The sequence below is a fragment of the Narcine bancroftii genome, chromosome 10, assembly GCF_036971445.1.
Source record: "Narcine bancroftii isolate sNarBan1 chromosome 10, sNarBan1.hap1, whole genome shotgun sequence".
NCBI classification, from domain to species: domain Eukaryota; kingdom Metazoa; phylum Chordata; class Chondrichthyes; order Torpediniformes; family Narcinidae; genus Narcine; species Narcine bancroftii.
In genome coordinates, this window is record NC_091478.1 from 26,290,534 (window position 1) to 26,867,249 (window position 576,716).

General features: G+C 44.6%; 5 protein-coding genes and 2 long non-coding RNA genes across 15 annotated transcripts; 3 read left to right on the forward strand and 4 right to left on the reverse strand.

The window, feature by feature from the left end:
- The first annotated feature begins 11,765 nt into the window (after positions 1-11,765).
- On the forward strand, positions 11,766-16,742 carry LOC138744339 (uncharacterized). The gene is made up of 3 exons (XR_011345448.1): positions 11,766-11,878; positions 14,971-15,022; positions 16,319-16,742. It is a non-coding gene; the product is annotated as an uncharacterized lncRNA (long non-coding RNA).
- Positions 16,743-22,791: 6,049 nt separating this feature from the next.
- Positions 22,792-23,722, reverse strand: avpi1 (arginine vasopressin induced 1). 2 transcript variants are annotated; one of them, XM_069900314.1, is made up of 2 exons: positions 23,360-23,722; positions 22,792-23,225 (listed from the first exon to the last, which is right to left on the reverse strand). In XM_069900314.1, exons 1-2 carry the CDS (start codon positions 23,692-23,694, stop codon positions 23,048-23,050), a joined length of 513 nt encoding a protein of 170 aa, XP_069756415.1. In that variant the 5' UTR covers positions 23,695-23,722; the 3' UTR covers positions 22,792-23,047. The 2 variants fall into 2 exon arrangements, with proteins under 2 accessions (XP_069756415.1, XP_069756416.1); XM_069900315.1 differs by having other exon boundaries at positions 22,792-23,168; positions 23,360-23,721.
- Positions 23,723-39,044: 15,322 nt separating this feature from the next.
- On the reverse strand, positions 39,045-48,270 carry LOC138743917 (uncharacterized). The gene is made up of 3 exons (XR_011345114.1): positions 48,229-48,270; positions 40,393-40,457; positions 39,045-39,995 (listed from the first exon to the last, which is right to left on the reverse strand). It is a non-coding gene; the product is annotated as an uncharacterized lncRNA (long non-coding RNA).
- Positions 48,271-54,032: 5,762 nt separating this feature from the next.
- marveld1 (MARVEL domain containing 1) lies at positions 54,033-63,373 on the forward strand. The gene has a single exon (XM_069900316.1). The coding sequence runs from the start codon at positions 54,106-54,108 to the stop codon at positions 54,592-54,594; it is 489 nt and encodes a 162-aa protein (XP_069756417.1). The 5' UTR covers positions 54,033-54,105; the 3' UTR covers positions 54,595-63,373.
- Positions 63,374-82,486: 19,113 nt separating this feature from the next.
- Positions 82,487-278,717, reverse strand: LOC138744343 (zinc finger matrin-type protein 4). 5 transcript variants are annotated; one of them, XM_069900325.1, is made up of 10 exons: positions 278,278-278,717; positions 269,579-269,737; positions 266,298-266,389; positions 253,460-253,581; positions 247,481-247,585; positions 243,143-243,235; positions 196,709-196,868; positions 193,699-193,923; positions 127,498-127,594; positions 82,487-86,852 (listed from the first exon to the last, which is right to left on the reverse strand). In XM_069900325.1, the coding sequence occupies exons 5-10, from the start codon at positions 247,583-247,585 to the stop codon at positions 86,747-86,749; spliced, it is 786 nt and encodes a 261-aa protein (XP_069756426.1). In that variant the 5' UTR covers positions 253,460-253,581; positions 266,298-266,389; positions 269,579-269,737; positions 278,278-278,717; the 3' UTR covers positions 82,487-86,746. The 5 variants fall into 5 exon arrangements, with proteins under 5 accessions (XP_069756426.1, XP_069756425.1, XP_069756427.1 ...); XM_069900324.1 differs by lacking the exon at positions 253,460-253,581; XM_069900326.1 differs by lacking the exons at positions 253,460-253,581; positions 269,579-269,737.
- zfyve27 (zinc finger, FYVE domain containing 27) lies at positions 278,458-463,486 on the forward strand. 3 transcript variants are annotated; one of them, XM_069900317.1, is made up of 11 exons: positions 278,465-279,186; positions 298,682-298,752; positions 301,103-301,289; positions 304,431-304,526; positions 307,022-307,134; positions 332,977-333,107; positions 336,945-337,007; positions 365,869-366,010; positions 450,385-450,431; positions 459,623-459,704; positions 462,442-463,486. In XM_069900317.1, the coding sequence occupies exons 1-11, from the start codon at positions 278,891-278,893 to the stop codon at positions 462,504-462,506; spliced, it is 1,293 nt and encodes a 430-aa protein (XP_069756418.1). In that variant the 5' UTR covers positions 278,465-278,890; the 3' UTR covers positions 462,507-463,486. The 3 variants fall into 3 exon arrangements, with proteins under 3 accessions (XP_069756421.1, XP_069756419.1, XP_069756418.1); XM_069900318.1 differs by lacking the exons at positions 450,385-450,431; positions 459,623-459,704; positions 462,442-463,486 and adding an exon at positions 367,671-367,739 and having other exon boundaries at positions 278,462-279,186; XM_069900320.1 differs by lacking the exons at positions 365,869-366,010; positions 450,385-450,431; positions 459,623-459,704; positions 462,442-463,486 and adding an exon at positions 340,224-342,635 and having other exon boundaries at positions 278,458-279,186.
- Positions 463,487-509,667: 46,181 nt separating this feature from the next.
- sfrp5 (secreted frizzled-related protein 5) lies at positions 509,668-541,047 on the reverse strand. Of its 2 annotated transcripts, none has more exons than XM_069900321.1 (3): positions 540,235-541,043; positions 532,175-532,252; positions 509,668-510,100 (listed from the first exon to the last, which is right to left on the reverse strand). In XM_069900321.1, the coding sequence occupies exons 1-3, from the start codon at positions 540,743-540,745 to the stop codon at positions 509,775-509,777; spliced, it is 915 nt and encodes a 304-aa protein (XP_069756422.1). In that variant the 5' UTR covers positions 540,746-541,043; the 3' UTR covers positions 509,668-509,774. The 2 variants fall into 2 exon arrangements, with proteins under 2 accessions (XP_069756422.1, XP_069756423.1); XM_069900322.1 differs by lacking the exon at positions 509,668-510,100 and adding an exon at positions 527,194-527,277 and having other exon boundaries at positions 540,235-541,047.
- Positions 541,048-576,716: the final 35,669 nt, after the last annotated feature.

Genomic DNA, 576,716 nt, shown 5'->3' on the forward strand with positions numbered 1-576,716 from the left:
CGGAGAGAGAAGCCCGCTCCCTAAGGTCAGTTGAAGTCCCGAACTCGGGACTACAAAAATGGCTCACGGAGCCAAGCAAAAGTGCACAACCGCGCAAGACAAAAATAACACTGACGGGAGGGGGGACCAGCTGAGGAGTCGATCTCCACAGCTGAGAATGACAGCAACAACAAAGCAGCAAGAGGAAGACACAGAAAATAACGAGAGCAAGAAAGAAGAGAGTAAAAAGAAATCAAAGAAACAACAGATGACCAACCCAGAGGAAGAAAACCAGTAGCAAGACACTTCTAATAAAAATAAGAAGACCAAAAATACCCAACAAAATAAAACAAACAATCCAACAAGAAAACCAGAAGAGACAGAGGCAAAGGTCACAGATCCTGGAGTGGACTCAGAAGAAGAAGAGGAAGAACACAGAGAAATGGAAGATGAAGGGAAGGGCAAGACAATGGATATATTTTTAAAGAATATATGGAATCAGTAAAAGAATGGCAGTCACAAGAATTCAGTGAAATCAAAAGAAGGGTAAAAAGTACAGAAGAAAAAATGAATAGATTAGAGATGATCATGTTAAATATAGGAAAAAGAGTGGACAAGGTGGAAGAACGAGAAACAGCCGTAGAAATGGAAGTAGAGGACTTAAAAAAGAAATTAGAAGAATCTGATAAAAAAGTTAAAGAGACACAAGAGCTGTTAGCTCAGAAGATAGATATAATGGAAAATTATAATAGAAGAAACAATATAAAGATAGTGGGCCTTAAGGAAGATGAAGAAGGCAAAAATATGAGAGAATTTATAAAAGAATGGATCCCCAGGGTCCTAGGAAGACCAGAACTACAGGAAGAAATGGAAATAGAAAGGGCACACAGAACATTAGCCCCTAAACCACAACCACAACAAAAAACAAGATCCATTCTAGTAAAATTCTTAAGATATACAACAAGAGAAAATATATTGGAGAAAGCAATGAGGAAAATAAGAGAAGACAAAAAACCACTGGAATACAAAGGTCAAAAATTTTTTTTCTATCCAGATATAAGTTTTGAACTCCTGAAGAAGAGGAAGGAGTTTAATGCAGCAAAAACGATCCTATACAAAAAAGGATATAAATTTATGCTAAAGTATCCAGCAGTACTTAAAATAGTTATTCCAGGGCAGCAAAACAGATTATTCTTGGATCCGGAGGAAGCAAGAAAATTTGCAGAACAACTGCAAAACAGACAGAGAGAGGAATATATGTAAAGAGAACAAAAATGACCACAAACTATATGTATGTGTGTATGTATATATTAAAAAAAATAGACTATAGGTAAGAACTAAGAAGGGAAAGAAAGGGAAGAAAGGAAGTATGGGGGGAATTAAGAGAGTGACCTTTGTTGTATATGAAAATTAAAATCTTTTCTGGGGGGGCTGGGTGGGCTGCGAAATCAGTTGACGCTTGCAAGTGAATTCGCAAATCCAAATGGAGAGGGGAGATGTGGTTGCCCGACAAGGGATAAGGGGAAACTCAGGAAGGGGAGGGGATAGTGGGGTTAAAGAAATTTTAGATAGGAGAATAAGGGAAATGTTTGATGTTTTAGAAATGTTGTCTTATAAAGTGTTCAAAAAAAAGCAGAAATGGATAAGAAGGAAAGGTGATGATGAGGAAACGGAAAGGAAAGATAAACAAAGTATGAAATGGCTATGTTGAACTATATGACTTTAAATATTAATGGAATACATAACCAAATCAAAAGGAAGAAACTACTAAATTTACTGAAAACAGAAAAAATTGATATAGCATTCGTGCAAGAAACACACTTAACTGAAGTGGAGCACAAGAAATTAAAGAGAGATTGGATAGGACATGTAACAGCAGCGTCATATAATTCAAAAGCTAGAGGAGTAGCTATATTAATCAGTAAAAATGTACCAATTAAAATAGAAGAGGAAATAATAGATCCAGCAGGGAGATATGTAATGATAAAATGTCAGATATATTCGGAGTTTTGGAATTTACTCAATGTATATTCACTTAACGAAGAAGATTAAAAATTTATGCAAGATATTTTTTTGAAGATAGCAGACACGCAAGGGAACATACTAATAGGAGGGGATTTCAACATTAATTTGGATTCAAACATGGATAAAACTGGGAAAAAATTAACAGAAAGAACAAAGTAACCAAATTTATAATTAAATCAATGCAAGAAATGCAACTTTTGGATATATGGAGGAAACAACACCCAAAGGAAAAGGAATATTCATATTATTCATGTAGACATAAAACATACTCAAGAATAGACCTATTCCTGTTATCAGCTCGCATGCAAGACAGAGTTAGGAAAACAGAATATAAAGCTAGAATATTATCGGACAACTCACCCCTGATGTTGACAATAGAGTTAGAGGACATCCCTCCAAGAATGTATAGATGGAGATTAAACTCCATGCTACTTAAAAGGCAGGATTTTAGAGAATTCATTGAATGACAAATTAAAATGTACTTTGAAATAAAAACAGAATCAGTGAAAGATAAGTTTATACTATGGGACGCAATGAAAGCGTTCATCAGAGGGCAAATAATAAGTTATGTAACCAAGATAAAAAAGGACTACAATCAGGAAACAGAGCAGTTGGAAAGGGAAATAGCAAATATAGAAAAAGAATTAGCAAGGAAGGAAGACACAACTAAAAAAAGAGAATTGGCAGATAAAAAACTAAAATATGAAACACTACAAACATATAAAGTGGAGAAGAACATAATGAAGACAAAACAGAAATATTATGAACTAGGTGAAAAAACGCACAAAATTCTAGCATGGCAGCTTAAGACAGAACAAACTAAGAGAATGGTATTGGCATCAAGGAAAAAAGACAAACAAATCACATATAATCCAACGGAGATTAATGAAAACTTCAGAAAATTCTACGAACAATTATACCAAACTGAAAACGAAGGGAAAGAAGACAAAATAGATGGATTTTTAACTAAAATTGAACTACCGAAATTACAAACAGAGGAACAAAATAAATTAACAGAACCATTTGAAATAGTAGAAATACAAGAGATAATAAAAAAAACTACCGAATAATAAAACACCAGGTGAGGATGGATTCCTAATAGAATTCTATAAAACATTTAAAGATTTATTAATTCCTCACCTCCTGGAAGTAATCAACCAGATTGATAAAACACAAAGCTTACCAGATTCATGCAAAACAGCAATAATTACAGTAATACCAAAGACAGGGAAAGATCCACTCGCACCAGCGTCATATAGACCAATATCTTTACTTAACACAGATTATAAGTGTTAGCAAACAGATTAGCCGATTATGTACCAAAAATAGTAAATCTAGACCAAACTGGATTTATTAAAAAAAGACGCACAACAGACAATATTTGTAAATTTATTAACTTAATTCATGCAGTAGAAGGAAATAAAGCTCCAACAGTAGCGGTTGCTTTAGACGCAGAGAAGGCCTTTGACAGAGTAGAATGGAATTATTTATTCAAAGTAATACAAAAATTCAGCTTACCAGAGAAATATATTAATTGGATTAAAGCATTATATAAGGGGCCATTGGAGAAAGTGACAGTAAATGGATATATATCAAAACAATTTAACTTAAGCAGATCAACAAGGCAGGGATGCCCACTATCGCCCTTATTGTTCGCATTAGCCATAGAACCACTAGCAGAACTGATAAGAACAGAAAATAAAATAAAAGGGATAAAAATAAAAGACAAGGAATATAAAATCAGTTTATTTGCAGATGACATTATAGTATACTTAACAGAACCAGAAATATCAATAAAAGAATTAAATAAGAAATTGAAGGAATATGGAGAAGTGTCGGGATACAAGATTAACGCAAATAAAAGTGAAGCAATGCCAATTAATAATGCGGATTTCTCAAAATTTAAGAAAGAATCACCATTCAGATGGCAAATGCAAGCAATGCGATACCTAGGTATACAAATAAATAAAAACCTCGGCCATCTATATAAACTCAATTATTATCCACTAATGAAAAAATTACAGGATGACTTAGAGCATTGGAAAGACTTACCACTAACACTAATAGGAAGGATAAACTATTAAAATGAACATTTTCCCAAGGATACAATACCTATTTCAGGCATTGCCAATACACTTGACAGAGAAATTCTTCAAGGAGTTAAAGAAAATAATAAGGAAATTTTTATGGAAAGGGGGGAAACCGAGGATAGCACTAGATAAATTAACAGAATGGTATAAACAAGGAGGCTTACAACTGTCAAACTTTAAAAATTATTTGTAGAGCCGCACAATTAAGATACCTATCAGATTTTTATCAAACAAGGGAAAAGCTAGATTGGACTAGATTAGAACTAGATAAAATAGGGGAGAAGATACCTGTACATATATTATATAAATGGGATGAAAAATTGGTACAACGTAGGAATTCTCCAGTATTACATCATCTACTCAATATTTGGAAGAAGATTCATGTAGAAAGGAATAAAACAAATTACCAACTACCAAAACTAATACTGATGCAATATCAGCTAATCCCTTTTACAATAGATAACCTTTCCTTTAGAGAATGGGAGAAAAAAGGGATCAAAAGAATAGAAAATTGCTTTTCAGGAAATAAATTATTATCCTTTGAAGAAATGAAGGATAAATATAATATAACTCACGATACAGTGTTGGCATACTACCAACTGAAATCCTACTTGAAGGACAAATTGGGAAGCAATCTGAGGTTACCAGAGGGAAGTAATTTTAAATATGTGATTACAGACACAATGATAATCAAAAAATTTGTAACAAACATGTATATTAAACTACAAGAAAAGGAGAATGAGGAAACAAATGGTAAAACTAAACAAAAATGGGAACAAGATCTAAACATAAAGATAAAGAAGGAAACATGGGAGAAATTATGCTCAGGAACTATGAGAAATACAATAAATACAAGGTTACGTATGATACAATATAACTGGATACACAGGCTATATATTGCACCTCAAAAGTTAAATAAATGGGACCCAACAATATCTGACAGATGTTTTCGCTGTAAAAATGAAATGGGAACAACAATTCATGCAATATCAACATGTGAGAAAGTGAAAAAATTTTGGGAAGATCTAAACCAGATATTAAATAAAAATCACAAAAAGCAATATACCAAAAAACCCAGAGATCTTCCTCCTAAGTAATATAAAAAACAAAGAATTTGGACTTGATTTGGATGGTGCACAAAAAAGATTTGTTATGATAGCCCTAGCTGTAGCAAAAAAATGTATTATGTCAGCCTGGAAATTAGAAGATAACTTGAGAATACAACAATGGTATATAGAAATGAATAAATGTATTCCATTAGAAAAAATAACATATAATTTAAGAAATAATACTACAATATTTGAACAAATATGGGACCCATACATGAAACATAATAGAGAAAACCTACCGGGGACATCTACCACCTAAAATACAGAAGGAGAAGAGAATGAAAAGAACTGACTCAGTGGAAGTTCTTGTTTGTTTTTAATGAGTGACAACATTGTTTGACGGGTTTAATGTATCCTATTTTCTGAACTTTAAATGAATGGGAGGGGAGGTAGGGAGGGAGGGAGGGGAGGAGGGAGGTGGGGGAGAAAACAACACTGTATATGTTCAAGAGGGAAAATGTATGTATCTTGATCAATGTGGTTTATAGTGTGAAAAAAAAAAAAAATTAAAAAAAAAACCTACTCTGTTGCAAAAGCATTTCATAATCCTTTTTTGGTACATGATCTCTGTCAGCAGGAATCAAAGCTCAAGAACAAATTATCAATAAATGCCTGTTATTTCCAGATTACGGGAAGGTCCCATGAATTTATTGCATGTGGTGTACAACCTGCATTGTTTTGTGTGCTCTGCTTGGCGGCTGGTGCTTACCTTGTTCTCAGCTAGTTCATACCTTGATGAAGGGTTCAAGTCCGAAACATTGGTTATGTATCTTTATATTTGCCATATAAAGGACACTGTTTGACCTGCTGTCGTAAGTGTTGCGTTTTCACTTTTTGTCATCTAGTTCCTCTGTAGCAATCAGGAGGTGTAAAGATCAGGTTGTCAAAGGTGCTTGTCAAAAGTGTGACATTAAGCAGAGATAAAGTGATTAAGGATGAGAATAAAACAAAAACGTTTGCAGACCCCATTATTGAGGAGGAGAAAAATCAATGTTGGAGAAACTCAGCAGGTTCAACTGCATGACAAGAACCTCGACTTCTCCGGTTTTTTTTTTTTTTTTTTTAATTTTTTATTTTTCACACCATAAATCACAATAGCCATGATATACACTTTTTCTTTTCAACACATTTACAGTGACTTTTTCTCCCTCCCCCCTCCCTCCTCCCAAGCCACCCCCCACCCCCCCCCCCCTCATCCATTTTAGGTATACAATCTAGGTTGCATTAATTCAGTTAGACAATGTTGTCATTCAACAAAAATACACCAGAAATGACTTCTCCGGTTTCTGATGGCCCACTCCCCATTCTCCCTCCCTTCCCCATCTCTCTAGCCACTTTCAGGTGGAATAGCTGGGAGAAGGCAGCTCCGGAGCCGGCTGCGAGTGTGTGCGAAGTGACATTCAGGTGGCAGCGTTGAAGGTGCTGTTCTGACACCTGAAAGGTCCGCAGCGGGGAGAGGCGCCGCAGAGCGAACGCCGGCTCCTGTCGACTGTGGCCATAGTCACGCCCGCTTTCAGGTGCCTAGGGGGAGCGCTCGTAAGCAGAGAATACACCTACCCGAGGAGGGTTGGGTAAATACTCCTTGGGCCAGGGTTCTCCGCTTTCAGGTGGCCTCCCAACAGCCACATTCAGGTATTTTAGGAGGCTTTACATTGGGGTATTCCGGCCACCTGAAAGCGGCCACTGTCTTCTTTCCTCCAGCTCTTCACCCCCTTCCTTCTCCATTCACAGAACCAACCCCCCTCACCCCCTTTGCTGGTGTCCCTCCCTCCCTTTATCCACATATTACCTCCTGCCTGTAGGACTGTGCTCTCCCTCCTGCTCCGCCCCCAGCAGCACCAATTTGTTTGAGCGCCTGCCGTCACTTTGCTCATACCTTGATGAAGGGCTCAGCCCAAAACATTGGTTATCTTTGCTACATAAAATACACCATTTGATCTGCTGAGTTTCTCCAGCCTCGTGTTTTAACTGATAACGGGGTGAGATTGCTAATTGCAAATCTCAGTGTTTTTTTGTTACTTTTTCCTAGGTGGTGTACACTGCTGCTGGCTCCAATATGACTTGTCAGTCCTTAGTTGCCCTTGGACTGGTAAGTGAACTGTCATCATCCTGGCAGGGAGGGAGAGAGAGAGACGCAAGGCAAGACACTTCTGAATCAAGACAGTGTGCATCTTGGAAGGGAACCTGCAGGAGGGGGGGTGACAATGAGTCTGTCTCTCCCTCCCTCAACCCCTTTGAAGCTTACATGCCAAGAGGCCTCAGTCCACGGCCCTTCGAAAGAGCTACCTGATGAGAGTCCCATCTCCCTGCCATTTTCATCCTGTCCAGAAAACTATCCCTTTTGTGTTTATTGCCTGCATTCATTGACAGAAATGCTCACCTTTAATGGGCAATTCCTAATTGCCCCTGAACTGAGGAGGCAAGTTAGAGTTAGTCATCACATCTGTGGGTCTGGAGTCGCTCATAGAAGGACTAAAACAAACCTTTTCACTGTACGTTCACGTAAATGCCAAAGGACCTCCGCATAAGGCGAGGGGGGAAATATTTAGGAGAGACATCAGGGGCAAGTTTTTTTACCCAGAGAGTTGTGAGTACCTGGAATGCATTGCCTGGGGCGGTGGTGGAGGCTGAAACAATAGGCACATGGATGTAAGAAAAATAGAGGGAGTTATGGGTGTGAGGTTGGGAAGATTTCATTTGTTGAGTAGTTTTCAAAAGTTTGGCACAGCACCATGGGCTGGAGGTCTTTAATGTTCTATGATCTCATTTACGTCAGGGATACTTTACAACAGACAATTAGCTTGTCCATGTGCGATGGAAGAGATCGAGGATGGGCATGTCTACGAGGGAATAATACGGGTAGGAAACTGGGAGTTGTAGGTGCTGGGCGAAGCAGTGGCCTGATCTTCATTTGGTTTCACCAACATAGGAGTGGTATTGCTCAGCTCTCAACTCTGAAAACCAATGGAAAAGCCGTCGGTGGTGGAAATGTGCATCAATGAACACAGAAAATGCTGGGAACACTCAGCAGGTCAGGCAGCATCTGTAGAGAGAGAAGCAGAGTTGATGTCTCAGGCCCCAGGCTTATCTTCATGACCCAAGCTGCCAGAGGAAGTGGAAGAGAACGTCGATTGCCTTTTACTTCCCATGGATGCTATGTGACCTGCTGAGTTTCTCCAGCACTTTTGTGTACTGCTTTACACAGTGTCTCAGTACACAAAGTTCAAAGTTCAGATGTATTGTCAAAGTACATACATGCAATCACATACAACTCTGAGATTCTTTTTCCCGTGGGCAAGGCAGGATTACCACTTATTGGTGGTGAAAAAACTGTATTCAAGAAGATATGTACATATGTAAACAAATCTTTGGCTTGGCTTCGCGGACGAAGATTTATGGAGGGGGTAAATGTCCACGTCAGCTGCAGGCTCGTTTGTGGCTGACAAGTCCAATGCGGGACAGGTAGACACGGTTGCAGCGGTTGCAGGGGAAAATTGGTTGGTTGGGGTTGGGTGTTGGGTTTTTCCTCCTTTGCCTTTTGTCAGTGAGGTGGGCTCTGCGGTCTTCTTCAAAGGAGGTTGCTGCCCGCCAAACTGTGAGGTGACAAGATGCACGGTTTGAGGCGATATCAGACCACTGGCGGTGGTCAATGTGGCAGGCACCAAGAGATTTCTTTAGGCAGTCCTTGTACCTTTTCTTTGGTGCACCTCTGTCACGGTGGCCAGTGGAGAGCTCGCCATATAACACGATCTTGGGAAGACGATGGTCCTCCATTCTGGAGACGTGACTCACCCAGCGCAGCTGGATCTTCAGCAGCGTGGACTTGATGCTGTCGATCTCTGTCATCTCGAGTACTTCGACGTTAGGGATGAAAGCGCTCCAATGAATGTTGAGGATGGAGCGGAGACAACGCTGGTGGAAGCGTTCTAGGAGCCGTAGGTGATGCCTACGTATATGTAAACAAATAAAATAAAATAAAATAAAATAAAATAAATCAAATAAAATGTAAACAACTGACTGTGCAATAGAGAGAAAAAAAATCAATAAAGTGCAGAAGTAACAGTCCTTAAATGAGTCCTTGATTGAATTTGTTGTTGAGGAGTCTGATGGTGGAGGGATAGCAGCTGTTCCTGAACCCAATTGTGTGAGTTTTGTGGCACCGATACCTCTCTCCTGATGGTAGCAGTGAGAACAGAGCGTATGCTGTGTGGTGTGGATCCTTGATAATTGCTGCTGCTCTCCGATGGCAGTGTTCCCTGTAGTTGTTCTCGATGGTGGGGTGGGTTTTGCCTGTGATGTCCTGGGCTGTGCCCACTATACGTGATAAACGGAAATATGAACTTGAACTGGTAATAAATGGGATTTAACAATGATGTGGTAGTGTCATGGCTAATCAAACTGAGCCCAAACCTTGGACGAATTGTCTGCCACCTTTTAAGGTGGCATGTTCCAGATCAACGTGGCATGTTCCAGATCAACTTGGCATGTAAAAAGATAAACCTCCATCACAAAAGACCTACTTTCTTTTTGTTTGTTCTGGATTTTTTTTTTGCATTCTGCCCTCTCTCTCTGTCTCAGTTTTTTATTCTGTGGGTTTGGTGTCTACAAAGGCTCCAGTTGCTCCTGTTGCTGCGGAGATGGGTTGACTAACAACGGCAGGCACAAAGCAGACACAAAGTTTGCCACCCTTTTCAACTAAAAGATAACGCAATCAGCTCACAACCAATTTCCTTGTGCGTCACTGAATTGGAATGCATAATCCAATGACGCTTGCAATTTCTCCCTCTCCACCAGGCAAAAATGACCTAGGACTTTGAAACGTTCTATGAAATTAACAAAAGGTTAACTTTCTGGAGTCTCTGGATGAATTCAGCTGAGAAATTTAATCAAAATATTACAACATGGAAAACTATTTAGCCTTTGCTAGTTAGACATTTTTACCTAAATCTTTTGATTATATTTCAAGTTTATAACTCATTCCTGAAGGTCAATTATTACATATTTAAACTTTAAAACATTTAGACGTACAGCACGGTAACAGGCCCTTCCGGCCCACAAGTCCGTACCGCCCAATTACATCCAATTAACCTGCACCCCCTGTACATTTTTAATGGTTGGAAGAAACTGGAGCCCCGCAGGGAAATCTCATGCAGACACAAGGAAAACATACAAACTCCTTACAGACACCGTGGGATTCGAACTCCGGTCCCAATCGCTGGTGCTGTAAAGGCGTTGCGCTAACCGCTATGCCAAACTTGCTGCTCTCCGGAACAGAAAAACATCTGAATGCCTAGATTAGAATCCAGCACATAGTCCAAGAAGAGATACTTTAGCCAACTCCACTGGACAAGTGGAGACACACCAGAGACGGCAGACACTGGTATTAACAAACAAACTGCTGGAGGGACTCAGCAGGTCGAGCAGCATCAGTTCGCATCCGGGAATGGTGTGTGGGGAGAGCTGGACGACAGGGAGAGGGGGGGGTTTCGACTGGACCCTGGAATGATGAATGAGGTGGATTCCAATCGGGAAGCCGCTGTTGTTGCAGATTTAAATTTTAATTGTGATTTGCCTGTTAAACACTGCCATTACCTCCATGAATCACGTGAACTTTTTTTTCTTTGTGGCTTCAAAATGGCCCTGGGGCTGGCTGGATAGCATGCTAAACCAAGCTTTTCAATGAATATTTGTACATGTGATGGTAAACAATTTACAGTAATTCAGCAACAAAACAGGTGGTTCAGATAACAGAATCTGTTCAGACTGTTAAGCAGCCACAAAAAACAAAACGCTGTTACAGGTTCGAATCCCACACTGTCTGTAAGGAGTTTGTATGTTTTCCCCGTGTCTGCGTGGGTTTCCTCCCATGTTCCAAAAATGTATGGGGTTAGGAGGTTAATTGGTCACATGGGTATATTTGGGTGGCACAGGCTCGTGGGCGGGAAGGGGTCTGTTACCGTGCTGTATGTCTAAACTAAATTAAACTCAGGAGGTCAGACTGCATATGTGGAGGCAAAGAGATGATTGTGATTTCAGGTTGAAGACCATCCTCCATATTCTGTGGAAATCCCACTTTAATCTCCCCCATTAGCTCATTCTCATTCCCAGATACATCCCTTCACCCACACACTGGTGCCCATATACAGTCACCGGGCTAACCCAACGGCTTTTGGACGGGGGAGGAATACAGAGAATCCAAGGGTGAGGAAGACCCATACTGTCACAAGGTGAACATGCAAACTCCATATGTACAGAGCCGGAAGTCAGGATTGAAAGCAGGTCTGTATCTTGGAAGGAGCGGTTCTAGCTGCTGCGTCAATGAGCCAACCCAAAGTGATCTTGGTGAAATACACAGGATGCACCATGGTAGATTTGTATAGAGTAAACGTTAAAACAGGAACGTTATTCCCACAACTCGAAGGGGGTTTTGATCAGCAAGTTTGGCGGTCAAAGTTTAAAGCAGGAATTGAATGCCAGCTGTCATAAGGTCTTTCCTGAATTTCCCACATCCTTGTTTATAAATGTGCCTCTGTTTACATGACGTTGCTCAGTTGTTTGTGGATACGTTGCAGTTTTTCTGGGCTGTGACTCTGTGTCATTGACTTTGCTACCCTCATTTGAGGCCTGAGATTCCGGGAACAGAAACAACTATGGAAAGATTCACTCAGGAAAGGAGTGAGTAACCACGTGCCATCTTTCTGAATCACAGGCTTTAGCCAGGCTAATGAGATCGGTAGGCTTCTTAAAATGAGGGGGTGATATTTAAAACAGATGTGGTGTGTTAACAGTTCCAGTTCATAGACCCAGATTAGCTTGTTTTAATATGGTTAATCAGACATTTTCCTTTCCCAAACCAACTTTATTTAAAGGTACAAATTTTTGTTTTTGTGTTATCGGCGATACTGTGTAATAGTCGACAGCCTTTCTTTGGTCCCAAAATCATGTGCTTTCATATGATCCATGATTTCTCCCCCTCTTTTTTTTAGCCTCAACTGCCCGCCCATCCGAGCTCCGGACCATGAATCCTCGCCTTGGCTGCCCACCCACCACAGCTCCCCAGGCCCCAACCACTTCCCAATGTGAGCTACAGGCACCCTGACCATTAACCCTTGCCCTGTCTGACTGCCCATCTGAGCTCCCAATGCCCCAACCGCGAAGCCTTGTCAAGGCCTCCCACCCATACAAGCTCCAGATGCTCTGACCACAAATCCTCTGCTCGGCTGCCTGCCCCCCCCCCAAGCTCTTAACGCCCCATCTATGACTCCTCACCTTGGTCACCCATCCACTGGGGAGCTCCCAACACCCCAACTGCAGACCTTTGCCCAGGCTTCCCACCCATTCAAGCTCCCGACACCCCGACCGTGGACTCTCACCCCAGCCATCCAGCAACCTACCTACCAGAGCTCCCGACACATGGCCACACATTCTCTCCTAGGACCTGGACACCCGCCCATCCCAGCACCCAATGGCCCAAACATAGACTCACCACCCTGGCCATCTGAGTTCCTGACGCCTCAAATGATGCAGGTAACTTCCATGGTCAAACGTTTGATCCACGTAAAAATCGACCACCAAAATATGACCTGAAAAATTGGTCCAAACAACTCGACTATTACAGGAGTATATACAGTAGATATGGGAGGAGGCCATTCAGCCCCTTAAATCTGCTCTTCCTCCCAGCAGGATCACAGCTGATGTTCTGTCTCAGTTCTGTGAGGCAGTTGGTCCGGTTAGTAGAGCCATTGCCCCATGGCTCCAGGACACCAGTTCAATCCCAACCTCCGGCATTGTCTGTGTGGAGTTTGCACGTTCTCTTTGTGACTCGGATGTACAGGTTGCTGGGTTAATTGGATGCTGTGAATTGTCTCTAAAATGTGGGTGAAAGGACCGATGCGGAGTTGAGGGAATACTTGGAAAATGAAATGGATCAGTGTAGGAATGTGTCAATGCGTAGTCAGTGGTCTGCACGGATTCAGTGGGCAATAGGGACAATTTCTGTGCTGTCTCTCTCTGACTCAGTCACCATTTTTATGCCCTTGTCCGTAACCCTTAATTCTTCAAATAGGTAGAAATCTTTTGATGTTCAGAAGTTCAAAGTTCCAATTTATTGTCAGAGTACATACACGACATTACATACATCTTTTTCCTGTGGGCCAGGCAGAATTTCAACTTATCAGTGGTGCAAAAAACTCTATTCAAGAAAAGATATGTAGACAAAAGAGAGAAGTGCAAAGAAAGAAAGAAATGTAAACAAACTGTGCAAAAATATCATTAATAAATAGTGTGCAAAGTAAGAGTCCTTGAATGGGTCCCAGATGAGTTTGTTGTTGAGGAGTCTGATGGTGGAGGGGGAGCAGCTGTTCCTGAACCTGGCGGTGCAAGTTTTGTGGCACCTAGACCTCTTTCCTGATGGTAGCATCGAGAACAGAGCGTGTGCTGGGGGGGTGTGGATCCTTGATGAGTGCTGCTGCTCTCCGACTGCAGTGTTTCCCGTAGATGTTCTCGATGGTGGGGAGGGGGGTTGCCCGTGATGTCCTGGGCTGTGTTCACTACCTTTTGCAGGACTTTCTGCTCAGAGATATTGGTGCACACATAACGACGTCAGTTCTGAATGAGCTTCACATCCCTCCTGGATGGAGAATTCCTAAGGTTCCATCTCAGTGCTAACCTGATCCCTTATTCTTGATTAAATTCTAGCCCTCGCCCACATCCAGGCAAAACCAGGTGACAAACGGATCATCTAACAACATACATTCTGCTGGAGGGACTCAGCATTTCAAGCAGCATCAGTGGGAGAAAAGGAAAGGTTGACGATGCAGGCCAGATCCCTTCATCAGGTTTTGACGAAGGGTTCCAGCAGGAAACGCCGACCTTTCCTGTTCTCCCATGGATGCTGCTTGACCTGTTGAGTTCCTCCAGAAGAGAGTGAGTGGCTCCAGATTCCAGTCTCTTGTGTGTCTATTCACACCTCTCCTTTCACTCACAAAATGTGGCAGAGAACTTCAATGCATTTAAAATGCATTCTCACAAGGACTTGCCATGAAGTAACCTATGAGGTCACAGATCAAGAACTTAGCAAGCGGAAATAGTTGCATTGTTATCTTACCCATATATTCCTACCAGAAAAAAAGAACGGAACCCTCCCTAACTCGTAACTCTGATGTGCCTGTCGAAGAGTCCCTTAAATGCCCCCAATGTTTCAGCCTCCACCACCATCCCTACAAGGCATTCTGGGCTCCCACAACTCTCAGCATGAAAATCATACCCCTGATGTCTCCCCTAAACCTCCCTCCTTTCATTTTGTACACATGTTCTCTGGTGTTTGCTATTCCTACCTTGGGAAATAAGCGCAGGCTGTCCACCTTATCTATGTCTCTCATAATTTTGTAGACCTCTATCAAGTCTCCTCTCATCCCTCTTCACTCCAAAGAGAAAAGTCCCAGCTCTGCTAACCTTGCTTCATAAGACTTATTCAATCCAGGCAACATCCTGGTAAATCTCCTCTGCACCCTCTCCATAGCTTCCCAAGATATTTTATATGTATTTATTTTAAATTATATGTGTAAGTATAATGTGATTTCTATGGTGTGTGTGTGTGTGTGTGTGTGTGTGTGTGTGTGTGTGTGTGTGTGTGTGTGTGTGCGCGCGCGCGCGCGCATGTACCATAGTCTGGTGAAGCGCTGTTTCGTCTGGTTGTCCCTGCACAGTCAGATGATAGTTAACTTGAACTTGAACTGAACGAATCTCTTCTGTGCCAATTTCAATAGTTCTGAATGGAATCTGAAGGAAGAGACAGAAGATGAAAGAACGGTGAAATAAGTAAGTTGCATTGATCACAATTGTCTGAATTAGAACCAGAATTTATTGTCATGAACATATCACAAAAGTTGTTGCTTTGCAGCAGGATTGAATACTCAAGTAGAGATAATGTCTGTTGGTCATTGTCCATTCAGAAATCTGATGGCGGTGGGGAAGAAGCAGTTTTTGTATCGTTGGGTGTTCGTCTTTCAGATTGTCCCTAGTTTAAGTTTAATTCACATGACACCTTGTGAAAATGGTTCTTCTGGGAGTAGTCTAACAGGTTAGTTTGAACATTCATACAGCTGTATAAAGCAGAAAGTACCAGAACACAATTGTAGTTACATGACAAAACAATCTCTTCACTGCCACAGAGAGCTTTTTGAAGTTTAGTAACTTTGAGACAATAAAAGTAGGGATGGCAGGTGGCCTTTTGAGCCTATTCTTTCATCTTATGTTGACTATCCCGCCCTTTGCCTATAAACATTGATTCCTATATCATTTAGAAACCCATCTATCTCAGCCTTCGATATATCCACTACCCCTGTAAGCTCCCACAAGAGAAAACATCTTCTCACGATTTGCCCTGTCTGGACCCTGTCCTCCCAAAGAATCATGCACATTTTAGAGAAATTGAGATGCACAGCCCAGAACAGGGAATTCAGCCCAACTTGTCCATGGTGAGCATCTTGGGCTAGTGGCATTTGCCTGCATTTGCTAAGGTAACCCCTTCCTATTCATGTATCTCTTTTGAACATTGTAATTATACTCGCTTCTATGGTTTCCTCCGTCAGTTTGTCCCAGGTACAGACCACCCTCTGATTGAGAAAGTTACCCCTCAGATACCTCCTACACTGGATAGTTCTCCACACTATCCCCAACACCCACCAATCTTTGTGGCAAACATACTGAAACCCATCTACCTTTCCATCCGTTATTTATACATACACCACAAACAACAGGTGTACCAACAGGAACACCTCTGGTCATGGACCTCCATCCAGATGAGCATCCTTCCACCACTACCACCTTCTATGAGCAAGCCAATTTGCTGTAGATCCCATGTATCTGCACCTTCTTCAACAAATGTTGAAAATTGCTGTCTAAGCGTCTGACCCATCCTTTCATATTTTCCACCCTGGTTACCATACCCTGGTTACAATACCAATACCATATGCAAGACTCTTGTGCAATCTTTTGAATTATTCTCCTGCCAGTGAATGCATTGACTAACTCTCCACATGTGAATGGTATTGTGTTTCTAATGGTACATTTTCCCCATCTTGACAACAAGATATCCTTTTCATGTTCTCACAGTGAATCTTTGACCAACTTCACAGACTGCGGGTGACCTGTGGTCAAAGGACTCACACCAGATTGTGGACTACTGGAGATTGGCTCCTGAAGGTGGACCAGATATCAAAATTGGCAAGAAGGTGCTGAGGGCAGGAGGGGCCCCCAAGGGGGCTCAGGTCCTGATCACGTTGGAGGTTTGGATCTGGAGGCTGGATTACTGATGGCTTGTACAGAACTGTGGCTGTAGTGGCATTGGGAGCACTGGAGGTGAATCCACGGACACTCATTGTCTCTGGAGGGGACACTCCTTTGCTTTTCTTTCTTTGACTGTAAGGAATGTCACGCAATTTCTGCTGATGCCTTATGGCAGACTAAATGCAATTTCAAGTAATCTTACATCTGTTTCATAGAATGGCAATAAAATAATTATGAACTTTGAATCTTATTCACGTCATTAAGTTTATTGTCATCTGATTGCACAAGTACAATCCGACGAAACAGCTTTCTCCTGTCCTCGATGCAAAACATGCAGATATAACACATACTGTATAAAGACAAACAATACATATGCAGGACAAATACTTTCACATAGACAAATAAAGAAATAAATATTATTTCATGAATGTGAGAGTGTCCGATGGTTAGTGCAAGCAGTTCCTTTGGTCGTTCAGCATTCTCACTGCCCATGGGAAGAAGCTGTTCCTCAGCCTGGTGGTACTGGCTCTGATACTCCTCTATCTCCTTCCTGACGGGAGCAGCTGAAAGATGCTGTGTGCGGGATGGAAGGGGTCCTCAATGATTTTCCAGTAGATCACCTTGATGGGTGAAGATAGGGAGGCTCCAGTGATCCTCTCTGCCACTAATGGTCCTGTGGACTGATCTCCGATCTATTTCTCTGCAGCAATTGTACCAGACTGGGCCTTGAGGGTCTCCATAGCTGCTTGGTACGAGCTGGCGTCACTAATCATCGGGAACACTTGGGGCCCAACACACGAGAGGAGTAGTTTCATCCACGGCTGCCACCAGGAAGTTTTTGAAGCAGCGTAGCCAAAATTTGAATGTGTTCGGTGTTTCTGGTGGTCGATGTCAAGCTTCACAGGTTTCAGGTACTGTTCCATGCTTCATTTTGAAAAGTTTTAATTAATTTGTGAATATTGATGGTATATCAATCACAAACTGCTGATGTTGTGAAACTATCAGGCTTTTATTAAGTAAAGACTGGAACTACCATCAACCTCATTGATTGACTGAAGCAAAGCAAAAGGGGAACATGCAAGGGGCTATGGGTAGGATCAGTCTCGAGGCATGTCCAGCCGGCATAACAGTGGCTTTCCACAATGTTCTTAAGACAAAGATAGATATATGTTAATAGGGGAATTGAGATTCACAGGGAACAGGCAGGGCAAGTGGCCAAATTAGGGCAGAGCAAGTGGCCAAATTAGGGCAGAGCAGCCACGACGGGTCAATGGGCGACTCCTCCTCTTATTTCTTATGCTCTACTGCATCACCTGACAATTGTGACTGGATGGCATTAATATTGACTTCTCTGACTTTAGTTAAACGCCCCCTCCAACTTTCTTCCCTATCGCCTTTCCTTATCCTTGTCTCTCCAATCCATCTCCTTTCGCACATACTTGATAAATTATTCCTCATCATTTAATTATTCCCAACCTCTTGTTGGGCTGGATTCCTCCCCCACTAGTTCTGAGACTTTCTGAGACTTCATGCTTCTGGCTTATTCTGCTTATTCCTTGAAGAAGGACTCAGGCCTGAAACATCAGCAATAAATCTTTGTCTCCTATGGGTGCTGAAAAGACCGGCTGAGTTCCTCCAGTATTTCGGTGTGTTTCCACTGCAATCACAGCGTCTGCTCACCTAACAAGTGTTTTCAGCTTTCTCTGTTTTTCATCTGAGAAAAGATGCTGGAGGTACTCAGTTCAGCTCAAGTATATTTGTCATCCGATTGTACCAGTACAAACCACTGAGATAGCGTTCCCTGTCCATGATGAAGAACAGTGCGAAACATAACACAATGATAAGTCACAATTGCTCCACAGAAGATGCAGTATCACTTGCTCTCCACTTAGCTTTTGATGAAGGGCTCAAGCCCGAAACATTGGTTATGTAACTTTACCTTTGTTATATAAAGGACACTGTTTGATCTGTTGAGCTTCTCCAGCATTAAATGATGGGGCAGACTTGATGGGCTGAATAGCCTGATTCTGCTCCTATGTCTCATGTGCAAGGTGACTGTAATGACCTTAGACTGGACAGTCAGGCATGCCCTAGCAAGTGAAAGGAGGGAGGGAGAAAACGGGAAATTATAGACCGGTTAGCCTGACATCAGTGGTGGGGAAGATATTGGAGTCCATCATAAAAGGAGAAATAGCAGAACACTTAGTCAGTAATAATAGTATAAGGGCTAGTCAGCATGGATTCCTTAAGGGTACGTCATGCTTGACTAACCTTCTGGAATTTTTTGAGGATGTGACAAAGAAGGTGGACTCGGGAGAGCCAGTGGATGTGGTGTATCTGGACTTCCAGAAGGCCTTTGATAAGGTACCGCACGGGAGTCTAGTGGGCAAGATCAGGGAGCATGGTATTGGAGGTAAGGTGCTGACATGGATAGGAAATTGGTTAAGAGATAGGAAACAAAGGGTTGGAGTAAATGGGTCTTTTTCAGAATGGCAGGATGTGACGAGTGGAGTGCCTCAGGGATCGGTGTTGGGTCCTCAGTTGTTTGTAATTTATGTTAATGATTTGGATGAGGGGATTATAAATAACATGAGCAAATTTGCAGATGACACTAAACTGGGTGGCGGTGTGGGGTGTGAGGAGGATGTAAGGAAAATGCAGAGGGACTTGGACAGGCTGGAGGAGTGGGCGGCTAAATGGAAGATGAATTTCAATGTGAACAAATGTGAGGTTATTCATTTTGGGGGAAGAAATAGGAAAGCTGAGTATTATTTAAATGGAGACAAGCTAGGGAGTGGGGAAGTGCAAATGGATCTGGGTGTACTTGTTCATCGGTCACTGAAGGCTAGCATGCAGGTTCAGAAAGCTGTGAAGGCAAATGGAATGTTGGCTTTCATAAAGAGGGGATTGGAGTATAGGAACAGAGACACCCTTCTGTAGTTATACAGGGCCCTGGTGAGACCCCACCTGGAGTATTGCGTCCAGTACTGCTCTCCAAACTTGAGGAAGGACATACTAGCTATAGAGGGTGTGCAGCGCAGATTTACAAGGTTAGTTCCAGGGATGGCAGGGTTGTCATATGCAGCAAGGCTAGAAAAACTGGACTTGTATCCATTGGAGTTTAGAAGGATGAGGGGGGACATGATTGAGGTATATAAAATCATCAGGGGGATAGACAAGGTGAAGTCTGATTACTTGTTCCCAATGATGGGGGAGACGAAGACTAGAGGGCATAGTTTAAGAATACAGGGTAGGCCCTTTAGGACAGAGATGAGAAAGCATTTTTTTACCCAGAGAAGTGTGAATCTGTGGAATGCTCTGCCACAGAGGGTGGTAGAGGCGGATTCGCTGACTATGTTCAAAAGAGAGTTAGATAAGACTCTTGTGGGTAATGGAGTTAAGGGTTATGGGGATAAGGCTGGAAAGGGGTACTGATGGTAATGATCAGCCATGATCTAAAATGGCGGTGCTGGCCCGACGGGCCAAATGGCCTACTCCAGCTCCTATTGTCTATTGTCTATTGACCAAATCAAGCCCTGCCAAGGATTCCTATAAGGTTAGCCACCAATGCAAGATGACATCACCTCAGTTGCGATAGGATAGCATCAAAGCTCCTTCGATCATACAAAATTTATTCTTTTTGGCAACTGATATTTTTTTTTTGCATATCATTCCTCTGCTTTATTTGTAAAGGAGATTTGATAGAGTTATTTAAAATTATGAGGGAGATGGACGGAGTAAATGCAGGTAGGCTTTTTCGATTGAGGCTAGGTGAGATAGAGGACATGGGTTAAGGGTGAAAGTGGAAAAGCTTAGGGGGAACATGAGGGAGAACTTCTTCACAAGAGCGGTGGAGGTGTGGTACGATCTGCCGAAGAAGTGGTGAATGCGGGTTCAATTTACACAGGTTCATGGATGAGAGGGGTATGGAGGCCTATGGACTGAGTGCGTTAGTGGGACCAGGCAAAAAAAAAGGCTCAGCACAGACTAGAAGGGCTGAAGAGGCCTGTTTCTGTGCTGTAATGTTCTATGTTCTTGAAGAGGACACAAAGCTGGTCGTCAGTGTGAGCTGTGGGGAGGATTCCAAGAGGGTGTATGAATTCACAAGGCAAACATTCTTGATAAACTTTTTGATTTAATTTTCTCATAACGGATCAATCTCTCTTGTCTATAATAATTTGTTTGATTTAAAGATAGCCTCATTAGTTAAGATCAAGAATGATTGGGAACAGGATTCATTCTCAGTTGAGGTGTAACCTGATTAACATGACCTCCCTTTGTGCACGACACAGTTTGTCGCAATTTAAAGTGGTCCATAAAGTACATAGATCTAAAGTTAAATTGTCTCTTTTTTAGTCAGTTATAAACCCTCTTTATGACAAATGCAAAATTGATGTCTGGATGTGCCCTAGTTTAGAAACATTTTTGAAAGCTATCTTTCAAACATTATTGGTGATTCTCAAGTTCAAATTAGAACTTTGCCCTTTTAATTGCTCTATTCAGATCAGTTAAAGATGATGGGAAGACAATACTCCACCTACACTCACAATGGTTAAGTGATATTATGTCTTGCATAAGTTTAGACAAAATTAGATATGCCATTAAAGAGTCAAATATAAACTTCCAAAAGACATGGGGGTCCATTTACGGACCATTATCATAACCTAAAGAATTCTGGTTGTTCTGAAGCTTTGGTGCTGTGCTGTCCATCTCCAGGCTGTTGTCACTTGGTTCCTATGTGCCAGCTTTTAACTTTGGTTAGTGGTAGGGGTTCTGAATTATAAGGGCTTTTTTTTCTTATCTTTTGAATTGTACATTATAATGTATAACTGTACTGTTCAATTTTGCTTAATATGAACATCAATAAAAATGATTTTAAAAGAGGCTACAGTCGGCGACGGATTTAGAGAGTGGGCAAATGTACAGCAGATGCAGCATAATGTAGATAAAGGTGAGGTTGTCAACTTTGGTGGCAATAATAGGATGGCAGATTATCTGAATGGTGAGAAATTAAGAGAAGGGGAGGTGCAATGAGACACATGGTTGAAGCTCTTGTTCTAGCAGGCAGTGAAGAAACAGCATGTTTATTTTTCTCACTAGAGATCTTGTGATATAGAAGTGAGGTCTGACTGCAGTTGTATAGGGCCTTGGTGAGGCCACACCTTGACCACTGTGCAGTTTAGGCCTCCTAATCAGAGAACGTTCTTGTAAAAACTCAAAGCCCAAAACGTTGGTCACGAATATTTATCCTAGCTCTATGAATTACACTGTTTGACCTGTTGAGCTTCTCCAGCATTTGTCTTTTCATCCACAGTGTCTGCAGACTGTCATGCTTTAAAGGACATTCTTGGATGAGGGAGCAGAGCAAATGTGCAGATCCCCAAGAAGGGAGAACTCATTGACACAAAATTCTGACAGGACTGGACAGGTTAGATGCAGGAAGAAGGTTCCCAATTCCTCACAGGAGACTGCAGATGGTGGAAGAACTCAGCAGGCCAAGCAGCATCAGTGGGAGAAGAATGGTCGACACATCATCCCTGACTCCTTCCAAAGGGTTTCAGCCCAATACATCAACCATTCTTTTTTTCTCCCAGTGAGGCTGCACAACCCACCCAAGTTCCTCCAGCAAATTGGGTTTAGAATGTTCCTCATGTTGGGAAAGTCCAGAACAAGGGGGTCACAAACCAAGGAGAAGAGGCCATTTAGGACAGACGAGAAACTTCTTTACTCAGTGTTGTGAACTGGAACTTCTGTGCTAGGGATTTCTACCTTTTTATTACCATTTAATACAAAATGTAGTATTCAAAATATACTTCTACTTTTGTCTGCCGCAAGGCAGAGGCATCAAGATTATTGCTCAGCACCTCAAACGACGGGAGAAAGCAAAAGAAAGTCCCTTTCGAGACACAGGGTACATGGATTCACCTCCAGTGTTCCCAGCCTCTGCGGCCGCACAGACTCTTGTTCGATCGGTCAGCAACCCGAGCTCCAGATCCGAACCTCCGACACAAATCAGGAAGCCCTCAGCTCCCTTTCAGATCTCAGTTCCAATAAGGTGAAGCAGTTCAAAAGTGGGAGTTGGATGTGGCCTGAAAAGGTGAAAGGGATGTGGCACGACCAGCCATTTCCATATGAAATGGGAGCACTGGGTGAGAGGGAAGAATGGCCTCCTCGACAAATGAGGTGGCACTTGGCGGGAAAAGAGGTACAGTGGAATCAAAATCTTACCCGATACATAATTTTATAAACAAAAATAACCAGGTAACATTGAAAATGCTGAATTTAGATTTCAGAAACCATTGTTAATAATGACAAATTTATTGAAATGCACAAGACATTTTTTTTCTATAAAATGAAATGAAATTGGTCATTCAAAAGAGACAAGTTTTAGTGTTCAGAATTAAATAGCAATCCAAAGGAAACAAACTATCCATCAAGTCCAGTTCCCCAGTCATTCGCAGTGTTTTCAATGTGGCTGTCTCGCTGCAAATGAAGTCGTGGAGGACAACTCAGCACCATTGAAGTAGCAGCACCCGATGCTGACAGTTCTCCCCGTCACAGCAGGTGGCTGAAGGGTCTTTTTGTGGTCAACCTCTTTCGCTTGATCTTGCTTCTCTGCGACCGTTCCACGACGCCGCTGGATTCGAGCTCGCAGCCCCATTCTCCATCCTTGATGCTGGGGAACACGACGAGAATTTTTACACACACACACACACAGATGCTGCAACTCAAACTGCAGAAAGCAAAAGAAAGAGTCAGCGCGATGCATATGCACTGGGGAAAAGCAGAGTTGAGGTAGTTGTTTTCTTAAAACTAGTTTTTTCTTAAAAGCAGTCTTTTTGTTGTTGTTAAAGTGCAAATATTTACCGCAGTTTGTTAAAGGCTTTGACCCAAATCAGTCCCAAGAACTCTGCGCCGCTCTTGTTGTGTTTGAAAAAGAGCTGAGTCTTCTTGCATTTGAGTTCCATGAGAGCTTGGGCAATGTCCTGGTTCTCCTGCCTCTCCTTCTCCCAGATAATTCTTGCCCGCTCCTCAGCATTCTCGTCGCCGCTCTTCCTGAACAGCGCCTGCATCTGTCCGAGCTCCACGTCCTGAAAAATGTTGGCCCGTGCCTTCTTCCTGGACTTGCGCTCCCACCTGCTGCCAAACCACGCCGGGCAGACGGGGCAGGGAACAGGGGACGGCTCCATCCCCGCCAGCATCCAGCACTGACCTAGTTCGAGCCGCTTGAAGCCGGTTGCAAGGGTTTTATACGAGGAGGGCCTGGCTCAGACGTGCAGTGGTGGGGGGGGGAATGCCACTCCGAGTGATTGGCACCGCCCGGCATCCTATCCCAAGCAGAGCCCGGGGACGGATACAATAACTCACCAATCGGCTGCCCACCGACTGAAGCCATTCTGGATGATTGACAGCACCGCTTAGCCAATGGGAGCTTGGATCGCCTGTCCATCAACCCGCGACGAGGAAGTGAATGATGTAACCGAGAATTTCTGCCCACATCTGGGGGAAGCCGGTTCTGGTTTAAGCTGGTTATCGTCAGCACTTATTTTGTTTGTCAGGCAATTGAAAAGCACTGGATGATAAGTTTTAACTGAATTTTGAGTTTTGCAAAGACTATTGTGGACAGGAATTGCAGAGATCTCCTCAGCAATTGGTGCAAAATAGAATTTTTGTTTGCATTTTATCAGCCACTTAACGGGCTTCAAGAATAGTCAGTTTAAAGCCCATGTGCACTGTTGATCTGTACCTTCAATAGGCACTATTCAAGATTCTTTTATGGTCTTCTTGTAAAACAGGAGAAGGCAGATGAAGGTTCACCATCAGCAGATACTGCCCTACGCCCATTATAGTCAGAGAACGAGAAGCAAAAGAGAGTCCCTTCAGAAACACTTGCGTGTCCGTGGATTCGCCTCCAGCGCTCCCACAGACTCTGTGGTCGCACAGACTCCTGTTCAGTCCACGGGCAACGACAAGCTCCAGTCCAGATCCAAACCTCCGACCCGATAGGAAAGCCCATCGGGAGCCCTTCCCGCCACCCCCGGGCACACACTAGAATCCCAGCTCTGATACCTGGTTCCTCTGGGCGCTGGAGACTCCGCTCTTGATCCAGATTTGCTAAAAAAATTCCTCGCGCAACATGATCCTAGATTCAGTCTGTCAACAAAAACAATGGACGTACCATGCTAATGTAACAATCAGAATAAAATAGGGATTTCATTGAAGAGAATGAACAGGATGGATAGGCCCCAAAAACTTCCTCATCCCAACCTGTCAGTGCATCTCTCAATGGGTAACAGGGCTATTTTAAATAACTATAGAGCATCGTTTAATATTCCAAGGGATTTCACAGGCAGTATTGATGACGTAAGGTCAGGTATTCTCAGAGAGGAAGATCATAAGGGGAGACTTAATCGGACGAGGAGGAGAAGCAAGATGTAGGGATGGATAACGTGGACTACAACATGGGTTAGTTGCAGAATTTCTCCAGCATTGTGTTTTTACTTCAACCACATTGTCCGCAGACTCTTGGGTTTTACTGACTGAGGTTGCGGGCGCATTACTATGGATGAAGTCTCAAACATAAACAGTAGTAAACAGTAATACAGCATGGTAAAAGGCCCTTCCGGCCCATGAGCCTGTGGCCAATTAATGTACAAATCCCCAAACATTTTTAAAGGGTGGGAGGAAACTGGAGCACCTGGAGGAAACCCATGTAGGCACAGGGAGAATATACAAACTCTTGATAGACAGTGTCGGATTCAATCCTGGGCCACTGTCACCCTAACCACAACACTATCAAAGCCGTGAAATCAAGCTGAGTGGTGCATGGGTTATCCCTGGGCACCTGGTTTCCTCTTGTATCCCCAAGAACACATGCAAGTCACTTGGTTAATGGAGAGTGTAAATTGTCTCGGTCAGGGGAAGAATGTGGGGTGAGTTGATGAGAATGAGGGAATGCAGCTTGAGACCAGATTCAGCAAAGAGATGCTGGAGGAACTCAACAGGTCAGGCAGCACCCTTGGTGAGATGTGGAAGGGAGGGGAACCTTTACTGAGAGATTCCTTTCTGAGGAGAAAAGAGTGCCGGACTGGTCCCTCTTCCTTCATATGTACACACTCCTGTTCCTGACATTATCTATGTAACCCTTCTATCAGCCCACTCTTACGTCTCTACATCTTTCTTTATGCGTGATCAGGATCAGAATCAGAATTTATTGTTATTAGCGTGTGTCACGAAATTCATTGCAAATTGCTATAAATTACATTAAAAATAAAATTAATAAATTAGAGCAAAGGAAGAGAAGGTGAAGTCGTGTCTGTGGTTCATTGTCTGTTCAGGAATCTGATGGTGGAGGGGAAGAAGTTGTTCTTGTACTGATGGGTGTTTGTCCTTGCTCCGGTCAATGAAGGTTTGATGAACATTTTGTCTAATGTCCTTACTCTTGGTCTGGAAATAAACTCTGGTATTTGGTTTTTAAAGTTGTCTCATTGAATTAACGGCACATTCTTCGGTGCTTCTCACATTGTCTCTGGGGATTTTTAAATTAATTCTGTGACTAAGTTGGATTTGAATTCCAGCATATCGTCTGTAATTCTCCCCTTTTAAGAGCCTGAGAGTGTTTTCTGAAGCTCATATGGGTCACATTGTCATCACGATTTAGTTACAGCTAAATAGAGTTGTCTTGTGATGAATGAGAGGCTGATCTGTTCCCCATAGCTTCTGCCTGCCTCACGCTCTCGAGAGGTTGGAGGATGGGGTGGAAGGAGAAAGAAAAAGGTAGAGAGAGAGATGGAGAGTGAGGGGGAGAGATAGGGAAGGAGAGAGGAGAGGAAAATAAATGGTGAGAGAGAGGGAGGGGGAGAAAGAAAGAGAGTGAGGGAAAGGGAGAGAAAGAGAGAGAAAGATGAGGGAAGAGAGAGTATAGGGAAAGGAGAGAGGGATAGGTAAAGGTGAGAGGAAAGGGAGAAGGGAGAGAAAGAAGGATAGGGAAAGGAAAAAGGGAGGGGGAGAGAGGAGAAAGATAGAGGGGGGAGAGAGAGAGATAAACAGCTTCTGTCTTTTGCAATTTGGAGATTGGCCAAACAGAATACAGTCAGAGAGAGAGTGTGGAGTGAATCCACTCACTCCGCTTCCAGCCGGCTGGGACCAGCACAGACTGGTTTGGCTTGAAGCCAGTCACCAGCGTGTCAACAGCAGGATGCTTCCCTAACTGACTCAGGGCACCACCTTCACAAAAGAGGCCGCCACCCTGGTCACAACCTCTGCTCACTGCTACTTCGTTCAGTCAGAAGGTACAGAAGCCTGAAGACCAGCACCTCTAGGTTGAAGAACAGTTTCTCTTCAACAGGTGATGGCAAAACACGAAAGTCTGCAGACACTGTGGCTGAAGTAAAAATGCAATGCTGGAGAAACTCAGCCTTCAGGAGCCTGTCCACAGTTTGCTCATACCTCGATGAAGGGCTCAAGCCTGAAACGTTGGTTCTGTATCTTTATCTTTCCTCTATAAAGGACACTGCTCGACCTGCTGAGTTTCCCCAACCTTGTGTTTCTACTTCCTTTGTAACTTCCCCAGTTCTGAGGAAGATCTTTGATCTGAAACAGGTGTCAGACTATTAAACCTCCCCGTACCACTGTAACGCTAACTGCAAGCTACTCCGGAATCACAATAAGATCTGTCTGCACGACGTGTCACTGTATGGCTGCAGCATGTGAGAATGTAGATGCAAAAGAAAAGTCAAATAAAGGTTCACAGTTGCAGTTAGTGGAAGAAATAAAAGTGATGCTTCAGTCGTGCAGACAGATCTTCTGATGCCTCTGGAGCAGTTTATGATGAGGGTAGTACGTAGATAGCTGTTGGATTAAAAACTGTTGTTGAAGACAGAGGTGCTGGTCTTCAGGGTTCTGTGGTAAGGAGCAGTGAGAAGAGGGAGAGATGGAGAGTGAGGGGGAGAGAGAGGGAAAGAGAAGGGGAAGGGGGGAGGATTTTAATCATCCAGTTAAACTGCTGGGAAAGTGTGTTCCCCGAATAACCAGGCCCAGGCTCCAGCCCTAGGTCCCGACTGGTCAGTCGGTGTGTCAAAGAAAGTAAAAGGCGAGACCGGGGAGTGGGATTCAAAGGGTAGGTCACAAACCCCAGCAATGGCCAAGAGAGGTGTGTGTGTGTGAGGGAGAGAGTGTGAAACTCAGGGAGTGATCCCGGGAGGTTCGAACCCCCAGTAGGTCAGGAATTCCTGGAAGGAGGGGGTGGGCCGAAGACCAGGAAATGATGAGAGGGAAGACAAATACTACGATAGGCGTGAGGCAGATGTCAGATATTCCAGGAAGCTGAATTCCCTGTCAGTTGACTTACTGGATTGCTCCCTTCTCACAAACTGAGGTGTAATGTGACATTGAACTTGAATCTTGAGTGAAGAGGAGATCAGAGACCCTGGAGCAGGAGCAGTTCCTCAAGGCCTGAAGGCATTAAACCCACAATCTAGATAACACTCAGATTTTGTATTGGCCCCCCCCAGGTGTTGCGCTGAGATTCAGCAGGACTGTTCCTAGACCATGAGAGGAGTTAGCCCTGCACACCCATCGCTGCACACAACATGCTCCATCGCTCAGTTTTGAGTACCGGGACTTCATGCAGGAGCACACCTGAGCCCATTCCACTGCAGTGACCCATTCCACAGCGTCAGTTGGTGACCTCACCTGTGGTGAGCCAAAATCCAGGTGACCTCACCGCCAGGATTGATCCTTTGCCCAGCTCGACCCAACACATGACCATGGCCTCGGGTATTCATTTCAAGAAGAATAGAATGTAAGAGCAGAGATGTGAAATTGTAGCTTTATAAGTCACCGGTGAGACCTCACTTGGAGTATTGTGAAGACTTTTGAACTCCTCATTTAAGAAAGGATGCGTTCACATTGGAGAGAATTCAGAGGAGGTTCACAAGGATGTTTTCGGGAATGAAAGGGTTATTATATGAGGGATGTTTGACAGCTCTTGGCCTGTACTCGTTGGAATTTAGGATAATGAGGGGGAAGCCCATTGAAACATTCCCAATGTTGAAAAGCATGGTCAGAGTAGATGTAGAAAGGTTGTTTCCCATGGTGGGAGAGTGTAGGACAAGAGGGCACAATGTCAGGATTGAAGGGCATCCGCTTAGAATAGAGATGGGGAGGAATTTCTTCAGTCAGAGGGTGGTAAATCTGTGGAATTTGTTGCTACAGGTGATGGTGGAGGCCAGGTTATTGGGTGTATTCAAGGCAGAGATTGATATGTTCTTGATTAGCCAGGGCATCAAAGGTTATAGGAAGAAGGCCAGGCAGTGGTGTTGAGTGGGAAAATGGGTCAGCTCATGATTAAATGGCAGGGCAAACTTGATGGGCTGAATTTCCTATTTCTACTCCTATGTTTTATGGACTCAAGGTCAAAACCAAAGTTACCCAGCACCCAAGTCACCCTTCCCCTCCACACACACACACACACATTTGATCCCAGCAATTCTTCCTTGCGCCTCTTGGCCGATATTTCAGGAGTCTTAACCATCAGTTAAGCAACCATCATGGTTGCTTAACCATGTTAAGCAAAGCCTCACTCAGTGTTCAACAAGAATGATGGGCATCAGATACCCAGAGCCGGTTTCTCCTTGCTTGTCCCTGCACTAATCATGGAATGCCTTGGGTCAAACCTTATCCTTCAACTTGCATCTTGTAAGCAAATGGAATAATATGTATTTGTACTGTAAATGGAGGGATCTGAATATAACGTATGATCATTTAAATTTTATGAATAAAGTAATACAGTATAATCGAGAGGGATAAAACCAGCCTGTTAAGGTCAGCACGTTTCACGTAGTGGTTAGCACTAACTGTCTTACAGCACCAGTGACCACGGTTTGAATCTGGCACTATCTGCTCCCCCCCTGTCTGCGTGGGTTTCTTCTCACCATTCAAAGTGTACCGGGGGTTAAAGTTAATTGGGTACAATTGGGCAGCACGGACTTGTGGGCCGAAAAGGCCTGTTACTGTGCTTTATGTTTACATTTAAAATAAAAATAGTTAAGAAGAATTACAAGGAATTTAAAGTAAAAACGCAGAAATACTGAAAGAGCTCAGCCTGTCTCGCAGTGTCCCTAGGACGCAGATACGTTACCAACGTTTCGAGACTGAACGCTTCCTTAACGTATTTAAAGATCAGAATCAGGTTTATTGACATGAACATGTCTCGTGAAATTTGTTATTTTCACAGCAGCGGTATAACACCCAAGGTGCAAAAATGATTATAAATGACAATCCCTGTAAATACAAGATTTAAAAAGATCAAACAACTGGGGATTCCCTCCAGGTTAATGAGCAGCTGTTAATTTTTAGCCAAGAGGGCTTTGTACAAATATGAGAGGGTGGGGGAAGTGAGGTGGGGTGTGCTGCCTGTGGGAAAAGAGAAAATGACTGAAACAGCTGAGACCTGAATCCATGGCAAAGCACCTCATGATTCAGCTGCTGAGTCTAGCGCTGCTTGCGGTGAACCACAGCTTTCTGTAGTCAGTCTAAACCAGTTCCAGGCAGCTCTTCTCAAGAGCTAACAAAAGGAATGTGAAACCTTATCATGGCTCATGAGTGCAAACGAAAGAGTGAGAGGATTTGGAGCCACCCTCAAAAAATGCCGGGGGTTGCTGTAAATGGAGATTGCTGGATTTGGCCAAAAAATAGGCCGATTTATGCATTAAACAGAATTAAACTGACATTTTACGGTGCTTTTAACCTTGAAAGATTCCCTCATTCCCTGGTGTTGATGACCCCAGTGGCTTTGACAGTGTTGGTTAGATTTCAGAAGGACATAGCAATCCCAGACCCGGTGTTAGAACATAGAACATTAAGCACAGTACAGGCCCTTAGGCCCTTGAAGTGAATAGCCTTCTCCTGCTCCTATTCTCTAAGTTTCTGCACCACTGCCTCTGCTCTTCCCTTATAGATGGGTCTTGACCTCCTCCTGTAAGGAGCCTGATGCCTGTCGGGAAGAAACTGTCTTCAGGCCTGTTACACGTGACTTCACTCTTGGACCTTAATCTTGATGGGGGTGGGTGGGGGAGAGAAGAGGGTGAGTCCGGGGAGTGATGGGTTCTTCAGTGTGCCAGCTGCCTTTCCCAGGAGATGTAGATGGAGTCCGTTGAGGGGAGAGAGGGTTGTGTGATGTTCTGAGCTGCGTTCACCACCTTCTGCAGCTTCTTCTGACCTTGAGCTCCCCTCCCACACTGAGATGCCCTCAATGGTCAAGGTTAGGGGAGTGTAGGAAGGTTCAAGAGCCTGATAGCTGTTGGAAAGAAACTGTACGGGGTTAGTAGATTAGTTGGTCACGTGGGTGTATTTTGGCAGCACAGGTTCATGGGCTGGAAGGGCCTGTAACTGTGCTGTAAGTATAAAATAAAACTAAAATGTTAACGTCTTTTTACACTTTTCAGGCAAATTGCCCAACAAGATGGTCGCCAATATAATTAAAGCCTCAGAGATCCCGTTATTATCATTGTCACTTCTGAACAAATTGAATTGTTCATGGTCACATGTGTTGAGATACAGCACAAAGCTTAATTTTATGTGCTATTCAGCTCAGCAGATAGTGTAATACTAAGCAAATAAACAAGACCACTGTGGGGTGGGGAGTGGGGTAACAATAAGTTCAAAGTTCACATTTATAGTCAAGGTACATGCATGACATCACATACAACCCTGAGATTCTTTTTTCCTGCAGGCCAGGGAGAATTACCACTTATTGGTAGGGGGGGGAAAAAAAAACTGCTTAAGAAGATATGTACATATGTAAACAAATAAAGAAATATAAATAATCTGACTGCAATACAGAGAGAAAATAGATCAATAAAGTACAGGAATAAGGGTCCTTAAATGAGTCCCTGATTGAGTTTGTTGTTGAGGAGTCTGATGGAGGAGGGGGAGCAGCTGTTCCTGAACCTGGTGGTGCGAGTCTTGTGGAATCTAGACCTCTTTCCTGATGGCAGCAGCATGTGCTGGGGGGTGTGGGGCCTTGATGGTTGCTGCTACTCTCTGATGGCAGCGTTCCCTGTAGATGTTCTCGATGGTGGGGTGGGTTTTGCCTGTGATGTTTTGGGCTGTGTCCACTACCTTTGGCAGTGGACATTGCCCAGTCAAATGGTGCAGAGTATAGAGAAAAGTACAGCTGAGAAATGGCACAAAGACATCACCTTTTGACAGAGTAAGATGCATTTAAGAATTGGACAACAGAACTATTTACTCAATCGTTCTACCAGCCGCATTGGTGGTACCTGTAGTTAGGGAACATAAATATTCCAGGAACAAACTCCCCTGATCTTCTTCCTACAATGGGTGGCTTGTTTGGCACAGTGGTTAGCACAATGCCTTTACAGTGCCAGCGATTGAGACAGGGGTTCAAATCCTGCACTGTCTGTAAGGAGTTTGTACGTTCTCCCCGTATCTGCATGGGATTTTCCCGGGTACTTTGGTTTCCTCCCACCGTTCGAAGTGTACTGGGGATAGTAGGTTAATTGGGTGTAAATTGGGCAGCATGGACTTGTGGACCGAAATGGCACTCAGGCAAGGCCCACACCTATTTCACAGCTGGAAGGCTGTGCGTCTTATTCCCATATTTGGGTCTTGAACCCACAAATCTTGGCACAAAGGACTTAAAACTGGTGGCACAATCCGAGGGAGGTTAGAATGTGGGAAAATGGACAATGTCCCACACCAAAAATGGAACAGTGTCATCAAAAGGGACGTTGTGGTGTCCTTCCAAAGGATGGCTTTTCTACTGAATACAATGTTCTTTTCATGCAAAAGAAATGTTTGAAAATCCTTGCAAAGATTACAGCAGAACTGAACCGATATGTTGTCTTTCACAATCCCAGTGGTGGTTGAACCAGTTTATTTGTGAGTTGGTGTTGATGGGAAGCTTCTGGTGTGTTGGGGGAGCCTTGAGATGGATTGGGGAAAGGGGAGTCTGTGAAGTCTGACAAAAGGGGAGTGGAGAGAGTGAAAGAGAACTTTATTCTCATCTGTGTGCAAACACAACCAGACAAAGCAGCGTTTCTCCGCACCACGGGGCCCACACATACACTGCACATAATAATCACACATATACCTAAAATATATAATTTAAAATAAATAGACATAAATATTCTGGGGTGATTTACTCAGTTTCAGGAATCCATTCTTTTTTTTGAGTTATTTATGATTTTCCAAACTCAGACAGTTCCAACAATTCACAGTACAACAATCAAGTATATTTACATTTCTTCTACCAAATCTGACTTTATCCCTCCTCCACCACCCCCCCATCCACAACACAAAATATCAAAAAAAAGAACACATTAACTATTTAAAGAAAGAAACTTAACTTACACGAAAAGACAAAAATGCTTAGTTAACATTTTAAAAAAAACCAAGAAGCTACTGACAGAGGACAAATAAATTAAAAAAGGAAGAGAAAAACACAGGGTCTGTCGGAGCTCAACGCCCGTCCTCCAGGTCTCTTATATTCATCTCTGTCTAAACCTGATTGGAATAGATCCCCCGTCCACCCCCCCAGGAGAGGAAGGAAAAAATGGGGTGAGGGGAGGCAGTGAAGCTCAGGGGACAGCACTACTTCCTTGCACCTATGTATCACAGGTATGGTTGCTAGATTTTAAGAAAAGTTTCATATTTTTTAGGAAACCGTTCTTCAGTCCGCAGGAAGAAGCTCATTGAGGGGCCAGCAGTGGAGAGGGTCAAGGACGTCAAATTCCTGGGCGCCAACCTCTCTGACGATCTGCACTGGAGCCTCCACGTCGATGCAATCAGGAAGAAGGCTCGCCAGCGGCTATACCTAGTGAGGAGTTTGACATCTCACCAAAGACTTGAAAATTTCTACAGGTGTAGTGTGGAGAGCATTTTGGCTGGTTGCATCATGGTCTGGCACTGAGGTGCCAATGCACAGGGCAGGAAAAGGCTACAGAGAATTGTGAACTCAGCCAGCGACATCATGGGGACCAGTCTTCACTCCATCGAGGACATCTGCAAGGGGCAGTGTCTTAAGAAAGCAGCCCCACCATGCCCTCTTCTCACTGCTACCATCAGGAAGGAGGTACAGGAACCTGAAGACCAGCACACAGCGGCTTAAAAAATGCTTCTTCCCCTCTGCCATTAGATTCCTGAATGGATAATGAACCATTTCTTCTATTTTCCTGCACTATTTATTGATTTTTGAAATTAATTTATAGCAATATTTGCACTGATACTTTGCTGCAAAACAGTGAATTTCAAAACATGGTCAGGACAATAAATTCTGATTCTATTTCCTGGCCTGGCAGAACTGATTTTGATGTTCCTGTACCTCCTTGATGGTATTGGGTCACAGATCCTGTCTGCTGGGTGGAAAACATCCTCAATAACCCTTTGAGCCCCATTTAAGCACTAAATGTCACTTCCCCTTCTCTCTCTTTGCTCCTCTGGTGATTGGCTGAGGGACAATGTGCTCATGACTAACTCTTACACCTGTTTAGAGAGGGGAAGAACCTTAAATGTGCCCAAGGGCTTTTATTGACCAGATGCTATTTGATCATTCATGAAGCCTCAACATGCCAGAAGCTCAGAGAGAAATGTCTTCCTCAGTTCATTGATAGATAAGATGCCTTGTAGAAGGATTACGATTGGATGAAGAAGATGGGCATTTCTATAACAACCTTCACATCCTTCCTGGCAATGTTCCCTCAAATTTTAGTAGTCAGTGTGCACAAAAATCTTATGATGTGCAAACTTTTTTCCTGTGACAAAAGTATGTGTCCACTGAATGCTTGTGCAAATGAAAACTTGAAATTGTTTCAAGATAACTTTGGCACAGTCTCTCTCTCATGACTAATAAAACTTAATGGCAAGTATTAATATAATACAAGTATGATGGCATTCTATGACGTAACGTATTTAGTTAAGATTTTATTCTATACTTGGAACTACTTTGTTCAGTTTGTTGTTCCATTAAATAAGACATCAATGAGTATTTCTTATTTTTATGTGATGCAATATCGAAATAAATTAATAATTACTATTTTGTTAAGCCATTCAACTATTCCCTTCTTTTGAATTCGACAATAGTGAATTATATTTTTTTCAATAAAAATTCAGCAAGTTATCTATAGAATTTGAAACAGATCTTCGTAAACTCTCCGACATGAACACTCTCTGCCAAACATGGCGGCAGCCGCGGTGCAGCTGTAAAAACTGGAACCAGAAAGGCGAGGTGATGTAAGTTAGTGATGTGCCAATGTGGTATTTGAAAAACCGACTAACTAATTAACAGAAGCAGTTTAGCTAATAGATTATTTTCAATAAGTACAATTAATAATTACTACAATTTTTTTGGGTAACAAGCCTTTTGTGTGCACATTAATTTCCCTTGTGCTCTGGTTGCAAAAGTGTGTGTGTGTGTGTGTGTGTGTGTGTGTGTGTGTGTGTGTGTGTGTGTGTGTGTGTGTGTGTGTGTCTGTGTGTCTGTGTGTGTCTGTGTGTGTGTGTGTGTGTGTGTGTGTGTGTGTGTGTGTGTGTGTGTGTGAGACAGGGCTTCCTGGATATCCCAAAGTAAATAAAACACAAAAGTCTGCAGATGCTGTAATTGTAGTAAAAACACGTGGAAATGTTGGAAGGTTCTCAGCCAGTCTCGTAGTGTCCATAGGATTTGACAAAGATATACAGTGTTTACCCATTTATCCACGGTTTCGCATTCTGTGGTTTCAGTTACCCATATTCATAAGTTCATAAGTTCTAATTTGCATGCCGGTCTGAGTAGCGTGATCAAATCTTGCGCTGTTCCGTCCAGGACGTGAATCATCCCTTTGTCCAGCATAATCACACTGTATTCTCTCCCTGGTTATTTAGAAGCCGTCTTGTTTATCAGATCGACTGATGTAGTACATAGTATATATCCACAGTTTCAGACAATCGCTGGGTGTCTTAGAACATATTCCCTCGTGGATAAGGGGGCCTACTGTATTGCCAACATTTAAGGCCTGAGACCTTATTCAAGGAATAAACAGAATGAGACAAGAGCAGGAAATCTCAGAATTCAGACAATACTGGTCTGGGGAGGAACCCAATCCAACAAAAGATGTTAATGGGATATAATAAGGGGAAAGGTTTGAGTTTGGAATGCACCTGCTGTTTAAATTGGTAACCCATGCGACCAATTAACCTACTAACCCCGTACGTCTGGAACGTGGGAGGAAACCGGCGCCCCCGGGGAAAACCCACAGAAACAAGTAGAATGTACAAACTCCATACAGACAGTGCGGGATATGAACCTGGGTGGCTGGCACTGTAATAGGGTTGCGCTAACCAATGCGCTAACTGTGTCGGCCTTGAATTTTCCAATTTTAGGTAGCTGCCATCAACATGCAATTCCACTCTTTCCATCTCTTTACCTTCTCCCCTTCCATCTTTCTCTATCTTCCTTCTCTCAATGTTCTCTCCCTCTCCACATCTCCCATCTTCTTCTCCCCAGTACCCTAACACCTCTTGCTCCCTCCCCAGCCCTTCCCTCCTTCCCCCCCCACCACTTTATATACTTTATATTTCCCCTTCCCACTTGAGTCAGGTTAGAGGGTCCCAACCTGTAATGGTGACTGGCCATTTTTCTCCACAGATTCTGCCCGACACTCTGAGCTCTCCAGTTTCTTATTGTTTAAGATTCCCTGCACCAGTTGTTCTTGTGCATCCCAGAGGGCTGGAGGACCTTACAGAGATAGTTAATTTAAAAATAAGGAAGATAATTTTACCGTGAAGGCCCACACCAAGTTTCAATAAAGTACCAATGATGCACTTTATGTTCTGTCTTGCACTCTCCAACCAGACAGCAATGAAGCTTCTCCAATTTCTGGTAACCCCCACTCCCTCACCTCACATTCCCTTTCCTTTCCCTTGCACCAGCTCCCCACCCCATATCTTCCTTCTCCTATCAGAAAGCACCTTTCTCAGCCCTCTGCGCCCTTCCCCCACCATCTCTCAGCTCCTTTCTCTTTTCCCCCTGTATCCACCCGCCAACCTGTGCTCCTCTCCTTCCCCCACCCGGCCATCTTTTTCGGGAGTTTCTGATTAAATGAGGTAATTGTAATTTCTGTCAAAGCTTGTTTCTGTGTAAAAATAAGTTCTTCTAGAGGTAGATGTTGGAGTTGTGGTGGCAGTGAAGGCTTCTGCAGACTGCATGATATCATGTTAATAAACTCTTAGAGCAAATCTGGAAGATTTTGATTAATTTCCAAGACACTGAAGAATGTTGCTATCAATGTCTCACGATCTGAAGTGTTTAGAACATCCTTTGACTTTTGGCACTCCTGAAAAGAAGGGCCCAGGACCGAAACGTTGACTGTGTTTTGCCCTCTACAGATGCTGTGTGACATGTTGAGTTTCTCCAGCACTTTTCAAGTTTATTATCATCCGATTGTACAAGTACAGCCTGACAAAACAGTGTTCTCCGGTCCTCGGTGGAAAACACGCAGACAGACAACCAGACAAACAATACATATGCAGGACAAACATTCACATATGCAAATAAATAAATATTGCTCCATAAAAATGAGAGTCTCGGATGGATAGTATGATGGTCGTTCAGTATTCTCACTGCCCGTGGGAAGAAACTGCTCCTCAGCCTGGTAGTACTCCTCTATCTCTTTCCCGATGGGAGCAGCTGACAGATGCTGTGTGTGGGGTGGAAGGGGTCCTCAATGATTTTGTGTGCCCTCTTCAGACAATGAACCTCCCCAGTAGATCATTTCAATGGGGGTGGGGTGGTAGATCCTGTGATCCTCACTGCCTCTCTTATGGTTCTGTGGATTGACCTTCGACCCATTTCTCTGCAGCCACCGTACCACACTGTGATGCAGTTGGCCAGGATAATCTCAATAGAGCTCCTGTAGAAGGTTGACATGAGGGTGGCCGGTAGCCTTACCCGCTTCAGTCTTCTCAGGAAGTGTAGTCTCTGACAAGCGAGGAGATTCCGAGTGTCCACGACAGGCCACTAGTTAAGTAGACTGTTGTGCACTGCACTAGCCCCCACCATCTGCAGACTTCTTGTTTATCTTCAAGTGCCACATGTCTGTTTTACATGTAGTAATGAAAATAAGCTGGTGCTTTTTTTTCCAAACTGAGACGAGTGAGATGCTTTGTGAGAGGGAGGAGTTAACAGCTCATGTTAGACAACAGGAAGGAACTTCCCCTCCCTAAATCAAGATGAGCTCATTGCAAGAATGTGGTGATTGGCGTATCTTTCAAATGATCTGATAGCAAACCACAAGAGTGGCGATGACTGGTGTTAAACTGGTCTAAGCTGGTCTCACTTGTGTTCATTACTCGACGATAAATTGAATGTGGAAGAAATTTCAAGTAGAGATGTTGACAATTACACAGTGGGCAAACAGCCAGTTGTGTTGTGGTGCCTGGTAAAACACACACAGAGAAATGCTGAAGGAACTCAGCCGGTCTCACAGTGTCCATAGGAGGTAAAGATGTTTAACCGACACTTTGGGCCTGAGCCCTTCAAGGTGTGAGCAAAAACAGGCAGGCATCTGAATTAAAAAGCTGGGGAGGGAAGATTGTGCAGGGGGAGGAGTACACACCGACACATCAGCCAAATATCCTTCCTCTCCCTGTGATTTTATTCAGGCACCTGCCTGCTTTTTGCTCGTACCTTTGAGCTCATGGCAATATATCTTTATATGGACACTGTGAGACCGGCTGAGTTCCTCCAGCCTTTCTGTGTGTTTACTCAAATCAGACTTTTGTGTTTCACTCAGTGCGGTGCCTGCACTTGGCTGGCTGTGTTCAGCCAGGTATTATTGGGAAGCTAAGTTGTAAGAGTGGTTGGTGATAAGGTTTCCTTACAATTAGAGAAAACTAAGGTTTTATTTAAAAAAAAACTGTAGTCAAGGTCTAGGTGTAGTTTGCAAAGTTTCTGATTAAACGAGGCAATTGTAATTTCTGTCAAAGCTTGTTTTTGTGTAAAAATAAGTTCTTGTAGAGGTAGATGTTGGAGTTGTGGTGGCAGTGAAGGCTTCTGCAGACTGCATGATATCATGTTAATAAACTCTTAGAGCAAATCTGGAAGATTTTGATTAATTTCCAAGACACTGAAGAATGTTGCTGTCAATGTCTCTCGATCTGAAGTGTTTAGAACATCCTTTGACTGTTCCCCTGCGAGGTACATTCAATGCATAGGAGGAGATGTCAGTGCGGAAATGCTGCCAACTGGCACATTCCAGACTGCAGGAGTATGCGCTGAGGGATGCACTGAGGCTTGATGCGGCCAACGCGAGATCGCTGTGGGGAAGGACCACATTCTAGAGTCCTCCCATTTCTGGGCACTGAGGGGCTGAGACCGAGGGGAAATCCCTCAAACAACAGAGGGGGGAGTAACGACAAGATGCTACCATGGTGGTAATGGTGTAAACAGAAATGAAGGTAACAATGTACAGAGATGGAAATGTAGGGATATGACACTAAGGGTGGGAAGAGATTTGGAACAGGTTTCTTTATAAATAATTTATTGTGAATAAAGTCTATTTTTGGCAAATATGTATGTTCACACCTGGGGAACCATACACTTGACAATAGTGCCATGTACAGATGCAGATCCAAATACTATTTGTCATGTAATGAAACAGAAATATATTACACAAAACTCCCTTTAGTTTGCCGTAAGGCAGACAAAGTCGCCGTTAGCATCGCCCAGTACCCTTGACAGTCAGAGAAAGAGAAGCAAAAGAGAGTCCCTTCAGACTCACTGAGAATCTACGGATTCACCTCCAGCACTCCCGTTGCCTCTGCAGCCGCACAGACTCCTGTTTGGTCCATTGGAAGCCCGAGCTCCAGATCCAAACCTCCGACATGATCAGGAAACCTTCAGTGCCCAAGCCCCTCCGGGAGCCCTTCTCACCCTCTCGAATCCCAGTTCCAATGTCTGCTTCTGATCAGCCAGTCTCCAGTAGCCCACTGCCTGGTGTGATTTCTTTGACCTCAAGTCACCAGCACCCATGGCCTGTGTGGGTTCCTCACCAGCAAGTCGCCAACAGCTCACCGACTGTGTGTGATCTTCAGCCGCAGAGCCCCTTCATGGTCTGCCACCATGCTCACGTTCTTATGGTCATCTCCTCTCCTTCTCAATGGGGGTAAAGATGTTCCAACACTACTGTGGCACAGAATGACCCCAGAGTATAAGGAGTTTTGCAGTGTGTACGGTACATGGACCATAGAATTGTTCAGCACAGGAACAGGCTCTTTGGCCCACGTGGTCTGTATTGGACACAATACCAAATAGTTTCCACAGGGGGTTCAAGCTCGAGAGTTTTGTGTTTGTCACGAAGCAGATTAAATTAAATCTCTTCTGGCTGCATGCATTCTATATCCATAACACCATAAGATATAGAAGCAGAATCAGGTTATTCGGCCCATTGGTCGGCTCTGCTTTTCCATCATGAGCATGGGGGATGGAATTTAACTGAATATCCTGGAGTGAAAGGAGATGTTTTATCAGGCAGGTGATCCTCTAGAGAGGGTTGTACACTCACACACACTCACTTACTCGCATGCACACACACACACACACACACACACACACACACACACACACACACACACACACACACACACACACACACACACACACACATTCTCTGTTCTAGTGTAAGTATAGTGAGGGCTATAACTAATGGAGAGGGATGTGGATGGTGCTAATGTGGTAACAGGGAACTGAAGACGGGCCCAGGAGTAGATCTGTGGAATAGGGCAGTGCTGACATGAGGTTTTGGCAACATCAGTGACGATGTTATAGTGTGCACCCTTTGCCGTCAGGGGAATTGCATTCATTAAGTTATAATGGTATCCACCCGATGTTGTGAACTCACAGATAAGCATCATATTCCATAATCAACCTTATCTTGATGGTAATCTGATCTTTGTAACTCCCATTCTGTAATAAAAACAGTAAAACAAAGTTAACCACATTTCTGTACTCTTGTCCATTGGGAGGATAAAATCTGGATCAAAATCAGCTCAGCAGATCAGCTTGGGCTGGTTTCCCGATGCACTTCACTTTGAATAAATCGCTTGTTGTTTCAAATTCCAACACTAACTCTGTATGGTACAGTATGTCTATTTGCTCCTTCACACACACGTGCACGCACACACACATACACGCACCCATACACACACCCATCCACACACCCATACACACACACACACACACACACCCACCCATACACTCACACACACATACACTCACACACACACACCCACCCATACACTCAGACACATACCCACTCGAACACACACACCCACCCATACACTCACACACACACATACCCACTCGAACACACACATACCCACTTGAACACCCACCCACACACACACACACACACACACACACACACAAACACACACACATACCCACTCGAACACACACACACACCCACCCAACATACATATCTACTCGAACACACACACACCCATATACACACACATCCATACACTCACACATACACACACCCATACACACACCCTCACACACACTGACAAACACAGACTCACACTCACAGGCCCATACGCTCTCATGTATACATACACACATACCCACTTGAACACACACACACCCACTCCAACACACACACACCCACTCAAACACACACACTGGAGTGGAGGTTTGACGCCTTGTACTCACTTCTGCCCTCTGGTGGTGAGCCAAATGTTCCTCCTTCTGCAACACCAACGACCCATGTGGGCTGAGATCAGAGAGATCTTATGGACCCAACCCCATAACCAAAAAAAAGGAAGTGCTGTCCAGTAAAATCCGATGAAGAGCCCTCTACCTGAAACACAAACTCCGTTTCTCTCTGCACGGATGTTGCCTGACCTGTTGGGGTTTCCAGCATTAACTGGTTTTATTTCACATTTCCGCCATCCTGCAAAATCTTGCAGATTTGAGTCTAGAACTAGGGGACACAGCCTCAAATTTCGGGGGAGTAGGTTTCAGATGGAGCTGAGGAGGAACTGCTTCTACCATAGAGGAGTGAATCTGAAGTATTATTTGCCCAAAGAAGAAGTAGAGGTTCCCTCAATGAATGCACTTAACGTATATGCTTGTGTAATAGTCAAGTTTTTTGGCTCAATTTTTCAGGTCAAATTTGGAGAGGGTCAATTTTTCCACGGACCAAGGGTTAGTGGGTGGGGCATTGGGAGCTCAGATGGGCAGGCGGCTGTGGCGAGGATCCTTGGGAGCTTAAATGGGTAGGAGGCCGGGGTGAGGATCTGCGGTCAGGGCATTGGGAACTCTGGTGGGTGGGATGTCAGGGCCAAAAGTAAAGGGGTTGACTTTTATGTGGTTCATGCAGAAAATTTGATTTTTGGGCCAAAATTTGTGTGTGTGTGTGTGTGTGGGGGGGGGGGGGGGGGGGGGGGGGTTAAAATGGCCCTTTTTGTTTAAAGTATTGGAAAAATTCAAAATGGGACAAATGTTTATTAATTGGATAAAAACATTATACGACAAGCCGTGGGTAATTGTTAGTACAAATGGACAAATATCACCAACATTCCCCCTCAGTGGGTCCAGCAGGCAGGGCTGTCCTCTATCTCCAGGGCTGTCCATCTTAGCAATTGAACCATTGACAGAGGCTATTACGAAAGATCCAGAGATAAAGAGATTCAGGGTGGGCCAGCTAGAGCACACAATAAACCTAATGGCAGATGATGTGTGGCTGTACCTGATGGACCCGGCTGGGTCTTTGCTAAGACTACTTACCACATTGGAGGATTATGGTACAATATAGGGCTGTAAAGCCAACATAGAAAAAAGTAAGATCATGCCACTGAATAAATTTGACTACAAGGAATACCAAAGAAACAGTAATTTCAGTTGGCAGGAGGGAATCACGATTAATAGCAATGTGGAAAATTTATATTAACTTAACTGCTCCCCCTCTGCTAGAGAAGATTGATAGTGACTTAATAAGATGGAGGGATCTGCCCATCACCTTAATGGGGAGGGTTAACTGCATAAAGATGAAGGTGATGTCAGAACTCTAATACATCTTCCAGTCTCTACCCCAATTCCATTACCATGGTCTTTCTTTAAAACACTGAATGATAACATAAGGACATTCATCTGGAATAGGAAACTGCCCGGGAAAGCCTACAGCTTTTGGTGGGGGTTTAAGGTTGCCTGATTTTAAGAAATACTTTCTAGCAGCTCAGTCGAGGTTCCTCACATTCTTCTTTGAGGAGGGGGAACCACCTACTTGGGTGCAAATGGGGGAGAGGACAGCAAAGGATTTCATATACAAATGGGATGCCAAATTAATAGTAAAAAAAAACCAGATAACCCCATACTGAAACATCGGATTAAAATTTGACACAAGATCAATGAGTGTGTTGGAGAGTAAGTGGCAATATCGCCAAAGGCGCCCCTGCCTCATAGTGAATTGATGGGTAAGAAAATTCTGGAGATTTGGCATCAGCAGGGGGTCCGATATATTGAGGACTGCTACAAGGGGAGACTGGTTGACCATTTTGAGTTTTGTGTGCCCGATGGAGATGAGGGGGGGCTGGTAGTCATGGTGGGGAGCTGGCTGATGGAGGACCTCAGTTTTCTTCAGGCTGACTTCCAAGCCAAACATTTTGGCAGTTTCCGCAAAACAGGACGTCAAGCGCTGAAGAGCTGGCTCTGAATGGGCAACTAAAGCGGCATCGTCTGCAAAGAGTAGCTCACGGACAAGTTGCTCTTGTGTCTTGGTGTGAGCTTGCAGGTGCCTCAGATTGAAGAGACTGCCATCCGTGCGATACCGGATGTAAACAGCTTCTTCATTGTTGAGGTCTTTCATGGCTTGTTTCAGCACCATGCTGAAGAAGATTGAAAAGAGGGTTGGTGCGAGAATGCAGCCTTGCTTCACGCCATTGTTAATGGAGAAGGGTTCAGAGAGCTCATTGCTGTATCTGACCCGACCTTGTTGGTTTTCGTGCAGTTGGATAACCATGTTGAGGAACTTTGGGGGGCATCCAAGGCGCTCTAGTATTTGCCAAAGCACTTTCCTACTCACGGTGTCAAAGGCTTTGGTGAGGTCAACAAAGGTGATGTAGAGTCCTTTGTTTTGTTCTCTGCACTTTTCATCGGGCACACAAAACTCAAAACAGTCAACCAGTTTACCTATCTCGGCTGCACCATTTCATCGGATGCAAGGATCGACAACGAGATAGACAACAGACTCGCCAAGGCAAACAGCGCCTTTGGAAGACTACACAAAAGAGTCTGGAAAAACAGCCAACTGAAAAACCTCACAAAGATTAGCGCATACAGAGCCATTGTCATACCCACACTCCTGTTCAGCTCCGAATCATGGGTCCTTTACCGGCATCCTAGAACATTTCCACCAGCGTTGTCTCCGCTCCATCCTCAACATTCATTGGAGCAACTTCATCTCCAACATTGAAGTACTCGAGATGGCAGAGGCCGACAGCATCGAATCCACGCTGCTGAAGATCCAACAGCGCTGGGTAGGTCACGTCTCTAGAATGGAGGACCATCGCCTTCCCAAGATCGTGTTCTATGGCGAGCTCTCCACTGGCCACCGAGACAAAGGTGAACCAAAGAAGAGGTACAGGACTGGCTAAAGAAATCTCTTGGTGCCTGCCACATTGACCATCGCCAGTGGGCTGATATTGCCTCAAACCGTGCATTTTGGCGCCTCACAGTTCGCGGGCAGCAACCTCCTTTGAAGAAGACTGCAGAGCCCACCTCACTGTCAAAAGACAAAGGAGGAAAAACCCAACACCCAACCCCAACCAACCAATTTTCCCTTGCAACCGCTGCAACCATGTCTGCGTGTCCCGCATAGGACTTGTCAGCCACAAACGAGCCTGCAGCTGACGTGGACATTACCCCTCCATAAATCTTCGTCTGTGAAGCCAAGCCAAGGAAAGAGACAAGGGGAGACAGCTTATGTCCTTCAAGCAGCTAAAGGGTAAATACGATTTGTCTTATGGGACCTTTCATTGTTTCCTCCAGTTAAGATCGGCAGAAGGACCCACATAGGCAGTTGGCGACTTCCTGGAGACTGGCTCATGGGAACCAGGTATTAGACACAAATTTTGAGAGATTGCTGAGGGCAAGAAAGGTCCTGCAGGGCTTCGGGTGCTGAAGGCTTCCTGATCGTGTTGGAGGTTCGGATCTGGAGCTCGGGTTGCTGATGGATTGAACAGGAGTCTCTGCGGCTGCAGAGGCTGCGGGAGCGCTGGAGGCGAATCCTCGGACACTCAGTAACTCTCTTTTTCTGACTGTAAGGGGTGCTGGACAATACTAATGGCCACTCTTTGTCTCTTTTGGCAGGCAGAAGTTGAATAAAATGATGTATATTACATTTTTAGGTATTATTATGTGATAATAAAAAGGAAGCTCAAACCTTGAACCTTGAAATACCAAGGATGGAGACATTGCATCACTCACATCTTGGCTGTGAGGCTGTGTAACTTTTCTAAATGCGCCTAATATTGCAATCGACTAATTTAATTATTCAAATTCATGTAAAAATCAAGATTAATGATAAGAGGTCAAACATGCAAATTTAGTTTCATTACGTTGTCTTTATATTCCTATAGATAAAGGGATCTAGTTCACCTATTTGTTTTGCTTTGGAAGGACAACCCAAGGCAGGATATACACGGTAAATGGTCAGGCACTGAGGGATCTGGGAATACAGATATGTACATTATTCTCTGAAAGTGGCGTCACAGGTGGACAGGGTTGTAAATGGAGCTTCTGGCATATTGGCCTTCATGAAATAAAGTACAGTAAGTCCCTGGGTTAAGAACGTCCAACTTACGGACAACTTGAACTTACAAATGGACTACGCACAGCTTCAGTGGTTCGTCGGCTTGAGGAAGGAGAGTGCTGCCCGCCATATTAAGTTGGATCACGTTGCCGTTAACACTGTGTTGAGTGTGTAACTTTGTGTTTGCCTTAAAATTTTCTCTTATTTACCCTTGTAACCATATTAAGACAAACGTTTGATTAACTGATGCTAAATAAGAACTGTATGTACCTGTTCTGACTTACTTACAAATTCGACTTAAAGACAGACATAGGAATGGATTTTGTTCGTAACCCGAGTACTCCCTGATTTGAGTACAGGAGTTGGGATGTTATGGTAAAGTTGTATAAGACATTGGTGTGGCCAAATTTGGAGCATTGTCTGCAGTTTTGGTCATCAAACTACAGGAAAGATTTTGATAACATAGAAAGAGTGCAGAGATTTACTGGGATGTTGCTTGGACTTCAGGAACTGAGTTTCAAGGAAAGGATAAACAGGTAAGGACTTTATTCTCTGGAGTGTAGAAGAATGAGGGGAAATTTGATAGAAGTATTTAAAATTATGAGGTGGTTTGACAGAGTAAATGTAGATAGGCTTTTTCCACTGAGGGTAGGTGCGATGCAAACTAGAGGACATGGGTTAAGAGTGAAATGGGCAAAGTTTAGGGGGAACATGAGGGGAAATTTCTTCACACAGAGAGTGGTGGGAGCGTGGAACAATCTGCCAGCTGAAGTGGTGAATGCGGGCTCAATTTTAACATTTAAGTAAAATTTGGACAGGTAGATGGACCGGAGGGGTTTGGAGGGATAAGGGTAAATAAAGAAGATGGTTTGTTAATAAACCATGTCCTGGACTTGTTACTTCTTGAACCCTCCGAAGTTGTTCACACTATCACAGTAGTCAGTAGAAAATGGCAAACCTAGCCCACTCCATCACAGTCTGTGCCTTCTCGTCCACTGAAGTTGTGAGGCGCTGCCTCAAGAAGGCAGCCGACATCCTAACAGACCCCCATCACCGTGGTCACAACCTCTTCTCACTGGTCCCTTTGGGCAGAAGGTACAGAAGCCTGAAGACAAGCACCTCTAGGTTCAAGAACAGTTTCTTTCATACCGTTCTCAGGCTCCTGATTGTGTCAGATGTTTGGATCTGGAGCTTGAGTTGCTGAACCTCCCTTTGTTTTTCTGATCAGAGACTGCTCCAACACCAAAACAGGACTGTTGCAAAGTCACGGGTTTTTTTGCAATCAGGTTACTGTGAATAAATATATTTACCTTATGAATTTATTGTTTCTTTTAATTAATTTACTATTTTTTTTACAAATATCTGTTGGGCTGCCACAGGGAAGAAAGTTGAACTTATATGCAGTTAACAATGATAAATAAACTTATAAACATACTGCATTATAATATACAAAAGGCACATTTAATTTGGTAATTTAATGTCATGATACAGCACGGTAGAAAGTTCTTCCACCCAGGAAACCGTTCCACCCAATTAATCCTACCAACCCCTACACAAGAGAGAGTGAATATTTGTGTGTGTATGGTTGTGGGTGTGTGTGCACGTGCATGCATGTATGTGTGTGCTGTGTGAATATGCATGGATTGTTTGTGTGGATGTGTGTGCGCACGTGTGCTTGAATAAGTGAATATGCTTGTGTATGTGTGTCTGTGTGTGCATGTGTGTGGCGTGTGCGTGTGCATGCATGTGGTGTGTGTGTGTGTGTGTGTGTGTGTGTGTGTGTCTGTGTGTGTGAAGGTGTGTTTGTGTGGCTGTGTGTCTGCGTGGGTGCGCAGGAGGGAGAGAGAAAAAGAGCAAGAGCAATAAATTGTGGTCACCCAGCACAGAACAGGGCCTTCAGCCCACCCATCCATGCTGACCCAGCCGGCATTCTGGGACAGTCCCATTGGCCTGCATTTGGTCCCAATTCCTTAGCACTCCTCCTGCCCACAAGTGTGTGCTAATGTCATTTAGACATTGTTATTGTGAAGATTCCTCTGGCAGGCATCACTCTCCACTGGTCACAGTCAGCAGGGCAGGCAGCGTTTGTGGAGAGGGAAACAGGGTTAACATCATGAGTCAAAGACCTTTCATCGGATGGCAGGGGTGTCCCAGGTGGTTGTGTTAACTCTACTCTGAGTTCTCTGGCTCTGACCACCTTCTCTCTGTCACCATGTACTCTCAAGGATCAGATCCTCATCCCCTGACTGGCACTTTACAACCCTTGGCACTCAACACCAAATTCACTTCTTTCCATGGGATGTTTTAACCAGAAGAAACCAGGAGAACACAAACCAGTCCTTGTTGAGGGCTCAGCAGTGGAGAGGGTGAAGAACTTAACTTCCTGGGTGTCAATATCACTGAAGACTAATCCTGCAACCATTATGTCGGTGTGAACATGAAGAAGGCTCTCCAGTGGTGATACTTCGTGATGAGTTTGAGGAGATTTGGTATGTCACCAGACTCGGTGTCAGAATAAATCTAATCGGGGGACGTTAGGGTAACTGCAGGAGGGGCACAAATTGTCGTTTGAGAACTCAATCTATGATGTAAATACTTGATAAATAAGTTTGCTGTCTCACGCACACACACACACACACACACACACACACACACACACACACACACACACACACACACACACACACACACACACACACACACACACACACACACACACACACAGCCTATGTGCAAGCCATGCCTCTTTCTCTCTCTCACACACACACAGCTCTGTGCACGTCATTAGAACATAATTTGAAATAGGCTATAATACTCCATTTTTACTAAATAAATGCAGAAAAACCCAAAAATCATTTACCACTTTGCATAATAATCATGAAAGCCAAGGCTGGCATCATAATGTAAATTAAATGCATGGCTTACCTTTAGAAGGGTTGCAGGCAATGAGTGTTGGTGCTGAATCTCCTGGGTGGGGGGAACGGATGACACAATAACTCATTTGGGAGGAGGCATGGCCCGTGAATGCCCCCTCTATGATGCCAACCCTGTATGTTACCAAAGGCTTGCAAATTTCTACAGGTGGACCGTGGAGAGCATTCTGACTGGTCGCATCACTGCCTGGTATGGAGATACCAATGCACAGGCCAGGGAAAAAAGCTACAGAGAGTTGTAAACTCGGCCAGAGCCACCAGTGTTCAGTCTTTTAAGAACATCTTTAAGAAACAGTGTCTCAGAAAAGCAGCCTCTATCCTCAAGGACCCTCACCACCCAGTCCATGCCCTCTTCTCACTGCTACCATCAGCAGTCTGAAGACAAACTCCCAGCGGTACAAGGACAGCTGACTGGACAAGGAATCACAGACACTACCTCACTTTCTCTTCTTTTGCACTAATTTATGTTTAAAAACAGTAATGTATAGTAATATTTGCATCTGTGATACTGCTGCAAAAGAATGAAATTCGTGATATGTTCATGACAATATATTTGGATTCTCCATCTGTTGCTTTCTGTCCCACTTGCTACACTTGGCCACGTTCAGCAGTAGAGTCTTTGTCTTTCTTTTCCTACCCATCAATTATCATGTGCAGATTTGGTTCATTACAACCCAGTGCATGCCCTTCATGTAAATTGGAAATACTAGCATACCCTTTCTCTTTGGCTAATGGACAGCAGGGCCAGACAGGTCTCCATCACACTGAAAAATCAAATCAAATCAGGTATAAGTCTGCAGATGCTGTGATCGAATTAAATACACAAAAGTGCTAGAGCAACTCAGCCGGTCTTGCAGCGTCCACAGAGGTAAAGATACACCAACATTTTGGGCCAGAGCTCAAAATTATGAACAAAAAGAAGGCAGGTGTCTGAATTAAATGGTGGGGGGGAGAGGAGGGAGAAAAGGGCAGGGGGAAGAGCACAGATCAACAGGAAAGAGGCCATGATTAGGACAGGAGAGGGAAGGTGAGAATTAATTGGGGGGGGGGGGCTCTGTGAAAGGAGACAGAGGGATGGGGAAGAGAGGCGGGGGGGGGGGAAGGGGAGGTGGAGACTAACAGGACCCAGAGAACAAATGGATAGGAGGGCAGGGAGGGAAAAGGTGAGAATTCATCAGGGGAGGGTGAATGCAGAGCAGGAGGAAGGGAAGACACATGGTACAAGATGGCAGAGGAGGCAAGTATCCTGCCCTCCTATCCATGTCACCCATGGCCTCTTGCCTGTGATCCCCCCTTCCCTTTTCCTCCCTCCTCTCCACAGCCTTTTTGTTCAGGCACCTGCCTGCTTTTTACTCACCCCTTGACAAATGGCTCAGGCCCGAAACATTGCTTATCTTTACAATGTTGTGTATTATCTGCCCCAGTACCTCACTCTCATAAAGGATCGACACACCCTGGAATGACAGAGCCGTAGACGGCCTGAGAGACCGGTGCAGACACCTCTTTCACTCTGCTCTACCAGGAGATTCTGGAATACCCCAGACCTCGATAGAACTTTATAAAATTGTAAGAGACAACCAGAATTATTTGCCGGAGTAAAAATGTCACCAACTAAATCAGCCAATTCTCCTTGGGGGCCACAGCACATTTCAGTAAAAACCTTATTTTATGAATTTTTTTTATGGACAGGAAGTCTCTGGGTTTTGAATGTCCAACTTACAGATAACTTGTACTTACAAATGGGCGAGTGATGGAAACAGATGCAAGAATTAAGTTTAAGAGGCTTCATGACAGACACATAAATGTCCAGGGCCTGGAGGGATATGGATCAGGTGCAGGCAACAGAGATTTAGTTTGATTGGGATATCATTTTCAGCACAGACATTTGGGCCAAAGGGTCTCTGCCTGTGCTGGGCGGATTCTGAAAAATTGAGGAAAGGAGACGTTTAAAGAGAAAAAAAAATCAAAAACGGAAGCGAACACAGGTTAGAATAGCAGAGAAAGCATGCTTATAAAGTTAAACTGGATAAAAATAACTTCAAAAACTAAGACTGTTTATGAAAAGTTGAGGTGGAGGTCTAAAGAGCTTTCAAAAAAAGAATAACAGCTTTGAAAGGAAGTGAAAATGCTGGAGAAACTCAGTGGGTCAAACAGTGTACTTTATATGGCAAAGATAAACCAGCTTGTCAGGCTTGAGCCCTTCATCAAGGCATGAACAAGATGCATAACTAGTGTTTCCAGCTTGAACTCTTCATCCAGGTATGAACAAAATGCATAACCAGTGTTTACATCTTGAGCCCTTCATCCAGGTATGAACAAGATTCATAACCAGTGTTTTCAGCTTGAACCTTTCATCCAGGTATGAACAAGATTCATAACCAGTGTTTCCAGCTTGAACCCTTCATCCAGGTATGAACAAGATTCATAACCAGTGTTTCCAGCTTGAGCCCTTCATCCAGGTATGAACAAGATTCATAACCAGTGTTTCCAGCTTGAACCCTTCATCCAGGTATGAACAAGATTCATAACCAGTGTTTCCAGCTTGAGCCCTTCATCCAGGTATGAACAAGATTCATAACCAGTGTTTCCAGCTTGAACCCTTCATCCAGGTATGAACAAGATTCATAACCAGTGTTTCCAGCTTGAACCTTTCATCCAGGTATGAACAAGATTCATAACCAGTGTTTCCAGCTTGAGCCCTTCATCCAGTTATAAACAAGATTCATAACCAGTGTTTCCAGCTTGAGCCCTTCATCCAGGTATGAACAAGATTCATAACCAGTGTTTCCAGCTTGAACCTTTCATCCAGGTATGAACAAGATGCATAACCAGTGTTTCCAGCTTGAGCCCTTCATCCAGGTATGAACAAGATTCATAACCAGTGTTTCCAGCTTGAACCCTTCATCCAGGTATGAACAAGATTCATAACCAGTGTTTCCAGCTTGAACCTTTCATCCAGGTATGAACAAGATTCATAACCAGTGTTTCCAGCTTGAACCTTTCATCCAGGTATGAACAAGATGCATAACCAGTGTTTCCAGCTTGAGCCCTTCATCCAGGTATGAACAAGATTCATAACCAGTGTTTCCAGCTTGAGCCCTTCATCCAGGTATGAACAAGATGCATAACCAGTGTTTCCAGCTTGAACCTTTCATCCAGGTATGAACAAGATTCATAACCAGTGTTTCCAGCTTGAGCCCTTCATCCAGGTATGAACAAGATTCATAACCAGTGTTTCCAGCTTGAACCTTTCATCCAGGTATGAACAAGATTCATAACCAGTGTTTCCAGCTTGAACCTTTCATCCAGGTATGAACAAGATTCATAACCAGTTTTTCCAGCTTGAGCCCTTCATCCAGGTATGAACAAGATTCATAACCAGTGTTTCCAGCTTGAACCCTTCATCCAGGTATGAACAAGATTCATAACCAGTGTTTCCAGCTTGAACCTTTCATCCAGGTATGAACAAGATTCATAACCAGTGTTTCCAGCTTGAACCCTTCATCCAGGTATGAACAAGATTCATAACCAGTGTTTCCAGCTTGAACCTTTCATCCAGGTATGAACAAGATTCATAACCAGTGTTTCCAGCTTGAACCTTTCATCCAGGTATGAACAAGATTCATAACCAGTGTTTCCAGCTTGAACCTTTCATCCAGGTATGAACAAGATGCATAACCAGTGTTTCCAGCTTGAGCCCTTCATCCAGTTATGAACAAGATTCATAACCAGTGTTTCCAGCTTGAGCCCTTCATCCAGGTATGAACAAGATTCATAACCAGTGTTTCCAGCTTGAACCTTTCATCCAGGTATGAACAAGATGCATAACCAGTGTTTCCAGCTTGAGCCCTTCATCCAGGTATGAACAAGATTCATAACCAGTGTTTCCAGCTTGAACCCTTCATCCAGGTATGAACAAGATTCATAACCAGTGTTTCCAGCTTGAACCTTTCATCCAGGTATGAACAAGATTCATAACCAGTGTTTCCAGCTTGAACCTTTCATCCAGGTATGAACAAGATGCATAACCAGTGTTTCCAGCTTGAGCCCTTCATTCAGGTATGAACAAGATTCATAACCAGTGTTTCCAGCTTGAGCCCTTCATCCAGGTATGAACAAGATGCATAACCAGTGTTTCCAGCTTGAACCTTTCATCCAGGTATGAACAAGATTCATAACCAGTGTTTCCAGCTTGAGCCCTTCATCCAGGTATGAACAAGATTCATAACCAGTGTTTCCAGCTTGAACCTTTCATCCAGGTATGAACAAGATTCATAACCAGTGTTTCCAGCTTGAGCCCTTCATCCAGGTATGAACAAGATGCATAACCAGTGTTTCCAGCTTGAACCCTTCATCCAGGTATGAACAAGATGCATAACCAGTGTTTCCAGCTTGAGCCCTTCATCCAGGTATGAACAAGATTCATAACCAGTGTTTCCAGCTTGAACCTTTCATCCAGGTATGAACAAGATTCATAACCAGTGTTTCCTGCTTGAGCCCTTCATCCAGGTATGAACAAGATTCATAACCAGTGTTTCCAGCTTGAACCTTTCATCCAGGTATGAACAAGATTCATAACCAGTGTTTCCAGCTTGAGCCCTTCATCCAGGTATGAACAAGATTCATAACCAGTGTTTCCAGCTTGAACCTTTCATCCAGGTATGAACAAGATGCATAACCAGTGTTTCCAGCTTGAACCTTTCATCCAGGTATGAACAAGATGCATAACCAGTGTTTCCAGCTTGAACCCTTCATCCAGGTATGAACAAGATGCATAACCAGTGTTCCCAGCTTGAGCCATTCATCCAGGTATGAACAAGATTCATAACCAGTGTTTCCAGCTTGAACCTTTCATCCAGGTATGAACAAGATTCATAACCAGTGTTTCCAGCTTGAACCCTTCATCCAGGTATGAACAAGATTCATAACCAGTGTTTCCAGCTTGAACCCTTCATCCAGGTATGAACAAGATTCATAACCAGTGTTTCCAGCTTGAACCTTTCATCCAGGTATGAACAAGATTCATAACCAGTGTTTCCAGCTTGAACCCTTCATCCAGGTAGGAGCCAAATGTAGGCAGGCGGCTGAGTTGACGTGCGACGCCCTTGTAGCGCCAGCGATCGGGACGTTCTCCCCGTTTCTGCGCGGGGGTTTTCTCCCGGGGGCCCCAGTTTCCTTCCACCGTTCAAAACGTCCTGGAATTGTCAGTCAGTTGAGCGGCGCGGACTGAAGGCACCTGGACGTGTGAAGTTAAAAGCCCGAAACGTTGCTGATGTCTTTCTCTCTGCTCATGTGGAGGACCCTGTTTGACCAGCTGCGTTTCTCCAGCTTTGTGCTTTACTTCAACCACTGGGGAGGGGGAGGGGGAGGGGGAGGGGGGGTCCTGCAGGGGGGAGGGTCTGCAGGGGGAGGGGTCTGCAGGGGTAAGGGGTCTGCAAGGGGAAGGGGTCTGCAGGGGGAAGGGGTCTGCAGGGGGGAGGGTCTGCAGGGGAAGGGGTCTGCGGGGGGTCACCGGGGAAGGGGTCTGCAGGGGAAGGGGTCTGCAGGGGAGGCGTTCTGCAGTGGGGGGGGGGGGGGGGGTCCCTGCAGACTATCACGTTTAACTTTTTGAGAGGAAGTGACAAATCAGAACAGAAGGAAGTTCAGTGAAAAAGTTTTGGAGAAAACATCATGTTTGTAAAATCAACCAAGTTTCTAAAGGAAACAGAATTTTTTAATATAAAAGAAAAGCCAGACGTTTAAATCAACCCGTTTCAGAGCACGAGTGAGTTTGCAGAGACTATGTGGGTGGAGACAGCGAAGGAAGCGGAATCGGTCTCTCCCCTCCCCTCTGCTGGAGCCAGGGCTGGGCGAGTCGGCGCCGAGGAAGATGCCCCCCCAGTCCGGCAACCTGTCCGTGAGCCGGGAGTTCGCGAGGAGCGCCCTGGGCGTGCTGAGGGTCCTGCAGCTGCTGACAGGCACCGTGGTGTGGGTGGCCATCGCGGTGGGCAAGTACGGCGGAGCGCTGCACTACGTGGTGTTCGTGGCCGTCTTCTTCTGGCTCAGCACCCTGGCCCTCTTCTTCCTCACCTTGCTGGGCAAGAGCGAGCTGGTGCCGCTGCTGGGAGGCGAGAGGTGGCTCCTGACCAACGCCGTCCACGACGCCCTGGCCACTCTGCTCTACCTCGTGGCTTCCTTCCTGATCGGCAGCAAGAGCCGCGACACCAGGTTCTGCGACCTGCCCGCCTACAGCTTCCACTGCCCCTACAAGGTGTACGTGAGCGCCACTGTCTTCGTCTGCCTCTGCACCCTGCTCTACCTGATCTCCTCGGTCCTCTGCGCCTGCAAGAAGTGTCGCGGCCAGCAATCGGTCATCTAGACCTTGGCTCCTCAAACACCTGGGTGGAGAGGGGGGAGGTTGGACTGGGCTAACCCACTCCCCCAGCCCATCTCCTCCACCAAGCAGTGAAGGATTTTCTCTGCCTGCTCAAATCTTGGGGACCAGAATGAAGATTGAAAGAGCTCAGCAAAAGGAAAGTCCTTGGAGATGAGAAACACAAGAACTACAGATGCTGGAATGAAGACTCCCTGTGGATTATTTCCTGAAGCAGTTGAACACCTCAGCTCTGTCCTCCGCAATAGCTTGGACCTCCCAGTGGCAACACGTTTCAGACCCTGGTCCCATTCCTTCACTGGCATGTCTGTCCAATGTTCTCCTGCACTGCTGGATGGAGACCACCTGCATATTGGATGAGCAACACCTCATATTCAGTCTGGTCTCCTCTGGATGGCATTAACAATGGCTTCTCTGGTTTCCGTTAGCCCTCACCGCCCCCCCCCATTGTCTCTATTCCTCAAGCTCTATCCTCTCTCTCTCCCCCTCCCTTCTTTGTCCTCTCTCCTTTCACAGAGCCAGAATCATTTCTCACCTTTCCTCACTCCATATCCAATTAAAACTTTTTGTCTGTTGGTCTGTGCTCCCTCCCTGCCCTTGCTTTTCTCCTCCTCCAGCCTTTTAATTTGGGCACCTGCCTGCTTTACACTCACACCTTGAAGAAGGGATCAGGCCCGAAACGTCGGTTCTACAGGTTGAACCTCTATTATCTGGCGCGCTGTGATCTGGGAACTCCCTTGGTCTGGGATGTTTTGTATCTCCTGCTGTTAGTACAAACTCCTTACAGACGGTGCCAACAGGACCAGGGTTCGAGTCCCACACTCTCTGTCATGGCAGCAGATTCAGCCTTTACAGTACCAACGATCAGGACTGGGGTTGGAGTCCCACGCTGTCTGTAAGGAGTTTGTACTAACGTCCCAATTGCTGGGGCTTTAAAGGTGTTGCGCTATCCGCTACAATAATAGGGCCATCCCACTGTGTTATTTCCTGTTTAAAGCTTCTACCTTCAATATGTTTACTTAGGGGGTCAATTTCTGTTTTCCGACATTTTCTGTTGTCTGGCAATGACCAGGTCCTGACATTGCTGGACTAAATAGGTTCAACCTGAATATCTTTACCTCCTATCGACGCTGCGAGACTGGCTGAGTTCCTCCAGCATTTCTACTATAATCACAGCGTCTGCAGCTTCTGTGCTTTACCTTGAAGCAGTGGGAGGTTTGTGTGTGTGTGCGTGCAATCAGCCATTCTCAACAGGGGTCCTACAGCATTCCCCCCCCTCCATCCCATCCCACCTGAGGGCCACAGCACATTTAAGTAACAGCCTATTTCCTTCACACCTCACATAACATATGGAGGAAGGTTCATAAACTTTGAGTAGAATCCTGGGAATTGCTGAAAAAAGGTTGAGAATGGCTGGATTTGATTCTAAACAACCATAATTTTGCTTCTCTCCCCTCCCCAACTCACCCAGAGTGTAGGAGTTAAATGATTCGTGACTGACATGTCTGCATGGTGTTTGGCTGAAAGGTTTAAGTTCATCGTCTCCAGCCACCACACCCCCCCCCCCCCCCCACCCCCAACCAAATCTCTGGCAACATTCCACTCGAGAGCTGAATTAATTTTTGCCATGACAAGTTGGATTCTGGCACAGTACTTGTGAAGGAGAAGGGAGAGAGAGACAGACAGACAGACACTGACTTTTATGCAACTTGTTGGCAAGCCGATCACCTCTGGAACTGCTAACATTTAACATTCCTTTGTTTCTGGAAGATGTGAGGCTCTTTAATTTTACCCTGAAGGGATGTGTGCATTAGTGCAGTAAAGCCACAGCAAAGCTGGCAGTTGCTCTCAGATCTTGGCTTACCGCATCACCTGTCTAGTCTCGCTCTGCAGCCTGGGCTGATTACAGGGTGAAGTTTTGTAAAGTATTGGCTGGTCCCTTTGAACCCAAATGATCTGTCTGGATACCTAATGTAAATGGTGCCTCAAATACCAGGTGCGCAGTTTAACATGGTAGTGTTGGGCAGGGATGTAGATGGATTTTGGAATAAACTGTGACCTTTGATGGGTTCAGGGTGAAGCATGCACCAGCACATAGTGACCATGAGACCTAGGAGCAGAATTAGGCCATTCGGCCCATCAAGTCTGCTCCATCATTCAAATGGTGGCTGATGGAGTTTCCTCTCCACCACATTATCATGCCTTCTCCCAATAACCTTTGACACCCTGACAAATCAAGAAACTGTCAACCTCCATCTGAAATCTACCAATTACCTGGCCTTCATCGCCACCTGAGGCAATGAATTCCTCAGACTCACCACCCTCTGGCTGAAGAAATTTCTCTGCATCTCTGTTCTAAAGGGATGTCCTTTTAGAACCATAGAATACTACAGCACAGAAAAAAGGCCATTTGGCCCTTCTATTCTGTGCCAAAACATCATTCTGCTAGTCCCACTGACCTGCACCCAGTCCATAACCTTGCAAACCTCTCCCATCCATGTATCTATCCAATTTATTCTTTATTATGTACCTGAATTCCCAGATCCCTTTATTCCTCTGCAATCCTCAGTGCCCTACCATTTACTGTGTATGTCCTATCATGGTTTGTCTTTACAAAATGCAACACCTCACACTTGTCTGCATTAAATTCCATCTGCCGTTTTCTTGCTCATTTTTCCAGTTGGTCCAGATCCCTTTGCAAGCTTTGAAAATCTTCCTCGCTGTCCACAATGCCTCCAATCTTAGTGTCATCAGTAAACTTGCTGATCCAATTTTCTACATTATCTTCCAGATCATTGATATAGACAACAAACAACAATGGTCCCAGCACTGATTCCTGAGGCACATCACTAATCATAGGCCTCCAGTCTGAGAAGCAATCATCCACTACCACTCTCTATCTTCTCCCATTCAGCCAATTTTGAATCCATTTTACAACCTCTGCATGGATACCTAGAGTCTGAATCTTCTGAACTAACCTCCCATGTGGTACTTTGTCCATGTCGCCTTTCCATCATCTACTTTCTTGATAGCCTCTTCAAAAACTCTTTAAGATTCATTAAGCACGATCTCTCACACACAAAGCCATGCTGACTAAATCAGTTTTGGCTGTCCAAATACTTGTATATCCAATCTCTCAGAATATCCTCCAATAATTTATCCAGTGCTGATGTCAGGCTTACTGTCCTGTAATTTCCTGCTTTACTTTTGGAGCCTTTTTTAAACAACAGAACAACATGAGCTACCCTCCAATCCTCTGGCATTGCTAAAGATATTTTAAATATATCCGCCAGGGCCCCTGCAATTTCTACACTACTCTCCCCCAAGGTCAGAGAGAATATCATGTCAGGTCTGGGGGATTTATCTATCTTTATTCGCTGTAAGGTAGCAAGCACCTCCTCATCTGTATATGTTCCATCCCACTACTGCTTATTTCCCTTCCTTCCGTATACAAAATGCCAGTTTCCTGAGTAAATACTGATGCAAAAAAACTGTTTAAGATTTCACCCACCCTGTAAGGCGCTGCACATAGATGACCAATCTGATCTTTTAGTGGACCAATGTTGTCCCTTGCTACCCTTTTATTTTTAACAAACCGTATTTGACAGTACATAAGACCCACTGGCATATAAGACCTCCCCAATTTCAGAGGGAAATATTAAGAAAACATTTTTCAGTGTATTTATGCAGAAGCATTTAATGTTATTGAAATGTGTACCAACAGAGCTGGTCCTGCTCTCTCCTGGTGGCCTGCTGTCAGTCCCTGAGCTGGTCTTGCTCTCTCCCGGTGGCCCTCTGTCAATCCCTGTGCTCGTCCTGCTCTCTCCCGGTGGCCTGCTGTCAGTCCCTGAGCTGGTCCTGCTCTCTCCCGGTGACCCTCTGTCAGTCCCTGTGCTGGTCCTGCTCTTTCCCGGTGGCTCTCTGTCAGTCCTTGTGCTGGTCCTGCTCTCTCCCAGTGGCCCGCTGTCAGTCCCTGAGCTGGTCCTGCTGTCTCCCGGTGGCCCTCTGTCAGTCCCTGTGCTGGTCCTGCTCTCTCTCCTGGTGGCTCGCTGTCAGTCCCTGAACTGGTCCTGCTCTCTCCCGGTGGCCCTCTGTCAGTCCCTGTGCTGGTCCTGCTCTCTCTCCCAGTGGCCCTCTGTCAGTCCCTGTGCTAGTCCTGCTCTCTCCCGGTGGCCTGCTGTCAGTCCTTGTGCTGGTCCTGCTTTCTCCTGGTGGCCCTCCGTCAGTCCCTGTGCTGGTCCTGCTCTCTCCTGGTCTCTGTAGATTTGCTCCTCCAATTCTCTCTGACTATTGGCAGTCTATAATACAACTTTCCCATTCCTCAGCTCCACCCACATGGCCTCTGTAGATGTCCTGTTTAAGCATAGCTGTGATATTATCCCTGACTAGCAATGCCACTCCTCCCCCTTTCATTTCTTCACCTCTGTCAAGTCTGAAATGATGGAACCTTGGAACATTGAGCTGCCAGTCCTGCCCCTCCTGCAACCAAATCTCACTAATAGCAATAATGTCGTAACCCCACGTGCCAATCCACACCCTAAGCTCGTCTGCCTTTCCGACAATACTCCTCGCATTGAAATAAATACCTGAGAACATTTCTATCCCATACAAACCTTTGATTTCTATCTGTACATGAAGTCCTCGATGACCTTTATCCTCCTGGTTTCCATCCCCCTGCCAATCTAGTTTAAATCCCCCAGAGCAGAACTAGCAAACCTACCCGCAAGGATGTTAGTCCCCTTCCAGTTCAGGTGCAAACCATCCCGTCAGAACAGATCCTACCTTCCCTTGAACAGAGCCCAATTGTCCAGAAACAAGAAGCCCTCACTCCTGCACCATCTCTTTAGCTGCGTATTTAGCTGCATAAACTTCCTATTTCTAGCCTCACTAGCAGATGGCATGGGTCGCTCTCCTAAGATCACAACCCTGGCGGTCCTGCCCTTCAACTTTTCACCTAACTACCTAAACTCTCTTGGCAGGGCCTTTTATTTTGAGGATGTGCCCTCTGGTCCCAGACTCTCCCATGACTGGAAACCACCACATTCACCCTGTCCAGCTTTCTTGTAGCTAGTTTTTCCCTGCAGCTATCAGGCTCCTGAATGAGCCCCACAACAGGGCTCTCACGCTGCCCTTGCTTGGTGCTAATTGATCTTTCTTTTCATTGTATCACCACTCTCTGTAAATTGTGCTCTTTACACAACTGTATGAATTTTAGAGATAACCTGGGTCTGCTCACAGAAGAACCTTTCTCGCTGCACTAGGTATTGTGACAGAAAAGCAAGCAACAATGGAAGGGCTTCTGGGTGGACCTGGGACTGTGGGATAAGTAGGGACAGGACTTGGGGCGGATTGGAATTGGGGGGAGGTATTTTTATGGATGTGAGCTTCAATGGCAAGGCCAGCATTTATTGGCCATCCCTGAACTGCCCCTGAGAAGGAGAGTCGCCACCCTCAATCACTGAAGTCTTTCTGATACAGCTGCTCCCACAGTGATGTTGGGGAGGGAGATTGGAACAAGATCACAAGATCAAGGAACAGGAGTAGGCCATTCGGCCCATCGTCTGCTCCGCAACTCTGCCCTGAGCTAAACTGTTCTCACATCTAGTTCCATTCCTGGCCTTTTCCCCCATATCCCTTGAACCCATGACTAATTAGACACCTATCAATCTCCTCCTTAAACTCCCCCAATGATCGGACCTCCACAGCTGTATGTGGAAACGAATTCCAAAAATCCACGACCCTCTGGCTAAAGAAATTTCTCCTCATCTCTGTTTTAAATGGGTACCTTCTAATTTTAAGACTGTGCCCTCTTGTCCTGGACTCACCCACCAAGGGAAGCATCTTATTCACATCTACTCTGTCCAATCCTTTCAGCATTGGAAAAGTTTCTATGAGATCAAATGTAGAACATTCCAGCAGAGTTCAGGCTCTGTGGCCCACAGTGTTGTGTTGACCTGTGTAAATGCACCCTACAATCTAACCCTTTCCTACTTCACACCCATAGCTTACGATTTTTCCTGCGTCCAAGAGTCTTTTACATGTCCCTATTGTACCAGCTTCTGGCATTGCATTCCAGACACCCACTACTCTCTAACATCTCTCTAAACTTTCGTCATCTCAAACAGATGTCCTCTGGTGTTTGCCACTGTCGCCCCAGGGAAAAGATGCTGACTGTCCACCCTGCCTATGCCCCTCATAATCTTAGACACCTTGATACCAGCGACGGTGAAGGAATGACGATAGATTTCAACATCAGGGATGTTGTACAACTTGGAGTGGAAGTGCACGTGGTCCCCTTACTCTTGACCTCCGCAGCAGAGGTTGCAGTTTCGAGGCATTGGATAGTAGGGTAGGTCATTGGGGACAAAGTAAGAAGGTGGGTAGATGCAGTGTTGGGGGTTAGGAAGGCGAGGAGATGGGTAATAGGGTGTAAGTACATTCACTTACAGACATGCACACTGTCAAGATTATCAAGGGATTTGAATGGCTTATGGAAAGGACATGATTTATGAAGCACCCATTCAGCTACAGTAAGTAAGAATTTCAATGCATATGTACATTGTACAGTGCATATGACAATCAACATTCTCGTTATTAATATCTGGGAGGAAGTTTACAGGCTGGAATCTAATGGGAGGGTTTGGGAGTTTACACGTGGAATAACGGAGATCCAGGTTAAGTTATAGGCTGAAATAAAGTTGAAGGGATTGGGAGTTTGTATTGAGAATAACAGATACCTGGGATGAGTTTCTAATTGAGCTGTTGTGGGTGTATGCAGAACAGCAGGCCATTTGGTCGCGTGCTTCATATTGGAATCAAGCCGAAATTCCAAAATGCATCAGTTTTATGGATAAAATTGTGATTCCAAGAAGTCGCTGGCTATGAACTAATGTTCTCAGAATGTGGTGTCATGGCGAATATGTCTTTCATGAAGGGACCTCCTAACTCCAGCTGTTCATACAGCTGTGTTGTGATTCAAGATTCTTTTATTGTCATGTAATAAAACAGACATATTACATGAAAATGCATTTAGTCTGCTGTAAGGCAGGCAAAGTTTCCCGGTGCTTTTTACCATCAAAGCGAAAGAGAGTCCCTTCAGTCATTGGGCACTTTCAGGTGGCCAATTGCCCCGCATGTAAAGCCGCATGTTTAGGCAATATGTGGCTGTTTTGAGGCCACCTGAATGTGCAGGATGCTCTTGAGGCGAGCTAGGTAACCCTCCTCCGAGAGGGATAATCAGCTCAGCTCAGTGGCTCCCCCAGCCACCTGAATGCAGCTGGCTGAAAGCGGATGTTAAAGGGTCAGGCTGCTGATCACAGCTGACACTGGGCAGGAGCCGGAGTGTGCTCAGAGCCACACCCTGTGCAGCTGTGTCCTTCAGGTGGCCAGCGTTGTGCTTTAAACGCTACCACCTGAACGGCAATTTAAAGGGCCGCTTCTGCTTCTTCAGGCGCGTTCTTAGCGTAGAATCCATGGATTCGCCTCCAGCCACACAGACTTCAAACTGTAGGTAACCCAAGCACCAGATCCCAACCTCCAGTGACCCTTCAGCGTCCAAGGTCCCTCAGAAGCCCATCATGTCCTCGGCACCATCTCAGATCCCGGTTCCGATCCCTGGTACTATTTCAGCCAGTCTCAAGCAGTCCGCAGTGCCCTAGTATTCCAACTTGGTTTCTTCAGCAATAAGAAAGGTTATAGTTAAATCTTTGATGCAAGTGGTCCCGATCTCATCTTCACAGCCCTTGACCCTGTTGCCTGAACCATCAGCTCTTCGCCTCTTTGATAAAGGTCAGCATGAGTTTGCGAAGAGAATGTTGTTGTGATAATGTGTTGGGAGAGTTTCCTTAGATCCAGAACAGGTGTGTAAACCAGGTGGCCATCTCCCTCTCTCAATTACCTGATCAGCTGCCCACAAGACTTTCAGGGTCATGGGCTGCAAAGAGAGGCCTTTTGCCGTACTTACACTGAGCATGGTATGGCTGACAGTGCCAGCTTAAGGACTGAGGCTACTAACTGAAGGATTCAGAGTGAGTGGGAAGGGAAGGTTGAGAACTACTGCTCGAGACCCAATTGTTGCTGAAATATTTTTTTTGCTTGCGAAAAATTGTCGTTGGCCCATTTCCTTCGGCGTTATGAAACCATTCACCTAATGAGTCAATTAGGTATGATTAGACAATGGTTTTCAGCCTTTTTCCCCCTCCCCCCACTCACATACCACCTTAAGGAATCCCTTACTAATCACAGAGTACCTATAACAGAGGGATTCCTTAAAGTGGTATGTGAGCAGAAAGAAAAAGTTTGAAAAACCACTGAATTAAGGTGTTCAGTGAAACCAACAAGAACACATGCCTTGCAGTTACCTCGTCCTGAAGAGTCAAGCCGAACTCCACTGGGGGTCTGGGAGAACCCTGCAAAGTTAACACCCCATCACCTGTAGATTTCACAAGGACAACGGAAACTCGGGGTGTTCCTTTACTGACCTATTTTGAAGAATATTTCCAATGTACCTTCCAGACATTATATTACTTGCTTCCCTTCTATTACCCAATGTCACTAGAGTAGTTTTAATTGTATTCTTGGGTTGTATTTACACATTCCACTGAGAATGCCATGAATGACAATGTTACATGTATTTTTTTTATTATTAACAGTCAGCTGTTTACTCAGGAGGGATACTATTTCTTTAAGATGTATGTGCCTTTTGGCATAACCTTTTGTAAGACCAGTACACTGAGGCAAGAGTAAAGCAAGACTTTAACACTGATGCATTGTGTCATGACTGATTATATTTTGCTGCTCTTGGATCTCCAAATGGGGGTGACTCAGTGGCAGGGGTGAGACAAGTCTTTTAATGTATTGACTGCTTTTCCCAGGCAGTGGGAATTATAGAGTCAAGGGGGGGTGGGTTTGCGATGGTCTGAGTCACATTCTCAACCCCTCTCCCCCCTCCTCCCAGCCCTCTTTTTTTTCAGACTCTTGCTAGTTTTTGCTGTCTGACAAAGGGCCTAAGCTCGAAACCCTTCACTCCCTGTGGATGTTGTGTGAGCTGGTGAGTTCACAACCCTCTGCAGTTTCTTGCGGTCTTGGATGGAGCAGTTCCTGCTCCACGCATGATGCACCCTGACAGGATGTTTTCAGTGATGCAGCTGCAGAAGTTTAATTTTAAAAAAATTTTAGAGATGCTGAACAGTAACGGGGCCTTATGGCCCACAAGCCCATGCAATCCAAGTACGACCATGCGACTAATTAATCTACAAACCCCATAGGATTTTTGGAGGGTGGGTGGAGAACGGAGTGTCCAGAGAAAAACAACATATTCACAGTGAGAACGTACAAACTCCTGACAGTCAGCGCAGGATTTGAACCCGAGTCACTGACGCTGTAAAAGCGAGGTGCTGACTGCTATGTGCCACCCTAAGTTGTTAAAGGATACAGGTGATGTGCCAAATTTCTTCTTTGTTCTGAGGAAGTAGAGGCGCCTTTGCATCGACGTGGGTTGAGCAGGACAGGGCAGTAAATTATCATAGCTGAATCTTTCTTTTCTTTGGCTTGGCTTCACGGACGAAGATTTATGGAGGGGTAATGTCCACGTCAGCTGCAGGCTCGTTTGTGGCTGACAAGTCTGATGCAGGACAGGCAGACATGGTTGCAGCGGTTGCAAGGGAAAATTGGTGGGTTGGGGTTGGGTGTTGGGTTTTTCCTCCTTTGCCTTTTGACAGTGAGGTGGGCTCTGCGGTCTTCTTCAAAGGAGGTTGCTGCCCGCCGAACTGTGAGGTGACAAGATGCATGGTTTGAGGCGATATCAGCCCACTGGCGATGGTCAATGTGGCAGGCTCCAAGAGCTTTCTTTAGGCAGTCCTTGTACCTCTTCTTTGGTGCACCTCTGTCTCGGTGGCCAGTGGAGAGCTCGCCATATAACACGATCTTGGGAAGGTGATGGTCCTCCATTCTAGAGACGTGACCTACCCAGCGCAGTTGGATCTTCAGCAGCGTGGATTCGATGCTGTCGGCCTCTGCCATCTCGAGTACTTCGATGTTGGAGATGAAGTCGCTCCAATGAATGTTGAGGATGGAGCGGAGACAACGCTGGTGGAAGCGTTCTAGGAGCCGTAGGTGATGCCAGTAAAGGACCCATGATTCGGAGCCAAACAGGAGTGTGGGTATGACAATGGCTCTGTATACGCGAATCTTTGTGAGGTTTTTCAGTTGGTTGTTTTTCCAGATTCTTTTGTGTAGCCTTCCAAAGGCGCTATTTGCCTTGGTGAGTCTGTTGTCTATCTCGTTGTCGATCCTTGCATCCGATGAAATGGTGCAGCAGAGATAGGTAAACTGGTTGACTGATTTGAGTTTTGTGTGCCCGATGGAGATGTGGAGGGACTGGTAGTCATGGTGGGGAGCTGGCTGATGGAGGACCTCAGTTTTCTACAGGCTGACTTCCAGGCCAAACATTTTGGCAGTTTCCGCAAAACAGGACGTCAAGCGCTGGAGAGCTGGCTCTGAATGGGCAACTAAAGCGGCATCGTCTGCAAAGAGTAGTTCACGGACAGGTTGCTCTTGTGTCTTGGTGTGAGCTTGCAGGCGCCTCAGATTGAAGAGACTGCCATCCGTGCGGTACCGGATGTAAACAGCGTCTTCGTTGTTGAGGTCCTTCATGGCTTGTTTCAGCATCATGCTGAAGAAGATTGAAAAGAGGGTTGGTGCAAGAACGCAGCCTTGCTCAACGCCATTGTTAATGGAGAAGGGTTCAGAGAGCTCATTGCTGTATCTGACCCAACCTTGTTGGTTTTTGTGCAGTTGGATAACCATGTTGAGGAACTTACTCTCAGGCCAAATCACTCTTCTACATCAATGAATCAGTTAGGCAAAGTGCAAAACCCATCCACATCACCATCTGTAGGAGATGAATACTGTGGGAGATTCTGCTTCAGTTACAGTCCATTTTGCATTTATACAAAGGTTATCTCTTCATTGATTGGTTGATATTTCACCTCATGCAGGTCATATGATGCAGAACTGCCAGGGCAGCCAATTGTTTTGAGTTTGTACTTTTTATCTTTATTGTTCTATTAACGCTACACTCGGGGCAGAGAGTCTCCCCCAGACATCTCCAGGTCCTGAACTCCCCAACCCAGCTAATGGTGATGCAGGAGTCAGGAGTTTGTTCAGCCCATCCACAGGCCCTGCTTGTCTTAAGGGAGAGGTATTAACACACACACCATCCTAGCTTGGTCCAACAAACAATGTTATGAAGTGCTACCACACTATGGTAATCTGTAAACACAAAGGCAGGAGGATGCCCTTCAAAACTACCCCATCATTCAATACTATCTGGCTCTCCTCTTTCCACATCGTGATCCCACTTCCTCTCCACATTCCTTGCTCTGCCTAGAAATCTATCCATCTCATTCAAAAACGTACAGGGGTTGTAGGTTAATTGGGGTATTTGGGCAGCTCGGGATCATGGACCAAAAGGGCCCGTCAATGTATGGTATGTCTACCTTTTATTTTTTTCTTTGGCTTGGCTTCGCGGACGAAGATTTATGGAGGGGGTAAAAAGTCCACGTCAGCTGCAGGCTCGTTTGTGGCTGACCAGTCCGATGCGGGACAGGCAGACACGATTGCAGCGGTTGCAAGGGAAAATTGGTTGGTTGGGGTTGGGTGTTGGGTTTTTCCTCCTTTGCCTTTTGTCAGTGAGGTGGGCTCTGCGGTCTTCTTCAAAGGAGGCTGCTGCCCGCCAAACTGTGAGGCGCCAAGATGCACGGTTTGAGGCGTTATCAGCCCACTGGCGGTGGTCAATGTGGCAGGCACCAAGAGATTTCTTTAGGCAGTCCTTGTACCTTTTCTTTGGTGCACCTCTGTCACGGTGGCCAGTGGAGAGCTCGCCATATAATACGATCTTGGGAAGGCGATGGTCCTCCATTCTGGAGACGTGACCCATCCAGCGCAGCTGGATCTTCAGCAGCGTGGACTCGATGCTGTCGACCTCGGCCATCTCGAGTACCTCGACGTTAGGGGTGTGAGCGCTCCAATGGATGTTGAGGATGGAGCGGAGACAACGCTGGTGGAAGCGTTCTAGGAGCCGTAGGTGGTGCCGGTAGAGGACCCATGATTCGGAGCCGAACAGGAGTGTGGGTATGACAACGGCTCTGTATACGCTTATCTTTGTGAGGTTTTTCAGTTGGTTGTTTTTCCAGACTCTTTTGTGTAGTTTTCCAAAGGCGCTATTTGCCTTGGCGAGTCTGTTGTCTATCTCATTGTCGATCCTTGCATCTGATGAAATGGTGCAGCCGAGATAGGTAAACTGGTTGACCGTTTTGAGTTTTGTGTGCCCGATGGAGATGTGGGGGGGCTGGTAGTCATGGTGGGGAGCTGGCTGATGGAGGACCTCAGTTTTCTTCAGGCTGACTTCCAGGCCAAACATTTTGGCAGTTTCCGCAAAGCAGGACGTCAAGCGCTGAAGAGCTGGCTCTGAATGGGCAACTAAAGCGGCATCATCTGCAAAGAGTAGTTCACGGACAAGTTTCTCTTGTGTCTTGGTGTGAGCTTGCAGGCGCCTCAGATTGAAGAGACTGCCATCCGTGCGGTACCGGATGTAAACAGCGTCTTCATGCTGAACCAAGCCATGAAAGATCTACCTTTTATACATACATGTTAAATTACAAGTTGAGTATCCCTTATCTAAAATGCCTGGGACCAGAAGTGTTTCAGATTTTGGATTTTTTCAGATTTTGGATAATATTTGCATATCTTGGGGAGTTGAGGGACCAGGCACTGGGTCCTCTAAGGATGAGGAGGCCTTCTGCTGGATGGCTTTTTAAAATATTTCCTCCAGTGTCATCTTCCTCATTAACAATGGTTTTTGTCTTGGAAGTCTCACTTTGATTTTATAAACTGATATGATTTCTTGTTCTGTTATGAATGCCCGCTGCTCTTGTGCCTCAATAAGTCCATCTCACATTTTCACCATGTTGTCTATAGGTAGGTTTTCTGCAGTTAACAAAGTCGTCTTCATTGCCTCTATTATCACGATCACCTTGATTCAGATTTTCCACTTACGGAATCATGTTGGCGCTCAAAAAGTTTCACATTTTGGAGTATTTCAGATTTTGGATTAGGGATGCTCAACCTGTATATCTTTACATTGACGTGATTATTATGTGTGCACCGTGGTTTACTGTTTTGTTGGGTTGTATATGTACAGTCAGATGATAAACTTGAATGTGATCTGGGGATACGAAGGGATTAGAAGTTTAGAAAGGTAGGGATCAAAAACAGATGTATCTAGCCCAGAGTGCCAACTTGGTCAGGATGGAGAAGTTGGGCTGAAGGGCCTCTTTCGCACTTTGTGGCTCTCAGCCTCTACATAGCGGGCAGTGTGAGGAAGAGTATCCTCCGATCATTGCTCACTGCTTTACTGGCCAACAACATCTCAATTTTTAAACCATAGGGGCTGCATTCTCTGTGTAATTACCATATATATTCGAGCAATAGTCAATCCCGTGTAAAAGTAGACCTTTTTTTTGCCCAAAAATCGTGCATTTTTCATATATCCCTGTAAAAGTTGACCCTCGCCTATTTTTGGCATCAACCATCCGCCCTGATCTTGGATCCTTGCCCTAACCATCCTCCCATCGAGCACCCGATGGCCCGACCGCAGATCTTCACCTGGCCGCCTGCTCATCGGAGCTCCCGACGCCTCAACCGTGAATCCTCCCCTCACCACCCACCCATCTGAGCACCTGACGGCCTGACTGCGGATCCTCGACCTGGCCAGAGCTCCCAAAGGCCCGACTGCAGATCCTTTCGTCGGCCACCCACCCAGCTGAGCTCCTGACACTCTGAACGCAGACTGACTACCCGGTCCTGGCCATCCAAGCTCCTGACACCTTGAACTACGTAGGTACTTACCGCGTTCAAAAGTAGTATCTGTGTAAAAGTTGACCTCCCAAATTTTATCCAAAAAATTGGTCCCAAAAGCAATGTCTATTAGACTAGTATATATGGTAATTGGTTGCGAAGCACTCTGGGCTGTGTAATAGCATGCTATGTAAATGCCAGCTCTTCATTTTATTCCATAATGGGGCCACTGGGAAACAGCAATGTAATTTGTCTTAAATAATTGGCTGCCAACAAAATGCTCTTTGTTTCTTCTCTTTAATGCCCACTTGTTTTCTCTCCCAGAACTAGGGCCCTTTTTTCCACTGTAAGTCACAGACAAGCTACAGTCTTGGGTCAGAGAGGGGCTCGGCCACAAGGCGGCGGTGGTTTTGTGTGTGTGTGTGTGTGTGTGTGTGTGTGTGTGTGTGTGTGTGTGTGTGTGTGTGTGTGTGTGTGTGTGTGTGTGTGTGTGTGTGTGTGTGTGTGTGTGTGTGTGTGTGAGTGATTGTGCAAATGCATGTGAATATGTCTGAGTGTTTGTGTGCACATATGAGTGTGTGTGAGTTTGTGTGTATGTTCATGTGTGTGAGTGCTTGTGTGCATGTGAGTGAATGCATGTAAGTGTGGAGGTGTGAATATGTGTCTGTGCATGTGTGTGTGAGGTATATGTGTGTGTGACAGTGTGAGTGTTTCAGAGCTTGATGTCTGTGTGTGTACATCTCATCCCCACACTCCCATCAACTCCCCCCAGAATCTTGCCCTCACCCACACACCAGTGGCCAATTAACTTACCGACCTGCACAGAGGGGAGGAGGCTGGAGGAGGGGATGAAGAAATGAGGGAAGATGTGAGGAAGGGAGGAGAGGAATGCAGGAGGATAGGAGGGGAGGTGAGCGGAGGTGAGGAGGGGAGGAGGGGGAGCAGAGGTGAGGAGAGGATGAGGGAGGAGGGGAGGTGAGGGAGGGAGGAGGAGAGAACAGAGGGGAAGAAAGGAGGATGGAGGAGGGGAAGTTGAGAGGTTTTGTGTTATTGTCCAGTAACAACAATAGAAGATTTATCGAAGATTGGCCATCTGGAAGGAGGCAGAGAATGGGTCCCTAAAGGGGCTTTTTCTGGTTGGCTGTCGGTGACCAGAGACGTTCCACATGTGCAGAGGCAGAGTGGAGGGTATAGAAAAAAGTACCGTTAAACAGTGCCAAGGCATCAATCTTCTACCAATGAAAGGTCCATTTAAGAGTCTGATAACAGCAAGGAAGTGTCCTTGAATCTGAATATTCATATTTTCATGTAAAGAAGGTGTATGAAGTTGAGTACAATGTACAGATACACCAAAATTCTTACTTGCTATAACCATGCAGGTACTGTGTGTGAGATACACCAACCACCATTTTTTTTCCAATACATCACGGTAACAGGATCTTCTAGCACACGAGCCCACACCACCCAAATACACCCATATAATCAATGAACCTACTACATACGTCTTTAGAACGTGTGAGGGAAACGGAGCACCCGGAGAAAACCTGCACGGGTCACGGGGAGAATGTGCAAACTCCTTACGGACAGCGCTGGATTTGAACCTGGGTCGCTGGCACTGTAACCCATTGTGCTAACCATCGTGTCACCCTATTTAGTATAAATTAAGTTACCACAGTTTTGTGGATGAACACAGGGACCTTGGGGCTCAAATCCATACATCCCTCAAGGTCACTGCACAGGTTGATAAGATAGTTAAGAAAGTCTATAGGATGCTGGGCTTCATTAATAGGGTGATTGAGTTCAGGAGTAGAGAGGCCATGTAACAACTCTACAAATCTCTGGTGAGACCACACTTAGAATATTGTGTTCAGTTCTGGTCACCTCATTACGGGGAGGATGTGGAAGCTGTGGAGAGGGTGCAGAGGAGATTTACCAGGAGGTTGCCTGGATTGGGAAACAAGCCTTATGAGGCAAGGTTAGCAGAGCTGGGACCTTTCTCTTTGGAATGTGGAGGGATGAGAAGGGATTTGATAGAGGTCTATAAGATTATGAGAGGCATAGATCGGGTGAGCAGCCAGCAACTGTTTCCCAGGGCAGGACAAGTGTACAAAGTTAAGGGAGGGAGGTTTAGGGGAGACATCAGGGGGTAAGTGTTTTACAGAGTTGTGGGTGCCTGGAATGCCTTGCCTGGAATGGTGGTTGAGGCTGAAACATTGGGGGCATTTAAGAGACTCTTAGACAGGCACATGGATGAAAGAAAAATAGAGGGTTATGGGGTAGGGAGGGTTTAGTACTTTTTTTAAAGCAAGGAATATATGGGTCAATACAACACTGAGGGCTGAAGGGCCTGTAGTGTATTGTCTATGCTCTAATATGCCAAGGCATATGCAAATCGATAATAAATATAAAATGATAGATAATAAATACTTGTAGTTCGAGTATAGAAAGTGATGTTTCAGTGGTGCTACAGATTTTTGGACGGGTCCTGGAGACATTTCTGGTCAGGCAGTGTCTCACATAGATTATGATAATGCCATGCATATTGTACATAAACACTAAAATTTCTCCCTGCTGCAGCCAAACAGGTACTTTGTAAAGAAAAGTGATGATGGTATTCGAATTGAATTAAAGAAGACAATAAATACGTAAAGCAGTTGATAAATATTCACAGCAAACCGAGTGCAAAAAAAGGGACTGATCAGTGTAACAAGGGGATGGTCAAGAGCCTGACAGCCATGAGAAAGAAACTGTTCTTGAACCTGGAGGTGTGGGCTTCAGGCATAGACCATAAAACATAGGAGTAGAAATAGGCCATTCAGCCCATCGAGTCTGCCCCGCCATTTAATTGTGAGCTGATCTATTCTCCCACTCAGCCCCACTGCCCGGCCTTCTCCCCATAACCTTTGATGCCCTGGCTAATCAAGAACGTGTAGCTGCGCGCTACTTGAAAGAAGACACACACACGTAGCGTAGTCAGGTTAAGCTCTGAGTTTTATTAGGGCTGGGCCACCCCCCCCCCCACTCCCGGCTGATGTCACAACATGCATAACAAAAGTGGGTTTCCCGCCCGCGGGTACTTTCCTGCATAACAATGCCCTTCTTCCCCACGCGCTGTCCCTGTCTGTTGGCTATGCAGCAAGGACAGTGCCATTTTGGGGTTGCTGGCCTTTTAAGCTGCCCTTGCTATTCACCCACTAGTTTGCTTGTTGGGGCCAGTGCTGCTATGCGGGCTGCTGGCCTTTGGCTGTGCTCACCACCCAGAGCACTGGCCCAATCGCCATGGTGATGGGCTGACACAAACTAATCAATCTCTGCCTTAAATACACCCAATGACCTAGCCTCCACGGCTGCTTGTGGCAACAAATTCCATGGATTTATCACCCTCTGGCTGAAGAAATTCCTCCTCATCTCTGTTCTAAGCAGATAAACTTCAAGCACCTTTTGCCTGAAGGGAACAGTGAGAAGAGGTTGTGACCAGGGTAATGGGAGTCCTTTAAGGTGTTGGTTGTCTTCCTGAGGTAGTGCGTCACATCGATGTACTCAATCACGGAGCCCATGATTGACTGGGGTAGGTTTGCCACTTTCTGCAGTCCCCTGCGTTCCTGGATATTCAAGTTACTAAAGCAGACAGCAATGCCTCCAGTCAGTACAGGTATCCCTCAACTTATGATGGGGTTATGTTCCGACACTCTCATTGTAAGTTAAAAAAAATCATGCCAAAAAGGGCAGTGGGATCAGTGTGGGGACTGACACGGGGCTGTAGGGAGAGAACAGGGCAGTGGAATTAGTGTGTGGACTGATACACCACTGTCAGGAGAGAATGGGGCAGTGGAATCAATTTGAGGACTGATATAGGGCTGTGGGGCAGTGGGCTCAGTGTGGGGACTGACATGGGGCTGTCAGGAGAGAGCAGGGCAGTGGGATTTGTGTGTGGACTGATACATCACTGTCGGGAGAGAGTGGGGCAGTGGGATCAGTGAGGGGACTGATATAGGGCTGTGGGGAGCCCCATAGCCTACCATGGCCAAAATTTGAGGTAGAGTAAGGATTCTACCATCGTAACTTGAAAGTTGAAGTATCATAAGTCAGGGACCACCTGTATACTTTCCACAATGCCCCCAACCCACACCCCCACTGTAGGATGTCAGTTAACACAACCTGATTGGGTTAGTGGGCTGGTGTGAGAGGGACCAGATTTCAGCTGTAAACCCCTGATCTAGGATTGTGTTTCACATCAAACAGAGAGAAGTAAATGCTCAGCAGCCAACAGACCTTCGCCAACCTGTAACAACACTGACACCAACTGGCCATGCACTGTATTACCCCTCGAAGTGCACATGATTTCAGATTTCTTGTCAAGAGTATATAAAGGAGATCACATACAACCCTGAGATTGTTTTTCCTGCAGGTAAGAGAGAATTGGTAGTGCAAAAAAACTGTGCGCAACATACACATGTAAAAAATAATATAAACAAACTGACTGCAATACAGAAATAAAAAAATCAATAAAGTGCACAAGTAAGAGTCCTTAAATGAGTTTCTGAGTTTGTCGTTGAGGAGTCTGATGGTGGAGGGGTAGCAGCTGTTCCTGAACCTGGTGGTGGGAATCTTGTGGCACCTAGACCTCTTTCCCGACGGTAGCAGCGAGAACAGACAATGTGCTGGGTGGTGTGGATCCTTGATGATCGCTGCTGCTCTCCGACGGCAGCGTTCCCTGTTGATGTTCTCCATAGTGGGGAGGGTTTTGCCTGTGAGGTCCTGGGCTGTGTCCACTACCTTTTTCAGGACTTTATGCTCAAAGGTGTTGGTGTCCCCCACACCAGAGTGTGAGGCAGCCGGTCAGCACACCACACATCTGTAGAAATTTGCCAGTGTTTCTGATGTCATTTCAAACCTCCGCAAACTCCTGAGGAATTAGCTCCACCATGTCCGAGCTGATAGGCCCAGTTTCATGAATCCCCTTTTTAGTCATTCTCCCCATCATAGTTGGAACCCCCCCTCCCCCCACACTTCTGTGCTCCTGTTACCTAGAGTGGACTATCTGCTTTTGTTTTAAAATTCTCATCGCTTTAAAATCCATCTAAGCCTTTGTTTCTGTAAATATCACCCCCTCCTCCAACCTCTGCCTCCTTCTAATTCCCGCTTCCGGATTCCCCTTGGCCACCAGATTCCTGAACGGACAATGAACCACAGACACTACCTCACTTTCTCTTCTTTTGTTCTAATTTATTTATTTTTAAAATATAATTCATTGTGATATTTGTACCTGTAACTCTGCCACAAAACAATTTGTTTCCTGACATGTACAACAATAAACTCTGATTCTGCATCAGTGGACGGCAACAGATGGTTGAGATTTTGGGCTGAAGCCTTTCATAAGGAATGAGTCTTGACGAAGGGGTTCAGCTTGAAATGTTGACAAGTCTGTTGAGAATCATACACTGTAGGGGTTGGAAACAGTGCTGGTTCTGGTCGAGCAGCATCTATGGAGAGAGAGTCCTTCACCTTCTTGTTTTCCAAGAAGGGATGCAGTAGTCTTTGTTCAGTGTTTGTCACAAGTTTAACTTCAATTGTAAAATTATGCATACAATAGCGAGGAGTGTTCTTTTGTGAGCAGTCTAACAGGCTAACTCTAACATTCAGACAGAATAACAGCATAATTTACATCAATTGGCACCAAGCAAGGTCAGCATGTTGTAGGGTTCATTCAGGAGCCTGATGGCTGCAGGGAAGAAACTGACTTTAGTTCTGTTGGTGCATAATTTCACACTCTTGAGTCTTCTCCCTGATGGGAGGAGGGAGAAGAGAATGTGTTTGGGATGTGATGGGACATTTTCTGTGTTGGCAGTTGGAGATGTAGATGGAGTCCGTGGAAGGGGGGGGGGGGGGAGTTTGTGTGATGTTCTGAGCTGCATTCACCATCTTCTGCTGCTTTTCCTGACCTTGAGCAGAGCAGCTCCCGTCCAAAACTGTGATGTACCCAGCAAGTCTGGGTTTGAGTTAGGGTTAGGGTCGTGTGGGAAGTTCAAGAGCCTGATAACTGTTGTAAATAAACTGTTCTTGAACCGGAGGTGCTGGTCTTCCCGCTTCTGTACCCTCTGCCTGAAGGTAGAAGTGAAAAGAGGTTGTGACCAGGGTGATGCTGATCCTTTCTGATGTTGGCTGCCTTCCTGAGGCAGTGCCTGCAGTGCCTCACAGCTTCAATGGTGCCCGTGATGCAGCCTTAAGTTTGCAGATGACACAAAGATTGGAGGTATTGTGGACAGCAAAGAAGGTTTTCAAAGCTTGCAGAGGGATCTGGACCAGCTGGAAAAATTGGCTGAAAAATTGCAGATGGAATTTAATGCAGACAAGTGTGAGGTGTTGCATTTTGGAAGGACAAACCAAGAAAAGGACGTACAGGAACATTCTCAAAGGGGTGGAAAAAGCACAATATGAACCAATTTGCTGATAAGAGATTCCAACAGATAAGGGCTGGTAGCATGCGATTCCATGTGTGGAAAGATTAACATAGAACACTACAGCACAGTACAGGCCTTTCAGCCCTCGATGTGGTGCCAACCCATATATTCCTTGCTTTAACAAAAGTACTAAACACACCTTCCCTTACAACCCTCTATTTTCCTTTCATCCACGCGCCTGTCTAAGAGGATCTAAAATGCCCCTAATGCTTCAGCCTTCACTACCACTCTTGGGGAGGCATTTTAGGCGCCCACAACTCTGTGTAAAAAAACTTGCCCCTAATGTCTCCCCTAAACTTCCCTCCCTTAACTTTGTACATACGTCCTCTAGTATTTGCTATTCCTGTCCTAGGAAACAGGTGCTGGCTGCCCACCCTATCTATGCCTCTCATAATCTTTTAGACCTCTATCCAGTCTCCTCTCATCCTCTATGCTCCAAATAGAAAAGTCCTAGCTCTGTTAACCTTGACTCATAAAATTTATTTTCCAATCCAGGCAACATCCTGGTAAATCTCCTCTGCACCCTCTCCACAGTTTCCACATCCTTCCTATAATGAGATGACCAGAACTGAACACAATACACAAAGTGTGGTCTCACCAGAGATTTATAGGGTTGCGACATGACCTCTCCACTCTAGAACTCAGTCATCCTGTTAATGAAGCCCAGCATCCCATAGGCCTCCTTAACTATCCTATCAACCTGTGCGGCGACCTGTGTTGTCCCACTGATGCATTGGGAAGATCAGGTGAGAGGGAACAAGGTCAAGACATCGTGGGCATTCTAATGATTGGCCAGCAGATGGCAGACATGTACAGTATAATGGAGCAAGGTGGCCTGTTTAAAATCTAGGGATTCAAAAAGTTGTATATAGAATAACAGATCCCCAGGAGAGAGGTACAGGCTGGGATCTAATCCAGGGATTCGGCGAGGGGTGGGTACCCCAGTCCCAATCACTAGAGCTGTAATGGCATTGCACTAACCGCTATGCCAACTGTGCCTTATGTAATTTATAGTTATTTTGCACCTTGTTCTGCACCATACTGCTGCCGTAAAACAACACATTACATGATACTTGTTCATGACAATAAACCTAATTCTGATTCTGATGAAACCCAATTAACCTAATGATCCCTTATATTTTGGTTTGGGGATCCTTCTTCAGAGCTTCTGTGAAAAGAGAAGCAGGCTTTTGAAAGTGGAATCAGATGTAATGGAGAGAGTCATGGTCGTCTTCTCAGGACAGGGAAGTCTAAAACCAGAAGGCATGTTTCAAGGTGAGAGGGGAAGGACCAGAGGGGCAAGAGTTTCACACAGAGACTGGTGGGGTGTGGAACAAGCTGCCAGAGGAAGTGGCGCAGGCAGGAGTGGCTGCAGTGCTTAAAAGACACATAAAGACAGGCACACGGCTAGGAGAGGGTGAGAGGGTGATGGGACACACACAGGCACACGGCTAGGAGAGGGTGAGAGGGTGATGGGACGCACACAGGCACACGGCTAGGAGAGGGTGAGAGGGTGAGGGGACGCACACAGGCACACGGCTAGGAGAGGATGAGAGGGTGATGGGACGCACACAGGCACACGGCTAGGAGAGGGTGAGAGGGTGATGGGACGCACACAGGCACACAGCTTGGAGAGGGTGAGAGGGTGATGGGACGCACACAGGCACATGGCTAGGAGAGGGTGAGAGGGTGATGGGACGCACACAGGCACACGGCTAGGAGAGGGTGAGAGGGTGATGGGACGCACACAGGCACACGGCTAGGAGAGGGTGAGAGGGTGATGGGACGCACACAGGCACACGGCTAGGAGAGGGTGAGAGGGTGATGGGACGCACACAGGCACACGGCTAGGAGAGGGTGAAAGGGTGCTGGGATGCACACAGGCAAATGGGACAAAAAGCAAATTGCTGAAGGAACTCAGCAGGTCATTTGCCACCTGTAGATGCAAAAGGGAGGTGGATGTTTTGGGCCAAGACCCTGCACCGGGACTGAGAGTGCGGAGAGAAGGTCTCCAGTATAATGAGGTGTGAGTGATCAGTGGAACCAGCAGAAAAAGGGGGACAGACAAGTGGAATGAGCTTATATATGGTCAGTCTGGATGAGATGGGCTAATCAGTCATGTAATAAAAACAATGCATTATTACATGGAATTTGCCATAAGGCAGACAGATTCGCCATCAGCAGAAATTGCCTGAAGCGCCTCTTACAGTCAGAGAAAGAGAAGCAAAAGAGAGTCCCCACAGAGTTCCCAATTTTCCCCCAGCATTGCCCTGTATAACCTCATGAATATTTAAATATTTACGTCTTAAATCCTTATGGGCCATTCTTCTCCAATGAATTTCCTGCCCTCGCCATTGGCAGACTGGCTTGAATTCCTGAGGTCTGGAATTTCCTTTCTGCATTTCCAGACTGTTCCCGATCTCTCTGCCTTCAAAACAATCCATAGCTCCCACATCTCCACAGTGACTTTGACCACCTGTATCCACGTTGAGTGGGCCTGGGGTTTGTGAAGACCACATCTCACATTACGATAGACGCAGTCCTGCAGACCGACTACCTGAAATCGTCAACTTTCTCTGCTGATGTGACTACACAGAAATAATGGCCATTCATAATCTATTAATGAAAGCTGAGAAATTAATTTAATGCCAATAACTTCATCCCCATTCTCTAGCATCTGTTCGGAGCTTGTTATTAAGGATATGGTCCTTTCTATAGGCCTATAACTTGCTGGGCCAATTCTTTCACTTAAGGCCTCCATCCCACCCCCGCAACTCCCTGCTCTTTTGGGTAAAGATGCCTCCTCAAGTAGTGAGTCACTGTGTGATCCCCTCCTTGGTGAGACGTCAAGTTCAAGTTTATTTACAGGTACAACCTGACGAAAGAGCGTTCTCCGGTCCCCAATGCAACACAGCAAATATACATACAAGCAATATATATGCCCAGTACATTGTATATACAAATAATAAAATAGATATATTTCTGTGCAGTAACATTCTATGCTTCTATAAATTATTGTTTAATAAATGGTGACACGGTTAATGTAGCGGTTAGCGATTGGGACCGGGATTCTAAACCAACGTAGTCTGTGAAAAATTTGTATGTTATCCCCGTGTCTGTGTGGGGTTTTCCGTGGGGGATCCAGTTTCCTCCCACCCTTCAAAATGTACTGGGTGTAGGTTAATTAGGAGTAATTGGGTGCCTAGGGCTCCTGGCCAAAAGAGCTTGTCACCGTGCTGCATGTCTAAATTTTAAAAAAATTAAAATAGTAGCGTCTCAGCGGGTTTGTATGAGGAGTCCATTTGGTTGTTCAGCATTCTGACTGCCTTTGGGAAGAAACTGTTCCTCAGCCTGGTGGTGCTGGCTCTGATCCTTCTGTATCTCTTCCCCGACAGGAGCAGCTGAATGATTAGATTTGTTCTGACACCGAATCTGAGATGAGTTTAAAGTGCATTTAGAAATTGGCAGGTATGAAATTGTGGGATAATGGAGGCCTGGTTGCAAGAGGGAGCAAAACATCCAAGGATACATGTCTGATTGGATCATTGTCTGAAGAGGGCATGCAAAATCATTGAGGACCCCTTCCACTCTTCACACAGCAACTTTCAGCTGCTCCCATCAGGGAAGAGAGAGAGGAGGATCAGAGCCAGCGCCACCAGGCTGAGGAACAGCTTCTTCCCACGGGCAGTGAGAATGCTGAACGATCAAAGGAACCGTTCACTTTAACCATCCAAGACTCTCATAATCACAAAAGAAAAGGTATTTATTTATTGTATATATGAATACTTCTCCTGCATGTGTGTTGTTTGTCTGTATGTGTATTATGTCTGGTTGTGTGTCTGCGTGTTTTGCATCGAAACCAGAGAACACTGTTTTGTCGAGTTGTACTTATACCATCAGATGACAATAAGCTTGACTTGACAAACTTGAAGAGACTGGGAGGTGGGCAGAGAGGGTGGGTGGGGGGCTCTGTTGGTAAGAAATGGAATGTATTCCTTAGGGAGAAAGGAAGAAAGATCAGGGGTTGTAGAATTCTTGTGGTGGAGTTGAGAAACTGGAAGGGTGAAAAGACCCTGATGGCAGCCAGGATGTAGGGTGCAGATTATAATGGGAGTTATAGAAGCTTGTCAGAAGGCAATGTTACAATGGTCATGGGGACTTCCATGTGCAGATAGACTGGGAAAATCAGGGTGATGTGAAGGAATTTGTGGAAAGCCTTCAAGATTGTTTTTTTTACAGCAGCTCATGGTCGAGCACACTGGGGAAGAGGAAATTCTGGATTTGGTTCTGTGCAGTGGACTTGATTAGGGAGCTTCAGTCAGGTAAAGGAGCACTGAGGAGGTTGTGATTGTGATGTGATAGAATTCACTCTGCATTTTGAGAAGGGGAAACTAAAATCAGATGTGCTGGCGTTACAGTTGAATAATGAACTAACGAGGCATAGGAGAGGAACTGGCCAAAAGAATTTTGAAGGGAGGGTGAGGTAACTGTGAGTAACAAGGGAGTGGGGTAACCGTGAGTGAAAGGGAGTAAGGTAATTATAAGTAACAAAGGGGGGGGGAGGTACCCATGAATGACAAGGGGAGTGAGGTAATCATGAATGATAATGGGAGTGAGGTAATTGTGAGTAACAATGGAGTGAGGTAACCATGAGTGACAATGGGAGTGAGGTAACAGTGAGTGACAAGGGAGTGAGGAAACTGTAACAATGGGAGTGAGGTAACCGTGAGTAACAATGGGAGTGAGGTAACTGAGTGACAATGGGAGTGAGGTAACAGTGAGTGACAATGGGAGTGAGGTAACTGAGTGACAATGGGAGTGAGGTAACTGAGTGACAATGGGAGTGAGGTAACAATCAGTGCTGTGGGGAGTCAGGTAACCATGAGTGACGAAGGGAGTGATGTAAAGGAAAAGAGAAGGCAAACGGTTTTGCAAAATTTAGCGGGAAGCCGGAGGTTTGGGCAGCTTTCAAAAACCTAGAGATTTAAGGGAGAAAATAAGGGGAGAAAAGATGAAATATAAAAGTAAGCTCACCAGCAACATGAAAGAGGACAGCAGAAGTTTGTTTTAGATATGTAAAGGGTAAAAAAGAGACAAGAGTGAACATGGGTCTGCTGGAAAATGATGCTGGAGAAAAGAGAACAAAGAAATGGTGGATGAACTGAAAAGATATTTTGCTTCAGTCATCAGTGCTGTGCCAGAAATTCGAGAGTTGGGGTGGGGGTGGGGGGGGGGGGGGAGGGCAGAAGTGAGTGTTGTTGTTGTTCCTGAGGTAAAATGTGAGTGTAGAGGGGAAGTTGAAGTTGAGGTGGATCAGTTGCCTGGACCGGACGAACTACAGTCCAGGGTTCTGACAGAGGCAGCTGTGGAGATTGTGGACACATTATTTGTGAACTTTCAGGAATCACTCGAGTCGGGAATGGTTGCAGGAGATTGGAAAACTGCAAATGTCACTCCAATGTTTAAGAACATGTAAGACAGGAAGCTTTCATCCAGTTAGCCTAACTTCAGTGGATGGCACGATTCTCTTGTCCATAATTAAGGCCAATGTTTCGGGGTACTTGAATGCACAAGATAAAAGTGGACAGTTAAAAAAAAATTTAGACATACAGCACGGAAATAGGCCATTTTGGCCTAAGAGCCCGTGCTACCCAATTTACACCCAATTAACCTGCACCCCTGGCACATTTCGAATGGTGGGAGAATGTTTCTGAAAAGCCCACGCTAACTGCTACACCAACCATGCTGCCCGTTTTCTTCAGGGCAGTTCTTGTCTGACAAATCTGTTGTTTCTTTCAGGAGGTAGCAAGCCGGAAAGGCAAAGGAGAGTCTGTGAATGTTATTTTCTTGGATTGCCTGAAGGCCTTTGACAACAAGGTGCTGTACATAAGGCTGCTAAACAAGACAGGAGCCCATGGTTTATGGGAAAGGTAATAGCAAGGATAGACAATTAGCTGACTGGCAGAAGGCAAAGAGTGGGAATAAAGGGGGCCTGTTGTGGCTGCTGGTGACTAGAGGTGTTCTGCAGGGGTCGGTGTTGGGTCAGCTACTTTTTATGTTATACGTAAATGATTTAGATGACGGAATTGATGGCTTTGTGGCAAAGTTTGCAGATGATACAAAGATTGGTGAAGAGGGGGGTAGTGTTGAGGAAGCAGGGAGTCTGCAGAGGGACTTGGACAGGTTGGGAGAACGGGCAAAGAAATGGCAGATGGAATACAGTGTCGGGAAGTGTGTGATCATGCAATTTGGTAGAAGGAATAAAGAAGTAGACTGTTTTCAAAGGAGAGGATTCAGAAAGCAGAAGGTTAATGCATGAGGAGTGTTTGATGGCCTTAGGCCTGTACTCACTGGAGTTCAGAAGAATGAGGTGGGGGAATCTTGTGGATAAAGTGGATGAGGAAAAGATGTTTCCAGTGGTTGGGAGAGCCTAGGAGGAGAGGGCACAGCCTCAGAGATGAGAAGTTTCTTCAGCCGGGGGCTAGTGAATCTTTTAAAAAAATTTTAGTCTTGCCGCCCTTCCGGCCCATGAACCTGTGATGCCCAAATACCCCAATTAACCTACAACCTCTGTACGTTTTGAAGGGTGGGAAGAAACCGGAGCAGCTGGAGGAAACCCACGCAGGCACAGGGAAAACATACAAACTCCATTCAGACAGTGTGGGATTTGAACCCCAGTTGCTGTAATAGCACTGTGCTAACTGCTACACAAACTGTGCTGCCCTAATCTGCGAAATTCATTGTAAAAGACACCTGTGGAGGACAGATTTAAAGTGGAGGCTGATTAGTTCTTGATTAGTAAGGGGCTCAAAGGTTTTGGGGAGAAGGCAGGAGAAAAAATATTGGCCATGCTGCAAATGGATGGAGAAACTCAATGGCCAAAATGGTATTAAAGTGCCCCTACATTTTGCAAACTTCTATGAGGAAGCAAAGAGGATCTCAAAAATCAGCTGCAACCAGAGCGTCTCCACACCTCTGTCACCTGTATGAAAAGACCGTTGCGCACAAATGAATCTGCCAGCCTCATTCACCGCACCACACTATGGTCTAGATGTCACGGGCACAACAATGAGTGGTCAACAACAACAGCTAACTCTTTGTTATGATGTGTTAAAGTAGGACAAAATACTGTGCAATAACATGGACTGCTCAATGTAAATCTCTCTAAATCTTACTCTGCTTCCAACTCCCTGACTGAAACCACTCTGGATAGAAACCAAAAGTTGCCTGTCATCTCATTGAAGTAAAATCAACCCAGGCTCAATGCCAAAGGAATTACCGTTAGAAAGTTAGCGAGCTTGAATAAGGCCAAACAATTCAATGATTGTGAAGCTGTTTTCAGAACGGAATGATTTTTATTGCGAAAGTCATCTAAATACCTTTATACAGGTACACAATCCTTTATCCAGAACCTTTGGGGGACAGTGTGTTCTGAATTTTGGATTTTTCCAGATTTTGGAAAGCCAGATTTAAGCCCACCCGAATTGTGCTGCCGTATCCACCCCCACCTCCTTCCAGTCGCCCTGCCGTCTTCCCCTACCCCCTCTCGACTGCCCGACTCATGCTGCCGGTCTCCCCCATCGCCCGTCTGACTCACGCTGGCGGTCTCCCCCCTTTGCCTGCCCGACTCACGCTGTTGGTCTCTGCCTGCCCGACTCGCGCTGCCAGTCTCTGCCCGCCCGACTCACGCTGCCAGTCTCCCGGCTACCCAACTCACTCTACTGGTCTCTCGGCTGCCTGACTCGTGCTGCCAGTCTCTGCCCGCCTGACTTGTGCTACTGCCTCTCTACCCACTTGCCGGATTTTGGAGCTTTCCGAATTTTAGGTGTCTGGATAAAGGATCGTGTACCTGTACTATAGGATGAAGGGGCATTCTGGAAGGTTTGTTTTCAGTCTGTTGTCTCAGAAGATGAGTGTGACACTCTGATTTGTTTTTGGAGGAATATGAATATTTTCTACCGCTGACATTTTTCATCATTTGTAATTCAGAAAGGAAAAATCATGAATACTTTTGAAATGGGTTTTGACCAATTCGATCCCCATCTCCGGATAGGACATCATTCAAATTGGCTGAACCAGAACTCGTGGAAGTTGATAGATGCAGCAATCATTTTAGGATATCTCATTAAACTGAAGGTTTCCCACACTTTGTATGGATGTGGAAAATGAGTAGACACGTGACTGGACTAACAATCCAGGGTGGAGTGAAACATGATAGACTGCAGACGCTGCGGGTTCCTCCAGCAACTTTGTGTTAACCATCCAGGCTCTTGGACTAATACCCCAGAGAAAAGAGTACATAGAGACTGCTAAATCTCGCTGCAACAATAAAGGGTCAAACGCTTTTAAACTCAGCAAGCCACGTTATCTGTTCTTCACTCTACACAACTCCATTAAAGCTTTCACACTCCTGCTCAACCCTGCCTGCGCCACCCCATTCGTTGCTTCCCACGCGTGATAACGTTTCTGCAGTCAATTAAATAAATTTGGAATGAAAAAGCCAGCCTCAATAACAGTGACCATGACTGACCAGTGGGTGGTCAGTCAAATCCATCTGGTTCACCATTGATGAAAATCCACAGTAATGTGATCAGTTCTAATTGTGCTCTGAAGAAACAAGGTATCCATACATCAGATTCGCAAAGAGTGTGTGGAGAAGGATGTGAGGGTCCTTGCCACGATTCATTCACGTGACAGCTGGCCAGAGGACTCTTTCATCTATGGGCTATTCCCAGGGACACACGCGGAGTCCGACATCCAGAACTGCTGGAAGACCATCAACTTGGTGAAAGACGCACTTGGATCTGTCCCAAGCCTGTTGATTTTGCAACATTCTAAGATGTTGATGAGGGAATACTGCTGACAAGCACATTCCAGACTGCAGGAGTACGTGCTGAGGGACGCATTGAGGCTTGGTGCGGCCAATGCAGGGTTGCTGTGGGGAAGGACCACAGTCTAAAGTCCTCCCATTACAGGGCACTGAAGGGCTGAGACTGAGGGGAAGCCCCTCAAACGCCAAGGTGGGGTGGGGGGAGGGAGAAACGACAAGATGCCACAGTGGTGGTAACGGGGTATTGAGAGAACAAATGTAACAATGTACATTGATGAGAATGTATAGATATGACTGATATTATGAGTGTAAAGAGTATTGAATGGCTATTTTGTTCGTAAATAATTCATTATGAATAAAGAATATTTTTGGAAAAAAAAATGAGGTATGGACACATCTGAAGCAGAGTTATGAATGGGCATCAACACTGGTCTTCCTGATGAGCCTCCCATCATCTGGATGAATGAGGATGTGTTAGTCATTGAGGCATAGAGTGTGGACAAAGGCTCTTTGGTCCAACCTGTACACACGGACCAAAATATTGACACACATGCTTATCCTGAAGATCCCGCCAGGGAAGGCGACCATGGTAGTAGACTCAGTGGCTGAAGGACCCTATGGGGGGGGGGGTGGTTAACCATGGCAGCGGACCAGCGAGGGAGCTGCTGAGGGTCCTGTATCTTAATCTTTGCTCTATAAAGTACACTGTCTGACCTGCTGAGTTTCTCCAGCATCATGTTTTTACTTCAATCACTGTGTCTGGAGACTTTCGTGTTTTACTTAATGAGAATGGTGACAGGACTGGGGGTAGGGAAACATGAATTATAAAGAGAGACTGGATTGGCTTGGACTTTTCTCCCTGGAGCGTAAGAGGCTGGAGGTGGGGGTAACCTAATAGAGGTTGATAAAATCCTGTGGGGCATGGATAAGGTAAATATAGTCATTGTCTTTTTTTCAGAGTAGGTGAATCTAAAACTAGAGAACATACATTTAGGGTGAAAAGAGAAAGATTTAAAAGGGGACGTGGGGCATTTCATCACACAGATGGTGATGGGTCTATGGAACGAGTTGCCAAAGGGAGTGGTCAAGGTGGGGACAATTGTTACAGTGAAAAAAAATATCTAGACAGGTACATGGATGGACGGGATACATAAAGGTGCTGGAGAGACTCAGCAGGTCACACAGCTTCCATAGGAAGTAAAGGGTAATCAACGTTTCGGGCCTGGGCCCTAACCCATATCTGGCGGAGGGCCCAGGTCCAAATTGTTGGTTACCCTTTACTCCCTATGGATGTTGTGTGAGTTTCTCCAGAATCTTTGTGTGTTACGCTCGACACCAGCATCTGCAGACATGTTTGTTTAACAAAGGTACACGGACAGGAAAGGTTTAGAGCAGAGGTTCCAACCTTATTTTTATCAGTCATATACCATCTTAAAGAATCTTTTACTCACCACAGAGCACCTGTGGCATAGGATGCCATAGGAGCCCTGTGTTTAGTAAGGAATTACTTAAGGTGGTATGTGAGTGAAAAGGTTGAGAAACACTGGTTTAGAGGGATATGGGGCAAAAGAAGGCAAATGGGACTTGGTTGTTTGGTTTGAGCAAGATGGGGTGAAGGGCCTGTTTTCATGTTGTGGAACCCTGACTCTATGCCTGTTACAGCCAACTTTAAGGAGACGAGTCCTTGGTTTAAGGTACTCCAGACAGCATAGCGATCCCTTTATAAAGAATGTCCAGATTACACACCCTCGAGCTGTACCTGTGAGAAAACCTATCTCTGAGAGCCATGGATGGACAATATCTTACTCTGGATTTGAATCTGTCGACCCCTCTTTCTCTCAAAGGCCTTCAGAATTTTCCCAGTGGATGGACAGCAGGTCAACCAATTGGGAGTCCTATGGTTTGCTATCTTCCAATTACAGTTGACCAGAGGATCGATGTGGAGCATGAGGGGGACCCTACTAACCCTACTTTTATGGCAAATGTTGCTGAAGTTTGGGTCATTGTGTTATCTCTTTTTAAGTAGACTCTGTTTGCTGATCTCTCTGCCTTCCAACTCATCTGTTAACAGATGGGGAAGTGGAGTGCCAGTGCTAAATCTAGTGAAAATGAAGATTAACAAGAGTGCTTTAAATTTCTGTCTTTTGATGAGATTGGCAATGGCACTCATCAGCATACATAACAGAAGACACGTTCCCCATTTGACCGAACACCGGGCAGGACTGTTTGACCATAGCTCTGCCTTCAATAGTTGTGGTGCTAAACAGTGGGGACCTTGGTGCTCCAAAATTGGTGGATCTGGAAAGCATCTCCTGAGGAGATGGTTCAATGGACTGATCCCGTTCATCAGTAAAAAGCAGAATTAACTGGATACCTTTTGGCTGTTGGTCTGGACTCCGCCCCCTCCCATTCTTTCCTCTTTCTCTCTACTCCTTAATTTAGATCCCTGCCTGCTTTATGCTTCTACCTTGAAGGCCTCAGTCCCAAAACAAAGGTAATATATATTTACCTCTTATGTATGCTGCGAGACCGGCAGAGTTCCTCCAGCATTTCTGTGTATTTTTACTACAATCTTAGTGTCTGCAGAATTTGTGTTTCACTCCTCAGTCTTTCAAAGAGCAAGCACATGCAGGATGGGCCATATAGTCTAGTGTTTGTCCCACCAAGAGCCTCTTGATGTCACGGTCATTCTATTTACAGGATGCTGAGTCTGCAGCTTTCATTAGAAACACTGATATAAAAGACTAATTAACCTTGTGCAATGCTTGATGTATTATTTCACCCCGACCCATAAAATGAGCAATAATTGTAACTTTTTTTTAACCAATTCTCATGAACTAAAGATTCCGTTTTGTCTTGTTATGCCACTCTATCACCCATCTCCCATAACTGGCCTGCCCTACCCCGGTCCTTTCTCCCGATTTTGGGGTACGGCCCCCTTTGTTCTCCCTCGCTGTCCTCCAGGTGGTGCATCTTCTAGGCTGGGCTGTCATCGGGAGGCAGAGCAGGGGTCCCGACCTTCTTCCCTGGGGTAAGGAGATGGGTGCGGACTCTCACTGAGAGAGAGAGCAGCCTCCCACTGCCGCTCTTTGAGGCTGAAACACAGAAATGAGAGGGGGTCATGAGGAAAAGTTACGTGAGAGTGGGGAAACATTGCAGCCCTTCCCAGTGGGCCCCTGATGGGGTTCCTGAACCATCAGGACGAGCCGATTCCCAGTGTCCAGGGATGCAAAAGCTAGGAGCCACAGCCAGGTCCATCACAAGCTCTGACCCCTCCATCCAGTGAACTCATCCATGTGAAGTGCTGCCTCAAGAAGGCAGCCAACATCATAAGGGACCCTCATTGACCCGGTAACAATTCTTCTCACTGCTAACTTCAGGCAAAAGCTACAGAAGCCTGAACACCAGGATCTCTAGGTTCAAGAACAGTTTCTTTCCAACACCCATCTGGCTCTTGAACCTCTCCATGTTACACTAATCAGGATCTGCTTCCACACCAATGACTACCTGCACAATCGCTTTTTGGTACTAGGATCACCGTGAATATTTATCATTTACCTAATGCATTTATTGCCTCGTTTAATTTAATTCAATAAGTTTACTTGTAAAGTTTTTCTTCATAAGTACCTCTTTGACTGCAGCAAGGAAGAACTTTGGGGCACATGTACATTGTACAACGTGTATGACAATGAACCCATTATCATTATCTGTCAGTGAACATGATCGCCTCATGGTGTCATGACCAATGTAATAGCAGGTGTGGGGGACGCAGAGAGAGGCAGATAGGTTTAAATTTATTCTTTAAATTTAAATTTTATTTACAACATGGCAGAAGCCGATTTTGGCCATCTAAACCTGTGCCATTCAATCAACCTAAACCCCCGGTGCATTTTGAACAGTGGGAAGATACTGGAGCCCATGTGGAAAACCCACACAGAAATGGGGAGAACGTATAAACTCCTTGTGGGATTCTAACCCAGGTTGCCGGTGCTGTAATAGCATCACACTAACCACTCCGCCGACCATACTGCCCATCATAGCAGGTGAGCTTATTGGAGCCAGATGCACGATACAGATAGGCTAAGTGAGTGGGCAAGGGTCTGGTGGAGTACAATTTTTGTCATCCACATTGGAAGTAAAGATAATAGATCAGACTATTACTTTAATGGTGGAAAATTAGTTGAAAGAGTTAGTTGAACATTTTCAACATTTCAGAAACACCCAAGGTTTTTAATAGTGTTTGATAGCTGGTTAAGCAAAGCAAAAACTGTCAATGTTTCTGCGTCTCTGGGGGGTGTTGCATCTTCTAGATCTCCCATGTGATAGCACATGAAGCCCTCACAAATTTGGGCCAAAGGGCCTCTACTGTGCTCTACTGTTCTACATTGTAAAGATGGGACTGGATCTAGAAGGGAGTGGATCCAGGAAACCCGAATGTAGATGGAATACCAGTCTTCCAAAGGATTGAAAAGTAGACATGGAGAACCAGTTTACACTGAGCTTGTTCCAAGTAGAAGCAGGAAGATGAAGGATTGTTTGGGGCTCTTGCCCCACCAGTGCCTCGGGGTCCAGATGTATATGACCCCCACAACCCCACCCCATCCTCTCCCCATAACCTCTGACCCCATAGCACTCATCCCTCCCAGAGCCTACATGCCTCTAACTTTCCCAGTGTCAAAGGAGCACTTTCTGCCCTGGGAGTCTTCAAGGTTTCACCTCCTATTGAAATTCTTCCAGTTATTCCTGAACTGCTTCTCCATTTCTATTCCATTTATCTGTGACTCAATATTGGAAGTAGGCTATTTGGCACAACCAGCCCGTGCTGGTGCTAATGCCCTACTCCAGTCATCCCATCTTTCCCCATCTCAGGTTCTCATCGTGACTCTCCGTTTCCATTCCCCCCTCCTCTGCTTGTCCAACCTCCCCTCAAGCCCATTGATTCTATCTGCTCCCATCACACCCTGTGGAGCTCTCTGGGTAGAGGAGTATCCCAAGAATTCCCTGCTGGATTTGCCAGTGATCAGTATAGTCTATGGAGTCTCAATAAATGTCAAATCCCTCAGCAATTGTAACTCGAAATTTCCATCCTTCCCTATAATCCATTCACTTCCTATCATCACAGCCTCCAATCCCACAACCCTCATCCCTCATCCTCTCTTTCCCTGTAACCTCTGACCTTCAAACCCTCATCCCTACCTTTCGCCATAACCTTTGACCTCCACAACCCTCACCACTCCCTCTCCTTGTAACCTCTGACCTCCACAACCTTAACTCCACTCTCCTTGTAAACTTTGACCTCCACAACCATCACCCCTCCCTCTCCCCATAACCTCTGACCCTGTAACCTTCACCCCTCCCTATCCCTGACCCTACAACCTCACCCCTCCCTCTTCCTGTAACCTTTGACCTTACATCCCTCACCCCCCCTCCCTGTGACCTCCAATCCTACAATCATTAGCCATTCATACCCCACTTCTGAGCCCATTCTTCTCCCATCCCCAAAACCCCTGACCTTACAACCCCACTTCTCCTGTCACTTCTTATCCAACACTACTCTATCCTTATAATGTCTGACCCTATGTCTGTTGTCCATCCATATCCCTGTGACCTCTTACTAATAATCGTCCCTCTTCAGAACCTCATTCTGCCCTCCAGAGACCATACTTATCACTACTAAATCCAGCAGGAAATTCCTGGGAAACTCCTCTCCCCAGGGAACTCCCACAGGGAGTGATGGGAGCAGATAGGATCGATGGGCTTGTGGTAAGGTTGAACAAGCAGAAGAGGGGGAAGGGGATGGAGGGTCACACTGAGAATCTGAAATGGGGAAAGGTTGTAGCACCAACATGGACTGGTTGGGCCAAATGGGCTGCTTCCACAATCCTGTGTACATTAGGTTTCTCTTCGATTTGAAACTCATTTCTTCCAAGATTTTCTCCAGATGAAGTACTATTGTCCAAAATCCCCTGACCGATTATTCATCATATTAATGAAGAGAGCTGTAATAAATCCATAAAGAAACTCTATAATTTGAATAGAATTCTTTGGATGGAATAACACATTTCTGGATCTTTATTACAGTTGAACTTTGCGGATTTATGGTACAGCATTATTTTGGGATTGATGAATTAATCAATCAACTCTGCTGAAGACACTTGTGACTCGTTCTGCCACGGAGGCTGTGACATCTGATCCCCAGCACGGAGCAAGATGTACCCCTTCCTGACTTGAGGGACTGGGAAAACTAAGCCTGTGTTCCTTGGAGTGTTGCAGGTTATTGAGGTCTAACATCATGAGGGGCAGAAGTAAGGTGAATTATCTGCTTCCTAGAGTGGGAGAATCTGAGAAAAGAGGGTACAACATGAAGGGGGGGGGGTGGTCAGGAGTTGGAAGAGGGTGGTGGGCACATGGAACGAGTTGTGAAGCCACGGTGGTGGAGGCAGCTTCCTTTAAGAAACACATGGATAACTCTATAGATGGGAGGGGATTAGAGTCAAGTCAAGTTTATTGTCATCCGATTGCACAAGTACAACCTGATGAAACAGTGTTCTCCAGTCAGTGCAAAACACACAGACACACAACCAGACATAACACACATACAGGCAAACAATACAAATGCAACGACAAGTATTATTATCATCTATAAAAATAAATAAATAAACCTTATTTTGTACAATGAGAGTCTAGGATGGTTAGTGGGAGCCGTTCCTTGCGTCGTTCAGCATTCTCACTGCCCATGGGAAGAAGAATAGCCTGGTGGTGCTGGCTCTGATCCTCCTGTATCTCTTCCCTGATGGGAGAAGCTGAAAGATACTGTGTGCAGGCTGGAAAGGGGTCCTCAATAATTTAGTGCACATCAGACAATGATCTCTGCAGATCACATTGATGGAGTTGGGAGAGGGAGCCTCCAGTGATCCTCTCTGCCATTCTTATGGTCCTGTGGATTAACCTCTGATCCATTTCTCTGCAGCAACCCTACCACACTGTGATGCAGTTGGCCAGGACACTCTCAATAGAGCTCCTGTAGAAGGTCGACATAATGGTGGCCAGTAGCTTTGCCTGCTTCAGCCTTCTTAGGAAATGCAGTTGCTGTTGTGCTTTCCTGACAAGGGAGGAGATGCTGAATGTCCACGAAAGGTCACTCGTTAAGTGAATTCCAAGGAACTTGGTGCTCTCCACTCTTTCTCCCAGAGTTTTTGATGGTGGTCGTTCCTTGTCCTCCTGAAGTTCATGATTATCTCCTTTGTCTAGTCCACATTGAGACTCAAGGTATTACTCTCGCACCTTTTCACAAGATTTTCCACCTCTTCTCTGTAGTATGACTCATTGTTGTTGCTGAAGAAGCCAACTACTGTTGTATCATCTAAAAACTTGACACTGTTGGAACTTGATGTGGCGATGCAGTCGTGGGTCAGTAGCATGAACAGGAGTGGGTTGAACACACAGCCCTGAAGTGCACCAGTGCTTAGTGTGATGGTAGTCTGTATAGTTCTTCAGTACTCGACCAGGTATGTTGACTGCTCCTGCCGCCTTGTGAGGGTTCACCTTGGATAGAGTTCTCCTCTTCTCGGCCGCAGGGGACACGGAGCTTTCTTTGGCATCATCCTGTTCTTCTCAACAAACCGTGCGGTGTTCAGTCCATCTGGAAGGGAGGCGTCATGATCTTTAATTCACAAGATTGACTTGTGATCTGTTATAGTCCTGATTCCTTGCCACCTGCATCTCTAATTGCTGGTGTGGCACAGTTGCCTGTGGATATTCTGTGTGTACCCTTGCTTTGGCTTCCAGATTGCATGGGAGAGTTCACCCCTGGCTGATCTTAGTGCCATCTTATCCCATGTCTTGAAGGCAGCATCACAAGCTCTGAGAAGGACCTGGATCTCTGCATCTGGTTAGCTAATCATTGAGCTCACCTACTCCTTTATGTTTACATGACCATTGTAGGAGGCTGCGTCCCTGAAAGAGCTCCAGTCTTGCAGGGCTGCTATGTGCCCCACCCCCACACTCCTGGCCACGTCCTGATCTCCCTGCAAACTGACCTAGTTTGCTTTGCCAGTGGTCTGTGCACTGGGGTTAGTAGGATAGCTATGATCCGAGTAACCAAGGTGGGGGTAAGGTGAAGACTTGTATGTACCAGGGATGTTGACGTACTCCTGATCCAAGGTGTTCTCTCCTCTGATGGCGAAGTTCACATGCTGTTGAAACTGCAGTAAGACTGTTTTCAGGTTGGCATGACTGAAGTCGCTGGCAACAATCATGGTACTGTCAGCGTGGGAAGTCTGGGTTTTGCAGATAGCACCAAAAAGCTCCTTCATGGCTTCACTCTCGTCAGCTGAAGGCAGAACACAGACTGCGGCAATCAGCATGGCTGAGAATTCCATGGGCAGGTAGAGAGACTGCATGTCACCAAGAGGTACTCTATCTCTGCTGTGCAGAAGGTCTTCCCAATGGAGGGGTATGTGTCTAGTGAAGGTAAGTGGAGTGAAAGCAAAAGGGTACTTTGTTTGGTGTGGACACGCTGGACCTGTTCTTGTGGAATTTCCAAAGGAGTCACTCTCAGGGCTCCAGTCAGGGTGAAAATTTCAGAAGGCCTTTTGGGAGTCATTCCATCCAGATAGTGGGAATTCTGTGCTTTATTAATGATAGAGAAGTGTTGCATTTTGGAAGGACAAACTAAGGAAGGACATACATGGTGAATGGTGGGGCACTGAGGTGTGTGGTAGAATAAAGGGATCTGGGAACACAGATACATAATTCTCTTTAAGTGGCATCACAGGTAGATAGGGTTGTAAATAGAGCTTTTGGCATATTGGCCTTCATAAATCAAAGTATTGAGTATAGGAGCTGGGATGTTATGGTAAAGTAGTATAAGACGTTGGTGAGGCCAAATCTGGGGTATTGTGTGCAATAATGAGAGCAGAGAAGATTTACAGGACATTGCCCAGACTTCAGGAACTGAGTTACAGGGAAAGGTTAAACAGGTTAGGACTTTATTCACTGGAGCATAGAAGAATAGAGATTTGATAGAGGTATTGAAAATTATAAGGTGGATAGGCAGAGAAAATGCAGGTAGGCTTTTTACACTGAGGGTAGGTGAGATACAAACCAGAAGACATGGGTTAAGAGTGAAAGGGGAAAGGTTTAGGGGGAACGTGAGGGGGAAATTTCTTCAGAGAGTGGTGGGAGTGTTGTATCTGCCAGCTAAGGTGGAGAATGTGGGCTCAATTTTAACATTTAAGAAGAATTTGGACAGGTACATGGATGGGAGAGGTATGGAGGGCTATGGACTGGATTCAGGTCTGTGGGTCTAGTCAAAAAAAATGGTTTGGCACAGACTAGAAGAGCTAAAGGGGCCTGTTTCTGTGCTTTAGTGTTCTATAGTTCTATCAGAGGGGAAAGAAAGTGTGATGGTTGGTGAGAGAATGGGAGGTCAAGGGTAGGTTGGAGGAAGTATATGAGCCAGGAAAGAAGGAAGAGTGAGAGTTGGACAAAATGAGTGCAAGGAAATGAGGGGTTCTTTGATGGGACAGCCATTGCCTCTGACTACCTGACTTTCAATCTACTTCAGTATTTAACCTAGGTTAGGGTGATTAGATTAATAATTGAGGTTAGGTAAGACAAGAACTGGAGGACATGGGTCAAGAGTGAAAGGGGAAATATTCAAAAGGAACATTAGGGGGAACCTCTTCACACAGAGTGGTGAGAGTGAGGAACGGGGTGCCAGCTGAAGTGGTGAATGTTCAAGGTTCAAGGTTCCTTTTATTGTCCTGCAATAATACATTAAAATGTTACATACATGATATAATTTAACCTTTGTCTGCCTTAAGGCAAACAAAGAGTCGCCTTGAGTATTCCCCGGCGCCCCTAACATTAAGAGAAAGAGAAGCAAAGGGAAGTCCCTTCAGAATCACTGAGTGTCCGTGGATTCGCTTCCAGCTCCCGCAGCCTCTGCAGCCGCATAGACTCTTATTTGATCAGCAACCCGAGCTCCAGATCCAAATCTCCGACATGATCAGGAAGCCTTCAGTGCCTGAGGCTCCTTCGGGAGCCCTTCTTGCCCTCAGCAACCTCTTGAATCTCAGCTCCAATACCTGGTTCCTGTAGGTCAGTCTCCAGCAGCTCACAGTCTGTGTGGGTCCCTCAACCGCAAGCCACACACAACCTTTATGGGTCCTTCAGTCACTGAACCCCTCACTGGTCCGCTACCGTGGTTATTGACCTCTAGGGTCATCTCCTCTGCTTTTCCTTCTCAACATGGACTTGATTTTAACGTCGAAGAAATATTTGGATAGGTACATGGATGGGAGGGGTATGAAGGGCTATAGTCTGGGTGCAGGTCAGTGGAACTAAACAGAATAACAGTTCACCACAGACTAGATGGGCTGAAGGGCCTCTATCTCTGCTATAGTTCTATGGTAAGTACTTTCGTGACAGTGAGAGATTTATGTGCACTAATTAGCACAGTGACATAGCTAATAGAGCCTCTACCTCACTTCTCCAGAGACCCAGGTTTGAACCCAACCTCCAACACTGTTGAGTGGAGCTTGCACGCTCCCCCGTGACTCTGTAGGTTTTCCCACAGGCACTCCAGATTTCCTCCTGCATCTTGAAGACATGTGGGTCGGTGGGTTGTGGTGAACTACCCTGAGTTTGTGGGTGAGCGGTAGAATCTGTGGGGTGAGGGGGGAAGCTTGATGGGAATGTGGAGGGAATAAAATGAGTTGAGGTCACAGGCTCAAAATTAGAGGGCGAGCCATTCTGGAGAGAGTCAAGAAACTTCTTCAAGAGGGTAATAAATCTTCAGATTCTAGGTTGTGGGGCCACTTAAACCAGTCATTCTCAACCATTTCCCAGCATCAGTATATCCCTCAGTAAATAACTAGACAAGATTGCAGATGTGATCTTGCCGGAATTCTGTATAATTTGAAGTTTTACGACCTGTTATTGCATTATCAGCCAACATCAACAAAAAAAAATCCTGGCTTGGCCCAGCTCCCACAGACTAAATCCTAATGCATTTCACGTCTGTGGTAAAATGGTAACACAAAAAATAATGGATTCCTTTCTATAATCTCCCACTGAGCTTGCTAGGCTGACCAGTTCTGTAAGTGCTCAGTTTAAATTTTACTATTTTTACATGATAAGAAAAATTTTAAATTTTATTTACTGCATGGCAGAGGCCAATCCCAGCCATTTAAACCAGTGCCACCCAATTACACCCCAATTAACCTATAGCCACCGTACATTTTGCAGGGTGGGAAGAAACCCGACCATCCAGAGGAAACCCATGAAAACACGGGGAGAATGTACAAACTTCTTACAGACAGTGCAGTTGCTGGTGTTGAAATAGCATTGTGCTAACTGCTACGCTAACCATTCACCGCCTTCTGCGGTTGTTTCACTAGGTTTTCCTTTGGAGATGTGTGGCTTCCAAGGAACTGGGTCCTTTGCATGAATTGCAGGTGAAAATGTGGGCAAGGGTTAGTCTCAAAGAAGGACATGGAATCCTACAGCACAGAAACAGGCCCTTTGGCCTACCCCTTCTATGGTGACCTTGTACATATCTACCCGATGACAATGGTGATGAACTTATTGTCATACACATTGCACGATGTGCATATGCACCGGAATTCTTACTTGCTGCAGTGGAACAGGTACTTCATGAAAAAAACAATTACAATAGCTGGGCGGCACGGTTAGCGTGGCAGTTAGCGCAACCCCTATTACAGTGTCAATCGGGAGTTTGTACGTTCTCCCAGTGTCTGCGTGGGTTTCCTCTCACTGTTTAAAAATGTACAGGGGTTGTAAGTCAAATGGGGTATTTGGGCAGAATGGACTCGTAGGCTGGTAGGGCTTGTTAGATTAAAAAAAATAGTCTGCAATATAGTAAATTGATGTGAGCTAATAAATACAAAAGATGGATAACAAATATTCATCGTTACCATGCAAAAAAACATGGCGTCACAATAGTGCAGACAGTCATTTTGTGGTGTCGGAGCCGTCCCTGATTAGTGTAACAAGGGGAGGTTCAAGAGCCTGATTAGGGGCTGGAGAGAAACGAATCATTTTCAGTCCTATTTGTCCTGCTATCTTCTGTGCCCTATGACCACTTTGCTAGATGCTGCGAACACAGAACAGTCCAGACCAGGGACAGGCCCTTTGGCCCACATGTCTGTGCTGAACGTGTTGCCAAATCAAACTAAATTTCTGCAGCCTGCATGTGATCCATCTCCCTCCACCCCCTGCATATTTATGTGTCTATCTAGAATAGTGCTTCTCAATCGTTTTTTTCCCAACACACATACCTCCTTAAGTATATTGTAGATGCTCTCTGGTTATTAAGGGATTACTTAAGGTGAAATGTGAGTTGAAAGAAAGATTGAGGACCACTGGTCAAGAAGCCTCTTAAACACCACTATTGTTTCTGTTTCCACCTCTACTCCTGACAGCCCGTTCTGGGCACCCACCACTCTGCGTAAAATACTTGCACCTCCCTTCTCCTTTAACCTTCAACTCCCCCCCCCCACTTTAGATGCACATCCTCTGGGACTCTACACCCTACCCCTGGCCCCCCGGAACGGTGGTGGGTCACATAGATATTTTTTATGTAGTTGGTAAGAGAGAAGAACAAAACCTTGCCTGCTTTACAGGTAAGGGGTCCATAAACCTAAGGGGGATGTGGCCGCAAAAAAGGTTGAGAATGGCTGCTCTAGTGTTTTAAATTCTGACTATCCACCCTATGTCTCACATAATTTTATAAACCTCTATCAAGTCTCCCCTCAACCTCCGACGCTCCTGAGGAAACAACCCAGGCTTGTCCAACCTCTTCCCATCACACCCTCTAAACTAGGCAATGCTCCGGTAAATCTTCTCAGTGCCCTTTCAAAATCCCCCTCATCCTTCCTGTAATGAGGGTGACCAGAACTGCACACAGTTCTCCAAGTGCAGCTGAACCAGTTTTATATTGCTGCAGTATGACCTTCTTTCTCATACATAAAGTCCAATGAAGCTAAGTATATCACGTCTCCTTTACCACCCTATCTACTTGGGTGGCCGCTCTCAATAATCTATGGTCCTAGACCCCAAGATCCTTCTGCACACCAATGCCATTCAGAGTCTTGCCATTAAATGTATATTTTCTTCCCTCCCAACATTTGCTCTAAAGGTTGTCATGGCCGAAGGGTGATAGTGGGAACGAGCTCCCACTGCTGCACAAATGCTCTTCATGGTGTGTGACTCAAGCAGCCTCTGACAACCAAGTCCATCTCCTGACCTTCATGTGTGGCATAGTTTTTATGGCCGGTGGAGCTGTTCACACTAACAGGAGAAGGGCAAAGGCAGGCCACTGGCACCTTGAAACCAGCTGCTCCAGACAGATGGGGGTTGTTAACCATGGATGGTAACTCATCTAGGAGAGGGAAAACTCCGATTTCACACCTCTGCTGCCTTGTGGCTATACCCGCTAACGGGAAAGACTTTGGGAGTAAATCCTGAGGAAAACTCCATAATCGAAGTCCTGAAGACAGCTGACTGCTTTACTCAGCTTTTTCATCCTTAGAAGCCTGAAGAAACCTGTCCTGACACCTGCATCCTTTAACAACTTCTCCAGACGCACCACTGTGTGGGATAGGATCTGCTCCACCCCAGGCCACAGGAAACTGTAGAGGGTCGTGAATGTGGCTTGGATCATCACACAGCGCCCCCCTCCCCTTCATCGACTCTGTCTATAACTCCCAGTGCCTCAGAAAAGCAGCCAACATATTAAAAGACTCATCCCACCCTGGCCACACTCTCTTCAACGCCCCCCCTCCCATCAGGAAGAAAATTTACTTGTGCAAGATCCTGCACCACTACATTCAAGGACAGTTTCTTTCCCATTGTCATCAGAATCCTAAATGATATTCACTCCAGTAAAACTATGCTTCCTTTGATCTGTTCCAACTGATGTCTCTCTGTAACTCTGCACTTCTGTACTGGGCCTTACTTCTTGTACTATTTATGAGATGCTTAACTGGACTGCTCGCAGAACAACCTCCATCCATGCATCTTGGTACATATGATCTTAAACTTGAACTTCAGGGGGATGAAATGGATAGATCCAGCAAAAGCAAAGGACCCTCCTATCAATGATATAGAAACAGGAGACAGGAACCTGGAGGGTTTGACTATCTTCCCCTTCCACCCCCGACTATTCCTCTGCCCCAACATGTGCTGCTCGACCTGCTGAGTTGCTCCAGCAAATTGTTCTTTGATCCACTGAAGATGGTTTAGATTCTAAACTTTAAACACAAGCAACTGAGAGAAATGCTTTTATTAATGCCAATGGAATTATTAGCCAGAGGATTCATGATTGTGAAAATGCGTCCTGTTGCTTCCTCTCTTTATCCAGTCAAGAAAGAGCACTTTTGAAAATGCAATGACTGTAAATGCTGTGGTCTTTATACCAGCTCCATTTGAAGAGAAGGTCCTGCTGGGCAATCTGATAGAACACAGGTCACTTTGCCTGACCCTCATTTACTGGAGACATGGTTGGCAGAGAAAGCTGGAATCTGCTGGAGAAACTCAGCAGGCCAGGCAATATTTGTGGAAGGGTAATGGAAAATCAACCTTTTCAGCTGAAAGCCTGCCTTGGGACTGTGATAGGCAGGGGAATAGGCCTGCCTTCTATGATTTGGGCAAGTTGTTGGATCAATTCAAGTGTTGGAACTACAATGGAACAACCTGGTTAGAGGTCAACTTGTTTTGAAAGGTGTCTTCAGTGCAGTGGATGTTGTCTAATCTCAGAAGCCTTTGGTGTGTCCAGTGCTATGCCTTCTATGTCAGGGAACAAATCCAATCGGTGCAAAACATGGAGCATGGAGCTGTCTGGAATATAATCCTCCTCAGGTAGGGACTCAGAGCCACACTGTTCATAAGCAGGTACCTACCTGGCAGAGATGATCCTCAGGTGTGGAACTTTGATCCATCATGGGCCAATCACATATATGAAACTGTGTGGCATTTTGTGTGTGTGTGTGTGTTTGTGTGTGTGTGCACGCGTGCGTGCATGCTACTACTCCAAACAACACAATGGAGACAAAAAAATCTTCTTCAGGGATGTAGGGTCAAGCACCAACAGTCCCTGAGATACTGAGAGATAGCTCAGAGCCTCTGTGTCCAGTGCTCTGCTATTTGGTGCAGTGCTCTGTAAGTCCCTTTATGGGATAAATCCTATCCTATAATGGGAAATATCCCATAACTGGAACAGTCCCATTAATGTACGAAGATCAATTGTAACTGCTCTTCTCCAAGTTCTCCTGCTGGTCATTTACAATTCATAGAAGCTGATGAACCTACCGACCCACACACCTTTGGGATGTGGGAAGGAACCGGAGTACATGGGGAATCCACACAGTGACCAGGAGAATGGGCAAACTCCACACAACTGAGCTGGGGGTGGGGTTCTGTATTGAACCTGGATCTCTGGAGCTGTGAGGCATCAGGTTTAATCCTCTAACATGGTTCCATATTATAGACAGGTTCCCAGGTTCAGTGTTGGGAACAGGTTCACTAGACTGATCCCTGGATGGAGGACTGGTGTGTGAGGTAAGGCTAGATAGGCTAGGGTTATACTCATTGGAATTTAGAAGAACGAGACGGGATATGTAAAATTCTGACAGGTTGATGCTGGAAGAATGTTCCTGATGTTGGAAGAATGTTCCTGATGTTGGAAGGATGTTCCTGATGTTGGAAGGATGTTCCTGATATTGGGAAGTCCAGAACAAGGGGTCACAGTCTCAGGGGAAGGGGGAAGCCATTGAGGGCTGAGATGAGGAGAAACTTCATCACCCAGAGAGTTGTGAACTTGAGGAACTCCCTACCACAGGGAGTTGTTAAGGCTGGTTCACTGGATGTATTCAAAAAGGAGTTGGATATGGTCATGTATAAATGAATCAAGGGGGATGGAGAGAAAGCAGGAATGGTGCTCAGAGGTCACATGATCAGCCATGATCATGTTGAATGATGCAGCAAGCTCAAAGGGCTGAATGGCCTTCTCCTGCTCCTGTATGCCATGTGATTCTCCTGTTATGGATTGGTGCTATAGCTCCATATTCCACTCTCCCTGTTCGCCCAACCCACCTGACTTTACACGGACAATGCTGTCAACTTCATGTGAGGCCCAGGAATAAAGATGATGAGTTTATTGTCATTCACATTGTACAGTGTACAGATGCACTGACATTCTCACCTGCTGCAGCTGAACAGGTACTTGCAAAGAGAAACAACTGTATATCAAATACTTAATTGAATTAAAGAGACAATAACTGCATAAAAATAGATAATAAATATTCACAGTTATCCTAGCGCTTAAAAAGTGACTTTGCAAATAGTGCAGAGAATCCTTTTGTGGTGTTTGAGCAGTCCCTAATTAGTATAAAAAAGGGAGGTTCAAAAGCCTGAGATGTGTTGGAAAGAAACTGTCCTTGAACCTAGAGGTGCTGGTCTTCAGGCCTCTGTACCTTCTGTCTGAAGGGAGTAGTGAGAAGAGGTTGTGATTGGGCTGATGGGGGCCCTTGATAATTTTAGCTGTCTATTTGAGGTAGCACCTAACATCAATGCCTACAATAGACAGGTCAGAGCCTGTGATGGACCTGGCTGTGTTTGTGACCTCCTGTTTTTCTGGGCACTCAAATTCCCCAACCAGGCCATCATGAAACCTGTCAGCATGTTTGTGGAAAGTGTACCTGGAGAAGTCTGACAGAGTAACTCAACGTTACAAAACCAGTTTCTTCCCCTCTGCCAACAAATGTCTGGACAATGAACCTACGGATGCCACTTCACTTTATCTCTTTTTTGCACTACTTGTTCATTTTTAAAATCTTGCGTTTATGTCATTGTAATATTATAGTAATTTTTGCGCCTTATTCTGCACAGTACTGCTGCCACAAAACAACAAATTTCCTGACACATGTTCATGATAATAAACCTGATTTTGAATCTTCTGATCCTAGGTGTTTTATAGAGGCCCTCCTCTTCGAGGCCAGCTCCATCCGTGGAGAAAAATCTGAACTTACCTTTTTATAAAAGTCTTGATGCATCCTCTGGACCCACTCTAGGAAGGGCAATTGTTGCCGTGGCACCGCCCGTCAACACGACGGCATAAATACATGGCGAGCAATGGCTGTCTTTGTTACCCATAATCCTCCACACAGTTGGAACCACTCTGGGAAACACAGAGCAGTTCCAGTTGTGTGTGGGATTATGGTTAACGAAGTCGGCCATTGATCATTCTTAGAGACTAAGGCCGTGGGAAAGAAGAACTAGCAAACTAGCGCACCCTCTCACCAACCCCTGACTGCAGAGCTCTCTCTTGGAGATAGGATGACTGGTGGGGGAGGGAGGGAGACAACCCCAACAAGATTTAGGCTCCTTGGTTGGAGTGAGTGGGGGGGAGGGAAAGTAGATTTATCCATGAGCGCAAGGGAAGGCCATTTACTGCATCTCTTCTCTCTTCTACCACACCCCAGCCAACAGGTAAAATGTTGCTGACCACACAATTTAGGTTGGTTGGTTGGAGGGTGTGGGGGAAGCAGGTTCATAGTTCAACCACCACCAGCCAGAGCAGGAGAGCGGAGTGTCTGCGGTCCCTGGGGATGCGTGCCAGCTCTAACCTGTGTCCAGCGCACCCTCTCAGCACCACCTCTTCAGCGGGTGAAGCTGACAGGATGCTTCTCCTTGGGCTTGTCTTCCATTTCCTCCCCTGACCCCTGACTGCAGAGTTCTCTCTTGGGTTTGGGGAGGGGGAATCATCAGAGACCAGGACCACAGCACGAAGCCAGCCCAAAACTGGCATCCGGCTGTGCATCCCTGAGAGGAGGGGAACTCCCCCTTGCACATGGGGGCGGGGGGTGAGGGAGGAGGAACTAGCACAGACAGTCGCGGGAGCAACAACCTCAGGGGAGGTTCATTAGCCAAATGACTGCTGGAATTACTCAGGACTATGCATGACAGAAACTATTTAGTGTATATTCACAAACATCTTTGTTAGGTGCTGTGGGTCGCAGGCTGACCCCATCATCGCGACATCATCAGCCCACCCCTAGCCAGCCACTTGCAGTGGCTGTACATTTATGATGCATGGCAGAGCACTCTGCTCCACCGCTGACACTAGGCTGAAGAAGAATTGGAGTTGGTGCCTTGGAGCTGCTCATGGAGCATTTATGATGGCAAGTTCTGCAACGTTAGGGCGGAGAATCTCCACCTTTACAGTCGCATTTTTTCACTCTATGAAAGGGCCTTCAGAGTATTCAAAGACTCGTCTAATCTCCTCAGATAAGGGTAGGCCTCATGGATTGGATATTTCCCCAAAGCCAGATCCCTCTGAATACACACCTAATTAAAACTGATCCCCTGGTTCCTAACAGTGAGGGCAGAGAGGGTGCGGGGAGAATGTGCATAGAACTTTGCCAGAATTTCAACAAATAATTCCTACAACTTAATGTTAATGAGCTTTTGCATTGTACAATGTACATATGCACCATAATTCTGACTGGTTGCAGCCGAACGGGCATTTCACAAAAAAAAAACAAACATTACAAAATAATAAAAAGGAGATAGATCATAAATAGATATTGCAGGGTAAGAGCAGTTTATGACTTGTGTAATGAGGGAAGGCTCAAGAACCAATAGCTTTCGGATAGAAACTGTTCTATAACCAGGTAACAGAAAGCTGCCCAAACGAGTAACACACTTACATTGTAAAGACCGTTAAAATCCAAGCAAAATAATTGCCCAAATTTATGGTGGTGTCAAACTATTTTTCCATTGAGGGATGTGGAATGAAGAGCATAAATCATTGTTCACTGAGTCAGTCACAAGCCACCTACTGTGTGAGATAAACATATTTTATATTCTTTATCTGGAAGATTATTTCTTTCACAGAACACATTTGCTCATCATGAGTCTTCTTGACTATCCTAATGTTCAGAAATTTGTCACTTAGGAAGTTATTTGTCCATAAAAACCCAGAGACTGGGGCTGAACTAAAATCATGAAAAAGAATTATGGGCAGGAGATTTGGTTAAAGTCAAAACACAGAAATGCTGGAGAAACTCAGCAGGTCTCGCAGCATCCACAGGAGCTAAAGATATATAACTGACGTTTCGGGCCTGAGCCCTTCTTCAAGGCCCGAAACGGAAAATATGTATCTTTGCCTCCTGTGGATGCTGCGAGATCTGCTGAGTTCCTCCAGCATTTCTGTGTTTTTTTTTCTACAATTGTAGTGTGTGCAGTCCTTTGTGTTTTACTGCAGGAGATTTGTTTCCTCGTGCTCTGTCCTTCCCTTCATTAAGATCAGGGCTGATATTTTACCTTGATGCTACTTGCCGGCACTCTGCAAGGGAAACAATGACTGAGGAGAGAGAATTCTAATTATTCACCAGCTTCTGCAGGAAGAAATTTCTCATCTCTGACCTGAATACACACACACACACACACACACACATACACACACACACACACACACACACACACACACACACACACACACACACACACACACACACACACACACACACACACACACACACACCATCTATAACTCCCACTACCTTGGAAAAGCAGCCAACATATTACGTTTCTTCCCACCCCGGCCACACTCCTTCATCCCTCTCCCATCAGGAAGAAGATTCACACGTGTGAGATCACACACCAACAGATTCAGGGACAGGTTATCCTGCCATTATCAGGCTCCTGAATGAACCTAATCTTTGTGAAATTATGTTACCTTAAAATTAATAAATAAAGTTTTGAAAAAAAAAATTATGTTACCTTTACTCTCTACCAATGGATTTCTGTAACTCTACACTTCTGTACTGTAAAACCAAGGGTGAAATAGAGAGAAGAGAGAAGAGTCAGTGTGATGGTGAGAGATATGGAGTGCAGAGAGAGATTGAGAGAGAGAGGGAGGGGAGAGAATGGGGGAGGGAAATTGAGTAACTGCGCTGTACTTCCCAACAGCTAGTTAATGATCAATAACTGGAGATAGAAATGGGAGTGGAAGCTGAAGTAGTTGAAGAGATATGGGTGAGGCTCCTTGCAGAACACCAATGCCTTGATGTGATTGCAATGTGTTCCAAAATAAATACGTTGATATATCCTTTCACACTAGCATTACCATCTTATAATTAATATTTGATTAAGCCTTTGCCGAGGCACCATAAATATTTGACAAGCAACTTTGGAATGCCACATAAAAGAAGAAAAATGGTGGCTCTTCCTTTCATTGTTCCGTAACTCCGTGGATGCTGATGTTGGATTCAATTCGATTGATGGTTCAAGATTCAAGATTATTTTATTGTCATGTAATATCATAGAACATGTAATATGACATGAAATTGCCTTCTAACTGCCATAAAAGGCAGACAAAGTGTCATCATTGATGATGCCCAACGCCCCTTACAGTACGTGAGAAAGGGAAGCCAAAGAGTTCCTTCAGAGTCACTATGTCTGTGGATTCGCCTCCAGAACGCCTGCAGCCTCTGCAGCCGCAGAGACTCTGATTCAACAGCCCAAGCTCCAGATCCAACCCTCCGACACGACCAGGAAGTCTTCAGCCCCCAAGGTCCTCTGAGGGCCTTTCTTGCTCTCAGCACCCTTTTGAATTCCAGTTCAGATACGTGGTTCCCATAAGCCAGTCTCCGGCCTGTGCAGGTCCCCTGACCGCAAGTCGCCCTCAGCCTGTGTGGGTGCCTCAGCTGCTGAGTCCCTCTGTGGTCACCATTCTGTGGGGTTGCCTCCTTTGCTTCTTCTCACTGGAGGGTGTTCCCCTTTTTCTGTTGCCCTGCACCGGTCCGTTGCTCCCCAGAGATCTCCATGGTTCTAGGATTTTAGTTTCAAAACACCAACGGTTCCTCATACAGGCTGTTTAACGCCTATACGGAGCTGCTGGCATTAGGACTGGGTGGTTGAACTCTTCTGAGCCATGCTGTGTCTGCGCTCTCCTGGATCCACACCAGCAGCAGTGACGGTGTTACAGTGATGGCAATGCCGCCATTAGTTTTCTATGTGAAGTCCTTAGATGTGAAGGGAAGTGGATTAGGTGAGTGTGCTGCAGCAGGCCATCCAGCAGCTGAGGCACACCACAGGCCTTGGATTAACCCATCATGACTGCTGACCCTGCATAGTTGGTACCAGACGGCACCCTGATCCACCTCACAGCTCCAGAGACCCAAGTTTGATCCCAACCTCTGGAGCTGTCTGTGTGGAGTTTGCACATTCCCTGTGCCCCAGGTGGGTTTCCCTTCAGCTGCTTAGGTTTCCTCCCACATCCCAAGGACATAGTAGCAGGTAGGTTGAATTGAAGTGAATTATTCATTGTCATGCATGCCGAGATGCAGTGAAAATCTTTTTTTTGCTTGCTATCCAGACCGATCAACCCATACCTAAGTACAGCAGGTTGTACAATAATAAAATAAAAGTTTATTTGTTGTGATAAACTGCATGGGTCAGCTCTAGAATCTGATGAACTTGAAGAGAATAAAATGGGATTAGTGCAGGGTCTGGGTAGAAATGGATGCTTGAGGATTAGGTTAGTGAGCTGAAAGGGTCTGTTTCATGGTGTATGACCCTGGATCTCAGATGGCTTACAGCCACAGTTTTAGTACCCCTCATTCCCTGAATGTGTGCATTTGTAAAAACAGCAAGAGGCAGGTTGAAATCATTGAATCTCTACCCAATCAATGTCACTAGATGGACATTCAATACAACCCAGCTATGCAGAGAAATTGTGTTGGACATGACTCAAAAGATGCAAAGTTCATTAGCCACAAACGGCCAACCTGATCAGTCTTGGTAAAGAGCTTTAACCAGAAATGCTGACAGATCACATCTCCCCACGGATGCTGCCTGACTTGCTGAGTTCCCCCAGCAATCCTTTGTTTCCCCAATCCCATGTGGCTGAACTCAACGACATCCTTTTGCATCCTAGCAAGAGGTTGTCCATACTTCCTTGTTGTGAATCACCAAGCCTAATTAGCAAGGGAGAGCTTCTTTTTTGATATGCAACAGAGATCAGTGCTTGGACACTCTCTCTCTCTCTTCCCCTCCCCTTTTTCTCTGCCTTACTCCCCTCTCCTCTCTGTTCCTCTCCCCTTTTCCCTCCCTCTCTTTCTCTTCCCCTCTCCCACATACTCTCTTCACTCCTTTATCTCATATCTCTGCTGCACTCTCTTTCACTACTCTCACCCTCACATATTCTCACATTATTTCACTCTAACTCAGGGGTTCTCAATCTTTTTCTTTCCATTCACATACCATTTTAAGTATTCCCTATGCCATCAGTGCTCTGTGATTAGTAAGGGATTGCTTAAGGTGGTATGTGTGTGGAAAGAAAAGGTTTAAAAACCACTGATTTAATCGTACCTAACTGAATCGTCATGTGCACGGTTTCAGAACTCCGAAGGAAATGGGCCAATGACAATTTTTCTCAAGCAAAGTATTTCAGTAACAATTGGGTCGAGAGCAGTGATTCTCAACCTTCTCTTCCCACTCACATACCACCTTAAGCAATCCCTTACTAATCACAGAGCAACGATAGCCTAGGGATTACTTAAAGAGATGTGGAGGGGAAAGAAAAAGGTTGAGAACCACTGCTTTAACTCTCTTTCCTGTTCCCCCCATCTCCCTTCCACACTTTTGCTACCCTATTTATCTCTCACTATATCTCTCTGTTGCACTTTCACTCTCCTTTTCTCTGCTCTCACTTTCACTATCTCTCACTCCCTCTCTCTGCTACATCAATGATCCTCTATGAATATAGGAGGTATGGTTAGTAAGGGCTGACCAGTCCTGTGGTTTGAACTGGTGCTCAATAAAATTATGAGCACCATGAAAATTATTTTATATTTATTATCTCTTTTTCTGCTTCTTGACACTTGTAGCAACTTAGTTTATAGTATTGTAGTTGGTATATCTTACATACCTGTGTGGCTGCAACAAGAATTTTGGGACACATTACGTGTACTCGTGTATATGACAATAAACTCTCGTCTGTCAGATCTTCCAATTCACCTTGTGGGACAATGTTGGCGCTGAGTGTTATTCAAAATTAAAGATTTAATTTATTGTCATGGAGGTGGGGAGGGGTATGTGTGGTTGAGCAATGGTGTGAGGTGGGGATAGTTGACAGCTTTGAGTTCCTGGGAGTAAACGTCACAGTGAACTGTTCTGGTCCACCCACGTCGATGCAATGGTCAACAAAGTGCACCAGTGCTTCTACTTCCTCAAAAGCCTGAGGAAAACTGTCCTGTCACCAGCATCCCTCCACTATCTCTCCACAGCTTCTATAGATGCACCATTGAAATCATCGTAAGAGTGTGCCACAGTGTGGGATGGGAATCACAAGATCGTAAGAAACTGCAGAGGATTGTGAGCTTAGCTCAAACCATCACACACACACACACACACACACACACACACACACACACACACACACACACACACACACACACACACACACACACACACACACACACACACACACACATAACTGCCTTGGAAAAGAGGCCAATATACTAAAAGATTCATCCCAACCTGGGCACACTGACTTCACCCCACCCTCTACTGTCAGGGTGAAGGTTCACAAGTGTCAGATTACCCACCGCCAGATTCAAAGTCAGTTTCTTTCCTGCCATTATCAGACTCTTGAATGACTTGCTTGATGTACTATGTATGAGATGTCAAAATTGTCTGCTTGCTAAAGAACCCCGTCACCGCATTTTGGTACAGGCGACAATAAGCTTGTACTTGCTTGCAAAATCCTTTGGGGTGACCTGAAGTTGAGAAAGGTGAACTTTAATCTGAAGGAGGTGAGGACACTGTGAAAGTTGAGAAGGCCAATTGAAAATGCAAAGGGTTAACAGCTTCACCAAAACATGGGGGACACCGTTCAATTCAGCTGCTCACTGGACCATGATTGATTAAAGCCGTTCTACAGTTTCTGCACTACCTCCCAGCAAAGGTCAGAAACCAATTCACCTCCAGCGTCACATGAAAGGAATTATTAGCTTGCTGGAAGCCCTATCAAACTTAGCTGAAAGTCAGGGATTAACCTTGACAGAGGCTTGTTAGTGCCTTTATTGAATGGTTCCTGAGGCTGTCCTTCTTTCTCCAGCTTTAATTGCCCCCTTTTCTTTCTTTCTTCTTATGAAAGGAAACTGTCAGGAAGAATCAAAGTAAATCTGCAGGTGCTGGGGCCTAGGGCAGTGCAAAAAAGTGCTGCAGGAACTCAGCAGGTCACGCAGGATCCATGGAAAGCAATAGACAGTCAATGTCTGTTTGATAGTGTCTTTCTAAAGATGCTGTATGATCTGCTGAGTTTCTCCACCACTTTTGTGTATTGACAGGAAGAATTCATTGTCAGATTTTCCAAACACCAGCTCTACAAGTTGTTGGCTTCCCTGGCAGTGGTGAAGACTGGTTCGAATCCGCCGCTGTCTGTAAGGAGTTTTCATGTTCTCCTTGTCACCTGCATGGGTTTCCTCAGGGTTCCTCCCATGTTCCAAAATCTTATGGGGTTGTAGTTTAATTGGTCAAATGGATGTAGTTGGGTAGCCCGGGCTCATGAGCCGGAAAGGCCTGTTACACTGTTGTATCTCTAAATTAAACTAATTGAGTTCCATTTTTTCCAAAATGTAGAGATACAGCACCCAGAGGAAACCCACGCAGGCATGGGGAAAACGTATAAACTCATTACAGACAAGCCGGATTCAAGCCCTGATCACTGGCACTGTAATAGCATTGTGTTAACTGCTGTGCTAATGTGTGAACTAATAAACGAATGAGTTAATCATCGTGCTTAAGTACAATGTACATATGCACCGAAGTTCTTACTTGTTGCAGCTCTAGAAGTAGTTCATAAAAGATAAAACAATATTCTATTTTATATATATAGAAAGAGATTACGTATAAAAGATAAATAGATAACGAGTGTTCACACTTACAGAGGTGCAAGAAAAAAGTTTCAATAATACTGTAAGATATAGGAGAAGAAGTAGGCCATTCAGTTCGGTCCAGTCCTTCTTTCCATCATGAACTGATCCAAAACATTGGCAATATATCTTTGTCTCCTATAGATGCTGATAAGTCTGGCTGAGTTCCTCCTACATTTCAGAGTGTTTTCACTCACAGTGTCTGCACACTTTTGTGTTTCACTCATTCTCCCACTCTGCCTCAGTCCCCTGCCTTCTCCCCATTACCTTTGATTCCCAGACTATTCACATACCTATCAATCTCTGCCTTAAATACATCCAAACACCTGGTCTCCACAGCCACCCATGGTAGCAAATTCCGGAGGTCCGTCGCTCTCTAGCTAAAGAAATTCCTCCGCAGCTCTGTTTTACATGGGCGCCCTTCAATTCTGAAATTGAGCCCACTTGTCCTTGACTCCCCTACCATGGGAAACAACTTTGCCACAGCTTTAGTGTCCAGTCCTTTCAAAATGCATTCTATGAGGTCTCCCCCATTCTTCCTAACTCCAAAGAGTACAGTCCTAGGGCAAGTCCAAGAGCAGTCAAACATTCTTTATATGCTAATCCCTTCATTCCTGGAATAATTCTTGCAAATCATCTCTGAACCCTTTCCAATGCCATCACATCCTTTCTTAAATAAGGAGCCCAAAACTGTATCTACTTCAAGTGAGGCCTCAACAGTGCTTTATAAAGCCTCAACATCACATCCCTGCTCTTGTATGCTACCCCTCTAGATATGAATGCCAACATTGAACTCACCACCGACTCAACCTGCAGAGTAACCTTTAGGGTATCCTACATGAGGATTCCCAGTCCCTTTGCATTTCTGAATTTTGATATTTCTCCCCATCCAAATAATCCTTTTATTCCTTCTTCCAAAATGCATAACCATATACTTTCCAACATTGTATTTCATTTTCCCATTCTCCTAAATGATCTAATTCTCTCTGCAGCCTTTCTCTTTCCTCTTCATGACTTGCCCCTCCTCCTGTCTTTGTATCATCTGCAAACTTTGTCATAAAGCCATTTATTCCTCAATCCAAATCAACATACAATGCAGACAGGCCTTTACATGGTGCAAGGGTAATTTATGATTAGGGTAGAACCAGAAAGTCAAGAGCCTGAAGGCTGTTGGAAAGAAACTGTTCTTGAACCTAGAGGTGCTAGTCTTCGGGCTTCTGTACCTTCTGCCTGAAGGGAGCCGTGAGAATAGGTTGTGACCAGGGTGATAGGGGTCCGTTATGATGTTGGCTACCTTCTTGAGGCAATGCCTCACGTAGATCCCTTTATTCGAGTTGGCTGCAATATTCTTATTTTACAAAGAGTACAAAGAGCACAGACAAGTAAAGGAGGAACTTCTGTTCGAGTAGGAAAGAGGTAAGAGAGGCCACTCAGCTCAAACAAGCCTGTCATGGCCAAGATGTATCTCTTGATCATCCAATTGCATCATACCTCTTTTTTTTAACTTTATCCAGTGAATAGGTACATTCTCAATTTATATGGCTTCTATTTCTATGTGGAATATGTTCAGCAGAGGGTTAGTAAATCTGTGGAATTTGTTGCCACAGGCGGTTGTGGAGGACAAGTCATTGGGTGTATTTAAGGCAGAGATTGATAGGTTCTTGATTAGCCAGGGCATTAAAGGTAATGGGGAGAAGGCTGGGCATTGGGACAGAGTGGGAAAATGGATCAGCTCATGATTGAATGGTGGAGAAGACTCGATGAGCCAAATGGCCTATTTCTGCTCCTATGTTTTATGGTCTACTTGTAAAAGGATTAAATTAATATATTCATTGTTGAAGTTCCAGTTTATTGTTATATGTACTGAGATACGGTAAGAAAGTTCATTTGCGAGCAGTCTAGACTGTCAGTCCATACATAGCACAGCAGCAAAAGCACAATTACAGAAAACATTCAGTCTATCTTGATAATTGTTCCTCCCTCTAACTGCCTCTGCACCTCTCACACCTTCTGTTCTGTCACCTCTGGGCCCCTGCCCCAGCTACTTCCCGCTTTTCTACTTGTAATTTCAATTTTTCTATCTTGGTCCTGATAAGAGTACTGATACAAAGTACTGGTGAACCATACAAAATAATGGCGAGACCTCATCTGGAGTACTACATGCAGTACTGGAAAGATGTACTGGCTTTGGAGGTGGTGCAGAGAAGGTTTACCAGGTTGATTTCAGGGATGGAGGGGTTAGCCTAATACAAGGGATTGAGTCATCTGGATCTGTACTCATTGGAATTTGGAAGAATGAGAGGGGATCTTATAGAAACATATAACATTACGAAAAGCATAGATAAGATTGAGGTAGGTAAGTTGTTTCCAATGGTGGGGGAGACTACAACTAGGGGACATAGCCTCAAGATTCAGGGTAGTAGATTTAGGTCAGAGATGAGGAGGAACTGCTTTCCCCAGAGGGTGGTGAAACAGTGAAATTTGCTGTCCACTGAAGCAAATTGAGGTGACCTCAGTAAATATATTTAAGACAAGGTTGGATAGATTTCTATATAGTGAGGGAACATAGGAACATAGGAAGTAGGAACAGGAGTAGGCCAAAAATGGCCCATCGAGCCTACTCCACCATTCAATACGATCATGGCTGATCTAATTTATGACCTAACTCCAAGTGGAGATGAGCCTATCATCAGATCAACCATAGTCTCTGAATGGTGAAGCAGGTTCGACAGGCGGATGGCCTTCTCCTGCTCCTATTTCTTATGTCCTGACTGATCATTTCTACCCACAGATGCTGTCCGACCTTGATCAGTATCTGCTCAAGATGCCAGCATCTTTCTCTCATTGCTGTTGTCTTTCAGCCAGGCTGAGTTATGAGAAAGTTTGAGATCTCAGAACATTCTTTCCCAGGGTGTAATCATAAGGAGGCACAAGGCAGGGTCCCTCTCTCCAACATCCAGTACACTGCACCCTTCTCTGCCAGATAGATCCCATCAGAATGCTCAGTGAAGACGGGAAAGGGTGAATCCTCACTCACTCATGTTTGACGTGACATCTGGGTGGTGGGTAACCAGGAACGCTTGCCTCCATTTGCCTTGGCTTCAGTTTTAAGGTTCTGCCTCCCAGAGCAAGAGGGAACGGTTTGAATTCCTGCATGGCAGGGTAATCTGACCTGCTGAGGGCCGTTCTGCACTATATGCTCCTCAGCCACTTGCTGGCAGGAGCCGACGAGTAATGTTCTGTGCACCCACTCAGGGAACTTGACACAAACTGGGAGAGACACAGTACTTGATACACTTTCTTGCCTGTCAACAGCTACAATGGGTACACTTGAAGGAACTAGTTGGCAATGGATGTTGAGCTCCTTTGTCTCTCTTATGATTAGGGTCATCAAGTGTGATGTTCAAGAGCAGGGTCACGGGCTGATGAACAGAGGCAGCTGGCTTGTTCATCATGTCCCCCCATCATTCAGGCACTCTTTATGACGAGGTGCCCTCACAACTCTACTGAGGGGAAGATGAAGTGGTTCGGATTTCCTTGTGAATCTGACAGAGAGGGTTGGTGAGAAAGGTGCATCTCATAGAGTGATGCAGAGTGGAAACAGGCCCTTCGGCCCAACTTTCACATGCTGACCAAAATATTTGACCCACACTCGTCCCATCTGCCTGCATTTGGCTCATCTCACTCTAAACACATCCTATTCATGTATCCGTCCAAGCATTGCAATGGTATCCGCTTCAACCACCTCCTCTGGCAGCCAGTTCCATACTCCCACTACCTCCTGTGTAATAAAGTTATCCCTCAGGTTTCTGTTAAACCTTTCCCCTTTCACCTTAAACCTGTGCCCTCTGGTTACTGACTCCCCTACTCTGTGCAAAAAGCTTAGTGCATTCACCTGATCTATTCCCTTCATGATTTTGTGCACCTCTTGTGAGATCACTTCTCATCCTCCCGCGCTTCAAGAAATAAAGTCCCAGCCTGCTCAACCTCTCCCTTTAGCTTAGGCCCCACCCCCACCTCCGAGTCCTGGCAACATCCTCATCAATCTTCTCTGCACCCTCTCCAACTTAAGCACGGTGACCAAAACTGAACACATTATTCCAAGTGGAGCCTCCCCAGCGTCTTATGCAACTGGAACTTGACCTTCCAACTTCTATACACAATACTCTGTGTGTGTGTGTGTGTGTGTGTGTGTGTGTGTGTGTGTGTGTGTGTGTGTGTGTGTGTGTGTGTGTGTGTGTGTGTGTGTGTGTGTGTGTGTGTGTGTGTGCGCGTGCACGTGCTTATGTATATTTTATAACTAAATAGACACCCCATTGCACAACCCAACATCACACAGACCCAACGGCACTTGTGGGTGAAACTTCCGGATTTTCGCTACACTTTGTGTGTGAAGAGGAGGTGAAGGAATAAGAGCAGGATTTATCCTGTTCATTCCTCAAACCAGTTCTGTCAACACCAATCATGGTTTATTGGATTCTTGAGTTCAGTATTGGCTCAGCTTGTGCTGCAGATTCCTTGCAGTGCCTCAATCTGAAACATTGACCACTCCCTCTGTCTCCACGATGCTGTCTGACTCCCAACAGTTAGTCTTATGCTCCAGATTCCAGCACCTTTGTCTCACTTGACTCTCTTCAGTCTAAAAATCAATTTCATCCTTCAAACTCGTTGATTGTTTAGCCAGGCAGTACTTAAGAGGCATCAAAGTCCAATGAAAAATAAATCCTGGAATGTCCTCCTCTGATCAGCCAGATGTTGAGACACACTTTTCCCTCAGATTATCGCCCCTTCTATCCACACCTCCCTCTGCCTTGGGAAAGCAGCCAATGTATTGGGCAGCACAGATGGCAACAGTGGTTAGTGCAATGCCGTTACAGAGCCAGTGATCGGGACCAGGCTTCAAGTCTTGCGCTGACTGTAAAGAGTTTGTACATTTTCCCCATGTCTGCTTGGGTTTTCCCTGGGGGCTCCGGTTTCCCCCCACCATTTGAAAAGTACTGGGGCTGTAGGTTAATTGGGTGTAAATTGGGCAACACAGACTCGTGGGCCAAAATGGCCTGTTACTGTACTGTATGTATGTCTAAATTAAATAAATTAAGATATTGAAGAACACATCCTATCCCAGTCACTTTCTCCTCTCCCCCTCTTGTCAGACATAAGGTAAAAACCACAAACTTTCAGAGTTGAGCACTGTTTCTTTCTTGCTGTTATCAAACTTTGAACAGATTCTTGTTAGTACAAGATAATGCCTTGCATTATTTAACTGTATTTTTCTCTTTAACACCACACTCTCCAATTTTGTTTATTATTACACTCCCTGCTGCACTTAAACATGGATTGATCTGCCTGGATAGCATGCAATCCAAAGCTTTTCACTGTATCTTGGTACATATGACAATAAACAATTCAACAATTCAAGCAGAATTGGGCTTCCAGACGCAATCCCAGAACAACTTAGCTGTAATTATTCCAGCAAAAGATGATTTTGCACTGTTGTTTATAACCTTACTGTTTTGCTATTCCCTGCACAATGGTTTAGTAATTTCTCCATGCCAATTTGACTTATTGTAGCCCAATCCCCATGCTGTTGACTTATCTATTGTTTCATTATTGAACCACCTGCTGTATTTGTTGATTTGGCTGCACAGCACGCACAACAAAACTTCTCACTGTATTTCGGAACGAAAGAACCTGAGATTCTTTTTCCTGTGGGCCAGACAGAATTTCTACTTATTGGTAGTGCAACAAAAACTGTACTCAAGAAAAGAGAGAAATTAAAACAAAGAAAGAAATGTTAACAAACTGATGGTGCAAATACAGAAATATTCAGTAATACATAATGTGCACAGTAAATAGTCCTTAAATGAATATCTAATTGAATCTGTTGCTTAGGAGTCTGATGGTGGAAGAGTAAACTGTCCCTGAACCTGCTGGTGCATGTCTTGTGGAACCATTCCTGATAGCAGCTGTGAGAACAGAGCGTGTCCTGGGTGGTGTGCATCCTTAATGATTGCTGTTGCTCTCTGACGGCAGTGTTCTAGTTAGATTTTCTCGATGGTAGGGAGGGTGCTGCCTGTGATGTACTGGGCTGTGTCCATTGCCTATTGCATGGCTTTCTACTCAGAGGTATTGGTGCCTCCATACTAAGCTGTAATGCAGCTGGTCAGCACACTTTCCACTATATACCTGTAGAAGTTTGCCAAGGTTTCCAATCTTACACCAAACCTCCGCAAACTCCTGAGGAAGTAGAGGCGCTGTGCTGGCTTCACAATATCATTAGTGTTATCTTTTGTCAACTTGCTCAGTGGAAATAAACAATGTAAATAAGACATCTCCAAACACAAGAGACTGCAGGTACTGGAATCTGCAGCAAGACATGATCTTGCAGGGAACACTCACAAGGTCAAACAGCATCTCTGGGGAGACATCACCTTCCATTGAGTCTGATTGTGGAGAAGGGAGAGAGCCAGTGCAGATGGGAGGGTTAAGTCACGAGGCCTATCAATCACCTACCTCCCAACTCCACTCCTCTACCTTCCAATCTGTCCATCATCCTTTACCCCTGCTGGGTGCTGCTTCCCATCTCGCCCTTCCCACCTTCTCCTTCTTAAACTGGCAATCTCCCCTCTCCATGATCAGTTCTGATGAAGTGGTTCAATCCAAAACAATCTTTTTCTCAAACTATTACTAGTACTTCTCAACCTGCTGATTTTGTACTCCAGATCCTCTAAACCTATTGTGCCCCTAGCCATTAAACTAAAGGAAGATCCAAGTTTCTCTACTCCACTAGGATATGCCACACACCAAACAGAATGCAATTCAAGATTTTTTTTGCCATATTTATTATGGCAACAGATGTCCTATTACATCAAATTGTATTTCATCCACTGTAAGGCAAACAAAGATTTGCCATCAGCAGAAATTGCCCAGTGCACCTTACCGTCAGAGAAAGAGAAGCAAAAGAAAGTCGCTTTAGAAACACTGAATGTCCATGGATTCACCTCCAGCACTCCTGCAGCCTGTTCAATTTATTGGCAACCTGAGCTCCAGATCCAAACTTCAACGTGATCAGGAATCCATTAGCTCCTGAGGCCCTTTGGGAGCGCCTACCGCCCTTGGCACCTTCTCGCATCCTGGTTCCGATATCTGGTACTCCTTCAGCCAGTCTCGAGCCAGTCCCCAGCAGTCTGCAGCTAGGTGTGAGTCCTTTGATCGCAAGTTGCCAGTAGCCCATAGCCTGTGTGGGTTCCTTGCCTCGAGTCGTCAATAGCCCGCCCGCCGCCTGTATGATCTTCAACCGCAGAGCCTCTCACTGGTCTGTTGCCATGGTCACCGTCCCATAGGGTCATCTCCTCTGCTTCTCCTTCTCAAACAGGAGGTATTCTCCCTGTTTTCTGGTGCCCTGCGCCAGTCCGCTGTTCCTCCCGAGTCTGCAACCTCTTGAGGCCACTGCCAGCACGGCACCACCATCCTTGGCCCAGACCACCAGCAGGGTGATCTCCCACAGAAGTATTAATGATTGCTGTTGCTTTTAAATGTTGCTGGATGGAGACCAATACTAGGTCCAGGAATCTGGGGTGACCTCCCCTCTCAATCTTGATTGGCCAACCCCATATCTTGAGACTCTGGAGATACCCCCAGCTAGGTCTTCTGATGGTGGGGGTGGGGGGGGGGGGGTTGAAAGGAAGGATAATTAGGTCAAGAAACTCTACAGTTATGAGGAGAAATAACACATTAGGATTATTAATGGATTTATGGGTTGAACGAAAGAAATAAAAAGATCTATCACTTCTGGGACTGTAACCAAGACCTACAAATGTCGATAGAAGACATTTTTCCAGGCATATTTCCAACAAACGCAAAACAACCAGGGCAGTTTGAAGAGTTTGATTTATCAGACTTTGCACTCTCTCTTCTCTCCACACTCTCCCATTCGTCAAAGCAATTTTTCAACCTGTGAAAGTCATAAACTCATAAAGAGTGCACAATCATTGATCAGCTTCATAAAGACTTTGCTTTCCTTCCTCCATGGAAGCAATGGGTTCTGGGTATTCAGCATGGAACATGTTTTGCATGCACAATGTTCTCCACTGCAGCAGCTTGGAAGGTAGAAGTTATCAAATATTTCCTTGGCACCCAGAGTGAAATATGATTTGATGATCTCGGTATGAAGCAAGAGAAGAATAACCCTCCCCCCTCCTCCACCCGCTGGAAAATGTAACGCAGAGAAGTGGAACACAGATCAAGCAGGATGTTTACAGGAGCTTTGGAGGCAGGTGGAGATAAATCATGGGGGAAGCATTTAACATTGGCAAGACTGTGATGTGGCGTCTCACAGTGAAATACAGCATGGAAATAGGCCATTTGGCCCACAACTCTGTGCTGATCATCAACTACACTTCTCTAAACAATACTATTATATCTGCTTCATCCACTACCCCTGGCAGCCCATTCCAGGCACCTGCCACTCTCTGCATAAAACATTTGTCCTGCATATCCCCCTTAAACATGGAACATGGAACACTCCAGCACAGTACAGTCCTTTCAGCCCTCAATGTTGTGCCGACTGATGTGAACCTACTCCACAACAATCTAACCCTTCTCAACCTCACACTCATAACCCTCTCTTTTCCTTACATCCATGTGTTTAAGAATCTTTTGAATGTCCCCATAGTACTAGACTCTACCATCACCCCTGGCCATGCATTCCAGGCACCCACAACCCTCTGTGTAAAAAACTTACCCCAATGTCTCCCCTAAACTTTCCCCCACTCACCTCTAGTGTTTGCTATTGTCATCCCAGGAAAAAGGTGCTGGCCACCTTATCTAAGCACCTCAAAATCTTATACATCTCCATTGTCACCTCTCATTATTTGTCGCTCCAAAGAGAAAAGTCTTAACCTGGTCAAATTTATGTTTCTCCTTTTAAGGGCACTTTGTCTAGTGTGTGACGCTTGTATGCTGGGGAGAAGATTGCAATGGACCACCCTATTAATGCCTCTCATGGTCTTATAATAGAAACATTCTCAGAAACTCCCCATAGATTCTACCACTTACCCATACATGAGGGACCATTTATAGGGGGCTTATTAACCCATTGATAGGTGGGAGGAAACTGGAGCATTCCGGGGGGGGGGAGGGAGGGGAAGGAAACCCATGCAGTTATGGGGAGAAAGTGCAAACTCCACACCGACAGTACCCAAGTTCAGGATTGAACCCAGGTCACTGATGCTGCAAGGAAGCAGCACTACCTGCTCCACCACCTCTTTCAAAAACAATGCACTGGGACAGGCTCAGATGGATATGGGCCAAATACAGGCTCAAGGGAGATCGAATGGGCAACTTGGTTGGTGTGGACAAGTTGGGCCAAAGGGGAATCTCACTGAAATCTATCCTAATACTGAAAAGCCTGGATAGAGGAGAAGTGGAGAGGAGGTTTCCCATGATGGGGGAGCCTGGGACCAGAGGGCAAAGCCTCAGAATGCAAAAATATCCTTTTGGAACAGAGATGAGGAGGAATTTCTTTACCCAGAGGGAGGTGAATCTGTGGAATTTGTTGCTGCAAAATATGATGTCCACAGTGGAATCCGTCACTGGGGATATTTAAGCCAGAGGTTCTTGATTAGGGAGGGAATCAAGAGTATCAGGAAGACATGAGAATGGGGTTGAAAAGGATAGTAAATCAGTCATGAAGGAATGGCAGGAGAAACTCGATGGGCTGAATGGCCTAATTCTGCTCTTATGTCTCACGATCTGTTTCTATTCTGTAAAATTCTGTGACTCTATGACCCTATGCTCTGTCTTATTGATTCATATGGTTTAACTCTAGAGGAAGGCAGTGAAACATGATTTATTCAGGCTGGAACTCTCCAGAGCTGAGTGTCAACAACACTATAAACTCCTGTGATAATTTACATTCCCTCAGGCTGATGAGGAAAAGGGCTTTCTATGCAGACAATCAATTAATTGCCAAACTTTGGAATTTGCATTTTGTTCTGGTCACTGTGCTTCAGAAAGGATTTGAAGGTCCCAGAGAGGGGATAGTCTGAGGCATGAGGGTTTCAGTTCTAGGGTTAAGCCAGGACATTTATGGAGGGAGTGGGGGTGGTAATTTGTGTGTGGGGGTGGCAGGGTTAGTGTGAAGATGGTTGAGAGGAGGTTTGATAGAGGTGGATGATCAGGGTGGAATTAGAGAAAGAGGTTGTTCTTAGTTGTAGATGGTTCAAGGACAGAGGTTTAATAATTTTGACTGCCTTTCTATACAGAGGACGGGTGATGGTCTGGAATTCACTGCCTGTAGGTAGTTGTGAATAGAGACAATTGTGACCTTCAGAAGGGAATTGGATTGGTCTTGGAGAGAGGATAATCCATTGGGCTGTGGGGAAGGACAGGGGCAATGGGGTTGATAGGATTGCTCCCCTGGGATCCAGCTGAGACTAGACTGCTAAAATAGCCTCTTACTGTTGCCATGGCAATTCTAAAATCCAATAAAACTTGTGGCCCTCATGCAGAACACAATGTCAGGGATCAAAAAAAGAATGAGGAAAAGAAGTGGTTGGGCCTCCTGTATCTGAGGCATCACATTGGCCAGTTACTCCCTCTAGTATTGTATAGCGTACAGGGCTCTCAGTTTCAAGCTGTGTGCTTGGGTAATCATCTCTTCACCCACTACCCCCCCACCCCCCCCCCCCCCCCTGCAAAAGGATCCTTGACTTCCTCATCAGAAAACTGGTCAGAATGAATTGGAAACAGTGTCTCCTCCTCACTGATAATTGACACAGGCATATCCCAAGGGTGTGAGCTTAGCTCTACTTGCCCTACACCCATGACTGTGTGGCTAAGCACAATACAAATGCCATCTATAAATTTGCCGATGACACCACGGTCACCAGCAGAATCACAGACAGCAATGAGGAAGTGTACAGGAGTGAGATTGATCAGTTCGTTGTGTGGTGTTACAAAAACAGCCTTGAAAAACTAAGGAACTGATGGTAGACTGCAAAGCTAAATGGACAGAGCATAGGGTCATAGAGTCATAGAATTTTACAGAATAGAAACAGACCGTGAGACATTAGGCCATTCAGCCCATTGAGTTCCTCCTGCCATTCCTTCATGGCTGATTTACTATCCTTTTCAACCCCATTCTCATGTCTTCGCGATACTCTTGATTCCCTCCCTAATCAAGAACCTCTGGCTTAAATATCCCCAGTGACTTATGTGGTGAAGCGTTATAACCAAGGGGAGTGTCCTTAATGGTAGAGATAATGCACAGCCAATGTTAGTACAGTAAGACTCGCCAGAGGGGAGACAGGCAGCTTGGCAGACATTCACCACAACTTGGTCTCCACAGCTGTCTGCAACAACAAATTCCACAGATTGATTGAGGAGAGGGAAATTAGGACAGCATGAACCAGTCCTCATCAAGGGGTCAGTAATGGAAAGAGTTAAGAATTTCAAATTCTTGGGTGTCAACATCATTGTAGATTTATCCTGGAGCCTCCTTGTCAATTCAATCATGAAGAAGGCTCGCCAGCGGCTACACTTCATGAGGATTTTAAGGAGATTTGGGATGACACCACTCTTGCAAATTTCTACATGTGTACCGTGGAGAGCATTCTGACTGGTTGCATCACTGTCTGGTATGGAGATACCAATGTACAGGACAGGAAAAGGCTACAGAGAGTTGTAAACTCAGCCAATGTCATCTTGTGCATCAGTCTTCGCTCCATCGAGGACATCTACAAGAGGTGGTGTCTCAAGAAACCAGCTTCAATCCTCAAGGACCCTCACCACCCAGACCATGCTCTCTTCACACTGCTACCATCAGGAAGGAGGTACAGGAGCCTGAAGATGAACACCTAATGGTTCAAAAACAGCTTCTTCCCCTCCACCATCAGATTTCTGAATGGACAATGAACCACAGACACAACTTCACTTTCTCTTCTATGCACTAATTTATTTATTTTTACATATGTAATTTATAGCAACTTTTGCATCTGTAACACTGCCACAAAACAACAAATTTTGTGACATGTCCATAACAATATATTTTGATTCTGATTCTCCATAGGACCTCTTATCCTTTCGTTGTTCAAATTCAAATTAAAACTGTTAAAAAGACAAACATTTATATTTGATTATTTTTAATGAAACACACAGGAGGCAGACACAGTGTTTTTCTGTCCCCTGCCTCAGAGGGGTTGAACCTCCTGAAGTTTACCTCATTGGCAGAAGTCACGTGAAATCTAGCCAAAGGAAAACTCCTCTTTCAATTAACAAATGAGGTCAGTAAATTGCAAATCAATCTCTTTATTTTACAGTTTCTATTCAGGACGGAGTCTGACACAATGATTTTTCCAGCAGGTTCAGGTACCCTGTTTGAGGTTTCTTTCATAATATAAAGATGCATGGTCTTTAGACTGCAGGGGATAAGAACATCACCACCTGATGGATTCCTGTTCTCATTGTCACTTCAGCACTATACTCCTAGGATGTGTTCATCACTTAAAAGAAATATCGGAAATGGGTAGAATCACAGCCAAATGGAGCTTTATGAAAGCTGTTCAAATATTCATTGTTTCCATGGCTTTGAAGAAATACTCTTCCAGAGTGCGGATCTGTGCCAGGAAGCTGACAACTGCCCATAGAGCTGAAAGCAGGCATGGTAACATTGTACGTACAAAGGCTAATGTTCCACCTGGCTCACTACTACTGTGACCATAGAATCATACAGCTTAGAAACAGACTCCCTGACCCATACTTACTGCAATGTCTGACCACACTAATCCCTTTGGCTAACATCAGGTCCATATCCCCCTGCACACTTCTTATTCAACTACCCACCCAAACGCTTTAAAAAAATAATTTTAATTATATCTGACTCTATCATTTCCTCATTCCACCTAACCACCACTCTCTGAGTGCAAAACCATCCCCTCACACCTCCTTCAAATTCCTACTAACTTAAACCTGTGCCCACTGGTTCTAAACTCCTCTATCTTCAAATAAAAACTCTTACTATCTATCCTACCTGCACCCCTCATAGTTTATTATAATCCCCTCAGTTTCCTCTGTTCCACTGAAAATAAGACGAGCTGATCCAATCTCTCCTTATAACTATAGCCCTCCATGCCACATGACATCTTGATGAATCTCCTCTGCATTCTCTACTGTTACATCCTTCCCTTAGTGGAAAGTGTCCAGAACTATGCACAATTCTCCAAGTGCAATCTAACCATCCTTTTATACAATCCTAGTACAAAATAGATCTGCTTTTGCATCTTGCAATGTTAATGCTGTCTACAACAGACACCATGGATAATTGAGTCTACAACAGACTCCGTGGATAATGGAGTCTACAACAGACTGAAACCTTCAATTACTCTGACCCCAAGTTCCAAAATTCCCCTTGTAGAGGTCTCCCACCACCTACAGGGATACCTGGTTGATAGAGCAGAACTGGGGGGCAGAAAGGTCTCCCTCTGATCCTGATCTCTGACTAAGGTTTGGCCCTCTCTCCTGTTATTTCCTTTTCTGGCTTGGTGTGTGTGTTTGCCTGATTAATTGGAATGTTACACTGCATCAAATGTACTCTGCAAACACCAGATGGTTTGAGAAATAAAGACCCCAGGCATAAGCAGATCTTAAAAGAACCCTTCTGTACCCACACTTGGAGTGAGTGTGAGGCTGGTCCTTCCAAGGAATGGTTAATTCAATAGGACTGCCTTAATCTGAATGCACATCCTCTGAGTAAACTTGATTTATGCACAATAACTCAGGCACTAGTGTTCAGACGGTTTCTTTGCAGATTACCAGCTTGTTAAAAGTTAATTAGCTGCAGAACATGCAATTTTATTTTTCTCTCTAAGGGTTATGATCTTTGAAGTTATCTACTAAGGGCAATGAAAGGAGAGAATGGAAGGTCTCTTACTTACACATTTTATTGATTTTCTTTTTGTTCTCTCTGTATTGCACAGTCAGTTTGTTTACATTTCTTTGCTTGTTTTATGCTGTGTACAGTTTATTTTTTGCACTACCAATTAGTGATAATTCTGCTGCACCCGCAGGAAAAAGGAATCTCAGGGTTGTATGTGATGTCATGCATGTACTCTGACCATAAATCTGACATCAGAATCTGAAGATTTTTAAGGCAGTGGGAGAGAGAGAGATACCTGACTAGCTGGGGGAGGGATGGGGAGGAGGGGAATGAATGTTACCCTTTCAGTTTAAATCAATGCCCTCTGATTTTAGATTCATCTATTCTGGGAAAAAGACAATGATATATATATGCCCCTCACAATTTTATAAACCCTCTCAGCCTCTTCCATTCCCGGGAGAAAGGTCCCAGCCTATCCAGCCTCTTCTGACAACTCAAGCCCTCCAGCCCCGGCACATTCTTGTGAACTTTTTCTGCACCTTTTCCAGCTCTTTCCCGTAGCTGGGTGACCAAAACAGCATAAAATACTCCAAGGATTATCTCGCCATAGGTGTCACATGAAGTTCCCACTCCTGTTCTCAGTGCCCTAACCAATGAAAGGAAGTGTGCCCAGGGAAGTTCACCACCCTACCTACAAGCGTCTGCAATGCTTACAAGATGTTAAGCTTCCCACCCCACAGTTCCCTGGTTTATTCTTACAGCCCTTTATAAATAAAGGCAAAGCATTTGTCACCCTCTGGTCTTCTGGCACCTCACCCCCGCTTATCGATTCACGGACTTCTATCTGCACAAGTAGAACCTCCTCGTTACCCAGGGACAGCCTGGTCGGAAACCATTCCATGATGGGTAGAACAACAACACAGCAATCGCCATGTAGGAAAGAGAGAGCAAAGTAACAAGATCAAGATTCAATTTATTGTCATCTAATGAAACAGTGTCGTATTACACAAAATTCACTTTAGATTCGCCATCGGCTGAAATTGCTTGAAGTGCATCTTACAGTCAGAGAAAGAGAAGGAAGAATTTCCTCTGTGTATCCACCTCCAGCACTTCTACAGCCTTCGCAGCCATACAGAGTCCAGTCCAAACCATCAGCATCCTGGGTTCCAGATCTGAACTCTAACATGATCAGGAACACTTCAGTGCCCTCGGCACACTCTCGCATCCCAGTTCAGTTCCGATAGCTGATGCCCCTTTATCACTCTTGAACCAGTTTCCAGCTGTCAACCGCCTGGTGTGAATCCCTTGATGACAGTCGCCAGCAGCCCACAGCCTGCATGGGTTCCTTGCCCTCCTGCTGAGCATTTATTCAACTGTAGAACCCTTCACTGGTCCACCACCATGGTCACTGTCCCGTGGGTCATCTCTTTTGCTTCTCCTTCTCAAACGGAGTTTGGTCTCCCCATTTACTGGTGCCTTGCGCCAGTCCTCTGCTTCCCCAGAGTAGCCCCTCAAGGCTGCTGCCGATCATAGGTGCTGCCATCTTGGGCGCAGACACCATGGTTGCAATATTTTTAAATGGAACCACCATCAGCTCCATTTACAGGCCGGTTAAAGCCTGCATGGGGCTGACGGCAGTTGGACTGGGCGGATAGACCCTGGGGGAGTGCTGTGTCTCTGCTCCCCACTCTCCCCAGGTCCATACCAGTGGCAGCGCTGCAGCTCCGGTAGTGTCACCGTCTTTATTGCTTTTGTAACTTAATATTATCTAAATGACTCACAACAAAGATCAGCACCAAGAAATAAAACTGTTGAAGAATTACTTCACCAACTCGGGAGAGTTACAGTGAGAATAACCCAGGGCCAACTTGAAACACTGTGATGAATTTCTCCTATTTAAATAACACACACAATTCTCAAGTCAATATGCCTTGATTGGTTTATTTCCTTGTTGTCTTGACCCTGGCTGCTTGGCTAGTTGAAATGAACAGCAGAAAAAAAATACTGGGTCATTGATTTAATTGGAGTCACCACTCCAATGCTATTGGGAATTGAGCAGCTAGTTAATCAATGAGGGCATGGAGTCAAAGAGTCACCCAGCATAGAAGCAAGTCCTTCGGCCCTACTGGCCCACACTGATCAAGATGTCCCACCAACACTTCTAGTCCCACCTGCCTGCATTTGGCCTATATCCCTCTAAGTAAAACGCGAAAGTCTGCAGACGCTGTGATTGCAGTAAAAACATAGAAATGCTGGAGGGATCTCTCAGTGGCCACCCATTTCAATTCTCCATCCCATTCCCTTGCCAACATGTTTGTCCATAGACTCATGCAATGCCAGACTGAGACCACCCATTGTTACGAACCACGTGTAACAAGCAGCAATAGACAATGAACCAGAAAGTGTTTAATCTAAAACACTAATTTTATTTCTTCCTCTTAAACTATCCTTAACTCTAAATCAATCCTCAAATATGCGCAGATGTGTGTGTGTGTGTGTGTGTGTGTGTGTGTGTGTGTGTGTGTGTGTGTGTGTGTGTGTGTGTGTGTTATATACCCAAGCCTTAACAGTCCACTCCAAAATCTATAAAGTTAATTCAAAGTTCAGTCTTTTAAATTCAATGTTGAAGCGTATTTCTTTGAAATTTGATGCCCACAATTAATGTTGAACTGATGGGAAGACTGGAGTTGTGGCTGCTACAAATTCACGAATTCTCCTTGTGTTGCCTTTGAAGAAATATCCACCCACACGAGCTGTGGTCATAGCACTCCTGGTCCTTTTGTAGGCAAGACTCAAACTGGGCAGCCTCCATGAAGCTTCCAGGACCTTGGCACCAGTCTCTCCAAGTGACCTTCACTGTTAGTCACAATCAAAATGAAGCATTTTGCTTCCCAAAAAACCCTCTTGGCACAGGTCAATCCACCGAAAAGGCCCGTAATTCACAGAGCATGCTTTGCTCTGAATTCCACAAAATGGCTGGCCACGAGAGCTGCTTCAACAGACTGTTTTCTCTTCAGCCATCAGAATGGTTCTCCCTTGCAAAATCACAAGGTCTTTCCAAATGTATCGAATCTTGAACAGACTAGGCCCTTTCAAGCTGCTTCGTAAAATGGGGTTAACTGGGCAAATTGCCCAGTTGGTGCTCCACTCACACGGCAGGTTGAAAGGGTCAGACCCGCTCAGGGTCATCCTAATCCAACTGGGTCCCTCCCCTACCTCGGAGCTAGTCAGGGAACCCAGTAATACTCACCTAGGCTGTGTCCTCCTGTGGCTTGAATCTGAAAATGGCCGACCCTGTTGTTCCAGTGACATCAGTGCTTAAGCGCTGGTGTCACAGGGGAAACCCCTGATGAAATGCCTGCCATGATCAGGAGGGGAGAGAGAAGCCACTGACATGGGGCCAGTGGGGTGGGGTGGAGCGGGGGAGGTCGCTCCCATGGGGCTGGGGGGGTGCCACGATCAGCGGGAGAGGGGTCACTACCATGGGGGCGGGGAGAGGAGTTGCTACTATGGGGAAGGGGAGAGGAGTCACTACCATGGGAAAGGGGAGAGGAGTTGCTACCATAGGGAAGGCAAGAGGGTCGCTGCTGCAGGGAAGGAGAGAGGGGTTGCTGCCGCGGGGAAGGGGAGAGGGAGCGCTACTGCGGGGAAGGGGAGAGGGGTCAGCTGACGCGGGGAAGGGGAGAGAGGTCGCTGTCGCGGGGAAGGGGAGAGGGATTGCTACCGTGGGGAAGGGGAGAGGAGTTGCTGCTGCGGGGAAGGGGAAAGGGGTCACTACCTTAGGGAAGGGGAGAGGAGTCGGCTGCTGCGGTGAAGGGGAGAGGGGTCGGCTGCTGCAGCGGGCAGAGGAGTTGGCTGCCGTGGGGTGGGGGGGCAGCATGATTGACAGTGGGAGGGAGACATAGCTGTTGTGGGAGCGACTGTCAGCTGGTGGGGGTGATGGGAGAAGACTAGTTTGCATGATGCATCGTTGCGGGGGCAGGATCTCCCTTAAATTGCTGGGTTGGCAATTTACTGGGGCTATCCCGCCTCAGCTTAAAAGGTGCTGGAGGCACCTTTGCCCCACTAATCGCGGGCTACCCGGGTCCTGCAGCTTAAAAGCACCTAGTGTGACAAACCTTCCCTCAGTTCTTCAAATGTATTGAATTTTCGCTGGGCTGTGACTTGTGTTGTGACGGCACTTGTGTGAAATGTTAAATGTTAACTGTGACCATTCAGTTCCTCCTGTCTATACTATCCCTTACAGTGATGATCCCATTTTACTAAAATGGGAGCTTGTAATACCGTAAATTGGAGGAACAACACCCCATGTTCTGACTGGGCAACCTCCAACCAGATGGCATTAATATCAACTTCTCTGGCTTTCGTTAAAACATCCCCTGCCCCCTTCTGCTGTCCTCTCTCCTTTCCCTGTCTCCTTATGCATAGACATGATAAATTCCTAAGTAGTCCCTTATCATATTCAATTAACACCATTTGTTGGTCTGGATTTCTCCACATTGGTTGAATTCTGAGAATTTATCCTGCTTCTACCCTTTCTGTTTATTTCTTGAAGAAGGGCTCAGGCCCAAAACGTTGGCAATATATCTTTCTCTTATAGATGTTGATAAGACCAGCTGAGTCCCTGCAGCATTTTGGTGTGTTTACTACAATGGCAGCATCTATACCTATCATGCTTTATTCACATCTGGGGATCTATTATTCTGTATATAAATCTCTTGAACCCCTGGATGAGATCCCAACCTGTAACTCACTCCCAGGAATCTATTCTGTAAATAAACCCTCTGAACCCTTGGATTAGATCCCAACATGTAACTCATGTCTGGCAAATCTATTTCCCCTGGTCATGGGCTTTATTTTCTCGCAATTGACAATTGTTTAAAGATCTGGACTTACTTGCTCTGGTGCTTGGAGCCCTGCAGATGTGCGTGAAACTGTTCCACCGAGTTCAGGATCACATTGCAGAGATTGCAGGAGTAGCTGCTTTTCAAAGCTACATATTGAGGAGAGGAAAGAGGGAATGGTTTGAGTAAGTCAGAGGGCAGAGTTGGAAATGCTTCTATGACATGCACAGGATAAAGCCAAGTAGATCCCCCACAATCTGGGCAGGGTGTTCAAGATCAAGTTTATTCACATCTGATTGTACCAGTACAATCTGACGAAAAAGCATTCTCTGGTCCACAGAGCAAAAACATGCAAACACACATCCAGATATAACACATACACAGACAAATGATACATATGCAGTACGTATATACATATGTAAAAATGAATAAATATTGTTAAATAAATAGCAGAGTCTCAGAGGGTTTGTATGAGCAGTTCATTCAATCATTCAGCATTCTCATTGTCCGTTGGAAGAAGTTGTTCCACAGTCTGGTGGTGGTGGCTCGGATATTCCTGTATCTCTTTCCCGATGGGAGCAGCTGGAAGATGATCACATCTATAGATTCTTGAAAGTGGCACACAAGTATATAGGGTGATAATGAAGGCATATGACATGCTTACCTTCCTTCATGGGAGGGACATTTTGAGTATAAAAGACAAGAAGTGGCAGTAATAGAAAATTTTGCTGAGGTCACACTTGGAATACAGTGTGCGGTTCTGGTTGCCCCATTATAGGAAGCATGTGGACAGTGGAAAGGGGACAGAAATTATTTACCAGGATGTTGCATGGGTTTTGAGCAGCCATTCTCAAACCTTTTGTTTTGGCCATGGCCTCCTTAGGACTCTGCTTAAAGTTTATGGGCTCCCTTCCCTGTAAAGCAGTCAAGTTTTGTTGCTTTGTCTGTACGTCTCTCCAACCCCCCTATACACCCTTATTATTTCAGTCTGTATTCCCCTTCTTATATGTGCCATGGCCCCCAGTTGGGGAGGGGGTGCTGTATGGCCCCTGTTGAGAATGGCTAGTCTAGAGGGTATGAGCTATGGGGAGATGTTGGACAAACTTGGATTGTTATCTTAGGAGTGTCGGAGGCTGAGGGGAGACCTGCTAGAGGTTTATAAAATCCAAAGAGGCATTGATAGGGTGGTCAATCAGAATCTTTATCACGAGGGCAAAAATGTCACAAGCACAGGGCATGCATTTAATGTGAAGGGAGGGCGGAGAAATTTAAGGGAGATGAGTCGGGCAAGTTTTTTTGCACAGAGAATGTTGGGTACCTGGAATGAGCTTGCAGGAGTAGAGGTGTTTAATAGGTTTCTAGACAGACACATGAATATGCAGGGGAGAGAGGGATATGGATCATTTGCAGGCAGCAGAGGTTTACATTAATGGCATATTTTCAGTGCAGAATGTGGGCTGAATGGTCTGTTCTTGAGCTGTACTGTTCTATGCTCTATCACAGATAAAAGATGGACGTTTGGTGATAAACAAGAAAGCTGCATATGCTGGAAACAAAGGTTCTGGAGGAACTCAATAAGTCGGGCAGCATCTGTGGAAAGCAGTGGAGGTTCTGGGCTGAAACTCATCCTTGGTAATCAAGACTTCCTTTGGGCATTAGGTGATGGCAGACCTTTGGTTATTGTGTTGTTAATATCTCTGAAATAGTAGGCTTTCCAAAGGAAAATCTACCCTGTTCCATTTAAGATAATCAGGCCATAAAAATGATCATAGGTTTTATGGATGATCTGAAAGGAAAAAAAAATAGAACAGAGGAAAGATTAGGGGAAGGAATTTCAGAGTTAATGGCAAAGGCAGGGCTGCAAGGAATGGACCAATTAAATAAGGAATGGACAAAGCACTTGGATAGGATCATTGTGGTGGGATTCAGGCTAAATGCAGACAGATATGGATTATGGTCAGCATGGAAGGGTTGAGCAAGGGGCTGGTTTCTTTGCAGCTTTGTAAGGGACCTGGGGGGGGGGGGGGGTTATAGAGAGGAAAGATTTAAAAAGCACAGGAAGCAATTCATTAATTTACAGCTTCCTGTTACAATGCCAATGGTTCTTTGGGATACTCATCTTTAGTTTATAGATCCGATAAGAATAGCACATCATTCTTATTCTAACCATATGTTGTGCCAGGAACATCGCAAATCAAAAGTTAAAATTTATTGTCAGAGTACATACATGACATCACATGTACATATACAACCCTGAGATTCGTTTTCCTGCGGGCCAGGCAGAATTTCTAATTATCGGTAACTTTAAACTGTACTCAAGAAGAAAGAAATGTACACAAGAAAGAAATTTAAAAACAAGAAAGAAGTGTAACAAACTGACTGTGCAAATGCAGAAATATAAATATTAAAATATTAAATGATAAATGATGTGCAAAGTCAGAGGTTCTTAAATGAGTCTCTGATTGAGTTTGTTGTTCAGGAGACTGATGGTGGAGGGGGCAGAAACTGTTCCTGCTACCTTGAGGAAGGGCTCAGGCCTGACATGTTGGTAAAACTGAATATTTTTGTCTCCTATGGACGTTGCTGGACTGGTTGAATCCCTCCAGCATTTATTGTGTGTGTTTTTAGCAATTGTTTCTGAACCTGTCCTGTGACACCCGCAACTACAAAATGCTGTCAAAATATAGCCTCCACCAAATCCTAAACTCCCCTACACTCGTCCGATGCTCTCCATCACCAGCCCTAACTCCCCCACCCGACCATACAAATGTTGGGAAAACATGACTTGTTTTGAGTTTGATTGGGTGCTTGAATCAAAGACACCTTTTATGACTAGTTATTAGGCTGTGTTGAATTTTGCCAAACCTTCATAATTTTCAGGAATGTTCACCCCTCTGTAAATCGAAGAATGGCTCAAGAAAACATGAGGCATTATAGGCCTCTGCAGATTCATCGAGATTTGCGGGATCAGAAAGTTTGGATTCAACTACATTGGCAGGACATCAGGGAGTGTCAGAGATATTGCTTCTGGCCTTGTCCACTATAACGAGACAATCCTTTAAGCAGCAGGATGCAAAAGGTGTGAAAATTGGCAGAGAAATGACTGTTCAATATTTATTAAAAGCAGCAGAATTGTTCAAAACCCATATCACTTGGAATTCTTGCAAAGTAGACATAATCTCTGGAAAGCTAATAATTATTTTGATGCCTTGCAGGTAAACAAATTATGTTTTAGTGCTTACTGACTGCAAATGGATCTGCTGATCATAATCAGGCCAGAGTTAATGTATTAACCATCAGCAAACAATTATTTCCCAGTCATCTGTTGGGTAATTAGCTGCTGGCAAACAATTAGTTGCCAGCTCATTTGCCTCTTAAATTTCCATGATCTCCAAGTGAGTTGCAATGGCGCTAATAAAAGGCTAAAAGATTAAACAGGGAAGCTGTGAAGGAAATCAACAAAAGTTGCTCTGAGACAAATTACCGTACTCACTCACTCAGCTACCTGGTTCTGGATGCAGAACGAACTGTTCTCTCTGCAAAGTGTGATCTGGGGGATTATATTCATTCAATAATTGCCTGCGATCATTCCTTGTAATGTATTCTCCTAAGAAATAACTATTTGTGGTAAATTTATTGGCGATTCTGTTATATCTTGAGGAAGGTATTCAAGGAGTTGATAGTGAACTTTAGGAAGGGAAAACCAGAGTTGTGATCCAGTGATAATTGGGGGATCAGAAGTGGAGGGGGTGAGCAAATGGGAGTCTCTATCTTGGAGATCCCAACAAACTAATGGCATCGTGAAGAAAACACACCAGCTCTCCTATTTCCTCAGGAGTTTGGTATGACATCAGAAACCTTGGCAAACTTCTACAAGTGTGTAGTGGAAAGTATGCTGACCGGCTGCATCACATCCTGGTGTGGGGCCACCAATACCTCTGAGGGGAAAGCCCTGCAAAAGGTAGTGGACACAACCCAGTACATCACAGGTTAAGCTCACCCCATCACTGAGAAAATCCACATGGAACACTGCTGTTGGAGAGCAGCAGCATTCATCAAGGATCCACATCTCCAAGGACAAACGCTGTTCTCACTGTTGTCATCAGGAAGGAGGTACAGGTGCCACTAGACTTGCACCACCAGGTTCAGGAACAGTTGCTATTGCTCCACCATCAGACTCCTCAACAACAAACTCAATCAGGGACTCATTTAAGGACTCTTACTTAGAACATTATTTATTGCTGAATATTTTATTTCTCTATTTGCACAGTCAGTTTGTTTACATTTCTTTCTTTGTTTATATTTCTCTTTTTTGCATTTATATCTTTTTCTATTGATAAATTAAAATTCTGCCTGACTGGCAGGGAAAAGAACCTTAGGATTGTATGTGATGTCATGTCTCTACTCTATTAATGAATTTGAACTTTTAAACTTTGAGATGTAGTGGGACTGGAATCACAAGAAGGTCACCATTCTCCATCGAAGGCTCCCTTAAAGGGTATTAGTGAATGAGTTGGGATATTTTTGGACAACATCTTTATAGACATATTAATTGGCACTCAATCATTCAAATTGCCACACTGAGAATTACATATGCTCAGCATTGGCTACTTAGCTCAGTGGACAGACCATAATCTCCCCTTGAATCAACTTTATCCAGCAGTTTCGGGGAGACAGGATTCAGTAAGTAAAGTGTTGAGGGTAGCTTTTTCCTCCTGTGACAGAGTCTAAAACTAGGGGCAAGGTTTTGGATTATTTACGATAGAGATGAGGAGGAATTTATTCTAATTTAATTAAGAGATACAGCATGGTATCATGATATAGCCCTTCTGCCCCACGAGCACGTGCCACCCATGTGACTCATTAATCTACTAACCCTGTACATCTCTGGAATGGAGGAGAAAATGGGAGCACCCAGAGGAAACCCACGCAGACACGGGGAGAACATACAAACTAATTACAAACAGTGCTGGATTTGAACCTGGTTCGCTGGGACTGTAATAGTGTCGCACTAACCGCTACGCTAACCGTGCCGCCCCAAACTCTCAAAGGGAAAGTGCTGTGGAGCTGTCGAGGTGGAGTTGCTGAAATATTCAAGGAGGAGACAGACAAATGTTTGGTCCAGAGGGAAGTCAAAGGTTCTGGTGAACAGGCAGGAAAGTGGAGCTGAGACTAAAGTCAGATTACTCACGATCTGAATGTACAAGAGTTTGGAGTAGGAACTGATCACTGACTTCTTCAATTTGCTCTTCCATTTAACAATATAGTAAGACGCCTGTTATCTGGAATTCAAGCAACTGGCAGCCTCAAGCAACCACCAAAAATTTGCGGAAAATAAATAGGTAAAAAAATACAGAAGCTTAAAATCAGTGCACTTTGCCATTAGTTCACCAATCACACAACACTCAATCTCAAGCAACAGGAAAATTCATTTATCCAGCATCTACTAATTCACATTAAATTGGATCAGCTCTATTGCAACCTCAAATTCCTATCCCTAACTCAATCTTCTGGAAGTTCTGCAGCCTCCTGTGTTCCTCAATTTCCTATTCCTGGTAATGTTTCTCTCATTTCATGTCCCAGCAGCCTCCTTCCAGACGGCATCTATGTCGACCTCCAATTTGATCATCTCCTTTTCCAGTCTCTCTCTTTTGCTACTGGTCATCTCCTTTCCTCCACCTCCCCATCCCCGTTCCTTCCTTCTCCTAACACAGAGCTATCCTTCTTAGCCCTCTTCCCCTTCTCCTTCCCCTCCCCCATCACCTTTTTATTCAGATATCTGCCCGATTTTCAGCCCTTGTGAAGAAGGGCTTGGGCCCGAAATGTCATCTGCCTTTGCTTTCTATGGATGCTGAGTTTCTCCAGCACTTTTGTGTACAGCACTCGGCCCCAGCATCTGCAGACTTCTTATTTAGCTACATGGATAGGAAAGGTTTACAGAGGGATATAGGCTGAACGCAGGCAAATTGGACGAGTTTGGTTGTCATGAATAAGATGGGCTGAAGGGCCTGTTTGAGTGCTGTAGAACTCAGTGACTCTATAACCCACCCAGCTCCATTTTGAAATGCGGTTCCTGACCTGTTTCAGTTGGCCTGTTCCAGATCATGAAATCCCTCTGCACCATGAAGAATCTTCTCATCTCCCCTCTGAATCTATTGCTGGGGAGGGTGGGGGGTGGGGGGGGGAGAAGTCACAAACAGGGGGATGTAACCTTGAGAAAGAGCATTTCATATCTGTCTGAGAACACTACCTGCCTGAATGATGCTGACTTCTCCAGCTTTCTCTGCCTGCAAAGTTTACATTTGTGTGCCTTAGAACTGAACAGTCCTGCACAGGAACAGGTGCTTCGACCCACGCTTCTGTGCCAGACACAATCCCAAATTAAACTAAAACTGCTGCCGTCACATGATCTATATCCTTCCCTCCCCTGTGCATTCCTGGGTCCGTCTAGAAGCCTCTTAAACATTAATGATGTATCTGCTTCCACCACTACCCCAGGCAACCTGTTCCAGGCACCTGTGTGAACAAGTTTTCCCCACACATCTCCTTTAGATTTTCCCGCCCCTCTCCCCCAACCACCTTAAATGCATGTCCTCCAGTGTGTGACATTTGAACTCTTGGGCAAAGATTCTGACTGCTTATATGCTGAAATTGTTAACGGTGAATCATTCCGACTGCTCAAGGTGATGAGGTGATCGAACACAGAGGTTTGAAATGATACGCAATTGCAGATGGGTTGTCAAGGAAACCATGTGAGAATTCAGTAACAGGATCGAAAAGCACACCTTTCACCTTGAGAATAATGGAAAATGACTTGCCATTTACAGCAAGGGGAATAGCTGATGTTGCTTGAAAAATGCAGTTCTCGGGAGGTGCACAAAGTACTTTGGAAGGTTGAACTGTCCAGGATAGAAATGGGATCAAAGTTCACATTTATTGTCAGAGTACATATGTGACATCACATAAAACCCTGAGATTATTTTTCCTGCAGAATTTCTACTTATTGGAGGAGACCCATGCAGTTCACTGGGAGAATGTACAGATCCCTTATAGACAGCGCCGGATTTGAACCTGGGCCACTGGTGCTGTAATAGCATTGCGCTAACTGTTACGTTAACTATGCCACCGTCTTGACAAAGGGAACCCAACCCGAAACGTTATCTGAACATTTCTCTCCATGGATGCTGCCTGACCCATTGAGTCTCTCCGGTATTTTGTTGTACGATTCATCTCATTTGTGGGACCCTGATGCACCCCAAACCACCAGCACGATTATCCTCTTAACTCTGCCCGCCTTTAAAGTGATTTCTCAAGAGTTTCAGGACATCTCGGCAGCCAGCAAAACAGTGACGGGGAGAAGACACAAGTGGGTGTGGGAATGAGTGACCCAGGACAAGCAATAACGAAACTACAGCCCACCACAGAGTTCACTCGAAAGCAGATCATAAAACCGCAAGCTTTTAATACTGAGAGCAAGCTAATGTGTAATGAACCAGGAATAAAAGCTTCTTCAATTCAAAGCTCATCGAAAAACAGCTTGTTCCCTATGCAAATGAGATAGAGAAGCAGATGTTGGTTGATTAAAGGATTTGCAGGTGGTCTGGAATGCCTCTGCAGATGTTGTTAGAAAGATCTGCAGAGCAATTCCTTTTGGTGCAGCACTGCAATGTTAAATTAAATGTGGATCGACCAACATGTCAACAAAATAGTTTTGTTCCTTCTTTCTTTCATGTAAGCAGCCACAATATCAATAACACTGGACCACAAAAATTGTGCTTCCTGAACGCTTTTGGGCGTATTTTATGAATTTTGGGCTGCTGATCATGAAAATCACTTAAAAAATAAAATTTCCTATCACGTATCATGTTTTAGATATAACCTATTTTTGTGATTTGCTGTCATATTTTAAGTCTACTTCAAGCAGACAAAACTGTGAAGTGCAGCGTGCCATTGAAAATTCATTTTCTGCATTCGCACTTGGACTTCCTCCCTGCTGATCTTGGTGCAGGGAGTGATGAACATGGTGAAAGGTTTCGCCAGGACATTGTGACCATGGAAAAGTGGTATTAGGGCAACTGGAATCCATCAATGCTGGACACTGACATGAGAGGCACAAGATGCTGAGTACAAACGAACATCAGTGGCAAAACATTTTTAGGTAATTTGAACTAATGTAATGTGTCAGCATCAATAGGTGATTAAATATGCTAAATCCAATAAAAAGTTAATGTTTCTCCAACTTCCTACGTGATACAGCAAAATTGAAATGATCTTTTGAGTTCAACTTGAAGTCTATCATAATCCCCATTATTTTCAGGAAACAAACCTTTTGAAAATATTTGCTGTCCAGTGTATTTACTTGTGTTACAGAAATGTGGACTAGTTTTGATCTGACTCGAGAAAGGATAGGCTGGCTTTGGAGGTGGTGAAGAGGAGCTTCACCGCGTTGATTTTAGAGAAGAGGCTTGTTCATGAGGAGAGATTGAGTCACTTGCGGCTGTACTTGCTGAAATGAGGAGGGGGGGCGGGGTATCTTTTAGAGACAATATAAAATTATGGAAGGGACAGACAAGATAGAGGAAGGAAAGATATTTCTACTGGTAGGGAAGACTACTGAGAGTCACAGCCTCAACATGGATGGCATGGTTAGCGTAATGCTATTACTGCACCAGTGATTGGGACTGAAGTTCGAAACCCATTGCTGTCTGTAACGAGTTTGTAGGTTTTCCCCATGTCTGTGTCGCTTTCCCCAGGGGCTCTGGTTTCCTCCCACCTTTGGGGCTGTAGGTCAATTGGGTGTGATTGGGCAGCATGGGCTCGTGGGCTGAAAGGGCTTGTCACCATGCTATATGTCAAAATTAAAAAATTAAAACATTTGGGGTAGTAGATTTAGGTTGGAGATGAGGAGGCACAGCTTTTTCCAAGGAGTGGTGAATCTGTGGAATTCTTTGCCTCATTGAATGTGTTTGAGATACAGTTAGATAGATTTTTGCAGTGTAAGTAAATTAAGAATTATGGGGAAAGAGTAGCTAAGTGGAGTTGCGTCCATGGATAGATCAGCTGTGATTTTATTGAATGGGGAAGCAGGCTCGATGGGCCGGATGGCTGACTCCTGCTCCTAGTTCTTATGTTCCCAGGAAAACGCTCTCTGTGTGCTCAAGATGAATGTAAAAGGGACTTTGTTATAGGTTTATGAGCAGGGGACTTCTCTTGGCTAATGCTCACCCCTCAATCAATGTTCACCCCCTCTTTCATCGTAACACAAACTTCTGGACTCTCAATCCAAATATTTCACTTTGACTTGCCTGGGTAGCATGCTTTTCACAGAATCAGAATCAAAATTTATTCTCATGAACAAGTCACAAAATTTGTTGTTTTTGGCAGCATCACAGTGTAAACAATCATATAACCCACCTTGCAAAAATAAATAAAAATAGTACACTAAAAGTCAAAGTGAGGCAGTGTCTTTGGCTTTGGTTCATTTTTCATTCAGGAATCTGATGGCAGAGGGGAAGAAGCTGTCTTTGTGTCGCTGAGTGTTCATCTTCAGGCTCCTGTACCTTTTTTTCCGATGATAACAGAGTGAAGAGGGCATGGCCTGGGTGGTGTAGGTTCTTGAGGATAGAGGCTGCTTTCTTAAAACAACACCTCTTGTAGATGTCTTCGAGAGAGTGAAGTCTGGTGTCTGCGATGTTGCAGGCTGGGTTAACAACCCTCTGGATTTTTTTCTCTTATCCTGTGCGTTGGCACCTCCATACCAGACAGTGATACAACCAGCCAGAATGCTCTCCACAGTACACCTGTAGAAGTTTTCAAGAGTCTTCGGTGACCTACCAAATCTCCTTAAACACCTCACCAAGTATAGCTATTGGCGAGCCTTCTTTGTGATTGCATTGACATGGAGGCTCCAGGGCAGATCCTCAAAGATGTTGACTTGACACCAAGGAATTTGAAGTTCTTGACCCCCACCACTACAGAACCTTCGAGAGGATTGGTTTGTGTTCTCCTGACTTCCTCGTGAAGTCCACAATCATCTCCTTGGTTTTGCTAACGTTGAGTGAAGGTTATTGATGTGACACCAGTCATCCTCCTGTACACTTCCTTATTGTTTGTGATCCTGCCAACAATTGTTTACTGTGAAAGTAAACAATTCAATTGAATTCAGTTTTGGGAGAGAACTATATCTGTATGATCCCATCCAGGCTCTCCAACCAGTCACATAGGCTGCAGGTTGTGGCAGAACAATGCCTCAGTGGTACAGCCAGTGGAACTGCTGACTTGCAGCTTCTGAGACCATATGATATAAGAACAGAAATAGACGATTCAGCCCATCGAGTCTGCCCTGCCATTTAATCATGAGCTAATCCGTTTTCAGGTCCAAACCGCAGCTTTCTCCCTATAATCTTGATGCCCTGGCCAATTAAGAACCTATTAATCTCAATGAGTGCCTCTACACCTGTCTGTGGCAACATATTCCACAGATCCATCACCCTCTGGCTAAAGAAATTCCTACGCATCTCTGTTCTAAGCAGACGCCCTTCAATCCTGAAGTTGTGCCCTCTTGTCCTCGACTCTCCTACCATGAAAAATATCCTTTCCTCATCTACTCTGCCATGCTTTTCAACATTTGAAATGTTTCAATGAGATTCCCCCTCGTTCTCCTAAATTCCAACAAATACAAGCCAAGAGATGTCAAACGCTCCTCATACGATAACCCTTTCATTCCCAGAATTATCCTTGTGAACCTCCTCTGAACCCTCTCCAATGCCAGCATATCCTTTCTTAAATAAGGAGCCCAAAACTGCTCACAATACTCCAAGTGATATCTCACCGGTGCCTTATTAAGCCTCAACATCACATTCCTGCTCTTATATTCTATTCCTCTTGAAATGAATGCCAGCATTGCATTGCCCTTCTTCAGCATCATCTCAACCTGCAAGTTTACCTTCAGGCTATCTTGCACGAGGACTCCCAGATCCCTTTGCATCTAGGTATTTTTAATTTTCTCCCCATTTAAAAATGTCTGCCCATTTATTTTTTTCTACCAAAGTGCATGACTGTACACTTTCTGACATTGTATTTAATTTGCCAGTTCTCTGCCAATTATTCTTATCTGTCTACGTCCTCTGCAGCCTCCATGTTTCCACCACACTACCTGCTCCTCCACCTACCTTCGTATCATCTGCAAATTTTGCCACAAAGCTGTTCTCTACAAAATCCAAATGCTAATAAACAACATAAAAAGAACAGGTCCCTACATCAACCTCTGTAGAATACCACTAGCAACTGGCAGCCAACCAGAATATGATCCTTGTGTCCTGACTCTCTGCTTTCTGCCAATCACCCAATGCTCTACCCACGCTAGTATGTCTCCTATTACACCATGGGCTCTTACCTTGTTAAGTACCCTCAAGTGCAGCACCTTGTCAAATGCCTTCTGAAAATCCAAATACACAACATCCACTGCATCTCCCTTATCCAGTCTGCTTGTCACTTCCTCAAAGAATTCCAATAGGTTTGTCAAACAAGATTTTCCATTAAAGGAACCATGCTGGCTTTGGCCTATCGTGTCATGTCCCTCTAAGTACTCTGTAACATCATCCTTCACAGATCCAGGTTTGATTTCGACTTTCATCTCTCACTCTGTGGAGTATGTACCTTCTCCCTGTGTACATCTCACTTTTCTTGGGATACTCCTGATTCCTACTCCCCTCAAGCCCCAAAGATGTGTGGGCTGCTGGGTTCATTGGCCACTGTACATTGCCCATTGTGCATTGTAAAATCTGGGGCAGTGCTGACAGGAATATGGAGAGAATAAAATGAGTTTAGATAAATGGGTGCTCAATGGTCAGTGTAGACTTGATGGGCTGAAGGGGATACTTCCACAATGTATCTCTTTCTGTCTATACCTAGGCAGAGTGGAATATGATTGGGCAAATTTCCTGTCAATCAAGTATAATGTTAGTTATACTTAGCCTCATCAGCAACAACGATGAGTCATGCTAGAGAAGAGGTGAAAAATCTCATGAAATCGTGCGAGAGTAATAAACTGAATCTGAATGTGGATAAGATGAAGGAGATCATTATGGACCTCAGGAGGACCAAGAATGACCACCCTCCACTACAGATCAACAAATATGTAGTCGAGACAGTGGAGAGCACCAAGTTCCTTGGAAGTTACTTAACTAGTGACCTATCGTGGATATACAACAGCTCACTTTGTCAGGAAAGAGAAATAGCCACTCCACTGCTCAAATAATAAAGGTATAAGTAAGGGAACCTTTACTTTTATCTTTACTTCCTGAGAAGTCTGAAGTGGGCAAGGCTACCGGCCACCTTCATGTCAACCTTCTATAGGAGCTCTATCGAGAATGTCCTGACCAGCTGCATCACAGTGTGGTACGGTTGCTGCAGAGAAATGGATTGGAGGTCAATCCACAGGACCATAAGAGGTCACTGGTGTCTCCCTTGCCACAATTGATGTGATCTACCTGGATCATTGTCTGAAGAGGGCACACAAAATCCATCTGGCACACAGCATCTTTCAACTGCTCCTGTCAGGAAAGAGATACAGGAGTATCCGAGCCAGCACCGCCAGGCTGAGGAATAGCCTCTTCCCATGGGCAGTGAGAACGCTGAACGACCAAAGGAACTGCCCACACTAACTATCCAAGACTCTCATATGTACAAAACAATATTTATTTATTTACTTGTACAGATAAAATACTTGTCCTGCAAATGTATTTTTTGTTTGTGTGTGTGTTATGTCTGGTTGTGAATCAGAGAACACTGTTTCGTTGGGTTGTACTTGTACAATCAGATGACAATAAACTTGACTTGATATGAAATCATTGAGGTGATATTGAGAAGGCAATGGGTCACATAGGTTAGTGGACTCTAAAGCATAGATTTCAGGTGAGAGAGGTGAAATTTGAAGGAGATCTGAGGGGCACCTTCTTCACCAAGCAGCCAGAGGAAGTGGGATAATTGCAGTGCTTTAAGACATTTGAACAAGTGCATGGATAGGTGAGATGTAGTGCGATATGGGCTAAAGGCAGACAAATGGGACCAGCTCAGGTTGACAGCTTGGTCAGCATGAATGAGATGGACTGATGGGCCTGTAGTAGAAAGTGTGCTGACTGGCTGCATCACAGCCTGATATGAGGGTACCAATACCTTTGAGTGCACTTGTGGCACCTATATCTCTTTCCTAATGGCAGCAGTGAGAAAGAGCATGCCCTGCTCTTGTGGATTCTTGATAATTGCTGCTGCTGTTCAATGGCAACATTCCCCATAGATGTTCTTGATGATGGGAAGGGGCTTGCTTGTGATATACTGGGCTGAGTCCACTAATTTTTACAAGGCTTTCCACTTAGAGGTATTGGTGTCCCCATACCAGACTGTAATGCAGCCGGTCAGCACACTTTCCATCACACACTTGCAGAAGTTTGCCAAGTTTTTCGACATCATACCAAACCTCTGCAAACTCCTGAGGAAATGTTGACATACTTCCTTCACAATGACATTAGTGTGTCATGACCAGGAAAGGTCCTCCATGATGGTGACTCTTAGGGATTTCTTACCCTCCCCACTTTTGATCCCCCAATGATCACTGGATCGTACACCTCTTCCTTTCCTTTCCTAAAGTCTACAATCAGCACCTTGGTTTTGGAGACATTGTTATTGTGCACCATTCAGCCAGGTTTTCAATCTCCCTCCTGTATGCTGATTCATTGCCCCTTTTTGTACAACCCACATACTATGGTGTCGTCAGCAAACTCTGTCAGGATAAAGTGAGTAGAGCAGGGGGCTAAGAACGCAGCCCTGAGGCACTCCGGTACTGATGTTCTTGCCAATCTGCACTGACTGGAGTTTGGAGGTGAGCAAATCCATGATCCAATTACACAGTATTAGAATTGTGAATGTGTTTTTGAAATAGAATCATAAAATCTACTCCTGAGTAGTATGATTGTCTTGGAGCTTTTGCTTTCACTTGTCCAGTTATTGAGTAACTATTAGATAGGCACAGCAACAAGATTTTCCAAACTAACTTATTCATACGTCTCCTTTTACAGAGCCAAAATTAATTCTCACCTTTCCTCTCTCTCCTCTCCTATTATCACATCCAAATAACTCCTGTTTGTCTGCACTCCTCCCCTGCCCTTTCTTTCTTTCTCCCCAGCCTTTTAATTCAGGTGCCTGCCTGCTTTTTGCTTATACCCTGAAGAAGGGCTCAGGCCCAGAACGTCACTAATAGATCTTTACCTCCTATGAATGCAACGAGACCTGCTGAGTTTCTCCAGCATTTCTGTGTATTTTTACTACAATCACAGCATCTGCTGACTTTTGTGTTTAACGTTTTCCCAAATTAACTGTCTGCAGTTAATATTTCTGCTAGTTTCAGGCTCATTGCTTCTTGATAAATTGATCAGCTTCGCTTCAAGGGGAAGGGAATGTGGAGACATTAACGAACGTACCTTGGGGGTCAAGATAAAGCTGTAGGGAATGATGTGATGCACACCCTAGCCTCCAGTACCAGGCAGGCAAAAGGCTACATTTTTAATATATTATATTAATTGACAATAAAAAAAATCTGAACATTGAGATCCCCTCTTCATCCTTCTAAACACCAGCGAGAATAATCCCAGCCAACTCAATCTCTTCTCATAAACTAACCCCCCAACCTGGTGAACCTCCTCCGCACTGCACTTAGTGAGCATTCCCTGCATTTTCTGCTTTTATTTCAGAGATCATGTTTATTGTGGGACTGGGAGCTTGTCTGGTTGTACAGAGAAACTGCTGCTGGGATTTGAAATGGGAAAAGAAAATGCTGAAAATAAATAACGGAGGTGTTCCAGATCGATGGCTTTCATCAGAGTTTGGCAATAAATGGGTTATTTTGATGCAGGGAATCAAAGAGGAGAAAATACAGGGAAAGCTTGTGTTAGATGAGGATTAAATGATAAAAGGTGATAGTGTAAGGTGGAGGAAGATTGCAAAAAGACAAGGAAGAGAAATTAAAGGAGAAAGTTTGCAGACGCTGTGATTGTAGTAAATACACAAAAGTACTGGAGGAACTCAGCCAGTCGTGCAGCGTCCGTAGGAGGCAAAAAGATGTAACAGATGTTTTGGGCTTGAGCTCTTCTTCAAGGTATGAGCAAAAAGCAGGCAGGTGTCTGAACAAAAAGGTAAGGGGAGGAAGGAGGAAGGGACAGGGGAGGTGTGCAGGCCAACAGTCAAGAGACTAAAGGAGGACATGGATGGGGGGGGGAGGAGAGAAAAGCTGAGAATTGATTGGGGGAGGACGTGAATGCAGACATGGAGGAAAGGACTCAGATAGACTCATTCAGAGACTCCTTTAAGAACTCGTACATTACTCATTATTACTGAATATTTATACATCTGCATTTGCAGTCAGTTTGTTTACAATTCTTTCTTTCTTTGAGTATAGTTTACAGATTTCAGATTTATTGTCAGAGTACATACATGACTTTTTTTCTGTGGGCGAAGCAGAGTTACCACTTACTGGTAGGACAAAATAAACTGATTCAACCTACACACGTAAATAAAGAAAGAAATGTAAACAAACAGCAATAGAGAGAGAGAAAAAAAATCAATAAAGTACAAAAGTAAGAGTCCTTTAAACGAGTCCCTGCTTGAGTTTGTTGTTGAGGAGTCTGATGGTGGAGGGGGAGCAGCTGTTCCTGAATCTGGTGATGTGAGTTATGTGGCACCTAGACCTCTTTCCTGATGGCAGCAGCGAGAACAGAGTGTGTGCTGGGTGGTGTGGATCCTTGATGATAGCTGCTGCTCTCCAATGGCAGCGTTCCTGTGTCAGGATGGCCAACCTTTTAATTTTTAATTTAGACATTCAAGACAATAACAGGCCATTTTTGCCCACAAGTCCATGCTGTCCAATTAACCTACATCCCCGGTATGTACTCGTAGGCCGAAGTGGCCTGTAACTGTGCTGTATGTCTAAATTAAAAATTTAAAAGTTGGCCGCCCTTTTTCCCGTAGATGTTCCTGTACAGTTACTGGTAATTAGAAATTCTGCCTGGCCCACAGGAAAAAGAATCTCAGGGTTGTATGTGATGACATGTATGTACCGAGACAAATTTAAACTTCGAACTTTGCGATGGACAGGGTAGTTGAGGATTGGTGGACCATGGAGGGGTGAAGGCTGATGGACAGATGGGGAGGTGCAGGGAAATGATTGGCAGGTGCCAGATAAAAGGAGAAAGGGAAACAAGGGAGGAAAAAAGGGATCAGATGGAGGAAGGGGACTGATACAGGGTGGGGTTGGAGATGACAAGAAGGGTGTGATGAATGGAGCAAAGGTTACCAATGCTGGAATCTGAGTAGAGAACATGATAATGCAGGCAACTGAAGGAGAGGGGAAGAACAAATAGGACAACGGAGCAAAACAAGGTGATGGGAGTAAATCCCATGGGTGGGGTGGGGGGGTGGGGGGTGGAGAATGGAAGCATCTCAAAGAAGAGAGAGGGCACTTGATACCTGAATTTCTCTTTGACATTTTAATGATACTGCACAGTAACTGGCCCATGAAACCCACACCACCCTATGACACCCAATTAACCTACTAATCCTGTACGTCTTTGGAATGTGAGAGGAATCTGGAGAAATCCCACACGGATTACATGGAGAATGAACACAGTCCCGGATTGAACCCGAGTCTCATGTGCTGAAATAGCGTTGCATTAATCATCCCGCCAAATGATTTTTTTATTCCCAGTTATGAACTTGGTGAACTTCTGCTGCCATAACAAGAATATTCTTTGCCTGGAAGAAAGAGAAAACTCTACACAGTGTTTCTGAATTAATATCTCCTGGGCTCTATATTATTGGAGATTTTTAATCTAGTTCAATGCTCAAAGGTGCTGGTGAAACTCAGCAGGTCACACAGCGTTCCTTATGTAGCAAAGATATATTGCTATCGTTTCGGGCCTGAGGCCTTCATCAAGGCAAGGTCAAAAAGCAGGCACGTCCTTGAATAAAATGGTGGGTGGAGCGGCAGTGGGAGGAGTACAGGCCCACCGGCAAGAGGTGGATATGGTTGGGAGGGCAGTAGAGAAAAAAGCTGAGGTGTCGGGGGAGGGGGACTATTATAGTCTTTTTTTGAAGTACCAATTTGGCTGCAGCAATTAAGAATCTCGTCGTACAATGTGTATGACAATAAACTCATTCTCATCATTGCTCCAGTGTCCTGCTCGATATATATCCCTCAATTAATATCACCGAGGTAGGTGATCTGTTCAGTACTACAGTGATGGACTTGACCAAAGCTTTGTCCCGAAACATCTCACACAACTTCAACATAACATCCCAACTCCTGTTCTCAGTATTTTCATTTATGAAGGCCAGTGTGCCAACAGCTCTCTTTATGGCCCTATCTACCTGTGACACTACTTATACTTGCTTATATTTGTATAATCACCTGGTTAATTGTAAACATTTAGTTATGTTAGGGCGGCATATAATTAGCATAGCGGTCAGCGCAACACTGCTACAGTGCCATTGGCCAGGTCCAGGGTTTGAATCTTATTGCTGTCTTAAGGAATTTGTACATTCTTCCCATGTCTGTGTGTCAGGTACTCCAGTTTCCTCCCACCCTTTAAAACATAGTAGGGATTGTAGGTCAATTGGATGTAATTGGACAGCAAGGGCTCATGGGCTGAAAAGGCCTGTTACTATGCCGTATGTTTAAATTTTAGTTTAATTTGGGGAGCTTGCTTGGCACACACATTGGTCCAAAAGGGTCTGTTCCTGTCCTAAACCCTGTCCTTTGTTCTAAGGACTGCGGGAATTCAAGAATACAGCTCACCATCACCTTCTCAAGGGCAATTAGGGATGGCTTTTGCACCAAGCCCCCCCCCCCCATTAGGTGAGTTTGTGCTGTTAAAGCTTAAGCAGGGTCCTCTGAAAAGACTTCCTGGTCTCCCCCTCTATGTGGGCTTCATTAGTCAGGGGATTGAGTTCAAGAGTCAAGAGGTCATGTTGCAACTCTACATCATTTCCATAGCTTCCAAATCCTTCCTATGATGAGGTGACCAGAACTGAACACAATACTCTCAGTGTGGTCTCACCAGAGATTTTTAGAGATTTTCCAGGTTATTGCCGAATTGGAAAGTAAGTTTTATGAAGCAAACTTAGCAGAGCTAGAACTTTTCTCTCTGGAGTGAAGTAAGATGAGAGGTGACTTAATAGAGGACTACAAGATTCTGAGAGGCATAGATAGGGTGGACAGCCAGTGCCTTTTTCCCAGGGCAGGAATAGCAAAGACAAATCTAAACAAAATGAAGGGAGGAAAGTTTAGGTGAGGCATAGAGAATTGTGGGTGCTTGGAATGCCTTGCCAAGGGTGGTAGTGAAGGCTGAAGCATTAGGGGCATTTAAGAGACTCCTAGACAGACACATGGATGGAAGAAAAATAGAGGGTTATGAGGTCAGAAGGGTTTAGTCTTTTTTTGGTAGGAATATATAGGTCAGCACAACATCAAGGGCTGAAGGGCCTGTACTGTTTGTTCTATATTCTCCCCCTGTTCAAGCTGTCATTCTCAATAACCTGACAGTTCCACAGAAAGGATGAACAGATATACATGTGAGTTCGTTCTGTCAACACTAATCGGCTGAAGCAACAACTGTCAAAATAGTCTCATTTATCTTTTATCTGGAATGTAAAATGTAAAGGATTTTATTTTAATACCTGGTGGTGAAGTGTCAGCCTGTCCCTACATACTGTCAAAACCAGTCGTATATTTAGTACATTCAGAAAGAAGTAAATGGCAGGCTCCTAAAATATGCAATTCATCTCCAGGTGACAATTCTGTACAATTCTCCTTCATCTATTCAACCCTTGCATGGGCCACACAGGTATAATTAGACCCAGGAAAGCCAGGATGGTCGAGGCTCCTTGGCCTTGTGTCAGGTGTTGCTGGTACAACAAGAGTTGAAGGTTCAACTGTAAACTGCGTGAGAGATAGCTGCGGGAAAGCTGGAGGTGAATCCAAGGACACACAATGTCTATGAAGGGTCTCTCTTTAGATTCTTATTGTTAGGGGCATTGGGCAAGGCTCATGGTGACTCTTTGTTTGCCTTATGGCAGACAAAAGTTGAAGTATATTATGTATGTTACATTTTGTATAATTACGTGACAATAAAAGAAATGACGGAATTTGAATCTTAAACCTTGGTTATCTGTTGCCAAGCAGTTCAGCATCTGGGTCACTGATACTTACACTATCTTTAAATCTTTGGGGTCTGGATCCCACTCTCTCTTTAAATCTCCAGGGTCTTATTCCCACACTCCTTTTAAACCTCCAGGGTCAGGTTTCCCTCATCCCCTTTAAACTCCAGGGTCTGGTTTCCCCACACTCTCTTTAAATCACCTCTGCCTGGTGCCAACACTCCCTTTAAATCACCAGGGCCTGGTTCCTACACTCCCTTTAAATCTCTGGGGTTTGGTTTCCTACACTCACTTTAAATCACTGGGCCCCTGTTCTCCACACTCCCGTTAAATCACCAGGGCCAGTTCCCATATTCCCTTTAAATCACTGGATTCCTTCGAAGAGTTAATAGACCATTATGCAACATCTGAAAAGCTGGGGTATCAGGAGAAGATTCATCCAGTAGACTGGAGAATTGACCAGTCTGGCACCACCAACAGGGAAAGGCTGCTGGACTACTGGAGTTTCACATCACTGTCATACCAATGAATGCCAGATATTTATCATCTCTGTCTTGGGCTGGGGCTGAGGCCCCAAGAGGGGAAGGGGCTTGACAGGAGTTTTTATTTAGAGTGAAATTCCTGTTATCTGGAATTCAAACAACCAGCAAAAAACATTGTGTATTTAGGTAAAAAAATATGGAAGTTTAAAAGTGGCATGCCTTGATGTTAGTTTGCCAATCCACGCAACATGCAATCTCAAGCAACAGGAAAATTAACATCTGGCACCTATCAATCCCCATAGGTGCAGGATACTATGGGTTTCACTGTACTGACGTTTGGATTCTGGGCACTGCCAAAGCCAGCATTTAATGCCCATCCCTCGTTGTCATCTTGACCCACTGCGGTCTTTCTAGTGAGGTTGAAAGAGGAGATAGCTTGCAGTACACAAACCTACTAGGCATGCAGCATGCACAGAAAATAAAAGGCGGTCGGCGTTTTTGACTTTCTTCACTCCTGAAGGAGGGCTCAGCCCCAAAATGCCGACTGCCTTTTAATTCCTATGGATGCTGCATGCCCTGCTGAGTTTCTTCAGCAGGTTTGTGTATGGCAATAGGCCCCAATGTTCTCTTGTTGAACTCCAGAATGATAGCTTCAAGTTCTTAGGAACAGCGACCTGACCTGAGGCAAACCATGATGGCACGATGGTCAAGAAAACATCAACATCTCTAGTTTCTAGGAAGACGAGGGAAGTTCCCCTTGTCTCTCAACAGCTTCTACAGGGTCACCATTGAGAGCAGATTTGCTGGGTGCATCACAGCGTGGGCTGGGAGCTGCTCTGTTCAAGATCGGAAGAAGCTGCAGAAGGTGGAGAATGCAACTCAGAACATCACGCAAACTTCCCTTCCCTACACGGACTCCATCTCCAGCTGCCTGGGAAAGGCAGCTGATAGACTGAATGACTCATCACACTGCTGACACACTCTCTTCTCCCTCCTCCCTTCAGGAAGAAGCTTCAAGAGTGTGAAATAGTGCACCAACATGCTTAATCGGGATTAATCAACCTGCATCAATCAGGCTTCTGAATGACCCCCACAGCAGTGGCCTTGCTTGGTGCTGATTGATCATTTTCTTCAATTGTAACTCTACTCTGGAATTGTGCTGAATGAATGTTAAGTTAACCTGTTAATCCTTCTCACTCTACCAGTATAAAGAGGAAATAAGGTTCTAACTCACCTTGAAGGTTGGTTTATGGCCTATCCTTTTCTTGTTATGGCGATATCTAAAACTAGAGTTTTAGAACAGATCTGAGAAGGAATTTCTTTCCCCAGCGGGATTGGGATCTGGACGTACAGCCTGAGGGGATAGTGGTAACAAAGACTCTCCCAGCATTGAAGAAGGAACTGGTAATGCATCAGAATCATTAAGGCATGGAATGCTACCAACCAGTCAGGTACATCGGCTCATTTTACAGTAGAGGGGGAAAAGGCCATTGGGCCCAACTCATTCATGTTGGCCAAGATATCCCCCTGAGCGATTCCCATTTGCCTGCATTTGGGTTCGTTCTCAATTGTCACAATTGATTGTGGACTTCAGAAAGAGAAAGGCAGGAGAACACAAACCAGTCCTCATTGAGGGGCCAGCAGTGGAAAGGGTAAAGAACTTTATATCCCTGGGTGTCAACATCCCTGAAGATCTATCCTGGGACCATCATTTCAATGCAATCATGAAGATGGCACAGCAGTGGAGTTTGAGGAGATTTGGTATGTCACCAAATACTCTTTTGCAAATTTCTACAGATGAACTGTGGAGAGTGTTCTGACTGGATGCATCACTGTATGATATGGAGGTGCCAATGCTCCAGACAGGAAAAGGCAACAGAGAGTTGTGAACTCAGCCAGTGTCATCATGAACATTAGTCCACTCCATTTAGGACATCTTTAAGAGGTGGTGTCTCAAGAAAGCAGCCTGTATCCACAAGGACCCTCACCACCCAGGCCATGCCCTCTTCTCACTGCTACCATCAAAAAGGAGGTACAGGAGACTGAAGATAAACACCCAGTGGTTTAAAAACAGCTTCTTCCCCTCTCCATCAGATTTCTGAATGGACAATGAACCACAGACACTACCTCACTTTTACTCTTTTTTGCAATAATTATTTATTTTTAAAATCTTGTATTTACGGAATTGTAATTTATAGTAATTGTTCCCCTTGTTCTGCACAATACTGCTACCACAAAACAATACACTTCATGACCCATGTTCATGACAATAAACCTGATTCTGATTCTTAAACCTTTCCTATCCATGTACCTGTTCAACGTTCTTTACCATCATAATTGAACTTGGGTGAAACATGAAAATCTGCAGACGCTGTGATTGTAGTAAAAACACAAAATGCTGGAGAAACTAAACCGGTCTTTTCAGCCTCTACAAGAGACAAAGATATATTGCCAACATTTCGGGCCTGATCCCTTCTTCAAGGAATAAGCAGAATGAGCCAGGAGCCGGAAATCGCAGAAAGTCTCCGAATTCAGACAATGCTGGCTGGGGGAGGAACCCAGACTAACAAAAGGTGTGAATTGGATATGATGAGGTAAGAATTTATCATGTTTGTGTGAATCGATAGACAGGGATAGGGAAAGGCGACGGGGGAAGAGGGGTGGTTTAACAAAAGTCAGAGGTGAATATTAATGCCATCTGGTTTGTGGGTGCCCAGACAGAAGATGAGGTGTTGTTCCTCCAATTTATGTTTGGTCTCAGTCTGGCAGTGCATGAGACTATAGACAGACATGTCAGCAAGGGGATGGGATGGAGAATTGAAATGGGTGGCCACTTAGAGATTCACGTTATTGTGGCAGTCAGAGCCAAGGTGCTCAACAAAGTCTGCATCCAGTCTCTCCGATGTAGAAGAGACCACAACCAGCTGCAGTAGATGACCCCTGCAGATTCACAAGTATAATGTTGCTTCACTTGGGAGGACTGTTTTGTGCCCTAATTGAACCTGCCTCGATCGCACTCTGTTGTCCCAACTCATGAAGTCAATGCCTTGACCAATGAAAGCCAGCATGTCTTCATTGTGTCGACAGTTTCAATTGGTTTAAATTGGTCCTTGATGTTCGGCAAATGGCTTATTAGGGGCTGTCTCACCCAGTGTGGTCACTGCCCTAGATTCTGTACCTCCCATTGCCACATAGGGCTAAGAACTGAGAGCTTGGACACTGCACCACTTGATGGGAAATTATACAGAATTATCCGTAACCAAATTAATGAATCCAATCAAACTCAGGACTTGTACCATTTAGTTCATCTTTTTGACTCTTCTGTCGCACAGAGCTGCTCTATAAACACCCAGTGCTAATTTACCTATAATTATTGTTTGGAATGTTATCACACACAGTAGATGTGAGTTTTATGCAGTCAGACAGTTTCATAGTTCACACCATTGAATTTACATACTACTCAATAAAGGACCCCTGCAATTTTCAGAGAAAGCCAATTCTTTACAATTACCTATCCCAAGACATTTACAAAAGCTAATTAGGCAGAAGGAAATGCACCTGCTGACTTCTTCATCACTACAGAGTCATTCCACATCAGCCAGAGGAGATGGAATGGGAGTGGTAGAGGAAGGTGGATAGGGAAATTGTGTATGTGTGTGATAGAGGGAGACAAATGGGAATGAGAAAGAGATATGGAGACAGAGTGGGGCAGAGAGAGAGAGAGAGGAAGGGGAGAAAGAGAGAGAGGGTGTGAGAAAGGAGAGAGGGAGTGAAAGAATGAGGGGGAGAGAAAAGAGATGGAGAGGGAGTAGGAGAGAATGATAAGAAGGAAGAAAGAGGGGGAGAGAGTGGGAGAGAAAGAGTGGAGGGGGGGGAGAGACAGAGAGACAGAGAGAAAAAGAGACTGGGATTGGAGGGAAGAAAGAGAGGGAGGGAAACATCACTGGAGGTTGTAATAAGAGAGAAAGTAAAAGACCAAGGAGAGAAAAGGAGTGAAGACAGAAAAGAAGCAGATGGAGAGGAAGAGGGTAGCCTTGGCAATAGAGGCAGTCTTCCCGGTTCCGGTTCTGGTCAGTCACCCTGGGACCCACTCTGGTCAGTCACTCTGGGTCCCGTTCTAGTCAGTCACCCCAGGTCTTGTCCTGATCAGTCACACCCCAGGACCCATTCTGGTCACACCCTGGGTCCCGTTCCGCTCAGTCACACTGTGGGTCCTGTCCTGGTCAGTTATACCCCGGGTCCTGTCCCAGTCAGTTCACACCACTGGACTTGTTCTGGTCAGTCACACTCTGGGCCCCATCTTGGTCAGTCACACTCTGGGTCCTGTTCTGGTCACGCACACCCTGGGTTCCGTTCTGGTCAGTTACACTCCAGCCACAGGATCCTGAGCTACTTTGGAGAAGTGTTGTGTCACAGGAAACATGTGTAATGTCCGTATTCTTCAAACTTTCATTAAAAAAATCATAAATCAACAGAGCATCGTGGAATTGTAACTGACTGTATCGCCCCAGGGAACCCAGAAAGAAACATCATTCTATATAGAAACCAGCACTTCCAGAAGGATGTCACATCAGTTGAAATGGAACCTGACTTTGTGTTGTGCTGAGTAACTGGAAGGCAGGGCTTCCTTCACTTCACTATCCTTGTGAACTGATTTCAGCTTAGCTCTTATTGTGTTCATAACAGTTGGTCAGAGTGACACAGGGCAGGGAGAGGAACCATGAGACAACTGCCCTGTGAGCCATACTTGAATGGGTGTGATCGTATATGTTCCTGCATGTGTGTGACCATATGAGTGTGTCTGCATGCATGCAAGTGTGGGAGTGGGTGTGTGTGTGTGTGTGTGTGTGTGTGTGTGTGTGTGTGTGTGTGTGTGTGTGTGTGTGTGTGTGTTAACGTCTGTTTGTGAGTGTGGGTATGTGTGAGAGAGTGTGTGTGAAAGTGTGTGTCCCAGGTTTGGGAGGTGCTGTTAGAGTTTGCTGGGTAACTGGAGGAATGTCCTGGAAGGTGCACAATGCACCCCCTGTGTGTTGTTGCTGGAGGGAGCCAATGACACATCCCGGTATGTGTTACACAACAGACAAATAGATTGTGGGAACCCATTGCTTAATCTGCTTTAGGGGAGATGGATTAAACGAAGGAGCAAGAACAAGGCTTATGTTGCATAATGTAGATCAAAATGGTCATCCACTTTCTCCAGTAAATACTGTTAGTTTGGGAAACGCTGACAGAGAGTGAGACTTGGGTGGACAGGGGCAAGCACAGGGATGGTGGGGGGAGGGGGGGGTAGGGGGACAAGCCATCCAGAAGGCTGATGGTTGAGGAAGTGGGATTTAGGTATAGGAGAAAAGATGACCTGCCACAATTGTATTGAGCTTTGGTGAGAATGCCTGAGTTGTCACAAACAGATGATATTGTGGATCAGTTGACACACCCTGAGCAGTGTGTACAGGGTTGGTCTCCTGATCTACAATATCAACCATTTGTTATGGAGAGTTGAACAGGATTCTGTGAGTTTACATCTAGAGCTCGAGTTCCCAATGGATTGACCGGGGATGGAACTCATGATCCACTACATGGTGACAATGATCTGTCCCTCCTGTTTGCTTCTGAGCCCTGCAGTACATCTAACAGGCACCTGAGGGTCACACAGCACAGAACAGGCCCTTTGGCCCATCTTGTCCATGCTAACCAAGATAGCATTCTGGGGACCTGTCCCATTTGCCTGCATTTGGTCCGTATACTTGTAAACCCTGTTTGTTTTCCATTGTAATTATGCTCACTTGCTCTGGTAGCTCCTTTCAGATACAGGCCAATCACTGAATGAAAATGTTGCCCCTCAGCTCTCTTCTAAATGTATCCTTACTGTCCCTCTACTGGAGAGACACCACCAATGTTGTCCCTGCAAATTTCCAAATCCACTGGAAGAGATAGCAAACTGATGTCCGTGACCTCTTCCAGGCTCTCCTACCCAGTTACACTCAGTGGTTTTCCATGCTGTAAAAATCTCTTAGGTCTCAAAGTGGAGACCCTAAGGCTATACATCAGGACAGAACCAACTCCCAAGCTTCCCAATGTGCTCACACCTCCTCCCTCACCACCATTCTGGGGCCCAAACAGTCCTTGCAAGTGAAGCAACACTTCCCTTGTGAATCTGCAGGAGTCATCTATTGTATCCAGTGCTTCCGTTGTGGTTTCCTTTATATTGAAGACACTGGGCACAGACTGGGAGATTATTGAGCACCTCAGCTCTGTCTGCTGCAATAGCATGTATCTTCCATTTCAATTCCCTGTCCCATTCCCTTGCCAACATGTCTGTCCATGATCTCATGGACTGCCAGACTGAGACCACCCGCAAACTGGAGGAACAATACCTCATCATTTGTCTGGGGTTTCTTCAAACAGACGACATTAACATCGACCTCTCCAGTTTCCATTAGAACCCCCACCCTGCCTTTCCCCTTCCCCTATCCCTATGTTTCCTTTCCTCCAGCTCCCCTCCCTTTTTAAAATTTTTATTTAGACATACAGTACAGTAACAGGTCATTTCGGCCTTACAGACAGCAGATGATTAGAACCAGTCCGGTCCCGATTGCTGGCGCTGTAAAGGCGTTGCTCTCTTTCTTTGTTTCTCTCTTTCCCTATCCCTCTGTCTCTTTTCTTCCTGCTCTACATTCACAGAGCCATCCCCTTCCCAGATCAAATGCTCACCTTTTCTGTCCTGTCTACTTTTCCACCTATGACTACTTGCCTATTGGCCTATGCTCCTCCCCTGCCCCATCTTCCCTCTTCCCCCATCTTTTTATTCAGGTGCCTGAATGCTTTTGGTTCATAGCTTGACAAAGGGCTCAGGCCTGAAACATTGGTTATGTATCTTTGTCTGCTATGGATGCTGTGAGACCTGCTGAATTCCTTTAGCATTTCTATGTATTTACTACGATCATGTCTGCAGACATTCATGTTTCATTCCCAAACTGCTTGTCCACCAACCCTCTTCCACTCCATGAGTGAAAGAGTTTGCAGTTGCAATGTGAGCCTCTTCAGTCACCTCAGTACCCCCAGGACTGGAGTGGAAGCAAATCATCCTCAAACCGAGGGACTGCCTCAGAAGTGTCACAGAGAGGACTCTAGGGCATCAGATAAAGTTTCTTCCAGAGAGCTATTTTATTTTCACCAATAAACATCACAATAGAAAAAAAAACTGCAAATAAGCCTGAGGCAGCCAACAAGAGGTGTTATATTCCCAGCTCTGGTTACAACCTTCTGCTGCTTGAACAGGAGGGTGCAGAGAATTGCTCCATCCAATAGTCACTACCTCATCACCGACTCTCCCCACCCACTTAATCCCTTCCACAGCCCACAGACACTGTTCTCTAGCACCCCTTCTCCCCACAGAGACTCTCCCATCACCCACTCTTCCCATGGATACTCTCCCCCATCATCCATTCTCCCCTCGGACACTCTACTCACCCACTCTCCCCACAGACAATCTCCCCGATCACCCACTCCCCTAACGGACACTCTTCCCCCATCACCCACTCTCCCCCATCATCCATTCTCCCCACAGACACTCTCCCCATCACCTACTCTCTTCACGGACACTCTCCCCACAGACACTCTTCCCCATTAACTCTCCCCAAGGACAATCTCACTCACTCTCCCCCAAAGACATTCCCATCATGGACACTCTCCCCATGACACTCTCCTCACTGACACTCTTCCCCATTACCAACTCTCCCCACAGACACTGTCCCCCATGGACACTCTCCCTGCGGACATGCTCCCCTGTGCACAATCTTCCCTCATGAACACTCTTCCCATGGACACACTCCCCACAGACACTCTCTCCCATCACCCACTCACCCCATGGTCAAGTGGCCTGTCTGCACTACTATAACGCATTTTCTCTTTTATATTTATTATCTTTTCAATTTAATTTAATGTATACTACTTTCATTATTTTGTGAAGTAACTGATCAGTTGCAGCAAGTAAAAACTTTAGTGCATTTGTACATTGTATAATGTGTATGACAATAAACCCATTCTCATTCTCTTTCTATGAATCAGTTCCAGACAGAATGGATTAAGGTGCAAGGTTCCTTTTATTGTTGTGTAATAATACATGAAAAAATATAAATTTCTGCTTGCCGTAAGGCAGATAAAGGCTTGCTATTAGAAGGGACGCAAAAGAGACTCCCTTCAGAGTCACTGACTGTCCTTGGATTTACCTCCAGCCCTCCCACAGCCTCTGTAGCCGTACAGACTCACCTTCAATCCTTCAGCAACCCGAGCTCAGATCCAAACCTCCGGCACAATCGGGAAGACTTCAGCGCCTGAGGCCCTTCTTGCCCTCAGCACCCTCTCGAATCCTGGCTCCGATACCTGGTTCCCATAAGCCACTCTCCCAAACTGCTTTCTGAACAATAATTCTGACAAGGAGGTTTGCACAGTAAGTGCAAAACAACCCATGAAACCTGGCCTTGAATCCCTATGGGATGAGCTCCGTCTACATCTCTCAAATGTCCTTCAGTTTTCAGAGCTCCTACAGCTATAAGTTCAACGACGCAATGTGGTATCTTTTGGCATTGTGTTGGAAAACTGATTCCTCTTCAAGGTGAAAGAGGTGAACAGACATCACTGGGCCACTCCCAGGGATTTGTCAGTCATGGGTCTGCCTTGGATCCTGATGTGATTCCCTGTTGCAGCATTTGGAGAACTTGGATGAAGTTATCCCGGGAGTGAACCTTGTTGGTCACTTTGGGGTAACTGTTCTCCAAGTAGAAGCTAGATCGGCTTCCTCAGACCTCAGACCAGGCTCAGATACATGCCCAAGTTCAAGTTCGGGCACAAGTCCAGGCCTAAGCCCTAACCCAGATCCTTGACCATGCTCATGCTCAGGCCCAGTCCCAGGTGCAAACCCAGGCTCAAGCTCAAACTTATGACCAGGCTCAGGCGCATTCCCAGCCCTAGTACCAGGTTCAAACTCAGGCCAATACCCAGGGTCAGACTTAAGCCCAGGCCAAGACCCAGGATCAGGCTCTCAATCTCAAGCTGAGACCTAGGGCCAGCCTCAAGCCAAGGCTAAGCCCTGGACCTGTTTTAGTCATAAGCTTAAGATCAGTGTTATGGTCTGAGAACCTAGGCCCAGGTTGAAAGTCAGGCCAAGGCCCAAACACAGATGCAGGTTGAGGCCCTGATTGGGGTCCTGGCTCTGGCTCATCCAGAGAAGCAGGGCCAAGTTCCGACACAGGATCTATAACGGCTTTGGGCCTAATGTCAGAGACCCAAACAATACACTGAATTTACCAGACACCTCACATTCACTTAACCACTCCTGTCTCCCATTGGCCTTCGGGCATCCCTTCAAGACATTGAAGCTATCACACATGCTGGACTAAAATTCCCTCGCCTGGAATTTCTCTAAAAGGTCCCAAGAACACTATACTACAGCACAGAAACAGGCCCTTTGGCCCTTCTAGCCTGTGCTAAACTATTTTTCAAACTAGTCCCACTGATCTGCATCAGACCATAGCTCCCCATACCCACCCCATCCATGTACCTGTCCAAATTTTTGTTCAATGTCAAATTTGAACACGTATTCACCACTTCAGCTGGAAACTCGTTCCACATTCCCACCACTTTCTGTGTGAAGTTCCCCCTAATGTTCTCCCTAAACATTTCCCCTTTCATTATTAACCCATGTCCTCTGGTTTGTATATAATCTACTCTTAGTGGAAAAAAACCTAATTGCATTTATTCTATCTCCAGCCCTCATAATCTTCTATACCTCTATCATATCTCAACTCATTCTTTTATGCATCCATTCCAAAATAAAAACATGATATGATATAACAATTCACTTCACACATCTCTGCCTCTACCCCATGGTTACACTGCGAAAACCCTTTCTTGATCTCGATCCACACTGTTAATTCAGTCACGTATCACAAAATCTCATTTCAGCAGTTTAATGTGGCCTTGGAGAGAATGATATCTCACACTAATGCATTGACTACCTCTCTTGCCCCTGTACAGTATGAGTTCATTTTATTACTAGCTTAGGAGTGTTACCACCATGTCCATCTCTTCTCCCTATTCTTTTCTTACTCTTTTCCTTCCTCTCTCTGTTCCCCTCCTTTTTTCATTCCCTCTCTCTCTCAGTCTCCTCTCTCCCTCTATCTCTCCCCTCCCTCTCTCTCCACCCCTCATTCCCCCTTCCCTCCCTCGCTTCCTCCCTCTTTCTCCTTTCCTATACCACCTTCCTTTCTCCTCTCTCTTAATCCCTCTTTTTTCCCATCCTTCTTCCTCTATACCTCTTTCTCTCCCTTCTCTCTCTGTATCTTCCAGTTATGTTATCAGATTGAGAGGGAAGTCATAACCTTCTAGGTTTGGTGTGAGAGTTGGGGCAGGAACATTAGTAATTGCAGTATCCATGTTATAATCAAAGTTGATCAAAGTATGAAGTGAAACACAAGTCTGCAGACGCTGTGATTGTAGTAAAAGCACATAAAATGCTGGAGGAACTCAGCAGGTAAAGATATACAACCGACAATTCGGGCTTGAGCCCTTCATCAAGGTATGAGTAAAAAGCAGGCAAAATTAAAAGGCAGGAAGAAGGAAAAAAAGGGCAGGGGGGAGGAGTACAGACCAACTGATAAAAGGTGTTAATTGGATATGGTAGGAGGGACAGGAGAGGAAAGATGAAAATTGATGGGGAAGCGGGGTGGTTGGGTCTGTGAATGCAGAGCTGGGGGAAAGGCATGAACCAGTCAGACAAGATGAGGTGTGTGAGCGACTGAGGCTGGAACACAGACCTGCTATGATGCAGCCACAGTGAAGTACTCTCAAGTTCACACATTAATTTTAGTGGAAAATTAATTCTTGTGAACGCAGTTACTATTTTTATTCAGAAATTTAATTTGGAAAGCAGTTTTTGAGACCACTCATGAAGTACTGCGTGCAGTTCTGGCCATCCAGCTATAGGAAGGACATCAATAAATTGGAAGGGGGTTCGGAGAAAATTCATCAGGATGCTGCTAGGGCTGGAGGGTTTGAGTTATAGGGAAAAATTGGATAGGCTAGGACTTTATTCCCTGGTGTGTAGGAGGCTGAGGGGTGATAGGACCATAAGACATAGGAGCTGAAATAGGCTATTCAGCCTTTTGAGTCTGCCCAAACATTTAATCATGAGCTGATCCATTTTCCCCCTCAGCCCTGCTGCCTGGCTTCTCCCCATAACCTCTGATGCCCTGGCAAATCAAGAACTTATCAATCTCTGTCCTTAATACCCCCAATGACCTGGCCTGCTCAACCACCCGTGGCAACAAATTCCACAGATTCACCCCCTTCTGGCTGATTTTGTAGAGGTTTATAAAATCATGAGGGTCAGAAGGTTAACACTCATAGTCTGTTTCCCAGGGTAGATGATTCTTGAACTAGAAGGAATTAATTAAAGGAGAGAGATTTAAAAGGGACCAGAGGGGTGACCTTTTTACTCAGAGGGTGGTCCATATCTAGAACGAACTGCCAGAGGAAGCTGTAGAAGAGGGGACAATCACTTGAGGAAGGATGCACTGGCTTTAGAGGTGGTACAGAGGAGGTTTTCAAATTTAAATTAAAAAAAAATTTAGACATACAGCATTGAAACAAGCCCTTTTGGCTCACGAGCCTGTGCAGCCCAATTACATCCAATTAACTTACAACCCCCTGTATGTTTCGAATGGTGGTTGAATGGTGGGTACCATCTCACTGGCTCTACACAAAACCCTGGAACACTTGGACAGCAAAGATGCTCTTTATTGACTACAGTTCGGCATTTAACACAATCGTCCCCTCAAAACTGATCAGCAAACTCCAAGACCTGGGAGTTAACACCCCACTGTGTAATTGGATCATGGATGTCCTCACCTCCAGACCACAATCAGTGAAAATTGGTAAGAACATCTCCACAATCTCCATCAGTACCATACCACCACAGGGCTGTGTTCTTAGCTCCTGCTCTACTCATTTTACACCTCTGACTATGTAGCTCGATACGACAATAACACCATCTACAAATTTGCTGATGATACTATGGTAGTGGGTTGTATAAAGGAAGGGGGTGAGTCAGCGTATAGGATGGAGATTGAAAACTTTGCCGAATGGTGAACCATCAACAACCTCCATTCAATGCCACCAAAACTAAGGAGCTGATTGTTGACTTCAGGAAAGGAAAGCCAGAGGTACGCAATCCAGTGATCATTGGGGGATCAGAGGGGGAGAGGGTGAGCAAATTTAGGTTCTTTGGAGTCACTAACTTGGAGGATGGCACCATGAAGAAAGCACGTCAGTGCCTCTAATTCCTCAGGGGTTTTCGGAGGATTTGTATGATACCAGAAACCCTGGTAAATTTATACAGAGATGTGGTGGAAAGTGTGCTGACTGGTTGCATCACGGACTGGTATGAGAACACCAATAACCCTGAGTGTAAAGCCTCCAAAAGGTAGTGGACACTGCGGAAGACATCACAGGCTACTGAGTTCATCTCCAAGGAACACTGCCATTGGAGAGCAGCAGCAATCATCATGGATCCACACCACCCAGCACATGCTCTGTTCTCTCTACTGCCATCAGGGAAGATGTATCAGTCCCACAAGGCTTGCACCACCAGGTTCAGGATCAGCTGCTACCCCTCCACCATCAGACTCCTCAACAATAAACTCAATCATGGACTTATTTAAGGACTCTTATTTGTGCACTTTATTAATTTTCTTTTGTTCTCTCTGTAATTGCATAATCAGTTTGTTTACATTTGTTATCTGTTTACATTTCTTTTATTTGTTTACATTTATGCTATGTAGAGTTTATTTTTTGCACTAGCAATTAGTGGTAATTCTGCTGCGCCCGCAGGACAAAAGGAATCTCAGGGTTGTATGTGATGCCATGTGTGTACCCTGACAATAAATCTGAAATCTGAAAACCAGAGCCCCTGGGGTAAAGCTACACAGACATGGGGAGAACATACAAACTCCTGACAGAGAGGGCAGGGTTTGAACACCGATTCCAATAGCTGGGGCTGTAACACCATTGCACTAACCACTACGCTAACCGTTCTGCCCAAGTTCACCAGGTTGATTCCAGAGATGAGGGGATTAGCCTTTGAGGTGAGATTGAGTCATCTGGGACTGTACTTGCTGGAATTTAGAATAAGAGGGGATCTTATAGAAATGTAAATCATTATGAAAGGCACAGATAAGATAGAGGTAGGTAAATTGTTTCCATTGGTGGAGAGACAAGAACTAGGGGACATAGCCTCAAGATTCAGGGTAGTAGATTTAGGATGGAGATGAGGAGATAAGGAATATTCTTGAACCTTGAGGCGCTAGAATTCAGGCTTCAGTGCTTTGCGCTTTAAGGGAGCACTGAGAAACAATGAGGGGGAATTGCTTTTCCCAGAGGGTGGTGAATCTGTGGGATTCACTACCCATTGAAGCAGTGGATGTGACTTCAGTGAATATACCAGTATTTAAGACAAGGTTGGATAGATTTTTACATAGTAGGGGAATTAAGGGGTATAGGGAAGAGCCAGGTTGGTGGAGATGAGCCTATCATCAGATCAGCCATGATCTCAATGAATGGCGGAGCAGGCTCTATGGGCTGGATGGCCAGCTCCTATACCTATTTCTTATGTACAACATTTAAAAGACAATTGAACAGATTTCTGGTAGGGAAAAAGAAACAGAAATACTGCAGACACTGGAATCTCAGTGGATCAGGCAGCATCCATGGGGAGAGATGGTCAGTCAATGTCTTGGGTCTAGACCTTTGATTGAGACATCTTGAATGACTCTCTCAAGGAATCTGATGGACATGTAGTAGAAGTCTATTCATCCCCTCCATCCTGATGCACTACATAATGAGATCAAAGTGACTGGTACAGGCAGGGAAGATGGAGGGATGGTGTTTCCATCAGTGGAAGGAAGTGGACACAGGTTTAAAATTTAGTGTAAAAGTTACAGGGAAATTTGAGGAGAACATTTATAAGTTCCTTCAGAGCACAAGTGCAGTGATGATGTGCAAGGAGAAGTGGTGGGAACATAGTAATAGGAAAATGATTTGCAGATATAAGGACATTGAACAGGAGACATGGGATTGGTGGGATGGGATTGATTAGAACTCATGCTGCCTTGGAAATGCAGTCAACATATTCAAATACTCATCCCACCCAGACCGTACTCTCCTCACCCCCTCCCTCCCGTCAGGAAGATTAACGAATGTGAGATCACGCACCACCGGATTCACAGACAGTTTCTTTCCTGCTGTTATCAAGCTCCTGAATCCATTCTGTATAGGTGGCCAACTGGGACCACAGCACATTTAAGTAAAAGCCTTGTTTTCTTATCATCTACATTTTTTTTATGTAGTCAAAGGAAAAGAAGTACAGAAGAAACCAACTAAACTCGACTGCTTCACAGGAAGGGGGCCCATAAACTTTGAAATGCTGAAGGAACTCAGCTGGTCTTTCAGTGTCCATAAAAAGTAAAGATGTTTCGGGCCTGAGCCCTTCTTCAAGGAACATCAACAATATATCTTTGCTTTTTATGGACACTGAAAAGACCAGCTGAGTTTCTCCAGCATTTCGGTGTGTTTTTACTACAATCACAGCGTCTTCAGACTTTCATGTTTCACTCCCCATAAACTTCAAGCAGAGTCCTGGGGGGCCATAGCTGAGAAAAGGTTGGGAATGGCTGCCCTGAATGAACCTCACACCATTCAAACTATGCTGCCTTTGCTCCGTTCCAAATAATCTCTCTCTGGAACTTTGCACTTTTTCACTGTCTTATTTTTTAATTTAGAGATATTGCATGGTAACAGACCTATCCAGCCCTTGAGCTCATGTCGCCCAAGTACTCCATTGACCTAAAACCGCTGTAGGTTTGAAGGGTGGGGGGAAAGTGGACCACCCAGAGGAAACCCACGTAAACACTGGGAGAACGTACAAGTGCTGGATTCGAACCAGATCGCTGGCGTTGTAATAGCCTTGAGCTAACTGTGCCACCTCTTATTTGTACTATGCTTGAGATGCCTAACTGGTGTGCTATCAAAATGACTCCTGTCACTGCATTTTGAGACTCATGACAATAAACTTGAACTTGTACAGTGAGGTGGGATCTCTTTCATTTCTTTAAGCCCTTTTCATGTGTGTGTTGGCACATGCTAAATTAGGTTTGGCTTCAATATTCAGGGTGTGGCTCCCAATGGCAAAACCAGCATCTTATGCCTTTCCCTACTTGCCCCTGAGAAGGTAGGAGTGAGCCACCACCTTGTGGCACCACGGTTCTTCTGGAGGAGGTTCTCACATGGTGCTGGTGGGGAGGCAGCTCACCGTGACAATGGTAGAACGGTGAAATATTTCCAAGGCATGTTGGAATGTGGCGTGTGCCATGGAGGGGAACCTGCAGCCTGTGGTGTTCCCTGCTACCTGCTGCCCTGGACCTTCTTGTTGCACTGATGGGTTTAAGAGGAACTCTCTGGGTAGACTGAGTGAGTAATGTTGGAGATGGGTCGCACTGCCGCCACTGTAAAATTATCAAGACTTGTAGCAAAGAAAATTTGGCCCATCCAGTGTGTGTTAGCACTCAAAGGAGAATACCATCATTCCCATTCTCCCACTTTCCCCACACCTGTTGAACTGCATGCAATTCTGGTCTCCTTACCGGAGATGTTATCTACTGGCTTTGGAGGTAGTGCAGAGGAGGCTCACCAGGTTTGTTCCAGAGATGAAAATATTAGGAGAGATTAAATTATCTGGGACGCTCTGATGGAGTTTAGAATGGGAGGGCATTTTATTTAAAAAATCATAAAATTCTGAAACAAATACATAAGATGGAAGCAGGAAGTGTATTTACACTGGGAGGCGAGACAAGAACTAGGGGACACAGCTTTAAGATTGAAGGGGAGTAGATTTAGGATGGAGATGAGGAGGTGCTTCTCCCAGAGAGTGGTGAATCTGTGGAATTCTCTGCCCAAGGAAGCAGTGGAGATTGCCTCACTGAATTTATTTAACACACATCGTGGAGGAATTAAGGGTTATAGGGAACCGGCAGATAGGTGGGGCTGAGCCCACAGCCTGATCAGTGTGATCTTATCTTATGTTAAACCTGTGTTGAGGGTGAAAGAGCAGTTCGCTGGTTTCAGTGTATCTGCCTTCAGGATTATTGGTTGTCAGGACAGCTCATGAGATATGGTGGAAGGCTACCTCTTTGAAATAGCGCCAAGGGATCTCGAGCATCCAATTGAGAGTAGAGGCAGACATTTTCCTGTAACGGACCATTCAGCTGGAGGCACAAGGTTCTTTTATCCAAGAAGTGAATCTTGGCAATTGGAAGTAGGACCCCATGATATCCCCTCTGAAAGGCAACGATGCTACCAACTGGGCCACAGACAGCACTTTGATGAAACTGGGCAGCAGGTCAACGAGAGATAATCAAACACTGCTGAGCTTTCCCTTGATGGCTCACACCAGTCAAGAGTGCGACATCATGCCCAAACGATTTCAAACTGGAACTGGCGCTAGACTTCAAGATTCAACATTCCTTCGTTGTCATGTGATAGTACAGGACATGTAGTATTACACAAAATTGCCTTCTGCCTGCCGTAAGGAAGACAAAGAGTCGCCATTAGTGTTGCCTGGCGCCCTTTACAGTACAAGAGAAAGAGGAGCAAAAAAAGAGTTCCTTTAGAAACACTGAGTGTCCATAGATTTTCCCCCAGTGCGAATCCAGGGACAATTTACATGCCAAAATAGAAATTTCAGAGAGTTACTGCTTGGGATCCATTCCATAAGTTTCGATCATTCATTTAAGCAACAACAGATAGATGGGAGTGGGTGATTGCCGGGAGCTAATTGATAGCTCAGTCTGATTTTATGTCGGATAATGGGTACCCAGGAGAGTGCTCCAGGCTGAGCCTAATTGAAAGTTTTGGATGGTTTATATATAGAATAATGGATACTCTGTGAGTAAGTTACAAGCTATAATTTAATTGATACTCAGATACGCAGGATATTAAATAATAGTTACTTCAGAATGATTATATGCCCTAATTTGACAGCTTATGGCAACATGCTGCTGGTTTAAGGGGTGACAGAAGCAGGCCAAAAGCTATGGGTGATTAACGAGTTGGAAATCAGTACACAGCTCAGACACAAATAGGATGAACAGAGCAGTGAAGCCTGCGTTCGGTGCATAGTCCCTGAGTTTCAAGCACGACACACAGATCCAGCCAACACCCACAGAACATTCTACAATACAGACTCTTTGGCCCTCAGTGTTGTGCTGACCTCTGTAAACCTACTCCACTACAATCTAACCCTTCCCTCCCTCAAGCCTGTAAACCTCTTTTTAAAATTTAAATTTAATATTTTTAATTTAAATTTTTTTTTAGACGTACAGCACGATAACAGGTCATTTCGGCCCACGAGCCCGTGCCGCCCAATCACACCTAATTACCCTACAGCCCCGGCACGTTTTGAACAGGGATTATAGGTCTATTTTACTTCCATTCATGTGCCTGTCTCAGAGTCTTTTGAATGTCCCTATCGTACCAGCCTCCACCACCATCACCTCTGACAATGCATTCCAGGCACTCACTACTCTATGTAAAATACTTACCTCTGACATCTCTCTTCAACTTTCCTTCCCTTACTTTAAACAGATGGTACTGTCCATTGTTGCATTGGGGAAAAGGTGCTACACCTCTCATATAGACCTCTCTCATGCCATCTTTCATTCTTCAGTACTCCATAGAGAAAAGCCCTATCAATTTTGCCTTATAAGACATGTTCTTCAATCCAGGCAACATCCTGGATAATGACCTCTGTATTTACATCCTATCTGTAATGAGATGACCAGAACTGTACACGTGTGGCATGGTTAACATAGCAGTTAGCACAATGCTGTTACATCACCTGGGGTTCAAATCTAGTGCTCTCTGTAAGGGGTTTGTACATTCTACCCATTTCTGAGTATATTTCTCCCGGGTACTCCAGTTACCTCCCTCCCTTCAAAACATATGAGGTTTGTAAGTCAATTGGGTGTAATTAGGCAGCACAGTTTTATAGAGCTGTAACATAACTTCATGGCTCTTGAACTCAATCTTCCGACTAATGACAACCAGCCACTATGTGCTTTCTTAATCGCCCTGTCAACTTTGGCAACATCCTTGTAGAATCTATGGACCTTGTTGCCAAGATACCTTTGTTACTCCACACTATTAAGAATCCTGCCATTAACCATTGCTCCGCCTTCAAGTTTGACCTTCCAAAGTACATTGCTTCACACTTTTCTGGATTGAACTGCATTTTCCACTTTTCTACCATGATGTAACCTACGACAGCCTTCAACACTATCCACCTTCGTGTCATCTACAAACTTACTGACACACCCCTCCACTTCTTCATCCAAGTCATTTATAAAAATCACAGAGAGCAGGGGTCCCAAAAAAGATCCCTGAGGAACTCCTCTAGTCAATGTCCTCCAGGCAGAATACGTCCCATCTCATACCACTTTCTGCAGGCAAGCGGATCCTGAAACCACACAGCCAAGTTTCCTTGCATCCCATGCCTCATGGCTTTCTGAATGAGTCTACCTTGGGGGAATCTTGTCAAATATCTGACTAAAATCCATAAACCCCACATCTACTAACCCCAACTTTACCAATTTCTTTTGTCACCTCCTCAAACAACTCAATTAGGCACAACCTCCCTCTCACAAAGCCACGCTGACTACCCTGCCCCTAAGAATCCTCTTGAATAGTTTAGGCACCATTGACGTAAGACTGAAGAAAAAGCTCACAATAATTGCACGCACTGGTTCTATCGAATTAAAAGATTGATTTAAAACTTCCACGATACTTAGAAAGCATTTGAGATTTGTCTCAAACCGTGGTCTGAGGAGAATACATCTATAGGTCGGACAAACTTTGACTTTCTCTGGTGTGTCAGAAGCTGAGGGCAGACCTGATAAAGGTTTATGAGGGGTGGGGATAGGTTGGACAGTCAGAATCTTTTCCCCGGGGCAAAAGCATCACATATAAGGAGGAGAAAGTTTACAGGAGTTGTTTGGGGCAAATATTTTACACAGAGTAGGGGAGTGTCTGAAACGGGCTTCCAGAAGTAGTGGTGGAAGTAGTGTTTAAGAGGCTTCTAGATTGACTCATGAATATGAAGATAACATAGTTTTAGTTTGTTTTGGATATCGTGTTCAGCATAGCCACAAGAGTTGAAGGGCCTGATCCTGTGCTGCACTGATCTCTGCTCTATGCCCTATGTCAAGAGAGATTTGTACAAAAGGAGTCCTTCAAGTAATCCAGTCATGAGCAACAGTTCAATGAAGGAGCTCCCACTCATATTTCTTGTCACAGAACAATTGGCTGCAGTATGGGTTTCCTGGGGACTCCAACTCAGTGGGGAATTCCAATTCAATGCAGATGAGGAAGGAAGTGTGACACCCCTCCCACTGCAATTGAGTGAAGGGCACTCAGTTGCAGTGACTGGAGCCAGTTCAGAGTTTTCACAGTAATGCTTCTGTTTCTGATAGGATTATTAAATCCATCAAAGAGATTATAGAAAGCTTTTAGCTTGATCAAGGGGATTGGATGAAAGGGAAATCTTTACAAATGCCGTTCCTTATGATCAATTTTTAATATCTCCTTTTCTCTCTCTCTTTCTCTATCATGCACACTCTCTCCCTCTCTACCTCAGACTCCCATTTCCTTACTCATCCACTTTACCTCTCCCTCTCCTCACTCATTCACTCTCCCTCTTGCACTCTCACTTTCTCGCTCATACCCTCTCCCTTTTGCACCCTCATTCTCTCTCACATTCACGCACACTTGCAATGCCTTTCTCCTGCTGACATGTTCCCTCCCTCTCTCTCTCTCACATTCACATTCTCTCAAGCTCTCTCTCTCCCTCCTCCCCCCATATTGCAATAGTGTAGAGCATTGCTCTCTTGGTGAAAACCCCTCATTCAGCAACAAGAACTGGTTAATATTATGTCCTTGACACAGCAGTCTGAATACGAAGCTGTCAGAGGTGTTGTTACAAGAGTTGGTTTGAAGAGGTGTTTGAAAGAAGGTGACCAATGTGACTTCATCACCTGGAGTGTGACCTTGATACTTCTAAATCAGAACAAGGTGTGCTGATAAATCTTACAGCAGTCATTTCCTGGTCTTAATTCTGTGCTCCCTCCCAAGAAAGAAGAGCTCCCCATGGAGTAACATGAAAAGGAAGAGTTGGGAGTTGCTTCCTGCTAGAACAGCTGAGTTTTTTTTTAGACATACAGCATGGTAACAGGCCCTTTCAGCCCACAAGCCCGTGCCGCTCAATTACACCCAATTAACCTACAATCCCTGATACATTTCAAAAGATGGGAGAAAACTGGAGCCCCCGGGGAAAACCCACACAAACACAGGGAGAACATACCAACTCCTTACAGACAGTGCAGGATTCAAATCCCTATCCTGGTTTCTGGCGCTGTAACAACATAGTACTAATCACTATGTCATGCTGCCCCATGGAATGAGTCTTTTCCATTACTGGTCACCTTGACTGATTGTGATCTGAAGGTTCTGTAAATCTCACTGAAATCGAGTCACATGATAACAGAGTTCATTCATTCAATGAGAAGCTGAAGGGACTCAGGAGGTCGTGAGGGGTCAGTCAAAATCTCTCGATAGCTTGGGGATAAGGTCTGGACCTGGAATGTTGTCTGTGCATTTCTTTCCATTGTTTTCCCCAGGTTCCAACATCTGCCACTCTTGTGATTTCCAGCATCAATGACAGGATTGGGCAGAGACTTGGGTGAACTGAGGGTTGGTTGCGAATTAAGAGTTGGTTGCGCTGTAGCACGGAGAAGTGATGATCAAAACTGGAGCAAAGATTCCCAATAGAATCCAGATAAGTGTGAGGTGTTACATTTTTGAAGATCAAACTTGGAGGCTGAGAACATGGTTAATGATAGGATTCTTAACAGCGCGGAAGAACAGAGGGACCTTGGGGTCCAAATCCATAGATATTTCAAGGTTGCTGCTCAGTTGACGGGATAGTTATGAATACCTATGGTAGGCTGGGCTTCACTAATCAACTCCACAAATCTCTGGTTAGACCACACTTAGAATATTGGTTTCAGTTCTGGTGACCTCATTACAGGAAAGGTATGGAAGCTATGGAGTGGGTGGAGAGGAGATTTACCAGGATGCTGTCTGGATTGGAGAATGTGTCTTATGAGGCAAGGTTACCAGAGCTAGGGCTTTTCTCTTTGCAGAGAAGAAGGATGAGTGGTGACGTAATAGAGGTCTAAAAGATTATGATAGGCAGAGATAAGGTGGACAGTCAGCACCTTTTTCTCAAAGCAGGAGTATCAAATACCAGAGAACACTGTACAAAGTGAAGGGAGGAAAATTTAGGAGAGATATCAGGGGTAAGAATTTTTACACAGAGAGTAGTGAGTGTCTGGAATGCATTGCCAGGGGAACATTAAGGGCATTTAAGAGACTCTTAGCCACATGGATGAAAGAAAAATAGGTTATGAGGTAGGAAGGATTTAGTTTTTTTTTTGGTAGGTATATAGACATCAGCTGAAGGGCCTGTTCTGTGCTATAATGATCTATGCCAGTGATTCTCAAACTTTTTTCTTTCCTCTCACATACCACTTTAAGTATTCCCTATGTGATCAGTGCTCTGTGATTAGTAAGGGATTCCTTAAGGTGATATGTGTGTAGAAAGAAAAAGTTTGAAAACCACTGTTTTAATTGAACCTAATTGACTTGTTATGTGCACGGTTTCATATCTCCAAGGGAAATGGGCCAATGGCAATTTTTCTTAAGCAAAATATTTCAGTAACAATTGGGTCTAGAGCAATGGTTCTCAACCTTCCCTTCCCACTCACATACCATCCCTTACTAATCACAGAGCACTTATGGCATAGGGATTACTGAAAGTGATGTGTGAGTGGAAAAAAGGTTGAGAACCACTGATCTATGCTCTGATAGAAATGGGGTTACTTTGAGAGGTAGATACAGTGAGTGAAGGGGAGTTCAGAAGAAGCTTCAACAACTGGGACTTCTCTGATGCTCCTCAGTACATTGTGTTGGGCGCCCTTCATCTCCTCTTCAAATCAAAACAGGAAAGTCTGCGGACACTGTGATTGTGGTGTAGCACACCAACGTGCTGGATAAGCAAAACAAGTCATGCATGCAGTATTTGTAGGAAGCAAAGTGTCACCAAAGTTTCGGGCCTGGGCCCTTCATCAGGTATAAGCAAAAGCAGGCAGGTGTCTGAATAAAATGGTGGGGGGAGGGTGGGGAAGAAGGGGCAGGGGAGGAGCACAGGTAAAAGGTTACAGGTGGATACAGTGAGAGGGTAGAAGAGAGGAAAACCTAAGGTGATGGGGGAGGGGGTAGCTATTTGAATGGTGAGCAGAGGTGGGGAGCTGGAGGAAAAGAGACAAGGGGGTGGGAAAAGAAAGTGTCACCGAGCTGCCTGAACTGTCTTTTCTCTCCCCAGATGCCGACTGATTTTCTGGATGTTTCAGTACTAATTTTCAAATTTCACAAAAATCAGGAAATTGGAACCCTAACCATTGCTGTTTCTTTTGTAACCTACAATCTCTGTGCTCGCTCTCCCCTGCACAAATTCCCCTCTCTGCAGCTCTGCATTAATTGCCAGTGAACAATAACCCACTAGTAGTGAAACATAAAAGTCTGCAGACACCGTAGTTGAAGTAAAAACAAGATGCTGGAGAAACTCAGCTGGTTAAATAGTGTCCTTTATGTAGCAAGGATAAAGATACATAACCAACGTTTCAGGCTTGAGCCCTTCGTCGAGGTATGGAAACATTTTGGCAGGCACCCGAATAAAATGGTAAGGTTGGGTGTCATTGTAAAGGAAGGAGGTAATAGGTGGAGAAGAGAGGGAGGGCACAGCAGCAAGCAAGGCGTGGAGGGAATGGCTAGGTGAATAGAGAAGGGCGTGGAGAGCTGAGGGAAAGAAGACAGAGGGAATGAAAGAGGAAAGGAATAATCCACTCTTTGATAAATGTACTTTTTGATGTCTGTGGTCTCTCTTGGGGGGAAAAAAACACTCCTGCCCCATGGCTCTGCTCATTTTCTCCTTAGGCATTTAAAACAATCCCTCTTTGACTCTGTTCAATCTGCTCGCACAGACCTTGAAGGTAACACATTCTACATCACAGCGTAAAAATAATTATATCTTTTTCTTTCTGGTCTTCTTGTCAATTAGCTCTGCGACCTCTGCTGGCAAAGCCAACATGTAATTGCCCTTGAGAAGGCGGTGATGAGTCACCTTCTTGAAATCTTGCAGCTTAAAAAAAGAAATGCTGCTTTAAAATCCTCGTGATTTTGAATGCTTCTATCAAATTTCTGGCTGAAAGGAAAACCAAAAGAGAACCGTCCTGACATCTCCATCCCCCTCATCGAGCTGGGGTGCGGGGGTGGGGTGGGTTTGGGAGGAGTTTCTCTCTTGTCCCTTAATGCTGGACTCAATCCAAGAACCTGACATCCTTCCAAAGTTACATGATGACATGTAAAAACACAATGTTGGTGAAACTCATCAGGTTGAACAGAGTACTTTATACAGCAGAGACACATAACCAATATTTTGGGCTTGAGGCCTTCATCAAGGTACGAGCAGAAAGCAACAAAATGGTGAGGGGAAGGGCAGGGGGAGGAACACAGTCCCACAGGCAAGAGGTAATAGGTAAAAGAGGGAGGGCACACCAGCAAACAGGAGGAGGGGATATAGCTCTGTGAATGGAGAAGGAAGGGGGTGGAGAGATGGAGGAGACAGAGGGATGGGGAAGGGAAGGAGAACAGGGAGTTGGCATTAAAATCAATTTCTTGCAGAAACCAAAGAAATTGATGTTAATGCCAACCAGTTGGAGAGAGCCCAAATAGCAAATTAGGTATTGCTTCTGCAATTTACAGATGGTCTTGGTTTGACAGTACATGAGGGCAAGGATAGACATGTCAGCCTAGGAGTGGGGCACAGAATTGAAATGGTTGACCCTGTCACTGATGTGGACAAAGCGTAGGCGCTCAGTGAAGCAGTCTGCGTCCAGTCTCTCTGATGTTATATGATGAGATGGGAGGTTATTGTAATAAACATAAAGCACAATGAAAAATTGCTCTGAAGTTCTTACTTGCTGCAGTCACACAGGAGTATGTAAGATTCACAAACTACAACTGTAAGTTAAATTGCCAGAGTATGACAAGACAGAAAACCCACAAGCAGCTCCTTGCTGACCTTGAGGCACCACGTAATCAGACTCTCCATCTCCATCCTCATTTCTGACTCATCGTTTCCCATTATTTGGCCAACAACAGTGGTGTCGTCAGTGAATTTATAGATTGTGTTGGAGCCGGACTTGGCTACACAACCATGAGTGGACAGGGAATAGAGCAGGGGACTCACCACGCAGCCTTGGGTCGATGGACAACGAGGAGGAGGTGATGTTGCTGATCTGCACTGATCAGGATTTGCCGATAACAGAAGTTAAAGGAGTCAATTACAAAGTGGTGGACAGAGTCCCAGATCCTGGAGTTTGATTATTAGTTTTGCTGGTATGATGATGTTAACCATTCCTACGCGCACAGAATGATCTTTGCCCGTGTTTGATGAGTTACGTTCAGATGTGTCTTGCTACCTTGCTCCCTTTGTCATAGTCAAGCATTCGATGTCAGCAATCATCGAAGCAACCACAGAACCAGACAGTCAAAGAGTGAGAAAGGTTCTTTGACTCACCAACTTTGCAGTAACCATCAAGTCCCCAGTCACTTCAATCCTACACTAATTCTAATTTATTCTTCCACTTTCCCATCAATGGACTCCAGATTCTACCCAAGGCATCATGGATAGTGCAACATTACAGCGCTAGCAACCTGGGTTTGAATCCGACGCTGTTTGTAAGGAATTTGTACATTCTCCCCAGGTGGAATTTCCTCCGGGCACTCCGGTTTCCTCCAAAGTGTATAGGATTGGTTGGTTAATTGGGTGGCATGGTTTCATGGGCTGGAGAGCCTTCGACTGTGCTATATCATTAAAGATCAAAATTGTACACCTTATAGCAAATAAATTGATGTGCCCATCTGCACATCTTTGGGATGTGCGAGGGCACTGGAACACCTGAGGGAAACCCATGTTGTCATATGGAGAACATGCAAACTCCACACAGATAGCGCTAGAGTTCAAGGTCTAAACTGGGTCCTGGAGCAGAGAGTGGGGTACAGAGATAGGAGGGTGTGATTAAAGGAGAGGAAGAGAAAGTAGGAGAGTGAGGATGGGAAAGGAGAAGGGGTTGAGAGGAGAGTTGAGAAATGAGCAGAGGTGGATATACAGGATAGAGAAAGGGAGAGTGCCCGAGGGGTGTTTTTCTTTCTTTGGCTTGGCTTCGCGGACGAAGATTTATGGAGGGGGTAAAAAGTCCACGTCAGCTGCAGGCTCGTTTGTGGCTGACAAGTCCGATGCGGGACAGGCAGACCCGAGGGGTGTAGAAAGGGTTTAAAGGAGGTGGGAAGGATGGGAGGAGAGTGGTGTGCCTGGGAGAGGGGAGAAGGCATGAAGGAGATAGAAGGGATAGGGGAGGAGAGGGGAGAGATGATAGGGAGTGGGAGGGAAGGAGAAAAAGAGGGGAAGAGGGAAGGGAAAGAGAGAACGGGAGGGAGGGAGGGAGAAGAGAGAGGAAGGGAGGGAGAGGATGTGAGAGAGAGAGGGAGAGAGAGAGGGAGGGAGGGAGAGAAGGGTGGCAGTGAGATAGGGAAATGGGAAGAGATTAAAAAGAGGGAGAAAGTTGGGAGATGGAGACGAGGTGAAGAGGCCTCTGAGGGGCTCTGCAGGAACTGTTCACCACCGCTGGCTTGTGACACACAGTTCCATGGCTAGACTATCTGACACTGGCTTGTTTACTGCAGCCAGATGCTTTACCAGCGTGGCTCTCTGAGGCAACCCTTTGATCACCTCTCCCAGTAATATTAACACATGTAAGAGGACTGACATTCAAGAACAGCCCACTGGACTGGGAGAACAGCATCTCCTGGGAGTGGGGATTGACAGAATGAAAGGCCAGGAGGAACCAGAATCTTGGAAATTCTGTTCTACTCCAAATAGGATTCAAGAGGTTGATTCCCAGGCTCCGTTTAAACTACTGGGTACCCTGGAAAACTGGAGCATCAAAAATGCAAATTATAAGTGTGTTTAGTGTTAATAGAATAACATTGAATCATCTGCTGTTGGGCATCAGCATCCAGTGTATCCGGAATTACGGCTGGAGCAGCACGGTTAGTACAACACTGTTATAGCACTAGTGACCCTAGTTCGAATCCCCTGCTGCCTTTAAGGAGTTTGTATGTTCTCCCCATGTATGCGTGGGTTTCCTCCAGGTGCTCCAGCTTCTTTCCACCCTCCATAAACACTTGTGGGTTAATTGGTGTATCTGGGGAGCATGGGCTCATGGGCAGCAAGGGCCTGTTATGTCTAAATAGAAAATTTAAACTGCAGATAGAGGGAAACAACTTCCATTAGAAGAGGCATCAAGAACCAAGGGACAATCAATGATGATGCTTGACAACAGGACCAGAAGTGACGGGAGGAAGAAGTGTTTTACGCTGTGGGTGGTTCAGGCTTGGGAATCACTGCGGAGGAACAATGGAGGTGTTCAAAGGGAAAAGCTAAATATCATTAGGAATTATGCGGTATGGAGGGAGAGAGCAGTGGATCGATGAGGCTGAGGGAACCACACAGGCTACGGGCGACTTGCAGTCAGGGGACCCACACAGGCAGAGGGCTGCTCGAGACTGGCTCATGGAAACCAGGTATAGGATCTGGGATTCCAGAGGTGCTGAGGGTAAGAAGGACTCCTGAAGGGGCCTCGGGGCTGAAGGCTTCCTGATCCTGTTGTAGGTTTGGATCTGGAGCTCAGGTTGCTGATGGGCCGAACCAGAGTCTACGCAGCTCAAAGGCTGTGGGAGCACTGGAGGTGAATCCATGAAAACTCAATGACTGAAGGGACTCTCTTTTGCTTCTCATTCTCTTGTACTGTAAGGAATGATGGGCAATACTAATGGCAATTCTTTTTCTGCCTTACAGCAGGAAGAAGGCAATTTTGTGTAATATTAGAGTGGCACAGTTAGCGCAACCTTATTATAGCACCAGCGACCTGGGTTTGAATCCAGCACTGTCTGTAAGGAGTTTGTACATTCTCCATATGTCTGCGGTGGTTTCTTCAAGGTACTCCAATTTCCTCGTACTCTTCAAAATATATGGAAATTGTAAATCAATTGGGTGATATAGGGTAGCACAGACTCGTGAGTCAGAAGGGCCTGTTACCAATGATGTATGCATACAATTTAAAAAAAATTATAATTTAAAAAATTTAAAATTTAATTTAAAAAATGAAATGCTCTGTCCTATTATACGACAAATAAAGGAATCTTGCATCTTGAAAGTTGAAGCAGCTGAGTTAACCTTGTATGGAATTAGCACAGACTGAATGAGCTGAATGGCCTGAATCCTAGCTCGAACCCTTATGTGATTCTGTGACTGTTAATCTCACCCAGCTATGTTTCAGCACATTTTGTAACCAGTGAGAAATATAAATGAGATTTCCACCTCAGATACAATCCTGTTACCAGCTCAGGCACATTTGTAATTTTCCTTTCATAATTTCAGCATCTGTTTCAGAGCCAGGATACTTAAAATGCTGTGTTTATGTTGGCGACTTATTCTTAATAAACACAGGATACCAAATGATATTTCTTACCTTGGGACATACAATAGATATTGAATTGGGGACAATTTTTTATCAGCTTGTTTGGGCTCAGGTTGTGTGACATTACCTTGCCATCTGCCAGGTTGTAATGAAACCTCCCAGAGACACAGTAGCTGTTTGCTTCCTAACATCAACGTGACCTGGTCCCTGGCACAAATCACCACATGACAGAAAGCCAGAAATCTGGCAGACGGAGGCTTAAGAACTGACAGGGAAATGCATACATCAGGACACATGATGCATTTATATTTTATCCCCATTACTCTCTTGCTCTCTGTAGCTCTCCTTAACAATCCAGTGTCCACTCACAGACCCACTGATTAAAATGGCATAGCGCAGAACAGAAGAAACCAACTAAACTTGACCATAGGCATGGTTAGTGTAGTGGTTAGTGCAACGCTATTACAGCACCAGCGGCCCAGGTTTTAATCCCGCGCTGTCTGTAAGGAATTTGTACGTTCTCCTTGTGTCCGTATGGGTTTCCTTCAGGTGCTCCAGTTTCCTTCCACCCTCCAAAACGTATGGGGTTGTAGGTTAATTGGGTGTAATTGGGAGGCGTGGGTTTAAATGACTGGAATCAGCTTCCACCATGTTATAAATAAAATTAAAAAGAAACTAAACTCCAGCGGGTACAGTCCCAGAGCCATTAAACGCTCATCATACATTAACCTTTTCATCCCTAGGATAATTCTCGTAAACCCCTTAAGGACCTTCTCCAATGTCAGTTCGCCCCTTCACACCCTTCCTTAGATATGGGGCCAAAAACTGATCACAATATGGAGTCTGCTTTGACAGTGTGGGTGCCCTGGTTTCCTCCCATATCCCATAGACATGCAGTTGGCATGTTAATTGGCCCCTGTAAGTGGTCCACGGAGTATGGGTGAGAAATAAAATGTGGGGAGGAGGTGTTGATGGGAATGTGTGGAGAATAAAATGAAGTGGGTTAAGACCATTAGGCTATTTGGCCCGTCGAGACTACCCCACCATTCCATCATGAGCTGATCCATTCTCCCACTCAGCCCCTCTCCCCTGCCTTCTCCTCATAACCTTTGATATCCTGACTATTCATATACTGTAACTATCAATCTGTGCCTTAATTACAGCCATTGGCCTAGCACAGCCACCTGTGGTAGCAAAGTCCAGAGGTTCGCTACATTCTGGCTAAAGAAGCTCCGCTGCATCTCTGCTTTCAATGAATGCCCTCTTGTCCTAGACTCTCCCACCATGGGAAACAACTTTGCCACACCTACTCTGTCCAGGCCTTTCAACATTTGAAATGCTTCCATGAGGTCCCCTACATTCTTCTGAACTCTAAGGACTATGGACCAAGAGCCGTCAACTGATCCTCATTTGCTAATCTCTTCATTCAGGATTCCTTTTTGAAAATTTTCTCTGATCCCTCTCCAATTGCAGTACATCCTTTCTTAAATAAGGAGCCCAAAACTGTGCTCCAAGTGAGACCTCACCTAATCACTTAAAATTAGGTTGGCATGAACTCTCTGGGCTAAGGGACTGTAATCATGCTGTATTTATGACTCTCTCCAACAGAGATCCAGTCACATGATCATACAAGAGAAAAAAATGCCTAATCTTTGTTATAAAATGGATGACTCATGTAGATAGTTCTTGCTGTTTACATAAAGCACAAAGCTTGTGTAGCTATATTACCAATGTACCACATGTTGGTGAGGCTACACTTGGAGTATAGAAATGCCATCTGGGTACCCGGGTGTAGGAATGATCCCATTAAGCTGAAAAGGATGCAGAAAAGATTCTTGAGGGTATTAGCAGGACTGGAGAGCTTGGGTGGCATTAAGCAGGAACAGATGCTGAGGTTGTAGTGCAATACACAAAAGTGCTGGAGAAACTCAGAAGGCCATGGGTCGTCTTATCCCTCTTGCAATCAGGACCAACATTCCATTTGCCTTCCTAATACCCGGTGTATATGGGTGCTTGTGTGAGAAGTTAGCTGGTCTGTTTCTTGTCTGTATAATTCTATGAGTTACCTTCAATCTTATTGAAAATTGAGATTCAGAATCAGTTCCTGAGTTGGGCCAAGTGAATTGGACAAGGCTAATGATAATGGGTTTATGGAGAAATTCTTACTTTCTACAGCCAGACATCCACTTTGCAAAGATAACTTCAAAATAATACTGTAAGGAGTTTGCACATTCTCCCCGTGTCTACGTGGGTTTCCTCTGGATGGTCCAGTTTCCTCCCACCATTTTAAATGTACCGGGATTGTAGGTCAGTTGGGTATAAATGGGTTGCATGGGCTTGTGGGCTGAAATGGCCTATTACTGAGCTGTATGTCTAAATACATTAATATGAAATTAAAAAGAAATAACAAACACTAAAAAAAGATAGATAAAAATGGATGGCATTCCCATTCGTGGCGCTGCTGGAGCTGCTGCATTGGCTGGTGCAGACCCAGGAGAGTGGGGAGCAGAGACGTGGTGCAGCTCCACTGGGTCCTACCACCCAGTTCTAATGCCAAAGGCCTTTTAAAGGAGCCGACTGTTATTTTTAAAATCCTGCAGCCACGAGTCTGCATTCAAGATGGTGGCTCCTGTGCTGGGCAGTGTGCCACAAGGGGTTGCAGACTCCAGGGGAGCAGTAGACTGGCAAAGGGCTCCAGCAACAAGGGAATACCTCCTCCCCTCCACCCCACTGAGAAGGAGATGCAGAGGAGAAGACCCTACAGGACGGTGAAGGACCCACACTGGCTGTGGGCTATTTGAGACTATCGCATGGGAACAATGTATTGAAACCAGAATTCGAGAGGGTGCTGAAAGCAAGAAGGGCTCCTGAGGGCCTCAGGTGCTGAAGGCTTCCCGAACGTGTCAGAGGTTTGGATCTGGAGGCTGTGGGAGGCAAATCCATGGACTCTGGAACTCTCTTTTGCTTCTCTTTCTCCTATTGTTAGGGGGGCCAGACAATGTGATGACCAGCTGAATCACGGTCTAGTATGGAGACACCAATACCCCTGAGAGTAAAGCCCTCCAAAAGGCAGTGGACACAGCCCAGGACATTACAGGCAAAACCCTCCCCACTATTGAGTACATCTACAGGGAATGCTGTCGTCAGAAAACAGCAGCAATCATCAAAGACCCTCACCACCAACACACACTCTGTTCTCGCTGCTGCCATCAAGACTCACACCACCAGGTTCAGGAACAACTGCTACTCCTCCATCATCAGACTTCTAACGACAAAGTCAATCAGAGACTCATTTAAAGACTCTTACTTGTGCACTTTATTGATTTTCTTTTTTATTCTCTCTGTATTTCACAGCCAGTTTGTTTACATGTATATGCTGTGTAGATTTTTTTTATCATTAACAATTAGTGGTATTCTGTCACTCCCACAAGAAAAAGAATCCCAGGATTGTTTGTGACGTCATGTACAGAATGTACTCTGGCAATACATGTAAATCTTAAATCTTATCTGAGATCAATGCTCATGGTGACTCTTTGTTTGCTTTATGGCAGATAAAGGTTGAAGAATATCATGTATTTTACATTTTTAATGTATTATTATGTGACAATAAAAGGAAGCTTTGTACCATCTCTTCATTTGGACGGAACTTCCTTTGTGGGAATTTCGATTCTCTCTGAGATTTACAGTAACACATAGTGATGGGGAAGAGAGGAGCTGTCCAATGATGTGCCAGATTTGGCTGGTGCAGAGAGAGTGTTCAGATGGTCCCTGGTCCTTCAATTAGAGGTGAGATTGACTTTTGGCAATAAATTCAAAACAACTGGACTGGGAGATAGAACAAATTGACTGTAGCAGTGAAGTAGAATGAGCAATGGGAGTGATTTATAATCAAGGCATTACTCTGCTGGGAAAACCTAGCGCACAAAACATGTTTTTATTCAACACTGAAATATTGAGTGGACCTGCGGCTTAAAAACATGCCTCTTTGTATTCAAAGCACGATTTCATGGTCTCTCCTCCTCTCCTCTCATCCTCTCCAGCCCACGGAGTACAGGGAGATTGACTGGTTCTTGGCATGACACCAAGACAAAATCTCAATTAGACAAAGGTGATGATAATTGACTTCAGGAGAGGGGACTGAGTCCACACCCCTTTCCACATCAACGGTGCTGAAGTGGAAAGACTAGATAACTTCAAGTTCTCGGGAATAATCATCTCCAATGACCTGACCTAGGTCAAGCACATTAAAATGATGGTCAAGGAAATTCACCAAAGCCTCTGCTTTCTCAGAAGTTCGGCATATCCCCCATGTCCCTTCAAAGCTTCTACAGATGCACCATCGAGAGTAGACCTGCTGGGTGCATCATAGTGTGGGACGGGAACTGCTCTGCTCAAGGTCGGAAGAAGTTACAGAAGGTGGTGAATGCAGCTCAGAACATCACACAAACTTCCCTCCCCTCCACGAACTCCATCTACATCTCCTGATGCCCGGGAAAGGCAACCGACTCACTGAAGGACCCATCGTACCCTGGATACACTCTCTTTTCTGTCCTCCCATTGGGGAGAAGGCTTGAGGGTGTGAAATTGTGCAGCAACAGGATTAAAAACAGTTTCTTCCCCACAGCAATTAGGCTCCTGAATAAACCCCACAACAGGGCTCTCATGTTGCCCTTGCTTGGTCCCAATGGATCTTTTGATTGATCTTTTATGTTTATACAGTAGAACTCCTGGTATGGGGATTGGTAGGTGCTGAATAAGTGAATTTTCTGGCTTGCTTGAGATTGTGTTTTGCATGATTGGCGAACTAATGGTGAAGGACACCAATTTTAAACCTGTATTTTTTACCTATTTTTTTTGGGTGATTTTTTTGACCAGTTGCTTGAGGCTTCCGCTTGCTTTAATTCAGGGTAACAGGGGTTTTATTGTATTCTGTAATTATGCTCCTGTCCTCTTTCTTCTTCATACAGCTGCACAAATATTAGAGTTGACAATTTAGACTGCTCGCAGAAGAACCCTTCTCACTGTACCAGATGTAAACTTAAACCAAACCCATCTCTCTCCTTTACTTTCTGACCTGTTGTATATACTTGGTGAACAGAAGTTCTGTGAGGCAGAAATCCTGAAAATGCAGTGCGATTCCATCCCAGGTAGTTGGCACCTAATCCATTCACTGTCACACACCAGAGCACGATAGGAGGTGTCACCATGTTATTAAGGATCAAGATTCCTTTTATTGTCATGTAGTAATACATTAAAAATGGAACATACATGATATACTTTAATTTTTGACTGCTGTAAGGCAAACAAAGAGTTAACATGAGCATTGCCTGGTTCCCTTTACAATAAGAGAAAAAGAGCCAAAAGAGAGTCCCTTCAGAGTCACTGAAGTCTGTGACTTTGCCTTCAGCGCTCTCACTTTCTCTGCAGCTGCATAGACTCTTGTTTGGACGGCATGGTTGTTGTAGCAGTTAGTGCAACACCTTTTCAACGCCAGAGATTGGGAGCGGGAGCAGGGTTTGAATCCCTCGCTCTCTGTCAGGAGTTTGTACATTCTCCTCTTGTCTGCCAGTTTCCTCCCACCGTTCAAAATGTACCAGGGGGGTGTAGGTTAATTGGGTGTAAAATGGGCAGCACAGACTCATGGGCCAAAATGGCCTGTTACCGTGATGTATGTCTAAATGTGATTATTCAGCAACCCGGGCTCCAGATCCAAACCTCTGATATGATCAGGAAGCCTTCAGTGCCCGAGCCCCTTCAGGAACCCTCTTTGTCCTCTGCACCCTCTCGAATTCCGGCTCCGATATCTGGATCCCATGAGCCAGTCTTCAGCAGCCTTCAGCCCATGTGGGACGCCCGACCGCAAGTCACCTGCAGCCCGTGTGGGTCCCTCAGTCACTGAGCCCCTCTCTGGTCCATTGCTGTGGTCACCACCCTGTGGGGCCATCACCCCCTTCTCAAAGTGGTGGTGTTCTCTTCATTTCCGGCGCCCTGTGCTGGTCCACTGCTCATTCAGAGACTGCATCCTCTCATGGCTGCTGCCAAGTACAGGCACCACCATCTTGACCACAGACTCATGGTTGCAGGATTTTACTTACAAACACCATGAGTTCCTTTAATAGGCTGTTTAAAGCTTATATGGAGCCATTGCATAGAAGCAACACTGTGCCTCCACTCCCTGTTCTCCTGGGTCTGCACCAGAGGCAGCCCTGCCAATTCAGCAGTTCCGACAGTCCTGCCATTCTTTTTTTGGCATTCACCCATGGATGCTTTGGGTAAAGAGGCACAGGTGAGTCACAATCTCATTGAACAGCAGAACAGGTTTGAAGGGCTGAACAGTCTCCACCTACTTCCTGTGTTCTCACTGGAAATTCCTCCAGATAGATGGGAAAAATTAGATTTGGATTAAAGTCCAAGTCACCATTGCTTTGTTCACCATCTTGTGGACTTTAGGATGATAATTGACTCAGGTTGAACACACAAGGTAGAATCCATCAGTGATGCCCACCTTCCCTGAGCTCCAACTACTATCTGTTTGATAACACAACAATCCTCACCAAAGGAAATCAATGGAATATATCCCTCGCCGATAGAGAATTACCTTCACCAATGGAGTACAACCCTTACTGATGAAGAATGATCTTCACCAATGTAAAACATTCTCTTACCAATTGAAAATGATCTTCACTAATGGAAACATTTTCTCACTGATGGAGAATTATCTTCACCAATGGAAAATATTCTATCATCAATTGAAAACTATTTTCAATGGGAAAAAATCCCACATCAATGGTTTGCTCTGCATTTTCTAGACATTCATCTCACTGTTTTCTATTTCTCCAACGATATACACCACATTCTACTTTAACACTAGAAGGCCACCATGAATCCATTAGCAATTGTTCCTTTTAGCTCTCAACTTCAATATTTTCAGAAAATAAAGCCAACTCACAAAGAGAATTCTTTGATATGTGCTCTGAAATTAGAGGCAATAGCAGGGGACTTAGGATTCTCTACCATTCAATAAGAACATGGCCACAACCTCAACTTCACATTTCTTCCCCCAAAAAGCATACCACTCCATTCCCCTCTTCCCCCCCACCCCCCCCCCCCACCCCCTCTCCCCAGCCTATCCTTTATATTGTGTCTGTTTCCTGGGTTTTCCTTGCAGCAGATATCTGGGCCTATAATCCCTAATGCCTGAGTGACTAGGCCAGTCCTAGAATACTGGCAACCCAAGCTCTCTGAGCCGAAGGACTGATGAGTTGTTGCAATCCTCTCTGTCCACCAATTCAGAGAGGAAGCCACCTTAGTCCTGACTTAGTGGTTGAGATGAGTTTTTGATTCTAAGTAAATTAACCAAAATCTATTCTTCACACGACAGTAATTACAATCACAGGTGTCAGTACTCAATTCTCAGAGCTCAAGGAGTTTGAACAAACCATCTTCAAAGCTATTGAACTGGATGTGACCTGTTTGGAGAATTGTTTTGAGTCATTAGGAGGGTATTGATCCTCTGCAGTGCAGGCACATATGAATACAATGCAACAATTTACCTTTGACTTCTTCCATTTCAATCTATACATGTCAGAACTAATCCTAGAGACATTTCCTCAGCTCAGCTAACCTTGCACTTGAGTGAGCTGACTCCTCATTATTCTTTGTTAGGTTTTTAACCTGGATCCTGTCATGCAGCAACTCTGAAACAGGGAAAATGATCCAAAAGCTAAAACACTGCAGGTAATCAAAAAACAAACAGAGGCACTTGGAAAAACTCAGTGGGTCAAGCAGCAGTTGTGGAGAGAGAGAGAGCCAACAGGCTGGGTACGTGGCTGGTTAAGAAAGAGGGTAGGAGGCTATTCTTCACCTCGAGCTCCCTCTCCATTCAAAGAGATTTATAACATGAAGACAGGCTCTTCGGCCCAACCTGCCCATGCTGACCAAATGATCGACCCAAGCCCATTTGCCTGCATTTGGCCCTCTAAATCTTTCCTCTCTGTCCAAAAGTCATAGATCGTAGAACATTACAGAACAATACAGACCCTTTGGCCCATGATGTTGTGCTGATGTCTAGATACCTAAAAAAAACTAAACCCTTCCCACTTCATAACCCTCTATTTTTCTTTCATCCATATGCCAGCCTAAGATTCTCTTAAATGTTCCTATTATACCAGCCTCCACCATCACCCCCTGCAAGGCATTCCAGGGACCCACAACGCTCTGTGTAAAAAAAGTATCCCTGGCATCCCTCCTAAACCTTCCTCAATATTTTAAATGTCGTATTGTCCTGCCTTTATCAGATCGTTCCACACATCCACCACCCTGTGTGAAGAAGGTGACTCTATTAAATTTCTTCTCTCTCACCTTAAATCAACGCCCTCTAGTTTTAGATCCCCCTTACTCTAGGAAACAGACTCTGACCATTCCCCTTATCCACGCCCTTCTTATTTTGTTACCATAATAATTTTAATTTTAATAATGTATAATTTGGAGATATAGCATGGTAACAGGCCCTTTCTGACCCATGAATTAATGCCGCCCAAATTCTCCAATTAACTTACAAACCCCGTAAATTTCTGAAGGCTGTGAGGAAACCAGAGCACATGGAGGAAACCCATGCAGACACGGGGAGAGCTTGCAGACAGTGGCAGATTTGAACCCGGGTCGTTGGTGCTCTGATAGCATTGCACTAACTGCTATGGGGAATTGAACCTCTTGGTTCAAGAATAGTTTTTTATTCCCCCAACAGACATCAGTCTCTTGAGCCTTTCCATACTACCTTGACCTAAACTACTCCAGGACCACCAAAAGATCTGCTTGCTCATTTCGCACTAACAAAAAGTGTGAATATTTATTAATCTATCCTTTGATATTTATTATCTCGTTTTCTGCCTTAACATATTGTGGTAATTTAAAGCAGCCATCATCAACCTTTTTTTTGGCTTTGGCCCCCTTAGGACTCTGCTTAAAGTTTATGGATCCCCTTCTCTGTGAAACAGTCAAGTTTAGCCAGTTTTTTCACACCTCTCCTATCGAACATAAAACGTTTAAAAAAAATTATAATTTCAGTCTGTGCCTCCCCCCACCCCCCTAAATGTGCTGTGACCCCCGCAGGGGGAGTGAGTAGAGTTGTATGGCCCCCGTTGAGAATGGCTGGTTTACCTGCAGTACGCAAGAATTTTGGTGGATCTGTACATTGTACTTATTATGTATATGGCAATAAACTCTCATTACTCATTATAAAAGAAACAGATAAAGGTTAATGTACTCTCCAAAGACCTGCCCTCCTATCTCCTAATCCTAAGCTAAATTGTGAGTGTGCTTGTCTCCTGCATTTGTTTCAATTTCAGCATTACATTTCAAGCATGTTCCTTCCTCTCCAGGTTACCATCAACCAATAGCCTCATTCATCTCTTACTGATGACACTCAGTTCAGTAAATGACTTAATATGAGAAGCCACTGCCTCACAACTGGAATCCCCCAGGGTTTATCCTGAGGTCTGGTGCTGTCTCTGTATTGTCTCCTGGTGTGTTTCCTCTGGGTGCTCCAGTTTCCTCCCATATGGAGTCACAAAGCATGGAAACAGGCTGTTTGACCCAACCTGCCCATGCCGACCAAAACGTCTCACCTACATTCATCCCATCTGCCTGCGTTTGGCCCATATTCCTCTAAACCTGTCATATCCATGGATCCGTCTAAATATTTTTTAAACATTGCAACACTCAACCTCCTCCTTTGGCACTCCGTTCCATATACCTATGTGTAAAAAAGGTTACCCCCTCAGCTTCCTGTTAAATCTCCTCCCCTTCCCCCACACTCTTTCCACCCCATCTTGAATCTATGTCCTAATTCCCCTAGTCTGGGCATCCAACCTCTGTATGGTTACAGCAGAGAAGTCAATCTTATAAATTTCTGAACATATTGGATTTTTATCCAATTTCAAATGACTCATGCCAAAGAACAAAAAAAAATCTGCACAAATATTTTTGCGCTATGGCTTTTGGGCTAGAAAGGTTGGAGCAAAGAATGAGAAGTAATTTAATGGAGGTCTACAGGATTATGAGAGGCATGGATAGGGTGGACAGCCAGCACCTTTTTCCCAGGGTGAGAACAGCAAACACCAGAAGAAATCTGTTCAAGGTGAGGGGAGGAAAGTTTAGTGGAGACGTCAGTGGTAAGTTTTTTTTACACAGAGAGTAGTGGAGTCTGGAATGCATTGTCAGGGGTGTTAGTGGAGGCTGGAACAATAGGGTCATTTAAAAGACTCAGGCACCTGGATGCAAGGAAAATAGAGGGTTATGGGTGTGAGGTAGGGAAGGTTCAGATTGTTGAGTAGGATTATATCAGTAGGCACATTATCGTGGGCCGAACGGCCTGCACAGTGCTGTAATGCTCCATATTGTTGTTGGTAAGAACAACTTTGAGCACCACCTCCATGCAGTGAAGAGAAGTACTGGTGAACTGGTGTAGTCTTCTGGTAAGGTATCATTGGGATTTTTATTTTCCTTCTCTTTCACAGGATGAGGATCCCAGAGATTAGTGGGAAGGGAGTTTAAATTCCTGCTGTAAATTGCTCCTCAGGTGTGGGTGAGGGGTAGAATTCAGGGAGGAGTGTGGAGAGGATAAAGTGGGATTACTGTACATGAGTCCAGAGGCAACAACAATACCCGATACCTCCCCATCAACACCGAAGGAGCATGGCAGTGGTTTGAGAAGAAGCCTCACCCCCTCTGGCACAGGGTTAACCCCTGTATCTGAAATATTATCTCTGTTTCCCTCCACAGGCCCAGAGCTGTACAACCCCTTCCCCCCTTGTTTTCCTCACCTCTCTGGTTCCTTCTTCCCCTTCTCCCCCTGCCCTCTCTACCTGCTCACCACCCATACCTTCCTTCCACTAGTTCCCCACCCCCTTCCCTTCCTTCTTCCTATTAGAGCGCTCCTTTCTCACCCCCTCTTGGCCTTTTCCTCCTATCACCTTCAAGCTGTTTACCCCCCCCCCAAAAAAAAATAGGTGCTGCAATGTATTCTGTTCAATGTTTAAAGGACCTGGGAAAAGTACAGGAGATTCTGTGTAACAGCTGCCACAGATGGGTACAACTTCAGACGTAGTTCCAGAGACTCAGGTTCGATCCTGTCCTCCAGTGCTATCTGTGTGGAAATTACATGCATGCCTGTGTGTGTTCCCCCACCTCCAGGGTGCACCTGTTTCCTCCCTCAGCCAAAAATTGTGCATGGGTAAGGGGTAGATCTGGGGGAGGTGTGGGGATGGGGGGAGGAGAAAGGGATACTAATGGGAATGTGGGGAGAATACAATGGGATTAGTGCAAGACTGGTGCCAGTACAGACTCAATGGTCCAAAGGGCCTGTTTCTGTGCTTTATGAGTCTAAATAATGAGAATAATTATTAATAAGGATCCTGAAGAGAAAGTTCCTGGGCAGCACAGTTAGCACAACACTGTTCCAGTGCCAAAGACCCAGGTTCGAATCCGGCGCTTCCAGGAAGGAGTTTGTACATTCTCCCTATGACTGTCTGGGTTTCCTCCCGTCCTTTAAAACTTACGGGGTTTATAGGTCAATTGGGTGTAATGGGTGGCATGGGCTCATGGGCCGGAAATGTCTGCTACCTTGCTGTATGTCTAAAAAAATTTTTAAACCTACAATAGAATGAACAATGGAAAAAAAGTCAAGGACAGAATTAAAACCAAGGTGAAAGGCATCGACTTTGGACATCGACAAGAAAGAGCAGAATGATAAAAGAGAATATGAGGAAGTTCGGAAAGAAGCCAAAACTCAATTAGGAGGCTTCATACCCTATGAAATTAAATCACAGAGGAAAATGAGGAAAAATGGAAAAAATATTGGAGAACATTAATATCAAATGCAAAATCAGAAACTCGCACATGATCAACTCACAGATAATGGAGCATTATGGCATAAGTACTAATTGATGCCTTCACCTGAAAATTTCCCCGACAGATTGATAAGGTGCACGTGACACCAAATGAAAGGAGAAAAGGATATTTAAGATGGAAAGTGGGCAGATAATTGACAGACCAAACACCGATGCATTGCAACTGCATGTATCAAAGTGAAGCAGGGGAATAGATAGTACTGGTGCAGACAGATAAGAATTTATCAGCAGATGGAATAGCTACAGAGAAGAGGAGGAGGGCCAATGTGATTCTTAAATTTAATAAGGAAGATAGACCTTGTCCTCGGAACTACGGACTGGTATGTTTAATACCTGTGGCAGAAAAATAATCTCGATTTTGTTTTAATTAACAGGACGGTAGAAGCCGATTCTGGCCATTTAATCCCAAACCACCCAAATTAACCTACAAATAGTTGGTGGCATGGTTGACGTAGAGGTTAGCAACACTGTTACAGTGCCAGCAATTGGGGTTTGAATCCTGCACCATCTGTGTTTTATGTATTAAACCTGCACCAATAGTAATGACAAAGACTATGGTATTTTCAAAACAATAATTTTTATCATAAATTATTAATACCATAACACTTCTAACTTTACTCTAACTTAACCCCACTATGCACAAGTGTGTGTGTGTGTGTGTGTGTGTGTGTGTGTGTGTATGTGTGTGTGTGGGAGTGAGAAAAGCCAAACCATTACAGTTTAAGATTGATTCTGAAGAGATGATTTTAAAGTTCAGTCTCAGAAAGCTTTTGTGTTGAAACTCAGTCTTTACTGCTGTTCAAAAGCAATTATGGAGTAAGTGTGAGGCATCAGATTTCTTTAAATTGTTGCTCAAAAGCAATTGTGAAGTATTTTGAAACATCAAGTCATCAGACCTCTTCAAAACCCACAAATTTCTTGCAGAGTTGTTTTCAGAGCAATGTTTCTTCATATAAGTGATTTTTACCTCTCTTGCATGGAGGTTTCAGAATCTGTGTTCCACTTGATGGATCTGTCCTCTTTTCAATGAGACAGCAAAGTGGCTATTTTGTTCCACAATGATTTCACAAACCAGACAAATGGACACAGTAGAATCTGTCCTCTTCAAAGATACAGCCAAAGTGGCTAAATTCTTCAGAACCACTTTTCCAGTGTTCCTCCTTTTCATAAGGAGAACATGGCAATCTTCTTCCAACCTGTGTTACTGTCAGGATGGTAAACTTATTCTGACCTTAGATTGAAATTAGTTCCTTAATATTCAAAATGCTTTCTCTCTTGAAGTATCTTTACCATTCTGGCTGCTAAAGAGAAAACAACTTTTTGAAGCAGCTCTTGTGTCCAGCCATTTTTGTGGAATTCAGAGCCAAGCATGCCCTGTGAATGACTGGGCTTTTCGGTGGATTGACCTGTTGCCAGGAGGATCTTTTTGGGAAGCAAAGTGTTTCATTTTGATTGTGACTAACAGTCGAGGTCACTTGGAGAGACTGGTTCATTTTAAGTGTAACTAGCAGTGAAGTTACTTGAAGAGATTGGTGCCAGGGTCTTGGAAGCTTCATGGAGGCCGCCTAGTTCGAGTCTTGCCTACAAAAGGACCAGGAATGTTATGACCACAGCTCGTGTGGATGGACACTTCTTCAAAGGCAATACAAGGAGAATTCGTGAATCTGTAGCAGCCACAACTCCAATCTCCCCATCAGTTCAACATAAATTCTGGGCATCAAAGACCTACACTTCAACATTGAATTTAAAAGACTGAACTTTGAAGATTATGGCTTGGACTGCAATGGTTTGGGTATTTATATCACACACACACACACACACACACACGCACACGCACACACACACGCATGCACTAGACACCTGAGTGTAGCTGGGGATAGATTTAGTGTTAAGGATAGTTTCAGAGTTAGAAATAAAATTAGTGTTTTAAAATTAAACACTGTCTGGTTCATTGTCTATTGCTGCTCGTTATGTATGGCTCTTAACAGGGGAACCTCATGCAGTGGTGAGGTTGTGGAACAAGCTGCCATTTGAAGTGGTGAATGCGGGCTCAATTTTGATGTTTAAGAAAACTTTGGACAAGTACATGGATGGGATGGGTATGGAGGGATATGATCTGGATTCATGTACTCAGAAGAATAATAGTTTGGCATAGACTAGAAGGGCTGAAGGGGCCGTTTCTGTACTGTAGAGTTCTATGGTTCATAGAGCTTTACAGCAAGGAAACAACGCCTTCAGCCCCACTTGTTCATGCCATGAGCACAGAGATCAAAGTTCAGATTTATTTTTAGAGTACATACATGAAATCACATGCAACCATGAGATTTTTTTTGTGGGCCAGGCAGAATTTCTACTTATTGGCAGTGCAAAAAACTGAACCCAGGAAAATATACATTTACAAAAGAGAGATGTAAACAAAGAAGGTGCTTTTGCCTGACATTAGGGGGGCACGGATGGCATAGTGGTTGGCGCAATGCCGTTACAGCGCCAATGAGTAGGACCAAGGTTTGAATCCCGCGCTATATGTAAGGAGATTGTATGTTCTTGTGTCTAAGTAGGTTTCCTCCAGGTGTTCCGGTTTCCTCCCACCCTTCTAAACATAGGTTAATTGGGTGAAATTGGGTAACACAGGCTCGTGGGCTGGAAGGACCTGTTACCGTGATGTATGTATAAATTTGATTTAACAAAAATCCCAGCCTGAAAATCATTCCCAGGGAATTGTCATTCTACAATTAATTCCCTGAGCTCCTTGATTAGATCCCAGCCTGCAAACATCTCACAGCTGTGCATCATTAGTACAGTATCTACATGAGATACTGTCTCAAGAAGGACTCTCACCAAGATCTGTCTACACCACTGGCTCAGACTCTTCTGCATGACAACCAACTATGAAAATTTATTATTTTTTATCTTCCTTTTATATTAATATCTTTTTTTATTCTATTGTGTTATGTGTTTTATGCACCTGGGAAGCTGCATCATATAAGACTTTCATTGCATCTATACATTGCACTTATGTATGTGAGAATAAACTTCATTTGTTATTCTTTATATAACTCTGGGAACTCCTGGATTAGATCCATCCTATAATTCACTCCTGGGGATCTGTTATTCTATATATTACCCCCCTTTCTGAACTCCTGGATTATATTCCACCCTGTAATGCTTCTGTGGATCTGTTATTCAATATATAAACTCCCTGAACCCCATGGATTAGATCCCAGCCTGCAACACTGATAGGGATCTGTAATTCTATATATAACCCACCCCCACCCCAAACCCCTGGTTTAGATCCCAGCTTCTAACCCACTCCTGGGAATCTGTTATTCTAAAAAATAAAGCCTCAGAAACCCAGTATTATATTCCACCTGTAACTCGTTCCTTGGGATCTGTTACTCAATGTATAAACCCACAAATGCTTGTCACTCATTCATTGGGATCCACTATTCCATATATAAACCCTCAAAGACCGCCATCACCTTTCAGCATGTAACTAAACATAATTCTTTATTCACGTTACCAAATCTTTGAATTGATATAAATTGTCTCTCCAACCTCAGGCCAGGATCTAATAATAAATGTTGTCACCACAAACTGCTGTGCTGACAGAGTAAAGTGTAATTTATAAGGGAAAGAAAGGCAGTAATAACGACTCAAATTGGTCCATGGGATTATTTCCAGGTTTCAGGGGTCTGGATGTTGTCCTGCAAGATTGTTTCATTGTCAACTATTAGCTCAGGGGAGGAGCTGGCCCGATACTGATGGAATTTTAATCTCCAGCTTGGCTGAGGTCCATTTGAGGACAGAACTTCTTTATATCAATGCTTCTCCTGATCTCAGAATATCCCCAAAGCATTTCAAAGCTAATGTGTTTGCTGTATATTGATGTGCCTCATTAAAACTGTCACAGCTCATGAGAGGAAACTGAGCGCAGAGGAAATAAGGAGAAAATGTGCATTTTTATAGCGGCTTCCACATATGAAAGCGGCAGGGACAACAATCATTTTTGGCATTGTTTGTGACGTTGGCTGAGGCTCGGCAGTTGAAAGAGTCACACTAGACCATGGGCTGCTGCGGAACCAGGTGCAGAGACCAGGATCTGTGAGGGTGTCAAGGGTCTCAGATGCTGGCAGCTCCCTGATGGTATCAGGGGTTGGGAAGCGAGGGGGGGGGGGGAGAGATGAGGAGGGGGACAGGGATGCTTCGAGCTCGAATTCACCGTTGGACTGAACAAGAGTCGATTGATGTCAGTGTGCCTGTGTGGTTGCAGCAAGAATCCCAGTGTATCTGTACAATGTACTTTTGTATATGACAATAAACTCTCATCGTCATCTCATCTCATTCACTCCATATATCCCTAGTTGCCTTCTGAAGATTCTTCACCTCGCATTTGGGATCCATAATATCCTGCTATGGCCTTAGACAACCTATCAGAAGGCTGTGAACACACACTCCCCTCCCCTCCATCAGTGCCATCTACACCTCCGGTTGCCTTGGAAAAGCAGCCAACATGTTAAAAGACTCATCCCTTCCCAGCCACACTCTCTTCTCCCCATCCCCGCTCTTCCCTTCCATCGGAGAGAAGATTCAGGAGAGTGAGATCACGACCACCAGATTCAAGGATAAATTTAAGGAAAGTTTGAACAGGTAAAGGTCCATGGACAGGAGGGCTATGGAGGGATATGGTCTGGGCGCTGTCAGTGGGACCAGGCAGAATAATAGTTTGGTACAGACTAGAAGGGCCAAAGGGACTGGTTCTCTGCTGTGGTGTTCTCTGGTTCTAAAGATATTTTCTTTCCTGCTGTTATCCGACACCTGAATGATCCACAGAATAATTGCTTTTACATTTCTCTCTGTAACTTTACATTTCTGTACTGTGTCTTACTTGTACTATGATTAAGATGTCTACTTTCCTTCTCACAAAACAACCCCTTTATCTGCATCTTGGTACATGACAGCAAACCTGGGCAGCAGAGTAAAACTACTAGACCTGCAGTCAGCGAGTAGCACATTTGTAAAAATATACATAGCTACACTTTAATTATATTTGTTTTTAATAATGCTCACATCTGACATGGAAAGTGCCATTGGCTTTAAGTTTGCCCAAGGGGAATACATCAACCCTTACTACTTTAACCCTTTAATGGTTTTGCAGGACTACAAACAAGTGCATGTGCTCCATGTTCTGGTTTTCCAAGACACAATAACCAGCTGGTTCATACTGGTGTTCGTACTGTAGTCCAGACCTAATCCAGAGTATATACTGTATTATGAAAGGTCAATGAAGGCTGGAGTTCAATAGATTAATCTTGAATAAGGGGCCTGATCCAAGATGTGGATGAACCATCTCTCCCCACAGATGCTGCTTGATCTGCTGAGACTCTCCGGCAGCTCGTCGTTTTCTCGAGATTTCGACATCTACTCTCTTTGTGGTCAGGACCTGTTGGACTCCAGTTGAATCCTGGCATCTCTGGAATGTCTGCATCCTGGAGACACCAACAGCTAAAACATATGCACCTAATTTCCCTTGAGCGACGTCGCACAGAACACCGAGATTATCATTCACTCTCTTCCTTCGTCCAATGGCAACTGAGACCAATTATAGCATCTCCACAGCAGCTAGATGTTCAAGTTCAAGTTTATTATCATCTGATCTTGAACTTAATGTACAACCAGACAAAACAGCATTTCTCTATAGCACGATGCATACACAATACACAGCACATAATAATAACACACAAATATTCATACCTGTTTATTTTATATTATATATATATATTTATATATGTGTATGTATACATTTGTGTGTGTGTGTGTGTGTGTGTGTGTGTGTATGTGTGTATAATATATTTTAAAATGAACAGGTAGAAATATTTTGGAATTACTATAATTTACTAATTTATACGAGACACAAGGTGACAGGATACAGGACAACCTATCCAGGACCCACAGGGCCTCCTCACTAGTCAGGAAGGCACAGCCTAAGGAGGTTGAGGAGGACAAGGCTATTAACCCTCATCTTGTACAGGAGCACAATTGAGAGTGTCCAGTCTGGCTGCATCATTATGTGGGACAGTTGCTGCAAAGCATCAGACTGGAAGTCAATATAGAGGATCATCAAAATGGCCAAAAGGATCACTGGGATTTGATCTTTGGGTGGCATCAGGAAGTACTGGGAGATTAGTTGGGGCAATATTCTGTTACTTGCAATCCTGCTCAGATTTGTACTTGGAGTAATGGTGACCGTTGACAACTGAGGTGATGAAAGGTCAAAAAGCAAGAGAGAAAGAGTGAGAGTGATTGAGAGAGTGAAAGAGAATGGGAAAAAGATTGAGAGAAAGTCGAGAGAAGGACAGAAGGAGAGAAAGAGATTAAGCGAGACAAAAAGAGAAAGAGAGAAAATGTGGGGTTGAGAGAGAGAGAGAGAGGGTAGGAGGGGGAACAGCAGGTAGGAAAAAGAAAGCAAGGGAGTGGGAGAGAGAGAAAATGAGGGAGAGAGACTTGGGTGGAAAGTGAGAGATGAATAATGAGGTGAGTCAGAATGGGAGAGTATTAAGAAAAGAGAGGGGAGAGTGAGAGGGAATGAGCAAATGAATGAGAATGAAATAGAGAGTAAATGAATGAGAGAGGGGAAGGAATGAGTGAGGCAAGAGGTTGGATAGAGAAAGAGAAAAAGAGAGACAAGGGAGAGGGAGAGGGGGATAGAGAAGGGAAAGAGAAAGATGGGGAGAGAGTGAGAGAGATGAGGAGAAGGGGAGAGAAAGAGGAAAAGAAAGCGTAAGAGAGAGGGAGAGGGAGGGAAAGGGAGGGAGGGTGAGAAAGAGAGAGAGGGAGAAGATACCCTGGATGCTCTGGAGGAAGCTGGATAGCATTGAGGAGGAGGACGACATACCTCTGAGAGCCTCCGAGTCCAGCGTTTCACCCAGCTGCTGCAGGAGCCTCGCCCGGGCTGCATTTTTCTTGTGTTTCTTGCCCTCGTAGTGCTGCTGAGCCATCATCGGGTTGTTAAACCAGGCGCTGCAGAGCCGACAAAACTTGCCCGAGTCACTGTTGTCCATGACGGGACCCAAATCAGGAAATATTGGTGTGGCAGGAGGCAGCGAATCAGGAGAGGACTCTGGGATATAAAATAATAATTGCAGGGTAAAAATCATGTTTGAAGGAAAGAAAACATTGGCTGGAGGAGATGGAAATAGGCCATAATCAGTCTATGGTGGCATTTAGGCCAAGGAAAACAATGTTGGAAGACCAAATTCCTGGTCTGATATCTTCCTGTGAGGTACATTGGTCGAAATGCGGGAGTAATCCCACAGGCAATTATCTAATAATGATGAGTTTATTGTCATATATGTTGTACAATGTACATTAAACTCAAATTCTTACTGCAGGGAAGCAAGCTGATCAGCCCATCAAGTCCGTATTGACTCTTGACCACTCGTGTACGCTATTTCAGTTCCTCCCTATGTTTCCCTCAACTCCTCTTATCCCTCACCCACACACTTAGGCGAGATTACAATGGTGATTTAACCTATCGAAGAGTCTTGTGTATGTATCAGTTGTACCACCCTCCACCATCTCTATCTGTGTCTTAGATCCTTACAGTGAGGTGGGAAAGTGAGTAGGAGTTTGCTGAAATATAGTGGCTGATTCCAACATCTCCTCTGGGAGTGAGTTAAACATAACAAAAAAATACCATGGGCTAAAGATTTTGCCTATCTACCATATCTATGCCTCTCATAATTGGAGGTAAATCTTTAGACATACAGCCCTTCCGGTCCACAAGACCATGCCACCCAAACACCCCAATTAACCTACAACCCCTGGTTCGATTTGGTGGTTGGGGGAAACCGGAGAACCTGGAGGAAACCCACACAGATAAGGGGAAAATGTACAAACCCCTAATAGACAGCACTGGATTTGAACCTGTGTCGCTGGCGCTGCAATAGCGTCGTGGTAACTGCTACGCTAACCACATCTCTGATCAAGGTCCATGATCTCACACAATTCCACATTAAAGTCCATAACTGGCTGAAGTGGTACCAGGTATTGGAAACAGAATGCAAGAGGGTGTCGAGGGCGCTGAAGGGTTCCTGATCTTGTTGAAAGTTCAGGATCTGGAGCTCGGGCTGCTGATGGTTTGGATTGGACTCTGTGTGGCTGTGGAGGCTGCAGGAGCACTGGAAGCAAATGCAGACACTTGGTGACTCTGGGGTGACTTTCTTTCAGCTTCTCTTTCTCAGGCTATAAGAGCAATTTCTGCCGATGGCGAATCTGTCTGCCTTACAGCAGACAAAAGGCAATTTCATGTAATATGACATTGGTTTTAATTACATGACAATAAATTGAATCTTGAATCTTGACCTTAATCTTCCACATTAAAGTCCATGACCTCACACATTTCCACATTAATGGTTGTGATTGGTCTAGTTCAGATTGAGACACTACCCAAGGAGTTTGATTGGAGACCTAAATTAGCTCAAGACCAAGATATGGCAAATACTGATCAAAATCATTGAGAAGGACAGTGCTTTAGGAATTCAATAACTGCAGCAACAGTTATTCACACACAGATTGTGAAGCACTTAATAAGAAATGTCTGATATAATTTCAAAACATTGTAATTAACAAGTTGTTAATAATCCGCGGAGTGTTCGCAGCACTGGATCCTGTTTTGATTTCCCAGAGGTTGCTCAATTTTGATTATTATGGATTATGTCCTTCTAATTTAAAAAGGTCCTTGAGCAAATTAACCCCTTGTGCACTGGTGCAGAGATCTTGCAATTAGATGGCCATGCGTACAAATGATCTTTTCTGTTCCCAGATCCTTTTGCCTGAAATGGTGGGCTCTAAATATAGTGTCATGGAGTCACACACATTACCCTTTGGCTTAACTCAACCACGCCAAGTTCACATCCTGGGTTGGTTCTAGGACAAGGGGGCACAACTTCAGGACTGAAGGGTGGCCACTTAGAACAGAGATGCCAAGGAATTTCTTTAGCCAGGGGTGGTGAATCTGTGGAATTTGTTGCCATAGGTGGTTGTGGAGAGGCCAAGTCATTGGGTGTATTTGAGGCAGAGATTGACAGGTCCTAAACACACTGAAATGCTGGAGGAACTCAGCTGGTCTTTTCAGCATCTAGAGGAGACAAAGAGATATTGCCGACATTTTGGCCTGAGTTCTTCTTCAAGGAATTAGCCAGGCATCAAAGGTTATGGGGAGAAGTCTGGGCAGTGGGGCTGAGTTGGAAAATGGATCAGCTCGTGATTGATTGATGGGACAGACATGATGGGCTGAATAGCCTATTCCTATATCTTAATAGTCACATTAATAGACCTCATCTTTCTAAACCAGCCAAATCTCAACAGGGGCCACACAGCACCCACCCCCGCCGGGACCCAGACTTTTTATCTTTTTATGTCATCGGTAGGAGAGAAGCTCAGAAGAATCCAACTAAACTTGACTATTTCACAGGGAAGGGGTCCCATAAATGTTGAGTCCTAAGGGGGAAATAGCCAAGAAAAAAGGTTGAGAATGGCTGGTCTAAACCCTTCTTATCCAGATACTCTTCTGGTCCTGATGAATTACCATCAACTTGAAACACTGGCATCACTTCCCTCTCCACAGATGCTGCCTCTCCTGCGGAATGTTTCTGCCATCTATTCCTTTCAGATTTCCGACATCTAAAGGATTTTCCTTGACCCACCGTCTGTCAGCCACTGTGACACTGAGGGTCTCTGAAAAGGCAGGGCCCCTTAGCCACCTCCTCCTGAAGAACCTTTAGATTAACTCTAATGACCGGTAAGGGCATCCCTCATGAAACCAGACCATTGGTTGGTGAAAACGATCACACCATGCCTTTGAGAAGCCACAGGCAGAGTGAAATCTCCTAAGGAGGCTTTACCTGTTACCCTGGGAGGTACGAGTGGTTCCCCCAGCACCAGCTTCATTCTCTTTGCGTGCGTTTTGCCCTGGTAATGGGACTGAGCGACGATAGCGGAGGTGAAGAACATGTTACACAGGGTACAGCACTTGTTCCTGTCAACCTCTCCATCATCACTGTCCTGGAAGGGAGAGAAAGAGGGAGAGAGATGGGGGGGGGGGGGGGGGGCGCAGCAGAAGAAAGAGAGTAAGAGAGAGAGAGGTTTTTTTTAGAAATACAGAATGATAATAGCCTTCCTGGCCCATAAGTCCGTGCCACCCCATTAACCTCCAACCCCTGTACACCTTTGGAACATGGGAAGAAACCAGAGCACCTGGAGGAAACCCATGCACACACAGAGAGAACATACAAACTCCTTACAGACAGAATTCGGGTCACTGGCAGTAGTGTTGTGCTAACCACTTATCAAACCAACTCTTCATCAGCTGCCAACTGCCACATCCATAAACTGACCCCCAAACTGAGGGAAAGGCAGTTAGGTAACACACAGCAAGATTCCACCAATAGTGGTGAGGTAAATGGCTTTACATGGTCTATCTGAAGGAACACATTGGCCCTGGTCATGTTCTGTGGTTTCCTAGACTGCTGTTTGTTCATTTGACCCAGGTTTGTAGCTTGTGTCACCATAAGTCCAGGTGATTGGGTGTATTTAAGGCAGAGATTGATAGGTTCTTGATTAGCCAGGGCATGAAACATTATGGGGAGAAGGCTGGGCAGTGGGGCTTTGTGGGAAAATGGATCAGCTCATGATGAAATGGCGGGACTGACTCAATGGGTTGCATGGCTTATTCCTGCTTGTATGTCTTATGCTTTAATCTACATAAATTATACCGAGGCTTTTGACAAGGTCCCACACTACAGTCTGACCAGGGATTGGAAGGCGAGAGCAAGTAAGACCTAAAATTTCTACGGGGTTGGGGGTGGGGTGAGTAAAGAGAAAGAAGGCTATGGTGGACAGGTGATTTCCATAACAGGAAGGGAAGGAAGATGACTTCACCCTCTCTGATCCCTGACTGGCTGTTCCACTTCATTGCTCAGGACAGTTTTGATTTTGAGAGAGTGGTAAATGAGCATGCTATGATGGCCAACAATTTGTTCACACACAATCCACTGAAGTGTGATTGGTGAAGATTACATTGGTGCTGGAGACTCGGTGCCAACTAGCAGGCTGAGGGGCCATTTCCCTTGTTTTATGTTTCCTTGACTCTATCTAATTATTCTTTTAATTTTTAAAAATCTTTTATTCCTGTGTGGTAATTTACTTTCTACTTATTGTTCGTTTTTTTGTTTTATGCACCTATGTAGCTGCAGCAAGCGAGGAGAGAGAGATGATAAGATGAGAGCAGGATGGGAGGAGAGGAGACGCGGGGGTGGGGGTGGGGGAGAGAAAATGTGCGAAAGAGAAATGGGAAGAAAGATGGAGAGGGCAGAGAGGGGGTACAGAAGAAGAGGGACAGAGAGCAAGGAAAGAGAAAAAATATAGGAAGGAGAATAGAGAAACCATTGAGTTGTTCTGAAATTGATTTGGGTCACTGACGAGCTTCAGCGGAGGAGATTTTCACCCAGTTTGGCCTCTGCGTGACTCTAAAGACTTCTTCAGGTGCATTCTCCACCAAGAACGCACCTGCAGAAGCAGAAGTGGCCCTTTGAATTGCCGTTCAGGTGGCAGCACTAAAAGTGGATCGCTGGCCACCTGAAGGGACAGCTGGACCAGATGTGTCTCTGAGCGTACTCCGGCTCCTGTCCCTTCGGGCTGTCAGGTTTGGAATGGCTGGCTATCAGAGCTGGGACAGCCGGCATGGGCTATCAGTGTGGGGTTGTCCTGCGTGGGGAATCCCCACACTGATACCACTGCCCAGCTTTCCCAACAGCCTGACATGAGTCCCCACTGTGGCCAGACTCATATCGGGCTGTTGGGAGAGAGTGGGGCAGCGGTATTAGTGTGGGGACGTCTTGCGCCCCACACTGACAGCCTGTGCTGGCCACCCCACAGTATGGGGTCTCATGTCAGGCTGCTGGGAGAGCGGGGCAGTGGTATCAGTGTGGGGACGTCCCTGTGCTGACAGCACATGCCGGCTGCCCCTGCCCTGATGTCCCACGCCGGGTAGCAGGGGCAGTTGGGAGGAAAGCTGTCAGGCACTCGCCAGCTGACTGTCATTCTCTTAGCAGCTGCTTCCAGGAAGCTGCATTCATGTGCAGGGGGGAACCTCAGTGCTCCGGCGATTATCCCTCCTGGAGAAGGGTTACAAAGTTTGCCTCGCAGGCACCTCCTGCACTTTCAATTGGCCTCCTGACAGCCTCATATTGGCATAATATGCGGCTTTATAAACGGGTATTTTGGCCACCTGAAAGTGCCTTAAGCCAAAGCAAGTCCTTGGCTTAATTCTTCTTTTCCCAGTAACTGAAGAAAGCTCTTGAGCTTTTCAAATTGTTGATACTCAGGAAAGTGAGAGAGCAAGGTATGGAGAGGTAATTTGGTGGAGGGGCAGGGATTGGCCATGGAATGCAGAGAGAAGGAAGGGTGTAGAGAATAGCTTCTCTGAACTATACACTTGAAGGAAAGACCGTGCTGTAAACGGTTATACGGTTATATGGTTATTGTAAAAGTTAAAATAGACAGAAGGGAAAGATTTGCAGAAGCAATGGACTGGAGGTGAGCAAGGTGTGAGTAAGGAGCAGGCAGATGCTTGAATAAAAAGAGTGGGGGAGGACGAGAAGAGAGGAGGGAGGAAGGGGCAAGGGTGGAGCACAGGCCAACAGGTAAGAGGTTGATGGGGGGGATGGAAGAGAAAAAAACCTGAGGTGACAGGGGAGATGAAAGGGGGTGGGGAGCTGGAGAAAGGAGACAGACAGATAAGGAAAGAGAGAGAATCATGGGAGGGGCTCAAAGGAAACTGGAGGTAGATGTTAATGCCATCTGATTGGATAGTGCCTAGGCGGAATACTGTGTTGTTTCTTCACGTTTTAGCAGATGATGAGACCATGGACAGACATGTCGGTGTGGGAATGGATTTAAAATGGCTGGCCACTGCTATTACAGCAGATAGAGTGAAGGAGCTCCCAGTCTGTGTCCTGTCGCACTGATGTAGAGGAGACCACAATGGGAGCACTGGATGCGATAGATGACCCTGAAGACTCACATGTGAATCATAGCCTCACTTATGAAATTGTAGGGCCCATTCTTAGAATTTTTTTATAATTGGAAGAATTACCAATTATTGTATGTTCTGGTGATTCAGTGCCTGTTCTCCAGGGGTTGCCAGTGGTTCCACATTATTTATTTTAAAAAAAAATTTATAAGGTAACCTTGATTAGAGGGAGGGGATAGATTAGATTTAGTTCTAGGTTTTCATTTTTTTCTTTATTTTATACAAGTTATTTCAACAAATGGGTTTAACATGGTTGCAGAGATCATTTCAATTAAATGTTTTTGAGGTATTTATAAACAGTTATTGATGTAGTTTCATCTACTTTTTTCTTTCATTGGCTTTTTTTGTGTGTGGTTACTTGTATATAATTAATTATTTTGTAATTGTCAATTGTGTATTTATGCTTATATGTTAAACTCAATAAAAAATATTATAAAAAGAAAAGAAAGAAAGGAATTGTTTGGGGCCCCGAATGGTGGTGAGGGAGGATGTGTGGATGCAAGTGGAACATCTCTTGTGGTCACAGGGGTAGGGACATAGTGCAATGCTCAAAAGCCAGGTCTGAGCTCAGGCAGGAGACGAGACCCCAATGATTCCATCACCCTAGATTTAAAGGCCACTAAAGGAGCTGGGTTTCTCTATTTTCAATTATTTCAATTTATAACCACTGTTCAGTTTGTAAAAGGCCTGCTTTCCAACAGAACAGTGGCAATGGCATACATTACAGAGATTGAATATCTGATGGCACGGTGCCAAAACAACAACCTCTCTCTCAATGTCAATAAGATGAAGGAGGTGATCACTGACTTCAACAGAGGGGGTGGAGTCCACACCCCCGTCCACATCAATGGTTATGAAGTGTCGACAGCTTCAAGATCTTGCTAGTAAACAATTTCTGGACCAACAAAGTGGCCACAACAAGAAAGCACAACCGCTTTCTCAGAAGTCTAATGAAGTTCAGTATGTTTCCCTCCACCACCCCCCCCCCCCAACTTCCCCTCAACAACTTCCACAGGGCATCATCGAGTGCAGACTTGCTGGGTGCATCACTGCGTGGGATGGGAGCTGCTCTGCTCAAGATCTGGAGAAGCTGCAGAAGAGGGTGAATGCAGCTCAGAGCAAGCTCAGAACATCACACAAACTTCCTTTCCCTCCTCAGATTCCTTCTAATCTCCTGATACCTGGGGAAGGCAGCTGACACACTTCCCATCACACCCCAGACACATGCTCTTCTCCCTCCTGCTACCGGGGAAAAGGCTCAAGGGTGTGAAATCACACACCAACAGGCTAAAAGACAGTTTCTTCCCTGCAGTCATTAGTCTCCTGAATAAACCCACAACAGTGCTCTGCTCTCATCCTGCTCTTGCTTGGTGCTAATGGATTGTTTTTTAATTTTCCATTACAATTCTGCACTCTGTAATGGTGCTCTTGGTCTTAAACTTTGTACAGCAGTGTGAATGATGAATAGACATGTTAGACTGCTTGCAAAAGAACCCTACTCAGTGCACCAGGTTTAGTGAGACAAATAAACAGACATCAACTAACTAGACCAAAATCAGTATGGCTATTTCTGAATGGGTTGTCTGTAATACTGATAAATAGCATTTTAAATCCAACAGATGTACTCAGAAGGGTCAATGTTGTGTTCCAGTGATAAAGTTCATTAATCAATAAATTGCTGTACATTTTACTTTCATGTTTATTTCTATACTTTAACAAGACGAGGAAGAACCATCCCTGCGTACTCCCATGTCTCTGCTTATCCTTTCCTCACTCTATCTGAGGATGTTGTGCAGGCTGCGTTCAGGGGAGTAAATCCGAGGAAAGCTTCTGGTCCGGATGGAGTACCTAAAATCTGTGTTGACTAACTTGGCTAATGTATTCATGGATATCTTCAACATCTCTGGCAGGGCATGGTACATACCCACCTGTTTCAAACAGGTGTCAATCCTACTAGTGCCCAAGACTAAATGATTATCGACCAGTGGCACTCACACCAACAGTGATGAAGTGTTTTGAAAAGCTGGTGTTGAAGCATATGAGATCCTGTCTGAATGGCGACAAGGATCTGTTCCAATTCGCCTATTGTAGCACATCTACGGCAGATGCCATCTCCTCCACAATCTTGATCAGTACCGGAGCGCCACAGGGCTGTGTTCTTAGACCCCTGCTCTCTTCACTTTACACATGACTGTGTGGTTCAGCGCGACGCAACACCATCTACTAATTTGCTGATGAATACCGTGGTAGAAGGTTGTATAAAAAGGGGCAATGAGTCAGCGTACAGAAGGAAGATTGAAAACTTGGCTCAATGGTGCACCAACAACAACCTCACACTCAATTAATCTAAAACAAAAACAGAGAATGGTGGAAATGCTCAGCAGATCAGGCAACATTAGTGGATGAAAAATGGACTCAACTTTTCAGGTCGAATATCCTTAATTAGAACTATGGCAGAGATAAAAGGATACAAGGTGAGGAGGGGTGATGTCCCTGATAGGGGAAACCAAGGTGAACGCGGAGAAGTAGCAAATGGGGTGATCTGGTCAGTGAATAAATGGGAATGGTTGGGGAGTGAGGACAGAGACCAAAAAAATGGAGGACTTGAAAAATGCAGAGGATGTACCTGGCGGGTCAGGCTGAGCAGGTCTTCCACTCCCAAACAGGGAAAAGAAAAGGTCAAAAGAAAAAAAATTAATGACACTTTACAATGAGAGCCAAAGCAACCTTGGGCAAGAGCATCTCATCTTCCATCTGGGCAGGAGGCCATGTGGAACTCTACAACTTCAGAAAACTTTATTTTACTGTCTTGAGAGCCGTACCGTTCTGCTGCACAGAACTTTTCCACTCACCTTGTCCATGCTGACCATTTGTCCATGTTCTGCCATTATCCTTTAACCCCTGACCCTATCCAAATATCTTTTTACAATTTTTATTTTAATTTTTAATTTTTACATTTAGATATTCAGCACACTAACAGACCCTTCAGGCTCACAAACCAATGCCGCCCAAATACACCCAATTAACCTACAATCCCATCCCGTCCATTTTGAAAGGTGGAACGAAACTGGAGCACCGGAGGAAACCCACGCAGACACAGGGAGAACACACAAACACCTGAAATACAGTGCTGGATTCAAACCTGCGTGGCTGGTTACATAACAGCATTGCACTATCCACTATGCTAACTGTGCCGCCTAGTTGTTCCCGCTTCCTCTAGGAGCTCATTTCACACACCCACACCCTCTGTGTGAAGAAGGTGTCCCTCAGGTCTTTTTTAAAATCCTCCCCTCTCACAGTAAAATCTATCCCCTCTAGTTTTAGACTTCACTTCCCTGGGATAAAGATGATGACTATGACCCTCTTCAGTGTCTGACCCTCAAAGGAAAAAAGTCTCAAGGAACATGATAGCACAGAAACAGGCCATTTGGCCTATCTAGATTGAGCCAAATTATTATTGTGCCTTGTCCATGGACATGCACCCCGTTCATGTCCTTCCATACTCCTCTTAACTTTACATCTCTCCAAGCTTTTCTTAAATGTCAAAATTTAGCCCACATCCACCACCTCCGCTATCAGCTCGTTCCACACTCTCACCGTTCTGTGTGAACAAGTTGCCCCTTAAACTTTTTGCCTTTCATCATTAATCCATGTTCACTGATTTGGATCTCACCCAACCTCAGATGAAAAAGCCTGTTTACATTTATGTTATGTACACCTCTAGAAAATCTCCCCTCATTCTCCACATCTCCAGCCAACCAATTTAACCTTTCCTGTAACTCAATTCCTTAAGTCCTGGCAACATCCTAGTAAATGTTCTCTGCCCTCTTTCGATCTTATTGATATCTTTCCTGTAGTTAGGTGACTAAACCTGCAGACAATGCTCCAAATTTGGCCTCACCAATGTCTTATACAACTTTACCATAACATCCCAACTCCTGCCTCAATACTTTGATTTATGAAGACAATGTGCCAAATGCTCTCTTTACAACATGCTCTTTGTAACACCATCTATATCATTAGCTCAGTTTGTTTATTTTTTATTTCTCTCTGGGCCTCTCTGGGAGGAAAGGCTACAGGCTGTAAAGCTCTTTGAGGGGGTCTGAGTCTGTGACACAGTTAAAACACAATGCTGGAGAAACTCAGCAGGTCCAACAGTGTACTTTGTATAGCAAAGATAATGTTTCGGGCTTCAGCCCTTCATGAAGGTATGAGCAAAATGTAGGAAGGCGTCTGAACAAAATGGTCGGGGGGGGGGGGAAGCACAGTCCCACAGGCAGGAGGTAATCGGTGGATAAGGGAGGGAGAGGCCACGAGGAAACAAGGGGAGAAAGAAGGGGGTAGAGAGCTGGAGCAAAGGAGACAGACAGATGGGGAGAGAGGGATAATGTAGAGTATGCTAACAGAAAGTGGAAAAATCAATGTTAATGCCATTTGGTTGGAGAGTCCCAGATGGAAAATCAAGTGTTGTTCCTCCAATTTACAGGTGGTCTTGGTGAGACAGTACTTGAGGCCAAGGACAAGCATGTCAGCATGGGAGTGGGGGAAAAATTGAAATGGTTGGCCACTGGGAGGTCCCTGTCACTGATGTGGACAGAGCAAAGGTGCTCAGCGAAGCAGTGTGTGTCTAGTATCTCCAACACAGAGAAAGCCACAAGGGGAGTACCAGATGGAGATCACTCCCTCAGATACACAAGTGAAGTTGAGGAGAGGTGCTCCACTCCTATGCTGACATGTCTGTCCATGGCCTCATGCACTGTCAAATCAAGACCACCCTTATTTTGGAGGAATAACACCTAATTTTCCTTCTGAGCACTTTCCAACCGGATGGCATTAACATTGACTTCTCCAGTTTCTACTAACCCACCCCCCGTTCTCCTCTCTTCTCTATCCCCCTGTTTTCTTTCCTCCATCCCCCCTCCCCTTGTATTCTGGTGTGCCCTCCCTCCCTTATCCACCTATTACCTCCAACTTGTGGCACTGTGCTCCTTCCCCACTGCTCCCCCCACCATTTTGTTCAGATGCCTACTGACAATTTCCTCATCCCTTGATGAAGGGCCCAAGCCCGAAATGTTGGTTATGTGAGTTTATCTTTGCTATATAAAGGACACTGTTTGATCTGCTGAGTTTCTCCAGCATCTTGTTTTTATGTCGATCACACTGTCTGAAGACTTTTGTGTTTTCCACCTGTGACACATTTACGTTCATTAGTTCTCCTTCCTACCCCCTCACTCAACATTCCCATTGAGTTTGGTTGGGGGAAAGTATATGTTTTGAGGAGCCCACCCACACCTTCATCAGGCCAGGCCTGTTTCATTGTTTCACTGCAGTGATTCCCTCAAGTTGGTGTCTTTATTTCAACACTCAGTGCTGTGGATGTGAGACCATTGCCATGAGAACAAGGGACAGGCTCTCAGCATGTTTAAATCCTCATGAATTGCTGCAAGCTCTATTGTAAGTTGACAAAATCATCAAGGAGATTACTGATAAACTGAAAACATTGCTGTAGCTTTATTAAATGAATTGAATCAATCTAATGGAGTTCTACCGAACACACTATAATGTACAACAGTCCACTACCTCACTGTAATATTAATGCAAGACATTTAAAGTGTCTTTGCTACATCACAAGAAACAAGACATTAATAATTATAAAACCATTGGGTGTAAAACAACGGAGTTTCCAAATGGAGTGAGGATGCCTGCAAGGTGAGGGGGGAGTTTAAGGGAGGTGTGTGCGGCAAATTTTTAAGAGAGAGTAGTGAGTGTCTGGAACAGGATGCTAAAAGTAGTGGTGGAAGCAGATATGAAAGTGGTGTTTAAGAGGCTTCCAGACAGATGCGGAGGGATAATGGATCATGTGCAGGCAGCAGAGATTTTAGTTTGATCTTAGCCTCATATTAGGTGCAAACACGCAAAAGCAAACGGCGTTTTCCTGTGTTATACCGTTCGATGTTCAATGACTCAGCTTCTGTGGAGAGAGATTGACAGTAAATGTTATGGGTCGAGGGCTTTTGGAAGACAAGTTTCCTGCAGGGAAATGTAGCATGGCAGCAGGTCCTTCGGCCTATCAATTTCGTGCTGACCATCAACAAGCAATTTACACAAAGCTCACATTAATCATTAAGTGTGCTATTGTGGCTGTTTTTGTTCAGTTGTGCTTTTTTACAAGTACTTGATCATCTACAGCCAGTAAGAATTTCAGTACAACGTATACAACAATATAGCCTGTCCTTCCTCAGTGTGCCTGCGTCACTCCAGACCCCATAATCGAGTTGACTCTATTCTGCTCTGCCTGCTACCATTTCTCAGTCTGTCTCGGTTTAAGAAGACAGCTCACCGCAGTCTTTCAAGGACAGTGAATGCTGACCTTGGGGGGGGGGGGGGGGGGGGGGAAACTCACACCCATAAATGAAAACAAAGAGAAAGATAGCCGCTTCCCCCACCCCCGACCTGGGAAGAATTTGTAAAGAATTGTAACCCCGTGCCCAAATTTTGACCATGTTCATTGAACACCCTGGTGCCATCGCTTTCACTGTGGTTCAAGTTTATTGTCACATGTATCGGAAAGACAGCGATAGAAGGTGCTCTGCAAGCGAATCCAGTTAGATGCCTCATACATGGTACGGAAGCACCGAGTTACAGAGGGAGATCAGTTGGGACTGAGCTTTGGGGTTTATGCTGATATCAGTGGGAAAGAAACTGCCCTTGAACCAAGCGGGAAATCAGAATCTGAATTGAGACAAACAGGTCACAAAATTCATTGTTTTATGGCAGTATTCCAGTACAAATATTGTTATATATTACATTAGTGACCTGCTGAGTTAAATTAATTAATAAATAAATTAGTGCAAAACAGGAGAAAGTGAGATCATGTATGTGGTTCATTGACCATTCAGAAATCTGATGATGGAGTGGAAGAAGCTGTCCTTGTACCGCTGGGTGTTCATCTTCAGGCTCCTGCATTTCCTTCCTGATGGCAGTCGTGTTAAGAGGGCATGGACTGGGTGGTGAGGGTCCTTGAGGATAGAGGCTGCTTTCTTAAGATATCACCTCTTGTAGATATCCTTAATGGAGTGAAGACTGATGCCCATGATGGCATGGCCAAGTTCACAACCCTCTGTAGTCTTTCCTATCCTGTGCATTGGCATCTCCATCCCAGACAGTGATGCCACCAGTCAGAATGCTCTCCATGGTACACCTTTATGGAAGAATTATGGGTTGAGCATGCTAAGCTCTCAGCATCCCTGGGTGGACACAAGCCATTCTTTTGTCCTGCCACTACTCCTGCCCCTACTGTTGATAGCAGCACAAAAATCTGGCTTGTCTCTGGTCTCCCTCGGCACCTGCCAATTGTGCTTTATTTCAGGAACGTGCTGAAGCAATATATCATGCAAGAATCTAAACGTAGAAAATGACAAAGACACATTCCCTCTGTGTTCCTTTCCACAGCTGTGCAGGAATATTAAAGAAGCTCATACAAAATACAGGACATGAAAATATTCAACCAGGCTTCCCAAGGCTTCGAATGACATGATTTATGGAAATTTGATTTTATACAAATTCTCCTGTACATTTTTAAACCAGCTTTCAAGTGAGTGAAAATAATAAAAAATGCTTTGTGATATTCATGAAACACATTATATATAAAACATAAAAGTGCTGGGAATCTCAGCAGGTCATGCAGCGTCCATAGAGGCAAAGCTATCTAACCAATATTTCGGGCCTGAGCTTCTCAAGATATGAGCAAAAATCACACAGGCAAGCCTTCTTCATGATTCCATCGACATGGAGACCCTAGGAAAGATCCTCAGAGATTTCAACACCCAGGAGTTTGAAGTTCTTAACCCCCTAGATTGTAGGTAATCGAGGAGTCTGCAGTTCTTGGGATCAAGTGCATAACAAACGGTGCTGGAGAAACATACCATCCTTGGAAAGAACAATGTTTCTGGCCTGAGGACTTCTTCAGGACTGCCAAAAAATTAGGCAGACATCTGAACAAAAAGTGGGAGGGTGGGAAAGAGCACAGGCTGACAGGTGATAGATAGATAAAGGAGGAAGGAAGAAGGAGGTGTGTGGGGAGGGGGTAAACGGGCAGGGTGTAAGAAGCCAGGAGGTGATAGGAGTACAAGGCAGAGGGTTGATGGAGGTGCGCTCTGATAGGAGGGGACAGTGCACTATGGATCATGAAGGGGGTGGGTGATGGGCAGGTTGAGAAGGTGGGGAAGAGGGAAGAGAGAAGAGAAGGAGGAATCAGAGGGATCAGGGGAAGCAAGGAGGAATGAAATACAAGGAAATTGGAGAAGCTGATGCTGTCTAATTGGAGACTGCCGAGATGGAATGTAAAGTACAGTTCTTCTAATTTGTGAGTGGTCTGAACCTGGCAGTACAGCAGGCATGTCAGGGTGGGAACGGGAATGGAGAGGGATTAAAATGGCTACCCAACAGGAGATCCTGGCTACTGCAGTGGATAGAACAAATGCACTGTTCATGGTGATATTTAAAGCACTGTACAAAATGAAGCTGTTTCATTCACTTGATGTTGCTTGATATTGTGGGTTAATGCAAATTCTCTGCATTTGTTCAGATTTTGTTGGTTAGCAGTAACTCTTGAGAAAATGGAGCCAAGGATAGTGATCAGTTATGGCCACATTGAATGACAGAATAGGATCAAGCTTCTCCCCTTCCTGTAGAACAGAGAACATTCCAGTAAAGTACAGGCCCTTCCACCCACGATGTTGTGCCAACCTATGTAAACCTACTCCACAACAATCTAAACCTTTCCTATTTCACAAGCATAAGCCTTGATTTTTCTAACCACGTGCCTTTCTGAGTCACTTATTGTACCAGCCTACATCACCACCCCTGGCAATGCATTCCAGGCACCCACCATTGTCTATGAAAAAAAAACCTACCTTGATGTCTCCCTTAAGCTTTACTCCACTCACCTTAAACAGATGTCCTCTGGTATCTGTTATGGTTGCCCCAGGAAAAAGGTGCTGGCTACCTATCTTCTTTCTTTGGCTTGGCTTCGCGGACGAAGATTTATGGAGGGGTAACGTCCACGTCAGCTCAGGCTCGTTTGTGGCTGACAAGTCCGATGCGGGACAGGCAGACACGGTTGCAGCGGTTGCAGGGGAAAATTGGTTGGTTGGGGTTGGGTTTTTCCTCCTTTGTCTTTTGTCAGTGAGGTGGGCTCTGCGGTCTTCTTCAAAGGAGGTTGCTGCCCGCCAAACTGTGAGGCGCCAAGATGCACGGTTTGAGGCGATATCAGCCCACTGGTGGTGGTCAATGTGGCAGGCACCAAGAGATTTCTTTAGGCAGTCCTTGTACCTCTTCTTTGGTGCACCTCTGTCACGGTGGCCAGTGGAGAGCTCGCCATATAACACGATCTTGGGAAGGCGATGGTCCTCCATTCTGGAGACGTGACCTACCCAGCGTAGTTGGATCTTCAGCAGCTGTCTATCTATACCTTTATTAAGCCACCTTTCATCCTTTGTCACAGAGAAAAGCCCTAGCTCTGTTAACCTTGCCTCATATGACCTGCTCTCCAATCCAGCAGCATCCTGGTAAATCTCCTCTGCACCCTTTCTAAAGCATCTACATCCTTCCTGTAATGAGATGACCAGAACTGAATGCAATGCTCCAAGGTGGTCTTACCAGAAATCTTTGAGTTGCAACATTATCTCACGACTCTTGATCACAATCCCCTGAATAATGAAGGCCACTCTAAGATACGCTTTCTTAACCACCCAATCAACTTGTGCAGCAACCTTGAAGGAATTATGAGCCTGGACCCCAAGTTCCCTCTGTTCCTCCACATTGTTAAGAATCCTGTCATTAACCATTAACTCCACTTTCAAGATTGACCTTCCAAAGTGCATCACCTCACACTTATCTGGATTAAACTCCATCTGCCACTTCTCTGTCCAACTCTGCATCCTGTCTATACAACAACCTTCTACACTATCTTCCACACCTTCAACCTTTGTGTCATCTGCAAACCTTTTGACCTACACTTCCATTTCTTCATCCAAATAATTTACAAGAATCACAAGGAAGTCCCAGAACACATCCCTATGGAACACTATTAGTCCCTGACCTCCAGGCAGAATATGTTCCATTTATTACCACTTTCCCTGCCTTCTGCAGGCAAGTCAATTCCAAATCCAAGCAGCCAATGTTCCTAGGATCCCATGCCTCATGACTTTCTGAATGAGCCTACCATGAGGGACCTTGTCAAATGCTTTACTAAAATTGATGGACACCACATCCACTGCCCAATCTTCATCAATTTCCTTACTGTCCCTAAGCATCCTTGCAATAGTTTAAAAACCACTGACGTCAGATTCACTGGTCTGTAATTCCTAGGATTCTTCCTACTACCTTTCTTAAACAAAAGGACTGCATTTTCCATTCTCCAATCCTCTAATACCTCTCCTGTGACCAAGGAGGAGTCAAATATCATTGCCAGCAATCTCTTTACTTACTTCTTGTGGAAACCTGGGGTAGATCCTATCTAGTCCTGGGGACTTAATTTTCCTTTTGATTTAAGAAGCCCAGGCATATACCTCACTTGGAGCAAATGTGGAGAATATCTTTATTGTTGACTGGAATGTGGCCATATGATTGTCTACCCTAATCAAGCTCTGATCAAAACTCCACCAACATCAAGGTCTGTGCTCAAGATGGTGGCAGAGGACTAGTGCAGGGCACCAGAAATTGGGGAGAACACAGTCCCATTTGAGAAGGAGATGACCCATGGGACAATGAGCACAGCAGTGGACCAGTGAGGGGTACTGCAGTTGAAGAAACACACAGGCAGTGCGCTGTGGGTGACTCAAGGTAAGGAACCCACGCAGGCTGTGGGCTGCTGGCGACTGAGGTTGAGGGATTCACACCAAGCTATGGACTGCTGGAGAGTGGCTCGAGACTGGCTGAAGGGATATTAGATATCAGAACTGGGATGCATCCTCCTGATTGTGTCGGAGGTTCAGATCTGGAGCTTTGGATGCTGATGGTTTGGACTGGACTCTGTGGCTGTGGAAGCTGTGGAAGCACCAGAGGAGAATCCACGGACACTAAGGTACCCTGGGGGGGACTCTCTTTGGATTCTCTTTCTCTGATTGTAAGAGGCACTTCAGGCAATTTCTGCCGATGGAAAATCTCTTTGTCTTGCAACAGTCAAAAAAAATTCCATGTAATATTGCACCATCTTTATGATATGACAATAAATTGAATCTTGAATCTTGAGATGGATCTATAAACCTACATCCTCACCTCTTCCACCCTTTTTTCATCATCCCTCTCTATGGCTTAATTAAGCAGCACGCTTATGATGTTTATAAATATATATTTAAAACATTTGCATAATTTGTGCACTTTATTCCACTTGCCTTTTATTTTTGTATGTTAACTGAACATTGATGGGTTTCTAATTGGTTATGAAACGGCTGTTTTTAAAGGGCACACATTAAATCCAGCTTTAATTTCATTCAAATTTTAAACATTGCCTGAAATTTACAATTCAAATACCCCGACACAAAAGCTGAAAATCATTTCTGTGTCTCCATCAAAGGCATCTTGTGGACTCAAATACTCTTTGAGCTCATTATCCCTCTCTCCCGCATTGCAGTGAAATTATTTTGTTTTGAAAACTGGTTGTCAAACTGCTCCACCCCACTAAGATACTTTGTGAACCCTTGCACATCATTTGTTCCGTGAGATAGTTTCACCAGTGTGAAGTCTCGCTTTGAGTCCATGCGACGTTGCTTGGTGGGCACTGACAGTGAAAGTCCCGGCCCTAGACAATCGTCGGCCAGCCGGCCAATCAGGCAAGGAACTAAGAGACAAGCAAAGTTGTGGATGTTGAGAGAGAGGAGAGCACAAAATTCCTTGGCGTGCAAAGAGTATGAGGGATGACCTATCCTGGACCCTCATCAGTCACGAAGGCACAGCAATGCCTACACTTCCTAAAGAGGCTGAGAAAGGTAAGGCACCGGCCACTATTCTAACAACATTTTGCAGGAGCATAACTGAGAGTAATAAAACATGAACATCTTGCAGACACCATGGTTGAAGTAAAAAGTAAATGCTGGAGAAACTCAGCAGGTCAATGAACTTTATAGAGCAAAGATACATAACCAATGTTTTGGGCTTGAGTCCTTCATCAAGGAGAAGATCACTGGGGTCTCCCTTTCCTCTAGATGACATTTACTGGGTTCATTGTCTAAATAGAGCCCACGGAATTATAGAAGACCCTTCCTCCCAGCTCACTGTGTCTTCAACCCACTACCATCAAGAAAGAGGTACAAGAGCATCAAAATCAGGACTGCCAGTCTGGGAAATAGCTTCTTACTGAAGGCTGTGAGATTGATGAAGAGTATCTTATATCCATGACAATCATCCCAAATATTTACATTTATTTTAATTATTTAAGTGATCTTTATGTACCCTGTATTGAGTGTTTTTGTGCGTGCACCATGGTCTGGAGAGACGCTGTTTCACAGGATAATAATAAACTTGACTTGAACTTGGATTTGATCAATCTCACAGCCTGACTTGAACTGTAGTCAAAGAACTTCCCAGCTAATCTGACACTTGCTAAGGATAGTGCACAGGAGAGAGGAGCAGAATTCGGACCATCAATTCATGTGAATCACGGCTGATGATTTCTTCCCTTCAACCCAATTCTTCTGTCTTCTCCCCATAGTGTTTGACACCCTTACTAATCAAGAACTTATCAACCTCCTTCTTAAAGCTACTTAATGACTTGGCCTTCACAGCCATCTGTAGATTCACCACCTCTGGGTCCTGAGGCTCTTCAGCACATAGAAAGAGGGTATTTGGCCCATCTGAAATGTGTCTATCCTGCACCATAACTTTGGCACAGGCCCCCACACCTCAATGTTTCTCCATCAACTTGCTGCAATTTTGCATAATTTTTGGAATTGATCAAATTTGTCATATAAATGTGTTTTTAACTGCATATATTTTTGGGTCAACTTGAAAGGCTAACTTTTTTTTCTCTCCACAGATGTTGCCTGACCCAATGAGTGTTCCAACATTCTCTGTTTTTATTTCAGATTTATTGCAACTGCAGCATTTTGCTTTCTGATCCATACCTAATCCCACTCCATCATCCTCTCTCCATTGGCCTTGCAAATTCTATCCTTGCAAGTCTGATCCAGTTCCCCTTTGAACCCACCCAGTCAGATCGGTCCTATCCAACCGGAATATCACCAGGGATGCGTGCAGAGACAGACATCCAGAACTGCTAGAAGACCATCATGTTGGCAAAAGATGCACTTTGGTCTGCCAGAAACCAGTTGGTCTTTCAGCACACGGAGATGACAGTGCAGGGATGCTGCCGACTGGGACTTTCCAGGCTGCAGAAGTACATGCTGAGGGATGACAAGGTACCACAGTGGTGGCAATAGTGTAAATAGAAATGGATGTAACAATGTACAGTGACGGAAATGTATAGATACAACACTAAAGGTTGGGAAGAGACTTTTAATTCTTTTTCTTTTGCGATTAATTTATTGTGAATACGTTTGGTGTGGTGGTTAATGCAATGCTGTTACAGCGCCAGCAACCAGGATCTGAATCCGGCACTGTCTGTAAGGAGTTTGTATGTTCTCCCCGTGTCTGCGGGGGTTTCCTCCAGGTGCTTTGGTTTCAAAACGTACCGGGGGTAGGTCAACTGGGTATAATTGGGTAGATGGGCTTATGTGGGTGAAAAGGCTTGTAAATTAAAATTTAAAAATAAAGTCTATATTGGGGGGAAAAAAATCTTGGATCAATAAGGAAGTGTCTTTGAGGTCATTTAAAGCAAGGATGAATGCATTTCTGAGTATAAGGGAATTAAGGTATGTATTGTTCCATCTACAGGTTGCACCGCAACAATACTCAAGTCTTCTTGGACAGCACCTTCCCACTTATCACCTCTACCAGCTAGAAGGACAAGGGGAACAAAACCATAGGTGATTTTTCCCACCTGGAAATTGCCCTCCAAATCACATGCCATACTGACTTGGAAATGTATCTTCGTTCCTTCCCCTTCACTGGGTCAAGACCTTGGAATGCCTTGCCCTTGTGGGTATATCCACGCTTTGAGTGGTTCAAGAAGGCAGCTCACCCCAAACTGCCCAAGGAAGCTGGGGTGCGGGGTGGGGTCTGGAAGACAAGTAAACGCTGGGAAGCCCATACACCCTGAATGGAAATAGATAAAATAGAAGAGAAGTTAAGCCACGGACACGATGAAGGGCAGAATAGGTTCATGGGGCTGAATGACCCACCACCATACCTGATACTAATGCTCTTCCATCACCAGGTCCAAAACAACCAGATTACCTGTGTCTAGTTCTCACAGCAGTGACTGCAGATACATGTTGGGCAAGGTCAATCTGGACTCCTCTCCCACCCCCATGGGAGGGCTGAGAGGTCCTCTTTTATAAAATGTTCAGTCCCAAACCAGGTTAGTCAAATCAAGTTTATTGTCATCTGATTGTACAACTGCAACCCGACAAAACAACATCATCTGGATCTGCGTAAAACACGCAGACATACAACCAGACAAACAATACATATACAGGACAAGTATTTTATCTATACAAATAAATATTATTTCATGAATATGATTACAGATTTTTTTGTCAGATTATATGTGACATCACATACAACCCTGAGATTCTTTTTCTTGCAGGCGAGACTGAATTATCACTTATTGGCAGTGCAAAAAAAAATGTACACAGCATATATATGTAAACAAATAAACAAACTGACTGCAATTCAGAAAGGAGAAAATTTAAAAAATAAAGTGCAAAAGTGAGAGTTCTTAAATGAGTCCCTGATTGAGTTTATTGTTGAGGAGTCTGATGGTGGAGGGGTAGCAGCTGTTCCTGAACCTGGTGGTGCGAGTCTTATGGTGCGTGTCTTGTGGTATTTAAATCTCTTTCCTGATGGTAATAGCGAGTACAGAGCATGTGTTGGGTGGTCTGGATCCTTGATGATTGCTGCTGCTCTCCAACGGCAACGTTTCCCATGGATATTCTCGATGGTGGGGAGGATTTTACCTGTAATGTTCTGGGTTGTGTCCACTACTAAGGGTTTACGCTCGGGGGCATAGATGTCTCTATACCAGACTGTGATGCATCTGGTCTGCACACTTTCCACCACACCCTCTGTAGAAATTTGCCTCTTGGATGGTCATTGTGAGCAATACATTAGGTTGTACAGCATTTCACTGCCCATTAAGCTCAATACCATCACTGACCTCACCAGCCCTTGGGCTTTGGGAGAATCAATCACACATGTCCACTGGGACAAAAGCAGAGGAATTTTCGAGGGAGGCTTCACTTCTAATTCAGTAAAACCCCATTTCTTGTGCTCTGTACAAGGCCAGTCTCCTCCATGTTACAAAAGGAGCCTCAGCTCAGACATAAACCAATTCACCAAGTGAAATCTCTCACAAAATAGATGGTGCATCTATTTTCAGGGGTGGGATGACTCATTTTCAATACGCAGAGAGATTATTTTGGCAGCTCTGCCTGAGATTGTCACATTGTGAGGATCTCCGTATATCGGTTTCAAGCTAAGTGAAATTGAAGATAATCCGGCAAGACAGGCAACTATATTCTCCTTCCGGGGAGAACAGTGACGAGATGAGGAAGAAATTCATACCTTGGGCTGATCACAGCTGTTCAAAACTTTATGCTTTTCCCTGGATTCACCCAATGAAAATGTTGCTCACTCAGGAGGTTTCAGTTGTGAAAGGGATTCAGAGAATGGGTGATGGGGAGAGTGTCTGTGGGGAGTGACTGTGATGGAGATAGGGTCCTTGGGGAGATTGTGGGGAGTTTGGGTGATGGGGAGAGCATCCATGGGGAGAGTGGGTGATGGGGGAGAGCATCCGTGGGGGAGAATGGGTGATGGGGGAGAGGGTCTATGGGGAATGACTATGATGGAGAGAGGGTCCTTGGGGAGATTGTGGGGAGTGTGGGTGATATGGGAGAGCGGGTGATGGGGAGAGCGTCCGTGGGGAGGGGGGGAGCGGGATATGGGGGAGAGTGTCCGTGGCCACTGCAAAGACTGGTTATCTCACTTGTTAAGTCACAGGTTATGTCCGTGCCCAATGCACAGATTACCTGGGGGGGGGGGGGAAAGAGTTGCTGTGAGTGAATTTTTTGCTTCATTTCCAACAGCATCATGGCAACATAGGAGACCATTTGCCCATTAACTATGAATGGAATGATTCTATCCCTCCAATCCCACAAGATTCTCTCTCGAATGCCAGTCCATTTCCTTCCTGAAGCCACTGATTGACAGTGTCTTCATTCCGAAGCCATCTCTGGCAGCGAATTCCACATCATGACTATTCCACATTACTTGGAAAGCAATTTCCCTCTTACTTTTCCTCTATTCATTTGAGGGACGGGGACTTCTCTGTCAGAACCTATATCCCCATCCCCAATTGCCCTTGGGAAGGTGGTGGGGAGCTGCCTTCTCGAACCATTGAGACAAGAGTATATGTCCCATGCTTGTGGAGTTCCAGGATTTTATTGTGTGGCTTGGAGAGCAACTTCCTGGTAGACATGTCCTCATCTGCACTCTTTCCCAAAAGGTTACATTTCTGCCGCTAATCACTGAATTGTTCATCAACCAAAACTGTATCCTTCCCCCACCCCACCCCAATGCATCCCATTCCTTTCCTTCCTGAACCTGTCATTATCAATAAATCCCAGTTGCTAAAGAGCATTGGACCAGAGGTCAATCTACAGGACCATAAGAACGACAGAGTGGATTACTGGAGACTTTCTCCCTTCTGCCTATTGACCTGATCTATGGGGTTCATTGTTTGACAAAATAATTGAGAACCCTTTCCACCCCACACACCGCATCTTTGAGCTGCTCCCTTCGGGAAAGAGATACAGGAGAATCTGAACAAGAACCATCAGGCTGAGATATAGCTTCTTCCCCAAGGGCAATGAGACTGTTGAATGACTGAATGAACTGCTCATACAAACCCTCCGTCACTCTACTATTTATTAAGCAATATTTATTTATTTTATAAATGTCTTTGGCTTGGCTTCGTGGATGAAGATTTATGGAGGGGTATGTCCACGTCTGCAGCAGGCTTGTTGGTGACAAGTCCGATGCGGGACAGGCAGGCACGGTTGCAGCGGTTGCAAGGGAAAATTGGTGGGTTGGGGTTGGGTGTTGGGTTTTTCCTCCCTTGTCTTTTGTCAGTGAAGTGGGCTCTGCAGTCTTCTTCAAAGGAGGTCGCTGCCCGCCGAACTGTGAGGCGCCAAGATGCACGGTTGGAGGCGAGATCAGCCCACTGGCGGTGGTCAATGTGGCAGGCACCAAGAGATTTCTTTAAGCAGTCCTTGTACCTCTTCTTTGGTGCACCTCTGTCTCGGTGGCCAGTGGAGAGCTCGCCATAGAACACAATCTTGGGAAGGTGATGGTCCTCCATTCTGGAGACGTGACCCACCCAGCTCAGTTGGGTCTTCAGCAGCATGGATTCAATGCTTGCGGACTCTGCCAGCTTGAGTACTTCGATGTTGGTGATGAAGTAATTCCAATGAATGTTGAGGATGGAGCAGAGACAGTGCTGATGGAAGCGTTCTAGGAGCCATAGGTGATGCCGGTAGAGGACCCATGATACCGAGCCGAACAGAAGCGTGGGTATGACAACGGCTCTGTACACGCTGATCTTTGTGTGTTTCTTCAGGTGGTTGTTTTTCCAGTCTCTTTTGTGTAGTCTTCCAAAGGCGCTATTTGCCTTGGCGAGTCTGTTGTTTATCTCTTTGTCCATCCTTGCATCAGATGAAATGGTGAAGCCGAGGTAGGTAAACTGGTTGACCGTTTTGAGTTTAGTGTGCCCGATGGAGATGTGGGGGGGCTGGTGGTCATGGTGGGGAGCTGGCTGATGGAGGACCTCAGTTTTCTTCAGGCTGACTTCCAGGCCAAACATTTTGGCAGTTTCCGCAAAACAGGATGTCTTGCGCTGGAGAGCTGGCTCTGAATGGGCAACTAAAGCAGCATCGTCTCCAAAGAGTAGTTCACAGACAGGTAGCTCTTTTATCTTGGTGTGAGCTTGCAGGCGCCTCAGATTGAAGAGACTGCCATCCGTGCGATACTGGATGTAAACACCATCTTCATTGTTGAGGTCTTTATTGGCTTGTTTCAGCATCATGCTGAAGAAGATAGTAAAGAGGGTTGGTGCGAGAACGCAGCCTTACTTCACGCTGTTGTCAATGGAGAAGGGTTCGGAGAGCTCATTACTGTATCTGACCCGACCTTGTTGGTTTTCGTGCAGTTGGATAACCATGTTGAGGAACTTGGGGGGGGCATCCGAGGCACTCTAGTATTTGCCAAAGCCCTCTCCTGCTCACAGTGTCAAAGGTTTTGGTGAGGTCAACAAAGGTGATGTAGAGTCCTTTGTTTTGTTCTCTGCACTTTTCTTGGAGCTGTCTGAGGGCAAAGACCATGTCAGTAGTTCCTCTGTTTGCGCGAAAGCCACACTGTGATTCTGGGAGGACATTTTCGGCGACACTAGGTATTAGTCTATTAAGGAGAATCCTAGTGAAGATTTTGCCTGCAACGGAGAGCAGCGTGATTCCCCTGTAGTTTGAGCAGTCTGATTTCTCGCCTTTGTTTTTGTCCAGGCTGATGATGATGGCATCACGAAGGTCCTGAGGCAGCTTTCCTTGGTCCCAGCAGAAAAGCTCATGCCACACTGACCACCAGCTTGTTCGCTACAAGCTCAACCTTCACTTCAAGCCAAAGTTCAAGAACCGTGGAGCGCCCAGAAAGAGGTTCAATGTTGGAAACTTGCAGTCAGACGTAGTGAGAGGAAACTTCCAGGCAAACCTCCAAGCAAAGCTCGAGGATGCAAACTGCCTCACGGACACGTCTTCTGAAACCCTCTGGGATCAGCTGAAAACGGCCATACTGCAATCCACTGAAGAGGTACTGGGCTTCTCCTCCAGGAAAAACAAGGACTGGTTTGATGAAAACAACCAGGAATCCAAGAGCTGCTGGCAAAGAAGTGAGCTGTCCACCAGGCTCACCTTGCAAAGCCTTCCTAGCCAGATAAAAAACAAGCCTTCCGTCTTGCATGTAGCCACCTTCAGCACAAACTCCGGGAGATCCAAAATGAGTGGTGGACTAGCCTCGCCAAACGAACCCAGCTTAGCGCCGACATTGGCGACTTCAGGGGTTTTTATGAGACACTAAAGGCGGTGTACGGCCCCTCACCCCAAGTCCAAAGCCCGCTGCGCAGCTCAGACGGCGAAGTCCTCCTCAGTGACAAGATCTCCATCCTCAATCGATGGTCAGAACACTTCCAATCCCTTTTCAGTGCCAACGGCTCAGTCCAAGAATCCGCCCTGCTCCAGCTCCCTCAAAAACCCTTGAGGCTAGAGCTGGATGAGGTCCTTACCCGGGAAGAGACATGTAAGGCAATTGAACAACTGAAAAGTGTCAAAGCAGCAGGTATGGATGGAATCCCCCCAGAGGTCTGGAAGGCTGGCAGCAAAGCTCTGCATACCAAACTGCATGAGTTTATAAATGTACATATGTACTAAATATACATCTTTTGTCGGAGTTTTATGTCTGGTGGTACCTGTGCAATTGGATGATAATAATAAACTTGAACGAACAAATCATCTCACATTCTTTGCCCCCCCTTCTTCCTCCCCCCCAACCAACATGAAAGAAACAGCAAAACTAATGCTCTGTTACCCTTCAGGATTCTCTGATGTCAGGAGCTCCACTGTTTAAATTGGAGCATTTCCTTAATCAGTGGCCTAACTCTGCGGCAGATTAAAGTTTAGCTTGTGGGTGCTTGGTGCATTGCCAGAGGGTTTGAATCCCATCCTGCTGACGTACAAGGCTGATTAATCAATGAAAACAACCTCTGCGTCACAAGGTCAAACAACTCCCCCTCACTCAAGATCTGAAGGCACTCTAGACTGATGCATGGCTCTGATTCATGTTGCAAATCCACAAATCTCAAGTGAGACCACACTTATGTGTTCAATTCTGGTCACCTCACGACAGGAAGAATGTAGAGGCTATGGAGAGGATGCAGAGGAGATTTACCAGGATTTTGCCTGGATTGGAAAATAAATCTTTTGGGGCAAGGTTAACAGAGCTTGGACATTTCTCTCTGGAGCATAGAGGATGAGAGGTGACTTAATAGAGGTCTACAAGATTATGAGAAACATAGATGGGTGGACAACCAGCGCCTTTTTCCCAGGGCAGGAATAGCAAATGCCAGAGAACATATGTACAAAGTGAAGGGAGGGAAGTTTAGGGGAGACATCAAGGGTAAGATTTTTTACACAGAGAGTTGTTGGTGTCTGAAATGCCTTGCTAGGGGTGGTAGTGGAGGCTAAAACTTTAGGTACATATAAGAGACTCTTAGACAGGCACATGGATAGAAGAAAAATAGGTTACGGGGTAGGGATATATAATATATATATTATATATATATGTTCTATGATGCCTCCATGTGCAGCTGTAAGAGAGGTAGCTTTATGCATTTTGACCAGCCATTCTCAACCTGTATTTTGGCGATGCCCCCCCACCCCAAACCTTGGACTTTGAGCAAAGTTTATGGGATTCCTTCCCTGTGACGGAGTCAAAAGAAACCTCAGGGATGTATGTGATGTCATGTATTTACTCTGACAATAAATTTACTCTGACTATCTTAGACAGGCATGTGGATGAAAGAGAAACAGAGGATTACAAAGTAGAAAGGATTTGGTACTTTTTTGTGGTCAGAATGTATAGGTTGGCACAATATCGAGGACCAAAGGGCCTGTAAGTTACTAAGTTCTATGTTTCACTCTGATTTTGTACTCTTAAAATTCTTTATAATAAAGATGGAGGCCATTTTGCCCATTGAGACGATGCCAGGTCTCAGTAACGCTATCAGTCTATTCGCTCTCTGATGCCACCAAGACCACTCTGAACACATCCCCCCCACCCCTCACTAGACATAATTCACAGTGGACAATTAACTAATCAGCCAGTGTGACTTTGGAATGTGTGAGGAACGTGCAAACTCCACACAAACAGTGGCAGAGGTTGAGATCCAACCCCCTGAACCACGAAGCAGCATCATTAACCTGGGGATGATGAGCATGCTTCAATATCTGGTGCAGACCTGATGGGATGAATGGCCTCACTCCATGCTGTACCTTTCAAGCAACGAGCTGGTACAGTGCGGGGTTGAGGGGAGCAAAGAAAGGATAGGGGTGAAGCTGGGGAAAGGAGACCACCGATAGGGGTTGGTCTTAAAATCCTGTTAAATGTTATTCAGATGGAAAGATGACTGGGAGACATTCCCATCAATAAATGGCTGAAGCTGCAGATCACATGACACATCATTGATGAGGCTGCCGATCAATCTCCATTGATCTGAATCATACAGACCCAGGGGTGGTAAAGCAATCCCCTCCCTTTTCCCCAATTCCCAGGTCCCTACTGCAGTGGACAGGAGACCCAGACATGGCACGAAGTTCCACCCTTTGGACTCTCCACATCCCCCAAATGTTATTTTCCAGAAGAGCTTTTAATCTCAGCTGAACCTGGGTAAATCAATGCAGGCTAAATCACAGTTCCCATGGGAGCTCTAGTCATATACTGGGAAGCTTCTTGGTGAGATATTGCTTCAGTTGACACAGTCTTAGATTTCTCTCAGCCATAAGATCATAAGGAATAGGAGAGGGAGTCGGCCATCCGGCCCATCGAGCCTGCTCCACCATTCAATAATATCATGGCTAATCTGGCTCCATTTACCTGCCTGTTCTCAATAACCCTTAATTCCCCATACATTGCAAAAATCTTTCCATCTGTGCTTTAAATGTATTAATTGAGGCAGCCTTTACTGCGATCTTGGGCAAAGAGTTCCACAGATTCACTGCTCTTTGGGAGAAACAGTTCCTCCTCGTCTCTGACCTAAATCTACCCCTCTGCATCATTAGGCTCTGTCCCCTAGTTCTAGTCTCTCCTACCAGTGAAAACAACCTTCTTGCCTTCATACTTCTGAATTCCAGCAAGTACAGACCCAGATGACTCAATCTCTTCTCATAAGCCAACCTCCTCATCTCTGGAATCAACCTGGTGCATCTCCTCTGCACCGCCTTCAAAGCTAGTACATCCTTTCTCAAGTAAGACCAGAACTGCCCGCAGTACTCCAGATGCAGCCTCACTAGTAACCTGTACAGCTGCAGCAGGACCTCCCTGCTCTTAAATTCAATCCTTCTAACAATGAAGGCCAATGTCCTATTTGCCTCCTTGATGTCCTGTCACACCTGCAAACCATCCTTTTGTGATTCATGCACAAGCACTTCCAAATCCCTCAACAAGCTTCCATTTGAATCATGATCTGATCTTCTATTTGTTCTACCAATGTGGATGGCTTTGCATTTATGAGCATTGTACTCCCATCTACCAGATTCTTGTCCACTCATTTAACCTATCATAGAGTTCTAGAACACAGAAGTAGGCCATTTGGACTACAACATCCATACTAATCTCTTTTGCAAGCACTTTGCCTGTTCTCTGATTTTACGGACAGAGTGCCAGGGTCAACCATATTGTTCATGTCCAAGGTATGACCTCCCAACCTTCTGCTACTCAATTGCTCCACCACAGACGCAATATCACTGGCTCTCCACTCAGCTCTGGATCACCTAGACAACAACAACACATACATCTGGCTATTCTTCATCGACTACAGCTCAGCTTTCAACGGATCATTTCCTCAGTGCTCCAAAATGTTGGCCTCTGCACCCCACCCCCAACCGCTACAGCTGGATCCTTGACTTCCTCATCGGTAGACCACAGTCAGTACGAATTGGAAACGTCTCCTCCTCACTGATAATCAACACAGGCATGCTTCATGGATGCAAACTTTGCCCAGTGCACTACTCGCTCCCCACCCATGACTGTGTGGCCAGGCATAATTCCAATGGCATTTACAAATTTGCTGAAGACTCCACTGTCATCATCAGAATCACAGATGGCAGGAGTAAGATAGATAAGCTACTTGAGTGATGTCACAACAACAACCTTGCACTCAATGTTAGCAAAACCAAGGAGAATATTGTGGACTTCAGGAAGGGGAAATCAAGTGAACATTAACCAATCCTCATTGAGGGGTCAGCAGTGAAGAGGGTCAAGAACTTCAAATACCTGGATCTCAACATCTCAATGATCTGTCCTGGGGCCTTCATGTTGATGCAATCACAAAGAAGACTTGGGAGTGGCTATACTTTGTGAGGAGTTTGAGGAGGTTCCATGTGTCATCAAAGACTCTCGATAATTTCTACGAGTATATGTGGAGAGCATTCTGTCAGGTTGCATCACTGGTATGAACAGGCCAATGCAAAGGACAGCAAAAAAACTCCAGAGAGTTGTTAACTCGGGCAGCAACATTGTGGGCACGTCTTCACTCCATCGAGGACATTTACAAGAGCCAGTGTCTTAAGAAAGCAGCCTCTATCCTCAAGACCTCCACCACCTAAACTATGCCCTTTTCACGCTGGTACAGGAGCCTGAAGATGAGTACTCAGCGGCACAAGGACAGCTTTTTCCTCTCTGCAATCAGATTTCACAATTGGCAATGAACCACGACCTCACTTTCTCCTATTTTCTTGCATTATTTATTTTTGAAATGTAATTTATAGCAACATGTGCCCTGTGACGCTGCTGTAACACAATGAATTTTGTGTCATGTTCATGAAAATAAATTCTGAATGTGATTCACTGGTGGTGTGAGCTGTAGCCTGAGTCAATGGATTGGGAGCAATGGTGATTTTGAACAGGAGTTCGCTACAGAGTCATACAACAGGGTAATGGGCCATTCAACACATCATGTGCATGTCAACCAGTGGGCACACATCCATGTTGGTCTTATTGCACTCACCCCATAGTTTTTGATGCCTGGGGATTTAAGAGTTTGTTTATTGGCACATGTATCAAGGTGCAATGATAGAGGTTGTTTTGTGAGCAGACTTGTTAGACATGTCATACATAGTACAGGTACAATAAGGTAGAGGGCAGAGTTACAGAGAGAGATCAGTGGTAAAAGGCAAAGGTACCAAAATGTTACAAAACGTACCAGGGTTTGTAGATTAAGTGGTGTAATGTTACCTTGCTGTATGTCTACATTAAAATTTTAAATTGAATTAGCAGTGATGTCAAGATCCTGAAAAATAAATATATCTCTTTTTTAAAAGTTTTCTTTGGGCACTTAGGTATAGTCTGAGTTTGAATTACAGAAAAATAATATAACCCCCAACCTGACCTCCCTTCTCACACTGGGCCCATGATCCCACATCCCAGTCCTGTCCAAACGAGGGACAAGTCTCTGACTCTCTCACTCTCTCAGGCCCCACTACTCTCTGGGGGAAACATCGTTCCTCTTCTCCCCTCTTATCTTCTATTATTTCATCGAAACCTCTACTCTTCCATCAACAATTTCCCTAAGTTTTTGACCCTGCTTTTAATGGAAATAGGCCATTCCTATTTTAGTTCATCCAAACTTTCTCAAATTTCTGAACACTTCAATTGTCTCCCCTCAGTTTCCTTGATTGAACTGAAAGCAATTCCAGTTTCCCAGAGTGCTCCTCATAAAGACAGGTTCCCAGTCAAGGCAACGTCCTTGTGAGCCCTCTGCAGTGCAATCCCATTTCCCCATCATGTGGTCAATACACTCTAGCAATTCTCAAGCCGTGACCTCTCTCGTGTCATGTACAGTTCCAGCACAGCCTTCCAACTCTTATATTCCATGCCTTGACTAATAACACCCCAACCCCTCCAGCTTCCACATCTTTTTTGCCATCTAGGACTCTGCCTTGGCAAACTGTGGTAATTTAATGTACACCATTGTAGTTGATGTAACTTCTACACCTATGTGGCTGCTGCAGGTAAGAATTTTGGTGCATCGGTACAATTATACTCATGCATATGACATTATATTTGGATTGATATAAGGGGAAGAAGTGTTTAGAAGGTTATGGAGGGAGAGTCTAGGACAAAAGCGTGCAACTTCAGGATTGATGGGCCTCTGCTCAGAACAGAGATGAAGAGAAATTTCTTCAGCCAGATGGTGGTGAATCTGTGAAATTTGTTACCACAGGCAGTTGTGGGGGCGAGGGCATTGGATTAATAGGTTCTTGATTAGCCAAGGCCTCAAAAGGTTATGGGGAGAAGGCCCAGCAGTGGGGCTGAGTGGGAAAATGAATCAGCTCATATTGGGCAGGACAAACTCGATAGGCTGAATGGCCTATTTCTGATCCTATCTCTTATGGTCTCAAATGCAGGCAAATTTAGCACAGGATGCAAATGAGGTTAGCATGGACATGTTGGGCTGAAGGGACTGCCCTGCTCTGTATGACTCTGTAATTGGTTTCCTTTGAAGAACAAGTTGGTATTGCCCCAAACTCTGACCCTATCAGTCAAGATCAGCCAGCACAGAGACGGGGTTGGAGTAGCAAAGAGAATGGTGAGGTGATCATTTCTGGGAGGACTAAACAGCCCTCTACATAAACACGTGCTTTCCAAGCTGCTGATGTATAGATTAAATGTCAGAACTGATAGGAGAGAGGAGAAATAACTATGCTTCTTGAGTGGATGATGTCTTAGGCTCTGATTGTTTGGCAAGACAGATCCTTGGGTCCATGAGTGCACATGTAATAACTTGATAACTGACTTGTAGCTTTCACTGGCCATTGAATAATGTAAGCCTTGTGAGGAACCTCACTATTCATTCCATTTACTCCAATCTTGCTGACAGGCAAACAGTCACAAAGCTTCCTCTTCTCCTCAGCACCCAAGTGCAAGTTCCAGTTTATTATTATCGGACTGTACATATATAACCTGACGAAACAGGGTTTCTCCAGAATGTGGGGCACACACACAGCACAGAATAATTACATATATACAGAACAACATAATTTAAACTAAACATGTTTAAATCCACATCCACATCCCTCTTATATCCACGTACCTATTGAAGAGTATTTTAAATGTTCCTATTATACCAGCCTCCACCACAACCCCTGGCAATATATTCTGGGATTTCACATTGTTCAGAGAATGAAGACTTGTGAGCCTTTGAGCTCCGTGTTTCTCCCCTTCTGGCCTCTTCCCCCACCCTACCCCAACCTACATCAGCCCCCTCCCCACATTGAGGCACCAGAGTGGTGCAGTGTATAGCGTCATTCTCTCACAATACTGGAGACACTGGTTTGATTCCGACCTCAGGTACTGTCTATGTGGAGTTGGTTTGTTCTCCCTGTGACTGCATGGTTTTCCCACCCAAGGTGTACAGAAGAACACCTTACTGTGGAGTAGGTTTCCATAGGTTTGTACAACAACATGGGCTGAAGGACCTGTACCATGCTGTAATATTTTAACACATGACTTAGGAGCAGGAGTTGCCCATTGAGCCTGCTTTGCCCTTCAATAAGATCATGGCTGATCTGGCCCTGGACTCAGCTCCACTTACCCACCTGTTCCCCTATAAAAGTACAGAATCCCATATTTGAAATGCTTGGGACCAGATTTTTTTTTGTTTTTGGGGTTTTTTTCCTGTTTTTTTGGGACAATTAAACTAAGCAGCACAGTAGCATCAGCAGTTAAACAACAGAGCACAGGTGGCGTAGTGGTTAGCTCAACGCTTTTACAGCGCCGGCGATTGAGACCGTAGCAGTTAAACAACAACAACAGACAAGGGCAGGCATTTTGAGCACTGACATGAATAATATTTAGTACTTAACAACAAAGTTGATTTCTGCTTACAAAAGGAAGATAAGTGCAGCAGCAAACACAGAACGTTCTCCTCAATGGCTTTTTCAAATGTTTCCTCCAGTGTCATCTGCCTCATTGAAGTCTCTTGCTGCTACTGGTCCCCGACACTTTTCTACTGCCGCCACCCCTCCTTGACACCTCACCACCGCCGCTCATGGTCCCGACATCTCCTTACTGCTGCCGCCCCTCCCTGACACCTCCCCACCGCTGCTCATGGTCCCGACATCTCCTTACTGCTGCCGCCCCTCCCTGACACCTTCCTCACCAGACATGGACACCTCCCCACCGCCGCTCATGGCTCCCGACATCTCCCTACTGCCTCCGCCCCCGGTCCCTGACACCTCCCCACCACTCATTGACACCTCCCCACCACCACTCATGGTCCCGACATCTCCCTACTGACGCCGCCCCCGGTCCCCGACTACATTCCCCACTCCTGTTCGGAAGCCCGAGGTGACTTCTTCGATGCAGACAACATTGTACCTGAATTTGGGAATGGAATCGCCATCGCCGGGTCCAGCTGTTGGGACGTTCCCGGCCAGATGCAAAGATTTCATTTTGTTACCAAACTGGCACCAGCAGAGCTTAAGAGCCCCACATGGGCAAGTCAGGTGGTGAATTTTTTTCAACTTGTGACATTATTTCAGGGCTGAATTTTTTTTTGATTTTTGGATCTTTTCAGAACTTTGGATATGGGGTACTTGACCTGTACTTCAAAAATCTCTCAGTGATTTAAATACATTCAACGAGGTAGCCTCCACTGCTTCCTTCATAGAACATCACAGTACTGTACAGGTCCTTCAACCCCTGATGTGCTGACCTATGTAAATCTACTCAACAAGAATGTAACACTGCCATTCTCAACGGGGTCCATATGGTTCCCCACTCAGGAGCCATTGCACATTTAAGGAGGGCTGTGGACTGAAATCATAAAATATTTTCTGGTTTTTTTATGTAGTCGGTAGGAGAGAAGTGCAGAAGAAACCAAAACTTGACTGTAGGGAAGAGAGCCCATAAACACAAGCATAATCCTAAGGAGGTCATAGGCAAAAAAAAGTTGAAAACAGATGATTCTCTACCTCACATCCATATCCCTCTTATATCCACATACCTATTGAAGAGTATTTTAAATGTTCCTATTATACCAGCCTCCACCACCACCCCTGGTAATGCATTCCAGGCACCCAGTTCTCTCTGTATAAAAAATTTACCTCTGAAATATCCCCTAAACTTTCCTCCCCTCACCTTGTACAGATGTCTTCTGGTGTTGGCTACTCTCGCCCTGGGAAAAATGTGCTGGCTGTCCACCCTATCTAAGCCGATCATAATCTTATAGACCTTTAGGGCAGAGAATTCCACAGATTCACTACTCTCTGGGAGAAGCAGGATTATATAGTCATGGAATTCGACAGCATGGAATCAGACCATTTAGCCCAACTGGTCTAAGCTGTCTCCCATTCAGCACCACTTATCCACGGACCTGTTCAAATGCCTTTCAAATGTTGTAATTGTCCGCGCCTCCACCACTTTCTTTAGCAGCTCGTTTCACACACCCACTGCCCTCTGAAGAAGGTGCCCCTCAGGTCCTCTGGTGACATAATAGAAGTTTACAAGATTATGAGAGGTATAGGTAGAGTGGACAGCCTGCACCCTTTTCCTGGGGCAGGAAAAGGAAATACCAGAGGACATCTGTACAAGGTGAGGGGAGGAAAGTTTAGGGGAGATGTCAGGGATTTTTTTTTTTTTAAAATGCAGAGAGCAATGGGTGCCTAGAATGCATTGCCAGGGATGATGGTGGGGGCTGGTACAATAAGGATATTTAAAAGACCCTTAGACAGGCACATGAATGTAAGAAACAGAGGATTTTGGGTGTGAGGGAAGGAAAGTTTAGATTGTTGAGAAAGTTTATATTGGTTGACACAACATTTTGCATCTATGGGCCTGTACTGTGCTGTAATGTTCGATGCACCCTTTAAATCTTTCCCCCTCTCACTGTAAACCTATGCCCTTTCATTTTAAATGGGCAAAGTGGGATGGGGAGATAGGAAACATGAATTGATGGAGTGAGTCTGGGGAGGGGCTGAGAGGAGACAAGACAAATGAAGGTGAGGAGGTGGATAGGCAGGTTGGAGAGGAGACCACAGGTGAGAACGAAGATGGAAGATGAAGTTGGAAAGTTCAGTGCTTTTCCCACTGCCCAGGCAGACCATGAAGTGTTGCCTCTCGATTATACATTGTGCCTCACTCTGTCAATGCATACTCTGCTGGAGGAACTCAACAGGCCAAGCAGTGTCCATGGGGGAGAAAGAACGATTGACATTTCAGCCAGAAACCCTTCCGCAAGTTTGAGAAAGCGGAGGGGTAATGGCCAATGAAAAAATGACAGGGTGGAAGGGCCACGAGAGGATCAGTGAACCAGGGAGGAGTGAAGGATAACGGACAGGGACAGTTGATTGGCAGGTGCCAATTAAACTGAGCAAGGCACAAAAGAGTCAAGGGGTGTCAAGAGTCGTTTAGGATGGGGCTGGAGACGGTTGCAGGTAGAGGTGATAAATGGAGAGGAAGGCTGCCTGTGCTGGAGAGAGAAAAGAAGGTGAGAATGGAAGCTGTTGGGGAGAGGTGAAGGACACTTGGAGCAGATGAAATCAAAAGAAGAAGGGAGGGGGGAAATCCAGGAGTGAACCAGGATTGAAGGGCACCCATTTAAAACAAGAATTGTGGAGGAATTCCTTCAGTCAGTGGTGAATCCCTGGAATTTGCTGCCATGGGTGGCATTGAATGTATTTAAAGCAGAGATTGATAAAGATCTGAATAGTCAGGCTATCAAAGGATGTGGGGAGAAGGCAGGGGAATGGGGCTGAGTGGGAGAATGGATCAGCTCATGATGGAATGGTGGACTGGTCTTAATGGGCAAAGTGACCTACCTTTGCTCCCACATATATCTCATGGTCTAAATGTGGGTGGAGGATAATGGAACCAGAAGTGGGAGGGGGAGGAGAATGGGTAGGGGGCAGGGAGGGGCTGTGTAGGAAAGGGGAGAACTGGCAGAAGAAGAGAGGGGACATGTCAGCTGAAACTGGAAAGTTCAGTGTTCTTCCTACTGCCCAGGTGGAACATGAGGGGTTGTCTCTCGACTTTACTTTGAGCCTCTCTCTGGTAGTGGGGAAGGACCGGATGGACATGTTGGGGTGGGAGTGGGAGTGGGAAGCACTTAAATGGCAGCAGCTGGGAGCTTGGGTTGGCCCTTTTGGACAGACCATAGACAGTGTGTTAAACAGTCCCCGAGTCTGCGCTAAGTTTCAATGACAGAGAGAAGGCAGTATCAGGAGCATCGAGTGCAGTGGTCATGCAAACAGTGGAATTAAACGAGAAAGTCTGCAGATGCTGGGGGTCGAGTGCAACATGTAAACATGCTGGAGAAACTCAGCAGGTCACGCAACATGCATAGAAAGTAAAGGGTTACCAATGTTTCTGGCCTGGGCCCTTTGTCACATATACCTTTTGATGTCACCCACAGTTACCTGTAGATCCAACCACGAACAGTGGGCAGTAACCAGATAACCTATGAACTTTGTTAAGAAGAGTCTGAGGTTGGATGCTCCGTGACCTGCTGAGTTTATCCAGCACATTTGTGTACTGCACATGGAGACTGTGGAACCAGATTTGGGGTGAGGGAGAAGTTACTTAAACTTGACATTCATGCTGTTGTGTTTTAGGCTACCCAGGAGGAATAGAACACGAGGTTCTCTGGCTTACATTTGTCCTCACCTTGGCCATGGCTGAGACCAAGGATGTGGTGTGGGCAGAATGGTGAGGGGAATTAAAATGGCTGATCTCCAGGACCCACAGACAGAGTGTGGGTGGCATCGAATTGGTCACAATCAGTGTTTGGTCTCACTGACATAGAGGAGGTCTCACTGGGTAGATAAGGTTGGACGAAGCTCTGCCTCACCTGGAAGGTCTGTTTGTGAGCTGGATGGAGGTGAGGGAGGAGATGCAAGGACAGTGTTTATTATCCATTCCTAAATGTCTCAGAGCTGAGGAGGCCGTTAAGAGTTGCCCATTCTGATGGGTCTGGAGTTACCTTGACCAGATGGCATAAAATAGGCAGTAACCGGAAGATCATTACTGCTAAAAACAGTCTTATGACTCCATTTATAGGAAGAGTGCTTTCCTCCAGGGAGTTTGAATTGCAGATTTTTAAAATTGAACTTTCAATTCCCCAACTTTCATAATAGAAAATGGTGTCAATGCACAGCAAGTCAGTCTACATCTTTGGAGAAAGAAAAAGAAGCTACTGTTCTGATGAAAGGTCTTCGATCTGAAGTTTCCACTCTGCTTCTTTTCCCAGGGATGTGAACTGACTTGGGTTTTCTGTTTTTATTTTAGATTTCCTACATTTGTGGATGAAGGAACTGATTGTGGACTTTAGGAAGGGGAAACTAGAAGAACACAAACCAGTATATATTGAGGGGTCAGCAGTGGAGAGGATAAAAAACTTCAAATTCCTGGGTGTCAACATCTCTGAAGATCTATCCAGGGGCCATCATGTCAATGCAATGAAGGCTCGCCAACAGCTATACTTCATGAGGAGTTTGTGCTGATTTCGTACATCACCAAAGGCTCTTGCAAATTTCAGTTACACATCTTTACCTCCTATCTTTACCTCCAGTATTGACTGTGTGTTTTACTACAATCACAGTGTCAGCAGACTTCATGTTTTACTCTGGATCAAACAACCAGCTCAATGAACCAATCATTATTCTACCTGGGGGCTTCAGCTGATGAAATCATTAATACCAGGATTGAGTTATTTCCCTGGTGCTGTGAACACAATCCAGGACCCTGGGGCACTTCATCCAATCATAATGTATGAATAAGACCGGCCTTTCTCTCTCTCCTGGCTAGTACCAATCCAGAAGGGCTGAATAACCACCTGCTCTGGGTGTCTGCACTGGGTGTCAGCAAGGGTGTTGGAGAATGTGGCCTCCCAGCTGCTGTAGATGCATTGAACAGAGACATTTGGGTAAATTAAATAGAGGTTGATATAGGGGCTACAATGCTGCCAATCACATCTTGGATAATGGCCAGTTCTCATTCCATTATTGGAATTCAGGTCAACGTCTGATAGATTGAACTAACTGAATTACTGCTGGCTGATTTTACTCACTTGCAATTGGAACTCATCAAGGTGAGAGCCGTCAGCACTGGGTAATGATAGGATTTCAAAGTGGGCTTGTGAAGAGAAAGCCTCTTTTGTTTCTGTATTGGACAGTGGCATCTCTGGCCTAGCCTGCTACGTGGTGGGTAATATCCAGCAAGTTCTCACTGTTACCACAGTCACTCTGGGTTCTGAATTAACCTACCCTGAGATAGGTAGGTTTAAGGTCTTGGTGCTTATCCTCACTGCTCTAAGACAGAGGAGCACTCAGCAGCGACCCTATCAACACTCACAAGAAGCTAATAATCCACTGGTGGAATTCAGAGGGTGAAGCAGCATCAGTGGGAGATAAAGAATGGTCAAGGTTTTGGGCTAGAACTCTTTGTCAAGTCTAGGGTAGGACAATTAGCGTAGAGTTTAGCGCAACACTTACAGCCCCAGCAATCGGGACCGGGGTTCAAATAAGACGTTTGTATGTTCTCTTCATGTCTGCTTGGGTTTCCTCCAGGTGGTCCAGATTCCTCCCACCTTTCAAACCCTACTGGCAGTTGTAGGTCAATTGGGTGTAATTGGGCAGCATGGGCTCATGGGCCGAAAGGGTCTGTTACAGTGCTGTATGTCTAAATTTAAATTAAAAATCTAGAACAAAATGTCAACCATTCTTTTTCTCCTACAGACGCTGCTCGATGCACTGAGTTCCTCCTGCAGACGGTGTATGGCTTCAGATTCTGATGTCTGTAGCTTCCTGTGTGTCAACACTCACAAGAACTCGAGAAGTGGGAGTAAGGCATCACCAAATGGCCTCTCCGTTATTCATCACCATCCATTTTCTTTCCATATATCTACACACACTGGTTGCTCAAATATCTGCCAAGCTCCTCCTTGAACGTGTGTTAGTGGTGTCATCTGCACAGCTGTCTGTAGAGAGTTCCAAAGGTTTATTGCCTTCCGAGAAGCAATTCCTCATCTCTCTCAATGGGAGATGTGACCCAAAGTCCTGCTTTGTTGAATGATAGTCCCAATCAGATGATCAAGGGCAGAGCTGGCAAAACTGTCATGGAATTGGAGGAATTCCAGAAAGGCCAGGGTGGGAGGAAGGTTCTCTAACTCGAGTCAAACAACTGCTAACCACAGAGAAATATAAAGGATGTGGATGCCAGAGACTCGAGCAAACAACCAGCCACTGGAGGGATTCAGCGAGTCAGGCAGCATCTGTGGGGAGAAATAGTCAGTTATATCAATGAGCCATATTCTCATATTCTAGAATATGGGTGGTCCTAGAACAAGAAGCTTCCTCTCAAGAGAAACACAAGACCCTGCATACACTGTGATTGCAGTAAAAAAAAAAAAACCACAAAAATGCTGGAGAAACTCAGCATGTCTTGCAGCATCCATAGGAGGTAAAGTTATATAACCGATGTTTCGGTCCCAAGTCCTTCTTGTTCTCAAGATCACCAAGACCTGAGAACTTATTGTGGACTTTAGGAAGGAGAGGCTGAGGGAGAACACACCATTAATGGGATGGGGGGTGGAGAAGGTCATTACTTCCAAGTTCCTGGGGTTTCACATATTGGAGAACCTTTCCAGGAGCCAGCACATTGAGGTAACCATGAAGAAGGCATATCAACACTTCTACTTTCCAAGATGTCAGAAGAAGTTTGACACATCGTCAAATAATTTGTCAAAATTCAACAGGTGTGTCGTGGAAAGTATACTGACTGGTTGCATCTCAGCCTGGTTTTGGAATTTGAGTGCTCAGGAACGCCGAAGGCTGTCGAAAGTAGCAAACCTCGCCCAGTCCATCATGGCTACTAACCTCCCATTCATTGCAGTCTTCAATGTGATGAGACACAGCCTCATCAAAGCAGCCATCATCATAAAGGACAACCAACACCCTGGTCACAACCTCTTCTCACTGTTCCCTTCAGTCAGAAGGTACAGAAGTCCAAACGCCAGCACTTTTGGGTTCAAGAACAGTTTTATCCAACAGCTATCCAGGCTCTTGAACCTCCCTGTGCTTCCCTAGCCTAAAGATAAAGTCATCTGGAACCACCAAAAATGATCAAAACATCCCTTTTTTTCTTGCAATATCTGCAACTGTGGATGTTTATCTATCTATAATTTTTATATTTATTATCTCTTTTCAGTAATTTAATTTGGTGCATCTTATGTACCTGTACGGCTGCAATGAGTAAGAATTTTGGTACATCTGTACATTGTACTTATGTACGTGGCAATAAACACTTGGGTGACTAAATCAAGTAAAGTCAAGTTTATTGTCATTTGAGTGCACAAGTACACCCCTACAAAACAGTGTTTTCCAGTCCTTGATGCAAAACATGCAGACACAACCAGACATAGCACACATACAGGCAATCAATACATATGCAAGACAAGTATTCATACATACAAATAAATAAATAGTTTAATGAATAGGAGAATCTCAGACTGTTAGAGAGTGAGCTGTTCCTTTGCTTGTTCAGCGTTCTCACTGCCTGTGGGAAGAAGCTGTTTCTCAGCCTGGTGGATCCTGGCTCTGATATTCCTGGATCTCTTCCCCGATGGGAACAGCTGAAGGATGCCGTGTGCGGGGTGGAAGAGTCCTCAATGATTTTGAGAGTCCTCTTCAGACAACAACTTGGTGGATCACGCCAATGAAGGGGGGGGGGTGGTAGGGAGGGAGACCCCAGTGATCCTGTCTTCCACTCTTATGGTCCTATGAATTGCCCACCAATCAATTTCTCTGCAGCAACTTGATAGAGCTCCTGTATAAGGTTGACATGATGGTGGCCAGTAGCCTTACCCACCTCAGTTTTCTTAGGTGCAGTCGCTGTTGCACCTTCCTGATAAGTGTGGAGATGTGTTTCCACAATAGGTCATTAATTAAGTCAATTCCAAGAAACTTGGTGCTCACCACTCTCCCTACTACAGAGTTGTTGATGTGTAGTGAAGGGACATCCTCCTGAAGTCTATGATCATCTCCTTCTTCTTATCTACATCGAGACTCAGGTCGTTACTCTCACACCATAGCAGGAGATATTTCACCTCTTCTCCATAGTGCGATGAAGCCGACTACTATTGTGTCATCTGCAAACTTGATGACTCTGTTGGAGCTGGATCTGGCAAAGCCGTAATGGATCAGTAACATGAACAGGAGCAGACTGAGCACATAGCCCTGAGGTGTGCCAGTGCTCAGTGGTACAGTGCTTGATGTTCAGCTACCGACCTGGACAGACTGTGATCTTTCCATTAGGAAGTCCAGAATCCAATTACATAGAAGGGTGTTGAGTCCCAGCAAGGACAGCTTCTACACCAGCCTTAGGAGAATGATTGTATTAAACTCAGAGCTGAAGTCAATGAACAGAAGCCTGGGTAGAGCCAGTGCTTTGCAGAGACAGGATATGGCTATTCCAAGCAAAGAGTGTGACTGAATACGATCAAGCAAACAGCAGGGAGATCAGTTCACTGCCAGCCATCCTACCAATGCTCAATGTCTGGAATGATGTGTGCACTGCAAATTAATTGTGTCAGCAGGAAAAGAGAGAACCAAACTGTGTGGCTATCACTTAATCCAAGGGATACAGATATTCTGAAAGGGAATGAAACGTGTTCTAAAAATACCTAACTCATAGATAGAGGAGGGAGGTCTCTTGGGACGTGACATCTCTGGAGCTCGCTGTAGATGTACAGTGATTACAGTGCTCTGAAGGTGACACAGCTTCATATAGCTGACATCTTGGCAAACTGCCAAACCAAGGTCACCTGTAAATTGGAGGAGTAACACCCAGTATTCCGTCTGGGCACACTTCGACCGGATGGCATTAACATCGACTTCTCTAGTTTCTATTAGGTCACCCATTTTCCCCCTCTTCCCTATCCCTCTGTTTCCTTTCCTCCAGCTCTCCAACCCCTTCCCTCTCCATTCAGAGATCCATCAACTCCCTATCACCTCAGCTTATTTCTCATACCCTCCCACCCATATCCACCAATGATCTGCCTGTGGGCCATTGCTCCTCCGCTTGCCACCTCCCACCATTTTATTGAGGCGCCTTCCTATATTTTGCTCATATATCGTGAAAGGCTCAGGCCTGTAATGTTGGTAATCTATCTTTATCTTTTACTATATAAAGAACACTGTGTGACCTGCTGAGTTTCTCCAGCATTTGTGTCAGCTACAATTAAAATGTCTGCAGACTTTCTTGTTTAACTCTCTCAGCCAACTCCCTGTGAGGGGAGAAACAACAGCATCATTGTGTCTGTGTGGGTTTCCTCTGGGTGCTCCACTGTACGGGAAATGTAGATTAATTGGTGTATTTGGGGGGGGCATGGGCTCATGGGCCAGAAGGGTCTATTACCATGCTGTATATTTAAGAAAATAACTTCCCAAGGTAGGGTTATCAAAAATAAGGAACAGGTTTGAAGTGAATGGAAGGACTTTCAAAAGGGATCTGAGATGTGTTTTTACACAGGAGCACAGAGTTTGTCAGTGATGTCTGACCCACATTGAGGCAACCTTTCATTTCACCTTGAGATGTAGACAGAACCATCCTACAGGAAGCAACAGTTATCAGATCCATGATTCACACAATAATCAGGGACTGCTCCGACACCATACAAGAACCGTCTGCACCATTGCAAAGTCACTTTTGTTTTGCTCTAGGATCACTGTGAATATTTATTATCTACCCGACGTTGTCATTGTCTCCTTCAATTTAATTCAATTAGTTTAGTAATATAGATCGTCTCCTTCAATTAGTTTAGTAATATAGATTTTCTTTTCAAATAACCGTTGAGCTGTACCAAGTAAACATTTCAGTCACTGTACTTCATACAATATGTGTGAAAATAAACTCATTATCATTAAGTTATCAATCGAGGAGGCAGAACTTCATTTTTCTCAGACCAGTTTCTTCAAACTGCATCATAAAATTGACATGATGCAAACAGGCTCTTCAAACATCATAGTTGCTCACATAAACACATGCACACCTTCGTAAAACCAGAACCACCAAAGATCTCTCTTCACTACTCTAACGTCACAATTTTTGAACTAATTGTGTGTGTGAGAATAAGGACACCAGCTTTCACCCCATCAAGGACATCTACAAGAAGTGGTATTTCATGAAAGAAGCTTCTATCCTTAAGGACATTCAAAACACCCAGATCATACCCTCTTCACGCTGCTACCATCAGGAAGGAGGTACAAGCCTGAAGATGGACAGCTTGTTCAGCTCTGCTATCAGATTTCTGAATGAACAATAAACTGACAGACACGATCTCACGGTTTCTCTTTTGTTGCGCTCGTTATTTATTTATTTAAATCCCGTATTTATGGAACTGTAACTTAGAGTAATTTGGCACCTTATTCTGCATAATACTGTTGCCTCAAAGCAACAAATTTCAAAATACATCTTGATGACATTAAACCAGATTTAGATTCTGATTGTACTTGTGTGTCTCATAATAATTGTGTACTCACCCATGCATGCCTACAGAAACATAACTGCACACTTTTGCCTGAAAGTTCACAACACATGGACACACACCCAGAAAACCACACATTGATGCAGACTCATGCAAATGCATACATCACACTGGTCCATACATAGAGATGCCCAGACATGCACACGTCCAACTGCGCACGTCTGCAAGGATGGGTGCACACACACAGGCTTGACAGCATGGATGCTAACATGTAGGTGTGTAATGATACCCATTCTCAGCCCATGGACCAGGAGAACTCAGCATTAACACGAGCATCACGGTTAGTGTAGCAGTTTGCACAACGCTATGGCAGTGCCAGCGACCTGGGTTTGAATCCTGTGCTGTCTGTAAGGAGTTTGTACATTCTCCGTGTCTGTGAGGGTTTCCCCTAGGTGCTATTTTCCTCCCACCTTCCAAAAATGTATGGTGTTTTGTAGTTTAATTTGGGTGTAATTGGGTGGCTGGGTTTAAATAGCTGGAATCAACTTCTACCATGCTATAAATCTTTTAAAATTACCAATTAAAAAAAAAACCTGAAGTGAAAAGGAAATATGAATAAAAGGAATGCAAATGTGCTATTGCTGGCAGCAATATTTTCTCCCGGGGATCAGGGAGTAAAATCACTCCACTGTCTCATGGTCATCTTAGAAGCCACAACATCACTCAGATGCCAAATGACATTCTGCTCATCATGTCCCACAGAGACTGTCCTACTTTTAAAGGGAGGACTGGGGCCAGGACAGGGCTAAATGACTGGAGGCTCAGTTCCATTAGCTCAGCACAATAGGAGCCCTGTTTCTCTGCCAGTGAAGAGCATCAGTCATATATTCTGTGCTAATGGACATTATATACTGCGCAGCACAGTGGGATAACTGCTTTTATTTTTAAAGCAGTGAGGCTTTATCAAACAATGGGGATTAAATTGTGGGATTGAGTTCAAGAGCCGTGAGGTAATATTGCAGCTCTGTAAAACTCTGGTTAGGCCACACTTGCAGCACTGTGTTCAGTTCTTGTTGCCTCATTACAGGAAGGGTGTAGATGCTGTGGAAAGGGTGCAGAGGAAATTCACCAGGATGTTGCCTCAAATGAAGAGCATCCTTGCTCCATAAGCAAGGATATTCTCCAACCGAGCAACATCCTGGTAAACCTTATGGAGCAAGGTTGGCAGAGCTAGGGATTTCTCTTTGCAGTGATGAAAAACGAGAGGCGACTTAATAGAGGTATATAAGATTATGAGGGGCTCAGATAGGTGGAGAGCCAGCACCTTTTGCCTGGGATGATAATAGCAAATACCAGAAGTCATCTGTAAAAGTGGAGTGGAGGAAAGTTTAAGGGAGATATGAGAGGAAAGTTTTTTTTAAATATAAACACAGAGAGTTGTGGGTACCTGGAATGCATTTTTGGGTGTGGTGGGGAAAGCTGGTACAATAGGGGTAATCAAAATATTTAGATAGTGACATGGATGTAAGAATAATAGAGGGTTATGGGTATGAAGTAGAGAAGGGTTAGATTATTGTGAAAAAAGTTTAAATAGGTCAGCACAACATCATGGGCTGAAGGGCCTGTATTGAGCTGTAATGTTCCATACTCCAAATAGGGTAACTGAAACATTTGGGGAATTATAACTGATGATTGTTGACAAAGTGGTTAAGAAAGTGCACCAAAGTCTCCATTTTCTCAAAAGTTTAAGGAAGTTCAGCATGACCCCTTTGTCCCTCAATAACTTCAATAGGGCACCATCAAAGCAGACTTCAACACTGAAATATTGTGTATACCTGCAGCTTAAAAACACGTCTGTTTGTATTCAAAGCATGATTCTATCGTCTTTCCTCCTCTCCTCTCACCTTCTCCATCCCATGGAGTACAGGGAGATTGACCGGCTTTTGGCTCAGTACCAAGACAACATGTCAATTAGATGGTGATGGCCATTGACTTTAGGAGGGGGGAGGGTGAGTTCACACACATTTCCACATCAATGGCACTGAACTGGAATGACCAGATAACTTCAAGTTCTCAGGAATAATCATCTCCAATGACATGATGTGGGACAAGCACATTGAAACAATGGTCAAGGGAATTCACCAGCACCTCTGCTTTCTCAGAAGTTCAGCATGTTCCCCCTGTCCCTCAACAGCTTCTACAGGGGCTCCATCAAGAGCAGACTTGCTAAATGCATCACAGCCTAGGGTGGGAGCTGCTCTGCTCAAGCTCAGAACAAGTTGCAGAAAATGGTGAATGCAGCTCAGAGCATCATGCAAACTTCCCTCCCCTCTACAGATTCCATCTACATCTCCCACTGCCTGGGAAAGGCAGCCAACACACTGAAGAACCCATCACACCCCAGACACACTCTCTTCTCTGTCCTCCCATCAGGGAGAAGGCTCAAGAGTGCGAAATCACGCACCAACAGGCTAAAAGACAGTTTCAAACCCCCAGCCATCAGGCTCCTGAATAATCCCCATGCTGCCTTTGCTTGGTGTTAATTGATTTTTAAAAAATTATAACACTATACTTTATAATCTTGAACAAGAGCACAGTTACAATCATCTCACAGTACAAATACAACCAGATGAAACAGTTTTTCCAGACCACGCTGTGCACAGTCACATGCGCACGCACATAAAACACGCATAAAAACATGATATAATATATAATGAATGTATAATATTTCTTCTACTTTATATGGCTTAATGTTAGACCTGTTAGACTACTTGCAGAAGAACCCTTCTCACTGTACCAGGTATAATGTAACAAATTAACTAAAATGCTCCGAAACCCACAGGGTGAAAATTAAGAGTTTAAGTCTGTACATCGGGGCACGCAAAGGCCATGTGTAAGATATGGAAGGAGTGGCCCTTCCAACAAATTACCCACCCACCCATGGTGTCAATCTTCTCCTGCCCCACTCAGGGCTGAGTCCATAATCCCCACATCACAAACCTCAGCAGCCACAGAACTGGAACAGAGTGAAACTCAAAAGTCTGCAGTCGCTGTAAAACACTGATTGCAGAAATGCTGGAGGAACTCAGCAGGTCCCGTGGCATTAAAAGGAGGTCACAATATAAAGCTGATGTTTTGGGCCTGAGCCCTTCTTCAAGCCATGAGCAAAAAGAAGGCAGGCCCCTGAATAAAAAGGAGAGAAGAAAGGACAGGGGAAGGAACTCAGGCCAACAGGCAAATGGTGATAATTGTAAATAGATAGGAGGAAAGGTGAAAATTGATTGGAGGAAGGGATGGGTCTATGAATGCAGAGCTGAGGAAAAGGAGACAGAGGGATAGTGGAAGATAGAGAGAGTGAGAGCTAGAGGAAAGGAGACATAGTGGATAGGAGAAGATGAGAGACATGGATGGGGTTTAACTGAAACAGGAAAAGTTGATGTTAATGTGTCTGGTTGGAACTGGAACAGAACTGAATCATCCTCCACCCTAAGGGCTTGCCTCAGAGGAGTTAACATTTTTACTGAATTGTTTATTGTCACCTGCACTGAGATGCAGTGAAAAGTGTTGTTTTGTGTGCTATCCAGGTCAGTCAACTCATACCTAAATACAGCAGGTAATGCAAAAAAAAAAAGAAAAAGTTCAGGGTATAGAGTTACAAAAGACAAAAAAAATCTAGGTATAGTGTTAAAAAGAAAAGTACAGTTTAACATTGCAAGGTGTCATCTCGGACTAATGAGAGGTTCCTTCAAGAGTCTGTAAACAGTAGGAAAAAGCAGTCCAAGATGAGGAGGGTCAGGGTGATGGGAGGGTGGGGGGAGCAAGAACTCTTCCCAACGTTCTGCTGTCAATCAACACCAGCTGTAGATGGTCACACTGCTATGTGAGGAATTCGCTGGGTGACAATTGGTTATAATTTAATCTATCAATATAGATCCCCCATCGATCCACAATACTTAGCAACATCCTGTGAAACTAAACCTTTTTTTCTTACCTAATTTTCCTCTGATCCAATCAGTAACTGCCTGATCAATCATAAAAAAAAAAGCACCATCAAATGCATTTAAGAGTAAATTCAAGCTGGCATCCAAAGATTATTGGATTATTCCAGAATCCAATGACCAGAGATGGGAATTCATTGACCTTCTATTTCTATCCTGAAGGTCCACCTTTGCATCCTGACAGGGTGGAGGTGGGGAGATCCTTGGGGACAATCTACAATCAGGCATCCTGGTTTAAATATTAGGAGTCACCCAGTTAAATACAGAGATGAGACAATTATTGTACTCTATGAGGGTCATAAGACATAGAGAGATACAGCTCGGAAACAAGGTCCTTCATCGCACTGAGTTTGTGCAGACCATTGAGCATCCACTTACACTAATCCCATTTCAGTCTCCCCACATTCCCATCAACTCCCCCCAGATTTTGCCCCTCACCTACCACATTAGGCTTAAGGTAAGAGATTGAAGAGGGACTTGATGGGGCAACATTTTCACTCAGAGAATGTTCTGTATCTGAAACAAGTTACCAGAGGAAGACTATAAGAAATCGGCTATTTAGCCCATTGAGACTGCCCTGCTATTCAATCATATACTGATCCATTTACCCACTCAGACCTACTGTCCAGTCTTTTCCCCATAACCTTTGATGTCCTGGCTAATCAAGAACCTATCAATCTTTGTTTGAAATACATCCAACGTCCTGGTCTCCACAACCACCTGAGGCAACCAATTCCATAGATTTACCACCCACTGGCTGAAGAAATTCCTCCGCATCTCTGTTCTAAGCAGACACCTTTAATCCTGAAATTGTACCCTCTTGTCCTAAACCAGTGGTTCTCAACCTTTTTCTTTCCACTCACATACCATCTTAAGTAATCCCTATGCCATCAGTCATCTGTGATTAGTCAGGGATTGCTTAAAGTGGTATGTGAGTGGGAAGGGAAGGTTGAGAATCATTGCTCTTGACCTAATTGTTACTGAAATGTTTTGCTTGAGAAAAATTGTCCTTTGGAGTTACAAAACCGTGTACATAACGAGTCAATTAAGTACAGTGGTTTTCAACCTTTTTCTTTCCATCCACATCGCTGACTAATCACAGAGAACCTATGGCATGGGGAATACTTAAAGTGGTATATAAGTGGAAAGGAAAAGGTTGAGAACCACTGGCCTAGACTCTCTCTCCATGAGAAACAACCTTTCTACATCTACTCTGTCCATGCCTTTCAATCTTCAAAATGTTTCAACGTGATCCCCCTCATTCTTCTAAATCCCAACGAGTATATACCAAGAGCTGTCAAAAGCTCCTCATACGATAACCCTTTCATTCCTTGAATCATCCTGGTGAAGCTGTAGAAGTGCATTCAATGACAACATTCAGAATACATTTGGTCAGGAAGGTTTAGAAGGATATGGGTCAAATGCAGGCAAATGGGAAAAGCCCAGAGTGCCAACCTTTGACCAGCATTGACGTGTTTGGCTGAAGGGTCTGTCTGTGCTGTATGACTTGTAGCTTCCCCATCCTCCCTACCCTCCCAGAACAAAGATCTCACCTCATCTCTAAAATGGATGCTTCCCCCCACCCCCACTATACTCGATGCAACCACACAGTTACACAAAACAATTTCAGCATAATTAAAGAGAAAAAAAAACAGATACTAATCGTAAAAGGTTTCAGATTCTCCCGCATATGCAAACATCCTCTTCACAGCCACTGCTCTTCAAACCAGGACCATAAATTGGTTGTTGCAATGATCAAGTAAGCGAATGCTGATGCCAAACAATACCCTTGTCCCCCAGAGATGCACCTGTCAAGGTGGTTACTTACTGGGTTGTCAGGCCTCAGTTTTTTGGAGGGCGGTCCACCATCCTCAGGGTGCAGCATGTAGTACAAGCGAACCTTGTTGGCATGCTTCTTGCTCTGCCGAAATAAAATTGCCACGAAGGGTTAAGAGTCCAAATTGGGCTTTACACACATCCCCATCACTTCCAAAGTTTGATCCTTGCCAGGGGAAGGAACTTGGGACATTTTACATGCACACGGAATTCCAGAGAGACCTCAGAGAGTGGAGGGAATATGGAGCACCTTCAGGAAGAGGTAGTATCAACACCATGCTGGAGAAACTCAGCAGGTCAAACAGCGTACTTTATATAGCAAAAATAAAGATGCAGAACCAACGTTTTGGGCTTGAGTCCTTCATTCTTTCTTTCTTTGGCTTGGCTTCGCGGACGAAGATTTATGGAGGGGGTAAAAAGTCCACGTCAGCTGCAGGCTCGTTTGTGGCTGACCAGTCCGATGCGGGACAGGCAGACACGATTGCAGCGGTTGCAAGGGAAAATTGGTTGGTTGGGGTTGGGTGTTGGGTTTTTCCTCCTTTGCCTTTTGTCAGTGAGGTGGGCTCTGCGGTCTTCTTCAAAGGAGGCTGCTGCCCGCCAAACTGTGAGGCGCCAAGATGCACGGTTTGAGGCGTTATCAGCCCACTGGCGGTGGTCAATGTGGCAGGCACCAAGAGATTTCTTTAGGCAGTCCTTGTACCTTTTCTTTGGTGCACCTCTGTCACGGTGGCCAGTGGAGAGCTCGCCATATAATACGATCTTGGGAAGGCGATGGTCCTCCATTCTGGAGACGTGACCCATCCAGCGCAGCTGGATCTTCAGCAGCGTGGACTCGATGCTGTCGACCTCTGCCATCTCGAGTACCTCGACGTTAGGGGTGTGAGCGCTCCAATGGATGTTGAGGATGGAGCGGAGACAACGCTGGTGGAAGCGTTCTAGGAGCCGTAGGTGGTGCCGGTAGAGGACCCATGATTCGGAGCCGAACAGGAGTGTGGGTATGACAACGGCTCTGTATACGCTTATCTTTGTGAGGTTTTTCAGTTGGTTGTTTTTCCAGACTCTTTTGTGTAGTCTTCCAAAGGCGCTATTTGCCTTGGCGAGTCTGTTGTCTATCTCATTGTCGATCCTTGCATCTGATGAAATGGTGCAGCCGAGATAGGTAAACTGGTTGACCGTTTTGAGTTTTGTGTGCCCGATGGAGATGTGGGGGGGCTGGTAGTCATGGTGGGGAGCTGGCTGATGGAGGACCTCAGTTTTCTTCAGGCTGACTTCCAGGCCAAACATTTTGGCAGTTTCCGCAAAGCAGGACGTCAAGCGCTGAAGAGCTGGCTCTGAATGGGCAACTAAAGCGGCATCATCTGCAAAGAGTAGTTCACGGACAAGTTTCTCTTGTGTCTTGGTGTGAGCTTGCAGGCGCCTCAGATTGAAGAGACTGCCATCCGTGCGGTACCGGATGTAAACAGCGTCTTCATTGTTGGGGTCTTTCATGGCTTGGTTCAGCATCATGCTGAAGAAGATTGAAAAGAGGGTTGGTGCGAGAACACAGCCTTGCTTCACGCCATTGTTAATGGAGAAGGGTTCAGAGAGCTCATTGCTGTATAAATAAAGCAAAAATAAAGATGCAGAACCAACGTTTTGGGCTTGAGTCCTTCATTAGAGTATGAGTAAAATGTAAGCAGGCGCCTGAACAAAATCTTCTATTTTATGTTGCGAAGAGAGTGGAGGGCAGAGCATTCAGAGGAGGTGAGATTGGAATAAGAGTGGGGATTGGTGAAGTTGAGATGGTTGATGTCTTGGTGGCAATAGGAAATAAAAAGATCCAGAGTGGGCAGCTGGCCAGGACAAGGTGTCCAAGAAGAGGAAGAAGAAGAGATGATATCGATGAGTTTGGGGAGGTTGGACACACAGAAGAGGGAAAAAGGAGCAGAGGGTCACACTGAGAGTCTGAGGTGAGGATTGGTTTAAGATTATTTGTCACAAAAATACCCAGTACAGTGAGCAAGGTTCTTCAGTGAGCAGCCTAACAAGTTATCTCTAATATTCGTACAGCTGTGTAAAGAGCACACTTACAGAATATAAAGAGCACAGGATTATAATGAAAAGGTAGATCAATTAGCGTCAAGCAACGTGCCAGCTCTTTTGTGGGGTTCATTCAAGAGCCTGATGGCTGTGGGGAAGAAATTGTCTTTAATCTTGCTGTGGCGTGATTTAAAACATAAATATTCTCCCTAATGGGAGGAGGGAGAAGAGAGTGTTTCCAGGGTGTAATGGGCCCTTCAGTGTGTCAGTGTCTGGAATACATTTCTGGGAGTGGGGGTGGAGGCTGGTGTAACAGGAATATTCAAAGAATTCTTAGATGGGCATGTGAATTTAAGAAAAATAGGTTATGGATGTGAGGTAGGGAAGGATTAGATTGATGTTGGGTAGGTTTACATAGGTCAGCACAACATCGTGGACCAAAGGGCCTGTTCTGTGCTGTAATGATCTATGTTGTGGGGTTCATTCAGGATCCTGATAGCTACAGGGAAGAAACTTGGTGTGTGCTTTTACTCTCTTAAGTTTTAACTTGGAGCAGTGTATGCACACAGTTGATAGAACACTCCTGGCCTTCTGTGATACCCAGCAGGTGGCATGCATTTTGGCAAAGAACATTCCCAGTGTTTCCTGGACTTTCCTTTGTCCTGTCCACACTAAGGTTGCTACTCTTGCATCATTTTACAGGCCTTTCAACCTCCTCTTTGTACGATGACTCATCATTGTTGCTGATAGGTTCCCAAACCCACTAGGAATCAGCTGGAATCTCCAGCAATGGGGCCTCTTCCTTCTAGTTCCTGCTGCTCAATGCGATGAAGAATTTCTGCCTCCTGCAGAAACAGCCTATGCCATCCTTCCTCCCTGACCCAACGCAAGGACATTGCTCATCAACTGCAGGCCCCCAGCCCTGCTCCAGTACAGCAGGCTGCTCAAGAAACATGTGCAGAGATGGGGAATCTGTTAACTGTGTGCATAACAGAGTCAGACTGCACAGAACAGGCTCTTCATCCCAACTTGTTCATGTCAGCATCCTCAGCTAGTCCCATTTGCTGCATGACTCCATGTTCTAGTTCATTATCATCTCATTGTACACATATAACTAGAAGAAACAGCTTCCCTCCAGACCATGGTTCATGCACAAAAACACACAAATCACAGTACATAGCGATCATGTAAATGATCAAAATAATATATATAAATATTTGGGATGATTTTCACAGTTTCGAGATACTGATCACAAATCTCACAGCCTGCGGGAAGAAGCTATTTCCAGGCCTGGTAGTCCTAATTGAGTTGCTCCTGTACCTCTTTCTTGATAGTAGTGGGTTGAAGAAAATGTGTGGTTGAAGATAATGTGTGTTTGGTAGAAAAGATCTATAACTAATTGAGACAATACTCTTAGTTAATGTCATCTATAGAGTGTCAGTGATCCACTTAGCTGCTTTAGTGATCTTCTGTATAGACCTCTGGTCCAATGCTTTGCAGTTACCATACTACACGATGATGCAACCAGACAAGGCACTCTCAATAGTTGTCAAGTTGGGGGTGGGGGGGGGGGGGAAGAAAGTAGCCTCGCGCTCCTCAGGAAGCGTAGGCACTGCTGACTCTTCCAGACTAATGAGGTGCTATGGGTCCAGGATAGGTCATCCCTTCTCTGTACGCCAAGGAACTTTCTGCTCTCCACAACAGGTCCATTGATGTGCAGTGGAGAATGGTCGACCTTCATCCTCTTTAAGTCCACAATCATCTCCTTTGTCTTGTCCATGTTGAGATTCAGGTTGTTGTTCTTGCACCATTTTACAAGCCTTTCAACCTTCTTTCCGTAAGCCGACTCATCATTGAGCTGATGAGGCCAACTACTGTTGTGTCATCCACATGTTTGATGATTCTGTGCCTACTTGCCTGCTCGCTCAACTGGAAAAAGAAAAACATTTGGACAGATAAGTGGATCGGAAGGGTTCAGCGACAAATGGATCAGATGCAGGAAAGTGCATCACCTTATTTGCCATGGACAAGTTGGGTCAAAGGGCCTGATCCATGCTGTGTGGCTCCATTTCCCCCATCATCAATGCTGGCAAATGGGGTTAGAATGGAAGGGAAGAAGGACTTGTTCCGTGCCATGTGGTTCCATGACACCCATCATCAAAGGTGGAAAATAGGGGTAGTATGGATGGGCTGAGGGGCCTGCTTCTATGCTCTGTGGTTCCAAGACGAAGGGATTGCACATTGCACTCACTGGGCATGGTGAAGGCGGGTGGGGGGGGGGTGGCGGAAAAGGTTCAGAAACTTTTCTTACCTCATAATGGGCCACCCTCTGGGATTCAGAAATGAGCTGTGCGTTGCAGGTGTTACAATAGCTGTCGGTGAACAACTCAAGGGACCCTGTGCCTGCAGACTTCATCTGTAAAAGAGAAAGGAGAATCAGATCAGGTTTATTGTCATGAACATGTCACAAAACTTCTTGTTTGGCAGCAGCAGCATTGTTTTTTTTACAGATTACATTTCTATAAATAATTAGTGTGAAAGAAAAGAAAAATTAAGGCAGTGTCTGTGGTTCACAAGTCTGATGGCAGAGGGTAAGAGGCTGTTTTTGAACCATTGGGTGTTTATCTTCATGCTCCTGTACCTCCTTCCTGGTGGTAGCATTGAGAAAAGAGCATGGCCCAGGTGGTAGAGGTACTTTCTTAAGACACCACCTCTTGTAGTTGTCCTTAATGGAGTGATTTATGCCCATGTTGTCGCTGGCTGAGTTTGCAACCCTCTGTAGCCTTTTCCTGTCCTATGCATTGGCACCTCCATACCAGGAAGTGTTGCAACCAGTCATTGTCACCACGCTCCACTTAGCCCTCACTCACCTGGAAAATAAAGACTCGTATGTTCGAAGGCTGTTCATAGACTTCAGCTCAGCATTCAACACAATCATAACACAGCACCTGATTAAGAAGTTGAACCTGTTGGGCCTAAACACCTTTCTATGTAACTGGATCCTTGACTTCCTGACTGGCAATCCAGATCGAAAACAGCATGTCCAACACCATTACACTGAACACAGGGACCCACCCCCCTCCCCCTCCCCCTCCCCCCCCACCGCCCCCCAGGGCTGTGTGCTCAGTCCCCTGCTGTTTATCCTGCTGACCCATGACTGTGCAGCAAGATATGGTTCTAATCACATCAAATTCACTGATGACACGACCGTGGTATGGCTCTTCAGCAAGAACGATGAGTCAACTAATAGAAAGGAGGTGCAATAACTAATGGACTGGTGTAGAGACAACAGCCTACATCTGAACGTCAACAAGACAAAGGAGATGATGAATGACTTCAGGAGAGCCCGGGGAGGGCAATAGCTCCACCATCAAGATAGTCAAGAGCACCAAATTCTTTGGCGTGCACCTGGCAGAGGATCTCTCCTAGTCCCCCAACACCAGATTCATTGCCAAGAAGGCCCAACAACACCTTTAGTTCCTGGGGATGTTGAGGGAAGTTCAACTTCCACCCTTCACCCTCACTACATTCTACAGGGATGCATTGAGAGCATCCTACATAAGTGCATCACTGCCTGGTTTGGGAACTGTACCATCTCAGAATGCAAGTCCCTGCGGTGATTGTAAAGACGGCTGAGGGGATTATTGGGATCTCTCTCCCTCCCATGAGGACATTTATAATGGCTGTTGTTTGCAGAAAGCCATAAACATTGTGAGCGACTCCACACACCCCTCCCGCAATCTGTTCTCCCCCCTGACATCTGGAGACGTACCGAAGCGTTCAGGCCCTCACAACCAGATTACAAAACAGCTTTTCCCTCCAAATCATTGGACACAGGGCTAGCATATATAACATGATATTTAATGTGATGTGTTATTTATAAAAATTATTTCTGAGGTAATTTATCCATGTAAATAACTAGCTCTATGGTCCAGAGAATTACTATCTCATTTTCACTGTACTCTGCAAGGTTTATGGTGTGAACAATAAATAAACATGACAATGCAAATGCTCTTCACGGTACCACCTATAGAAATTTACAGGAGTCTTTGGCGACATACCAAATCTCATCAAACCCCTAATGAAATCTAGGTGATGGCTAGCCTTCTTTATGATTGCAGAAGGGCGAAGGCTGAGAAACATTACTCCAGGTCAGTTAAATAATCTGTGGGAAGAGGACCTTGCCTGCAGTGGAGGCCCAATGATTGTTCACACTCAGGGGAAGCTGACCTTGACTACCCACCACTGTGGGTACAGTGTGATTTCAATAACTGGACTTCGGTGATGATCCAATTTTCTGAACCTTTGGGTGTGATTCTTCATTAATATCTAGACATTTCTTTTATTTCACTCTCTTTATCTGTTACAGAGTGCACTCATGAACTGGGCAGATAACCTGGGTGAGATTGGAGGGAGTGAGGTCACATACATACTTCAGATCCAACCACAAACCTTACCAATATTCCTGGAGTTCCCAAACCTGGCTCAAGCACACAATTCTGACCCCAGCCCCACTGTTTCTATGGACCCATGGCTCTCCAGATCTCTGGCTCTACAGAATCCTCCGCTCTCCGGGCACCCGGTTGTGCTCTGGACCCATAGCTTTCTGGAACCTTGGCTCTCTCATCCCTGGCTCTCCGAACCCTTCTCACTGTACCAGGTGTCAGACAAATTATATCTGTCAGGATTGTCAAATCCTGTATGTGAATTATTGGACTTTACTTCCCTGGGCCATAATAAAAGCTCCTCTCTTTCACATTTTTCCCAATTCTGGAACGCTTGCAGAGAGCGAGACGGTCAGGATTCCCAACTCTGCCTGATACATTGATATAAAAGCACAAGAAAATCCAATCTTTGCAAATGCCTTGCCCAGTAAGTGGTGAGAATGTTGGGTCCACTCTCAGTGAGAGATGTGGGGGTAGATGGTTTGAGATGAGGATGGAGAGGCAGAGGGAGAATGGGGCACCGAGAGACTAAGATGGGGAACAAAGTGGGGAGGTAGGTTCCAATGAAGCAGAAACATAAGCATAAAGAAGGGCACTGGTGCAGCTAGTAGGGTTGCTGCCTCACAGTTACAGACCTCCAGGTTCGATCCCGACCTCAGTTGCTGTCTGTGTGGAGACTGCAGGATCCTCATTATTGACTAGGTTTCCCTCTGGTGCTCTGGTTTCTGCTCACATCTCAAGGATGGGGGTTAGGAGATTAATTGACCATTATAAATTGCCCCCAATGGGAGGAGTTGATGGGAACATGGGAGAGAATAAAATTGGATGTGCATAGAGATTGTTGGTCAGCACAAAGTCTGTGGGCTGAAGGGCCTGTTTCTGCATTTTATCTCTCTGCTATTCTATGGAATGAATGGTCCTAATCATCCATTTTTGTACAGCATATCATCCGCCACCCCCCCCCCCCCCCGCCACCCCTTGTAATCTGTGGATGTGGCTCTAAACAGATGCTAAATAGAGGCCTTGCTTAAAATTGTACTGTGTTAAGTTTATTATCATCTGATTGTACATAGACAACCTGACGAAACAGTGTTCTCCGGTCCTCGGTGCAAAACATCCAGACATAACACACACACAGGCAAATCATACATATACAGGACAAGTATTCATGTATACAAATAAATAAATATATATTGTTTTGTGAATATGGGAGTTATGGATGGTTAGTACAAACAGTTCCTTTGGTGGCTCAGCATTCTCACTGCCTGTGGGAAGAAGCTGTTCTTCAGCCTGGTGGCGCTGACTCTGATCCTCCTGCATCTCTTCCCCAACGGGAGCAGCTAAAAGATGCTGTGTGTGGGGTGGTAAGGGTCCTTAACAATTTGATGGTGGCCATTGACTTGCCCACTTCAGTCTCCTCAGGAAGTGCAGTCCCTTTTGCGCCTCCAGACAAGTGAGGAGATGTTGTGTGTCCTAGTTAAGTGGACTCCAAGGAACGGTGCTCTTTACTTTCTTCATTACAGAGATGTTGATGTGTAGTGGAGGGTGGTCAATCCTGGTCCTCCCGAAGTCCGCGATCATCTCCTTCATCTTGTAGATGTTGAGACTTGGGGTTGTTCCTCTTGCACCATTTCACGAGGTTTCCCACCCCTTCTCTGTACTGTGAATCATTGCTGTTGCTGACGAGGCCCAATTATGGTTGTATCCTCTGCAAATTTGGTGACACTTTTGGAAATGGATCTGGCAATGCAGTCAAAGGTCAGTCGCCGGAATAGGAGTGAGCTGAGGTGCACCGGTGCTCAGTGTGACAGTACTCCACATTCTGCTACTGGCCCGGACAGACTGTGCTCCAGAATCCAGTGACAGAGATTGGTGTTGAGCCCCAGAAAGACAGCTTCTCCATCAGCCTCTAGGGGATGATCGTATTGGACGCTAAGTTGAAGGCCTACAAGGCGGCATTCTTCAAGCTATAGCATTGTCAGAGGAACAGTTCCCCTCTCTGATGCTGAGGCACCTCAGAGTCACACAGTGTGGAAGCAGGCCTTTTCACCCACTTGCCCATGCCAAACAAAATGTCCCACCTGCACGCTACCTGCATTTGGTCCATATCCCTCTAAACCCATTCTATCCACTGCTGTTCCTATCCGTAAGAATCAGTCTCATTGTTTCTTTAATATTTTAATGGCATCTACCTCAACACCTCAGGCAGCACATTCCAATGACCCACCACCATAACATAGCCATAATAAAAGCTCCTCTCTTTCACATTTTTCCCAATTCTGGAACGCTTGCAGAGAGCGAGACGGTCAGGATTCCCAACTCTGCCTGATACATTGATATAAAAGCACAAGAAAATCCAATCTTTGCAAATGCCTTGCCCAGAAAGTGGTGAGAATGTTGGGTCCGCTCTCAGTGAGAGATGTGGGGGTAGATGGTTTGAGATGAGGATGGAGAGGCAGAGGGAGAAGGGGGCACCGAGAGACTAAGATGGGGAACGAAGTGGGGGGTAGGTTCCAATGAAGCAGAAACATAAAGTAAAAACATTACCCCCCCTCCCCCAAGGTTCCTGTTAAATCTCTCCCCCCCCCCTCCATTTTAAACCCATGACCTCTGGTTACCAATTCTTTTATTCTGGGCAATAGACTCTCTACATTCAACTGATCTGATCCCCTCATGATTTTGTACACCTCTATGAGATCACCCTACACTCCAAGGAATAAAGTCCAAGTTTGCCAGAGTCCTGGCAACATCTTCATAAATCTCCTCTCCACCTTCTCAAGCTTGATGACATCTTTCCCGTAGCATGGTGACCAAAACTGAACACAATACCCCAAATGGGATCTCACCAACATCTTGTATGTCTGCAACATCCATATGCTATGTCACTTTCAAGGTACTAAGTACCTGTACTCCTAGAACTTTCTGCTCAACAATACTCCCCATTCTCTGTGTCGATCCTGTCCATGTTACACTTCAAAATTGAACTGGGTCAATTGTAGCTCAGATTTCCAACTCAGCAGAGATTTGGGTACAAGTTCTGGTGCCTTCAATCTGGGAGGTTCACTTCATTTGAACACGTGTTACCCTGAATGCTACTACAGGTATTTAGAGCCCCCTTTTTTTGGAAGATATATAAATCCATCAGTACAAAATATGAAATAATAACCTGCTTTCAGAAAGGAGGGTCAGGAATAAACTACTGAGCTCCATCCACTGGGAGAATATTTTACTGATGGTAACACACTCTCACACACACATACATGGAAAATTGTCCTAGTAGTAAAACACAGATTCAAACAAGCACATATGAAGACACCATCATGTAGAACCCTGAGATTCTGGTTTCTGCAGGCAAGGCAGAATTATCACTTATTGGTAGTGCAACAAAAAAAATTGTACACAACATATACACATAAATAAATAAAGAACTGTAAACAGATAACGAACATAAACAAATTTACTGCGCAACACAGATTTTTTTAAAGCACAAGAGCCCTTAAATGAGTCTCTGATTAAGTTTGTTAGGAGTCTGAGGGTGGAGGGGTAGCAGCTGTTCCTGAACCTGGTGGTGTGAGTCTTGTGGTACCTAGACCTCTTTCCTGACGGCAGCAGCGAGAACAGAGCATGTGTGGGTGGCTGGATTTTTGATGATTGCAGCTGCTCTCTGACGGCAGTGTTCCCCGTAGATGTTCTCAAAAGTGGGGAGGGTTTTGCCTGTGATGTCCTGGGCTGTGTTCACTACCTTTTGGACACTATCTCTCTCTCTGTCGCACCTTAGCCTCTTACTCTTGAACAATAAAATCCCAGCCTCACCCAATAACCTGCTCTCTAGTCCTCATAACAACCTTGTGAATCTTTTCTGCATCTTTTCCAGCTTAATGACATCCATCCAACATCTGGGTGACCAGATCCGCGCATAATATTCCAAGTGTAGTCTCACCGACATCTTGTATAGCTGTAACGTGAACTGTGTTGGAAATATAAACAGAGAATCGTGAGAACTTTCAGCAAGGACAGTGTCACCAAACATGAAAAGGGAAATGATCCAGTTCAGGAACATTTTGCTTTTGGTTGTAGTTAGATTGGGCTGGAGGCAATTATTGACACGAACCTGCAGAGGAACCAATTTGGACAGGAGAAAAATACAGATCGATTTCTCAGTTCTCACATGTTTAATGAGTTTTTTTTTAAGATTAGGAATTAGAGACAAAACACAGATTTAAGGAGAAAGAGGCAAATACATATGCAAGGTCTGGAGGAAAGAGGCAAGGAACAAAAAATAAAAAAAATAAAGAACAAAGAAGAAGGGATAGAGTCAGATTTTCTGGAGAAATTGGTGAGGGTTGGAGTGAGGCACTCAAATTTGGAAATATTAGAGTCTCTAAGGAACCAACAGGAACCGAGGAGACTCCTGGGGTAAACGAGAGAGATCAAACATTGGGGAAAGGAGAGAAAAAGGTAGAATGGTAGAAAAGTGGTAAAGATAGAGAGGCAGAGAAAGAAGGAATGGAAGAGAGAGGGAGAGGAAAATAGAGAGAATGAGAAGAGTGAATAGAACATTACAGAAACAGGCCCCTTCAGCCCTTTTAGTCTGCGCCGAACCATTTTTTTTTGCCTAGTCCCACTGACCTGCACCCAGTCCATAGCCCTCCATACCTCTCCCATCCATAAACCAGTCTAAATTCTTAAATACATCCAATGACTTGGCCTCCACAACCACCTGTGGTTACAAATTCCACAGATTCACTAAAGAAATTCCTCGGCATCTCTGTTCTCAGCAGATGCCCTTCAATCCTGAATTTGTGTCCTCTTGTCCTAGACTCTACCAGCATGGGAAACAAACTTTCCACATCTACTCTGCCCACTCCTTTCATTGTTCAAAAATTTTCAATGAGATTCCCCCTCATTCTCTTAAATTCCAATGAGTACAGGAAAAGAAAGAAAATAGAAAAAAGTGTGAGGAAACAAGAGAAAAAATTCAGAGTGAGGGAGAAAGAGAAAAAACAGAATGAGAAAGAGTATACGTGAGGAAAAAATGAAAGAGAAAAACAGGGGGAGGAAGAAAGCAAAAGGACATAGATAAAGAGAAACAGGATAGAAAGAGAGGAAGAAGAGAAAGTGATAGAGAGAATGGGAGAGAGAAGGAGAATGTGACAGTGAGGGAGAAAGAGAGTCAGAGATAGACAGGAGAGACGGTGGAAGACAACGAGAGAAGTAAACACACAGCCAGCAGTAATGGGCTCAGTACAGACATCACACTGAGGATGTCCTGATGAGTGGCTTTCAGAGTCTGGCTGAGTCATATGGCCCTTTTGTTCAGTGTGGAGACTGGGTGCTGGGATTTGAGAAGAGGTCTGACCCCAGGTCTGAACAGAGCTCGGCTTGATCGAGAACAGAAACATATATGCCACCATTGTGAAATGGTTATTGTGGCGGTAACCCTTCAGCTGCTCTGCTGTGGCTAAAACAGAGAAACCACCAAGGTTTCCAGAAATAAAAGGGTTATCACATGGGGAGCATTTTACAGTTTTGGCCTGTACTCATTGGCATTTAGGAGAATGAAGGGGAATCTCATTGAAAAATTTTGAATGTTGAAAGGCGTAGACAGAGTAGATGTAGAAAGGTTGTTTCCCATGGTGGGAGAGTCCAGGACAAGAGGCCACAACTTAAAGATTGAAGGGCGTCCACTTAGAACAGAGATGCCTGTGGAGGAATTTCTTTAGGCAGAGGATGGTGAATCTGTGGAATTTGTAACCATGGGCAGTTGTGGAGGCCAAGTCATTGGGTATATTTAAGACTAAGATTGATAGGTTTTTGATTAGCCAGGGCATCAAAGGTTATGGGGGGAAGGCCGTGGAGTGGGGCTGAGCGGGAAAGTGGATCAGCTCATGATTAAATGGCAGGGCAGGCTTTTAAAAAAAAATGTTATTTATTTAAGAAAATCGTTAATAGAAAAACAATATACAATCCAATACAAGTAATTTTATATAATTATATATATATATAAAAATTAAAAGCATAGACACAAAGAAATTAAAAAAATTATACCCCTCCCACCCCCCTACCCCATCAGCCAGCTCTTAAGGAGAGCTAAAAAAAAAAGAAAAATATATAATACATCAAAGTACATCAACTAAATGCATATATTCCAAATACGGTAAACCCTTATTGACAAAAAAAATTATGCAAATTACATGTAATTTTTCCCATAACAATACAAACTTTCAATTCATTATGCCATCGCGTTATATTAATCACTGTTATCTTTCCATGTACTTGCTACGCATTTTCAAGCTACAGACAGTACTAAACGTACAAATGCAATTTGAAAATTTATCCAGCCCTAATCCCTTTAAAGGAACCATATGACCCATTAAAAAATAGATGGATCTAATGGTAACTTAATGTTATATAATTTTTCCAAAATTACCCTAATTTCTTCCCAAAATGGTTGTACATAAACACAAAACTAAACAGCATGTAAAAAGGTACCAGTACATACACCACATCTAAAACAAGAATCCGAGTTACTAAAACCATATTTTTTCAATTTCTCTGGAGTTAAGTATAACTGATGTAAAAAATTATAATTAACCATTCCATATAATCGTCAATTTAGTTACACTGCCGTAGCACATATCTGCCCAATAATCTTCAGGAAAAACAAAAGCTAAATAATTTCCCCACTTAAGCTTAGACTTGTCCCATTCCGGTTTATCCATATTGTCTTGTAACACTTGATACATAACAGAAATATATCCCTTCTTTGGTATAGAAGAAATCAAAGATTCAAATTCCATCAATACAAGTAAAGTCATCTCTCTACCATACATGTCTTTCACCAAAGCTCGAAGTTGATAATAAACAAACAAAGAATTTTCAGCAATTTCAAAACGTTCCCTCAATTGATTAAAGGAAAGAAACTGTCCTACAAAACAATCCTGCAATGTCTTTATAGCCTCAAAATCCCAATTCTTTAAATAATTATTAAATATTGAAAAAGGAATAAGCTGATTACTATATAATGGGGTTAAAATTGATAATTTACCTTTTGATCCTAAAATCTTATTTCTTTTAGTCCACACCTTTAATAAATGCTTTAATATCGACATATTATATTCCCACAACAAATTTATATTCCATCGATATATAAATTGATGCACTTCAATTTTAGAAATGTAAGCCATCTCAACTTTCGCCAAACTTGGGGATTGGTCCAAATCCATCAATCTACTAATAAATTTCAACTGGGCTACTTTATAATAATTTTGAAAATGAGGTAATTGAAGCCCACCTAATGCATACTTCCAAGTAAGTTTATATAATGCTACCCGCGATAATTTACCTTTCCATAAAAATTCTCTCATGGCTTTTTTTAAATCCTAAAAAATCCCTTTAAAAGAGGACATGGTATTGATTGAAATAAATATTGAATTCGAGGAAAAATATTCATCTTAATACAGTTAACTCGACTGATTAAACGGGAGACCTTTCCATTTATTAAATTTGCTTTAATCTTTCTTAGTAAAGGAACATAATTTAACATATAAAGATTTATGATCAGCATTTAGAATTATTCCAAAATATTTAATTTTATCAGACCATTTCAATTTTATAATATCTTTATATTCTGAATAATCTCCTTCTTCAACTGGCAAAATTTCTCTCCCAATTAACCTTATATCCAGATAATGTTCCATATTACAATAAACATTCCTGCAGATGCAGCAATGATCATTCTGGGTCTGTCAAATATATCAAAACATCATCTGCATACAAGTTAATCTTATATTCTTCATCCATAACTCTCATCCCTCTTATCTGTTCATTTTGTCTTATTGTTTGAGCTAACGGTTCAATAGCCAATGCAAACAAGGCAGGTGACAATGGACACCCTTGTCGAGTCGAACGCGTCAATTTGAACGGTAATGAAACTTGACCATTTGTCACCACCCTGGCAATTGGGTTTGTATATAAAGCTTTAACCCAACCAATGGCAGGGCAGGGTTGATGAATAGCCTATTTCTGCTCCAATGTCTTATGGTCTCAACACCTGGCTTCTGAACCCAACAGCAGGGCACACCCAAATCTAAACCACTGCTTCCAGTGTAACTGTGAAAGCACTTTCAAATCTGTCAGAGCTTACTCAAAGTCTGAGAACGCAATGCAACAAAAATCCAAAAATTCCACATTGCTTCCATCTCCGCACTTCTAATTACATGTTCATAACCACAATAACATTGGTCTGGCATTGATTCATCTGGAAGAGAGAGCCCAGGGGATCATTCCTCAGCCAGAGGGTGGTGAGAATGAGGATCTTGTTGCCACATCGAGTAACTGAACCACATAGGCTTAACAAGCTTGAGGGAGAGTGCTATAGATTCTAATGATAGCAACTATCTGAGCTAAAAAAAGGCACATATATTGTTATGGGCAGTAATTTAAAAGATCGTCCTGCAAAATCATGAATATAAAGTTCACATCACAGATGGTCCCAAACTGAGTCATTCCTCACAACCTTTTTCATCTTGTGTAAATTACAAAGAAAGAAACATGAAAGATGCAGGTGGTGTGACCTCAAGCAGACTACAAGGGACTTAGGCAGCACTGGTGGGTGGAAGGGGTCTGTCAACGTTTCAGGTTGGGTCCTTGTTAAAGGGATCACACCCAAGGCGCTGGCTGGCCATCTCTCCCTATGGGTGCTGCCTGACCTACTGAGACCCTCCAGCAGTTTGTGTTTGCTTTGCAAATTAGGGACCTGTCTGTTACAGTGATAAATTCACTGATTATCCAATGAGGAATCAGATTTCAATAGCAAGTAAGAACTGCGGCAGAACTGGTTTCAAGGGGAGTCTGAATAGAACCAGAGATCAGTCACAGCATGGGAAGAGCTTGTTCAGCCCTTTGAGTCTGTACTAGCAGTAATCATCCACTCTGCCCCCTCTTTCCATACCTGCTCAAATTCTTTCCTCTAATATATAAGAAGTATCCTTAAATCTCCCTCTTCTCCATTCCTGACCATACACTCCACTCGGCATTGCAGCCTATTTTCTCTTTTCTCATCTTCGGTCCATCTCGTTTCCCACCTCCACCAACAAGAACAGCTATCCACCTCCGAGCCGCAGCCCTTGTGCCTTTGAACACCCACCATCTCCGTCCCTGCAACACCCTCAGCTTTTCTTAACCAAACTCCCCCAAACCCGCAACCATTAATAAATCTCCCAGCACCTTGCACAAAGGCCTCAGCATCATTCCCAAAGTGTGCACCCAAGTCACAATCCTCGACTAGTTTCCAACCCAGCATCTTATAAATGTTTACACATCAATTACATTTAATTGCTTATTATCACAGGTCTTGTGTGCTACCCAGGCCAGTCAACGCATACTTAAATGCAGCAGGTAGTACAATAATAAAACAAGAGCAAGGAGCAGTGGTACAGTCAGTCAAAAAGTGCAGGTCTAATGTTACAGTAAGTCAGAATGCCAGTATAGTGTTAAAAGCCAAAGTAATTACCTCCTGCTTTTTGGAGCCTGCTCCTTCCCCTGACCCTTGACCCTGCCATTTTGTTCTGGCACCTGCCTATATTTTTTTTTCCATACTTTGATGAAGGGCTCAAGTCCAAAACGTTGGTTAAGCATCTTTATCTTTGCTGCTTAAAGTAGACTGTTTGATCTGCTGAGTTTCTCCAGCATGGTGTGATAACAGCGCAATGAAAGAGGGGAAAAGAGAGAGTGGCAGGGATGGGACAGGTACTTTAACGTGTTGGCAGCTCTTCCGAGACACCAGGAGGGACAGAGTCAATGATTTCCTTGCGCTATTCGCCTTTCTGCACGTACTGTAGCCACTTTCCGACGAACGGTAACCACATACCCCCAAGACTCTCTCCTCGAAGCCCCTTAAGAATTGCCCCCCTAGTTTAGATTTGCCCCTTCCCTTTCTTCCAATAATTTTTCAGTCTGAGATAGCCTTGATACCCATTGCTGATCCATAACGTCCACGAAGTCCCTCTGCTCTGTAGCCAGACAGAGATTGCCCACTCCCTGCTCAGGGGGCCTGGCGGTGAGATGCTAGTTTTCTGCTGGGGCGCTTCACCCAGCGAGAGTGGGTCACCGTTCACAACCGCGGCACCTTTAGGTGGAAGAGTTTCTTTAAATCCAATCAGTGTCTCAACACATTCGAACCAATCTTTCCCTCGTTCATTTTCCCCAGCGCTCAACGCTCCCACAATGAACACGCGCAACCAAAAGCCGCCGAAACGAATCGGTTGTCTTCAGATGTTCAATTGGAAATAAAGATAACAAGAGGGCGAGAGACGCATTTTGTTACAATGCACTTCTTCAATTAGTTTCACCCGGAACGTTGAGCGGAGACTGGTTTAGGACACTGAAACTCGCCTTACCTTCGCTTCGGTGGTCGGTGGGAAATGATCTCTTGCCTCTCCTTCTCCCTCTCTGTTTTGTTTCGTTCGCACCATGGGCAGGAGGGGTGGGGGGAATGAGGTGTGCTGTTGCTCGTCCGGGTCTGCGATGGACGATGCTTGCTTTCTCTCTCTCCCTTTCTCTCTAACACACAGCGCCTCCAACATTCAAGTGCAGAGGGAGGGAGAAGGGTTACGATTTATTTCCCTACGGGACCTTTACTACGGTGGGACCTTGCCTGGTTTCCAACCCTCCGCCCATGGTCCTTAACGCACACGTTCCAAAAATACCAATGTCCAGACGGGGAGCCATTCGGCCCATAGAGTTCTTGCAAGCGCTTTGTACAGCAATCCCCCTCGCTCTGATTGACCCTCGTTTTATTCCCCTGAGTTCATCCTCTCCAACCCGCCCCCAACTTTATCTCAAGTGCTCTAATTTTAAAAAAAAGCACTGGGAACTGAAAATGGGAGGATTCGGCCCTTCAGATCTGTCCACCTTTCATCAAGAACAAAGTTGATCATTTTTCCAATTGCATAATCCCCCCCCCCCCCCCATACCTCTTGATACTTCTGGAAATATTTATCCAGTTCCAAAGGTTACTTAGCATCTGAGGGAAGGCACACAGTACAGCACAGGAACAGGCCCTTTGGTCCCTCATGTCTCTGCTGACTACCATGCCAGCAAGACTCATCTTCGTTACAAATCACTTTGTCTCTTATCCTGAAATGATGATCCTCTCATTTCAGAACTCCAGCCAGGGGAAATATCCGCCCTGCATTCAGTCTGTTGAACACCCTCACAAAACACTCAGGAAGTGCAGAGGCCATTGATCCTTGGAGCTTGCTCCACCACTCAATCCTATCATGGCTGATCATGTGACCTCCTGCTTTCTCTCCAATCCAAAGAACTGGCTTCAACAATCCTCTGTGAGAGGGAGTTCCACCGTCACAATTATTTGAGTGAGGAAGTTTCTCCTCACCTCAGTCCTAAGTGGCTTCTCTGTTCTCTTTAGAGTGTGACCCCTTGTTCTGGACTTCCCCAACATGGTGAACATTCTTCCTGCATCAGTCTGTCAGAATTTTATACATTTTAATGAGATCCCTCTCATTCTCCTAATTTCCAATGAGTATAACCCTGGTCTAGAGTAAAACATGAAAGTTTTCAGATGCAATGATTGAAGTAAAAACACCAGTTTAACCCCGGTCTATCCAGTCTTTCTTCATACGTCAGTCCTGCCATCCCAGGAATTGGTCTGGTGAACCTTCTCTTGGGCAGACATTGAAACGTGAAGTCAAGACTCTGGGGAAACTCAGTATCTGTCTGTTGGGTTGTGGTTCTGATATCTGGAGTCCATTTCTCCAGAGCTGGCAGGGATTACTTCACCAATGTACTTATGTCCCACTCTCAACATCTGACATTTACCCTGGCTATTTAACCCTCTATTCTGCTCATCTTTGGCATGTGGGAAACCCATGCAGAGAAAGAATTATAAGGATGTTACTTAGACAGTGGGGGGGCCTTGTGTTTTAAGGATAAAGTGAAAAGGCTGGGACTTGGATTGTGGGTGACCTTACAGAGGTATATAAAATCATGAAGGGCATGGGTAAAGTGAATGCTCACAATGAACCTATGGGCACTCCCTCACTTTTTTTCGTTTTGCATTTAAATCTTGTCTTTATGAAATTGTAATCTTGCACCCAGTTCTGCACAATACAGCTGCCACAAAACAACAAATTTCATGAGGTTGAACCTGAGTCTCCAGAGCAGTGAGGTACCAGTTTGACTAACTGTGCAGACTTGTGGGAATGCTAGTGTTCTCTGGCACATAAACAGGCCCTTTGGCCCAACTTGTTCATCCTGACTAAGCACATTCCTCTGAACTTTCCCTGTCCATGTACCTGGCCTAATGTCTTTTCAGCATTACATTTACTAGCACCCTCTGGCAGCTCCTTCCACAATACCCACCACTCTCTGTCTGAATGAAATGTCCTTTAGATCCATGTTATTGGACGAGTCAATATTATTGACAGGAATGTGAAATTATGCACCAATAGACTTAAAGACTGTTTCTTCCACATTGCCATCAGTCTCCTGAATGAACCTCACAGCAGTGCTCTCAGAAGAACCCTTTTCACTGTATCAAGTATAATGTGACAGATAAACATACTTACAAGCCATATCTATGGAAGAAACAGAAACTCTGTCTACAGTTAAACTTCAAACAGTATCTGACCTCCTATATTGAGCATCCTTCACGTATACACACTGTTCACTTAATGAACTGTTAACCCTCCAAGCCATCAGACCAACTGGGCCTTGCTCTAGATCTGGGGCGGACTTTAAGGTCTGGTGGACCAGTGGGGGGGTCTTACTCTGTAAAACCCTCTGGAGCAACAGGCAGATAACAAAGAACACAGAACAATACACCACAAGAACAGGCCCTTCAGCCCACGTGTCTGTGCTGATCATGATGCCAATTTAGACTAATTCTATATGTCTCCACATGTTCCCTGTACCTCCATTTCTTTGCGTGTTCAAATGCCTCTTAAACACTGCTATTATATCTGCTTCCACCATTTCCCCTTTCAGTGTGTTCCAGGAACCCACCACTCTCTGTGTAAAATAAGTACCTTGTATATCTCCTTTAAGCTCTCTCCCTCTCACCTTCACCCTATGCCCGTTCATATTTGACATTTCCACCCTGTGATAAAAATGTTGACTATTTCCCCGGTCGATGCCTCTTTTACTTTTATTCACTTCCATCAAGTTAACTGCAGAGAAGACTCACCCATGCCTATACCAGTATCCTGACTGGTTGCATTACAGCCTGGTTTGGGAATTCAACTACCCAGAGAAAGTATCAAAAGATACAGGTCCATCATCGGCTCTGACCTCCCATCCACTGAATGCATCTATGTGAGATTCTGCCTCAAGAAACCAGCCAACATCACAAAAGATCCCCATTACCCTGGTCACAATCTCTTCTCACTGCTCCCTTCAGGCAGAAGGTACAGAAGCCTGAGGTCCAGACCCTCTTGGTTCAAGAACAGTTTCTTTCCATCAGCTATCAGACTCCCTTGATACATTAGCTGCTCTGACACCACAACACGGTTGCAAAGTTACATTTTTTGCACAAGGGATACTGTGAATATTTATCATCATCTCTTTTAATTTAATTTAATTTGTTTACTGTTCTTGTTTTTCTTTATAAGTACCTGTTAGGTTGCAGCAAGTAAAATCTTTGGAGCATATGTCCATTTTGCAATGTGTATGACAATAAATTAATTATCATTATCAGGTCTTCCCTCAGCACCCAACACTCCAGAGGAAATAATCCAAGCTTATCCAACTTCTCCCTGAAGCCAATACTCTCAAATTCTCCAGTCACATCAATTCTGAAATGATCCACTTCACAACAAATTAGGTGGCATGGTTAACAAGCGGTTAGCACAATGCTATTAACAGCACCAGTGACATGGGTCCGAATCTGGCAGTCTTTTTTCCCCCAATATTTTTATTGGTTTAATCAAATAAATGTTCCATAGATACATAACAATAATGCATTAACAAATCTTGTAGAGCAATACAAATAGTACTGAGACCTATGTTACATTTAAAAAAAGAAAAACATTATACCTGTATTAATTATCTAATTAAATCCCCTCCCTTCAGAGGCTACTGACTAACATAAACAGTCCACAACTAATAATAAAAAAGGAAGGTAAACATTGGGTTCAAAAACCAAAACCTAGTTATAATCTTACAAATTTTGAAAATAAATAAGAACCTCACAAAGAAAAAGTTAAGATTCATTTCAGTAGTGGAACATCTAATTTTATTTTAACCCAAGTCAGACATGCCATCACATCAGACAACTACTGATTATGAGTGGGAGGGACGACATCTTTCCATCTCATTAAAATGACCCTTCTTGCGATAAGGGAGACGAGGACAAGTGTGTGGGATTGTGAAGCAGTCAGAATTAAACCAGATGGCGCCCACTTATTCCAAAGAGAGCAATAAAAGGATTTGGAATCAAATTAATATTAAGAACTAAAGACAAGGTATGAAATACCCCTTCCCAAAAATTGGAAAGAGAAGAAGGAAGCCAAAAGATATGATCCAGTGAACCGTCTTCACTTACACATTTATCACATTTAGAAGAGAGATTAGAATAGAATTTAGCCAATTGAACTTTGGAATAGTGGGCTCGGTGTACTACCTTAAGTTGTAATAATGAATGTCCAGCACAAAGAGAGGATGAATGCACTTGCTTTTAGAATAGAACTCCATGTAGTTTCAGAAATTGGCTGTTGAAAATCTTTTTTAATTTTTTAAATTCTGTCCAGCAAACTATCCCTAGAATTTAGAAGTAATTCATAAAGGCCAGATGCAACCCCTTTATAATTAGGTTGAAAATTATAAATCATCCCTATCATATTAGATTCTATGTCTTCGGGGAGCTTCAAAATTAAAAAATTTAAAAAGCTTCTAACCTGAAAAATAGCAAAATAAATGTCTAGGTATTTTAAATTTGATGTATAATTGTTCAAAATAAACAATATTCTGGTCAGTAAAAATATCTTAAAGAAGAGTGGATACCTAAATTTAACCACTGATGATAACCACTAATCTTGAACTGAAGGTAAAAAAAAATGGAATTACCTAAACTAGGACTAATTAATAAAAATCTATGGTACCCAAATTATTTTCTAAATTGAAACCAGATTCTCAATGTATGTCAACAACAAAATTATCAGTTAATTTGGATGCTAAGAAAAGGTAAAGGTGCCCCAAGTATCAAAAGAAGAAAATATTTTTTAGTCGATTTAATTTCTAAATTAATCCAACTTAATGCACCTAAATTTTCCTTATGATGAATCCAAAAAGTAATGTATCTCATATTAGCTGCCCAATAATAAAATCTAAAGTTAGATAATGCCAAGTCCCTGTTTTTTTAAAAAAACATTTTGAAGGAAGACTTTCCTAAGATGGGGGCATTTATTTTTCCATATAAAAGATATGATAGAATCCAATGAATCAAAAAAGAATTTGGGAACAAAAATGGGTATAGCTTGAAAAATTTATAAGAATTGAGGATGGATATTCATCTTAATAATATTGACTCGTCCAATTAATGTCATTGAAAGATGGGACCACTGTGTCAAGGACTTTAAAGACTCATTAAGGTAAAAAAAATCTTTAAACAAATTATTGAATTTCTTAGTAATAGTAATACCTAGATAGTTGAACTGATTTTTTAGCTATTTTAAAAGGAATAGAGGAATCTAGGGAGCAAGGAGACCCCAAAACGAACAGCTCACTCTTCTGCAAATTCAATTTATATCCTGAAAATTGCCTGAATTGATAAGAAGTGGTGAAATGGATGGGATCGACCAATCAGGATTTGATATATGCAACAAAAGGTCATCTGCATATAGCAACATCTTGTGAACATTTCCAGCTCTTGTGATTCCTGAGATATCAGCTGATTGCTGTAAAGCCACTGCTAAAGGTTCCAAAGCCAAATTAAATAATAACGAGCTTAGAAGACATTCCTGCCTAGTTCCACAACACAATTTAAAAGGTTTGGATTTAATTGAATTAGTAAAAATTGATGCTGTAGGAGATAAATATATTAGTTTAATCCAATTTATAAACTGGGGACCAAAATTACATTTCTCTAATACACTGAATAAATATTCCCATTCTACTCTATCAAAAGCTTTCCGACACTGTCGGCTTGTGATCTGTAGGGGTTACCTCTGAGAGCTCTGGTTTCCTCCCTTGTTTCAAAGACGTAGGGGGATGGTAGATTTATTGGTCATATGGGTTAGTGCTGACTCATGGGCTGGAAACGCCTGTTATCCTGCTGCATCTTTGTGGTGAAACCACTATTGTATATATTTGCCATAAGTAAATGTCATGACCTTTCCTGGTCTCACTGGCCGGCTCATGACTCCACCCCCATTCTTCCCCATAAAGGCTGTCATGCCACAAGCCTGCCCCCAGTTCGAGTCTGGGTCAATGTGAGCAACCATCACAAGGATGCTGTCCATCAGTTTCGGCAACTTTAGTCTTTGTGTAACTGATCGTGCTTCAAACTCTAAATATAAAAAAAAATTAAAAATTGAAAAACTGAAAGCTGCAAAAGCATTTCAGATTTCAAGCATCTGCAGTTTTCTCAATTTACTGCCAATGTTTACTTTCCAACCTCTGAGGGAGGGTCTGAGCCCTGAAATATTAATCAAGTATTTATCTCACCTTGGCCACAGTCCGACCTGCTGAGTATTTTCAACATTTTCAATGTTTTGAAAAGGCTTTGGAAGCTGGAAAGTATGAAGAAACGATCCCACCTGTGAGAAAAGAATTATGAGGAAGTTACCTGGTCTATGGGGGGGGGGGGGGTGGAGGGAGGAGACAGGAGGGCTTGCATTATAAAGAGAAGGTGAAAAAGTTGGGACTTTGTTCCTTGGATTGTGGGCAACCTTATAGAGGTTTATAAAATCACGAGGGGTATGGATAAAGTGAATGCTCACAATGAACCTCTGCACACTCCCTTACTTTTTCTCTTTTTGTACTAATTTTAAAAAAAATCTTGTATTTACAGAAATTTAATTTATAGTAATTTTGCACCTTGCTCTGCTGCCCAACAACAAATTTCATGACCCATGTTTACGACAATAAACCTGATTCTGATTCTTTTTCCCAGGATTAGGGGAGTCTAAAACTAGAGGGCATAGACTTAAGGTGAAAGGGGAAAGATTTAAAGGGAACCTGAGACATACGATTTTCACGCAGAGGGTGGTGAGTGTATGTAACAAGCTGCTGGATTAAGTGGTAGAGCTTGGGAGAATCACAATGTTTAAAAAATATTTAGTTTCAGAGGGATGTGGGCCGAATGCAGGCAAAAGGGACTGGCTCAGGTATGCAAATTGGTCAGCATGGATGAGTTGGGCTGAAGGGCCTGTATCCCAGCTGAATGATGCTATAGCACTTGTTACCATAGAATCAGAATCAGATTTATTGTCATGAACATGTGTCATGAATTTGTTGTTTTGCAGCAACAGTATTGTGCAGAACCAGATGCAAGATTGCTATTAATTACAATTCCGTAAATAGAAGATTTAGAAAAATAAATAACTAGTGTAAAAAAATAGATAAAGTAAGATAGTGTCCACAGTTTGTTGTCCATTCAGAAATCTGATGGCAGAGGGAAGAAGCTGTTTTTGTAATGTAGGACCTTAGAAAATTATAGCACAACAACAGGTGCTTCATCCCTTCGAGTCTGTTGAGTTATTATTCTGCCTTGTCCCACTGATCTGCACCCAGACCATACCCCTCCCTACCCCTTCCAGTCATACACCTGTCCAAATTTTTCTTAAATGTTAAAACTGAGCCTGCATTCACTTCTTCAGTTGGCAGCTCATTCCACACTCCCATCACCCTCTGTGTGAAAAAGCTCCCCCTAAACGTTTCCTCTTTCACCCTTAACCCATGTCCTCTGGTTTGTATCTCAATGAAAAAAGCCCACTTGCATTTGCTCTGTCTATACCCATCATAATTTTAAATACATCTACAAAATCTCCCCTCATTTTTCTCCACTCCAGGGAATAAGGTCCTAACCTGTTTAACTTTTCCTTGTAACTCAGTCCAGGCAACATCCTAGTAAATCTTTTTTGCATTCTTTCAATATTATAGATATCTTTCCTGCAGTTAGGTAACCAAAACTGCTCACAATACTCCAAATTTGGCTTCACCAAATGTTACCATAATATCCCAACTTCTATACTCAATACTTTGATTTATGAAGGCCAATATGCCAAAAACTCTCTCAACAACCCTATCCACCTGTAACGCCACTTTCAGGGAATTACGTATCTGTATTCCCTTATCCCACTGTTCTACCATACTCTGTGTTAAACTCACATATAGGACAATAACCTCTCATGTTGCTTCTGTCAATCCTGTACTTGACCCATCTCCAGCCTTCTGCATGGACTGCCCTGCTCACTCCTGCAGATCAGACAGATGGATAAAGTTTACTGGCTTCACGCCAAATTGGTTTGAGAATTGGGAACCAGGGGCCAAGAAGGGAGACTCAGACACCTGGAGCTTGGGGTCACCACCGGATTGAAAAGGAAGTCACATGTCTATGGAGATTATGGGGGCACAGAAGGTGGCGGCATCGGAGGAGCTGGCAGGATTCATGAACACTCAATGTCTCTGAGGGGACACCCTTCTGCTTCTCTTTCTCATCCCCAATTTTCTGTTGGATCGTGACACCTCTTTGTGTGGCCTTTACAGGGTAGACAGAGGAAAAACTTTAGTTTGTACAGGACAATAAACCAGAATCTTGAATCTAAACATCAAACACACTTCAATTTCACTATTTTATATCACACAATGTATGATGAATTTCCCTGTAAGATCAGTGAGTTTAAAGGAGCGGGAAACGACAGGCACCTCAAACAAAGTTTGTTCAAGTTTCAATTTTATTGTCTCATTATACCTAGCAGAATGAGAAGATTCATTTCACAGGCAGTCTAGCAAGTCAACTATAACATACAGACTGTAGTACAAAGAGGAAGAGCCCTGTACAGTGTGGATTGTTACAGTGAAAGGATCAGTTGGCACTTATCAAGGGCATTATGAGAGTACTGTTGTGGGGATCATTCAGGAGCCTGATAGCTGTGTCGAAGAAACTGCCTTTAACCCCCCCCCCCCCTCCTGGTGTGAGCTTTCACACTCCTGAATCTTCTCTCTGATGGGAGTAGAGAGTGTGTTCGGGGTGTGACGGATCAGTCCTTCAGTCCTAATCAACAACCTTGCATCTGGCTGCAAACATTCCCGGCATTCCTGACCTTGGAATTCTGGATCATGGCATTCTAATCCTGGCCACACACCACAGCCAACAGTCTGTTTCTGTTCCCGGTGCTCTCTGGACCCCTGACTCACCAATGAATGAGCCAAGTGCTATGACATCAGGATATCCGGGGACTGGAAATTTATACTCTCTCTTCTCCCAGTTCTTTCTGGAATCTGCTCCACCTCATCGGCAGGCAAGGAGTTACAGGTTCTGGCAGTGGGATTGGGCTGTAAAACTGAGGCCCTGCCCACTCTCATAGAAGGTGCTGGTGCCACTTTGATGAGGAGCAGGAGGTCATGGATTTTTGTCTATTCCCCAGCCTCTGTCATTAAAACCATGCTTCCTGTTATGACACCTCCCACACCCTTCACCTTTTTACACCCTACACCCTGGCCTCTTCACACAGCTTCTGCATTAAATTTATTCAGTTCTAAAACATAGAAACTTACGGCACAGTACAGGCCCTTCGGCCCATGAGATTGTGCTGACCTATATAAATCTAATCAACAATTGAGCCTTTCCTTACCTCACACCCATAATCCTCTATTTTTCTTGCATCCATGTGCCTGTCTTTTAAATGTCTCTATAGTACCAGCCTTCACCAGCATGCCTGGCAATGCATTCTCTATGTAAAAAACCTACCTCTGATGTCTCCCCTAAATTTTCCTCCCCTCACCTTAAACAGATGTCCTCTGGTATTGTCCTCAGGAAAAAGGTGCTGGCTGTCTACCCTATTTATGCAGGCTGTGCTTGGCTTCAGATCCCAGCACCTGCAGCCTCTCCAGTGTGTCTCCGAGTCAAAGATCGTTGGAAGAACTCATCGGGTCAGGAGCATCTGTGGAAGCAACAGATGCTCATCAGTGTTCTAGGTTGAAACCATGCAATAGGGCAGATAGGGAAGAGGGATGGGAGTCTGTGTGGAGCAGTACAGAAGGCTGTGGGTGTGAATATGTGAGAGCCTTTGACTATTTTGGGAAGCTTGTTGTGCACAGTTTGACTGCTTAGTTCTCTGCAATAGCGACTGTACTTCAGGGGTGCTCTTTCGGCCACTGAGTTCCTCAGGAGTGTGTGAGGGTGGAAAGGTGTCAGGAGAATGCAGCTTCTCAACAGATCAGCATCAATGACTGGTACTCTGCTGCCATCTGCTGAGGGTAAATTTTATCTCTCACTTCATGAATGGTCCTTTCTGACCAATATTCCCTGAACAAAGGAGTAAAGGATTCAGAAAACTAAACAAACTTTCTATTTGAGCATACTGCATGCATTTTCCATAATAGAAATTAAAATGAAGGCAGAAAAGTTTGGGGGGGGGGCAGAGGGGCCATGGACCTGTCCTCAGTGACGGGATGGAGGTGGAGGGTGTTAGTGCCTTCACATTCCTGCAAGTCCACATATCGAAGGACCTCTCCTGGAGTCAGCACATAGAGGCAATTGTGAAGATGCCATGCCAATGCCTCTACTTTCTAAGGAGTCTGAGGAGATTCGTCTGAGAAGAAAGAGGTCTAGGTGCCACAAGACTCACACTACCAGGTTCAGGAACAGCTGCTACCCCTCCACCATCTGACTCCTCAACAACAAACTCAATCAGTGACTCATTTAAGGACTCTTCACTTTTCCATTTTATTGATTCTTTTCTCTCTGTAATGCACAGTCAGTTTTTTTTTTCGCATTTCTTCATTTGTTTACATGTGGATATTGTGTACAATTTTTTTTGGCACTGCCAATAAGGTAATTCTTCCTTGTAGGCAGGGAAAAGAATTTCAGGGCTGCGTATCATATCATGTATGTACTCTGACAATAAATATGAAATCTGAGATTTGGCACATCGTCGAATATCAAATATCTAGAGGTGCACTGTGGAAAATACTGTGGTTGCATCACAGTCTGGTTTGGAAACTCTAATACCCAGGAATGCAGAAGGCTCCAGAAAGTGGCAAATTTAGCCAAGTCCATCACTGGTACTGACCTCCCATTCATTGAAGACATCAATATGAGGCGATGCTTCAAGCATACAGCCAACACCATAATGGAACCCCATCACCCTGGTCACAATCTCTTCTCAGTGCTCCTTTTAGGCAGAAGGTACAGAAGCCTGAAGACCAGCACCTCTAGGTTCAAGGACAGGTTTTTTCCTCTAACAGTTATCAGGCTCTTGAATCTCCCCGTATTACCCTAACCCAAACTATAAATGACTCTGCGACCTTCAAAAAATCTGCCTCCAATTTTGAAGCTGCAGTCTTCTTTGTACTAACCGTAATTGTGAATATTTATATCTCTATCCCTTTATATTTATCATTTATTTTTCTGAATCATGGCATACAAAGAGGGTGGTCAATCTGTGGAATTTGTCACCAGAGGCAGTTGTGGAGGTCAAGTCATTGGGTGTATAAGGCTGAGATTGATGGGTCCTTGATTAGCCAGGACATCAAAGGTTATAGGGAGAAGACCGGGCAGTGGGGCTGAGTGAGAAAATGGATCAGCTTATGAATGAATGGTGAGGCAGACTTGATGGGCTTAATAGCCTATTTCTGCTCCTGTATCTTGTGATGATATCATGGAAATATTGACTGTTTTTGTTAGTGTTTCTTATGTCCAACAGATCCTCATGTGTTGTTGATATGTTCTTGGAAAGTGCTACTTTAAGTGAAACGACATTAAACAAAACCAATTTTATACAGCGTATTTTATTTAAATTTTTTTCTCAACAATGTTATAATATAACAATGTTGAACAAGACAAGGTTGTATCTGTGTGGCTGCAGCAGGTAAGAATTTCAGTGCATCTGTACATTGTACTTATGTATACGACAATAAACTTTCATTCATTCGGGTTCATCTTTGTTAGTCCTCGGTTATACTCTTGATATTCTCTGCATTAGCTCCTCTTGGCCCAGATGAAACATTTGCTCCTTTCTAAATTATTTCATAGCAACAAAATCACTCTACAGAAAAAAAGATGCAGCCTGTTAAACAGTTTCGGTCAATTTTGATTACCAGGACAAATGAAAGAGAGTATCTCCACAGATATAAAACAATTTAAAACACACTAAAAGGCATCAAACTCGTGGCTTGGAATTCTGTTGTTTGTGACTGAATGAGAATTTTCACCTGAGATTGGTTTGGCTATGAAGCAAGTATTCTGGAATCAGCTGTGCCTTCAGCCAAGCTGCTCATATAGTTCCAAGTGCTGGAGGAAATCAGCAGGTTCCGCAGCACTTACAGGAGGTAAAGATATATCATCAATGTTTCGGACCTGAGCCCTTCTTCAACAAATGAGCAGAAAGCAGAAAGATGTCTGAATAAAATGGTGAGATTAGGAAGGATGAAGGAGAGGGGAATGATCCCAGGCCAACAGCAAAGAGGCCATAGGTGGAAATAGATAGGAGGGCAGTAGAGAAAACCTGAGAATTGATCGGAGGAGGGAGCTAGCTCTGTGAATACAAAGGAGACAGAGGGATGGGGAATGAGAGAGCGAGAGAAAGAGAAAGAGAGACAGAGATAGAGAAATAGAAGAGACAGAAGACAGGCAGAGAATCAGGGGGTGGGAGCTGGAGGAAAGGAGACAGAGGGATGGGAAATGAGAGAGCAAGAGAAAGAGAGAGAGAGAGAGACAGAGAGAGAGAGAGATAGACAGAGACAGAAGACAGGCAGAGAATCAGGGGGTGGGAGCTGGAGGAAAGGATGGGGAAAATAAGAGATGGAAGAAGGGGAATAGCAGAAACCAAAACGTTGATGTTAATGCAATCATGTTGGTGAGTTCCCAAATGGAATATATTGTGTTGCTCCTCCAGTTTGTGGGTGGTCTCAATCTGGCAGAGCCTGAGACCATGGTCAGACACGTCGGCATGGGAATGGAGTGAGAAATTGAAAAGGTCAGCCACTGGGAAGTTCCCGCTATTACAGAGCTGTGGTGCACTGTTAGACAGAATCAGACACACACAAGGTAAAGACCGATCAACAGGCTTTAATCCACAAAAACCTCCACAGAGCCAGACTGGCTGTGGCTGCAGCAACTCTGAGTGAGGCCTCGGGAGGCCAGCACAGGCTTATATCCCGGAGGGTGATTGACCCCCGACCGGATGGGGCTTGATCCATTCAGGCTGACTGATTGACAGCCGTCCAGGTGTTGTCCTGTCCCCTTACACTCCTGCAGGTACAGAGGTTGCCCCCTGCAGTAGGCTGTTGGTGTACCATCACAAGAGCGAAGGTGCACAATCTCCCAGTCGGCGTCCAGTATCTTCAATATAGAGGAGGCCACAACTGGAGCATCGGATGCCGTAGATGACTTCTGCAGATTTATGTTAAGTGAAGCTTCACTTGGAAGGACTGTTTAGGGGCCCAAATGGTGGCCCAGTAGTTCCAAGACTTGCATCTACCTGATAACTCCTTATACACTACTGATTGTAAATTGCTCTAAAATGTCATAAAAGCAAGTATGAAAGCTAAATTGTTACAACTGCAACATGTTTTAAAGTTAAATTGTAATTGAAAATTGCTATTACTGCAAATAGTTACGTTGTTAGACATGTAAATGATTTTAAATGGAAATTGCTCCAATTACAATTCCATCTTTTATCAATCGCCCTCTGCTGGTTTTTTTTGTCCCTTGTTTTCCCTGTCTTTCATCTCCTTAGAACAGAGATACGGAGATAGGACAGGAGGGTACAACTTCAGGAATGAAGGGTGTCCACTTAGAACAAAAATGCATAGGAAATTCTTCAGCCAGAGGGTAGTGAATCTGTGGAATTTGTTGCCACAGGCAGTTGTGGAAGACAAGTCATTGGGTGTATTTAAGGCAGAGATTGATAGGTTCTTGATTAGTCAAGGCATGAAAGGTTATGGGGAGTAGGCCGGGCAATGGGGCTGAATGGGAAAAGAATCAGCTCAAGATTAAATGGCAAAAGGGTCGGCGCAAAGCAGGGGCATCCACAGGCATTTCCCGCCTCAAGTAAGGTGCTGTGGCCCTCCCATACAGTCGTGGCCATCGCTCGCCGTCAGACCCACCTCCATCCCCTCTGGTATCATTAGCTTGCGTCAAGCGTCACTAGTGGCTAATGATGCTTGACTCCATAAAAACTGCTCTTCGCACCCTCATCGGAGGGGCTGATGATGTAACAGCAACCCACCCACCCCCCCCCCCCACCTCCAACCATTCTAACATTCTTTCTGGCGCTGATTCTGAATGGCAGGGCAAACTTGATAGGCTGAATAGCATATTTCCGCTCCTATGTCTTGTGGTCCTCAGAGATTAGCGATGAGAGAAGGGTAAAGGATGAGTTTCAATGGTAGTTAAATAGTTTTAGAATTTTAATGTAGGATAAGTAATTTATTAACTTCCATAAATGGGAGGAGAAATTGATTATGAGGGAGCTCCTACAAAAGTCCGACTATCAGGAAATAAACATTCACTCACGCTAATATTGAGGGTTGTCTAATGGAGTTTGTCTCATCCCAGTCCCCGGGGTAAAAAACGGGTTCTGCTTTTACAGACATTCGTGAGTAGATTTTGTACTTGCTTAGAAAAATACACAAAAGAAAACACTCGATCTTTGTAACCCTTCTTCTACAGTATTTTAATGAATGGAATAATTTCAGGTTTATGTTATTGCAGTTGTCATTAATGTAAGTTTATACATTTATGAACCTGTTATGAATGCAAATGATTATAAGTGCAAATTAACGTTGCCAAGAATGTAAGTAGCCTTAATCAGATGCTGTTAATAATGCAAATCATTTTTATTACAAGTTATTTTAAAGCAATTTGATGTTATAAAAATGATTTTAACTGCAAATTATCATTGTTTTATATATACAAATAGGTGTTAAATGCAGGTTGCAGTGACCAAGTTTCTGGCAATGCTGCTGGAAGACACTAACCATTGTAGCAATGATATCTTGCTATAATTGGAGTTATTGTTTACATTCCAAGTGAGACAAATTTTATTTAATACAATTTTAAAATTAATATTTAAACAAATACTAAGAAGAGCATATGAATTGCAAAGTCTCATAGGCTATTGACCAAGTGTTGATAACAGGACATGGCAGTTAATGGCTCTTGGCTTGCACTCAGTGGAATTTAGGAGAATGAGGGGGGGGGGGGGGGGGATCTCATTGAAATGTTGAAAGCCATGGTCAGACTAGATGTAGAAGGGTTCTTTCCCATGGTGGGATAGTTGAGGACAAGGGGGCACAACTTCAGGATTGAAGGCTGTCCACTTAGAACAGAGATGTGGAGGAATTTCTTTAGCCAGAGGATGGTGAATCTGTGGAATTTGTTGCACAGGTGGTTGTGGAGGCCAAGTCATTGGGTGGATTTAAAGCAGAGATCAGGGCATCAAATGTAATGGGGAGAAGGCTGGGTTGTGGGGCTGAGTGGGAAAATGGATCAGCTCATGATTAAATGGTAGGCAGACTTGATGGGCTGAATGGGCTATTTCTGCTCCTATGTATTATGGTCTTGTTTATTTGCTGGTACCTTTAAAATGTGCTGCAGGTTCATAATCAAAAACAGACTTACTGGGTGCATTAAGCATGGGTCAGGAACTGCTCTGCTCAAAGTCAGAAGAAGCTGCAGAAGGTGGCGAATGAAGCTCAGAACATCACACAAACTTCCCTCCCCTCCAGGGACTCCATCTAATCTCTCGATGTCCAGGATTCCATGAAAGGCAGCCAATATTACTGAAGGACGTATCACTTCCTCGACACTCTTTCTTGTTGCTCCTCCCAGTGGGGAGAAAGCTCAAGAGTGTAAAATCCTGCACCAACAGACTTAAGGACAGTTCCTTCCCCACAGCCATCGGGCTCCTGAAGAAACCCCACAACAGGGCTCTTGTGCTGCCCTTGCTTGGTGATGATTGATCTACCTTTTCATTGTAATCCCGTGGTCTTTACATGGTTGTACGAATGTTAGAGATAATCTGTTGTACTGCTCATGGAAGAACCTTTCTCACTGTACTTGGTATACCATGATACATACAATGCAAGGCATTTATAAATGTCATAGATTTTACTTTCAAACATAGATCAGTACAACACAGGAACACACCCTTTGGCCTACTATATCTGAATCAAATTAAATCTCTCCTGCCTGCATAGAACTATGTAATACTACAGCTGAGAAACAGACCCTTTGGCCCATCTAGCCCTTGTCAAGCCATATTTCCACAAGTCTCGCTGACCTGCACCTGGGACATCTCCCTCCAAGCCCCACCCATCCATGAATTGATCCAAATTTCATCTAAATGTTGAAATGTAATCATGATCCACCACCTCTGTTGGCAGCTCGTTCCACACTCTCATCATCCTCTGCATGAAGAAGCTCCCCCTAACGTTCCCGTAAAACAATTTACCTTTCACCCTTAACCCTAGACCTCTTGTACTTGTCTCACCTGACCAGAGTGGCAAAAGCCTATTTGCATTTATCCTATCTATACCCCTCATAATTTTGTATATCTCTATCAACTTTTCCCTCATTCTCCAACACTCCAGGGAATAAAGTCCTGATCTGTTTAACCTTTCCCTATAACTTCGTTCTTCAAGTCCTGGCAAAATCCTAGTAAATCTTCTCTGCACTCTTTCAATCTTATTGATATCTTTCCTGTAGTTAGGTGATTAAAACTGCACACAGTACTCCAAATTTGACCTCACCACCAACTTATAGGACTTTCACCGTAACATCCCAATCCTGTACTCAATATTTTGATTTATGAAGGCCAGTATGCCAAAAGCTCTTTTTACAACCCTATCCACCTGTGATGCCACTTTCAGGGAATAATGTGCCTGTATTCCAAGATCCCTCAGTGTCCTACCAATAACTATATTTATCCTACCTTGGTTTGTCCTTCCAAATACCTGTCTGCATTAAATTCCACCTTCAATTTTGCAGCCCAATTTTCCAGTTGATCCAGATCTTTCTGCAAACTTTGAAAGCCTTTCTTGCTGTCCACTACACCCCAATCTTCCTGCCAACTGCAAATTTGTTGATCCATTTTACCACATTGCTATCTAGATCGTTGATATACTGTAGATGATAGACAACAATGGACCTAGCACTGATCCATGAGGCACACCACTAGTCACTAGTCACAGGCAATCATCTACTACCACTCTCCCACAAAGCCGATGTCTTATCTAATTTATTACCTCATCCTTGATACCGACCAAGACAGGACTTTGTCAACGGCCTCACTAAAGTCCATGTAGACAATATCCACTGCCTTTCCTTCATCAACTTTCCTTGTTAACTCTTCAAAAACATTATATGATGGTTAGACATGATCTACCACGCACAAAGCCATGTGACTATCCCTAATTAGTCCCTGTCCATTGAAGTACTTATATATCCAGTCTCTAAGATACCTTCCAATGACTTATCCACTACTGACATTAGGCTCAACAACCTATAATTACCTAGATTATTTTAAATTTTATTTATTTTTTAAATCAAGACATACAGTATGGTAACAGACCCTTCTGGGCCATGAGCTTGTGCCACCCAAATACCCTATAACCTAAAAATCCCATGCATAATTTTATAAGGGTGGGAGGAAACGAGCACCTGGAGGAAACCCACACAGACACGGGGAAGACAAACAAACACCTTCCAGACAGCACCGGGTTCAAACCTGGCTTGCTGATGCTGTAATAGCATCACACTAACCGGTTTGCTAACTGTGTCGCCCAAATTCTTATTCTTAAACTATATAACAATCCTCCTGCGCTCATCCGTGGCTAAGGAAGTTTTAAATCACTCTGATAGGACCCCTGTAGTTTCTGCACAAGCCTCCCTCAAGGTCATTGGATGTAGTGGTTAGTGTTAATGCTGTTACAGTGCCAGCGATTGGAATCGGGGTTCGAATTTGTCGCTGTCTGTAAGGAGTTTGTATGTTCGCCCCATGTCTGCGTGGGTTTCCTCCGGATGGCAGTTTCCTCCTACCCTTCACAACGAACCGAGGGCTGTAGATCAATTGGGTGTAATTGGGCGGCATGGACTCGTTGGCTAAAAGGCCTGTTCCCATGCTGCATGCCTAAATTTAAAAAATATTGCCTCAAGTCATCAAGCGCATCTTCCTCTGTAATCTGTATACAGCCCATGACCTGAATGCTGCTTTGCCTCACTTCTATGGACTCTGTGTTCGTCTCCTGAATGAATACTGATGCAAACAATTCATTTAGGAGCTCCCAAACCTTTTGGTATCCTGATGAATCTCCACCACTGCACGCCTTCCAGTGCACTGATGTCCTCTCCATTGCTGAGCACACAGTACTCTCTTACTAAGCTCGTTTTCTGACTGTGGTTATGTTACTTTCAGGGAATTATGTGTCTGCATTCCCAGATCCCTCTGCTCCCTACTGTTTACCGTATATGTCCTACCTTGGTTTGTCTTCAAATGTGCAACACCTCACACTTGTTAAAGCCAAGATTAAAATAAACAGTGGAAATACTCGGGTCAGGCAGCGTCTGAAGAGAGGCGACGCGTCTCCATGGTAACTAGCGGGGCCCGCAGCCCCCATCCATCGATGAGCTCGGCTCTCGATTGCCTGTAGGCGGGGCCTAGTTTGACGGTGCCGCACTGAGAGAGCAGCGCCATTGGCTGCGCAGCCCGGCCGAAGAGGAGGCGAAGGCGGAAGCAAGGCTGATTCTGGGGGAGCCGCTGCGAGCGCTTGGTAGCAGTCGGCTGGAGAGGAGGCGGCGGACGGGGGAGCGGAAGAATAAAGCAGCCGACTTGCCTGCGAGCCCAAAGCCGTCATGGCCGCCACCGGGCCCGTCTCCTAGCAACGTGACGACTTCTGACCCCGTCCCAGGAGCAGCCACATCTGTCCTGACCTCCCTTCTGGAACAGGATAAATGATTTAACTGCATCATTGGTATGCTATAAACATTTGCATATCATATGCATAAGTTGCATTGATATATTCTGCAAAACATTTCCATTCCTGCTGCAGATATTACACATTACTTTTGCTGGATCTGGATTTTTGGGGCCATGCAGCCAGTTGTGGGCACTGCTCCCAGCTGTGAGGCTGCTGGACCTGAGAGTGTGGACAGGAAGGATTCTGCTGGGAGCCTTACCACCACTACCTGCACCAGCAGTTCACCTCTTGGGGGCAACAGCAGCAGCCCCCTCCCCGACCCAGAGACTGGAGCCACACTGGAGCCGGCAGACAAGCACAATCCTCCTCAGACACTGGACCTCCTCAGCCTGGTGGTGGCTTTCAAGAGGCTGGAGATCTTGGCTGAACCGCTGCGTGACTTCTGGGAGCTGGTGAAGTATTTAATCAGGTATATCATTTGCTAGATATGTATTTTTTAATTATTATTGTTGCAAACCTCACAATAGATTGTAATGGAATAATGCATTGGAATTCCACACATTCTGATGTCTCTTTGGCTTACTACCATCAGGAAGTAGAGGAGCATCAAAATCAGGATTGCCAGGGTGGGAATTAGCTTCTTCTCACAGGCTGTGTATCCTGTAACTGAGTAAATTATTCTAAAATATTTCTGTATTTTATTTTTATATATATTTGTGGTTATATAATGCATATATGTGATTATAAACTATAAGTCATCGGAGCAAGAGTAGGCTAATCATCCCATTGAGTCTGCCCTGCCATTCATTTAAGAGATGATCCATTCTCCCACTTAGCCTCACTTCCCAGCCTTCTCCCCATAACCTTTGATGGTCTAGCTAATCAAGAATCAAAATATACCCAATGACTTGACCTCCGTAACCACCTGTGTAACCGATTCCACAGTTTCATCATCTGGTAAAGAAATTTCTCTGCCTCTCTATTCTAAGTGGACGCCCTTCAATCTTGAATTTGTGCCCTCTTGTCCTAGACTCTCCCACTATAGAAAACAAGCCAGTTTTTTCTGGTTGTACATGTCCAGTCAAGTGATAATAAACTTGAACTTGAATTAAAACATGCTGTTGGAATGGGCAGATGTTCGTCAGATGGAGTTTGATGTAGAGATGTGTGAACTGATGTACTGAGAAGAGGGAAGTTAGAATTGAGGAACCTGTTCTAAATGTGATGCTGGAGGATAGAGGCTTAGGGATATAAGACTGCAGATGCCAAAATCTGGAACAAAATACAATCAGCATCCATTGGAAGTAAAAAAAAAACTGTTTGGATCCTGGGCCCTTTGTCAGGTCTGTAGCTGTTGAAGGGCCCAGGCCCCAAAACATTGGTGAGCCTTCCTATGGATGGTGCATGACCTGCTGAGTTTCACTTTGCATTTGTGTATTGCACTTGACCCCAACATCTGCAGGTTTTCTTGTTTGACAAAAAGATAAGATGCTGGAAGAACTCAGTGGGAGAAAAAAGAATTGTTGACATTTCAGATCAGAGCCTTCAACAAGAATGGTGATGAGTGCAGAAGTTATATGAAAGTGGAAGAGCATGTTGAACAAGTTGAAAGGCACAAGAAATTGGAACATAAAACTGTATGCATTGAGGATTATGCCAAATTCAACTAATTCTGCATGCATGTGATCCGAATCCCTCTATTCCCTGCATATTCAGGGCTTCAACAATTGATGCAAAGTATAAAGAAAAGGAAGTTGTTCTGAATGTCACAAGACATTGCTTGGATCTCATTTAGAGTGTGATGTTCAGTTCTGATTGCCAGATTGTAAGAACAGTGTGAAGACATTAGAAAAGGTCCAGAAAAGATGAATAAGAATGGTCCTGGGATGAGGGACAACTGTTTCAAGCATAGATCAGTGTGGCTGGGACTCTCCTTTGGTGAAGAGAAGGCTGAGAGGAGTTTGATGGAAGGATATAAATGATGAAGAGTTTGATTGAGAGGTCATGGATCTGAAGTCAAAGTGAAAAAGGATTGATTGTAATTCGAGGAAATTAAGCCGTGTGTGATTGGAATCTGAATTGTACATTGTCACATGTACATAGAATGAAAAATGTTGTTTTCTGGGCTATCCAGGCAAGTCAGCTTCCACATAGTGTAACAGCTGGTGTAATAAAAAATAAAACAAAAGTGCAGGATATGATGTTATAGAGAAAGGTGCAGTTACCATCTTTTTTTTTAACCAGTGAGAGGTCCATTCAAAGGTGTGATAACAGTAGGAAAGAAACTGTCCTTGAACCTAGTTAGTGCGCACTTTCAAGAGAATGTCAACAGAGTGGGATGTGCCCTTTAATACATTATCAGCTTTCCTGTGGTGAAGATAGTGCCGATGAAGGTGAGGTTGGTTTTCCTGAAGGTCAGAGATGCATTCGCAATTCTGATGTTTCTTACAACCTTGAGCAAACTGTTCCTGTTCCAAACTGTAATGCATCCAGTCAGAATACTTCCCATGGTGCATATTTATGCCTAAAAACCTAAAGCTCTCCACCAATAGTCTCTAACATGTATTTAACAACATTTATTTATTTTTATATATGTATATATGCATATGTATATGTATCATTTATCTGTATGTGTATATGTGTGTGTGTGTTTTTGCACTGAGCTTTAGAGAATGCTGTTTCATTGGGTTGTACTTGTATCATCAGATAACAATAAACTCAAACATTTCCATAAGAGCACCATTGATGCAGAGAACACTCTGTCTGCAAGTGTGGTGGAGGCAGGTTCCATTGAGACCTTCAAGAGGGTACTGGATAAAAATATGGTGGAGGAAATTTATGGAAAGCTCAGTAGAAGGGTTGGGGTAGAACTAGAGAGATGAGCTGATGCGGATATGAGAGGCCGAATGGGCTCCTATACTGTAACCATTCTATAATTGCCTCTATTTTTAATATTCCACACCCTGGGGGAGGGATTTATAGTCATTACTCTTTGTTTTGCCTTTTAATTTTGTGTATACAGACAGACCCAGGTTAGGAAAGGGTTCCATTCCTCAGAAACGTTGAGAGAAGACTGGGGAGGATTACAGAAGCAGCTGTGATGGGAGAGTAAGCAGGCACAGGGAAGAGTGGCTTCAGCCGATCTCTCAGAGAGAGCATATGAGTCTTGATGGCACTCCTGGTCAGACACAGCCCTCTTTTGAGCTCATTCGTTGAGCATTTGTCATCTGGGGAGGGAGGAGTTTAGCTTGACCAAGTGCATTTTTTACATTATGGCACCTTCTGGAATTGAACATGGGTCATAGAATTGTCTGAATTTACAGCACATAAAGTGTCATTTAGTCAACCATGCTCATACAGAGTACCTCTTCCTGCATCAGAATCAGGTTTATTGTTATAAACGTGTGTCACAAAATTTGTATTGCGGAAGCAGTATTGTACATTACAGCTGCAAAATTGCTATAAATTGCAATTCCCTAAGTACAAGATTTAAAAACTAAATAGTGTGGAAAAGTGAGGTGGTGTCCTTGGGTTCATTGTCTGTTCAGAAATCTGATGGCGGAGGGGAAGAAGGTGCTTTCATACTGATGGGTGTTCATCTTCAGGCACCTGTACCACCTCCCTGATGCTAGCAGTGAGAAAAGGGCATGGGCTAGGTAGCGAGGGTCATTACTGTATTGACAGAGGCTGCATTCTTGAGACACCACCTCTTGTAGATGTCCTTAATGGAATGGACCATGATGGTGCTGGCTGAGTTAACAACCCTCTGTTGCCTTTTTCTGTCCTGTGCATTGGCACCTTCATACAAGACAGTGATGCAGCCAATCAGAATGGTCTCCATGTCGAAATTTGCAAGAGAGTTTGGTGACATATCAAATCTCCTCAAACTCCTAATGAAGTATAGCCGCTGGCGAGCCTTCTTCATGATTGCATTGTCATGAAGGCCCCAGGATAGGTCTTCAGAGATGTTGATACCAAGGAATTTGAAGTTCGTTACCCTCTCCACCGCTGACCCCTTGATGAGGACTGGTTTATGTTCTCCTAATTTCTCCTTCCTTAAGTCCATAATCAACTCCTTAGTTTTGCTAACATTGATTTCAAAGTCGTTGTTGTGGTTGCTCATTAATTTCAATGGGAGGTAGAAGGGTTCCAACCTGAAACATTCACCATTTTCTCTCTCCCACTTGATGCTCCTTGACCCAGATTGTTTCTTTCGCTCCTGACTGAGCAGACTTTTATTGACCTGGCCATGTGTCTTGCAACATTTAATGAAAAATTAATTGGCAAATACATTTTATGGCAAAGTTTGTTTTTTTTTACACCATAAATCACATTAGCCATGATGTACACTTTTTCTTTTTCACACATATACAGTGATTTTATGGCAAAGTTAAGGTGTCAACTAATGAACGATTGCTATTTAATGTGTTTTGACTGATAACTGCAAATCTGTTGATGCTCGTTAGATGTTAGGAATATTTTATTTTTGTATCCTTTTATTAATGCATGATTGTTAATGTAGTGGTTAGTGCAACACTATTACAGCACCAGTAATCCAGGTTTGAATCCGGTGCTATCAAAGGAGTTTGCAAGTTCTCCCTGTGTCTGTGTGGGTTTCGTTCTGGTGCTCTGATTTCCTCTCGTATTCCAAAGACGTACGAGGTTAGTAGGTTACTTGGTCACATGGATGAATTGGGGGGGGCGCGGTTTTGTGGGCTGGAAGGGCCTATTATCATTTATATTAAATTTAAAAAAAGGTAAAATTTAACAAAGCGAGATGGAGAGTACAGCTTTTTGGTTGGTTAATGTTAACACATATGTACAGGGGCCTCGACTTTTCACAATTTGTATTGTTTTGGGTCATGATCCTTTGCCAAGGCTCAAAACATTGACTGGACATTTCTCCCCACAGATGCTGCCTGACCTTCTGAGACTCTTCAGCTTCTCATTGTTATCCTTGAATAATTACAGCAGGTCTTCCTCACTCTTTGTGGTGGACCCTATTGTACCAAATCTCAACATCTTTACTTCCTAATTGCTTGTTTAAATGACTTTTAGCTTGCAGTGATTTGTGTATAGGGACAATCAGGTTCTTGTGATTATCAAAGCTCTCAATTTCTTTCTGCATCTTTATATTTCTCTCCTAATATGGATGAACTCGCATTTTTCCACACTGCATTCCATTAGTCATGTTCATGCCCATTCAGTTAACCTGGCAATGTTGTCATGAAGCTCCTCTGCGTCCTTCTCACAGCAAAACAAGCATATGTTATCAGCCAATTTTGATATATTACACTTGATCTCCATATCCAAATCGTTGATGTAGATTATAAACAATTGTGGGTCCACCAACAATCGTTGTGGCATCTCTGCTAGCCATAGTCTCCCAGTCTGAAAATGACCCATTTAATGCTCGTTCCACTCCAGTATGTCAAGTTGAAGTTCAAGTTTATTATCATCCGATTGTACAAGTACAACCTGATGGAACAGCGTTCTCCAGTCCTTCGTGTAAAAAAAAAAAAAAAACAACACAAAAAAAAACCATGAAACGCACATCCAGACAAATGATAAGTATGTTTGACATATATAAAAACACAAGTAAATGTTGTCAATAAGTAGTAAGGTTTTGGAGGGTTTGTATGAGCAGTTCATTCATTCAGCAGTCTGACTGCCCATGGGAAGAAGCTGTTCCTCAGCCTGGTGGTTCTGGCTCTGATACTCCTGTATCTTTTTCCCAATGGGAGTAGATGAAAGATGCTGTGTGGGAGGTGGTAGGGATCCTCAATGATTTTGCACACCTGCAAGACTGTGTGTAAGTTTGTTTAATAACCTTTTGTGTGATGCCTAGAGAAAGTCTAAATACACACCACACACTATAATTTCCCCTTTATCTATTCCACTTGTTACAACCTCAAGAAAAAAAGTCAGAGATAAATTTAATGTGATTTCACTTTTGCAAATCCCTGTTGTTGCCTCATTATATTTTTATGCAATAACCACTCCCTTGACATTTTCCCTGGTATTTCGTGCATTTAATTGGCAACTACTGAGAGATGTTAGGTTTGGTAGTTTGAAAGCCTGGGGACAAATTGGTTTGAAATTTTCATGAAACGTGTGATTTTTATAGAGACATAAAACCTTTCTTGTGCTGATCTTGTCCTTAGAAAATAACTATTAAAAATTAATGGAGCAAAGATTAAGGCCATTCTGCTATCTATTGAAAATGTCCTGACAACAAAATGCTGAGAAGGATATATCTTCAGGAGATACTCTGTAGGAGATTCATGCAACGTGGGTTCTAGTCTGGCAGTTTGTGTTGTAGGAAGGAATTGACTGAATTAAAATAAAACATGCTGGAGGAACATTGGGGCAAGCAGCAACAGTAGGGTTATCACACTCAAGTCAAGTTCATTGTCATCTGATTGCATCAGTGCAAAACAAGCACACAGACAAACAATACACATGCAGGACATGTATTCATATATGCAAATAAATAAATATTGTTTCATAAATAAGAGAGTCTTGTATGGTTAGTGTGAGCTGTTCCTTTGGTCATTCAGTGTTCTCACTGCCCGTGGGAAGAAGCTGTTCCTCAGCCTGGTGGTGCTGGCTCTGATACACCTGGATAATTTTCACGATGGGAGTAGCTGAAAGATACTATGTGAGGGGTGGAAGGGGTCCCTATGATTTTGCACGCATCAATGGGCAGGTTGGTGTGGGGGGGGAAGGGAGACTCCAGTGATCCTCTCTACCACTCTTATGGTCCTGTGGATTGACCTTCGAGCCATTTCTCTGTAGCAACGGCACCACATTTCTATAGAAGGTTGTTGTGATGGTGGCTGCCTTCCCCTCCACTCTGTACTGATGCAGGCTCTTGATCTGAAACATTGACAATTCCTTACCCTAGTCCCTCTCCAACAAATGCTGCTTAAACTTTAAAATTTAGACGTATGGCATGGTAACAGGTCATTTTGGCCCATGAACCCGTGCCGCCAAATTACACCCAATTAACCTACAACCCCCAGTACGTTTTGAATGATGGGTGGAAACCAGAGCCCCCAGGAAAAATCCATGCAGACATGGAGAGTACATACAAACTCCTTACAGACAGTGCAGAATTCGAACCCCAGTCCCGATTGCTAGCGCTGTAACAGCATTGTGCTAACTGCTGAGTCTCTCCAAGAGATTTATTTTTACTCTAGATTCCAGCATCTACAGTCTCCCAATCTCTCCAAATGTTTAAATTAGTTGCACTCCATAAATTGTCCAAATGACTGGAAGAAAATAAATAGCTTTATGGAACAAAAAAATGCATGAGCTGGAATGGGCCCTTGAACCTGCTTCACTAGTCAATCGCTGATCCTCTGTCTCAGTGCCCTTTATCCTCTCCTTCACCATACTATACCTCTTATCCCTTTCTATCCAGAAATCCATTTCCTCATATAGTTTAGGTACTTGGCCTCCATGATCTTCTGTAGTTGTAAAATCATAGGCTTGCCACCCTCTGGGTGAAGCAGTCTCAACTCTATCCTGTGTAGTGGTGTGCACCTTGAGACTCCAACGGAGGAAAGCATCCTCTGTGCATCCAGCTGTGTCAGAATTTGGTATGTTTCAATGAGATCCCCTCTCATGGTTCCTGCTCTTCCTTCCAGGCAGTAGATGCCAACCCCCACCACTCAGTGGGCAGTGGATTGAACACAGCATATGTGCGAGGAAAAGCACAAAACCTAATAGACCTAGTTGATTCAATTTCTTGTCAAACTGTCCCACCATCCCAGGAATCGAACTGATGAGACCTTGCTGCACATTTTTGTCCTTTAGTAAAGAAATCTAGACTGGACGTGATACTCCAGGTCTCTATAATTGTACTCTATGCAGCAAGATTTCCTTGTTCTATGATGGCATTTGTCTCTCCATTAAGGACATCTACAAGAGATGGTGTCTCAAGAAAGCAGCTTCTATCCTCAAAGACCCTCACCACCCAGACCATGCCCTCTTTTCAATGCTACCATTAGGAAGGAAATATAGGAGCCTGAAGTACAAAACGGTACAAAAAACAGCTTTTCCCCCTCCACCATCAGATTTCCGAATGGGTAGTAAACCACAGACTCTTCCTCACTTATTCTCTTCCTTTGTATCAATTTATTTATTTTTAAAAAATGTAACTTAGAGAAATTTTGCACAAAACAACAAATTTCATGGCATGTGTTCATGACAATGATACTTAAATCCTTTTGCAGTTAAGACCGAGTACCTGCTACTTCCTTTACCTGGAGTCGTACAGCATTGTCCATGTCGATTCAGGTTGCCATTCTTGCCTTGATCCATTTACTTGTATCTGCATGTTTGTTTCCAGTTCTATGTTTACAAGGGCAGCTGGATTCCTTTGTCTATCAACAATTTCCCAGCATTTAAATAATACCTGGTGTTTCTGGTTTTCTTATGAATAATGTCATATTCTCCTATGTTAATCAGCATCTTCCATATCTATGCAGTCTTACTTAACCTGCCTAAATTGCCTGAAACCTCCTCACAATCCTACCTAGATTTAGCTCGCAAGCAAACTTAAAAATATTACAATTGTGTTCATTTGTCTAAATCTGCCATTCTTAATGGGGGCCATATGCCCCTCCGAGGGATCTCAGCACATTTAAGGGGCCCATAGAATGAAAGTATAAATTTTTAAATGTTTGTTATGTAGTCAGTAGGCGAGAAATACAGAAGAAACCAACTAAACTTGACTGCTGCACAGGGAAGGCAGTCCATAAACTTTGAGCAGAGTCCTAAGGGGGCTGCAGCTGAAAAAAGTTGAGAATGGCTGCTCTAAAGCATTGCTGCACATTGTGAATAGTGGGTTCCCTTTGGTTCTTCACTGGTCTCCATCCAATAGCCAAAGAAAGTCGTATTTATTCCTAGTTCCTGCCTGTCAACCAGTTTTCATTCGCAACATATTGCCTAGGCTCCATGTGTTTTAATGATGCGTGCAAATCTCTTGCATAGGGCTTTATCAAAGTTTCTGATGATCCAAAAATGCACGCAGACATCAGTTCTCCATTATCTATTCTGCTAGTTACATCATCAATGAAAAGGTTTGTTTTGCTTGCTATCTAGCAAGCCTATCCACGTCCAAACTAGTCAGTTTGTCAAACACATTGACTTATCTGATTCCTTTTTTTTTTTAAACTGTTCTGTTATATTATCTTTGATAATCAAGCTCTAGTATTTTCCATTGCTGATGCTAGGCTAACCAATGTATGGTTTCCTCTCTCTGTCCTCGGGGTGGCATGGTTGGCGTAGTGGTTAGCGCAGCGCCTTAACGGTGCCAGTGACCAGGATCTGGGTTCGATTTCTGCACTGTCTGTGAGGAGTTTACATTTCTCCCATGTCTTCGTGGGTTTTTCCCAGGGCGTCCGGTTTCTTCTCACCACTTGAAACTTACCTGGGCTATAGGTTAATTGGATGCAAGTTGGGGGGTACGGACTCGTGGGCCAAAATGGCCTGTTACCATGCTGTATGTCTAAATTTAAATTTATGAAATAGTGGGGTTTCATTTACCATGCTCCAATCTACAGGAACTGTTCTACAATCTTTACAGGTGAGGTTATCATCCACTATTTCCATGTCTACCTCTTAGTATTCTGGAATGAAAATTATCACTCCCTGAGGATTTATTAACTTTCCACAGTGCTTTTTAAATTAATACTAATTTCTTTTAATTTCTCCTTTTATTTCAAATTTTGATGCTTTAGAATTTCTGGAATATTATATATGGCTTTTTTAATCAAGACAAGCAAACGTTTTGTTCAATTGTTCTCCTATATCTTTGTCAAATCCTCCAGACTCTGAAAGACTGGCTGAGTTCCTCCAGACTCTGAAAGACCGGCTGAGTTCCTCCAGACTCTGAAAGACCGGCTGAGTTCCTCCAGACTCTGAAAGACCGGCTGAGTTCCTCCAGACTCTGAAAGGTTCCTCCAGACTCTGAAAGGTTCCTCCAGACTCTGAAAGGTTCCTCCAGACTCTGAAAGGTTCCTCCAGACTCTGAAAGGTTCCTCCAGACTCTGAAAGGTTCCTCCAGACTCTGAAAGGTTCCTCCAGACTCTGAAAGGTTCCTCCAGACTCTGAAAGGTTCCTCCAGACTCTGAAAGGTTCCTCCAGACTCTGAAAGGTTCCTCCAGACTCTGAAAGGTTCCTCCAGACTCTGAAAGGTTCCTCCAGACTCTGAAAGGTTCCTCCAGACTCTGAAAGGTTCCTCCAGACTCTGAAAGGTTCCTCCAGACTCTGAAAGGTTCCTCCAGACTCTGAAAGGTTCCTCCAGACTCTGAAAGGTTCCTCCAGACTCTGAAAGGTTCCTCCAGACTCTGAAAGGTTCCTCCAGACTCTGAAAGGTTCCTCCAGACTCTGAAAGGTTCCTCCAGACTCTGAAAGGTTCCTCCAGACTCTGAAAGGTTCCTCCAGACTCTGAAAGGTTCCTCCAGACTCTGAAAGGTTCCTCCAGACTCTGAAAGGTTCCTCCAGACTCTGAAAGGTTCCTCCAGACTCTGAAAGGTTCCTCCAGACTCTGAAAGGTTCCTCCAGACTCTGAAAGGTTCCTCCAGCATTTCAGCTTGTTTTTATTACAACTACATTGTCTGCAGACTTTTGTATTTCAATCCTATTTCTTTGTTTCCCACCCTGGACACACTCTTTTCTCCTTCCTCCTGTCAAGGAGATGGTTCAAGAGCGTGAATCAAGCACAATGTCCTTCCTGTTATTATCAGACTACTGAACGAACCTCACACTGGTTAAAAATAATGTTGGCGTTGCTCCATTTGAACTGATCTCTCACTGTAACACTACTCTGTACTGTATTGTATTTTGCTTTACTAATGGATAGTCTTGCTGATAGCACTCAAAATAAACTTTTTTTTCCCTTGTAATCTTGGTACACGTGACTATAAATGCAAATTTCTCTTTCCATAATGGACGTACCTTCTTTCACTTTTTTATTACATGTTTAATCTGCTGTACTTGTCTATGGATAGATTTGCTGGAAAGCACACAAAACAAACCTTTTCTCTGCATCTCAGTGCATGTAATAATAATAATAAGCGTAAGCTTAAACTTAAGAGTTGCAAGCAGCAATTTTAGTTTGATTTGGACATCATGTTCAGTGCAGACATGTGGGCCAAAGGGCCTGTTCCTGTGCTGCACTGTTCTTTGTTCTGTGGCTTGCCTGGATAGCAGTCAAAATTAAACTTTTTCCTTGATGCACATGAAAATAACCAATTCAAGGACTCACCTTTTTCCAAGGGTGACAATAATATATACCAGAAGACCCCTGTTTAAAGTGAGTGAAGCTAAGTTTAGGGGAGGCGTCAGAGGCAAGTTATTTTACCTTGAGAGTGATGAGTTCCTGGATTGCATTACTGGGGGTAGTGGCAGAGGCTGGTACAATGGGGACATTTAAAAGCCTCTGACATAGGCAATAGATGAAAGGAAAATAGAGGGCTATGTGTATGAGGGAGGGAAGGATTAGATGTCATGGAGTAGGTTTACATAGGTTGGCCCAACATTGTGTGCTGAAAGTACTGAACTATAATGATCTAGCTCTCCAAAGGGCTGGCTCGATTTGGCACTGAGCATTCCGTGGCTATAAAATGTTGTAAGGCAGTGGGTTTAAGAGCAAGCATATTTGACCAGGATCTGAGAGAAGATCCTGTTCGAAGTGCCAGAGAGGAAACCACTCTCTCTCTGGAAACTAGAGAAATGATGACTGAGGAAAGGGAGGAAATTGCTGCAGGATTTTGCAAAGTCGATATATTTATTTAAAATTTGGATACGTTCAGGGTACGTCCATGCTGTGTTGAGTGGGGCATGCAGAATAGGATTTTGGGTAACATTATTGGGTATGCAGGAAAATATCTTGGATCCTCCTACTCCTGTCTCAGGTTGGCTGTGTTTCTCTCTGGGTAGATAATAATTCAAGTAATGAATATCATTTACATTGGATCCACGTGATCCAGTTCTTGTGTCACCCCATGCTTACACTCCTATCGCTTCTCTGTTCTCTTTTTTCCCTGAGGTCCAGCATAGATCTAAGAACATCCTGGTGCATCTAGCTTACTCAATCAGACTCTGTCCGAAATGCCTGTGCTGTGAGAAATGGTTGAGCAAAAGCCCGGTTAGGAAATGAGTCAGCCAGTGATCAAACCTCAAGGAAGTGAGAATGCCTGTCAGGCTTTTCATTTGAACAGAAAGTTAATAAATTATGAAATAAGTTTTGCGTTCAGCTCAGCGTGCAATATGATCATTCCCCAGAACCTAGTGGAGAAGCTGTCCTCACTGGGACTCAACACCCCTCTCTGTAATTAGATCCTGGACTTCCTAACAGTCTTTCCAAGTCGGTAGTAGAATGTCGAGTGCTGTCGTGCTGAGCACTAGTGTTTGCCAGATCCAGCTCTAACAGTGTCATTGAGTTTGCAGATGATACAACAGTACTTGGCCTCATCAGCAACACAGAGAAGAGGTGGAAAATCTCATGAAATGGTGCAAGAGTAACAACTTGAATCTCAAAGTGGACAAGATGAAAGATGATCATGGACTTCAGGAGGTCGTGGAATGATCACCTTCATTACACATCAATAACTCTATAGTAGAGACAGTAGAGAGCACCAGGTTCCTTGGAGTATCATGGATACTCAACATCTCATCACTTGTCAGGAAGGTGTTACAACGACTGCACTTCCTGAGATAATTGAAGCAGGCAAGGCTGCTGGCTGTCATTTTTTTTTTTAAAGGGAAAAAGATGTTTTAGCCAAAAAATTTTCTTGGGTGCCTATAACTTCATTTTTTTAATTCTATAATTTAATTAAATGTTTTAACACTGGTAAATTGTAATTACTTAATAACTGAGAATTCCATCGATAAATAAATTGATCCATCCTCTTTTCACCTATCTGAGATCATTAATATTAGCCCATATCAGAAGGTTGTCCACTTGAAACATCCTATTAATAAGTTTCAACTGAGCTGATTCATCCTAATTTTGAAAATTAGGAAGTTGCAAACCTCCTAGTGCATATTTCCAAGTTAACTTCTGTAATGATACCCTCGCCATTTTGTCTTTCTACAAAAATTTTCTCACCAAAGTATTCAAATCTTAAAAATTTTTTTTGAGGAATCCTACATGGAATAGACTGAAAAAGATATTGAATTCGGGGAAGGATATCCATTTTAATACAATTAACCCGTCCTATCAACATTATGGGTAAATCCTTCCACTGGTTCATATAGTACTTAATTCTAGACAGTAAAGGTAAATGATTCAATTCAAATAAATGATTATAATTACTATCAATAATAATACCTAAATACTTAATCTGATCAGACCATTTAAACTTTTCAACCTGTCTCCAAAATGAATAATCTTCTCGAGCTAAAGGCATAATTTCACTTTTTTCCCAGTTAACTTTATATCCAGATACCTCACTGTACTGCTCTAATCGTTTATGCAAAATCCCCAAAGATTGCAAAGGATGTGTTAAATATATCAAGACATCATCCACAAACAAATTTATCTTGTATTCATCAGAATTCACCTTAATACCTTTAATAGAACTGTCCTGCCTAATCATCTGGGCCAAAGGTTCAATGACCAAAGCAAACAAAGCTGATGACAAAGGACAGCCCTGTTCGGTCAATCTAGATAACACAAAAGGTAAGGACACAAATGGTAAATTAAACTTTTCCAGAACTTTAAACAAAAAATTCTAGTCCATCCTATCAAAGGGTGCATTAAGAGAAATTACCGTTGGTTGGTCAGATTGCTCCCGAGAAATATTAATTAAAGAAATCAACTTGACAACATTGTCTGCTGAATAACAATTCTTAATAAAACCAACCTGATCTACATGAATCAAGTCAGGTAAATATTTGGCCAATCTATTAGCCAGAACCTTGGCTACAATTTTATATTCCACATTTAGCAAAGAAATAGGCCTATAAGATCCTGCTTTCAAGGGGCCACTAGCCTTCTTAAGGATAACAGTAATAATTGCTTTGGAAAAAGAATCCAGAAAAGACCCAATGTTCTCCACTTGATCTAAAACCTCCATCAATAAGGGAAGTAATAAGTCTTGAAATTCCTTACAAAATTCAGAAGTAAACCCATCATCACCTGGAGACATGCCACTCGGCATGGACCGAAGTGCTTTGATCAATTCTTTAGCAGTAAGGGAAGCATCCAATTCCTTAATATCCATATCCTTCGAAGAAGGTAAAGTTAAACTGGATTAAAAAAATTAAATTTTAACCTTATCTTTATACCTCAGAAGTATAAAATTTCTCTTTAAACATACGAAACTCATCATTAATCTCTTGAGGTTTATACATAATTGTCGAGTGATGCCTAATAGCATTTATTGTTCTAGAAACCTGTTCTGTTTTTAACTGCTATGTTAACAATTCATGATACCGCTGCTTAGTTCTCTAGTAGTTTCTCAAATTTATACGTTTGTAACAAATTCTACTGTAATTTCAAGTTAACGAAACATATTTTCTTAGCTTCCATAGAATTTTGTTGTAGATTTTTTCCAAACTCTGTCTCCTTTTCCAATTTATTAAGCTCAAACATTTGTCGTTACTTAACTTGAACAATGTAACTAATAATTTGTCCTCGGAAATAAGCTTTCAAAGCGTCTCACAAAACAAATTTACTATCAACTGATCCTATATTTGTTTTCAAAAAAAATTTGTATTTGATCCCTTATGAATTTACAAAATTCAGGATCTTTCAACAAACAAGAATTAAATTACCAATGATAAACATTCTCTACTCTCTCTGAAGCAGTACAGGTAATTAATAACGAGGAATGATCAGACAAAGTCCTAGACTTATTCAGCCTTAAAAACTCGACCTTGTAATTGTGCTGATACTAAAAACAAACCTATTCTAGAATAAGAAGCATCTCCCCATGCCAGATTTCCTCCAAGAAAAGAAAAAAAAAGTATCCCCATTTAAAAAAAAACATAAAAAAATATTCAATAGTGGCCAATGAAATGACTTCAGAAGGGATCAGCAGTTGAACCATTCCCACCCCACCCCGAACAGAACAACGAAAATTAAAACAGAAAATCATCTGAAGTATGAAATGCCTCTTCCAAATCTCAATGAACTTGATCATCATCAATCCCAATATCTAAGACATTTAATCACAGCTTGACTCAAATCAGCGTTTTTAAAAAAAAAAACCCTGTTATTCTTAACAAGCAATGGACCCTGATTATTTCTTGCATTCTGTACTGCAAGTCTCAAAATAAATTCTCTGTCCTGATAACGCAAACAACGGCTCAAGATAGAACATGACGCTTGACCAAGAAGCAGCTTCCTTTGTATTGCTCGATGAGCCCTGTCCAACTCCAGACCATTTAGAAAATGCATTATTTGGGTCACGTCTCCAGAATGAAGGACCATCGCCTTCCCAAGATCGTGTTATATGGCGAGCTCTCCACTGGCCACCGTGACAGAGGTGCACCAAAGAAAAGGTACAAGGACTGCCTAAAGAAATCTCTTGGTGCTTGCCACATTGACCACCGCCAGTGGGCTGATATTGCCTCAAACCGTGCATCTTGGCGCCTCACAGTTTGGCGGGCAGCAACCTCCTTTGAAGAAGACCGCAGAGCCCACCTCACTGACAAAAGGCAAAGGAGGAAAAACCCAACACCCAACCCCAACCAACCAATTTTCCCCTGCAGCCGCTGCAACCGTGTCTGCCTGTCCCGCATCGGACTTGTCAGCCACAAACGAGCCTGCAGCTGACGTGGACTTTTTACCCCCTCCATAAATCTTCGTCCGCGAAGCCAAGCCAAAGAAGAAGATTTCCAAAACCTTTGGAATCCACTTTTGAAAAAACTGGACTGGGTCTGGACCTACAAAGTCCACCAGGCTGAGGAACAGCTTCTCCCCATGGGCAGTGAGAATGCTGAATGACCAAAGGAACTGATCACACTAACCATCTGAGGCTCTCATATATACAAATCAATATTGATTTGTAGAGATAAAATACTTGTCCTGCATATGTACTGTTTGCTTGTATGTGTCTTATGTCGGGTGGTTTGCACCAAGGACTGGGGAACACTGTTTCGTCAGGTTGCACTTTATAATCAGATGACAATAAACTTGTCTTGACTTTGAGTTGCTGAGAAAAGCACTTTGTAAGGAGTTTGAGGAGATTCAGTATGTCACCGAAGGCTCTTGAAAACCTCTACAGGTATACCATGGAGAGCATTCTGGCTGGTTGTATCACTGTCTGGCACCGAGGTGCCAATGCTCAGGACAAGAAAAAATCTCCAGAGGGTTGTGAACTCAACCTGTGATATCACAGGCACCAGACTTCGCTCCATTGAAGACGTATCTTAAGAAAGCATCCTCTATCTTCAAGGACCCCCACCACCCAGGCCACACCATCTTCACTCTGCTACCATCAAGAAAAGGGTACAAGAGCCTGGAGATGAACACTCAGCAGCACAAGGACAGCTTCTTCCCCTCTGCCATCAGATTCCTGAATGATCAATGAACCACAGTCACTGCCTCACTTTGACTTTTTCTTGCAGTTTATTTTTTAAATTTATTTTGTAATGTGGTTTATAAGAACGTTTGCACTGTATTGCTGTTGCTAAGCAAAGAACTTCATGACATGTTCATGACTATAAAATCTAATTCTGAATTTGGCCATTTTAGAACATGGAACACAGGAACAGATCCTTCAGCCCAAATGTCTGTGCTGGACCTGATGCCCAAATTAAACTAAAACTCAGCTGCTTGCACTTGATAGATATCCCTCTGTCACCTTCATAGTTATAAGCCTCTTAAACACTACTTTTTATCTCCTTCTAACACTAGTCCTGGCAGCCCAATTAATTTCACTCCAACTGCCTGCTGTTTGGTGGATTAGTAGTTCCACATGATCATGTTCATATATCTGACTTACCTCCATTTAATGCTTTTACTCAAAAAAGCAAGAGATGGTTTTCTCTGACTCTGTGCTAATTAAAAGCAACCCTTGGCACCATTGTGACTTCAGACTATCTGTTTCAACTGTTAGACTATATGGCATTAAAAAGACTGATAATGGTGACACTGGCTCAGCAGAACAATCTCTTGTCAAAAGTTCAGAATTATTGTCAGAGTTTTTTTCTTTGGCTTGGCTTCGCGGACGAAGATTTATGGAGGGGGTAAAAAAGTCCACGTCAGCTGCAGGCTCGTTTGTGGCTGACAAGTCCGATGCGGGACAGGCAGACACGATTGCAGCGGTTGCAAGGGAAAATTGGTTGGTTGGGGTTGGGTGTTGGGTTTTTCCTCCTTTGCCTTTTGTCAGTGAGGTGGGCTCTGCGGTCTTCTTCAAAGGAGGTTGCTGCCCGCCAAACTGTGAGGCGCCAAGATACACGGTTTGAGGCGTTATCAGCCCACTGGCGGTGGTCAATGTGGCAGGCACCAAGAGATTTCTTTAGGCAGTCCTTGTACCTTTTCTTTGGTGCACCTCTGTCACGGTGGCCAGTGGAGAGCTCGCCATATAATACGATCTTGGGAAGGCGATGGTCCTCCATTCTGGAGACGTGACCCATCCAGCGCAGCTGGATCTTCAGCAGCGTGGACTCGATGCTGTCGACCTCTGCCATCTCGAGTACTTCGACGTTAGGGGTGTAAGCGCTCCAATGGATGTTGAGGATGGAGCGGAGACAACGCTGGTGGAAGCGTTCTAGGAGCCGTAGGTGGTGCCGGTAGAGGACCCATGATTCGGAGCCGAACAGGAGTGTGGGTATGACAACGGCTCTGTATACGCTTATCTTTGTGAGGTTTTTCAGTTGGTTGTTTTTCCAGACTCTTTTGTGTAGTCTTCCAAAGGCGCTATTTGCCTTGGCGAGTCTGTTGTCTATCTCATTGTCGATCCTTGCATCTGATGAAATGGTGCAGCCGAGATAGGTAAACTGGTTGACCGTTTTGAGTTTTGTGTGCCCTATGGAGATGTGGGGGGGCTGGTAGTCATGGTGGGGAGCTGGCTGATGGAGGACCTCAGTTTTCTTCAGGCTGACTTCCAGGCCAAACATTTTGGCAGTTTCCGCAAAGCAGGACGTCAAGCGCTGAAGAGCTGGCTCTGAATGGGCAACTAAAGCGGCATCATCTGCAAAGAGTAGTTCACGGACAAGTTTCTCTTGTGTCTTGGTGTGAGCTTGCAGGCGCCTCAGATTGAAGAGACTGCCATCCGTGCGGTACCGGATGTAAACAGCGTCTTCATTGTTGGGGTCTTTCATGGCTTGGTTCAGCATCATGCTGAAGAAGATTGAAAAGAGGGTTGGTGCGAGAACACAGCCTTGCTTCACGCCATTGTTAATGGAGAAGGGTACATGCATCACAAACAACCCTGGGATTCTATTTCCTGCTGGGCTGATAGAATTTCTACCTATCGGGAGTGCAAAAAATTAGTCAAGTAAAGAATCATATACAAAAGAGCGAAATGTAATCAAGAAGGCAGAGAAAACACACTGTTCAATACAGAAAATAAATGTTCAATAACAAATAATGTGGAAAGTAAGAGTCCTTAGATGAATCTTTGATTGATTTTGTTGTTGAAGAGTCTGATGGTGGAGGGGGAACAGTTGTTCTTGTGGCATCTATATACCTTTTGATGGTAGCAGCGAGACAGAGCACGTGCTGGGTGGTGTTGATCCTTGATGATTGTGGCTGCTCTCCAATGGCAGCGTCCCATACAGATTTTCTCCATGGTGGGGAGAACTTTGTCAGTGATGTACTGGGCTGTGTCGATGACTTTTTGCAGGGCTTTCTGCTCAGACGTATTGGTGCCTCCATACCAATTCTGCAGTGCACCAGTCTAGTTAAAGCAGTGTATCCTTTGATTTATTGTGTGCAGTTTAATGGAAAGTCACTGCTCCAATAAAGGCATGGAACAATCCATTGGGGTGGCATGGTTAGCGTAGCGGTTAGTGCAATGTTGTTACAGTGCTAGCGATCGGGAGGTGGGTTTGAATCCCGTGCTGTCTTAAGGAGTTTGTGCATTCTCAGTGTCTCTGTGTGGGTTTCCTTGGGGCTCTGGTTTCCTCCCACCTTTCAAAACATAAATGAGGTGGTAGGTTAATTGGGTATAATTAGGTGGTACGGGCTCATGGGCAGAAATGGCCTGTAACCATTCTGTATGTCTAAATTTAATTAAAAAAAGGTTTGTATATGTAGGCATCACTATTCTTTCATATGTGAACTAGCAAGAAGCCTGACAGATTGTTCATTATGGAGGAAAAGGTTGTGGATTCAATTTTCCTAATAATCACTCAAACATTCAACTCTTCTGTTCTACTATCCTTACACATAGCTCAGAAGGAAGGCAACCATAGCTGACTGTGAATGTTGGAATCTGTAGTCAAAATTAATCTGCTGGAAGAAAAGGGTGGGTTGCGCAGCATCCATGGGGGATGTATGGGTGCAAAAGGTGGCTATTCAGCCCCTTGCTCCTGATCTACAATTCATTAAGCTTGCTCTGTGACACAGGACTTGCCTTTTATCTTAGTGTAAACCAAATCATCACTTTTCCATTTAAAGTTAGCATTTAATTTCCACCCGAGTTGCAGTTTACAGAAGGGAATTCCACATTGTAGTCTACCTTTCTACATGGAATTCTTTCCTAACTTGCCTCTAAATTGTTAGACTGATGTGTTGCTCTCCTACCCTCTCCGGCACAGTGGAGTGACAGTTTCCAAATCATGACCTCTTTGGGGGGGAAAAGTCATTTGCAGTGTGTTCTTCTGTTTTTAAATACCCACATTTGGTGACTATCTGGTGCAGTGGATGTACCACTCTAGTGATACTGTTTTCTTCGACTCTGATGTCTTTCTTTGGCATCAAGTACCTCATCAAAGACACTTGGATCCTTTGCTTCTGCAATGTTTTGTTAATCAATCTTCCTTTTTTTTTGTAGGTGGAAAGCTCCTATTTGCTCTATCGTGTGCTGTGTTACACTCAATGTGTTATTTCTGGCACTTAGCGAAGGTAAGAATTAATAATTAGTTTTATAATGGAAAACAATGCAAGGGTTACTGTCATATTGCAAGTAGGACTTAACAATTTTGGGCAGTTGGTGGAACTCTTAGATCTAAATGGAAGTAAGATAGACCATTAGAGAGAAAGGTATAGGCACTGCAGCTCCTTACCATTCATTAAGATGGTGCTCGATTTTTCTCTTGACCTTTGCTCCATTTTCTGTCTGTTCTCTTGTGTATGAATTGCTAAAGGTTGGTTTGCAGGTTCAGCAAGTAACTAAGACAGCAAATGGAATGTTGCCCTTTTCAAGAGGGATTGAATTGAAGAGCAGGGAGATTCAGCTGCAACTATGCATTGTTGAGGCCACACCTGGAGTTCTGCGTGCAGTTCTGGTTTCCTTACTGGAGAAAGGATAGATTGGGGTTGGAGGGTGCAGCTGATTGATTCTGGAAATGCAAGGGTTATCTTACAAGGAGTGATTGAGTTGTCTGGGATGATACTCATTGGAGTTCAGAGGGATGAGGTTTGATCTTATAGAGATGTAAAATCATGAAGGGAATAAAAAAGATGGAAGCAGGAAGGGTTTTACTTTTCAATGGCAGGTGAGTCTGTAACTAGGGGACACAGCCTCAAGATTTGGGGGAGTAGATTTAAGACTGAAGTGAGGAGGAACTGCTTCTCTCAAGAAGTAATGAATCTGTGGATTTCTGCTTAATCAAGCAGTAGAGGCTATGTGGATAAATGTATTTAAGATGTAGTTTGATGGAATTTTGAGTAGTAGGGGAATTAAGGGTTATGGGTGGGTCAGTGGAGTTGAGTCTACAGCCATGATGGATTAGTGGAGCAAGCACAATGGTCCTCTAACCTACTCCTGCTCCTAGTTCATACTTTCACCAGAACTCTTGATTTGGTTGTAGACTTAAATACTGCCCATTTCAGTCTTGAAGATGCTCATTAAATTTGGGGAGAAGTAGTTTTGCCCCAGCCCTTTTTGAAATACAAACCTTTTTGCTTCAAGAAATTACGCCCCTGCATTCTAGGTTTTCCCTATGAGGGGGAACATGATTTTGGCATCTACCTGTCAAGTCAACTCAGATTCTTAAGGGATATTGGGATCTTGAAATGTATTAAACATTTTTATAATTTATTTATCGATAATAATATTTGCTACATTTGAGCAACTCTCTACCAAATTTAATTTACCAAATCATTTAGATTAGGGGCTTTTTCCATTCTCAACTATAAAACCTTTTTCAAGCTCCTGTTATGAATTTAATAGAAATAATCTACAACCATCTCAGAAAAGGTCAATATCTTTTGTATATGATGCTTTGCTGAAATCAAGGCAAGCTTCATTGGATACAATTAAAAAAACATGGGAGCAGGATCTCTATATATCAATTCCTGAAGATTCTTAGAACTCTATTTTTAAATTGGTTAACACATCATTCCTATGTGCTCATTACTACAATTTAAAGTTGTGCATAGAGCTTGTATGTCAAAAGTTAAATTGGCTCGTATTTATCTTAATATTGGCTCTTATTGTGACAGATGCAGAAATGAGGACAGTTCACTAGCTTGTATGTTCTGGCCTTATTTAACCCTTGTCAAATATTGGGAAGAGGTCTTCCGTACTTTATCAATAATTAATAATGTAAACCTAACACCAGATCCTTTAATAGCCTTATTTTGGATGGTTAAACAGAAGGTAGTGAAATTGCCTTCATCTTATTGCAAGATGTGTTATTTTGACCAGATGGAAAGATGCTGTCTCGCCCACTCATAATCAATGGTTACATGATTTGATGTCATATTTAACTTTGGAGAAAATTATATGTTAAAAAAGTGTTTTAAATTTAAAATTTTCAAATCTTTGGGACTCTTTGAATTATTTTCATAACCTTTAATGGTAATAATAATATCTGATTCTCGTGGATTTGCTTTTCTTTTTCTTTTTACTAGTAGTGTACTCTCTCTTTATATTAGCCATGCAAGTTTGGAATGGTTTGGGGTTTGGATTATAAAATTAATTTTATTATTTTTGTTTTTTCTTCTCTTTTCTACTTTATATTTGAATTAAGTGTTTCATAATGTAATTTTTTCAATTAAAGTGAATTTGCTTCCTTTGTATAGTTGAATAGTTATGCATCAATCTCTTTTTCCATATGTATTCTTATATAAAAATCTAATAAAAATATTGAAAGAGTGAAATGTAAAAGCTCAGCAGGTTGGGCTGCATCTGTGAAGAGAGGGCCAGAGTTTATGCTTCAGGTCAACAAACTCTGTCTCTTCTCTGTTCTCTGTTCAAGAATGACAGAATGATGGATGATCGATTTTTGTCTTGCTTTCTCCTCCACAGCTGGCTGGTTCCTCCTGTTCGCTGTGGTTATCTCAACCTCTGCTGTTGTCGGGTACCTGCAGGACTGTTGCCAGGAGCAGCTCAGTGAGCAGGCCATCGCCCAGCGGAAAAGCCACAGTGTCCGAAGAGAGGATCTTCAGAAGGTCAAAATCACCAGACAGGAGACTCTGGTCGAAATCAAAGCTTTGTAAGTTTATCTCGCTGATGAGTTGCATTTCTATGCATTTTAGTAATGATGAGGTATCTTAGCTACATGGCTCCACTTGTAAATTAGTAAATGTAACTCTTTCATTGAAATGAGTGGTTCTCAATCTTTTTTTCCCCACTCGCATAGCACCTTATGTAATCCCTTGCTAACCACAGAGCAGCTATGGCATTGGATGCTGTAGGCGTTCTGTGGTTAGTAAGGGGTTACTTAAGTAAAAACACAATGGTGGATAAACTCAGCTTGTCAAACAGTGTTCTTTGTGTAGCAAAGATAAAGATTCATAACCTATGTTTTGGGCTTGAGCCTTCAACAAGGTAAGGGCTTACTTAAGGTGGTATGTGAGGGAGGGGGGGGGGTGGGATGGAAAGGTTGAGAACCACTGCTTTAAATGGAGCAATTTCCCATGAAATCAATAATGATCAGAGGATTGAAGAATGCATTGGGGTAATTCCTATTTTTGGAAATAGGGACTTGGGGGAAAAAAAAACACAGATGCTGGAAATCCAAGGCATGAACTGGAAATGTTGGAAGAATTCAGCAGGGACAGGCAACACCTGTGGAAAGAAAAATGAAATTAATGTTTCAGATTGAAGGCCCTTCATCAGAACTGGGAAAGAATCTTAACGAAGGGTGTTCAGCTTGGAACATTAACCCCTTTTCTCTTTCCACAAATGCTCCCTGACCTGAGGAGTGGTTTTGGCATGTTTTGTTTCTGAGATTCTTGGCCTTCAAATGGGAGGGAAAGTGGACCCTCAGTTTAATCTTTTACGGTTAGTGCATTACAACACCTGGGATCAGTGTACTTGTTCACCGGTCACTTAAGGCTAGCATGCAGGTTCAGAAAGCTGTGAAGAAGGCAAATGGAATGTTGGCTTTCATAAAGAGGGGATTGGAGTATAGGAACAGAGACGCCCTTCTGCAGTTATACAGGGCCCTGGTGAGACCCCACCTGGAGTATTGCGTCCAGTTCTGGTCTCCAAACTTGAGGAAGGACATACTAGCTATAGAGGGTGTGCAGCGCAGATTTACAAGGTTAGTTCCAGGGATGGCAGGGTTGTCATATGCAGCAAGGCTAGAAAAACTGGACTTGTATCCATTGGAGTTTAGAAGGATGAGGGGGGACATGATTGAGATATACAAAATCATCAGGGGGATAGACAAGGTGAAGTCTGATTACTTGTTCCCAATGATGGGGGAGACGAGGACTAGAGGGCATAGTTTAAGAATACAGGGTAGGCCCTTTAGGACGGAGATGAGAAAGCATTTTTTTACCCAGAGAAGTGTGAATCTGTGGAATGCTCTGCCACAGAGGGTGGTAGAGGCGGATTCGCTGACTATGTTCAAAAGAGAGTTAGATAAGACTCTTGTGGGTAACGGAGTTAAGGGTTATGGGGATAAGGCTGGAAAGGGGTACTGATGGTAATGATCAGCCATGATCTAAAATGGCGGTGCTGGCCCGACGGGCCAAATGGCCTACTCCAGCTCCTATTGTCTATTGTCTATGTACTTTCTCCCCCTGACTGTGTGGCTTTCCTCTCGCTTCTCTGGTTTCCTCCCACATTTCAAAGATGTTTGGGGTTAGCAGGTAAATGAGTTACATGGGTATATTTGGGAGGCACAGGCTTGTGGGCAGGAAGGACCGGTCGATATCTCTATATGTCAATGGTAGAATGTAATCAACCTTCCTGAAAGGCAGCTGATGCCTCGAATGTAACCGGATTGAATTGCTTGGTCAATCTTCCATGAACGAGGCTTGAAACTATAAGATGGGGAAGCACAGGACAAAGTTCTTAAATTCATCACACCATCATAAAAGTGCCAATTTTTAATTTAATTATTGCTCAGCACTTCAGGGAGTTTTAGGATCCTCAGGATCTTGTCCCTCAGATGGTTTAAAAACTGGCATATTTTCTGATCTCCTCGCTCCCTCTGCTGTCTCTTCTGAGTACTTCTTGAGCGAACCAAAGATCGCTGGAGAAACTCAGGTCAGATTTCAGATGTAATATCAGAGTGATATCATGTACAACCCTGAGATTCTTTTTTCTGCAGAAAAGTCAGAATTACCACTTAATGGTAGTGCAAACAAAAACTGTACATAGCGCATACATGTAAAAAATAAATAACTATAAATAGATAATGAATGTAAACAAACTGTTCAATACAGAGATAATTAAAAAAAAAATTAAAGTGCAAAGTTAGAGCCCTTAAATGAGCCCCTAATTGAGTTTGTTGTTGAGGAGTCTGATGGTGGAGGGGTTGCAGCTGTTCCTGAACCTGGTGGCACCTATTCCTTTTTCCTGATGGCAGCAGTGAGAACCGAGCGTGTGCTGACTAGTGTGGATCCTTGATGATTGCTGCTTGTCTCTGATGGCAGCGTTCCCTGTAGATATTCTCAATGGTGTGGAGAGTTTTGCCTGTGATGTCTTGGGCTGTGTCCACTACCTTTGGGAGGGCTTTACACTCCAGGGTATTGGTGTCCCCATTAACAGATTATGATGCAGCCGGTCAGTACACTTTCCACCACACATCTATAGAAATTTGGCAGGGTTTCTGGTGTCACACCTAACCTCTGCAAACTCCTGAAGAACTAGAGGTGCTGACGTGCTTTCTTCACAATGCTATGAGTGTATTGGGTTCTGGAAAGATTCTTAAGTTTGCTCACCCTCTCCATCTCTGATCCCCAAATGATCACTGGATTGAATACCTCTGTCTTTCCCTTCCTGAAATCAACAATCAGCTCTTTAATTTTGGTTACATTGAGTGCAGGTTGTTGTTGGTGAACCATTCACCCAAGTTTTCAATCTCCCTCCTGTGTGCTGACTCATCACCTTTCTTTATGTAACCCACTATCGTGGTATCGTCGGCAAATTTGTAGATGGTGTTATTGTCGTACCGAGCCCGTGGGTGTAAAGTGCGTAGAGCAGGGGGGTACAGTACCGATGGAAATTGTGGAGGAGAAGTTCTTACTAATCTGCACTGATTGTGGTCTGGAGGTGAGGAAATCCAGGATCCAATTACACTGTGGTGTGTCGAGTCAGACAGTATGTGTGGTTAGGCAGTAATGAAGTGCCTCCCAGATACACCATGGTATTAATGCATTTGTTTTGTTTCATCTCTCAGCTTAATTCATCTGGATGATTTGCTGACCAAGACTTGCAGTAGTTGTGAAGCTGCCTACCGCGTCCTGTACTGGGAGGATCACTCTCTGTCTTTCCTGTAAGTGAGTGGTGAGCTGCAAGAGGGGTTATGGGTGAAGTGGGTGAACTTGTTTCAAATCTCCTAGCCCTGACTGATAAGGTGATTGGAGTGAAACACAAAAGTCTGCAAATGCTGTGATTGTAGTAAAAACACAGAAACGATCATATCCCATCTGATAATGTGTAGTATCTGTGTGATTCCCTGATTCTGCTCTCTCACTCTGTCAGTGTTCATGTTTCTATGAAACTGGAGGATCGAACATCCTCATCTCCTGTCTTCTCACAAACTTGAGCCCACCACCAAGCTGTGACCTGATATCACTGGTTCCAGCACTTCAGCATTTAATGTCATGAACATGTCATGAAATTTTGTGGCAGCATTATGTGTGTATGTCAGATGCAAAATTGCAATAAGTCACATTTCCGTAAATGCGTTATTTAAAAAAAATTGGACAAAAACTGAGGTAGTGTCTGTGGTTCATTGTCCATTCAGAAATCTTGCACTGCCTTCCTTACAAAGTTGGGAATTCTCAAGTAAATCCTTCTTTGTCTTCACTCTTCTATCTCCCTGCAAATCCAAGATTACTTCAATTCTGTCTGGCACCACATTCTTGAATTTAGTTGCTCAATAGAGTTTATCATTCACAGGATGCGTTCACAGGACACTGAGAAGAGTATATAATTTTGCTGATGACCAGAGAACCAGGTTACAGAAAGAGGCCCTTCAGGCATCTGGCCGATGCTAAACTATTTATTCTGCCACTGACCTGCACCTCCGTTCCTCTCTCATCCTTCCACCCGTCTTCACTGAAATGTCAGAATTGAGCCTGCATCCACCACCTGTTCTGTCAGCTCATTTCACTCTCACACCACCGTCTGTGTGAAGAAATTTGCCTTAAGCATTTCACCTTTAGCCCATGTCCTCTAGTTCTTGACTCACCCAACCTCAGTGGGGGGGAAAAGCTTGCTTGCATTTACTCTATCTGTATCCGTCATAATTTTTTATACCTCTATCAAATATCCCCTCATTCTTTGACTCTCCAGGGAATAAAGTCCTAGCCTACCTATTAATAAATAATTAAACACATGGAACCTTTCTCTGGCCTTCTGCCTTCTCTGGTTCATTTCATTTCCATCTGCTGCCGAGACATCAACCGTCTCGACTTCACCACTTCATTCATCTATCCTGATTTCATTGTAAAACCAACAGACAAGGGTGGTGCTGTTGTGGTCTGGCACACTCTACCTTGCTGAGGCCAGACATCTCCTCTTGCCTATTCCTGTAACAGGACCTCACTAAGAAACATCAGGCCAATGTCTCCCGCACCATCACTGACCTCATCACTTCTGGTAATCTCCATTTCACAACCTCTAACCTCATTGATTCCCAACCCTACAATGCATGGTTCTGACTCCTACCTTAGAGCAACAAACTCAATTGTTCAGTAGACCCATTGTTTCTGCATTCTCCTGTCCCACCAAACTGGTATCATCGTACCTCAACTCCATTTTGTCCCCCTTGGTCCATCACTTCCTAGATACATCCGTGATACATCACTATGTCAACTTCTAGTTCCATGAGGTGACCTAATAGAAGTTTATAAAATTGAGAGGCATCAATAGGGAAGATGATTAGGATCATTTTCCCAGAGTGGAAATGCCAAATACTAGAGAGGATAGAATATTGCTCAGGAGCCAGCTATGTGACCCGTACTCTCTATGTCAACCATGTTGCCCATTTAAACTGTCTGCACAAAGCCTCTATCCCTCACAGCACAGTTAGAGTAGGCTTAATGCGACGCTATTACAGTGCCAGCGACCTGAGCTTGAATCTGGTGGTTTCTGCAAGGAGTTTGTATGTTCTCCCCAGATTTGCATGGCATAATTTGGTGGCTCAGGTTTAATTGGCTGGAATCAACTTCTTTCGTGCTGTCATTAAAAATAAATTCCCTGCCTGTTCCATGTATCTGTCTATTTGCCTTTAAAAATGAGCTATGTATCTGTTTCAATCACCTTCCTGGCTGGGCTTTCCATGTACCTACCACTCTGTAAACAAAAACTTGCCCCATAAATTTCCTTTAAATTTTTTTATCCTGTCTTCTTAAATCTATGCCCTCTGGGAGGCAGGCAAGATTAAATTGGAATTGTGCTCAACCAAAGGGCCTGTTTGTGTGTGTCCTGTTCGATGCTTTCTTTTTCCTGTGACTATATGGGTTTCTTCCCAATGCTCTGGTTTCCTCCCAGGTCTGTGTGAGTCATTAAGTTAATTGGTTGCTGTAACTTAGTTGAGTGGTGGAGAGAATCAAATGGGATTACTGGAGGATCAGTGCAAGTGGGCATTTAATGGATGGTCCTAACTTGGTGGGCTGAGGGATCAGGTTCTGTGCAGTGTAAATCTCAGACTGCCATCCTTGGTCTGAGGGAGACCTTCCTGCATTACTTACTCTGATAGGGGGTGTTCTGGTACTGGACCAATGCAAATCTGATGTTTCACTGATTTTTTTTTTGTCTTAGGTTTTACGGAACCTTGCTGGGAATACTTTCCATCTTGTACCTGTTCCCACCCTGCTGGGTCCTGGCTCTGTTGAACAATGTGATATTTCTGGGAAGTGCTGACTTTTACCAGGGTAAGTATTTGGCAAATGTGGAGGTTATTTAACCACAGAATTAGCTGATTCCAGTGAAAGACATCTTTGGTATCTGTTTAATAAAAGTGGTACAGCAGCATTCGCTCAGTGTGTGTGGCCTCTCAGCCCCAGTATTTGGGTTCGTCCTGTCTCTAGATCAGCAGTCTAGACCTCGGAGTGCTTGTCTTAAACTTGTTAACTGTGCAACTGGACCCCCATCTAACATTCATAGAGAGTGCCCTCTTCGGCATTGTGCTTCAGTATTTGGTGTTGTTACGTTTAAATCTGACTGGTCTGAGGGCCAAAGCTGTGTGTATGAAGGCCATTCAGCGCTGTCTGTAAGGAGTTTGTACATTCTCCCCATGATTTCTTTCCACCCTTCAAAACATATGGGGGTTGTAGGTTAATTGGGGTATTTTGGCTGCATGAGCTCGTGGGCCAGAAGGGCCTGTTACTTTGCTGTATGGCTAAATTTAAATTTTAAAAAATTAAATCCAGGGGTTTTTGGGAGGCTTAGTGCAGGATGTGTCCTTCCCATGATCGGAGAGGACAGCACGGAGTAAGACTGCAATGATCTGATTTCTGCCCATTTGGGATGTTCCTGGCACTCTCTTTGAACTTGCAAGATTCATTGGAAAATTTATTAAAGTGAACAAATTTGAATGAAGCATATTGGAATGTTGAACATACATGTGAGGTTAACCACTTTGGTGGCATTAACAGGCAGGTAGGTTGTTTTTTGAATGGTGTGTGGCAGTGTGAGCTGTGAGAAGATTCCAAGAGGCTGCAAGATGAGTTGGACTGGGCAAATGTATGGCATATGCAGCATAATGTGGATAAAACTGCAAGACCATAAGAGGCAGAAATAGGCTCTTCATTTTTACTACTCAGCTCCAGTGACCAGCCTTCTCCCCATAACCTTTGATTTCCTTGCCTGGCTATGAGGTAATCCACTTTTGTGGCAGTAACAGGCAGGCAGATTATTATCTGGTGGGTATCATGGTGCATTGGTTATTGCAGGGAGAAATGCAGGTCCAGAAGGCAGTGAAGAAATCAAATGGCACGCTGGCGTTTATTGTTGGAGGTTTTGAATACAGGTTTTGAACGTGGAGTGGGCTCAAAGGGCTGAATAGTCTTGTTTTCTGTGACCCAATAATCTGGGAAGTCTCCCACTAGTTCCTGGAGCATACCAGATTACTGGAGTTTACTCAGCCTGGTGTTGGTCACCCCGTATGACCAATGAACCACTAATCCCCTGATCCAGCTGATGAGCTCGTTGTAATCACTGGCGTTCCTGGTGCCCAGCTCATCCACAGCTGCTGCGCAGTCACTGTGACTTGAAGTCGATGCTCTGGGGAGGCAAGGCGCTGTGGAAAAGAGCAGCAGGGCAGCCTGATTGATCGCATCTGCTGGCACAAGATTGAAGTGTGTTGGGGCTGGCTGGAATGCTGTCACTGCAGTGAAGTCTGTCCCCATAGGGAGCCTTGTAACTGCTTTAGCTCTTTACAAGAATGAGAAAATGAGAAAACATTGTCTTTCTGGCTGTTATTAATTTTGTTTTATTGCTGTCCTTTATGTCTCCTCACATCCCCTGTCTGATCCCTCCCGAGGCTCTGACTCAAGTTGGGACAGCACGTCCTTTGATATTGAATTGTTTATTGTCACATGCACTAAAATAAAGTAAGACTCTTTGATTGGCGTGTTATCCAGCCAAGTCAGCTCATAGCAGGAAGTCCAATAACAACAAACAAACAAATAAATAAATAAATAGACAGATAAGTATAGGGTGGTGTTTGGCTGTCAAATAATATTGAAATGAGAGTTTATTGTTTTGTTTATAAGTTCAATGCTCCAAAATTCTTTCCAGATGCACCAGCTCCAATAACATACATTAAATTACCACGTTATGCCAAGGCAGATAAAGAAGAGATAAAGAAAAAGTCACATATGGGGTTAGTGCAAAAATAAGTGATGTTTCACTAGTTCAGACAGGTCTTTTGGTGATCTTGGAGTTTAAGGTCAGGGTGGTACAAGGAGGTTCAAGAACCTGATGGCTGTTGGAAATAAACTGTTCTTGAACCTAGAGGAGCTGAAGATCAGCCTTCTGCCTTTTTTGTCCTTGAGCTGGTAGCTCGTTCCATCATCCAGTGTATGAAAGACTTGCCCCTCATATTCCCTTTAAATCATTCCCCTCTTACCTTGGGTAAAGCACAGAATTCTGTAGACGATGTGGTTGAAGTAAAAGCACACAATGCTGGAGAGGCTCAACAGGTCAAACGGTGGCCTTTATGTTGCAAAGGCAGAGATATATAACTGACGTTTTGGGCTTTAGCCCTTTTGGCAGTCTCTTGTGCTTCCTGTGTGGAGTGAGTGTAGTTTACCCAAGGCTGTACAGCTTTCCTTCAATCCTTCACCCCTGGAAAGATGCCCAGTATCCTTTGAGGTAATTACTCTCACAGGCACCTTAACCTATGTCAGCATTTTCTCCTCTACATCGGAGAGATTGGATGCAGACTGAGGGATCGCTTCGTTGAGCACCTCAGCTCTCTCCAATGCCATAGTGTGCCCTCCCAGTGACCACCCATTTCAGTTCCCCATCCCATTCCTTTTCTGACATGTCTGTCATGGTCTCATGTACTGCCAGACTGAGACTACCCGCATATTGGAGGAACAACATCTCAACTTCCATCTGGACACCTTTCAACCAAATGGCACTAACATTGAACTCTCTGGTTTCCATCAAAGCTTTTCTCCCTCCCCCACCAGCTTCTTCCCCCTCTTCCTTTTCCTCTAGTTTGTTCTCTTTCTCTCTCTTCCCCCACCCTCTTTTCCCTCTATCTCATTTCACAAAGTCAAAATCAATTTCACCTTTCCTCATCATATCCAATTAACATCTTTTGTTGGTCTAGACTCCTCCCCCTCCCATTCTTCCCCCTTTTTCATCTAGTCTATTCAGATGCCTGCCTGATTTTGCTAATACCTCGAAGATGGGCTCAGGCCCAAAACATTGGTAATTGATCTTTATCTCCTATGGACGCTGTGAGTTTCTCCAATATTTCTGTCTGTTTTTACTACATTCACGGCCTCTGCAGTCTTTCGAGTTTCATAACATTTTAATTATAACTATTATCATATACATTGCCTAATACACACTTCCACTAAAATTTTTACTTGCTGCAGTGGAATGGGTGCTTTTGTTTTAAAAAAAAAAGCAGAGAAACACAATAGCTGCAGATGCTGGAATCTTGAGCAAATAATTACTCGAGGAACTCAGCAGATCAAACGGCATCTGTGGGTAGAAATGGTCCAAACCTTTTATCATGACCCAAAATATTGATTGACCATTTCTACCCTGGATGCTATCTGAGCTGAGTTCCTCCTTGCTGACCATCAAGAACCCAACTGAAGTCTCTCTCTTTACAACGTGGCAGCAAGAATTTGCTTGCTGTGCATTTTATTAGCTTATTAAGAATGAGGGTTACAAGGGAAAGAACAAGTCTCCTTAATGATCAGGAGGGGTGGCTATGAGCAGAGCCAGAGGAGATAGAGAAAATCTTAGCTGAATAGTTTGTGAATCAGTTTACTGTTGTACAGGATAAGCAAGGGAGGGAGGTAATAAAAGATGGCCCATGCCATTTTTGCATCAATAGTGGACTTGTTCGCAGTCTTAGATTGTATGAAAATGGATAAATCTTTCAGCTCTATAAAACTCTGGTTCGGCCACACTTGGAATATTGTGTTAATTTCAGAAAGGATGTGGCAGTAACAGAGAGGGTTCAGAGGAGATTTACCAGGATGTTGCCTGGATTGGAGACCGTGCCTTATGAGGCAAGGTTAGCTGAACTAGGGCTTTTCTCTTTGGACCCAAGAAGGATGAGAGGTGACTTAATAGAGGTAGATAAGATTATGAGAAGCATAGATAGGGTGAACAGCCAGCACCTTTTTCCCTGGGGCAGAGGATATCTGTACAACGTGAGGGGAGAAATTCAGGGGAGATACCAAGGGTAAGTTTTTTGCCCTGAGAATAGAATGCATTGGTAGAGGCTGGGGACATTTAAAAGACTCTTAGGTACATGGATGTAAGAGAATTATGAGGTGGGGAAGGGTTATTTATTTATTTATTGAGAAGATTTATATAGGTCGGCACAACATCGTGGGCTGAAGTGGGTGTACTGTGCTGGAATGTTCTAAAAATCTCTGACCCAGACCAAGTATATTGTGGGAAGGCAGGGTGGAAATTGAAAGGAATTTATAACTTAACAAAGTACAAAGTTTAGATTTATTTTCAGGGTATGTACAAGGCATCACATTATGACTGATATTCTTTTTCCTGGGCTAGGCCGAATTTTGATTTTAATTGCTGAAGACGCAAGTAGTTCTGGGAGAATGGAGGGCAGCAAGTGGTATGCTGTTGTTTAAAAAGGATTGTAAGGATAATCCAGGTAACTAAAGATCTGTCAATCTGATGTCTTTGGTAGGGAATCTGTTGGTATTCACTGAATTAGAGTAAGTTGTTATAGAGGCTCTGTGAAATTTTCATAACTGTCCATTGAGCTGTGCAGAAAGACCCATTATCACAATTTGTGCAGAAAGTCCCATTATCACAATTTTTGCAGCCATTTAACACTGGGGTGAAAGGGTTCTGAGAGGTATAATTTATCTACATATGGATGGCTAGGGGAACATTGGGGAGAGCCTGTATGGATGTATGCATGGGAAATCATGTCTCAAGAGCTTGATGGAATTTTTTGGAGGTGACGAAGAAGTTAGATGAGAACAAAGCTATTTATTAATTGTATGGATTTTAGTAAAGCATTTGATGACATTCCACATGGTAAGTTGTTGTGGGAAGTTAGGGCAAAAAGTAAAAACACAAATGCTGGAGGAACTCAGAAGGTCTTGCACTGTCCATAGGAGGTAAAGATATATTGTATAATCAACATTTTGGGCCTGAGCACTTCTTCAAGGTAGGGCGCACGGGATGGGATGCCAATCAGTCGACTAGATTTAAAAAAGTGGCTTTGAGACAGGAGTCAGAAAGTGATTGTTGAGGACAGTTTGGAGGACCATGACCAGTGGATGCCTTTGGTTTGGTACTATAATGTTTACTTTTTGTAATATACAAGGAATGAAGTTTAAATGTATGGAGTTACTTTAAAGCTGGAGTGAAACACCGAAAGCCTACAGACACTGTGATTGTAGTAGAAATGCTGATAGAACTCAGCCATTCTCACAGCATCCATAGGAGGTAGAGATACATAACCAACATTTTGAACCTGAGCCCTTCTTCAAGGTATGACCAAAATAGAGAGGATTAAAATTTCCTGGCAAATACTGTTCCTCATCATGATCCTTAGAACCTAACGTTTGGGTTGCCTACCCTATGAGGTATGAGGGCTCAGGCCAGAAATCTTGGTTATATATCTCTACCTCCAAGGGATGCTGTGAGACCTGCAGAGATCCCCCTGCATTTCTGTTTTTTTAATTTCAGTAATACACATCTTGACCATCTGGGGGCAATGCCTACCCTTTATGTGCAGAATGAAACCAGTCATATTAATGTGTATTTCTGTACCACACTAAATACACAAACATTATCTATTTACTTCAGATTCCCTTTATGTGAGATTACTAATTTGCTAAGTCTTTGCAAAAGCTTCCTGATGACGACCCTTTTCACTATCTTCAAGGCACAGAGCTGTTATTTAAGATCAAGATTGCACCATTTGAAAATATTAAAAAAGAGTAATTGGGTATTGTTCCTCGAAGGTCTGAAATGACACTTGTCTGTGTTTTGAAACTACGTGTTCACTGTAATTAGAATGAGTTGTAATAGAGGCTCTGTGAAATTTTAATAACTGTCCATTGAGCTGTGCAGAAAGACCCATTATCAGAATTTTTGCTGCCATTAACACAGGGGTGAAATGTTATTGGCAGTAGACATGGAATGGGTTAGAAGCAAAGAATTAAGAACATTGTGCAAAAAGCACATTAAAGTGTGTTTTCTTCCAAGACAATAGTCAGTCATGGTGTCGACTTGTTGAGGCTGCACACTGATCAGAAGACAGTGCGTGTGTTCCATTGACAGAAGCCAAGGTCCACAAAACTCTAGGAATTAAGCTCCCCTTGGGCCTAAGATTATCAGTGCCTTTTATCCTTGGAGATCAGGATTAGTTTGTCAGCAGTTTTTGCCAGTTCTGTAACCCAATACCCATTGCTGATCTTAGCGTTGGAGTCTTTCCACCTCCTTTCCACCTTTTTATCAACTGTTAGGGAGTGATTATTAAAAAGTTTGTAAAACTGCTGGAAGAACTTGGTGGGTCAGGTAACTTCTGTGGAGGCAGAGAGACGGTTGATGTTTTGGGTCAAAACACTGCATCAGAATTATTTTTTGTCTCCAATTCCAGCATCTGCAACGTCTACCTGTATTTTTTTCCCTTGTATGTGGCGAAGGACTCAGCCCTGAAGCGTTGGTTATCCTTAATTCCAATGGATGCTGCCATTGTATATTGCCCTTGATCCCAGCATCTGAAGACTTTCTTGTTGAACAACATTCCCCTGACATTTGCCCTCACAAAGTGCAACCTCACACTTGCCTGATTAAACTCCATCCATCATTTCTCTTCCCATATCTCTAACTAATTCATATCCTTTTGTATTCTTTGACAGCCCTCTACCAGCCATTCTCAGCAGGGGTCTTACCCTCTCTCCCCTGGAGGCTACAGCACATTTAAGTAAAAGCCTTGTTTCCTTTTCGCCTCGCGTAACATAACATTTTTTTTAATGTAGTCGGTAGGAGAGAAGAACGGAAGAAACCAAAACTTGACTGCTTCCCATAAACTTTGCTAAATGATAAGGGGGGGAGCCATAGCCAGTAAAAGGTTGAGAATGGCTACTTCTACGCTGTCCACAGCTCCTCCAACCTTGCATTTTCTACAAACTTACTAACCCATCTACCTCCCTTTTATTAATATAGACCACCACTCTGGAGGAAACTTAAATAAATAAGCAGATCACCAAGATGGTGCCAGGTTTAAGGCAATTGAACCATATGTTACCTGGGTTGGGAGAAAATGTGGTGAGATTGGAGTGTTGTAATATTATTCCCAATGTAAAATCTAGGCTGACAATCCAGTGAGGGAGTCGTGGAGTTACACAGTATAGAAACAGACTCTTCATTCACGTTGTCCAAGCAGGCCATCTGTACCCATTTGGACTTCTTCACTACAGCTCCTGTCTTTTGGGTGAAACGTTATGATGAGGTCCTTTCTGCTCTCTTTGGATGTTAAGCATTGCACAGCATAAATTTGGGTAAGACCAAGGAGGAAGTCCAGAACCAAGGGAGTTACAGACTGAGGAGAAGAGGGAAGCCATTTAGGACTGAGATGAGGAGGAGCTTCTCAACTCAGAATGTGTGGAATTGCCTCACACAAAATGTTGCTGAAGCTGGTTCATTGGATAGATTCAAAAGGAAGTTGAATGTGGCCCTATTAGCCAAAGGGATCAAGGGGCGAGGAAGTAAGAATAGGGTACTGAGGTCAGATGATCAACCATGATCATGTTGAATGGTGGAGAAGGCTTAAAGGCCTGCACTGATTTTCTATGAAATCCCCAAAATATCCTTCATCTCTTGCGAAACATCACTAAATCAGATAATCACATTACTGTATGTGGGAACTGTGTGTAGATTGGTTAATGAGCACAACAGTAACATTTAGGCGAGGCATGGTCTATCCTTTGCAGGGTCTTGCTATGTATGTTGATCGTCAAAGGGAGTTGCATCAAAGGGAGCACCTTTTTTAATATTGATCGTCAGGCTTGTCCTCTCCCATATGCTTCTGTCAGTAAATTCAGCTCCTGAATTTGTGTAAATGCAAATACCATCTATATATTGCTGGAGACTGGCTTTGGGAACCAGATATTGGAACAGTGATTCAAGAGGATGCTGAGGGCAAGAAGGACTCTTGAAGGGCTTCAGGCACTGAAGGCTTCCTGACTATGTCAGAGGTTGGGATCTGGAGCACAGGCTGCCGATGAATCGAACAAGTCTGTGTGACTGCAGAGGCTGCCGAAGCACTGGAGGCGAATCCATGGACACTCAGTGTCTCCTAAGGGGCTCTCTTTTGCTTTTCTTTCTCTCAAATTGTAAGAGGTGCCAGGCGACACTTTTGATGACTCAGTCTGCCTTACGCCAGGCAGAAAGCAATTTTGGGTAATATTGCATGTTCGACACTATACATTTTCAAGATTCATGTCAATAAAGACAGCTTGAATCATACATCACTGAGATTGGGGTGACTTCAGTTCTACACTGAAAGCAAAGGCGTACGTCACTGATGAAATTCTCTGTTGCTTTCCATGCACTAGCACAGTCATTAGGTTCTCACTGCTTGAACATCAAGACCTCAAACCCAGCATAGAGCACATGGCCCATTGGGCAGGCAATGATCTCTGCCCATCTGTGCCGTCTACAGAAAGAACCTTGAGGCACTGGGGAGATGCAAACAACACTGCAAAATCCCCACAATTTACTGTCAGAATTAGTGAACTAATACCATCACCTTCTCTCAGGCTAGTATTAAAGTCTTAGTACTACTTTGTTGGTCCTAATGGGCAGGGCGCATGGTTTTACGTGCCTGACACTGGATTCCTGAAACAGACACTCTGAAGAGCTCGGCCACACCAGATGGACAGCAGAAAACTTTCAAGGATGACCTCCAGGACACCGTGAAGAAAAGTAACGGCTCTACTCATTTCTGGGAATCCCTGGGCCATGAATGCCAGAATGAATGAAGAACATTTGGGATTGAGAACCTAGAGCCCTGGTGTTGGAGGCATGCAGAAGATTGGCATGAATGGTGGAAGCAGTAGAAGCAGTAGTCCACTTTTGTCACCTCCTGCCCCAAAGGTTTGCCCTTTGGCCTCTTTAGTCTCCTGAGAACTGGAGTGGAAACAAGCCATTCCCAATCCCAGGAGACTGTCTAAAAGTGAAAATGGACCTGGGTAAGTGTAAACAATTCTTGTTTCTTGCTCAGCATACACGCTGCCCATTTTCAAGTTCCATCGTTGTTCAATGGGAGAAAAGTAGCCATTAATGGCACAAGGATTTGATGGATTCTCATTGGATCTGGGATTTGTGTGTCTGATTCCAAGATCCTCGTATTCCCTGTTCTTTCAGACTCAAAGAACTACTCATCTGGAATTTGTTTGAAGCTGTTTGGTTTGCCCTCAGGGAGTCTGAGTGGAGCAAGCAGTGTTAGAAATCTATTAATACAATGAAAAATGTCCTGTTGTTTGATCAAGGTTCAAGGTTCCGTTTATTGTCACATAGTAATACATAAAAATGCAATGTACGTGATATACTTCAACTTTTGTCTGCCGAAAGGCAAACAAAGTATCGCCATAAGCATTGCCTGATTCCCCGAACAATAGTAGAAAGAGATGCAAAAAGATATTCCCTTTAGAGACTCTGAGGGTCCATGGATTCTCCTCCAGCTGCATAGACTCCATTTCAAACCATCAGCATCCTGAACTCCAGTGCCCTCGGTAGCCCTTCTAGCCCTCACCACCCTGTCTAGTCCTGGATCTGGTACTTGGTTCTCCAGCAGTCCGCAGCCCATGTGGGTCCCCCGACCACATTGCCAGCAACACATGTGAGACCATCCACCCCCCCCCCCCCACCAATTTGTTAATCGCCTGCAGCCTGTGTGGGTTCTTCAGTTGCTGTGTCCCTCGCAGGTCCACTGCTGTGGTCACTTTCCCTGCAGGATCGTCTCCCATGCTTCTCCTTCTCGACAGGAGGTTGTTCCCCCAATGATGGTGCCCTGTGCCTGTCCGGTGTTCTCCCAGAGTCTGCCCAGTGCAGGCAGCACCATCTTAGGCATAGACCTCACTCATTCTGGATTATGGCATCTCAAAGCAAATTTAGTCTAACCATAGCATAACCAACTACAAATTCTGCCCTGATCCTGTTCAAAGCTCTGTTATGGGTCACTCGTTAAGCTGGACCCTAACCGAGCTACAAGTGTATTCAGTAATTACTTCATTATATGAGGTGCATGAGGGAGAAGACTGACTACGTTTTTGGTAAGATGTCCTGTTTATGAGTGGACTCATGTTGACGCTCTCCAAAAATAACTCTTTCCTCTTGTGTTTTGGTTGTGTTAACATTTCTGCTGTGGGAGGAAGCTTTGAGACCCTTTCCATGGGAACTGTTCTCAGCCAACATTTGGGAGACCCAGCAGAAAATGGCACAATGGAGAAGGTCACCAAGGATTGAAACTGGGGATGCACAAATGGAGAAGTTTGAGTTTATTGTCACATGTAGCGAGGCACAGTGCGAATGTTTGTTTGGTGAGCTGTCCAGGCAGTACAGCAGCAAAAGTAGTGTAGAATTAGAGAGAGATCAGTTAGTATAGAGCAAAGGCAACATTAAGTTATCGGTGTGCAGTTTCTTCAAAAGTCTGATGATGGAGGGAAGGAAACTATCCTTCAGTCTGGTGGTGCGTGAGCTCACACTCATGATTCTTGTGGCTGGGATGGGATGAGTCCCTTGGCATGTTGGCGGCTTTTTCAAGGCAGTGGGAGTTATGGATGGAGTTGATGGAGGGGAGGGGGGTGATTGATGGTCTGAGCCACATTCAGAATCCTCTGCAGTTTAATGTGGTCTTGGGCGAAGAAGTTCCCATCCCTCTGTTCATCTACACTCTTAAGAAACTGACCATTAACCCTAAACTCAGCTTTCTGGTTTGTCCTTCCAAAATGCATCACCTCACACTTATCTGGATTGAACTCCATCTCCCACTTTTCCGCCCATCTCTGCATCTTATCAATATCCTTTTGTAACCTTCGACAACCTTCAGCTCTATCCACAACTCTTTAAGCCTTATTATTATCTACAAACTTACTGACCCATCCTTTTGCCTTTTCATCCATGTCATTTATAAAAATCACAAAGAGTAGGGGTCCCAGAACAGATCCTTGCAGTACTCCACTAGTCACTGACCCCCAGGAAGAATTCTTTCCTTCCACTGCTACTCTCTGCTTTCTACCTGCAAGCCAATTTTCTATCCACACAGCCAAGGTTCCATGAATCCCATGCCTCAAGATTTTCTGAACGAGTCTCTCATGGGTGACCTTGTCAAATGCCTTCCTAAAATCTATGTAGAGAATGTCTACTGCCTTACTCTTATCATTTCCTTTTGTTACCTTCTCAAAAAAACTCAGACTCCTAAGGCATGACCTTCCCTTCACAAAGCCACATTGACTATCCTTGAGTAGACTGTACTTTTCTCCAAATGCTCATAGATCCTATCTTTAAGAATCCTTTCCACTAGTTTGCACACACTGACTGAAGACTCACCAGTCTATAATTCCCAGGATTCTCCCTATTTCCTTTTTTAAACAAGGGGACTACATTTACCATTCTCCAATCCTCCGGCACCTCTCCTGCAGCCAAAGAGGACTCAGTACTATACTCAATACTTTGATTTATGAAGGCCAATGTGCCAAGAGCTCTCTTTATGACCCTATCCATCTGTGATGCCCCTTTCAGGGATTTGTGTATCTGTTTTCCCATATCCTTCTGTTCCATCGCTCACTTGTCTGCTTTAAATTCCACATGCCATTTTGCAGCCCATTTTTCCAGCTGGTCCAGATCTGAAAGCCTTCCTTGCTGTTATCTACACCTACAATTATTGTGCTACCTTCCTTGTACATTTAAGAACTAAACAATAGCTGCATGGCAGTAAGAAAACAATTGTGCTTAGCGCAATGCTATACAGCACCAGTGACCCGGATTCAAAACCGGCGCTGTCTGTAAGCTGTGTGTGCATTTTCCTCTTGTCTGCATGGGTTTCCTCCAGGTGCTCCGGTTTCCTCCCATGTTCCAAAGACATCCAGGTTAGTAGTTTAATTAGTGCATTTGGGCAGCATGGGCTTGTGGGCTCTAAAAATTAATAACACAAAGCTAAATTAAAATCAGCATTATTAATAGTTTGTTTTTGGACTGCAGAGTAATCAGGAACTACTTGAGCAAGTTTCACTGGATTGGTTCCAATCAGGAAGTTGACTTATGAGGAAGGATCGACGAGAATGAGCCTATATTCTCTGGAGTTTAGAAGAATGGGAGGTAGTCACGTTGAAAAATAATTTTGACTGGACAGATGCTGGGAGACTCGTTTCCCCTCATTGGAGAGTCTGGAATTCGGGGAATTGGCTCGGGAGAATGGGCCATCCATTCTCTACACCACCAGCCTGTGATTGCACAGTCATTCAAATACTTGAGACCAAAATTGATAGATAATTAATTGAGGCATCCAGGGACAAGATGGGAAAGTGGATGAGATACAGGATTAGACATACTCTTGTTCAAGGATGGACTGGTCTCAGGCAGTTTGACCTATCCCTCCCATTTATTTTATATTTAGCTGACATGGTGTACTAGAGGAGTGTTTGATTAAGTTGAGAGGATTTCTGGTTTCTTATGGGTATGTATACATGATTGATTATGTGGTGATATCTAATCAAGAATTTCAGTTGTAAAAACTTTTGTCGGGTTGTACTTTTACAATCAGATGAAAATAAACTTGATAGTGGAAAAAAATTCATATCTTCAATAGCATTTCAGATTGAAAAGTTACATATGGTGAAGACTCATGCATGCCCAACCAGGTTCACTGTGCAAGGTTGGGTCCATTGAGTTTGTACTCTCAAGGGTTAAAGGATTGGCAAATGGAATTTAATTCTGACAAGTGTGAGATTCTGCACTTTACACAGAACAGTACAGCACTGGGACAGGTCTTCAAATAATCTCACCCCTCCGAGAATGCTCTGTACCGGCTCAGAGACACCCCAGACCCTGGCACTAGGGAGGCAACACACTTTCCTGGTAGTCAATACACTTTATGTTCTTGTATGTCAAACTAGGGTAAAGCTCACACAGTAAATGACATGGCTTCAGAGTGCGCAGTAGAACAGGAAGACTGAGTTTAGTTTTTGGCAGTGGAGACTCAGGTGTTCAGGGTGGTGACAAAGCCTTTGGCACACTGGCCTTCATTGGCACCGCATTGATTCAGCTGAACAAGGTGTTGGTGAGACCACATAGTGTGCAGATCTGGTCAAACAGCTATTGTAAGAATATCAGTAGGTAGGAAGAGGTGCAGGCGAGATTTATCTGGATGTTGCTAGGACTGGAGGGGTTAAGTTGTAAGGAGAGGTTGGATAGGCTGGGTCTTTGTTCTCTGGAGTGCAGAAGGCTGAGGGATGTCCATTATTGAGGTTTATAAAATCATAAAGGGTGTGGATAAAGTGAATGCTTACAGTTTGTTGCTCAGGGTAGATGATTCCAGAACTCAAGGCAAAGGTTTGAGGAGAAAGGGGAGAGGTTTGAGAGGGGACCTGAAGAGTAGGTTTTTCGTTTGAAATGTGGTCTGTATCTGGAACAAGCTGTCAGAGGAAATGGATGGGATTGCAACATGCAGAAGGTATGGAGAAGGGTTCAGAAGGATACTGACCAAATGCAGGCACACGGGATCAGCCCAGTATGCCAGCTTGGTTGGCATGAACAAGAAGCACCCCAGTGCTCTGCCTTTCTTTGTTCATTGAAATATTTACATACTTTTCCTTTTTCAAAGATGCAGTTTGCATTTGCGTGCACTAACTATTCCCTGTGGTGATACAAAATATACTGAAACAATTCTTGGCATGGAAGCAAATCTTTGCATACTCCCTGTTCTTGGCTCTCTGACTGTGTTGAGTTAGTGGCACTGATTGCCAGAGCTGTCATTTTGAAATCCTGATCGTGCAAGTTGGCTGAACCCCACGCCAAGCTATTCCTGTATGATGAAAAGACAGACACCTCCCTACAGGTGTGGTCTCTCCAGAGTTTTATAGGCTCTTTATCTCAATGAAGACCAGCACACCATACATTTTCTTAACCACCCTATTAACTTGTGCGGCAACCTCAAGCGATCTGTGGAATTGCACCCCAAGATCTCTCTGTTCTTCCACGCTGATAAGAATCCTGGTATTATGCATGGACTCCACCTTCAACCTCCCAAAGTGCATCACTTCACACTTATCTGGATTAAATTCCATCTGCTACTTCTCAGCTGCATCCTGCCCATATCCTGTTGCTTTACTTGTGTTCTTCATCAGCGATCGTCCCAATTTGTAGCTTCAAGTTTCAATTTAAAACTATGGTTTTGTGGTTGACTGTCCTGTTGCTCTATAACCATGAAGAATATCTGTACTCTTCCAATTCTGGCCTCAACTTTTTCCAGATTTATCATACATGTTGAAGCCCCAGCATTCCCTCCCTCAACTCCTCAGCTTCCAATTCTATTTCCAGGATGCTCTTTAGACCATATCCCTTTCACCTAGTGTTTGGTCATTTGCTCCATGTTTGTTTTTCTTTTTTTGGAATAATTGCGGTGCTGAAAGAGGCCATTTGGCCCATCATGTCTGTGTTTGCCAAAGTGGACTGTAGGTTGGATGAGAGTTGATTTTCATATTACATAAGTACAATGTACAGATGCAAAGTTCTTTTTTGCCACACAAGATTCATCAACGACATTAAATTGCCACAATATGCCAAGACAGAAAAATAGATAAAAAATGTAAAAGCTTAATTATTCGTGGCTGCAGTTAGTGCATTAAAAAAATACAAGCAATGTTTCAATAGTACAGACAGATTACTTTTGGTCCCAGAGTAATTTATGGTTTGAGTAGTATGGTTCAAGAGTATGATAGCTGTTGGATTAAAATTGTTCTTGAATCGACTTCTGCCCGAAGGAAGCAGCATGAAAAGATTATCAATTTTGACGCTGGATGCCTTCTTGGGGCAGGATCTCAAATTCTCATATAGATGTTTTTCAATGGACAGGAGGTCGGTGCCCATGAGGAGCTGATTCCTTCATGAGCTGAACCATTCCTCCACTTAGCCTCCACCCTTCTGCCTTCTCCCTGTAACCTTTGAAACCTTGACTATTCACATAGCTGCCAATCTCTGCCTTAAATTTGTCCAACAATCTGGCCTTCATAGCCATTTGTGGAAGCAATTTCCAGAGGTTCACCACTCTCTAGAAAAATAAATTCCTCCACATCTCTGTTTTTAATGGGCACACATTGCATTCCTGAAGTTGTGCCTTCTAATCCTAGACTCCCCTACCATCCAAAATAATGTTGCCACACCTACACTATCTGGGCCTTCTAATATTCAAATGCTTCTAAGAGGTTTCCCCCCACCCTCATTCTCTGAACTCCAGGGAGTACAGTCCAAGAGCTATCAAATGTTCCTCATGTGTAAATCCCTTAATTCCAGGAATCGTTCTTGTGAATCTTCCCTGAAATCTTTCCAAAGCCAGCACATAATTTCTTAAATGAAGAGCCCAAAACTATAGCCTGTACTCTGAGAGACCTCACCAGTGCCTTATAAAGTCTCAACATCATGTTCCTGCTGTTGTATCCTATACTTCTCGATATTAATGCCAACATTGCATTCACATCTTCACCACCGACTCAACCAAGAGGTTAATGGTAGAACTTCAGTCCTTCAGTTATAAAATATACAGAGTGGTTCAGAGGGTGAATTCCAGACCCCACCAGGAGCGTTTGGTAGGAGTCCAGTGAAGTGCCCTGGGGACTCTATTATTTTACTGTGTTAGAGGTGCTATATAAATGGACGTTATTATAGTTGGTCTGCAGTTTCCTTCCTTTGTACATAAATGTTTCCATCTGAATGGAAATCTTATATTTATACTTTAATTCCAAAAGGATTTGTGTGTGCCAACAACGTCACATGGCAAATGTAAGCATCACATTTTTAGGTTTTTGTGAAACCTTCTGGGGTGCAGTTTTCAGATTGTCATCTAACCTGCAGGTAAAAAGCAGCCCCATGTTTTGAGAAGCTGCTGGACTTTTACAAATTGCAATCAGTGAATGAGGACACTCGCATCAAATTTCACATCTCCCTGTGTCATGTTAAGTGGGGGTTGCATTTTCTGGGGCTTCAGGTATTGCTTGGATCCCTCAATATGAGCTCCTGATTGGGCAGCAATCCAGTTGGTATCCCCTCCTGTCAGGAAGAAGATTCGCAAGTGTGAAATTGCACACACCAGATTCAAGGACAGTTTCTATGTTTCTGTTATCAAACTCCTGGGTAGCGCAGTTAGTGTAGCAGTTAGCGTGACACTGTTAGAGCACCAGCGATCCACATTCCAATCCGGTGTTGTCTGTAAGGAGTTTTTACATTCTCCTCCAGACTGCGTGGGTTTCACCTGGGGTGCACTTGTTCCCTCCCACCTTCCAAAGGACTTTGGGGGTTGTAGGTTAATTTGGGTGTAATTGGGTGGCACATGTTTAAATGGCCAGAATTGGCTTCTACTGTTTTGTAAATAAAATTTAAATTTAATTGTATAGTATGTCTGGCCCCACCCAGGAGTTGTCCATCCAGCAATGCTGGAGGCTTCAGTAAGGGAAATATAAAATAGCCTTTTTCTGTAAGTTTGAAAGCCCAAAAGCTGCAGAACATAAGAAATAAGAGCAGGAGTTGCCCATCTGCGCTGTTGAGCCTGCGCTGCCATTCAATGAGATCATGGCTGATTTGGCTGTGGACTTGGCTGCCCATACCCTGCCTGTTCCCCATAACCTTTAATTCTGCTCTGAGGTAAAAATCTATGTCTTGAATACATTCAATGAAGCAGCCTCTATTGCTTCCCTGGGCAGAGAATTCCACAGATTCATTACTCTCTGGAAGAAGCAGTTCCTCTTCATCTCTGTCTTAAATCTACTTCACCGAACCTTGAAACAAGGTTCCCTCGTTCTGATCTCACCTACCAGTGGAACCAACCTCCCTTCTTCTATCTTTTAAAGAGTGTGTTTCTCCCTCCACAGTGTGTTTCTAATTTTTTTTTTGAGGCACCAGGGAAGATCCTTGGCCAAGAGTCATGTTCTCCTGTTCCTTTATGTAAGAAAGTTCCCTTCTGAGAAAAGACTTGAGTGTCAAATCTTCATCAGCTTTTAATATTGAATTTGATGTTTAGAGGAATATGGGCAATTGCAGGCAAATGGGATGGTTTTAGTTCGGAACCTGGTCAGAGTGGAGTGTTGGGCTGTTTCTGTGTTGTAGTACTCTGTGACTACTTTTAGCTCGTTTGGTGATCTGTAGCCAACATTGGTTCCTATCATTGAAAACTAATGCTGCTTTTTAAGGTCAAAAGCAAAATTAGGTCCTGTTGACAGAATATTGGTCAGACTCCATGTTGGGTTGGAGATGGGCATGTGTTGAGGCAGCAGGAGCAGCAATTCTGTTCCTCTCTCCACTCGTTTCGAGTGCATGCAAGGAATACAGTCCTGTCTGTTTTGTTTGGCTTAGTCTACACTCCCTACTGAACTCACACCACCCACCCCTATATTCACCTCCTCCCCCCCACCGCCCAATTTATGCCAGAGTTCTTGCTATAGCACAATTCACAAGAATGTTACTAGGGCCAGCAGGCTTGAGTTATAAGGACTGGATAGATGCACTGAGGCATACAAGAGGCTGCAGTTGCTGGAATCTGAAGCCAAACACAATCCGGTGGAGGAACTCATTGGGTTGAGCAGCATCTGTGGGAGAAAAAGAATGGGCAACATTTCCAGATAAAACCATTTATTAGGGATATGGAGGAGAGAAGGACAGTGTGGGAAAGTTGGGGTGTGGGCCTGATGTGGGATTAGTGAACCAGGGAGAAGAGAAGTACAACATGATAGACAGAGGCAGTAGATTGGCAGATACCAGACAAAGAGAGGGTCAGGTGGAGAAAGATGAATCGTACAGGACTGGGTGGTACAGGTGGGTTATTAGAAAAAGGTTGCCAGTACTGGAAGGCTTTTCTCTCTAGAGTGCAAGAGGCTGAGGGATGATCTTATAGTTTGTAAAATTATGAGGGGCATGGATAGGGTGAATAGTCACAGTCTAGTGCAGAGGTGGGACACTTGTAATGTTTAAAAGTCATTTAAATAAGAAAACTTTGAAGAGATATTGGGCAAATGTAGGAAAATGGGACTAACTTGGGTAGACAACTTGATTGGTGTGGACATTGGGCTGAAGGGCACGTTTCTGTGCTGTAACTCTCCAAGATTTTGTTTCAGTCCTAAAGGGCTTTGGTGAGATGACATCTTGAAGTATTATGTGCATTTTTATTTCTCTTCTGTACAAAGGATATTCTTAGCACAGAGGCAGTGCGGGAATGATTTATTGGCTGATGGACTGATCTTTCTGATGGTCGGACTGTTGTAAGGAGTTTGGTTTGACTGAGTTTGACAACTGGAGATTGGAAGAATGAGAGAGGATCCTAATGAAATCTACAATGTTCTGATGGCACTCGTTAGACTGCATGCAGGGAGGGCGTTCCTCTTGGCTGGGGATCTAGAGCTAATGCTGACAACCTCAGGATACAGGCCAAGGCATTTAGTGCTGCAAGGAAAAATGTGTTCTGTCAGAGAGTGGCGAACGTGTGGAATATTCTGCCAGAGATGGCTGTAGAAATCCGATTTCTAAACTCAAGGTTGTGGGGATAAGAGACGAGTAACATGTGAAATCAACCCCCCCTTCATCACATTCTCCCCTCCATTGACTTCATCTATAGCTCTCCTTCCTTTAGAAAAGCAGTCAACACATTAGAAGTCTCATCACACCCCAGCCACACTCTCTTCACCTCCCTCCCGTCAGGAAGAAGATTCATGAGCATGAGATCATGTAATACCAGATTCAAGGACAGATCCTATCTTGCTGTTATTAGACTCCTGAAAGAATCTTAAAATAGTAAAATACTGCTGCCTTTGCTCTATACCAAATGATTTCTCTCTGTAACTCTGTGCTACTATATTATGGCTTTCTGGTTGTACTATGTATGAGATAGCCAACTGGTCTGCTTGCAACCCAATGTCTATAATTGCATTCCTGATCTGCTCACAATAAACTTGAACGTGAACAGAGGATCTCCACTGATGGGATTGAAGGACCGAGAGGCTTACATCTGCTCTGCTTCTCCTCGGGCTGGTGTTGCTCTCGGCTCCACCTGATCCACCGAACGTTGATGGGGCATTGTTTCTGTTCAGCTGCCTTCAGAAGGATAGAGACCTATTGAGAAGAAATAGCAGAGTCAGGGTGGCATACTTATCCCTGTCGGGAGCAGTGCTGGCCATTGCTGGTGAAGTATCCGCGGCGACGTGCAAGAGTATTAGCGCACATGCATGGGTCGGAACGGGGTGGGGGGAGGCTGCATCATAGATGCAGGAGGAGGAGATTAAGAGCATCAAGATCACCTGTGGCGGAGAGCCAATGAAAAGGTCGGGCAATTGGCTGGGTGGTGTTTGGTGGGATGAAGAAAGAGTTGTAGGGGCTTAGAAGAATAAAAAAGGTCGACTCCATATTGTGCTGAAGAATGAGTGAGTGTATTTTTTTTGATCCTACGGCTCCTAGAACGCTTCCACCAGCGTTGTCTCCGCTCCATCCTCAACATTCATTGGAGCGACGTCATCTCCAACATCGAAGTACTCGAGATGGCAGAGGCCGACAGCATCGAATCCACGCTGCTGAAGATCCAACTGCGCTGGGTAGGTTGCGTCTCCAGAATGGAGGACCATCGCTTTCCCAAGATCGTGTTATATGGCGAGCTCTCCAATGGCCACCGAGAAAGAGGTGCACCAAAGAAGAGGTACAAGGACTGCCTAAAGAAATCTCTTGGTGCCTGCCACATTGACCATCGCCAGTGGGCTGATATCGCCTCAAACCGTGCATCTTGGTGCCTCACAGTTCGGTGGGCAGCAACCTCCTTTGAAGAAGACCGCAGAGCCCACCTCACTGACAAAAGACAAAGGAGGAAAAACCCAACACCCAACCCCAACCCACCAATTTTCCCTTGCAACCGTTGCAACCGTGTCTGCCTGTCCCGCATCGGACTTGTCAGCCACAAACGAGCCTGCAGCTGACGTGGACATTACCCCTCCATAAATCTTCGTCTGCGAAGCCAAGCCAAAGAAGAAGAAAGATGTATGCCATGTAACGTATAGCTGCTACAGCAGTCTTGTGGTAGGGGATCAGAGCATTTGGTTTATTGGGTGAGAGGAGCTTATTATTTCACTTTAAATACAGCTATTCTAATGATAGAGCAATCAAAGGACTTTTGGTCTTGATCAATTTTCACATTAGTTCCCTCTTCCCAAACCATATCATGGCCTCAACACTTTGTATCTCACCTTGGAGACTTACACTTAATCCAAAAAATCCTTTGAGACCTCTATTTTGGTTATTTATTTCCCAACATATCTTCTATTGCTTCCACTTTTTTTTTGTAATTCTTTATTTATCGCACTATGAACCATATCAACCAATATATTTACAGATGCATCTCTTTAAATATTCACAGACATTTTCTCTTTTTTTTTCCCCATCCCTTCCTTCCCCCTTCCCACCCCCCACCAAAAACAGTAAATATTGAACATATAAAATACAATAAAACAATATCTTTATACAAAAGGAATACAAACAAAAAAGACGTATCATCAACATATACACATTAAATCTGATCGCGTTTATCTTCTTATCATTTTAGGTGGTGGTGGTCCGAGGCTTGCTCGTTCTGTTATGTTCCATATATGGTTCCCAGGTTTTTTCAAACATTGTAACTTTGTCTTTTAAATTATATGTGATTTTTTTTTCCAATGGGATACACAAACTTGGTTATATATTCCATTAATATTTATAGTCATATAAGTCCAACGTGGCTATCTTGTATCTTTATTTTCACTTCTTTTCCGCCTCTTCACCACCTCCATCCCCTTTTTTTCATTACTGTTTTTTAAGTTTTCCTTTTTAATCTCAATATATGACAACACACTTAAGACACAAAATACCCCAACAATCTCCACAAGCAATAACCCTTTAACCCCAAATGAACCTCCCCTCCTTGGATTGCCCCTTGTCCCTCGACAGCAACCACAACTCCCCTTTCCATTCGGTTTGCGTAATTACTCGCAAGCGTCAACCAATTTTGCATTGACCATTATTCTCCTCCCCTCCCCCCCAGAGAACACTATTTCCCTATACATATAACAAAGCTCTTTCTCTTTTTTTCCCCTTCTCTTATCCATCTTTAAATTTTTATATATACATTATCTTTACCTTATATTTTTACATATTTTTGTATATTTTCTTGCCGGTCTTCCTTCTTGTCACTCCTCCTCCTCTCTTCTCCTGTCCTGCAAATGTTCAGCAAATTCTTGGGCTTCTTTGGGTCCGAGAACAGTCTATTCCGTTCCCCAGGAATAAATACTTTGAGTACTGCTGGATGTCTTAATATAAAGTTATAACCTTTCTTCCATAAGATTGTTTTCGCCATGTTGAATGCCGCCTTCTTTTTTAAAAGTTCAAAGCTTGTGTCCGGGTGAAAAAATATTTTTTGTCCCTTATATTCCAACGGCTTATAGTCTTCTCTAACCTTCTTTCTTGCCTGCTCCAATATGTTTTCTCTTGTTGCATATCTTAGAAGTTTTACCAAAATGGATCTCGGTTTTTGATGTGGTGGCGGTTTCAGTACTAGTGCTCTATGCGCCCTTTCGATTTCTATTTCTTCATGTGAAGAACCTTCGGAATCCATCCTTTTATAAATTTCTTTATATCTGACCCTTCTTTGCCTTCTTTTAGGCCCACTATTTTTATGTTGTTTCGCCTACTGTAGTTTTCCAATACGTCAATTTTTTGTGACAATAAATCTTGTCTCTTTAATTTTTTTCGCTCTCTTCCAACTTCCCTCTTAAATCATTTATCTCCATTTCTACAGAAGCTTCTCGTTCCTCCACATTTTCTACTCTTTTCCCTATTTCAGTCATGACCAACTCTAAGCTTTGCATTCTCTCTTCAACTCTTTTCATTTTTCTTTTGATTGAACTAAATTCTAATGATAGCCATTCTTTTAATGACCTCATTTGTTCTTCAAAAAAGGCTTTATTTAAATTTTGTCCTTCTATTTTACCTTCTTTCCTTTGAAATTCTTGGTCTTCTTCCTTCACTTCTGTGTCTGTATCTGTCTGTGTCATCTTCTTCTCTCTATCTGAGTATCTTCATCCTTCTCTGGTGAGCTGCTTCTATATCCTTGCTGGGCCTCCTGCTGCTGGCCCCCCCCGCTGCTGGCCCCCCCCCGCTGCTGGCCCCCCCCCCGCTGCTGGCCCCCCCCCGCTGCTGGCCCCCCCCGCTGCTGGCCCCCCCCGCTGCTGGCCCCCCCCGCTGCTGGCCCCCCCCGCTGCTGGCCCCCCCCGCTGCTGGCCCCCCCGCTGCTGGCCCCCCCCGCTGCTGGCCCCCCCCGCTGCTGGCCCCCCCCGCTGCTGGCCCCCCCCGCTGCTGGCCCCCCCCGCTGCTGGCCCCCCCCCGCTGCTGGCCCCCCCCGCTGCTGGCCCCCCCCGCTGCTGGCCCCCCCCCGCTGCTGGTCCCCCCCGCTGCTGGCCCCCCCCGCTGCTGGCCCCCCCCGCTGCTGGCCCCCCCCGCTGCTGGCCCCCCCCGCTGCTGGCCCCCCCCGCTGCTGGCCCCCCCGCTGCTGGCCCCCCCCGCTGCTGGCCCCCCCGCTGCTGGCCCCCCCCGCTGCTGGCCCCCCCCGCTGCTGGCCCCCCCCGCTGCTGGCCCCCCCCGCTGCTGGACCCCCCCGCTGCTGGCCCCCCCCGCTGCTGGCCCCCCCCGCTGCTGGCCCCCCCCGCTGCTGGCCCCCCCCGCTGCTGGCCCCCCCCGCTGCTGGCCCCCCCCGCTGCTGGCCCCCCCCGCTGCTGGCCCCCCCCGCTGCTGGCCCCCCCCGCTGCTGGCCCCCCCCCGCTGCTGGCCCCCCCCGCTGCTGGCCCCCCCCGCTGCTGGCCCCCCCCGCTGCTGGCCCCCCCCGCTGCTGGCCCCCCCCGCTGCTGGCCCCCCCCGCTGCTGGCCCCCCCCGCTGCTGGCCCCCCCCGCTGCTGGCCCCCCCCGCTGCTGGACCCCCCGCTGCTGGCCCCCCCCGCTGCTGGCCCCCCCCGCTGCTGGCCCCCCCCGCTGCTGGCCCCCCCCGCTGCTGGCCCCCCCCGCTGCTGGCCCCCCCCGCTGCTGGCCCCCCCCGCTGCTGGCCCCCCCCGCTGCTGGCCCCCCCCGCTGCTGGCCCCCCCCGCTGCTGGCCCCCCCGCTGCTGGCCCCCCCCCCCGCTGCTGGCCCCCCCGCTGCTGGCCCCCCCCGCTGCTGGCCCCCCCGCTGCTGGCCCCCCCGCTGCTGGCCCCCCCGCTGCTGGCCCCCCCGCTGCTGGCCCCCCCGCTGCTGGCCCCCCCCGCTGCTGGCCCCCCCCGCTGCTGGCCCCCCCGCTGCTGGCCCCCCCCGCTGCTGGCCCCCCCCGCTGCTGGCCCCCCCCGCTGCTGGCCCCCCCCGCTGCTGGCCCCCCCCGCTGCTGGCCCCCCCCCGCTGCTGGCCCCCCCCGCTGCTGGCCCCCCCCGCTGCTGGCCCCCCCCGCTGCTGGCCCCCCCCGCTGCTGGCCCCCCCCCGCTGCTGGCCCCCCCCGCTGCTGGCCCCCCCCGCTGCTGGCCCCCCCCGCTGCTGGCCCCCCCCGCTGCTGGCCCCCCCCCGCTGCTGGCCCCCCCCGCTGCTGGCCCCCCCCGCTGCTGGCCCCCCCGCTGCTGGCCCCCCCCGCTGCTGGCCCCCCCCGCTGCTGGCCCCCCCCGCTGCTGGCCCCCCCCGCTGCTGGCCCCCCCCGCTGCTGGCCCCCCCCGCTGCTGGCCCCCCCCGCTGCTGGCCCCCCCCCGCTGCTGGCCCCCCCCCGCTGCTGGCCCCCCCCCGCTGCTGGCCCCCCCCCCGCCACAGGTCGTCCCCCGCCACAGGTCGTCCCCCTGCCGGTCGCCCTGTTGCCGCTCACCCTCTTCCAGCCCTTCATTCTCTTTCTTACCACTCTTCTTTTCTTCTTTCTTATTTACTTCCCACAGCTGAATGCCCCGATACTGGGCTTCTCTCAGCTGGCTGCTCCACTGCTGGCAGTTCCTCAGCTGAGACCCTCTCCTGATGCCGCTAACCTATTCCTTTACTTGCGCACTGCGCAAGTGCAACTCTTCACGCACGTGCATTTGCGCACCTCTTCTTGGCTCTGAGAGCCATTTTTGAAGTCCGTCAGTCAAGAGGATACCGCTCCTCTGGGGACTCACCAACATTGGAGATCGGCCGCTCCTCTCCACTGTGGCTCTCTGCTCCGATGTGCAGGTAAGGCCTTCTTTCTTCTCCAGTTATTTTCCTTCTTCCCTTTTCTCTGTTGTTCTTACTTTTTCTCTTTTGGGTGCCGTCTTCTGTCTTTTCTCTGTAACTTTATCTTTCTCTTCCTGTATTTTTTGTTTATTGTGCTCTGTTTTTTCAAACATTTTTTTTCCATTTCTCTGGAGAGGGCTGGTTCCACTCGACCAGCCACTACTCCATCACGTGACTCCCTTCTATTGCTTCCACTTTGTGGATTCCCCATCTATGCCGACTGCAGAGAGGCATGAATGTTGCTCATGCTAGCACAAAAACCAGCCTTCCCTCCAACTTCATCCACACCTCCCACTGCCTCAGAGAAGGTGTCAGCATATTAAAAGAGCCATCTCACTGCAAGCTCAACTCTTTTCTATCACTCCCAACCCCCTATCAATAGAAGATGGATGAGTTTGATGCTTGAGCTCACTTCACCACTGACAAACAAGAGTAGCAGTTTGTACCATCTACAGCAGCCATTCTCCATGGGGTCCCAGCACATTTAAGGAAAAGCCTTGTTTTCTTTTCAACTTGCATAATGTAAATGTTTTTGCGTGGTTGGTAGGAGAGAGGTATGGAAGAAACCAAATCTTGACTGCTTCACAGGAAAGGGCACCCATAAACATTGAACACAGTCCTGGGGTGGGGGGGGGGGGGAAGCATAGCCAAAAAAAAGTTGAGAATGGCTGGTCTATAGGTTGCTTTGCAGAATTCCCTAAGTCTTCTAAGACAGCACCTGCCAAACCCAAAATTTACCAGCTGGATGGACAAGAGCAGCAAGAACATGGGGCACTCTAATCCATGGAAGTTTCCCTCCAAGCCTCTTGACTTGGAAATGTATCACCATTCCTTCACTGCCCCTCGGTCAAATTCCTTGAATTCCCACCCTTACACCCTCACCTCCAGGACTACAGTGGTCCAAGAATGGCTCATCACCATCTTCTCAAAGGCAGCCAGCAATGGACATTTCAATGCTGGCTTAGTCTGTGAATGTTTAAAAAGTGAGTCATTTATGTATTTCCCACTGGAATATGGTTACCATCTTTCCCAAGATTGGTTTCTACAGGTTGGTGAAAAAGTGTCTGGAAATAATTGGAAAATTATTGGAAAATATATCTTATGGGGCAAGGTTAGGAGAACTAGGGCTTTTCTCCTTGAAGCCAAGAAGGCTTAATAGAAGTCTAAAGATTACAAGAGGCATAGATAAGGTAAACAGTCAGCAATGTTTTCCCAGAGGAGGAGTAGCAAATACTAGAGGACATATGTACAAAGAGAGGGGAGGAAAATTTAGGAGAGACATCAGGGGTAAGCTTTTTTAACACAGAGTTGTGGATGCCTGAAATGCATTACCAGAGGTGGTGATGGAGGTTGGAAGAATAGGGGCATTTAAAAGACTCTTAGAGAGGCACATGGATGAAATAAAAATAGAGGATAATGAGGTAGGGAGGTTTTAGTTTGTTTTGTTATTGCTACCTATATATGGGTTGACACACCATCGTGGGCTGAAGGGCTATACTGTTCTATGTTCTATAATTGTGGGATTTTCAAATTATCCTTTAACTTTCTTTTCTCCTGTGCTTCTACAGTAATTAACGATTACAGAGGAGCAATGCTGCAGAACTTTAGGTCAAAGCCAGAGGTTGAAGAGGAGGTTGCAGTGTCAGAATTGGAAGGAACTGTCATCCAGGATGTGACTCCAACAGCAAGCACTCCTGAGGTAAGAAGCTGGACAGATGCAAACGGTGAAATGCTTCAGGAGAACATGAAGGGATGCTCTTCGCTCATTGGCAAGAGTGTGGAACAAGTTGCCAGCAGAGATGGTGGATGCAGGTTCAGTTACAACATTTAAGAGAAGTTTGGATAGGTACGTGAATGGGAGAGGCCTATGGACAGGTCAATGGGACTAGGCCGAAAAATAGTTCGGGCCTGGATGGGCCGAAGTGCCTGTTTCTGTGGTGTAGTGTTCTATGGTACTAGATGTCACAGTACAGATTTCATGTTATCCAAGCAAGAAAGATGGAAAAGCAACAAAAAAACCCCAGCAGATGCAGCAAATCTGAAATAAATACAGAAAGTCCTGGAAACATTTAGCAAGCCAGGCAGCATCTGTAGAGAAAGGCCAACATGCCATTTGCTCCCTCCTTGTTGAAGCTTCTTGTGATTCATGCAGTTGAACAATGCAGAGAGAGGACGAGAGGCAGGAACTAAAGGGAGGCTCTGTAAAAGGAGGGTGATCAGGAGAGACTCCATGGCACAAGTAATGGTTGATGTCTTAGGGAGACACAAAGCCTGATTAACAACTCAAGGTGTGCCTGAAGGAGTTGGAACCTGGGCAATGGAGCTGGTAGAGCTCCTGCCTCACAACTTCCAACCACCTTGAAGAAAGCATGTTAGTGCCTCTACTTCCTCAGGAGTATGCAGAGGTTCGATATGACATTGAAGACCGTGGCAAACTTCTACAGGTGTGCAGTAGGAAGTGTGCTGACCGGTGTGACATATGGGAGCACCAATATCTCTGAGCAGAAAGGCCTGCAAAATGTAGTGGACCCAGCTCAGCATGTCACAGGCAAAGCTCTCCCCACCATCGAGAAGATCTGCTTTGAACGCTGCTGTCAGAGAGTAGCAGCCATCATCAAGGATCCACATCACCCACAAACTTCTGTTTTCACTGCTGCCAAGAGGAAAGAGGTATAGGTGCCACAAGACTCACACCAGCAGGTTCTGGAACAGTTACTACTCCTCCATCATTAGACTCCTAAACAACCGATTCAGAGGCTCATTTAAGGACTCTTACTTTGAGGAATATTTATTAATGAATATTTTTTCTTCAATATATGCACAGTCATTTTGTTTACATTTCTTTCTTTATTTACATTTGTCTCTATTGTATACTTTTCTTTAAAATAGTTTTTTTGCACTACCCATAAGTAGAAATTCTGCCTTGCCTACATGAAAAAGAATCTCAGGGTTGTATGTGATATCATGTTTGAACTCTGACAATAAATCTGAGCTTTGAACTATGAACATCTGTGTCTGATCCCGATCTCGGGTGCTGTCTGAATTGAATCTAAATGTCTTCCCTGTGACTGCATGGAGTTTCCCCAGGTGCCCCCATCTCCTTCCACATCTGAATAGCATGTGGGTTGGAAAAGTAATTGCCTGTTGTTTGGCTATATAGCAGAATTCTGAAGGGAGTTGACAGGCATGTGAGACAGAATATCATGGGGAGCTAAGGAGTGGGAAGATTCACAAGAATGATTACTGGAATGAAAGGATTAGCATATGGGGAATGTTTGAGTGCACTTAGAATCCAGAAGACAGAGGGGGACCTCACAGAAACCTTACAATGTTGAAAGGCCTGGATGGAGTAGATATGGCAAAGTTGTTTCCCATGGTTGGGGTGGGGGGGGTTGGGAAACAACTTCAGGATTGAAGGGTGCCCATCCAGAGAGTGGGGAACCTCTGGAATTCGCTACCACATATGGCCAGGTTGTTGGGTGTATTTAAGGCAGAGATTGATAGGTATCTGAATAGTCAAAGGTTATGGGAAGAAGGCAGGGGAGTGGGCCTAAGTGGGAGAATGGATCAGCTCATGAATGAATGGTGAGGTAGACTCGATGGCTGAATGGCCTACTTCTGCTGATATATTTTATGGGGATAACTTGCCTTCCTGGCTCCTGGTTTGAGTTTAATGGTTTGAAAGTCTTCTATTTCCTTTAGAGGCAGGATGGAATGCGACAACCTGTTTCACTGGTGCAGTTTGGTTGTAACCTAGTCTTGGGAATCAGGTCGTGTTTTCAAATGTTTTGGCAACCACTCGTCTAATACTACCTAATGCATGTCTTTGAGTAGAAAATTATTGCTTCTTCAACCCTTCACAATTATAGTAGCTATTAATTTCCATCCCAACTGCTTTTATCTGTCACGGAAAACATTTTGGAACAGGTTGCCTTCACCTGTTGCCTCATTTGCAGAGTTGATTGGTGCAGTTTTATTTTATAATATCTGTTGACCGTTCAAATGGGTGATAAGAGCCTGTAGCTAAATGGCAACTGGAATTTCAGTAGGAGTGCATTTAGAACCATAAAACATTACAGCATAGAAAACAGGCACTTCAGCTCTTCCAGTCTCTGCCTAGTCCCACTAAACTGCACCCAGTCCATACCTCTCGCAATCATGTACCTGTCCAAATTGTTCTTAAATGTTAAAATTGAGCTGGCGTTCACCACTTCATCTGGCAGCTCATTCCACATTCCCACTTCTATCTGTGTGAAGAAATTTCCCCTCGTGTTTCCCCCTGAACCTTCCTCCCTTTTCACCCTTAAAACCATGGTTTGTACCTCACCTACCCTCATTAGAAGAAGGATACTTGCATTTACTCTTATCTATACCCATAATAATTTTGTATACCTGTATTAAATCTCCCTTCCTATAATATACACTCAGTAGTGTTTCTTCTTAAGTACAGTTTACAGTGGGAGAGGTGGATAATTATACAAACTTCTTACATTCAGCGGCAGATTCGAAATCGGGTCACTGACGCTGTAATAGTGTTGGGCTAACCGTGCCACCCAGTGTGAAAGCACAGTGAAATTCATAAAGTACCTTTGAATTGTTATTGTCTGCATAATAACTCCATTAGCAACCACACATTAAGGACCTGTTTCAATGATACTGGCTGGGAGATCTGAGGGGAGTTGGTTGGAATATGAAGAGAATTAAATGTTATTAATGTAAGATTAGTGTAAATAGATATGCTGTACTAAAGCTTGGAAACAGCTCCTTTTCCATTGTTCTGGTTGAGACCCTAGGGCATCTCTCCACTGGACAAAATGGGGAAGGGGCACTTTCACCATCTCTCACCATCTGAGAGAGCAGGTGACATCTTCAACGATCAAGCGTGGAGAACCGGAGCATCAGCTAAGGTTTCTGAGCTCCAGTCTCATTGTGGCACCGTTAGTTTAGTGGTTAGCGCAACACTATTACCTCACTGACAAAAGGCAAAGGAGGAAAAACCCAACACCCAACCCCAACCAACCAATTTTCCCCTGCAACCGCTGCAATCGTGTCTGCCTGTCCCGCATCGGACTTGTCAGCCACAAACGAGCCTGCAGCTGACATGGACTTTTTACCCCCTCCATAAATCTTCGTCCGCGAAGCCAAGCCAAAGAGAGAAAAGAAGAGATTACAGCACCAGCGACCTGGGTTCAAATCTGCCGCAGTCTTCAAGAAATTTGCACATTCTTTCCATGTCTGCGTGGGTTTCCTCTGGGCTCTCCAGTTTCCTCCCACCCTCCAAAATGTGCATGGGTTATAGATTACAGGGTATTCGGGTGGCATGGGCTAATAGGCTGGAAGGGCTTGTTACCGTACTGTTAAATTTAAAATATAGATTCCCACAATCTCAACCCACTGACTCAGCAGTGTGAGCTCCCCACTGAGTGGCAGCTGACTCTGCTGTTTGTATTTCTCATTGGTAGCCAGCTAACTACATTTTATTCTATAAAATTGACAATTTCTTTAAAGCAACCCTGTTTTCAATCACTCTCTGCAGGAAGTGACCCCAGGAAATCTGGAGGAGCAAGAGCAGGACGATGAATTCAAAGATGCAATAGAGGTGAGTCAGACACCGTTGGCTGGGAATGAGTATGCTGTGCCTTGCAAGCTTCTGGCAGTGTTTTAATGATGATGAGATTTTTTTTGTTTCGTTCTGATACATTGACAGGCATGAGAAGGAGAGACCTGTAGTTCCTCCCATCAGTAATCAGTAAAGCAAGTCATTGATGTAAAATGCACCATTTGAAAGACCTTTTCCAAAAGAAATTGCTTTTAAATTCTGCAGTACAGATGTCTTCAGGAGAGAAGGGCTCAGGCCAAAAATGTCATCTGTCTTTTACTACCTATAGATCCTGGGTGACCTGCTGTTTCTCCAATACCTTTGTGTCGTGCACTAGACCCCAGCATCTGCAGATATTTTTGTTTACCCACATTTAAATGATCATCCTTGGCTATTGGAGTTGGATGGCTAAATCACAGAACTAGAGGAATGCTGGAGGAACTCAGCAGGTTTCGCAGCATCCATAGGAGATAAAGATGTATTCATAACTTGAAGAAGGGGTCAGGCCCGAAACGTCGGTAATATATCTTTACCTCTAATAGATGCTGCAAGACCTGCTAGTTCCTTCAGCACTTCCGTGTTTTACTACAATCACAGTGTCTGTGGACTTTCATGTTTCATTCTCCTTTAGGAGAAGGTAGCAATGTTCAAAAGACTGAGAAACTTATGGACGGGATGAATTTAGATGGCTTTACCCTTTCCACTGTCTCTGACAGAATGGTTGGCTCCCTGAATTGCAGTAATTATAAAAAGTCTGTGCTACAAGTCAATAGGAGCAGGAGAAGGCCACTCAGCCTATCATACCTGCCTCCGCACCCCCCACTCATGTGATCTTTTTGAATTTTTAAAAACTTTATTTAGAGCATTGTAAAAGACAATTCTGGCCATTTAAAACCCATTACACCCAAATTAACCAACAACACCAGTACGTCTTGAATGGTGGGAGGAAACCGAAGAAAACCCATGCAGATATGGGGAGAACATACAAACTCCTTACAGACAGCGCCAGATTCGAACCCTGTCTTTGGCGCTGTAATGGTGTCACACTAACTATTAGGCTAACCATGCTGCCCATGGCTGATGTACACTGGCCTTAACCTTGAACCCTCAATTCTCTGATTCTTCCAAGACTTGTCTACCTTCACCTTAAATATTTCTAATGATCTATCTCTCACAGCCTCTTTCCAAAGCAAAGGTGGGGATTTCTTATGGTTCCTGCCAGTATTTCTGTTTCATTCAGTTCAACTTTAAATAACAGATGACTGGCCTTGGTGTATGAATGGCTTTGCAGCATAAAAACAGGCTGCTGGTTTTCTCCACGTAACAGTCCCTGCCCTTCAAAGTCACTTGGCATGTGGAAAGCATTTCTAAGATATGATGAGGTGCTGCACAAATTCAAGCCATTGTTTTATGTATTACATCTGTTGTGAGCAAGCCTAATTTTGTGGCTTGCATAAGAAAGAGCAGCTTACCTGGTTAGCTCAGTACAGGCTTTAAATAGCCTGTTGAAGGAGCCGACGGTGTTCTTTTATAATCCTACAACCACGGGTCTTTAACCAAGATGGTGGCACCTGTGCTGGGCAGTAGCAGTAGCAAGGGGTTTCAGACTCTGGGACAGCAATGGTGCAGGGCATAAGAAATTGGAAAAACGTCCCCATCGAGAAGGAGGAGCATGGGAAATGACCCTACAGGGAAGGTTACCATGGCAACAGACCAGTGAAGGACTCAGTGGCAGAGGCACCCACAGAGGCCGTGGGTAGTTGGAGACTGGATCATGAGAACCAGATTTCGAGAGGATGCTGAGGGCAAGAAGGGCTCCTGATGGACCTTGGGCTGAAGGCTTCCCGATCATGTTGCAGATTTGGATCTGGAGATCAGGTTGCCAGTGGTTTGAATAGGGGTCTGTGTGGCTGAACAGAGGCTGCAGGAGTGCTGGAGATGAATCCACAGACACTCTGTGTTTGTAAAGAGATTCTCTTTTGCTTCTCTTTCTTCTATTGTTAGGGGTGCCAGGCAATGCTCATGGTGACTTTGTTTGCCTTAAGGCAGACAAAAGTTGAAGTATAACATGTACATTACATTTTTATGTATTATTTCGTGACAATAAAAGGAACCTTGAACCTTGATTACCTGAAACAAGGCTGGACCACTATGTACTGAGGAGCACATTCAATTTCATGCCAAAGAATCCTTCATTAGGTCTGGTTTGCCCAAGAATACACTGAATCACAAAATTGTTCCTTTACTGAAAATCTAGGCTGTTTTTCAAAAGGGTGGTTTTTGTAGCAGTCAGTGCAACACTCCCATACCACCAGTGACCTGGGTTAGAATCCGGCACTGTCTGTAAAGAGTTTACACATCCTCCCTGTGGCTGCCTGGGTTTCTTCTAGGTGCTCTGCATTTCTTCCAGGTGCTCTGGTTTCCTCCCACCCTTCAAAATGTTCAGGGGTTGTAGGTTAATTGGGTGTAATTTTACAGCATGTGTTTCATGGGCCAGAAGGGCATTCTTCCATGCTGTATCATTAAAATTAACAATGTAAAATAAGTCTGCACTTCAGAGGGAGAATTATGGCTTGTTTCTATTTCTACTGCTAGAAATAGCTGGGAATTTGATTTAATTGTTTGACCATACCTCTTGGTCCTCTGGCTCCCCAACCCAAACCCCCTCCCCTTCCCCCGGACCTCTGGCTCCACGATGTCCCCCGGACCTCTGGCTTCATGACCTCTCCCTCCCTCCACCCCCCACCCCTAGCCTGGCTCCTCACCCTCGACCCATCCACCTTGCCAACCTCTGGCCTTCACCCTTGACGACCCTTAGTCCAGAGTCCCAACATATTTGATCTCTTCACCTCACTGTTGCTGGCAGCATCTTTAGATGCACAGCCCCTAACATGCTTGAATCTCCTCCTAACGGTCTCAACCATTCTTTTTTTTTTATATAATTTTTTTATTTTTCACACTATGAACCATATCAACCAAAATGTGTACAAACGTTTCTCATTAAATTTATACAGTGGTCTTTTCTTTTTTTTCCCCCCTTCCCTCCCCTCTACCCACCCCCCTCCAAAACCCATAAATATTCAACATATACAATATAATAAAACCATAAAACAATATCTTCACACAAAGGAAAATAAACAAGAAACGTGCATCATCTATTAATTACACACTGAATCTAGTCGTTTTGTCTTCTTATCATTTTCATTCTCATTTTAGGGGATGGAGGTCGTAGACAAGTTCTCTCTGATATGTTCCATGTATGGTTCCCAAATTTGTTCAAACATTGTGATGTTATTTTTTAAATTATATGTTATTTTTTCCAATGGAATACATTTATTCACTTCCATGTACCATTGCTGTACTCTCATAAACCATTCTTCTCCTTAAAGCTGTTCATTTTTGTCTCAACTTTCTGTCATCTGCCCTCACACTTCCTTGGCTTGGTGTTGATCTTTGACTAATTGCCCTCCCATGATTGATCTTTGATGTTTTCACTGTATTTCAGTGTACGTAGCAATAAACATCATTGACCCTCATCCACTTTACAGTAACACACTCTGGCTGCCAGCTTAGGTTGGAGCAACTATTGGTGACCAAATCACTTATCTGACCTGCTTCTACTTGACATGCCCATCTTCATACAGGTAAACAGAAGAGCATACTAAAATAGAAGCGGGTGTAGGTTCCTCGCATTCCCTGCTGTTCAGTAAAATACCCTATTGACCATTAATATCCTGATCTTCACAAATGTTATTTACCTCCACTTAACTATCTCTGATGATCTGACCTCTCCATGCCTCAGGGGCAGAGAGCTCCAGAGATCCATCATCCTTCACAGAAAGAAATTTAATAAGGAGGGGTAGCATTGACCCTTGTTGCTATGTTCTCTCATTTTAAGCTCTGCCAGGAAGATCTCAAATTGGTTAGAGTGGTTTGGAGAGGGAAGAAAGGCTGAAAACTTCAGGAAATTTCAGATAGTATAATCTTTTGGGCAGAACATGGCAAAAACCTCATTACAGGAAGGATGTAAAAGCTATGAAGAAGGTTCAGTGGAGATTTACCAGGAGAACGCATCTTATGAAGCAAAGTTAGTCGAGCTAGGGCTTTTCTCTTTGGAGAGAAGGAGGATGAGCGGTGGCTTAATGGAGGTCTACAAGATTATGAGAGGCATAAATAGAGTGGACAGCCAGCACCTTTTTCCCAGGATGAGGGCAGCAAACACTGAAGGACACCTGTATAAGGTGAGGAGATTAAAATTTAGGGGAAATGTCAGAGGTAGGTTTTTGCTCTGAGTGTGGTGGGTACCTGGAATGCATTGCCAGGAGTGGTGAAAGGTACATGTAAAACCTTTTAGACATGCACATGGATGCAGGAAAAATAGAGGTAGGGAGGGTTGAGTAGGTGCATATTGGCTGGCACAACATCGAAGGCTAAATGACCTATTCTGTGCTGTAATGTTTTATGTTCTAAAACAAGCAAGTCCCGGCAAGTGTGAGGTGGAGATGGTGTAAAAAGGGAAGTTAACAAAAATGGGAAGGCAGGTACATCATCAAAGTTCCCTCACACCCCATCCATCCTCTCTTCTCATTGCTATCTTCAGGTAGTAGATGCAGTAGCCTCAAATTCAAGAATAGTTTTGATCCATCAGGCTCTTGAACCTCCACGCACTACCCTAACCCTAACCATAAACTACTCCGAGACCACCAGAGGTCTCTCTGCACCACTGGCAGAGCACATATTTTCCACTATATGACAATTGTCTCTTGTATTTTGGCTCTTCCTTTTATTTTTTTTCCTTTTGTGCGTAAATTATAGTTAAAATGTTGTTAGTGTGTTTTATGCTCCTGGGAAGCTGCAGCCAGTAAGGTTTTCATTGTATCTGTGCATTGTATTTGTGTATTTGAAAATAAGCCATTCATCATGGGTCCTTGAGAGTGTGTGCCCACAGGTCCTTGGATGTAGCAGTCATTAAAAAGCCATATTGTATTCTTCTTCATTAAGGCAGAGAATATAAGAGCAACGAGGTCACACTGAGGACACCGTTTGAGAGTTGGGTAACCACATTACGGGAAAGATGAAATGGAACCAGAGAAGCTGATGGGACGTTTATGAAGATGTTGCCAGGAATGAAAAGTTTTAGCTTGGAGTAAAAAAAATTGCATAGGCTGAGATTGTTCTCTATAGAATGGAGGAAGCTGAAAGGAGGCATCATTGAGGTGAAGAAAATAATGAGGGGCATGGGCCGTAAGTGGATGCTTCTCTGCCCTGTAGCAGAAGGATCAAAGCACAGGGACACAGATTTAATATAAGAATTAGCAGAAAGTTGAGGAAATTATTTTCAGTCAGAGGGTGATGGTCTAAAACTCAGTGCCTGAGAAGGTAGGAGAGGGAGAGACCCTCCCCCACTGTAAAAACTGGACTTGAGCTATCAGCTGCGGGGTCTTGGCCTTGGTGTGGGTAGGTTGGGATAGGCTGGGTAATTCTTTTTCACCTGGAAAGACTGTGATGAGCCTCCTGGTCTGCTGCAAATTTTTTTGGATCCCCGGTGGCAAAGAAATGGGTTCTTTTTCTGCCTAACTGGATTTGGACCTGTTTTTGGTCACCATGCATCTTGTGTTATAATTACAAATAAAGCAAAGTATTCCAAAGAGATTGTGATACATGTTTTAATCCTCCTCTGCATCCCGCTCCACTGCTGGATCCTTTATTCTTCCCTCTATCATGTCCTCATTTTTAACTGCACCTCAGCCTCTGTTTTTGGTTGGGTTTCCCATTGTTAGGCACAGCTCCCATTCCTTGAATTCAAGATTCCAGTTTGGCCCTCTGCTACACCATTGATAGTGTGCTGCAGTGAATTGAATTGTTCATTCCTGCCCAATGAAAAGATTTGTTTTCAGCTTGCAAAATGTCTCAATAAGAACATAAGAAATAGGAGCAGGAGTAGGCCATCCAGCCCTTTGAGCCTGCTCTGCCATTCAATCTGATCATGGCTGATCTGATGATAGGCTCATCTCCTCCTACCTTTTCCCCAGATCCCTTAATTCCCCTACTATGTATAAATCTATCCAACCTTGTCTTAAATATATTTGCTGAGGTCACTGCTACTGCTTCATAGGACAGTGATTTCCACAGATTCACCACCCTCTGGGAAAAGCAGTTCCTCCTCATCTCTGTCCTAAATATACTACCCTGGATTTTGAGGCTATGCCCCCTAGTTCTGGTCTTCCCTCCCAATGGGAACAACTTCCCTACCTCAATCTTATCCATGCCTTTCATAATTTTATACATTTCTATAAGATCCCCTCTATTCTTTTAAATTCAAATGAGTCCAGCCTCAGACAACAGTTAACCCCCTCATCTCTGGAATCAACCTGGTGAACCTGTTCTGGACCACCTCCAAAGCCAATACATCCTTCCTCAAGTAAGGAGACCAGAACTGTACACAGTACTCTAGATGTGGCCTCACCAATACCTTGTACATTTGCAGCATAACTTCCCTGCTCCTAAATTCAATTCCTTTAGCAAAGAAGGCCAGCATTCCATTTGTTTTCTTGATAGCCTGTTGCACCTGCAAACTAACATTTTGCGATTCATGCACAAGCACTCCCAAGTCCTGTTGCACATCAGTATACTACAATCACTTGCCATTTAGTCTTCCCACACTGGCGCTATTTGTGATCCACAAATAAAATTCACAGAAAACAAAGGCAAGGTTAATCATTTAATGTTAACAGTAACCTTGGCATTAGCATTAAAGAGGCAAATCAAATTTAAATTTTTAATTAACTTAACGACCATTGTCCTGGTTCCAGTCAGGTCCCCTTCTGCCCCTGCTCGCTCCACTCACTTTATGCTATCACTACTGCTGCCTCCCCTGCAATACTCTTGGTGTGGTTCCCTGGATGGACTCTTTAGGACTCCACTGGAGCAAAATTTCATCTGCTGTTGGATTCATTTCTGACCCAAGCCTAGCCACACAGTCATGGGTAGAGAGAATAGAGCAGTAGGCTAAACATGCATCATTGATGTGTTGGTTGTCAGTGAGTAAAAGAAGTAAAACTCGAAAGTCTGCAGACATCATGGTTGAAGTAAAAACACAATGCTGAAGAAACTTCGGTGATCATACAGTGTTCTTTATGTAGCAAAGATAAAGATACATAAAGATTTCTGTTAAAAACTGTCTAAATTGGTCTGCTCTGCTGCTTCACTGTCCTCCAAGTCCCTCAGGTCATTTGCCATCCCTTCTCCGATGATTGCTGCCTAGTTATTTGAAACACAGATGAGGAGGATTATTTTATGAGCATTGCAACACTGCATATTTGGTTGAAGTTCTTCTGCTCACAATTAAACGGAAAGCATTGAAGACAAATAGGTTCATAATTTGTTTGGAAATAGGGGCAAAGGACTTGCACGTCAACACATTTGTTACTGATTTCACACACCGCAATTTCAGTCTGTAAAGTTTTCAGGCCCAATTTTATGCCAAGTATGCCTGTCATGTCTGGTTTTATTTGGCTCAGTGTCCTCTACAATCAATTATGTGCAATTTCCGGAATTTGCTTTTTGATTTTTCTTTTGGTTGCTGTGAAAGTACATGGCTCCTCATGGTTTATTTTTATTGCATGCCGCAGAGAGCTTGCAGAGTCCACACCTGGGAGAGCAGAGCAGACTGGATGAGGTACAGCAATCAGCTCTCATCTGCAATTTAATTTGGGGCTGGTAACCTAGGCAGTCTTTGGGCCATTGACACGCATGATCCACTGTGCTGCCCCAGAGTCTCTGTGCACTGTGCAATTCATCTCCAGACCAATTGCCCACGCAGACGATCCCAGGGACATACGTGGCGAGATCTTGCATAGCCAATTGATGCTCCAACACAACTTCTTTGCGTCCTAAAGACGACATGGTGACCTACTGTTCCTCCTCCCTCTTGGATGGGGGCACATTTGGCTTTCAGCTGCTTCACTACAGGAATAGGCGTGAACCAATAAGATTCATGTGGATGTTGCCAGGACAGGAGGGCCTGAGTTGTAACTCAGACACGTGCAAGCTGTTGCACTTTGGTTCAGTAAACCAAGTCAAGACTTGCATAGTGAATGATAGGGCCTGGAGAATGCTCTAGAACAGAGAGAGTTGGGGTAGTGGTACACGATTTGATGAAACTGACCACACAGCCAGATGGTGGTGAAGTAAACATTTACCACACTTTCGTCGTTCAAGTCATTAAGTGCAGGAGCAGGGACGCCATGTTAGAAATGTACGAGATATTGGTAAGACCATGTATCGTGGAGTTCTGACTTCCTAGTTATGATAAAGATTGCTTTAAGCAGGAAAGGGTACAGAAAAGATTCTGAAAAATGTTACTGGTAATGGTAGAAATGAATTAGAAGAGGCTGGCTATGGAGGACGGACTATGATTTGTATGGGGAGAAATTTCAAATTCAGAGGTGCGATGGGACATGGGAATCTTTGTGCAGGACATTCTATAAACTGAGTCAGTGGTGAAAAAGGCAAATGGAGCATTGGCATTCATATCTAGAGGAATAGAATGCAAAGGCAGGGATATGATGTTGAGGCTTTATAAGGCATTGGTGAAGCCTCATTTGGAGTACAGGCTACAGTTTTGGGCAACTTATTAAAGAAAAGATGTGCTGGCAATGGAGAGGATTCAGAGAAGATTTGCAGGAATGAAGTGATTAGCATATGAGGAATGTCAAGTGGCTCTTGGACTGTACTTCTTAGAGTTCAGAAGAATGAGAGGGGGGTGGTGGGGGGAGGGGGGGGAAACAGGACCTTGTACATGCATTTTAAGTGTTGAAAGGTCGGGACAGAGTAGATGTCCAGGACAAGAGGGCACAGGATTGAAAGTGGCCCATTTAAAACAGAGATGCGCAGGAATTTCTTTAGCCATAGAGTTGAAAATCTCTGGAATTTGCTCCCAAGGCCAGGTTGTTGGGTGTATTTAAGGCAGAGGTTGATCGGTATGTAAATAGTCAAGGCATCAAAGATTATGAGGGGCAGGCGGGGCGGGGGGAGGCAGGAGAGTGGAGTTGAGAGGGAGAATGGATCAGCTCATGATGGAATGGCATAGCAGACTTGACAGGCCGAATGGCCTATTTTCCTATGCCTTATGGTCTTATGTTGGTACTTCCTGGAGGGATCTTAAAGAGCTTGATAAAATCATGAGGGGCATAGATAAAGTAAATAGTCACAATCTTCTTCTGAGGATTGGGGAATCTTAATACTGGAGGGCATAGATTTAAGATGAGGTGGGTAAAGATTCAAAAGGGACCTGAAGGGCACCTTTTTCGCCTAGAGGGCTGTGGGTATTTGGAATGAGTGTCAGAGAAAATGGGAAGAAATATGAGGTTTAAAAGATGTTTAGACAGGCAGTTGGTTGGTAAATGTATGTGGAGGAGTAATACAGATCAAATACAGGATTAGGGACATTTGAATGGATAGTATGGTCAAGTTAGGCCAAAGGGCCTTTCCTGTGCTGAATCGCTCCATGTCAATGATATCATTAGCATTACCCAAGCCTGGCATTTATGCCCTGGTTATCCCATAGGCAAGGAAGAGACAATCGGGTTAGTGTACATATGGGCTTGCATGTTGACCAGGCTGAGTAAGGATAACCGATATCATGTCCAATGTTAAAGACGCACTGGGTTTTAATTAATAATCCAACAAAATCAAGATCATTCTATATCAACCATTCTTAATGGGCATCCACAACCCATTTAAGGGACAGGCCATGGACTGAAATCATAGAAGGTTTTTTGTTTTTTATGTAGTCAGTAGGAGAGAAGTACAGAAGAAACCAAAACTTGACTCCTTCACAGGAAAGGGGGCCCATAAACATTGAGCAGTGTCCTGGGGAGGAGGATGGGCAAAATAAGGTTGAGATTGCATGGTTAATCTAATCCATGCTTTCATTTGCATCTGGTTAAAATTTAATCTGTTTGGATTTGTACTGGTTTACACTGCCCTATTATTTTGGACAATGAAAAGGTGGTGAGTACAGTGGTTAGCATCAACGCACAGTGTTTATGACAAGGAGCTTCAATAACTATTTCCCCACCTGACACTGATATAGGCTTGCTGATGTTGGTATCCCAATCTCCCACCTCCCCATCCCCCCCACCCCACAGAATCTCATTAGAAGAGGAGAAAATAGAGTACTGTGGCGCTATGCGCAGCTGAAGAAAGCACAGCTACCACGTAGAGGATCGTTAACGACTGTTTTATTTGAATTTAGTGTGTGCACTTTTAAGGGCAGCGCTGGCTCAGTCACCACGTGCATGGTGACGTCATAATCACTGCCTGAGGCGCACGCTGAGCGGGAGGTTTGAGTCAGGAAGAACCCACGGGTGCCTCGCCACGTGGCATCATACGCAGGGCCGGTTCGCCATGAGAGAGTGCGGCGCCACAGTACGAGAGAAAAAAAGTCAAAAAAGATGAAAAAAGTTTCTGGAAGTAGAGAGAAAGAGATGTTAAAGCAAAGGTTAGAATCAGGGGAATTCATAATGGGGACAAAGGAAATGGCAGGGCAGTTGAAATTATTCTTTGCTTCTGTCTTCACTCAGGAAGATACAGCATTCTGGGAGCACCAGGGGTTTGAGGGACTAGTATAGAGGAGGAATTGACAGAAACTGTTATCGGTCATGAAATTGTGTTCTGTAAATTGATGGCGTTGAAAGTGAGTAAATCCCTAGAGCCTGATAGTCCGTATCCCAGAGTGCTCCTTGGAGAAATAGTGGATGCACTTGTGATTATTTTCTGATATTCTCTGCACTCTTACTTCCTTTGGATTAGAGGATTGCTAATTTCACCAGCTTTTTAAGAGAGAGAAATTGTGCCATTGTTGATGAGTTAGCCTGAAAATGCTGGAGTCAATGATAAAATATGTCATGGTTGCACATTTGGGGAGGGGTGAAGTTCAAGGGCTCTTCCTGCATTAAGATGGCACAGTTAGTGGAGCAGTTAACACAACACTTACAGCATCAACAACCTGGGTTTGAATCGGGTACTGTCAGTAAGGAGTTTGTACGTTTTCCCTGTCTGTGTGGGTTTCGTCCCGCCCTTCAAAACATACGGGGTTAGTAGGATAATTGGTGTATTTGGGCAGCATGGGATGAAAGGGCCTGTTACCGTGCTGAATGTCTAAATTTAAATGTAAAAAGTCAGAATGGATGTACACAAGGGAAATTATGCATAACAAATCTAGAGAATGTGACCAGTAGAGTGGACAACATGTTGGATTTTCAAAAGGCTTCTGTATAAGAGATGAGTGTGAAAACTTAGAGAAACTTAATGCAGGATATAATGTACTGAGGTAGATAAAAATCTGGTTTGCAGAGAGTGGTGATGTGGGTCCTTTTCCAGTTGGCAGGCAGTTACTGGTGGAGGACCACAAGTTTTACTACTGGGAATCAACTAATTACAATATATATCCATGATGTAGATCAGCCATTCTCACTGGGGGCTATGTGCAGTTTTAGTCTCCTAATCTGAGGAAGTACTCTCTTGCTATTGAGGGGGTGCAGTGAATTTTCACCTGACTAATCCTGGGATGGCAGGACTGATGGATGAAGATAGACAAGCATTGTACACATAAAAATTTAAAAGAATGAGAGGGGATCTCATTAAAATCTACAAAATTCTGATAGGACCAGACAGGTTGATGCAGGAAGAATATTCCCAATGATGGGGAAGTCCATAAAATGGGGTCACAGTCTAAGGAGTAGGGGTAAGCCACGGGCTGTGGACTTCCTAATGGAAAGACCACAATCTATCCAGGTAGGTAGTAGAATTTCGAGCACCATTGTGCTGAGCACTGACGCACCTCAGGGCTGTTCATGCTACTGACCCATGAGTGAGTCCTCAGATCCAGCTCCAACAGTGTCATTGTTTGCACATGACACAACAGAAGTTGGCCTCTTCAGCAACAACGATGAGTCACACTACAAAGAGGTGGAAAATCTCATGAAGTGGTGCGATGGCAACAATCTGAGTCTCAACGTCGACAAGATGAAAGAGATAATTGTGGATTTCAGGAAGACCAGGAACAACCACCCTACACTACACATCAACTCTATAGTAGAAAGAGTGGAGAGTACCAAGTTCCTTGGAGTTCACTTAACTAGTGACCTATCGTGGACACTCGACAACTCCTCACTTGTCAGGAAGACACAACAGCGACTGCAATTCCTGAAAAGACTGAAGTGGGCAAGGCTACCGGCCACTATTATGACAACCTTCTATAGGAGCTCTATTGAGGGCGTCCTGGCCGGCTGCATCACCATGTGACATGGTTGCTGCAGAGAAGTGGATCGAAGTCAATCCACAGGACAGTAAGAGTGGCAGAGAGGAGCACTGGAGTCTCCCTCCCCTCCATCAATGAGATCTACAGTGATTGTTGTTGGAAGAGGGCATGCAAAATCATTGAGGACCCCTTCCGCCCTGCACACACCATCTTTCAGCTGCTCCCATTGGGGAAGAGATAGAGGAGTATCAGAGCCAGCACCACCAGGCTGAGAAACTGCTTCTTCCCATGGACAGTGGGAATGCTGAACAACCAAAGAAACTGCTCACACTAACCATCTGACATTCTCATGTACAAAATAATATTTATTTATACAGAATAAAATATCTGTCCTGCATATGTATTGTTTGTCTATATGTGCATGTAATCTGACGAAAGGACATCTATGTACCAAGAACGTTTAATCTTCCTGCTTGTTTTGGTCACAAACTGTCAGAGGCCTAGCCTTTATGCAAAATAAACCATTGTATTCAAAGTGATAAGCTGAAAATTGTTATTCGATAAAAGCCTAGGATGCTAGCTTGCTCGCTTATCTTTCTTGCTGTGCTGGGAATAGGTGCTTGGGTAAGCAGTTTTTGGGTAATATAAGCCATGGTCCCACTGCTGAAGTGGGAGACTCTCCGAGAGGTGGCAACATCTCTCAGCAAGAAGAAGAACTTCTAGAGTCCAACCAATGTCCCGGTCGGGGGAGGTGGAGAAGCTACTACCGGCGTCCTGACAACCTACTACAAGTGTGCAGTCATTGCCTCGCTTCGGCAGTTGGGACCAGTCCAAGCGTTGATAAGTATAGTTGGGAAGGGCTTGCATATTGTAGTTTGAAATAAGCTTTTGAATTTGTAATAAACATTTGTATAAATTGAACTGCTCTCGGAGTGTGTGTCTATTTTCTTTCGGTAGCTCAAACACTGTGACCAATCTAAAACGAACAAAATGAGAGGTATAAGTTTACCCAAGACAGTGCATTATGTCTGGTCTGTATCTGTGTGTTTTGCACCGAGGACCAGAGAACACTGTTTTATTGGGTTGTACTTGTACAATCAGATGACAATAGACTTGACTTGACATTTAGGACTGACTTGAGGAGAAACATCTTCCCTTATTGAGTTGAGAACTTGTGGAAATCCCTGCCTCAGAAAGTTAAGGCCAGTTCATTGAATATATTCAAAACTGTGTTGCATGTGATCCTGATGGCTGAAGTGATCAAAGGGTATGGAGAGAAAACAGGAATGAGGTTCTGAGGTGGCAAGGTCAGCCATGCTCATGTTGAATGGTGGAGGAGACTCAAAGGGCTGAATGGCCTCTTTGTGCTCCTATGTTTCTATATTGTGTTCAGTCCTGGATGGACATCAATAAGGTAGAAGGGATGTGGAGGAGATTCTCCTGACGTTGCTGGGACTAGAGGGGTTGAGTTATAGGGAGAGGTTGGCTAGGCTGTATCTTGGTTCCCCAGAGCATACGAGGCAGAGAAGGTGAGAGGGGAGAGATTTAAGAGATCGCTGAGAAGCAACTTCTACCCTCTGTGGATAGTCTGTATCTGGAGCAAGCTACTGGTGGAAGCAACTGAAACGGGTGCAATCTTGACGTTCACAAGATATTTGGACAGATGTGCGAATAGGAAGGGCTAAGAGGATGGGGGCCAAATCCAGGCAAATGAGACTAGCCCAGAATGCTAGCATGGATAAGTTGGGCTGGAGGGTCATTTCAGTACTCGATGACTGTAGATGGACAAATGAATATACAGGGAGTAGAAGAATGTGACTCAAGTGCAAGCACGATGCAGACTGTGCTGCAGTGTTTTATGTTTAATGTTTCAAATTAATTCAAGAGCAAAACTGGGGCAGGAGATGATATTTTCAGGAGAAGGTCTGCAGCTGTAAACCAGTTTGAGTTATCAGCATTAAGCAAAAACAACAGTATTCATCCCTGAAGTGTCCTTGATGGAATTTGAAGATAGTGGTAGGCAGACTTTAGGGTTGATGACTAACAGCAAAATTTTGGCAGGAGGTTGGAAGAAGCATCTTGAAGGAGGAAAGCTAATGAGTCATAACATCTGAGAGAGGAAATTCCAGAGCTCGGAGCCCTGGCAACTGAAGACTTGTCAACCAACAGTGATGTTGAGTGACCCAGGGGCTAAGAATGGAGAGGCCAGGGATCCCAAAATCTTGTAAGCTTTGCACAGTTGACAGAGGCGAGAATGGGTAAGTTCCTAGAAGATGTGAAAGTGAAGCAAATGAGCTATGGCTCTTAGAATCATAGAATATCAGTGGCCCCAAAGGGACCATTCACCCCATGTGTCTGCTGGACGATGACCGGTCCATCACCCTCCAGGTGATGACTCCTCACGTTTACACTCCAGTCCTGTTTCACGGTGGGGAGGGTGTCTGACTCTCCTACCGTCTCAGGCATTGAATTCCAGACACCACCATCCTTCGGGGGAAAGCATTTTCCCTCATCTCTGCCCCAATTCTCCGCCAATGACTTTAAGCGCCCACCTCTTGGTCTGCTCAAAGGAAATGGGTTCTCTCTACTTATTCTTTCCAGCTCTTTTCATAATTTTATTTTTTTTTTTGTGGCTGACAAGTCCGATACGGGACAGGCAGACACAGTTGCAGCAGTTGCAAGTGAAAATTGGTGGGTTGGGGATGGGTGTTGGGTTTTTCATCCTTTGTCTTTTGACAGTGAGGTGGGCTCTGCGGTCTTCTTCAAAGGAGGTTGCTGCCCGCCGAACTGTGAGGCGCCAAGATGCACGGTTTGAGGCGAGATCGGCCCACTGGCGGTGCACCTCAATTAAATCTTCACCTGGCCTCCTTTGTTTCAAAGGAAGCCACTCCAATTGTTCTTCAGCTAACGGTTCCCATTCCTGGCCACGTCGTCATAAAGCTCACCTGCGCTCTCTCCGGTGCAATGATATTCTTTCCGAAATATGATGATGGGAACTGTACAGAATGCTCAATCTGTGGGCTAGCTGCTGTTATGTACAGTTCCATCTTTCATCATTAGACACCTTGTCAATCGAGATTCCACTGGGTTTTATCATGATTCTTCCATATTTAATGTTTCAAATCTTTTTCTTTCTTTCTGCTGCTTTTTCAAAAGGAGCATCAGCTGCTGGTCATGGTGAGTACCCTCCCTTTGAATGTTGAATACTTTATTCCGCTTAATGTCACTGCAGTCCATGAAAACACAGTTGTGTGGATTTGTGGCTACTGAAACCTTTCCAAGTGTATCGCCATAACATCAGAGTGATGCTACAGTGGCTTTTGTCAAAAGAGCAAGGGGAGTGAGTGTGTGTGTGTGTGTGTGTTTAAGGCGGTGACGAGAACGTACAGATGGGTAGTGTTACCCTGGGGAAAAAAATTCACTTCTGTGTTTGCAGGATGGTGTATATTTCGATTAGAAAAATTGGGTCAGTCGACTTCTCATGAGGATAATCTGTGTCTTTCTGGCCAGGTCATGCAGACTGAGAGGTGTGGCACAGTTAGAGAACTGTTTAGTGCAATGCCATTACATTCCCAATAATTTGCATTAAAATCTGTACTTTCTCCTTATGACCTGCGTGGGTTTCTTCTGGGTCCTCTGGTTTCTTCCCATGTTCCAAAGTCGTACAGGGTTAGTAGGTTAATTGGTCATGTGGGTGTATTTGGAAATTGAGGACTGAGAGGGCCTGTTAGCGTGCCATATCTCTAAATTAAAGCTTTGCTTTAACATTACCTCTGACCCTTGTTCAGGGTTGCCCCATTTCTTGCCTCAAGAACCTTGAACATCAAGTAGTTCAGCACATGAACAGGCCAAATTAAGTTAAATCTCTTCTGACTGTATATGATCTATATCCATCCGTTCTCTGTATTTAATACCCAAAAGTAAAAGTACTGGATAAACTCAGCAAGTCCTACAGCGTCCATAGGAGGCAAAGATATATGACCAATATTTCAAGCCTGAGACCTTTGTTAAAGTATGAGCAAAAAGCAGGCAGGAACTTGCTGCCAAACCTAGCACTGCCAAACTCAGACCACCCGTAAATTGGAGGAACGACACCTCATATTCCATTTAGCACCCTCCAACCAGATAGCATTAACATCAACTTTTCCCATTTCCATATTATGTTTGAGATAGCTTATGCACTGGGGTTGGATTCCAGTTATCTGTGGTTTAGTGGAGCCAGGTTTTAACTTAAGCACTGGGTGTATCTTTAGAACCTTTTGTGTTCTTCTAAAGCATCCAGTGAAACATGGAACATTCTGGCCTCCTGCCCTGACCATCTCAAGTTCAAATTTATTATCAGAGTACAGAGATGATATCACATACAATCCTGAGATTCTTTTTCTTGCAGATCAGGCAGAATTTCTATTTATTGGTAAACTGTACACAAGAAAAAGATATCAATATATATAAAAAAGAGAGAAATGTAAACAAGAAAGAAACATCAAAAAACTGCAATACAGAAGAAAAAATATTCTATAATAAATAATGTGCAAAGTCAGAGCCCTTAAATGAGGTTCTGGTTGAGTTTGTTGTTGAGGAGTCTGATAGTGGAGGGGGAGCAGCTGTTCCTGAACCTGGAGTCTTGTGACACCTAGACCTCCTTCCTAATGGCAGCAGAAAGAACAGAGCGTGTGCTGGGTGGTGTGGATCCTTGATGATTGCTGCTGCTCTCCGATGGCAGTGTTTCCTGTAGATGTTCTCGATGGTGGGGAGGGTGTTGCATGTGATGTACTGGGCTGTGTCCACTATCTTTTGCATTCACAAGTGTCCAAACTGCCAACAAATCAAGTTTCAGCTGGGATGATTTCCTCCCCTAGTGTTTTGTGGTTGGATGGCAGGCTGTACAGTTTGCTGCTAATTGTGTGGGGAGAAATCTGTATTTTAATGCCTGCTGGCTGCTGGTTGAACTGAATGTCTGATCTGGTTCCACTGATGTTGAACATTGGTCTTAGCACTGTGTGCTGTATGTGTGAAAGCTGGAGCTCCCTCATTCCCACCTCCCTTCCCTGTCCTGTTTAGACTGGGTAGCCAAAGATTCCTATCTACTAGTAATGTTTGGAGACTTAGAGGAATATAAGGAATTTGCAAGATTAACATCAGGAAAGTAAGACATAGAAGCAGCCTGCTCCACCAAAGTAAGATCCGGGAAGGTCTGAACTTTTGTTAGGGACACAGGAGGAGTTTGGCAATTGGTACCTCAACAAGCAAACATTATGTTCATTCACAAACTGATGTTTGATACCACATTATCCCAATGTTGATACTGAGGTGCAGAGTTACAGAGTTGGTACAGAGCAAAGGCAACATACTTTACTGGTGTGAAGATCATTCAGGAGCCTGATAACGGCAGCAAAGAAACTGTCCTTGAATCTGTCGATACATGATTTCACACATGAATCTTCTTGTGGGGGTGGGGGGGGAGTGGTGGGTGAAGAGAGTGTGGCCGGGGTGGGTGAGTGAGTCTTTGTACGTTGGCTGCTTTTCCAAGGCATCAGGAGTTATAATTGGAGCATATCTATCTGTTATACGATAACTTCTTTTCACTGCAGATACTGTTAATATGGAACTCCAATGTTGTTTTGAATATCTCAATGCTCATTAAAGGATTACATTATGGATTAAATATTATTTACACTGGTATTTAACAAATCTTCTTCGCGCTGCTGAAGATTTCAAGAATAACAATTGGGTGCCTGGGTCAAGTTAATAACAAACTTGAAGTATATTATAAATCACACTGATCTAATCTATCTGCACCAATGACTTACTTTTGCAATCTTGAAGTGATGCCAAGTCTGTGAACTGTTCAGTGCTAGAATCTGAATGCCCAAATTAAATTCAAATGAAAGACATTTGTGTCAGTGTCCGACCATGTGTGTGTGTATGTCCATGTGATGTATGTCACCATTCATTTGTTTGTCCATGTACATCATTGTGCGTGTGTGTACGTTTGTGTATGTTCAAGTGTATGTACGTCATTGTGCATGTGTCCGTGTTTGTACATCTGAATATGTACATCCATGTCAGTGTATGTGTGTTTGGGTACATTGCGCATCTACATCTGTGTTTGGAATTACATCATGTATGGTGTGGGTCCATCTATGTGTGTGCACGTCATGGTTTGTGAATGTTTGTGTGTGTATGCCTTTTTTATATATATATATATATGACTGTGTGTACAGACAGTCCCTGGGTTATTAATGTCTGACTTACGGACAACTCATACTTATGAATGGATTACATACAGCTTCAGCGGTTTGTTGACTCAAGGAAGGAGAACACCGTCCGCCATTTTAAGTTGGATCATGGTTATTTACCCTTGTAACCATCCCTCCAAAGTGTAAATCTGTTGCAAGAGAAGCTCAGTACAAACCTCCCTTAATGCCCTACTTCAAGAAATTTGATTGACGCTAAATAAGAACTGTGTGTACCTGTTCCGACTTACCTACAAATTTGACTTAAAGACAGACTTGGGTCTGTCTTTAACTTATGATCTTGTTCATAATCCGGGGACTGCCTGTGTATACACTATGTATATATACTATGACTGCCTATGTATGTGTATACACACGAACATATATATTGTATGTATATAAGTACACATGTGTTTATACCCACACACGTATACAGGATACATCCCCCCACCCATGTTATGTCTATGTTGGTATATCTTTGTGTGTGAGTACATTTATGTTGGTCTACATTTGTGTGTAGATGTACATCTGTGTATGTGTGTCGATGAGTGTGTCAGTGTTCATCTGTGTGTGTGTGTGTGTGTGTGTGTGTGCATACCTCTCTGTGTCGATGTACATCGGTGTGTGTGCATTTACTTCCATGTGTGTATGTCTATTTCAGTGTACGTTCATGTCAGTGTACATTCATGTGCAAATCCCCACATCTTGTCAGTTTTTGCAGCCCTCTAACTGTTAATTGGCTTTCTGCTTGCCTTTCTGTGTGTGTGTGGATGTACTTGTCCTTCCATCATGACCCTAATAACATGGCCCAACTGTGGAACGGACACTTCTGGAATGCGGGGTTTCACAGGTCAGTGAGCCACGTTCCATTGTGCTGAGCGTTGTCTCCAGATAATGTCTCTTGGCAATATCGTTGCACCTCCCTGCTGAATGCTGCAGTAACCCAGTTGAGGCCAATGTGACAAGAGAGTGATGGTGCAGCACATAATATCCATGGAAGGCCATTAGATGCCCAGCCATATAATCTTATGCACCTCTGGAGTAGTAGAAAAGTGTTTATGAGTGAAGACCTCTTCTGAGGTCATAAATGGACATAGTGTTTTTCCCAGAGTAGGAGAATATAAAACAAAAGGCCCTATATATCAGGTGAGAAGGGAAAGATTTATAAATGACCTTAGAGGTGCATATGTGGAATGAACTGCTCGAGAGAGAGTGATAGAAACAGGTAAATGTATAAAATTTGAAGGACATTCAAACAGGCACATGGACAAGCAAGGCTTTGGTAGAAGGATATGGGTCGAATGCTGGCAAATGGAACTAGCTCAAGTAGGCAACTTGATGGCATGTACAAGTTGGGATGAAGGGCCTCTTTCCATGATGTAAAACTCCATGTCTCTGTGCTAATTAGAATACTCAGATATCATACAGTGTAGAGAGTCAAATTGGCAGATAATACTGAACAAGCACAAACACTACCTGAAATACACGTTCATATTTGAAGGTTGGGAGCGTCTTGACTTGTGTGGAACAAAGGTAGAAAGAGCTGGAAACACAGGTCAAATCGGGCAGCATCCCTATTTGAAAATCCTTCCACGGATGCTGCCTGACCTGCCGAGTGATTCCGACATTTTCAGGTTTTGGTTCAGATTTCCAACACCTGCAGTTAATTTTTAAAAGTTAATTTAGTTTTGAGTAGTTTGAATGGATGGCCAGTTAACTATCAGTATAAAAAGAACAACATGTTTATACAGGTTTCCCCAAACCAGCACAACCCAATGAAACAGTGTTCTCTGGTCCACGGTGTAAGCACACATCCGGACATAATCACATATAGACAAACTGTATCGAGACACAGAACCTACATACGTGTCTTGTATACCTATATTAAACATAAATATCATTAATAAATAAGAGTCACGGAGTTGTTTCGGCAGTTTGTAAGTGCTTTTTGACCAATTAGAACAGAAATAGAAGATGCTTGTATTTCTGTAGTCACTTTGAAAAACCCTCCAAGTGCTTCACAGCCAGTGAAGTACTTTTTGAGTATCGTCACTTCTGTTTTAGAGGAATTGTGGAAATCAATTTGTACAAAGATTCAAAGATTCCTTTTATTGTCACATAATAAAGCATTAAAAATTTAATATACATTATATGCTTCAACTTTGTCTGCCATAAGGGAAAGCAAGAGTCACTTTGAGTATTGCCCGGCATCCCTAACAATAAAAGAAAGAGAAGCAAAATAGAGAAAATTCAGAGTCACTGAGTGTCCGTGGATTCGCCTTCAGCTCCCACAGCCTCTGCAGGTATACAGACTCCAGTTCAAACCATCGGCAACCCGAGCTCCAGATCCAAACCTCTGATACAATCAGGAAGCCTTCAGCACCTGGAGCCCTTTGGGACCCCTTCTTGCTCTCAGCACCCTCTCAATCCTGGTTCTGATACCTGGTTTTCAAGAGCCAGTCTCCAGCATCCTGCAGCCTGTGTGAATCCTTCAACTGCGTTACCTGCAGCCTGTGTGGATCCCTCAGTTGCTGAGCTGTTAGCTGTTGTGGTCATGGTCCTGCAGTTTCTTCTCTCTCTTTCTCAAACAGGTGTTCGCCCCATTTCTGGTGCCATGTGCCGGTCCACTGCAACCCCTCATGGTCTCTGTCCAGCACAGGCGCCTCCATCTTGGGCACAGACCCGTGGTTGGAGAATTTAAAAAAAAAACACACAATTGGCCCCTTAATCAGGCTGTTTGAAGCTTGTGTGGAGCCAAAAGCATCAGGACTGGGCAGTAGGACCCTACAGAGCAGTGCCATGTCTCCTCTCCCTGTTCTACTGGCTCCAAAACAAGATCCTAGAAAAACTGCCATTGCGATGATAAGGAGATAATCTTTTTTTCTAATTGCTGATTTGATGGATAAATGTTGGCACCGCAAATTGGGGATAACTCACATGTTGATAGTCAGTCCATCTTTGTTCATACCTTCCACTGACACTCCCAGGGCAGGGACACCACAGGTTAGATACAGAGTGAAGCTGCCTCCTCACCGTTGCATCACACATGTGCCCTGGGAACTGTTGTGCCCTCCAAGAGAGCATTTTCCTGCTTTGTGTGGAAGATGGTTCCTCTGACAGTGCAGTAGTCTCTCAGTACTGCAAAATCGTGTAAGCCATGATATGAAGTAGATCTCACGGCAATATGATGATCACCAGGTTACCTGTTTCAGTGATAACCTGAGATCTTCTACGTCCGCCTGACAGGACTGATGGGACCCTGAGCTATCATTTAATCTGAAGAGTTGCATTGTTCTTTCACTAGCACATTGAGGTGCCTACAAGTTTCCGTCTCTCCAGGGCAAGACTTGAAAAGTCCATCCGTAGAACATTATAGCATAGAAACAGGCCCCTTCTGCCCTTCTAGTCTGTGCTGAACCATTTTCTTCTGCCTAGTCCCACTGTCCTGCACGCAGTCCAGAGCCTTGCATACCTCTCCCATCCATGTACCTGTCCAAATTCTTCTTAAATGTTAAAATTGATCCACATTCACCACCTCATCTGGCAGTTTGTTCTACACTGGCACCACTCCCTAAACCTTTCCCCTTTCACTCTCAACCCATGTCCTCTGGTTTGTATCTCACCTACTCTCAGTGGAAAAAGCCTACCTACATTTACTCTGTCTATCCCCCTCATAATTTTAAATACTTCTATCAAATCTCCTATCATTCTTTTGTGCTCCAGGGAATAAAGTCCTGGCCTGTTTATCCTTTCCTTGCAACTCAGTTCCTGAAGTCTGGGCAACATCCTAGTAAATCTTCTCTGCACTCATTCTATCTTATTGATATCCTTCCTGTTGTTAGGTGACCAAAACTGCACACAATACACCAAATGTGCCTCACTAATGTCTTGTCCAACTTTACCATAACATCCTTCCCTGTGTTATCCAATAGGCCATGACTGTGACCTTCAATAGATCCAGCCCAACCTTGATTCTCTCGGCTACCCAAACAAGAGCTCTGAAAATATAGTATAACTCTCTTGTCATAGCTGTAATTGATCCCCCCCCCCCACCCCCACACACACCCAAGGAGAACTCCAATGAATGGTAAAGGATTTCACTGCACATTATGAGCTCTTATTTGGCATGGGGGATAAGATGGCCAAAGCATCTCCAGCCGCAAAAAGAATGTGCGTTGTTCCAGCGCAAATGCAGCGGTTAGTTGAAGCGGTGCTAGTGTTAATCTCTTGGCTAGGCATGTGCAAACACTTAACCAAGCCACATGTCTGAAATTCTGTGTGATTCACATTTGTGGTTTGCAGTCTGCGGAAGTTTTTTTCTAAAAGCTTGGAATATAGCTTAGCAAATTTCTCAGAGCCCAACCAAATATAACCCTTTGGAGTTTAAGTTCAAATAGTTTGTTTTTTTACTTGATTACTCCTATACTAGATAACAATGCATCTAGGGATCAGTGTTGTTTGTTATATGCATTAATATGTAGACGTGAATGTAGGAGGAATGATTTGTAAGTTTGCAGATGACTTAAAATTTTTTGCTGTGTTGCTATGGTGTTGCTTGGCAGGTAAATTGGGCAGGACTATGGCAGTTCAAACTTAAATCCCAATAATAGTGATGAGATGCATTTTTAGAGGACATCTCATAAGGGGAGGACATGTACAATGAATGGCAGGACCCTGGGGTGTGCTGAGGAATATGTCCAAAGATCCCTGAAGATATCAGTATGTGTAGAAGGGAGTGCGGGATGCTTTTCTTCATTAGCTGTGGTACAGAGTATAAGAGAAGTGAGGTCTTGATCCTTTATAAAACATTGGGTTGATTATAGTTGGACAATTGTGTGCAGTTCTGGTCATCATACTATGGGCAGGATGTGATTGCTCTGGAGCAAGGTGCAGAGGAGAATTCCCCAGGACATTGCATTGGAATTATGAGGAGAGGCTTGATAGGGTGGGGTTCTTTTCCTTGGGGCAGAGGAAGCTGAGGGGACGATTGAGTAGGGGGTTGCAAAATAATGAGAGGCAGAGACAGGGTAGAGCAGCATGAACTTTTCTGTATAGCTGAAGTGTTTAAGACCAAAGAGCAGAGGGGATATGAGGAGTATTTTTTTTCCCCAGAAGGTGGTTAGTCCAGATGCTTCCTAAACATCCTTGGAGATTCTGCCTCCCCCACCATAATCTCAATTATTCATCTCACATTGCAACCCCACCTTTTTATTCAGGCGCCTGTCTATTTTTTGCTCATTTCTTATGAAGAGGCCAGTCCCGAAACGTTAGTTACCCTTTACTTCCCATGGATGCTGCATGACCTGCTGAGTTTCCTCAGCACTTTTGTGTATTGCATTCAATCCTAGCATCTGCAGACTTACTTGTTTAACCATAAAATGTTCAGACAGGGTGATGGATGGGTTGCCAGCTAAGTGAGGTGCTGTGGGTGAGATAGAATTGAGCTCAAGCGTTATTGGCACTGGCCGGTTACTGTATTATGCTCTTGGCCTTGAAGTGGTTGGCCAGTTCACATAATATCAAGAGATGTGTCATGAGCCAAAGGATATACTGTATCACCTGGCACTGTAGCATATTAATCTCACTGGTTCAGCTGAGTTACTGTTTAGTGAAGATCCCCAGGATATTGGCAGAGGACTCGGTGATGGTATTCCCACAGAATATCAATGAGAGGGAAGTTGAACAAAGTCTGCAGACACTGTTATTGCAGTTAACACAAATTGCTGGAGAAAGTCAGCAGGTCACACAGTGTTCTTTCAGGAACAAAGATAGATGTGTAACCAACATTGTGGGCCTGAACCCTTCATTAAGGTATGAGCAAAAGTCAGACAGGCACCCGAATAAAATGGTGGGAAGGAGTGCAGGGTCACAGGCAGCGTATGGGTGGGAGGGGAGAAAAGAAAAAAGCTGAGAATGGAGTTCTGTGACAATTCCAGTAATGGTGGTCTTTCCATAAAATTGCATTAGTAAGTACTATGATGCTGTATTAAAAGCTAGCTCAGTGGTTAGGGCACTGGCACTGCTCTTGTAAACCAGGCGTCGTGAGTTTATTCCTCGCTGGAGCTTCATTTCTGTGAGTGGTGCTTGACAAAGTTGAAGAATTTCACGTGTTACATCCTAAATGTTGTATTACGTGACAATAATGGAACTTTTACCTTTAATACACATGTAATAGTCGATACCTTGCAGAAGTCGACTCCCCCACCACTTTTGGCCCAGCTGCCCTCCATCCAGTGCTCCCAATGCCCTGATTGCAGACTCTCCTCTCAACTAGGCCCTGGTCATCTGCCTGTCTGAGATCCTGATGTACCACCCACCTATCCGAGCTCCCAACGCCACAAATGTAGACTTACAACTCAGTCCCGGCCACCCATCGAGCTCCTGACACCCTGGCTGCCCATCCATCTGTGCTCCTGACACCCTGACCTCGGACTTACTACCGGTTCTGTCTGCTCACCCACCCATCCGTGGGTTTCTGAGGGCATTCATTTAATTTTCTCCTGGACACCTGGTAATTTCCCATTGAACTTCCTCTGAAAATTTTAGTTACTGGACTGGAATCCAGGACCATTGATCAGGAGACTTGAGTTTGAAACCTGCAATGGCACCAGAGAATTAAATTTTCTGTAATTAAATAAAGTAATTATCTCAGTAATAGTGACAATTGAAACTATCAGATAATTTGAAAAACCATCTGGTTCCTTAATGTCCTTTGAGGAGGAAATCTGCTGCCCTTGCCCAGTCTGGCTTCACTGTAACCCTACACACCAACCACTGTGGTTGGTTCTTAATTGCTTCCTCTGGGATGGCAATTGTCAATCTCCATGTCCCTGGAAGGGGAAAAAGAGACCTCTGAGCAGGGTGTAGACTTGATGAGAGGCATTGGCTTGGGATTTTTCTGTTGATGCAGGTGCTTTCCCAGTGGATGCTTAAACAAAAGCGCATTTGGATTCCCCATGCCCTGGCCAACATTGTTTCCCACGCCAATCATAGAACACTACAGCACAGAAAGAACCCCTCTGACTATGCACCCAGTTCATTGTCTTCCTTACCTCTCCCATCCATGTACCTGTACAAATTCACACACTCACCACTTGCTGTGTGAAGAAGTTCCCCCTAAACTTTTCCCCTTTCACTTATAACCCGTGTCCTCTAGTTTGTACCTCACCTACCCTCAGTGGAAAAAGCCTATCTATATTTACTCTGTCTATTCCCCTCATAATTTTAAATACATCTATCAAATCTTCTCTCATTCTTCTACGCTCCAGGGAACAAAGTCCTGACCTATTTAACCTTTCCCAGCGACATCCTCATGAATCTTTCAATCTTATTGATATACTTTGTGTAGTTAGGTTACCAAAACTGTACACAATACTCCATATTTGGCTTCAACAATGTCTTGTACAACTTCATAACATCCCAATTTCTATACTTAATACTTTGATTTATGAAGGCCAATATGCCAAAAGTTGTCTTTACAACCGTATTCACCTGTGACGCCACCTTCAGGGAATTATGTATCTGTATTCCCAGATCCCTCTGTTCCACTGCACTCCTCAGTGGCCTACCATTCACCATGTACGTCCTTTCTTCGTTTGTCCTTCCAAAGTGCATCACCTTACACAGATCAATTGAATGTTAAAAAGTGAAGTTGGAACAGTGCATTAAGGGAGGCATGGTTAATGTAGAGGTTAATGCAATACTGTAACAGTGCCAGCGACTAGGGTTCAAATCTGGCACAGTCTGTAAGGAGTTTGTACATTCTCACGTGTCTGTGTGGGTTTCCTTTGGGTTCTCTGGTTTCCTCCCACCCTTCAAAATGTACCAGAGGCTGTAGGCCAATCGGGCAGCACAGGCTCATGGGCCAAAAGGGCCCATTACCACATGTCTAAATTTAAAATTTATTCTGCTCTACATGGTCAGATATTGATCGACTTCCATCAACATGCCGTGCATTTGTTTTCTTTGTGCAAGAACTTTTAAAATTTATTCTCCAAATTACATTTCGTGGCCTTCTAAAGGCAGCCAACATCATAAAGGGCCTAATTCTCACTTCCTCTCCTGTTCTCCCATTCATGTCCAATGATCACTTTTTGTCTGTTGGCCTGTGCTCTTCCCCCTGCCCTTTCTTTCTTTCTCCCCACCTTTTGATTTGGGTGCCTGCCTGCTTTTTACTCATACCTTTATCTCCTATGGATGCTGCGAGACCTACTGAGTTCCTCTAGCATTTAGATCGAGAAAAGGGAGAATATTGCTCGAGATTTCTCTCGATCTCGGTCTTTATCTTGGGAAACAAACCCTTAACAGACATCTTCTACAAACCAACCATCTCCCACAGCTACCTGGACTACACTCTGTCCCCTGTAAGGATTCCATTCCTCTCTCTCAATTCCCCCGTCTCCATCATCTACTCCCAGGACTAAGTCTTCCACGCCAGATCATCAGAAATGTTCTCCTTCTGTGGCTTCCCCTCTAGCGCCATCAACTCAGCCCTCATTTACTTATCCATTGCCTGCACATCTGCCCTTCCTTCCTACCTCGCCACCCATAACGACAAGATTCCCCTTGCTCTTACCTACCACTCCATCCAACATATCATCCTCTGCCATTTCTGTCATCTACTACATGATCCCACCACCAGACACATATTCCCCTCTCCACCTTCCATAGGGACCACTCCCTCTGTGATTCCCTCGTCAACTCTTCCCTTCCCATCAATCAGCCCCTTGGTACCTAGCCCAGTGACTACAGAAGGTGCTTCACTTGCACCCACACCTCCTCCCTCATCACTATTCAAGGCCCCAAACAGTCCTTCCAAGTGAAACAATACTTTACTTGTCATCTACTGCATCCCGTGCTCCCTATATCGGAGAGACTGCACTGGAAGATCGCTTTGTTGAGCACCTTGGCTGTGTCCGCTGCAATAATGGGGATCTCCCAGTGGCCATCCATTTCAATTCCACACTCCATTTCCTTGTACAATGTGTATAGCAATAAACATTCTCATTATTACCTTTATCCCTCATGTGATAATTTAATCATTAGTTATTGTTTGTTAGTGTATTTTACGTGCCTATGTTTATTCAACCATCTTCAGCTTTTCATCAAAGTCTGACAAAATGTAGACAGGCACTCAAACTAAATGGCGGAGGGAGGAGTACAGTCCCACAGGCAGGAGATAACAGACGGATAAGGGAGGGAGGGCACGCCAGCAAGTTGAGTGAAGGGTCTGTAAGGAGTTTGTCTGCGTGTTTCCTCCCACCCTTCAAAAACGACCTGGTGTTGTAGGTTAATTGGTGTAATTGGCCACATGGGCTCGTGGGCGAGAAGGGCCTGTTACCATGCTGTATGTCTAATTTAAAATTAAATAAATCAAGATGAATAGGGATACATCCAACTTGGTGCAGCTTCAGGAGGAACGTACATGGGCAAAATATTTGCTGACTGTTTATACTGATTGTATGGCCTTTTTTTTAAAGAATTAACCTGCGAAATAAAAGCAGAAAATACTGGAAACACTCAGCAGACCAGGGAGCATCAGGCACACAAGATTTAATTCTTCGCATCCAAGACTATGAGCCCTAGAGATGCAGCAAGGAAACAGGTTTTTCAGCTCTCCGGGTCCCTGCTCATTCACACGAATCCTACTTTATTGCTCCCGCAGTCCCATCAACTATTCCCAGAAGCTACCTCTCACTCACACTCTCAGGACAGCTTACAATGGCTGAATTACCTAGCAACCCACCCATTTTTAGGATGTGAGAGGAAACCAGGATATGAGAGGTTTACCAGGATGTTGCCTGGATTACAGGGTATGAGTTACAGGGAGTGGTTGGACAAACTTGGGTTGTTTTTACTGGGGTGTCGGAGGCTGAGGGCAGACCTGATAGAGGTTTATAATATTATGAGAGGCACTGATAGGTTGGGCAGTCAGAATCGTTTCCCCCATGGTAAAATTGCCATAGACTAGAGGACATATGTTTCAGGGAGATGTGCAACCCAAGTTTTTCTAGAGTGGTGGATGCTGCGAATGGGCAGCATTCAGTGGTGAGGGAAGCACTGTGCTGTAGTGTTCTAAACTGGAGCACCTGGGGAAAATCCACATAGTCACATGGAGAAGCGATAACTCCTTCCAGAGAGCAACGGAGGTCAGGACAAAGGATCTCGTACCTGAAACATTAACTCTATTTCTCTTTCCACTGCTTGACCTGTGTGTATGTGTTTCCAACAATGTTATGTTTTAACCTTGGATTTCCAGCATCTGCAGCTTTGATTTTGTGCTTGTATGCCTTGCATTTCATGGAAACTGATTGGGCTCTCTGATCTGGCTGTTGTCTTTATTTTGTGTTGCTGTGTTTAGGAGGATGACGATGGCCCTCAGTGCACTGGGGATTACGACCTGACCATGCAAGACAACGGCTTCTTTAAAAATGAGCCGATCAGAAGTAAAGTCTCCAAGCTAACTGAAAAACTGAGGAAACGTTATCCTACCAATAACTACGGTGAGCAGAACCCTCCCAGGTTCCATTATGTTACCTTGCTATGTGTGTTCATCAATAATTTTCTGTGAGAATTAAGGCTGAAAATGTTTATAGGCTTCTTGTGAATTTTTGAGCTTGCAGAAAATGGTGGCACATTTAGCATAGCGGTTAGTGCAATGCAATTACAGCGCCAGCTGTAGGGAGTTTGTACACACTCTTCCCATGACCTGTGAGGGTTTTCCCTGGATGCTCCGGTTTCCTCCCACCTTCCAAAACTTATGGGGTTGGTAGGTCAAATGGATGTAATTGGGTGGCACGGGTTTCATGGGGCATAAGTAAATTTAAAAAAAATTTCTTCCTCTTCCTGTGACGATTTCCTGATCGGTTACCTTAAATTCTCTTCCTCTCACCCTTACCCCTCCCTCTCTCTGAATCTCTCCCACTCTGGGTAAGTTCTTTACATTGCAACCTTCTTATTTTGACATTTAATAAAATCAGCCAAATCCACAGAAATGCCTGCCGCTGATCACAGTTCTGTCCATGTTCTACTCACACCTCATGGCACTGGCTCCTCAGTGTCAGTCGGCATCAGAATCAATCCCACTCCCAAGTCACACCAGCCCTAGTGCAAAACCTGAGGACACCACAGCGCTAAAAACTGGGTACCCAGTTTCTGCGTGTGAGAATGTCCCACTTGCAATACAAAATTGTGTGCGTGTGTGTGTTTTAAAGCAAGGCCCTTGCCTCTCCTTCCCCAAGAGCTGTTTTGTACTGTTTACTGAGGTTTTAAGTGGACAACTGATGTTGGTTTTGGATATGCCTCAAGATCCCAGCTGCAGAAAGTCAGCAATGTGAGCGTTCTGCAAAATTTAACTTGGTTTTAATAACCTCTTGGTTAAAAGTTGGAGAGATTGCGCAGCCTATTCTTTTATTTTTACAGCTCCCAGGCTCATCTTCCCAGTAGATTTGCTAAATGATTTCCATGATGGAGGTTCCTGTCTCGCTTTTGGCACTGAGATCAAAAATGTTATCATATTACACTCCATTTCAAGAGGAATCTCGAACATGAGTCCTTCTTTTAAATGTATTAAGTAGCAGTATGTAGCAAGGCTGCTGGAATGGAGCCACATTGTTGGTGCAGGAGAGTGCATTAATCTGTACATAAATCCCTCAGTGTCAAGGAAATACTTGCTGGACATTATTAATGGAGCATTGTTTTTCCTGTCGTTGATTATAACCATGAGCCCCGAGTTCCTGAAATAGAGGAAGCTTTTCTATACCAGTGCTTTCCCTGCCTTGGGAGTGAGTGATGGGGCAGTGTAGAGGGAGATTTACTCTGTATCTAACCCGTGCTGTCCCTGCCTTGGGAGTGAGTGATGGGACAGTGTAGAGGGAGATTTACTCTGTATCTAACCCCTGCTGTCCCTGCGCTGGGAGTATGTAATAGGACAGTGTAGAGGGAGCTTCACTCCGTATCTGACCCATGCGTCCCTGCTCTGGAAGTGTCAGTGGAAGGTATGAACTTAGATGGACTGACTATCTGGGAGAGGAAGCAGTTGGGATCCTCCACTGGGCAGTGAACATACTTGAAATCTGGAGTACAAAATATTTGTTTTGGAGAGATTTAAGATGGGAGATATTGGAAAACAAAGCATGTCTTCTTTTTGTGTTTTGAATGCAGTGATGTCATCTCTGAACCAGTTCTCCGGTATAATACGAACTCAAATTTGGTAAGATGGTTAAAAAATCTGGAAATAAAAGTGATCCTGAATCTCAGTTTGTTGTAAAACCCTGAAAAAGGCTCCCAACCCAAATATTTAACTGTATATTTCTCTCCACGAATGCTGTCTGACCTGCTAAGTCCCTACAGCTTCTCGTTATTTACTCAGGACTCCAGCATCTGTAGTTCTGGCTTGTCTGCGATATAAAACTTAATTGATTCACAGATGTGTCTGAAGGAAGATGGACTTCTCAAATAGAACTGAGGAGTCTTTCTGGCGTATTTTTCTGACTAATATTTATTGCTCAGGGAGCATCAATGAAAACACATAAGCTGCGTATTGTCTGCTGTTTGTGGGGGCTTGCTCTAGGCAAATGGGCTGTGTACGTAGGGTGATGCAGTGGCACATAGGTAGGTGGGCTTCATCCTCGTGGTCTGGACAATACTGCTACCATCAAACACAAACTTTGTGACATATGCTCATGACAATAAACTTGATTCTGATTCTGAAATGAGGGGGGATTAGCCTATGAAGAGAGGTTGAGGGACTTGGGACTAATATACATTGGAGCTTAAAAGGGATCTTAGTGACATTTTAAATTATGAAAGGAATAGATGAGATAGAAGCAGGAATGTTGTTTCCACTGGCAGGTGAGACTAGAAATCGGGGTAATAGATTGAAAACAGAAATAAGGAGGAATTCTTCTCCCAGAGAGTTGTGAATCTCTGTCCAAGGACGCAGTTTCATTAGATTTTTGAAGAATAGGAGAATTAAGAGTTATAAGGAACATGTGGGTAGGTGGAGCTGAGTCCATGACCAGATTAACCATGACATTATTGAATGCGGCGCAGGCTAAATGGGCCAGATGGCCGACTCCTGCTCCTATGTCTTATGGCCTTGTGTTCATTCACACACCACTGAAACATGTCCATGCTAACTATCAAGCGCCCATCTGTACTTATGCCATTCCCAGCAATTTGTCCATGGTTCTAGTAATTCAACATATGGAAACCAAGTCCTCACCCACATACCACTTCAATACACTGAGTGTCACTACCCCACCAACATCCCTGGCAGTGCACCCTAGATTCCATCCATCCTCCAGGTGGATCAAATTCTTCCTCAGATCCATTCTAAACCACCTGCTCCTTACTTAAGAGAGTGAAACACAAAAATCTGTAGACGCTGTGATTGTTGGAAATACACAGAAATGCTGGAGGACCTCAGCAGGTCACACAGCGTCCATAGACCTGAGCCCTTCTTCAAGGTAAGCATAGGTTTTAGAAGGCTCAGGCCCAAAATGTCAGTTATACAATAAAATCCCCATTATCCGGAATTCAAGCAACCTGCAGCCTCAAGCAACCTGCCAAGAAAACCTGGAAAATAATAGGTAAAAAAAAATACAAAAGTTTAAAATGGGCATCCCTTAGCTGTCAGTTTGCCAATCCATGCAACACATCATCTCAAGCAACTGGAAAATTCACTACCCGGCATCTACCAATCCCCATAGGTGCCGAATTCCGGTGGGTTTACTGTATCAGTATATCTTTACCTCCTTCGGCCGCTGTGAGATCTGCTGAGTTCATCCAGCATTTCTGTGTTTTTACTTTTGCTCCTTACTTAAATCCTGGCTTTACAGTTTTACAAAAAATATGACAAAAGTAGATTGTAGAAAACTTTACCTTCTGGTTTGGAGAAAGTTTTCAAACTATCTACCTCCTGCATAATTTTGTACATCTCACTTGGATCACTCTCACTCTCCTCAGCTCTGAGCAAAACAAACCCAACTTATCCAGTCCCTCCACATAGCTGAAATGCCCCAAATTGGATATCACTCTAGCTTGGTATGTTTGCAGAGTTGGCATGTTTTTTTCATGAGCTTTCCCAGTTCCTCCAGTTTCTTTCACATGCACCAAAGATGAGCTGGTTGCTGTGTTCATTGACTACTTTAAATGACCCCAAGTGGCGGATGGTAGAAGAACTGGGGTGGCAAAGAGCAGATGGCAGGTAATTTTAAGTCCCAAGAAGTAAACATCTCCAGTGACCTGTCCTGGTCCACCCACATGGATGAAAGCTTATCGACACCTCTACTTCCTCAGATGCCTGAGGAAATTCGGCATGATCTGTGTCCCTCAGCAAGATGTACAGATGTATCATTGAAAATGTCATGTCAGGATGCATCACTGAGTAGGGCGGAAACTGCTCAAGACAGCAAGAAACTGCAGAGTGTGGTGAATGTGGGTCAGACCATCACACACCCGCCCACTCCATCTACTTATTCTATAAATCTCAGTGCCTTGGAAAAGCAGCCAACATAAGTGCCTAATGGACATCAGCGTTGACTTTTTCAGTTTTTGTTGGCTCTCTCTCTCTCTCTTTCTCCCTTCTATCCCTTTGTCTCCTTTCCTCTCCAGAGAGCTAACCTCTCCCCCGATCTCTTATCAGCCTTTTTCCTCTTCTACTTTCTCACCTATATTGGCCTATGGTACTCCCCTGCTCCTTCTTCCACCTTCACCCTACCTTTTTATTCAAGAGTCTGCCTGCTTTCTGCTCATACCAAAAACGTTGGTTATATCACTTTTCTTCCTATGGTCACTGCGTGACCTGCTGAGTTTCTACGGCATTTTTGTGTTTTGCACTGCAATCACAGCATCTGCAGACTTTCCTGTTTAATGACTTTTATTTTGTGTTTGCTTTATTTCATCACGAGGCTGTTGCCTCGGGCCAACGACTGGAAATATTTTAAATTCAAGGTCTCTGCACTTGGTTCTGCATTGTTGTATTGAGGAATGCTGGGAGCATTATAGAGGAAAACCTGAGTAGTGAGGATCAGGCATTGATTAGTAAGGTCAACCTTACTCTGAGCCTTGTTCATCTTTTCACTACCTCTACCCAATGACCGATTTAACCGAGAAGTACTTGTTGGAGTTGCAAATTGAATTTCCCTTCAAAGATCAGTTTTCAGATTGTACCTGCAGTAAATGGGTGAACACACAGGGTCCAAGAATATCTGGTTATCTACTGACACACGAGAGACTGCAGACAATGAACACTGGAAAAGGAATACCACCGATGAAGGGTACAAGTATTTTCTTTTCCCCTGACTGATGCTGAGAATGTTGAATCCCTCCAGCACATGGTTTTATGATGGATGCCTAAGAATATGTAGTTCCTGTGTCAGGATCGAAGGGCATCCACTTACAACAGTGGATTCACCAATAGCCAGATGTTGGTGAATCTGTGGAATTTGTTGCCGCAGGCAAATCATTGGTTGTATTTAGGGGAGAGATTAATACGTTCAGTGGTTTTGGGGAAAAGGCTGGGGAGTAGGGCAAGGTAGGAAAATGGATCAGGTCATAATTGAATGGTCTATTTCTACTCCCCTATCTTATGGACTTTATCAATCAAAGTTTATTTTAAAATGCATTGAGAGGCCACAAATGATTAAATTCTTGAAAATAAAGCAAGCACTGAATAGCCCAGATCTCTTTACAATGTTGGCGACCTCATTCAGATGATTGAGATTACCATTCTGTAACTATATCCTCCTGGAGTAAGGCTAAGGGGCGTGATGCAAAGTGCCTCAGGATTAGTGTGTTTAGTACCCCGTTGCTGAGCTCCATGCTGATGTTGGGCTCCTTCAGCATGGATACATGGATGCTTCGGGATGGAGGTATGGACTGGTGGAAAGCCCAATGTGAGCTATTGTTGATTGGCTGTCCTGTTTTCAAGTTCACTACCTCCCATGAGAAGAATAAAACACTGCAACTACAATGGTGTTGGTGGTGGTGTAATATCTATCTTGTAGTTCTATTTTTCACCTGCTGATAATTGATCTAAAGTTCAAAATTGGATACAGGGAAATATTAAAAAAGATTTCCTGAAGTTAACAACAGCTTTAATTGTTATAGTGCTTTTCAGTATACCGAAAGGGTGGTTAAAAATAAAATGGCGGTGTTGTCAGAACTGCTGTAACAGAAGTGCTGCCGATAATGCGGACCCAGGGGAGCAGGGAGAGGAGACACAGAGCTGCTCTGCAGGATCCTACTGCTTTATCCAATTACCAACAGCTTTGTTTAGGCTTCCAACAGTCTGTTCAAGGAGCTGGCAGTATTTTTTAATCCCGCAACCACCGGGTTTGTGCCCAAGATGGTGGAGCCTATACTGGGCAGCAGACCATGAGGGGTTGCAGACTCTGGGGAGCAGCGAACCAGCGCAGGGTACCAGAAATCGGGAAAACACCCCCGTTGAGAAGGAGAAGCAAAGAGACAACCCTACAGGATGGTGACCATGGCAGCAGACCAGTGAGGGGCTCAGCACAGGAAGGACCCGCACAGACTTCGGGCTGCTGGCGATGTGGTCAAAGGGCCTGCATAGGCTGAGGGGTGCTGGAGACTGGCTCATGGGAACCAGACATCAGAGCCACGATTCAAGAGGGGGCCGAGAGCTCAAAGGCCTCCCGAAGGGCCTCGGGTGCTGAAGGCTTCCTGATCGTGTAGGAGGTTTGGATCTGAAGCTCAGGTTTCTGATGGATCAAACAGGAGTCTGTGCGGTTGCAGAGGCTGGGGGAGCGCTGGAGGCAAATCCACGGACGCTCAGTGACTCTGAAGGGACTCTCTTTTACTTCTCTTTCTCTTACTGTTAGGGCATCCGGGCATTGCTCATGGCAACTCTTTATTTGCTTACGGCAGACAAAAGTTGACAGATAGCATGTATATTACATTTTTCATGTAGTATTTCATGACATTAAGAGGAACCTTTGAACCTTTAATGAAACAAGATTCAGCACAAATAATTTGACCAAACCATCCAAAAGCAGAGGTACACCTTAAAGGAGGAGACGGAAGGAGGTGGAAGAGGTGTGGAGGTTTAGGGAAGGAACTTCCAGGATCTGGGGCCCCGGCATGAGCTGCTAGGGATGGAGACGAGAGTCAAGGCCAGAATTGGGGGTGTACCAACATCTGCATCTGGCGTCCCTACTTCTCTACATGAATTTCCAATTAACCTCACTCCACAGCCCTTTCTCTGAGGCTCCGAAAACTCAATCTTTTTTAAAATGAAGATCTAATTCCCTTTTGAAGGTTTCTATTGAACTTGCTTCCCTTTTCCTTTTTCAGCTTGCACATTCCAGATCTTTAAACAGCTTTGTGATAGATTTGCCAGAACTGAGCCACAGGGGAACCTGTGCTCATTTGTAGAACCCACCTCCAGCAACTTGGGCCCCTTTCTTTGCACTTTTTGGCTTACTATGGCCAAAGGAGTCTCACAGAGAGGGCTGTGTGTCACCTGAGAATCCTGGGCAAGGGAAAATTGGTGTTACATATCATGGCCCCTCTTCCCGTGGATGGAAATTTGAATCTTTACTTCTGAATCTGAAGGCATTCTGTGCTCCAATTACTCTGGATTTTATGACTTTTGGCTCTATCACAAGTGAAAGCCCTTGAGGAGAGGTGAGCTGTGGGGCAGAAGTAGATGTTTTTTTTAAATAAAACATGAATGGTTCCATTACACAGCTGCTTCTACCTGAATCCACTTGATGACTAGCGGACCTTGACAACATATTATATTACAGCTCAATTTGTCAAAAGGTCCTATTGCAATCAGAACTGGTGGTGATCTTGGCCTCTTCCCTTGCCTACCTGTTCCTTAACTGACAACAGTGCTTCTGATGTGTATTTTAACTGCTGTTAACTCATGTTAACTGCTGTGCCAAAGACCCACATTTTAATGGAGTAACTGTCTGCTGGATATGCTCAGTGGGAAAAAAGAACGTTTGGTGTTTTGTGTCGGAACCCTTTGCCATACTGTGTATGAGATGTCTGCAGGGCTGCTCGCAAAACAACCTCAATCACTCCATCTTCAGTACATGTGACAATGGACTTGTACTTGAGTTAGTTCCTCCAGTCACTTCACCTCAGTGTTGCTGGCAGCATCTTTCAAAACTCTGGAATCACTTGCTAAACTTCTCCTTAAAGCTAAAGAGAAGCGCCTCCCCCCACTCCTTGGCACCTTCTCCTGTGACTGCAGGAAATGCACACTTGTGCACACACCTCCCCCCTCACCACCATTTGGGGCCCCCAAAAATCCTTCCAAGGTAAAGCAATACTTGTGAATCTGGGGGATTCATCTGCTACATCTGGTACTCTTGTTGTGGCCTTCTCTACATTGAAGTGATTGAACGCAGACTGGGGAGATCGTTTTGCTGAAAACCTTCGCTCTGACCGCATCGATGACCGGGATCTCCTGGTGGCCAACCATTTCAGTTCTGCACCCCACTCTCACACACACGTGCCTGTCCATGTCCTCCTGCACTGCCAAACCATGGCCATCTGTAAATTAGAGGAGTAACATCTATGATTCCGTCTGGGTCCTCTCCAACCAGATGGCATTAACATTGACTTCCCCAGTTTCTGCTAAATTCCCTCTCCCTTTGTCTCCTTTCCTCCAGCTCTCCACTCTCTTCCCTTTCCAATCACAGAGCCATCCCTCCTCCCCGTTTTCTCTTATGCCCTCCCTCCCTTATCCACCTATTACCACTTGCCTGTTCACCTCCGCATCACCCCCTTCCCCAACATTTTATTCAGGCCTACACTTAGCTCATACCTTGATGAAGAATTCTGGTCTGAAATGTTGCTTATGTATCTTTATCTTTGCTACATAAAGTATATCGTTTGAACTGCTGAATTTCTCCAGCATTGGTTTTTTTTAAACTTTTTCTCCTTAAAGTTGCTTGTTTTGTCCCAGCTTTTAGTTGTCTGCCCTGGCTTGGTGTTAATCTTTGACTAATTGCCTTCTCATTAAACAACTTGGGATGTTTTCCTCTGTTAAAAGCTCAGAATAAACTTTCTGTCATTGTTTGACTCCTCAGCCTAATTGAATTAAATAACAGATTGCACATTAATCACAGGAGATGGTCCCAGGAAGATTCAAAGCTGTTTATAACCATGGGATTACAACCTCAACTTTTAAACAAACACCATCTTTGGAGTCCCTGTGCAAAGAAGCAGAAGTATACAGAAATCAATCAAGAAATACGAACAAGGGACCAGCATGCCTCTATGTCTCTAAGGAAGGGATAAGAGAGTGATGTATGGACGGAAAGGCTTAACCCTTTCATCACCATACCTAAACTGTCCACCTCCCTTTACTTCATTCATTGTTACATTAACTTTCTGTCTCTATGCTTGAGAAAAGTGCTCCCGGAAAGGAAACTCTTTAGCTCTGCAATGCAGAGTTTTGTCCTATTTCCCCTTCCAGACCTTCCTTATCCATGTATTCTGCTTCTATCACTTCCTGCAGCATCTTGTTCCATGCGCCCACTGAGATTTGTGAAGAGGGTGCCCCTCAGATCCCTTTTAAATCCTTCCCCTCTCACCTTAGTTTTAAATTCACCTGTAAAATAAAATCCAATCAGATACTATTTTTTGTCATGTAATAAAACAGAAATGTCATATGACACAAAATTTCCTTTGGTCTGCCATAAGGCAGACAAAGATTCACCATGAGCATTGCCCAGCACCCCTTTCAGTCAGAGAAAGAGAAGCAAAAGAGAGTCCCCCCCAGAGTCACCGAGTATCCGTGGATACGCCTTCAGTGCTCCCACAGCCTCTACAGCCACATGAGATTTCTGTTCGATTCATCTGCAACCTGAGCCCAGATCAAAGCCTCCAACAAGCTTTCAGTGCCCAAGGCCCTTCGGGACCCCTTCTTGAGCTCATCAGGATCCCTTCTTACCCTCGCATCTTCTCAAATCTCAGTTCCGATACTTGGTTCCCATGAGCCAAAAGACACCAGCTTCACACCCTGTGTGGGTTCCTCACTTGCAAGTTGCTAACAGCTTGCTGTCTGTTGCCCCTCAAAATTTTATAAACCTCGATTAGGTCCCTCCTTAGCCTACACTCCAGCCTGTCTCGCTTCTCCTTTAATTCAAACCTATGAGTCCGAGCAATATTCTGGTGAATCTCAGTTTAGAACAGGCAAGTGTGCTGGAGCATGTGCAGTTTTAGAGGTATTCAGGTCGGTGAGTGCCCGGATGCAAGTGCAATATACCCCAGGTTACTACAGGAAGCAAGGGAAAAGATTGCTGAAACATTGACAGTGATCTTTGTGTCCTCCCGTGTTACTAGAGGATTGGGGGATAGGAAATATAGTTCCCTTGTTCAAGAGAAGTAATGGGGAGAATCCTGGTAATTAACTTGAGTATTGGGTTCAGTTTCTGTCACCTCATTACAGGAAGATGGTGCAGTGATTTAGCAGGAGGTTGCCTGAATTGAAAAACATGTCATGTGAAGTAAAGCTGACAAGCTAGGGCCTTTTTCTTTGGAACGATGAAAGATGAGAGGTTACTTAATGGAGGTACAGTTAAAAGCCCCGGAATGGAGCACCAATTGGGAATTGGTAGTTGCCAGATAAGTGCTTTTACTGGTTGTTTGAGATTGGCAAACTAACCACTAGGGGGCGCCAATTTTAAACTGATTTTTACCTCTTTATTTTCTGCTTTTTTTTTGCTGGTTGCTTGAGGCTGTCCGTTGTGTGAATTCCAGATAACGGGGATTTTACTGTATGTTACCAGGCACCTTTTTCCTGGGGCAAGAATAGCAAATGCCAGAGGATATCAGTTTAAGGTGAATGGAAGAAAATTTAGGGGAGATGTCAAGGTAAGCTTTTTACACAGAGTAGCGGATCTCTGGAATGCATTTTTCTGTGGGTGGCGGTGGAGGCTAGTACAATAGGGGCATTTAAAAGACTCTTGGATAGGCACATAGATGTGAGAAAAATAGTAGGTTATAGGTATGAGGTCAGGAAAATTTAGATGGTTATAGAGTAGGTTTAGATTGGTCAGCACAACATTGTGGGCCAAAGGGCCCGAATTGAGCTGCAGTTTTCTATGTTCTATAGACCATTAAGTCTTGAGTCAGTGATGGGCAAATTGTTGGAGAAATTTTCACCCTCTGGAACCTTTTCCGCGATGGGAGGAGGGAGAAGATAATGTGACCAGGATGGGGTAGGTCCTTCAGTAAATTGACTGTCTTTCTGAGGCAGGAGGAGGTGTAGATGGCATTGATTGGATTTTATGAAACAATCTGAGCTTTCTTCACTTCTTTCTGCAGCTTCTTCTGATCTTGGTGGAGCAGTTCCCATGCTACACTGGTGGATCAAGCTAAGATGGATTCTGAATACTGAATATTTTAAAAAAATTTACAGCATGGTAGAAGCCAATTATACTCAAATTACCCAACAATCCCTGTATGATTTTGGAAGGAAACCGGAGCACCCGGGGGAAACCCACGCAGACATGGGGAGAACATACAAACTGCTTCCTGAGCCGGATTCTAACCCAGGTTGCTGGAGCAGTAATAACATTGTGTTAACCACTATGCTAGACGTGCTGTTAGGGAGATGATAACTTTTCAAGTTTTCAGCTATTATCTGCAATAGAAATAGCACCAATTCATAATTTCAATTCTGCCAATAATGTGTGGTGATCTGAAAGCAGCCTTACTTTTTGGTAAAGGAGAACTTTGTGATTCAGTGTAATCTTGGATGAACTAGATCTGATGACAGTCTCCTTAGCCTGAAACTGAGTGCATCCCTCAGTGTTTGAGCCTTATTTCAGGGAGTGCTCTCTTGGCTGGCTCATCTGTACATTGGTACCACCATTGAAGTGAGTTGGTAAAGCAAGGCTTCTTCTTCTGATCATATGCTGATTAAAACATTGATTCCCTGGTTAAGTCCAAGAATGAGGTTAGTGGGAATCTGCACCACAAAGAGGAGGAAGAGGTATCTATAACTACTTTTCCAATCAATTGAATACCTCTCATCATTCTCTACATTTTTGCAAGTTCCACCCCATTTCTCTTTTCCATATTCATAGAACACTATAACAAAGAAACAGGCCCTTCAGTCCTTCTAGTCTGTAACAAATTATTATTTTCTCGTTTCACTGACCTGCACCTGGACCACATCCCTCTACCCCTCCCATCCATATACCTGTCCAAATTTTTAAAAATGTCATAATTGACCCTGAATTTACCAATTCACCTAGCAGCTCGTTCCATACTCCCATCAATCTCTGCATGAAGAAATTCCACCTAATATTCCCTTTAAATGTTTCCCCTTTCACCCTTAATGTAACCTAAGTGGAAAAAGTCTGCTTACATTTATTCTATCTCTGTCCATCATACAGGTTGTATTTAATTTTTTTAAATTTTGACATACAGTACAGTAAGAGGCCCTTCCAGCCTCAAATTAACATACAACTCCCATACATTTTGAAGAGTGGGAGGAATCCGGAGCACCTGGAGGAAACCCACACAGTCATGGGGAGAATATATAAACTACTTAGAGATGGCGCCAGTTTCGAACCCAGGTTGCTGGCGCTGTAATAGCTTTGCGCTAACCGCTATGCTAACCATCCATCGTGTTTCAAGTTATTGTACATTCTGCTCTAACAGTTAACGGCAGTGTTGAGGTCATGCCACATCTCACCATAAAATAAAGCTATATAAGACAGGAGTAGAAATAGACTATTCAGCCCATCGAGTCTGTCCTGCCATTCAATCATGAGCTTATCTGTTTTCCCAATGCCCGGCCTTCTACATATAACCTTTGATGCTCTGGCTAATCAAGAATCTATCAATCTCTTTCTTAAATGCACCCAATGACTTGGCCTCCACATCCCACAGTGGCAATAGATTCACCACCCTCTGGCTGAAGAAATTCCTCTGCATCTCTATTATACATGGACATTCTTCAATCCTGAAGTTTTGCTCTCTTGTCCTAGAGTCTCCCGCCGTGGGAAACAACCTTTCCACATTTACTCTGTCTATGCCTTTCAATATTTGAAATATTTCAATGAGAACCCCTCTCATTCTGCTAAATTCCAATGAGTAAATGAAGTGTGGTGGTTGTCCATTTAAGACTGAGGTGATAATTTTTTCTCGAAGGGTGTTTGAGAGGTCTCCTCCTCAAAGGGTGGTGGAAGCTGAGAGATTGAGTATTTTTTTAAGGCAGAGGAAGTGGGGGGGGGCTGAAGGATCGCCTGGTATGGCCAGGAATTCAGAGAATGTGTTGGAGTCAGATCGGCCATGTATGGTGGGGTAGGATTGAGGAACTTTGAGCCCCAACTCTTAATTCCTGCCTTATATTTAGAGGGAAGATGGGTAAACACATGAGGAAAAAGTAAATAAAAGGATTTATTAGTGCAATGAGATGGAGAAAACATACCTGGAGAGCTTGAACACTGGTAAGCAGCAATCATCAACAACCCACATCACCCAGCACACACTCTGTTCTCGCTGCTGCCATCAGGAATGAGATATAGGTGCCACAAGACTTGCACCACCAGGTTCCACCCCTCCACCATCAGACTCCTCAACAACACACTCAATCAGAGACTCATTTAAGGATTTACGTGTACACTTTATTGATTTTTAAAATTCTCTCTGTATTGCAGTTTATTTGCATTTGTTATCTGTTTACATTTCCTTTATTTGTTCACATGTTTATGCTGTGTATAATTTATTTTTTACATTACCAATTAATGGTAATTCTGCTATGCCTGCAGGAAAAAGGAATCTCTGGGTTGTATGTGATGTCATGTATGTTCTCTGACCATAATTCTGAAATCTGAAGCCCTTCATAATCTTATACACCTCTATTAAGTTACCTCTTATCCTCCATTGCTCCAAAGAGAAACAAGCTCTGTCAACTTGTTTCATATAACATATTCTCCAATCAAGGCAACATTCTGGTAAATCTCTGCACCCTTTCTAAAGCATTCACATCCTTCCTATAATGAGGCAGCCAGAACTGAATGCAATACACCAAGTGTAGTCTAATCAGAATGTCATAGAGCTGCAACATTGTCTCATGGCTCTTGAACTCAATTCTCTAACTAAATGAAAGCCGCACCCCTCCTTAACCACCCCTTCAATTTGAGCATTAACCTTGAGGAATATATGGACCTGGACCCCAAGATCCCATTGTTCCTCTCTACTGTTAAGAATCCTACCATTAACCATATTTTTAACATTACGTAAACCTTGCTTAGATAATTCTGTTAATTAATCCCAATCACCATTCTTTGATTAATGTTCACCCTGTCTGCATTTCCAATGATCAAAAGCCTTTGAAGTTCTTGTGACTATATTTTTCATTTTAAAGACAAATTAAGCAGCAACTTTTTAATTGTTATCATATTGCCACTGGAGAAATTGGTAGTACTCTGACTCTGGACAGCACTCATGCATTCCTCTCCCTTTCCTCCATCCCCAATTCCAGCCAAAACAAACCACCAGAAATCATTCTGCAGGTAATGTGGAATTTTAATCCATTTCTCCATGGAAGCCTTCATTTAGCAATTTCCAGGGGCTTGAAAGCTGGGTAGATTACTCTCATTCAGGCTTAAATGTGGCACAGATAAATTTTCCAATACAGGTACTCCCTGATTTACGACCATAATTGGGACTGAAGGATCAGTCGTATCACGAAATGGACGCAAGGCAGAATTTTGTCCGTGCACGTGGAGTATTGAAGTCTAAGCGAACTTTTTAATTAAATCCACTTTAATTAACAACTTAAAGCTTCCTGAATTTGTTGATTCGCCTTGATGAATCTCTCCACATTCTGGACCAGGCTTCCCTTGTTAGTTGGCGTCCTGGGGTCCTTAGGCTGGGCATGGACATCTTGATTCCTACATCTTGGATTGGCGCATGCGCGAGTCTTGGGTTAGCACATGCGCGGTGGGTTCGCGTATTGGAGTTCGGTTGGTGCATGCGCGAGAATTAAGCGCCTTAACAATATTGAATTTGCACCTTTAACTCTCGCGCATGCGCCAACTGAAGATTCACATATGCGCACAGGTATTAAGATGGCCGCACCCATCTAATGGACCCCAGGACGCCAACTAATTAGGTAAATACGCATATTTTGGCTCTTGCATGCCCTGTATCCCTGTTGTAGTTTGTCAAATACAACGTAATCCGTGTCAATTTTATATTTTTTCTTATTTTTTTTAAATTTTAGTCATATGTGTGAATGAACACACGTTAATGCTTTTAAGAGTCCTACCATTAACTGTGCATGTTCCCCTTGCATTTGTCCTCTCAAAGTGCAGCACCTCACACTTGTGCCACACAGCTATCCAGGCAAGTCAGTAAAGGTATTGCAGGCGGTGCAGAGGAGGCACACCCTACAGGATGGTGACCACGACAGCAGATCAGCGAGAGATTCAGTGGCTCTGAGGGACCCATACAAGCAGCAGGCCAAGTGCATTCAGGAGACCCACATGGGCAGTGGGCTGCTGGAGACTGTTACATGTTACACAGTTACACAATGCAGGGGCATCATCTCCTTTAAGTCGCATAGGTTGTAAGTCAGGGAGTACCTGCGTATCCTTCACTTTAATCTATGCTCCCAGACCGATTAGCAGTCTTGCTTTAAAAGCAAAAAGTGCTGTAAGTCTGAAGCACAGATGGGCCTAAAGGCCTGAGGCACTGTCACATTAGGGGTTTGGATCTGGAACTCGGGTTGCTGATGGTTTGAACTGAACCAGAGCCTTGTGCAGCTGTAGCAGCCACAGGAGTGCTGGAGGCAAGTCCACTCTGAGGGAAGTCTCTTTAGCTTCTCTTTCTCTGACTGTAAGTGGTGCCGGGCAGTGCTAATAGCAACTCTTAGTCTGCCTTATGGCAGACTAAAGGCAATTTCATGTAACCTTGCATTGCTGTTTTATTACATGACAATAAATAGTATCTTATCTGATCTGAAACATGGAGTAAGGTCAGAGCTAGGAACGTTGACTGATGATTGCACAATGTTCACCATATGAAGCTTCTCAGATAATGAAGCAGTCCATGTCGAAATTCAGCAAGGCTTGGACTGATCAGTGGCAAGTACTGTTCATGGAATGTAATACAGCTCAGGAACATGCGCTTCAGCCCATGTGTCTGTGCTGAACATAATGAATAAAGCAGTGGTCCTCAAACCTTTTCTTTCCACTTACATCCCACTTGAAGTAATCCCTGTGCCATCGATGATCTGTGTAGTAAGGAATTGCTTAAAGTGAGAAGGGAAGGTTGAGAACCACTGCTCTAGGCCCAATTGTTACTGAAATATTGTGCTTGAGAAAAATTGTCATTGGCCCGTTTTCTTTGGAGTTCTGAAACTGTGCACATAACGAGTCAATTGGGTACGATTAAAACAGTGGTTTTCAAACTTTTTATTTTCACCCACGTACCACCTTAAGCAATCCCTTACTAATCACAGAGCATAAGTGGTGTGAGTGGAAAGAAAAAGGTTGAGAACCACTGGCAAAAAGTAAACTAAGGCTCTGCTGCTTGCACATGATCCCAATCCCTCTTATTTCCTGCATTCATGTGTCTCCTTTTCATCACTGTTATTGCATCTGCTTGAACAACTGCCCTTGTCAGCTCATTCCAGGCACCCACCACTCTCTGTGTAAAATAAAAACCTGCCTCACACATATCCTTTAAAATTCCCCCTCCCCTCACTTTAAATGTATGTCCTATGATAACGTTTTTACCCTGGCGAAAAGATTTTGACAGTCCTCTCATTATGTGAAACACCACTGATGGGTCTCCCCTCAATCTCTGATGCTCCAGAGCCAACAACCCATAGAACCTTTTTCCCAGGGCGGGAGTAGAAAACACCAGTAGATTTGTACAAGGTAGGAAAGTTTAGTTACACCGAGTTGTGGGTGCCTGGAATGCCTTGCCAGGGATGGTGGTGGAAACTGAAACATTAGGGGCATTTAAGAGACTCTTAGACAGGCACATGGATGAAAGAAAATAGAGGGTTATGAGGTAGGAAGAGTTTAGTTTTTTTTTGGTAGGAATATATGGGTCGCACAAGCTCGAGGGTACTGTGTTGTTCTGTGTAACCCATGTTTGTGCAACTTCTAATCCTCTCATATCTTCTAATCCAGGCAGCATCCTGGTAAATCACTGCACACAGTACTCCAAATGTAGCCACAGCAAGGTTTTTTTTATAGCTGTCATGTAACATTTCTCACTTTTAGATGCAGTGCCCTGCCTAATGAAGGCTGGCATACTATATGCCTTATTTACCACTCTATCTTCTGGTTGCTTCAAGGAGCAATGGAGCCGAATCACTCTGCACATTAATGCTTTTAAGAGTCCTGCCATGAACTGTGCATGTTCCCCTTGCATTTGTCCTCTCAAAGTGCAGCACCTCACACTTATGCCACACAGCTATCCAGGCAAGTCAGCAAAGGTATAGCGGAGACTGTTACATGTTACACAGTTACACAATGCAGGGGCATCATCTCCTTTAAAAGTCTACTCTTCTTCCACAAAAATAAATGGGAATTTCACTGTGAGCTGCCTTCTTCAAGTTCAAGTTTATTATCAACTGACTGTACATATACAAGACGAAACAGTTTTTCTCCAGACCACGGTGCACTTACATTACATAACTCTTAATAAGCACATGTATACTTAAAGATGCAATATTAAATATATATAAATACTTCAGAATATTTTACTTGTTTCATTTATGAGAGATCCAAGGTTGCAGGACACTGTTCATCAATCTCACGTCCTGTGGGAAGAATCTATTTCTCAGCTTGCCAGTCCTGAATTTCATGCCCCTGTACCTCTTTCCTGATGGTGGTAGAGCAAACATACCATGTGATTGATGGCTGCAACCGCTGTTCCCCTGCAACCGCTGCAACCGTGTCTGCCTGTCCCGCATCGGACTTGTCAGCCACAAACGAGCCTGCAGCTGACGTGGACTTTTTACCCCCTCCATAAATCTTCGTCCGCGAAGCCAAGCCAAAGAAAGAACCTCCTTAATTCTTTGAGCCTACTTAAGGATATTCTCAATTGTGTTTCTGTAAAATGTTATCAAGATGGGGACCAGTAGCCTTGCCCTCCTTATCCTTCTTAGGAAGTGTAGGCTGTGCCTTCCTGACTAATGAGGAGATGTTGTGGATTGGTAAAGATATGTTCATTTCAGAGACGGCAGGTACTGATAATTGTCGGTATTGCTCAGGAAAGGGATGGGTGTTTGTGTCTATGGGTTGGGGGTGGACGTCCTGCATATTTGTCTTGTATGATACATGATCATGCCCAGGCCTTTGTATATGTACGCACACCCAAGCCAGTCTGGACCAGTCTGTTTTGTGTGAGTGTATGAGTGTGCATGTGTGAATATGAGTGTGTGTGCCTGAGCTGGTCTGAAGTTTGTGCGCATCTGGGCAGGGCTGGAGAGTGTATATAGGGCCCAGTGTGTGTGTGCACGTCTAGGCTGGTATAGTGTGCAATGTGCACACCTATTATGATACGTGTGCTCTCTTGGGCTGGGCTGGTGTGTGTGCATGCCCAAGCTGTCCAGTCTGATAAATGGGTGCCTGGAACTGTGTGCGATATCCCAAGTAACTTGTAGCATTGAACTGTAAGAATTGTCTCTGAATCTAACCCTCTGACTTATGCTAAGCTTGCGCCGTATCCAGTAAGTTACTGGGCACGAGTCCATTGCAAATAAACTTTATGGGTTTAACTAGGATATCCTATGTCAATAATTCTCAATGAGTAAATGGTGCCTTCTAAAAGGAGACAGTGTGTGTTGAAGCCATTTGTATCCCAGGATTCTAACAGGAAGGGCATTGGGTCACCTCTGAACCCAGTCCCTGTGAATCCTAGTCGAGTAATCCAGTTTCAGAAAATAATTTGAAACACTCGGCAATATCAGAGTGCCTGCTGTTGAGACGGTTAATTCAGTGTGTCTGGGAAAGAACCCAAGAATGAGGTGAAGGCCTTTGTTTTAAGAGGGAATTACTGAGCGATAAGGAAGTCAAGCATTTCCAGATAAAAATACTAAAAAAGCAATAATTCCCTTGATTTTAAGACCAGTGCACAGTCTACTTTTAATCTTAAGCATATAAATTTCAATATATTCTAATTCCCAACATCCTGCCTGGGTTTAGCCTTGGAGACGGTCAAGTCATGCTGACCCAAAGCTGATACAGTTTGTTGAGGAGAGAAGACTTGACTGCTTGATGACCCACACTGCATGGGATTGGATATATGGGAGTCCCTTTTCATCTTTTTTTCTACACTTTCTCATTCTTGGTCCTCGTGAAACCTCTATACCTTCCTCTCCCTCTTCTTCCCGTTGGAATTACAATTGATTGCTTGAATCCTGGTCACGATGACTTCTTTTCATGCTTGCTGGTATCCAGCACCTCCTATCTATGTCCAATTAACACCTTTTGTCTGTTGGCCTATGCTCTTCCCCCTTCCTTTTCTTTCCTTCCTTCCCCCTAGCCTTTTAATTCAGGTGCCTGCCTACTTTTTATTCACCCCTTGAAGAAGGGCTCAGGCCTGAAACATCAGTTACATATCTTTACCTCCCATGGACACATGGCTGAGTTCCTCCAGCATTTCTGTGTTTTTATTACATTTACGATGTCTGCAGACTTTCAGGTTTCACTCCCGCACCACCCAAATACACCTATGTGACAAATTAACCTACTAACTCTGGATGTCTTTAGAACATGGGAGAAAACTGGAGGAGTTATAGGGAGAAGTTACAAACTCCTTGCAAACAGCAGCAATGGGTGTAGCTGAATTGGTCTGGGTACTCACTGTGATTGGTCTGGGTACTCACTGTGATTGGTCTGGTACTCACTGTGATTTGTCTGGGTACTCACTGTGATTGGTCTGGTACTCACTGTGATTGGTCTGGTACTCACTGTGATTGGTCTGGTACTCACTGTGATTGGTCTGGTACTCACTGTGATTGGTCTGGTACTCACTGTGATTGGTCTGGGTACTCTCTGTGATTGGTCTGGTACTCACTGTGATTTGTCTGGTACTCACTGTGATTGGTCTGGTACTCACTGTAATTGGTCTGGTACTCACTGTGATTGGTCTGGTACTCACTGTGATTGGTCTGGTACTCACTGTGATTGGTCTGGTACTCACTGTGATTGGTCTGGTACTCACTGTGATTGGTCTGGTACTCACTGTGATTGGTCTGGTACTCACTGTGATTGGTCTGGTACTCACTGTGATTGGTCTGGTACTCACTGTGATTGGTCTGGTACTCACTGTGATTGGTCTGGTACTCACTGTGATTGGTCTGGGTACTCACTGTGATTGGTCTGGTACTCACTGTGATTGGTCTGGGTACTCACTGTGATTGGTCTGGTACTCACTGTGATTGGTCTGGGTACTCACTGTGATTGGTCTGGTACTCACTGTGATTGGTCTGGGTACTCACTGTGATTGGTCTGGTACTCACTGTGATTGGTCTGGTACTCACTGTGATTGGTCTGGTACTCACTGTGATTGGTCTGGGTACTCACTGTGATAATTTACCTGGTAGTGCCTTTGCTGTATATATTATTTATATTCCACTTTTTAAACAGATGCTCCATAAAGATCATAAACTGCAAATGTACTCCAGTACAGGCCTTCGGCCCACAATGTTGTGCTGACCTATGTAAACCTATTCCACAACAGTCTCACCCTTCCCTACCTCACTCCCATTACCCTCTATTTTTCTGACATCCATGTGCTTGTCTTAAAGTATTTTGAATATCCCTATTGTACCAGCCTCTACCACCACCGCCATATTCATAACTACATAAATAGTTACTTATAATAACTCAAACTAGTAATAAACATATTGTATACAACTATGTCAGACCCATTTATTAGACTATTATTCTAAAATAATAAAGATTTTAAAAGACTAAAGGACTAAACTAATCTATCCCCTTCCTCTAATCAAAGTAACTTTTATAATGAAAAGAGAAAAAAAATGATGTGGAATTACTGGTGACACCACCCCCCATCTCAGAGATCAGACAAAGAATTCCTGGAACGTATAATAATGATTGATTCTTCTAATTATAAAAAAAAATCTAATAATGGTCCCTATAATTTCATAAATTGAAACTTTCTATCTTTAATATTTTATCTGATTTTCTCTAAACTTAAATCAACATCATTATCCTCTCAAAACTGATTAGTAAACTCCAAGACTTGGGCCTCAATACCCCACTGTGTAATTGGAGCCTAGATTTCCTCACTCCAGACTCCAATCAGTGTAGATTGTTATGAACATCTCCTCACAATCTCCATCAGCACTGGAGCACCACAGGGCTGCTGCGTACTTAGCCCCTGCTCTTCTCTTTTTACACCCATAATTGTGTGGCTCGGTACGACAACAACACCATTTACAGGTTTTTAATCAAGCAACAACTCACAGGCATGATACTGTCAAGTAGAAATTCTGCCTGGCCTGCGGGAAAAAGAATCTCAGGGTTGTATGTGATATTGTGAATGTACTCTGACAATAAATTTATACACGTTATAGAGTTATACAGCACTAAAACAAGCCCTTCAGCCCAACTCCTCCATGTTGACAAAGATGTATATCCACGTGGTTCCATTTGCCTGCATTTGGCCCATATCTCTCTAAACCTTTCCTATTACATGTATTGATACAAATATCTTTTAAACATTGTAATTATACCCACTTCCACCACTTCCACTGACAACTTTTTCCAATGCCTTGTAAAGTTGAATCATGAGTTCCCAAAAAAATAATAGCGGAGCTGCTGTAACGGCATCACTGCCACTGGTGTGGACCTGGAAGAATGGAGAGCGGAGACGCAGTGCTTCTCAGAAGAGATCAACAGCCCGGTCCTAATGACAGCAGCTCTGACAAAGGCATTAAACAACCTGTAATAGGAGCCAACGGTGTTCTTAAACTAAAATCTTGCAATCACGGGTCTGTGCCCAAGATGGAGGTGCCTGTGCGCTGCAGTGGCCTCCAGGAGTGGCAGACTTGGGGCAGGGCACCATAAACAGGGAGAATACCCTGAGAAGGAGAGGCAGAGGGGGAAATCCTACAGGACGGTGGTGGATTGGCGAGGGGCTCAACAGCTGAGCACCCCACACTGTCTGCAGGCAACTTGTAGTCAGGGGATCTGCACAGCCTGAGGGCTACTGGAGACTGACTCCTTGGAAACATGTATTGGAGCAGGGATTCAAGAAGGTGCTGAGGGCAAGAAGGGCACTCCAATGGTCTCCGGCCCTGAAGGCTTCCTGATCATGTCTGTGGTTTGGATCTGGAGCTCAGGCAGCCGATGAATCGAACAAGAGTCTATGCAGCTGCAGAAGCTGCGGGAACTGGAAACAAATCCACGGACACTCCGTGACTCTGAAGGGACTCTCTTTAACTTCTCTTTTTCTTGTACTAGAAGGGGCACAAGGCAACATGAATAGCAACTCTTTGCCTAAGACAGGCAGATGGCAATTTTGTATAATATTACATGTTCTATACTATCACATGACCATAAAGGAATATTGAATCTTGCATTCTTTCCTTTTCCCAATGAAGACCAGGGTCCCGAACACCTTCACCACCTTGACAAACTGATTTGCCACTCTCTGCACGTGTACCTAATGATTCCCTGTTTTATAGCACTCTCCAGGGTCCTGTCATTCACAGGACTCTGATTCGACAACACCACACACTTGTCAGAGCTAAATTCCACTTGCCACTCCTTGGCCAACCAACCCAACTGATATAGATCCTGTTGTAAACCTAAGATCATTTCTCACTGTCTACTGCACCACCAATTCTGGTGTCACCTGCAAATATGCTGATTGTTAATTGCATTTCCATCCCAATCATTAACATAGATGACAAACAGTAGACCTAGTACTGACCCTTGGGGCACACATTGGACCCAGGCCTTCAATCAGAAAAAACATTCTTCCACTACACCCTTAAAGTAGTTTTGAAATTAACTGGCTCACACACTGTGATTCTAGACTAACCTGCCAGGCAGGGCCTTGTTAAAGGCCTTGCCTTCATTTTTAAAAAAAATTAAATTCTGACTTACAGGCCATTTCTGCTCACAAGTCAGTCCTGCCCAACTTACATCACATTAACCTACACCCCCGGTACATTTTCAACGATGGTAGGAAACTAGGCCTCTGGATCCTCCTTGACTTTCTGGTTGGAAGACCACAGTCAGTACGAATTAGAAACAATGTCTCCTCCTTACTGACTATCAACGCAGGTGCACCTCATATTCGCTGATGACACTCCGATTGTCAGCGGAAGCACAAACAACGTGGACAGGAGGGAGATAGATCAATTCATTGAGTGGTGTCACACCAACAACCTTGCACTCAACTTTAGCAAAACCAAGGAGATAATTATGGACTTCAAGAGGAAGTCAGGAGAACATTCTCCAGTCCTCATCGAGGGGTCAGTAGTGGAGAGAATCAAGAACTTCAAATTTCTAGGTGTCACCATCTCCAAGGATCTGTCCATGCCGATGCAATTGCAAAAAAGTCTCGTTAGTGGCAGTACTTTGTGAGGTGTTTGAGGAGATTCGATATGTCACCGAAGACTCTCGAAAACCTTTACAGGTGTACCGTGGAGAGCATTCTGGCTGGTTGCATCACTGCCTGGTATGGAGGTGCCAACTCTCAAGGACACGAATAAAGTCTAGAAGGGCCTGCGACATCACGGGCATCAGACCTCACTCCATTGAGGACATCTACAAGAGGCGGTGTCTTAAGAAAGCAGCCTCTATCCTCAATGACCCCCACCACCCAGGCCATGCCCTCTTCACATCAGGTAAAGGGTACAGGAGCCTGAAGACGAACACTCAGCGGCACAAGAACAGCTTCTTCCCCTCTGCCATCAGATTCCTGAATGAACAATGAACCACAAACACTGCCTCACTTTGACTTTTAGTGCACTATTTTTATTTATTTTTGTAAAGTGGTACTGAACTTTAAGATCAGCCATGATCTCATTGAAAGGTGGAGCAGGCTTGAAGGGCCGAATGACCTACTCCTGCTCCTATCTTCTTTGTTTCTATATGAATGTTTGCACGGTGATGCTGCCAAAACTGAGAATTTCTTAACTTGTTCATGTCAATAAATTTTGATTCTGATTCTGCCAGAAATGCTCATAACTGAGTCACGCTAATACATGGGTGGAAAAAGAAATCAGTTCTGTTTGACATCTCTTTACTAGTAACAGTCTGCAAGTCTGTCTTTGGTACCGGCTTGGTCTGTTGGAGATAAACCAGCAATCCGCAGATGCTGGGGTCTAGCACACATTTCAACTGTCTTTTACTTTCTCTAGATGCTGAATAACCTGCTGAGTTTGGTCTCCACATCTATGTACTACACTGGACTATTGGCCATTATTTCTTTTAATACCTCAGCACACTTAATTAATTTCTTGCCAAACATTGCCCAGCATATTAATTTTTCCATGAACATAAGAAATAGGGGAAGGAATTGGCCTACTCCGCCATTCAATAAGATCATAGATAATCTGGCTGCAGACTCAGCTCTATTTACCTGCCTTTTCCTATAGCCTATAGTTCCCCTACTGTGCAAACATTGATCTAACTGTTTCTTAAATATAGTTAATAAGGAACCATCTAATGCTCTCTTAGAGAATTCACATATGCACTGCTCTTTGGGAAAAGCAATTCCTCCTCAAATCCATCCTAAATCTACCCCTCAGGATCTTGAGGGGATGCCTCCCTGTTCTAGTGTCACCTACAAGTGGAAACAACTTTCCAACCTCTATCTTATCTAATCCTTTCATCATTTTATATGTCTCTATTAGATTTCCTCTTCCGAATTCCTGTGAGAATAATCCTAGGTGACTCAATCACTCCTCATTGGATAAACCCCTCACCTCTGGAATCTAACCACCTCTGCACCATCTCCAAAGCCAGTCTATCCTTTCTCCAGTAAGGAGACCAGAACGGCACACAGTGCTCCAGGAACGGCCTCCCCAGTGCCCTGTACTGTTGCAGCAGAACCTTCCTGCTTTTAAATTCAATCCCTCCGGCAAATGAAGGACAACATCCCATTTGCCTCCTTAATGACCTGCTGCACCTACACACCAATCTTTTGTGATTCATGTAGAAGCACACCCAAGTGTCTCTGCCCGTCAGCATGCTTCAAATTTTCAGTATTTAAAGAGTATTACAATTATTATTTTTCCATCCAAATTGATAACCTCACATTTACCAACAAGGTACTCCATCTGCTGGACCCTTGCCCACTCCCTTAACCTATCTCTCTGCAGACTCTGCATCTGTAGCACAATTTGCTTTTCCACCTAATTTAGTATCTCAGCTACTTCTAAATCGTTCATGTTCTATTGGTTAACTGTGCATTTCCTCCAGCTCCATTGTATCCGAATCTTATGGGTGCATTTTATCTGGGATCTTAACAAATGCATTCTGTAAATTCACGTACCTGCTGTGCTCGGCCTGCTGCGCTCGACCTGCTGCGCTCTTGAACCTGGTGAACTTAAAATGTCTTTTTAGCAGGAGTATGAGAACTGACCCCAGGGTGAGAAGAGAGGGAGTGTGGCAAACCTTACCTGGGTAAGCCAGATGCAGAGTCATAAGGACAGCATATAGACACATAGCAGATTATTGCAGTTTTGCAGCATTTTCTGTTTTTAATTTCACCTTTATGGCATCTGAGGTATTTTATTTTTGGCCTCATTGTTTTTTTTCCCCAGGGTGGGTGTGTCTGGAACTGTAGGATACAGCTTTAAGGTGGGGAAGGGAGAGATTTAAAGGGGATCTGTGAGACAACTCATATTGCACACACAGTGGTGAGTATATGGAATAAAATTCCAGAGGAGGTAGTCGAGGCGATGCAATTACAATGCTTAAAAGATAAGCAACAGTTAATGAATAAATGTATTCCATTAGAAAAAATAACATATAGTTTAAGAAATAATATTGAAATATTCGAACAAGTATGGGAGCCTTACATTAAATACAATAGCGAAAACCTACCGGGAACAAACATTACCTAAGTTGATGGAAGGAGAAGAGAAGAAAAGAATGGACTCAGTAGAATTTCTGGTGTATTTTTGTTGAATGACAACATTGTCTAACTGAATTAATGCAACCTAGATTGTATAACTAAAATGGATGAGAGGGGGGGGGATGGGGGGGTGGCTTGGGAGGAGGGAGGGGGGAGGGAGAAAAAGTCACTGTAAATGTGTGGAAAAGAAAAAGTGTATATCATGGCTATTGTGATTTATGGTGTGAAAAATAAAAAATTTAAAAAAAAAAAAAAGATAAGCAACAGTTGAAAGGGGTATGGGCAACTACAGGCAAATGGTTCCAGCTAAGATGGGCATCTTGGTTGACAATCCATGCTTTGGCTTGCTGCTGTCTTCCACGACATCTTGTGCCTGCTAATCAATGTCTGTGATGAGACTTCTGGCTCAGTTTGCATTGACCTCTGCTGTAAGAATGGTGTGCAAGATAGAGGGTGCGCTCTCCGACTTCTGTGTGCCCTGAGCAATTTAATGTTCTGGGTGGTGCTTTCCTTCCTGCCTGCACAGTGTTTCCAGAAGCCAGGCAGTCTTTCTGGAATCCGTCTTACTCTTCATAGCCCCTGTTACGCAGTCAAGGATTGATCAAAGGGGTTTCCTGTTAAACGACATTTCTGGCTGGCCGCCACAGGCTAAAGCAGCTAATGTCCTGATATGCAACAAGTTCTCAGAACTCCGTGGCTTCTTGCTGTGATCTTTCCCAGCCTTCTGTCTCCCTGAGTTCTCTGCCCTCATCAATTCTGTGAATGCATCACTCGATTGTGCAAGTACAACCTGGCAAAACAGCGATCTCTGGCCCTCAGTGTAAAACACTGCAAACACACATCAAGACATAACACAAACAGACAAATGATACATATTTATTAGTATATTCATATATAAAGTCAATAAATATTGTTTAATAAATAGTGGACTCTTGGAGGGTTTGTATGAGCAGTTCATTCATTCGTTCAGCATTCTCACTTGCTCTGCAACATGGTAGACGTGGCCTTGAGCTGCTAAGACTCTGAGCTCAAGAATTTACTCCTTAAACATGTCCAGTGTTTTCGGTTTTTTCATACTGAAAGCTTCTTCCACCAGCACTTGGCCTGAGAAAAGAGATGTAAAACATGTCTGCAGACATCATAATTGTAATAAAAACACAAAGCTGGAACAACTTAACAGGTCAAACTGTACTTTAAAGAGCAAAGATACACATAACTAACATTTCAGGCTTGAGCCCTTCATCAAGGTATGAGCAAAATGTAGGCAGGTGCTCAATGAAGGGATTAAGTCCAAAACGTTAGTTATGTATCTTTATCTTTGCTCTATAAAGTGCACTGTTTGTCCTGCTGAGTTTCTCCGGCAACGTGTTTTTACTTTGGCCAGAGAAGTGTAGTTAGGGCAGAACTGAAGGAGATACTTCGCCCCCATTGAGCCTGTGCTGGCTTTTGGTAAAGCAGTGTTGTCAGCTCCATTCTCCTTCTCTTTCTCCATCACTCCTTTACCCTCATGCAGATCAAATGCAATGACGATGTTCCCAAAACTCTCACAGACGCCGACTTCCTGGATAACTTTTCTTGCATTTAAAAAATAGGATTTTTCTTTTTATCTTTTGCGTTTCTTTGTCGTCTGCCCCCCCCCCCCCCAACTTGAACCTGCCCTCATTTACTCCATATCGAACAAATCTCTGCTCAACCTTCCTTCCCTCAAAACATTCCCACCTTCTGGAGCTGAATTCCTCCTCCCTAGAACTGGGACAGAAAATCTGCCTGAACCTGACTGAGAAGATGTGGCCTGACCAGAGTTCAATCATAACTGGCTGACCATCAGCCAAATTTGTTCACCGACATGTTTGAAAGCACGGAGTTTGTGGAGGTTCAGTATGACTTTAAAAACCTTTGCAAACTTCTAAGATGTGTGGTGGTAAGTGTGCCGACCAATAGCGTCATGGCTTGGTGTGGGGACACCAATACCCCTGAGCATAAAGCCCTGCAAAAGGTAGTAGACACATCTCAGAATATTAAGGCAAAACCCTCCCTACTATCGAGAACATCAACAGGGAATACTGTCATCAGAGAGCAACAGCAATCATCAAGCAGTCCAGATCGGTAGCAACACTTCCAAGGCTATCACACTGAGCCCCCGCCCCGCCCAGGGCTGTGTGCTTAGCTCACCGCTGTTCACTCCACTTACCCATGACTGTGCAGCTAAACACAGCTTGTACCATATCAAGTTTGCTGACGACACGACTGTGGGCCTTGTTAGTAAGAATGAGGAGTCAGCATGCAGAGATGAGGTGCAGTCGCTAACAGAAATAGTCGTCGACTTCAGGAGGGCCTGGTAGGACCTCATTGATGACTCGACCGTTGAAGTCATCAAGAGTATCAAGTTCCTTGGTGGAAAATCTCACCTGGTCACTTAATACCAGCTCCATAGTCAAGAAAGCCCAGCGAAGGCTGAGGAAAGTTCATCTCCCACCCTCCATCCTCACTACATTCTACAGAGGAGGTATTGAGAGCATCCTGTGTAACTTCATCACCACCTGGTTTGGAAGCTGTACCTCCTTGGACTGCACGACCCTGCAGAGGATAGTGAAGTCAGCGCAAAAGATCATTGGGGGCTCTATTTCTACCATGCAGGCAAAAGGCAATAAATATTGTGAAGAAATCCACACATCCCTCATATAAACTGTTCTTCCTTCTGCTATCTGTAGGAGGTACAGTAGCACTCGGGTCATTAAATTCAGATTGGGCAACAGCAATAGACTCCTGAATTCCCAGAACATATGTGGATAGTGTACAGTGGACTTTTACTGTATACGTCGTAATATTTTATTGTGTTTAACTTCTATTCTAACTTCTATTCTTATATTTATGTAAATATGCTCCATAGTCCTGGAGAAACACTATCTCATTTTACTGTGCGAGCATGTTATAAAGGTGACTTGACTTGGAGCCTCCCCACCCAGCACACGCTCTGTTCTCGCTGCTGCCATTAGGGAAGAGGTCTAGGTGCCACAAGACTCGCACCATTAGGTTCAGGAACAGCTGCTACCCCTCCACCATCAGACTCCTCCACATCAAACTCATTTAAGGACTCTTATGCACTTTATTGATTATTTCTATTCTCTCTATATTGCACAGTTAATTTGTTTACATTCGTTATCTGTTTACAGTTATTTATTTGTTTACATGTATATGCTGTGCATTTTTTTTGCACTACCAATAAGTAGTAATTCTTCCTCACAGCAGAAAAAGAATCTCAGGGTTGTATGTGATGTCATGTATGTACTCTGAAAATATATCTGAAATCTGATTTTCTGAAATGCACAGTGAGTTTATTTACATTTCTTTCTTTGATTACATTTTTTTCTCTTTTATATACATATCTTCTCTTGAGTACAGTTTATGGTTACCAATAAGTAGAAATTCTGCCTGGCCTGCAGGAAAATGAATCTCAGGGTTGTATGTGATGCCATGTATCTTCTCCAACAATAAATCTGAAACCTGAAACACCTTTGTGAAAGAGATTGGAGCTTCTTACTGTAGTCAGGGGACTGTATAAATGAATTAGAAAATCAACCAATCAGAAAATGCTGGAAACTCTCAGCAGGGTAGACAGCATTCGTGGAAAGAAGGGCAGAGTTAATATAAATCTTTCTTAGATCTGAAGTATCAATCTCATTTCACTTTCCTGCCTGATCTGCTGAGTGGGGCATTCTGTTTGTTGTTCATTGTCCTGTGTTTTGCATGCTATCCAAGCAAGTCATATTTAAGTACATCAGGTGGTGCAATAACAAATCAAAAGTGCAGGTTCAACGTTACAGTAAGTCACAGAGTGCAAGGGTGTGGTGTTACAGTAAATCAAAGTGTGCAGAGAAAAGTGTAGTTAAATAGTGTGAAGGGTATCGTCTTTTACCAGTGAGAGGTATCTTTAGGGAAGAAACTGTCCTTGATAAATTCTGTTTTCACAGCAGAGTGTAAAAAATATTTGGCAGCACGGTCAGAGCTGCATTAATGGTAGCACTGCCACTGGTGTGCACCCTGGAGAGCAGAGACAGCAGAGCTCCAAAGGGTTTAGCTGCCTAGTCCTAATGCCGGTGGCTCTGTACAGGCTTTAAACAGACAGTGTTTGTAAGTAAAATCCTGAAATCATGGGGCTGTGTCCAAGATGGCGGTGCCTGTGCTCGGCATCGGCCATGAGGAGTTGCAGACCCCAGAGGAGCAGCAGACTGGTGCAGAGCACCAAAAATAGGGAGAACACCCCACCCCCCACCCCCATTAAGGGCAGGACAGTGCCTATGGCAGCGGGCCAGCAAGATGCTCAGCGGCTGAGGGACCCACATGGTGCAGCAACTTGGGGTTGGGGGAGGGGACCCGCACAGGTTGCGGTCTGCTGGAGATTGGCTCATGGAACCAGGTATCAGAGCTGGGATTCGAGAGGGTGTTGAGGACAAGGTTTCCTGAAGGGCCTCCGGTGCTGATTTGGATTGAACAGGAGTCTGATTGGCTGCAGAGGCTGCGGGAGTGATGGAAGTGAATCCATGACACTCAGTGTCTCTGAAGGGACCTTCTTTTGCTTAACTTTCTCCTGCACTATAAGAGGCTCCAGGTGGCCTCTTTTTGTCTATTTTACACCAGGCAGAAGGCAATTATATGTAATATTACATGTTCTGTGCTATTACATAACAATAAAGGAATCTTAAATATTGCTACCACACGATCCAACAGGATTTTAGAGAGGTATAGTTTTGAAATGTGCACAAGGTGTTTCTGATGACATGTTCATAGTTGGCTTGAGGGCAAGAAACCATTTGTAGTAACCATCTGGATGCCCTTTGCTGAGGATATGCACGTTGCCTTTTAAAGGGCCTAACATTAAATATAAATTATTTTCCACCAATTATTTCCACAAAGGGGGAAAAAAAGTCAACAAAATATCTCGATGACAGCTTCTGTTGGTCTCAATCAAACCAGGACTGATCCCGTCCTTCTAATCCCAGAAAGTTATGAAGCCAGCAGAAGTAATTTATGCTATAAGCTTGCAAATTAGAACAAGTGATAAGTCACTTTTATTTATTGTGAAAGACAAGATAGCATTTCTCCTCCAGGACCATATTTACATAAATATAAGTTGGATAGAAGTTAAACACAATGAAATATTAAAATATTAAGATGTAAACAGTAAAAGTCCATGGTACACTATCACATATTTTCTGGGAATTCAGGAACCTGATGTTTGGGGGAAAAAACAGTTGCCCAATCTGGACATAAAGGCCTGAATGCTATGGTATGTCCTACCAGATGGCAGAATGCAATTATAACTGTGATGCCTAAGAAAGAAAGAAAGTTTTTTTTGAATACTTTATGTATAAATTTTAAACCACAATACATTACATTCAATTTTAAACTATTTAAAAAAAATATTACATGTAGTAATATACACCCCTAAAACAGAAAAAAAAAGAAAAAACTGGAGAATGCCAAGAAATAAAATATTTCTACAGAAAAATTTATTGTGAGGTCTTCAAAGAGTCAATCATACATGCAAACCAAAATTTTGTAAATATGAGCTCCATATTTTCCAAAACATGATATTTATCTTTCAAATTATGAGTAATTTTCTCTAATGGAAGAAAAATGTAATGTTCCAAATAATACCTTTTTTTCTGTTATTATCAGGTTAAGGCTTCCTTAGTTGATAAATTTGGTCCTAATTTGATACTACCTAGAAAGAATATGTAAGGGTGTCTTGAATAAATTCATTTCAGTGATGTATAAATTACTTCAAAAAGAAGCTCCTAAGTTAGAAATTTATAAATCAAGATTAAGATGGGAGGTTGATTTAAATAGACGTTTTTGAAACAAAAGGACCAGAGTGGTACCAATGAAATTCAAAGAAGCCATTATGAGGCTGAAAAACAAGAATAAAAAGAAAGAGACATTGCCCGGAGCTTAGGGTTACAAAACCTTTTAAAAAAATGGCAACGACAGACTCCAAAAGTGATCAAAAGGCTTAGAAGCAAGCCTAGCTCTCTTATACCTGCACCAATGAAGGAATTAAACATCTTTGAGTACTTACAAACACCTGTGAAGCCAAATGTCCCAAACATTATGATTCCCTGAAATGAGGGGACTCTGTGCTGTAATTTCTACACGGTCAAACCAAAATGTGCGCAAATAACCTTGAATAAAGTGTGGAATGTGCACTTTAATTATAGGTGACTTGTTTGATTACAAATTTAAAACTGTGGAGCACAGAGGCAAATAAAGGAAAAAGGGGTCCTTGTCTCAAACATTATGTATATCTTTACCTCCTATGGACCCCACAAGACCTGATGAGTTCTTCCAGCATCTGTCTTTTTACTATAATCACACATCTGCAGACCTTTGTTTCACTAATTTTGCAGGGGACCCAGGAGAAACAGTTTTCATCCCATTGGTTTCAGCTGGGTGGGTGTTCACACCGCAGTGTGCAGTGCTGAAGGCTGGTTTGTGTATCTAGACAGCTGTCTGCTTCCATCCATTTTTACATTTATGATATAGGCTCAAGATTCCAAGGCTCAAGACTCCTTTTATTGTCATGTAATAATATATTAAAAATGTAATATACATGATATACTTTAACCTTTTTCTGCCTTCTGTAAGCATTGCCCGCTACCCCTAACATTAGGAGAAAGAGAAGCAAAAAAGTGTCCCTTCACTGAGTGTCCGCAATTCATCTCCAGCGCTACAGCAGCCTCTGCAGCCGCACAGACTCCTGTTCGATCCATCAGCAACCTGAGCTCCAGATCCAAATCTCTGACATGATCAGAAAGCCTTCAGCCTCCGAAGCCCTTTGGGAGCCCTTCCTGCCCTTAGCACACTCTTGAATCCTGACTCCGATACCTGGTTCCCATAAAACCAGTCTCCAGCAACCTGCAGCCCATACAGGCTCGCAGCCTTTGAGGTTCTCTCAGCTACTGAACCCCTTGCTGGTCCACCACCGCGGTCACCTTTCCTGACTGGTCCTTCAGCCGCTGAGCCACATGACAGAAAATGAACATGCACTTTACACCTATATTTTATGCATATGCATGAATGTTATAAACAAAAAAAATAAGAAAGACTGGAACAAACTGGGAACTGAATGGGTCAGGCAGCATCCAAGGGTGGAAAAGGTCCACAGCTCATTATTTGCTCGATTCCAGTAACTGGAGTTCTTGTGTTTCTATAAGACTAAAGCTGGCTACTTAGGATAGTTCTGGGAAGGAAAGGGTTATCACGAGGAATATTTAATGGCTCTTGGCCTGTACTCATTGGAATTTAGAATGACGGGGGCATCACATTGAAAAGTGAGATGGTAGAGTTTAGGACAAGAAGCCACAACTTCAGGATTAGAGGGCATCTGCTTAGAGCAGAGATACAGAGGAATTTCTTCAGCCAGAGGGTCATAAATCTAGAATTTGTTGCCACAGGTTGTTGTGGAGGCGAGGTCACTAGATGTAATGAAGGGAGAGATTGATAGGTTCTTGATTAGCCAGGGCATCAAAGGCTATGGGGAGAAGGCTGGGCAGTGGGGCTGAGTGAGAAAATGGATCAGCTCATGATTGAATGGTGGGATAGTCTCGATCGGCTGAATAGCTTAATTTTTTTAAAATTAAAGTTAAATTTAGACATTCAGCACAGTACTTCTGGCCTAGGAGCCCTTGCCGCCCAAATATCCCAATTAGCCTACAAAGCCCGGAAGATTTGAAGAGTAGGAGGAAACCCATGTGGACATGGGGAGAACATACAAACTCCTACAGACAGTGGCAAATTTGAACCCGGATTGCTGACACTGTAATAACGTCGTGCTAACCGCTGCTGTAAGCGTGCTGCCCTACTCCTGTTTTTGCTCCTAGGTCTTAAGATCAAGATCTGGCGCAGGGACTTCAACCTGAAACATGAACTATGCTTTCCTTTTCAGTGACGCCACCTGGCCTGCTGAATATTTGGAAGTTTCCTTTGACGTTTCAAGGACGTTAATTAGGGGATAAACACTGGGGTCTACAAGAAGCCCATCAGGACCAACCCCCTCACACACACACACTTTGCTCCATTTCCCATTCCAAAAGCCAACTCCCTCAGTGCTGCACTGGGAGTGTTGGGCCTGGAATCCTGGACTGGAACTTGTTCTCTTGTCTCAGCCATGCAAGTGCCTTGTACTTGGATCACGCCCTCCCCCTCTCCCCCCACCCAAATACTAATGCAAAAACTAAACATTACCCTGACCTGGGCAGTGTTTCAAGTCCTGCAGTGTAACAATTAATTTGGCCACTTGCCTGCACCTTTTATGGACTTCGATGCAGAGGAACCTAAACTTTTTGACATGGATTTCAATGTCTGCGAGGATGTTGCACAACTGTGTACTCTGGCCATCTGCTCACAGTCTGTTGCTCCTATTCCTGACAGGTACACACCGCTTTTAGTTAGCAAACAGTTAAGCCCTGACAGCAATAGAAGCAGGTGATGAATGAACTAGCTGGCTGCTCTATTGCTGTAGGAATAGTTCCTTATCAGACCCATAATCTCCCTTGCAAATCTGCTCTGACTCAGGTTAAACCAATAATCCTTATTATCACTGCTTCCCGAGTTACACAAAGCATTGCTTTTCTTTTTCATTTGGTTCTATTAGGTTTTTTTCTCCTCCACTGAGTGCTTGAATTCCCACTTTTGGGAATGAACGCATCCTCCGCCACACTCTTTCTGTCAGCCTCCATCACAAGTCTGAGCACATCTGCATATTCTCCGTATCTATCCTAACTCATCCCAGAGCTCACTAACTCCTAACCATCTGTTGGCACTGTGGTTTTGGAATTCCCGGGCTTATGTTCAGAATCAGGTTTATTGCTGTGAACGTGTGTCACAAAATTTGTTGTTTAGCGCCAGTATTGTGCACCGCAGGTGAAGCAATTTCTGTAAATGTACTATTTCAAAATAAATAATTAGTGCAAAGGGGGAGAAAAAAGTGAGGTCGTGTCTGTGGTTCATTGTCCATAGACAAATCTAATGGCGGAGGGGAAGAAGCAGTTTTTGCACTGTTGGGTGCTCGTCTTCGGGCTCCTGTACCTCCTTCCTGAGGGTAGCAGTGAGAAGAGGGAATAGAATGGGTGTTGAGGGTCCTTGATGATGGACACCGCCTCTTGTAGATATCCTCGATGGAGTGAAGACTAATACCCATGATAGTGTTGGCTGAGTTTACAACTCCCTGTAGCCTTTTTCTGTCCTGTGATTTGGCACCTCCATACCAGACAGTGACAGTGTATTGTGAATTCAACCCTTCTGTCTCTTTAACGTCTGCAGTCCCACAAAGTAGGTTGAGTACTCCATTAAACCGCGCCCCCCCCCCACCCCCCACACACAAACCCCATTCTGACTTTTTTAAGACCAAAGAACAGAATTAGGGATTCCGCCCAATCGAGTCTACTTCCCCATTCGAATCATGGCTGATGTATTTTTCCTCTTCAACTCCACTCTCCTGCCTTCTCCCCATAATCTTTGATGCCCTTACTAAGCAGGAGCCTATCCACCTCTGCTTTAAATCTACCCAATGACCTGGTCTCTCCAGCTGTTTATGGCCACAAACTCCACAGATTCACTATCCTCTAGCTGAAGAAATGTCTTCTCATCTCTGTTCTAAATAGTTGTCCTTTTATTCTGAGGTTGTGCCCTCTGGTTCTAGACCCTCCCACGACTGTAAGCATTTTCTCTTCATCCACTCTTTCCAGCCCTTTCACATTCTAGTTGCTATGTCTTCAGGTGCCTGCCCCCTAAGTTCCAGAATTCTATCCCTAAACTTCTGCACCTCATTTCTTCAAACTAAGTGTTTTGTTCCCACCCTTTTTCTTTCAGAGACACGCGTTTGGTATAGATGCCCTTATGAAGGTTAATATTTTTAAGTTGCTTTCCAATTCAGTGAGGTATTCCCTTCTTTGGCTCAGCAAGATACAAATTGAACCGAACTGAGTGAAACACGGATTCTGCAGACACTGCGACTGCAGTAAAAACACATCGAAATGCTGGACATCATTTCATGGATGACTCTCAAACTCTCTGTCCTTTCTGCATCTGATTACACAATAGGGCCATGTTAGCTTCCTATCTCTGTGCTTCCTTTGAATTGATGTTCATCCATGTCTCGCTTTGAAGCATAATCTTCGTTCTCTGTGTTTTCATGTGAGAAGTGGACTATCTCACACCTGTCTCTCAGGCTTACTGCCAAACAGATTGGCCTAGGGTTTCTGCCAGACATTCCTTATCTAACCAGAGTTCACCCACTGATAGTAATGATTCTGACCTCCTTGCTGCACTCCCAAGTTATCTAATCTTCACCCAGGAAGCAGCTGGCCTGAGCACCCTGTAACTTCACAGCTGTAGAAACCCTCTGCAAACCTTGAGGAAATTTTGACTTTAAGGGGCTTTCACCATCACTGATTCAGATCTCGCTTGATGGAAGTGTAAACACAATGTTGGAGAAACTCAGCTGATCAAACAGTGTACTTTATGTATTCGGGTACCTGCCTACATTTTGCACATCCGTTGATGAAGGGCTCAAGCCCGAAACATTGGTTATGATCTTTATCTTTGCTATATGGAGTACACTGTTTAACCTGCTGCGTTTCTCCAGCGTGGTGTTTTTACTTCAGCCACAGAGTCTGCAGACTTTCGTGTTTTACTACTAGCTTGATAGAGGAACCCTGAAATTGAGGAGCAGGGACTAGTAAATGCCATTGAATTTCAAGGGAGACTTAGTGATACAGGTTCAAAGTTCCATGAAAGTGTTGACTCAGGTGTACAGGATGGTGATGAAGATGATAGGCATGCTCTCCTTCATTGCACAGGGTATTATGGACACAAGTTGGGACCTCTTTATTCAGCTGTACAAGGTGTTGGTGAGACCACATTTGGAGTACCGTGTACATTTCTGGTTGACCAGCTAGCAGAAGGATATCAAATTGTGTGGAGGAAATTGTGCTTGTTGGCTGCATCACAGTCTGGTATGGGGACACCAATACCCCTGAGCATAAAGCCCTACAAAAGGAAGTGGACACAGTCTAGGACATCACAGGCAAAACCCTCCCCACCATCGAGAACATCTACAGGGAAGACTGCCATCGGAGGGCAGCAGCAATCATCAAGGATCCCCCCCACCCCACAAGCGCACACTCTGTTCTCACTGCCGCCATCAGGAAAGAGGTATAGGTGCTACAAGACTTGCACCACCAAGTTCAGGAATAGTTGCTACCCCTCAACCATCAGTCTCCTCAACAATAAACTCAATCAGGGACTCATTTAAGGACTCTAACAAATTTATGGTTTTTTTCCTCTCTGTATTACACAGTCAGTTAGTTTACATTTCTTTATTTGTCTTCATGTGTACAATTTTTCTTTGCCCTACCAATAACTGCCTTGCCTTCAGGAAATAGAATCTCAGGGAAGTACTCTGACAATAAAGATGACATCTGATATGAATGTTGGAAAGGGTGCAGAGGAGATTCACCAGGTTGTTGCTGGGACAAAGGGCTTGAGTTATGGTGAGAGAGTGAATAGGCTGGATTTTCATTTCCTGGTGAGTAAGAGGTTCTGGGGTGAACTTATAGCAGTTTATAAAATCATGAGGGGCATGGATAAAGTGAATGCTCACAGGGTAGTCTACTCTAGAACTGGAGGGCATAGGTTTAATGTGAGAGGCTATTCTGTGTTGTATGACTATGACCTTACAATACATCACAAGGTAATTGAAATAATTAACAGAGCAGGCAACATATGAGGAGTGTGGGTGAAAGTTTATGTTTCCATTACAGAAGGGCTCAGTCCCAAATCGTCAGTTATATATCTTTACCTTCAATGGACATATTGAGACCTATTAACCTCCTCCAGCATTTCTTGTTTTACTACAATCACAGGGTCTCAAGGCTTTCGTGTTTCACTGGAACTGCTCTACTCAGCACCCCAAGAAACTGAAGGGAATTATGAAAGTGGCACAGGCCATCACACACACCCACCTCCCCTCCATCAACTCCTTCACCTCCTACTGCTTCGGGAAAGTGCTCGAGGCATTACAAGACACTTTCCATTCCTGTCACAAATCTCTTCTCCCCTCTCATTCTGGGCAGAAGATGCGAATTTGAAAACACGCACCTCAAGATTCAAGTGAAACGCAAAAGTCTACTGACGTTGTGATTGTAGTAAACACAGAAATGCTGGAGGAACTCAGCAGGGAGATATGTATGGCCTGTGTACCGGAGTATCACAGGGCTGTATTCTTAGCACTCTGCTCTACTCACCTTACACCTACAACTGTGGCTTGGTATGACAATAACACCATCTATGAATTTGCCGACGATACTATGGTAGTGGGTTGTATAAAGGAAGGGGATGAGTCAGCGTATAGGATGGAGATTGAAAACTTGGCTGAATGATGCACCAACAACAACCTTACACTCAATGTCACCAAAACTAAGGAGCTGATTGTTGAGTTCAAGAAAGGAAAGCCAGAGGTATTCAATCCAGTGATCACTGGGGGATCAGAGGGGGAGAGGGTGAGCAAATTTAAGTTCTTGGCAGTCATTATCTTGGACAATCTTTCCTGGACCCAACACACCAATGGTATTGTGAAGAAAGCACATCAGCGCCTCTACTTCCTCAGGTGTTTGCAGAGGTTTGGGATGGCAGCAGAAACCCTGGCAAATTTCTAGAGGTCTGATGAAAAGTGTCCTGACTGGCTGCACCATGGTCTAGTATGGGGACACCAATACCTCAGAGTGTAAAGCCCTCCAAAAGGTAATGGACACAGTCCAAGACATCACAGGCAAAACCCTCCCCACTAATGAGTACATCTACAAGGAACACTGCTGTCGGAGAACAGGAGTAATCATCAGAAATCCTCACCACCCCGCACATGCTCTGTTTTCGCTGATGAAATCAGGAAAGAGGTATAGATGCCACAAGATTCACACCACCAGATTCAGGTACAGCTCCAGCATCAGACTTCTCAACAACAAACTCAATCAGAGACTCATTTATGAACTCTTACTTGTGCACTTTATTGATTTTCTTTTTTATTCTCTCTGTATTGCACAGTCAATTTATTTACATTTGTTATCTGTTTACAGATCTTTGTTTGTTTACATGAATGCGCTGTGTACAATTTATTTTTTGCACTACTAATTAGTAGTGATTCTGCTGCACCCACAGGATAAAGAATCCCAATAAATCTGAAATCTGTGGATTTTGTGAGACCTGTTAAGCTCCTGTAGGATTTCTGTGTCTTTGCCTCCAGATTCAAGGACAGTTTCTATCTTGTCATCACCTCTAGAATAAGGTGATGCCTTGCACTATTTGTTCTTATTTCTTTATGCCCTCCATTTTTGTTTTATCGTAACTCTCTTTTTATTCTTACACTATCTGCTGTACCAGGTAGAGGTTGTCACATCCTACCGACTACATATAAGACATTAAAAAAAAGTATTCATATTACGTGAGGGGAAAAGAAAACAAAACTTTTACTAAAATGTGCTATGGCCCCCCAGGGGAACCATAGGGCCCTCCCTGGTCTAATGCACCCATTCTCACGGTGGGGGGCGGGGTACAGCACATTTCATGGGGAGCATGAACTGAAATCATAAAATTATTTTTGTTTTTTTATGTAGTCAGTAGGAGAGAAGTACAGAAGAAACCAAAACTTGACTGCTTCACAGGGAAGGGGGGCCAATAAACTTTGATCAGAGCCTTAAGGGGGCTGTAGCCAAAAAAAAGTATTGAGAATGGTTGGGGTAGAGTCCTTCTGCTGAGCTGGGTGGACTGAGACCAGTGGGGAAGCCCCTCAGGATGCCACATTAGTGGCGATGATTCTATGGAGAACAATGATTGGCTAACACTTCACTGTACATAAACTAAATACATAGTATAAATGGCAGTATGTTACTCAGAATGGTTTATTTGTTTATATGTTTTATTATGTTAATTTTGGGAAAAAAAGTGCAATCCAGACCCACCAATGAGATAGGATATTAATAGCCTCCTGATCGAAGTAGTTAGCAATTAATACCATCATGTCCTGTGAACAAACAATTAATGTATATTCATTTATAAATTTTGATGGATCGTGCCTTAACCAGAGCATAACAGAGTAATTGAGAAGTCAAAAGGGAAAGAAAGGCATGAAACACGAAAGTCTGCAGATGCTGTGATTGTTGTAAAAACACAGAACTACTGGAGGAGTTGAGCAGGTCTTGCAGTGTCCATAGGAAGGTAAAGATATATTTCTGATGTTTCATGCCTGAGCTCTTCTTCAAGGTAGAAGGGAAAGGTCATTCATTAATTAGCTGTGCTTGGCTGATGAGGAGCAAACTCCGCTGAGGTGGACCTTGCTTCGAAATGTGGCCTGCGCTGATGGGATTCAATTAAATTGATGGGGCCACTCTCCGGTGAAGACAAATTGTTTTCTTTTAAAACAAAATCCATAGTTCAATGCTGGAGATCATCGTGAAGAAATGCTGCCTTTGGGTTTCAGGGTTCCTTTTATTGTCACATCTTTTTTTGGCTTGGCTTCGCGGATGAAGATTTATGGAGGGGGTAAAAAGTCCACGTCAGCTGCAGGCTCGTTTGTGGCTGACAAGTCCGATGCGGGACAGGCAGACACGATTGCAGCGGTTGCAAGGGAAAATTGGTTGGTTGGGGTTGGGTGTTGGGTTTTTCCTCCTTTGCCTTTTGTCAGTGAGGTGGGCTCTGCGGTCTTCTTCAAAGGAGGTTGCTGCCCGCCAAACTGTGAGGCGCCAAGATGCACGGTTTGAGGCGTTATCAGCCCACTGGCGGTGGTCAATGTGGCAGGCACCAAGAGATTTCTTTAGGCAGTCCTTGTACCTTTTCTTTGGTGCACCTCTGTCACGGTGGCCAGTGGAGAGCTCGCCATATAACACGATCTTGGGAAGGCGATGGTCCTCCATTCTGGAGAAGTGACCCATCCAGCGCAGCTGGATCTTCAGCAGCGTGGACTCGATGCTGTCGACCTCTGCCATCTCGAGTACTTTGGCGTTAGGGGTGTAAGCGCTCCAATGGATGTTGAGGATGGAGCGGAGACAACGCTGGTGGAAGCGTTCTAGGAGCCGTAGGTGGTGCCGGTAGGTGACCCATGATTCGGAGCCGAACAGGAGTGTGGGTATGACAACGGCTCTGTATACGCTTATCTTTGTGAGGTTTTTCAGTTGGTTGTTTTTCCAGACTCTTTTGTGTAGTCTTCCAAAGGCGCTATTTGCCTTGGCGAGTCTGTTGTCCATCTCATTGTCGATCCTTGCATCTGATGAAATGGTGCAGCCGAGATAGGCAAACTGGTTGACCGTTTTGAGTTTTGTGTGGGGGGGCTGGTAGTCATGGTGGGGAGCTGGCTGATGGAGGACCTCAGTTTTCTTCAGGCTGACTTCCAGGCCAAACATTTTGGCAGTTTCCACAAAGCAGGACGTCAAGCGCTGAAGAGCTGGCTCTGAATGGGCAACTAAAGCGGCATCATCTGCAAAGAGTAGTTCACGGACAAGTTTCTCTTGTGTCTTGGTGTGAGCTTGCAGGCGCCTCAGATTGAAGAGACTGCCATCCGTGCGGTACCGGATGTAAACAGCGTCTTCATTGTTGGGGTCTTTCATGGCTTGGTTCAGCATCATGCTGAAGAAGATTGAAAAGAGGGTTGGTGCGAGAACACAGCCTTGCTTCACGCCATTGTCAATGGAGAAGGGTTCAGAGAGCTCATCGCTGTATCTGACCCGACCTTGTCGGCTTTCGTGCAGCTGGACAACCATGTTGAGGAACTTTGGGGGACATCCGATGCGCTCTAGTATTTGCCAAAGCCCTTTCCTGCTCACGGTGTCTAAGGCTTTGCTGAGGTCAACAAAGGTGATGTAGAGTCCTTTGTTTTGTTCTCTGCACTTTTCTTGGAGCTGTCTGAGGGCAAAGACCATGTCAGTGGTTCCTCTGTTTGCGCGAAAGCCGCACTGTGATTCTGGGAGAATATTCTCGGCGACACTAGGTATTATTCTATTTAGTAGAATCCTAGCGAAGATTTTGCCTGCAATGGAGAGCAACGTGATTCCCCTGTAGTTTGAGCAGTCTGATTTCTCGCCTTTGTTTTTGTACAGGGTGATGATGGTGGCATCACGAAGATCCTGAGGCAGTTTACCTTGGTCCCAACAAAGCTTGAAAAACTCATGCAGTTTGGCATGCAGAGTTTTGCCGCCAGCCTTCCAGACTTCTGGGGGGATTCCATCCATACCTGCTGCTTTGCCACTTTTCAGTTGTTCGATTGCCTTATATGTCTCATCCAGGGTGGGAACCTCATCCAGCTCTAGCCTTAGGGGCTGTTGAGGGAGCTGGAGCAGGCCGGAATCTTGGACTGAGCGGTTGGCACTGAAAAGAGATTGGAAGTGTTCTGACCATCGGTTGAGGATGGAGATCTTGTCGCTGAGGAGGACTTTGCCGTCTGAGCTGCGCAGCGGGCTTTGGACTTGGGGTGAGGGGCCGTACACAGCCTTTAGAGCCTCGTAGAAACCCCTGAAGTCGCCAATGTAATATACATGATAGAGTCCAACTTTTGTCTGCCGTAAGGCAAACAAAGAGTTGCCATGAGCATTGCCTAGTGCCAGAAGTAAGAGAAAGAGAAGCAAAAGAGAGTGCCCTCCGAGTCACCAAGTGTCCGTGGATCCGCCTCCAGTGCCCCCACAGCCGCACAGACTCCAGTCCAAACCATCAGCCACCCAAGTTCCAGATCCAAACCAGATCAGGGTGCCTTCAGTGCCCCAGACCCTTCAGTAGCCCTCCTTGCTCTCAGCACCTTCCCGAATCTCAGCTCTGATACCTGGTTACATGAAGCAGTCTCCAGCAGCTTAAAGCCTGTGCAGGTCCTTCAGCCTACCCTTGATTTGCTCTGGAAACTCTCCATATTTCCATTTAGATTAACTGCACCACACCACTGACCGCAAGAGGAGAGATTTCGGAAGGATTACTGTACCTGCTGTTGATGATATGCAGACATCGCAGGGTGGTTGACAGAAAAGATTATTTTAAATGGAAGATTTTTAAAAAGTTCTTTTTGAAAATCTGCAGGTTACCATTTGTTGTGTATTGTACTCAGTTAAAAAAACATCCACCTGATGGGAGATGAATAAATGAGAATTTATTATCAAATAAATAAATACGATGTACAGACGCACTGAACATCTCTCTTGCTGCAGCTACCCAATTAAATGAAACATGCTAATGATTTAAGCATAATTAACTCACAAGACACGACAAAGAAAAAGAAAGGATAAAACAGTAAAATGCCCATTATCCAAAATTCAAGCAATTGGCAAAAAAATTGCGGAAAATAAATAGGTAAAAAATACAGGTTTAAAATTGACACACCTTGCAGTTAGTTTGCCAGTCGCGCAAAACGCAACCTCAAGCAACCAGATAATTCACTTATGTGGCATCTACTAATCACCATAGATGCCAAGAGTTTTACTGTAAATGTAAAAGGAAGATAAAATAAATACTAAGTAATTAATGTTCATAGTTGATCAGTGGTATAAAAAATGCATTCTGTCTGTAGTCCTGGAGCAGTGTTATGGTTCAGGTGATAATGGGAGAGGTTCAAGATCCTGATGGCTGTTAAATCTGCTCTTCTACCTTAAGTTGCTGGTCTTCCGACCTTCTTCCTCAAGGTAGCAGTGAGAAGGGAGCATGACCAGGGAGTCCGTTATGATGTTGACTGTCTTCTTGAGGCAGTGCCTCGTGGACAGAGCTGCAGAAATGCATGGTAGGGCATAAAGGTTCCTGTGATGGTGGAGGAGGTGTATGTGAAGTACAATAAGCCAGTGATAAATGATGGATGGTTTCGCGTTCTGGGGATGTTTTTTTACTAATGCAACGGCTCGGATGTGCAGAAAGTAAGGAAGAGAAGCAGGATATAAAACACAAAATTCATGATTTCCCTTGTGCAGAGGAACTGGTTGATATTTACCACGAAACTTCGCATACAAATACAGATCACCCATGTAAACGTGAAAACCTTTTGCTTTTCGGAGCTGACTTATACCATGTGCTGGAGGAACTCAGCATGTCAGACAGCATCCATTAATTGCCTTCCACAGATACTGCATGACCCACTAAGTTCCTCTGGCACTTGATGTATTGCTCCAAGTTCCCAGCATCTGCAGACTTGTTTATCTGGATCACACTGCCCTGTATCAGCAACAATAATATTTTAGACCACAATCTCCTAGAATGAATCTCACAGTGTTTTTCACATCCTTCCACCTTACTAAAAACGGGCCAAGTTTGCACCAGGTGTCATGAGTCATAGTTTGAATTTTTGAACACGTATCCCCAGTGGGATAAATACAATTATCAATAGTTTGGTTCATCTTGTTTAATCAGTGAAACATCTCAAATTCGTTTATTGCGACATTATACCTGATATAGTGAGAAGCGTTCACTTCATGAGCAGTCCAGTAAGTCAATAGCAGTACAAAGTAGAACATAGAACATTACAGCACAGTACAGGCCCTTCAGCTCACAATGCTGTGTTGACCTATGTAAACCTACTCAACAATCTCTAACCCTTCCCTACCTCACAACCATAACCTATTTTTCTTGCATCAATGTTCCTGTCTAAGAGTCTTTAAATGTCTTTATTCCAGCCTCCACTGCCACCCCTGACAGGGCATTTCAGGCAACCATCACTCTCTGTGTAAAAAACTTAGCCCTGACATCTCCCCTAAACTTTCCTCCTCTCACCTTGTACAGATGTCCTCTGGTGTTTACTACTCTCGTTTCAGAAATAAGGTGATGACTGTCCATAATCTTTTAGCTATGAAATCACCTCTCATCCTTCTTCACCAGACACAATCTCCAATCCAGGCAACCTTCTGGTAAATCTCTGCACCCTCTCTATGGCTTCCACATCCTTCCTTTAATGAAGTGACCAGAACTGAACACAATATTGCAAACGTAATCTAACTAGAATTTTATAGAGTTGCCACATGATTCTTGAACTCAGTCCCCCGACTGATGAAGAACAAGAGAAATTTCCAGTGAATGTGAATAAATGTGAGTTTTTTTGTCATATACACAAGTACAATGAACAGATGCACCGAAGTTCCTGCTTGTTGCAGCCACATAGGTATGTAAGATATACCAATAACAAGAGGAACACTCCATGTAGCATAATACTCAAAGACAGAAAATGAGATAATAAAAATATAAGGATAGATGAATAAATATTCACAGCTGCAGTTCATGCAAGAAAAAAAATGGTGTTTCAAAAATGCAGACATGTTTTGGTGGCCCCAGGATAGTTTATGGTCAGGGTAGTACAGGCAGGTTCAAGAGCCTGATAGCTGTTTGATTAAAAACTTTTCTTGAACTGAAAGGTGCCCGACTTCAGGCTTCTGTACCTTCTGCCCAAAGAGTGCAGTGAGAAGAGGTTGTGACCAGGGAGATGGGGTGTCCGTTATGATGTTGGCTGTTCTCTTAAGGCTGCATCTTACCTGAAACATATCACTGCAGACCACTAAAAGGTACACCTTGCTCACTCCCTGGATCAATGTACTGGGATGAATTGGATAAGCTGGACTATATTTATAAAGCACGTACATAAACCGAGCATGCTCTTATGAGCCAGTAATTGAATAAAGATCAAGAAAACTGCTTGGCTTTGATTCCACTGTTCACTGACATCATTAAAGCCCCTTGGGTGAGTAATTGTCCACTATTTATTATGCTGCTCATTATCTGTACCATGTGCAAAACATGAAGCATAATATAAGCGTTGTGTGTGCTGACTATTTCCATTTCTCACATCTGCCGTCTTTCAAGACTCTCATGTGAGATGAGCAGTTTAATGCCTCTTGATGCTGGAGTGTCAGCAGTTCCCACTCGGGAGTCCAACCCAAAGCGCCTTGTGCTTGATTGACTCAAGGCTTGCCAACTTTTCAAAGATTTTCATCGCCGTTTTGAAATAAGAATGAGGTTGATTGTCATGAACATGTGCCATGAAATTTGTTGTTTTAGAAGAGCTTTATTGTGCAGTCTTTCTTTGGCTTGGCTTCGCGGACGAAGATTTATGGAGGGGTAATGTCCACGTCAGTACCAAGTGCTTAATTACTATAAATTACAATTCTGTAAATACAAGATTTTTAAAAAAATCAATAGTTTGTGCAAGAAAGAGAAAAAGTGATGTCAGTCCATAGTTTCTTTGTCCGTTCAGAAATCTAATGGCGGAGGGGAAGAAGCTGTTTTAGTCACATTGAGTGCTTGTCTTCAGGCTCCTGACGGTGGGGGTCCTTGAGGATAGAGGCTGCTTTCTGAGGCGCTGCCTCTCATAGATGTCCTTAATGGAGTGAAGACTGATGCCCCATGTTGTTGCAGGCCGAATTAAAAACCCTCTGGAGTTTTTCCCTGTCCTGAGCATTGGCCCCTCTGTGCTAGACAGTGATGCAACCAACAATACACCCGTAGAGGTTTTCAGGATTAGCCACCCCTTTATCCCTTTTCCATTCAATGGTGTTTCAAAAGAAAGGCTTTTTTTCATTCTCCAAGTCATTTGATAAAAACTGCAGCCACCCCAGGCTTACCCTGTGGAGCTTCACTGGAACCAGTTTCCACTATGATCAGAATCAGGTTTATTGTCATGAACATGTGTTATGGAATTGGTTGTTTTGCAGCAGCAGGACAAGGTGAAAAAATTACTTTAAATTACAATTTTGTAACGACAAGATTTTAAAAAAATAATTTGTGCAAAAAGAGAAAATGTGAGGTCGTGCCTGTGGTTTCATTGTCAGTTCAGAGATCTGATGGCAGAGGGGAAGAAGCTGTTTTTGTAACATCAAGTGTATGTCTTCAGACTTGTGTACCTGCTTCCTGTGTACAATAGGTATAGACAACAGGGAATAAATGAGGTGCTTGAGGAATATAAAGTGTGCAAAAAAAATTAAGAAAGAAATGAGAAAGGCTAAAGGGAGATCTGAGGCTGCTTTGGCAGGCAAGGTAAAAAATAAATCCAAAGTGCTTCTACAGGTGCATTAAAAGTAAAAGAATAGCGATGGATAAAATCGGGTCTCTTGAGGATCAGAGGGCTGGCTAGGCCATGTGAGGAGTCAGAAAGAGATGGGTGAAATTTTAAATGATTTCTTTTCTTCAGTATTTACTAAGGAAAGGAATATTGAGACAGGTGAAGTAAGAAAGGTTAGTCGTGAGGTCATGGAAAATATACAGATTAATGAGGAGGTAGTACTAGCTATTTTGAAGAGAATCAAGGTGGATAAATCTCCGGGTCCTGACAGGATATACCCTCGGGCCTTGAGGGAGGTTAGTGTAGAGATAGCGGGGACTCTGACAGAAATAGTTAAAGTGTCATTAGCCACAGGGGAAGAACCGGAGAATTGGAAGGTAGCTCATGTTGATCCACTGTTTAAAAAAGTAAATTGGGTAATTATAGGCCTGAAAGTCTGAAATCAGTGGTATGTAAATTAATGGAGAGTGTTCTTAGGGATGGAATATACAATTATTTGGATAACCAGGGACTGATTAGGAATAGACAACATGGTTTTGTGCATGGTAGATCATGTTTAACAAATCTTATCGAATTTTTCGAGGCGGTTACGAGGAAGGTTGACAAAGGGAAGGCTGTGGATGTTGTCTATATGGACTTTAGTGAAGCCTTTGACAAGGTTCCACATAAGGAGTTAGTTAGGAAGGATCAGTCATTAGGTATTAATGTTGAAGTGGTGAAATGGATTCAACAATGGTTGGATGGGAGATGCCAGAGAGTAGTGGTGGAAAATTGTTTGTCACTTTGGAGGTCAGTGACTAGTGGGGCGCCTCAAGGATCGGTACTGTCCAATGTTGTTTGTCATATATATTAATGATCTGGATGATAGGTTGGTAAATTGGATTAGTAAGTTTGCAGATGATACTAAGATTGGTGGTGTTGTGGACAGCGAGGAAGGTTTTCAAAGCTTGCAGTGGGATATAGGCCGGTTAGAAGAGTGGGCTGAAAGATGGCAGATGGAGCTTAATACTGATAAGTGTGAGGTGCTACATTTTGGTAGGAATAATCAACAATGGTCATTCATATATGTTAAATAGTAGACAACTGAGTGCAGTAGAACAAAGGGATTTAGGAATTCTGGTACATAATTCCCAAAAAGTGGAGTCACATATAGATAGGGTGGTAAACAAAGCTTTTGATTTGTTGGCCTTCATAAATCAGAGTATAGAGTACAGGAGTTGGGATGTCATATTAAAGTTGTATAAGGCATTGGAAAGACCAAATTTGGAATATTGTGTATAGTTTAGGAAGGATATCAACAAAATGGAGAGAGTGCAGAGAAGATTTACAAGAATGTTGCCTGGGTTTCAGGGTTTAAGTTACAGAGAAAGGTTAAACAGGCTAGGACTTTACTTCCTGGAGCATAGTAGATTGAGGGGTGATTTGATTGGTATTTAAAATTATGAGGGGAACAGATATGATAGATGTGGATAAGCTTTTTCCATTGAAAATGGGGGAGATTCAAACAAGAAGACATGGATTGAGATTGAAGGGGGAAAAATATCAGGGAAACATGAGAGGGAAATTTCTTCACTCAGAGGGTGGTGGGAGTGTGGAATGAGCTTCTGGCCAAAGTGGTAGATGCGGGCTCGATTTTAATATTCAAGGAAAAGTTGGATAGGAATATGGACACGAGGGGTATGGAATGTTATAGGGTGGGTGCAAGTTATTGGGACTAGGTGGGAGAAGGTATTCAGCATGGACTCGAAGGGCCGAACGGGCCAGTTTCTGTGCTCTAGTTGCTCTATAGTTATATGGTTAACATGATATGTGATCTCAACTCGTGAGTCTTCTTCCCAATGGGAGGAGAGTGCGGCCGGGTGGGATGAGTCTTTCACTGCATTTAATATGCTTAAATCCAATGTCATAAAGAAATATTATTGGAGAAGAAAATATTGGGACCTTAATGTTGATGGTTACGTGGTTGGGTGGCATGGTAAACTTCGCGGTTAGTGCAATGCTATTACAACACCAGCGACCTGGGTTCAAATCTGGCACTGTCTGTAAGGAATTGTACATTCTCCCCATGTCTGTGTGGGTTTCCTCTGGGTGCTTTGTTTTCTCCTACCCTTCAAAACGTACACTGGGTTTGTTGGTTAATTGGCTTCTATCGTTGTAAATAAAATATAATTTTTTTTAAATTTACTACTTCGGGAAAGCTCAGTTGATTTTCTGCTGAGGTCATTGCATCAACAATCCAGTTTGCAGAGATGCCATCAATATCTTCAAATCTTTCTTGCTTTAATGATTAGGTTGTAGAGGAGAATTTCTCCATTGTGTGTGGTTGAAAAGATAAATAACTCAGATAGGATTATGACAATGGAGTCAATACATTTGTTGGATAGAATGTCTACTTATTGACATTTTGGGCCAGATCCCTTCATCAGGACTGAGTGCAGAGGGGAGATGGCAAGTGTAATAAGGACACAGTGGGAGGTGTTTGGCACCAATCAGTCAGGCCTTGATCACCAATCACCCACTGGCCCCGACCTAACCCTCTTTTCAGCCCACCGACTTCCTCCCGTCTATGCTCTCAGGCCTGATGAAGGGTTCTGACCCAAAACGTTGATCATTCTTTTCCTCCCACTGATGCTGCTTGTCACGCCGAGTTCCTCCGGCTGGTTGCTTCAGATTCCAGCACCTGTGGTTCTCTTGTGCCTCCAGAAAGGGCAGCTTGGTGTCTTGCTGTTAAATTGAACTGTAAACTTGGGTGTCGCTCAAAACGCCCAAATAAAATTATAAACAGTCGTGGTGTGGTATCAATGAAGTGAGTGGCTAGTCCTGGTCATGTTTTCAGAGAGTATGTATCTGCATCCTCTTCAGTTCAACATCCTCAAAGCTTTCACCTTCAGATTAATGTTGTGTGCTCATCTTCAACTCCAAAGGGTTGAGAATAAAAACCTAAGATCATTCTCCAGGGCAGGACTGAAGGAGTACCATGCTGACTTTGGATTGCACTGGGTCCTGCTTGCTGCCTCATTTAGACCAGTAGATCCTGTGGTATTATTTCAAAGGAGCAGAAAGAGTCAATCTCGGTTTCCAGGCTGGCTTGTTCCTGAAATCAACGTCACTGCCAACAACCGCATCACTATTTCTTGCACAAGACGACTGCCATTTTTCTTAATTAAGCTGTGGATGGCATTAATATCGACTTCTCTGACTTTCATTAAATCCCCCCCCCTCCAAACTTTCTCTAGCTCTGTCTCTCTCTTCCATCTCCTTTTGCACAAGCTTGATAAATTCTTACTTGTACCTTATCATATCCAATTCACACCTTCTGTTGGTCTGGATTCCTCCCCCAGCTGGCGCTGTCTGAATTCTGAGACTTCCTGAGATCTCCTGCTACTAGCTCATTCTGCTTATTCCTTGAAGAAGGCCTCAGGCCCGAAACATCAGCAACCTATCCTTGCGTTTTATGGACGCTGAGGAGACCTGCTGAGCTCCTCCAACATTTCAGTGTGTTTTCTCAATTAAGCTTCAAAATGCAAAGTTCTTAAGGCCATTATGGAAGTTGCTAGTTCAACTCCCAGGCTCAGGAACAGGTGGAAGTCGAGCTGAGGTGTGAGTGGGTCTTCTTCCTGCTCTGACTTGCTTGCAAACTCTCTCGTCCTGCTATCTTCTTGACTCATTGATGGTAACAATGTCCCAATGGACCATAAAGCATACGTGACCGCCAGCAAACAGGATAGGGGTTCTGTGCCAGTATGAGTTCATCTATCAGTCTTTTCTGCTTCTTCTTGCAACTTCAGGATAATAGAACATTAGAGCACAGAACTAAGCCATTCAGCCTGCGATGATTGAATATAAAGTAAGAAATAGGAGTCGGCCATCTGGCCCGTCGATCCTGCTCTGCCATTCAATAAGATCATGGCTGCTCTGGCCGTGGACTCAGCTCGACTTCACCTACCTGTTCCCCATCACCTTTCGTTCCCCTATTCTTCAAAAATCAATCTGTGTCTTAAATAACGAGGCTGCGTTGACTAATTCCTTGGGCAGAGAATTCCACAGATTCACTGCTCTCTGGGAGAAGCAGTTCCTCCTCATCTCTGCCTTAAATCTACTCCCCTGAATCTACTCCCGTGGTTCCAATCTCCCCTGCCAGTGGTGAAAACAGCTTCCTTGCTTCTACCCTTTCATAATTTTATACCTTTCTATTCCCCCCACCACCTCATCCTTCTTAACTCCAGTGAGTATAGCCCCAGGTTACTCAATCTCTCCTCACAAGCTAACCCTCTTATTTCTTGAATCAACCTGGTGAACCTCTTCTGTACCCTCTAACCCCAGTCTATCCATTCTCAAGTAAGGAGACGAGAACTGCACACAGTATTCCCGGTCCGGCTTTACCAGTAACCTGCGCAGTTGCAACATAACCTCCCTGCTCTTAAATTCAATCCTTCCAGCAATGAAGGTCACCATTCTATTTTCATCTTGATGACCTGAAAACCAACTTTTACAATTCATGCACACGCATTCCCAGGTGTCTCTGCACAATTGGTCCTCTCTTCCAAATCGTTGATATACATTGTGAACAGTTGTGGGCCCAGCACCAACCTCTGTGGCACTTTGCTCACCAATGATTGCCAACTAGAAAAAAATCCATTTATACCAACTGTCTGCCTTCTTTTGACTAGTCAATCCTCTAACCTTGCTTTACATCCCAACTCCATGCATCCTTATCTGATGCAGAAGGCTTTTGTGTGGCACTTTATTGAAAGCCTTCTGGAAAAACTGTGGTGAGCACAGTGCCAAAATTAAACCAAGTGTCTTTTACCTGCACGTGATCCATGCCCCTCCATTTCCTGCATTTTCATGTGTCTAAGTCCATTAAGCACTATGGAACTTACTCTGACCTTCCACATCCACTGCTAAATTAGCTCCTCCTCTATCCATTCCTTGCAAAAATGATAGATTTGCATTTAGGATGCTGCTTTTGTTGTGCCAGAGCACATTAGTTGTTAAAAACCAGCTACATTCATGGAACATGAACCACATTATTGCGGTCCCTTTGATTCCGAACTTTGATATATTCTTTAAACAGTCAGTGCAGCCAGCTGGTTTCTGTAGAAAAAGAGAGAGAGAGACAAGTGACTCGCTGTAAGAATATTTCAGATTCAATTTATTGCCTTGTATTACAATTTATTGTCACGTATTAAGACAGTGCAACACTACACAGAATATGTTTTTGTCTGCTGTAAAGCAGACAGATTTGCCATCGGCAGAAATTACCTGAAGTGTCTCTTACAGTCAGAAACAGAGAAGCAAAAAAGAGAGTCACCCCAGAGTCACCAAATGTCCGTGGGTTCGCCTTCAAAGCTTCCACAACCCCTGCATCCACACAGAGTCCAGTCCAAACCATTAGCAGCCTGAGCTCCAGATCCGAACCTCCAACACGATCAGGGACCCTTCAGCGCCCTCGGGACCCACTCGCATCCAAGGTCCGATACCTGGTACCCCTTCAGTCAGTTCTTGAGCCGGTCTCCAGCAGTTCACCACCCAGTATGAATCCCTTGACTGCAGTCACCAGCAGCCCACAGCTTGTGTGGGTTCCTCACCTCGGACTCACTAAGAGCCTGTGTGTTTCTTCAACTGAAGAACCCCTAACTGTGGTCACTGTCCCGTGGGTCATCTCCTCTGCTTCTCATTCTCAAATGGGGGTTGTTCTCCCTTTTTTCTGGTGCCTTGCACCAGTCCTCTGCTTCCCCGGATTCTGCAACCCTTCATGGCTGCTGCCAATCATAGGCGCACATCTCGTGTTCTCAGAATTTTTAAATAAAACCACTGTGTGCTCCATTTACTGCCTGTTTATAGCATGTACAGGAGCGACAGTAGTCAGACTGGTCAGTTGGATCCCGCCAGAGTGCTGTGGCTCCATTCCCTGCTCTCCACGGGTCCACACCAGCCCCAGCAGTGCTGCCATTACACAGTGTCACCATTTTCCAATGCCTGATTCCAGTTGCGGATATTACATCTTGATGATGCAGGCACTGAGTGATTATTGTTTCTTGCTCAATCACAGATTAACAGAGACTGACCATTGTAGCGAGAAAGTATGTTGCTTTGCTGCCACTGGGATCTTGAGATTTTACTGTTGACAGCTACAGTCCTAGTAATCTCCTCCCTTCCTAAGACAAGGAGAAGGATCATTTAATCATGATATGGCTCTTTGGCCATGCTTTATGTAGGATAGCGAGGACACAGGAAGGTGCAGAAGAAGAATGGAGTTAAACAAGAAAGTCTGCAGATACCAGGGTCAAGCGCAAAAACAAATGGCAATCTGCTGGAGCTGCTGTAATGGCAACTCTACTGCTGGTGTGGACCTGGGAGAATGGGGATCAGAGACACAGCTTTCCTCCACAGGGTTCTACCGTCCAAACCTACCGTGAACAGCTCCTTACAGGCTTTAAGGAGGCTGTTAAAGAAGCCAACAGTGGTTTATTTAAAAATTTTGCAACAGCGGGTTCTGCGCTCAATATGACCTGCCTGTACTCAGCAGCAGTCTCGAGGGGTCGAAGACTCCAGGGAAGCAGAGGACTGGCACAGGGCACCAGAAAACGGGGAGAACACCCCCCCCCCCCACACCTGTTTGAGAAGGAGAAACAGAGGAGACGTCCCCATGGGTCGGTAACCATGTGGCAGACCAGTGAGGGGCTCTGCGGCTGAAGAACGCACAGGCGCCGGGCTGTTGGCGATTCAGAACGAGGAGCCCACACAAGCTGCGTGCTGCTGGCGACTTGCGGTCAAAGGACTCAAACCATACTCGATCTGCTGGAGATTGACTGGGAGACTGGCTAAAGGGGTACCAGGTATTGGATCCGGGAGGCAAGAAGGCGCTGAAGGCTTCCTGATCACGTCGGAGGTTGGGATCTGGAGCTCAGGTGGCTGTTGAATCGAACAGGAGTCTGTGTAGCTGCAGTGACTGCGGGAGCTGGAGGGGAATCCACAGACACTCAGTGACTCTGTAAAAACTCTTTTACTTCTCTTTCTCTGACAATAAGGGACGCTGGGCAATTTCTTCTGATGGCAAATCTTTGTCTGGCTTACTGCAGATAAAATGAAATTTTGTGTAATATTACATCTGTTTTATTTCATGGCAATAAAAGATCCTTGAAACACAAACATGCCAGAGAAGCTCAGCAGGTCACGCAGCATGCACAGAAAGTAAAAGGTAATCAACATTTCGGGCCTGAAATATCACTGATGAAAGACTCAGACCTTTACTATAGATGCTGCGAGACATGCTGAATATCTCCAGCACATCTGTGTGTTGCACTTCACTGTTGCATATGGAGACTTTCTTGTTTAACTCCATTCTTCTTCTGCAGTCTATCCACTGTGCCCAAGTTGTCTATATCTGGAGCATATGTATGGAAAAATAACCAGCCTTGCGTAATGAAATTAAGTTTGTTTCATCATCTCTGACAATTCCTCATTCTTTCCTGGAACTTCTACCTCCCTCAATGCTTACATCATCTTGCAATTTTATTCCTTGCAGCTGTGTTGGAATTTTGCACAATGACTTTGCAAACTGCATTTTGTTCTGGCCCAGCAATGAGCATCCCTGGCATGTAGTCCACTTCAAGTCTGAAGTTCAAAGTCTCAGCTGATACATTAGTCCATATCAGTGGTTTAGCTGGGAGGCTAAACTTGGGAGGGTCAAGAACTTCAAATTCATGGGTGTCAACATCTCCAAGGATCTGTCCTGGAGCCTCCATGTCGATGCAATCACAAAGCAGGCTTGCCAGTGACTATACTGTGAGGAGTCTGAAGAGATTTGGTACATCACTGAAGACTCTCCAAAACCTTGACAGGTGTACCGTAGAGAGCTGGTGGCATTACTGTCTGGTATGGAGGTGCCAATGCTCAGAACCAGAAAAAAACTCCAGAGAACTGTTAACTCGACCTGTGACATCAAGGGCACCAGTCTTCACTCCATCAAGGTCATCTACAAGAGGCGGCATCTTAAGAAAGCAGCCTCAATCCTCAAGGACCCCCACCATCCAGGCCATGCCCTCTTCACTCTGCTACAATCAGGAAAAGGTACAGGAGCCTGAAAATGAACGCCCAGCAGCACAAGGACAGCTTCTTCCCCTCTGCCATTAGATTCCTGAATGAAGAATGAACCACAGACATTGCCTTACTTTGACTTCTTCTTGTACTATATTTATTTATGTCATTTATTTAATGTTTATATTAAATTTTTGTGTTCCCCTTTCAAATCAGAATCTCCATTTCACTGCACTCTGGTCACATCGTGGCCAGTCCTAATACATCTCTAAAAAAAGCTCTTAATTGAAAGTAGCAGAAGATTATATTGTGAAGAATAAAATATATTTATTTTTTAACTATTCAAATGACGTTAATTGCTTTATATATAACAATCTTCCACATACTTCATCCATGTATGTAGAATTTTATTATCCATTGTTAAAGGAATTAATCTATTTTGAGTCAAGGACATTTTTGGAGATAATTTTCCCTGTTCCAATTAAATTATTCAATTTGTATCAAATATTCAAAATATGCTTTGTTAAAGGTGCTTCCTTTCCACCAGAAATAGATTTGCTAACCCATTTATGTATAAGATCTTCTGCTACTCTCTCTCCAACTTTGTGCAGTTCCATTTCCACCCATGAAAGCTTGTTTCTTTCATCAAAGAGGGAAGTGACAAATTTCATCTGAGCCGCCCAATAGTAATATTTAAAATTTGGGAGTTGCAAAACCTCCATATGGTATTTCCAAGTTAATTTTTCCCAGGAGACTGGCTAACTCACCTTCCCAAAGAAATTTCCTAACAAATTTATTCAGATTTTGGAAAAACTTCTGTGGTAATGTGGAAGAGTCTGAAAGAGGTACTGTGTATGTGGGAATATATTTATTTTAATACAGTTAACTCATACAATCAAAGTTATTGGAAGTGTTACCATTTATTTAAATCTTCTTCAACTTTTTAACGCAGAGGAAGGTAGTTCATTTCATAGAAAATTTTCAAATTATTATGTTTTAATCCCCAAATACTTAATCCCATTCTTCGGCCATCTAAATTTCTATGACAATTTATATAATCCCCATCAATTAATGGGTTAATCTCACTTTTATCCCTATTTATTTTATACCCAGAAACCTTCCCATAGTCTTCCAGTTGTAAATGCAAACTTTGCAAAGAAGTTTCTGATTCTGTCAGATGTATTATAATATATTGTTATATATTATCTGTCTTCTGCAAACAGACTAATTTTATGCTCATCTTGGTCAACCCTGAACCCCTTATTGTCTGGATCCCATCGTATAATTTCCGCCAAAGGTTATATAGCCAATACAAAAAGAGCTAGAGATATTGGACATCCTTCTGCTAGATCTGGTAGTGGGAACGTTGCAGATACTTGGCTGTTCATCACAACTCTGGCCTTAGGTTCATACATGATGTGGTTACCACATGCTATTATGTCACCAGCGATATGGGTTTGAATCTAATGCTGTTTGTAGGGAGTTTGTATGTTCTCCCAGTGTATGCATGGGTTTCCTCCTTGTGGTCCAGTTTCCTCCCACCAGAGTTGTAGGTTAATTGGGATATTTTGGCGGCACGGGCTCGTGGGCCAGAAGGGCTTATTACCATGTTGTATGTCTAAATTTAAAAAATAAAATTAAAATGACATCACATACAACCCTGAGATTCTTTTTCCTGCAGGTGAGGCAGAATTGCCACTTATTGGTGGTGGAAAGAACTGTATTCAACCTACACATGTAAACAAATAAAGAAATGTAAAACAATGTGACTGTGCAATACAGAGAGAGGAAAAAACAGTTGGATGGGGAGATTGAGATGGAATATTTAAGCAGTGGTCGGGGATTGTGAGGAAGTAGGATGAACTGTGCTGTGGGTTTGTGCTTTACCTTCAGTGTGTTAAATGCACAGTACCACCAATCAGCCCCTTGTAGGGCATCACGAGTCTCCAAGCTAAACAACACAAGCACCTTGGTGTTTTGATCAGTGCTAGACACTGTGATGTGGTGGCACGATCTTCTGCTCTCAACTCTGACCATATCAATCTTTGTGTGCTGTCCAGATTTTGAAGCTTTGTACCGTGAAAGTGAAGTGATGCACAACTGGTGTGTTTAGATGACTAATTGTCACCAGCATCCTAGGAGTTGGCAGAGGCTTGCAGACTAATTGCAGGCTGTACGGTACCATAGTCCCAAGCAATGCATGTGTTTTGGTGTCTAAGTCACTGCCACCCAAGCACTGAGATCTTTATCGTTACTTGTGTTTGTGCAGCTCAGTGAAGGAGGTCCAAAGTATACAACGTTTAAAATGTTTAAAACTCATTGGAGTACAGAAGCATGAGGAGGGACCTCATAGAGACATTTTGAATGCTGAAAGGCCTGGGCAGAGTAGATGTGACAAAGTTGTTTCCCGTGGTAGAGGAGTCCACAATTTCAGGATGAAAGGACGTCAATTTAATACAGAAATGCAGAGAAATTTCTTTTGCCAGAGGGTTATGAGTCTGTGGAATTTGTTGCCATGGGCAGCAGTGGAAGCAAGATTGTTGGGTGTATTTAAGACAGAGATTGACAGGTATTTGATTCGTCAGGGCATTAAGGGTTATGGGGAGTGGGGCTGAGGGATAAAGATCAGCTCATGATTAAATGGGAGAGCAGTCCTGATGGGCTGATTAGCCTATTTCTGCTCTTATATTTTGTGATGTACGTGGTGTAATGTGTTGGCTGGGTTCACTCAGTCCCTCAGAAGGAATGGGAATGTCTCCAAACAAGTCCTTGGTTTACATTTTAGTTGCTTGGAGGTCATGAGGAACCTTTGGACAGATAACAGCAGTAATTCTCCGGGCAATGTGAATGAATACATTATACCAGATCCTGTCCGATATTCATGTATACATAATCACAAGCATCTTCACGAGGTAAGGTGTCAGCATGGATATGCAGAAGTGACTGCATCAGGTTTTTCCTCTCATTTACCTATTAAAGGGACAACAATTTAAAGCAGTGCTGTCTCTTTGAATAACTTCCCACTTCCAGAGAAACCATCATCTCCGTCCACTATCTCTCCATATCCCACGCCTTCTGTCCTGTACTCCATCAGTTCTGGGTCTCTCCCGCAGTTCCTTTCCCTCATTCACCTGCTCTCTCTTAGCCTTGATAAAGGGATCAAACCCAAAATGTTGACAGAACACTTCTACCCTGTGTGACCTGCTGTGATCCTCCAGCAATTCTTTGTCTACACAAGTATTCATAGGTAGCCAGTGGTGTGAAAAAATGTGCTGTGTCAGCATTGCATACAGATTTTTGGTGGTCTTGTGGTAGTGTTGCAGTAAGGATAGTGTGGGGAGGTTCAAAAGCCTGATCGTAAAAAGTTGTCTTTATACCTAGAGGTGCTGGTTTCCAGGCTTTCGTACCTTCTACTCGAAGGTAGCAGTGAGAAGGGGTTGTGACCAGGGTGATGGGGGTCCTTCATGATGTTGGCTGCCTTCTTGTGTATCACCTCACATAGATATCTGCAATGGATGGGAGATCGGTGCCCGTGATGGCTTTGTGTGTGCATCTGTCTGCCTGTCTGCAAGTCTAAAAAAGCAATTAGAAGAGAAAAGGTGAAATATGAAGGTAATCCAGCCAATAATATAAAAGAGAACACCAAACGTTTTTTCAGATATATCAAGAGTAAAAGAGAGACAAGAATGGACATCAGACCGGTGAAGAATGATGCTGAAGAAGTGATGGGGAAAAAAATGGCAGATGAACTGAATGGCTATTTTGCGTTAGTCCTCACAGCTCAATACACTGGTACTGTGCCAGAGATTTGAGAGAGTTGGGGGACAGAAGAGAGTGTTGTTGTTGTTCCTGAGGAGAAGATACTTGTGAAGCTGAAGGGGCTGATGGTGGATCAGTCGCCTGCAGCAGACAGACTACACCCCAGGGTTCTGACAGAGGCAGCTGAAGAGATTGTGAGGGCATTAGTTGTGATCTTTCAGGAATTGCTCAAGTCAGGGATGGTTCCAGAGGACTGGAAAATTGCAAATGTCACTCCACTCTTTAAGAACATGAAAGATAGGAAATTACAGGCCAATTGGCCTAACTTTAGTGGTTGGCAGAATTATTGGAGTCCATTATTAAGGACGGCGTTTCGGGGTACTTGAATGCACAAGATAAAATAGGCCAAAGTCAGCATGGTTTCCTTCAGGGCAAATCTTGTCTGACCAATCTGTCAGAGTTCTTTGAGGAATTAACAAGCAGGACAAACAAAGGAGAGTCTGTGAATGTTATACTTGGATTGTCCAAAGGCCTCTGACAAGGTGGTGTACATGAGGCTGCTAAACAAGACAGGAGCCCATGGTCTATGCGAAAGGTGACAGCAAGGATAGACAATTAACTGACTGGCAAAAGGCAAAGAGTGGGAATAAAGGGGGCCTGTTCTGGCTGCTGGTGACTAGAGGTGTTCCACAGGGGTCGGTGTTGGGTCAGCTACTTTTTATGTTATACGTAAATGATTTAGATGATGGAATTGATGGCCTTGTGGCAAAGTTTACAGATGATACAAAGGTAGATAAAGAGGCGGGTAGTGTTGAAGAAGCAGGGAGTCTGCGGAGGACAGATTGGGAAAACGGGCAAAGAAATGGCAGATGGAATACAAAGTAGGCAAGTGTATGGTCACTTTAGTGGAAGGAATGAAAGGAGCAGATTATTTTTTAGATGGGAGAGAATTCAAAAAGCAGAGGTTCAATGGGACTTGGGAGTCCCAGTGCAAGTTAACCTTTTGGGAGTCCCAAAAGGCTAGCTTGCAATTTGAGTCATTCGTAAAGAAGGCAAATGCAATGTTAGGATTCATTTCAAGAGGACTAGAATATAAATGCAAGAATGTAATGCTGAGGCTTTATAATGAGTTAGTCAGATCATATTTGGCATATTGTGAGAAGGTTTGGGCCCCATATCTAAGGAAGGATGTTCCGGCGTTGGAGAGGGTCCAGAGGAAGTTTATGAGAAAGATCACAGGAATGAGAGGGTTAACATAGAGCCAGAGGGCACAGCCTCAGAATAAAGGGACTTCCCTTTAGAACAGAGATGAAGAGAGGTTTCTTCAGCTAGAGGATGGTGAATTTGTGGAATTCGTTGCCATAGACTGCTAGGGAGATTTAAAGTGGAGGTTGATGAATAATGGTATTGAAGGTAATAGGAAGACAGAGGAATGGGGTTGAAGGAAAAATATATCAGTCAGGATTCGAATAGCAGAGCAGACTCAATGGGCTGTGTGGCTTATTTCTGATGGGCACTTCTAAGCCAGGATAACAGGAGCAGTATTGCTGGTAAGTGACCATAAGCGAGCAGTGTGGAAAGCCAAGAGAAGTTGTCCAGGCCCCCAACACAGTGCTTTAAAACTGATGAGTTATAAATGATTCTCACGTGAATCAATCGTGACATGAAGGGATACCATGATAAATGATTCTCACGTGAATCAATCGTGACATGAAAGGATACCAAGATAAATGATTCTCACGTGAATCAATCGTGACATGAAGGGATACCAGGATAAATGATTCTCACGAGAATCAATCGTGACATGAAGAGATACCAGGATAAATGATTCTCACGTGAATCAATCGTGACAGGAAGGGATACCAAGATAAATGATTCTCACGTGAATCAATCATGACATGAAGGGATATCAAGATAAATGATTCACACGTGAATCAATCGTGACATGAAGGGATACCAAGATTAATTATTCCCACGTGAATCAATCGTGACAGGAAGGGATACCAAGATAAATGATTCTCACGTGAATCAATCGTGACATGAAGGGATACCAAGATAAATGATTCTCACGTGAATCAATCGTGACATGAAAGGATACCAAGATAAATGATTCTCACGTGAATCAATCGTGACATGAAGGGATACCAGGATAAATGATTCTCACGAGAATCAATCGTGACATGAAGGGATACCAGGATAAATGATTCTCACGTGAATCAATCATGACATGAAGGGATATCAAGATAAATGATTCTCACGTGAATCAATCGTGACATGAAGGGATACCAAGATTAATTATTCCCACGTGAATCAATCGTGACAGGAAGGGATACCAAGATAAATGATTCTCACGTGAATCAATCGTGACATGAAGGGATACCAAGATAAATGATTCTCACGTGAATCAATCGTGACATGAAAGGATACCGATAAATGATTCTCACGTGAATCAATCGTGACATGAAAGGATACCAAGATAAATGATTCTCACGTGAATCAATCGTGACATGAAAGGATACCATGATAAATGATTCTCACGTGAATCAATCGTGACATGAAGGGATACCAAGATAAATGATTCTCACGTGAATCAATTGTGACATGAAAGGATACCAAGATAAATGATTCTCACGTGAATCAATCGTGACATGAAGGGATACCAGGATAAATGATTCTCACGAGAATCAATCGTGACATGAAGGGATACCAGGATAAATGATTCTCACGTGAATCAATCGTGACAGGAAGGGATACCAAGATAAATGATTCTCACGTGAATCAATCATGACATGAAGGGATACCAAGATTAATTATTCCCACGTGAATCAATCGTGACAGGAAGGGATACCAAGATAAATGATTCTCACGTGAATCAATCGTGACATGAAGGGATACCAAGATAAATGATTCTCACGTGAATCAATCGTGACATGAAAGGATACCAAGATAAATGATTCTCACGTGAATCAATCGTGACATGAAAGGATACCAAGATAAATGATTCTCACGTGAATCAATCGTGACATGAAGGGATACCAGGATAAATGATTCTCACGAGAATCAATCGTGACATGAAGGGATACCAGGATAAATGATTCTCACGTGAATCAATCGTGACATGAAAGGATACCATGATAAATGATTCTCACGTGAATCAATCGTGACATGAAGGGATACCAAGATAAATGATTCTCACGTGAATCAATCGTGACATGAAGGGATACCAGGATAAATGATTCTCATGAGAATCAATCGTGACATGAAGGGATACCAGGATAAATGATTCTCACGTGAATCAATCGTGACAGGAAGGGATACCAAGATAAATGATTCTCACGTGAATCAATCATGACATGAAGGGATATCAAGATAAATGATTCACACGTGAATCAATCGTGACATGAAGGGATACCAAGATTAATTATTCCCACGTGAATCAATCGTGACAGGAAGGGATACCAAGATAAATGATTCTCACGTGAATCAATCGTGACATGAAGGGATACCAAGATAAATGATTCTCACGTGAATCAATCGTGACATGAAAGGATACCAAGATAAATGATTCTCACGTGAATCAATCGTGACATGAAGGGATACCAGAATAAATGATTCTCACGAGAATCAATCGTGACATGAAGGGATACCAGGATAAATGATTCTCACGTGAATCAATCGTGACAGGAAGGGATACCAAGATAAATGATTCTCACGTGAATCAATCATGACATGAAGGGATATCAAGATAAATGATTCTCACGTGAATTAATCGTGACATGAAGGGATACCAAGAGTAATTATTCCCACGTGAATCAATCGTGACATGAAGGGATACCAAGATAAATGATTCTCACATGAATCAATCGTGACATGAAGGGATACCAAGATAAATGATTCTCACGTGAATCAATCGTGACATGAAGGGATACCAGGATAAATGATTCTCACGTGAATCAATCGTGACATGAAGGGATACCAGGATAAATGATTCTCACGTGAATCAATCGTGACAGGAAGGGATACCAAGATAAATGATTCTCACGTGAATCAGTCATGACATGAAGGGATATCAAGATAAATGATTCACACGTGAATCAATCGTGACATGAAGGTATACCATGATAAATGATTCTCACGTGAATCAATCGTGACATGAAGGGATACCAAGATAAATGATTCTCACGTGAATCAATCGTGACATGAAGGGATACCAAGATAAATGATTCTCACGTGAATCAATCGTGACATGAAGGGATACCATGATAAATGATTCTCACGTGAATCAATCGTGACATGAAGAGATACCGGGATAAATGATTCTCACGTGAATCAATCGTGACATGAAGGGATACCATGATAAATGATTCTCGCGTGAATCAATCGTGACATGAAGAGATACCAAGATAAATGATTCTCACGTGAATCAATCTTGAAGGGATACCATGATAAATGATTCTCACGTGAATCAATCGTGACATGAAGGGATACCAGGATAAATGATTCTCACGTGAATCAATCGTGACAGGAAGAGATACCATGATAAATGATTCTCACGTGAATCAATCGTGACATGAAGGGATACCAAGCCTCTGAAATCGACGCCAATAAATGATTGGCTTCACATGTGCAAGACGCAAACAAATTCTTTGAATAATTAACACACAGAGCTGGCAAGAGTGCTGAAAGGAAAGAGTTTCCCCAGTCAGCTTTTGAAATGCTAAGCAATTCTCTTCCTTTACAAATACACATTGCCTCCTGTTCAGGGTTGGCAAGGATATTGCCTCCAAGTTGCCAAATCTGCCCTGTCTTCTCTCTGCATTTACTGTAGTGTCGAGGAAAGAAATCCCCTTCCCACCAAAAATGTTGATCTTTGAGAAGAGTTTTGTTACTTCGGATTCAGAACGGACTTGCCTGTCGAAATCAGAGGGCAGTGGTGGAAAGCAATGCACAAACCTGATGGAGAAACTCAGCAGGTCAAGCAGCATCCATAGGATGTAAAGGGTAACCAATGGAACCAACCATCTGGGCCCTTCATCAGGGTATGAGTAAAAGGCAGACAGGTACCTGAATATAAAAGTGGGGAGAGTAGAGAAGGGAGGAAGGGGAAGGGGGAGGGGGAGGAATACCAGCTAATAGGTAAGAGGTCATGGATGGATATGGCTGGGAGGGTAGAAGAGAAAAAAGCTGAGAAGTGATGGGGAAGGGGGGTAGATCTCTGAATAGCGAGGGAAGGGAAAGGTATGGGGATCTGGAGGAAAGGGGACATAGGGTTAGGGAAAGAGAGATTCGGGGGGAGGGGTGTAATGGAAACTGGATAAGTTGATTTTAATGCCATCTGGTTGGAAAATTCCCAGTCGGAATGTTAAATGTTTTTCATTTTGTGGCTAACCTCAATTATGCAGTGCATGAGACCATGCATAGACATGGAATTAAAATGGTTTCCCACTTCGTAGTGGAAGAGTGATATTCCGGCTGGAAGTCTGTGACCAGTGGTGTTCCATAGGGATCTGTGCTGGGATCCCTGTTTTTGTGGAACACAAAGATAGCATGAGAAATAAGAGCAGGAGTCACCCATCTGGCCCATCAAGCCTGCTCCACCATTCAGTGCAATGAGATCACAGCAGGTCTGGCCATGGACTCAACTTCTCTTAACCTCCTGTTCCCTATAACTCTTAATTCCTTTATTCTTCAAAAGTCTATCTCTAAGTCTTAAATTCAGAATAGATAAAAATTTCTCTTGAACTTAGAGGTGCTCGTCTTCCAGCTTCTGTACCTTCTGCCCAAAGGGACCAGTGAGAAGAGGTTGTGATCAGGGTGATGGGGGCCTTTCACGATGCTGCCTGGTTTCTCGAGGTTGCTTTTCAATCTCCACACCAATGCCTGTACTTCTCCTTTGGATATCTTAGTTACTGATGTTCACATATGTTGCTTGTTCAGAGATCTCCACTAAGTGAGTCAAACGATTTCCCTTTCACAAAACCATGTGATTCTGTCTCATTATCTTGAATTTTTTTGTACCCTGCTCTAACATCTTTAATAATACAATTTAACTTTTTCCTTATGGCAGCTGTGAAGCTAACTGTTTTTGATTTCTTTCTCTTCCCCTTTTTGAATAAAAGGATGTTATAATAGACACTTTAAAATCTTATACAGAGGTAAAGCCTTCCTGAATTTGGAAGATTAAAACCAGCACATCAATCATCTCACTAGCCACCTCTTTCGGGGATTGAGGAAGTGCATCAGGGCCAAAGTTAACTGCCATCTTCTTTGACATTTCTTTTGCAGTTAATCATGGAGGGTGTTGAAAGACATTGACTGGACAAAGGGATGTAGGGTAGCTGAAATGTTGGTGTAGTGCAGCCATTCTTAGCGGGGGGCCTGGGGGTCACAACTCGTTTAAGTAAAAGCCTTGTTTTCTTTTCCATAAATATTTTTTATGTTTTTTATGTAGTTGGTAGGAGAGAAGCATGGAAGAAACCAACACTTGACAGCTTCACAGGGAAGGGAGCCCATAAACTTTGAACAAAGGGAGGTCATAGCTGGAAAAAAATGGTTGAGAATGGCTGGTGTAAGCAATTGTTTGAGAGTGTAATGCTTTAATAGAGAGAGTGCAGAGAAGGTTCACGAGAATGTTGACAGGATTTCAGGATCTGAGTTACAGGGAAAGGTTGTGCAGACTGGGGCTTTTTTCTCTGGAGCGTAGAAGATTGAGAGGGGACTTGATAGAGGTGTTTAAGATTTTAAAAGGGACAGACAGAGTAAATGTGGATAGGCTTTTTCAATTAAGAAAGGGGGAGATTCAAACTAGAGGACATGGTTTAAGATTGAAGGGGGAAAATTATAAGGGGAACATGAGGGGAAATTTCTTTACGCAGAGGGTGGTGGGGATGTGGAATGAGCTTCCAGCAGACGTGGTCGAGGCGGGATCATTGGTTACATTTAAGGAAAGACTGGATTGTTACATGGATAGGAGGGGACTAGAGGGGTATGGACTGGGTGCTGGTCAGTGGGACTAGGAGGGTGGGGATTTGCTACGGCATGGACTAGTAGGGCCGAACTGGCCTGTTCTGTGCTGTAAGTGGTTATATGGTTATAAGTGTAAATTTTTTTAGACATACAGCACGGTAACAGGCCATTCCAGCCCAGGAACCCCTTATGCTGCTTAATTACAACCAATTGAACTACATTTCAAACAGTGGGAAGAAATCAGAGCCCTTGGGAAAAACCCATGCAGACACGGAGAGAGTGTACCAACTGATTACAGATAGCATGGGATTTGAACTGAGGTCCCAATGGCTAATGCTGTAACAGCATTGCGCTAACCGCTGCACTAACTGTGCCACCCTTTATATTTGTTGATTTGGTTGTCCCAAAACAAACTGCTGGAGGAACTTAGTTGGTCAGGCAGCACGGAAATGGGATGTTGACATTTTTTTTTCCAAAACATTGCTTCAGGACTGAGAAAAGAAAGGGAAGAGACAGGCAATGTTAAAGAGAAAGAGTGGGGTGGTAGGTGATAGGTGGATTAAGACAGGACAAAGGTGGGATTTGGAGAGATGGAAGGGAAAAAAGGGAGGCACAAATGGAGTCGGGGTGGGGGGGGTGAAGGTGGGGGTCTCCGTATTTTCATTAATATTGCAGCCCTTTAGAATAGTGAAAGTGAATTTAAAAAATACTTAAATCCTTACGAAAAGTAAACAACACTGGGCTAGAATATGTGAATTTAATGAGAAAGGAAATGTAAACAGATTGGTTAAGATGCCTGATTTTTTTTACATACAGTCAATCATTAGACAGAATAAATTTAAAGGTTGTTTCCCATGGTGGGTGAGTAAAGGACAAAAGGGCACAACTTCATGATTGAAGAGGGTCCGCTTAGAACAGAGGTACGGAAGAATTTCTTCAGCCAGAGGTTGGTCAATCTGTGGAATTTGTTGCCACAGGCTGTTGTGGAGGCCAGGTCGTTGGGTGTATTTAAGGCAGAGATTGATGGGTATCTGAATAATCAGGGTATCAAAGGTTATGGGGAGAAGGCTGGGCAGTAGGGCTGAGTGGGAAAATGGATCAGCACATGATTGAATGGAGGGGGAGACTCGTTGGGCTGAATAGCATATTTCTGCTCCTATGTCTTATGGTCTTAAGGTCTTGACTGGTTTGGAAAATGTAGATTGAGGGAAATGATGAATGATTCAATTGCTGGGTTCCACAGATTTAAAGCCAAGGACAAATGATATGGGGAGGAAATGAGGAAATTATTATTTTTTTAATGTAGTTCTGACCTGAAGCTCACTGCCCAAAGGGATGGAAACAGAATCAAGCAGCACTTTCAAAGGGAACTTATATGGGTACTTAAGGCACAAGAATGTTCATAAGAATCAGATACCTCAATTACCAGGCATAAATTTGTTGGTTCAGCTAGCTTCTTCTCACTTTGGTGAACATTTTTTTTTGTCAGTTTGAAGAGGCAGGCTTGAGTTGGAAGTTTATATTTTCCACTTTATCCCAAACATGAATGATGTTTCTTAATCGATCAGCAAAATGAAAATCCTGTCTCGGGCTGAAGTTTGGCAATGTGTGCTGGAGTGAATAATTGGGTTGGTGGAAATATTTATTTCAGTCGACCTTCGTGATTGATGTAATTACTGCTTGGTGCAATTATTTAATAAACATGTCCCCAAGAGACCCCCGTTCGTCGTCTGGCAAAAGTATGTAGAGAGTCGGCAGAAGTTTTCCCCTCTCAAACTCTAAACCCCGAATATCTCTTGTTCAGGGTTCAACATTTGAGGAGGAACAAACTTCCAGAATGGATTCTCTTAAATAATTTTGATTTCTACAAGGAAAGGCATTCAAATACAAATTGTTCGACCTTCAGACCAAACCTTTTCTCTTTCCGCATCTTGTGCCTCTCTTTTCTCACACTGGATTTCCTCTGTTGTTGGTCACTGCAGCTTGCTTGCAACATCTATCACCCACAAGCTCAAAGAGCCTTTAGCTTTCTTGATCCTTCTCTCTGGCAATGTCTTTGCAAGCCCTATCCCTCAGCCTCTTAAGAGCCATCTCACTCACCTGTAACTTAACTCCCTTGCACTGCACAGCATCTGTCTTTTGTGAACTCTATACCAAAGGTTTCCACACAGCAACGTTGCCATTTTCGTTTTCCCTCTTCCCATCACCTCCTGGGGCACAGTAGTATATGGTTAAGTTGAGAGAGTGAAACATGAAAGTCTGCAGATGCTGTGATTGAAGTACAAACACAGAAGGAACTCAGCAGGGCAAACACTCTGCCCCACTGCCCGGCCTTCTCCCCATAACCTTTGATGCCGTGGCTAATCAAGAACCTATCAATTTCTGCCTTAAATACACCCAATTATTTGGCCTCCACAACTGCCTAATGCAATAAATTTCATGTTTCTCCTCATTCATTAGAAGGAAATTCTTGTTTAATATGTTCTGCTTTATTGAGCAGTCATAAATAATGCTGTTATAGGATTGGTCGGTAAACCTGTGGTCAACAGCAGGAAAAGCTACCAAATTTTACAAAGTTTACCAAATGACGCAAAGGCTCACGAATAATGAAAACATATTTCATGTATTCATGTACATGGCAATAAAAGAATCTGGGTCGGCACAACATTGAGAGCAGAAGGGTCTGTGCTGTGCTGTATGTTCTATATTCTAACCTTTAAGACACTAAAACAACCAAGTTTAGAACCACTAAACTCCCCAAGTTTTGAACTCACGAAACTCTGCAGGGTTAAAACTTGCTAAAACTCACCAAGTTTGCCAAATGATGCTAAATTCACCAATGTAAGTAATAAGGAGGAGGAAGTTAACAAACTTCAGGAGGATTTAAAGTGGTGTCAAGATGAAGAGACATGGAGGACAGAATTTAACGCAAACGGATAATTTTTGGTAGGAAGAATAAATTTTTTAAGGGATTGAAGAATCAGTGAGAGACATCAAGGGTTCTCTGTGCACAAGGCCTGGGGCTGATATGACAGGCTCTGAGAGGGATGTTGAATCCCCATCCTTAAGAAAATAGCCAGAATATTTTGCCAACAATGGTTAGATCACAGCTGGAATATTGTAGTACATTCTGACTTCAGGTTTGGAGAGTGAACAGAAGGGGCTTATTGCCAGGTACTGTAAGTTGCTGAGAGCCTTGTAGTGTGACCTTACTGTCTGATAGCTGTATGATTTAGTTCCTCATTCTGCCCTTGTTCCTTTTAAGTTGTTTAAAATTCAAGGCATACAGATGAGGAATGGAACATTATTATGCTTTCATCACCTGCCCCTTGCTTTGTTTGAGAACAAAATGCCAGGGTTCCCCAGTGACAGCTGCAGCTGGTTTCCTGTTTACAGAGGAGATCCGTGTGCACGGTGACTTGACAAGTTTGCAACGCAGTGCAGCCAAACTCCAGTTAACTGGAGGAGAAAAAGCCTCCCAGTTAAAACCCTTGAATCTTCCCTGCTGGATGTATTGCTGCTTGGGGGTGGTTGTAAATGGAGAGTGCAATACACAAAGATGCTAGAAAAACTCAGAAGGTCACACAGCATCCAGATAGAAATAAAGGTCTCAGGCCTGGGACCTTCGTCTGGGATAAGCAAAAACAGTAGTGACCTGAATAATATGATGGGACGTGGGGGAGGAGAGCAAAGGAGGGAGGAAGGGGCAGGGGAGGAACAAAGGCTGGTAGGTGGATACAGGTGGAAGGATATAACAGAAAAAAATGATAGGAAAAGAGGGCATTGGGTAGGAGGAGGTCGAAAACTGGAAAAAAGGAGACATAGGGAAAGAGGGAGAGATGGAGGAGATGGTCAATGGAGATTAGAGCTTGTTCTTAACCTAGAGGTGGTGGTCTTCAGGCTTGAGGCAATGAGGGACATGAACCACTGGTGTCATGGTGGGGGCAGTCTTTACACAGTCGTAAAAGTAGGAGGTAATAGGTGGAGAAGGGAAGAGAGCACAGCAGCAAACAGGGGTGGGAGGGATGGCTCTGAGTATAGAGAGGGAAGGGGTTGGAGAGCTGGAGAAAAGAAGACAAGGGAGTGGAAGGAGAAGGGAGAGTAGGTTAGCAGAAACCTGAGAAGTCGATGTTAATGACATCTGGCTGGAGAACGCCCTGACGGAAAATCAAGTGTTGTTCCTCTGATGTAGGCATGGACTTGGTAGGATAGTTCAAGGCTATGGACAGACATATGAGTATGGGAATGGAGTGAGAAGGTCCCTGTTACTGATGCAGACAGAGGAAAGGTGCTCAGCGATGGAGAGGTGTCGGGGAGCAGCAACACTGGAGGTGGGAAGGTGCTTGGGTCGTCTTATACACCAAATCCATGTCAAGTGGTTTGTTTGAGTTGAATTTAGGGACTCGTTTTTGTGTAAGTCGGCCCCTGTTTTATGAACAGTTCAGCTAGTCATCCCAAACATAGCACAGCAAGGAAAACACAATACAAGGTGCAGAGTCACAAAGAGAGATCAGTTGGAATGATTTTGCCGCATAATTTTACTGGAATAAGATTTCTCAGGAGTCTGATAACGGCAGGGAATTTCTCCATGAATCTGGTGGTGCGTGATCTCACACCCATGGATCTTCTTTCTGATGGGAGAAGTTTGAAGAGAGTGTGACTTGCCCTTATAAACTATTCCTCGCTGCAACCATCAGGAAAGAGGTCTAGATGGCACAAGGCTCCCATGACCAGGTTCAGGAACAGCTGCTCCCCCTCCGCCATCAGACTCCTCAACCACAAACTCAAGCAGGGACTCATTTAAGGGCTCTGACTTTGCACATTATCTATTATTGAATATTTATTTCTGCATTGCCCTGCCTTTTTTATTCACATTTCTCTCTTATGTATACATACCTGTTCTTGAGTCCATTTTTTTGTACTACCCGTAAGTAGAGATTCTGCTTGGCCTGCAGGAGAAAAAATCTCGGGGTTGTATGTGATGTCATGTATGTTCTCTGACAATAAATCCGAACTTTGAATTTTAAAATCTGTCGGCTTCTTTTCCAAGGCAGCATTTTATGGTCACTAATATTTTATTAACAAATTAGTGAGAAAAACATGATGGCCATTTTTCTTTTAGATTGCTTCGTTTATTTCACTGCAGTGAGGGAAATGAGCTTGGTGATACATTGGGAAGGAGGAGGTTGGGGATATTGAAGTATGTCACTGGTGCAACTGAGAGGACGTTGCCTACCCTCCCTGCCACCAACCCCTGGCCTCCCCAGCCCTCAAACACCACCTCCCTCCCCTCTGGCTTCGCCAGCATATCACTTCCTCCTGCCTCCTGTAAGGTAAAACATCATGAGATGGGAATGTGTAGGGAGTTACCCTGTACAGGGCAGTAACAAGAAGGGGAGGTGTCCTTGTACTCCTGTTAGGTAAAACATCATGAGATGGGAATGTACAGGGCTGTAACAAGATGTGAATGCATCCTTGTACTTACAAGATAAGAGAGACATTGATGGATTGAGAGGCAGGAAGCTAGCAGGGAAAGGATAGCAACAGTTTTAGTCATTGGACAAGTAATGAGATGATGATGTTCTAAGCACGTATCCAAGGGTATAAAAAATCACCATTTTGCTGATAACGGCAGAATGCATTCTCCGACTAACCTGGTTGGTCGCAAGTGTTACAATCCGGTAATAAAGAACAAAGAACCCTGATTTCGACTCAGCCTGGTGTTTGTCTCACTCATTCATGAACAAAGCAGACCTAACACTCCACGCCCCACCCTGTCACCCCAATATCCTCTCCCTTGTGCCCTCCCTCCATATCCACCTAGGATATCGTGCCTGTGGGCCTGTGCTCCACCTCTTGCTCCTTTCCCCACCATTTTATTCAGGCACCTGCCTACATGTTGATCATACCTGAATGAAGGGCTCAGGCCCAAAACGTATATTTTCCAAAATGCCAGTTATGTATCTTTATTTTTACTATATAAAGTAGTCAGTATCAACTGCTGAATTCCTCCAGCTTTGTGTGACTGTGTAGCCCACTTCAGCTCCAAAGGAATGTGCAAATTCACTGATGATACCACCATGTTGGCATACTAACTGGAAATGATGAGTCAGAATGTAGGTTGGAGATTGAGAATCTGGTTGATTGGTGCAAAAACAGCAGTCTTGTTCTCAACGTCAACAAGATCAAGGAGCTTTCTGTGGATTTTGGGAAGGAAAGGACCATTCACCTTGGCATTGGGGGGCTGATGGTGGAGAGAATTAGTCCCACCAAGTTCCGTGAGTCCATGGATTGGAGAAGCTCTACCAGAGCCAGCACATCTTGGCAGGCATGTAGAGGGGACACCAATGCCTCTACCTTCTGTGAAGATCCAGCATGTTGTCATAAACGCTCTCAATCCTTTACAAGTGCACTGTGGAAAGAATTCTAACCTGTAGCATCAAGACCTGCTTTCCATTATTCTTGTGTCTTTCTCTGCCTGGACTTATCCTGAGGTGATCAATGGTCAACAAAGCTGGGTTCTTTCAAAGTGCTGAAATGTGACATGGTGACCAATTCTCAGACGCCAAGTTCACAGAGAGATATTGACTGGAAGATTTTGAATACCTTTGCCCTATCCACATCAGTGACAGGGGCCTCCCAGTGGCCAACCATTTCAATTCTGCGTACTCACACGTCTATCCATGGCCTCATGTACCACCCCACCAAGACCACCTGTAAATTGGAGGAACTTGATTTTCCGTCTGAGGACTCTCCACCAAATGGCATTAACATTGACTTCTCCAGTTTCTTCTAACCACTCTCCATTCTCCCTCTCTTCCCTTTCCCTTTGTCTCCTTTCCCTTAGTTCTCCACCCCCTTCCCTCTCTATTCCCAGACCCATCCCTCCTCTCCCTGCTTGCTGGTGTGCCTCCCTCACTTATTCACCTATTAACTCCTTCCTGTGGGACTGTGCTCCTCCCCTGCCTATCACTCCCCAACATTTTGCTCATATCAAACCATTGGTTATGTATCTTTAACTTTCCTACATAGAGGACACTGTTTGACCTGCGGAGTTTCTCCAGCATTGTGTTTCTACTTGAATCACAGGGACTGCAGACTTTTGTGTTTTACTATTGACTGGATAATCTGATTTTTTTTTAAAGTGTTCACTGAGGTTTAAACATTGGTGAGCACATCCAGGAAGATTCCACTGTTCACTTTCAAATTAATGGCAAGGGATTAGACCACCATGGTAACAGGGCCTTCCAGCTAATGAGCCCACGCTGCCCAAATACACCCATGTGATCAATTAACCTACTAACTCCATAGGTCTTTAGAATGTGGAAGGAAACCAGAGCACCCGGAGGAAACCCATGCAGTCATGGGGAGAAGTTACAAACTCAGTGCAGTCAGCGCTGGATTCAAACCTGGTCATTGCCACTGTAGTTGCATTTCGCTAACCATTATGCTGATTGTGTTGCCCATTTTAAGGTTGGGGGCAGGGGTGATGGCTGGAGAGGTAATGGGGCCTTTCATCTGGAGGCTGGTACATATCGGTACATAACTGGAAGTGTGGATGGAAGTTCATACCTAGTCTTTGTAGCTCTCAGAGACAATTAAATGCTCCCCAGAGACAAAGGGCTTAAACATTGCTGTTGTATAATATTTTAGAGTTAATGTCATGAGGCTTTTCTATTAAATTTAAAATGATAAATTAAAAACAAGTGGTTCTGATCTGACAGAGTTTTTGATTTATAATCCAGTATAGATTGAAACCAGATTAAACTGCGGCGGGTTAGTTTGTGGCTGTGATTTGAAAGCAGAGCGGGTTCTATCCTGCTGGCCTGTGCACCCGTCTGAAGTCATTGCTCGCTGTCTCTGTGCCCACTGTTTCACTGGTTCTTTACATCTGAAACTCAGTGTCCCAGTACCACATTGACAATTGACCTGTCACCCGCATCTCTTAACAACTTCTACAGGATGTCAGGGTGCTTCACTGTGTGGGACGGGAACTGCTCAGCACAAGTTTGCAAGTAATTGCTCAGACGATCGCCCACACCCCCCCAACCCCCTCCCACACCTTCCATCGACTCCCCCACCTTCCATCATCTCTGTCCACAATTCCCACCCCAGCCTTGGAAAAGCAGCCAATTATTAAAAGACACATTCCACCCCAGCCATATTCTCTTCACCCCCCCCTCCCCCCACCTCCCATCAGGAAGATTTGAGTATGAAGAAGGGTTTGGGCCCTAAATGTTGGTTATATATCTTTATCTCTTATGGACGTTGCGAGACCTGCTGAGTTTCTCCAGCATTTCTGTGTTTTTATTACAATCTCAGCATCTGCAGACTTTTTTGTTTTACTCCATAAGTGTGAGATCACCAGATTCAAAGACAGTTTCTTTCCTGCTGTTATCAGACTTTTGAATGACCCTCACACTGGTAAAATGATGTTGCTACTCTTCCATACCAACTGATATCTCTGTAACTCCACATTTCTGTGCTGCTCAGATTTCAGACTTGTTGTCAGACTATATACATGACATCACATACAAGCCTGAGATTCTTTTTTCTGCGGGTGAGGCAGAATTACTACTTATTGGTAAAGCAAAAAATTGTACACAGCATATACATGTAAACAAATAAAGAAATGAAAACAAATAATGAATGTAAACAAACTGACTGTACAATACAGAGAGAATTTTTTTTAAAAATCAATAAAATGCCCAAGTAAGAATCCTTAAATGAGTCCCTGATTGAGTTTGTTGTTGAGGAGTCTGATGGTGGAGGGGGAGCAGCTGTTCCTGAACCTGGTGATGCGACTCCTGCGGTACCTAGACCTCTTTCCTGATGGCAGCTGCGAGAAGAGAGCTTGTGCTGGGTGGTGAGGGTCTTTGATGATCACTGCTGCTCTCCGACGGCAGTGTTCCCTGTAGATGTTCTTGATAGAAGGTTTTGCCTGTGATGTGATGCATGTCCTCCTCAGATATGGATAGGATTGGATCATCAGGGTACATAGAGGTGCGGAGAGGTGGCTCTTTGCTGTTACTGTCTAGAAGTGAACGCAGCCCAGGACATTACAGGCAAGACCCTCTCCACTAATGAGTATATCCACAGGAAACGTCGTCAGACCCACACAATGGACAGGATGCATTCCTGTCAAAGTTGTTGGGGGAGCGCAGGTGATGGAACAGATTTCCTCAGGCTTCTGCAGCAGTAGAAATGCTGGTGCGCTTTCTTGGTCAGCAATCCTTTCCCAGTTGATGTTCAGCTGTGTGTTGGATGATCCACTGCTTGCTGATGTCACTGGTTTTACATTCTTTACAATGCTTTGTATCATCAGTACCTGTGCAGGTAGTTTCAGAAAAAAAGAGTCGGCAGGAAAAGGAGAGGAGTAATAAAGGGATGCTATTCTGGCTGGTTACCAGTGGTGTTCCACAGGGGTCAGTGTTGGGGCTGCTTCTCTTTACATTGTATATAAATGATTTGGATTTGGCTTTGGCTTTGTGGCTAACTGTTCAGATGACACCAAAGTAGGTGGTAGGGGAGGTGGTGCTGAGGATACCGGAAGGCTGCAGAGAGACTTGGATAGATTAAAAGAATGGGCAAAAAGGTGGCAGATGAAATACAATGTGTGCACTCATGAACTTTGGTAGAGGAAATAGACGAACAGACTATTATTAAGATGGGGAGAAAATTCAAAATTCCGAGGTGCAAAGGGACTTGGGAATCCTCATGCAGGATATCCTAAAAGTTAACCTCCAGATTGAGTTGGTGGTGAAGTAAGCGAATGCAATGTTAGCTTTCATATCTAGAGGGATAGCATATAAGAGCAGGGATGTGATGTTGAGACTCTATAAAGCACTGGTGAGACCTCACTTGGAGTACTGTGTACCGTTTTGGGCATCGTATATGAGAAAAGAAATGCTGAGGTTGGAGAGGACTTAGAGAAGCTTTACTAGAACAACACCAGGAATGAAAGGGTTAGTATATGAAGAACGATTGTTGGCTCTTGGACTATATTCGTTGGAGTGCAGAAGGATGAGGGGGGACCTAAAAGAGACATTTTGAATGCTGAAAGGCCTGGACAGAGTAGATGTGGCAAGGATGTTTCCCATGGTAGTGGATTCTAGGACAAGGGGGCATAATTTCAGGATCAAAGGGTGACAATTTCAAACAGAGATGCAGAAAAATTTCTTCAGTCAGAGGGTCACGAGTCTGTGGAACTTGTTACCACAGATGGCTGTGGAAGCAAGTTTGTTGGGAGTATTTAAGGCAGAGATTGACAGGCATTTGAATAGTCAGGGCTTCAAGGGTTACGGGGAGAATGCGAGGGAGTAGGGCTGAGTGGGAGGATGGATCAGCTCATGATTAGACTCGAAAGGTCTACCTCTGCTCCTTTATCTTGTGATCTTGTGAAATAAAAATTAATTAAAATTAAATAATTAATTGGAATTTGTGCACGAGGCCAGATGCTCCTACATTTTCATAAGGTCAAGTGGCTGGATTCACCCATCACCTACCTGCCTCCATGAACCCACCCCCTACCCCTCTCCTCCTACTCCCCACACTCCATTCTGTTATATCCTGGGAATCTTTCACCGATACTGCACATTGCCTTGATGTCTTCTTTGAGGTGAGCCCATCGTTTATTTGGGAATTTATCCTGGCTTATGGTCATAGATCATTCCTCGACCGACTGAAACTCTCATAGATTCCTTTGGGCAATGGAGGAAATAAGAAAAATTAACGATGCAGAAATCAGCAAAAAGACAACATTTGCTGTGGCCGGAATGGCTTTAACGTCTGATGGGATGGGTGAGGGAGTTGGGGGGGTGGTTTGGGGGGGGGGTGGGGTGGGGGGGGCGAGGGGGGTTGTTGAACACATTTACCGTTTAGATCGGGGACACGACCCAACTCATTGTTGACCTGTGTTTTGATAACCTTGGTAGATTTTGCTTGTTCAACAAGTATTGTTGGGAGCAGTGTACATTAAACAGATGAAGCTTTTTGCAATATAAACACTATATCTATCCCCATCACATCTGGAAAAATGATTTGCTTTCCTTCTCGGTGTTATCATTCAAGACAGTGGGAAGAATATGATATCAAGTGGGCCACACACTTCTGTTAACCCTTTCACCACCGCAGTAGCTCTTTTGTACTCACTGGTGAGAGAGCGAACACTTTTCCCTAATGACTTCAGAGGCAGCAGGAGGAAGATCCAGCAACAAAATGTGGGTCAAATTAAAAGATGAAAGCTGATTTTTTTTCACAACCAACGAATCAGAAGTTACTGTCATGAACATGTCACGGAATTCATTGTTTTGCTGCAGCTTCAACAGATGCGAATATGGCTGTAAAATTACATTTAAAAAATAAATAAATTTGTGCAAAAAGGTTAGAAAATGAAGTCGTGTCTGTTGTTCATTGTCCATCCAGAAATCTGATGGTGGAAGGGAAGAACCTGTTTTTGTACTGTTGGGTATTCTTCTTCAGGCTCCTGTACCTCCTTTATAATGGTAGCAGCGATAAGAGGGCATGGACTTGGTGGTGAGGATCCTTGAGGATAGAGGCTACTTTCTTGAGACACTGACTCTTGTAAATGTCCTTAATGATGTAGAGACTGGTCCCCATGATAATGCTGGCCAAGTTCTCTGTAATTTCCTCCTGTCCTGGGCATTGGCACCTCCATACCAGTGGGGGTGGGGGGAGAGAGGGCAGCCTTATGTTCCTGCGGCTTCTTCTGCATCCATTTAAGGGTGTGCCAAAGCACAGGATGTTTTTAAGTAAGAGGTACACAATGAGATAGACAACAGAATCGCCAAGGCAAATAGCGCCTTTGGAAGACTACACAAAAGAGTCTGGAAAAACAACCAACTGAAAAACCTCACAAAGATAAGCGTATACAGAGCCGTTGTCATACCCACACTCCTGTTCGGCTCCGAATCATGGGTCCTCTACCGGCACCACCTACGGCTCCTAGAACGCTTCCACCAGCGTTGTCTCCGCTCCATCCTCAACATCCATTGGAGCGCTCACACCCCTAACGTCGAGGTACTCGAGATGGCAGAGGTCGACAGCATCGAGTCCACGCTGCTGAAGATCCAGCTGCGCTGGATGGGTCACGTCTCCAGAATGGAGGACCATCGCCTTCCCAAGATCGTATTATATGGCGAGCTCTCCACTGGCCACCGTGACAGAGGTGCACCAAAGAAAAGGTACAAGGACTGCCTAAAGAAATCTCTTGGTGCCTGCCACATTGACCACCGCCAGTGGGCTGATAACGCCTCAAACCGTGCATCTTGGCGCCTCACAGTTTGGCGGGCAGCAGCCTCCTTTGAAGAAGACCGCAGAGCCCACCTCACTGACAAAAGGCAAAGGAGGAAAAACCCAACACCCAACCCCAACCAACCAATTTTCCCTTGCAACCGCTGCAATCGTGTCTGCCTGTCCCGCATCGGACTGGTCAGCCACAAACGAGCCTGCAGCTGACGTGGACTTTTTACCCCCTCCATAAATCTTCGTCCGCGAAGCCAAGCCAAAGAAGAAAGAAAGAAAAGAACACCAGGAATCCACAGAGTGAGTGACCAGACTATCTGTTCTAGTGATGTTGAATGTCAGACTAGAGTTGATGTCAGGCACCAGGGAACACTTTGCTGTGGTTCAACTTGATGTGTAGTAGCCAAAAGAATCTGGAGCCACCATTTAATTTTCCAGATGAAAGGCAGCATCTCCAACTGCAGCCATTAGGTTCTTGTGCTGGGTCACCTGAGAAAAGCTCGAATCAACAACCTCTGACTCCAATGAGGACGTCATCCACCAAGGACCTTATGAGGACGTTATCCCTGCAAAAGGTAGTGGACACAGCCCAGTTACATCACAGGCAAAACTCTTCCTTCTATTGAGGACATCTTTGTGGAACGCTGCCATCAGAGAGTAGCATGAAACATCAAGGATCCACACTGAACAGCACCCTCTGTTCTCATTGCTGCCTTCAGGAAAGAGGTCTAGGTGCCAAAAGACTCTCACCACCAGGTTCAGGAACAGCTGCTCCCCTTCACCATCAGACTCCTCAACGACAAACTCAATCAGGGCATTGGCACCTCCATACCAGGATTGTTTAAGAACTTTTTTATGCACTTTATTTATTACTAATGTTTATGTATGTAGTTGCACAGGTAGTTTGTTTACATTTCTTTCTTCCTGTGTATAGTTTACAGTTACTGATAATTAAAAATTCTGCCTGGCCCGCAGGGCTTGTGCTCAAGATCAGAAGGTGCATGTATAAGTGCCCCATGAGTCTGACGAATTGTACACTAGAATCATGTTCTTGTGCAGTAATACAGATGTAATTAATGAGGGAGCCTTTAGCCTCTGGTCGTCGGTTCTAAACCTGTGAGGAAATACTGGGTTCCATTTGAAATTGTTTCTGCTGTAGTTTGTAGCCAAATGTAAAACACTCAGTGTAACCAGCAGCAGATATACTGGTTAAACACTCTCTGACGGGGGAACTCAACAGGCCGAGCAGCACCAATTGGGGAAGAATTGACCCAAAGCACTTTATCGCGAGTTGACAGAGTTTTGGCTCGATACATTGACCGTTCTTTCTCTTCTGCTGATGCAGCTCGACGTACTGAGATCCTCCAGCAGAGTGTGTTTAGCTTCAGATTCCAGCAGCTTCCTGGATGTCTGCAGATATTCAGGTTGCAGTGTCGGTGGTGCAGGACCAAAGAATTGTTGTTACTGCATCATTGCTGCACCATCAGGTTCTTGAACTTCCCCTACTACCATAACCCTAACAATAAACTACTCTAGGACCACCAAAACATTTGTCTGCACCTCTGAAACATCACTTTTATTCGTGCACTAACTGCAACTATGAATATTGATTTATCCATCTCTTCATGTTTACTATCTCTTCATCTGGCTTGGCATATTCTGGTAATTTAATGTAAACTATTGTAGTTTGTCTATCTTTTTTTTAATATTTAGACATACAGTACACCAACTGGACCTTCTGAACCACGAGCCCATGCCGCCCAAATACCCCAATTAACCTACAACCCCCCCCCCCCCATACATTTAGAAGGGTGGGAAGAACCCGGAGCACCCAGAGGAAACCCATACAGACACAGGGAGAACGTACAAACTCCTTACAGACAACGCCAGATTCGAACCCAGGTCAATGGTGCTGTAATAGCGTTGCGCTAATCGTGCCAGTGTAGTACACCAAGTAAGGATTTTGTTGTATTGTACTGATGTATATGACAATAAATTCTCATCATCATCTTCATTGGAATGGCCAGCATTTATTGTCCAACCCCATCCGCTCTGTGCAGATTGGCTTCAGATCAATCACGGTACTGTGCAGTAATACACTATGGGCCAGACAGGAAAAGAATCACTGATTCTTCCTCTAGAGGACATTCGTAAACCATCTGGTTTTTAACGGCAATTCAGTGGTTTCTTGGGCTAGGTGCTTTTTTTTAAAATCCCACAGTAATCATAATAGATGTGAATTTGGGATTGTCCAGGCCTATGGATTACTGGTCTGGTCATTTAACCACAATGTATCCTAGCCAACCCAGAGGTTAACATGATTCTTTATTGGTGACACAAGAGACTGCTAATGTTGGAATCTTGAGAATAAAAACATTACTGGTGGAGCTCAGAGAGTCAGGCTGCATCTGTGGGGAGAAATGGACAGTTGACATTTGAGAGACAAACAAGAAAATCTGCAGATGCTAAGATCAAGTGGAATACACAAACTCAGCAGGTTATCCATCATCCATAGGAAGTAAAGGTGACCTACATTTCAGGCCTGTGTCTTATGTCAGGAATGCAAGTATCTGAGATCCTTGTGAGGGGAAAACTGGGAGGCTTAGAAACCTTGGAAAGATGGCGATGGAGACAAGTAGCCAGGAAGGAGATGTGGATGCGGAAGCGAGTCTGGATGATCTCGTGATCGTAGAGCTATAGAGCAGAGGGAGGGTCTCACAGAACCCCCTTCAAAGGGAGGAGAAGATCATCTTCACGGAAGGCATCCCTCGAAGAGACATCACAGTAGAGCAGCTGAATAGAGTTAAATGAGAAAATATGCAGATGCTGGGGGCGAGTGCAATACATAGATATGCCTTAAAAACTCATCAGGTCACGCAGCATCCATAGAGATTGAAGGGTAACATCTGAACTGAACGTGTAGAGGGGTTGTATCCAGGTTAGAGAGGTGAGGTGAGTGGTGGATCCAGGTGAGCAGGGGTTGATAGTCAGATGGAGTCAGGAAGAGAGTGACAGAGGCTGGGAGGTGGTCACTCTTTCTTCAGTCAACTGGAGTATAATTCATTCAAGTTACTTACTGCACCTTGGTGGGTGCTCTCTCCCCACTGGATGAGGAGTTCACCCTCAACCAGAGCAGAGTAACCTCACCGACACCCCAGTAAAGTAGAAATGCCGCATTGTTGGGGATATTAAACCAGTGCTCTCAGTTCATCCCAGGAGGCCATGAAACATGTAGCAGGCCGACTTCAAAGGAAAACTGGGGATTCTTCTGGTGTTTATCCTGGAGTCTAGATCAGAAAGCAGATGAGTACTCTGGTTGTGAATGCAGTGCTGCCTGCAGATGGTTATCACATCTCACTATTCCAGCACTAACCACACCCCGTAAGGTTGTGAAAGGCAAGATTTTCCATTTCCAGAAGTGCATTGAACATAGAACAATACCACACAGGAACACGGGTCGGTGGTCCAAATCAAACTAAATCTCTGTTGCTTGTACATACCCATGTCTCTCCATTCCCTGCATATGCAGGTATCTATTTGGAAGTCTCTTGAACACGACAGTTGTGTTCCACCACTATCCCTGGCAGCCATTGCAGGTACTACTCTGTGTAAAGAAAAATTCCCCCACATGTCTCCCTTGAACTTCTTCACCCCTCACCTTAAACCAGCTAATCTCAACCAGTTTTTGGCTATTCCCCCCTCCCCTCCCCCTACTTAGGACTCTGCCCAAAGTTTATGGGCCCCCTTCCATGTGAATCAGTCAAGTTTAGTTGATATTTTCAGTACATCTCTCCGACTGATGACATAAAAAACATTTTATGATTTCAGTCTGTGGCTCCCTGCCTTTAAATGTGCTGCAGCCCCTGGGGGGTCCGTATGGCCCCTGTTGGGAATAGCTGCCACATGCCTCCTAGTTTGTGACAATCTGCAGTATGATTCCAACTGTCCACCTTATCAATGCCTCACATGAAGTACCTTGATGAAAACTCAGTTTTCCAAAACATTTTCATGTCAAAAAGAAACAGAAGAGAACAAAGCAGAGTTTACATTCTTGTTTGAAAAGAGTAAAAGATATGTAACAGCTAGTGAAAGGAATAGAACTGTGGGCTGAGCCATTTTATTACTTTCAGTTCTAATTGAATTTTAAATGCTGAGGTCACTTGTGGTCAGTAACCTTTGAGAAAGGCTAATCTCGGTCCCTGAGAGGTTTCATGGTTGTAACATTGAACGTTCAGGTTAGTTTATAAGGTGGGTGAATCAGGGAGAGAGGAATTTATTTGCATTCAGTCTAAAATCTTTTATAAATCAGTGAGAGGAAAAATGCAGTGAACTTTGCCTATCATTGAGTTTCTCTGAGGAATATATTTAGACTAAAATGGTGATTCAGAACATCTCAAAATAAAAGCTCCACATATGACTCTCCACATTTTATGGGGTTTTCGATACTGGGCTATGATTATGTTGGTTAACTGTTCTTTCAAGCACAGCTGCAGATCATGGCTTCTCCTACACTGGGACGGCATGGCTCCCTCACAGCACCAGACAGACAGTTCAATCCTGACCGTAAACTGTGTGTGTGAAGTTCTCGCTACGACCACATGGTTTTTCCCCATGTGCTCCGGTTTCCTCCCACATCCTAAAAGAAAACTGGGGATTCTTCTGGTGTTTATCCAGGAGTCTAGATGGGTAGATGGGTGGTCCCACATGTAGAATCCATGGGGAGTGACTGGGAATGTGGGAATAATAAAATGGATCAGTATAACTCGGTGCCTTGCTGTTCAGAGTGAAATTGCAGGGTTGTTGGGTCTCTCACCATTCTTCCACAGTCATACAGAGATACAGGAAAGGTCTTTGGACTGCTTGCCCAAGGACTTAGAATAGTCAAGTCTGACCACCTTGCAGTTACTCCAGATGTCATGTATGGATCCCTATGAACAGCTCCAATCCTGCACCCTCCGGGATCTCTTGATGAAGGGTTTCAGCCCGAAATGTCAACCATTCTTTTTCTCCCACTGATCTGCTCAACCTGCAAGGCTACTCCAGTAGATTGTTTTGTGGAATCTAGATTCCAGCATCTGCAATCTCCCATGTGCTGGCATCTGATTTTTATCATGTTATGTGGCTTAATGTCAAATTCTGCCTTTTGTGAAGTGCCTTGAGATATTGGTCACGATTCCTTTATTGCCATGCACATCAACACACAAAATTTGTCACCCTTTCCCTACCGTAAAGTCACACTAAAAGGCGCCGCTAGCCTGCCATCCCCATCAATAGGAGAAGGAGACACAAAAGAGAGACCCTTCAGAGACACCAATTATCTGTGGATTCGCCTCCATCTCTCCCACAGCCTCAGCAGCCTCATGGCCCCCTGTCTGTTATAGTGGTGAACCTGAGCTCCTGGTTCCAATCCCCTGACACGATCAGGAAGCTGCTAACACCCAAGGCCTTTCGGTGCCATGTTTGATGTGGTTGTTGTATGTCTTCTGTGTACAAAACGAGAGAGAGAAATCCAGACTGTAGCTCTGCCAAGAAGAATGTTAAAGAAGAGGGAGTAAATCACTTTTCTGTAGAGACAGTGGTTGAAGTAAAAACACACAATGCTAGAGAAGCTCAGCACGTCAAACGGTGGCCTTTATGTAGCAAAGGTAAAGATACATCACTGACGTTTCGGGCTTGAGCCCTCCATTAAAGTATGAGAAAATGCTGGCAAGTGTCTGAACAAAGAAGGTCGGTGGGGGAGGTGTGGCAAAGGAGGGAGGGAGAGAAAGGATGGAGAGGACAGCAGCAATGAGGGGGAGGAGGGATGACTGGGTGGGTAGGAGAACTGGAAAGACAGAAAAAGGGAGAGGGGAAAGAAAAGGCCAGCAGGTTTTGTGGAAGGCAATAAAGTCAATGTTAATGCCATCTGGCTGGAGGGTGCCCAGTCGGAAAATAAGGCGTTGTTCCTCCAACCTGTGGGAGGTCAGGGTGGGATAGTGCACAAGGCTGTGGATAAACATGTGACTGCAGGAGTGTGACTTAGAATTGAAATGGTTGGCCGTTGGGAGGTCGCTGTGGTTGTGAATGGAGTGGAGGTGCTGAGCGAAGTGATCTTCCCACTGAATTATTCAGTGGTGTTAGCTGCAGCCAAGTGGGAGGACACTCTTTCATCTGAAAGTTATGGGTTCACCCCACTCTGGTAACCTGTGGGCATTATTCTAGGGACTGTCCCAGAGGATGTGGCATCTTTCAGATGATACCCTGTCTGCCCTCCAGGGAGAGGACAACTAATTCAATTTAGAGTTCTTTTTTAAAGAAGGGGGTGGTTTCTTTAGCTTATCATGTCACTGCAAGTGCCAACCCACCCCTGTCCCTGTTGTTGTCTGCAATACTCTGTTGTTATTACTGGAGTAACACTGCATTCCATTATTTTGCTCTGCATTGCTTTGTGAGAAGTAATCCTGCGATATCTAATTTAAGCAGTTCGCCAATGATCTTCTGTCCACAGAAACTCAGCAAGCAACCAACTGTGTCAAAATGCATTTCCAGGGAATTAATATTTACTGATTGTTCCAGAGCACGCTGTGGCAATCAAGTCTGCAATAACAAAAAGGAATGCAGAGTTTGTGTGGAATAAGCTTTGTTTTAATAGCTGTGCTCTTTAATGTATGTTTTTACTGCACTTTTGTCCACTAATACACCACCCCCCCCTCATTTCAGGAAACTGTAGCAGCTGCTGTTCCATGTTCTCAGTCCTGAAGAAGCGGGTGAGTATTTTATTCCAAAGACGGCTCGCTCTTTTGTTTAAAAAGATGGCCTGTTCATGCTTACTGTTGGAAAAAAATGTGGGACGTGGTGAGGCGATTGTTATCCAGTGGTATTAGCTGCAGCCGAGTGGGAGGGCACTCTTCATCTGAAAGTTATGGGTTCAAGTCCCATTCTGGTAACCTGTGGGTGTCATTCCGGGGACTGTCCCACAGGATGTGACACCTCTCAGATGATACCCTTCTTGCCCTCCAAGGACAACTAATTCAGTTTAAAGTTCCCTTATTGTCATGAACACAAAATTTGTTTTTTCACACTAAGAGTCCAGTGCCACGTCTCGATGATAAAGAGAGACCCTCGAATGTCCATGGATTCCGCACCTCCTCCGATGTCACCGCCTCTGTAGCTGCACCACTTCCTATCCCTTCCAGTGGTGAACCCGAGCTCCAGACACTCACCTCAGCCCCTGGTTCCCAACCCCTGATACAATTAAAGCGGCTGTCAGCACCCGAGTCTCTCCAGGAGCCCTGCTCGCCATTGGCACCCTGGTCCTGATGCCCGGTTCCCAAATAAAAGCAGGAGCACTCTCCCTCTTCTCTCCTCTCAAATTCACCTGATCCCAGGGTGAACAGCAGGAAGAGTGCACCACATTGCCCCCTAGACCAGGGACTCACTGTACAACACTCCCTTCTCTCAATAAAGATTCAAAACTCATCCCTGGCAAACAAGGACTTCCCTCATTACAGGAAGCACAAGATAAGATAACGAGTTTATTGTCAGACACAATACATTTCTGCTGCTAAATTCTCCCTCACTGCAGCCATTGTAAAAATAAACAACTTCAATAAGATTTATTAAATTACCATCCAGAAAGAGATCATATTTATCACCAAAAGCTAGATCTTGTAAATAAAAAATGGTGTTATAATTATGCAGACAGTCCTTTTTCTGGTGCTGGAGTGATTTATGTTTAGGGTAGTATGGGGAAGTTCAAGAGGCTGATATCGTTGGAAAATGTTCTTTAACCTATATAATTCATGTAGAGTGCGTCGAAAGAACCAAAGACTTGTTGATCCAAACCAAGGCTTTTATTAACTAAAAGACTGGAGCGTATCACAAGTAGGTCAACCAGTCTAGAATGACCTGGTCTGGCTAGGAGCAATCCTTTAAGGCCTGCCAAGTAGGTGTGGCTACACTCTCAGTCAATCACAGTCATCCTACATTACCATCTGTACATAGACACATTGGTGATAGAATCTGTACTGTCACAATTCACCATTGCCCTCAAACCAGCAGCACAGTTTTTCATTAACTGAAGTTCAATTTTCTTGTCACAACCACAAAGATGGAGTGATAGACAATATTTAGCGAGAAGTCCAGTAGACAACTCATATATGGTACAACACGTAAGACACAGCACAAAAGTTCAGGGTCACAGAGAGAGATCAGTTGGTAAGAAGCACAGGTTTTGCAATTTTGGGGTTCATTCAGGAGTCTGATAACAGCAGGAAGAAACTGTCCTTGCATCTGGTGTTGCGCGATCTCACACCCGTGAACCTACTTCTCCATGTGAGGGGGATGAAGAGAGTGTGGTTGGGGAGTGGTGCGTCTTTTAATGTGTTGGCTGCTTTTCCAAGGCAGTGGGAGTTATAGATGGAGTCAGTGGAGGGAGGGGGAGCTGGAGCCACATTTACAACCCTTTGAAGTTTATTGCGGTCTTGCAAAAGAGAAAATTATTTGAAATTGCATGGGGAATTGTGCACCAACAGGCTTAAAGAGAGTTTCTTTCCAGCAGCCATCAGGCTCCTAAATGATCCTCTCAACAGTACTCTCATGCTTCCCTTGCTGTGTACAAGTTGATCTTTCTCATTGTAACCCTGTGCTCTTGGACCACTACTTCAGATGGCTGTATGAATGTTAGAGTTGATTTGCTAGACTGCTCACAGAAGAATCTTTCTCACTGAACCAGGCACACTGTGTCAATACATTATAAGCTTGAAGATTAAGCCCTCAGACCAAGCACAAGGCTCATGAGTTACATGGGCAGGAAAAGTTCAGAGTGATGTAGCCAAATGCAGGCAAATAAGACTAGCTTGGGGAGACAACTTGGTTAGCATGGAAAAACTGGGCCACAGCCTCGTTCTGTAAAACTCTATATGATCACTACCCTTTTATATCTATCTGAGACCTGGGCCAGCTATACAGGCACTAATGTCGTCACTGCAAAATCTTCCAAATTCATTGGTGGGCTTAAGCAAGGCCATCACTGTTCTCCCACAGGTCACTGAGGCACTAAATAAACCCAGCTGGCTCTGATATCAGCCATTCTTCACCAAACTCTGTCAAGAAAAGGGATTACCAGGACAATAAATGAAAAAGTGTAATAATGTGCTCAAAGCCTTCTTGGAGATATGCATATTCCCATGGACTCTTGGCATCCCCTGGCCCATGACCACACACAGTGTAACAGAGTGGTCAGGATGGCATTGGGAACTTCAAGTCCGGAGAAGTCCAGTGTCAACAATAAGCAGGTCTCGTCATAAACTATACACTCGCCTTCCCCATCAGGCACCTCCTGCTCCATTCCTGACAGAGTTTGCGGTTCCACATCCAACCCGCAGAACCAGAGCAGAAATAAGTCATCCTTCATCCTGAGGGACTACAAAAACAGGCCATTTGACACTTCAAGTCTGTGCCAGACTAGTATTCTGCCTAGTCCCATCGACCTGCACCCAGACCTTAGCCCTCCATACCCCTCCCATCCATCTACCTGTCTAAAGTTTTCTTCAGTGTCAGATTGAGCCCACATTCACCTGTTCAGCTGGCAGCTCATTCCACACTCTCACCTCTCCTTGTGAAGAGGTTCCCCCTAATGTTCCCTTTAAAAATTTTCCCTTTCACCCTTAACCCATGTCATTTGTTTTGTATCTCACCCAACCTCAGTGGTAAAAGTCTGCTTGCATTTATCCTATCTGTACCTGTCAGTAGAAGATTTTGCTGTCCACAAATTTATTGCCACATCTTTAGAGTGTGGATCCTTGCAACAAATGTGGTAAAGCACAGTAATTCATCCACCACATAAAGCATCCTGTTGGGATGTCTCAAGTCTTGCTACGGGAACTGCTCTGTCCAAGACCACAATGAACTGCAGAGAGTTGTGAATGCAGCTCAAGCCTCCCCTCCATCGACTCCATCTGTACCTCCCGCTCTTTTGGGAGAGATGCTCCCCCACCCCAGTCACACTTTCTTTTTCCCCCTTCCTCTCTGGCAGTAGAAAACACGGACCTCCAGATTCAAGGACATTTTCTTCCAGTCGATGGAACGAACCTCTCATAAGTAAAATTATGCAATGATTTAGAACCAAGATTCCTTGATTGTCATGTAATAAAAACAGGTGTAATATTACAAAAAGTTGATCTGAGCTTGCCATAAAAAAAGACAAAAATTCACCATCAGCAGAAATTGCCAGGGCCCCTTACAGTGAAAGGAAGAGAGCACCCCCCCCCCCCCCCCAGAGTCACTGATCGTCCATGGATTCACCTCCAGTAGTCCCGTAGCTCCTGCAGCTGCGCCCATCAGCAACCTGAGCTCCAGGTCCAACCTCTGACAGGAAGCCTTCAGCACTCTTGGCACCCTTTCACATCAGGCAGTCTCAAGTCAGTCTCCAGCACACTGTAGCACCATACAACATCACAGCACAGAAAACAGGCCCTTCTAGACTGCCAAAGTATTATTCTGTCTAGTCCTACTGATCCGCACGTAGTCCATATCCCTCCCATCCAAGTACCTGTCCAAATTTTTCTCAACTGTTAAAATGAAGCCCCCATTCACTACTTCAGCTGGCAGTTTGTTCAATTCTCCCACTGCTCTGTATGAAGAAATTCCCCCTAATGCTCCCCCTAAACTTCACCACTTTCACCCTTAACCCATGGCCGCTGGCTTGTATCTCACCCAACCTCAGTGGAAAAAGCCTATTTAAATTTACTCTCTATCTATACCCTTCATTATTTTGTCTACCTTTATCAAATCTCCCCTCATTCTTCTATGCTCCAGGGAATAAAATCCAAACCGGTTTAACCTTTCCCTCTAATTGTCTGCATTCTTTCTATTTTATTGATCTTTCCTGTAACATAGAAACATAGAAGATAGGAGCAGGAGTAGGTCATTTAGCCCTTCCAGCCTGCTCCGGCATTCAATGAGATCATGGCTGATCTTAAAGTTCAGTACCCCATCCCCGCCTTCTCTCCGTAACCCCTAATTCCCTTAGAATGAAGAAATATATCTAATTCCCTCTTAAATATATTCAATGAACCTGCCTCTACTGCTCTCTGTGGCAATGAATTCCACAGATTCACAACCCTCTGGGTAAAGAAATTCCTCCTCATCTCAGTTCTAAATGGTTTGCCTATTATCCTCGAACCGTGGCCCCAGGTTCTGGACTCCCCCACCATTGGAAACATCCCTTCCGCATCCATTCTGTCCAGTCCTGCAGAATTTTATATGTCTCTATGAGATCCCCTCTCAATCTTCTAAACTCCAGCGAGTACAATCCCAAATTGTGCAATCTTTCCTCATAAGTCATTCCTGCCATTCCAGGTATCAGCCTGGTGAATCGCCTCTGCACTCCCTCCATTGCAAGAACATCCTTCCTTAGATAAGGCGACCAAAACTGCACACAATACTCCAGGTGGGGTCTCACCAAGGCTCTGTACAGCTGCAGTAAGGTATCCTTATTCCTATACTCAAACCCTCTTAATATGAAGGCCAACATACCATTTGCCTTTTAAACTTACTGCTGTACCTGCATGCTTGCCTTCAGTGACTGGTGCACAAGAACCCCTAGGTCTCTCTGCACTTCCCCATCTCCCAATCTATTGCCATTCAAATAGTAATCTGCCCTCCAGTTTGTATTACCAAAGTGGATAACCTCACATTTATCCACATTGTAGTGCATTTGCCATGTATTTGCCCAGTCCCCCAATTTATCCAAATCACACTGGAGCTTCCTGACCCCCTTCTTCAGTGCACACAACCCCTCCTAGCTTAGTGTCATCTGCAAATTTGGAGATATTACATCCAATCCCCTCATCTAGATCATTAATGTAAATTGTGAACAGCTTCGGTCCCAGTACAGATCCCTGTGGCACCCCACTGGTCACCGCCTGCCACTCAGAAAACGAGCCGTTTATCCCAACTCTGTGTCTTCTATCTGCCAGCCAGTTCTCAATCCAATACCTTGCCCCCAATCCCATGAGCCTTGATTTTGCATGCCAGTCGTTTATGTGGGACCTTATCGAAGGCCTTTTGGAAATCCAGGTACACCACATCCACTGGCTCTCCCCCATCTATTTTACCTGTCACCATCTCAAAGAATTCCAATAGATTTGTCAAGCACGATTTATCTTTTGTAAATCCATGTTGACTCTGTCCGATCCCTTCTCTGCTAGTCATATGTTCCGCTATTACATCCTTAATAATGGATTCCATCATTTTGCCCACTACTGATGTAAGGCTCACCGGCCTATAATTCCCCGCTTTATCTCTACCCCCCCTTTTTAAATAGTGGGGTAACATTAGCTACCCTCCAATCCATGGGTACGGATCCTGAGTCTATCGAGTTCTGGAAAATAATTCTTAAAGCATCTGCTATCTGAATGTCCACTTCTTTAAGTACCCTAGGATGTAGATTATCAGGCCCTTGGGATTTATTGGCCGTCAATCCCTTCAATTTCCCCAAGACCATGTCCTTCGAGATACTGATTTCTTTCAGCTCCTCCCTTGTATTAGTCTCTATGTTTCCCAACATCCTTGGGAGGTTATTTGTATCCTCTCTTGTAAAAACAGAACTAAATTAAGAATTTAATTGGTCTGCCATTTCCTTATTCCCCGTTATATATTCCCCTGATTCTGACTGCAAGGGATCTACTCTGGATTTCACCAATCTTTTCCTCTTGACATATCTATAAAAGCTTTTGCAGTCGGTTTTTATATTTGCCGCAAGCTTACTTTCGTAATTTATTTTTGCCCTCTTGATTAATCCCTTTGTCCTCCTTTGGTGCATCTTGAACTGTTCCCAGTCTTCGGATTTGGTACCTTTTTTGGCCAATTGATATGCTCTCTCTTTGGAGCTAATGCTGTGTCTAAATTCCTTTCTTATCCACGGTTGAATCACCTTTTTTGGTTTATTTTTATGCCAAACCGGTATAAACAATTTCTGCAGTTCTTCCATTAGATCTTTGAATGCTTTCCATTGTCTATCCACCGTCAACCCCCCCCCCCACCCATAAACACCACCCAATCAATCTTACTCAACTTCCATCTCATACCATCATAATTCCCTTTATTTAAATTCAGGACCTTAGTCTCGGTTTTAATTTCTTCACTCTCCATGTCGAGTGAGAATTCGATCATATTGTGATCGCTCCTACCCAAAGGGCCTCGTACAACAAGATTGCTGATTAGCCCCTTTTCATTGCATAATAAACTACACAAAATACTCAAAAGTTTGGCGTCATCAATGTCTTAAACAACTTTATGATAACATCCCAACACCTATACTCAATACTTTGATTGATGAAGGCCAATATTCCAAAAACTCTCTTTACAACCTGATCAACCTGTGATGTCAAGGTATTATGTATCTGTATTCCCAGATCCCTCTGTTCTACCGCACTCCTTTTACCATGTGTGTCCTTCCTTCGTTTGTCCTTCCAAAATACAACACCTCATACTTGTCTGCATTAAATTCCATCTGCCGAGTTGCAGCCCATTTTTCCAGCTGGTCCAGATTGCTCTACAAATTCTGAAAACCTTCCCTGCTGCCCACAACACTGATCCAATTTACCACATTATCTTCTAGATCATTGATCTCGATGACAAAACTAATGGTCTCATCACTGACCCTTGAGGCATACCACCAGTCACAGGGCTCCAATTAGAAAGGCAATCATCCACTACCACTCACTGGGTTCTCCTGTCCAGGCATTGTCGAATCCAGTTTACTACCTCACTGTGAATACTGAGCCACTGAACCGTCCTGACTCACCTCCCATGTGGGACCTTGTTAAAGGCCTTACTAAAATTCACGCTGAAGTTAACTTTAACTGAATTATTTGTTTAAACTCTGCACTTTTGCTTCATTTTGCAAAACCTGATGTACTCCAGGATAGGTTTTAACTTGCCTTGATAGCACTCAAACCAGAGTTCTTCAATGTACCTCAGCACGTGACAATAAATCATCCAATTCAATTCATTTCAACATGAGACTTTTAAAATTTAATTTTCCCGATCTTTTTAACGTATTCCATCACTAGAAGAATATGGAGTGCGTCACATCCTTGACCTCGCTGAGCTCTTTGCTTGCGATAACCTAACAATGACTACCTGGTTCAAAGAACTCTTTGTTCCCCTTCCGCCAGCAGCATGGCTATTGCACCCACTCTGTGAGTGACCTCAGGAAAACAGCCTTACACAACTCCAAACCCCAGCACCACTCCATCCCTTGCCAGTGTGCTTCAGCTTGTTCGCTCTCGCGCATCCCCCCCCCCCCCCCCCAATCCACAAAGCCATCACCACAGTCCAAGCACTCCACACTGTCGGTGCCATTCATCTTTAGCTGTTCAGAATGTGGAGGATTGATTGGAGATGTCATGCAATGTTCTGGGGGAGGGTGCTCCATATTTCAGCTTAGGAATGTCTTCAACCCCACTTCAGGTTCCCCCTTGACTGGAAGGGGAGGGGGAAAGGGGGAATGCAGGAGACCAATCCTTACCTGAATTGGACCCAAGCCTAGTTCCCGTAATTGAGGCAACCACCCATTGCCCTCGGGACAATTCAGCCAGTTCCGGACATGGAATCTCCAGCATTCCTGCTCACCCCTCATCACCCGCTTTTGAAAGGGAACATTTATTCATGTTATTGTTGGCAGCAGATGTGTAACCACAAGGAATGCTGCAGAGGGCTCTGGCAGTCCTCCAGTCCCCGTGCAGTTTCTTGGTTTAGCTCAGAGGCTCTGTCCGATTCACACTGGACGACTCTTTTCGATGTCACTGAAGATGCCTGTTTGAAATCACGGGTCCAGTCACAGGGTTGAATCTATTAAGGCAAAAAGCTTATCCATTTTTCCTCTGCAATATTTCAGGAATTGTAACACAAGCAATTAAAAGAGCAGCTGCACTACCGTGCTAATAAACACCATCCAATCCATGCTTTAAACATTGGCTCAATAATATCAAAAATAATACTGTGCAAGATTGATTATTGTTCTTTAGTAACACTGCACAACAGTTGCAAATAGTTTTTTAAACTGGGTATCGTTATCATTGATTTTTTTTTGGGTGTTTCTGACACTGAGCAGTATGATCTATTGGAGCTAGGTACTGCGCTATGGGCCTCTAACTTTGAAGCTTATTCTCGTTATTGATTGGAGTTTTGCATAAACAGAGTCCATCCAGTGCTCTAACTGGGTATCAGTAGCTTATACAGTAAAAACACAATGCTGGAGAAACTCAGCAGGTCCAACAGTATACCTTGTATAGCAAAGATAAAGATACAGAACCAACATTTCGGGCCTGAGCCCTTCATCAAGGTATGGACAAAATCTGGCCAAGCACCTGAACAAAATAGTGGAGGAGGAGGTGGGGGAGGGAGGGAGGATGGTTCTGTGAATGGAGAGGGAAAGGGATGGTGAGCTGGCGAAAAGGAAACGGAGGTATGGGGGAAGAGAGGGAAAATGGGGAGTGCACAAGGAGAAGCCAGAGAAACCGATGTTAATGCCATCCGGTTGGAGAGGGCCCAGATGGAAAATCAAATGCTGTTCCTCCAATGAGCGGGTGGACTTGGAAGGGTAGTGCATGAGGTCATGGAGAAACGTGGGTGGGGCGCGGAATTGAAAGGGTTGGCCACTGGGAGATCCCTGTCATTGATGTAGACAGAGCGATCTCCCAGTTTGCGCCCAGTCAATCTGATGTAGAGAAGGCCACGAAGGGAGCACCGAATGTAGTAGATTACTCCCGCGGATACACAATGAAGTGTTGTTTCACTTGAAAGGACTGTTTGGGGCCCTGAATGGTGTGGTGAAGGAGGAGGTGTGGGTGCAAGTGTGGCAATTCCTCTGGATTATGCAGTTAGGTCACATTTTGTCCTGTTTGTTAATGCTTATTTTATACATCATCTTTTTTTTCCTTATGCTCAGCGTAACTGCAGCAACTGTGGCAACAGTTATTGTTCAAGATGTTGTTCATTCAAAGTCCCCAAATCCTCGATGGGAGCCACTGGTAATTGATATTCTCACTCTTCCTCTTGTTCTGTACATTCTCCAGTCTTTTGGAATGTTTTTTTCTAATTGAGAATTCAATGAAAGCAATGCAGGTTGGCAGACGTTACCTACACAGCAGCTTTGGTGCTCCGGAGAAGATACTTGGCAGGTCTCTTAGAACTCTAATAGATCACTACAGACTTAGCAATGTGCCCATTCTGCTTAGTTCATTCACCTTTGTGCTGTCAGCTGCCCCTCAGCACAGTGGGGAAGAGGGAGCTACATTTCCCAGTCACCAAATCAATCTCATCCAGTCTTAGTCACAGTCCACAGAATAGGGAGTATGCCAGAGGGCATGGATTTACAGTGAGCGGGGAAAGACTTCAAAGGGACCTGAGGGGCACCTTCTTCACACAGAGGGGAGGAGGGTGTGTGGATCGAGCTGCCAAAGGAAGGGAAGGAGGCGGGAATATTACAATGTTTAGACAAAGGTTTAGGGGGGATGTGAGCTGAACGCAGGCAACTGGGATAACTTGGGACTACAATTTGTTCGTCATGAGCAAGTTAGATTGAAGGACACAATTCCGCGTCCATGCCACCCAATCACACCCAATTGGCCTATATCCCTGGTATGTTTCGAACAATGGGAGGAAACTGGAAACCCCGGGGAAAACTCACTCAGACATGGGGAGGATGGACAAACTCCTTTCAGACAGGACAGGATTCAAATCCATGTCCCGATCGTTGGTGATGTAATAGCATAGCGCTAACCTCCATGCCAACCGTACCGCCCTACGCTAACTCTGCTGCCCTATGCTAACTGTGGTGTATGAGTCATTTGACAGGACATCGTACTCCTGCCTCACTCCTCTTTCCCTCATCCTGTGCACACACACTGTAGACTTTCACATAAAATGCAACACTGCATCTGGACTTGACTCACTGTGTTGAAATAACTGAGAATATGGGCGGAATGGTTAACTTAGTCAATAAGTTAACTTAGTTAACTTACAGCACCAGCAATGGGGACCAGGGTTCAAATCTGCTGCTGTATGTAGGTTCTCCCCGTGCCTCCGTGGGTTTCCTCCAGGTGCTCCGGTTTCCTCTCACCCTTCGAAATGGGGGTATTGGGTGTAATTGGGTGGCTTGGGCTCATGGGCCAGAAGGGCCTGTTACCATGCTATTCCATGCTAAATTTAAAAAAAATTAAATTAAGGGTAACAATGATTAATTTTGCTTTATTTTTTTTTAATGGCTTACTTAATGTGTCAAATACATATGGTATATTTGTGGCAGTACACATTTGCAATGAATTAAAAGTAAGTCCAATTAATTTATGGCTGAATTCTCTGTACAAAGGTGCGAAGACTGCTGTAGAGTTCAGAGGATATCCTCAGAATCAGAATCAGATTTATTGTCATGAACATGTATCACAAAATGTGTTGTTTAGCAGTAATAGTACTGTGCAGGACAAGATGCAAATTACTACAAATTACAATTCCGTGAAATTCCTGGGACCATCTTTAAGAGGTTAGGAGCAAAGGATAATCATATAGCTGGAGTGAGAACCAACTCAACATTCTCGCCTCTCCATTTCCAATCATGGTTTGGTTACCCACATATTGATTAAAATTCACACAGTGCTATTTACTGAGCAGAGTTCCACCCTCTACCACCCCTTGACGGTAATGTGTTTCTAACTTCTTTAGGAGAAACCTGACTAATTTTGAGGCTATGTCTTAATCCTAGATATCCAAGGTTCAAGGTTCCTTTTATTTTCATGTAATAATACATTAAAAATGTAATATACGCGATATACTTTAACTTTTGTCTGCCTAAGACAAATGAAGAGTCACCATGAGCATTGCCCGTGAGAAAGAGACCCTTCAGAGACACTGAGTGTCCATGGATTCGCTTCCTGTAGCCTCTGCAACCACACAGACTTCTCTTTGATCCATCAGAAAACCCAGATCTAAACCTCCGTTGCAATCAGAAACCCTTCGGGAGCCCTTTTTGCCTTCAGCACCCTTTTGAATCCTGGCTCCAATGCCTGGTTCCCATGAGCGAGTCTTCAGCAACCCGCAGTCTTTGCATCCCAAAGAGCAGAGGTATATTTCCCTTGATCCACTCAGTCATTAACTTTTGATCTGCCAAGAGAAGTAATTCTAGTTTGTATGGAGTCCGTGTTGATTTTAACAAATCTACCCTGCACTCCCTATGAGGCTGAAGTAACCCTTCCAAGCCATGGTGTCCCGAACCGCTCACAATACTCCAGCTATTTTCCAGCATTTGCAGATTCCCTTCCAAGTCACACACAATCCTCCTCTGGAAATATATCGGCAGTGTGTCCAGACCCTGAAACTCCCTCCCAACAGCCCTGAAGGCAAGAGAGACTGCAGATGTTGGAATCTGGGCAAAAATCAATTTGCTGGAGTAACTTAACGGGTCAAGTAGCAATAGTGGGAAAAAAAGAGTGGTCGATGATCTGAACCCTTCATCAACCCTCCAATGAGTCTCAGTGAATGGTCCGACCATTGGCCATTCTTTGCTTCGCACTACTCATCCTGCTGAGTTTCTCCATCGCATTGTAGTTAACACAGTGAAGGACCGGAGCAGTTCAAGAAGATGGCTCCTCCTCACCCTTGTAAAGCATTTAGGGATGGCCACATTCGGAGAAATGGGTAAATTTTACAAAAGAATGGAAAACATTTGGCAGCAAGATCCAATGCACTAAAAGCCTTCTCTTTCTCTTTCAGCACCAGATGCTCAACGAGAGACAGTGTTCGTGTGTGCTCAGTGCTATTTTATTTTGACCAAATAGGATGATGCACTCTCTCCCTTCTCTCTGCCCTCTCTGACCCTTCTCCCTCCTTTCTCCCTCTCTCCTTCCCTCCCTCTCCATCCCTCCCTTCTCCCACCCTACCTTCCCTTCGCCCTCCCTCCCCTCTCCCTCTCTTCCTCCTTCCCTCCCTTCTCTCTCCTCCCTTCCTCCCCTCCTCTCTTCATCCCTTTCCCTCCCTCCTGTCCCTCCCTTCCTCCCTCCTTCCCACTGTCCTTTCCTCCCACCCTCCTCCATTCTCCATCCCTACCCCTTCATCCCTCATCCTTTCTCCCTCCCTCCCCATCCTCCCCCTTCCCTCCCTTTTCCCTTCCTTGTTCCTCCCACCCTCCCTGCTCCCTCCCTCTATCCCTTCTCCCTCCCCATGTTCCTCCCTCCCTTCCCATCCTTCCCTCCCTACATCTCTTCTCCCTCCCTCTCACCCTACCTTCTCCCTCCCTCTCTCCCAATCCCTCCCTAACTTTTTTCCTTCTCCCTCCCTTCCTCCCTCATCACTCCCTCCTCCTACTCACCTCATCCCTCACGCCCTTCCTCCCTTTTTCTTTACTCTTTCTTTCTTTGTTTATATGGGCATTTTATTTTTTATGTTCTAAATGGAGTTCACCCAATTGGCAGGCGTGGAGTTGAAACGATGGATTGAAGGTGATGTGCCCTGCATGGGGATCAGGGAAGTAGTTCAGTCATGAGAACAGTTTTGATTCTGGAGCTAGTGCTGTTTTCAAATAATATAATGCTGCAAAAAAAATAATATATATATCCTGATATCTTCCCTTCTGCTGTATATATTATGAAATTAGACACTTCCTGGGTTTTTTTTTTGTATAGTGTGCGATGTAGAACAACATTTAAAGAGCTGGTGACAACTCTCCAAATCCTGACACTACATTTCTTTGCGATTGATTTGGTATCTGTGATGCTGGTCTGAATTTTTCTCAATAAAAACAACACTCTGCGGAAAATTATCTGTAGTGTCTTGTGAGGTGTGATGTGATCTCATTGGTTGGGGCACTCTGATCAGAAGATTAATAACTGTGTGAAAAATCAGCCAATTACTGCTCGTTAAAACTTCTGCAACTGTTCATTTCTTTGTTTCCTGACAAAGACCATGGCAAAAGAGGCAACGCATACACACAAGCTCAATGAAGAGATGAAACAAAATTCTTACTTGCTGCCACCACATGTAAGGTAACCCAGCTACAGTTGTATAAATTACCATGATGTGTCATGAAAGGTAAAAGAGATATAAAATATAAAGAGTGGAACACGAAAGTCTGTAGCCATTGTGATTGTAGTAAAAACGCAGAGATGCTGGAAGATCTCAGTGGGTCCCGCAGTGCCCTTTAACAGGAGGTAAATATATATAACCAATGCTTTGGGTCTGAGCCCTTCCTCAAGATAGTATGTGTAAAAGCAGACAGGCACCTGAATTAAAAGAAAGGGCAGGGGGAGGAGTACAGACCAACAGACAAAAGGTTTTAATTGAATATGGATAATAGGCCAGGAGCGTGGAAAGGTGAGAATTGATTGGGGGAGGGGGTAGCTCTGTGAATGCGGAGCTGGATGAAAATAGACAGAGGGGAAAGGGAAGAGGGAGACAGAGCTAGAGGAGAGAAGACCTAGTGAAATATGGGGGAGGGGGTGTTTATAGAAATCCTTGATCTTATCGCCATCCGGTTGGATGATGACCAGATGGAATATGAGGTGTTGTTCCTCCAATGGGCGTGCTGTCTCAGTCTAGCAGTGCATGATATAATGGATAGACTTGTCAGCATGGGATTGGGGCAGGGAATTGAAATGGGCGGCCACTGGGAAATCCATGCTATTGCGGCGGACAGAGTTGAGTTGCTCAATGAAACGATCTCCCAGTCTGCATCTGATGTAGAGGAAGCACAACAGGAGCAGAGGATACATGAGATGACCCTTTCAGATTCACAAGCAAAGTGTTGCTTCATTTGGAAAGACTGTTTGGGACTCTGAATGCAACCTGCTGAGTTCCTCCAGCAATTCTGTGTTTTATGATTGAAGTGAATTAATGAAGTGAAAGACGAGGAATCCAGTATAATGTAGATTTAATGTAAAAGGTAGTGATCTAACGGTCCTGAGTTTAATGTGAGGGAATTATTGCCAATAAAATTAACATTATTGCCATAGAAATTATTGCTGAAAGAAAAATAGAGGGTTACGAGGTATTTTTTTGGTGGAAATATATCAGCATAGCTTCAAGGGCCGAAGGCCCTGTACTGTATTGTAATGTTCTGTGTTCTACAGGGGAGGCAAGGAGAAGAGGGCACAACTTCAGGATCGAAGTGCTCCCATTTAAAACAGAGATGTGGAAGAATTCCTCTGGAATTTGCTACCATTGGTGGCTGTGGAGGCCAGGTCGTTGGGTGTATTTGACGCAGAGATTGATAGGTATCTGAATAGTTAGGGTATCAATAGTTACGGGAGAGGGCAGGGGAGTGGGGCTGAGTGGGAGAAGTGAGTAGCCTACTTCTGGTGCTATATCTTACAGTCTTAAAATCCAACCAGTTTACTACTGTCCAATATAGATGGAAATCAAGCTATATTATTGGCTCTGGTCCAGACCCACAAAAACGCAGAAAACACGAAAGTCTGCAGACACTGTAGTTGAAGTAAAAGCACAATGCTGGAGAAAATCAGCAGGTCAAACAGGGTACCTTATATAGCAAAGATAAAGATACAGAAGTAATATTTTGGGCTTGAGGTGGGCAAAATACAGGCAGGTGCCCCTGCAGTATAAAGTATACTGTTTGACCTGCTGAAGTTTCTCCAGCATTGTGTTCTTACCACAGCAATGCAGTTGACTTTTGAGTGGTCTCAGAGAAGGACCGATAAGACCACCTGCAATCATGCTAGCCCTGCCTCTGACTACCACGTACTAGTCAGGCACTCGAAGCACCAATGGTGCCTGTGCTGGGTCTCATAGGAACAAACAGAGACCCAAAACACAGGGGTGCAGCTGGTAGAGCCACAGCCTCATGGCACCAATGGCGTGGGTTCAGTCCTGACCTCCAGTGCTGCCAATGTGGAGTTTGCACGTTCCCCCTGTGAAAACCTGGATTCCTTCAGATCCTCTTGTTTCCTCCCACATCAAAAAGACATGCAAGTTGGTCAGTTAATCGGTTGATGTAAATTGCACACGCTTTGTGAGTGGTTGTAGTTTCAGGAGATGAAGTTCACGAGAAGGTGGGGACAATAAAATACAGGCTTCCTGTAGGATTGGTGTAGATAGGTAGATGATAGAACCATAGAACATTACAGCACAGAAAACAGGCCATTTTGCTCTTCTAGTCTGTGCTGAACTCTTATTCTGCCTAGTCTCATTGCCTTGCACCCGGACCATATCTCTCCATACCTCTCTCATCCATGTACCTGTCCAAATTCATCTTAAATGTTAAAATAGAGCCCGCATTCACCATCTTCAGCTGGAAACTTATTCCACCCTCCCACCACTCTGCGTGAAGAAATTCCCCTAATGTTCCCCCTAAACATTTCCTCTTTCACCCTTAACCATGTCCTCTGGTTTGTATCTCACCTACCCTTAGTGGAAAAAGCCTACTTCCATTTACTCTATTTATACCCCTCAATTTTGTATACCTCTATCAAATATCCCCTCATTCTTCTACATTCCAGGGAATAAAGTCCTAACCTGTTTAACCGTTCCCTATAATTCAGATCCTGAAGTCCAGGAAACATCTTTGTAAGTTTTCTCTGCACTCTTTCTATCTTATTGATATCTTTCCTATAGTTAGGTGACCAAAAGTGCACACCATACTCCCAATTTGGCTTCATCAATGCCTTCTACAACTTTACCATAACATCCCAACTCCTATACTCAGTACTTTGATTTATGAAGGTCAATGTGCCAAAAGCTCTCTTTACAACCCTATATACACCTGTGATACCATTTTCAAGGAATTATGTGTCTGTATTCCCAGATCCTTCTGTTCTACTGCACTCCTCCGTGCCCCATCATTTACAGTGTATGTCCTATTTTGGTTTGTTCTTACAAAATGCAACACCTCACACTTGTCTGCATTAAATTCCATCTGCCAATTGGTTGGTCAGTATGCAATGGACTGAAGGGCCTGTTTTTGTGCTGTATTACAGTATGGCTCTAAGGCTTGCACTAGTCCATTCATCCTGTGTTTGGTTTCTCATTAATCTTGTTGGGGAGCAAGGTATTGTTGGCTTTAGTTTACAGTTATCTGAGTTAATCCTGTCAGCTTTACAACACGCATTGCACTGACATAGTGCAGACATGCCAGTGGAAGGGAGGGTGTGGTGTGAAAATTCAGGCATTTGTGGCTGTGTTAGATACCTCACAAAGTTGGGGACAAAGGTTATGAAAACAAAGGTCTCAGACAGACTAGTCCAGGAGTCGAAAGTCTGACTGCCTTTTTCTCAAATAGTCTAGGTTCTTGCCTTTTCAGCTCTGTCGACGTTCTTGACCTTAAAACGTTTGAAGTGGGATGTATCTCAGCAAAATGTTTTCACAGTGGTAGGTTTCCCCAGGTGTGATTGAAATAACCAGACATCAGTGCAGGAAGGATATGAGTTGTAAAGAGGGTTGTAAAGAGAGTTTTTGGCATATTGGGCTTCATAAATCAAAGTATTGAGTACAGGAGTTGGGATGTTATGGTGAAGATGTATAAGCAATTGATGAGGCCAAATTTGTGGAGTTATGGCCACCTAACTATAGGGAAGATATCAATAAGATAGAAAGAGTGCAGAGAAGATTTACTAGGATGTTGCCCGGACTTCAGGAACTGAATTACAGGGAAAAGTTAACAGGTTAAGACTCTATTCGCTGGAGTGGTGTATCCAGAGTAAATGTAGATAGACTTTTCCCACTAACGATAGGTGAGATACAAACCAGAGACAGGGTTAAGGATGAAATGGGAAAAGTTTAGGGGAAACATTAGGGGGAATTTCTTCACACAGGGAGTGATTGGAGAGTGGAACGAGTTGCCAGCTAAGGTTGTGAATGCAGGCTCAACTTTAACATTTAAGAAGAATTTGGAGAGTTACTTACATAGGAGGGATATGGAGGGAAATGTGCTGAGTGCAGGTCAGTAGGGCGAGGCAGAATGATAGTTTGGCACAGACTAGAAGGGCTGGAAGGCCTGTTTCTGTGCTGTAATGTTCTATGGTTCATTGAATGCAAGAGAGGCTGTGTGAGGTGTTTACAGGGATTACATGCAAGGATATCGGCAGGGCTGTGAGAGGTTTGTTTTGGAAGAGCCCAATGAAACTGCTACAGTCTGCAACTCAGCAAAAGTTGATGAGAGGTATCACGGATGCGTTAAAAAAATGAATTACTCCAGTTCGAGTTTTAGGAATAACAAAAGATCTGCGAGAGGATGCAGTGGAAACAGCTCCAGGAATAAAGGATTTCAGCTCCAGGAGAAGGTGGGAGGCAAGGTGATCAAGACGAATGAGGTTTTTAAAAAATCTTGAGTTAAATGCAATAGAAAGTTCAGTTGAGTGTGCTGCACAGCATAAGTTCACCATCTCCACAAAATATCTGCAAACATTAACAAAGTTAATTAAAGAAGTAGCATTTAATTTGTTTTTAATTTAATACAGGGGTGGTACGGTTAGCGTAGCAATTAGCGCAACGCTGTTACAGCGCCAGCGATCGAACCGGGGTTCGAATCCAGTGCTGTCTGTCAGGAGTTTGTACATTCTCCGTGTCTGTGTGGGTTTCTTCCGGGTGCTCTGGTTTCCTCCCGTTGTTCAAAACAAAATGTACCAGGTTTTGTAGGTTAATCTGGTGTGATTGGGCAGCATGGGCTCGTGGGATGAAATAGCCTGTTACCTATTACTGTTATGTCTAAATGTAAAATTTTAAAAATTTATCCATTTTACTTAGACATAAACTTAGACAGCATCGAATCCACGCTGCTGAAGATCCAACTGCGCTGGGTTGGTCACGTCTCCAGAATGGAGGACCATCGCCTTCCCAAGATCGTGTTATATGGCGAGCTCTCCACTGGCCACCGTGACAGAGGTGCACCAAAGAAAAGGTACAAGGACTGCCTAAAGAAATCTCTTGGTGCCTGCCACATTGACCACCGCCAGTGGGCTGATAACGCCTCAAACCGTGCATCTTGGCGCCTCACAGTTTGGCGGGCAGCAACCTCCTTTGAAGAAGACCGCAGAGCCCACCTCACTGACAAAAGACAGAGGAAAAACCCAATACCCAACCCCAACCCACCAATTTTCCCTTGCAACTGCTGCAACCGTGTTTGCCTGTCCCGCATCGGACTTGTCAGCCACAAACAAGCCTGCAGCTGACGTGGACATTTACCCCTCCATAAATCTTCGTCTGCGAAGCCAAGCCAAAGAGAAGAGAGAAAGCACAGTAACAGGCCTTTCCAGCCCATGTTGCCCAAATAATCCATACATTTTGAAGGGTAGGAGAAACCAGAGTACCCGGAGGAAACCTACACAGACACAGGGAGAATGTAAAAACTCCTTGTAGGCACCACCAGATTGAATCCAGGTCATTGGCTCTGTAATGGCTGCGCTAACCGCTACATTAAAGGTGCCTCCCTTAACTTTAATAATAACATCACCATAAGAGGTAAATTGGATATAAATTTTAAGTAAAAAGTAACAGAGGCTTCTAGTTTGGTGTAGAGAGAGAAGGTGGAGAGAAAATGGTTCAAAGATTAGGAACTCAGGTTTGGCATTTTTGGGCCAAAGACATGGGTGGAGGACTATTTCTGTACAGAGTGTTGCTGGTCTAGAATCCTGCTACCAGGCAAATGGAAAACATTTGGGTTAACCAGAATGGAATTAGATCAGCCCTGGAGAAAGAATAATCTGCACATCTCCATCTCCCGCTGTCCAGGAAAGGCAGCCAACACACTGAAGGACTCATCACACCCCAGACACACTCTCTTCTCCCTTCTCCCATTGGGGAGAAGGCTCGGGAGTGTGAAATCGTGCACCAACAGGCTTGAAGATGGTTTCTTCCATGAGGCTCCTGAATAAACCCTACAACAGCACTCTGGTGCTGCCCTTGCAGTGGACTATTTATCCTTCTCATTGTAACCCCGCTACTTTGAACTGCTGTTTGAAGATTTGAGTTGACTTGCTAGATTGCTCTTGGAAGAACTGTACCTGATACAATGTGACGGTAACCTTGAGATTCACAGAAGGGTGCATAAAATGGGACCAGATGTGAGGGCTGAATAGGTTGAATAGCCTTCATTTATGTTTTAATAATTCAATGTAACGACAAATCGAAAAATGTTGAAACGTCAGAAGGTTTCACAAATTGCACCAATCACTGCAGGTGAACAACCAGATCAAAGGAGCAATTAGGAAGGCAAATGGTATCATGTGGAGTAGTATAGCACAGAAACTGGTCCTTCAGCCCACTGTGTCCATGCTGACTTTCTTCATGTCCGTGTCTTTCAGTGCGAGACCTATCTAAGTGCTTCTTAAGCATAGCGATTACAAGGCTGTGCACTCAGTCCCTTACTATCCCTGGACACCCACAACTGCATGGTCAAACAATGCTCCATCCATAAATTCATGGGAGATAGCACCGTCATGGGCAGGATCTCTAACAACGACGGAGCAGAGTGCAGAGAGAGATTGTCCTGTCGCTTGTTGCCAGGACAATGACCTCTCCTTCAATGTCAGCCAGATCATTGAACTGCAAACAGACATCTGGAGGAGCGGCAGAGCTCACGCCCCAGTCCTCATCAACGGTGCTGAGGGAAATAGTCAACAGCCTTAAGTACCTCGGGATAAACATCTCTAATGACCTCATCTGGTCCACGCACATTGATGCAATAGCCAAGAAAGTGCATCACGGCTTCTAGTCAAGTTAAAGTTTATTGTCAACTGATTGTAAAAGTACAACCCGACAAAAGAGTGTTCTCTAGCCCTCGGTGCAAAACATGCAGACACACAACCAGACATAACATACAGACGGACAAACAATGCATTTGCAGGACAAGTATTCATTTATACAAATAAATATTGTTTCATGGGTATGAGAGTCTCAGATGGTTAGCGTGAGCAGTTCCTTTGATTGTTCAGTGTTCTCACTGGCCATTGGAAGAAGCTGCTCCTCAGCCTGGTGATACTGGTTCTGTATTTTTTCCCCAGAGAAACAGCTGAAAGATGCTGTCCACTTTGTCAGAAGCCTGAGAAAATTTGGCACATCACTTGCGTCCATTAAAAACTATCCTGTCAGGGCACATCATTGTGTGGGACAAGAACTACTCCAACCAGGACCACAAGAAACGGCAGAGGGTTGTAAACGTGGATCAGACCATCACACACACCCACCTGTGATGCAAGTGACGAGGATGCTTTCAATGGTGTCCCTGCAGAAGTTGTTTGGGGACTTCTTAAGTCTAAGGATGTCGAGCCATTGGACATGATTGATCTGGGTCAGGTCACGGCAAATGTTTACTCCCAAGAGCATAAAGCTAACTATTGTCTCCACTTCAGCTGCTACACCATCCCCTCTTCCCCCAAAGTGTACGATCAACTCCTTCAGTGACATTGAGAGGGAGGTTGTTATCTTGGCATCAGGACACCAGACTCTCAATCTCCTTCCTGCAGTCAGTCAAAAGCGCACTCCACCATTGAGCTCAAGTCACCATCATAATACTGAGGAAGTGCTCAAAGGCTCAAGTTTCACCTGAGGCATGAAGCCTCCAGTTGACGTAAAAGATCTTTTGATATTACATAGAAGTAAATATCTTCTCCCAGGAGCACCAAGTAACATATTCCAAAATTGGCATCACAACTACATATCATCACTTGTTTTTTTCAGGGAAACGCCTTACCTATGTTTCCCAGTGTTGCAACTTCAAAGTGCCTCGTACATCCTGGGATGGCAATGCTGCCAGAGCTGCTGTAGTAACGGCAGCGGTGCTGCTGGTGTGGACCTGCGGAGAGCAGGGAGCGGAGACATAGCACTCCTCCATAGGGTTCTACCACCCATTGCTACTGCCGGCCATTCCATACATGCTTTAAGCGGTCTGTTGAAGGAGCCGACGGTGTTTGAAAGTAAAATTCTGTTAACCCCAGGGTCTAGGCCCAAGATGGCAGTACCTCTGGGGATTGCAGACTCCAGAGGAGCAGTGGGCACCAGAAAAGGGGAGAGAACCCCACCCCACGTTGAGAAGGAGCAGCAGAGGCGACGACCCTACGAGATCGTGACCACGGCACCGGACCAGTGAGGGGTCCTGCGGCTGAAGAACACACAGGCAGTGGGCTGATTCAAAGCGAGGAACTTATACAGACTGCTGGTGATCGCAGTCAAGGGACTGACATCAGATTGCGGATACTTGAGACTGTAGGGATACCAGGTATCGCAACCAAGATGTGAGATGGTGCTGAGGGCTTCCAAATCGTGTTGGAGGTTCAGATCTGGAGCTTGGGTTGCCAATGGATTGAACAGGCCAGGAGCGCTAGAGGCGAATCCCCAGGCACCCAATTACTCTTCAGGGACTTACTTTAGCTTCTCTTTCTCTGTCTGTAAGGAGCACTGATGGCAAATTTTTGCTTGCCTTATGACAAACTAAATGCAATTTTGTGTAATATTACATCTGTTTTATTACATGACAATAAAAGGTTCTTGAATAAAGCAGCAGGAAAACAGGATTCTCAGCTCTTGTCTTGCTGAAGTTTCAGACGTACTTCCTTGTGTGAGATGAGCTTTTGAATGTGAGTTGTTTATTTTCAAATCCACCGAACCCAGATGTCTCATTGCAGGAATGATGTGGTGATTTCTTCCCACAGTTGATAATAATGTTGAAGAGGAAGTATTTGGTTAAATAACCACATACTCTGGCTTATATACTGATTGTTTCAAGTATATTATTTATCTGTTTGATAATTGTGAAGTCCCTTGTTTGTTTTCTTGTTAGTATAAACCCGACAGCGGAAATGAAGGGAGCCGGATCACTGAGCCCCTGGCAGGACTTGTAGGCTGGAGCTGGTGAGGGTGGGCTTGATGTGACATGCAGATTGCAACAGGGCTTGCTTCAGAGTGGTTCCATCAGAGACGAGGTGGGAGAGGCTCCAACCCCATGCATCCTTCTCAACTCTGGTGTACTCAACATGTCACCGATGTGGGTGCCTGCCAATCCCCTTGATTTTCCCCATTGCTGAAAGAAATGGTGGCGCTGCCACTGGTGTTGATCCAAGGGGAGCAAAGACACAATGCTGCTCCACTGGGTTCAACCCCACCCGATCCTAATGCCAGTGCCTCTGTACAGGCTTTAATCCTGTAACCATGGGTCAAGATGGCGGAGCCTGTGCTCAGCAGCGGCCATGAGGGGCTGCACCCTCCAGGGGAGTAGGGCACCAGAAATAGGATTACTCCCTCTCCCCTATGCGCCCCTCCACCCACCCCCCCCACCCCCGTTGAAGAGAAGTAGAGGAGATGACCCTACAGGACAGTGACCATAGCGGCAGACCAGCAAAGACACACACATGCTGTGGGCATCAAGTGGTTGGGGGGATCCACACAAGCTGTGAGCTGCTGGACACTGGCTCATGGGAACCAGGTATTGGAGTCGAGATTCAAAAGGGCACTGAAGGCAAGAAGGGCTCCAGAAGGGCCAGGGAGGCTGAAGGCTTTCTGATTGTGTCGGAGTTTGGATTGAACAGGATTCTGTGCAGCTGCAGAGACTGCAGGAGTACTAGAGGCAAATCCATGGACACCCAGAGACTCTGAAGGGAGTCTCTTTTGCTTCCCTTTCTCTTGTACTGTAAGGGGCACCTGGTGACACTAATGGCAATTCTTTGTCTGCCTTAAGGCAGGCAGAAGGCAGTTACATGACAATAAAAGAATCTTGATCTATCTTGTCCTGTCAATTTCCTCCACAAAACCCTCCTGATGACAATTAAGAATCAACTGTGTTTGTGTTTGGACTGGATGAGACAAGAGTTTATTGTGATCTTCCTGAGTATGGATGCTCTGTATTTTTTCCTGCAGTCAAGCAGAATGAGTACAATCAGCGGATTGCCGTTCCCTGAGGGATGTTGAGCAGATAGATTTCAAATGGCAGCTTCATGGTTCATTTTTCAGGGAAATGGCACGATAACAGGCCTCTGGCCCAAGAGTCCATGCCGCCCAAATGCACCCATGTGACAAATGAACCTATGAATCCTTAACGTCTTGAAAGGTGGGAAAAACTGGAGCACCTGGGGAAGCCCATGCAGTCCCGGGGAGAACATACAAACTCTTTACAAACAATTTCAGACGAGACTATGGGTGTGAGTGTTGTGTCAAAACATGGATTAGGTGCTTGCAGTCCCCAGCAGTGGCCTGCCCTAAGCATGCTGGCCTTGGGGAGATGACAACCCTCACATCCCAGCAACAGATAGCCACACTGCTCACTCTAGTCTCCTCAGCACCAACCCCCACAGGCAACCTTGGGACCTTGCTCAGTGGTTCACTCCACTTCACTTCATACAGTGGGGAGATCACTTTAACCATGACATTGCCTGCTGGCACCTGTCCCTCTTCCCTCTGCCTGCTTCCTCTCCTCTCTTTCTCTCTCTCCCTCCCTCTTGTTTCCCTTTCCCTTCTCATTCTTTCTATCATTCTTACTCTTCTCTCCTGTCTTTCTTCCTGCCCTCACTCTCTTTAATCCTTTTTTTGTCTTTCTCTCACCTTCTCTTTCTATCTCTCCCTCTATTTCCCTTTCTTCTCCTGCTATGATTCCCCCCCCCCCCGACCCCTTCCCAGAGTTGGCAGCCTTCCAGAAATTAGTGGTATGTTTTAAGTACCAATAATGAGATGTTATGTCACAGGCATTTAAACTAATAGGACCTCCTGACATTTAAGTGATTAATGAGGGGTGTCATGCAGTTATGGCCTGATAAAGACCATTTTGATTTGCCAAGGAACATATTCTGTTAGATCAGGATATTTTATGGTCTTGCTTTTGGATAAATACAGAGCATTTTTGAGAGAAACAGAAGAGATGCTTTGACTTTGATTGATGTGGTGGTTTTGGAAACCTCTCTCCAGAAACCAGCAGCAAAGACGAGACTAGTTGTAAGGATCAGATCAGTCGAGAATTCTTACATTTTTGCAAGATGCAGTTTTATAGAATTTTGGATTAACTATTGGTGAATGGATTACTCAGTCCTGAGATGCCTTCCCAATGTCTCAATAAAGCTGTGCAGAATATCAAGCAATGTAAGATGCTCCTATGCTAGGAGAATCAGAGAGGCCCAGGACATTATCAATAGTTTCTGGATGAGCATGGAAACAGGCCCTTGACCCACTGAATCTGTGTTAACCATCAGCCTCCCATGTACACCAATCCTATCTGATCCCATTTTTATTTTGCCCATATTCCTGGAATTGTTGTCACTAGTACTGAGTTACACCGAAAATGTCAGTTGTATGTGCTATCCAGGGATTATTTTTAAAAATGCCACCACGCTCCAGATTGGATGTAAAAATTTACTGAAAATCACATGGTAAAAACAATGTGACAGGGTTAGTCCTGGCAACAGTCAAACTGGGATTCCAGCTTTTTTTTACATTGCCACACTCGAATCGACTCCTCCAAGAGTATTGTGTGCAGTTTTGGTCACCTAACTAGAGGAAAGATATCAATAAGATAGAAAGAGTGCAGAGAAGATTTACTAGGATGTTGCCCAGACTTCAGGAACTAAGTTACAGGGAAAGGTTAAACAGGTTATGGCTTTATTCCCTGGAGCGTAAAAGAAGGAGGGGAGATTTAATAGAGGTATTTAAAATTATGAGTGGGGTAGACAGAGTAAATGTAAGTTGGCTTTTTCCACCTGAGGGTAGGTAAGATACAAACCAGATGACATGGTTAAGGGTGAAAGGGGAAGGATTTAGGGGAATATGAGGGGGAATTCACACAGAAAGTGGTGGGAGTGTGGAACGAGCTGCCAGCTGAAGTGGTGAATGCAGGCTCAATTTTAACATTTAAGAAGAATTTGGACAGGTGCATGGAGGGGAGAGGTATGGAGGGCTATGGACTGGGTGCAGGTCAGTGGGACAAGGCACAGACTAGAAGGGCCAAAGGGGCCTGTTTCTGTGCTGTAGTGTTCTTGGGTTCCAAGATTCCACCAGTCTGAACACTGGAAGCAACTTATAGCAGCCACCTAACCCAGCAACAAACAACCTGCTGGAGGAACTTAGTAGGTCAATCAGCATCAGTGGTAGAAAGAAAATGGTCAATATTCCAGTCCAGAACTCTTCGTCTTCTCGACAGCTTCCTCCCACGGATCCGGGTCTCGCATTCTCAAATGTGTAATGGGCAGCATTATCCTATCTACTAGCATTTCTGCATATCCCTGACTCCCACGAAGGATCAAAATTTGTTTTACCTCCCACAGCTAATTCTGCATGGTGTTGGGATGCACGAGGAAGACAGGGTGCCCTTGGGTGGAAACCAGCACAGCCACGGACAGAATTCACTCTGGGCTGTGTTTTTAACTGCTATGTATGGGCAGATGAGTTGGACTTCCTTGCTGGAACTTGCAATATGCAAACAGCACACTAGGTCGGGATTGAACCTGACTCTCTGATGCTGGGAGATGGACATTCCCAGCTGTCCCACTGTTTCATCTCTCAAATCCCTGACTCCATTGCCCCCTTAGGCCTGCAGCAGTGGTTGTCTGCTGTTAAGACTGCCACCTGGATAATAAAATTAATAGTCTTGGAGCCAGAGGAAATGGTTCACCCTACAGGACGGTGACCACAGCAGTGGACCAGTGAGGGGCTCAGCGGCTGAGGAAGCCACACAAGCTACAGGCTGCTGAAGACTGGTTCATAAAGTCTGCAGACACTGTGTTTGAAGTAAAAACACAACGCTGGGAAATCACAGCTGGTCAAACAGTGAACTTTATATAGCAAAGATAAAAAAGATAACCGACATCGGGCTTGAGCTCTTCAACAAGGTATAGAAAATGTCAACAGGCGTCTGAATAAAAAGGTAAGGGGGGCGTGATTGCAAAGGCAGGAGGTAATAGGTGGAGAAGGGAGGGAGGGCATAGCAGCAAACAAGGGGGAACCAGGATTCAAAAGGGTGCTGAGAGCAAGAAGGACTCCCGAAGGGCCTTGACCACTGAAGGCTTCCTGATCATGCCAGAAGTTTGGATCTGGAGTTCCGGTTGCCACTGGATTGAACTGTGCGACTGCAGAGGCTGCAGGAACACTGGAGGCGAATCCACGGACACTCAATGACTCTCTTTTACTTTGCTCCCCTTCGTACTGTAAGGGGCACTGGACGACACTTTGTCTGTCTTATGACAGGCAGAAGCATTTTGGGTAATATTACAAGTTCTGTGCTATTACATGACAATCAAGGAATCTTAAACAACGCTCGTCCCATAGAGAATGATGGTGCAGATTAGTGTGTGACAAAGAATTTCCCATCTTAAAAACACAAAACATCTATCAGATTTATTATTCTTTTAAATGCTACAGTCTGTGTGAGGAATTTGATTACCTTAGAAGAAATGGGAAGTGATTACAGTGCTTTGGAATTCCAAAAGCCGGGTCAGGCTTGGGCAGGGATATGGTTTATACAGAGCTGATTGTACATGAAGTGGAAAAGTATGTCTTTAATTAAATAATTCCATTTTATAGGATGGTTGAAAGGGATAGTTTCCTCTCGATTACAATGCATGTTATGGATGAACAGTTTTGATTTGATTTGCTGCTTCTTGTGGGATAGCCCATTTCATCTCCATTTATTAAATCTGTTTTTGTTTTCAAGCTAATAAGATTTGTTTTTTTAAAAGAGAGCTTTAGTGTAGAGATGTGTCGGGAAGGGGGGGGTGAAATTAAGTACATTGAACAGAAAATTGCCGACTCTGATGGATTCCATGTGCATAATCCCTCTGAAGATAGCACTTGAAGGACTTCTCCATACAACGGAGTAACCACACTTTAAGCAGACGGATAAGCCAAGCAAACGTGGACAAATGACATTGTTGAGAGCGGAGACTGACTCTCATGCCGAGGGAGTCATCGGAACTTTAATCAGTCCATGACTGGACCACCAGCAGGAACTTCCCATCCCCCCGTTTCTTGGCCGAATCATTTACGAAGATCCAGGCCACTGAATTAAAACAAAAAGCCCACTGCTTAAGCAACTTATTGCACAGAAAACTGTGGTGACCTTTCTCCACACAGCAAGATCCCGCGCAAGGCTGGTGGGCAGTTGGTTTGATGGCAAGGTCGAAGCTCTTTGGCAGCCAAAAATACTGCAGATGTTAGAAGTCCAAGATCCAGATGGCAAACACTCAGCAGGTCAGGAAATATCTGTGCAGAGAGAAGCAGAGTTAACTCTGTTTTCTTCTCTCCACAGATGCTACCTGATCTGCTGACCATTTCCAATAGAAGGGTGGTTTGCAAGTGCAGCAGGCTATCAAGAAGGCAAATGGAATGGTGGCCTTCAATGCTAGAGGGATTGAGTTTAGGAGCAGGGAGGTTATGCTGGAACCGTACAAGGTACTGGGAGGCTGCATCTGGAGTACTGCGTGCATTTCTGTCTCCTTGGGGAAGGAGGTACTGGCTTTGGAGGTGGTGCAGAGGAGGTACACCAGGTTGATTCCAGGGTTGAAGGGGTTAGCCTACGAGGAGAGATTGAGTTGTCTGGGACTGTACTTGCTGGAATTTAGAAGAAAGAGAGGGAATCTTATAGAAACATTTATGAAATGTTTATGAAATGCACGAGATAAGATAGAGGTTGGTAAGTTGTTTAGATTGGGGAGGTCAGGACAGGGGACATAGCCTCAAGATTCAGGGTTGTAGATTTAGGACAGAGATGAGGAGGAACTGCTTTTCCCAGAGGGTGGTGAATCTGTAGATTTTGCTGCCCATTGAAACAGTGAAGGCCAAGATTGGATAGAATTTTACATATTAAGGGATATAGGGAAAAGGCAGGTAGGTGGAGATGAGCCTCTCACCAGAGCAGTGATGATTACATTGAATGGTGTAGCAGGCTCAATGGGCCGAAAGGCCTGCTCCTGCTCCTATTTCTTATGTTCTCCTTTTGGTTTCAGATTCAACAGCAATGCTGATCTGCCTTTCACAGTTTTATCATCCCCCTTAATTTGCTCTCAGTCCAGTTTTTCCCATTAATCTGACAAATTGGGAGCCCCTGCACCACCTGCATCTCCAAAGCAATTTGGCAACTGCAGACCCTCCCACAGACAGGGCACAGGACTGCTGAGAACGGATAATTGATGAAGTGCTGTGCTTCCCCTGCTGCTTGCTCAGGCCCTCTGTGTGCTCTGAGGGGGTGGGGGTGTATGCAGGGCCCTTCAAGTGGTGCCCCCCTCTTAAGTGGTGCCCCTCCTCCCCCTTCAAAGGGCATTCCAGGCATGTGCCATGCTTGCCATACCCTAGATACGGCCCTGGGCCAGAGATCTCCAGGAGTTTTTGGCCAAGTTGCAGCATAGAGGATGGTTTAAATACATCCTGGAATCTTTTTCTCCAGGTCCCTGGTGCCCAGAATACAGGAGGAAGCAGTGCCCCTCCCAAGGAGAGATGTCCATCGCCTGGACCAATTCCGGCAATCCTTTTGTGGTGGTACACCACCGGCCTACTGCAAGGGGCAACCTCTGTACCTGCAGAAGTGTAAGAGGACAGGACAACACCTGGCCGGCTGTCAATCCTGAATGGATCAAGCCCCACCCGGTCGGGTGTCAATCACCCTCTGGGATATAAGCCTCACGAGGCCTCACTCAGAGTTGCTGCAGCCACAACCAGTCTGGCTCTGTGTAAGTTTTTGTGGATTAAAGCTTGTTGTACAGTCTTTATCTTTGTGTGTGTCTGATTCTGGCTAACAGTGCACCACACCTTTCACAACATGTAGTTACTGCAATTTCTTTGTGAACTGCAAGGCGAGCCTATCTCTAATTTCTTGCTTCTATTCAATGTTTCTTTGGCTTGGCTTCGCGGACGAAGATTTATGGAGGGGGTAAAAGTCCACGTCAGCTGCAGGCTCGTTTGTGGCTGACAAGTCCGATGCGGGACAGGCAGACACGGTTGCAGCGGTTGCAGGGGAAAATTGGTTGGTTGGGGTTGGGTGTTGGGTTTTTCCTCCTTTGCCTTTTGTCAGTGAGGTGGGCTCTCCGGTCTTCTTCAAAGGAGGTTGCTGCCCGCCAAACTGTGAGGCGCCAAGATGCACGGTTTGAGGCGATATCAGCCCACTGGCGGTGGTCAATGTGGCAGGCACCAAGAGATTTCTTTAGGCAGTCCTTGTACCTTTTCTTTGGTGCACCTCTGTCACGGTGGCCAGTGGAGAGCTCGCCATATAACACGATCTTGGGAAGGCGATGGTCCTCCATTCTGGAGACGTGACCCACCCAGCGCAGCTGGATCTTCAGCAGCGTGGACTCGATGCTGTCGACCTCTGCCATCTCGAGTACTTCGACGTTAGGGATGAAAGCGCTCCAATGGATGTTGAGGATGGAGCGGAGACAACGCTGGTGGAAGCGTTCTAGGGGCCGTAGGTGGTGCCGGTAGAGGACCAATGATTCGGAGCCGAACAGGAGTGTGGGTATGACAACGGCTCTGTATACGCTTATCTTTGTGAGGTTTTTCAGTTGGTTGTTTTTCCAGACTCTTTTGTGTAGTCTTCCAAAGGCGCTATTTGCCTTGGCGAGTCTGTTGTCTATCTCATTGTCGATCCTTGCATCTGATGAAATGGTGCAGCTGAGATAGGTAAACTGGTTGACCGTTTTGAGTTTTGTGTGCCCGATGGAAATGTGGGGGGGCTGGTAGTCATGGTGGGGAGCTGGCTGATGGAGGACCTCAGTTTTCTTCAGGCTGACTTCCAGGCCAAACATTTTGGCAGTTTCCGCAAAGCAGGACGTCAAGCGCTGAAGAGCTGGCTCTGAATGGGCAACTAAAGCGGCATCATCTGCAAAGAGTAGTTCACGGACAAGTTTCTCTTGTGTCTTGGTGTGAGCTTGCAGGCGCCTCAGATTGAAGAGACTGCCATCCGTGCGGTACCGGATGTAAACAGCGTCTTCAATGTTTAAACACTACATTAAAGATTGGTTATGGTTTGGAACTGCTGGAGTATCATCCATCCTGAAGAGTTTCTTCAAACAACTATTTCTTAAAATAAACTTTATTCACAATAAATTATTTAGAAAGGAAAACCTTTCAAAGTCCTTTTACATCCTTAGTGTTGTATCCATGTATTTCTATCACTGTACACTGTTATATTTGTTTTATATTTACACCATTACCACTGCTGTGGCACCTTGTCGTTACTCCCCCTCTGTTGTTTGAGAGGTTTCCCCTCAGTCTCAGCCCCTCATTTCTCAGTGTCGGAAGGACTCAAGACCAGCCATTTTCAATGGAGGCCCTACAGTCTCCCTGGGGGCCACAACACATTTAAGTAAAGGCCTTGTTTTCTTTTGACCTCACATAACATCAGTATTTTCTGTGTTGTCGGGAGGTGAAAAGGTACAGAGAAACCAAACCTTGACTGCTTCATAGGGAAGGGGGCTCATAAACTTTGAGCAGTCCTCAGGTGGGGGAGGGGAGGAGCCATCATCAAAAAAAAGGTTGAGAATGGCTGGTCTAGACTGATCCTTTCCCACAGCACCCTTGCTTTGGCTGTGCCAAGCCTCAGTGCATCCGTCAGCACTTCCTCCTGCAGCTTGGAATGTGCCATTCGGCAGCGTTCCCATACCGATGTCTCACTCTTCTGGAAGACCAGCAAGTAATAAATATGCCATTTGAGCACACCCTTCACTGTGTGACCTTGTCTGACCCTGGGATAAGCGAAGTTCCTTTGGGTTAGCGTATGTTCCCTGGTGCAGTTGATGTGTAATAAAGCAGGGGTTTATCAATAAGACCTCCCCTTTCTCCAGTGAGGAGACCAGAAATGCACACAATGCTCCAAGTGTGTCCTCATCCGTGTCCTGAAGCAAGCATAGACCAGCCGCGATCATATTGAATGCTAGGTAAGGCTTGAGGGATTGAATGGTCGCCTCTTCCTGTTTTGGAGGCACAAGACACTGCAGATGCTGTAATCCGGAGTAAAACATAACCTGCTGGAGGAATCGTAGCAGCCATTTCAGGCTGGAACCCTTCATCAAGAAAGGAACTATTCTTTATCCCCCCCACAGACGATGCCTGGTCTGCTGAATTCCTCCGGCACATTATGTTCATATCTCAGCTGCTGTTGTGAGGTTGTTCCACCACAGTGGTGAGTGATGGGGCGCGTCCTCCTTGCTTGTTGGGTGATAGCTGCATCAGTGTCAACAATCAATGGGGTATGTAGACAGGGGAAATTAAGTAAATAAGTCAGGAACCTCCCCCCCCCCACCTCCACCAGCAAGGAGAGAGGAACAGAGCCACTCAAATGGCGTGTACTTTGCTGAGACGAAACATCAAATCCAGCAGCTGTTCCCTGTAAAACTGAAGCCTTCCAGCTGTTGGGGTGGGTGAAGGAAACATCTGGATGATGAATAAGTTAGGTCACACAATCCATGAACAGAAAGCAGATTTAAAGAGGCCAGCGAAGTCTCTGATCTGCCATTAACCTGGTCAGATTAAGCGACCTCTCACTAAGGACAGCAACCCCCTACACTGTCAACCACTCACCCACTTGTTTCAAGCCCATATTTACATTTATTTGTCACATTGTACTGAGTGCAGTGAAAAGAAGGGTTTAGACCTGAAACATCGATTATATATCTTTACCTCCTACGGACGCTGCAAGACCGGCTGAGTTCCTACATCATTTCTGTGTTTTTACTACAATCACAGCGTCTGCAGTCTTTCATCTTTCACACCTCTGCAAACAGCCTAATAGATTAGTCCTAACATTCATACAGCGATGTAAAGTAGAAGAACAAAAGCATGTTTTACAGAGTTACAATGAAAAAAATAATTAGCACCAAGCACTGTTGTGGGGTTCATTCAGGAGCCTGATGGCTGCAGGGAAGAAACTGTTTTTAATCTTGCGGTGTGCAATTTCACACATGAAATTCTCCCGATGGGAGAAGAGAGTGTGTCCGGGGTGTGATGGGTTGTTGTGCAGGATCACAAGGTAAACTTGCAGGTTGAGTCAGTGGTGAAGAAGGCAAATACAATGTTGGCATTCATTTCAAGAGGAATAGAATATAAGAGCAGGGATGTGATGTTGAGGCTTTATCAGGCTCTGGTGAGACTTCACTTGGAGAATTGTGAGCAATTTTGGGCTCTTCGATGAAGAAAGGATGTGCTGATATTAGGGTTCAGAGGAGGTTCATAACGATCATTCTGGGAATGAAAGGGTTATCAAAAAAAGTGCATTTGAAGGCTCTTGGCCTGTATGCATTGGAATTTAGCAGAATGAGGGGGATCTCATTGAACTATTTTGAATGTTGAAAGTCGTGGACAAATAGATGTAGAAAGGATGTTTCCCATGCACAAGAGGGTACAATTTCAGGATTGAAGGGTGTCTGCTTAGAACAGAGATGAGTAGGAATTATTTTGGCCAGAGGGTGGTGACTCTGTGGAATTTGTTGCCACAGGCAGTTGAAGAGGCCAAGGCATTGGGTGTATTTAAGGCAGAGATTGATAGGTTCTTGATTAGCCAGGGCATCAAAGATTGGGAGAAGACTGGGCAGTGGGGCTGAGCGGAAAATGGATCAGCTCATGATTAAATGGCAGGGCAGGCTCGATGGGCTGAATGGCCTATTTTAACTCCTATATCTTATGGTTTTATTCTGCCTATGTAGCTTACATACCTAACGACATCACAGTTGACACCACGTTTCCCCTACTTCTGGGGTTAAAAAAAATAACCTTCATTACCCCCTCAGAAAGGACCAATGAATCAAATGAGCAATGAACTGTGTGGCCAATCACTTGACTGAATGAATCACATGACCATTGACTCACATGGCCAATCAATCACAATGCAAGTGAATTGCATGCCCAATCACATTGCCAAATGAATCACACATGAGATCACATGACTGAATGAATCACATGACCATTGAATCAGGTGGTCAATCAATCACAAAGTCAGCACATGTGTTACATAACCAATGCATCACCTGGTCAGTCATCTGACAATGCAGTAATAAGATCAGGAATGTAATTCATCATTTAACTAACCACATAACCCCATATTACCCAGATTTCAGATTCAGAATTCAGATTTATTGCCAGAGTGGTAGTGTACATATACATGCCATCACATACAACCCTGAGATTCTTATTTTTGCGGACTAGGCAGAATTACCAGACTGGTAGTGCAAAATAAAATTACACAGATAATGAATGTAAACAAACTGCAATACAGGAAAATTAAAAAATCAATAACGTACACAAGTAAGTGTGCTTGAGTTTGTCATTGAGGAGTCTGATGGTGGAGGGGTAGCAGTTGTTCCTGAACCTGGCGGTGCGAGTCTTGTGGCACCTATACCTCTTTCCTGATGGTAGCAGCGAGAACAGAGTGTGTGCTGGGTGGTGTGGATCTTTGAGGATTGCTGCTGCCCTACAACAGCAGCGTTCCCTGTAGATATTCTCGGTGGTGGGGAGGGTGTTGCCTGTGATGTCCTGGGCTGTGTCCACTACCTTTTGGAGGGCTTTCCACTCAAGGATATTGGTGTCCTGGTACCAGACCATGAAGCAGCCAGTCAGCACATTTTCCACCACTACCTCTGCAGATTTTATCACAGGGAAGTCCCCCTCCTTAGTTGTTGCCGAGATGAAAGGGAAATATGTTAAAACAATCTACTTCTTTAATTGCCACCATGCCTCCAACGAATTCTCTTGAGTAAAAGCCACGGTAAACATTCTAACAGTATGAGTGACCCAAATTAACAAAATAAATCATCTGTTCAAACAACAAGTATAAAACAATGCCCTTTGAATTGGCTGAGAGTGACATCAATGGACCACGAGGTGGGATGTTCTCACTGTTGCAAGAGCAGCCCTATGGACTCATGGACAAAGATCCCCACCATGGTCATCCCTGCCAACACACGAGACATTCAGCCCCTGCTGGTCTCCCTGCCTGCATTGTTTCATCTGTGATTCACCAAAATATCCCAAAACCCACATGATTGTTTTGAAGAACCAGAGAGGGCATCACTGAACAAGCCGGTATCTGGTTATTGTCACTTTGTTGGGAGCTTTCTGTACACAAAGTAGCAGACATTTCAATCTCATTGCCCCCACATCCCTGGAACCTATCTCAGATGCTCTGATCCTGTCATAACAAGCACTCCATTTCAAAAGTACTTCATCATCTGTAAAGCATTTCTGGGTCTTTTGGTTCAATCTCAACTAGGTCTAGATGCTGGAATTCCATTTCTGCAGATTTAATGGGGACCTGAGGGGGTGTCTTCTTCACACAGATAGGTGTGTGGAACAAGCTGCCAGAGGAAGTGGTAGAGACAGGGACAATTAAAACATTCCAAAGAAATTTAGACAGGTTTGTGGATAGGAAAGGTTGAGAGAGACAAGAGCCAAACACAATTCAATGGGACCAGTTTGGTTGGCATGGACAGGAAGGCTTGATTCTGTGACTCAAAGACATTCTGGAGGGCCATCAAGTCAAATTTATTGTCATTTGATTGCACAGTACAACCCGACGAAACAGAATTCTCTAATCCTTGGAGCGGATCACAAAGAAACACAACCAGACATAACATACATACAGACAAACAATACATATGCAGGACAAGTATTTCATCTGTACAAATAAATAAATATTGATTCATGAATATGAGAATCTCAGATGGTTAGTGTGAGCAGTTCCTTTGGTCGTCAGCCTTCTCACTGTCTGTGGAAAGAAGCTGCTCCTCAGCCTGGTGGTGCTGGCTCTGATCCTCCTCTATCTCTTCCCTGACTGGAGCAGCTGAAAGATGCTGTGTGCAGGATGGGAGGGATTCTCAATGATTTTGCAAGCCCTCGTCAGACAACGATCCAGGTAGATCATGCCGAGGGGTGGAAGGGAGACTCCAGTGATCCCCTCCGCCATTTTTATGGTCTTCTGGATTGACCTCCGATCCATTGCTCTGCCACAACCATATCGCACTGTGTGATGCAGCCGGCCGTGACATGGGGCCAGGTCTAAATATTTTTTTTAATCCTCTAAACTCTGAAGGAAATGGCAGACCCATTGACTAACCAGGAGAGCAGTGCTACATGTCACAGTGAGCACAAGACAAAAAAGCAGGGGAAATAAGGAAAGGGGCATATGCAATCCAGCAGAGACTCGATGGGTCAAATGGTCATAATTTCAAATGGTGCAGTGTTCACACAACTGAAAGGCTGTGAGAGGGTTAAGAAGAGTGACTGTTTCCCAGCAGACCGCGGTGGGGGATGGAGGAAGGAACTCACAATGGATATTGTACACTGAAACAGTCCCACATCAGTTCATCAGAACCCACTATTGACAGCAGAGACTTTGAAGAGAAGGTCTGTCACTTGAAGCTGTCAATCAACCTCAGTCAGGTGACCCATCGGGAGAAATCTCTCATGCGAGGTCAGCAGAGACCAGACTTCCCATTTCGAGGAGCTGAGTAATGCAGGCATGACATTTGCAGGCACCAAATTCTCACGATCCTGCTCATTTCACACTGAAGTGGACACAAGGAGCCACTGTGTCACCCCAGCGAGGTACAGAACTTCACACACACTGCCTCTTCTGATTGACAGTGGCCCCTTGAACCTTGGCACATTGCTACTAGGCTGGGCCCACGAATTGGGAACAGACTATGGCAGTTCACGTCACACCAGCCACTTTCTCTGTGTCGGGGGGACAATCCCTGCTATGGTTTAGACCACTTACTGATAAAGCGCCAAGCCCTCCCACCGCTGTGCTGCAGGTGTGAATGGCAGTCCCGAATTGCGCCTCGTTCCTGGGCATGGGTTACACCGTTCAGCCACCACTGACGATTTGGCCAAGAGGTTCAGGCTATGGTGGGGGGAGGGGGTGGGGGAAGGGTGAGGGGAGGGCTGTGCCTTCATTCACTGTGTCTGGAGGGTGCACCTTGAAATTCTGGGAACTGAGAGACATGGAGTTTTACAGCACAGAAACAGGCCCTTCAGTCCAACTTGTCCATGCTGGCCTGAGCTTGTCCCAATTTGCCTGCCTTTGGCCTATACCCATCCCAATGTCTTTTAAACTTTGTAATTGTATCTTACGCCCCTGCTCCCTCTGGCAGCATGCTGCATAGACACACCAACCTCTTGTGCAGAAAAATTTGGCTGTAATGGTGCTGGAGTCACAAAGGCACACAGCGTTGAAGCAGGCCCTTTTGCCCAACCTGGCCATGCTGACCAAAATTTCCCACCCACACTTGTCCCACCTGCCTGTGTTTGGCCCCTCTAAACCAGTCAAACTTTTTCTTTCCACTCACATCCCACTTTAAGTAATCCCTGTGCCATTGGTGCTCTGTGATTAGTAAGGGATTGAGTGGAAAGGGAAGGTTGAGAATCACTGCTCTAGACCCAATTGTTAATAAAATATTTTGCATGAAAAAAATTGTCATTGGCCCATTTCCTTTGGAGTCATGAAACCGTGCACATAATGAGTCAATTAGGTATGATTAAAACAGTGGTTTTCCCCACTTACATACCACTTTAAGCAATCCCATATTAATGACAGAGCACGTTTGGCATAGATGGTATGTGAATGGAAATATAAAGTTTGAAAACCACTGCTCTAAACCCATCCTGTCTGTGTATCTGACCAATTTTATCTTAAATGCTACCTCAGGTACCATACACCCACCACCCTCTGTGTAAAATAGTTCCCCCTCAAGTTCCTGTTAAATCTCTCCCCCTCCCCTTCCCCACCCCACCCCACCCCCAGCCCTTACCACTGGTGGGCCAGAGTGTGTTTCCATGTGGGCCATGGAGACTGTTAAATACTTTAAATGAGATAAAGACGTGCCTCTTACAGAGCTGCTTTTGACTTGAAAATATTGCTCAGTCATTGTTACTAATGGGCCAGTGAGCCTTAGATTGGAAAAGGTTGAGAACCATGACCTCGTGCTGTCCAATTGACCTACAGCCCCCCACCTCCCCCCGCCCCTTTTACGTTTTGGAGTGTGGGAGGAAACCAGAGCACCTGAGGAAACTCATACAGACACGAAGAGAATGTGCAAACCCCTTACAGACAGCGCCGGATTCTAAACTGGGTTACTGGCACTAACTGCTACACTACTAGTGTTTCCCAACTAGCAACTTGTCAAGGGATTATGTATCTGTATTCCTGATCCCCCTATTCTACCACACTCCTCAGTGCCTGACCATTCACCGTGCACGTCCTTTCTTGGTTTGTCCTTCCAAAATGCAACACCTCACACTCGTCTGCATTAAATTCCATCTGCTATTTTTCAGCCCATTTTTCCAGCTGGCCCAGATCCCTCTGCAAGCTTTGAAAGCCTTCCTCACTGTCCACCACACCACCAATCTTAGTGTCATCTGCAAACTTGCTGATCTAATTTACCACATTACCAACCAGATCATTGCTGTTTGTCATAGGTGACAAACAGCAATGGTCCTAGCACCGACCCTTGAGGCACATCACTAGTCACAGGCCTCCAGCTTGAGAAGCAATCATCTGGTTGAATAGGCTAGGTCTTCATTGTCTGGAATATAGCTGAGGAGGGGGAGGGGGCTTGTGATAAAATCACAAGGGGCATGGATAAAGTGAATGCTCAAAATCTGTTTATCTGGGGAAATGGTTCTAGGACTAGGGGGCATGTCTAAGGCAAGAGGGGAGAGATTTGAGAAAGACCTGATGGGGCAACCTTTTCACTCAGAGAGTGTTCTGTTATCTGGGAAGAGCTTCTGGAGGAAGCCATAGAAGTGGGTGCAAAATCAATGTTAAAAAGACATTTGGACAGAGGTGTGGAGAGGAAGGGTCTGGTTGGATATGCGGGATCAGCCCAGAACGCCAACTGGGTCAGCATGGAGATGGGCTGAAGTGTCTGTTCTGTGCTGTGCTATGAATGGGTGAATTAGGACAGATGTGGCATTGCTGCCAAAGGTTAAGGAAGCAGCTTGTGACTGATCAGGTATGTGACTGACTGAAGAATGTTAGCCATACTGAGGAGTAAGACGACCAGGAGAACTTCTGTACAGGAGCCATTTCTTCCAGAATTATCCCCGGCATATGGGAGGAGCAACTTTTAAGAGCAAATTTTCTCCAGCCCACAGAAAACATGTGCGAACAGATTCAGTTTCTGGACCAGAGAGCCACATGTAAGTCACATGTTTCATGCATTGCCAAACCGAGACCTCCCACAAATTGACAGAACAACACCTTACCTTTTGTCTGGGCACCCGCCAACCAGATGGCATCAATATCCACCTCCAATTTTCACTCTCTTTTTCACATCCCTTGGCAACCACCTCCCAACCCCCTTTTCTTTTTCCCATAAGAGCCTGGGGGTGGGCGGGGGGGGGGGGTTGGGGGTGTGTGTGTGGTGGTTTAAAAAAAATCAAGAAGGGCATAATGACATAAATAGAGACTTTGTTTCCCCAGGGTAGGGCAGTCTAAAACAAGGGGGCATAGATTTAAGGTGAGATGGAAGGTTATTATCTTCCAATTGTACCAGTACAACCCAATGAAACAATGTTCTCTGGTCCTCGGTGCAAAAACATGCAAACATACATTCATACATAACACACATACAGACAAAAAATACACATGCAATATACATATATACAATAAATAAATACTCTTTAATAAATAAGTCTTGGACGGTTAGTGTGAGCGGTTCCTTTAGTTGTTCAGCATTCTCACTGCCCGTGGGAAGAAGCTGTTCCTCAGCCTGGTGGCGCTGGCTCTGATACCCCTCTATCTCAACAGAAGCAGCTGAAAAATGGTGTGTTCAGGGTGGAAGGGGTCCTCAATAATTTTGCACACACTCTTCAGACAACAATCCCTGTAGATCGCGTTGATGTGAGATGGTGGGGGGGGGGGGGGGGGGGTGGAAAGATGAGGTTTAAAAAGGGACCTTTACAAAGAGGGTAGTGGATGTGTGGAAAAAGTTGGCATAGGAAATGGGAGAGGCACAGACAATTACAATGGTTACAGACATTTAGGCAGTAAAAAACACACCAAAATGCTGGAGGAACTCAGCCAGTCTTTCAGCGTCCATAGGAGACAAAGATTTTCAGGCCTGAGCCCTTCTTCAAGGATTGAGCAGAATGAGCCAGGTCCATGGATAGGGGTTTAGATGGATATGTGACCATTGCTGGCAAATGGGCTGAAGGGCTTGTTTCTGTGCTATAGGCCTCGATGTCTGCAATTGCCCCTGATCTGCTGACCATATCATGAGTCTAGATCACTACATGGTCAGACTGGGTGAGAATGGCAGCTCTCCTTCCCTGAAGGGTGTCCGTAACCCAGACTGGTTTTTACAACATGGCAACAAATTCCTCAAGCGGCTTCAATTTCAGCCAGTGGATGCGTGACATACACACTGGCGAGGTATCGTGCTGGCAATTTACGGATGCTTCCTTATCCTCCCAGAAATAATCTCGGGTGTGATCTAATATGTACAGCATTCATGTACAATTTACACATGAAAAAATATCAAGGAAACCGACTGATAAAAATTGGAAGCATTAAAAAAACTAAATTGTAATGAGAAAAACCATCAAAATCACCATCAGTAGAGTGGAGCTTTACAGTGGAGAAGAATGATCAAATATTTAGTCACCTGTTAATTTTAGTAGAACTATTTGCTTGAAGATAATATTCCCTTTGGGGATGCAGATGGAGATTACATTGTGTCCGATTGTACCCTTTCTCCAGCTCAGCATCTCGCAATGGCTCTGCCTGAACAGATGTTCAGTCTGCAAAATTTCAGGGAGTTGAAACTTCCTCTGGTTGCTGGGAATTCAAGTGTAGCCTCGAGTGATTCAAGATCTGAGAAAATTCATTTTTCTTGGGGGAGGAAGGGTACATGGGACATTAATGGGGCTGGGGGGGGGGGGTTAGATTATTAGTTCCTCAATCTTTTTTTTTTCCACTCACATACCATCTTAAGGAATCTCTTCGAGCACCTATGGCATAGAATGTCACGGGCGCTCTGTGGTAGTGAGTAGGGAAAAAAAGGTTGAGAACCTCTGGGCTAGGACAAGAATTTCGGAGAAGCTGTGGTTCAGGTCCTTAAGACTAAGCTGGTTAAGAGGGGGCTTAAAAGATCCATTCCCAATCATTGTGGCAGAAGGACCGGGAGTGGTTAAAGAAGGTTCAAGTAAGTAATTCTCAGGAGCCACAGGAATGGGCAATAAATGCGGGTTGTGTCCACATCTTGTAAAAGGATCATTTTTTTTTAAAAAAAGATGATCCAAACTATTATCCTGCCTAGTCCCACTGACCTGCAATGGAGCCATATCCCTTCATACCCAACCCATCCATGTACCTGTCCAAATTTTTCTTAAATATTAACATTGAGCCTGTATTCACCACTTCAACTGGCAGCTTGTTCCACACTCTCACCACACTCAAGAGAGAAGATCCCCCCCATGTTCCCCTTTTACCCTTAACCTACGTCCTCTGTTTTGCATCACACCAAACCTCAATGGAAAAAGCATTTACTCTGTCTATTCCCCTCATAATTTTGTGTACATCTCCCCTCATTCTTCTACGCTCCCGGGGATAAACTCCTAACCTGTTTAACCTTTCCATGTAACTCAGTTCCTCAAGTCACAGAAACACCCTGGTAAATCCCTGCACTTTTTCAATTTTATTGATATCATTCCTGTCGTCAGGTGACCAAAACGGCACACAATACTCCCCACTTTCTAAAAGGTCAACCAAATACAACCTGCAAATCCCGCACTGTCTGTAGGGAGTTGGCATGTTCTCCCTGTCTGCATGGGTTTCCTCTGGGCACTCCGGTTTCCACCCAGCCTCCAAAACGTACTGGGGGTTGTAGGTCAATTGGGTTTAATTGGGCGGCACGGGCTCGTGGGCCAAAAGGACCTGTTAGCGTGCTGTACATCTACATTTAAAATTGAAGGAATAACACCTCATATTCCATCTGGATACCCCCCAACTGTATGGCATTAACTTCAATTTCTCCAGTTTCCATTAACCCCCTTCTATCCCTGTGTCCCCTCTCCTCTAACTGCCTCTCTCTCTTCCCTTTTCCCTCTGTCCCTTTAACCCATCTCCATTCATAGAGCCAAACCACCCCCTCACTCAATCAGCACTCACCTTTCCTCTCCTCTTCTCCATATCCAATGAACACCTTTTGCCTTTTGCTCTGTTCTCCTGCTCCTTCCTTCCCTCCACCCTTTCATTCAGCTGTCTACCTACTTTTTACTCCTACCTTGAAGAAGGGCACAGGCATGAAATGTCAGTTAGAGACCTGCTGAGTTCCTCCAGCATTTCTTGTTCTTACCAGTTAAACAACCACCCATCACTGTTACAAGACCACCTGTTACACAGCCTCCTGTTAAACATGACGATTACATACCCACCATATCGATGCCTGGTACAATTCATTCGCTTGAACACCGTCATACCCACATCTATTGCACACCCGCAGGTACGCCAGACAAGGAGGCCCCAAATACATCAGTGGCCACAGAATGAGAGTTCAGGAGGTCAGGTGTTAAAGGGTCAGGCGTCAGGAGGTAGGACATCACAAGTAATTAACGTAGAGCAGTTCCTCCAGCCAGACTGAGAACCCTGTATCAGTCTCCAGGCAATAGATGAAGGCTGGGGTGACTTCACCAGGGCACACATTCCAACCAACACTCATTTTAACTAAAAATCTTCAGCTGCATATCCCCCCCCCCCCCCCCACCTCGCTCCTGACTGCAGATTCTGCTGTAATTCCTGACATTTTAGGATCTCTGAATTATAACAGAATTCAACACAAAACGGTTTTGGAAATTAATGTGGCTTCCAGCTTATTGGAAGAAATGCAAAGTTCTCCCTCTAATTTTGATGCAGAGTTCTCAGCCTGAAACCCTCCATTCTGTTTCTCCCACAGATGCTGCTCGACCCGTGGGCCTTGCTTGGCTTCAAATTCTCGTGTCTGCTGTCTCCTGTGTGTCTCCATGGTGCATTTCTCCCTCTCCCTCCAACACATCTCACACCTTTTCCCCGTTGCTCGCTGTCCCTTCAGCCCATCTAGTCTGTAGCAAACTATTATTCCACCTCGTCGTATTGACCTAGACCTGGGCCATAGCCCTCCATACCCCTCCCCTCCATGTACCTGCCCAATCTTTTCTTAAATGTCAAAATCGAATCTGTATTCACCACCTCTGCTGGCAGCTCATTCCACACTCCCACCACTCTCTGCATGAAGAAGTTTCCCCAAATTATTCCCTTAAACCTTTCACCCTTAACCCATGTCTTCTAGTTCTTGTCTCACCCAACCTCAGTAGGAAGGTAAACCAGGCAGGGTATTCAAAGCTTGCTTGCATTTACCCCATCAATACCTCTCATAATTTTGTATACGTCTATCAAATCTCCCCACATTCTCCAAGGCTCTAGGGAATTGTTTCCTATAGCTCAGCTCCTCAAGTCCCATCAACTTTCTTGTAAATCTGCTCCACACCCTTTCTATCTCATTGACATATTTTCTGTCATTAGGTGACCAAAACTACATACAATACTGCAAATTTGGCCTCAACAATGTCTTGTACAACTTTACCATAACATCCCAAGTCTTATACTCAATATTTTGATTTACGAAGGTCAATGTGCCCAAAGCTCTCTTAACAACCCTATCCACCTGTGACACCACTTTCAGGGAATTAAGTATCTGTACTCCCTAATCCTTCTGATCTTTTGGATTTTTCAGAGTCCCACCGTTTACCGTATATATCTTACCTTGGTTTGTCCTCCCAAAGTGCATCACAGACTTGACCGCATTAAATTCCATCTGCCATTTTACAGCTCATTTTTGTCTGGATCTCTCTGGCTTCCTCATTGTCCACTACACCTCCAATCTTTGTGTCACCTGCAAATTTGCTGATAGGATTTACACATTATTATCGACACTGTTGTTATAGATGGCCCAGCACTGATCCCTGAGCCTCACCACTAGTCGCAGGCCTCCAGTCAAAGAGGAAATCATCTACAACCACTCTCTGCCTTCTCCTAAAAAGTCAATGTCTTATCCGATTTACTGCCTCATTCTGAATACCTAGTGACTGAACCTTCTTGACCAATTTCTCATGCTGGGCCTTGTCAAAGTCTGTACCAAAATCCATGTGGACGACATCCACACCTCTCCTTCATAAACTTTCTTGGTATCCGCCTCAAAAAACTCTATTGATTGGTTAAACATGACGTACCACGCACAAAACCATGTTGATTATCAAATATCAAATCACAGAGAATCGGGCATATCTACGGGAGAGAAAGGTCAATGATCCACTGAAACCATCACTGGATGATGAACCAGAGTCTAATCCCACTACCTTTGTCTGAAGTCATCAAGTGTCATAGAGTCATGGAACATTCCCTTCATGCCAACACAGCTGGAATTTTGAGTGAGTTTCATTTGGTCCATAGATCTGTCCAAATGACCTCTGAATGTTGTAATTATACCCAGTTCTATAGCTTCCTCGGCAGCTTATTTCAGATACAGACCACCCTCTGAGTGAAAAGGTTACCCTCAGTACCCTCTAAAATCTTTCACTTTAAACCCCTGCCCTCTAGTTCTGGAAGCAGACTGTGGGAAGTAAAACACGAAAGTCTGCAGACACCATGGTTGAAGTAAAAGCACGATGCTGGAGAAACTCAGCAGGTCAAACAGTGAACTTTATACTGCAAATATAAATATACATATCCAACATTTCTGGCCTGAGCCCTTCATCAAGATATGGACAAACCTTCATCAACTGACTGTGAGCATTCCACTGATTCCATGCCTCTCTTGGTTCTATAGACCCCAGCCTGTCCAACCTCTCCAAATAACTCAACCCGTCCAATCCAGCATTGAAAGCACATTGCCTTGATCAGCTGCATCAAGCAGTACATTAAATGCTCACACAGGTACTTGGAGATTAACATTTGTGCCTCCACACGCCTGTCATGAGACCACCCTGCTCTCTCCTGTGTCATAACACCTCTATTCATGATGCTGGCGGCAGAAAACTGTAAGAAACAAGAACTCTTGCCATCCCTGCTAAGTAGGGTAGTGGGTCCTCTGGAGCCTGTGAACAGAGGATGCAGATGTATGATTCAACACGTCACCTTCCCATTTGTTAATCCACTAAAACTTTGGAAGCTTATTCAAGGTCTGACAGCTTCCCCCTAATCCTCGTTGATCCCCCTCAGCGTAGTTGGCTCTCTGTCACTTCAGAGAATGAAGCTGTCAAGTCTGCTTCACCTGACCCCCTGAGCCAACATGAGGAAAAGGGGGAGGTAATCTGAATGCTCTGCTAGATGGGAAATCTAAAATACCGTATATACTTGTGTAATCGTCAATATTTTGAGACCACATTTTTTAGGCCAAAAATGGTGTTGGGGGGGAGGGTCACCTTTTACATGGGTCATACTTTTGACCTCGTTGTTCAAGGCATCAGAAGCTCGGATAGCTGGGACCGAATGATAAGTCTGTGCTTCGGGAGCTTGGATGGGCGGGCGGCCAGGTTGAGGATCTGCAGTTGGGAGTTCAGATGGGCTGGGGTGTTGGGAACTCCAGTAGGCAGGTGGCTGCGGTGCATGTCCGCTGGGGTGGGTGGCTGGGGTGTCAGGAGTTTGGATGGGTGAGTGACTGGTGTGATGGTCTGTGGTCGGGGTGTTGGGAGCTCCGGTAGGCGGGTGGCCAGGGCCAAAAATAAGGGTGTTGAATTTTACACAATATTGACAATTACACAAGTATATTCGGAAATAGTGTACGTCTATCCTCAGAAATCTGACTGACACATTGTCAGAGCACCAGTCACAACCTCAGACTGTCCTCTCAATCTTCACAGCCAATGAAGTGCATGTCAAATGAAACATCACACAAACATCGGAACACAGAACACCATGGGAACAGGCCTATCGGAGAGCTGCCCTCTTCCCTCTCCCCCATCACTTCTACCCTCTCACCTGTATCCCACTATGACCTCTTAGCCTGTTCTCCTCCACCTTCCCTTTTCTCCCTCCTCTTCTCCTCCTCCTCACTCCCCCACCTTTTTATTCAGGCGAAAAGCCGGCCCCCTCTGGATGCTGCATGACCTGCTGAGTTTCTCCAGCTATTTTGTGCCCTGTCACGGCATCTGCAGGCTTTTTTGTGTGCAGAGCAAGATCCCACAACAATCACAACATAGAATGGTTCAGCACAAGACCAGGCCTTTTGGCCCACCATGTCTGCACCAAACCTATCCCCTCACTCCCTGCACATTCTTTTGTCCATCTTGGAGCCTCTTAAATGTGATTATTGTATCCTCTCCCACCACTACCCTGATTCCAGCCACCCACCACTCGCTGTTTAAACAATTTGTTCCACACATTTCTCTTAAACTCCACCTTAAATGCATGTCTCATTATTTTATGAACCTCCATCTGTGTGCTGACATGCAGAAGTACTTGGGAGTGCTCGTGCATGAATTGCAAAAGGTTGGTTTGCAGGTACAGCAGGCTATCAAAAAGGCAAATGGAATGTTGGCCTTTATTGCTGGAGGGAGTGAATCTAAGAGCAGGAGATTATGCTACAACTGTACAAAGTACTGGTGAGGCCACATCTGGTCTCCTTACTTGAGGAAAGATGTACTGGTTTTGGAGGTGGTGCAGAGGAGGTTCACCAGGTTGATTCCAGGGATGAAGGGGTTGGCCTATGAGGAGAGATTGAGTCATCTGTGACTGTACTCACTGGAATTTAGAAGAATGAGAGGGGATCTTAAAGAAACATAAAATTATGAAAGCCATGGTGAAGGTGATAGTACAGATTCTATCACCAATGTGTATATGTACAGATGGTCATGTAGGATGACTGTGATTGGCTGAGAGCGTAGCCACACCTACTGGCAGGTCTTAAAGGATTGCTCCTAGCCAGACCAGGTCATTCTGGACCGGTCGACCTACATGTGATATGCTCCAGTCTTTTAGTTAATAAAATAGTAGAGCGCGTCGAAAGAACCAAAGACTTGTTGGGGAACTGAGCAAAACAGTGGCCACACCTTACGAGCCTGCCGGCGACACGACTCTGGCGACCCAAATCCCGGCACCACGGTGGTCACGCCGAATGGTCAGGCCCTCTGACCGGTACAGCCCCTAACCTCCATCCACCCTGGGGTCAGTTCTCAAAGAAGGGGTGAATGTGATAGTACAGATTCTATCACCAATGTGTATATGTACAGATGGTCGTGTAGGATGACTGTGATTGGCTGAGAGCATAGCCACACCCACTGGCAGGTCTTAAAGGATTGCTCCTAGTCAGACCAGGTCATCCTGGACTGGTCAACCTACTTGTGATATGCTCGTCTTTTAGTTAATAAAAGCCTTGGTTTGGATCAACAATTCTTTGGTTCTTTCGACAGGCTCTACAATAAGATAGAGGTAAGTTGTTCCCATTGATGGGGAAGACCAGAACTAGGGGATGTAGCCCTCAAGATTCAGGGGAATAGATTTAGGACGGAGATAAGGAGGAACTGCTTTTCAAGAGGGTGGTGAATCTGTGGAATTTGCTCGCATTAAAGTGACCTCAGTAAATATATTTAAGACAAGGTTGGATAGATCTTTACATTCTAAGGGAATTAAGGGATATGGGGAAAAGGCAGATAGGTGGAGATGAGCCGATCATCAGATCAGCCGTGATCTCATTGAATAGTGGAGTAGGCTCGATAGGCCGGATGGCCGATTCCTGCTCCTATTTATTATGTCCTTGTGTCTCCCTCAGCCTCCCTCATCTATGACATAGCCTCTCAGCATCTATCCCATCTGTCTGCTTGGGACGCGCCTGGATCCAACGGTGTTGCTGGATTGCGCTGGGATTCCTTGTTGTTGCACGGAACCGGCTCTCCAATCCTCCATCGGCTCAGATGCGGAGCACGGCCCTTGCTTACAGTGAGCACGGAGTAGCAGAGAAGTTAAGGAAGTGCACAAACGGGCACAGCTGGCAGATGGAGTTCAAACTGGGCAAGTGTGAGGTGTGGCACTTTGGGAGATTAAATGTACGGTGAATGGGTATGATGGAGTGAAACATAAAAGTTTGCAGATGCTATGATGGTAGTAAAAACACAGATGCTGAAGGAACACAGCAGGTCTTGCAGTGTCCCTAAGATTCAATTCTCACCTTGCCTCTTATCATATCTTTTGTTTATTGGTCTGGACACCTCCCTCTGCCATTCTACAACCATTCTCTCTCAATCTTTACTGAGATGCCTGCCTCCTTTTTGCTTATATCTTGAAGAAGGGCTCAGGTCTGAAATATTGGTAGTATATCTTTACCTTTTATATGCTGCGAGACCGTCTGCATTCCTCCAGTTTTTACGTTGTGTAGAATCAATGGCAAGGCTTTGAAAAGTATTGATGTGCAGAGGGGCTTGTCATTCAGAACTGCTGGAAGATCATCAACTTGGAGAAAGACCCCTTTTGGTCTGCCTGAAGGCTATTGGTCTCCTAGCACACGGAGATGTCCAGGCTGCAGGGATGCACTGAGGCTTGGGACAGCCAGCGCAGGGGCGCTGTGGGGAAGGACCACAGTCTAGAGTCCTCCCATTACTGAGCATTACCGGGAAGAGTGGGGGGGGGGGGGGGGAAGTAATGACAAAATGCCACCATGGTGGTAATGTGTAAATAGAAATGAATGGAATAATGTACGGTGATGGAAATGTATGGATACGAAACTAAGGGTGGGAAGAGACTTTGAACTGTTTTCTGCTTGTAAATAATTTATTGTGAATAAAGTCTATTTTTGATTATAAAAATTTGAGGTTCTAAGTCCACGCTCATTGAAAGTGGCCAGGCAGACAGTAGACAGGGCAGAATGACATGCTAGATTTTATTGGGTGGGGCTTTGAGTATATTTGAGTACGGTGATCATGTTGGAACTTCGTTAAACTTTAGTTGGGCCGGCTTTGGAATGCTGTGTGCAAGTCTGGTCACCCAGTTACAGGAAGACTGTGGAAAGGGGACAGAAGAGATTTACCAGGATGTGGCCTGGCTTAGAGGATATGATCTATGGGGAGAAGTTGGACAAATCTGGGTTGTTTTCTCAGGAGCATCGGAGGCGGAGGACGGACTGCATGGAGGTGTTTCACATCAGGAGAGGCATTGATTGGGTGGACGGTCCCCGGGGTAAAAGCATCAGTTGCTAAGGTGAGGTGGAGGAGGTATAAGGGAAGTTTAACTGTTTATGGGAGACTTCCTGAGAAGACTGAAAGGAGCAAGGCTACCAGCTACTGTTATGTCAGCTTTCTACAGGAGCTCCATCGAGAGCGTCTTGGCCGGCTGCATCAGTGTGGTATGGTTGCTGCAGGGAAATGGATCGGAGGTCAATCCACAGGACCATAAGAGTGGCAGAGAGGATCACTGGAAGCTGCCTCCCTCACCCCTCCATTGAACTACCAGGATCGTTGTCTGAAGAGGACGTGCAAGATCGTTGAGGAGCCCTTCTACCCTCAACACAGCATCTTTCAGCTGCTCCAGTCGAGGAAGAGATACAGGAGGATCAGAGCCAGCACCACCAGGCTGAGGAACAGCTTCTTCCCACGGGCAGTGAGAACGCTGAACGACCAAAGGAACTGCTGACACGAACCATCAAAGACCCTTGCATTTATGAAGCAATATTTATTTATTTGTATATATGAATACTTGTCCTACATATGAATTATTTGTCTATATGTGTGTAATATCTGGTGTGTGTCTGCATGTTTTCCACCGAGGACCAGAGAACACTTTCATTGGGTTGTACTTGTGCAATCTGATGACAATAAACTTGACTTGATTCGAATGTATGTAAAATATTTTATATAGAGAGTGGTGGGTGGACAGCGGCATAACGACCATGATCTAATACATGGTCAGCACAGACAAATGGGCCGAAGGGCCTGTTCCCATGCTGAACTGTTCTCTGTTCAATGGAAGTTTTCCCCCTGACCAGAAGTCCATGAATCTCTGGATCAAGAGGCCAGTTTGTGGCCCCAACCCCAGCAACGTCTCCAGCTGGAAGAGGGTGCGGGAGAAGTGGGGAAGGAAGGGGGATCCAAAGGCAGGCCATTCCCAGGAATTGTGTTGGAGATCCCTTTATCCGTAATCCATTTCTCAGCACACCAAGGAGCTCCCGGGGGGAGTGGTGGGAGCAGGGGGGAGGTGGTCACAGAACAACCCCTGGCCCGACAAGTCGAGAATTCCAGTCGAAATGTTCTCCCTCAGGAGAGAGCAGGAAGGGAAAGAAACAATCTCACACCCAATTCAGTAAAGCCCCATTGTTCTCAGTGGTCAGTCAGAATGACTGGCAGGCGATCCGCATCAGAACTGAGCTGAAAGGATTCAGCCATTATGTTGTCTTATCGAGAAAGAACCCTTTATGATGGGTGAAAGGGGGTAGGGGTGTGGGGGTTGGGAGGGCCTCTACAATCACCTCACTTAAGTAAAAATTAGTGCCTTAACTTTCATAATCAAGAAACCTCCTCTCCACACTTCAGACATAATTATCGAGCTGAGCTTTGATATGTTTCCTTTTTTTGTCTCATGGTCATTTTTACATTTTATTTAACACTCTCCAAGAGCAGAAGCCCCCCTCCCCCCCACTCTTCTCTCTTGTGGACGCTCCCTTAGAAAGAAAACCTGTTTATATCAGGTTCTTACAGGGCATGTTGGAGTGAATGTGGGAGTCGCTGTTTCTCCTGGCTGAGGCCTTTAGAACTAGTGGTTACTGTCTCAAAAAAAAGGGTCGACAATTCCAGACTGAGCTAGGAAGAGGTGGTTAGGAAGGTGTATGGTGTGCTGGCCTTCATTAGTCAGAGGATTGTGTTCAAGAGCCAAGATGTTTCAGCTCCACAAAACACTGGTTAGACCACTCTTGGAATATTGTGTTCAGTTCTGGTCACCTCATTACAGGAAGGAGATGGAAGCTTAAGCAGGAGATTTACCAGGATGTTGCCTGGATTGGAGAATTTGCCTTATGAAATAAGGTTGACAGAGGTAGGACTTTCCACTTTGGAGTGACAAAGGATGAAAGGTGATTTAATAGAGGTCTACAAGATTCTGAGAGGGTGGACAGCCAGTGCCTTTTTCCCAGGGCAGGAGTAGCAAACACCAGAGGACATCTGTACAAGGTAAGGGGAGGAAAGTTTAGGGGAGACATCAGGGGTAAGTTTTTTTTTTTAAACACAGAGAGTAGTAGGTGCCTGGAATGCCTTTCCAAGAGTGATGGTGAAGGCTGAAATAGTAGGTGCATTTAAGAGACTCTTAGACAGGCTCGATAACACCTAATAACATGAATCTGCCTGGGATTATCTAATCTTGGAAGCTAAGCAGGTACAGGACTGGTCAGTACTTGGAGGGGAGACTGGCTATGAACACCAGGTGCTGTAGGTTTCTGTGAGGGGGCTGGACAAAGTGGAGACTCTGTCTGCCTTACGGTGGACAAGAAGTTAAAGAATTTCATGTATATTACATTCTAAATGTTGTATTACATGACAATAATGGAACAGATGTGAAGAATAGAAGGTTATGGGTGTGAGGTCAGGAAGTGTTAGATTGTTGTGGATCAGGTTTACATAGGTCAGCACAACATCATGGGCTGAAGGGTCTGTACTCTGCTGGAATGTTCTACGTTCTACTGTTTGCTCTACACCTTTGGGAGATGAATTGTTGGAGTTCTCTACCCCAAATGGCCTCCTTCTGCTCCCATTTCTAACATCGTTGCAGAGGGAAGTCCTCGATATTCATCCCAGTGCTCCAACATAGCACTGTTCCTCATTTATCTCACATCTTGTAATACACCAACAATTCTCAAGTTCTGTCCAAGGCCTTCATCAACGGTGGTTGGACCAGTCATTAGGACTAATTCCAAAGTCACATACCAAAGCCTGCCCTTTGGCCTATCATGTCCATGCCATCCTTTCTCCACTGACCTGCTAATCTAGTGTCAATGCAATGGCCAGATGGTTACTAGGTCCACTGTCTACACATGATCCAGTGACATGGCTAACACATAACTGCCCTCTGGAATGGGGGGATGGGATGGGGGCTGCAGGCTGGCCTTGAGTATGTAACAGGACAGAGTCGTACAGCCAAGAACCCAACTAGTCTATGCCTACCAACATGGTATTCTGGGCTAGTCCCATTTAAAAATTTCGAACATGAATAAATATTATTACATACAAGTATTTCTTAATATTTATATAAAATATTTGTAACAAAATGTACATGTAAGAGTAAAAACATGCATGTAATATTTCTTCCTGATTGAGGCTCTCACATATTTGAAGTTTATTGCATGTGGCTCTGACGTTAAGCATGTTGGGACACCCCTGCCCTGCTTTGTCCTTTTGCTGCTCTTTACCATCTCCTTTCAAACACTGGATCGCTCTCTCCTTTCCCCTTCTGATCTCTCAGCTCCTGACCCTTTGCAAATTAAACCGCCTTCAACTCTAGCTCTTCCCACTCCTGGCGATGGAGTTGGCCAGTAACATTGGCTCTGTCCCTCCCTCCATGGATGCCGCCTGACAGCTGAGTTTCCAGTTTCTGCTTCTATTGCCCGTTGCCACACAACTGCTCTTCACAAACACGGACACCGCTCCCTTAGACACAAACCAGTGCTTTGTTGCACTGGAGTGTTCTGATGTCATAAAATGCTCTGTATGAATCCCAGTACAGGAGGCCATTCAACCCTTCAGCTCCATTTCCCCCTGTTCCCTCTGCACTTCCAGTCTATCCTCTCTCTCTCATTCCCATCCGACCCCTTTGGGTTTTTTTTGGCCCACGCTGATACAGAAGTCAATGAACCTACCACAGAATATTGAATGGTACTGAAAAGGAACAGGCCCTTCGGCCTAAGGATCTGTGTCATGCATGATGTCTAAATCAAAGTTGCACCTGATAGCTATCTCTCCACCCCCTTCAGATTTATGGGTGTTTATAGAGGCCTCGTAAACACTGCTATTGTATCTGCCTCCACCACTGCCCCTGGCAGCCCATTCTCTGTGTAAAAAAACCTGCCCCACACATCTTCCTGGAACTTCCTCTCCCCCCAACCTGACACGTCTTCTAGAGCAGCCTTTCTCAACAGGAGCCCTTCACCCACCCCTGGGGTGGGGGGGTCACAGTACATTTAAGTAAAAGCCTTGTTTATTTACTCCTCACATAAGAAATATTTTTTAAAAATTAATGTAGTTGGTAGGAGAGAAGTACAGAAGAAACCAAAACTTTTACTCTGGAGAAACAATTCTGCCCACCCAATCAAAGTTTCTTATAATTTTATAAACCTCCATCAAGTCTCCCCTCAGCCTCCCACACTTCAGCAAAACCAAACTAGGTTTGTCCAACCTTTCCTCATAGCTCATACCCTCTAGTCAAGGCAACATCCTGGTACATCTCTTTTGTCCTCTTTCTAAAGCCTCCACATCTATGGTCTGCATCCCTCTATTCCCTGCCTCTTTATGTGCCTGTCTAAAAGCTGCTTAACCATTGCTTTTGTCTTTGCCCCCACCACTACTCCTGGCAGCCCACCTCTGCAAGAACCCACCTCTCTCCGTGTAAAAACAAATAGTGCCCCAAACCCTTTGAACATTTGCCATCTGCCTCTAAACCTCTGCTATCTAGTTTGACCTTCCTGCCTGCAGGAAAACTCCCTGTCTAAATAGCCGCAGGTCTGGGATGGGGGAGGAAAACGGAGTGTGCAGGGGAAATCCACGGAGTGAGAGGGGCAAAGGGCAATTTGCCTGGAGGCAGCGCCCACTTGGATACCTGGAACAGTGAGGCAGCATCTCTGTTATCTCTGCACTTCACTGTGGAAATCCCCACAGTGGAGCCCATAGTTTACGACAAATTGGAGCGCAGGCTCAGAGATCGTGGACTGCAAAACATTCCATGGTGCACTGAACCAGTGACACCACTTGGTTGTGTCTCAGCTATCAAGGCATGTTCTCAAGATCCAAGCATCAAGGATTACTTTGCAAAGAAGATAGGAAATGTCACCTGGAAACCACCTCAAAGGCCCGTGCCAAATTGCAATAATTGTTCCTTCATACGAATCCATCTGCGGCAAGGTTGCTCTGCATAGATAATCACCTCTTGTTACCCTGGCCAGACAGGTAGCTGTTTCAATTAAAGTCTGAGAGTTTGTCAGCAATTATAACTTGTAATCACAGGGAAGGCCTCTCTGGATCACAGTCACAAAGTCTATGTTTTACAGCAGGTTTCTCCTGGGACGTGAAACAGTAAAATCTGCAGACACCGATTGCAGAAAAAACACAGAAAATGCTGGAGGAACTCAGCAGGTCTTGCAACATCCATAGGAGGCAAAGATAGTTGACTGCCATTTCAGGCCTGAGTAAAAAGCAGACAGGCGCAGGAATTAAAAGGGCAGCGGGAAGGGAAAAGGCCAACAGACAAAAGGTGTTAATTGGATATGATGAAAGGCAAGAATTGATGGGAAGGGGGGCTGTTCTTGGCTCAGTGGAGACAGGGAAAAGTAGAGAGAGAGAGAGAGAGAGGGGGGGGGGAAGAGTGGGGAGGGGGGGAAGATGAGGGGATGGGGTTAATGGAAACCGGAGCAGTCAAGTTCATGCCATTCGGTTGTTCCTCCAGTTTTCAGGTGGTAGTTGGCTGACCTTCTATAAAGTGGGAATCAGGATGACATCCATACTGGCCTCCTATCCGCCGGTGAGACCAAGCGCAGGTTGGCTGCCTGCTTTGCTGAGCACCTGCGTTGTGTGTCTGGGTACAAGAATGATCTCCCTGTGGCCAACCATTTCAGGGTGAGGCCAAACATAAAGCTGAGGAACAAGACCTCATATTCCTCCTAGACAGCCTTCAACCTGACAGCATGAACATTAACATCCCCACCCATTCCCCTTTCCTCCAGCTCTCTCTCTCTCTCTCTCTCACACCCTCGGTCTCCTTGCCCTCAGCTCTGCATTCACAGAGCCACCCTCTCCTCTGATCAGTTCTCACCTTTCCTCTCTTCCTATCCACATCTAATGAGCACCTTTTGTCCATTGGTCTGTACACTTCCCCCTGCCCTTCCCTAACCCTCCCCCAAATTAGTTATGGTGTCCCCCCCCCATCCAAACACAAGCAGCAGGAACGGCACATGAAACTGCCACACAAATAGCAGTTTATGCCCTGCCCACCCCCGATTAGATTTATTCTTTCGCCAAGTCTGCACAGAGGCCCGAGGAGGTACATATTTATTCCTGACATTCCAGGCCTCAAGAACAGCGGCAATATATCTTTGTCTCCGATGGATGCTTCAGGACTGGCTGAGTCCCTCAGCATTTTGGAGTGCTTTACATGTTACCCATCAGGGCTGCTTCTTGTGGAATTTAAAGATAAACAAGAAAATCCACCAATGCTGAGGTCGGGGGCACCACATAAAACACTCAGCAAGTCACGAAGCGTCCATTGAAAGCCAACGTGTTCCGTTGACCCCTTCCCCGAGGGTCTCTTTTTCCCTGCTCCCATTTCATTTCCTCCAGCTCCCCACCCCCTTTCCTCCTCTCTCCTGTCAAGAGTGCTGTGCTCCATCACTTCTCAGCTTCTTCTATCCTTCCACCACTTATCTGTTAGCCTTCCCCTCCCTCCACATTTTTATTCAGATGTCTGGCTGATTTTCGATACTCCTGACTAAGGGCCCAGGCCCGAATCGTCAACAGCCTTTTGTTCCCTGTAGATGCTGCAGGGAGAGCATTCAGGCGGGTTGCATCACTGTCTAGTGTGAAGGTGCCAAGGCACAGGACAGGAACAGGCTACAGCAGGGATGGCCAACTTTTAATTTTTACAAGGTACAGGCCATTTCAGCCCATGTGTATGTACCGGGGGGGGGGGGGGGGGGGTGTAGGTCAATTGGGCAGCACGGACCCGTGAGCTGAAATGGCCTGTTACCATGCTGTATGTCTAAATTAGGTTGGCCACCTCTGGGCTACAGAGTTGTAAACCTAGCCAGCACCACCATGGGCATCAGTCTTCACTCCATCAAGGGCATCTACAAGAGGCAGTGTCTTAAAAAGCAGCCTCTATCCTTGAGGACCCTCACCACCCAACATGCCCTCCTCTCACTGATACCATCAAGAAGGAGGTACAGGTGCCTGAAGACAAACAGCCAACGGTACAAAAACAACTTCTTCCCCTCCGCCATCAGATTTCTGAACAGACGATGAACCAGACACAACCTCACTTTTTCTCTTTTTCGCACTAGTTATTTTATGATGGAATTGTAATTTTGCACCTTGTTCTGCACCATACTGTTGCTTCAAAACAACAAATTTTATGACACGTTCACGACAATCAACCTGATTCTGATTCTGATTCTGCGTTACCCGCAGAATTTCTCCAGCATTTCTGTGCGACTGGCTATTCACAGATAGGATGTCACTTGGCAACAGGGGCTTTGTTTGGGAAATACCTCGTTGACTACACAAAGCTCTGTCAGTGTCCTAAGGTTAATATATTCCAATAACCCCATCATTACAAACAACATAGAACGTGGAAAATTACCGGATAGTACAGGTCATTTTCCAACCCCCCCACCCCACCAAAAAAAATCTTTCCTACTTTGTGACCCCTATTCTTTTTAATCCAAGGGCCTGTCTGAGTTTCTTAAATGCCCCTCATGTCTCAGCCTCCACTATCACCCATGGCAAGGCATTCCAGCCATCCAAAACTCTCTATGTAAAAATACATGCCCCTAAACATACCCCTGTGGTTTCCCCCTAAACTTTCCTCTGTACTTTGTACAGCTGTCTTATGGTGTTTGCTATTCCCACCCTGGGAAAAAGGTGCTGGCTTTCAGAATTTAAAATGGAAAGTGGGGGACTCCCAAAAGATCCAGTACCATCCACTCAAAGGCACACAGGCTCAGACCCTGTTGTCCTGATACCTAGTCCGATATCACTGGACAATGAAGATTTTCTTCCTGAACACTTTTAGGTGTATTTTATGGATTTTTGGCTGAAGCAAAACTTTTGAAAAAATGTGTTTTTCAGCGGGTGCACCTTTCTTATTCATTCATTCCTAGTAGTTCCTCATAGGATAGGCCATTTGGCCCATCAAGTCTCTGCTCTAATCCCCCATTTATCCAAATCCCCACTTATTTCCTTGTACATTTGTCCCACAGTCTCTAATCTAGGCAATGTGCTGATGAAGCTCCTCTCCAAAGACTCCTTGACCTTCAAGTAATAGGACAAACAGAAGTGGAGTATTATGAGCAGATTTAGGCTCCTTACCTGAGGAAGGATGTGGGCATTAGAGAAGGTCCAGTGGAAATTCACTAGGATGATCCTAAGGATAAAATGGTTCATATGAGGAGCGTTTGATGGCCGTGGGACTGCACTCACTGGAGTTTAGAAGAATGAGGGGTATCTCATTGATGCCTATCGAATACTGAAAGGCCTGGATAGAGTGGATGTGGAGAAGATGTTTCCTACTGTGGGAGAGTCTAGAACTAGAAGGCACAGCTTCAGAATATAAAGATGTCTCTTTAGTACAGAGATGAGGAGGAATTTCTTTATTTAGAGGGTGGTGAATCTGCGGAATTTGTGGTCACGGGAGGCTGAGGAGGCCAGGTCATTGGGGATATTTCAGATAGATAGGTTCTTGATTAAGGAAGGAATCAAGGGTTACAGAGAAAAGGCAGGTGAATGGGTTGAAAGGGATAATATATCAGCCATGATGGAATGACAGGGCAGAACAGATGGGCCGAGTGGCCCATTTCTGCTCCCATGTCTTATGATCTAAGTGAACACAATGTGGAGTTCAAATCCCAGTGTCCCCTCCATCGACATTTATCTTCATTTCAGAAAAGCAGCCATAAAAAACTAAAGGACACATCCCACCTGACCACACCCCCTCCCCTTTACCTCCCATCGAGCAGAAGATACAGAAGCCAGCAAATACCAACATCCAGATTCAAGGACAGTTGCTTTCCTGCTGTCACCAGGCTCCTGAACATCCATGGATCAGTGCTCCGCCTCCAGTTGTTTGAAACTCAACTCACTGCACGAACAAGCACACCATTAAAGAACTGACAAACCATGCATCGTGTGGGAACTCCACAATGTGAACAAGTTAAAACTGAGACAGGCCAAAAAAAAAACATGCAACATAATTAGAGTTTAAACTCAGAGCCAATTAGGAACATAGAACATTCCAGCACAGTACAGACCCTTTGGCCTATGAAAACCTACTCAACAATCTAACCCTTCCCTCCCTCAAACCCATAACCCTCGATTTTTCTTACATCCACATGCCTGTCTAAGAGCCTCTTAATTGTCCCTGTTGTACCAGCCTCCACCACCACCCCCGGAAACGCATTCCAGGCCCCCACCACTCTCTGTGTAAAAAATCTTACCCCTGACATCTCCCTTAACCTTTTGCAGATGTCCTCTGGTGTATGCCACTCTTGCCCTGTGAAAAAGGTGCTGGCTGCCCATCCTGTTTACATCCCTTATAATCTTGTTGATCTCTATTATACAATTTCTCATCATTCTTTGGTCCAAAGAGAAAAGCCATTGCTCTTCTAGCCTTGCCTCTTCGGATATGTTCTCCTCTCCAGGCAACATCCCAGTAAATCTCTACACCCTTCCCATTACTTCCACATTCTTCTTGTAATGAGGCGAACAGAACTGAACACAACAAGTGTGACTTAACCAGAGCTGCCACATTACCTCACGGCTCCTAAACTCAATCCCCGACAAATGAAGGCCAGCATTCCGTAAGCCTTCTTAACTACCCTATCAACACCCAGATTTGGACCCCAAAGACCCTCGGTTTTTCCACACAGTTAGGAATCCTGCATTAACCATGCACTCTGCCTTCAAGTTCGACTTTCCAAAATGCATCACCACACTTATCTGGTTTGAACTCCATCTGCCACTTCTCTGCCCAACTCTGCATCCTCTCCATATCTTGTAACCAGTAAGAACCATCTACACTATCAAGACATCTCCAACATGAAAGGTGTGTTGACCTTGATGTTGTTCCTCCTGGCATTGTTGCTTTTCCTTTATTCGCCCACTCTCGCAGTTCTGTTCTGGGGTTTGGAGAATAACAGGGGGATGACTGGAGAAAATACCGAACCAGGTATTTATCACATACCTTCATGCAGATGCTGGTTATTTTCTTTTTATTATTTAAATGTGAGTAGGTTCTTGCCAATGGCAATATCGTAGGCATTTAAAAAAATAAAAAAAACACAGAAAACTGAAATAATATGTTAAAAAAGGAACAAAATAATCGCTGTTGGTGGATAGCTCTAACATACAACTCAAAATATTTCAGTAGAGACACAAAACTAACACTCCCTCTAGTCAGCACACCTTAGGAGTAGAGTCGCATCTTTTCACGATAGTGGTTCCAGCACATACAAACATTTAATCCACAGTAGATGACCAGGGAGATTATCCCCATTCCCCAATAATGCACAGTTAATGATCCTGGCTAAATTGTGCAAAGCTACAACAGAATAACTCCCCCCTTAAGACCAGGATGGGTATTCCATCTTCTCTGTTACCCATTGGCAACGCATTGATATCAATCGATTTCGCCTACAGTCGGGCTGCGGGCTTCGGACCTTTGACCCACTTGTCCCCGAACCCAGGAAACCTGTGCCCTCCCCAGAGAGTCACCTCTTAATTGCAGAAACTTTCAGTTTCAACTGGAAGCAGATCCTTGGAACCAGCTCGAGGGCTCGACGTGAAATGCTCAATGCATCTCACAGTCTTGTGTTGTTATTCCAACAAGGATCTTCCTGCTGCCAAATTATCCAGGCCATATTTTCTTTGGAAAGAGAAGGGATATATATATATTTCTATATATCTATGTGTGTGTGTGTGTGTGTGTGTGTGTGTGTGTGTGTGTGTGTGTGTACACAATATAGAGAAAAAATTATTTTTTTGAAAGCCTCAGATTTTGCACTTCAATATCCATTCATCAATCACGTCCATTTAAAGCAGGCTTTCACTTTCAATTTCATCTGGTTATTGGCAGAAGAAAGATTATAAAGGAATTACTATATATGGACAAGATCCTCCCATAACACTGGCAGAACCAGGTGTTATTTCATTTTTTTTTAAAAAACAGTAATTTTTGTGACTTTGTGTACGAGATTGCCCCACATGACCTTCCCCAGGAACGATCACTGGAAGATGTGGTGATACGTTGGACACTGGTTGGTCTTCATCATCTTCAAGGCAAGCCGCAAGTCCTTGTTCTTCTTGTCCCATTTGTGGATGACCGTGAGAAGAAACTGGTTGTCCCACCTCCGCCCCATGATGAGGAAGCTGCTGTTGGGGTGGTCTAACTGACTACAGGGACAACTTGCTCCATGTTTTATAAACAGAACCAACTTCTTGAGATCCTTCTTCCTTAAGGGTCCCATCTTCAGCACCTTCTTCCTTCTCTGGGAGATGATTTTGCGATCTCCCTTCTCCCTTTTTATCTCCTTGATCTTCATCCTTAGTGCTGCAAAGACAAGGTCCCAGCAGAAGTTATTAACGGCCATCTTTACTGTAACGGTAAACCTTGAACCTTTGGTTTATCAATGCACTGCCTGCAGCCTTGAAGAGTGGGTTAACCTGACTGGATAGCATGCAAAACAAAGTGTTTTACTATCTCTTGGTACACATGACAATAAACAATTCATTCATTTCTATTGAGATCACCATAAGGCCATGGAGTCATACAGCCGATCTAGTCTGTACTCACCATAAACATTCATCTTCATGAACCCCACCTTATTCTCCAACACATTTCCATCAACAACCCTCCCCACCACTGCCCCCTCCCACCCTCATTCTACCTCTCACCTACATACTAGAAAGAAACCATCTCGGCCAAAGGGAGAACGTGCAAACTCTGCACAGTTAGCGTCAGAGGTCAGGATTAAATCTGGAACTGTAAGCCAGCAGCTCTGTCAGGAAGCTTGAAGTGTGCCCTTTAGCAAAGATAGATACCAAATACTTATTCAAAAACTTTGCCATTTCCCATTACTAATTCCCCAATCTCATCTCTACATTTACCAGAGATGCTTCTTTCATATATACTTGTAGAAACTTGTGCTATCTGCTTTGAAGTGTCATTACCACTTCTCCAATATGGCTACATGTTTAGCATAACGCTGTTAGTGCCAGCGATCTAGGTTTGAATTTCACGCTCTCTGTAAGGAGTTTGTATGTTTTCCCTGTGACCTGGGTGGGTTTTCCCCTGGTTTCCTTCCATGTTCTAAAGATGCATGGGGTTGGTAGGTTACGTGGTTGCATTTGGGCAGTGTGGGCTCATGGGCCTGTTTCTGTACTGTATCTCTAAATTAAAATTAAAAACCACCAACGCTGTCTCTGTAAAATCCTCCAGATACACTGGAAGGAGAGGTGAACCAAGGACTGTCTTCCCCAATCTGTCAACCCCAGGACTGAGGCACCAGCTGTTCTCAGCCAGCAACTAGGCAAACCTTGTCTTTGGCGCATTCAACACTGGGCTCCATGCTGAGCTATGTCGCAGAAGGAGATTGCCAGATGAACAGTGGAAAAGGTCCAAGGCCACATGCCAACGGACTCCTGGGAACCCCAAGCCCATGTTCACATACTTTGTCTGGTCCAAGGATGTCCATCGGGTCGGAGGGTTCAACTTAAGAGAAGCGATTGGAGCCACAAAGTAAGTTCTCCCTTCAGTCATCTTTGTTCCTTTGTGCAAAGGAAACTGAGGGAGGATCTTACAAAGGTTTAGCAAATCTTGAGGGGGGGGCCCACAGATCTCTTCAGCAGAGGGTGGTGAATCAGTGGAATTCATTGCCACAGACGGCTGTGGAGACCAGGTTAATGTGTAGATTTAAAGCAGAGGTGGATAGATTCTTGATTAGTGAAATGTCAAAGGTTATGGAGAGAAGGCAGGAGAATGGGGTCAAGAGGAAAAATACATCAGCCATGATTCGAATGGCAGAGCAGACTCAATGGGCCGAATGGCCTAATTCTGCTCCTATGCCTCATGGTGTGATAGGGTGGCAAGGATGATTTCTAGGGTAGAAAGTGAAAAACTAAGGAATTACAGCATGTCCTGCTTCTTCCTCAATAACTTCTCCAGGGGCACTATCGAGAGATGGGTGCGTCCCAATGTCACAAGAAGCTGCAGAAGGTGGTGAATGCAGCAGAGAAAAATCACTTAAACTTCCCTCCCCTCCATGGGCTCCATCGACATCTCCCGCTGCCTGGGAAAAGCAGCCGACACACTGAAGGTTTCTCACACCCTGGACACACTCTTGTCTACCCGCAAAAGCAAAGGCTCAAGAGTGTAAAAGTGTACTCCAACAGGCTTAAAAAGTTTCTTCCCCGCAGCCATCAAGCTCTTGAATGAACCCCACAACACTGACATTGTGCTCTTGTTGTACTTTGTACAGCTGTATGAATGTTGGAGATAACCTGTTAAGACTGCTCACAGAAGAAATCTTTTCCCTATACCAGATATAATGTGACAAATAAACTTCCAGAGGGCATAGATTTAAGGAGAGAGGAGAAAGTGCATTCAGGATGGGATTGAGAAGCTGAAAGATTACAGAGATGGAACGGTTTCATCGTCTCACAAACCAACCACTCACCAATTCCATTGACATCTATCTCAACCGTGGACGCTGAAGGTCGATATTAATGCCGTCTGGTTGGAGACTGCCATGATGAAGGCAAGGCGTTACTCCTCCATTTTGCGGGTGAACTCCACCTGTCAGGGCGCGGCAATGGGATGTGGAACTGAAGTGGATGGCCACTGGGAGATCCTTGGTGTTGGACACTGATTAGGGGAAAGGTGGAGGGCAGGGGAAGGATCCGCTGGAGCATGGACTGGTGGGGGCAAATGGCCTGTTTCTCTGCTGTAGATCCCATGTAATCTTGTTTAAAGACAATTATAGCTCCTCAGCATCCACAACACTTTCTTGGAGAGGGGGGATGGGGGATGTACAGATGCAGTAGCAGGTCATTTGATCCAGCTTGTAGAGACCAGCCAGAGAGAACTGTATTGGCTAAATCCATTTCCAAAGTCACTACTGTCATCACACTATGACATCTCAGAGGATCAACCAGGCAATAGCCTAAATACGCTTGGGATTGTCTGATCTCAGAAGCTAAGCAGGTACAGGACTTGTCAGTACTTGGAGGGGAGACAGCCTACGAACACCAGGTGTTGTAGGTTTCTGTGAGGGCACTGGCAGCTCCGTCTCCCTTATGGTGGACAAAGGTTAAAAGAATTTCATTTATGTTACATTTTAAATGTAATGGGGAGGGGGGAATCTGACCTCACAATGTTGCCCTTAACTCTGCCGGCGTCTTGCGGTCAGGCTGCTGAAGAGTGGCTCAAGGGAACCAGGATTCGAGAGGGTGCTAAGGGAAAGAAGGGCTCTCAAGGGGCCTCGGGTGCTGAAGGCTTCCTGATTGTGTTGGAGGGTTGGATCTAGAGCTCGGGTTGCCGATGGATCGAACAGGAATCTGTGCAGCTGTGGGAGCACTGGAGGCGAATCCACGGACACTCAGTGACTCTGAAGGGGCTCTCTTTGGCTTCTTTTTCTCCTATGATCAGGGGCGCTGGGGAATGCTCATAGCAATTCTTTGTTTGCCTTATGGCAGACAAAAGTTGAAGTATATCATGCATATCATTTTTTTTGTGTTATTACGTGACAATAAAAATAATTTTTAAACCTTTGAACTGAGATCGGTTTGTCTCGCTCACTAACGTCTCTGCAAAGAGATTGGTTTCTCCTGTCCGTACAATCTGGTCTCAGTTGAATGGACCTTCAGTTCCTCTTGCCCACAGAATTCCCGCAGCACAATCATTTGTTAAACTCATTTATTCACTGGCACACATCAGCCCCAATCATTTCCTTGCAGACTTCCTCCACACCCTTTCCTCTGCTATCCCATCCAGGTGGGACCAGAACCCCCAGGGTTATGGTTTGGCTAATGTTTCATTTATTTACAGGGGAACCTATTAGCAAGTGGAAACCAGAGGTTCAGGGTGTTTCTGCATCGAAATATAGGTTCCCACTCATCAGTCAGTTACAGGATGGAATGTAATGTAGATGATCAGGGTGTTTAGGTACACAATAACAGATCCCTGGGTGACAGCGCTTCCTTCAGACATACAGCATGGTAACAGGCCCTTCCGGCTGACAAGCCCATGCCGCCCAATTACACCCAATTGATTAACAACTCCTGGTACATTTTGGAGGGTGGGAAGAAACAGGAGCACCCAGAGGAAACCAACGAGATATGGGGAGAACGCATAAACTCCTCACAGATAGCGCCAGGTCCAGCCCAGATCGCTGATGCTGCAACAGCATTGCACTAACTGCTATGCTAACCATTACATGTCAAAAACTAATAGAATGGTTGGAGAGGGGATGTTATATATCATGCAATATGTCCATGGGAATGAGTTACAACTGGAATCTAATCCAGGGATTCAGAGGCTTTATATACCGAACAGCAGATCCCTGGGAGTGAGTTATGGACTGGGATTTAATCAATTGGTTTGAAGACTTTATATATGGAACAACAGATCCCTCAGGTAAAACATGAAAGTCTGCAGACACCATGATTGAAATAAAAACACAAAGCTGGAGAAACTCCGCAGGTCAAACAGTGTCCTTCATATAGTAAAGATACTGTACGTAACCAATGTTTTGGGCTTGAACCCCTCATCAAGGTATGAGCAAAATGTCGGCAGGCGCCAAACAAAATGGTGGGGGATCACCACAGTCCCACAGGCAGGAGGTAATAGGTGGATAAGCAGGGGGAGGAGGGAGGAGGGCCTAACCCATGGGTATCCAACACTGGGCCAAAATTCCATGCAGAATGGCAGTTTGTTTATTGGGATGAACAGTCAGGAATAAAGTAAATCTTTTTCAAACCAAATAATAAATCTTTGCTGCTTTTAGCAATGAGATTTTGGGAAGAAATTGTGCCAACATTTTCATGCAACCCACTGTGGCTGATTCTCCCAGTATAGGGTGTTCCAACAACTTTTTATTTTATTCCTGAAATTTTAATATTTGCTGCAAATGCCAACATTAATTCTTCTTCTGTAATGAAAGAGGTTGTTAACTGTCCCATTTAAAACAGGGCAGGATTTACAATATACAGTGAATGGAGAGTATCGTAATCCTAGAGAGTGTCAGGAAGAAGGCTAGTGTGAAGGCTTAAAGACAATTATTTACCTGCATCCATCAGGCTCCTGAATGAACCTCACCACAGTGCTCACACGCTGCCCTTGCTTGGGGCTAATCGATCTTCCTTTTCATTGTAACCCCATACTCTGTAAATTGTGCTCTTTACATGGCTGTATGAATGTTAGTGATAACCTGTTGATCTGCTTGCAAAAGAACATTTTTCACTGTACTTGGGGGGAGGGGAAAACAGAGGGACCTCGGGGTACAGGTACACAGCTCACTGAAAGCCTTGGTGCAGGTAGACAGGGTGGTGAAGAAGGCCTTTGGCATGCTGGCCTTCATCAGACAGAGCACTGAGTTCAAGGGCTGGATGTCATACTACACAAGGCTAAAAGGCTGCTCCTGTGTTGCATTCATGTTGAGCAGCGCCTCGTAGCGCCCTCCAGAGCCGACACGACTGGTGCTGTAAGGCCACCCATCATAAATACACGGCAGAGCAATGGCCGTCTTCCCTACCTATAATCCCACACACAGCTGGAACCGCTGTGTTTCCCAGAACAGTTCCAGCTGCTTGGGGGATTATGGGTAGGGAAGACGGCCATTGCTCTGCCGCGCTTCTGCTTCATGCAGAAGTTGGGGGATGTGGGTGTATGGAATGAGCAGCTGGAGGACATGGCGAAAGCTGCGACATTTAAAGGGCACTTGGACAGGTGAAGGGATAGGAAAGGTTAAAGGAGATATGAGCCGCACGCAGGCAAATAGAGTAGCCAGAATGGACAAGATGGGCCGAATGGTCTGTTTTTTCTTGCAGCGCAACTCCATGACTCTGACTCCCGATGGGTCTGGAGTCACATATGGGCCAGGTTGGGTCTGGGCAGCAGACTTCCTCCCCCTTCTGGAGTTTAACAATCATCACGTATTTCTTTATGGGGGGAGAAAGGCCATTCTGCCATCAGGATGTGGCCCAGTGGCAGAGCTTGTGGACCAGTGACCCAGGTTCAATCCTGACCTCACAGAGTCAACACAGGGAGTGAAACAGCTAGAGTCCAGGACAACTGATCAGCTGAAATGTTAACGCTTTCCCCCTCCACAGATACTGCCTGGCCTCCTGCACATTTATAGCAATATCAAGCTTTATTTTAGATATCCAGCATCTGCACAAGTTTTTTTGATTTTCATCAACATTTTTTAATCTAGACATGCAGCACGGTAACAGGCCCATGAGCTCGTCCCACCCAATTATACCCAATTAACCTACAACCCCTAGTACATTTTGAATGGTGGGGAGAGGGGACCTGGAGCCCCTGGGGGAAATTCACGCTGACACAGGGAAGAATATACAAACTTCTTAAAGACAGCGGTGGATGCACTAACTATAAAGGGAGACACTAATGGCGACCCTGGCTTACGACAGAGATAGGGTCGACTGCAGGAACCTTTTCCCCTTAACAGAGAGAGATAAAAGTAAAGGATGTTGCTTTAGGGTTAAGGGAGAAGATACTTAGAAGGAATCTGAAGGAGATTTTCTTCACCTGGAGAGCGGGGAGTCCCTGGAATGCACTGCCAGAGAGTTCAGGGAACAGACTCAGTATGAAAATCTATGGACCAAATGCTGGGAGAAGGCATAAATGAAGGGCTCAATCCTGAAACATTGGTTATGTATCTTTATCTTTGCTACATAAAGTGCACTGTTTGACTTGCTGAGTTTCTCCAGCATCTTGTTTTTATTTTATACAAACAAGTTTATTTTTACCTTAAAACTTTGAAGCCAGAAACTCTGGGAAATAAGTTTTACTAAATGTGGCGAGTGTGACTCCAATTTTCCATCAATAAGCTTACATCCCATGGTTAAAATACCAACATATCCTGAGCTTGCTGTGCAAGGATATCACGGCACTTGGGGACTGAACCACAACCAGCTCGTGCTTTCAATCCATATTCCACAAGCCTCAGGGAGATTCCTAATCCTTGTTTTAATTAAGCATACTTGCAAGGAGAGCCAGCCTGCTGGGCACACCCTGAACATGTCTCACACACTCAACACTATGCCATGGGGTTCCTATAGGACACCTGTGTGCTTGGCTGCAGAGGACAGAGCAGAATTGTCATGTTGACTGCCAGAGCAGGAGTTGGCAGCAGACTTGCGGGGTTTCTGTTTTTTGGTGAATGACCAACCAATTCCAGTCAATGTGCATCCTAAAATTACCATTCATTGTTTGAAGTATAGAATCATACGGCAAGGCACCAGGCCAGTCGCCCATGGTGACTAGTGACTGTCCATCTATATTAATCCCATCTCCCAGCACTTGGCCAATAGTTTTTAATACTTGGGGGATTCCAGTGCTTTCCTAGACACTCCTTGTGTTGAGAGTAACTCCGTTCCTTGCACTCTCTCTGGCAGTGTATTTCAGGGCCTTCTCTTTCTCTAGGGGAAAAGGTCCCCTTCAGATCCCCTCCAAATCTCTTCTCCCTTAACCCTAAATCAACATCCTCTACTTTTATCTACCTCTGATAAGGGGGAAAGATTCCTGCTATCTTCAGCTCTCTCCTCTTTCTCTATTCAGCTTTTTCCTCCCTCAAGACTCCTTTCCCCCTCTCTCTCTCTCCACTTTCCATCTCCATCTTTCTCTCTCTAGCTTGTTTCTCCCTTGAGCTCTCCTCTCTCAAAATCTCGATCAGCTTTCTCTATCTATTGAGCTAGCCTTTACCTCCCTCTAACATACTCTCGCTCCTCCCATCAATGCTCCATCTAGTCAGATTTCCACATGAGCCCTCATTCATGTTAGAGATAATGATTGCGGGTAATTCTTGAGTCATGAGCAATGGGATCAAATACGAGTCACTGACTTTCTCTGATATCAATCCATTGTTTGGACAAAAATAGAGCCAACAGTTAGAGACATTACTTACAACATGTGGGACATCACTCATGAGGTCTCAGTTGTGGGGCGGTTTAGGCTTCTCATCACTTTGGTATTGCTTATTGGGAATTTTCCAGAACCGTCCTAGCTGACGTTCTTTCTGAGAGAGGATTTTTTTCATGCACATTATTGCAATTGCTGAGTTTAATATGGAAAATGGGACTTTCACAAATTGTATTGACCACAGCTGTAAGTGAAACCACATGAGACTGGAGGAGGTATCCAGAACCAAAGGATGTTGGCTTGCCGAGGTAGACAGACCGTCAGTAGTGAAGTGGGACACCCACCATGGTACAAGCTGATGGCTCATCTGTCCCTCCTGGCTCACTATATCTAATGTCAGGGATGCACAGAAGTTCAAGCAACCACTCGGTAGAACCCCTTTCCCACTAGAGACTCTGGACACACAGGTAGGCACTGAGGGAGAGCTGTACCATCAGAGACACCATCTTCCCACCCACTCTAACCCGTCCTTTCCAGATTCGGTAGGTTTCATTGAGATCCCTCCTCCACCCCCACCCCAGAATCCTAAACTCCAGCGAGGCCAAGGCCTTCAAAGATACTTCAGAAGTGAGATGGGACCCTCTCCACTTGCCTGGGTTAGCATTTCACTATTACAGCACCAGCGACCCAGTTTAGAATGAGGCGCTGTCTGTGAGGACTTTGTCTGTTCTCCAGGTTAGAATGCGGCGCTGTCTGTGAGGAGTTTGCCTGTTCTTCCCATGACCTGCTTGGGTTTTCCCCAGGTGGTCCAGTTTCCCTCCAGTCTCCAAAAACATATGGTGGTTGTAGGTTAATTTGGGTCTAATTAGGTGGCATGGGTTTAAATGGCCGGAATAGATTTCTACAGTGCTATAAATAAAATTTAAACTAAAATGTAAAGGACACCATCCAGGATCCATGAACCGGCTTTGATTGGCACCATAAACATCCATTTCCCCTCTGCCAGCATACAGTGGGTGTAGTTTTCCCTATCTGAAAACTGTACCAGTTGCAGTTACTTGGTGAGGTTACTCAGACAGTCTATGTGGGAACACGGGGTTTCACCTCGCAGAAATACCACAGGTAATCTAACTGGGAAATATATTGCTGACCTTTCACCACTGTGGATCTGAATCTTGAAAATCCAGCTCACCCCCCACCTTCCCAAGGGCAAGAGGGAAAACACAGGAACCCCAGGTGCTGGAATCAGGTGCTGAGCAAGGTGGTGGGGGTGGTTGCTGGAGAGACTCAGCTGGCCAGGCAGCATCCTTGGAGAGAGAGTGAGAGTTATGGGCCAGGACCCTGCACCAAGATTAAAGTGGGAAAGGGTATATCAAGGGGGGAAAAAGGTGGGTGGGTGGAAGAGGCTGTGAAGGGGGCCAAGAGGTACAGGATATTGGACAAAAGGTGAGAGAAGGGGAGACACAGTGAGCGACCACAGAGGGAGGAGGAATGGCTGGAGAGAAACGTAAAACAGTGGAACTAGATAGAGGTGGGGGGGGGGGGCATCTAAAATCAATGTTCATGCAACGTCGGCAATATATCTTGGTCCCCTATAGATGCTGAATAGATCAGCAGAATTCCTCTAGCATTTTGGTGTGTTTACTACAATCATAGCATCTGCAACCTATCATGCTTTCCTTGGTTTAAGGTTGACCAGGCGGACGATGATGTGTTATTCCTCAAGTTCACATTTAGCCTTTTGGGAATTCTCTGAGGAGAAACTTCTTCACTCAGAGTTGTGAATGTGTGGAACTCCTTCTCCCAGAAAGACGTTGAGGCCGGTTCATTGAATATATTCAAAGGGAGTTGGATGTGGCCCTTGGGACGAAAGGGGTGTGGAGATAAGATCTCATCTCATTCTTCTAAATTCCAGTGAGTATAACCCTGATCAATCAACCTTTCTTCATCCATCACTCCTGCCATCCCAGGAATCAGTCTGGTGAACCTTCACCGCACTCCCTCAATAGGAAGAATGTCCTTCCTCAGATTAGACCAAAACAGTACACAAAAGGATGTGTCCTTACCAAGATGCTATTTCTTTGGCTTGGCTTCGCGGACGAAGATTTATGGAGGGGGTAAAAAAGTCCACGTCAGCTGCAGGCTCGTTTGTGGCTGACCAGTCCGATGCGGGACAGGCAGACACGATTGCAGCGGTTGCAAGGGAAAATTGGTTGGTTGGGGTTGGGTGTTGGGTTTTTCCTCCTTTGCCTTTTGTCAGTGAGGTGGGCTCTGCGGTCTTCTTCAAAGGAGGCTGCTGCCCGCCAAACTGTGAGGCGCCAAGATGCACGGTTTGAGGCGTTATCAGCCCACTGGCGGTGGTCAATGTGGCAGGCACCAAGAGAATTCTTTAGGCAGTCCTTGTACCTTTTCTTTGGTGCACCTCTGTCACGGTGGCCAGTGGAGAGCTCGCCATATAATACGATCTTGGGAAGGCGATGGTCCTCCATTCTGGAGACGTGACCCATCCAGCGCAGCTGGATCTTCAGCAGCGTGGACTCGATGCTGTCGACCTCTGCCATCTCGAGTACCTCGACGTTAGGGGTGTGAGCGCTCCAATGGATGTTGAGGATGGAGCGGAGACAACGCTGGTGGAAGCGTTCTAGGAGCCGTAGGTGGTGCCGGTAGAGGACCCATGATTCGGAGCCGAACAGGAGTGTGGGTATGACAACGGCTCTGTATACGCTTATCTTTGTGAGGTATTTCAGTTGGTTGTTTTTCCAGACTCTTTTGTGTAGTCTTCCAAAGGCGCTATTTGCCTTGGCGAGTCTGTTGTCTATCTCATTGTCGATCCTTGCATCTGATGAAATGGTGCAGCCGAGATAGGTAAACTGGTTGACCGTTTTGAGTTTTGTGTGCCCGATGGAGATGTGGGGGGGCTGGTAGTCATGGTGGGGAGCTGGCTGATGGAGGACCTCAGTTTTCTTCAGGCTGACTTCCAGGCCAAACATTTTGGCAGTTTCCGCAAAGCAGGATGTCAAGCGCTGAAGAGCTGGCTCTGAATGGGCAACTAAAGCGGCATCATCTGCAAAGAGTAGTTCACGGACAAGTTTCTCTTGTGTCTTGGTGTGAGCTTGCAGGCGCCTCAGATTGAAGAGACTGCCATCCGTGCGGTACCGGATGTAAACAGCGTCTTCATTGTTGGGGTCTTTCATGCTATACAGCAAGATGCTATACAGCTGCAGTAAATACAACTGCAGACCCTACAGGGAAGGTGACAATGGCAGCAGACCAACAAGGGGCTCAGCCATTGAGGGTCCCATGCAAGTTGCAGGGTCCCACAAGGGCTGCAGGCTACTGGCTCATGGGGAAGCAGGTATCGGGGCGGGGATTCAAGGGGTGCAGAGGGAAAGAAGGGCTCCCGAAGGGTCTCGGACACTGAAAGCTTCCCGATTGCGTCAGAGGTTTGGATCTGGAGCTCAAGTTGCCGATGGATAAACAGGAGTCTGTGCGGCTGCGGGAGCTGGAGGCGAATCCACAGAGACTCAGTGACTCTGAAGGGAGTCTCTTTTTCTTTTCTTTCTCTCATATTGTAAGGGGCAGTGAGCCACACTAATTGTGACCCTTTGCCGTACGGTAGGCCGAAAGCAATTTTGTGTAATATTCTATGTTGTACACTATTACATGACAATAAAGGAATTTTGAATATTAAATCTTTTAAGACCTCCCAGCTTCTATTTTCAGAACCTCTCACATTCAAGGCCAATGTGCCATTTGCATTCTTCACCGAATTCTGTACTTGCATCCCAACCTTTAGCGATTGATCCACCATGCCCCCCCCCCCCCCCCCCCCACCCAGGTCTCGTTGAACCTCCCCTTCGAAGAGTCTCTGCCTCCACCGTTCCCTTAGGCAGTGCATTCCAGGGAAATTCTTCCTCCAATCCTTTCTAAATCTACCTTTACCCGAAACCTGTGCCTTCTAGTTTTCGACGCCTCTTTGAAGGAAAGTTTCTAACAATCCACCCTATTTATAAGGCCATAAGACATAGGAGCAGCAATAGGCTATTCAGCCCATCGAGTCCATCCTGCCATTTATTCGTGAGCTGATCCATTTTTCCCACTCAGCCCCACTGCCTGGCCTTCCTTCTCCCCATAACCTTTGATTCCCTGGATAATCAAGAACTTAGCGATCTCTCCTTTAAACACAACCCATGACCTGGCCTCCACAACCGCCTGTGGCAACAAATTCCACAGATTCACCACCCTCTGCATCTCTGATCCAAGTGGATGCCCTTCAACCCTGAAGTTGTCCTGGACTCTCCCACCATGGGAAACAACCTTTCTACATCTACTCTGTCCACACCTTTCAACATCGAAATGTTTCATTCTCATTCTCATAAATTCCAACAAGTGCAGGCCAAAAGCTGTCAAACGCTCCCCATATGATAACCCCTTCAATCCTGGAATCATTCTTAGTAACCTCCTCTGAACCCTCTCTAGCGTCAGGACATCCTTTCTTAAATGGGGATTCTAAAACTGCTCACAGTACTCAGTGAAGTCTCGCCATTTTTCCCCTCATAATTTTGTTAAACACCAGGGCCAAGTTGCAGAGGCCAATTGAAAACTTATATTTCACGATTAAATAAATTGTGACAAAACTAAGGTGTAATTGCAGGATGTAGTGGATGAAGATGGCAAAGTGGATTCCTCACGAACATTGATAAAGCAATTGATTTTTTACCATCAAAACCTCCTTTAATTTATTCCCATTTATTATGGGAATTAAATGTTGAAGAAAATGGAATCTGAAGAGGGAATAGTGGAGTTTGATGAGAAACTGCAGATGCTGGAATCTGGAGCAAAAAAATAAAAATGAACTGGAGGAACTCAACAGGTCAGGCAGCATCTATGGAGAGAGAAGCAGAGGCAATGATGACCTGGGTAAAGGTCCTAATCCATTCCCTTGCCAGATCCAGTTTCTCTGTGTTCAATCAAGATTTCAGCCTCTGCAGTCCTTGTGTTGACCCCTGTGTCGGACCAGGGGAAAGTTTTGCTTAGAGTTGGTGACAAACTGGGGGATACAAGGAGAGAATGGGGCTGGTGGGGGGGGGGGGGGGGGGAGGAGGGGCCATGATTAGGCGGAGGGAAGGGGGAGATTAAATGAATGAGCAACAGAGGCAATGGGAGTAGAAGGAATGTAAAGTTGTCTTTGAAGGACATGTCAACGGGCAAGGCAGTATCAGGAGGGAGTGAGAATGCTGGAAATGTGAAAAGTGCTAGAAACACTATCCAGAAATCTGATGAACTGGCTTTGCATATTCCGTCTGGGCCCGCACCATCCAGATGGCATTAACATCAACTTCACCGGTTTCTGTTGGGCACCCCCATTTCTCTCATTTACCCTATCCCTATATCTCCTTTCTTCCAACTCCCCACCCACTTTTCTATCTCCCTTCCCCATCCTTCTCATTCCCTCCAGCTCTACGTTCCCTCTTGTCTACCTATGGCTTCTTGGCCTGTGCACCTCACCTGTCCCTTCTTCCCTGCCTTTTTTATGCAGGCACCTGCCTGCTTTTTGCTCATACCTTGACAAGGGGCTTAGGCCCGAAGCGTTGGTTGTGCACCTACGCAGCACTTTTTACTTGAACATTTTATATATAGATCAAAAGATATAGCAGTAGAGGTAGGCCAATTAGCCCATCGAGTCTGCTCTGCAAAACATTTCCAGTGGTCGCTTGTTAAAGATGAAACAAAGAAATCTGCAGCACAGTTCAGGCCCTTTGGTCCACAATGTTTTGCTGACCTAATAAACTACTTAAACAATTGCCTATAACTTCCTGATGCATAATCTTCCATTTCACTCTGTTCCATGTACCTAATAGTCATTTAAAAGATCCTATTATACCTGCCTCCACCACCGTTGCCAGCAGTGCATTCCATGCACCCACCATTCTCTGCGTGAAGAACCTACCTCTTGCTCATAAGCACCTTAAAACTATGTCCCCTAATGTTAGCCATTTCAGCCCATCCACCCAATCAATGCCTCTCGTCACCTTGTACACCTCTATCAGGTCACTCCTCATCCTCCGTCATTCCGCCAAGCTCACTCAACCTATCCTCAGAAGGCAGGCTCTCCAATCCAGGCAGCATCTTCATAAATCTCCTCTGCACCCTCTCCATTGACTCCCCTGGAGAGCAGAGAGCTGGCAACATTGCTAACTTTGCCAACAGTTGAATTACAAAGCCAATGTAATGGGCAAACACTGGCTAAACCCAAGGAACACATCATACTGTTTCTTGACAGTCTTAAACCTAATGGCATGAAGATCGATGATTCCAGTTTGAGGTAACTACTATCCCCAAAACCTTGTGCTTCATCCACAGAGTTCCTCCAGTACCCTGTGTGTGGTCTCCACCTCCAGTCCAGTACCATATCACCTCATCCCCTTCCCCCTTTATCAACGCATAACATTGCCTCCTTTTGTACTTTAATGTCCGTAAAGGGTCCCAACCCAAGATCTCTCCCAACAGATGCTGCCTGACCCACTGAATCACTCCACACACGTTAGCTCCAGATTCCAGCAGCAGGAGCCTTTCTGCTTCCCTTAATAATGAAAGGTGCCGTGAGCCCAGACCCAAAAAATTGATTCAAAACTGCTGACGCTGTTTAGCAAAACAAAAGGTGCAAGTAACAAAGTTTCCCTGTGTCTGGAGAGTTGGCCTGATCCATGAGATTTGATTCTTTCAATGGAGTATTTGATTGTTAATTCGGATGTGGTCTCTATGTAGTTCAGGCTAATTCCTGACAGATACATATGGATTCTTTTTCAAGCTGAGCCCACACTGCACTTCCAATAAATTAAACCAAACTTACACATCTGATTTCCACATTTTCTGCCTATTGTTCTACCACAGGAATCTCTCAGATCATACACCTCTGCAGTTCAATTTAACAACCTGGATTGGAAAATAAGTCTTGTGAGGCAAGGTTAGCAGAGCTGGGACTTTTCTCTTTGGAGCGCAGAGGATGAGAGGAGACTTAATAGAGGTCTGCAAGATTATGAGAGGCAGTGGTAAGGTGGACAGCCAGCACTTGTTTCCCAGGGGAGGAATAGCAAACACCAGAGAACATCTCTACAGAGTGAAAGGAAGAAGGTTTAGGGGAGATATAAGGGGTACCTTTTCTTTTTTACACAGAGTTGTGGGTGCCTGAAATCACTTGCTAGTGATGGTGGAGGCTGGAACATTTAAGAGACTCTTAGACAGGCACATGGATGAAAGAAAAATAGAGGGTTATGGGGTAGGGAAGGTTTAGTACTTTATTTTGGTAGGAATATATAGGTTGGCACAACAACAAGGGGTGACGGGCCTGTACTCTGCTCTAAACAACACAATCTACGTAGCATCCATAAGTACCACCCTAAAGTGGGTAAAAGTTGAGATTGAGATACTAAAGGAATATTGGGGTAGGTGATGTAACTATCTGAGAAAGAGGCGGGGAAAACAACACATTTTGGAAGCAAATTCCAAAGCTTGGGATCTACCTGGATGAAGGATCTTCCTCTCAATCAATATTCAATTTATTGTTGTGTACACAAAACGTACACAAATCTTTGCTTGCCTTGCCAGCAAAAAAAGTTACCTGAAGTTCAAAATCTGCCCCATGCCTCACCCCCACTTGTGCCAGGATGTCACTATTCTCAACCAAATTCACCAATGGAGCCACACCACCTTGGGACAAAGTGGCTATTCTCACCCAAATTCACCAATGGAGCCACACCACCTTGGGACAAAGTGGATATTCTCACCCAAATTCACCAATGGAGCCACACCACCTTGGGACAAAGTGGATGTGCATAAAGATGGTTTAACCATGGTCTAATTGAATGACAGAGCAGATTTGAGGGACCGATGGCCTCCTGCTCCTTATGTTCTCTACCAGGAGATGAGGGTGTTGCTGGACTTGAGTAAGGCCTTTGACAAGGTCCCACATGGGAAGTTGGCAAAGAAGGTTTAGTTGCTCGGCATACAGGATGAGGTAGTTAATTGGCTTTGTGGCCACTGTAGGAGTGAGATGTGCCTCATGGATTGGTGCTGGGTCCATTGTTGTTGGTCAATGATCTGGATGATAATGTGATAAATTGAATCAGCAAGTTTTCGGATGACACAAAGACTGGGGGTGTAGTGGACAGCAGGAAAGGCTTTCAAAGCTTACAGAGGGATCTGGACAATTTGGAAAATGGGTTGCCAAATGGCAGATGGAAATGGGTTGCCAAATGGCAGATGGAACTGAATTCAGTCAGGTGTAAGGCATTAGAAGGACAAAACAGAGTAGGGCTTACACGGTAAATGGTAGGGAACTGAGGAGTGCAGTAGAAAAGAGGAACCTGGGGATACAAATGCATAATTTCTTGAAAGTGTTGAAAGATTTCTTGAAAGATTTGTGTACGTTTTGTGTACACAACAATAAATTGAATATTGATTGAGAGGAAGATCCTTCATCTAGGTAGATCCCAAGCTTTGGAATTTGCTTCCAAAATGTGTTGTTTTCCCCGCCTCTTTCTCAGATAGTTACATCACCTACCCCAATATTCCTTTAGTATCTCAATCTCAACTTTTACCCACTTTAGGGTGGTACTTATGGATGCTGCGTAGATTGTGTTGTTTAGAGCAGAGTACAGGCCCGTCACCCCTTGTTGTTGTGCCAACCTATATATTCCTACCAAAATAAAGTTGTAAAGAGAAGAGTAAAGATAGGAGTTGGGATGTTATGGTAAAGTTGTACAAGACATTAATGAGACCAAATTTGGAGTATTGTGTGTAGTTTTGGTCACCTAACTGCAGGAAAGATATCAATAAGAATGAAAGAGGGAAGAAAAGATTTACAAGGATTTTGCCAGAACTTGAGGAACTGAGTTACAGGGAAAGGTTGAACAGGTTCCCAGTCAGAACGAGGGGAGATTTGATGAAGTATATAGATAGACTAAATGTAGGCACTTTTTCCACTGAGGTTGAGACAAGAATTTGAGGATATTTGTTGAGAGGAAAAGTGAGAAGTTTAAAGGGAACATTGGGGGGACTTCTTCGCAGAGGGAGACAAGAGTGTGGAATGAGTTGCCATCTGAAGTGGTGACCGAGGGCTCGATTTCCCTATTAAAGAAATTGGATTGGTAATGGATGGGAGGGGTACAGAGGGATTATAGTCAGGGTGCAGGTCAATGGGATGAGTTCAGCATGGACTAGATGGCCAGTTTCTGTGCTGTAGCAATCTATGGTTTCGATGGTGGTCCCTCCAGCAAGGACTCTGAGTGGTCAGAGTCCAGTTATCCAGAATCTACCTGAAGATATGAATGTGCTTTGCTTCATGTCACACCACGAGGGCTACCCTTAGCACAGCACAGAAGAATCAGTCTGGATCATTGCACACAAGCCTCTGGAGTGAAACTTGAAGCCAGCACCTTCTAACTCAGTTCATGCTTAGGGAATTGAAATAAAAATAATCAAATAAATCTGGGTTGATAACCTAGTCTTGGAAACAGTGACCACAGAACTCATAAAACCCCATCTGGTTCATTTATTAGGAGAGCAAAATAAGATCATGGATCAGCACTTGGAATTAGGATGGCACAAAAGACCGCAGATGCTGGAATCTGGAACAAAAGAATAACAGATGTTGGAAGAACTCAATGGGTCAGACAGCTTCTGTGGAGGGGAATGGGCAGATGATGTTTTGGGTCTAGAGTCTAGACCCTTCTGGATTGCAAGAGTAGAGTGGAGATAGACGGTGTAAAGAGGTGGGGGCAGGGAGGATGGTGATTGAAGGCAAGAGTTGGCAAAAGCGGAAAGCAGGAGAACTCAAACCAATCCTCATCAAGGGGTCAGCAGTGGAGAGGATAAAGAACTTTAAATTCCTGGGTGTCAACATCTATGAAGGTTTATCCTGGGGCCTTCATGTCAATGCAATCACGAAGAAGGCTCGCCAGTGACTATATGTCGTGAGAAGTTTGAGGATAATTGATTTGTCACCAAATTATAAATCAAATTATTGAGTATAGGAGTTAGGATGTTTTGGTAAAGTTGTATAATACATTGGTGAGACCAAATTTGGAGTATTATGTGCAGTTTTGGTCACATAACGGCATATTTCTACAGGTGTGGAGAGCATTCTGCCTCGTAGCATCACTGTCTGGTACGGAGGTGCCAATGCACAGGACTAGAACAGGCTACAGAGAGTTGTGAACTCAGCCACTGCCATCATGGGCATCAGCTTTCACTCCATTGAGGACATCTATAAGAGGCGCTGTCTCAAGAAAGCAGCCTCTATCATCGAGGACCCTCACTACCATCAAGGAGGTGGTACAGGAGCCTGAAGACAAACCCCCAACGATACAAAAGCAGCTTCTTTCTCTTGACTATCAGATTTTTGAATGGACATTGAACCACAGACACAGATAGAAAGTCCTTTTTTTCTCTTCTTTTGTACTAATTTATTTATATTAAAAAATGTAATATATATCAATTTTTGCAAATGTAATGCTGTCGCAAATCAACGAATTTCGTGACATGTCACAACAACAAATTCTGGTGCTGATCGTGATTTTAATAGGTGGATCCAGGTGAGGAGGAGTTGATGGGAAGATGTTGGGTTGGGGAAGGGAGGATGGAGATAGTGAAAGAGGGTGGGAGGTGATGAGTGGAAAGAACACAGGACTTCACATGATGGAATCTGCAAGGTGATATGTGGAACCTGATTAAGGAAGGGTGGCAGGCAGAGAGAAACAGAGGGGGCATCCAGTGGGTGATGGGCAAATGGAATAGGTGGGGAGAGGAAAGGGGAAAGAATCATGGAAACAGGGGGCTGAGGGGGGGCAAGTTGGAAAGAAGGGGCTGTGCAAGAGGACACCAAGAGGTGGTTCGGAGGAGAGAGAAAGAGAGCAACTACGCGACCTGAAGTTGGAGAATTGGATGTTGATGCTGGGTTGTGGACCACAGAGGATGGAAGATGAGATGCTGCTCCCAGCATTGGAGGTGTGGGAATTGGAAGAAGTTGCAACTGGGTTTTTATATGACAGTCATACAATCGCGGACACCTGGTTACTGGAGGCCAGGGTTATCCGCTTACATTTCCAGGGTAGAGAGGTTTCAGGCATGATCGAAGTGAATGAAAACGAGACCATTCCTCATAATGATAAAGGAGAACATCATAATGGTACTGAGAGAAGATATCCTGGTGGGATTGTCTACTGAGCCCTTATGGTTAGATTTTAGGAGCAGGGCCATTTTGGTGGGATTATCGACAACAGGAATGAGAGGGACAGACATGCAAGGGTGTAAGGGCCACAGGGATGAGCTTTGTGGAATTTGCCTCTGTGCAAGACCATAAGAAATAGGAGCAGAAATAGGTTATTCAGCCCATTGAGTCTGCCCCACCCTTTAATCATGAGGTGATCCATTCTCCCACTCAGCCCCACTGCCCAGCCTTCTCTCCATAACCTTTCATAGTCTGAGTAATCAAGAACCCATCAATCTCTGCCTTAAATACACTCAAGGGATTTGGGTGTGGAGATACACAAGAGACTGCATACCCTGGAATGGAAACAGACACCACCCCACCCCCTGCCACACTGGGAAATAACCATACAGTTTCAGGGAGAATGTACAAACTCCTTACAGACAGTGTGGGAGTCCCAATCGCTGGCATTGGTGGGGAGTCGGTCTGTGATGGACCTGGCTAGATTAGTGTAGGTATTGCTACACTAACCATTTTATTACACAAAATTTCCTTCAGTCTGCTATGAGGATTCACCTCCAGGTGCTCCCACAACCTCACAGGCCCCTGTTTTATACAAGTGCAAGGGTAGAAGAAAAAGAAGCTGAAAATTAATGGGTAGAGGGGACAGAGGGGCTAAGAAAGGGAGCTCTCTGATTAGAGGAGAGGGAAGAGGGTGGGCAGCTGGAGGAAGGGAGACAGAGGAGGAGGGAGAGAGAGGGACCAGGAGATTTCCTTGTTTACCTCCTCCAGTTAAAAGTCAATCTCAACAAACCAGAATAATTAAGGAGACAGGGTGGTTCCTTTGGGGAAGGTCCTGCTAATATTTTGGAAATACTGTAAAACTCCGATTAGACTATACTTGGGATGTTGTTCTTGTCGCCTCATTACAACAGGGTGTAGGGGAGATTTACCTCCATGCTGCCTGGTTTGGAGTGGTGTCTTATGAGGCAAGTTTAGCAGAGGAAGGGGGCTTTTCTTGTTGGAGCGGAGAAGGATGAGAGGTTACTTAATAGAGGTCGACAAGATTATTAGAGGGATAATAATTATGATCTTTTTTTTGTTTATGATAGTGTGGCGAGAGGAGCAAATACCAGAGAATATCAGTACAAGGTGAGGGGAGGAAAGTTCAGGGGAGACATTTGGGGTGTTTTTTTTTTTAAAACACAAGAGAGGTGGGTGCCTGGAATGCAATGCCGGGGGTGGTGGTGGAAGCTGGTACAAGAGGGGCATTAAAAGATTCTTATGCACATGGAGGCAGGAAAGATAGAGGGTTATAGGTGTGAGGTAGGGAAGTTTAGATTGTTGAGCAAATTTATGCAGGTCAAAACAACACTGTGGGCCGAAGGGCCTACACTGTGCAGTAACATTCTATGTTTGGGTTCTATGCATATATAACAGATATCTCCTGGCCTTTATATGACCTATCCTTGCGCGTCGTGGAGATATGGTGCACACTGGAATATAGCGTGTACCATTAGCAAAATATACTGCATTAATTTGCCCAGGTTACTCAAGTTCCACCAGGAAGGTCAGGGACAAGCAGGATCAGGGAACACCAGCATTCAAATGCCCAGGAGTGCAGAGGCTACAGAAAGTAGCAAATCTAGCCAGGTCCATCACAGACTGACTCCCCACCAATGCAGGCAGCCATCACCATAAAGGACCCCCATCACCCTGGCCACAACCTCTTCTCGCTGCTCCCTTTGGCCAGAAGGTACAGAAGCCTGAAGACCAGCACCTCTGGGGTCAAGAACATTTTCTTTCCAACAGCCATCAGGCTTTTGAACTTCCCCTCGTTACAAGATATAGGACCAGGAGTAGGCTAATCGGCCCACTGAGTCTGCTCTGCCATTCTATCATGAGCTGATCCATCCTCCCTCTCAGCCCCACTCCCCGACCTCCTCCCTGTAACCCTTGATGCCCTGACTAATCAAATACCTGTCAATCTCTGCCTCAAATACACCCAACAACCTCTCTTCCATGGCTGCCTGTGGCAGCAAGTTCCACAGCCTCCGCAACCTTCTGGTTAAAGAAATTTACTCCCTTTTACCCTCTTGTCCTAAAATCTCCTACCCTGGGAAACAACCTTGCCACATCTACTCTGTCCAGGCCTTTCAGCATTCAGAATGCTTCAGTGAGATCACCACCCCCTCCCCCATTCTCCTAAATTCTAAAGTTCAAAGTTCAGATTTATTGTCAGAGTACATACATGATATCACATACAACCCTGAGATTCTTTCCCATGGATCAGGCAGAATTTCTACTTATCAGTAACTGTGAATTGTTCTCAGTATATAACGCACGCACACGCACACTGAGATATCCAATCCGAAAGAAAGGGTCCCAACCTGAAATGTTGACTGACTCCCTCTCCATGGATGCTGCCTGACCTGCTGAGTTCCTCCAGCTTCTCATCGTTCCTGCATCATCACTTTCCATATTTGAACATATCCTCCTCCACTATTTTCAATCACCTACTACGTGATCCCATCACCGGACACATTATCCCTTCGCCTCCCCTCTCCATCTTCCACAGGGACTGCTCCCCTCATGACTCCCTCCCAACAATCGCCCCCTTAGCACCTACCCCAGGAGGTGATCCACTTGCGGCCACTCCTCCTCACTCACTATCATTCAGGGTCCCAAACAGTCCTTCAAAGTGAAGCAACACCGGAACACTGCCAGGCTGAGACAACCCACAAATTGGAAGAACAGCACCTCATATTCCGACTGGGTGACCTCCAACCAGAGAGTGTTAACATCTCCTGTTTCTGTTAGACCCCACCCACCCCCCCGCTATCTAGCTCCGTCTCTCTCTCTTCCCTTTCCCCCCCCCCAACTCTGCATTCGCAGATCCAACCCCCCCCCCAAATCAATTCTCACCTTTCCTCTCTCCTGGTCCCATCCATATGTCATCTTTTGTCTGTTGGTCTGTACTCCTCCCCATGGCCATTCTTTCCTTCTCCCTAACCTTTTAATTAAGGCATCTGCCTGCTTTTGCTCACGCCTTGAAGAAGGGCTCAGGCCTGAAATATCGGTAATATTATCTTCACCTCCTACGGATATTGCGAGACCTGCTGAGCTCCTCCAGGGTCTCAGTGTTTTTACTACAATCACAGCATCTGCAGACTTTGGTGTTTCATTTCTCTGGAGAACCCATCTGCTGTGCCAGCAAGGGTGTCTGTCGTTCTTGCCCATCCTTGCTCACAGGTTGACCTAAATCTGCCCCGTTCCCACCCCATTAAGGAGAGGATTGGAGCAGAATGAAGACTCACCAAACTCACTGGCGCAGAAATGTTCAAGAATGATGTCAGCCTTCATCTCGTTGTCACAAGGTGGACAGACCTTCGAGACTGTAGAGGGAACAGGGAAGAGAATGGCGAAGCAGTTTAGTTTTTGACCTGTTAAGAGCCGAAGCAATAAGAAACAAGAACAGGAAGCCACCATTCGGCCCTCTATCCTGTTCTAGCATTCCATAACCCAATCCCAGGTTCTAAACCTATTTTCCTGGCCAGCCTCTTCACAGTGTCTGAGAAACAATTCCACACGTTCTTGAACACATTAAGCCACCGATAAGATGAATAGAACTTCAAAAGGCTTTCGCCCAATTGTTTTTCCTCATCTTAGTCATAAATGACCGATACCGGAGAATAGATTTAGGATGGAGACGAGGAGGAACTGCCTCTCCCAGACAGCAATGAATCTGTGGAATTCTCTGCCCACGGAAGCAGTGGAATTTGCCTCACTGAATGTATTTAAGGTACAGATCGAAGGATTTTTGAATAATCAGGGAAGTACCCCCTCCCCCTGTTTGTTGGTGTGCCCTCCTTCCCTTATTACCTCCTGCCTGTGCCCAAAACGTTGGTTATGTATCTTTACCTTTGGCTACAAAAAGGACACTGTTTGATCTGCTGAGTTCCTCCAGCAGTTCTGTCTTTTAGTACAATCACACCATCTGCAGACTTCCATGTTTCACAACCTTTCCCTGGAAGTCAGCTCAAGCCCTGGCAACATTCTTCTCAATCTTTCTGCACACTTTCAATTTTATTGAAATATTTAAACAATAAATAGAAAAGGAGAGATATACAAATATTCACAAATAGCTTCTACAGACTTTAGTGTTTCACCTCAGCCATGATCCAGGATTTGGACCAGAGATAATGTAGAACAATACAAGTTGAGGGGGGAAGTGGGTGAGCGACAGGAGCAGAGGATAGGTCGGAGGAAGGAGAGGACCTGTTGGGTGGTGGGAGTGATCCGGTTCACATGGCATGGAAGATTCTGAGACAACAGCCAGTTTTTATTCAACAGGCTTGAACCTCCTTGTCCTTCTTTGGCTTGGCTTCGCGGACGAAGATTTATGGAGGGGGTAAAAAGTCCACGTCAGCTGCAGGCTCGTTTGTGGCTGACAAGTCCGATGCGGGACAGGCAGACACGGTTGCAGGGGAAAATTGGTTGGTTGGGGTTGGGTGTTGGGTTTTTCCTCCTTTGCCTTTTGTCAGTGAGGTGGGCTCTGCGGTCTTCTTCAAAGGAGGTTGCTGCCCGCCAAACTGTGAGGCGCCAAGATGCACGGTTTGAGGCGTTATCAGCCCACTGGCAGTGGTCAATGTGGCAGGCACCAAGAGATTTCTTTAGGCAGTCATTGTACCTTTTCTTTGGTGCACCTCTGTCTCGGTGGCCAGTGGAGAGCTCGCCATATAACACGATCTTGGGAAGGCGATGGTCCTCCATTCTGGAGACGTGACCCATCCAGCGCAGCTGGATCTTCAGCAGCGTGGACTCGATGCTGTCGACCTCTGCCATCTCGAGTACTTCGACGTTAGGGATGAAAGCGCTCCAATGGATGTTGAGGATGGAGCGGAGACAACGCTGGTGGAAGCGTTCTAGGAGCCGTAGGTGGTGCCGGTAGAGGACCCATGATTCGGAGCCGAACAGGAGTGTGGGTATGACAACAGCTCTGTATACGCTTATCTTTGTGAGGTTTTTCAGTTGGTTGTTTTTCCAGACTCTTTTGTGTAGTCTTCCAAAGGCGCTATTTGCCTTGACGAGTCTGTTGTCTATCTCATTGTCGATCCTTGCATCTGATGAAATGGTGCAGCCGAGATAGGTAAACTGGTTGACCGTTTTGAGTTTTGTGTGCCCGATGGAGATGTGGGGGGGCTGGTAGTCATGGTGGAGAGCTGGCTGATGGAGGACCTCAGTTTTCTTCAGGCTGACTTCCAGGCCAAACATTTTGGCAGTTTCCGCAAAGCAGGACGTCAAGCGCTGAAGAGCTGGCTCTGAATGGGCAACTAAAGCGGCATCGTCTGCAAAGAGTAGTTCACGGACAAGTTTCTCTTTGTCCTACCCCCACCATAAATTACAATGGGACCACCATTGTACCACTGAAACATCACATTTTTTGCATTAACTGCATCTGTTAATATTTATATATATTTTCTTTTATATTTATTGTTTTAATATATCAAAAAGATTGAAAGAGTTAGGAGAATGTGGCTGGGATTTGAGGAACTGATTTACAGGGAAAGATAGGAGAATTAAGGAATATTTGATTGAGGTATACAAAATTATGACGGTAGAGGTAGGGTAAATGCAAGCAAGGGCTTGTTCCACTGAGATTAGGTGAGACAAGAACTAGAGGACATGGGTTAAGGGTGAAAGGTTTGAAGGGAACATTGGGGGAACTTCTTCGCAGAAATTTCTTGCGATTTTGAGTGGGTCAGTTCCTGCCCCACACTGTGAAGCACCCGGATAGGATCCCATGAGAGCTTTTGGTTAGAATTAGGAAATTAAGCAACAAAGTTGTTTCAAAGCAGAAACTCCTTCCAATGAGTCCCAGTCCCTGCTCTCCTCCCACAGTCATGTAAAGCTCCATTTCTCCATGTCTGAACTCCTACCTTCCCTCTATCACTCCCAACCTTACTAAACTCCAGATTAAAGCTGCAGGCCATCTTTAACACTAAACTCTTGTCTGGATTTCAGTAATGAAGAAAGACTGGGTTGGCTGGATTTGTTCTCCTGAGAACAGGGAAGGCTAAGGGTTGGGGAAAGTAATAGTTGTCTACAAAACTATGGGGTACAAGATACATAGGAGGAATCTTTTCCCCACGGTGGGGGGGGGTCCCTAAAACCATAGAACATTACAGCACAGAAACAGGATCCTTTGGCCCTTCTAGTCTGTGCTGAACAATTTTTTTTTCTCCCTAGTCCCACTGACCATAGTCCCAGTCCATCGCCCTCCACACCTCTCCCATCTACGTACCTGACCAAATTTTTCTCAAAGTCAAAATTGAGCCCACATTCACCACTTCAGCTGGTGACTCGTTCCACAACCCCACCACTCTTTGTGTGAAGTTCCCCCTGAACTTTTCCCCTTTCACTCTTAACTGGTTTGAATCTCACCTACCCTCAGTGGAAAAAGCCTATCTACATTTACTCTGTCTGTCCCCCTCATAATTTTAAATACCTCTATGAAATCTCCCCACATTTTTCTACACTTCAGGGAATAAAGTCCTGACGTGCTTAATCTTTCCCTGTAACTCAGTTCCTGAAATCTCTGCCCTCTTTCAATCTTATTGGTATCTTTCCTGTAGTTAGGCCACCAAAACTGCACACAATTCTCCAAATTTGGCTTCTCCAATGTCTTATACTACTTTACCATAACATCCCAACTCCTGTACTCAATACTTTGATTTATTAGGGCCATTATCCCAAAAGCTCTCTTTACAACCTTATCCACCTGTGATGACACTCTCAAGGAATTATGCCTCTGTATTCCAAGGTCCCTCTATTCTACTGCACTCCTCAGTGTCCTACCATTTACTATGCATGTCTCCATGTAAACAGGGTGGCGGCATAGTTACTGTAGAAGTTAGTCCAATTCTATTACAGCACCAGTGACCCAGGTTTGAATCCAGCACTGCCTATAAGGAGTTTGTACTTTCTGTATGTGGGCTATGTCTGATTGTGTGTCTGTGTTTTGCACCAAGGACCAGAGAACATTCTTTTGTTGTGTTGTACTTGTGCAATCAGATGACAAGAAACTTGACTACAACATTCTGAAATCTCAACTTCTTTCCCTCTATTTAAAATCACTCTGCATTGGTGGCCCTTTATTCAGCTGCTTGAATCTAAGCTTTGGCATTTCCTCCCCGCCATCACTCTGCCCCTCCCGGAACCTCCCAGCCCTCATTTTGATAAATTTTGCAGGTGCTAAATTTTACCAGTTGTTGAATCCCACGATTAGGGGATCAGGGAAACCTTTGGTACATTGAGGTGATATTGAACAACAGCTTCCATTCGAGGGTTAACCTACTGCGTGGTGATTCTTCACGCCAGAGGCTGCTGAGGGAATAGCCTGGCCCAGGGCCTGCAGTGGGGCACACTGCAGTCACTGGGAGCCAGTGGCCCAGATGTTTAGATCCTCCCGTCCTCGCGTCCAAAGCAGCTGCTCCAAATGCCTCTCATGTGATTGATCTCTTGGGGTCGACACTTTGGAAAATAGAGGCAGGGACTAAATATGTTTCACTCCTGGAGACACACACAGGAGACCGTAGACACTGCCATGTGAAACCAATCACAATGTGCTGGTGCAATTCAACGGGTCGAGCAGTGGCGGTGGGAGAAAAACAATGGTTGATGCTTCGACCCAAAACCCTTTATTGAGACTGAGAAAATGCAGTTCTGCCAGTCCTCGATCATGTTTCCCCTCTACCTCATTCACCAATCCCATGTGGGCTTCTGCCCCATCCCTTCTACCCTCTCTCCTTCATTCTGGCTTCTGTGCTACCCTCTCAATAAAAACAAATGGCACACGCTGCCAGAGCTGCTGTATCGGCAACGATGCCACTCGTGTGGACCCAGGGGAGAGTGGAGAGTCCTACTATCAAAAATCCAGGGGAGCAGCGGACTGGCGCAGGGCACCAATAACGGAGAAGAAGGAGAGGAGATGACCATAAGGATGGTGGCCACAGTGACAGACCAGTGAGGGGCTCTGTGACTGAAGGACACTCACAGGACGTGAGCAGTTTGTGACTTGCAGGTGAGGAACCCAGACAGGCTGCTGGCAACGAGGTCAAAGGACCCACACCAGGCTGCGAGCTACAGAAGACTGGCTCAAGGACCAGGCATCAGAAATGGGATTCAAGAGAGTGCTGAGGGCAAGGAGGACCCCCTAAGGAGCTTGGGCGCTGAAGGCTTTCTCGAGTCAGAGGTTTGCCTCTGGGCTTGGGTGCTGATAATTTGAACTGGAGTCTGTGTGGCTGCGGGAGCTGGAGGCGAATCCACAGACACTCAGTGACTCTTGGGGGGGGGGGGGGGGGAACCCTCTTTTGCTTCTCTTTGACTGCAAGGGGTTCCGGGCGATGCCTAATGATGACTCTTTGTCTGCCTTCTGAGAGACGGAAGGCACTTTTGTATAATGTTACAGTTTTGATTTATTGCGTGACAATAAATAGTTTCAGCTCGAAACATTGACCATGATTTTTCTCCCATGGATGCTGCTTGACCCAGGGAATTACTCCAGCAGGTTGTGTCTGGTCTTTAATGCAGAGTCTGAAGGTGGGGTGCATTCTAACTCTGGTGTACCTTATACCAGAAGATTTACGGTAGCAGCCCTACGCTGCGAATGTTTAGAGAATTGGAGCAAGCGGAATTCTCAATGAAGGGTGACAAATCCCTGGCAAGTTACTTCTTCATTCACAATAAAAGAAAGGAACAAGAGACCAAAGTAAAACCAATCATCCCTGAAATGAGGTCCTGCTGATGCTTTCAATCACAATACCTGGAGTTTCACCTACTTCGGCAAAATACTCCATGACAGCTCATAAAATGGCACTTCAACTGACCTCCTCTCCATGGATCCCAGTCCTTACCCCATCCCTCCCCTGCCTCTCTCTCATCCACCCCCTCCCCCTCTCTCCCCCTGCCCTTCTCTCGTTTGCCCACCTCCCTTTTACCCCCACCCTTCCCCCTCTCTCTCCCCCACCTCTCTCTCCCCTCTCTCATGTTGGCTCACTTTCTTCACTCTTTCTCTCCCCCCCCACCAGTCTGCTATTCTGCTGCCTGACCTTCTCTCTCTCTCCATCTCTTTGTCTCTGACTCTCCCTATCCCCATTCCACACCTCCCTGTATACCTGCATATAAATTTCAGCCCATTTCTGTTTGTTCTTTATTCATTGTTTCTTTATCTCTTTCTATCCCTCAATCTCTTTCACTCATTCCCTCTCTCAAGTCTTCCCGTTCTGTGTCTGTCTCTCCCTTTCTTATGTTGCTTTCCCCTCTCATTTTCTTTGACTCTTTCCTATTTTCTTTTACATTTTCTTACTGTCTCGATCTCCCTCTCTCTTTCACTCACAGACATTCACACTCATACACTCTTCATTTCTCTCTGTCCCTCTTCCGATTTCTGTTATTCACTTTCATTTTTCTCCATTTTGCTCCAACAGTTTTACCTCTTTTCCCTCCGTTTTATTCTTCCCCCTCTCTGTCTCAGAAGCAATCGCCTCACTTTCTGCCTCCATTCCTCTCTTACACATTTCTCCTCATTTCAAACATTTATTCTCTCTCACATACTACCTCTCCAGGGAACCATAAAGCCACCAAACACCGCAGCACAAACGACCTTTCAACCCTTCTTGTTTGGGCCGAACTATTATTCTAGCATGTCCCATTGACCTGCACCCACCCCTTAGCCCTCCATACCCCTCCCATCCATGTACCTGACCAAATTTTTCTCAAAATCAAAATTGAGCCCACATTCACCATTTCAGCTGGTCACTCGTTCCACATTCCCACCATTCTCTATGTGAAGAAGTTCCCCCTAATGTTCCCTTTAACATTTCACCCTTCACCCGTGTCAAGTTCTTGTCTCACACAACCCCAGTGGAAAGAGCCTGCTTGCATTTACTCTATCTATACCCCACAAAAATCTGTACACCTCTTAAATCTCCACTCAATCTTCTTTGCTCCAGAGAATAAAGACCTAACCAGTTTAACCTTTCCCTATAACTCAGTTCCTGAAGTCTGGACAACATCCTAGCAAATCTTATCTGCCCTCTTTCTATCTTATTGATATCTTTCCTGTAATTAGGTGACCAAAACTGCACACAATTCTTCAAATTTGGCCTCACCAATGTCTTATACAACTTTACCATAACTTCCCAACTCCTGTACTTAAAACTTTGATTTATAAAGGCCAACATCCCAAAAGCTCTCATTACGACCCTATTCACCTGTGTCACCACTTTCAGGGAATTATATATCTGCATTTTATCGTTCTATTCCACGATTTACTGAGTAAATCCTATCCTGGTTTGTCTTTCCAAAATGCAAAATCTCACATTTGACTGCATTAACTTCCATCTACGATGTTTCAGCCCATTTTTCCAGCTGGTCCACATCCCTCTGCAAGCTTTGAAACCCTTCCTCATTGTCCTCTATTCCTACAATCTTTGTGTCATCGGCAAATGAGCTGATCCAGTTAACTAAATTATCATCTAGATCACTCCCACTTTTTATCTCCTTGCAATCTTTCCCTCTCTCCCTTCCTCCTCCACCCTCCATCTCCATTGCTCTCTCCCCATCCATTTTCCTTTTCCCTCTCCCAGACATCCACCCTCCCTCTCTCCCCACCACCTCTCCCTCTCTCCCCTTCTCCTGCGCTCTCCCATGACTTTTCAATCACTCTCTGTGCCCCTCTCCCTCTATCCCTCTCTCCCACCTTCTCTGCTCATTACCCGACACTCCGACTCCTACGCCCCCTCACCCCCTCCCATTTCCCTATACTCCTGACTCTCACTGATCCCTAAACAAGATTCACCAGCCATTTCATCCAGCCCCAGGCCCCCTGAGTCCCTACACCCACACTCTTCGCTCCTACACCCCCACATCTGCTTCCTCCCCTACATCCACACCCTCCCTCACACCAGTCCCCTTTGCCACCCCCTCACCACATCCCCCATTTTCCCCCACATGCTTATTCCACTCCCTTCTCTGCCTGTCCCCATCACCCCAATCCCCAGAGGCACCAACCTTACACTCGCCCCCCTACTCCTGTCCCCTCCTCCTGCACCCCTTCATCCCCCTCTGCCCCTACTCCCGCCCCCTCATACCCTCTGCCCCTGGCCCCTCTACCCCTACCCCCTCATATCCTGCCCCTTGATCTTCCCCTATTCCTTCACCCCCTCATTTCTTCACCACTCTCATTCCCCTCACCCCTTTCCCCTACCACTTCACCTCCCCCTATCCCCTCACCCCACATGCCCCACCCTCAGCCCCTACCCCCTCTTTCCTGCCCCCCCCCGCCCTCCTACCCCCCCCCGCCCCCGCCCCTTACCTGGGGGCTGAGTGACCGTGCTGCCCGGCGACTGCAGCGAGACGCAGAGGTCGTTGTCGAGCGGGAAGCGGTCGCACCGTAGCATGTCGGGCCAGGGGAAGCCGAAGGAGCCCATGACGGGCGAGCATCCGTCCCGCACGGCCTGGCAGAGGGAACGGCAGGGGTAGATGGGCCGGTCCAGGCAGATGGGGGCGAAGAGGGAGCAGAGGAAGATCTGCGTGTCGGGATGGCACTGCTTGGCCAGGAGAGGAACCCAGCTACTGGCCTGGTGCTTGATCTCGGGCAGGGTGTCGTGCTCCAGGAGGTTGGGGAGACGCATCTTGCGGTAGCCGATGCTGTGGCAGAGCCTCAGGTCGGAGGGGATGTCCACGCACTGCGGCTGCTTGGCGTAGAAGCGGCCGGGCTGCAGGTGGTCGGACTGCCAGCTGTAGTACTCGTACTCCTCGGCGCTGCTCCCACGGCTGGGCACTGCCAGGAGGAGCCCTGCCACGGCTGCCAGGAGCGCCCACATGGTCCGCGCGCCCCGCTCCGAGCCCGGCGGTCCCCCGAGAGTCAGCGTTCAAGGGGTGTCACCTCTCGACTCCGTCAGCCCGCAGTCCCCCCCCCCCGCCGCCCCGCGCGCACCTGCACACACGTTCAGGGGCACACCCCCCCACGCGCGCGTGCAGGGGCCCCCATGCAGCGCTGTTCAGGTGGGCGCCCACACACGGGCTCGCTCTCCCGTGCCCAGCCGGGCGGCTCGAGCAGACGGACCCGGTATTTAGCCGATCCCTCCCTCTCTGCCGCCGGAGACCAGCCCTGCAGACTTCGCCACAAAGCCGGGAGGATTTCACACCGGCCAATCAGCGGCTCGCCTGGCTTCAGCGCGCTCATCCGGCTGCCGGCACTGCCCTGTCAATCAGATGGAGCCACAGCCTGGCCCCGTACCCTGGACAGGATCCCATCTTCTCCCTCTCCCCTTGTCCTATCCTTGCCCTCGTCCTTCTCTCACTCTCTTTCCCACCCTCTCCCTCTCCCCTTGTCCCATTCTTTCTCTCCCCTTCTCCCATCTTTTCCCTTCCCTTGTCCTTCCCTCACTCTCTTTCCCACCCACTCCCTCTCCCCTTGACCCTCTCCCCTTGACCCTCTCCCCTTGACCCTCTCCCCTTGACCCTCTCCCCTTGACCCTCTCCCCTTGACCCTCTCCCCTTGACCCTCTCCCCTTGACCCTCTCCCCTTGACCCTCTCCCCTTGACCCTCTCCCCTTGACCCTCTCCCCTTGACCCTCTCCCCTTGACCCTCTCCCCTTGACCCTCTCCCCTTGACCCTCTCCCCTTGACCCTCTCCCCTTGACCCTCTCCCCTTGACCCTCTCCCCTTGACCCTCTCCCCTTGACCCTCTCCCCTTGACCCTCTCCCACAACCCTCTCCCTCTCTCTCCCTCTCCTTGTCCCATCCTTTCCCTTCCCTTGTCCTTCTCTCACTCTCTTTCCCACCCTCTCCCTCTCCCCTTGTCCCATTCTTTCTCTCCCCTTCTCCCATCTTTTCCCTTCCCTTGTCCTTCCCTCACTCTCTTTCCCACCCACTCCCTCTCCCCTTGACCCTCTCCCCTTGACCCTCTCCCCTTGACCCTCTCCCCTTGACCCTCTCCCCTTGACCCTCTCCCCTTGACCCTCTCCCCTTGACCCTCTCCCCTTGACCCTCTCCCCTTGACCCTCTCCCCTTGACCCTCTCCCCTTGACCCTCTCCCCTTGACCCTCTCCCCTTGACCCTCTCCCCTTGACCCTCTCCCCTTGACCCTCTCCCCTTGACCCTCTCCCCTTGACCCTCTCCCCTTGACCCTCTCCCCTTGACCCTCTCCCCTTGACCCTCTCCCCTTGACCCTCTCCCCTTGACCCTCTCCCCTTGACCCTCTCCCCTTGACCCTCTCCCCTTGACCCTCTCCCCTTGACCCTCTCCCCTTGACCCTCTCCCCTTGACCCTCTCCCCTTGACCCTCTCCCCTTGACCCTCTCCCCTTGACCCTCTCCCCTTGACCCTCTCCCCTTGACCCTCTCCCCTTGACCCTCTCCCCTTGACCCTCTCCCCTTGACCCTCTCCCCTTGACCCTCTCCCCTTGACCCTCTCCCCTTGACCCTCTCCCCTTGACCCTCTCCCCTTGACCCTCTCCCCTTGACCCTCTCCCCTTGACCCTCTCCCCTTGACCCTCTCCCCTTGACCCTCTCCCCTTGACCCTCTCCCCTTGACCCTCTCCCCTTGACCCTCTCCCCTTGACCCTCTCCCCTTGACCCTCTCCCCTTGACCCTCTCCCCTTGACCCTCTCCCCTTGACCCTCTCCCCTTGACCCTCTCCCCTTGACCCTCTCCCCTTGACCCTCTCCCCTTGACCCTCTCCCCTTGACCCTCTCCCCTTGACCCTCTCCCCTTGACCCTCTCCCCTTGACCCTCTCCCCTTGACCCTCTCCCCTTGACCCTCTCCCCTTGACCCTCTCCCCTTGACCCTCTCCCCTTGACCCTCTCCCCTTGACCCTCTCCCCTTGACCCTCTCCCCTTGACCCTCTCCCCTTGACCCTCTCCCCTTGACCCTCTCCCCTTGACCCTCTCCCCTTGACCCTCTCCCCTTGACCCTCTCCCCTTGACCCTCTCCCCTTGACCCTCTCCCCTTGACCCTCTCCCCTTGACCCTCTCCCCTTGACCCTCTCCCCTTGACCCTCTCCCCTTGACCCTCTCCCCTTGACCCTCTCCCCTTGACCCTCTCCCCTTGACCCTCTCCCCTTGACCCTCTCCCCTTGACCCTCTCCCCTTGACCCTCTCCCCTTGACCCTCTCCCCTTGACCCTCTCCCCTTGACCCTCTCCCCTTGACCCTCTCCCCTTGACCCTCTCCCCTTGACCCTCTCCCCTTGACCCTCTCCCCTTGACCCTCTCCCCTTGACCCTCTCCCCTTGACCCTCTCCCCTTGACCCTCTCCCCTTGACCCTCTCCCCTTGACCCTCTCCCCTTGACCCTCTCCCCTTGACCCTCTCCCCTTGACCCTCTCCCCTTGACCCTCTCCCCTTGACCCTCTCCCCTTGACCCTCTCCCCTTGACCCTCTCCCCTTGACCCTCTCCCCTTGACCCTCTCCCCTTGACCCTCTCCCCTTGACCCTCTCCCCTTGACCCTCTCCCCTTGACCCTCTCCCCTTGACCCTCTCCCCTTGACCCTCTCCCTCTCTCTCCCTCTCCTTGTCCCATCCTTTCCCTTCCCTTGTCCTTCTCTCACTCTCTTTCCCACCCTCTCCCTCTCCCCTTGACCCTCTCTCACTCCCCCTCCCTCTCTCTCCCTCCCCTTGTCCCCTTTCCCTTCCCTTGTCCTTCCCTCACTCTCTTTCCCACCCTCTCCCTCTCCCCTTGACCCTCTCTCACTCCCCCTCCCTCTCTCTCTCCACCTTGTCCCATCCTTTCCCTCCCCTTGTCCTTCCCTTGCTCTCTTTCCCACCCTCTTTCTCCCACTCCCTCTCCCTCTCAATTCCCCTCTCCCATTCCCCCTCCCTCTCTCTCTCCCCTTGTCCCATCCTTTCCCTCCCCTTGTCCTTCCCTCTCTCTCTTTCCCACCCTCTTTCTCCCACTCCCTCTCCCCTTATCCATTCCCCTCTCCCTCACTCTCCCCCACTCCCTCTCGCTCAACACCCTCCCTCTCTCTCCCGTTTGCTCTTTTCCCCTCTCATTCCTCTCCCTCCCTTCTTCCCTCTCTCCCTCTTCTCCCCCACATTTTTTCACCCTCCACTCTCAAACACAACACACCTCTCTCCCCCTCTTTCATCTCGTCTTACACTCACACCTTCTCTCATTGTCACATCTTCTCTCATCCTCTTTTCTTTCACTTTCCCTCTGCTTTTCACTCTCCTCATTTTTGCTCCTCCCTCTCTCCTCACACCTCTTCATTCTCCCCACCTCTCCCTCCACCCTCATCTCTCCTCCCTCTCCCTCCTCTTTTCCCATACTCTCTTTTCCTTCCTCTCACTATCTCCTCATTCTCTCCATAACATTTCCCTTTCCCCTCTCTCTGCTGCTCTCCTTTCTCCCCATCCTGTTACTCTCACTGTCTCTCCACACACCCCTCTTCCCTGATTGACTGCAATGTGTGTGTACATTGTACAATGAGTATGACAATAAACATTATCATCCTCATTCCTCTCTCCCCTCTGCGTTTATTCTAACTCCTGCCCCCTCGCGATTCAGTCACTGCCTTTGTCCTTCGCCCTAGTGCCTGTTCCTGGTTCATTTCTGTGTACGGCTTCACTCTGTAGTCAGGCCACCACTTTGTGTGTGTATGTTGCATCTGCATGGGTGTGCATGGGTGTGAGTGTGTCTATTCATGTCTGTGTGTATGTGCAAGTGTGTGTTTATTCACATGTGTGTGAGACACCATTTGTGTCCATGTGTCTCCGTATGTGTGGTTTGCATTGTCCACATGTGGATCTGTACCTTTGTGTCTGCATATATTATCCCTGTGTTTATACATATTTTAATAACTTTTTTATCTCTGTCTATAGCAGGCAATAAATGGATAAAGATGGGAGTGGGAAGGAGCTGAGAAATGATAAGGGGAGGAGCAGAGGACTGAGAAAGTTGCTCTCTGAAGGCCCAGGCCCAAAACGTTGGCTACCCTTTACTTAATGATGGTGTGTGACCTGCTGAGTTTCTCCACAACATGTGTGTACTTCACTGGACCCCAGCATCTGTGGACTTCCTTGTTCTCTGATAGAAATGAAGGGGGTGGGGAGCTGGAGGGTCAGAGAGGAGGGAAAGTGATAAAACGGGGAGGAGGGGGTACAAAAATTTGGAGGTCGATATTGATGCCATCTGGTTGGAGATGGAATATAAGGACCTATTTCTCCAATTTATGACTGGCCTCAGCCTGGCAGTATGTGAGGACATGGTCAAACATGTCAGTGTGGCAGTGATGAGTGGAACTGAACTGGCTGGTGTCCAGGAAGTCCTTGCTGTTGTAGCAGACAGAATGAAAGTGTCAACAAAATGTCTCCCCAATTCTTCCACCACCTCATCTGGCTGCAAGTTCCAATATCAACTGCTCTCTGTGGGAGATCCCCCTCAGATTGCCTTTAAACCTTTGACTTATCGTTTCAGATATCCTTTCAATTTAAAGTGAAGGTAGGGGGCAAAGCTTAAAGGAGATGCACAGAGCAAGTTTTTCATGCAGAGTGGTGGGTGCCATGGGGAGTGGGGGAAACAGATACAATAGTGGTTTTTAAGAGGCTTCTAGACTGACCCATGAATGTGCAGGGGATGCAGGGGATTTGGATCACGTGCAGGCAGCAGAGATTTCATTTAATTTGGCAACAGAGACATGCGAGCCGAAGGGCCTGGCCCTCTGGGTGTACTGTTTGAGGCTCTAAGTTCTAAGCCTTTTGCACCACAGAGCTCTTTGGTGTTCCCACCAAGGGCAGCAATGTATTCCCTGTATTACAGCACCCAGAAATGCTCGATCAGACTTCAGTAACCACCACTGACAGTGCCAAATCCAGGACTCTCTCTCTCTTTTTCACTCTTTCCCTATCATTCTCCCTCTCTCTTCTCTCTTTTTCTCTCTCCTTTCTTTCTCTCCCCTCTCTCTTTCTCTCTCCTCTCCCTTTTCCCCTCTCTCTCCCCCTCTCTTCTCTCTCCCTCTCTTTCTCACTCTCCTCTCACTTACTCAATCTTTCCCTCTCTTCCCCTTCCCTCTTTCTCCCCTCTCTCTCTCCACTTTCTCGCCCCACTCTCTCGCTCCCACTCTCTCTCCCTCACTCACTCTTTCACCCCTGCTCTTTTGCTCCCTCTCTCTGTCTCTCTCCCTCTCCCTCCTTCCCTCTCTCTCTTTATCAATCTCTCCCTCTCTCTTTTTCTCTCTCCCTCTCTCATTCACTCTCACTCACTCTTTCTTATTCTCTCTTTATCTTTCTCCCTTCCTCTCTCTCTCTCTCTCTTTCCAGCAAGCTGTACAGACAAATGAGTTAAACAAGAAAGTCTGCAGATGCTGGGGTCAAGTGCAGTATACAAACATACTGGAGAAACTCAACAGCATTCTAGGGAAGTAAATAAAGGCAGTCATCGTTTCAGGCCCGATGTATTGCTAGCTGCTTTATTCTTAGCCACACTTAGATGGCGATCGAACAAAGGGAACCCAATGTAGCACTATGTCTGAGAGAATAAATCTCACAGCCCACTTATCCTGTCAGAATTTTGCCAGCTTTTTGAATGATCCCAATCTTCCCTTTTCCTGAACCCCACACAGTTTTTCCCATGCAGTCATACATCGTGGATTCGTGCCCCAACCTGCCCAGCCCAACCAAGATGAACCACCCACATTAGTCTGGTAAATCTCCTCTGCACCCTCTCCTTGAGCAATGAGAAGCCGGATCAGGCTGCACCCATGGGTGGTCATGATCAGTCAATGTTTCAGGTCGAGTCCTATAATCAAGAATCCTGATAATCGAGACAAACGAGTGGGGTCCAGACCCGAAACCCTACCATTTCTCTCCATTTCTCTGCCCTGCTGAGTACTTCCAGTTTCCCATTGTTGGGACTCAAGATTCCAGCAATTGCTGATTTTTTGGGGGTTTCCCTTCATCCATTTACACTGATCCCATCTTATTCTCCCCACAATCCCATCTAACCACCAACCCCATCCCAAATTCCACCGGTCCGCCAAACTCGAGGTGGGGGGGGGGGGGGGGGGAGGAGAGAGTGCAATTCACTGCAGTCATTTAAATTTTGCACCCACGTGTCATTGGGATCTGGGAGGAAACCAGAGCATTTGGAGGAAAGCCACGAGGTCACGGTGGTAGATAAACTCATGTCACCAAAAGCCATGATGCAACTCCGGCACTGTGAGACAACAGCTCAGCCGATGCATCAGTGCAACACCCTTTTCCGAGGCGCTTTCTGTGCTCCAAACTCTGGTAGTTCAGTCAAAGAGTGAGGGGGGGCACGGTTGGCGAGCGCTTAACGCAACGCTGTTACAGCGCCAGCGATTGGAACCGGGGTTCAAATCCCACGCTGTCTGTGACAAGTTTGTATGTGTGGGTTTTCCCGGGGGCCTCCGGTTTCCTCCCACCATTCAAAACGTAACGGGGGTTGTACGTTGATCAGCTGTAATTGTGCGGTCGGGGTTCGTGGACCGAAAGGGCCTGTTACCATGCTGTATGTCAAAATTTAAATTAAGAACTCTGGAGAGAGTCCAGCGGTGACTCAAGACTTTGCAATCGAGCACAGGGGGTCAGGGATTAAACTCTCCTGGATGGTTTTTCTCTGGTTCTCAGGTGAGGATGAAGAGAGATATCCAGACCTTGGGAATGTAACCCTAACATTCAAACCAAAATGCTTCACAGCATGTCGGAATCGAAATATTTTCCCCTTTCAGCTGTGAAGCGTTGGAGAGAATTCTCCCAGAGGTACACACATGGAACATCAATTTAAAGCCATAAAGAATGAAACAACGTAGAGCCAGGCCCTTTATGTTCCTGCTAACCTTGAAATGGGGACCAAATTAGGCCATTTGACCCACCTTGGCTGATTTACTATCCCTTCCCATTATCTCCCCATAACCCTTGATTCTCCTTCGCATCAAGAACCTATCCAACTACTCCAATGGGGAAGGAGATACAGGAGTACCAGAGCCAGAACCAACAGGCTGAGGAACAGCTATTTCCCAAGGGCAGGGAGACTGCTGAAGGACTGCTCAAACAACTCTCTGAGACTCTACCATTTATTAATATACATATTTTAATATATGCACCCATGTTCTGTGTATACATTTTCTTTGACTGTATGTCTGTACACATGTTTTGCACTGTTGTGCACTGTGGTCAGAGAATGCTGTTTTGTTGAGTTGTACTGGTACAATTGGATGACAAGAAACTTGAACTTGATCTACCTCAGTCTTAAATATCCCCAATGACCTGGCCTCCACAGCAACAAATTCCATAGATTCACCACTCTCTGGGTGAAGAAATTCCTCCTTGTTTCTGTCCTAAAGGGACGTCTTTGTATTCTGAGGCTGCAACCTTCGGTCCAGAGTTCTCCACCTGAGGAAACCTCCTCTCCACGTCCACTCGATGATCAGGTGCCTTCTATACCAATCCTACTTGCCTTCCCTTTGTCGGTAACCGTTCCTGCGTTGGTGATTCAAGTGCTGCCCTGGGTACTGGGCGAGTCTCTGTCTCCTCCTTCCCCTCTCAACCTCTTCCTCTCATCCTCTCAGAACCTCTCCTTCAGCAAGCTCCCTAGTCTGAGACATCTCTGCCATGTGGAATGGCTTCCTACTGACTATCCTCTTCATCCCCCTCAAACATCTGGATTTATCTCTCAGACCTCTCCTCTGCTCCAAGGAACACAAACACATCCCATTAGGCCTGTCCTCACTGTTGAAACATTGCATCAAACATGACATCTTCAAAAATAGAGCACAGAAGCAGGCCCTTCAGCCCACTGTGTCTCTTGGCTCATTTATAGTCGCCCCATTACATTCTGGGGACATACAAGAGACTTTAGATACTGGAATCTGTTGGGGTAACTCAATCCACTGAGTACCTCCTGCAGATTGTTTTACCTCCCATTTAATTCCCCCACATATTGGCTCCACCCAGATTTTGCACCTCACCCACACACATAAGACATAGGAGCAGAAATAGGTTATTCTCTCCATAACCTTTAATGTCCTGGCTAATCAAGAACCTATCAATCTCTGCCGTGAGGTCTCACCACTGCCTTAAAAGTCTCAACATCACATCCCTGTTCTTATATTCTATTCCTCCTAAAATAATGCCAGCATTGCATTTGCCTTCTTCATCACCAACTCAACCTGGCTGTCAATTCAGGCGATCCTGCATGAGGACTCCCGGGTCCCTTTGCATCTTGGAATTTTCAGTTTTTTTCCCCATTTAGAAATTAGTCTGCACATTTGTTTTTTCTACCAAAGTGCCTGCCCGTACACTTTCTGACGTATTTCATTTGCTACTTCTCTGCCCATTCTCCTGTCTAAATCCTTCTGCAGCCTCTCTGTTTCCTCTACACTACCTGGTCCTCCATCTGCATTCATATCATCTGTAATTGGAGTTACTGGGGACAATTTACAGCATGTCATCTGGTTACTCTGGGAGATGGGGGCAATTGGAGCCCCTGGGGAAACTCACACAGTCACAAGGAGAACAGGCAAACTCCACACAGACAGTACTGGAGGTCGGGATCAAACCCAGGTCCCTTGGAACTCTTGATGCAGGGACTCCATTTGTTGTGTCACTATGATGGCCCACTTACTTTCCATGATTTCTGCCCTCCTCAAGGACAGTTTCCCTCCTGCAATTATCAGACTCCTTACACGAGTAGAATAATATCGTGCTTGCTCTATTCAAACTGATCTCGAGAGTAATGTGTTCAGTTTTGATCTCTGTGCTGCAGGAAAGATATCGTTAAGCTGGAGAGGGCGCAGAAAAGGTCTACGAGGACGTTGCCAGGACTCAGGAGCCTGAACTACAGGGAGAGGTTGAGCAGGCTGGGGCTTTATTCCTTGAAGTACAGGAGGATGAGGGGTGATCTCATAGAGGTGTCAAAAATCATGAGGGGAATAGATCGGGTGAATGGAGTGAATCTTTTGCCCAGAGTAACCAGATGACATGCATTTAAGATGAGGGGGGAGATTTAACAGGAACCTGAGGGGTAACTGTTTCAGACAGAGGGTGGAGGGTGTGTGGAAAGGGCTGCCTGAGGGGGTGTTTGAGCCAGGCACTATTGCAACATTTAAGAAAAAAATTGGATGGATTTAGAGAGATGTGGGTCGAACACAGGCATGTGGGACTAGAGTGGGTGGGACATTTTGGGATGGCATGAGCAAGTTGGGCTGAAGGTCCTGTTTCCATGCTGTGTGACCTTGTGATTTTTTTGACAGTTTTATTTTGTGAAGGAGGAGAACTAATCGTTATGGGGAACAGGTTTGTAAATGGAGCTGAGTCCATGGCTAGATCAGCTTCAATCTTGTCAAAGAGTAGAGCAGGATCGAATGGCCGACTCCTTCTCCTAATTTTTATGATTTTCTTTCTGTATCTGTCAGCTGCCTGAACTCTCAAGTCCCCAAACTCTCTCCCTCTTTGGCTCTCTTCTCCTCCACAATGTCCCTGCCGCCTATTTGCCTGAACATCTCCTTGCAGCCTGGGTGACTTGATGGCACTCCTTCATCGTGTGTTGGGAAGGACATGGTTGACCTTGGAAGACAGCAGAAAAGGAGGAGTCACATGATGGAGTTGTGGCCGGTCGGGAAAACCAGCCCTCTCCAGGAAAATAGGAAAAAAGTTAGGAAAAAGCAAAGCATAACAAGAATAGAATATAAGAATTAGAAGATAAAGATACAGAGAAGAGAGAGAAGATGGCTTCCAAGAAGGAGAAAGTAAAAACAACTGGAAAAAAAAAAGTAGAAATGTCACCAGAGAAGAAAGAAGAAGGCCTTACCTGCACGAAGGAACAAGACACTGTGGTGGCGAGGAGTGCCCGACCCTCGAGGGAGGACCAGCAAGAAGAGGCCCGACAAAAAGATACAAGCAGCTCATAAGGAAAAACAGAAGAGACACAGACACAAAGAAGAGAAGAAGAAAACACAAACACAGGTACAGACACAGAAGAAGAGGAAGAAGAAAACCAAGATCTTCACAGAGAAATAGAAAGTAAAACTGATGGACAAAGAGAAATAAAAGGTAAAACTGATGAACAGAATATAGATAATCTAAGTTTTTTTGAAGAACAAATTAGATCACTAAAAGAATGGTTAGCATTAGAGTTTAATGCAATTAAAAGGAAAATGAAAAGATAAAATGCAAATGTTAGAACTGGTAATGACAGAAAAAGGGAAAAGAGTAGAGAATGTGGAAGAGCAGCAAACGGCTATAGAAATGGACAAGAGAAAAATTGGAAGAAAGTGACAAAAAAATTAAAGAGACACAAGAGTTGTTATCTCAGAAAATTGATATGTTGGAAAATCTTAGTAGGCGAAACAACATAAAAATAGTGGGCCTGAAGGAGGGTGAAGAAGGCACAGATATGAAGGAATTTATAAAAGGATGGATCCTGAAGGACCTGGAAATGATAGTGTAGAGCTCGTCGAAAGAACCAAAGACTTGTTGATCCAAACCAAGGCTTTTATTAGCAAAAGACAGGAGCTCTTCACAGGTGGCTGACCAGTCCGGAATGACCCGACCTGGCTAGGGACACAACCCTTTAAGGCCCAGACAGTAGGCGTGGCTTAGCTCTCAGCCAATCGCTGTAAGCACAGTCTAGATACTGTAATTATATACATTGGTGATAGATCTGTACTATCACAGATAGAAATGCAGGAAGAAATGGAAATAGAAAGGGCACACAAAACACTAGCTCCGAAACCACAGACACATCAAAAACCAAGATCCATCTTAGTAAAATTTTTGAGATACACAACAAGAGAAAATATACTGGAATGGGCAAGGAATAAAATTAGAGAAGATAATAAACCATTGGAATACAAAGGTCAAAAATTTTTTTTACCCAGACATAAGTTTTGAACTCTTAAAGAAGAGGAAGGAGTTTAATACAGCAAAATCGATCCTATGGAAAAAAGGTTATAAATTCATGTTAAGACATCCAGCTGTGCTTAAAATATTTACACCCAGGGAGCAAAACAGACTGTTCTCGGATCCAGAGAAAGCGCAAGAATTCGCAGAATGTTTGCAGGACAGGAGAAAAGATGAAGAGATGTAACAAGAATGAAGAACGGCGATAAAGTATATATAAAGATGTAAAAACAATGTTGATGTAAAGAACTAAAAAGAGAAGGGAAGGAAGGGAGTAAGGGGGGAAAAGTGAGAGAGCGAGAAAAAGTGTTTTCTGGAGAGGGCTGGGTGGAGGGGGGATAACCGTCATTGCAAAATCAATTGACACTGTGAACAAGATCACAATCCAAATGAAAAGGGGAGTTGTAGTTGCCTGGCAAGGGATATGGGGCAACTCAGAGAGGGGGGGAACTTTTGGGGTTCTTTGGCTTGGCTTCGCAGATGAAGATTAAGGTATTAGTGGATGTGGGAACTGTGGGGGTACTTTATTTCTTAAATATGTTGTCATACATTAAGTGTAATAAGAGAAAACTAAGAGATGAAAATGGGGAAAAGGGGGATGGAGGTGTTGAAGAGGTGGAAAAGAGGTTCATGCAAGATATAAGATGGCCATGTTGAACTATATGACTATAAACATTAATGGAATACATAACCAAATTAAAATGAAGAGGCTACTAAATTTATTGAAGAAGGAAAAAATAGATATAGCATTTGTGCAGAAAATGCATCTAAATGAAGCGGAACATAACAAACTAAAGAGAGACTGGGTAGGACATGTAATGGCAGCATCCTATTATTCAAAAGCGAGAGATGTAGCCATACTAGTTAACAAAAATGTACCAATCAAAATAGAGGAGGAAATAATAGATCCAGCAGGGAGGTATGCAAATGATAAAGTGTCAGATATACTCAGAATTTTGGAATTTGCTCAATATATACGCACCTAACGAGGAGGATCAAAAGTTTATGCAGGATATTTTTTTTGAAGATTGCAGACACACAAGGAAATATATTGATAGGAGGGGATTTTAACCTTAATTTGGACCCAATGTTGGATAAAACTGGACAAAAGACAACTAAAAAGAATAAAGTAGCCAAATATATGGTTAAATCAATGCAGAAAATGAAACTTATGGATATATGGAGGAGGCAACACCCAAGAGAGAAAGAATTTTCATATTATTCAACTTACTCAAGGATTGATATATTTTTGTTGTCATATTCAAGGGAGAGTTAGGAAAACTGAGTATAAAGCTAGACTTCTATCAGATCATTCACCCCTATTATTAGCCATAGAACTGGAGGACATCCCACTGAGAACAAGGGGAAAGATGATAAAATAGAGGAATTTTTAGCTAAAATTGAACTGCCGAAATTGCAAGAAGAGGAACAAAACAAACTAATAAAACCATATGAAATAGAGGAAGTACAGAATATATTTAAAAAGCTGCGGAACAATAAAACACCAGGAGAGGATGGATTTCCAAAAGAATTTTATAAAACTTTTAAAGAATTATTAATTCCTCCTCTCCTGGAAGTAATGAACCAGATGGAAGAAACACAAAACTTGTCAGATTCATGTAAGACAGCAATAATTACAGTAATACCAGCATCATATAGACCAATATATCTACTCAACTCAGACTATAAGATAATAGCGAAATTATTAGCAAACAGATTGGCCGATTGTGTACCTAAAATAGTAAAACAAGATCAAACTGGATTTATTAAAAAAAGACGAACAGCGGACAATGTCTGCAAACTTATTAATCTAATCCATGCAGTTCAAGGAAATAAGAAACCAACAGTGGCTGTTGCTCTAAATGCAGAAAAAGCCTTTGACAGAGTAGAGTGGAATTACTTATTTAAAGTATTACAGAAGTTCAATCTACCAGAAAAATATATAAATTGGATTAAAGCATTGTATAATGGACCGTTGGCGAAGGTAACAGTAAATGGATATGTATTGAGTCACTTTAAATTAAGTAGGTCAACTAGACAGGAATGTCCACTATCCCCTTCATTGTTCGCCTTAGCTATAGAACCTTTGGCAGAACTGATAAGAATAGAAAATAAAATAAAAGGGATAAAAATAAAGGAGGTGGAGTATAAAATCAGCTTATTTGCAGATGACATCATAGTATACCTAACAGAACCAGAGGTATCAGTAAAAGAATTACACAAGAAATTGAAGGAATATGGAGAAATATCAGGGTACAAGATCAACACAAATAAAAGTGACGTGATGCCAATGAGTCGTGCGGATTATACAGAATTTTAAAAAGAATCACAAGCAATCCGATACCTAGGGATCAGTTAAATAATAACTTAAGCCACTTGTACAAACTAAATTATCAGCCACTAATAAAGAAATTGTAGGAAGACTTAGAACATTGGAAAGAATTACCGCTAACGTTGATAGGGAGGGTAAAATGCATTAAAATGAATGTGTTCCCAAGGATACAATACTTATTTCAAACATTACCAATTCCTTTAACAGAAAAAAATATTTAAAGAACTAAAGAGAATAAAAAGGAAATTCTTGTGGAAAGGGAGGAATCCAAGGGTAGCATTAGATAAATTAGCAGAGAGGCATAATCAAGGTGGTTTGCAGTTACCAAATTTTAGAAATTATTATAGAGCCGCACAATTAAGGTATTTATCAGATTTTTACTAGACAAGGGAAAAACCAGACTGGACTAAGGTGGAACTAGATAAAATAGGGGAGAAGGTACCGGAACATATACTTTATAAGTAGGATGAATAGTTGGTGCAATTTAAAAACTCACCAGTATTGCATCATTTATTTAATACATGGATGAAGATCCACTTAGAAAGGAAAAAAATGAATTATCAAATACGAAAATTACTATTGACGCAAAATCCACTAATCCCTTTTACAATAGACAACCTTTCCTTGAGAGAATGGGAGAGAAAAGGAATCAAAAGAATAGAAAATTGTTTTTTGGGAAATAATTTATTAACATTTGAACAGTTGAAGTATAAATATGGAATAACTCATGGTACAATGTTTGCATACCATCAACTGAAAGCTTATTTAAAGGATAAATTGGGAAACAGACTGAGATTACCTGAAGGAAGCAGCTTTGAATACGTGATTACAGATACAATGATAATTAAAAGATTTATAATCAACATGTACATTAAGCTGCAAGATAAGGAAAATGAAATAAACTATAAACCTAAGCAGAAGTGGGAAAAGGATCTAAACATAAAGATAAAAAATAAAAAGATAAAAGATAAAAAGTTACGTTCTGGAACTATGAAGAATACAATAAACACAAGGTTACACATGTTACAATATAATTGGTTACACAGGCTATATATCACTCCTCAAAAATTAAAAGAATGGGATCCAACATTATCAGATAGATGATTTTGCTGTAAGAAGGAAATGGGAACAACAATACATGCAACTTGGGCATGTACGAAAGTAAATACGATTTGGGAAGAATTAAATAAAATTACAAAAAAATAACATACTCAAAAAAACAGAGATATTTCTTTTAAGCAACATAAGAAGAAGAGAATTAGGCCTCAAATTGGATAAAGTGCAAAAAAAATTCATTATGATAGCCTTAGCGATAGCAAAAAAAATGTATAATGTCAATTTGGAAAATGGAAGAGAGCATGAGAATACAGCAATGGTACATGGAAATGAATAAATGTATTCCACTGGAAAAAAATAACATATAATTTAAAAAATAAAGTCACAATGTTTGAACAAATTTGGGAACCATACATGGAACATATCAGAGAGAGCTTGCCAACGACCTCCATCCCCTAAAATGAGAATGAAAATGATAAGAAGACAAAATGACTAGATTCAGTGTGTAATAAATAGATGATGCATTTTTCTTGTTTATTTTACTTTGTGTGAAAATATTGTTTTATGGTTTTATTATATATGTTGAATATTTATGGGTTTTGGAGAGGGGTGGGTAGAGGGGAGGGAGGGAAAGGGTGGGGGGGGGGAAATGGGAGAAAAGACCACTGTGTAAATTTAATGAGAAACGTTTGTACATATTTTGGTTGATATGGTTCATAGTGTGAAAAATAAAAAATTATTTAAAAAAAATAAGACAGCGTAAAAGGTTCGCGAGGATGTCACTGGTACAGGAAGTGGTCTGAGTTGTAAGGAGAGGCTAGGACCTTTTTCCCTGGAATGTAGGAAGGAGGGAGAGTGACCTTATGGAGGGGTATAAAATCATGGAGAAAGTGGATGGTCGCAGGGTTTCTCCAGGGATGGGGAAAGCATAGTTTTAGGCTTCAGTTTAAGGTGAGAAGTGGGGGCACCATATTCACACAGAGGGTGATGGGACCATGAAAGGGGTAGAATTGGGGATTTGCACAACATAGCAGTTAGCACAACAGTGTTGTGGCGCCAGTGACCATGGATCGATTCTGGTGCTGTCAGTGAGGAATAAGGAGTTTAAATTAAAAAAAACGTAATATGTAATGTAATCTCCTGAATCCGCAGGGAGTCATTGAGCCTGGAGCATCCATCTTCCCTCCATCCTAGAGTTGGCTATTTACAAATAGACTAACCCCCTTTGGTTTTGGAAACACAGAACTGGTGGGTGAACTCAGCATGTCCCACTGCATCCATAGGAGAAAACAATATATAACAGAGGTTTCGGGCCTGAGCCCTTCTTCTGGGTTTACATCCTTACTTCCTGTGGGCGCTGCGAGACCTGCTGAGATCCTCCAGCATTTCTGTGTTTTCACTATAATCACAGCATCTGCAGACTTTTGTGGTTTAGCTCCCTTTCATTTCCCCGGAAATCCAAAACTTACCATGGAGCCCAGGGCGACTCTGGATTGCAACACTGAGGGTGCCTTGCCAGGGGCACTCTCTCTCAGTTGACATCCTGGTTTCCCAGTGAGAAAGCTACAAATATCCTGAAGGTACTATTGCAGAAAGAGATCTTCCTATGATCTCTGAGCCAGAGGATCATGGGATGATCAGGGAGGAGCATCACCAGCGATTGGGACCAGGGTTCCTATAAGGAGTCTGTATGTTCTCCCTGTGTCTGCATGGGTTTCCTCCAGGTTTTCCGGCTTCCTCCCACCCTTCTAAATGTACTGGGGGGTTGTAGGTCAATTGAGTGTGATTTGGCAGCACAGGCTCATGGGCTGAAAGGGCCAGTTACTATGCTGTATGTCTTAAAAAAAATTTCTCCCTCACCAGCACCAATACAAATGAACATGTTTACATTTTTTTAATTCTCCAAATACAGGTTACATCTGAAATCAATTTTTTGGTCAAAGAGCATGAGGGAAGGTTGGCGAAAACTCCACTTGCCCTTAATCACACAGAGTGGTTCAATGAAGCAGGTGGAAAGGTGATCGTAAACACAGATGGAGATACATCTGGGGAGAGCAGAGATTTACAATTCATCTCTCCGAACGTGATCCGGGGAGAGGCAGCAGATATAGCGCAGTATTTTAAAGCACTGCCCCGCCCACTCGTGGAGGGAGGACCCAGACACACTCTCTGAAATGCGTGCTCAGATACACAGACCTTTTGGTCGTCAGCTTGAGCTTGTGTAATGGCCAGAAACGCTGGCATCATTGGAGGTGTGTTGACTGGAGAGGCTGGGGTTGGTCCAAACACAGCGATGGAACTGTACAAAACAGAAACAGGCTCTTTGGCCGACCAATGAGTTCCCATTTATACCTATCCCACATGCCAGGAGCTAAACACAATCTACTGGATGAACCCAGAAGGTCGAGCAGCATCTACGGGAGAGAGAGAACGGTCGGCATTTCAGTGAGTCTTTAGTGAGACTTGAAACCATAAAAACATAAAAAACATAACAATTACAGCACGGAAACAGGCCATTAGGCCCTTCTAGTCCGCACCGAACCAAACACCCCTTTCTAGTCCCACCTCCCTGCACAATGCCCATAACCCTCCATCTTCTTCTCATCCATATACCTGTCCAACCTTTTCTTAAATAATACAATTGACTCCGCCGCCACTATTTCTCCCGGAAGATGATTCCACACAGCTACCACTCTCTGAGTAAAGAAGTTCCCCCTCATGTTACCTCTAAACCTCTGCCCCTTAATTCTTAACTCATGTCCTCTTGTTTTAATCTTTCCTCCTCTTAACGGAAATAGTCTATCCACATCCATTCTGTCTATCCCTTTCATAATCTTAAATACTTCTATCAAATCCCCTCTCAACCTTCTACGCTCCAAAGAATAAAGACACAATCTGTCCAATCTCTCCCCATACTCCAGATGCTTAAACCCAGGCAACATTCTGGTAAACCTTCTCTGCACTCTCTCCACTCTGTTTACATCCTTCCTATAATTAGGCGACCAGAAATGCACACAGAACTCCAAATTAGGCCGCACCAACGTCTTATACAATCTCAACATCACCTCCCAACTCCTATATTCCATAAACCGACTGTTCTTTTTCTCCCACTGATGCTGCTCGACCCTGCTGAGATCCTCCAGCAGATTGTGTTTAGCTTCGGACGCCAGGCTCTCCTGTGCGGCTCCCACATCCCAACACTTTGTCCGTGGCTCTCTGACTCCCTGATACAGAAGAAGGAAAGCCCATGCCTCTCTCCTCCTGCATATGACCTACAGTCCCCAGTACACTGTTAACCCCTTACTGCCTGATCAGTTAGGGATGGTCAATGAATACTGGCCTTGGCAGAGGTATGAGCATCTCTTAAATGAACAGAATATTTCAGCACAGTACAGACCCTTCGGTCCACGATGTTGTGCCAATCAATATAGACCTTCTCAACAATCTAACCCTTCCCTCCCTCACATCTATAAACCTCTATTTTTCTTACATCATGTGCCTGTCTAAGAGTCTTTTAAATGCACCTATTGTACCAGCCTCCACCACTACACTTGACAATGCATTCCAGGCACCCACCACTCTCCGGTTAAAAACTTAACCCTAACTTCTCCCCTAAGCATCCCTCCCCTCAACTGAAATAAGCAATCCCAGGGATCCCACTGAACTCCCAAAATCCAGGAATCTTATTGGGACCTCCTGTGTTCCCAAAAATCCCTTTGGGATCTTCTGTGATCTTGGTTGTGATTCCAGGGAATCCCTCTGGGACCTCTTGTAATCCTAGAAATCTCACTGGAAGTTCCTACTCTGCCGATGATCCTGATTGGAATAGCTGTACTGCCAGGTTGTTCCTGGGGCCTGGAGCTAAACTGGGTGGATGGCCAATGTTGTAAGTGAATGCACTCCATGCATTGCCTTTCACTCCTAGTATGGAGTGGGCACAGGCAGGAGGTGCAAGGGGCAGAGAGGGATGGCTTTGGCCCAACAAAGGCACCATTTGTCCCAGCAATGTATGTGGGCCTTAATCCGATGTCTGATTGGAATTACTTGATAGTACAATAGTGTTCATGTAAAGATTATTGTTCACTGTGAATAAAGGTTGGAGCTCTGAGTTCAGACATCACATTACTTTGGAGAGGTGTGTGTGTGTGTGTGTTTCCAAGTATGTGTGTGTGTTTGCTTGTTCTGGAACAGTTTCTTTCCAACAGCTCCATCAGGCTCTTGAAACTCTCCTTGTTACACTAAGGGACGGCTCCGACACCACAAAATGTCTGTCTGCACTATTGTAATTTATCTTTTATTGCACGGTTTTTCAGTGAATGCTTGTCATCTATCTTACATATTTATTGTCTTCTTTAATTCAATTTGTTTACTTTTATCGATTTCTTTTTATCTGTTTGGCTGCAGCATTTAAGAATTTTGGTGTTTATATGCATTGTACAATATGTATGACAATAAATATTATCATTATCAATGTGAGGTTCTGCCTCAAGAAGGCAGCCGACATCATAAAGGCCCCCATCATCCTGGTCACAACCTCTTCTCACTGCTCCCTTCGGGCAGAAGGTACAGAAACCTGAAGACCAGCACCTCTAGGGTCAAGAACAGTTTCTTTCCAACAGCCCTCAGGCTCTTTAACCTCCCCATATGACCATAAACTATTCTGGGACTAAAGTTCGATCTGCACTTTTTAAACATACTTTCATGTAGACTAATGGCAACTTAGAATATTTTTCTATCCTTTTATCTTTATTTTCTTTTTACTCCTGTGTGGCAATTTAATTTGTACTTATTGTCTTTTGATCATTCCACATAGCTGTGTGGCTGCTGCAAGCAGGAATTTCAATGCCTGTGTATATTGTACACATGGGTACAACAATGAATTCATCTCTGAGAGCAGACCATCTCCAGGACTTCACCTCCTTCCACTTCTGGTGCTGATGGATTGCCTGGAATCCGCCCCACCCACCCCCCCCCCCCCAACAGAGGACCCCCTTTGCGTGGCACCGAGCCCTTGGCCTGTCTGCACAAGGCCTGTGAGTCCCATGGGCTAGGGTGGTCATTCCTATTTATATATGGTAATGTATGAATGGCCATGGCCTTCTTTGGAATGGCCACCCTGGCTCCCACCCCATCCCTCCAGAGCCACCTCAGGAAAGACCCTGCGCTAGCTCACTGGAAAGCTTGCCAAGAGAACCAGAAATATTCAGAGGCTCTGCATCTACTTCATTGGAGGGCGAGAAACCTTGGAGCATTGAAGTATAGGGCCACCTTGTCCAAGGCCTGTTACGATCACCCAAACATCTCAGGAATTGTTTTGTGGCACATACGTTGAGACTCTATCCTCCTCCGCGGGTGTTGAAGTGAAATGTGTCTCTCCCTTAAGCTCTTGTTGGCCATGCCAAGCAGTCTCTTTGGAGCCATTGGTATTAAGTGTTCATTTCAGTGGACTGGAACAGATGTAACTCAACACTGATCCAAGATGATGCTGCTTTGGAACTGCTCATAGAGTCAACATCATGGGAATAAACCATTCAGCCCAGAGTCCATTAAACTCCCACTCAAAGTAACCCCTCTGCTGGAGGGATTTTTGACTCAAGTTCTTTTATTGTCCCAAGATCTGCTGATCTTCTCTAACACGTTTGTGTATTAAAGTTGATATATCAAAGCAGTGAAGAAGCAGGTTAAATAAAAAAAAGTCTGCAGACGCTGGGGGTCGAGTGCAATACACAAAAGCGCTGGAGAACTCAGCAGGTCACACAGCATCCACAGGAAGTAAAGGGTCATGCCTGGGCCCTTCATCAGATATAAAGTGCCTGGATAAAGAGGTGGAGGAGGGGGAGGGGGAAGGGAGGAGGAAAAAAGGGAGGAAGAAGCAGGGGGAGGGGCACACACTAACAGGTAAGAGGTCACAGGTAGATACAGGTGGTAAGGTAGAAGAGGGCAGGTCACTGCCTGGAGAAGAAAGGGGAGGGATGGGAAGCAGGAGGGAAGGAGACAGAGGGGTAGGGAAGTGTGCTGAAACAGGGCTGTGCTCCCAAGGGACAAGCATGCAAGGGAAAAAAATCCCCTACATAAAATAAAATTAAAAAAGGAAAAAAAGTTTAAAAACAAAGGGAAAAGTTTAGGGGGAACATGAGGGAGAACAGTGGTGGGAGTGCAGATTAAACTGCCAGCTGAAGTGGTAAATGCAGGCTCATTTAAGGTGCATGGATGGGCAGGGATGGAGGGTTATGATCTGGATGGAGGTCAGTGAAACAAGGCAGGGTAATAGTTTGGCACAGACTAGATGGGCTGAAGGGCCTGTTTTTGTGGTGTAGTGTTCTATGGTTCTAGTTCAGAACTGAGATATCTGTTCAAAAATAAGGGCTTGTCCGATTGAGACAGAGAGACTTTTCTTTCTAAGATTGGTGGGTCCTTGATCTCTTTCTCAAAGGGCAGAGGGGCATTCTTTGAATATTTGAAAGGCAGACGTGTATGGGTTCTTGATAAGCAAGGGATAAAGGTTCCTGGGGTCGGGAGGAATGTGGAGTTCAGCTTGTAATCAGATCAGTTGTGATATTGTTGACCAGCGGCGCCAGCCCTGCACCAGGTCACCCATGAGCAATGTTCGGAGGAACCACTCTTCCTGTTTTTATTTTTAATTCAGGCACCTGCCTGTTTTTGACTCATACCTTGACAAAGGGTTCAACCTCGAAACGTCGGTTGTACATCATTATCTCCTGTGGACACTGTGAGACCCGTTGAGTTCCACCAGTGCTTCTGTCTTTTAACTATAATCACAGCATCCGGACTTTCGTGACCTCTCTCGGAGTATTGTGCGCATTTCTGCTCATCAAGTGGGAAGGGGTGCAGGGACTATGCTTGAGTATGTCACCAGGACTGCAGGGCTTCAGTTATAAGGAGCAGGTAGGCTGGGTACTTGTAGAAGGCTGCGAGGGTACCTTATTGAAGTTTATAAAATGGGTGGCACAGTTAATCATGGTGTCCAATGCCGTCTGTGTGGAGTTTATATGTTCTCCCCATATCTGCGTGGGTTTCCTCCGAGTGCTCCAGTTTCCTCCCACCGTTCAAAAATCTACGGGGCTCGTAAGTTAATTGGGGTATTCGAACGGCACGGGATTGTGGGCCGGAAGGATCTGTGACCGTGCTGTACGTCTACATTAAAAAACTAAAAGTCACGAGAGGTAAGGTGAATGGTGACTTTTTTTCCTGAAGACAGGGTGAAAGTCTATTGACACCCTTTAACCTAAAACAAGAGGGCATAGATTTAAGGTGAGAGACAAAAGATTTAAAGGGGACCAGATGGGCAGGGTTTTCACATAGGAGTGGTGGGTGTGTGGAATGAGCTCACAGAGAAAATGGCAGAGATGGTGTCAAAGACAGTATTTGGAAGGAACTGAGGCAGGTACATGGATAGGAAATGTTTAGCGGCATAGGGGCCAGAAACAGGCACATGGGACTTGCTCAGGAGTGAACGACTTGGGCAAAAGGCCTTGTTTCCAACAAACAAAAAGTGCTGGAGAAACTCATCAGGTCACACAGCGTTCTTTACACAGCAAAGATAAATAAACATCCTTTTGGGCCTGAGCACCTCGTCAAGGTACGAGCAAGAAGCAGGCAGGACCTGAATAAAATGGTGGGGGAGTGTATAGCTCTGAATGGAGAAGTGGGGGGTGGAGAGCTGGAGGAAAGGTGCTAGTGGAATGGGGAAGAGAGGGAGACACAGGAAAATGGAGAAGTCGACGTTAGAGCCGTCTGGTTGGAGAGGGCCCAGATGGAATATTAGGTGTTGTTCCTCCAATTTGAGGGTGGCCTCAGTTTGGCAGTGCACGAGGCCGCGGACAGACTTGTCGGCTCGGGATTGAAATGGTTGGCCACTGGGAGGCCCCGGCTATTGCTGCGGTCAGAGTGAAGGTACTATATCAAAGCGATCTCCCAGTCTACGTCCAGAATCTCTGATGTAGAGGAGGCAGTAAAAGACACCTGCAGATTCACAAGGAAGAGTGGGTGCATGAGGCATCTCCTGCGGTCAGAGGGGTAGGTACTGAGGGAACAATGGGTGGGAAAGGGATGAGAGGACGAAGGATTCACGCAGGGTAGAGGTCCCTGTGAGAGGGGAAGATGTGTCTGGTGGTGAGATCATGTAGTAGGTGAGGGAAATTGCAGGGGATAATAAGTTAGCGTAGCCGTCAGCGCAACACTGATACAGCGCCAGTGACCAGGGTTTGAATCCCACTCTGTCTGTAAGGAACTTGTATGTTCTCTCCATGTCTGCGTGGGTTTTCCCCTGGGGGCTCCCACCTTTCTAAACATTTGGGGGGGGGGGGAGAATGGAGGGATTATAGATCAATGGGATGTAATTGGGTGGGACAGGCTCATGAGCCGAAATGGCTGGTTAATGTGTTGTATGTCTAGATAAAAAACAAAATTGAAAAATATTTTGGATGCAGGGGCCGGTGGGGGGTAGGTAAGGACTTGTTTCCATGTTGTACAACTATGTCTCCATCTGATGTTTAGTGATGCTTTACCCTTTGGGATGAGACCCACAAACATGGTTAGACTAAAGGGCAAGAAGAATGGAGGGAGAATACAGGTGAGCGCCGCCCGCCCAGCCACCCACACCTTCAGACCGCTGCTGCCCTAAGGCTGTAATCTATTGCGTGTGCCTTATCTCCTTTGAAGGCCGCCCGAGCCCCACGGGGAGAACTGAGGGTGAGTTTTGGCAATTTTTCATGTTAATACCTAACCCAGACAAGTTCTAGATAAGATAGCACTTGTTAACAGCACATTTATCAACACAGTCTCTCACCCTGTGAATTCACGGATCAAATGAGTGGGAGGACTGGATTTAGATAAAGAATTATCAAACACAGACAGTGAGAAACTCCTTAATCCTTGTATAAGCACCATGGGAAGGCCTGGTGGTGTTGCAAGTGATAACACACAGCTCTTCCGGAGAGCTGGGATCAAAGTATTGCATTCCACTTTCTATCCCTAAGAGTTTTGCCATTTATAGCAATGTTTTCTGAATCTGTGAAAATAAATATTCAAAAATAGATAATGTGCAAAATAAGAGCCCTTAAATGAGTCTCTGATGGAGGTTAGGGTTTGGGTTTGGAGTCTGATGGTGGAGGGGTAGCAGCTGTTCCTGCGAGTCCTGTGGCACCTATACCTCTTTCCTGATGGTAGCAACGAGAACAGACCTGGCTGGTGTGGATCCTTGATGATTGCTGCTGCTCTCCGATGGCAGTTTTCCATTGGAATTTTCTCAATGGTGGGGAGGGATTTTGCCTGAGGTGTACTGGGCTGTGTCCATTATCTTTCGCAGGGCTTTCCACTCAGGAGTATTAGTAACCCCATAGCAGGCCATGATGCTTGCAGTCAGCACACTTTGTAGTGAGTTGCGCTGATGTGACTCTCCCCATCTTAATGATGCTTTTTAACACCACACCAAGCTTCTGATCATCTGTACTACACAGTTACTGAGTCAGACAGCAAGGATACAAGCCCTTCAGCCATCTAGCCTGAACCAACTACCCATTTATACTAACTCCATTTTATTTCATACAAATGCCAATCAAATCCTCATTGACATCTATAAAATCAGGAGGGTTATGGATAAGGTGAAAGCTCACAGCTTTTTTCCCGGGGTAGATGATTCTGGAACCAGAGGGCATTGGTTTAAGCTGAAAGGGGAGAAGTTTAAGAGGGACCTGAGGGGCAACTTTGTCTCTCAGAGGGTGGCCTGTATCTGAAATGAGTGGCTGGAGGAAGCTGAAGAAGTGGGTACAATTGCAACATTCAAAAGGTGTTTGGGACATAGAACATTCCCTTCGGCCCACAATATATAAACACACTCAACAAGTGAATCCTTCCCTACCTCACATCCATGACCCTCTATTTTTCCTGCATCCATGTGCCTGACTTAGAGTCTTTTAAATGTCCCTATAACACCACCATCCCTGGCAATGCATTCCAGGCATCTACCACCACTTGCTAGTTTTAAAACCTAGCTCTGACATCTCCCCAAAACATTCCTCCCCTCACCTTGTACTGATGTCCTCTTGTATTTTCTTCTCTCGTTCTGGGAAAAAAGTCCTGTCTGTCCACCCTATCTATGCCTTTCATAATCTTGTAGACCTCCATTCAGTCTCCTCTCATCCTTCTTCTCTCCAAAGAGAAAAGCTCCAGTTCTGTTAACCTTGCCTCATAAGACATATTCTCCAAACCCATGAATCTTCTCTGCACCCTCTCCAAAACTCCCACATCCTTCCTGTAATGAGGCGACTAGAACTGAACACAATATTCCAAACCAGAGTTTAATAGAGCTGCAACATTACCTCATAACTCTTGAACTCAATCCCCCGATTAATGAAGGCCAACACGCTATGTCATCTTCACTGCCCTGTCAACCTGCGATGCCAATATGGATAGGAATTGCTTAGAAGGATGTAAATCCCAGGCAAATGTGAAGAGCCAAGAATGTCAACTTGATCAGCATAGATGAGTTGAGCTGAAGAGCCTGTTCTGGGTAGTGGGTCTATGATTCCTCTCAGATTCTAACCCTACCGCCCCCACCAACCGGGGGCATTTTTCAGCAATGTATGTACGAGCATGGGATTGTACGGGGGATTGAGTTCAAGAGCAATGAGGTAATATTTTAGCTCTATAAAGCTCTGGTGATAATCAAAACCCGACTGCTTCACAGGGAAGGGGGTCCATAAACTTTGAGCAGAGTCCTGGGGAGGGGGGGGGTGTTGCATAGCCAAAACAATGTTTTGGGGGGATATGGGGCAAATGTAGTCAAATGAGACAGCATGGATGGGTTGGCCAGAATGGCCTTTTTCTGCACTCATGTCACAACCCCCCTCCATGACCTTCTCTGTTATATTGTCTATAAATCTGTCACATCTGGTGGAACACACAATCGCTTAACAAATTCCTCCTTCATGAACTCAAATTTCTCCAAGTGCCTTTAAATATTTTCCATTACTCTTTTTTCTAGAAGTTTCCTCGCCACTGAGATTTAACGAACTGGCGTGTAGTTGCCGATTTGTAAGTTTTTTGAACTTGTGAACAAATCCTGTCTAATCTGGCATTCTGTCATTTTTCATTCATCGACGGTTTTTTCCCGAAAAATGGACCTAATGTCCTTGAACAACTTTGGTGGGATGTGAACTCATGTGCTCACTGGGTTGCTGTAACCACCGCACCCCATCACACCCAAAGTGGACCCACTCCTGCCCCACAGGACAAGGATGCTGAAATGGATGTCGACTGGCATCGTGGAGCCACAGAAGACTCCACACCACACCTTGCCTGGGTTAAGTTCAGACCCAAAACCCTGACCCCAGTCCCAGAACATCTAGCTCAAACAAACCTCCCTCCTGGAACTTCTGTTGGTACATTTATTTTGGAAAACTATGACTTTGTCACAGGGGAATGGAAGAAAAGTAAGTTTCATTTACATAGAACAGAAACTCTGATGAGACCACAATTTGAATACTGCATTCAGTTTTGGTCCCCTCATGACAGGAAGGATGTGGAAGCTTTTGAGAGGGTGCAGAGGAGATTTTGTCTGAATTGGAGAATGCAGGAAGATCTCAGAGCAGCTATCTGTCCATGAGGAGAATGTACAATGGAAATCATGGTCAAAACTGGGTCACTGGAGCTCTGACCCCTTGTTCTGAGGATGTGTTTCCAGATGTAGATTCCCCCCATGAAACAGAAGATTCCCTTGAGGAGCTACCCTGTCAAATATGATCACCTCTTATTCTTCTAACTTGCCCAACCTTTCCTCACAAGATACGGGCTCAATCCCAGGAGTTAACCCCCTGAATCTTCTCTGCACTGCATTTAATGCCAAGACATCCCTCCTTAAATAAAGGGATGTGGATAGTTTAGAGAGGGTGCAGAGCAGATTTACGAAGATGCTGTCTGGATTGGAGTGCAAGCCCTCTGAGGATAGGTTGAGTGAACTTGGTCTTATATCCTAGGGTGATGGAGGATGAAAGAGGTGCACAAGTTGGTGAGGGGCATTAATTGTATGGCCAGAGGCTTTTCTCCCAGGGCTAAAATGGCTTACATGATGGGGCATAATTTTAAGGTGCTTTGGGAGTAAGTACAGGGGGGATACAAGAGGTGCGTTCTTCAGAAAGTGGTGGGTGCATGGAGTGCATTTCCAAGCAACGGTGACGGAGGCGGGTACAACAGGATCTTTTAAGAGACATTAGATAGAGACATGGAACTGAGAAAAGTGATGGGTTATGCAATAGGGAAATTCTAGACAGTTGTTAGGATCAGCCATTCTCAATGTGGGCTCTACAGATCCTTGGGAGCCACAGCACCTTCAAGTAAAAGCTTTGTTTTCTTTTCTTCATGTAAATGTTTCTTTATGTGGTTGGTAGGAGAGAAGTATGGAAGAAACCAAAACTTGATTGCTTCACGTGGAAGGGGGGCCTAAAAGTTAGTGTAGCGCTAAGCGCCACACTAATTACAGTGCCGATTAGCTGAGTTTGCATCCAGCGCGGTCGGTAAGGAGCTTTTATATTCTCCCTGTGTCTGTGTGGGTTTTCCCCCAGGTGCTCCGGTTTCCTCCCACCATCCAAAACGTACCGAGATGTAGGTCAATTTGGTTGTGATTGAGTGGCACAGGTTTAAGTAGCTGGAATCTGCTTCTACCATGCTGCAAATAATTTTTTAGAATTTAAAATTAAAAAAATTAAAGTAGAAACAAATTTAATAAACTTTGAGCAGTCCTGGGGGGCCATAGCCGAAAAAAGGATGAAAATGACTGGAGTGGATTATAAGTCCGGCACAACACTGTGGGCCGAAGGCCCTGTACCGTGCTGTATATTTCTAGGGCCTAAATCTATTGGCTGTCATCTCAGTGTGCTTCCATTGTAACCTGTAACAGTTCCCTACCTCTATGCTCTGCCCTGTTTTGCAATAATGGCCAACATGCTGTCTGATTTCCGAATTTCTCGATGCTTCAGAAGCACACAGTTGGTCTTCCTGGTTCGTTTGTTGTTGATATGGATGGAGTGGGATAAGCTTGTGGTCTCAACAACATGGCAGGAGGAGCAGGCAGTTCTGAGCTTAGCCTGGCTCCAGCAGTGGTCCCTGAAGGACCTTTCTTTCATACCCAACGGACCTCTCCTTTGTACCCGATGGACCTCTCCATCGGCAGTGCTCTAGCTGGGCTGACAGGCAAACAGCCTGATATCTTAATCCCCATGTTAGCAGCTGTGACCAGGCAAATATTTGTCAAAGCTGTCCATGGCTTGGACTTCTGACCCACTCAAGCCTCTCACTTGAAATCTTGTGCTGTAAAATTATAAATCTGTGTGAACTTGGTGATTAAACAGGATCTCCTCTCCCTCCTTATCTCCCTCCTATCCTTATCAAGGTGCTGAATCTTCAGGGACCTGTGACCCTGCACAGGTGGATACGCTCCACGCCTGTGCTGATGTGGCTCTGCGGAGCTGGTTACCACAAGGTTCAAGAAACCAGTTGCTTGATGCATCAAAGCACACACACACACACACACACACACACACACACACACACACACACACACACACACACACACACACACACACACACACACACACACACACACACACACACACACACACACACACACACACACACACACCAACAAATAAATATAATTTCTTGACTATGAGAGCCTCCAATGGTTAGTGTGAGCAGTTCCTTTGGTCATTCAGCATTTTCACTGCCTGTGGGAAGAAGCTGTTCTTTAGCCTGGAGGTGTTGGCTCTGATCCTCCTGTATCTCTTTCCCCAACGGGAGCAGCTGACAGATGTGTGAGGGGTGGAAGGGGATTTTAATGAGTTTGTGCACCCTCTTCAGACAACAATCTCAGTAGATTAAGCTGATGGCGGGGAAGGAGACTCCAGTGATCCTCTCTGCCACTCTTACGGTCCTATGGATTGGCCTCCGATCCATTTCTCTGTAGCAATCGTACCACACTGTGATGCAGCTGACCAGGACGCTCTCGATAGAGCTCCTGTAGAAGGTTGGGATAATGGTGGGGGGTAGCCTTGCCCGCTTCAGTCTTCTCAGGATGTGCAGTCACTGTTGCACCTTCCTGACAATTGCGATATTGAGTGTCCACGATAGGCCGCTAGTTAAGTGAACTCTAAGGAACTTGATGCTCTCCACTCTCTCTACTACAGAGTTGTTGATATGTAGTGGAGGGTGGTCATTCCTGGTTTTCCTAAAGTCCATGATTATCTCCTTCATCTTGTCCATGTTGAGACTCAGGTTGTAACTCTCGCACCATTTCACGAGAGTTTCCTACTCTTGTCAAGGTGGTGTCACAGGTAGATGGGGTGGTCGAAAAGGCTTTCGGTACATTGGCCTTCATCAGTCAGAGCATTGAGTACAGAAGTTGGGAGGTCATGCTGCAGTTGTACAAGGCATTGATGCGGCCACGTGTGGAGGATTGTGTTCATTGTTGGTCACTGTGCTACAGGAAAGATGGCGCCAAGGTGGAGAGGGTGCAGAAAAGATTTGCAAGGAAATTGCCAGGACTTGGGCCTGAGCTACAGGGAGCAGGCTGGGGCTTTATTCCTTGGAACACAGGAGAATGAGGGGTGATCTCATAGAGGTGCACAAAATCATTAGGGGAATAGATCGGGTGAAGTCCGAGAGTCTTTTGCCATAGGTGGACTATGGTTCATTAGGGATTACTTAAGGTGGTATGTGAGTGGGGGAAAAGGTTGAAAACCATTGATTTAACAGGAAACTGAGGGTGGTGGATGTGTGGGTGGACAGCCAAAGGAGGTGGCTGAAGCAAGTACTATTGCAATTTTTGAAGAAAATTGGATGAATATATAGATAAGATGGGTTTAGAGCAATGATTCTCAACCTTTTTCTTTTCACTCATATATCATCTTAAGTAATCACTTACTAACCTATAGCAACCAGTGTCATTGGCGAGGCAACATTTGGAGAGTAGTGTGCAGTTTTGGTCACCTAACTATAGGAAAGATATCAATAAGATTGAAGGAGGACGGAGAAGAGAGTAGGTGAGATACAAACCAGAGGATATGGGTTAAAGATAAAATGAGATAAATTTAGGGGAACATTAGGGGGAGCTTCTTCACACAGAGAGTGGTGAGAGTGTGGAATGAGCTGCCAGCTAAAGTGGTGAATGCGGGCTCAATTTTAACATCAAGAAGAATTTGGACAGGTACATGGATGGATGGGATATGGAGGGCTATGGACTGGGTGCAGGTCAGTGGGAATGTACAGGTTAATAGTTTGGCCCAGACTAGAAGGGCCAAAGGGCCTATTTCTGTGCTGTAATGTTCTATGGTTCTATTTTATCTTGGGAGAAATCAAGGTCATCTCAACCAGAATACTGAATGCCAAGTGGGTAAATTATTAAAGATGCAAGTAGTTGAAATTGAATTCGCTGATGATATGTTTGACCTTATAATCAAGTCAGTGAGGTCACATCACAAATAACTGAAGTTTTAATCAAATTATCGGCGTTTCCGATCAAACCCCAGAAGGGACTTTGATTGTAGTTATCCACGAGTGGGAAACTATTTCTTTACCACAGGTTGTTGGCTCTGTTCCAATGTTCCTGGTCGTGTGCAGGAGGTCAACATCCCTTTGAACTGAGGGTAGCTAAGATTAAAAACTAGAGGACACAGGTGAAAAGTGAAAGTGGGAAAGTTTAAAGGGAACACGAGAGGAAACTTCTTCATGCAGTGGTGGGGGTGTGGATCGAGCTGCCAGCTGAAGTGGTGAAGTGGTGTTGGCATTTAATAAAACATTTAATGGGAGGGGTATAAGGGATGTTGACCAGGTCCAGGTCAGTGGAACTAGTCAGCTCAGACTAGAAGGGCCAAAGGGCCTGTTTTTGTGCTGTAATGTTCTTTGGTTCTACAGTTCTAAGTTGCCAGTTCCTAAACGAGGAGGGTGGTGAACAGCCGCTGGCTTTGCCAACACTATGTCCTTGCCCATTTTCCTATCCCTTCTCGGGAACTTTGCAAAATGTTCCCTCACCGAGTCTGTCATGGCACCTGCTGTAGGCAGTGCATTCCAGATTCCAATCGCACACTGTGTGGAAATGTTTTTCATTTTGACGTACAGCATGGTAACAAGCCTTTCTGGCCCACGAGCCTGTGCCACCCAATTAACCTACACCCTGGTAAACTTTGGAGGGTGGGAGGAAACCGGAGCACCCAGAGGAAACCCACGCAGACACAAGGAGAACATCCAAACTCCTTACAGACAGCACCGGATTCCAACCTGGGCCGCTGGCGCTGTAATATCGTTGCGCTAACTGCTTCGCTAACTGTGACATCTAATTTTGCACTGAGTCCAGTAAATGATGGAAACCATTCACTTCATGTTTACACAGCAGAGCCTGGGATGACAACTGACTCAGACCGTGATCAAACAGGAAACTCTCCCTTGAAGAGTGTGGGGGAGCAGAATGACACACTAGGCAAATTGGCCAGGACTGATTGTTTTGTGGGGTAGGGGACTCGATGAAGGCCAATGGATTAAGAGCAAGCTTTCGGTGAGATTGATTGCAGATATGAAATAGTGCACCCTACCTAATTTGTCACTATTCGTGAATTATGATCTTTCCAAAATGCTTATGCAATTAGAAAAAGTGTTTCTTACTGCGCATGGTTGGGTTAGAGATATGTTTATTGATCTTAGTTAGTTATTCTGAGAGATTCTGAAAAAAAAATCATTATTTTTACAAGAGCACTATCAGTTAAACTTTCTTTTGTTGTTAAGTAAAGCTTAGAAGTGACGTGTTTAAACAGGCTGCTCTCAAATTTGTTAAAGGGATTTACACCCACAACTTTTGAAGTGGGAAAAAATGTCTAACGTTCTGTTGCTCTGGGATGGGTAGGCACCTGCACCAATTCAGTTCTTGGACCTATTTCAGTAAAGAATTCTATTGATGAATGTGTATATAACATCCGTGGAGTTCAGCAGCATGGAAAGTGGCCCTTCGTCCAACACATCCATGTCGGCCAAGATGACCTTCTGAGTTCACCTTATTTGCATGCACTAGGTGTTTATTGTCATACACATGAACACAATGTGCAAATGTACCAACATTCCTATTTGCTGCAGCCACGCAGTAAAATCCCAATTATCCGGAATTCAAACAACCAGCAAAAAAAAAATTGCAGGTAAAAAATAAAAACGTTTAAAATTGTGCCCCCTAAGCACGACCATAGGTAGACTGTCGTGTCTCGCCGCCCTGCCTTACCTACCACTCCTCAACCATTTGTGTGGGTGAAGGGTGGGGGGGGTGGACTATGGGGGGCCCAACTTACTCTGACCAGGTAAAGTCAAGAAAATGAAACAGTCTGGGCTTTGACCGCCATGTTGTGACAAACCCGCAAACTCTTGACATATGTTTCCTCCCTTTGTTGCAAATGTCTTTAGGGTCCTGTGTGTATTGCGATTAGTTAAACATCTAGTGTTGAATATGGGGGTTGGGCAGAAGGGAGATTAAAAAGAGCTTAAACTCTGCGAAACTGTTCAAAATGGACAACTGTAAATTGTCGTCAATGCTAACCATGTTTAACATTGATACTGATTATGTTGAATACTGAGTTTGAGGCTGGAAAATCATAAATAAAATATTTAACAAAAAAAATTGTGCCCCTCACAGTCAGTTGGCCAATCCACGCAACACGCAATCTCATGCAACCGGCAAATTCACTTTTCCGACATCTACCCATCCCCATAGGTGCTGGATACTGAGGGTTTTACTGTGGTATGAATTAAATTGCTGCACTACACCAAGACAAAAAGATAATAAAAGGACAGACAAATAAATATACACAGTTGGAAGGAGACTGAGGGATGATATGATAAAAGAATCAGAATCAGAACTTATTGTCATGAACATGTATCACGAAATTCGTTGCTTTGCAGCAATATTACATGGGAAAAAAATGATTAGAAATTACTTTTTTTTTAATAAACATATTAGTGCAAAAGAAGAAGATAAATGAGGTAGTGTCTGTGGTTCATTGTCCATTCAGAAATCTGACGGCCGAACGGAATGAGCTGTGTTTGAGCCACTGATAATATTTGGCCCATCTCCCCTTAACCCATTCCCACCGTATCAATAACCATCTCAACTACTCGTTCCAAATATCCAGCTCCTTCTTTGTGAAGATCTTGTCCCTCAGGTCCCCTTTAGGTAACCCCCCCACCCCCACCTCACCTTAAACCAATGGCCTCATAGAATTTTGGACTCTCCCCGGGAAAAAAAAGAATGACCATTCACCTTAGGTATGCCTCTCATGCTTTAACACACCTTGATAAGGTCACCCCCCTGCCTCATGCGTGCTAGGAAAAAAAAACTTCAGCCTCTTCAGTGAACAACGAGAAGCTGGAAGGACTCAGCGGGTCAAGCAGCGTCTGTGGAGAAAGATGGTCTGTCAACGCCTCAGGTCTTTATTGCGACCAAAGCAGGAAGGGGAGATATCAGACCCATATGGGCCAGAGATCTTTTAGATATTGTGGGAATGGAGAGATAGGGAGTGAGGGAGGGAAAGTGGTTCTGAGAGGAAAAATCAGCTGTGTCCTCATTGCATGGTGGACAATGGCAGGGAAGCAAATGGCCTATTCCAGGTTCAATGAGGGACTGCCCCAACACCACTAAAAGGCTGTCTAACTTTAGCAAAGCCACTTTTCTTTTTGCACAACCATTACTGTGAATATTTCTCATCAATCTATCTTAAGTATTTATTGACTTTTTAAAATTCAATTACATTAACTATTATAGTCGTGGTGAAGTGCAGATGCTGTGACTAGTATAAATACAGAAATGCTGGAGGAGCTCAGCAGGATGTAAAGATATCCAACCGATGTTTCAGGCCTGAGCCCTTCAAGGTATGAGCGAAAAGCAGGCGGGCTCCTGCCTGAAGAGGCTGCAGGAGGAGGAGCGCAGGCCACAGGCAAAAGGCGTTCAATTCACTGGACATGGATAGGAGGAAAGGTGAGAGCTGATCGGAGGGATAGGTTAGGCTCCGTGAATGCAGTCCGGGAGGAAAGAAGGAAAGAGAGAGAGGGAGAGAGAGAGAGAGAGAGAGAGAGAGAGAGAGAGAAGCAGAGACAGACAGAGCTGGAGGAGAGGAGAAAAATGCTCTTTGCTCAGACCTTGAAGGGGCTCAGGCCTGAAATGTTGCTAAATATCTTTACCTCCTATGGATGCTGTGAGACCTGCTGGTTCCTCCAGTATTTCTGTGTTTTTATCTCCATTGTGGATCCTTTTTTTTCCCAAGCACTTGTTCAGCTGCAGCAAGTAATCATTTCAGTGCATTGAAATCGAACATTGCACAATGTGTATGACAATAAGCATATTGTTATTATTTCAACGGGGTTGTCATTAAGATTGTTCTTCCAGCTCAGTGGGTAGGTCACTGGAGCAACAGCCCCCACTCTGAACAACTGATCTCGAGTCAAGTTCCCATCCAATTGCTGGGCATCTGGAATAGTTTAGCTCGGTGGTTTTCAAACTGTTTCCTTCCACTCACATTCCACCTTAAGGAATCCCTATGCCATAGGTGCTCTGTGCTTAGTAAGGGATTGCTTAAGATGGTATGTGAATGGAAAGAAAAACTTTGAAAACCACTGTTTTAATCGTCCCTAATTGATTTGTTATGTGCAGGGTTTCACAACTCCAAAGGAAATCGGCCAATGACAATTTTTCTCAAGCAAAATATTTCAGTAACATCTGGGTCTAGAGCAGTGGTTCTCAACCTTCCCTTCCCACTCACATACTGCCTTAAGTAATCCCTTACTAATCACAGAGCACTGATGGCATAGAGATTACTTAAAGTGGTATGTGAATGGAAAGCAAAAGGTTGACAACCACTGGAGCAATATGAAATTTTAAGACAAGGCTTGGATCATTTAGGAGAGTTATCAAATGACCAGATTGTCATAAGAACCACCTGGTTGACTGCAATCCTTACCATGCATGGTCTTTATACAACTGTGGACCAAGTTGGTTAACCCTTAATTGCCTCCTCGAGTCAGGCTGGTGAGAGATGGACAACCTCCTGTCGATGAATGCAGACCTGGAGGAGGAAGGACATCTCATACCCACACTCCTGTTCGGCTCCGAATCATGGGTCCTCTACCGGCACCACCTACGGCTCCTAGAACGCTTCCACCAGCGTTGTCTCCGCTCCATCCTCAACATCCATTGGAGCGCTTTCATCCCTAACGTCGAAGTACTCGAGATGGCAGAGGTCGACAGCATCGAGTCCACGCTGCTGAAGATCCAGCTGTGCTGGATGGGTCACGTCTCCAGAATGGAGGACCATCGCCTTCCCAAGATCGTGTTATATGGCGAGCTCTCCACTGGCCACCGTGACAGAGGTGCACCAAAGAAGAGGTACAAGGACTGCCTAAAGAAATCTCTTGGTGCCTGCCACATTGACCACTGCCAGTGGGCTGATATCGCCTCAAACCTTGCATCTTGGTGCCCCACAGTTCGGCGGGCAGCAACCTCCTTTGAAGAAGACCGCAGAGCCCACCTCACTGACAAAAGACAAAGGAGGAAAAACCCAACACCCAACCCCAACCCACCAATTTTCCCCTGCAACCGCTGCAACCGTGTCTGCCTGTCCCGCATCGGACTTGTCAGCCACAAACGAGCCTGCAGCTGACGTGGACATTACCCCTCCATAAATCTTCATCCGCGAAGCCAAGCCAAAGAAGAATATCCAGAAGGGAGTTGGATGTGGTCCTATTGGCTAAAGGGATCAAGGGATGTGGAAAGAAAACAGGAATAGGGGACAGAAGTCACATGATCAACCATGATCGTGCTGAAAGGTGGAGCAGGCTCGAAGGGCTGAATGGCCTTCTTCTGCCCTATTTTCTGTTTTTGTTTAGATCCCTTTCAATGGTCCCTGTGTTCCTTGTTCATAGTTGGTTCTGGAATGCTGCCATCCATCTCTGTGTGCTGGAGAGCCATCTCCGTCCCCTCTAATCAGCTCACTGTCCTGGGCCTCATGTGGGTCTCCATGTGATGGTGCTCCTGTGAACCACTCGGCTGCATTGAAGTGCTGGGAAGTCGGAGTTGTTACAGAGCACACTGGTGACATTCCATCTGATAGGAGTGAGGTCAAAGTGCTCGCACTCCCACTTCTCCTTCTCTGTTCACAGGTGATCTATATTTACTGTGTTTGAGAACGAGTTTATATCATATACATTGTACTTTGAATATATGCATTGAAATTCCTACCTGCTGTAGCCAAACAGGTATTTTTCAAAATAAAACAACCGACAAACAACTACATGTAAAATACTTCATTTAATTAAAAACACATTAAATACACAAAAGGTGATAGATAATGAATGAAAATAGATAATAGGAGTGTCTCCATTTATGTTTTATGAAGCTGTAATGTTGATTTTTCAAAGTTAGGACACGCACACTCTCCCTCACCACCCACTCTTCCCACGGACACTCTCTCCAATCACCCACTCTCCCCACGAACACTCTACCCCATCA

Excerpts from the sequence above, each read along its gene's own strand:
- marveld1 (XM_069900316.1), top strand. The coding sequence starts at position 54,106 with ATGCCCCCCCAGTCCGGCAACCTGTCCGTGAGCCGGGAGTTCGCGAGG.
- sfrp5 (XM_069900321.1), bottom strand. The coding sequence starts at position 540,745 with ATGTGGGCGCTCCTGGCAGCCGTGGCAGGGCTCCTCCTGGCAGTGCCC. Across the intron at positions 532,253-540,234 it reads CACGGTCACTCAGCCCCCAG|TCTCGAAGGTCTGTCCACCT; the intron begins GTAAGGGGCGGG and ends TTCCCTCTACAG. Across the intron at positions 510,101-532,174 it reads TTTCTGCGCCAGTGAGTTTG|CACTAAGGATGAAGATCAAG; the intron begins GTGAGTCTTCAT and ends TTGTCTTTGCAG.
- zfyve27 (XM_069900317.1), top strand. The coding sequence starts at position 278,891 with ATGCAGCCAGTTGTGGGCACTGCTCCCAGCTGTGAGGCTGCTGGACCT. Across the intron at positions 298,753-301,102 it reads ATTTCTGGCACTTAGCGAAG|CTGGCTGGTTCCTCCTGTTC; the intron begins GTAAGAATTAAT and ends TCTCCTCCACAG. Across the intron at positions 307,135-332,976 it reads AAGTGCTGACTTTTACCAGG|TAATTAACGATTACAGAGGA; the intron begins GTAAGTATTTGG and ends GTGCTTCTACAG.
- avpi1 (XM_069900314.1), bottom strand. The coding sequence starts at position 23,694 with ATGCTGGCGGGGATGGAGCCGTCCCCTGTTCCCTGCCCCGTCTGCCCG. Across the intron at positions 23,226-23,359 it reads AAAGCCTTTAACAAACTGCG|TTTGAGTTGCAGCATCTGTG; the intron begins GTAAATATTTGC and ends TGCTTTCTGCAG.
- LOC138744343 (XM_069900323.1), bottom strand. The coding sequence starts at position 260,089 with ATGGTGCGAACGAAACAAAACAGAGAGGGAGAAGGAGAGGCAAGAGAT. Across the intron at positions 243,236-247,480 it reads AGAGGGTGGCCCATTATGAG|AGCAAGAAGCATGCCAACAA; the intron begins GTAAGAAAAGTT and ends TTATTTCGGCAG. Across the intron at positions 86,853-127,497 it reads GGCTCCAAGCACCAGAGCAA|CCTCAAAGAGCGGCAGTGGG; the intron begins GTAAGTCCAGAT and ends TCTGTGTTTCAG.